At 43.8% G+C, this 516,116-nt stretch overlaps 2 protein-coding genes, 4 long non-coding RNA genes, 1 other non-coding gene and 7 pseudogenes across 20 annotated transcripts, besides 24 other annotated features; 6 read left to right on the top strand and 8 right to left on the bottom strand.

Annotated features, from left to right (window-relative positions):
- Window positions 1–18,028: 18,028 nt before the first annotated feature.
- On the bottom strand, window positions 18,029–18,625 carry CYCSP33 (CYCS pseudogene 33; annotated as a pseudogene).
- Window positions 26,838–27,560: an enhancer, noted in NCBI's record as "H3K4me1 hESC enhancer chr13:24965836-24966558 (GRCh37/hg19 assembly coordinates)". NCBI's record gives its function as "activates a minimal SCP1, AML or CMV promoter by ChIP-STARR-seq in naive and primed H9 embryonic stem cells {active_cell/tissue: H9 hESC(naive and primed)}" and the evidence as "EXISTENCE:reporter gene assay evidence [ECO:0000049][PMID:30033119]".
- Window positions 37,393–37,687: a silencer, noted in NCBI's record as "tiled region #8397; K562 Repressive non-DNase unmatched - State 21:Repr". NCBI's record gives its function as "represses a minimal TATA promoter and a strong SV40 promoter by Sharpr-MPRA in K562 cells {active_cell/tissue: K562}" and the evidence as "EXISTENCE:reporter gene assay evidence [ECO:0000049][PMID:27701403]".
- On the bottom strand, window positions 82,137–87,808 carry LINC00566 (long intergenic non-protein coding RNA 566). Its single transcript, NR_131903.1, has 2 exons — window positions 87,722–87,808; window positions 82,137–82,619 (listed from the first exon to the last, which is right to left on the bottom strand). It is a non-coding gene; the product is annotated as a long intergenic non-protein coding RNA 566 (long non-coding RNA).
- Window positions 87,150–91,550, bottom strand: NUS1P3 (NUS1 pseudogene 3; annotated as a pseudogene).
- On the top strand, window positions 95,394–96,300 carry CEND1P2 (cell cycle exit and neuronal differentiation 1 pseudogene 2; annotated as a pseudogene).
- LOC101060086 (cell cycle exit and neuronal differentiation protein 1-like) lies at window positions 95,746–96,491 on the bottom strand (annotated as a pseudogene).
- A 235-nt stretch (window positions 96,492–96,726) lies between these two features.
- On the bottom strand, window positions 96,727–112,092 carry C1QTNF9 (C1q and TNF related 9). 3 transcript variants are annotated; one of them, NM_001303137.2, is made up of 5 exons: window positions 109,642–109,678; window positions 104,281–104,364; window positions 103,089–103,276; window positions 100,378–100,440; window positions 96,727–98,262 (listed from the first exon to the last, which is right to left on the bottom strand). In NM_001303137.2, the coding sequence occupies exons 3-5, from the start codon at window positions 103,252–103,254 to the stop codon at window positions 97,490–97,492; spliced, it is 1,002 nt and encodes a 333-aa protein (NP_001290066.1). In that variant the 5' UTR covers window positions 103,255–103,276; window positions 104,281–104,364; window positions 109,642–109,678; the 3' UTR covers window positions 96,727–97,489. The 3 variants fall into 3 exon arrangements, with proteins under 3 accessions (NP_001290066.1, NP_001290067.1, NP_848635.2); NM_001303138.2 differs by lacking the exons at window positions 104,281–104,364; window positions 109,642–109,678 and adding an exon at window positions 112,030–112,092; NM_178540.5 differs by lacking the exon at window positions 104,281–104,364.
- On the top strand, window positions 97,586–98,305 carry PCOTHP1 (PCOTH pseudogene 1; annotated as a pseudogene).
- A 96-nt stretch (window positions 112,093–112,188) lies between the features above and the next one.
- SPATA13 (spermatogenesis associated 13) lies at window positions 112,189–439,456 on the bottom strand. 7 transcript variants are annotated; one of them, NM_001286792.2, is made up of 15 exons: window positions 439,334–439,456; window positions 435,325–435,531; window positions 401,557–401,591; window positions 194,676–196,439; window positions 169,416–169,781; window positions 167,396–167,540; window positions 134,987–135,123; window positions 132,865–133,044; window positions 132,308–132,493; window positions 130,080–130,259; window positions 128,374–128,606; window positions 124,390–124,519; window positions 121,523–121,895; window positions 118,783–118,857; window positions 112,189–116,660 (listed from the first exon to the last, which is right to left on the bottom strand). In NM_001286792.2, exons 2-15 carry the CDS (start codon window positions 435,362–435,364, stop codon window positions 116,485–116,487), a joined length of 4,020 nt encoding a protein of 1,339 aa, NP_001273721.1. In that variant the 5' UTR covers window positions 435,365–435,531; window positions 439,334–439,456; the 3' UTR covers window positions 112,189–116,484. The 7 variants fall into 7 exon arrangements, 6 of the variants coding, with proteins under 6 accessions (NP_001273721.1, NP_001159743.1, NP_694568.1 ...); NM_001166271.3 differs by lacking the exons at window positions 401,557–401,591; window positions 435,325–435,531; window positions 439,334–439,456 and adding an exon at window positions 258,326–258,538; NM_153023.4 differs by lacking the exons at window positions 194,676–196,439; window positions 401,557–401,591; window positions 435,325–435,531; window positions 439,334–439,456 and adding an exon at window positions 258,326–258,538.
- Window positions 137,366–137,865: an enhancer, noted in NCBI's record as "H3K4me1 hESC enhancer chr13:24855531-24856030 (GRCh37/hg19 assembly coordinates)". NCBI's record gives its function as "activates a minimal SCP1, AML or CMV promoter by ChIP-STARR-seq in primed H9 embryonic stem cells {active_cell/tissue: H9 hESC(primed)}" and the evidence as "EXISTENCE:reporter gene assay evidence [ECO:0000049][PMID:30033119]".
- Window positions 138,199–138,278: a silencer, noted in NCBI's record as "silent region_5177". NCBI's record gives its function as "represses an Ori minimal core promoter by ATAC-STARR-seq in GM12878 lymphoblastoid cells {active_cell/tissue: GM12878}" and the evidence as "EXISTENCE:reporter gene assay evidence [ECO:0000049][PMID:35858748]".
- Window positions 143,988–144,047: an enhancer, noted in NCBI's record as "active region_7477". NCBI's record gives its function as "activates an Ori minimal core promoter by ATAC-STARR-seq in GM12878 lymphoblastoid cells {active_cell/tissue: GM12878}" and the evidence as "EXISTENCE:reporter gene assay evidence [ECO:0000049][PMID:35858748]".
- Window positions 144,348–144,637: an enhancer, noted in NCBI's record as "active region_7476". NCBI's record gives its function as "activates an Ori minimal core promoter by ATAC-STARR-seq in GM12878 lymphoblastoid cells {active_cell/tissue: GM12878}" and the evidence as "EXISTENCE:reporter gene assay evidence [ECO:0000049][PMID:35858748]".
- Window positions 147,746–147,865: an enhancer, noted in NCBI's record as "active region_7475". NCBI's record gives its function as "activates an Ori minimal core promoter by ATAC-STARR-seq in GM12878 lymphoblastoid cells {active_cell/tissue: GM12878}" and the evidence as "EXISTENCE:reporter gene assay evidence [ECO:0000049][PMID:35858748]".
- Window positions 148,626–148,765: an enhancer, noted in NCBI's record as "active region_7474". NCBI's record gives its function as "activates an Ori minimal core promoter by ATAC-STARR-seq in GM12878 lymphoblastoid cells {active_cell/tissue: GM12878}" and the evidence as "EXISTENCE:reporter gene assay evidence [ECO:0000049][PMID:35858748]".
- Window positions 151,756–151,905: an enhancer, noted in NCBI's record as "active region_7473". NCBI's record gives its function as "activates an Ori minimal core promoter by ATAC-STARR-seq in GM12878 lymphoblastoid cells {active_cell/tissue: GM12878}" and the evidence as "EXISTENCE:reporter gene assay evidence [ECO:0000049][PMID:35858748]".
- On the top strand, window positions 164,819–166,509 carry SPATA13-AS1 (SPATA13 antisense RNA 1). The gene is made up of 3 exons (NR_046531.1): window positions 164,819–164,922; window positions 166,059–166,179; window positions 166,302–166,509. It is a non-coding gene; the product is annotated as an SPATA13 antisense RNA 1 (long non-coding RNA).
- Window positions 167,396–167,530: an enhancer, noted in NCBI's record as "conserved acetylation island sequence 9". NCBI's record gives its function as "activates a minimal heat-shock promoter by reporter assays in Jurkat T cells {active_cell/tissue: Jurkat}" and the evidence as "EXISTENCE:reporter gene assay evidence [ECO:0000049][PMID:17135569]".
- Window positions 170,862–171,361: an enhancer, noted in NCBI's record as "H3K27ac hESC enhancer chr13:24822035-24822534 (GRCh37/hg19 assembly coordinates)". NCBI's record gives its function as "activates a minimal SCP1, AML or CMV promoter by ChIP-STARR-seq in naive and primed H9 embryonic stem cells {active_cell/tissue: H9 hESC(naive and primed)}" and the evidence as "EXISTENCE:reporter gene assay evidence [ECO:0000049][PMID:30033119]".
- Window positions 193,428–194,284: an enhancer, noted in NCBI's record as "H3K4me1 hESC enhancer chr13:24799112-24799968 (GRCh37/hg19 assembly coordinates)". NCBI's record gives its function as "activates a minimal SCP1, AML or CMV promoter by ChIP-STARR-seq in naive H9 embryonic stem cells {active_cell/tissue: H9 hESC(naive)}" and the evidence as "EXISTENCE:reporter gene assay evidence [ECO:0000049][PMID:30033119]".
- Window positions 195,059–195,128: an enhancer, noted in NCBI's record as "active region_7472". NCBI's record gives its function as "activates an Ori minimal core promoter by ATAC-STARR-seq in GM12878 lymphoblastoid cells {active_cell/tissue: GM12878}" and the evidence as "EXISTENCE:reporter gene assay evidence [ECO:0000049][PMID:35858748]".
- Window positions 195,143–195,999: an enhancer, noted in NCBI's record as "H3K27ac-H3K4me1 hESC enhancer chr13:24797397-24798253 (GRCh37/hg19 assembly coordinates)". NCBI's record gives its function as "activates a minimal SCP1, AML or CMV promoter by ChIP-STARR-seq in primed H9 embryonic stem cells {active_cell/tissue: H9 hESC(primed)}" and the evidence as "EXISTENCE:reporter gene assay evidence [ECO:0000049][PMID:30033119]".
- Window positions 195,329–195,438: an enhancer, noted in NCBI's record as "active region_7471". NCBI's record gives its function as "activates an Ori minimal core promoter by ATAC-STARR-seq in GM12878 lymphoblastoid cells {active_cell/tissue: GM12878}" and the evidence as "EXISTENCE:reporter gene assay evidence [ECO:0000049][PMID:35858748]".
- Window positions 197,873–198,167: an enhancer, noted in NCBI's record as "tiled region #6807; HepG2 Activating non-DNase unmatched - State 6:EnhF, and K562 Activating non-DNase unmatched - State 24:Quies". NCBI's record gives its function as "activates a minimal TATA promoter and a strong SV40 promoter by Sharpr-MPRA in HepG2 cells, with weak activation in K562 cells {active_cell/tissue: HepG2 | K562}" and the evidence as "EXISTENCE:reporter gene assay evidence [ECO:0000049][PMID:27701403]".
- Window positions 201,433–201,712: an enhancer, noted in NCBI's record as "active region_7470". NCBI's record gives its function as "activates an Ori minimal core promoter by ATAC-STARR-seq in GM12878 lymphoblastoid cells {active_cell/tissue: GM12878}" and the evidence as "EXISTENCE:reporter gene assay evidence [ECO:0000049][PMID:35858748]".
- Window positions 256,754–256,842, bottom strand: MIR2276 (microRNA 2276). The gene has a single exon (NR_031753.1). It is a non-coding gene; the product is annotated as a microRNA 2276 (primary transcript).
- Window positions 258,588–258,647: a silencer, noted in NCBI's record as "silent region_5176". NCBI's record gives its function as "represses an Ori minimal core promoter by ATAC-STARR-seq in GM12878 lymphoblastoid cells {active_cell/tissue: GM12878}" and the evidence as "EXISTENCE:reporter gene assay evidence [ECO:0000049][PMID:35858748]".
- Window positions 269,135–269,811: an enhancer, noted in NCBI's record as "H3K27ac-H3K4me1 hESC enhancer chr13:24723586-24724262 (GRCh37/hg19 assembly coordinates)". NCBI's record gives its function as "activates a minimal SCP1, AML or CMV promoter by ChIP-STARR-seq in naive H9 embryonic stem cells {active_cell/tissue: H9 hESC(naive)}" and the evidence as "EXISTENCE:reporter gene assay evidence [ECO:0000049][PMID:30033119]".
- Window positions 276,094–276,388: a silencer, noted in NCBI's record as "tiled region #6352; HepG2 Repressive non-DNase unmatched - State 22:ReprW, and K562 Repressive non-DNase unmatched - State 21:Repr". NCBI's record gives its function as "represses a minimal TATA promoter and a strong SV40 promoter by Sharpr-MPRA in HepG2 and K562 cells {active_cell/tissue: HepG2 | K562}" and the evidence as "EXISTENCE:reporter gene assay evidence [ECO:0000049][PMID:27701403]".
- Window positions 277,275–278,143: an enhancer, noted in NCBI's record as "OCT4-NANOG hESC enhancer chr13:24715254-24716122 (GRCh37/hg19 assembly coordinates)". NCBI's record gives its function as "activates a minimal SCP1, AML or CMV promoter by ChIP-STARR-seq in naive H9 embryonic stem cells {active_cell/tissue: H9 hESC(naive)}" and the evidence as "EXISTENCE:reporter gene assay evidence [ECO:0000049][PMID:30033119]".
- Window positions 295,436–298,300, top strand: IPO7P2 (importin 7 pseudogene 2; annotated as a pseudogene).
- Window positions 365,703–367,072, top strand: LOC124903136 (uncharacterized). The gene is made up of 2 exons (XR_007063723.1): window positions 365,703–365,750; window positions 366,886–367,072. It is a non-coding gene; the product is annotated as an uncharacterized LOC124903136 (long non-coding RNA).
- Window positions 380,454–380,748: an enhancer, noted in NCBI's record as "tiled region #9740; HepG2 Activating non-DNase unmatched - State 23:Low, and K562 Activating non-DNase unmatched - State 24:Quies". NCBI's record gives its function as "activates a minimal TATA promoter and a strong SV40 promoter by Sharpr-MPRA in HepG2 and K562 cells {active_cell/tissue: HepG2 | K562}" and the evidence as "EXISTENCE:reporter gene assay evidence [ECO:0000049][PMID:27701403]".
- Window positions 401,993–402,894: an enhancer, noted in NCBI's record as "H3K27ac-H3K4me1 hESC enhancer chr13:24590503-24591404 (GRCh37/hg19 assembly coordinates)". NCBI's record gives its function as "activates a minimal SCP1, AML or CMV promoter by ChIP-STARR-seq in naive H9 embryonic stem cells {active_cell/tissue: H9 hESC(naive)}" and the evidence as "EXISTENCE:reporter gene assay evidence [ECO:0000049][PMID:30033119]".
- A 10,302-nt stretch (window positions 439,457–449,758) lies between the features above and the next one.
- Window positions 449,759–464,806, bottom strand: LOC105370115 (uncharacterized). 5 transcript variants are annotated; one of them, XR_941753.2, is made up of 5 exons: window positions 464,645–464,806; window positions 461,898–461,961; window positions 460,520–460,655; window positions 454,772–454,856; window positions 449,759–450,618 (listed from the first exon to the last, which is right to left on the bottom strand). It is a non-coding gene; the product is annotated as an uncharacterized LOC105370115 (long non-coding RNA). The 5 variants fall into 5 exon arrangements; XR_001749790.2 differs by having other exon boundaries at window positions 450,002–450,618; window positions 461,898–461,958; XR_001749789.2 differs by lacking the exon at window positions 449,759–450,618 and adding an exon at window positions 451,884–452,031.
- A 5,136-nt stretch (window positions 464,807–469,942) lies between these two features.
- ANKRD20A19P (ankyrin repeat domain 20 family member A19, pseudogene) lies at window positions 469,943–511,974 on the top strand (annotated as a pseudogene). The gene is made up of 5 exons (NR_073430.1): window positions 469,943–473,508; window positions 477,518–477,632; window positions 477,789–477,968; window positions 510,017–510,160; window positions 510,884–511,974. The product of NR_073430.1 is annotated as an ankyrin repeat domain 20 family member A19, pseudogene (transcript).
- Window positions 515,299–515,798: an enhancer, noted in NCBI's record as "H3K4me1 hESC enhancer chr13:24477599-24478098 (GRCh37/hg19 assembly coordinates)". NCBI's record gives its function as "activates a minimal SCP1, AML or CMV promoter by ChIP-STARR-seq in naive H9 embryonic stem cells {active_cell/tissue: H9 hESC(naive)}" and the evidence as "EXISTENCE:reporter gene assay evidence [ECO:0000049][PMID:30033119]".

Genomic DNA, 516,116 nt, shown 5'->3' with positions numbered 1-516,116 from the left:
TCCTGTGCACATTTATAGTTGAAGGGCTAGTGGACTGTGGTGACAGGAACATATTTGGTGCGTGCAGGGCCTTGTTCTAAGAACCCATGATGCTTGGGCACAGTGGAGCATCTCATCAGTCCAATTGTTGGGCGAAAAGCTGAGGCAACACTTGCTAGTCTGACATAATATAAAGAGTCTTGGAACATGTCCTGGGTCCAGAGTTTGAAACCTCTTGTGGCCTATGGAACACCAAGCTCTGTACTTAAGAGTGGAAGGCTGCCCTGCCGCACTACAACCTAAGCCCAGGGCATAAAACCCCTCGTGGCTTGGATGGAATCCAGGGCTCAGGGCATAAAACCCTTCGTGGCCTCTGGAATGTGTCCAGACTTGCTGGCTCCTTGCTTCTTGCTCTCCCAGGATCATAAATTGATTGTATCTTCAAAACAAATAACCCCATTAAAAATGGGCAAAAGATATAAACGTACACATCTCAAAAGAAGACATACCAGTGGCCAACAAACATATGAAAACATAGAACTACCATTTGACATTGCAATCCCATTACTGGGTATACATCCAAAGGAAAGTAAGTTCTACCAAAAGGACACATGCACTGTATGCTCTTCTCAGCACCATTGACAATAGGAAAGACATAGAATCAACCTAGGTGCCCATCAATGGTGGACTGGATAAAGAAAATGTGGTACATATACACCATGGAATACTACACACTCATAAAAAAATTAAAATCACGGCTGGGCGCAGTGGCTCACGCCTATAATCCCAGCACTTTGGGAGGCGGAGGCGGGTGGGTCACCTGAGGTCAGGAGTTCAAGAGCAGCCTGGCCAACATAGTGAAACTCCATCTCTACTAAAAATACAAAAATTACCCAGGCATGGTGGCAAGCACTTGTAATCCCAGCTACTTGGGAGGCTGAGGCAGGAGAATCGCTTGAACCTGGGAGGTGGAGTTTGCACTGAGCCAAGATCATGCCATTGCACTCCAGCCTGGGCAACAAGAGTGAAACTCCATCTCAAAAAAAAGAAAAAAGAAAAGAAATTATGTCCTTTGCAGTATCATGGATGCAGCTGGAAGTCATTATCCTGAGAAAATTAATGCAGAAACAAAAAACCAAATACCATATGCTCTCACTCATAAGTGAAAGCTAAACAATGGGTGCTCATGGATATCAAGGTGGCAATAATGGACCCTGGGGAGTTCTAGAGGGGGCACAGCAGAAAAGGGCACAGGTTGAAAAACTAACTATTGGGTCCTGTGCTCAGTACATGGGTGATGCGATCACTCACACCCCAAACCTCAGCATCACACAATATTACCAATAAACCTGCATATGTACTTCCAAATCTAAAAGTTAAATTATACCAAAAATCTAAGCTCAAAAAGAATAAAAGTCTTTTGCCCATTAAAAAACATAATAAAAGAATACGAATCATCCTATATCAGAAATCTATGTTAATGCAATTTATCATATTCATCAATTAAAGAAGACACACCTTACAATTATCTCAATTAGTGTAGGAAAAAGCATTCACTAAAATTCAGCCTGCACCTGTGACTTTAAAAATTAACAACAACTAGGAAACTTCCTTAACTCAACAAAGAGAATCTACCCAAATACCTACCAGGAACATCATATTAATGACATAATATTGACAGCATTTTCTTCAAAGCCTGGAATTAAACAAAAATGTCCTCTCTTCTTTGCTTCCATTTAACAATATACTACAGAGCCTAAACAGTGTAGAAAGTCAGTATAGTAAGTAAGTCTACAGAATAGCTCCTTAATCTAATGAGAGAGTTTAGGAAGATTTCTAGATGCAGGCTCAACATAAACAAAAAATAATAGCTAAGTCAAGGATGCGGTTGAAATCTTTACAGTAATTACTAAAAACAGAAAATGAGTATATGACTTTGAAGGTAATGATAGAGGGTGAGAAGGAAAGAATTACATTATTAAAATTCAATCAAACAAAAGTAGAACATCAGTAGGAATATAGAAGGGTTAAATAAAATAATTAACAAATAGATGTACATAGAACACTGTTCTCAACAATGCATAATACATGTTCTTTTCAAATGTACAGAAAACATTTGACAGTATTGACCATATTCTGGGCCGTAAAGCAAGTCTAAACAAATTTCAAAGAACTAAAAGAAAAAAATACATAGTATGTTCTGTGTCCACAACACAATATAATCAGAAATCAAAAATTTAAAAACAAAATTCTCATATGTTTGGAAATAAGGAAGTATACTTCTACATAACTCATGGGTCAAAAAAAAAAAAACAAGCACAGTCAAAATTGGAAAATAGTTTGAACTAAGTAAAATAAAAACAATACAAATAAAAATTTATGGAATGAAGCTAAAGCAATTCTTAGAGGAAAACTTGTAGCCTTAAATGGTAAATAGAAAAGAGAGTGGTTGACACTCTAAGAATTATCCATGTCAAGAAGTCAGGAAAAGAACAAATTAACCCAAGGACTACAGAAGAAAATACTAAATATCATAGTAATTGATGAAATAAAAAATAGAGACCACCAGTAAGGCCAAAAATTTGGTACTTTTAAAAGACTAGTAAAATTGATAAATCCCTGGTGAGACTAATCAAAAGAAAAAAGGGGAGAAGGCACCAAGAAAGCAATGTCAGGAATAAAAAAGGGAACACCTCTGTAGACATTAAAATGGTAAAATGATATTGTGAACAATTTGATGTCAAGACATTTGCAAAGTTAGATTAAATGGACAAATGCTGGGAAAACTATAATCTACCAAAATTGGCAAAAGAAATAAAATTATAAAAACATTCTATATATGGAATTGAGCCATAATTTAAAGACTTCTCTCCAGAGAAAACTCTAGGCCAATGTGCGTTCACTGGTGAATTTCACTTTACACTTAAGAAGGAAAAAAATCAGCATGCATAAATTTACCCAGAGAAGAAAAATAGAGAAAATGAAATGTAACTCATTTTATGAAGCCAAAATTTGAAAAAACTGTGAGAAAGGAAAATTATAACCACTCTCCCAGATGACATGAATTTGAAAATCCTAAACAAAATATTAACAAACAGAATCTGGCAATTTAATAATAAAATTATTTAATAATTATTTAACAAAATAATAAAGCACAACTAAATTACATTTATTCCAGGAATATGTTGGTTTACCACTTAATCAATGTAATTAACCACATCATCTCAAAGATTCAGAAAAATCTTTAAAAATTCAACATCCACTCATGATTTAAAAAAAAAAAAACTCTTAGCAAACTAATTTCTTTTTTCTTTTTGTTTGTTTTGTTTTTTGAGACAGAGTTTCACTCTGTCATCCACGCTGGAGAGCACTGTGCAATCTTGGCTCACTGCAACCTCTGCCTCCTGGGTTCAAGTGAATCTCATGCCTCAGCTGGAGTAGCTGGGATTACAGGCATGTGCCACCACACCTGGCAAATTTTTGTATTTTTTAGTAGAGACAGGGTTTCACCATGTTGCCCAGGCTGGTCTCGAACTCCTGGCCTCAAGTGATCTGCCCATCCTGGGCCTCTGAAAGTACTGGGATTACAGGTGTAAGCCATGGTGCCCAGCCAAGAAATTTCTTAATCTGATAAATGGTAGCTCACACACACACACACACACACACACACACACACACACTCGTAAAGCAATTGGGGAGATGTTGAAAGCCTTTCCCTGGAGAATGGAACTATATGTTGATGGCTGCTATTGCCACTTCTAATTCTACACTGTACTGAAGGTTCTAGCCAGTGCTAGGGGAGAGAAATGACTGAAATGGAAAAAATACAATTTACTATTTTTATATGATGTAATCATGTACCATAAAATCCAAAAGAATCTATAGATAAATTAGTAGAACTAATAAGTGAGTTTAGGCTGGGCATGGTGGCTCAGGCCTGCAGTCCTAGCACTTTGGGAGGCAGAGGCTGAGGCTGGCAGATCACTTGAGCCCAGGAGTTTGAGACCAACCTGGGCAACATAGCGAAACCCAATCTGTACAAAAAAATAAAAAAAATCACCTGGGCATGGTGGCACCTGCCTGCAGTCCTAGCTACTCAAGAGGCTGATATAGGAGGATCACCTGAGCCCAGGGAGGTTGAGGCTGTAGTGAGCTGTGATCATGCCACTGCACTCCAGCCTGGGTGACAGAAAGAGACCCTACCTCAAAAAAAAAAAAATGAGTTTAGGAAAGTTGCTAATTGCAAGATTAATAAATAAAATGAGCTGTATTTAAAACAACAAAAAACATTTAGAAAATATTTTTAAAGGGATATCATTTAAATAACCATAAAATATCAAATATCTAGGAATAAATCTCACCAAAAATATGCAAGCTTTCTATACAGAAAACGAGAAAGCATTGTAAAGAGAAACTGAAGAGGACCTAACTAAATGAGAGAATACCTCTGTTCATGGGTGGGATGAGTCAATGTTGTAAAGATTCAATTCTCCCCAGTCTATAAATTCAATGCAATTCCAAACAAATTTCTATCCGGTGTGTGTAATTTGACTAGTTGATTTCCAAATTTATATGGAAAAGTAGGTGACCTAAAACACCCAAACAATTGTGAAGAAAAAGAAAAAGATGATTATACTCACATGACTGGAAATGAGGACGTATTAGAAAGCAACAGTAAAATAGTTGTGCTATTGGCACAAAGATGAAAAATCAATGAACAGAATAGAAAGGTCAGAAACAGATTCATGTTCTTCAGGGTAGTAAAGAAATGAAAATCTTCTCAACCAGTGTGCTGGAATGACTGGATAGCCATACATGGAAAAAGATGAAACCTGATGCCTTCCTCACATCGCACACATAAATCAATTTTAAAAGGAATGAACCTTCTAGAAGAAAATATAGTAGTAAAATGTCCTTTAAACTCAAGGAGAATTGTCTTAATCAGGACACAAAAATACAAACTTTATAAAGGGAAAGCATGATACCTATGATGGTAAGACAACTAAGAACTTCTGTTAACCAGAAGATACTCCTGAGAGAGAGAAAAGGCAAATCACAGAGCAGAAAAGCTTTCTTGAAATACATTTATGACCAATAACAAAACTGAAATCAGAATACATAAAGAACTCCTACAATCAGGAGAAAAAAGATGAATAATCCAGGAGAAAAATGGTTAAGAAAATTAAAAAGTTACTTTACATAAAGGATATCCAAATACTTAATAATCTTAAGAAAACTTCCTCAATCTTATTCGTAATTATAGAAATGCAAATGATCACCACCATAAGATGCCATCACACAAACACCCAAAGGCTAAAAATAAAAATACTCAGAACTGCAAATATTGGGGAAGATATGGAATGCTTGAAGTGTACAATACCAGTGGAGTAAAAATTGGTACAACTGTTTTAGAAAACAGGTGACATTATCAAGTAAAGTTCAAGATTCATTACCCTAAGACAGAACAATTTTAGTCTGAGGTATACACTCAACAAAAATGTGGCCACAGGTGCAACAAGAAACGTGTATTTTTAAAAGCAGTATTATTGGGCTGCGCCGGGTGGCTCATGCCTGTAATCCCAGCACTATGGGAGGCAGAGGCAGGCGCATCACTTGAGGTCAGGAGTTCGAGACCAGCCTGGACTACATGGCAAAACCTCATCTCTACTAAAAATACAAAATTAGCTGGGTGTGGTGGTGGACGCCTGTAATCCCAGCTACTCAGGAGGCTCAGGCATGAGAATTGCTTGAACCCAGGAGGCAGAGGTTGCAATGAACTGAGATGGTGCCACTGCACTCCAGCCTGGGTGACAAAGGGACACTTTATCTCAAAAAAAAAAAAAAAGCAGCATTATTTCTCACAGTAAAAATTGGAAACAACTCAAATGTAATAGAAAAAAAGAGATTCCATTTTCAGTCACAATTTGTGTAGGAATGAATTTTTGAAAAGATGTGCAAAGACATGATAAAAAAGTATAAAATATTATTAAAGAATGAACAAGATGGTTCACATGTACAACTCAATATCGCAAAGTTGTCAGTTCTCTCAAGTTAATCTATAAATTCAATGTAGTTCCAATAAAAATCCTACAAGTGTTTTATTATGGCACTTCACAAAATGATTTTAAAATTGAATGTCATAATAAAGTTCCAAGAAGAGCAAGACAATTCTGCCTTTATCAAACTATATTATAAAGCTACAATAATTACAAAAGTGTGGTAGAGAGAACTTAGAAACAGTTTTGAATATTTATAGGAACTTGGTATATTACTGAGAGGGACTACAAATTAATGGAGAACAAATTAGCATGCAATTGATGGTGTTAGGACAATTGGCTATCCATATGAAAAAAAATACTTCCCCCCCAACTTCCAGTTAGATTAAAGACCCAAATACTAAAAATGGAACTTGAATATTTTTTAAGAAATGTGGAATATCTTTACTACATCAGTATAAGGGTGAATTTCATAAACATGACAGAAAAGCATGAAATACATACACACACATAGATGAACAAATTTTACTACATTCAAAATTACAAACTTCTCTCCAGACATGAAGGCTCATGCCTGTAATCCCAGCACTTTGGGAAGCCGAGGTTGGTGGATCACTTGAGTACTTGAGTCCAGGAGTTCGAGACCAGTCTGGGAAACACAGTGAGACCCTGTCTCTATAAAAAATACAAAAATTAGCCAGGCATGGTGACGCTCGCCTGTAGTCCCACTTACTCAGAGGGGCTGAGATGGGAGGATCGCTTGAGCCCTGGGAGGTTCAGGCTGCAATGAGCCGAGATCGTGCCACTGCACTCCAGCCTGAGTGACAGAGCGAGATCATGTCTCAAAACAAAACAAAAATTTACAAACTTTTGTACAACAAAATAAATCACAATCAAATTTAAAAGGCAACATGTGGGGAGAATATAATTGCAATACTAAGAAAAATTGACATTCAGATTCTTTAAAGAACTCCTATAAATCAATATAAAATATTTTTACCATCATGATAACCTGCAGGCAGCAACCAACCAGAAGACAGCAAGACTAATATGAATGAACACATAAAAAAGAGGCTGCTCTGGTACATACCAGCTGAATATTAGCCCTCTAAACAACCTTTAACAAAATCATCAAAATATTATGTGAACACAGAATAATGTAAACCCCCTCTCAGCAAAAAAGAAAAAAATCAAATTTGAAATGAATGTTTTCCTTCAAGCAAGGAATTAGCATTAGTTAATAGAAAACTGATGCTAACTTCTTGAATAATAACATTTTAGGTTGGGCAATGTGAAATGGCCATTTTTAAAGCAAAAGATGGTTAAAAACTGGCAATTTCAAAGGATTCAACCTCTATATTCTTAATTTAACTATGGTATTGTAAATTGCCAGTTTATACACAATATTCCAACCTGTAGAGCTAAACACAGAACCTGTATATTAACTAATATACAGCTAAACACAGAACCTGTGTATTAACTAATGGACTTGAAACTAGTCAATAAGACTAAAACTTGATTTTACTGAATTATGTAAGTCAGTTTACAGTGCTATGTTTTCCTGGAATTTGATATAAAAATTGATTTAGAGCCCACTAAAAATGTAATTATTTGTGTTTGTCAAAATTTGTGAAATATGCTTAGATGATTATTTAAAGCCTAAACCTGAATGAGAGAAAACCTAATTGAACTTAAATTGGTTGGATTTACAATGGCTTTTTCCCCCATTTTAACCCCACCAATGTCAACTTCTTTGTATCATTACACTACAAAAATTCCAGTATAATTTTTGAAATAGCATCTCTGTTGGCTCACTTAATCTAAAAGGTTCTCACAAAGTTTAAGAACAACCTTAAATATTACTGGAACAAAAACAGACATCTAGACCAATGGAACAGAATAGAAAGCCCAGAATAAGTCCATGCATTTATACTCAGCTGAGTACAAAGGTGCCAAGAATCCAAGATGGGGAAAGGACAGTCTCTTCAATAAACAGTACTGGGGAAACTGAATATCCACTTGCGGAAGAATGAAATTGCAACCTATCTCACCCAATATACAAAAGTCTACTCAAAGTAAACGCTTAACTGTGAAAGCTGAAATAGGAAAACTACTAGAAGAAAACATAGGTGAAAATCTTCTTGACATTGGTCTGGGCCAAGGTATTTTTGGATATGACTGAAAAGCATAGGCAACAAAAGAAAAAGCAGACAAATGATACTTTATCAAACTAAAACACTTTTGCACAGCAAAGGAAACATTTATAGAGTGAGGAGACAACCTACAGAATGGGAGAAAATATCTACAAAGCATACATTCAACAATAGGTTAATAGATTATTTTTAAAAAGGAAATCAAACAACACAATAGCAAGAGAACAAGTTACTTCTCTGGAAAATGGGCCAAGAACCTGAAAAGATATTTCCCAACAGAAGACATACAAATGGCCAAGAGGTATATGAGAAAATGCTAAACTTCGTTAATCATCAGGGAAAAGCAAATTAAAACCACAAAGAGATATCCTCACACCTGTTAGGATGGTCACTAACAAAAAGACAAGAGAAGAGTTGGTGAGGATGAAGAGAAAAGGGATCCCCCTTGTACACTGTTGGTGTGAATGTAAATTAGTAGTTATTGTGGAAAACAGCACTGAGATTCCTCAAAAAACCAAAAATAGAACTACCATATGATTTGGAGAGTCCACTTCTGGGTATATATCCAAAGGAAATGAAATCTGCACTCCCGTGTTCACTGCAGCATTATTCATAATACCCAAGCTATGGAGTCAATCTAAATGTCATCAGTGGATGAATGGATAAAGAATATGTGCTATCTATAAATAAAGGCATACAATTCAGCCTTAGAGGATATCCTGTCACGTGATAATATGGATGAACCTGGAGAATATTATGCTAAGTGAAATAAGCCAGGCATAGAAAGAAAAATACTGCATGACTCACTTATTTGTGGAATTTTAAAAAATCATATTCATAGAAGCAGAGAGTAGAATGGTGGTTACCGGGGGCTGGGGGGACTGTGGAGATGTTGGTTTTTACTTTATTATTTTTTTAGATGGAGTTTTGTTCTTGTTGCTCAGGCTGGAGTGCAATGGTGCGATCTCGGCTCACTGCAACCTCTGCCTCCCAGGTTCAAGCGATTCCTCTGCCTCAGCCTCCTGAGTAGCTGGGATAACAGGTGCATGCCACCACACCCGGCTAATTTTTTGTATTTTTAGTAGAGATAGGACCTCACCATGCTGGCCAGGCTGGTCTCAAACTACTGACCTCAGGTGATCCACCTGCCTCTGCCTCCCAAAGTGCTGGGATTACAGGTGTGAGCCACTGCGCTCAGGCTGAGATGTTGGTTAAAGGATGCAAAATTTCAGTTAGACAGGAAGAATAAGTTCAGGAAATTTATTGTACAACATAGTGACCATAGTTAATGTATACTTGAAAATTGCTGAGACAGTAGATTTTAAATGTTCTAACCACAAAAAAGTATGTGGAGTAATGCATACGTTAATTAGCTTGATATAGCCATTTCACAGTGTTTATGTATATCAAAACATCATATTGTACACCATAAATATATTTTTATGTGTTAATTTTAAAATAAAAAATCAGCCTTAAATAAAATAAAAGTACTCTGACATTCTAAAATTAAAGACTGTTTGTATTTTGAGAGATATAAACTGGCAAACCAAAAATAAAGAAAGCCAAATACTAGGAAAACAAGGGAAAATATGCTCAACCTTCCTTAGTTCTTTTTTCCTACTTTCTTCCCTTCCTTATCCTCTCCCTATCTCCCACCCTTCCTCCTCTCCTCTTTCCTTTCTCCTTCCCTTCTTTCCACCTTGGAGCTAATATTTTAAAATGATAACAGTTATTAATACGTATTAATAGCAATACGTATCTTGTTCTTGTACTTTATATTTACATGTATTTAGAAAGGGAGAAATGAAAAGGAAAATGTTATTACCTTTGCCTCCTTTACAGTGAATCGCTACGATGTTTTCAAGATCTTGAGCCATCCACTCATTTACTTCCTTGGTGAAAACCACCATCTCACTGATTTCAAGTTTAAGATTTTTAGTTAAAATATCTTCAAAAAATCAAGCCCAATATATTTAGCCCTCTTCTGATAGCCAGCTTAGCATAAAACTTACTGTAGAGTGGGGACATTATGATCATCAATCATGAGTCTACCAACGCTATTATGGAAGTGCTTAGGATCATAAGCTCTTTCACCTAAAATAAATAATATGTATGTCCTATCTCTACAGGGAATAACATGATAAATGATGAAGTTACGAATAAGTTAACATATCTTATTAGAATTCCTCATCTATCTTCAAAAAGAGCTTTCCAAGTTGCTCCTGCTCTCTAAAGTAAATGCAAGGTCTCAAAAACATAAAGATGGTAGTGGTTTATCCATCTCATGTAATCTAACCTCAACTTATTTTTGTTTAATAGGTATAATTTTTAACTTTCTAGCAGACTATTCATTATATTATTGCAGGGTAGTTAGAAACCACACAAGAGGCAAATGTAGCTGACCAAAATCATTGCCCCCTGAAAATGTCTACTGAGTATACAGGTAGAGGTAAAAATCAAGAGAGACAGAGTATTAAGCTGGGTAACAACCTATTTTCTACAGAGTTTTTTGCCTTTTTCCCATCTAGAGCCCTGCTCTCATCACATGCCACTGCTGATGGGTCAGAAGACTCATTTGTTAAATTGTCTATGTCCTCATAACACAATCTGGCAGGAAAAACAGAAAGATTTTCCTAAACCTAATATGGGTAGAACAGATCTTCCCTAAAATGGTTTGCTTCCACCCCAGCATCACTGGTACTGCCAAAGCCACATCCTTCATACGGTACTTTGTGCTGCTGGGCTAACTCTTTCTAGTAAACGGGGCCAGTCCAAGATAGGGATTTTTAAATTCATTCCTTGCCACCACCAAATACTTATGATTAAATGCAATCTAAAAAACAAAATCATCTTCTTACATGCAGTAATCTGTTTTCTATCTACAGTAGCAAAATATAGAGTAACGTACACACTGCATAGATTGTAGACTTGATAGTGGTTTGGATGCTTCTCGTCTAGAAAGTGCACAACTTCCTAAAAAAGAAAAACACATATCTTACCTATTTACATGACACCAACACAAGCTATTTCCTAGGGGGAACCTAAAATGGTTATTACTTTCATTAATTTGTCTCTCACTAGCATCTTCTAGGGGAGATTCGGGGAATAACAGGGTATGCAAATTTCAAGTTCTAATCCACTGTGATTTTTCAAATAGTCCACAATGTGTGTTTGGCTACACAGTTGAGTCTCTATTGTAAATACACACTGTTTAAAGCTATCACATAAGTAAATTAGCTGGTTAACTAACTTTAAGTAAATTTGTTCTAAATCATTAATTCACAGTTAATGTGGTTCTTGTTTAAATCTAATTCATATTGGTTCTTATTTAAATTTAATTTTGAATGGATACAACTTTAGAGAGTGATCTGCATATTACAGTCTACGTAAGCACTATGTAAACAAATAAATGCAAAAAGTATATAGTATGATTGTGTGTATGCGTGATAGAAAAAGATAAACATAACAAATTTTAAATAACTGGTAACAATATGGAGACTTTTTTGGCTCATCGGTTCTCTTATTTTTTTAAATGAAGATATACATGTACCTATAAGTGTGTGTGTATATATATATATATGTACGTATAACCCTTAAAATGAAAAACAAATAGTATTTATTATTTAAAATACAGTTAATACCACTATATGAATCCAACTTTCAGTAAATACATCTTTCTGAAACATACACACACATATGTATATATGTCTGTGCAACAACAAAAATGACACGAAATTTTAAAACTGATTAGTATGGTACCCTCAGAGCAATGTTTACCGGCTTAATATTGAGAAAAATAAAATGAACATATCAAAATCATCCATTTATTAAACTGGCTATCTCTGTTAGGAAGAAATAATAAGTCAAAAAGATGAACACTCTGAATCTGCATAGTGGGGGAGGCAAGGATAAACAGTTTTATATACTTCAGAATTCATGGAATTTCTTACATAAAATCCATACGGGCTTAGAAATCACATATAAAAACTATAAATATCTATGAGAAATTTAAGCAAATTTTAATCAATTCTTTGGCTGAGGAAGAACTAAAAGTGTTGAATCAATGGAAGATCAATAGGCTTAGGTCTGACTTCATAAAAATCTGAAATTTCTGCTTTAAAATGCTATAATGAATAACAGGGGAAACGATTTTTCAGAAAAATTGACTAAATGGGGACTATGCCGAGTATGATAAATTAATAATTCATTAACAACAACTTAAATATTACTCACTCACCTTATAGATAAATGGGCCAAGGACATAAACAATCCGTAAAAGAGAAAATCTAACTGATCAACAACCTACACAGATAAATATTCAGTGTCACCAATAACGAATTCAAAACAACAATAACGTGCCATTTGCACCCATGAAATTAGCCCTTTCTCTTTTAATGAGAAAATCCAATGTCGGCAAAATAAGGCATGAAATTTAAAACTTTGATTTATTGTTGATACAAGAATACAGTTGCTCTTGGATTTGGCAATATATATTAAGAACACTAAAAATATTCATACTCTTTAACTAGGTAATTTCACTTCTAGCAATCTATTACAGTTAAAAAGCCTTATGCTCAAAGATGTCTGTTGCTGTATTACTGATTATACTGACACTTACATGTCCAACATTAGAGGTTAATCATAGCACTAATTAAATATCATGCAACCATTAGAATACTGTTCTGTCCTTCATTTTATTTTACTTTATTTTATTTTATTTTATTTTATTTTATTTTATTTTGAGATGGAGTTTCACTCTTGTTGCCCAGGCTGGAGTGCAATGGTGCGATATCAGCTCACTGCAACCTCTGCCTCCCAGGTTCAAGCAATTCTCCTGCCTCAGCCTCCTGAGTAGCTGGGATTACAGGTGCCCACCACCACGCCTGGCTAATTTTTTGTATTTTTAGTAGAGATGGGGTTTCACCATGTTGGCCAGGCTGGTTTTGAACTCCTGACCTCAGGTGATCCACCCTCCTTGGCCTCCCAAAGTGCTGGGATTACAGGTGTGAGCCACCATGCCCACCCCTGTCCTTCATTCTCTCAACAAGTAAATATCTCTCAGTGGTAATTTATGTGCAGCCTTGCTTAGTATACATATATAAAAACAGTCAATATTCGCTTTTTTGTGGGAAAACAAATATACCTGGATGGTTAAGCTTTAGGGATTTTTTTGAATCCCCTCATAGTTCTCTCAATGTCTAAAAAAGGATATGTGTATATATATATATATATATATATATATATATATATATATATATATATACATATATATATATAATTTTTTACAATCATATATATATCAACTCAATATTTAGATGATTTTCTGCTGTGTTTTCTGATCTAAGTAGTTTACTGAAGACTCCAAATACCTCTTATCCAAATTAGGTGAAAAGGGACATAAAGAATCTAGAAAAAATTTCAACTCTGCCAAGAATCTAAATTTTTCTGGTCACAATCTCTCACCAAATGGACAGTGTCTGTTTTCAGCTAGAATAAAGTGCATTCAATTCTATCAAGAACAGAAATTAAAAGATGGCTAAGGAGATTCTAGGAATGTAGGTAATTGTATATCTGATTTTTCTCAATAGTTCAGCCTTTGCATGGGCTTACAAAGTTTATAATTTCTGAAACTCTTCCTTGTGATGCAAAAGTAGAAAATGCTGTCTGCTCTACAAGGCCAGGTCTGGTGGCTCGCACCTGTAATCCCAAGCCTTCTTGCAACAACCTCCACCTTCGGGTTTTCCTAAATCTACCATACTCTTCTCTCTGCCTATCTTAGCACATTCCTTGATTTGGAGGCAAAGGTATACCTTCCGTACTTGCATGAGGTGGTAGCAGTGGCCAAACTTGTTGATGCTTCCACCGTAGTGCTTGTTTCTCCACTAACTCTATGGGTCCTGCATCTCTACAGTTTTTGCTACTTCAAGGCAGCATCTGACACTTCTCCACTAGCAAATTTACCACTTATGAAATTGTAATGTCTGCTTTGCGTATTCGCTGCTGTTCAAAATGTAACCCTGCAACTTGATTCCCTTTTAAGAATAAAGGGGAATCACATGACTGTTTAGCATCCTCTCAGGACTTAAGTATGCCTGGATTTCAATCTTCTCCCTTTTAGTCAACCTTGATTTAATATACTTTGTAGATGGCTCTCAAATATGACAGAGACACTCCCAGTGCAGGACATGTTGTTATCACTGAACATGCAATCGCTGAAGGGCTCCATGGCCCGATTCCCAGCCTGCCCAGGTAGCTGAACTAGTAGCTTAGATTTGGGGCTGCACTCTGGCAAAGATGAAAGACTAAATATTAATATGGATGGTAGATTTGCTTTTTGGGTGGTTTATGATTTGTGGAATTTATTAAAACACATGATTACCTCCTTTTGGGATACTCTGATTAAAAATGGTAAAGGAATCAATGACTTATTAGTACTTTGTCAATGCCCCAAGGAGATAACAGTTGAGATAACAGTTTAATAACTGATAGAAACCAAGAGTCTAGAGATCACCCCAGAAAAAAATAGTAATGTCTTTGTTTTGATTTACATGCTAAAAGTTTTTGGCTTTTTAAAAACACCCCAGCTAATATTAAGTGTTGCCAAGTTTATATTAGTCACCACCAAATCTACTGAAAGAAAATTGGCTCAATCTAGATGTAGTATAATTAACTCACAGTTATTAGCTTAACCTGCTTTAAAAAACAATATTAGCAATCAAGAGGTGTTTTCCCCAAAAAGATGGAATTTGGAAATTTTGGGATGGCTGCCCTCAGTGCCATGACCCATACAGTGGACCCTGGTCACATTACTCCATGACTGTGCCCATTCGGAGTGACAGAAAGTACTTCCACCTCAAATAGTTTGAAATAATTTTCAAAATTGGCCAAGGGAGTGGTAGAGTCATGTCTTAGCCGTGAATAGCATAACCTGGGTGAGATGTGGTTCAGACCCTTCTCCTCAAGGTCTTTAGGTATTTACAAATGTATTTTTATACAATTGCTGAAGTCTTGAGTCTCTGACTATATAGTAGTTATTTCTTGTGAACTATCTGCATGGATGAAAATGCTTCACTGCCTGAGGATACGGTAGAATGATTCCATCAATGGTCTCAATTCTTCACCTATTCCTAAATCCAAGCCCTCACATTTCACCTCGTAGTGCCCTTTCACTCTAATTTTGTGTTCCATTATGTGAGTTGATTTGGTCACCGGGATGCCACAAAGGAGAGGCTTGCAAAAGCATTTGTAAGATTCCACTCTAGCTCTTTCCTTTTGCCATTACCTTGAAACATATCCATCATATTCATCCTGACAGAGGATGAAGATGAGTTGAGCAGATAGGAGTCACCCAAGCCACCTAAGCTAATTGTAGACCAGCTGATAAAGACATTTCAAGGAAAGAAAACTACATATCACTCATGAACACAGATGAAAAGTTCTAAATAAAATATTAGCAAATAGAATCTAGTGATACATCAAAAAGATAATACATTAAGACCAAAAGGAGTTTATTCCAAAAATAAAAAAGGTTGGTTTAACATTTGAAAATCTCATTAATGGAAAACAGAAAAACGTTTTGATTACCTTGATAGATGCAGAAAAAATATCTGATATATTCAACACCAATTCATGATTCAAAACTTTTAGCAAACTAGAAATAAAATGGACTCTCTTAATCTAGTGAAGAATGACTACAAAAGCCTATAGCAAACATCATTTCAAATAGTGAAGCATGAAATTCTTTCCACCTGAGTTTGGGAACATGGCAAGGCCGTCTCCTCTTACAATTTCTATTCAATATTACAGTGAAAGTCCTAGATAATTCAATAAAGAAAAAAAGTATAAAAAGTGGAAAGAAAGTAGTAACTTTATGTGATTGCATATATTTAAAAAATCCAAGGGAATCTACAAATTCATTATTAAAATGAATGTGTGAATTTATGAAGGATGCTAGATGTAAAGTCAACATACAAGGCCAGGTGTGGTGGCTCACACCTGTAATCCCAGCACTTTGGGAGGCTGAGGTGGGAGGATTGCTTGAATCCAGGAGTTCAAGACCAGCCTGGGTCAGTGAGACCAGAGAGACTCCTTCTCTACAAAAATTAATTTTAAAAATTAGCCAAGTGTGGTGATGCCTGCTTGTAGTCCCAGCTATGTGGGAGACTGAGGTGGGAGAAATGCTTGATCCCAGGTGCCACTGCACTCCAGCCTGTGGTGACAGAGCAAGGCCCTGTCTTAAGACAAACAAATGAACAAAAGTCAATATACAAAAATTAGTTATGTTCCTATATACCAACTGCAAATATTTAGAAAATGAAGATCTTCAAATGTCATTTAAAATGGCATAAAAATATATCAACTGCGTAGAAATAAAACTAACAAAGATGTGTAAAACCTGTACACTACAAACATTGCTAAAAGAAATCAAAGAAGACCTCAGTAGAGAGATATATTATGTTCATGAGTTGGAAATCTCAACAATTTTAGATATTGTATGTGTGTGTGGGTTTGGGGGGTGTGTGTGTATGTAAATTGCCAAGATGATTCTAAAATTTATATGGAAATTCAAAAAATCTAGGAGAGCCAAGATAGTTTTTAAACAAAGAAGTACAAAGTTGGAAGACTTATACACAAGTTCTCAAGAGTCACTATAAAGCCAGAATAATTAAAACTGTGGTCTGGACTTAAGTATAGACAGTCGTAATGAAAGAAAAAGCCCAGAAACAGACCTACACATATATATTCACTTTATTTGCAATAAATGCACCTCTGCGATTCATTGGTGGAAATTATGCTCTTTACAATAAATGGTACAGGAGGAATTGAGAGCTATGTGAAAAACATGAACCTTAACACTCTATATCTTTACAATTAATTGGAGGTCAGTCATAGACCAATATATTGATAGAGGTGTTGGTTACATGCATATATATACTTAGGTATAATATCATCAAGATATATACTTGATTAGTGCAACCTACCATATATGTTATACCTCAATAAAAATGTGGTTATAGATGCATGCATATATAATGTATACTTATATCAGGGCATATGTATATACAGATAATTTTATATATCTTTTTTACTTCAACTTTTAGGTTCAGGGGTACATGTGGAGGATGTGCAGGTGTGCTACACAGGTAAACGTGTGCCATGGTGGTTGGCTGCAGATCATCCCATCCCTAGGTATTAAGCCCAGCATCCATTAGCTATTCTTCCTGATGCTCTCCTTCCCCCATCCCCTCCCTCCCCACAGGCCCCAGTGTGTGTTGTTCCCCATTGTGTGCTCATGTGTTCTCATTGTCAGCTCCCGCATGTAAGTGAGAACATGCGATGTTTGGTTTTCTGTCCCTGTGTTAGTTTGCTGAGGATATCAGCTTCCAGCTCCATCCATGTCTCTGCAAAGGATGTAATCTCATTCCTTTTTATGGCTGCACAGTTTCTCATGGTGTTTGTGTACCACATTTTCTTTTTTGTTGTTGTTTTTTTAAGTGTTAAATAATCTTTATTTGATATTACACATAAACCACACTAAAATGCCTTTGAATAAGTAAAAGGAACCATCTTAAACACAGGGAATTCTAATGACACTGGCATAGTTAAGGCCAACAATACAAAGAAGACATTGCTACCTTATCTTCAACCCTTGCCTTTAAGAGGCAAATAAACACAAAACACAGGTGCATCTTGCTTGGTTCTGAGACAGTGAAGGAATTTCCCCAGTATTTAAATATATTCACATAACCAGTCATATAAATCTAAATATAAACCAATATAAATATAAATATAAAACCAATCTCCAATAAGTTTTAAGATGGTACTCACCATCTTAAACATTATTAACAAAGTCTAATCATATCTTTAGAAGGGGTAAACAGTGATAGCATTCACTGAATTGGAATTACTATTAATATTCAAAAACCAAACTTATTCATTTAACCACAAGCCAGTCTTAGTTTTAAATCAGGACTGCCCAACAAAATATTCTGACAGTCATTCATAATCTGAACTCTGGTGTATGAGATCTATTAAATTATGGTACACATAAAAAAGTCATGAGACATTTCTGTTTTGCAATATAAGGCAGTGGCCAATTATTACTCCCTAGCAGCTTTTTTGAGATAAGTTATCAAGTCTGCCCTTTCTGCCTTCTTCTTAATGCTGGAAAAGATCATTTTTGTTCCAGGAATGTACTTCCTGGGATTCTCAAAATACTTCATCAGTGTATCCTCTCCCCAGGTGATGCCTTTGTTCTTATCGGTGTCTATGTAAGATAATCCAATGGCCTGACCTATCTTCCACCTGAAGAGACCATGGAGATTAGGCCCAGTCTTGTGCTTGCCTCCATTTTCCATGGTGTGGCACTGGGCACACTTCTGAACAAAAATCTTCTTGCCTTTCTCAACATCTCTCTTTCTCAACATCTCAATATCTCTCAAATTCTCTCTTTCGTCACTGGCACTACAAATGTTCTCGCTCAGAAGCCACACGTCCTGCTCTATGTTCCACATTTTCTTTATCCAATCTATCATTGACTGGCATTTAGGTTGATTCCATGTCTTTGCTATTGTGAATACTGTTGCAATGAACATACGTGTGCATGCATGTATTTTTATAAGACAATGATTTATATTCCTTTGGGTATATACCCCATAATGGGATTGCTGGGTCTGATGGTATTTCTGCCTCTAAGTCTTTGAGGAATTGCCACACTGTCTTCCACATGGGTTGAACTAATTTACACACCCACCAACAGTGTAAAAGCATTCCTTTTTCTCCACAATGTTCCCAGCATCTGTTGTTTTTTGGCTTTTTAATAATAGTCATTCTGACTGGCATGAGATGGTATCTCATTGTGATTTTGTTTGCATTTCTTTAATGATCAGTGATGTTGAGCTTTTTTTTCATATTTTTGTTGACTGCATGCATGTCTCTTTTGGGAAGTGTTGTTCAGATCCTTTGCCCACTTTTTAATGGGGTTGTTTTTTTCTTGTAAATTTAAGTTCCTCATAGACTCTGAATGAGGTATTACCAGTGAAGGCTGAAAAACAGCAAAGATGGCAGCCAGCTCCTTCCTTTGGAAGCTCCATCCCAGGGGGATACTGACCTGTAGCCAGCCCACACATACCTGCAGGAGGTGGCTGGAGACCCCTGTTGGGCATTCTCACCCTGTCAGGAGGCATGGGATCAGGGACCCATCCAAAGAAGCAGTCTGGCTGCTTTGGGGTAGAGCAGGTGTGCTGCATTGTGGGGGATCCTTCCTCCTCCGGACCACCTGTATTCTCCAAAGCCAGCAGGTTGGAGTGGCTGAGTTGACCAAACTGCAGAGATGGCAGCTGCCCCTCCCGCCAGGAGCTCCATTTCAGGGAGAGATCAAAGCTCTGTCCATAGAACCGTTGCTGGAGTGGTTAAAGCCCCCACAGGGATTCCTGCCCAGTGAGGAGGAATGGATGGGGGTCCTGCTTAAAGAAGCAGTCTGGTCATGATCTGGCAAGCCAGCTGTGCTGTGTTGTGGGGAACTCTTCCTTGTCCAGACTGTCTGTATTCTCCATAGCTGGCAGGCTGGAGTGGCTGAGTCTATGAACCACAGTGGTGCCGGCTGCCTCTCCCCACCTCCCCGGGAACTCAGACCCATCTGAGGTGGATTCCAACCCGCTGCTGTTGGCAGGCTAGGATTCCAAGTCAGTGGGTCTTAACTTGTGAGGTGCTATGGAAATGGGGCCTGCAGAATGACGCTGCCTGGCTTCCTGGATTCGGCCCCCTTCCCAGAGATGCGTACGGACAGATTTCCTACTGTGCTGAAGATCCCGGAGGCTAGAGTGTGTAAAACTCCTGGGTTTCTGTGTGTGCCTGAGCTGATGTGCCCAGACTCCATACAGGTCTGTGTATCAGACCCACGGCCCTGGTGGCATGGGCTCACAAGGAATCTCCTGATCCATGGCTTGCAAAGATCCATGGGAGAAGCACGGTTTCCCGGGCAGGACTGCACACTCACTCACTGCTTCCCTTGGCTGGGAGTGGGGGTTCCTTTGGCTCCACGCCACCCCTGGCTGGGCCATCGCACCCTCTGCCTGCTTGTCTTCATTCTCCATTGGTCGACCTGTTCATCTAGTCAGTCCTAATGTGAGAACCTGGTTGTCTCAGTTGAAGGTGCTGAATTCCCTCGCCCCTTTTCATTCCTCTTTGTGAGCGCGGCAGACTGCAGCTGCTTCTAATTGGCCATCTTGCATCACTCTAAACATTTCTTTTCTAGCCTTAGTTCTTAATTCCTATAGTCCCTCGTTTATCACCAGTTTCTTGATAAAATAATCTGTCCACGTTCTCCAGTCATGGGATGATGACTCAGGCAGGGGATCCAGGACATTATCTGGGAAGTAGCTGAACTTGCAGCCCTGTCCTGTCCGGAACTGAGTTAACACACTGCAGAGAGGTACTCCTTCCACCTCTCGGCAACTGATGCCAGCCCTCAATAATTACATTTTTATTGAGGTATAATAAGTATTGTAAATTACATAAAATTAAACAATGATCCTTTCAGCTGGCACTTCACAGTAAACAGCATTATATGTTTGAAATTAATTTAGTCATCCACAGAGCCTAAAGCCATATGCCCTGACTATAATTTAGGATCTCAACCTAAGAATACACATTTTGGGTTATAGCATCCCCATCTTTCCTCCCTATGGTAGACTATCAAAAACCGCCACAATTCTTTATAGTTCCTTCCATCAAGAGTTGGAGTTTATTTTCTACTCCTTGAATCCAGACTGGTAGTGTAATTTGCATTGTCCAATAAAATGGGGTAGAAGTAATATATAATTTTGAGCCTGGGCCGGAAGAGGATTTGCATTGTTTTGTTGCCGCTCCTGGGACTCTTGCCTCTGCCGTCACGTGAACAGGCCTGAAGTAGCCTACTGGAGAATGAGAGACCACATGGGGCCATTCAGCCAAGTCAGGTAATTTTCTTTCCTTTCATTTAAAAAATCGGTTTCCTTCATTCTTTAAAAATATTTTTAACTGACACATAATACTTGTTCATATTTATGAGGTACACAGGGATATCTCAATACTTGCATACAATGTGTAATGATCAAATCAGGATAGTCAGCATATCTGTCACCTCAAATATTTATCATTCTTTGTGTTGGGAACACTCAACATCCTCTCTATGTAAAAATATACAATAAATTATTGTTAACTGTAGTCACCCTACAGCACTATAGAACACCAGAACTTATTCCTATCAGTAAGCTTAACTCTGTTATTTCTTTGTTGATTTTCTGTCTAGATGATCTGTCCAGTGGTAAGAGTGGGGTGTTAAAGGCCCCAACTGTTGCTGCATTGGAGTCTATCTTTCCCTTTAGACCTAATAATATTTGCTTTGTTTATCTGAGTGCTCTAGTGTTAGGTACATATATATTTACAATTATTATATCTTATTGCTAAGTTGATCCCTCTATCATTACAAAATGACCTTCTTTGTCTCTTCATACAGTTTGACTTAAAGTCTGTTTTATCTGATGTAAGTATGGCTACCTCTGTTCTCTTTTGATTTCTGTTTGCCAGGAATATTTTCTTCTATCCCTTCACTTTCAGTCTGTATGAACCTTTACAGTTGAAGTGAGTTTCTTGTAGGCAGTATACAGTGGGACTTTTTTTTTTTTTTAATCTTGGCAGCCAACTCTATATCTTTTAATTGGGAATTTGATCTGTTTACATTATATTCAAGGTTACTATTAATAGATGAGGCTTTATCCTGTCATTTTGTTCATTTTTTTTCTGGTTGTTTTATATATCCTTTGTTCTTTTCTTCTTCTATTTTTTTTTAATCTTTGTGGTTTGGTCATTTTCTGTAGTGATAAAGTTTGATTCCTTTCTCTTTCTCATGTGTATATCTGCGCTAGCAGTGAGTTTTATACTTTTGTATGTTTTCACAATAGTAATCATCCTCTTGCTTCCAGAAGTAGAACCACCTTAAGCAGTCCTTGTAAGGCCAGTCTAGTGGTAATGAATTCCTTCAGTTTTTGCTTGTCTGGGAAATACGTTATTTCTCCCTCATTTCTAGGGATAGCTCTGCTGGGTATAGTATTCTTGGTTGACAGTTTTTTTTTTTTTCCTTTCAGTACTTTGAATATATCATCCCATCTCATTGTCTACTGACCTGTAAAGTTTCCACTGGGAAATCCACCGTTAATCAAATGGAGTTTCCCTTATATGTGACTTGATGCTTTTTTCTTGCTGTTTTTAATATTTCCTTTTTTTTTTTTTTTGGATACAGTCTCAATCTGTCACCAGGCTGTAGTGCAGTGGTGTGATCTTGGCTCACTGCAACCTCCACCTCCTGGGTTTAAGCAATTCTCGTGATTCAGCCTCCCAAGTAGCTGGAACTACAGGTGCATGCCACCACACCCAACTAATTTTTTTGTATTGTTAGTAGAAATGTGGTTTCTTCATGTTGGCCATGCTCATCTTGAACTCCTGGCCTCAAGTGATCCACCCGCCTCAGCCTCCTGAAGTGCTGGGATTACAGATGTGAGCCACCTCACCTGACGAATATTCCCTCTTTTTGACTTTTGACAGTTTGACTATCATGCACCTCAGAGAAGACCTTTTTGGGTTGAATCTATTTGAGAACCTTTGAGCTTCCTAGATTTTGGTCATATCTCCCAAGTCTGTTTTTAAATCTCTTGATTGTATTTTTCTTTTTTTTTTTTTTTTTTTTTGAGACAGGGTCTCACTCTGCCACCCAAGCTGGAGTGCAGTGGCACAGTCTTGGCTCACTGCAACCTCCACCACCTGGGTTCAAGCAATTCTTGTGTCTCAGACTCCCAAGTAGCTTGGATTACAGGCATGCGCCACCAAACCCAACTAATTTTTGTATTTTTTAGAGACAGGACTTTGCCATTTTCATCAGGCTTTTCTTGAACTCCTGGCCTCAAGTGATCCACTGCCTTGGCCTCCCAAAGTGCTGGGATAACAGGTATGAGCCACTGCACCTGGACTCTTCATTGTGTTTTTTATTTTATTCCTTAAATTCTTCAGCTCCAAGATGTCTGTCTGGTTTTTAATGACATATATATCCTGTTGAATTTCCCATAAGATCATAAATTGTTTTTCTAATTTCATTGATTTGTCTATCTGTATTCTCTCGTATCTCATAGAGTTTCCTTAAGATCATTATTTTGAATTTCTTCTTAGCCATTTGATATACTCTTACAATTTAGAGTCTGTTAATGGGGAATTATTGTGTTTCTTTGGAGGTGTAATATTTCCTTTTTTCTTGTGGTCCTAAATTGATTTTTGCATATATGGGGTAACAGTCGCTTCTTCCAATGTTAGGGAGATTTCATAGAGAAATACTTTTTCTAATAACTATCTCTTACAGTGTTCATTGAGTAGGGTGCCAGTGAGGAAATGGCCAAACACTGAGAAGGTGTCCCCGGCCAGCTGACCCCCCATGGTGGCTGCCCTGTGTTGGGCAGTTGCTCCCAGCCTGAGCCTGGGCCTGGGGCAGGGGGCAGGAGGAAGGGGGTCTGCAATGGGGTGGTTGCCCTGCTGGAAGCTTCTAGCATAAGTGGTCACCTTAATGGCAGACAAGTGGGGAGACTGTCCGAGGTGCCTAGCGCCAAGATGCTGGGCGAGGTCTCCAGGGAGGTGCGCAGAAGGGGAGGGGCTGTGCACTGCTTCTTGGGTGGGACAGAGCAGGGACAGGGAATGAGGAGGCTGAACCTAGGGACCAGGATGGCCAGAGGAGGCTGGGTGGGGTAAGGGTGCAGGCAGGTAGGGAGCGTGTGTCTGAGAGGAGGGCAGTGTTGCTGGGGGAGCCAGCATGCTAGGAGGGTCAGGGAGGCTGGAGAGGAGGAGAGGGGTTGGAGCGGGGGTGGGAGGGGGGTTTCTGCTTAGGAACTAATTTCCTGCTTTGTGATGTCCTCAGGTTTTAAGTTGCCTGTGAGGAGGATCCTGATCCTGCAGGTGGAAAGGCTGACGGTGGCAGGTGGGGGTCCCCAAGCTGCCCCCCAGAACTGAAGGTCAGGCGAAGGCTGCAGGGTGGACATCAGCCCTGAGGCTCACCTCCCTCTTGGCCTCTTAGGGTGACACCTTTTCCTAGGAGCTCCCAGCGGGGCAGCCATCCCAAATCCAGGCCCATTGCCTCCTGTCTCCTTCCCCAGCCTCACTCAGGAGCCAGCTGGCCAAGGTCACCTTGCCTGTGATAGGCCAGTGTGGTCCCAGGTGGGGCCCTGATGCCTTGTCTGAGAGACAGGGAGGAGGAGGGGCCCCAGCCCCAGAGACTCTCTGCTATCCACACCCACAGACCCTCCCCAGCCCCCCAGCCTCCCAGCCCATGAGGGCAAGGGCCCAGGTGGTGGCTCTCTGTGGTCCCTGCAGTGAGTCTCCTTCCTGCTGTCAGTGTGCAGAGGGCCCCACATGCTCTGGGACCACGATTACATTTTCACAAAGAAATTGAGAAATTACAGCAAACATAGTTCAGCCACAGCACTGAAGGGGTTCCCTTTCTCTTTCTTCTTTTTGTCCTCTGTGAGTTCACAGTTACTTCTGCCCTGGCCATGTGCAGCCCCAAGTCTGGCATTGGAGATGGGTTTGCTGTTTTGAGGGTGGAGGACGTGGCCCAGAAATAGTAGTAGAAGGCAGCTCTCGGTGTGGCCAGCTCCCCAGCATGGCAGCAGACAAGAGAGAGAGAGCATGTGCAGGGGAACTCCCCTTTGTAAAACCATCAGATCTTGTGAGACTTATTCACTATCATGAGACCGGCACGGGATAGACCTGCCCTCATGATTCAATGACCTCCCACCAGTTCCCTCCCACAACATGTGGGAATTATGGGAGCTATAATTTGAGATTTGGGTGGGGACACAGTCAAACCATATCACTGTCTATGACTGCTTTCATGCAACAAAATCAGAGTTTAGTAGTTGCAACAGATTGCCTGATGCACCAAGGCTAAACTATTTACTAGCTGGCCTATTGCAGAAACAGTTTGCTGACCCCTGGTTTAAAGTGTTTATGTTATGATTCCTTTATACTACAAATTGTAGAACAAGCCCTTTATCAAAGATAAAGTACACATTAATTTTTAGCCAATTAGATCAGAATTATTCCAAATCTGTAGAACATGAATTCCCAGGAATGGGCATCATAACTTCAAGTTACAGTCTGAGCATGGTGGAAGTTGGAAAGAAAATGCTTGCACAAGGGCAGGTCACTCCTACCCTGCTCTCATCTCCTTCCTCCACGGCCCTGCCTCACCCACTCTGTGTTGTCCCAAGTACCAGGGTCTTTGTCTTGCTCACTTTTAGGAGGTCTCTCTCCTTCTCCCACTAGAACATGAGCTCCTCACTAGAGGAACATCTGTCTGCCTCACTCTTTGTCCCATGGGCAGCAAAGGCCCAGCTTGGGTCATGGACCAGATGAGGAATAAGCCCAGATATGGAAGGACCGGCTGTGAGTTCCAGGTCATGATCCAGCACACTGGCTTTCGGAGGCATAACTTTACCTTTCTTTTCAACAGTAGTGAATTTCCCCCTCCCCTCCTCACCCTCTCTGTTTTTCAGTTTTTTAGCTGATATCTATAATTTAGAAAGCCATAAATACGAACATAGATGAAATATTAGAGGGTGGCAGTCTGAGAAAAGTGTGGACAAAGAGGCTCTCACTGCCTTCAATAGGTCTTAAAACCACTTTCGTCTCCATGCAGCCTCAGCCCAGTGAAACTGATTCATTGACCAAATTGGCCATTTAAAATTTAAAAGCCTAAGCTCTCTCTGTTCAGCTCCCTCCTCTCCAGATTTGTGGGGCTGCAGAGAGGCACTCGGGGTGTCTCTAGTTTCTTTTTTAAGGATGATCTACAGTGAGGCAACAGGCCCCTTCTTCCTGGAGAGCACACACTTGCCCACAGCCACAGCTTAAAGCGGGCGGCCATGCCAGGCACTGGCTCTCGGGACCACAGAGGGCACCTTTGCAGGTGCTGTCCTAGGAGCCCATCTGTGGGGATAACCTCCCCTCTGAGCTCCTGTCCTGGTCATTTGGAGGAATAAGGACTGGCAGTGCTTCCCAGGAAGGAAAAAGGTGGAGAGCAGCCTGGGATCCCAGTCCATGGCAGCAGCTGCATGAGCCAGGGCTGCTCTGACTAGCCTCAGGGAGGCTGAGAGTGCCCGATCTCTTCTTCTGAAATCATCTTGCTGTCCTGAGCAGAGTTACAGCACTGGGCAGGCCTGGAGGCTGATCCCAAAGGTGACACAGGAGTAGGCATAAGCCTCCTGTGCAAAAGAGTTTTATGGCAACCAGAGGAGACAAGGAGGAAGGGCATCCACGAAGGGCTCCCTGCAGGAGGGGGAGCAGCAGCATGATCCGCCCGAGAGCCCATGAGCCGGGACATCCAGCCACGCATCCCAGGCTCTCTGTTCCAGGCCAGCTCCCGAGGAGGCTAACTTCATGGCACTTCTGCCCTGTGACAGAGACAGCAGGAGGTCCCAGGGCATTTGGCAAAGAGCTGTGGGCGTTGGCAGCCTGAGGTCGGCCCTGTGTGCTGAGATACAGGGGGGGCTCTACAAGTCCCAAGGCCTTGTCCTCCCGAGCCCCTCACCTCCAGGACGGCAGAAGGTCAGCCCATGCCGGGCCACACCCCCAACCCAGGCCCTGCCGCCAGGAGGCTGGCTGCTCCCTCTCCAGTGCCCACTCTGGATAGAATCAGGAGCCTCCCAGCCCCAGCCCCCTGCAAAGCCCCAAGTCTCCGTTTAATTACTCTATCTTATTTTGTAATTACACAATAAGTGACATACTAAAAAACATCATTAAAATTTAAGCCTTCGTAATAACACCATTTTATTACATTTTGATGACTTTCTAACTGTGATACTCTATTATTCATTCCATGTAATTTTATGAAGACACAGAGATTTTTAATATCTAATTACGGCACGGAGTGATCGTGAAACCCGTCTCATGCAGAAGCGTGCTAAACCTGGTTCCCAGGAGCACCTGGTGCCCAGGGAGGAGGAGCCCGCCTCATCTAGGGTCAGGAGGGACCCACGAGGCTGCGCGGGCAGCAGTTCTGCTGTGCGCTCTCAAAGGAGCGTGGAGACGGATGGGAATTCTGCAGCCAGACCCACCGCGGCAGTCAAGAGATGTTTCCGCAAGGTGAGCTGGACATGCCTAAGGTCCTGGGGCTCCCGGGTGGCGGCTCTGGGTGGCCCAGCCTGTCAGGCCACTGCCTCAGAGAGGCCCCAGCTCCATTGGACAGCTCCCTGCAGGGGTGAGTACCCTACAGCAGTGATTCCAAACCCCCAGGAAGGCTCCTGGGCTGGCCTGGACTTCAGGACATCCCACACGAGGCGCTAGGCAGAGTCTCTCCTCCCAGACTTTAACACCTGGGGGACTCCAGGGACTTCTAGTCTCCTAGAAGCAAAAACCTCAGACTAGGGAGGGGTCACCTGCCCTGCCTGAGGCCACCCTTCAAGCCATTTGTGGCCCCAGGAGAACTCAAGTCCCACACCTGGGCCCCCAGCAGACTGACCTGCTGTAGACCTACCTTATGGGTGAGAGGCAGGCAGGTCGGGGAGTCCTGCAGGGAGCCTCGGGAGGCAGGAGGGGAGCAAGAGAGGCGGACTAGAGGGTACACTCCACCGAGCTTCCCACCCTCCGCCTTCTCCAGATGCTGCTCGGACGATTCCCGCGGAGGGTCCCACACCGGGCCCTGCCTGCTCAGCATGCCTCCCTCCAGCCTGTCTTGTCTCAGGGACTGGCCTGAGAATTCCTCGGAGCAGAGGAAGGCCCTGGACCCCTAGGGAGGAGGAATTCTGAAACGCCGTTACTGGAAATGTCCTCTCCCTTGCGTGGCCTGGGAGGTCCTGCTCCTGTGAGCCTTGGCCGCTGGCTGGTAACCCCACTCCCTCTGCTGCAGCACCCCCATACGGGCCTCCTCTGCCTGTTCTTGGACCTCTGGCTGCAGATCTTAGAAGGCTGAAATGGGTAGATGCGAGGCCTGGGAGCACCGTGGCCCCTCCTGGCCCCTGGGCCTCCTGCCTGGCACTCCATGTTTCTCTGAGTCCCTGCTGGGCCTCGGGCCTGCTCTCGGTCCAGGTCACTGAGCGCACCCCACCCACTGCCACACCTGTCACACGCCAGAGCCCTAAATGTGGTGTCTGGACATAGTCTCTCTCAGGGCTGAGTTTCTGCCATCCTGAGAAGTGAGAAGTGGCATCTCACAGTGCCCCCTTGCCTCCCATAGCAGACCCAGGGGACCCCAGACCCAGGGGCCAGTGAGGTCGCACCGGCAGACTGGAGGCCCCAGCTGGCAGGGCCCAGGCAGCGTGGATGGGGTCCTGGGGCCACTCCACAGGTCCAGGCAGCATCTAGTTGAGAACCCAGAGCATCCCAAGGCAGGCAGGCAGGCAGGTCCTTGGCGACCCCCTCCCTCCCCCAGCGCCACGGACATGGAGCACTTGCTGCCTTGTGCGAGGACGGTAGTCCACACAGCAGCCCCTGGCCCTCTGAGAAGTGCTGCCCATGGCGGCAGAGAGGTTCCGCCCCAGCCAAGATGAAGGGATGGGGCCTTGGCTGTGGCCCTGTCAGCTCCAGGGCAGAGGCTCACCGGGTGAGCCGGGGTAGAGACAACCGTGAAGCTGAACGCTGGGCTGACAGTGGGGAATCTGGGGAGTCCGTGTCATCTGAAGGGGAATGGGGTGTGGCTGCATTTATTTCCGTAGCTGGGCCTGGGGCCTCTCTGGAGGGATCTTCTCTGCAGGAATGAAGTTCCAGCCACGTGGGGCTCCCACCTTCCAATCTCATGACTGAGTAGCTTTGCTCAAGCTCTGGCAAAACTTGATCATCCTAGAAACGAGAACGCTCGCTTGTCCCACTCGGAGGAAGCTCAATTAATGGCGTCAGGCGCGGTCAGCCCTTCATCAGTGCGGGAAGGTGGCAGCCCTGAGCCACGCAGCAGTGCCAGGCCTGCAGTCCTGACAAGGGGGTGTAGACCCCAGCCCCGAGGGACCACAGACAGCCCTCTGACAGATGATTCAGTGTGGGACCACCACAAAACCACGCAGGCTGGGCAGGCTGGGTACCTCCAACCTTTTCCCATTTGCCTAAAAGTAAGTGAACATAAAATTGAAAAATCTGAAAGAGGATGTCTGGGGTGATTCTGGCTCCATGCCATAGGGGTTTCTTTCTATCTGGAGGGGCCCAATGCTGCCTCCATGACATGGGGCTTTTTAACCAAGAGGTTCATAGGCAGGGGCCATGGCTGTCCTGGGGTTCATGCAGACAGGCAGGACCTGCCTTGTTCCAGGGTCCCCATGTCTGTCCTTACCTGCATCTTCCAGCACAACCTGCCTGCCCAGGAGCCCCTGACGGGAGCCCAGGGCCTCGGAGTCTCTCCCGTGTGACACCAGTGCTATGCTAGTGAGACCCCGTGCTTCTGGGCCAGGCATGCAGGGCCGTTGGTGTGGGGACTCAGCCCCTCTGCACTCCTGAGAGAGCAGCTGGGCTGCGTCTACCTCCTGCTGCCAGTGGCATCTCCTCTGCACCCTCCTCTCCCCTGCAGCACCACCTCCCTTCCCTTCTCAGGAGAAAGCTGAAGGAGCCATGGCAGCTGGATATGCAGCCACCCACTACTGTCCCCAGACCTGCTCCTGGTGAGGTGCTGCGTGTGAACAGGGGGTCAGGGCAGGCTCTGGCAGGGAAGGTTCCCTGGGGAAGGGCTGGAGAGGGGCCAGCCGGGGCCTATTGAGGAGACAGTTCCCATGAGAAGTCTTAGCCGGCTTTTCAAGGCATCGGGCACAGCAGTAAGACAACTTTTATTTAAAATGCCCGAGCCTCAGTTTCCTCTTCTGTAAGATGTTGATTCTGCCTCATACCTCCCAGACTTTTTGCCCGTGCAGAATTCAATGGTTTTTAGTATATCTACAAAGCTGCACAATCAAACCATTACCATCATCTGATGTTAGAACCTTTCCACCACCCCCAAAAGAAACCTCCATATCCATCGTGGCCACTTCCCATCTGCCCCAACCCCAGCCCCTGGCAACCACAAAGCTACTTTCTGTCTTTAACAGCTTTGCCTGTTCTAAGCACTTCGTATAGAAGGGGCCATTTGCTGTGTGGCCTTTGTGACTGGCTGCCTCGCCCAGCATGGTGTGCTCAGCCCCTGTTAGCATGTGGTTGGTGCCTCACTCCGCTGGTTGCCAAATCACATCGAAGGCCTCCCAGGTTCCTGCTGGGTTCCACCCAGTGGCTGCATTGTTCTATATTCCCACCAGCGGCAGGCAAGGCTCCAATTCCTCCATGTCCTCACCAACACTCGCTATTTTCTACAGAGAGCAGCTGGGGCTGTGACCATCTCCTGCCTCCAGGGTCCCCATGCCTGTTTCCACCTGCATTTCCAGCACAACCTGCCTGCCCAGCAGCCCCTAATGGGAGCCCAGGGCCTTGGAGTCCCTCCTGTGACCCTTCCTTTCCTCCCTCCCTCCTTTTAACCCTCCTTCCTTCCCTCCTACCTTCCTTCTCTTCCTTCCTCCCTCCTTCCTTCCCACCCTCCCTCCCTTCCTCTCTCCCTTCTTCCTTCTCTGTCCTGCTCTCCTTCCCTTCCCACCCTCCTTCCTTCCCTCCTTCTTTCCTTCCTAACCTCCCTCCCTCCTTCCTTCCCTTCTTCCTTCCCTCTTTCTTTCCTTTCTTCTCTCCCTCCCTCTCTCCTTCATTCCCTCCTTCCCCTCCTTCCCCTTCTACTCCTCCTCACCATCCTGAGGAGTGAGAAGTGGCATCTCGCTGTGGTTTTGGTGGATTCTCTAATGACTAATGGCGTTGAGTCTTTTCATGTGCTTGCTGGCCATTTGCAGGTCTTCTTTGGAGAAATGTCTTTTAAACTCCTGTGCCCAGTTCCTGGTTGGGTTGTTTGTCTTTTTGATGCTGATGCTCCTAGGAGTTTTGTGAGACTTGATGTGGGACCAAGGGGACCATCTTGAGCTAGCGGGAAGCCACGGAGCCAGGAGCCCTGTTCTCCTTCGGATCCCCCAACCCCAGTTCCTCTCTCCTCCCCTCCTCTGTCCCTAGCTCCCTCTCTCTCCAGGCTTTCTGAGGTTTGTCCACACTTTGCAGAAAAGGCAGGGTTGGACCCAACTCCAGGGTGGCCACTGACCAGGTGTGCGACTCTTATCACTGGGAGAGGGGTTGACATCTCTGACAGCGTCATTTGCCTGACAGTCTGAGAGTTGCTTCAGACCCCAGGCTCCCTGAAGGGGCAGAGAACACAAATCAACATAGAGATAGTTACCTGCAGAGCCACTGAGGGAGAAGTCAAAGGGCTGATGAATGCTGAATGGCTTCCAGACACGCCTGACATCAGGGAGGAACGCTGGGCCTCAGCTCGCCCCCAGCCACCCTTGGCGCTGCCCCCAGGAACACTGACTGTGTTCTGTGCCTGGGGGCCCAGGCGTGTTTGAGCAAACAGCTTTCCTATTCCCAGATCCCAGGAGAGGTGGGTGGGAGATAGCTGGGTGGAGAGGGCGTATCCCCGATCCCCAGGTGGGGGAGGCCTGGGGAAGGCCCCATGGAGGGTGGGGAATGCTCTTGGCATCCTCTCTGCCCCTGCTGCTCCCACAGCCTCTTCTGACGTCATCCACGGCTGGGAAGCCCCTTTCTGTGCCCTTACCAGGAAACCGTGGAGGGCTACTCTGGGGCCCTCTTGCAGCCAGGGCCAGGAAGACCTGCCCAGGGTCACATAGTCACCAGAGGCAGACTTCCAGCCCTGTGGATCCCACAGCCAGGGATGACCACACAGCCCTGACTGTTGCTTGGACGGACACCCACAGCCTTTCCCCTGCGCAGGCGCCACAGGCCTCCCACACCCGTCTTCACAACAACCCTATTAGGTAGTGATTCCCACCACCACTTTACACCTGAGAAAACCAGGGAACAGAGAGGTCACGTACCTGCCCAAGGTCACACAGCATGTGCCTCCAGGGCCGAGAGCTCGAGCCCTTGCTATGAGCCCTCTTTTAGCCCCTCCAGGCTGCTGTGACTGTGTGTCACACACTCGGGGGTTGTGAGCGACAGACATTTATTCCTCACTGTAACTGCGTGTTACACACTCAGGGGTTGTGAGTGACAGATATTTATTCCTCACTGTAACTGCGTGTCACACACTCGGGGGTTGTGAGCGACAGACATTTATTCCTCACAGACCTGGAGGCTGCAAGCCCAAGATAGTGGCATGGCGCATCTGGTGTCTGGGAGAGTCGCCTCCTGGCTTCTCCATGGCGTCTCCTCACTGTGTCCTCACGTGGGGAGCAGCAAGTGTCTCACTAGGCCCCTTCACAAGGGCACGAGTCTTGTTCCTGCAGCTTCCCCCTCATTACCTCATCACCTCCCAAAGCCCCCACCTCCTAAGACCATTACCGTGGGGGTGAAGATTTCAACACAGGAATTCTGGGGGACTCAAATATTTGGTTTATAATGAACCCTGTGCCCAGCCCGAACACTGACCTCCAACCCAGGGAGGAAGCCTTTGCCAGTGGGAGGAAGGGAGACCAAGAACCACAAGGAGGCCTCCTCCCCTCACCCAGACAAAGCGAGAGGCCCGTCTCCGAGCGCCCACACTTCCCTCTGCCACGGAGCCGCGAGATGAAGCTGTCCTGTTTCGGATTCCTTCACACGCCCCTCACCTCACTCCTTTCATGCAGGAGGAGGCTGATTCGGGCTCGGATCCAGTTCTCACTGCCCGGGGACCCCCAGGCCTAGGATGTCACCTTTGGTGTAGGATGTCATGTGTGCTGTGGTGGGCAGATTGAGATGCTATTGGAGCCGGCCACTCAAATGTGACAGACGAGGACAAACAGCCTGGATGACCTCTAGCTGCAAGGACTTCCATGGACAGTGGACATTCCCGGGATAATAGAGCTGTGAAAAGGGGCCGGGTGGGGGCAGGGGGTGCCAAGCCTGCAGGGCACCACAAGAGCAGTGAACAAGGTGCTGGTCAGAGACCCTGCCCATGGCAGGATCTCACCTGGGGCTCCGGCGTCACGTGCTGGGTAGAGGCTCTCGGCCCATCTGCGGACAAAGCCCGGGCTCCCCACTGCTGGGAGAGGGGCTTGGAGGGGAGGTGGGCTACAGGGCCTGCCTGGGAGGGGCAGGGGTCTGGAGGGCATCCCGAGAGCAGCATTGAATGTTGGGGGTGTCCTTCCAGCAACCCACCTGTCCCCTCAGCTGGGACACCCATTTGCAGGATTGAGGGGAGGGTTGGGTGAGCGGTGCCTAAATGCCCTTTCCTTCCTTGGGGCCGTCCTTGTCCCTTTTCCTCTTCCCTTCACCCTCACCTCTCCTCCTCCCAGGATTCTAAGGGGACCCCTGAGGCCCCCTCTGGCATGCCCTGTGCAGCCCTCTCCACTGGAGGGGACAGGGTACGGAGCAGTTGACTTCGAGTTACTCCGAAGGGAGATTATTCTGGGTGGGCCTCCTTGAGTGGGCAGAGCGCTTCCAGCAGGGACCCTGCTAGCCCTGGAGGAGGAGACCACCCTGATGGCTAAGCCTTGCAGAGCTGCCAGCATAGGGGACACTCAGGAGGAGCTGTGTGCTGAGCCGGTGTTAAGAAGGCCTCTGCTGTCCCCAGAGAGCCAAACCGTGCCTCTCTGCTTGTTTACAACATGGCCATAGATGGAGGGACAGGAGCAGGGAGCAGAGGCCTCTCTCCTGGGTGCCCAGCCCTTCCCTGCCTGCAAAGTCAGGTCCCCGAAGGGTCCCCTTCGCTGGGGCCCTCCAGCGGTCTCCTTCACAGGTCCAGGCCCAGGCTGTCCTTCCCCGCCAGGCCTGGGTCAGAGGGTGCCTGCTGCCTCAGCCCGAGGGCCCGGACACTCATGAGGGGGCCATCTCCGGGCAGGTCACTCCCACTGTGGTCTTCCTCTTCCTTCCATCAGTGGCTTTCCTCCCTCTGCCCTTCCCCTCCCGCATGGTCCCCTTGACTGGCGTCCCCACCGAGGCCACAGCCACTGTCTGCCGGCACGTGGTCTCCCTGCCAGGCGACTGCTCATGTTCCTGCCTTCATCACCATCACTGGGCCTCGTGGGGCCTGCGGGGACCAGACGCCGTGGTCTTCCCCTCTCTGTTCAATGGCCTCACCTTTTGGGAAACCCCGCCAGCCACCTTAGCACCATGGTCTCATATTCCATGGCTGAGCTGGCCCTCCTGATTCATGGAGGAACTGCATCTCTGGGGATCCCCTTGTTTTCAGTTTTAGGGTTATTCTTCCTGATTCTACAAACAACGCTGTGGGTAGAAACATCCTTGTTCTTACATCTTAGCAGACCAGTGCTTTCATTTCTACAGAAACAAGCACAAGGACTCTGCAAGGGGCCGAGCTGGGTCCCCTCCAGTTTCCTACAGTAAAGCCCCCACCCTGGTATGCAGAGTGTGCTTGAGTTTGGAGATGGGGTCTCTAAAGAGGTAATAAATTAAAATGAGCTCATTAGGGTGGGCCCTGATGACTAGTGTCCCTAAAAGAACAGGTGATTAGCACACAAGTGTGTGCACACACGCGCGCGCACACACACACACACAGATGAACAACCATGTGAGGACCCAGGGAAAAGACCACGTCACATGCCCAGGAGGGAGGCCTCAGGAGAAAGCAGCCCTGCGGACGCCTTGACCTCAGACCTTCAGCTGCCAGGAGCGTGAGAGAATCTCTTCCTGCCGTGTAAGGCGCCATCTGCGCTGCTGTGCTGTGGCTGCCCAAGCAGATACTACAAAATGGGATTTGGAGGTTAAGAAGCATAGACGGTGTTTCTTTGAACTGACATTCTTAGATAACCTTCCAAAAATGCTGCCGAATTCCGCTTCCCAGCAGCAGCGATGCACGCTCTCTCTTCTTCAAATTCTCTCCCCAAATCCGTCGCGCTGCCCTTTTCTTTTAATTTGCGAGTCAGGTGGGTTTTAAGTGACAGCCGCTTGTGACTTTAACTTGTATTTCACCAATTATTGGTAATTTTGAACATTTCTTATATGATGTTAACCGTTTGGATTTACTCTTGTGAATGTGTATTTTTTTGACACTTTCTCGATTGGATTTTTTTCTCCTATCAATTCATAAGCACTTTTCATATCTTACAGATAATAGCTTTTTGAATGTTGTTTTAATCATAAATCATTTCTTGTGTTTTTTTTGTTGTTGTTGTTGTTTGTTTGTTTGTTTTGTTCTGTTGCCCAGGCTGGAGTGCAATGGCGCAATCTTGGCTCACCGCAACCTCCACCTCCCGGGTTCAAGCAATGCTCCTACCTCAGCCTCCCAAGTAGCTGGAATTACAGGCATGCACTACCACGCTCAGCTAATTTTGTATTTTTAGTAGAGACTGGGTTTCACCATGCTGGCCAGGCTGGTTTCAAACTCCTGATCTCAGGTGATCCTCCCGCCTTGGCCTTCCAAAGTGCTGGGATTACAGGCGTGAGCCACCACATCTGGCCCACTTTTTGTTTTTCTAAACTTATACTTTGGCTGTTGACTTGGTTTTAGGTATCTATTCATAGATGAGCTTTAAATTGTTTTATAGTTCAGCGTGTTTATACTATCTTCTAAGAACTTCTGAGTTTTCAGTCTTGCTTAATGAGGAATCCTTACCCTAGATGGCATGGTCTTCCAGATTTTCTTGCAGTATTTTTATTTTATCTTACTTCTTTTACATTAAAGTCTTTAATCCACTTAGAATTTATTTCTGATTAAGATGAAGGAGTGGATCCACTTTTATTTTCTTCTAGCTTGCCGCTGGGTGTGCTAGTCCCATTAATTAAATGGTGCTTCCTTTTACCCTGAAACAAATGAAGCTTGGTCGTACCTTCTTGCTTATCCTGAGGCCATTTTGTGGTTTTCTGTCCCAACCCATGGGGTGTTGTCAATGTGTGAACAGTGGCAGGGTTGTCTCATCTTGCATGAGTATTTATCCTCCCTTAAAAATGTCAACATTAATTCTACCCACCAAGACCACACCAAAACCCCCAAAACTTTATTGGGAATCTAATGAAATGGCATTCGACTTAAAGATAAATTTCAGGAAAATTAACATTTTTAAATTGAAAGTTCTTATCCAGAAAAATGTGTCTGTTTTGTGTCTTTAAATAAGATTTTATCATTTTTTTCCATAGGGATTGTATTAGTCAGGCTCTGACCTGGAAACTGGAAATCTCTCTAGATCTTTCAAGCAGAGGGAATTTAATGCAAGGAACTGATTGTAGGGGTTAATCTGTATGGTGGTGAGGATACTTCTACCCCAGGGCTGGGCCTGGAGGGTCAGTGTGGAGCATGCTCTAATCATATTAAGACTTCAGCCCCATCTGGGACCATGGAGAAAGGGGCTTTCAGGTGGGAGCCCACAACCACCGAGGAGACCCAGCTGCAGCTGGAGGTCCCACTGGAACAGAGAGAGGGAGAGGAGGGCTTCGTGTGTCCTTTCATCCCACCCTTCAATCTTGGGTCAGCACCATCCATTGACCAAATCTACTGGAAGACAGAGGGGAAGGGAGACTAGAGTATGGAGCAGGGCGGGACAGAAAATGGCTCTGAGTGGCTGTGAGCAGATGCCAGGCACACAGTTCCTGGGTCCTGTTCCTCTGATCCCTAAGTAGCTCACGGTTTTGTCACTGTTGCGAACAGACTGATTCTTCCCCTTTCCGTTTCTAGTTGCCTATCACTTGAAAAGAGATAATGCATTGGTTTCTGCATAACTCTATGACATCGTCTCATCCTATCACATTTTATTTTTAATTCTTATTTTTAATACAATATCTGGGTTGTAATAACTAGTAGCTGTATCTTTTCCAATGCTTAAATTATATGTTTTATTTTCTTGGCCATTTGCATCTGCTTGAACCCTCAGTGCAATATCAAACAAGAATAGTGGGCCTTCCTGGCTAAGTTCTGGTTTTAATTGTATTAGTTTGGTGTTTCATGATTTGGATATCATCTGTGTCAGGCGGCCAAGTCATCCCGAAAGGGAGCATGGCTGCGGCTGTGAGGTCAGCAGGCCTCATTCCCATAGACCTGGCTGCCAAGAAGACAGTGCGCCCAAGAGGAATCAAGACAGTTTATGACTCACACAGACAGCAAAGCCACGAGCAGTGTGGTGTCAGGTCCCTGGGCCCCTACTCCAAAGGTCGACTGAAACAGAAAGCTCAGGTGATGGCCGGCTTGAGTGGTGGGTCACTCTGCGACTGAGGAGTCCTCTCTAAACTACAGCCAAGCATTTGTACAGACTACACGGAAGCCGGCAGCTCCACAGGACAGGGGAGTGGTGAGGAAGAGCTTTGTGCTCAATGGAAACTGGGGAGATGGATGAGCAAACCTTGGAGGAGGCATTCTCATGCGGATCGGGGGCTGCCCTCACTGACTCCTCCCCAGGCTAATCTCCCCTTGCTTCAGGAGAAATCATGCCCAGGACTCAGCTTAGACTGTGGTCAAGCCTCCTCTAGGAGGCCTGTAAGGAGAGGTGCAACATGGTAGAGGCACCATGGGAGAACAATTCCGCTGCAAATTGCTGCCGGGTTTTGAGATCTCTTTTGTAGTAGTTTCTTTTTAGTATTACTTTTCTCAAGACTTTTTTTGCAGAACCAATTGCTGAGTTTTCTCAAATGCTTTTTCTGTGTCTATTGATGGGATCATATGGTCAATGGATATACTAAATTTTGTAGCTAGTTTCTTGGTATTGAACTCTCTTGTATTCCTGAAAAAAGATACAGAATACTTGGTCATAGTGGATTTTTAGAAATATATTTCTGGATTCTATTTGCTAATATTTTATTCAGATTCTTTTTGCATGTATATTGTGAGTCAGTTTATAATTATCTTTTTCTGTTCTCTTTTAATTATACAATTAAAGTTTCACTTACACAATTAAAATTTCCCATCTTTTCCCATGTCCCAGAATGTTCAAAATAACATTGAAATTATTTTTACTATTATGTAAAGAAAGCCAGCTTTGACCTGTTTAAACCTGGTGATGTTTTTTTTAAAAAGAAACAGTATCATGGAGATATAATTTGCATACCATGTGAGTCACCTAAAGTGTACAAATTGATGTGTTTCAGTATATTCACAGGGTTGTGCAACCATCATCATAATCTAACTTTAGAACATTTTTGTTTCTCATAAAAGAAAACCTTTATCCATTAACAGTCACTCATATTCCTCTCTGCCCACTTCCCAGCTCTAAGCAAATTCTAATCCATTTTCTGTCTCTATGGATTGGCCTGTTTTAAACACTTCATTACAAATGCAATCCTATAATATGTGGCTCTTTGTTACCAACTTCTTGCACCTAGTGTGTTTTCAAGGTTCATCCCTGTCAACATTTTGTGGAATGTGTCAGTATTTTATTTCCTTTTCATTGCCAAATAATATTTCTTTGTAGTGATATAATGCATTTTATTTATTCATTTATTGGTTGATGAATATTTAAGTTATTTCAATTTTTGTCTATTATGAATAGTGCTGCTATGAAAATTTGCATGTAAAATTGTGGACATGTGTTTTCATTTATTTTGGGTATATACACTTAAGAGTGGAATTACCAAGTCATATTGTAAATCTATGTTTAACATTATAAGAAATCGCCAACCTGTTTCCAAAGCAGCTGCAGCATGTTGCAACCCCATCAGCAAAACAGGCTTCCAGTTCCTTCACATCCTCATCTGCAGCTGTCATTATCTGTCTTCTTGATCCTAGGCGTCCTCAGGATGTGGAGTAGAATCTGGTTGTGGTTTTGGTTTGTACCTCCCTGATGAGGAAAGATATTATGCAGCTTTTCATGCGCTTATTGGCCTTTTGTATATTTACTTTGAAGAAATGTCTATTTAAGTCCTTTGTCCCCTTTTAAATGGTATTTTTTGTCTTTTTGTTATTGAGCTATAAGGATTTTTAAATATATAGTGGATATAAGACTTCTACCAGATCTATGATTTGAAAATATTTTCTCCAATTCTATGGTGGTGTACTTTTGCTTTCTTGGTGGTATTATTTGCAGCATAAAAGTTTAAATTTTGATTGGCCCAGTTTATCTATTTTTGGTTGATATTTTTGTGCTCTTGGTGTCCTATTTAAGAAACCATTGCCTAACCCAAGGTCATGAAGGTTGACTTTCATGTTTTCTTCTAAGAGTTTTGTAGTTTAAACTCTTTTATCTCATAGACATTGAGGTCTATGATCCATTTTGAGTTTTAATTTTTGTGTATGGTATCAGTTAGAAGTTATTCATTCCTTTGCATATAGAAATACAGCTGTTCAAAGTCATTTATTGAGAAGACACTTCTTTCCCCCACTTAACCGTCTCAGCACCTTGTTGAAAACCAATTGACGATGAATGAAAAGGTTAATTTCTGGACTCTCAATTCTATTCTATTGATTTGTATGTCTGTCTTCATGACAGTATCACATTGTCTCGGTTACTGTCACTTTGTAGTAAGTTTTGAAATCAGGAAGTGTGAGTCTTTCAACTTTATCCTTTCTTTTCAATTTGTTTTCCTTGTTATTCTGAGTCCCTTGTGTTTCCATATGAATTTTATAGTCAGTTTGTCAATTTCTATAAAACAGTCAGTTGGGATTTTGATACGAATTGAGATGACTCTGCAGGTTGATTTGGGCAGTACTGTCATTTTAACAATATTAAATCTTCTGACCCATGAAGATGGTATGTCTCCATTAATTTTGATTGTTTTCAGTTTCTTTCACCAATGTTTACAGTTTTCAGTGTACAAGGTTTATGCTTATTTTGTTTAATTTATACTTAAGTATTTCATGTTTTGAATGCAATTATAAATGTATTTTTCTCCTAATTTTATTTTCAATGTTCATTTCTAGTGTACAGAAATACACTGATTTTTGTCTTAATATGTTAATCTTATATCCTTCAAATTTGTTTAAGCCATTTATTAGCTCTAATAATTTTTATTTTGTGGATTCTTTGAGGTGTTTTTTGCATTCAACATAATATTATTTGCAAACAGAGATAGTTTTACGTCTTCTTTTCTAATCCGAATGCTTTTATTTCATTTCCTTTCCTAATTGTCCTGGCTAGAAACTCCAATACAATGTCAAATAGAAATGGCAAGAGCAGACATCCTCATCTTATTCCTGATTATAGAGGGCAAGGTTTTCAATCTTCCACCATTAAGTACGAAGTTTGCTGTAAGTTTTTTGTACGTGCTTTTTTTTTTTTCTGAGATGGAGTCTCTCTCTGTCACCCAGGCTGGAGTGCAGTGGCATGATCTCGGCTCACTGCAACCTCCACCTACCAGCTTCAAGCAATTCTCCCACCTCAGCCTCTTGAGTAGCTGGGATTACAGGCGAGTGCCACCACACCTGGCTAATTTTTGTATTTTTAGTAGAGACGGGGTTTCACCATCTTGGTCAGGCTGGTCTCAAACTCCTGATCTTGTGATCTGCCCACCTCAGCCTCCCAAAGTGCTGGGATTACAGGCGTGAGCCACTGCATCTGGCCATGTACATGCTTTTTATCAGATTGCGGAAGTTCTCTTTTATTTCTAGTTTGTTGAATTTTTTTATCACAAAAAATGTTGCTTATTAAATACTTTTGCTGCATTGAGATGATAACATGATTTTTGTCCCTTAGTCTATTAATATGGTGTGTTACATTAATTGATTTTTTAATGATAAATTAACCTTGTGTTCCTGGGATAAATCCCACTTGGTCATGGTACATACTCCTTTTTATATGTTGCTGGATTTAGTTTGCTGGTATTTTTTTCAAGGATTTTCCCATCTCTATTCAGAAGAGAATTCACCAGAGTTTTTTTGTTTTTGTTTTTCTTATGATATCTTTGTCAGGTTTTCGTATCAGGCTAATACTGAACTTATAGATTGATACTAATTCTAAGAACATTTGATAGAATTTGGCAGTTAATCTAGGACCTGGGCTTTTCTTAATGGGAGGTTTTCTATGTTTCAATTTGGTTTTTAATTCTAATTCAATCTCTTTACTTGTTATAAGTCTATTAAGGTTTTCTATTTTTATCTTGAACCGGTTGTGGTAGTTTTCTCTTTCCAGGAATTTGTCTATTTCTTCTAAATTATATAATTTGGTGGCAGACAGTTGTTTGTAGCATTCCCTTATTCTCCTTTTTATTTCTGTAAGATCAGTAATCTTATAGATTTTAGCGGTTTGAGTCTTCTCTCTTTTTTTCATGGCCAGTATAGCTAAAGATTTGTCACTTTTGTTCATCTTTTCAAAGAACAAAACCTGTGTTCAAAAGAACAAAACCTTAGACTTTGTTGACTTTATTGTGTTATATTCTTTATTTCCTTTATTTCTATTCTAATCTTTATTACTTCCTTCCTTTTCTTTGCTTTGGTTTTAGTTTACTCTTGCTTTTCTACTTTCTGAAATTGGAAGGTTAGGTAATTAATTGGAGATCTTTCTTCTTTTAAAATATAGGTAGAGGTATAAATTTTCTCAGAGCATCTTTATTTGCTTATTTGCATCTCATAAGTTTTGGTATGCTGTGTTTTCATTTTTATTCATCTAAATGAATTTTCCAATATCCCTTGAAATTTCCTCTTTGACACATTGGTTATTTGGAAGTGTATTATTTCCCACTATTTGTGAATTTTAAATTTGCTTTTATTATTGATTTCTAATTTAATTTCATTGTGAGTGGAGAAAATATTTTGTATCATTTAAATAATTTTAAGTTTATTGGGGTGTGCTTAAATGTCTAACTCAAGACAATTGTGTTTATTGGTCTATTCCAAGAAATGTTCCATGTGTACAGGAGAAGAATGCATATTCTACAGTTGTTGGTGGCATATTCACTGGTGTTTATTAGGTCTAGTTGTTTACAGTGTTGTTCAATTCTTCTCTTTCCGTATTGGTCTTCTGCCTTAGTTGTTCTATTCATTATTGAAAGTGGGGTATTAAAGTCCTTAACTATTATTGTTGGAATGATCAATTATTTCCCATTTTAGTTCTGTCAGTTTTATCTCAAATGTTTTTGGGCTGTCTTGCTAGTTGCATATACATTTATAATTGTTATATCTTCTTTATAAGTTGACCCTTTTATCATTGTGAAATGTTTCTCTTTATCTCTAGTAACCTTTTTGCTCTTTTTTTTTTTTCAAGACAGAGTCTTGCTCTGTCGCCCATGATGGAGTGCAGTGGAACAATCTTGGCTCACTGCAACCTCCGCCTCCTGGGATCAAGCAATTCTCCTGCCACAGCCTCCCGAGTAGCCAGGATTACAGGTACCCACCACTGTGCCTGGCTAATTTTTGTATCTTTAGTAAAGACAGGGTTTCACCATCTTGGCCAGGCTGGTCTCAAACTCTTGATCTCATGATCCACCCGTCACAGCCTTCCAAAGTGCTGGGATTACAGGTGTAAGCCACCACACCTGGCCACTCATTTGTTTTAAAGCCTATTTTGTCTGATCATAGGAAAGCCACTCCAAGTCTTTTATAATTGTTGTTTATATGGTGTATTCTTTTCCACCCTTTCTTTCAACCCATTTGTATCTTTGCATATAAAATGTGTCTCTTGTAAACAACATGTAGTTTGATCTTTTTTTTTAATTTTTAAAATTTTTTTGGACAGAATCTCACTCTGTCGCCCAGGCTGGAGTGCAGTGACGTGATCTCGGCTCACTGCAACCTCCACCTCCCAGGTTCAAACAATTCTCATGCCTCAGCCTCTTGAGTAGCTGGGATTACAGGTGCATGCCACCACGCCTGTAGGGACCAGCCCCACAGGGTTGGTGGGTCTCTCCCCGTGTGCGGCGATGAGAGAGTGTAGAAATAAAGACACAAGACAAAGAGATAAAAGAAAAGGCAGCTGGGCCTGGGGGACCACTACCACCAATGCGCAGAGGCCGGTAGTGGCCCCGAATGTCTGGCTGCGCTGTTATTTATTGGATACAAAGCAAAAGGGGCAGGGTAAAGAGTGTGAGTCATCTCCAATGGTAGGTAAGGTCACGTGGGTCATGTGTCCACTGGACAGGGGGCCCTTCCCTGCCTGGCAGCTGAGGCAGAGAGGGAGAGGAGACAGAGAGAAAGACAGCTTATGCCATTATTTCTGCATATCAGAGACTTTTAGTACTTTCACTAATTGACTACTGCTATCTAGAAGGCAGATCCAGGTGTACAGGATGGAACATGAAGGCGGACTAGGAGCATGACCACTGAAGCACAGCATCACAGGGAGATGGTTAGGCCTCCGGATAACTGCAGGCAAGCCTGACTAATGTCAGGCCCTCCACAAGAGGTGGAGGAGCAGAGTGTTCTCTAAACTCCCCCAGGGAAAGGGAGCCTCCCTTTCCCGGTCTGCTAAGCAGCTGGTGTTGTTCCTTGACACTTTTTGCTACCGCTAGACCACGGTCTGCCTGGCAATGGGCATCTTCCCAGACGCTGGCGTCACTGCTAGACCAAGTAGCCCTTCTGGTGGCCCTGTCTGGGCATAACAGAAGGCTCGCACTCTTGTCTTCTGGTGACTTCTCACTGTCCCCTCAGCTCCTATCTCCGTATGGCCTGGTTTTTCCTTGGCTATGATTATAAAGCAAGGATTATTATAATATTGGAATAAAAAGTAATTGCTACAAACTAATGATTAATGATATTCATATATAATCATATCTAAGATCTATATCTGGTATAACTATTCTTGTTTTATATTTTATTATACTGGAACAGCTCGTGTCCTCTGTCTCTTGCCTCAGCACCTGGGTGGCTTGCCGCCCACACACGCCTGGCTAATTTTTTGTATTTTTAGTAGAGATGGGATTTCATCATGTTAGCCAGGATGGTCTCAATCTCCTGACCTCGTGATCTGCCTGTCTCAGCCTCCCAAAGTGCTGGGATTACAGGTGTGAGCCACCGTGCCTGGCCTCAATCTCTTAAAAATTCAACCTGACAATCTCTGCCTTTTGATTGGAGTGTTTAATTCTTTCATATTTAATGTTATGATCAATATAGTTAGATTGACATTTGACATTTTACCTTTTTCTATAGGTCTCTTATCATCTTTGTTACATGATTTCTCCTTTATTGTTTCATTTTGTATTAAGTAGATATTTTCTAATGTAACACTAGACATCACTAATTTCTTAAATAAATTTTATATTATATTTTGAGGGTTTTTTAAGTGGTTTCCCTAGGGCTTACAGTATATATCTTAATATATCAAGTTTATTCTGACATTTCCAGAGAAATATAGCTTTACCCTTATATTCCTCCATTCTCTCCCCATTTTTTGAGGCCATTTTGAGGCCCAACAATACACTTTTATATTACATATATTGTTTTATGTAATTACTTTTTAAGTAAGGCAAGAAAATAAAGCGAAGGTATGCAATTATGCAGTCTACTGACACTTTTGTTTATTTGTGTGGATTTGAATTACTGTCTTGTGTTGCTTGTTTTCAGTCTGAAGAACTTCCTTTAGTATTTCTTGTAAGGCAGATTTGCTAGCAATAAATTATCTCAGTTTTTATCTGGGAATGTCTTTATTTCACCTTTATATTTCAAGATGGTTTTGCTGGAAATAAGATATTTGGTTGACCGTGTTTTGTCTTTCAACACTATTTCATTCCACTGCCATCTGGCTTCTATTATTTCTAATGAAGTTAGTTGTTAATCTTATTGGTGTCCCTTCGCATGAATTGTTTTTTGTTTTTTTCTCTTGCTGTGAGGACTAAATAGGGACCTTTTTTTCTCTTGCCCAAATTCCTATCTAAAGGGGACTGGGGAGTCCTGCTCTACAAACCATAAAAATCTCACCAGACAGGTTTTTATTAAATGTGGCTTGCTTTCCACTTGACTTTGGTATACTATCACATGACAGATAGCAGACTCTAAAGGAAATACTAATAAAAATATTTTACCACAAAATATATTTCTTTAACATACTTTGAAATGGCTGCCATAGTGCCAACAGATTAAAATGGCCCTGCAAAACCATCTTTTATGGGGAAAATTTGCAGCTACAGAGAATCTCCATGAATATAACCAGGTATTTTCCCTTCCAGGCTTTCTCAGCTCTAGGAGAGATTAACTGTGAGCCTGACACCTTTAAAGTCTGAAAAGAGTCATTCACCAACTATTATATCTCTGAGAGCTGCCACCCATGAGGCTTCATCTACATAATAACCTCAGCCTCCAAAACTTCCTAATCTTAACTCAGGCATTCCTTTCCACTGATTTCAAGTCCTTAGACGATAGCTTAACTGTCTCAACCAACTGGCAACTGAAGAATCCCCTAAACCCACCTATGACTTGTAAGCCCCCGCTTTGAGATGTCCCGCCTGTTCTGGCCAAACCAGTGTGCACCCTTCTCATATCAATTTATTATTTTACCTGCAATTCCTGTCTCCCTGAAATCTGTAAAACTGCCAAGGCCAGCTCAGTCATGGAGAACCTAACCCAGTGGTACTAGAGGAATTAAAGACACACACACAGAAATATAAAGTGTGAAGTGGGAAATCGGGGGCTGACAGCCTTCTGAGCTGAGAGCCATGAACAGAGTTTTACCCACATATTTATTGACAGAAAGCCAGTGATAAGCATTGTTTCTAGAGATTATAGATTAACTAAAATGGGAAACAAAGGAATGGGCCGAAACAAAGGGATGGGCTCTGGCTAGTTATCTGCAGCAGGAACATGCCCTTAAGGCACAGATCGCTCATCCTATTGTTTGTGGTTTAGGAACGCCGCCCTGGGTGGGCCAGGTGTTCCTTGCCCTCGTTCCAGTAAACCCACAACCTTCAGTGTGGGCATCATGGCCATCACGAACATGTCACAGTGCTGCAGAGATTTTGTTTATGGCCAGATCTGGGGGCCTGTTCCCAACATAAAACCAAACTATAACCCAACCTCCTCAGGTACACTTTATCAGGACCTCTTGAGATTGTGTAACCTGGACCATAGTCACACAAATTAGCCCAGAATAAACCTCTTTAAATATATTTTGGCAAAATTTGGATTTTTCTGTCATCAACTGCTTTCAAACTTTTCTGTTTGTGTTTGTCTTTCACGTTTTGATTATGATGTGTTTGGGTGTGTTTCTCTTTGTTTTTATCCCACTTGCAGTATTGAGCTTCCTGGATGTGAGGCTAGTATTTTTCATCAGATTTGGAAAGTTTTTAGCCATTATTTCTTTGAGCACTTTTCCTGTCTTCTTCTATTTCTCCTCCCTTCTGGCACTCTCAATACATGTAGGTTGGGGTGCTTAGTGGTATTCCACATTTCACTGAAGCTGTGTTAGTTTTTTTCTATCTATTCTCCAAATTGAATACTCTGTATTTATCATTTAATTTGTTCATTATCTCTTCTGCCAATTCAAATCTACCATGAAACCTCTCTAGTAAATTTTCTACTTTAATTATTATACTTTTAATCTCCAGAATTTCCGTTGACACTCTAGTCACAATAAGCACACCCAGTGCCCACATCTTGGTTTCTAATGCTTTTCTCCAATAAAAGGAATCAGAAATCCTTAGATAGGGCTGGGGTAGGAATTATACAAAAGAAGCCTAGAGCATCGTGTAGTGCCAGGAAGTAAAGAAGTGTTTAAAAACCCCACAAGAATGAGATTATGCCGGAGGGACACAGGAACTACTGAAAGAACTCCCAATAGCCAGAGCTGGAATAATCTGAGCAACAAAATAAAGCACATGCAATGCAAAATAGGAGATCAAGACCATCCTGGCCAACATGGTGAAACCCAGTCTCTACTAAAATATAAAAACAAATTAGCTGGGCATGGTGGAGTGTGCCATCAGCTACTACTACTACACCAGCTGGGAGTAGTCCCAGCTACTCGGGAGGCTGAGGCAGGGAAAGCACTTGAACCCAGGAGGCAGAGGTTGCAGTGAGCTGAGATTGTGCCACTGCACTCCAGCCTAGAGACAGAGCGAGACTCTGACTCAAAAATAAATAAATAAAAATAAATGTTCATGAATCCTTACTGATATATATGTGCATATATGTATATATACATTATATATAAAGTAGTATTTATACATATGCATGTGTATTTCTAAATAGATTGCCTAGTGATACTTTTATCAATAGGCAATGTACATTATCTACATCCTCACTAGGCAATCTACATATTTATGAGTAAGCCTTGTAAGTCTTCCAAGTTGCTGCCACTCTCAACCGCTTTCTACTGCCACCTGTCTGGGGCAGGGAGGACTCAGCCCACCCAGTAACCAGCATTCATTTCAGAAGAGGTGGGTAGGTTGATTTGAGAAGGGAGTGATAAAGCCATGCTTCCAGCATCCCTCTTTCACGATTTAAAGTGGAAAGTCACATCAGACCTCTCTCCAAACGCCCCAAGTCTCTGCCCTTGACTTGAAAGAAAGAGACCAGATGTCTTTAGGAGGGCCAGGTGGCCAAAGCCACCTGCCTCGAGCTTTTCAAGGGAAGTTGTGCCTCTGATTCTGCCAAGGATGACGTGTCTCTAAACATCAGTCAGTTAATATTTTGCGAGTCACAAATTTTGCATCGAAGTGACATAGAAGGATAGCTTTTCTCTCCCACAGCAGTGACTGCTCAGGGACCACTGGAGCAGAGTAAGGAGAATGGCTAAAGGAGACACCGAGGGATGCTCAGAGCCGCCCCCTGGAGTATGGTCCAGACACCTCCGTGGTAAGTCCGGGGTCAAGAGCAGGTGAGGGGAGGCTCAGGGAATAACCACTGAATCACAACATTGTAAGTCATTTTAAAACCAACTTATCTGCCAGTTCTTCCTTCCTTTCTTCCCTCCTTCATCAGCTCACCCTCAGCCCCGTGGCAGGCGTGTGAGTGAGTGAGATATGCTCCTGTGGCCTCAGATGCCATCCTGAGCCTCACGACTCTCAAATCCTTTTTAAGCGCTGTTGACCCACGGCTGTGTCCAGCCGCTGCCCCTGTCAATAGTACCCCTAACTTCAATGTGTGAATTCAACTCACATCCTCTGCCCTGGAACATTCCTTTTTCTTTTGGGGTGGGAAGCATTGAGGAGAGGAAATAAACATAACACAAGAGATGCGAGAAGCCCAGTCACGGCCCTGCCCACCCCACTGCTAGGCTGCACTCATCATATGGGACACCCAAGCGATTGGAGGGCAGCAAGGAATGCAGGGGGTGCTGTGCTGGGCCGATGGTGCTGTGGGTGCATTGTCCTAGAGACAGAGTGGATGAGAGCCACTCAGGAGGCAGGCCCTGAATCCTGGCACTGGGGGAGGAGTGCACTTGGAGAACCCAGAGAGGCCCTCAGATCCCTGGACGCTTAGCCCAACAGTCACCAGATTGCCTATTTGGTGGAACAGATGTGTATACATCAACCTTTTTGCTCTGGAGAGAAATACATACACCTATTCCCTGGGTCAGTTACTCCTTTTGATGGAACTACCCCTCTGTGGGAGGCTCTTTGGTAATAGATACCTAGATAACGGCTCCACTCTCTTCCTAGAAATTTTTGTCCATTGAGCTATGTGTATATGTGGGGGTGGGGATCATCAACAAGAGCCAGTGGTCAGCAGAGCACATGGCCAGCCTGCCTGGTCACACCAGGGGTGAGGATGGGGAACCAGCTGCAGAATCAGTTATGATTCAGTTGTGATGATCCAGGCTTTGTCCTGGGAACATAAGCATAAAGTATCACTAGGAAACTCACTCTTATTTTCAGCCTTATCAATAAGTCTCAGGAGAGAAACTTACCATCATCTCAGAGGATGTAGCCTGGGTTTATTTTACCCTCCTTCCCAGCAGAGGCTCTTAGATAACAAGAGCTACAAGGATGACCTTAACCTGATAAAACGCAGCCACAGCCAGCCTGTATCAAAGCTCAAGCTTCCCATGAAACTCCAGATGCAGTCCCATTAAAGTGGAAAGCAGGGAGTTGACTCTCTCATAGCCATCACTCAGCATGGTCTGATGATCCAGCCAACGTTGCAAGACGAGATGGAAAAAGAGGAGTGAGGATTGGAAAGGAGGAGACATAAATTTTCACATTTTTTGGGTAGACAATATAACTTTCTACACACAAAAATTTTTAAGACTTTACAATGAGAGCTAATGAGGTTTAATATAAGAAGATATAAAAATCCACAGCACGGCTATGCAATAGTCAACACCAATTGGAGAATGTAATAGAAAAAACACACCTTTCGCAATAACAATAAAACTCTAAGGTATTTAGAAATAAGTATAATAAAGACGTGGGACATCTTAAATGAGAAACTAAAACAATTTTATTAAGGGCTATAGATGAAGATTTAACTAATTGGAAGGCTACATCATGAATGCAAAATCTCAGTTTCAAATGTTCAGCTCTCCTGTAAAATAATCAATAAATTAAATGCAATTTCATTAAAATCCTAGCAGTGTTTTCTCATAGCACCAGGTAAGATGGATTATCCCTTCATATGGAATAGTAAAGAACCAAGGATGGTGAAGACAGGGTTGAAGAAGAAGCAGAGGGTAGAGATGTTTTCTCTACCAAATGTGGGCAAAAGATTACCTACGTGCCAAGGCAAGAGACTGAAGGCACAAACTGTTTCAGTATAATAAAGAAAATAGAATACGAATAGTCATAATACAAATTAGATATAGAGATGTTCATAGACAATTATCAATCATTATTATAAACATTATTAATCATTAGCTTTTAATATTACTCTTTGTTGCATTACTAATATAACCTAGGAATAACTGGCGGGTATAGGGTCAGATGCTGAAGGGACATTGTGAGACGTGACCTAGAAGGCAAGAGGTGAGCCCTCTGTCACAACCACATAAGGGCCACTTGAGGGCTCCTTGGTCAAATGGTAATGCCAGTATCTGGGAAGACACCCACTATTTAGCAGACTGCGAAAGGGAGTCTCCTTTCCTTGGAGGAGTCAGGGAACACTCTGCTCCACCAGCTTCTTGTGGAAGGATGGATATTATCCAGGCCTGCGTGTAGTCATCTGGAGGCCTAAACCCCTCTCTGTGGTGCTGTGCTTCAGTGGTCACGCTCCTTGTCCTCTTTCATGTTCCTCCCGTACTCCTGGTTCCTCTTTGAAGTTCATAGTAGATAGCGGTAGAAGAAATAGAGAAAGTCTTAAAGTCTTTGATCTTTCCTATAAGTGCATAGAAGAAAACGCTGACGTATGCTGCCTTCTTTCTCTGCTTCAGCTACCTAAAAGGGAAGGGCCCCCTGTCCTATGATCATGTGACTTGCTTCACCTTATCAACCACTTAGAAGATTCACCCTCCTTACCCTGCCTCCCTTGTCTTGTATGCAATAAATATCAGCATGCCCAGCCGTTCGGGGCCACTACCGGTCTCCGCATTTTGATGGTAGTGGTGCCCCGGGCCCAGCTGTTTTCTCTTTATCTCTTTGTCCTGTGTCTTTATTTATTACAATCTCTCATCTCCGCACACGGGGAGAACACCTGCTAAGCCCCGTAGGGCTGGACCCTACACCAAATAGCAAGAGATTTCCTCTAGAGTTTTGATAAAGACTATTCAAGAATAAACAGATCAGCAGAACAGAACAGAAAAGCAAAAGCAGACCTGCACAGAGTGGAAACTCGGTACGCACCACAGGAATCCATACATCAACAGGAACAAGGGTTTGTTGGTCAAATGTCACTGACAGAAAGGTAAAATATTCATATTATTATCTAACACTGCACCAGGAATAAAGTTCAGATGGGTTAAAGTCCTACTTATGAAATGCAAAACTTTAAAACATTTGGAATAAACTATAGTGAAATAGCTTTATGATGTCAAAGTACAGAAAAGTTCCTTTTTCTTTCTTTCTTTTTTTTTTTTGTTTTTGTTTTTGTTTTTGAGATGGAGTCTCACTCTGTTGCCCAGACTGGAGTGCAGTGGCTCACTGCAACCTTCACTTACCAGGTTCAAGCGATTCTCCAGCCTCAACATCCTGAGTAGCTGGGATTACAGGCACACGCCACCACAGCGGGCTAATTTTTGTATTTTTAGTAGAGATGGGTTTCACCATGTTGGCCAGGCTGGTCTTGAACTCCTGACTTCAAGTGATCCACCTGCCTTGGCATCCCAAAGTGCTGGAATTACAGGCGTGAGCCACTGCACCTGGCCCATAAAAGTTTCTTCAGCAAGACAGACAAACATAAACCACATAAAATTGAAGTTTGATAAAGCTGACTGTTATGATTAATAGCTTCTATACAACAAAAGGTGCCACAAACAAAGCTGAAAGTCAAAAGACCAGCCACACTCAGGAGGAAACATTTGCTATAAACATAACAGAGAGATGATGGTTATCCATTTCATATAAAGAGCCCACAGAAGTCAATAAGACAAATAGAAGTGAAACATTTATGAATAGAGTTGAGACCTGGTATGTCATTTACCAATCCCACTATCTTCTCTCCTTGACAGCCTTATCAATCACGTTTGATATGTTTACCACAAAGTATCCTGTTGTTTTAGTAAAGATATATACGTTTACATATGCATGTTTACTGTATAACGAACTTAGTGAAAACCAGGCAAATGATACAAACTCGCAATTATCAGAAGAGGAAACAAGACACACAATGACCTGAAAAGATGCAGCCTCTCCCCAGTTGCCAGGAAAATGCAAATTAAAGTAACCTTTTGCTTTATAGTCATCAGATTAACAGAGATTAAGGATCTAAGAGTAACAAAGCTGGCAGTGGGCAAGGGAGCGCTAGGCCCATGCTAAAGGGAAGGTTTGTTGGCTCCACCCTTTGGAGAGCCATTTAGCTACTCCTAATGAAGCTGGAACCAGGCATGTTCCTCCACCTGGCAAGTCCCTCTCTCCTAGACTGGAGACCTTTTTGCATATTTGCACAAGAAGGTCTCCCCAGGAATGTGTCGGCTGCCCCCCTTATGACAGTGACCCATCAGAACAATGAGGGCTGGCGAGTGAACACAGGCTATACATCCATGGCATATGTGTACAAAGTACTATCCAGTAGTTGGTCTGCTTACACATAACAGACCAGTGTTCATCATCCAGCGTGTGTAAAGAACTCACAGAAATTAGTAAGACAGGGGCATCTGCAACAGTTGGTCCTGCACAGATGCAGACCAGCCTGAAAATGTAATGTTGAGTTAAAAAAAGAAACAAGGGGCACACATGATATGCACCGTGGGATACCATTTGTGTAAAGTATTACAACATATCTTTACTAAACAACAGGATAGATTGTGGTAAAGATATCAAACATGATTGAGAAGGCTGTCGAGGAGAGAGGAAAATGGGATTGGTGAATGATATACCAGGGGTCTATTCATAATGTTTCACTTCTAAAAATGATTACCTAAAGCGAATATGGCAGAATGCTAATATTTGTCCAGTCCAGGTGGTGGGTTCATATTACCCTATGTAATTTGTCCTGAATGTTGGAACTATCCCATAATAAAACACTAGGACAAAGAACACAGATCATGAAGGAAAACAAAACCTAAGAAGAAATACAAGAAAACAAAAGATGCTAGGGTCGCAGAATAGGGTGGGAAAGCGAGCCAGTGGAGTCAGGCAGGACAGGCGTGAAAGAGAGAAACCAGCTCAGAAGCAAGCAGGGGAGACTGCTGGAGGGGGTGTCAAGGACATTTATTCATTCAACAAATAATCACTGAGCACTGTGAGTGAGAGTCAGGGCCTGGGGACTCAGAGGCGCCTCCCCGCGGGGAGAGAGGCAAACAGCCAGGAAGAACAAGTCCAAAAGATTTCAGATTGTACTGCTGAGGGCTGTGGAGGGCTGTGCCTGGTGGTGCGGCGGAAACAGGACAGGTGGGCTTGCTCTGCAGGGGTGGACCCAGGACCCAGGGCAGCAGGGCCGGCGCTCAGAGCCTGGCCAGCTTGGTGCCGGCAGCGGGAGTGGCCAATGCAGGGCTGGCTGGAGGGGGCTTGGTGGGGGCTTGGTGGGCCTGGGAAGAGAAAGGCGCCTACTTGGTTGGGGGATGAGAGGAGGCTCCGGTCCTCTCCGGCCAAGGTGTGGACCTGGAGCTCTCGCTAGAGCTGGAACACTTCATCTCCATGGGTGTTTGAGCGGGGACATCAGGGCCACCCAGGACGTGCGGGGGAGCTGTGGGTAGGGAGCGAGCTTCCTGGGGAACTGGAAGCCCAGCCGGGAAAGGGAGCCTCAAGCTTCGGGAAACATCAGAGTGGCAACCTTATGCAGTGGCGTGGCCTAGGAACCACAGGGAGAGCAGAGGAGCATGGAGATAAAGGCGCTTAGGGAGAAGAGGTATCCTTCTGTTTCTACCTCCAAACAAAAGAAAAAGAAAAAAGAAAGAAGAACAACAAAAAAATGAAAAGAATTCAAGCATGGATGGGTTTGGGTGGGGCTGGGAAATGGAGCGCTCCAAGCAGTAGAGCAGAGGGTCCAGTGCAGAGAGGTGAGGTGGGAAGGGCTGGAAAGAAAGCCAGGATGGGCCCAGCCTGAATCACTGTGGCAGGGATCCTCAGGGGTTGCCCAGGAAACTGCCACCAATCTCGAACCCATCTGTAGTGGTGACAGGGGAATGGGTGGGAAAGCTAGAGAAGCCATGAGCTGGTGGAAAGGTCCTGGGTCCCCCTCACCTTTCAAATTTCACCTGGCTTCTCCCATTGCCAACCTCACTGGAGCCATCCAGGGGACGGGGCCTGGGGGTCCTTCCTGGATTCTCCCTCTCAACACAGGAAAGAACTTGAAACCGGGGAAATGAATGGATGCTGGACCAACCACCCAGCCCGAAAGATGCAGGAGAATGAAGACAGCCCCTGTCGCAGAGAAAGCCACCAGTCGGGGGGCCAGCCTAGCATGCTTTGCTCCAGGAACACTTTCTTGACCAACACCGCACCGTGAGAGATGGCAGAACAGGGTCCTGTAAGCCTCCTGAACGTGCTGATGGTGTGGTGCTGATTAAGAGAATGTTCTCATACACAGGAGAAGCAGGCCGAGGGATGCTGGGTGAAAGGCCATGGACCTGCTAAAATTCTCATAGACTGTGTTTATTTCCTGTAAAAATAAGACCAGATCCCACTGGTGACAAGTGCCATGACCAGGACTGAGTTCTTTGAGGTTGCAGGACAAAAGTCTGTGTTCTTGCTATTGTCGTCTCACGGCCATTCCCACTTCCAGACGCTGCTCCGTTCCTTGATGAGTGGCCTCGCGGCTCCACGTTCCAGCCAGCACTGGAGGGCTGAGTCTTCTTGCTCTCTAGGGGGCCCTCCCTTTGCTCTCAGCAGGTGTCTGTTTACCCCCCAGAGCAGTGTTTGATGCCAGGCCCTTGAAGTCTTCAGTGTTCTCGGCACCCTTGGGACCCTGCACAGATGGAGCAACCCCGTGGTGGAAAATCCTTGCTGTTCCATGTCACGTGTGTTCCTCAGGCTGCAGGCCGCCATGCACCCTCCCCACGGGCAGGGCCTCCTCATTCCTGTCTGCTGGAGGAGGCTTCTGGGGGCCTCTTCTGTGGCTCAGGGACTGTACGTGGCCGGACAAGAGGAGCTTGCTCTGTCAAAGGTGGACAGCGCTTTGAATTTCAAGTGCACGACTCAAGTGCTGTTTCTGGGAGCATCTCGGGGCTTGGCCCAGGTGCCTCATGACCTCTACAGGCTCGGTCACTGCTTTTCCAGAAATACTCTGAGATGCGTCTGTGCATATTAAAGAAAATCCATCAGCACCATTTTAATTTTCAGTTCCTATTAGCAGTATTGACCAGAGGGTTCCCCAGGGCAGGGGACAGATGGGGTGAGGGCAGCTCCCCTGGCTCAGCCTGTCCATTTTTTCTGCCCTACTGGGGTTTAGATTATAGTTCAATTCCATTTTAATCCACTTCCAATTCAATTCCATTCAGTTCAAATCCGAATTCCATTCCATTCCAATCCATTTTCATTGTCTAACTCAATTTCCTTTCAGTCCAAGTCCACATTTAGTTTCTATTTTGCTTAATACAGGTTCACAGACCTTCCACTGTGCTCCAGCCTCACACAGAAATGGCCACTAGAAGAAGCAGGAGTGTGTGGGGGCGACAGGACAGGAAGTCCATCCCTGTTCCTTAATTGAGCCACCCACGTTAGCGTGACCCATGCTCAGGCCAGCACTCTTGTCTGGACCTGTTATGGTGGTTTTCCCAAGCACATGCGTGGCCACTGTCCTGTGGGTCAAAGGCATGGGTGGGCCAGTGGGAAACATGGATTAAACACATTGACTATTTTACTACAGTCCTTCCCAGAGTGGCCTGGACACTCATGGCCATTGGCAGCTTCTAAGAAAGGACAGGTGTAGCTCTGGGGCTGCAGAGGGCAGAACCTGGCAAAAAGCCAGCTGGCCACTTCTGGGCAGGTGGGCAGGGCAGAGCTGCTGTCTCCCAGCATGGAAGGAGAGTCAGTGTGTCAGGATGGCCGGGCTCTGGGGCACTTCCTGGGCTAGAACCTCAGCTTTCAGGATCCCCAAATGACCCCTCATTTCAAGGCTGCCAGGGGCACGCTGTCTGCCTCTCAGGACAAAACTGAGAAGGAATTCACCAAGTCCTGCCTGTTCAACCACGTGTAAGTGATGAGGGCTTGTGCAGACACACATCTAGTCCCTGGACTGCCACGAAAGAGGCAGAGGAGCATCTGCATCTGCAGGAGCTCTGCCAGTGCTTCCCAGCACGCTTCGAGCTGGCCTGGAAACAGAATCAGGCTCCATGGCTGCTCTCCTGGGATGCGGTGGGCAGGTCTGCCGGGATCCCACAAATAGGCGAGCAGAGAAGCCAGTTCCCCCTGCGCTCTCTCCCCTTGGGAGATGATGGCCACACTGCCTGCAAAACCACCCAAAGTTGCATCTGGGACTCTTTGGAGCAGGAGTGGTTTGCATGAGAAATTTGAGGATGCAAACTCAACTCATCATTATTTCCGAACCAGCACGGAGGAGTTTATTATCTCATCACTCACTAATCATGCCTTATAAATGCAGGGACAGACAAAATCCCACAGAATCAATAAAATCGTAAGTTCCCGGTCTAAACCACAGCACCTAGGATTCTTGAGTAAACCTTTTGGTAATTTACAAAGGCCGTTGAATTTTATAATAAGTGTTTTTCAAACCAAGCTGGATTCTAAACAATAATGAATTTTTAACGTGGCTCTGTGATTACATGGTTGTGGTGAAATATGGGGGTCTTTGACTGCATCTGAAATGAGCCTGGTGTGAATTACTCACAGGCATAGACCAGCATGCCCCCAGGTAAAGCAATCTTCATAAGTTACCCTCCAATCCGGGTGGCCTGGCAGGCAAGGCCTGATGCCAATGTTTGCAACTCAATTTTCAGTGAACAATTTGTAAACAAGTTCTTCCTTTTCTTCGGGGCAGTGGCCATGGCCACCACCTCTGAGTGGAATGGCTGAGCTCCCCCCAGCCTGCCACACGCCAGCTGAGGCTTTGTGTGTGTCCAGGATGGTGGCCACTCACCCACGGAGGTGCTTAGAGGGAAGTGAATGAAAGGAACTGACACTGGGCGCCAGCCACATGTGCCCACGGCCCACGCGGCACCATTTGAGGAGCCAAGAAGAAAGTCCTGCTGGCCTGCTGTGGGCCAGGGCCTGTGCTCCACACAGTGAGAGCAGGTTTCCCTCAGAGACCTTCAGCCCACCCCAGGGGACTATGAGACAAGGCTGGGGAGCAGGGGGAGCCATGGACGCTCTTGAATCCAAAGCCACTGGGCAGACAGGTGAGCTTGGCTCAAATCCATGAGCCCGGGTGTGGGCAGTAGGGCCTGCAAGGCTGGGTGAAGGCTTGGGGGCTCTGGAGGCTGAGGCAACCAGACTGGGACCACAGCCATGGGTGCTGGCACTTGCCTGTCCTTGCCTTGCAACTGTCACTCCACAGGCTGGGGAGCCCGGGCCACTGGACCAGGGACAGAGTGAGGCTCCTCAGTCCCAGAGGCAGCTTCAGGTCAGGGACTGGGTGGGGCGGGGGGGGCAATTGAGGGCGTTCCCACCTGGACTTTCACACCAGGGCCCCTCGCCCTGTCCTTCCCTGCTGCCCCAGCCTGGGAGCTCCAGGACAGGTCCCGCCTCACCCCGTGCCTGGGTCTTGGGGAGAGTTTGCTGAGGGCATCCATGCCCAGGGCCCTTGGGGGCAGGACCAGGATTTGCACCCCCCACCCCAGGTGCCTCAGTCTGAAGGGGCCTCCTGGCAAATGAGCTCACCCATCCCTGGGGCAGAGGGCCCCACTTCCTGGGGTGTAAAGTCACCTCCTCGTTGCCCCGGATGCTTCCATGGTAACAGATTCTTCTGCAGTAGAGTGGTGGGGCACCCCTTCCCTGACCATCTGCCTCCCAGCAAGCTGGTGGAGGGGCTCACTCCCATCCACGTGCCTCCCGTGGGCTCCCGCCTTCCTCTGGGCACCCTGGGTGCACCAAGGTGTTTTAGAAGGAGCTGCACCGGCTTGGAGGCAAGAAGGGCAGGAAGCGGCTGTGGAGGTGCCCAGCAGGAAGGGCTTGTGTCTTAAGGTCCTGGGTATTTAGAAATGTTTTACACAGGCTCTCTTTTTGATTTTATGTAAAGGGAGTTTTCACAGCTACGCACATTTATTCCAATGTTCCACTGGGGAGAGCTTTCCCAGAACCCCGGGGCTCCCAGCCCCCATGGCTCTTGAGGTGGCTCCAGTATGCAGTGGATGCTTCCAGGGTGCCCCAGGGTCCCTTGGGGGCTCTGTGGAGCTTCTGTTTCTGAGGGTGGAGGCCTGTGTTCATGTGAGGGTGGAGGACTGTGTTCACCTGAGGGTGGAGACCTGTGCTGAGGGTGGAGACCTGTGCTCATCTGAGGGTGGAGGCCTGTGTTCGTCTGAAGGTGGAGACCTGTGTTTGTCTGAGGGTAGAGCCCTGTGTTCATCTGAGGGTGGAGACCTGTGTTTGTCTGAGGGTGGAGACCTGTGTTCATTCTCCTTAAAGGCCTGCCTTCTGGTGCTGCCCTGCTATTTGTGGCTGTTTCCAGAGGCAAGCTGGAAGTGCGGTGCAGCTGGGGCTGTGGAAAGCACTCCCTGCTGTGCCCTGGGGGTCTCTATGGGAACACAGAGACTGGAGCTGGAGGGGCTGGGGGTCCAGGGAAAGTTGAAATAAAGGCTGCCTGCACCAGGGCCTTCCCCAGCACCTGTCACTGAGGCTGCTGAATGAACCGGGCAGGGATGGCCTGCAGGCCTGTGGTCCTGATGACTTAGTTTTCGCCCTGATCCTGCTATCTGGGGGCTGAGGTTCTGCCTGGACGGCTGCCCCAGAGGAGACTGGGCAAACCCCTGGCTCCTGGGGTGGTCTCCTGCAGCCTGTCAGCAAGATCCCCTCTGCCCTCAGCAGGGATGCTGGGTGCCCTAGGGAGGCCTCAGCAGCCTGTTTCATAGCTGAGGACGCTGAGACCTGGAGCACAGGGATGCCCACCTGAGGCCCCACAGTTGGGGAGAAGCAGGCGTGAGGGTGGGGCCCTCTGGGTCAGATGCTGTCTGCCTGGCGGTATGGCTGTTGGAGTAGGGGGAGCTGGTTCGGGGAGGGGTCCGGGAGCCATTCCACTGGGGTAGTTGCAATGCCCAGAGCTAAGCTCTTGGTACTGGCTCTGTTCCATGCCCTGGGCAGGCATCGCCTCCTTCCATCCTCAAACCCTCTCCAAGGTACTCAGTATCTTATCCCTGTTCTGTTGATAGGGAAACTGAGTCAGGGTCGCCATCACTGGGCTGGCCAGATGAGCTTGGGTCCAGGCCCAGGCAGCCCTGCTTTGTGGGTATGAAAGGCCTGGTCCCCACTGCCAGGCCAGCACCCAGCTATGGGTGGTGACCAGGCCCGGGGCCTCAACGTGCACACACACGAGCTGGGTTCCTAGCGGCCGCTTGACTTCACAGGATTGCTGAGAAAATCAAACAGGTTAATGAATGACAGTTGGTTGGACCCAAGTAAGGAGTTGTTAGTAAGTTCCTTTCTGGTATTTAACCAAAGCATTTGTTTGCAGCCCTGGGACTGTTTTCAAGAGGAAAAAGTCCCCGCAAAGCAGCAAGCAGAGTCTCTTTAATGTCCCTTCTTAAATTAAAAAAAAAAACGGTAGAAGTCAGGAGTAAAATTGCCTCTCATGAAGACACCACGGAGAACCGATGTAATTTCCATAATGCAGGACAACAATGAGCGCACAGCCTCATGGGAGAATAAATCCAGCCACTTTAAGGGAAGAAGGGAGGCGCTAAGTATATCACATCAAAAACTAACTTATGAACTTCAAATCTATGCACCAATTCAAAATCTGATTTAACAAACTGCTCTTACTAAAGTCAATTGGTAAGCATTCCATTATAAAAACAAATGAAATCTTCCCCGTCTATGAGATAAATAATTTTCTCCCCACACCTAAGCGGGAGGCATTAGCTTAACGAGTAACCATCTAAATTATGTATTAAACTCAATTACTTTGTATTACTGCTTTCCAGTTAGGGTTCCCTGATTGACTCACGTGGCATGGAGACTCCTCCCGGGCAGTCCCCGATCCTCCTGGCCCCTGGATCTGGCTCTGCAGATGCCATTCACCCCCAGCTTGAGTGTGTCTCTCCCTCGCTCTAAGAGAGTGAGGTGTGGCTTCTGATGGAGAGTGAACACGGACGGCGGCATGATCACCAGCTAAATCACCATCTCAATCTGCCAGAGGCACTCCTGGCGGCCACTTCTGAGGCTGCAGTATCTCCCGGCCCTCTAGAGAGAGCTCCCGAAATCACCAGCATCGCCAGGGCAGCTCTGCTGAGCCTGTGGCCTCTGCAGGTGCAACCAGTGTGTTGCTGCTACCATGAGTGTCTTCCTGTCCTCAGAGGTGCCAATCCCCCAGCTCCTGCCCTGTGCTGGCCATGCCTCAGCCAACACTGCACCACGGTGAACTCCCCTATGTAATCAAGAGCTTTCCTTTTAAGTATCCAGACTCTCTGAGAAGGGCTGTGTTCCTGGGCATATTTCTCAAACAGCAGGGACACACTCCTTTTAAAATGAAAAAACGTGTAGATTCCCAAGTGCAAAAATGCTACTTGTGAGGGGTCACTGCGCAGTGATCGCAGAGGCCAGCTTGCCCTGCAGAGCCCGCCGTGGCCTTTATGGAAGCCGAGGAGCTGTGGGAACCCCATTCCCCGGAGTCGCCGTGCACCGTGAGCTGCTCTGAGCAACACGGCGGGAGCTGGAGGATGGGGCCAGAAGGGGCTCGATGGTGAAAGCACACCGGGAGGGAGAAATGACTGGGCAGCCTGCTGCAGGTGGCAGACACCTGGGAACACGTAGCACAGGTGGGTGGGGAAACTAGGAGCACCGGTCAGGGGTCTGGGTGAGAAAGTAGCTCTGAAACGGCGACGTGAGGGAGGCGAGGGGTCGGTCATTCTGAGATTAGAGGAAGGAGTCCCAGCAGGGCAAGCCACCAGGGCAAAGGCTCTAAGCCCCCATCTCAGGGTGGGGGTGGCAGCAGGTGGGGACAGACACCTTCAGGCTGGGCTTCAAGAGAGGCCTCAGAGCTGGCACCAGAGGCCCCCTCTGTCCCCTTCTCTGACTGCAGGAAGAATAAAAGCCTGGAAAGAGGGCCTGGCCGAGTTACACAGAGGAGCCCCCTCAGCCAAAAAGAGCCAGGGGAGCCAGAAGCTGGAGAGCTGCTCAGGAGTTGGGGACGCTACAGGCAAGGTCCCTGCTTATTCCTGAGTCTTGGCTTGGAAGCCTCGAACTTTCATGTCCACCCAGGCTTCTCTGAGCGACCCTAACAGGGACCAAAGGCCCAGCAGCCCACACATCACCCTTGATTGGCACGAGGTGGGGATGGGGCCCCCCAGGGCCCTGGGAAAGGGGGCTGGACTTGAGCTGCCAGGTAGGGGCCCCCTGTGGGGCTTGGGGTGGGTGGGGCAGGGGTGGAGCTGGCTGGGCCTCACAGGCCCGGGAGCCAAGGAGACAGCTTCAGTGCCTTCCCTGGGGATCCCCAGACCAGGCACTCCGAGAAGCCGGCTCTGCACCATGACAGCCACTGCTGCCACACCACCTAGGTCCCAGAATGAACCCTGCCAGCCCACCCCAGAGACCGAGAGACAGGTAGGTGAGCCGCAGAAGGGACCCAAGGGCACTGAGACAGAGGCTTAAAAGGCCAAATCTAGCTTTAAGTCATGGAATCAAGCAGCCGACCATCCCGGTACCCGGCCACAATGGCATCCAGAGAGCGGCCCCCCAGCAGTGTCATTCGGGCCCCGTCCGGTTCCTGTTCAGGGCCTGGAAGGCCTCCGTGATTTAGCTGCACAAGCCTGGGGCTGTGGCACTGTCGGAGGACCTGCCTGGCCTCTTCATGCCGACGAGGTTCTCATGTAACCGGCAGCATAACCCGCAGGGCCAGATTGACCTTCTCACCTAACCTGAGAGGGAGAAGAACCAAGGGGCTCTCAGGAATAAGGCATTCTTCTGGGCAATCGGGAGTGCAGGGGGCTGAGCTGGGATTCCAATTCTGCATCACAGTGGGCTCCAGGTTCCGCAGCAGTTTCAGGGGCGACATTACCGAGGTCCTCGTGGGCGGGAGAGGGAAGTGTGATGGGGCACGTCAAGGACGAGGTGCCAGCTGGCCACTGAAGGATGGTGGGGCTCCATTCAGCAGAGGTGGGGGCTGTGATGGGGGTGGATGGGTGTGTGAGGTGATTGGATTTGTGTGTGTGGTGTGTGTGATGAGTGTGTGCGGTGCATGGTGTCTGTGTGATGGCCCGATTTGTGTGTGTGGTGTGTGTGATGAGTGTGTGTGGTGCATGGTGTCTGTGTGATGGCCCAGTGTGTGTGGCCGTGTGTGCAGGTGTATGTGTGATGAGTTTGTGTGTGTGGTGTGTGTGTGCCTGTGATGGTTGAGTGTATATATGGTGTGGTGCGTGTGGTGTCTGGCAGGTGTGCATGTGTGTGTGTGATGAGTGTGTGTGGGTTGCTTGTGATGAGTGTGTATGATGAGCGTATGTGTGGTATGTGTGACGTGTGTGATGATCATGTGTGATGAATGTGTTTGCGATGAGTGTGTGATGAGTGTGCACGGTGTGAGTGTGATTAATGTGCATGATGAGCGTGTGTGGCATGTGTGATGAGCATGTGTGATAAGCATGTGTGTGGCATGTTTGATGAGCATTGTGTGGCATGTGTGTGATGAGTGTGTGATGAACGTGTGTGTTGTGTGTGTGATGAATGTGTGTGATGAGTGTGTGTGGTGTGCATGTGATGAGTGTATGAATATGTGTGTGGTGTGTGATGAATGTGTGTGATCAGCACGTGTGATGAGCATATGTGTGGTGTGTGATTAGTGTGTATGATGACTGTGTGTGTGGTGTGTGTGATGAGCATGTGTGTGATGAGTGTGTGATGAGCATGTGTGTGATGAGCATGTGTGTGATGAGCATATGTGATGTGTGTGTGATGAGTGTGTGTGGTGTGTGATGAGTGTGTGATGAGCATGTGTGTAATGAGCATGTGTGCTATGTGTGTGTGTGATGAGTGTGTGATGATCATGTGTGGTGTGTGTGTGGAGTGAGCGTGGTGTGTGATGAGCATGTGTGATGAGTTGTGTGTGTGATGAGTGCATGTGGTATGTGATGCATGTGTGTGATGAGCATGTGTGTGGTGTGTGTGATGCGTGTGTGTGATGAACATGTGTGTGGTGCATGTGTGTGATGAACGTATGTGTGATGAGCATGTGTGGTGTGTGTGTGAACATGTGTGTGATGAACATGTGTGTGATGAGCGTGTGTGGTGTGTGTGTGATGAGCATGCGTGTGATAAGTGTGTGTGGTGTGTGTGTGATGAGTGTGTGTGATGGTGTGCGTGGTGTGTATGATGTGTGTGTGAGCATGTGTGTGGTGCATGAGTGTGATGCATGTGAGATGCGTGTGTGTGATGAACATGTGTGATGAGTGTATGTGTGGTGTGTGATGAGCATGTGTGTGATGTGTGTGTGGTGTGTGTGTGATGAGCGTGTGTGTGATGAGTGTGTGGTGTGTGTGTGATGAGTGTGTGTGTGGTATGTGATGAGCATGTGTGTGATGAGTGTGTGTGGTGTGTGTGATGAGCATGTGTGTGATGAGTGTGTGTGGTGTGTGTGTGATGAGTGTGTGATGAGCATGTGTGTGATGAGTGTGTGTGGTGTGTGTGATGAGCATGTGTGTGATGAGTGTGTGTGGTGTGTGTGTGATGAGTGTGTGTGTGGTATGTGATGAGCATGTGTGTGATGAGTGTGTGGTGTGTGTGATGAGTGTGTGTGATGAGCGTGTGTGATGAGTGTGTGTGGTGTGTGTGATGAGCATGTGTGTGATGAGTGTGTGTGGTGTGTGTGATGAGCATGTGTGTGATGAGTGTGTGTGGTGTGTGTGTGATGAGTGTGTGATGAGCATGTGTGTGATGAGTGTGTGTGGTGTGTGTGATGAGCATGTGTGTGATGAGTGTGTGTGGTGTGTGTGTGATGAGTGTGTGTGTGATGAGTGTGTGTGTGGTGTGTGTGGGGAGCGGGGATGGGTGCAGGTGGAGGTGGGTGTGCTCACCAGCCGTGTTCTGAGGCTCGTCCTGGTCCCAGGCCCCAGTGCTGTACCTGGCACAAGAGGTGGGAAGGACCACTGCTCCCCCCAGTAGCCAGAGCAGTGTCCCGCTTTGTCTCTTCCTTCACCACTGAGTAGCCCCAGCCATGTGATGTCATCTCCCCAGGCCTCACCCGCCTCTCTGCTCCTCCCCGTGGACTATGGGGTCGGCACAGGGACTCTATCTGGCTACCCAGTGGCCCCTCTGACCATGCCTGCCTGCTGGAGAATCCTCCTCGCATCCTCCGAGCCAGGCCAGGCGTGGCCTCGCTGTGCGGCCGTCCTCTTCCTGTGTCCACCCACCGCGTTTCAGTGGCTCCATCCTTTGTGCCACTACCAACCCCTGGACATTCCTCAGTCCCTCCAGGGACAGTGTGACTCACAGGGCTGGTGTGCTGAACAAGGGCTGAGCTTGGCCGAGCACTGCAGGAGCTAGGACGGGGGTAGTGGCCCTTGAGCCCTCTAGAGTGCCTGGCCCTATGCTGGACTCTGAGGGGCCACAGGCAGAGAGAGAACCTGGCCTCAGCCTCTGAGACTGAGGAGCCCTAGTTCAAGTGTGTGGGCCAGGCAGGAGAGAGCCCTGAAGTTGGAGCAGTCAAGGAAAGCTGCCTGGAGGAGGAGGCCTTGGAGTCACAGCTCAATGGCACCTGAGAAGGACGGCCAGGGTCCCCACCCGGGGCCTGCATCCCTCTCCATCAGCACAGCTCGGGGGAATGGCCTCGAGCTTCCATGCCAATGACAGACGGCGCGAAAGCGCTGTCCCCACAGTGGGCACGGAAAACCACCGACCCTCACCCTGTCTTTCATAATCCCTGAAGTTTGCTTTTTGTTTGATTGATGAATTCCTTTGATGTTCAAGAAAGAAATTAATTTTTCTTATTCCTCAAGTGGTCATTAGAAAAACTTTTAATGAATACAGTAAAAACCAGCTAATTATTGCGATGGCATTTTACTCTAAGTAAAATTGACAGGAACCAAGAAGATGGTGCCTATAATTCTCCTCAGTTTATTAAAACCCATTTATCACATTTTATCCTAGAGGAAACTGATCATACCAGTCTGTGAATTTTCAACTAACATTTCCTCACTGCATCTAATATGTAAGAAGCGTTTACTGACATTAAAGTCTTAATGCATTATATGGAGATGAACTTGCATTCTAATTGCTGTTCTTGGGGAGCAATGGGGAAGAGAATGATTCTGTTCTGCACACTCCAGATGAAGCCAATGCATGCTTAATGTGAGGCCTCTAACTAGAAAAAAATTCCCTTCTCAGTTTCAGCAGAGTTGATCACCTACCAACACAGGCACTACACGGTCATTTTTCCTTGTGAAATGTGTGCTGGGGGCCTTGGTGTTGGAGCCCTCCCCCTACCGTAAGGGTGGTGCCCGTGCTTCAGAAACTCACCATGTCCATCCATTCCCTGAATGACCACTGTGAACCCACACGGCCCAGGTGCCTCCAGAAGCCTGGCAGACAATTTCTAACTGTGAAAGAAAGTGTTTGTTTCTGTTTTTTGTTAAAAGTCAGAAGTTACATTCTTCCAAAAACCATTGGAAAATTTAGCTTTTTATTATACAACCTGCTCTGAGAGCCTTTTATTGTGCCAGATCATGAAATATCACAGGCTCAGAGGATGTGACATCTGATTCACTTCCTAAATATGAGTTGCTTCTGTTGAGTTTTGCCACCAGCAGCTCCCACATGCTTGCACCCGTACCTACATGTTCATGCAGAGACCCACCCAGCTTCTGCTCACAGACATACATCTCACCTCCCACACCATCTTCCCTGCTTATGATGTTTAATTTTAGGTGTCAACTTGACTGCACTAAGGAAGGGTTGCCTAGATAGCTGATAAAATGTCATTTCTGGATGTGTCTGTGAGGGGGTCTCTGGAAGAGATTAACATTTGAGTCAGTGGACTGCGTACAGACCTGCCCTCCTCAAAGTGAGCAAGCATCACTTAATCCATGGAGGGCCTGAATAGAACAAAAAGGCTGAGGAAGGGTGAATTCACTTTCTTTTTTAGCTGGGACATCCATCCTCTTCTGCCATCGAACATTGGTGCTTCTGGTTCTCCAGTCTTTGGACTCAGATCGAAGAACACCATTGACTTTCCTGGGTCTCCAGCTGGCAGATGGCAGACTGTGGGACTTCTTGTCCTCCATAACTACATAGTTCCTATAATAAATCTATCTATCTATCTATCTATCTATCTATCTATCTATCTATCTATCTATTCTATTGATATATATATACTATTGATACATATATTCTATAGACATATATATCTATTGATATATATCTATATCTATCTATTTATCTATCTATCTATCTATCTATTCTATTGAGTCTGTTTCTTTGTAGAACTCTGACTAATATAGATTTTGGTACCAAGAGTGGATCTAGAGGACCAGAATTTTGAGGATGAGTTTTCTGAATTCTTTCTGGAGTTTCTGGAATTGGATCTTTAATCTGACTATATGTGAAGACACTAACGATTCTATTTCCAGTAGTAAAGAGAGCACTGATCATCCATGGCATAAACTATACAGATATGCAAAATATCTGCATTGGATCCTCCTAATAAACCACTTATAAGAAGCAAGAAGCTACATGACTCTGTATATCATACTTTTGAACATTTTAGGAAAACTGAGGAATATAATGACATTGGTTGCTTTTAATATCATTGCACAAAGTGGTAAAAGAAAAAGATGAGCTCAGGGATTGAAATTCCCAGCTCAAGAGCCACAAAAGTGACCTAAGAGCTTCTATGTGTTCCCAGAGAGCCTTATTTCATACAACCACAGGGCTGAAGTATCTGAAAATCAAACTCAGGACCTCATCCTGCAATTGGCCAAATTATTAATACAATGCAAGTTGAGCTCCCGGTCTCCTAGGGTGTCTACTCTTAAGTGGTGAAATTGGGAAAGAATGAGAAACTGTAAGATGGAATGGGGACATGTGGGAAGACCTGATGAAGCCGGGGGTATCAAGGCCTTAAATTCTGATGTATTCTTTGCCAGTGGAAGAGGTCCCACCACACTCAACCAAAGGGGCCTTCACATCCCCAGTGGCGGCAGCATCCCTGCCAACACTGGTATAGCCTTTCCACCTGATTTGAGGGAGTTCCCTGCATCCTGAGTCATATCTTCCTCGAGGTGGTGGCAAAGTGGGATAATGCTGATTCTTTTCAGGACCCAGATCACCACCCTTCTTTGCCTCTAGACCTATAACTAGACCCAAGCCCAGCAGACCCCCAAAGGTGAGGGACAAACTGTGAGTCACAAGCAGTTATGCTGCACTCCAAAAGAACAACATGGGTTTTCTGATTTATACAAGCAGAAATCCAGGGGACATGGGTGAGAATGAATATTAAGGATGTGAGATGGTAGTGGAAGGAACATAAAGTTGGATCAGGTCAAATTTATTGATATGGGCTCACTAAGCAGAGATTGTGGATTTAAAGTTGCAGCTCAGTGAGTTAGAAAGGGCGAAGTTTGGTTGGATGGCTGAACAGGGGTCAAAAGATAGTCTGCCCTGCCATGAGCAAACTGGAAAGATCCAATCTCCCCTGGTTTAATATACAGGAAGCTTAAAGGGCTAGGGAAGCTGATGTGTTAGAGTGGGTTTGTCATTTCAGACCTACTCACCCACACTGGGGGGTCTGGAAGACAGCCTTTCACCAATACCTTGAGAAAGAACTGTGTGAGGGAGCCCCAGCTTCCTTGAAGAGCTCTGCCATAACTCTTCTCTGTAGGTCAGACCTTATGGTGGGAACCACAGCCACTCAGCTGGAAACCTAAGTGCAAGGGAAGCAACTGGATCCAGCCATTGGGGAGGCCACAGTGAGTCGGGTGCAAGTATAGCAATAGGCAGGATTGGCACAGCAGCAATCAGAATAGCCTGGCTCATGAGACTCATGGCTCTGGCCCATTATTATGGGGCTCCTGGAAGGGGATTTGATCAGAAGCCGTGATCTGTATAAGCAGGAAAGTTTTAGGTCAAGTGAATAAAAGTCTAAGTCAAATCTGGGCATAGCAGCACATGCCTGTGGTCCCAGCAACTCAGGAGGTCGAGGCAGGGGGATCTGTTGAGCCTGGGAATTTGAGGCTGCAGTGAGCTATGATCACATTACTGCACTCTAGCCTAGGTGACATAATGAGACCCAGTCTCTAAAAACAAAAGTCAAATTCAAATAATAAAATCATTACTCTCAAAGCAGAGAGTTATGGCCCCTCAATCAATTCTCAGACCTGAGCCGATTTACAGACTCAGAACTCGTGAATGAAGGGAAAACAATGTCCCCTTGGAAAACAACCCTGGTACACTACCCAAAATGTACACTCTTAATCTTTTCCCCAGCCTCCTCCAAAGGGACCTACCTTACCTTTTACTAGGGTAACTGTGCACTGGGGAAAAGGGAATATTCAGACCTTTCAGAGACTACTGGACACTGGATCTGCACTGACATTGACTCCAGAAGATTGAAAAGGACACTGTGGCCATCCAGGCAGAGTAGGGGCTTATGGAGCTCAATGATCAATGGAGTTTTAGCTCAGGTTCATTTTACAGTGGGTCAAGTGGGTCCCCAAACCCATCCTGTAGTTATTTTCCCATTCCAGAATGCATAATTGGAAGAGGCATACTGAGGAGCTGGTAGCATCTACACACTGGGTCCCTGACCTGTGGAGTAAGGACTATTACAGTGAAGAAGACCAAGCAGAAGCCACTAGAACTGCTTTAACCTGGGAAAATAATGCAGTAGCCCCCCGTTGTCTGCAGGATATATGTTCTGAGACCCCAGTGGATGCCTGAAACTATGGATATATAAACCACCAAAGCCTAGCTATACTATGTTTTTTTTGATACATACATACCGATGATAAAGTTAAATTCATAAATTTGGCACAGTAGGAGACTATCAACAATAATAAAATCAAACAACTAGAAGAATATACTGCAATAAAAGCTATGCAAATGTGATTTCTCTCTCTCAAAATATCTTGTACTGTGCAACAGGTAACTTAAAATGTGGAAAGTGAAACCAGGGATAAGGGGTGACTACTGTAAGTCAAAAACAATCCCACATTCCTGGAAGGATGACCAGAAGCAATTTTCTTTCAGCTGGCAAGGCCAGCAATACACATTCACTGTCCCACCTCAGGGAGTGTCCCATCAACTCTCCAGCCCTACATTATAATTTAGTCTGCAGGAATCTTGGTTGCTTTTCCCTTCCATGAGATGTCACACTGATGCATTACATTGATGACATTATGCTGATTGGACTTAGTGAGCAAGAAGTAACAACTATTCTACATTTATTGGTGAGATGTCTATGTGTCAGAGGGTGGTGTCAGAGGGTGTTATCTGACCCAACAAGCCATACAGTTAGGTGTGCACAGCAACACTCTGTCATCAAATGGAAGTGGTATGTATGTGATTAGGCCCAACCAGCCCCTGAATGCTCAAGTAGTTTACATGAAGAAGTGGTCCAAGTGCCTATGGTCCCCACTCCTGCCCCACCGCCTTTCTCAGCTGAGACCCTCTCTCCTAGCCTGAGCCTGTAACCTCCTGGGGAGGTCCCTATGATATCTGACAGAGGAAGAGATGACTCAGGCCTGGTTTACAGACGGCTCTGCCCCATATGCAGACACCACCTGAAAATGGATGCTGCAGAACTACAGCCCCTCCCTGGGACATCTCTGAAGGATAGTGGGGAAGGGAAGTCCTCCTGGGCAGAGCTGCGGGCAGTGTACCTGGCTGTGTGCTTTGCTTGGAAGGAGCAGTGGCCATTTGTGCAGTGATGGACTATTTCACCAGCTGTGCTCAATGCTTATGCTGGGTGGTCAGGGACATGGAAAGAACAATTGGAAAAATTGGTGGCGAAGATATTTGGGGAAAAGATATGTGGATAGGCCTCTCAGAATGGGCAAAAATCATGAAGATATGTCTATCCTATGTGAATGGTCAGCAATGAATGAACACAGCAGAGAAGGGTTTTAGTAATCAAGTGGATAGGATGACCCATTCTGTGGACACTGGTTAGCCTCTTGCCCAAGCCACCCCTGTCATCACGCAATGATGAGCTCATAAACAAAGTGGCCATGGTGGCAGGGATGGAGGTAGTATATGGGCTCAGAAACATGGACTCCCACTCACGAAGGCCTACCTGGCTCGGCCACTGCTGACTGCCTAATCTGCCAGCAGCAGAGACCAACACACAGCCCTTGATATGGCACCATTCCCAGGCTATCAGGAAGCTACCTGGGGCAGGTTGATTACATTGGATGGCTTCCAGCATGGAAGGGGCAGAGGTTTGTCCTTACTGGAAAAACCACCACCCATGGACTTACAGAATGCCTCATCCACTGTTACAGTGTTCCACACTGCACTGCTTCTGATCGAGGAGCTCACTTCACAGCCAAAGAAGTGCAACAATGCCCCTGGGACTCACTGGTCCTGATATGTGCTCACCATCCTTGCAGCTGGTGTGATAGAATGGTGGATTGGCCTTTTGAGGCTCAATTACAGCACCAACTCGATGGCAATACCTTGCAGGGCTGGGACCAGGTGCTCCAGAAGGCCACAGATGCCCTGAATCAGTGACTAATACATGCTGCTTGTTCTCCCATGGCCAGGACTCACGGGTTCAGGAATCAAGGGGTGGATACGGGAGTGTCACCACTATTACCCCTAGTGACTCACTGGCAACATTTTTATTTCCTCTTCCTGCAATTTTGTATTCTGCTGGCCTAGGGGTCTTAGTTCCAGAGGCAGAAATGCTTCAACCAGGAGACACAACAGTGTTTCCATTGAATTGTAAGTTAATATGCCATTTTGGGGTCCTCAAGCCTCAGAATCAGCAGGCTGAGAGGGGAATAACAGCACTGGCCGGGGTGATTGATCAGACTGAGGGGAGACTGGATTGTGCTCCACCATGGAGGGAAGGAAGAGCGTGTCTGGGAGACAGGAGATCCTCAGGCATCTCTTGGCCCTGCCATGCTCTGTGATTAGTCACTGGAAACCACAATAATACAATTCAGGCAGGACCTCTAATGGCCCAGACCCTTCAAGAATGAAGGTTTGGGGTCACTCCACCAGTAAAGAACAATAGTCAGCTGCAGCACTTGCTAAGGGCAAAGGGATGTGGACTGGGTGGTGCAAGAAGGTGGTTATTAATGCCAGCGACAACTACATGGCCGGCGGCAGAAATAAGAACTGTCATTGTCAGAATTTCCTGTTTAGTGACTTTTTGTGTGAATATATACATATATTAACCAAGTATATTTTTCTTTTCTCTTATCTCCTTATCATGTAGCATAACATGTAACAACTTCACATCAGTATTTAAGCACTGTTACTTTTACATCTTGGTATTCATGTTATGGGACATCAGGAGAAAAGTGACTATCACTCAAGGACTTTTCCAGCTCTTTTGGGGAAGAAATTGGTGTGCTTTTGGTTGTATGTAGGATAGTTGTATCATATTAGGCAGAACTGTGGTCTTATCATCTTTTTTTTTTTAAGTTGTAACCCAGCTTCCTTTTTATTTAACGATTTCTTTAAAAACTTTTTCTACACAATCCTTTAAATATTCTATTTTTTTTAAATTTTACTATTATTATACTTTAAGTTTTAGGGTACATGTGCACAACGTGCAGGTTCGTCACATATGTATACATTTGCCATGTTGGTGTGCTGCACCCATTAACTCGTCATTTAGCATTAGGTATATCTCCTAATGCTATCCCTCCCCCCTCCACCCCCCCAACAACAGTCCCTGGTGTGTGATGTTCCCCTTCCTGTGTCCATGTGTTCTCATTGTTCAATTCCTACCTATGAGTGAGAACATGTGGTGTTTGTTTTTTGTCCTTGCAATAGTTTGCTGAGAATGATGGTTTCCAGTTTCATCTATGTCCCTACAAAGGACATGAACTCATCATTTTTTATGGCTGCATAGTATTCCATGGTGTATATGTGCCACATTTTCTTAATCCAGTCTAATGTTGTTGGACATTTAGGTTGGTTCCAAGTCCTTGCTATTGTGAATAGTGCCACTATAAACATACGTGTGCATGTGTCTTTATAGCAGCATGATGTATAATCCTTTGGGTATATACCCAGTAATGGGATGGCTGGGTCAAATGGTATTTCTAGTTCTAGATCCCTGAGGAATCGCCACACTGACTTCCACAATGGTTGAACTAGTTTACAGTCCCACCAACAGTGTAAAAGTGTTCCTATTTCTCCACATCCTCTCCAGCACCTGTTGTTTCCTGACTTTTTAATGATTGCCATTCTAACTGGTGTGAGATAGTATCTCATCGTGGTTTTGATGTGCATTTCTCTGATGGCCAGTGATGATGAGCATTTTTTCATGTGTTTTTTGGCTGCATAAATGTCTTCTTTTGAGAAGTGTCTGTTCACATCCTTCGCCCACTTTTTGATGGGGTTGTTTTCTTCTTATAAATTTGTTTGAGTTCATTGTAGATTCTGGATATTAGCCCTTGGTCAGATGAGTAGGTTGCAAAAATTTTCTCCCATTCTGTAGGTTGCCTGTTCACTCTGATGGTGGTTTCTTTTGCTGTGCAGAAGCTCTTTAGTTTAATTAGATCCCATTTGTCAATTTTGGCTTTTGTTGCCATTGCTTTTGGTGTTTTAGACATGAAGTCCTTGCCCCATGCCTATGTCCTGAAAGCTATTGCCTAGGTTTTCTTCTAGGGTTTTTATGGTTTTAGGTCTAACATTAAAGTCTTTAATCCATCTTCAATTAATTTTTGTATAAGGTGTAAGGAAGGGATCCAGTTTCAGCTTTCTACATATGGCTAACCAGTTTTCCCAGCACCATTTATGAAATAGAGAATCCTTTCCCCATTGTTTGTTTTTCTCAGGTTTGTCAAAGATCAGATAGTTGTAGATATGTGGCATTATTTCTGAGGGCTCTGTTCTGTTCCATTGGTCTATATCTTTGTTTTGGTATCAGTACCAGGCTGTTTTGGTTACTGTAGCCTTGTAGTATAGTTTGAAGTCAGGTAGTGTGATGCCTCCAGCTTTGTTCTTTTGGCTTAGGATTGACTTGGCAATGCAGGCTCTTTTTTGGTTCCATGTGAACTTTAAAGTAGTTTTTTTCCAATTCTGTGAAGAAAGTCATTGGTTGCTTGATGGGGATGGCATTGAATCTATAAATTACCTTGGGCAGTATGGCCATTTTCATGATATTGATTCTTCCTACCCATGAGCATGGAATGTTCTTCCATTTGTTTGTATCCTCTTTTATTTTCTTGAGCAGTGGTTTGTAGTTCTCCTTGAAGAGGTCCTTCACATCCCTTGTAAGTTGGATTGCTAGGTATTTTATTCTCTTTGAAGCAATTGTGAATGGGAGTTCACTCATGATTTGGCTCTCTGTTTGTTATTGGTGTATAAGAATGCTTGTGATTTTTGTACACTGATTTTGTATCCTGAGACTTTGCTGAAGTTGCTTATCAGCTTGAGGAGATTCTGGGCTGAAACGATGGGGTTTTCTAGATATACAATCATGTCATCTGCAAACAGGGACAATTTGATTTCCTTTTTTCCTAATTGAATACCCTTTATTTCCTTCTCCTGCCTGATTGCCCTGGCCAGAACTTCCAACACCATGTTGAATAGGAGTGGTGAGAGATGGCATCCCTGTCTTGTGCCAGTTTTCAAAGGGAATGCTTCCAGTTTTTGCCCATTCAGTATGATATTGGCTGTGGGTTTGTCATAGATAGCTCTTATTATTTTGAGATACGTCCCATCAATACCTAATTTATTGAGAGTTTTTAGCATGAAGGTTGTTGAATTTTGTCAAAGGCCTTTTCTACATCTATTGAGATAATCATGTAGTTTTTATCTTTGGTTCTGTTTATATGCTGGATTACGTTTATTGATTTGTGTATGTTGAACCAGCCTTGCATCCCAGGGATGAAGCCCACTTGATCATGGTGGATAAGCTTTTTGATGTGCTGCTGGATTCGGTTTGCCAGTATTTTATTGAGGATTTTTGCATCGATGTTCATCAAGGATATTGGTCTAAAATTCTCTTTTTTGGTTGTGTCTCTGCCCGGCTTTGGTATCAGGATAATGCTGGCCTGATAAAATGAGTTAGGGAGGCTTCCCTCTTTTTCTATGGATTGGAATAGTTTCAGAAGGAATGGTACCAGCTCCTCTTGGTACCTCTGGTAGAATTCGGCTGTGAATCCATCTAGTCCTGAACTTTTTTTGGTTGGTAAGCTATTGATTATTGCCTCAATTTCAGCACCTGCTATTGGTCTATTCAGAGATTCAACTTATTCCTGCTTTAGTCTTGGGAGGATGTATGTGTTGAGGAATTTATCCATTTCTTCTAGATTTTCTAGTTTATTTGCATAGAGGTGTTTACAGTATTCCCTGATGGTCGTTTGTATTTCTGTGGGATCGGTGATGATATCCCCTTTATCATTTTTTTTGAGTCTATTTGATTCTTCTCTCTTTTCTTCTTTATTAGTCTTGCTAGCAGTCTTATCCATTTTGTTGATCTTTTCAAAAAACCAGCTCCTGGATTCATTAATTTTTTGAAGGGTTTTTTATGTCTCTATTTCCTTCAGTTCTGCTCTGATCTTAGTTATTTCTTGCCTTCTGCTAGCTTTTGAATATGTTTGCTCTTGCTTTTCTAGTTCTTTTAATTGTGATGTTAGGGTGTCAACTTTAGATCTTTCCTGCTTTCTCTTGTGGGCATTTAGTGCTATAAATTTCCCTCTACACACTGCTTTGAATGTGTCCCAGAGATTCTGGTATGTTGTGTTTTTGTTCTCGTTGGTTTCAAAGAACATCTTTACTTCTGCCTTCATTTCATTATTTACCCAGTAGTCATTCAGGAGCAGGTTGTTCAGTTGCCATGTAGTTGAGCGGTTTTGAGTGAGTTTCTTAATCCTGAGTTCTAGTTTGATTGCACTGTGGTCTGAGAGACAGTTTGTTATAATTTCTGTTCTTTTACATTTGCTGAGGAGTGCTTTACTTCCAACTATGTGGTCAATTTTGGAGTAGGTGTGGTGTGGTGCTGAAAAGAATGTATATTCTGTTGATTTGGGGTGGAGAGTTCTGTAGATGTCTATTAGGTCCGCTTGGTGCAGAGCTGAGTTCAATTCCTGGGTGTCCTTGTTAACTTTCTGTCTTGTTGATCTGTCTAATGTTGACAGTGGGGTGTTAAAGTCTCCCATTATTATTGTGTGGGAGTCTAAGTCTCTTTGTAGGTCACTAAGGACTTGCTTTATGAATCTGGGTGCTCCTGTATTGGGTGCATATATATTTAGAATAGTTAGCTCTTCTTGTTGAATTGATCCCCTTACGATTATGTAATGGCCTTGTCTCTTTTGATCTTTGTTGGTTTAAAGTCTGTTTTATCAGAGACTAGGATTGCAACCCCTGCCTCTTTTTGTTTTCCAATTGCTTCGTAGATCTTCCTCCATCCCTTTGAGTCTATGTGTCCCTGCACGTGAGATGGGTTTCCTGAATACAGCACACTGATGGGTCTTGACTCTTTATCCAATTTGCCAGTCTGTCTTTTAATTGGAGCATTTAGCCCATTTACATTTAAAGTTAATATTGTTATGTGTGAATTTGATCCTGTCATTATGATGTTAGCTGGTTATTTTGCTCATTAGTTAATGCAGTTTCTTTCTAGCCTTGATGGCCTTTACAATTTGGCATGTTTTTGCCGTGCCTGGTACTGGTTATTCCTTTCCATGTTTAGTGCTTCCTTCTGGAGCTCTTTTAGGGCAGGGCTGGTGGTGACAAAATCTCTCAGCATTTGCTTGTCTGTAAATTATTTTATTTCTCCACTTCTGAAGCTTATTTTGGCTGGATATGAAATTCTGGGTTGAAAATTCTTTTCTTTAAGAATGTTGAATATTAGTCCTCACTCTCTTCTGGCTTGTAGAGTTTCTGCTGAGAGGTCCACTGTTAGTCTGATGGGCTTCCATTTGTGGGTAACCCAACCTTTCTCTCTGTCTGCCCTTAACATTTTTTCCTTCATTTCAACTTCGGTGAATCTGACAATTATGTGTCCTGGAGTTGCTCTTCTCGAGGAGTATCTTTGTGGCATTCTCTGTATTTCCCGAATTTGAATGTTGGCCTGCCTTGCTAGACTGGGGAAGTTCTCCTGGATAATATCCTGCAGAGTGTTTTCCAGCTTGGTTCCATTCTCCCCATCACTTTCAGGTACATCAATCAGACATAGATTTGGTCTTTTCACATAGTCCCATATTTCTTGAAGGCTTTGTTCGTTTTTTTTCTTTAAACTTCTCTTCTCGCTTCATTTCATTCATTTCGTCTTCCATCGCTGATACCCTTTCTTCCAGTTGATCGCATCGGCTACTGAGGTTTCTGCATTCATCACGTAGCTCTCATGCCTTGGTTTTCAGCTCCATCAGGTCCTTTGAAAACTTCTCTGCATTGGTTATTCTAGTTAGCCATTCATCTAATTTTTTTTCAAAGCTTTTAACTTCTTTGCCATTGGTTCAAATTTCCTCCTGTAGCTTGGAGTAATTTGATCGTCTGAAGCCTTCTTCTCTCAACTCGTCAAAGTCATTCTCTGTCCAGCTTTGTTCCATTGCTGGTGAGGAGCTGCATTCCTTTGGAGGAGGAGTGGCACTCTGATTTTTAGTTTCCAGTTTTTCTGCTCCTTTTTCCCCATCTTTGTGGTTTTATCTACCTTTGGTCTTTGATGATGGTGACGTACAGATGGGGTTTTGGTGTGGATGTCCTTTCTGTTAGTTTTCCTTCTAACAGACAGGACCCTCAGCTGCAGGTCTGTTGGAGTTTGCTAGAGGTCCACTCCAGACCCTGTTTGCCTGGGTGTCAGCAGCGGTGGCTGCAGAACAGCGGATTTTGGTGAACCGCAAATGCTGCTGCTCCCTGATCGTTCCTCTGGAAGTTTTGTCTCAGAGGAGTACCCGGCCATGTGAGGTGTCAGTCCTCCCCTACTGGGGGGTGCCTCCCAGTTAGGCTACTCAGGGGTCAGTGACCCACTTGAGGAGATAGTCTGCCCGTTCTCAGATCTCAAGCTGCGTGCTGGGAGAACCACTACCCACTTCAATGCTCAGTTGGAAATGCAGAAATCACCCGTCCTCTGTGTGGCTCATACTGGGTGCTGTAGACTGGAGCTGTTCCTATTCGGCCATCTTGGCTCCTCCCCGGTCTTACAGTCTTTATTCGGAGATTAAACATAGTTGAAGATGTGTATGGATGCCAAGCTGACAAAATGTGGACTGGTGGGGTTTTCATGCATCAACTTGACGGGGCTAAGGGGAAGCCTAGGTAGCTGGTAAACATTCTTTGTGGGTGTGAGGGCGTCTCCAGAGGAGATTAGCATTTGAACTGGTAGGCTGGGTGAAGATCTGCCCTCACCAATATCATCTAATCCACCATCACTGAATTAAACTAAGGCCCTGGTAGAAGAGAAAGGCGGAGGCAGGACACCTTCTCTGTCTCCTTTTGAGGTGGAGCAGCTGACTTCTGCCCCTGGACCTCAGTGTTGCTCCTTCTCTGGCTTCAGACTCAGACGGAGTCACATCACTGGCCTTCCAGCTCACAGACACCAGCTTATGGGTCTTCAGACCTCTTGGCCTCTATAATCTTGTGAGTCAATTTCTGTAATAAATTTCATATATATATATATATACACACACACACACACACTCACCTGTTGCTTAATGGGGATGAGTTTGGAGAAATGTGTGGTTAGGCGATTTTGTCCTCTTGCTTCAGACGTCACTTACAAACCTGGAGAGTACCACCTGCCACATGCCTGGGCCACAGGGTGCAGCCTATGTCTCCTAGGCTACTAACCTGTACAGGGTGGCTTGTACAAACACGGCAGGCAGCTGTGACACAATGGAAAGTAATGCCATATCTCAATATAGAGAAGGTACAGTAAAAACATGGCATAGCCAAGATTAAAAGTGGCACACTGGTGCAGGGCTCTTACCATGAATGGAGCTTGCAGGACAGGAAGTGGCTGTGGGTGAGTCGTGAGTGACTGTGAAGGCCTAGGAATTAGTGTACACTACTGTAGCCTTTATAAACACTAAATGTATTCAAACTTTTTTCTGTATTTTATACAGTTTAACATTTTGACTCCTGTAATAAAAAAGTACAGCTGCACAAAAATGTTTAAGATCTTTATTCTAAAATTGAGAAAAGCTTGTATTTTGCTTTTTAAACTTTGTTAACAAGTAAAGCAAGAACACACACATTAGCCTAGGCTCACGCAAGATCAGGACCATCGAGATGTCACTAACCCATAGAGGCTTTCCGCTGCGTTTTCTTCTTACGGGCTATAGATCGTATGTGAGAGGTCCGTGCTTGGAATCACTGAGATGCAGGCGGGACTCTGTGTGTGTGTGTGTGTGTGTGTGTGTGTGTGTGTGTGTGTGTGTTTGTGTGTTTGTGTGTGTGTGTGGTGTGTGTGTGTGTGTGTGTCTCCAGCTGGTTCTCTGTCTCTGAGGAACCCTAAACCACCCTAAGCCATTGCCCACATGGCTCCCTTATGGACCAAGGCTCCCGCACCCACGCACAGTAGGGGTAGGGTAGTTTGTGCCCCTGTAACAAAGCATCTGAGACTCTAACCGGCGTAAACCAAGTGCGGTCCATTTACCTCTCCCAGCGGGGCAGGCGGGGCTGAGGCGCGGGTCTCATGCCCAGGCCCGCGGGCCACCGGCTGTGGATGCCACCTGGGCAGCGTTGGCTCAGGGTGGCCTAAGCGGCAGGAGCCTGGCAGCCCGCTCACCACGCTCCACAGCTCACCCTTCTATGTAGGTGGCTCGGGAGCCTGGTGGGCCGTGGTAAACCCGCGCGGTGGCTGGCGAGTCCCCAGGCTCCACAGCGAGTAGGCATGCGCGGTGACCCCGCCAAGCAATGCCACGGAGCCCCCTCGCTGTTGTCCTCGCTGCTTAGCCTACAGGCCAAGGGCCCCGGACTCACTCCCCCTGGAAATGCGCCTCACCCGCCCCTCACACCCCACCCCCACCCCCCCAACCCCCCCACCACACCTGCCTTCGGGGCAGTCGGGCGCAGGGACCCAGGCCGCAGCTCCCACCCACGCTCACTCACTGCTCCGGTCCCAGGCGCTGCGGGACCCCAGGCCCAGCGAGAACGGCGCTGCCTGCTCCTGCACCGCCGCACCTTCTCCTCCTCCAACTTGGCCCATCCTCGGCTACTAAGCACCCCACCACGGCCTCGCTCACCCCACTCCTTAGAGAGTGACAGCCTTTTCTCCCCCAGCTCCTCCCGCTGCTACCGGGGGGCGCCTCTTTCCGGGGACAGGGCAGCGACACAGCCCAGCTCTCCCCATCCCACCCCCTTTCCAGCCAGGCCCTGCTCCTCCCCTTCCCTCAGCAGCTCCCGGGATGCTGGAGCTCCCCCGCAGCTCTGAGCCGCTTGCCCAACGCCACCCCAGCCTCTTATGGCGCCGCCGGCCCATCCTTCCCACTGCCTTCGCCCCGGGACCTTCCAGGAAGTCTGCGGCTTCCCTGGCCTTTTCCTTACCTTACACTCTTGGGTCTCCCCATCCCTCTCACCAATACTTCCTGGACCGCTCCTCAGCACCGCCATGGGCCTCACCCCTCTGCAATTCCTATGTGTCAGGATTTGGTCAGTTCTTGGTCTCGCTGACTTCAAGAAGGAAGCCCTGGACCCTTGCAGTGAGTGTTAGTTTTTTAAAATGGCGTGTCCGGAGTTCGTTCCTTCAGACGTTCAGATGTTTCCGAAGTGTCTTCCTTCTGGTGGGTTCGTGGCCTACACTAACCTCACGAGCGAAGCTACAGACTTTCGCTAGGAGTGTTATAGCTCTTAAACGCCGCATGTCTGGAGTTATTCGTTCCTCCTGGTGGCTTCCTGGTCTCCCCGGCTTCAGGAATGCAGCTGCAGACCTTCGTGGTGAGTGTTACAGCTCTTAGAAGGTAGCACGTCCAGAGCTGTCTGTTCCTCCCATTAGGTTCCTGGTCTTGAGGGCTTCAGCAGTGAAACTGCAAACCTTCCTGGTGAGTATTACAGCTCACAAACCTAGTGCAGACCCAAAGTGCTAGGAATAACAACATTTAGTTCAAAAAACCAAAAAAACCCCTCCTCCTCTCCCCCCCCCCCACCCCCCCCCAAGAAAGTGACCCAAGCAGGTTGCCGCTGTTGGTCTGCGTGGTCTGCTTTTATTCCCTTATCTGGCCCCACCCACATCCTGCTGATTGGTCCATTTTACAGAGAGCTGATTGGCCCATTTTACAGAGAGCTGATTGGTCCGTTTTGACAGAGTGCTGATTGGTGCGTTTACAATCCTTTAGCTAGACAGAAAAGTTCTCCAAGTCCTCACTGGACCCAGAAGCGCAACCGGCTTCACCTCTCGCAGTCCAGGCGGGACTTTGCGGCACCTGTCCCAGGCACTCCTGCTTCCCAGAGGGAGGTCTTCCCAGCCAATCAAGAGGAAGAGAGGAGAAGCTAGTAACAGAAGGAGACCCGCCATCGTGGCCAACGACACCGCGAAGAGGGAAGGGCGGTCCATGCACGAGACCCAGCGTCCAATCAAGCCCAGCAGGCGCCGGCCAGCCGCGGTGAGTGCGGGGCCCGCCGATCCCGTGCCCACCCGGAACCCGCGCAGCCTGCGAACGCCTCGCGCAGCCCCGGTTCCCGCCTTCGCCTCTCTTTTCAAACTTCCCCGCGAGCAGAGGGACCCGGCCCCGGCCTAGGGGCAGCCCCAGAGAGGGGCCCTCATAGTGCAGTGGGGGGCTGAAGGGCTCCTCCAGCGAGGCCAGAGTGGACGCCGAGGCCGAGGAGGCGCTGAGAGCGAGGGAGGGCTGCTAGCACATTTTCACCTCTCAGTAAGACATCACCTGGTCTAGCGCGGTCTCCCTTCTCACCGCACCGCACCTTCCTCTTGCGCTCCAGACCACGTCCAGCTGCCTATTCCAATTTCATTTTGCTGTTCAGGCGTTTGTTTAAATTATGGCAGGAGCACATGACCTCGGGCATGGGGGCGCCAAGCATGCCAGAGTATCTAGACACAAAGCAGGGCTGGCTGCATCTCCAACCCCGCCCCACCGTCTGGACTGCTTTCTTTACATGGATCTACACACTGTGTGTACATACGAAATAAAATATACAGTTTTTTCTAGCGATGCTGCATTTTCACAAATGGAATCATACATATTTCATGCGTTGTCTGCAACTTGCTTTTTACATATAACACCATGTCCCGGGAGCTTTCCACGTTGGCCCACTTAGCTCGATCTCATTTTCTTTGATGGCTGCAGAGGCCTCTGCCCTGTGGGGCGATGCTGCTGTGTAACAAGATCTCCTCCGCCGGCGAAGAATTAAGGTGCTTCTCTTTTCTTCCCCTTCTAATTCTTTTTTTTTTTTTTTCTATTACCAAAATGACTGCAGCTAGCATGGATGCACATGATTCCCCTGTGTTCAGGCAGGCATCCCTATCCACAGCAGAGGCCTCAAACAGGCTTTCTCTGCTGGCTTGTGCTGGACGTTTCCATATTGTTTTCTGAGAAGGTTGTAAAAATTATTCACCACCAGCCGCGCAGCCAAATACTTTTTACACCTTTACCATCGCTAGAAACGTTAATCCTTGTCTTTCACCTCCAGTTTTATGAGTGAAAAACAATAGCTCATGATTACCTTCATCAACATCTTTGATTTCCAGTGAAATCAAGGATTCTTTAGATTTGTGTTTGTAGATCTCTAGATATCTTTCTTTAATCCACAGAATTTACCCGTGTTTGTGACTTGGAACTCTGTGTTGATTTTGTCCCCTGGCAGCCTGTTTTCCAGACAGTCCATCTGCTCTTTCCGTGGAACATGCCCTTCCCAGTGTACCTCACCGCCCGGAGATACATCCGTTTCTTTCTGGGATCTCTAATTTGAACCTTGTCTGCAAGACCAATTTTCATTGTTTTTTGGGTTTTTGTTTTTTGTTTTTTGTTTTTTTTTCCCCCCAGGAAACCATGTTTACTAAGCATGTTCTTTTCCAGGTGAATTTCAGTCAGTGCGTCAAATTCCGTAAAAGATGCAATTGCAGTTTAACTGGGATTCCACGGTGCATTTCGATCACTTTGGGAGACCGTTGACATCTTTACAATGTTAATTTTCTCGTTCAAGATTTCTCTCCATTTACTCAGAAAGTTTCTTTTGTGTCTGCCAATAAAGTTTTAGTTTTCCTCTCACAGGTTTTGTGTGCATTTTTGTTACTTCCAACCTCTGCCCCCTGGTATTTTACAGTTTTTCTAGCTATTGTAAATGGGACAGCTTCTTTCAAATGGTTATTTCTTGTGTATAAAGATATGGATTTTTATATGTTGGCCTCATCTCTGACTATATTACTGAATTCCTTTATTAGTAATTTTTACTTTTTTTTTTCTTGGATTTGCTAGATATGATCATATTGTCAGTAAACCACAGCAGTTTTTGCCTCTTTGCAGTATTTATAGCTTTTATTTTATTTTTTTGGAGACAGGCTTTTGCTCTGTCACCCAGGCTGTAGTGCGGTGGCGCTAATGTGGCTCACTGCAGCCTCAAACTCGGGGCTCAAGTGAACCTCCCCCTTCAGCTTCTAGTGTAGCTGGAACCACAGGTGTGCACCGCCACGCCAGGCTAATTTTCTTATTTTTTTGTAGAGAAGGGGTCTTGGTCTTGCTTTGTTGGTTAGGCTGGTCTTGATCTCCTGGCCTCAAGTGAGCCTCCCACCTCAGCTTCCCAAAGTGCTGGGATTACAGGTGTCAGCTACCGCGCCTGGCTCTTATATCTCTTAAAAATCATCTTGCGTTGACTTGGCCTCCCATGTGGAATACAGCATGAGTGTTGATGTCCTCATCTTGTCCCAGATTGTAATGGGTGCCTCAGGTGCTTTACCAAGCATGAAGTTTTCTCTGTTCCCACCTCTGGAGGAATTCTCATCCTGCATGGAGGTAGGATTTTAACAAGTGTTATCTTGGATGCATGTTAAGTTGAGCCTGTGGTTTCTTTTTAATAAAAAAAAAGACTGTCTGGAATACACTTTAAGTTCTGGGATACATGTGCAAAATATACAGGTTTGTTACATGGGTATACACGTGCCATGGTGGTTTGCTGCACCCATCAACCCGTCATCTACATTACGTATTTCTCCTAATGCTATCCCTCCCCTAGCCCCCCCACCCACCAACAGGCCCCGGTATGTAATGTTCCCCTCCCAGTGTCCATGTGTTCTCGTTGTTCAACTCCCACTTATGAGAGAGAACATGTGGTGTTTGGTTTTCTTTTCTTGTGTTAGTTTGCTCAGAATGATGGTTTCCAGCTTCATCCATGTCCCTGCAAAGGACATGAACTCATCCTTTTTTATGGCTGCATAGTATTCCTTGGTGTGTATGTGCCACATTTTCTTTATCCAGTCTATCATTAATGGGCATTTGGGTTGGTTCCAAGGCTTTGCTATTGTGAACAGTGCCGCAATAAACATACGTGTGCATGTGTCTTTATAGTAGAATGATTTAGGGTCCTTGGGATATCCAGTAATGGGAGTGCTGGGTCAAATGGTATTTCTGGTTCTAGATCCTTGGGGAATCGCCACACTATCTTCCATAATGGTTGAACTAGTTTAGACTCCCACCAACAATATAAAAGCATTCCTATTTCTCCACATCTTCTCCATCATCTGCTGTTTCCTGACTTTTTAATGTATAATGAATCATAACAAATGACATTAATAGATTTCAAATGTCATAAGTCCTTGAATTCCTAGAATAATCTTCCTCCAGTTTCCAGCTCCTCAAGGCTGGCTCTTGCTTCCCTTAGCCGGTGTTCCCTCCTTGGAGATGGCCTGGCTCCTGTGGATGCATGGACAGATGGATGGATGGAGGACCCCAGCAGCTCCCCAGCCGGCTGTCAGCTCGCTATGGAGGAGGGCTGGTGTCTGTATTTCCCACCTACAAGTTTGTACTTTTCTATCACATGCTTGCATCCATATTTTTTGTGCCTTAAAGATGACATAAATGGCAAAATGGTGTAAAGATTCTTGCAACTTGCTTTTTTTCACTCAACATCAAGTTTTTGAAATTTATCCATATTGATGGATATCAATTCAGTGTGTTTCTGTTAAGTAGAGTAGAATATTCTGTCATGCCAATGAGGCACAGATTAGTGATCCTTCCCCACTCAGGAACTTGCAAATGAGTTCTGCTTTCCCACCATACCACGAGCAGCCTTGCTTGTGTCTGCTGGTGCCGTGTGCAGGGGATCTTGGGCCAGGCCACTGCAGAAAGAACCCTGGCTTCTGGGAATGTGTGTTGTCAGCTTTCCACACCAGCTTTTAACAATGCCTGGCACTTTATAAATGTTCAATAAGTATTAAACATTAGTGCTATCATTGCCATTATTATTAAGTATTGCTGCTTTGCTGTCCAAAGTGGTTATACCAATTTATACGCCTTCCAGCAGCAGAGTTTCCATTTCCACAGATTCATGGCAACACTCATTAGTATCAAACTTCTTAATTTTTTACACTCTAATGGGTGAAAAATGGCATCTAGTTGTTTTAATTTGTGTTTCTCAGTGTTAGCAGTGAAGTTCAGCCACTTTTCACGTATTTATTGCCCATTGTTTTCTCCTGATATTTATTGTTTCTTATCATTTGCTCATTTTTCCATGGGGTCGCTTGCCTTTTTCTTACTGATTTTCAGAACTATTTATGTATCTGGATAGTGATACTTTATTGGTTATGTGGATTGCAAATATATCCTCTCAGACTGAGGCATGTACATTTTTTTGCTTTATTGATGGTGCCTTGTTCTGAACAGAATTTTAAATTTTAATGTGTCTGATACCTCAGACTGTTCCTCCTGTTTTGATATTAGTATAAACTCATGTTATCTTTTACAGCTTTGCATTCTCACATGTAGGTGTTGACCTACCTGTGACTTATTTTTTCTTGATGAATTTGTTTTCTGTTGCTCCAGCACCACGTGCCAAGTAGTGCACCCCTTCCCCATTGAGGGGTAATGCCCCCATCATATACCAAGTTCACATGTATTCATGGTTCTTTTTCTAGCTGTAGCCTCAGTTTCATTGTTTTATTTACCCATCCCTGAACCATATCACACTCTCTTAAGACTTGTAGCTCTATAAAACAAGTTGTGATATCTGTTATCTCTCTCGCCTTTATATTTAGGTATGTCTTGGCTATTTTTGGCTCATTGCTCTTGTATGTTAATTTTGTAAATCAGCATGAAAAACACATTTTGGGAAAAGATTTTGGAAATACATTTTATCTTTAGATCAATGTAATGATAGTTTTCATCATTATTGAGTCTCTCCATTCATGAATATGGCATATTTCTCCATTCACTTAGGTCTTCTTTCATGCCTTCCAAGAAAGTTTACCCATTTCCTCCTATTAGAAACATCTTGCACATTATTATTACATGTATCTCTAGGAACCTTGTGGGATTTTTCACTGTTAATGGAATCTTATATACTTATCTAATTTTTGCTAGTAATTTTTATGCTGAATTTATATCCTGCAATTCATTGAACTCCCTAGTTAATTCTAATAGCTGTCTCTAGATTATCTTGAATTTCCTCTTCAAAAATATTCTGCACATAATAATAGCTTAGTTTTTTTTACTTCTTAGACCCTATAACAGATTTCTTTTCTTCCCACAATGTGCTCCTAGGGTCTCTAGCACAATGAGGCATAAAAATAGAGCTGATTTTAGAGTAGCACTGAATTTTACAATGAAAGATAATACTTTCTATATGATTTAATCTTCTTTATCAGGATAAGGAAATTCTCTCGTATTCTTAGGTTAAGAGGTTGTTGTTCTCCTTAAATCATAAGTTAGTGTTTATCTTCTATAAGGTTTTAGTTCAGTAGTATTTTTTTACCTGCATTATTAGTTATTATTATTATTATTTTACACACTCAGTGCTCCTTCAGATTTACCTGTATTATCTTGCATTTTCTTTGCTCACCCGAGCTTCATGTATCTTATTCCATCTTCCCAGGTTCAATTTACTTTTGGTCAAAGTGTACCTCTTAGTGGGCTGTTGTGTGTAGGTCTTCAGTGGGACACTCTCTCAGGATGCTTTGGTTCTGAAAGTCTTCATTTCATCCATTCTGTCAGTTCTCTTTTCACTATATTGATTGTTTCCTTTGGTATGCTGAAGCGTTTTACTTTTATGTAATCCCATTTGTTTATTTTTGCTTTTGTTGCCTGTGCTTTAAGGTCTTATTCATAAAATCTTTTCCAAGACCAATGTCGTAAAGCATTTTCTCTGTGTTTTCTTCTAGTAGTTCTTATAGTTTCAGGTTTTATATTTAAGTCTTTGATCCATTTTGAGTTAACTTTCGCATAGGGTGAGAGATACTTGCAAACTATTCATCCAACAAGGGATTCATATCTAGAATATACAAGGAATTCAAACATCTCAACAGCAAAAAAAAAAAAAAAAAAAAAAAAAAAATTAAAAATGGGCAAATGATTCAAACAGATAGTTCTCAGAAGGACATGCAAATGACTAACAAATATATGGAAAAAGTTCAGTATCACTAATCATCAGATAAATGCAAATCAAAACCACAGTGAGGTATCATCTCACTTCAGTTAGAATGGCTATTGTCAAAAATACAAAAAAATAATAAATGCTGGTGAGAAGGTGGAGAAAAGGGAATTCTTACACACTATTGGTGGGAATGTAAACTAGTACAGCCACTATAGAAAACAGTATAGAGTTTCCTCAAAAAAACAAAAATGGAACTAGCATATGATCTAGCAGTCCCACTACTGGGTAAAGAGCCAAAGGAAAGAAAATTAGTACATCCAAGAGTTGTGCACACTCCCTGTCCATTGCAGCACTATTCACAATAGCCAAGCTATGGAGTCAACCCAAGTGTCCATCAACAGATGAATGGCTAAAGAAAACGTGATTTTATACACACACACACACACACACACACACACACATATTATGGAATATTATTCAGCAATAAAAAAGAATGAAGTCTTGTCCTCCACGAAAACATGGATGAGTCTGGAGGACATGGTGTTAAGTGAAATGAGCCAGGAACAGGAAGTTAAACATGTTCTCACTCATATGTAAAAGCTAAAATAGTTGATCTCACAGAAGTAAAGAGTAGAACCCAGGTTATTAGAGGGTGGAAAGGGAAGGGGGATATAGGGAGAGATTTGTTAAAGGACACAACATTACAGTTAGGAGGAATAAGTTCTAATGTTTTATAGCACTGTAGGATGATTATAGTCAAGCATGTATATTTTCAAATAGCTAAAAGAGGATATTGAATTCTCCCAACACAAAAAATGATCAATATTTCAGATGACAGATATGCTAATATCCTTGATCTGATGACTATACATTGTATGTATAGGAACATCACTGTGTATCCCATAAATATGTATGGTATTTGTGGAATTTTTAAAAATAAATAATTTTTTATAGTCAATGAAAAGAGTATATTCTTTTATTGGTTTTTGTTCATACATGTTAAGTTTCAACTTTCAATAATAAAATTCAATAAATTTGATTCCTTAATCATAAAAACTTGCTTTACACATTATTTACATGTTGTTAAAGTCCATACAAAACATCACAAGGATTTGATTGACTCTGTGCATGGCACCATCACAAAGAAGGAGGAGGGAGCTAATCCAGTAACATACATTCAAAGATTAAATTGTAGATATGCACAGTGTATTTGGCACTGTTCATTAATATTATAACACCTTCCTCTCAAAGACAGGCATTCTTAAGCGTTAGTCACAATATACCAGAATTTGCTATTCACATTAAAACCACCTTTTAAACTTTATAACAGTAATCAATTATTATTGTTTTAAGAAACAAAACACAATGAGAACTGGGAATGGAATTCAAATCCTCCAACTTCTTGCTATGCTCCAAGCTGCCATCCATAAAACAGGTTTAATTTGGTAACTTTTCCACTGAGGGGAGTGTCAACAAGAAACAACTTAAAGACAATATTTTCCAATACAAATAAAGACATACACTTTTGTTTAAAATGAACAGTTCTTCTTGGGAGTGCAAAGGGAGCCTTGATGACGTACAGCTTGTGATGATTTTGGCAGCAATTATAGAACAACCAATGCCATTCAAGTTATGGAGATTGTACTAGCAGGTGAACTCATAAAGAGAAGATTCTGGAATGCCTATATCTGAAATCAGAATCCTGGTAGTTTGTAGTTTGCCTCTTCCTAGAAGTTCAAGAGACTCAAGTCATAGGCTACAGATGTACTTTCAAGTATATACTTATAAATGGAAGGAGAAAATAAAAGCAAAAAAATGCAAATATTAAACCTTTAGTGGCTTGGACTATATTCCAGTAGGTAATTTATTCCACTAACTTCACTTTAACAAAGATTAAATCCCTTCATTTTAATCAGGTCCATTAAATTTCATTCATTAAAGCTATACATACTCCAGAATGTTTATAAGACATTTACACCGATCATGTTTACAAAAAGCATAAATTCAGTCTTAAGCTGCACTACAAATGCCTCAATATAACATAATCACAGTATAAGGAAACAAATCAGAAATTCTCTGATTAGATATGCTGTAGCTTTACAGAAAAATCTCAGTAATAAAACAAAAAGACTTACAATGTATAATAGGCTATGCAGTGCAAAGTAATGTCACTGGACCAAAATTTAGTTCAATCATTTTTATTTCAAGTGTATTTAAAAAATCATAAATGGGGTTTCATAATCTAAAGTTGAAACATTTATTCTTCATAGCTTCAGAATTTGACAAGCAATTGTAGACCATGCTTTCCAAATCCAGTCTTCTTTGCTATTTTTCAAACTTCCGAGATCTAGTATTAAACTCCTCCATTCTAAATGTACAGTTTTAGATAACTATTGTACACTTGTTGATAAGAGTTTTCTGAAAACAGTCTATCAAATATAAATAATGGTTTCTATCTAAGAATCAGCAGTGAGGAAAGAAATATTAAACACCAGTCAAGAAATCAATTATTCATTTTAAAAATAACAGAACCAGTGCTGCTCTCTGTCATAAAAGAGAACATGTAAAATTTATTTTTATAGGCTTTGGCAATATTTTATTCCCCACAGAGGCCTTCAATCCTACTTAAAGATATTTTACACACGGTAACCATCAGGTTTACTGAGTAAAAATCTCAGGTATTAACCATGCCCCTAAAATGTGCAGTTCCAAAGAGGAACAGGTTACTTTTGAGGAAAAAAAGTTGCCGTGGTAACTTCCCTCAAATGTTTATTTTAAATAAAAATAGTTGATGGGAATATTTTTTAAACCAAGTTTGGGTATAATATGGCATACTGCCCATCAAACAAAAAAGGAAATCAAAACTTTTTTTCCACTTATCATGAGTTTTTGACCTTTACTTTTAAGATTACAACTTATTGACCTTTTATGCTTGTTTGGTTTGTTTTCTGACTGCCTAATCCAATATTTATTTATTTATTTATTTATTTATTTTGAGAGGGAGTCTCATTCTGTCGCCCAGGCTGGAGTGCAGTGGCGCCATCTTGGCTCACTGCAAGCTCCGCCTCCTGGGTTCACGCCATTCTCCTGCCTAAGCCTCCCAAGTAGCTGGGACTACAGGCGCCCGCCACCAAGCCAGGCTAATTTTTTGAATTTTAAGTAGAGACCAGGTTTCACCGTGTTAGCCAGGATGGTCTCGATCTCCTGACCTCGTGATCCGCCTGCCTCGGCCTCCCAAGTGCTGGGATTACAGGCGTGAGCCACCGCGCCAGGCCGCATATTTAAATTTTTTAAAGTCTGCATTTCAATGTAGTAAGAGTTGTTTTTCAAATAATCTTCATAAGCCAGAATACAGACACCAGAGCAACACTCTCAAGTCACACTGTTTGACTATAATGAAGAGATGAAAATGGGCGGATATCTGAAGATAGGTATTCCCTCTGCTCTGAAGGTGAGCAAGCTTTTAACATGTGAGCAACACAGAACTCCTTTCCTCTGGAGCTCCTTTCAACTCAGAATGCTTCAGTTCAGTAAGTCAATATATTATTCTTAAAAATTAAAGTTTGGTCACTAAGAAGGACTGAACAAAATTTATTCCCCTCCCGCCAAACACAACCAGAACAGTTCTAATCAGGCCCTCTTCTCCCCACGAAAACAGGGAAGTAGCTGGGCTGAAGACTTTATTAAGTGTGACATTTCAGTTCCTAAAACATCACTGCTATATGCTCAAAGTTGTAGGTCTATGTATTTCCTTCTCCAACACGTCCCCATTTATGTTTATTTCCACACATACAAACGTGCACATGTGTGCACGCACACACGCACACACTCACTCTCAAGTAAGACACTTTTTTGTTTGTTGATAAATTATGAAGATTATGAACTAGGTGTGTACAGGGTTTCATAGGTGCTTTCTAAACATCAGAGTCACTTGGGTCCTTTCCTCCATAAGCCTCAAATGGAATTATGCAACCAATGACCACGACTTTCCCAGACGCTGTTCACAGGCTGCATAATGACGAAGGGCAGAGAAAAAGTCCTCATAACTGATGTTTAGATGGGAAGGCAAAGAGACAATCTCAGTCAATCTGATGTGCCAGGTAAGAAAGCCTCGTGTGCTGTCCACAGGACCGAACTTCAGTACTAAATCAGGATCAGGACAACCATTTGAACTGAGTAAACTAACATATCTACATCCAAATCTTTGGGTCTCCTTTGCTTCTGGGCTACTCACTGGCAAAAGTCCTGAGCGGCTCTCACAATATCTGCTTTTCCATCTTCCGGGGATAGCACCTTCACTGCCAAATGGCAATTTAAAACTTGATCATCTTTGTCGTTACTATTTGCAAACTCTGGTGAGTATTTTGAACAATCTAGGCCCAGAAGTTCTTGCTGTTGTTTTAAAATTCCATCCATCAATCTGGAATTATTTCTTTTGAAAATACCTTGGTGGTCGTAGATGCTAATGTAGGAGATGCCCACGGCCATACACCACACCACGAGGCTCGCGATGTCCGAGAAGCTGGGTTCCTGCTCCACCTCGGTGATCACCAGGCCCATGCGCACAGGCAGCTTCTCCAGGGAAGGGCCGTCCGCGCGCCAGCGCATTCGGTGGTGGGCTGCGGGCAGGCACTACCCCCCGCGCGGGTGCGTGTGGTGAGGGCTGTTCCATGCTTGCGGAGCGTGAAGCCAAGCGGCTCTAGGACCGCGGCAGAGGCGGCGCGGCAGCAGCGCCGCCAAATCCAGTTCCAGGTGTGGAACCGAACGCGGAGCCAGGAGGTGAGCGTGCGGTGCAGACGGAGCAGCGCATGCAGCACCCGTCACAGCAGCTCGTACAGCCCCGTCATACTCTTGTGGCCCTTGGGCACCCCCTCTCCCCCCAGCCCACTCCCGAGGCGCGACGGCTTTTTTTTTTTTTTTTTTTTTTTGAGACGGAGTCTCGCTCTGTCACCCAGGCTGGAGTGCAGTGGTGCGATCTGGGCTCACTGCAATCTCCGCCTCCCAGGTTCACGACATTCTCCTGCCTCAGCCTCCCGAGTAGCTGAGACTACAGGCTCCCGCCACCACGCCCGGCTATTTTTTTTTTTTCTGTATTTTTAGTAGAGACGGGGTTTCAACCGTGTTAGCCAGGATAGTCTCGATCTCCTGACCTCTTGATCCGCCTGCCTCGGCGTCCCAAAGTGCTGGGATTACAGGCGTGAGCCATGGCGCTACGGCTTTTTATCCGCCCCTACGGCCTGCGCGGGCATCGCTCCGTGTCCCCCCGCCCCCTGAGCCCGAACTCCTTCCCGCTGCCAACACCTCACCTCGCCCCCGCAGCCATCTTCCTCCTCCCTTGGCAGCCCCGCCCTAAAAATAAATAATTTTAAAAAGCATTCATTTTATACTATCTCTTGAACACTGTTCAGCAGGGTAGATTCCATACTGATGATTATTTTCATCAGCACTTGGAATATACTGTTCCACTGTGTGTGGTCGTGATTGCTGCAGTTGTGAAGTTTGCTGTCAATCTAATCAGAGTCCCTTTACAGTTATGCCTTTTTTAAAGTGCTTTTAGTGTTTATCTTTTACTCTGATAATTTACAATTTAATTTTAATATTTCTTTTTTAAACAGTGTTATTGAGGGGTGATTGATATACAATAAACCGCACATACTGAAAGTGCAAAATTTGATGCATTTGATGTGTTTATGCTTGTGAAACCATCACTAAAGTTATGATAATAAACATATCAGCCAGGCACGGTGGCTCACGCCTGTAATCCCAGCACTTTGGGAGGTGAAGGCGGGTGGATCATGAGGTCAGGAGTTGGAGACCAGCCTGGCCAACATGGTGAAACCCCGTCTCTACCAAAAATACAAAAATTAGCCAGGCGTGGTGGAACATTCCTGTAATCCCAGCTACTCGGGAGGCTGAGGCAGGAGAATCGCTTGAATCCGGGAGGTGGGGGTTGCGGTGAGCCGAGATTGTACCACTGCACTCTAGCCTGGGTGACAGAGGGAAACTCCGTCTCAAAAAAAAAAAAAAAGATAATAAACGTGTCCATCACCCCAGTCTCTCCTTGTGCCCTTTGTAATCCTTCCCTCCACTTCTCCACCCTCAGCCTGTCCCCAGGCAACCACTGACATACTTTCAGTTATCATAGGTTAGTTTGCATTTTCTATAGTTTTATATACCTGGAAGCATAGTGTATGTCCTCATACTTTTGTGAAGTCTGGCTTCTTTCCTTCAGCAAAATTAGTTTAAGATTCATCCATGTTTTTGGCAGTATCAACAACCCCATTTCTTTCTATGGCTGAAGAGTCTTCAATTTTATGAGTAAAGGCAATTTGTTAATACATTCAGGAGTTGATGAACATTTGGATTGGTTCCAGCTTTTGGTTATTGCAAATAAAGCTGTTATAAACATTTGCATACAAACCTTTATATAGACATATGCTTTTCTCTCTCTAGGAGTGGAATGGCTGGATCATATGGTAGGTGTATTTAGCTATTTAATAAACTGCCAAACTGTTTTCCAAAGTGGTTGTGCCATTTTTACCTTCCCACCAGCAGTGTAGGAGGTTTCTAATTTCTCTACATCCTTGCCATCACTTGGTATATCAGTCTGTTTAATTTTACACCTTCTAGCAGATGTGTAGTGGTATCAGCTTGTGGTTTCAATTTGCATCTCTTTATTGAATAATGATATTAAGCCTCTTTTCATGATCTTGTTTGCCATCAATATTTCTGTTGGTGAAGTGTCTGTTCAAATCTTTTGTTCCTCTTTTTATTGGATGTTTGCATTTTATTATTGAGGTTCGAGGGTTTTATATGTTCTGCTTAGAAGTCCTTTACAGATATGTGATTTAAAAATACGTCCTCTTGATTTATGTCTTCATTCTCTTAACAGTATATTTTGAAGAGTGGAAGTTTTTAATTTTGATGAAATGCATACTATCAATTTGTTCTCTTGTGAATTATGCTTTTTATGTTGTATCCAAGGTCACGAAGATTTCTGCTCTATTGTTTTTTTAAATTTTATAGTTTAAAGTCTATGATTCCTTTGAATTAAAGTTTGTATATACGGTGAGGTATGAATCAAAGTTCACTTTTTGGGGGATTCAGCATCATTTGTTGAAAAGACTATACTTTCTCTATTGAATTGTCTTTGTACTTTGTCAGAAATCCATTGGCCATATATATGTGAGTCTATTTCTGGAATCTCTATTGTGTTTCATTGATCTATTTGTCTATATGTATGCCAATACCATACTGTTTTAATATAGCTTTATATTTAGCCTTGAAATCAGATAAGTAAGTCCTCCAACTTTGTTCTTCTTTTGCAAAATTATTTTCACTATTCTAGGTTCTTCATTTTTTCCATAAAAACTTAAAGTTCAGTTATCGATTTTTACTTTTAAAAGCCTTCTGGAATTTTGATTGAGATTCCACTGATCTATAACTCAACTTGGGAGAACTGATATCTTAACAACTTCAAGTCTTCCTGTCCATGAACATGTTACATGTTCCATTTAGTTAGGTCTTCTTTAATTTCTCTCAGCAATGTTTTGTAGTTTTCAATGTACAAGTCTTCCACATGTTTTATTTGATTTATGGCTAACGATTTTATATTTGTTAAAGGTATTGGAAATAACTTTTAAAATTTCAATTTATGATTGTTATATGTAAAAATACCATTGATTTGTGTATATTAATTTTGAACTCTGCCACCTTGCTAACTCACTTATTAGTTCTAATAGCTTTTATTTCATGGATTCCATGGACTGGTCTACACAAATGATAAGGAAAGTGTTACTCTTTCCAATCTAGATGACTGATTTCTTTTTCTTGCCTTATTTCATGAGATAGAACCTCCAGTACAATGTTTAATAAAAGTGGTGAGAGTGGATATCTTTACCTTGTTCTCAATTTTAGGAAGACATAGATTTTTGTGTAGATGGCCTGCATCCTATGAGGACTCTTCATTTTATCCCTGGTTTTCTGAGGGCTTTTAATCATGACTCAATGTTGGGTTTTACTAAGTGCTTTTTCTATTGAGATGATCATATGCATTTTTCTTTTTGTCCACTAATATGATAAAGTTCATTTATTGATTTTTGAACGTTAAATCAACTTTGTCTTCCTGCGATAAACTATACTTTGTCATGAATGATATAGATAAACTAGATTTGCTAAAATTTTGCTAAGAATATTTTCATCATTGTTCAGAGGGATATTGGTCTCTATTGTTGTTTGTTATGATGTCTGTTTGATTTAGTAAGAAAGTAATGCTGTCTTCATCTAATAAAAAAAGGACCTTTTCCTTTTCTATTGTCTGGAAGGATTTGTGTAGAATTGTTATTGTTTCCTTAAATATTGTTAGACTTCACCATGAAAACCACCTGGGCCTATAGTTTTCTTTGTCATCAGGATTTTAATTAAAAACTTGATTTTGTTACTAGATACTCATGTTATCTATTTCTTCTTGAGTGAACTTTGATAGTTTATGGCTTCCAAAGAATGTGTTCATTTCACCTAAGTTATCAAATTTATTAGAAAAAAATGGCTTACAGTAGTCCATTGTTTCCTTATAATTACTGTAGAAGATTTGGTGACACCCACCCTTTCATTCCTGATGTTGGTAATTCGTGCCTTTTTACTTTTTTCTTGATCAGCTGACTAGAAGTTTAACAATTTAATTGATTGTTTAAAATGATTAGCTTTTACTTTCTTGGATTTTTCTTATAATTTTCCCTTTTTTCTTTCACTGATTTCTGTTTTTTTATTATTATTATTTTCTTTATCTGCTTACATTGTGTTTAATTTGCTGTCTCTTTCCAGTTTCTGAAGGTGAAAACTCAGGTCACTGATTTGAGACATTTCTTTTTTGCTATAATGTAGGATCTTAGTGCTTAAATTTGCCTCCAAGCATACATTAGTTGCAACTCCCTGATTTTGGTATGTCATGTTTTCATTTTCAGCTCAACAAACTTTCCAATTCCTCTTTTGATTTCTTATTTGAATAATACGGTTTGGCTCTGTGTCCCCACCCAAACCTCACCTTGAATTGCAATCCCCATAATCTCCAGGTGTCAAGGCAGGGACCGGGTGGAGGTAATTTAATTATGGGGGTGGTTCCCCCATGTTGTTCTTGTGATGATGAGTGAGTCTCATGCAATCTGATGGTGTGGTTTTTTTTTTTCTTTTTACAACCATGCCCTTTGATGTCCCCGTGAGGGTTGGGCCCAGGCAGAACCCATCCCGGCACCCCCACCTGCACTCAGAGACCAGCCCTGGGGGCCCAGGATTACCCAGCCACCGCCAGATCCCACACAGGGTCCATTCCTTTCTCGCAGTTCCTCATCTGTGCCCTCTCCCGGCATCCGGCACTGTGGACCCTGGAGCATGGACTCCCTCGGCCCTGGAGGCTGGGGAAGTCCTGGATCAACAGGGGTGGGCCCTGGTGTCCTCGCCACTGTGTGCATGTGTTGGGGGCATATATAGACGTGTAATGAATGTCCGTGTGTACACATAGATAAGGGTGAATTCTGCATGCACTGGCTTCCTCAGGTCTCTACAGGAAGTGGCTCCGTGCCCACCACCTGGCCCCGGATATTATTTTTTCCAGGCCAGGAAGGCCACACCGAGGATCAAGGCTATGGCTGCCACGGCATAGGCCACTCCCAGCAGGGGCCTCAAGTTCTCGCAGGACCAGGGACCTCGGCCCCTAGGACACCTACCGGCAGCCTCGTCCTCCGCCGCCCCGTCCCCAGGACCCTTGGGCTCCCGGGTTGCAACGGGACTGCTGGGGACCATGGAGCCCGTGGGGACCAGCTTCAGGTGGCTGTGGTTGTTGAGAAGGGCGGGGTCTTCTTGGCAGGCACTGTGGTGGGGGCTGCCAGTGGCTGCTGCTTCTCGGCCGGGGCCTCCTTCTTCGAGGGCTTGGTCAAGCGGGCTTTCCCATCGTCTGCCAGAAGTACCTTGGCCTTGGTGGTGGCTTTGGGCGCCTTGGTGTCTGGTTTGGGGCTGCTGGCTCATTTCCCTCTGGACTCCATGGTGGGCGGGGTGTATGGGACAGGCAGGTGGCTGCACCAGAGGGGCTCAGGAAAGCTCGACGCGGAAAGTGTTAAGACTTTTGGAAATGTTGAGATGGGGCGAAAATGTATTTTGCACAGGTGAAGGAAATCAACTTTGGGAATCAGAGGGCAGATTGTTTTGTGTTGAACTGTGTCTCCCAAAAGAGATGCTGAAGTCCTAACCTGTACATGTGACCTTATTTGAAAATAAGGAGCTGCAGATATGATTAAGATGGGTCATAGTAGATTAGGGAAGCTGTCCTTGTAAGAAGAGGAAAATTTGGCTGATACAGAAGGAGGACAGCCACCTGAAGATGGAGGCGGGGACTGGAGTGATGCTGCCACCAGCTGCCAGAAGCTGGAAGCAGCAAGGCTGCATCCTCCTGTATCCCCTTTGGAGGGAGAATGGCCCTGCTGCTACGGTGATCTCAAACTTCCAGCCTACAGAACTGTGAGAAAGTCCATTTCTGTTGTTTAAAGACTCCCAGTTTGTGTACTTTATTAGAGCAGTCCTAGAAAACACATAGAGATTCAAGTCTGGCAAATAATGATCGAACAATGATTTGTTGGGTAAAATGGTGATTAAAACCTAGGTTAGAAAATGAGCAAAGTGGGAGGGAGAGCACCAGGACAAATAGCTAATGCATGCAGGGCTTAATACCTAGGTGATGGGTTGATAGATACAGCAAACCACCACAGCACATGTTTACCTATGTAACAAACATGCATGTTTTGCATATGTATCCCAGAACTTAAAATAAAATAAAATTTTTTTAAAAGACAAAATGAGCAGTGTCTACAGCTTTCTGGAGTATGACAGCATCACCAGCTTAAAGCTGTTGCTAGTACTAAATTGAATAAACATTTCCCTCTAATTTCCCCTTAATGTCCTCAGAAACACAGATGAGGGATACATCTTCATATGACTCCTCAGAGCACTAAAATGATATTAAAACACTCTTCCCACAAGAAACGCACAGACGAGGGATTCTTCAGATAATAGGAATAAGAAATGTGAAATAAATTAGAATAAACCATGCAGCTATTTTAAATATTTACTCCTGGAAAAATAGTAAGTTACACAGAATCAGTTTTGGGAATAACTTTTCCATTTTCACCTTTTTATGATTATTGTAATAATTGGAGGAATTAATAAAGTAAAACCATCTGAATAAGTTCATCCCAAGCTGATTCTGATGGATGGTGTGGCGGATTTTTAAACTCTCCTCTGTCACGGGCTGCTGAACAGAAGGAACCCTGTGAAAGTTGTGTCATCGTCCTCATCAGCAAACAAGCCATTGAACCTCTCTCCTCCTGTCACCTGCAGCCACACCTCATCCCCGAGCTTCAGCTGCAGGACAATGCCGCCAGAGGCCTGGTCCTCAGAGCTCATGTAAGCATCTTTGGTGTGCAGTATTTTTACTCCATTTTTGACCAAAGACACCTGAACATTTCTGGAGAAAACAGTGATGTGGTAGGTGAAGTAATAGACCCCAGCAATGTGGCACGTGAATTTCCCCGCTGCTGTATCATAATGGTTGAATTCGTTATACAGGATCTTATCAAATTTAATGGGCATATCTGAAGAAGGAAACTTGCTCAGCACCGTGAGCCCCACAGTGAAAGCACTTTTTGGCAAGACTAGAGTCTCACCGATTTTCCCTTTCTCTCCTCGATCTCCTTTCCAGCCTCTTATTCCCCGGACTCCTGGCTCACCCTGGGGCCCCGTGGGTCCAGCTTCTCCTTTGGGACCAGGCTTTCCAATAGGGCCCATGGGGCCCGGTAAACCAGTTGGGCCCAAAGGCCCAATGTTGCCCCTTGGCCCCTCAGGACCAGTGGGACCCACGTCACCCTTATTCCCCTTCTGCCCCTGAGGCCCAGTCTCTCCTCGGAGGCCCTTCTCTCCCATGGGCCCTGCAAGCCCCTTGGGGCCATGTTTTCCTGGGGATCCTCTTGAGCCTTGATCACCTTTGATGCCTTTTGCTTCAACTTTTCCATCTGCTCCTAAATAGAGAAAGAGCAAATAAAGAGATAGCTTGTGAAAGATTCCCTTGTGAACAACTTTGGTTTTTCTATAATTGAGCTCACAAATGAAACAAAGTAGTGCACAGGTTCAGTATATGCCCAGAGTTTAAAATTCAATTACTCCATCTGGGTGCAGTGGCTCACACCTGTAATCCTAGCACCTTGGGAGACCGCGGCAGGAGGACTGCCTGAGGCCAAGAGTTCAAGACCAACCTGGCCAACATAGCAATACCCTGACTCTAAAAAAAAAAAAGAAAAAGAAAAATAAGAAAATAAAATTCAATTACTCCAGCCCAGCTCAGTGGCTCATGCCTGTAATCCTAGCACTTTGGGAGGCCAAGGTGGGCAGACTACTTGAGTCCAGGAATTCAAGATCAGCCTAGGCAACATGGCCAAACCTTATCTCTGCAAAAAATACAAAAATTAGCCAGGCGCGGTGGTGCACAACTGTAGTTCCAGATACTCAGGAGGCTGAGGTGGGAGGATGGCTTGAGCCCAGGAGGCTGAGGCTGCAGTGATCCGTGATCAAACCACTGCACTGCAGCCTGGGCAACAGAGTGAGATTCTGTCTCAAAAAAAATAAAAATAAATGAAAATCAATTACTCCAATTACACACGTGTGTGCACATGGACACACACACATCCCAACACACCTTTTGACTACCGTCTACTAAATTAGTGTCAGGGCTCACGTTAGAAATTACAACCCTACCATCTAAGTCTACCATGCTGGCCATTAAATAATGTCAATCCATGACAGAAAGCACTCTTCAGAGCAGAGACAGGTAGATTAACTGACACTCAACCCTAGTCGTGACATCCTCTAAAAACCTCCTCCCTGGAGTGAACATAAAATAAAGCCTGCATCGAGGCATTGCCCTCTCCTGCCCAACCCCAGCCCCAACCCACCTATCCCACCGGCAATTCATCATCTACAGAAACCTTGCTGCTTCCTTGCACCCCCACCCATACCAAAGAGCCGTGGTTGCAAGTGTGGACTCTGAGGTTAAATGCCAGGTTTCCATTCTGTCCCCATATGCACACAGGACGTCAGATGAGCTAGTGAGCCTCGTGCCTCTGTTCCCTCACATATGGAACTAGGGTAATAAAACTACCTAGCGTCTGGGGATATTGCATTCAGTGAGTCAGTACATGAAAAGCACAAAGTGAAGATTACACAAGTTTGCCACTACGACTACATCCCGACCCATCAGGGACCAGTTCTAGTTCCACCTCCTCCATGCAGTGCTGCCAGATGCACCAAGTCAAAAACTCAGTCTCACTCCTCAGTGCTCATCCACTGCAAGGTTCAAGGTTCAACAAACTACAGCCACAGGCCAAATTCAGCCTCCCTCCCGCAAGCTAAACAAATATGGTTTACATGTTTTTTTGTTTTTCTGGGTTTTGTTTGTCTGCTTGTTTTTTTGTTGCTTTGAGACAGGGTCACCCACTCTGTTACCCAGGCTGGAGTGCAGTGACGAGATCATGGCTCATGGCAGCCCCAACCTCCCAGGCTCAAGCGATCCTCCCACCTCAGCCTCCTGGGTAGCTGGGACTACAGGCACGTGCCACAATGCCCAGCTAATTTTTTTTTTATTTGTATAGACAAAGTCTTACTATGTTGCCCAGGGTGGTCTGGAACTCCTAGGTTCAAGCGATTCTCTTACCTGGGCCTCCCAAAGTGTTGGGATTACAGGTGTGGGCCATGGTGCTCGGCCATGGTTTGCATGTTTAAATGGTCACAAATAATATTCCACAATACATGGAAACCATGGGAAATTCCCATTTCAGTCTTCACACATATGGTGTCACTGGAACAGAGCCATGCTTATTTATGGAGCATCTACAGCTTCTTTTCACTACAAGGGGAAGTTGAGTAGTGGTGACAGATCTGTATGGCCTGCGGAGTTGAGAATATTTACTACCCAGCCCTCTGCAAAGCCTGCCAATCCCTGCAGAATCCCCCCGTCTGGAGAGTAAGAACTGTGTTGCCTTTATTGTAAGATTATAATCAGCATGGAGGACTTGTCCATGGTAATATTGTTAAATAGTCGACAGCTCAGAATTAGAGCACCATAAATAGGAACTACTAACCTCGTTCTCCCTTCTCTCCACTCGTCCCATCCTTCCCCGGGCTGCCAGGACGTCCTGGTTCTCCTAGGTGGAAAAGCAGAAAACAGGCATGAGTTGAAATTCCATTTCTGATTTTTCTGGCCATTGGTCTCCATCAGCCATGTGTGTTGGAGAGTCTGGGGGTGACCCCCGCCCTGACGGGCACTCTGTCCTCCACACAAGCGCAGGTGGAGAGAGGCAGGCATGAGCGGGCATCTGGGGTGCTGAGCTGCGTGGGATAAGTGACCTAAGAAATGAACTGAGTGACTTCCCAAGCGCCCATCTCTAGGACGTGCCTAGAGCGCACAGCAAGACAGGACGAAGAGGGAGTGTGTGCAATGGGGACTGACTGTCACGATTGTGTTCCTCTCCTGCGACAAGGACTTGGGACGTGGTCTGAATGTTGGAGGTGCCAGGAGGTTTCCTCACTCTGTTTCTCTTCCATTACTCTTGAGGAGAGTGGAACGGAAGATTTACTAGGCTCCTATGAAAACACAGATGACTATGGTTACGTGACACTATCCCAAGATAGAAGAGAGAGTTCTGGAAGGATCCCTCTAGTGCCTTACACTGGGGGAAATGCCACCAATCAAGCTGGCAGAGAACATCAGGTGAGTGGGGCTCTGCTGACTACACTCAAGTCCTTGTGCTCAGAACAGGCCCCCCTGAGCTCCAGGTCGGCGTGCTATCCGTCAGCAGGTTGAAGGTGGCTCTGGCTATGGCAGTAGAGTGCTCATTGGGCCACAGCTCACCCCAGACTCTGGCTTCTCACAAAGCAGCAGAGACTCCCATACTTCAGACCCACTGACGTGGCTGTGGGGCGACAGGGGCAGGCTGGGCCGGCTTGCAGGTCCTGAGACAGGACTGACACAGGCAGACTTATTTCTGTCACGATGTCTGTTCTCCTGGGACACCAGCGCTCCTGAGTGGGGCCTTGGTCAGCGTGGGACCTCTGAATGGAGGGGGCTTATCCCTACATTTGCCCCTCCCTGCGCTCCCCTCCCCTCCCCTCCCCTCCACTGGCTGCTCCCCTGTGTCTTCCTCTCCTTCCCTCTTTTTGTTTCCCTGCTTGGCTCTCGTTTCTCCCATTCTCTAGAGCGGTGGCCTCTGAGCTTTCATGATCACGCAACCACAACTCACAAAGCATGAACACAGACCCCAATCAGTAGATATTTATATGTTTCTACATTATGCACAGGTAGTATATGGAAAATATGTTTGGTATAAAACATATACAAAAATACACTTTAAGATAAGATAAAAATGAAGTAAATTTTTAGTGTGAGCAATGTGAATGAATATCCTTCTAAGAAGTAATATATATTATATATAATACCTATGAACTACGTAGAAAAATAGATACATAATTTGCTTCTAAGAAGTATATAAAACTTGAAAGAATGGACACTGGTGAGAAAAGAGGAGAGAAATTCAACAGGGAAGAGGTAGAGAAATTTGGTATTGAATATAGGAGTGTTTGTCTTTGTCCTCTATTTTTTATCTATCACCTATTTATCTCCTTTTGTGTGTAAAATTTTATAACAAAAAATGAAAATCTTATATATTCAGAAATACAATACACACACACACACACACACACACACACACTACTGTGGTCCCAGTGTGAGGGCAGAAGACCTGATTTCATTAATGGTAAGGTTTTGCTATTCATTTGGACTGGGCTGTTTGCTACCTGGGGACTGGAACAGTGTCAATGAGCTGGAGATGTGAGCCAGGAGAAGACACCTCACAGAGCAGATGTGCAGGATGGTGGTTAGAAAGAATGTTGCTTCCTGGTGACCCTTGGCTTCATCCAGCCCACTCAAAACATCATCAGGCCACCAAATGCCATAAGCTGAGATGTGTTAGAAACACAAACTTATCTTTAAAAAGGTCCATAGAAGTTTTGATATATTTTTTTGTAATGCCACTGAACTGTGCCCTTAACCCAGATGGATCATTCTGCATATGCCTTAGATATGTGACCCTATGGTCAAGACCAGGCCTCAAGAATGGTACCCCATTCGGAAACCAAGTCTATTGGTTGTTGTTATGGAAACCACTCGGACTTCTCAGCTTTGGCAAATCTCCCTCCCAGAGGCTGAATCCTGTCCCCCAGATCCCCAGACCCTGGGACAGGGTCCCAACCTAGGTCATATAGATGCATAAGCAGCAGCTGTATGGTTTCAGATTCTCGTCTCCTTTTGTGTCATCTGTCACTCCGCATCTCCTGCTTCATGGCATGATGCGGTATTAGCTCTCACCTGCACTGCAGCTGGGTGCTTGCTGCCAAATAATTCGTGATCAGATCTCTCTATTAGCCTTTTGTTGCCAAAAATCCATCATACCTGTCACCTGAGATGGGAGGATCCATGACATCGTATACTACTGAAAATGTTCTGCGGTGTCAGAGATGAGAGAACCCAGGAGGGCAGGGGTCATGGCGATCTTGCCCTGTGCTCTCCACCAGCACCTGGCACAGAGTCTGGCATGGAGCAGACCCCGTGAGTGTTGCTGGGCAGATGGGTGGATGGATGAATGGGGTCAGGCTCCAGTGAGTGTTGCTGGGTTGATGTATGTATGGATGGATGGGGTGTGAGTGGGTAGGTGGAAAATCACACAGATGATGAGTGAATGAGATGAAAGGAATGAAGAGAGAAGTTGAAAGGCAGCCGAAGCCGTCAGGTGAGTACCTGCATCGCCTTTGTCACCCTTCGCTCCGTCTCGTCCATCTCTTCCAGGCAGACCATTGTGACCGGGGTTCCCAGGGATTCCAGGGTGCCCTTGCCTGCAGGTGTCCTGTGAGTTTATGTTCCCTGTGCAGATTTCAATGGCAAGCAGAAGCCACCAGATCCTCATGGTTCAGATGACAGACTCTGAACTGAAAGAGGGAAACAGAAACCCAAAGGAGAAATCTTTGTTGCTGGGGCCCTGGACACAGCCTCTGTTCCGTGCAGTGGGAAATGGATGAGCTGTCCCCTGCCCCAGACCCACACCTGCACAAACTTGGACAGAAGGCTCAGGGCAGGGGAGCAAGCTGATTATAACCAGAATGACACTGTCCTTGGAAGGTAACACTTGTGATTGGAACCACTCTTCAAGGTGAACGGGCAATTTAAAAAGCCAAGTTTAAGGTCAGGATACTCTTCCGTTCATCATTTCACTTTGAAGAAATCACTTTTCTGAACCAGAGATCAATGCTTACTTATCTCACAGGACTGTCGTACAGATCAAATTTTATCACGATATGCATAAAGGCACATTCCAAGTAGTGAAGCAAACATAGCATTACCATCTGATCCAGCAATTCCACTGCTGTGCATCTACACAAAATAATTGAAAGCAAGGACTGGAACAGATGTCCATGTTCGTAGTTGCATTATTTTCCATAGCAACCCAAGGGTCCCTCAGTGGATAAATAGATACATGCAATGTGGTAGGTCCATACAATGGAATATTCTTCAGCCTTAGAAAGAGAAGAAATTCTGACACATGTTACAACATGAATGGACCTCGAGAACATTATGCGAAGTGAAACCAGCTAGTCACAAAAAGACAGACCTGGATAATTTCACCTATAAGAGGTTCCTAGAGCCGTCAAACTCATATAAAGAAAAAGTAGGATGGAGGTTGCCAGAGGTGAAGAGAGAAGGAAATGGGAGTTGTTTGATGGGTACAGAGTTTCTGTTTGGGAAGATTTTAAAAGAGTTCTGGAGATGGGTGGTGGTGATGGTTGCACAACAAAGAGAACGTACATAATGCCACTGAATTGTGCCCTTAAGATGGTTAAGCTGGTTAGTTTTACGTTTTATGTTATATATTTTTTACCACATTAAACAATTAAATTAAATTTTTAAAAAAGTAAAGCATTCCAAGAAGTCTTACTGTAGTGAGAGGTGTTCTTTGAGTCAGGGTCTTGTTTTTCTAGGAGGCCACTGTGAAGAAGGGCCACACACACGGAAACATCACCTAGTTCGGGAGAAATGCATTTTCAAGTCCTTTCCTTATATATAATTTTTGGAGACAAGGTCTTGCTCCATCACGCAGGCTGAAGTACAGTCATGCAATCACAGCTCACTGTAGTCTCAACCTCCCAGCTCAAGCGATTCTCTTGCTTCAACCTCCCAAGTAGCTGGGACTACAGGCATGCACCACCACACCTGGGTTTGGTTTTGTTTTGTTTTGTTTTCGAGATGCAGTTTCGCCCTTGTGGCCCAAGCTGGAGTGCAATGGCCGATCTCTGCTCACTGCTGCCTCTGCCTCCCAGGTTCAAGCAATTCGGCTTCTCAAGTAGCTGGGACTACAGGCGCCACCACCACGCCTAGCTAATTTTTGTATTTTTAGTAGAGACGGGGTTTCACCATGCTGGCCAGGCTGGTCTCAAACTCTTGACCTCAGGTGATCTGCCTGTCTTGGCCTCCCAAAGTGCTGGGATTACAGGCATGAGCCATTGCCTATTTTTCTTTCTTTCTTTTTTTTTTTTTCTTTGGAGAGACTGGGTCTCACTCTGTTGCCCAGGCTGGTCTTGAAATCCTGAGCTCAAGTAATCCTCCCGCCAGTCTCCCAAAGTGCTAGTATTACAGGCTAAAGACCCTGTACCTGACTTTTAGGATTTAAAAAAATGAAGTAAAACAAAAACGTGGGCATAGTGCAACTGGTCAGAACCCAGATCCTCTCACAGTGCTGATAGCCATGTAAATCTGCACATCTTTCTGGAAAAGTTAAAGAGCAAAAGACATCTATGTCTTTCACCCTGTATTGCTATCCCTAAAATTCTTCCTAATGTTCCAAAACTGTGTGCCAATTGTGTGCCATTACCTGCAGCATTATCTATAACAGGTGAAAACGTGCATACTACATACTATGTAACAATAGGGGAAAGGTTTACTATGTGTAATAGTATGTAACTGCTGCAATAATTATGAAGGTCATGTAGAAATATGTAAATGATATACATTGTGCTGAATTTTGATAGTAGACTAAAATGCCATGCACATTATAAATGTACTTACGACTGTATGAATATTGACAAAAACTCAAAGTGAATATATGCAAATAAAGATGGTTGCTTTAGAATGGGGGGCAGTTATGGGAGCTTTTCATTTATAAAAAATGCTTTTTTATAGTGCCTACACAAATATTTCTAGAGATTTTGAAAACCAGCAAGACTCTCTGTCATCCAAAGACTGTATTGCCATCTGGTGGAAATGTCACAGGGAGCAGTCTAATGCAAATGGAGTATTTTTGGGAAAGGAAATGCAGATGCTTCCCTTCGAAGTCACAAATTCGCTCCATTCCAGGAAATTGAGTTGAGTTTTCTTGGAGCCAAATTCCATGAAGAATATACACGAGCCTCCTTTGCTAAACTCAGAAGTGGCCGGAAGCAGTCAAATCGAAATTCCATCAACCAAACTTTGTTGAGGGTTCTATAATTTTCATTTTAACTTTTCAAAATGTGGAGTACAACTATTCCAGGAATAAAATGATCAGAAGATCATAAAGGTGTCAGGTTAGGATAAACTCCAATTTGCTCTCCAGGGAAGAAGAAGCCAGCCTGGAAGCAAATGGTTACTCTTCTGTAATTATTTCACTAGTTTTGCATATTTGATGTAGGTAGAGTCTATCTAGCTTGTTTATACAGCATGTAGACAACCTTCAGCAAATGATTTTGATTAACTAATATGCGTTCTCCCAAATACGTAGCAAAGTAAGTTGTGCCACTATTTCTGTTTTATTTGTTTGTTTGTTTGTTTGTTTATAGAGATACAGTCTCATGAATGTTGCCCAGGCTGGACTCGAACTTCTAGGCTTAAGTGGTCCTCCTGCCTCAGCCTTCTGAATAGCTGGGATTAGAGACGTGGTCACCACCTAGGTTGGCACTATTTTTTTTTTCTTTTTTTTTTTTTTTGAGATAGAGTCTCGCTCTGTCGCCCAGGCTGGAGTGCAGTGGCGCGATCTTGGCTCACTGCAAGCTCTGCCTCCCGGGTTCGCACCATTCTCCTGCCTCAGCCTCCCGAGTAGCTGGGACTACAGGCACCCACTACCATGCCCGGGTAATTTTTTGTATTTTAGTAGAGACGGGGTTTCACCATGTTAGCCAGGATGGTCTCGATTTCCTGACCTTGTGATTCGCCCACCTCGGCCTCCCAAAGTGCTGGGATTACAGGTGTGAGTCACTGCACACGGCCGCTTGGCACTATTTTTTAATAAGAAATTTTAGCAAGTTTATACCTCCTATTTAGCCTCTTCTTTAATGTAGAAGGTTGAGGATTTGCACAAGGAATATAGAAGAAATTATATTAATGTTATTTTGAAAAATAAAAAATTACATTTGTGCCTCTCACAAAGCTATGGGTTGGACCCTCAGTTTCATTAGTTCAACTACAGTTACACTCTTGACTTTTAATTTCTGGGTCTGGTCTTTTCCCAGAAGGCACTAGAGCTAGGAGCCTCTTCTGTCTCCCATCTTTCCCTGCAATCATCCACTCTCTCTCTCATCTGAATTACTGTCCTCCCCAGTCCCCACTTACTCTGTACACCACACCTAGACTAATGATCACTTAGTAGGCACCAACCTGGGTTAGAGCTTTATGAAGATGGTGACTGCATTTTTCTACTTCCTTATTTTCAGTCAAGTATTTGTTGAATGAATCAATGCAGGCATGCAAGAAATACTATCCTGGTTCCAACTGTGTGTGGACCATCACTTGGGAAGGTGACTGGGTATCAACTCTGATCCTTGTCAGTGCTTTCGTGGAGTTGCTAGTAATCTCCAACACCCCTTCTCACCTTCATCCAGAGTAATAGAAATTTTAGCTGGGCTTCTAGGGGCCCATGATAGACTGCACTCCCTAGCCTCCCTTGCAGCCTGGGTATGACCATGAGCTAGATTACGGGCCATGGGGATGAGCAAAAGTGAGACGTGTAATTGTGTGCAATGACCGGCCTTAAAGGGTAAGGGGGTGCCCTTTCCCGCTTCCTGTGGGGGGGTGTGCATGGCATGGTGAACCATGTGGGACTCCTTGAAGGAGGGCAACAATTTGGGGATAGAAAAACCCCTGGCCTCAGATGACTCCACAGACCAGACCTGCCAGCACATCTTTGACATAAGCATATGAAACAGAAATAGACTTCTATCTTGCATAAGCCACTGTTATTTGGGGTCTTGACACACAGCTGAGCCCACATCCTAATTCAAGGCATGCGCTGCCCAAGGTGCGGCCGCTCTTCAGAAGTGAGGAGGCTTGCAGACATCTGTAGTCAGCCAGAGTGACAGCTGCTGGGGACTCACTGGGCATACAACCCTCCCAGTAATATATGTAAAAAGCGACAACAGTCACTGCCTTGGACAAATCAAGACAAGATCTCTATACATTGATATCATATGTATGTATAGAGAATAGAGGCCATCATTCTGCAGAATGCTGTGACCGCATGAGCCAGACATACTGGCATGGTCAGGGCAAAGGGACACAGACTGCAAATAACTTTGAAGTTAATGTTTTTTAGTCCCCCCAAAATAGTGTTCTTATTTAGTTCACTTATTTCTGACTCATTCTCCGATTCTTTACCTATATCTGTCCTTTGCTAAAGAATCTCTTGATAAATGGTCACCCAGTGCCCTCTTCCTGATTAATTTTCTCCAAGAACATCATATCCTTAATTCTACAGCCAAGGTTATCACTCCTCAAGATTCTTAACTCTCCAAAACTAAGATTTAATGTAAACCTGCTAGAAATCAGCTGAGTGATATCTCCTGGGTTTCCAAACCTCAGAGCCTCAGCTTCCTCCTGCATGCACTGGAAAGGACGAATGCCCTCCCGGATCTGACGATCTAAGAGTCAAAATAGCTCTAGGCTGCCTTCATCGAATATATTGTCTTCCATGCACTCTCTATATTACACACTTTATACATTTCTTCAACATATCTTTTTTTTTTTTTTTTTTTTTTGAGACAGAGCCTCGCTCTGTTGCCCAGGCTGGAGTGCAGTGGCGCGATCTCGGCTCACTGCAAGCTCTGCCTCCTGGGTTCACGCCATTCTCCTGCCTCAGCCTCCCGCGTAGCTGGGACTACAGGCGCCCACCACCACGCCTGGCTAATTTTTTGTTTTTTAGTAGAGACGGGGTTTCACCTTGTTAGCCAGGATGGTCTTGATCTCCTGACCTCATGATCCACCCGCCTCAGCCTCCCAAAGTGCTGGGATTACAGGTGTGAGCCACCGCGCCCAGCCTTCTTCAACATATCTTGACAGTTATTTTTTTCCTGCACTGTAAATTAGCATAGCCATAAAAATGAAAATGTGTACAATCTGAATATGATGAACCTGATCAGGAAAAAAAAGTACACATTAAAATTTGTGCAAAATAATCTATAAGCTTCTCTAGAAAGCTCTCTTAAAAAGATCCATCATAGGCCGGGCGTGGTGGCTCATGCCTGTAATCCCAGCACTTTGGGAGGCCGAGGCAGGCGGATCACGAGGTCAGGAGATCGAGACCACAGTGAAACCCCGTTTCTACTAAAAATACAAAAAAAAAAAAAAAAGTAGCCAGGCGCGGTGGCAGGCTCCTGTAGTCCCAGCTACTCAGGAGGCTGAGGCAGAAGAATGGTGTGAACCCGGGAGGCGGAGCTTGCAGTGAGCTGAGATCCTGCCACTGCACTCCAGTCTGGACAACAGAGTGAGACTCTGTCTCAAAAAAAATCCCAGCACTTTGGGAGGCCAAAGCGGTTGGATCATAAGGTCAGGAGTTCAAGAGCAGCCTGGCCAAGATGGTGGAACCCCATCTCTACTAACAATACAAAAATTAGCAGGGTGTGGTGGCCCATGTCTGTAATCCCAGCTACTCGGGAGACTGAGGCAGATAATTGCTTGAACCCGGGAGGCGAGGTTGCAGTGAGCTGAAATCATGACACTGCACTCCAGCCTGGGCGACAGAGCAAGACTACATCTGAAAAAAAGAAAAAAAGCCCACTATTCTTATGACTTATTCTATGGTTTTTCTCTCTCCTCCCAGCCAATTGCAGAGTTCCAGCAGAAGAATTTCAAAATCTGCTTTTATCTCCTCTTTAGCCTCTTCCTCAAGAATGAATTTTGAAAGCGGCTTACCCCTTTCCTACCCAAAACTGTATAGACATCTGACTATTTTGCAAATAACTAAGCAGGATTATCCCACAGATAATATAAGCGTTGTTTTAGGACCTAGATGGCTTAAATTGAATGTAAAGAAATCCTTTCCTGATGAACTTACCTGGACCCTAGGGCTGCAGGCTGGACCCAGATACTGTGCAAACCAAGAATCAAGGGCCAGCTAAATAAAATCAGCCTTCCTGCCATACAATTCCCCAGTGGATATGTCTGCAAAATAGCAGGAAGGGGAGGGAACAGAGGAAGGCCAAGATGTCTTGGAAGAGCTTCAAGAATTACAGCAACACGTAAATCAGGTAGCATATTCTACCAGCACCACTTAGTTTAGAAAAGTTAAATCCTTTTGAATGAAATGAGGGAATACTTTCAAGGGGAGTCTGAAGGAAGGAGTGCCCCAGGCAGGTTTCTTTCATATATATATATATATATATATATAATACTTTAAGTTCTAGTGTACATGTGCACAACGTGCAGGTTTGTTACATATGTATACATGAGCCATGTTGGTGTGCTGCACCCATTAACTCCTTTCTTTTTCAAAGTGATGTTCATGCCTTTGCTTCAGTGCTTCTCCCTGACCTTGGGGTAATTACGGGCAACAGGACAAAACTGAAGGCTGCTAACTGTTAAGTGGCTGGGTCTCATTTGGATCCCGGACCATTAGAATTCCTACCGCTTAATTAGATTTTCAGATGGGTGTGTCGTAATGCCTTACGAGTTTAGGCATTTGTGTAGGTAAGGATTCAGTGTCCATTCCCCTCTCACAATCACACACTCCACCTACCACGGAGAACGCGGTGCAACCATTTGTTCAATGCCAGTAATCATGGACTCACTTTCCTCGTGTCTAGTAGTAACATTTATCTAAAACTTACAGTAGCTTCCAGAGGACAGAGGAGCCCAGCCCGGTTTCCCGAGATGCCGCAGTGCACGCAGCAGGAGCAGAGGCCACGCACAGAGCAGGAGGCCACGCAAAGAGCAGGAGCAGAGGCCGGGTGTACGGGTGGGTGCGGGGCTCACCCCAGCTCGGCGGCGAGGCCACGCACAGAGCAGGAGCCCACGCACAGAGCAGGGGCAGAGGCCGAGTGTACGGGTGGGTGCGGGGCTCGCCCCAGCTCGGCGGCGCCGACTCCCTCTCCCGCCTTACTCGCCCCCGTGCCTCAATTTCCCCGTCAGTGCAGCGGACATGACAATGCCGTGGTCCCAGGTGGGCGGCGGGATCTAATTAGTCGGTGTAAAATGAGTGAGATCTGGCTTCTCCCCGGCACCCCGCAGCCTGCCCCCACTCTTGGTGGCTAAACGCAAGGAGCCCCTGAGTCCCAGCTCCGCTGGGGGCTCTCAGCAGTTCTGGCCGGGCTCCCTCTTGCTCGCGTGGCTGGTCTCTGACCCCTGCACCGCAGGCGGCCCCGACGGAACGCGCGACGGGTCCCCGACCTCCTGCTGGGGACACCCGTCTCGCTGCCCGGCCCTTCCCCGCTTCCCGCGCCTCTGCGCCCCGGAGAGCTCTGAGACAGGACCACCTGGGCAGCCTGCCGGCCTGGACCTCTGCCTCAGAGCCAGCGACGGAAGCACAGCCTCGGGCCTCCACCGGCCACGCGCTCCCCATTCCGGGCTCTCCCACGTCTGCACACTCCAGCCCAGCCACGCGGAGAGGCTTCCAGAACCTGCCCTGCGGCCCCGCTTTGCTGACACCCCACTCACTCCGTGGGTTCTTCCTCCCGCCAGGACCCTGCCGGGGCCTGGGGTCCGTGGGAAGCCGGCTCAGGAATCAGGATCCTGGCCTCCTGCTTACAGGGAAAAGGGCTCCATCCTCCTGGTGTTTCCCGACTGCAGCGCCTCCAGCCTCCGGGGCTGCTGCGGCCCAGGTTCAGCTGGGTTCACTCCAGCTTTGCTGGTCTCGCCAGTGCAGAGTAGGGGCGCGCTTATGACCTAACGGTCATCTCCCCACAACTCTCCTGGAAGAAAATGCCACCCCCATCTCTTTCACTGTGTCCTATACATGGAGCCACTATGCTCTGCCCTATGGGTTCTGGGGCTCGCCCCCTCCCCACCCTAGCGACCGCCCTTCCCCAGTGCAGCCCAAGGTTGGGAGGAGCAGATCACTTTGGGAAGCAGGTGGATATTAAGAGTAAACAAAAAGTGGGCAGTAGCCACTTGGCAGCCTTCATAGGAATCCTTTTCTGATTACAGCCACAGCAAACAATGGGCTGTTGACTTAGCTCTTCTGAGCTGTTGGAGAAGGAAATTCTAATCTACCCACCCGCAAAGGGCGAGTGAGCAGGGCCACTAGCACAGCTCCTGTGGCAGGGCCTAGCCTTCAGGGGCAGTCAGAGGGCACAGTCTGTTGTTCTGTCTCCTCTCCATGATCCCTAGCAAAAGCGGCCCCGCCCCACTGCTCCCTTCCGCATCCCTCTTACTCCAACCACTGACGTTTCTCAAGCCAGGGTGCCCTCCGAGGTTGCCCTCGGAGCCCCCCTTCTCCCACGCCTACCCAGTGGTTACATGGAGCTCCTGAATGGATGAGTTGTTGCCACTGAGAAGTCTAGGGACATCAGGGCAGCAGAGGAGCTACAAATCCCAGAAGCCCCCGCACCCAGCTCTCCACTTCCTCCTTTTAAAGGCTGCTACTCAAATGCATCATCAGAACGAGTTTGGCAAATGAATTTTAATATACAAAACAACAAATATAGATTCACAGCATTTAAAAAAATCATTCAAATAACATTGTAAATAATTTTTTTTTACAAAAAACTTCAACAAAAATACATATCAAGTTACATCAATCTTGTACACTATACTTTGGCTGTCAACAGCAAATTCCTCAGTTCAGAAGTCCCATTCTTTGACCTATACAGATGACACATCATCTTGAAGTTAATGAGCTAAAATGTTGCCCAAAGCCTTGCAAAGTAGGTTAGCGAGTCATACAGAATGGACACTAATATTTACAAAAAAAGATTAGAAAGATTAAAAGTATTTTCTAAATATAAAATGTCAGTGCCTGTGAGATAACTAAAGGCAACAATGTAAAGTATGTTGTAGCTAAGTAAACTTGTATCAAATATTTAAGCTTTTGCTTTTTTTTTCAAGATCAGTCATGTTCCACTTATTTTTCCAAAGCCTTTTGAAATCCACTTTCATTGCATCCTGAAAACAATGAGACTTTAATAGAACAATTTGCAGATTAGGTTATTATGGGAAAGCTGGGTCTGCTAGTAGTTTCACCTAGTTGACTTGGGTCCTCCATTTCTGGCCTGTGAGCTGGTGAAAGGACATTTATTCATACTTCTTGACACTCCTTTGAGGGACAATTCTAAGTTTCTTCTCTCCCTGACAAGTAATAGTGCAGAAATACTCCCCCTAACTCCAGGTAATTATGCTGTTCTATTCTGACTGGGACACCAAGTTGATCTGCATGAAGGAGTATCAGCAATTTGGCTTGCAGAGATTTCCACCTGATAAAATGCTGGTTCAGCTGGCTTTTACAAAATACTTATATTGTGAACCAAATTTTGAATTAAATGCACTTTGCTTTATGTCTAGATAACAGTCATGTAGGATGGGGGGATTTTCTGAATAAGAATGGCATCGGTTTTCATCTAGGCTAGGTATAAAAAGGCACAATATTCAGAAATAGTGTTTGATGGTGGTGAAATGTTTTCAACTACAAAATCAGATCTACAGTGGGAAACAAAAATCAGATCTAATGAAAAGAAACCATGTGGCTGGTATCCCAGGGAAGCTCCAGCATACTACTGCTGCCCTCTTTCTAGTCCGCAGGCCAAAGACAAAGAAATCTACTGCTCCAGGATTCTGCAAACATTCAATTTTATGATTTTATAATTGCTTTTAATCTACGGCAGGGTTTTTATATGTTTTAGGTATGATCACAATTGAAAAGGTTGCTTTTGACCCAAGGCTACTTCAATTATCTTCTAACAAAGTCGACCAATTCTGAAACGTGAAGAATGGAATAGGTGAAATTCATCAAAATGTTATGTCATCTTTTCTTTTCTTGGCCCATCTATAATATTATGTAAAGTAAGGTTAAAAAGAGAGAAAGGCATAGAGGCGGGAGAGAGCAAGATTCCCAATGAAATTCATACACTGTCCATGGAGGAGGCTCTCTGTTCCCTTTCTTTCCAAGTGGAACACGTGACTCAAATCAGGAAGGAAGTTTGGCAAATGGAAGATGAGAATACTTGAGCCTTCCATTCTTGAAGAACTCAGGCATGTGGTAATAAAACCCAAGCCAGACATGCAGATTTTCAAGAAGTCAAAGGATGTTCTAGCCTTTTAAAAATGTTAGCAGTTTTCAAAATCACCTGAACATCCAAGTAGGATCCACCCAGGAGAGATCTTTAATGGAGTGACCCTCACACTCTATAAAACTGACAGGGGCAACGAATTGAACCTGACTTAACAAAAACACATCCTGGTATTCATAAGTCTCTGTTAGGAAGTCCGTGGAGGTAGGTGGGAGCCGGAAGTTAGGGCTCAGCTGGAAAATAAATTAGGACTGGCCACAAAATGCAAACCATTTCTTCATTACCCATGAATAAATATTAGGAAATGGAAGTCCTAAGAATGACTCTTAAACTGAATCCTCACTGAAAATGTAACACAAGCAAATGATTCTCTTTACTTCCTTAAACTAATTCTCTTATATTACATTTAAAACAATTTGTTCAAAATTGCTGTACATACAAACAACTCTAGCAGAGACCCCTACAGTTATTGCTAAGGTGTGCAGGAAAAGCATATTAAGTAGTTTCCAACATATATCATTGTATTTTGTTAGTAAAAAGGTCAGTTCTATAAACACATCTAAAGTTGGAATGTCTGTTCAAGAAGGAAACATACACACACACACCCCCACACATGCCACAGGACCTCTCCAGAAGCTCCTTCCTGCAGCAACTTCTGTCTCAGGACGTGCCGAGCGGCATGATGGTCCACAGAAGCAACTCGGGCTGTCAGCCATGGGGCACCTGAACCCTTAGCAGTGCTGCCTGTAAGCATGTGTGCCAAGGTGGCTCAGAATGGACATCAGGCGGTCACAGAATGTTCCAAGGGTTCACCTGAGGACCAAGGTTATGTTTTCTTGATGCATGATGTCACTCTCAGGAACGGCTCTGGATGTGGGGGGCTGCAGGGGAGAAGGGAGGTGCCACACACCTGCAGACTGAAGAATACACCTTTGTCTCTGACATCACAGACTTGTTTATTCTCAAACATGGGCCTGTTAGAAAAAAAAAAACTGCAGGGATAGCATACAAAAATGAGCTTCTCATATAGATATCCATTAACAGTTTAACACAGCATCTCCTGTCCAGGGCACTGAGCGGGTTGAAAGGGCACCTCTCTTGCAGAGCCTGCCTTCTCTAGACATAGTTAAAAGTTATATCATGAAAATGTACAACATAGACAAAGAAAAGGAGATGATTATCTGCAGGTGTCAGCCTAGGTGGCCTTTGTTAATAAAGACTGCTATCTCTAAGCCAAGATATTTTGTGAAGGTCTTTTTTTATAAAGAACAAGTCCTCAGAAGCCTGATGACATGCTCACGTGACATGGTTATGCCCTGTTTGGCTTTATATGTGATAAAGGCAGCTTCTGATTTCCAAGAAGCAGGACTGCTTTGGCTGTCTTTGTGACTTCATTGCTAAGGACGATGTCAGGAGCAGTGCGGCTCTTTGAGAGTGCCTTCTGACCAGTGCATTTTCATATTCACTGTATCATAAATATTACAGTAAATGAGCTTTTTATATTGCAAACAGTTGTTTGAATGTTTTTTGTTTTTGTTTTTGTTTTTGGAGACAGTCTCGCTGTATCTCCCAGGCTGGAGTGCAGTGGTGCGATCTCAGCTCACTGCAACCTCCGCTTCCCAGATTCAAAAGATTCTCCTACCTCAGCCTTCCCAGTAGCTGGGATTACAGGCATGCGCCACCATGCCCAGCTAATTTTTGTATTATTAGTAGAGACTGGGCTTTGCCATATTGGCCACGCTTGTCTCGAACTCCTGACCTCAGGTGATCCACCTGCCTTGGCCTCCCAAAGTGCTGGGATTACAGGCATGAGCCACAGCACCCAGCCTTGCATAGCAGTTTCTTAGGTTACAGCATGTGGGCAAGATGTGATTTCTGCTCGGAGTTACTGAAGGCGTGCAGGCAGGAGGGAATCCGACTCCGGGACAAAGCCAGTGTGCAGCAGGATTTCTCCCTCCTTGCCTGAAAAGCAGTGGATTCTTGAGGATGCGTAAGTTGCTCTGCACTGAGGACCCTGATGAAGGTGACAGATGCATCTTCTTTCTCTCCACTTTGCTTGCAGGAAGAGGAACCTTGCAGGATGACATTTGCACTACCAGTTAGCATCTGTGTGGACACAGACGATGCCAGGGAACACCGTGGTCAGCCCCACGGCAGCTGTAGGTCCCCCAGTATTACAGAAGAGAGTAAGAGCTCAATTTCTAAGTGTGACCAGACACGTGCAGCATTGTGTCAACCCCGTCTTGACGGCATCCTTGAAAATCAAATGCAGAAGTGATCCTCTAACCTCATCACTCCTTAGGAACTGCAAAGCCCTGGATGCTGTGTTTGGACCTGCAGCAGGCACTTGCTCATCATCAGCAGGGGTGGCTTCAGCTGCTGCCTAATCACTCGCTTTAGAGCATGGTACCGGGTCCCACATCTGGGCCATCTCATAGTGGGTCACGGGTGTTTCTGTGTAGGATAAAGCTTTGTGTCATGACCGTCTCCTCCCTTCCACAAAGGCAGCTGGGTCTCCAAAGACTGAAGGTGATTCCAAGACCTTCTCTCCTTCATTGATCCCTAAAAGGAAGTTTTTATCACTGGGTCCAAGAAACTTTCCCTGGATTGAAGCACACAAGAAACAAAGACAGTTCTTCTCTTGACACCCAGCTCCATGGAAGCACAGCCTCCTGTTTTCATTTCCGGAAGGGGGTGAGCCTGTTGAAGGTGTGCCAGAAGAGCGAGGACTTCCTCTTGGGTTCCGCCAGGCCAAAGACCTGCTGCTGGGGGACGCTTGTGGGCATAGTGATGTGGCGCTGGTGGATGGGGTGCAGGCCCTGGTGCGGTGGGGCCACAGGGCACCTGTTGTAGCCTGACTCGGGAGGGGAGAGAGATGGAACAGGGACTGAGGGTCGCTTGTTAACCAGAAAGGAAAAAAATAAAAATGCTGAGACTCCAAGTCCAAGTTCTCAGCTAATTCTTTTTTTTTTTTTTTTTTTTTTTTTTTTTTGAGACAGGGTCTTACTGTCACCCAGGCTGGAGTGCAGTGGTGTGATCTTGGATCACTGCAATCTCTACCTCCCAGGCTCAAGCGATCCTCCCACCTCAGCCTCCTAAGTAGCTGGACCTACAGGTGTGTGCCACCACGCCCAGCTAATTTTTATATTTTTTTGTAGAGAGCTAATTCTTAATTCACGTTAACCAAAAAGAAGGTCCAGTAGCTACACTTGTTATGTTCAGGTACTCCGTGTGGAGCGTGACACAGTCTCTCTCACTGAACTCTCCCAAAAAGCCTCCAAGGAGGGTATTATGACAACAACTTGACAGGGAAAGAAACTGAATGCCAGGACGTGCAGCGGGAAGTGGCAGAATCTGAACCAGACTGACAGTCAAGGTGAGTAGCAATAAAATGCTCTAAATGGAAGTCTGGAGCTCATGCTGCCTTGGCCCAAATTCTTCTGTGCCATTTATCAGCTGGGATTACTGGGGAAATGATATGATTTCTCTACGCCTTGGTTCCCCAATCCCTAAAACGGGGATTACAGTACCTATGGGGTTGCTATGAGAATTAAATGAATTAATAGAAGTAAAGTGCTTAGAACTGTGCCCTCAATATCTAATCACTCTAATCAAAACTTCACCGGCATAGGTATTTTTAATCTGTGCAGAGGTAATTTAGAAGGTTTATTAAAATTAGCGATTAGATTAAAACGTAACTGTGTAAGTCAGCATGGCACGAAGAGGGTGGGCCCTGAAAGCAGGAAGGCCTTGGCTCAGAACCCGTCCCTGCCCCTGGCCTGCCAGAAGGCTCTCCCTACCTCCCGAGGTGGCAGGAAGGAAGAAATCAGATAACCCAGGCACAGCGTCCCACCCGGTAGCCACCTGTGAACGTCAGCAGTCCTTCCGTTCTTGAGAAGCCTGGCTGCTGGGCGAGTGACTCGCAGAAGATATGGACAGAAAACAATGTATTCTAACAAATTGATTTACTAGTCATCTGACATTAGAAGTGGAGATTTAAAAAAATTAATAACATGGGTTTTTCTGCCTTAAAGATATTTGTAACTTAGTGGGGAAAAGAAATTCTGCATTTGCATGGAGAAAGCAGGGGAGTGTTAAGTGTGGTTTGGGGAATCAGTTCTTCACTGACTAAAGGTCAGTGGTCTATTGCAGTCCTGGGATTCGTTGGTCCTTGTTTTTGCATTTGCAGTCAGGAAAATACCAAAAGAGATACATTTCATGGGGTAAATGCCTTTTAAAGTAGAAAGATGACGGGAATAAAGTTTCTAAGAATACAGTGCATATTTTTTGGGGAAAAATCCTTATTACTGAATTCCTGTTGGGCCAGATTATCTGCATCCTGTTGGGCCAGATTTGTGTGGACAAATCTTAGTGCATCAGAGCCCCTGGGTATGCGGCCTGGGCATCAGCATTTTTGAACAGCTTCCCCAGGGAATTCTAATGTGCATGGAGATTAGGGAATCACCGCCCTAAATCAGCTCACGTGTCTTTTTTTGTCTAACTCCTTGCCTGATGTACCGAACCTTTACATCTTTTTCTTACTTAAACTAGACTATATCCAGCCTACAGCTGACAAGCAGTTTGGGGTTTGAGATTTTGTCCTCTCATGCCTAAAAGATGCAAGAGTCCTTGGTTTGCCTCAGACTGGGGATGTGCGTGACCTTGTGGCTAACACCATCAGCACTTGGGGGAGGGGAGCAGAGGGGCCCCAGGCAGGCAAGGAGGTCCACCACCCTCCAGCAGCCCCTCTGAAGGTTTCCTATGCCCACATTCCAATGGAAGCAAACACTGACGCACATTCAAAACCAAACACAGGCCACCTTCACCTGGCCCCTGTTCTGGACCTGCCCTTGAGTTCTAACTTCTACTGTTCTCCTTGCTCCAAGCTGGTCACAGGCTGACAACTTGGGGTATGCTCCCATTTTCAGGAGAATACTGATAAGCATTAAGGGGACAAAGCCTTCTCCATAACTTACCTTTTGACTTTCCATGTCCTGCCTTTTGAGCATTTAACATGGCAAGTTTCTTCTGGTTTTCTGAAATTTCCATTCCTGCATTTAGAAATAAATGTGATATATATTCAGAACACGTGGACATGTTTCAGAGCAAAACTTGTATCACAGCCCATATCAGCATTGAGGTTATCACCACAACCTGAGACAGAGAACCTTAATCCTCAAAGAACGTGGACAGGTTGAAGATCAGAAAAGGGGAAGTCACAAGGATTATCGCCAAGGTGGCCATGTGATTGTCCTGCAAACCCGGACAGTTTGGAGAGTGAAATGGGGTGGTGCTCATGAGAATGCAGAATGTCTGTGTGAAGCCCGACGCTCCCGGGCAAATATTCCCACAGGGTCATCCCAATTATAACCTAAAGGATGAGGCCCCAGAAGGAGAGGACAGAGCAAAGGGTCCCAGGGCGTGTTCACCCATACGCTATGAGAGCTTTGCACGTTAGCAGTTCCACCCTGAACAAAGGTACCACGTGAGTAGCAGGTAGCGGATTCTGTACCCCAGCTGTGTGTAGTGTGTGCCCTGAGCATTCCCTCACTGTAAAGTCCAGTAGCACAGTGACAGTGTACGTGTGCAGTGTGTGAACTGGGTGAAACAAGAGTCACTGGAAAGACAAGATGAGGCAACCCTTGGCTTCGCAGGGTGTGGGGAAGGAGAAGGAAGGACAGAGCTGAATGGCCAGGGCTGGGTGCTGGGGCCCTGCCTTCTCCCGCGGGAAGCCTTCCTCCTGTAGGCAGGTACTCGCTCCAGCTTGGCAGAGCTGACCCAGGCCCTGTGTCTGCTAGCTTGCACTGCCTGGCTCGCTCCCGAGGCTCCCTCTCTACCTCTGCCCACTCTGCTCCCCTGGCCCTGATTCCTTCACATGCCCAACATCTGTCCCAGACTGTCCTGACGTCAGGCTCAGGCTCTGTACGCTGGCCACCGGGCTGTCCCTGCCTCCAAGGCCCTCCGTGTCCATTCTCTCTGATCTGCTACCTGAAGCTTCTACCCACACACATGCATCAAGTACGAGGGCTGCCAAAATATTCGAGGCAAGGAATGCATCCAGTTTTATCCCACACGTGCCAGTTCACAGACTTACTGGCTCAGGAGTGCCTCAGTCATGCACTTGCATCTCTGAGCACTGGCCACAGGGAGCATTACATGGCAAAGGGCACCACATCGGGCCCCTCCTTTCCTTCCTATTGAGAGACACTGTTGAAAGCACATAGGATGCCCCCACTAAATAGTGCCGTCTTTGGGAATCCAAACACTCTGACTTACAGATGACTTCAGGGCCTGCGCTAGACAACGTCATATGACGACTAAAACTAAGATTTTGTGGCTCTGTCATTTTGCATTTTAGTAACTGTCATCTTCAAATGAATTCTGGGCACGAGTGATTAGCCCTATTCCAATGGGGCCCCAGAGTCTGCACCAATAATCTATGGCTGTTGCTGGGAATCAGATTTCCTCTTAGTGTAAAGGACACCCTGACACTTGGTGTAAGGGGCTGCCTGTGATGTGGGGAGCTCTGTATCTTGGAGTGGCCCAAGTCCAGGCCAATGTCTACCCATTGAGTGTTTCCAAGTCGATCCCTGCTTCCGTTTTAGCCTGACCAACTTGTAAATCCCTCCAACTCTACTGCAGAATCTCACAAAACCTCCTGTGGGTGAGACCAAATTCTGTAGCCAAGCTTAGAGCCAGTGGCTGGGGAGGACAGAAAAAGCACCTCCTGGTTTTTAGTCCTGCTGTCCTCATGGCAGTGGGCAAGGATGGGGAGGGGCGTATGCTGGCTCCCCTCCGTCCTGGACCATGACTTTTGAGGGCTGGGCTCACTTGGGCTGCAGAGATGAATATCCTTCACTGTGGCTCCCTGACTTCCATTCAACAGATTGTGCTCAAAACCCTAAAGAGCTTGGGAGGCAATGAAATAGAGGCTCAGAGACTGTGGGTGCTGCCATCATTAATGCCAGGCATGGCAGCTTCAGTCTCAGGGGCCACACTGCACCTCCAGGTCAGCAGAAGCTGGGAAGACAAACCAAAGAAGTACAAATGTAACACTGGGTGTGAAGTACCATCGCCTTAACTGCAATGGACGATGCGGCATCCTGAGTTTCATAGGGAGAGATGGGAAGCATGAGGGCAGGCTGCTGGGTGTGGATCAACTGTGGCAGTGAAGAACACTGAAGGTATTGCACAGGCACAGCCAAAGGGGAGGCCTCCAGAATCACGTGATACTTCTGATAGCCTGGGTGATGGTCACCATAGTGGGGTTCCATCTCTGGGGTCACACTGAACTGGTTTTATTATTTATTCTTCATACCCTGCATGTGGCATCCAAAGTGCTGGATTTAAATGTTATGTGGCCACAGTGCAAGAGTGGGCCAGTTCCATAAGCCTCAATTTTCTCATCTGTAAATTGGGTATAATAACAGCAACCACTTCATAGGGATTCAATGAGACAATCTCTATAAATGGGCCACAGAATGTCTGGCACAAGGTAAATACTGAATAAATGTTGCCGGTAGTAACTACATCTGACATGGTCTGTCTTGTAAGTGCATTCAGAAGTATTTAGGGTTTGCAGATCCCTTGTCCTTTCCCCATGGTGGGATTCAGCTCTGAGGGAGAAGGCTGGGCAGAGCAGGCCCATGGGAGTGGAGAATGAAGCTATTACAGCAAGCAGAGGCACAGGTGCCTGCAGAGCCAAGGGCTGCTCACCCATCTCCTTGTCCTCTTGCACCCGCCTCCTTTCATCTGCACAGGCCTGCAGCCACCTCGCCTTGTCTTCTTGTTTTTTGGCACAAAACAAATAAACCTCGTCTGTGGTCCTACTGACGAGCTTGAAGGCATTTTTCACGCTGAGGTTGCAGTCCTTGTCGCGCCCATCCCCCAGGTCCACAAGCTCCATCTCATCCATGTCCAGCCGGCCCTTGTAGTACAGCATGTCCCTGCGCAGCAGGTCCTTCTTGCAGGACACCAGCTGGTGGTCAAACAGGAAGAACGTCCGCTGCTGGCTTTTGCCTTGCTTAGTGATTTTGGTCAGCTCCCCAGAATGAATCAATTCTGAGCTTCGGTCTAAGATATCCAGTCCCTGGAAGGATGAAAACACATCTTAAGACCTTCCAATTCTACCACAGCTGTAGTCCTAGCTACTTAAGAAGCCAAGGTGGGAGGATCGTTGAGGCCAAGAGTTTGAGACCAGCCTGGGCAACACAGCAAGACCCCATCTCCACATAAAATTTTAAAAATTAGCCAGGCATGGTGGCACACACCTGTAGTCCTAGCTACTTAGGAGGCTGAAGCGGGAGGATCCCCTGAGCCCAGGAGTTTGAGGCTGTAGTGAATGGTGATCACGCCAGTACACTCCAGCCTGAGGGGCAGAGCAAGACCCTTCTCTCTAAACAACAACAACAACAAACAAACAAACAACAACAACAACAAAAACAAACTCCCAATTTGGATTCCTTCAGGTGTTAGGATATGGAAGAGACTCCTAACACAGAATCTTTCTCAGACTTTCTAGGTACCTGAGGCTGCCTACCACCTGTCCCCATTCACAGGTGGGCAGGGCCTCAAAGGTTATTTGTAATAAACCTGGATTTATTGGTCTCCTGGTGCCTGAAATTTCTTCCTTTTCTTTTTTTTTTCCTGCTTACTAGAAAAATGTGACAGTGCCTCTGTGTTAGCTGAGGGGTCTTCCTAGCCTGAAGCCTCTGGTAAGAGGCATGCTGAATTAATGGAACCCAGTCAAGATCTGAAACAGCAGCTGACCCAAACGGAGCCTCCAAGAGTGAGAGCACGCAGGCTTACATGGGAGAAAGCATTCATGCAGGGGACACAGTATCGTGATTATGGACCTGACATTATTTGCGTTGAGTATATGGCAGCTCCCTGGAATTGCAACTTGTTCAGGGTCATAGAAACAAAAGGCCAGACGATAAATTGTCAGCAAGAAATTAACTTCTGACAAATTATCCCCTAAATGTCAGCGTCCAAAATCAAAAAGAAAAACACACTTTTATTATATTTAGGTTGAATCTAATCCAATGTTACTTTATGGTATTTGGTATGACAATGGCCTTTGTTAAATAAGATTTGATTCTCCCTTAATCCCAGTCACACACAATATTTTTTGGAGGCAAAAGAGCCTGACTCCAAAATAGTTCTTCTATTTACTTGCTCAGAGCAATTCCGTGCCCTAGATTCTTCACTGATGAAATAAAAGAGTTGGACTCAGTGTTCTCAGAGATCCTGCCCAAACTCCAGAAGTCTATAAGGCCCTTGAAATGTATGTGTTTCTCTCCAATTTTCACCACCTATAGCCTATTTCAGTTAAAAACCTAACTTCTTGCTCCAAACTTTCTCAGTCCTCTGGGAGAGTGAGTTCTGACCAATTAATAGATGTAAAATCAATGTAGCTTGGTCTAAAAACAATCTGAATGGCATCTGCTTGTTGTTCTTAATTTAATGGCGGTAGAGCACAGTGATCACCAGCACGGACTTTGAAGCCAGGGTGCCTGCTTGGGTTTGAATCCAGCTCTGCTACTTTTGAGCTGTGTGGTCTTGGGCAAGTTATTTAACCTTTCTGTGCTTCAGTTTTCCCATCTGTTAAATGGGTATAATAATAGTGCTTACTTCATAGGATGGTGTAGAGGATTAAATGAGTTCATATATGTACAAATGGCTCAGATCAGTGCCATTCAGACATGTGGTAAACACATACAGGTGCTATTGTCACTGTTTTTATGAATACAGAGAGAGAGAGAGAGAGAGAGAGAGAGAGTGAGAATTTGTTGGACCATTATTACAGGCATTGTATTTGTGGTCTTTCCTTTTTTTTTTGAGACGGAGTCTTGCTCTGTCACCCAGACTAGAGTGCAGGGGCACGATCACGGCTCACTGCAGCCTCAACCTCCTAGGCTCAAGTGATCCTTTCAACTCAGCCTCCCGAGTAGCCAGGAATACATGTGTATGCCACCATGCCTGGCTGATTTTTTTTACTTTTTGTAGAGATGGGGTCTTGCCATGTTGCCCAGGCTAGTCTCAAACTCCTGGGCTCAAGCGATTCTCACACTTTGGCCTCCCAAAGTGCTGGGATTACAGGTGTGAGCCACTGTGCCTGGCCTGTACTGTTTTATAAAATGCTCACGGTAGCCTATGAGGTAGGTAATATTTTCCTCCCCAATTTATAAGATAAAAAAATTAATCTTGGCCAGATCATACAGGATTCACATGTGGGCAGGGACTCCAGAGTCCCCCATACTTCTACTACTATGTTATGTGGCTGCAACTGAAATGCCCTCTACTGTTCCCACGGTACTCCCTCTACGAGGAGAGAGAGAGGCTCAGCAATAAATTAACTGCAGATACTCTTCAGATTTTATTTCTTATGGGAGTGGGGTATAAAGTAGTCGACTGTTAAATTCAACAGTATGCCTCGAAATACATTTACCATTAATGGTATATGTACCATTAAAGCCAAGAATATAAGATATTGACCACAGGATATTAAAGTGCATCTGCACCAGATCAAAGGTGCGGGAAGGGCGAGTGGCATGGGATCATGTGGGGTGCTTTCCACTTACCTCCCAGCCCACGATAGACACCTGCCAGCGAGCTATCTTGTCGATGCTCTCCAGCTTGCGCTTGCGCTCGTTGATCAGACAGGCCACATTCTTCATGGCCTCATATGCTGCCTTTATGTTGCTGTAATCACTGCAAGATGGGAGGTTAATTTTAATCACATAACATGCACCTTACAAATGAGGACTGGCAAAATAATCCACTGGGGCGCTTCTTCGTATACGAATGCTCTAGACAAAGTGACATTTACGTCATTAGCCACTGTTTCCCTTTTTCTTGTTCCCTTGTGAATAGACTACAGTCTGCCATAGATTAAGGGAGCTGACCCAGTGCAATTCAGAATTCTTTGGAATAAAAATGTTTTCACTCATTTCCCAGAAATTACAATGAATGACAGTAAATGCCACAAATAAGTAAGTTTTAGTCACGGTGACAATGGGTGACTTTCATTAATACAGAAAGAACAGTCTTTATTATGGCTCTGATTCTCATATAACCACTCTTGCTACATAAAGTACTTTAAAAATCACTAACCATTTTCAACAGTGACTATTTGCTCTGAGTCTTCATCTTTTATGCTGTTCGGGAAAGGACAGGAGAGGACAGGCACCTGAAGTGGTGAGTTACGGAAATGCCAGTATGGCATTCGCCTCACCAACAGATCTTCCTTTCTGGTGCTTTCCGTCCACCACAGTCACGTCAAGCTAAAATGTTCTCCCCAGGAGGGCCCCGCTCCCAAGCCCGCTAAAACTGTAGGCACCGGAAAAGCAGAAACTACAGTTTTAATCTACACACAGGCTAGCACAGAGCATGTCCAGTATCTGCAAGCTTCCCATTCAGGTTTTGCTCAGCGTTAATAATGCGGGGCCATGGAGACCAACCATCCAGCTAATGAGCTATATTTTCCGCTTTCCCGTGGCAACTTACAGCACAGACAGGGCCACTCCATCACAGCTGGAATGAATTAGAATCCTCCTGCGCAGCCATGGGAAAGCCTTGAAAGCAGATTCTATTGTCTATTTACCAAACACAATTCATCCCAGCTCCTGTGAAGTCCCCAGACACTGCCCACCAAGCAGACCCTGCTGTCTTCAGAGACGCCCATTCACACCCAGAAGTGGCGCAGAGAGCAGGAGCAAGAATGACACCAGGGACTGCCAAAATAATGGGCACAGAGCCCCCAAAGAGGCCTCCAGCAATGAAGAAAGGGTCGCAAAATAAGTTTTTCTGGACAAAACTAAATTGTAATGGTTTTTTTAAAAGAATTTTTGCTTTGTTTTACTTAAGACAAGGAAATGGACTTTCTGTCATGTCAACTAATTTTTATTTTGAAAAAACCAAAATCTGCAAATGCTCTTGGTGAAAAATGCCCTTAAAGGAAGAAAATCAACTACTGAAGAGTGAGGTGTGGACTTCTGGACCCAGCTTTCCCATCTCGGAATGTACTAAGCTGCCTGCCCACGTCTTTCAAGAAGTCTTTGCTTCTTAATTTTCTTATTAATTGTCTTTGGCTCTGACTCCTCATCATGCCATCAGGACATTTTCTTAAAAGTGTCTTTGAAAATCTGTAGAAGGTATTTACAACTATAATTTTTTTTCTTCAATTTTGTGGCTCTCTTGACTTCCCTGTTTTTTTTTTTCCACTGAACTTTTCTGATTTCTCCATCAGAAAAAGAAAAAAATATATAGCTCTCTCTTCTTTTATCTATTTCAATGAACTCCTTTTTCTAATTCCTTTAGTCCTAACTCTTTAGCTAACACCCATATCTAGTGTCTATTGTTCAGTGATCTGCTCTTATTCTTTACTTTCCAATCTAATTGTAAGAAGGCTCTCCCCACACCCTCGCCTTTTTTTTTTTTTTTTTTTTTTTTTTTGAGACAAAGTCTCACTCTGTCACCCAGGCTGGAGTGCAATGGTGCGATCTCGGCTCATTGCAACCTCCGCCTCCTGGGTTCAAGCGATTTTCGTGCCTCAGCCTCCCAATTAGCTAGGATTACAGGTGCCCGCCACCATGCCCAGCTAATTTTTGCATTTTAGTAGAGATGGGATTTCACCATTTGGCCAGGCTGGTCTCAAACTCCTGACCTCATGTGATCCACCCGTTTCGGCCTCCCAAAATGGTGGGATTACAGACGTGAGCCATGGCGCCCGGCCAGAAGTTTCCTTTTTTAAGTCTGTCTCTCCACAGGAGTTCAGAGGCAGAGAGGACAAAATAATGATTCACTCTCCACTCCCTGCAGGAAGATATTTAGCTGCTGAAACCCAGAACTGTTGTGGTTTGCCATAGAAATTTCCTCCTGGTACAATCCCTTCCCTCTTCCTCTTCTCATTAGGACCCTTTGAGATGACCCTCTCCAGAGCTGCAGGTGCAGTTAAAGACTTTGTGTCAGGGGCATGGACCCTGTTTCGATTCTCATCTAAAAGAGTCAGCTTTAGCCTAGACCCCTGCGCCCCTGGGTAGCCTGGCTTGGAGCCTGGCACATAGCAGTTGCCCTATGACTATCCTGTCCCTGCTGGCCAGGTGAGAACTCAGAATTAGCCAAGCACTGCTACCTTGAGGTACCCAACAGCTGGGCTGTGCTGTGATGACATTTTCCCATGGCATGGAAAATGGGCATGCACATTCCAATGCTGAATGGGTGACATGCCTAATGTATAACCACACAAAGGCTTCTGTGCATGCACGAAATGATGGTTGGCTATTAAGGAAACAAAGGGTAACTTTTGGCTCCCCCAGAAGAGATCATATAGCTAGGGAACAAGGGCGTGAGAAGAATCCAGAAACAACCAAGGCAGATAATAAAGACAGAGAGAGGCCGGGCGCGGTGGCTCACGCCTGTAATCCCAGCACTTTGGGAGGCCGAGGCGGGTGGATCATGAGGTCAGGAGATCGAGACCATCCTGGCTAACAAGGTGAAACCCCGTCTCTACTAAAAATACAAAAAATTAGCCGGGCGCGGTGGCGGGCGCCTGTAGTCCCAGCTACTCGGGAGGCTGAGGCAGGAGAATGGCGTGAACCCGGGAAGCGGAGCTTGCAGTGAGCCGAGATTGCGCCACTGCAGTCCGCAGTCCGGCCTGGGCGACAGAACGAGACTCCGTCTCAAAAAAAAAAATAAAAAAATAAAAAAATAAAGACAGAGAGAGAGTGTATTTTGTTGCTTGTTGTTCAGGAGAAGCCGAGATCCAAACAACAGAAGTGTGAGTAACAAGAAGAGCTTAGTCAGGCACCAAGGAAGCTCGAAGGGAGATGCAGCATTCAGGTAAGCATGGAAGGAAGCCCTGTGCTCCCAGCAGGAGGGAACAGGGAGAAGACCAGAGAGTCGGCACCCCGGTGGGTAGGGAACGGCTCAGGGCCCAGCAGGTGCCCAATGCCCTGGTCTTCTCAGCTGCCCCATATGGGTTTGCACCCCTGACAATCCACACCCTTTTACAGTTCAAGCTTGTGTGTGCCCTCACCCCTTCTAAATAGAGAAGGGGTTGCTAAATAGAGACTGCTTAACAACAAGTAACTTTAGGTAAGCCACTAGTAAGTAATGTTTCTGCCATAAAGAATCCTGCTCTGAGCCGAGCTGCTGTACGTCAACCTCAAGGGTACAGGAGAGAACCAGAGTTATGGCTTTCCATTCACACTGGTCTGTTTCCCTCAGAAACCGTCTTTACTAACTACTGAGTACTCAAAGACATGTTTATAAAATACAGGTAAGCAACATAACAATACAACAAAAGCCGCCATGCACTCGTGGCACAGCTCACGAATGGCCCTTGTGTCTTCATAGCTCTAGGACTGGATATCCTGGAGGCTCTTCAACCACTCTATTTCAATAGTTAATTGCACACATTCTAAACAACCTGAAAACTTCTCCCATGGAGCTCCCAAAGTGTTAAGGCTGACACTGAAGCCCACCTATCACTGCCTGGAGTTAAGAGCTGCCTACGGGTAATGGCAGCAGTGCTCTCACCTGTGCCCCTTACCCATGCCCCTCACCCGTGTTCCTGTGTGGTATACTTGAGCAGCTCGGCCAGCTGCAGCGGGTATTTGCAGATCTTCTGCACTGGTGTGAGCAGGAACCCGTCGATGGCGATGTCAATCATCTGCTGCAGCAGGCGGCAGGCTTCAAAGAAATGTCTGTACTTGCCCTGCTTCATGAGGTTGGCGAGCTCCAGGCAGGCGCCCGGGTGGTTGTTGCAGTACTCGGAATAGATGGCAAAGCCCTCTTGCTGGGAAGGAAAAGTACAGCTTCGTCAGCTTCTGGGGTGCCTCTGGGACATGACAAAGACAGGCATCATCCCAGCCCTCTCTAAGGGACACTCCTAGAAAGGAGGAAGATGGACTACTGCAAGAAGGACAGGGCATGAAATCCGCTGGCACCCAAGCTGCCCTGCCATGGTTTCCGCAAGCGTTATCTGGCCGGCGAGAAGGGGTGCTTCAGCAGGCTCCTGAGGGGGTTGGGGATGAGGCTGCCCTGGAACTCAGCACCCTGGTCTCTTTCTAGCCTGCCTCACGCTCATCCTGGAAGGTGGGGAGCAGGGCCTCTAACGTCCCCCTCCCACAAATTTTTTCAACTCGCTGAAAACCATGTATGCAGTTTTAATCGTTGCTTATTCTTTGTGGTTTACAACTAGTCTTGTCAGGTTTTCCTCAAAAATGCCCATTTCAACATACCTCTCTTCCCAATTCTCTGCCGTCACCCTGGCTGGGCCCGCCAAGACCCCTTCCCTGGTGGCAGCAGTACTCCCCTGTCCTCACTGTGAGACTTACCTTCCTCATGCCACCACCTGGCCTCCAGCCTGTCCTAAGCTGGCTCCTGCAGGAACCTTCTGCACAGGCCACACAAGGAGGCCTGTGACAATGTCCCAGATATGCCCACGTCACACATGGGGCCCAGCCTCCAGCTGACTAACTTAACACAAAAACATTATGCCCAGCCACTTAAAATCTATCTGCCCCAGAGGACTCTAGACAGCTACTGAGCCCAGCACCCAGGAAGTGAAGGTGTGGTGAGGCTGTCATTGTTATTATTATTACTCTTACTGTTCCCTAGCTATTTGGGCTGGGACTAAAATCTTCCTCTGAAATCCTTTAGCGGTTAAGTAGTAATAGTCAATCATAAGTTAAAAAATGATAAATGCATGTTATCACAGGAAGGTTCTGAGGCAGTTACAGTATCACAACCATGCGTCCTGGAGCCGCATGCCCGGGTCTGCCTTCACAGATGCCTCTTACTGGTATGTGGTCTTGGGTTACTTACTCTCTGGGCCTTAGTTTCCTCATCTAGAAAGTGAGAGATAATCATATCTACCTCATAGCAATACACAAGCTAATATAAGAAAACCCTGGAAACAGTGCCTGAAATGTAATAGACACTTCCTGGATATTATTAGGAAGGACTCCATAGTTCTTATGGCATAACCCTTAGAAATTTTTAAAAAGTAATTACTCCAAATGTAACCCCCTAATTCCAGACTACATAAAAGGATTTTGAAAAAATGAATTTGGGACATTTAGACAAGATTAACTATACAGATTTTGTTTATATGATAAGCATATAAGATAGAAGAAACATCTCCTTTCTATGGAAGATTCATCTAGCAAACAAACAATAAAACAAAAGAGACTCCTGTTTTCTGTGGAGATGCACTTCAAAATTATGTAAGCAGATGTTATTAATAATGAAGTAAAGGGTGACGCACATTTTGAAGAAAGCAAGATCCTATTTCACTTAAGTGAGGTTCCTCTTTGTTGTACTGTTTCTCAAGGTCTTTCAGAAACTTTCTTTGGAATTTGTAAATATCTTCAATGTTTCCAAAAATAGTGGCTAGCTGCGCAACGGTGAACATTCCTGTGTGCTTGCGGCACTGTCGGATATAGCCCTGCAAAATACAGAAGTAATACTTTTTATTTGGAAATCCAAATAAATTATTTGAATAGTACAGCTTTTGTAGGCCTAAAGCCATGAACTTGGAATGAATTTTAATTAAAAAGACTCTATGAGTCTCTGATGAGGTCATCGTACTTCCATGACTGCAATTTGCCATAGGTGTTTTAAAATAAAAAGAAAGCAAAAAGGCTCATGCGGTTGGATTTAGGATCCAATAAACCATATAATGTTTCCAGAAACAAGTTTCAAATACCAGAGCTCAAAAATTGGTGTCGTCACGTGTTTTTCCAAACTCTTCAGGTAATCATTCTCCCAACCCTAATTCCATTTCACAGCCCAGGAGACTTGTCAAATGCAGAATGTCACTGCTTGCTGAATAGCCCATGCAGCTCTGTGCACTGTTCATCAGGGCAAGGATTCCTCTTACCCAAGGATTCCACCAGCACCGCCTTTCTATGGACAGCATCAATCTGTGGGTCTTTAATCTGAGGCTTGCACTAATTATCTATGTGCAACACCATGGCTATACTATGGCTTAGGTAGGAGCTAGTGGGATAAGAAGAAAAGGCTGTACATACATGTAACAGCTAACTCAAAAAGAGTTATCATGACATTCAGTAGAATAAACTGACCATGGAGTAAAACACATACCAATGACTACTTGGTATGAATTTTAACAGGAAAACAATATAATGTAATAGTTCAGAAAAGGATAGGTTCTGGGGCAGACTGCCTGGGTTTAAATCCAATCCCACCACTTAACTTCTCTGTGCCTTTGTTTCCCCATCTGCAATGGGGGCTAACAGGACCTGCTCAGGGGGAATGCTGTGGTAGCTGAGTTAATCCAGGTGAGGGGTGACAAACAGTCAATGCTCAATAATCATGGGCACTTCCTCTTATTTCCCTAAATGGCACTGCAGACCTGCTTCTTTCGCCACACACTCATACAGAACGAGATGGCTGGCACAAAGAAGCTAAACACTGGCATGTCCACACAGCTGGCTAATCCGATTAGAGAACGGGCAGTTCTCTGACTTCAACCTGTCTTCAGCACTGAATGGTCAGCGTTGAACTGATAGTGCAGATATCAGCATTTACAGCTAGGAGAGCCGTAATGAGCAGACAGGGCGAACAGCAGTGTAGTGTGATGCTCGTACACAATCCATAGAAGCACAAAATACCACAGGAAGACAAAACCTTTCAGGTGCACCTCTACTAATGACAAGTTCTCTGAAATCAGGATAAAACTATAAAATAAAATTTGTTGCCAAGTAGAATAGCATGACAATAGAATATAGCCTTTCATATGACCAATATAAAACCAGCATTTTTTCCCATCTGTGTCTAAATGACTCAGGATCTCATCTGTCAGTTGGTGATTAGATGCAGCGGGGTTGCAGATAGTGACAAACCTTTGACTCTTTGTAAAATCAAGTGAGGGTGTTGCCTTCTATGAAAGCCATTCTTTTCAAATAATCTCAGGAATTAGGTCCTGATAGAGATAGTTGCAGAGTGCACTTAAGAGAGGGGCCGGGCACACTGGCTCACGCCTCTAATCCCAGCACTTTGAGAAATCAAGGCAGGAAAAGTGCTTCAGTCCATGAGTTCGTGACCAGCCTCGGCAACGCAGTGAGACCCTATCTCTATATAAAATTTAGAAAATTAGCTGGGTGTGGTGATGCATGCCTGTAGCCCTAGCTACTCGGGGGGCTGAGGAGGGAGGACTGCTTAAAGCCCAGGAGTTTGAGGCTGCAGTGAGCTATGACCACGCCACTGTACTCCAGTCTGCATGACAGAGCAAGACCCTATCTCTAAGAAAAGCCTTGTCTCTGAAAAGAGACCCTGACTCTAAAAAACCTCCACCAACAGCTAGGACAGCCGCAGCACTCAGACTTAGCAGTGCAGACAGCAGAGGCGGAGAAATGAGCATACATGTGGGAGCCTGATGGGGGGGCGGGGGGTGGAGGTGGGGAGAAAGCCCAGGCACCTCATGCAGCCTCATACTGTGACCCTCAGTGAGGTCCCAGCCTGGCGTCCCACCTCACAGATGTCCCTGAGGTGTTTGATGTACACCCGCTCGGTGTCCATGATCTCCCGGATGACGTTGGTCCGCATCTGCTGCTTGTTCTCACAGTGTCTGTGGCGGCTCTGGCTGGCCTCCTCGTCCTGCTCCTCACTGGGGGTGCTGCTGGAGTTTTCCGACAGCTCTTCCTGATTCACTCGCAACTGCAACCCACATACAGGGGACAGGTGACTTGGGGCAGGGGAGGGCAGCATGGAGCAGAGGCAGGAGACCTCCCAGGTTCCTACTTTCCTGTGACCTGTTAGGAAGGCAGCCTGGCCCTCGCCTGAGTCTCATGGCCTCAGCAGGGCTGCGGCTATGCCAGCAGGCACGAGGACCACAGAGAAACACCGAGCAACTCGCTTGCCTGCCTTTAACATTTTTGCTCCGACCCAGCCTAATTTCTTACAGGTGTGACTTGCATGTCAGATATCAATTACAAAAGAGCTGACCTGATAAAAGGCGAGTTCTGACCTGAAAGGATCCTGCAGCTCCCCCAGGTACTTTGGAAAAGCTGCAAGCACCCCACACTTACTCTGACGAAGCTCGCGGGGAACCAGGCTTCCTTATCTTCACTGCGGCCCCACCACCAGTCCTTGTTGGAGGCTTCCAGAACCTGGATGACATCCCCGGCTTTGAAGCCCAGTTCCTGGTCATCCATGGTCACATGGTCCCACAGGGCTTCTGCGCAGACCACGTTGCCATCACTGATCAGCTGAAAGGAGACAGTGGGGTGCGCTCAGCATAGAGCACGAGTGGGCGGGATGGTGAGGGAGCCACTAGGTGCACTCTCTCAGGGTGACACTGGTATCCTCTCACTTGGATATGCTGGTGGCATTTGGTCCACACTGACTATGTGACTGGTTACACAAAGAGAACCCAGGAGAACAGACTAAGAAAAAACAAAGTCAGGAGGACATCTCTACCTGCTTTTAAAGAAAGCGCTTAAACTGGGCGTGGTGACTCACACCTGTAATCCCAGCACTTTGGGAGGCCAAGGCGGGTGGATCACCTGAGGTCAAGAATTCAAGACCAGCCCAACCAAGATGGTGAAACCCCATCTCTACTAAAAATACAAAAATTAGCCAGGCGTGGTGGTGGGCTCCTGTAATCCCAGCTACTCGGGAGGCTGAGGCTGGAGAATCACTTGAACTCAGGTGGTGGAGGTTGCAGTGAGCGGAGATCGTGCCATTGCACTCCAGTCTGGGAACAAGAGCAAAACTCTGTCTCAAAAAAAAAAAAAAAAAAGCCAGATGTGGTGGCACATGTCTGTAATCCCAGCTACTTGGGAGGCTGAGGCAGGAGAATTGCTTGAACCTGGAAGGCGGAGGTGCAGTGAGCCGAGATTACATCACTGCACTCCAGCCTGGGCAACAAGAGCAAAATGCAAGAAAAAAGGGAGGGAGGGAGGGAGGAAGGCAGGCAGGCAGGCAGGCCCCTTTTTAAAAAAGTACTAGCTGCTCACTTAGCAGCAGGTCAGTTATCTAGCAAACTTGAATTCTGAAATATTTGCTCCAAAAATGGTTTCTGGCAGCCGTACTAGATGTCACAGAGCCAAGCCTACTAAAGTTATGCACATATGCTATTGGAAGTCCCTCACATCTCCCTCCAGTGTGGATCATTCATACTTTATTCACAATTCGAGTAAGTTTTGCATCTAACTTTACACTTTACAGCAATTGAAGAGAACATAGCATGATCTTGAGATCGTTAACAATTAAAAAGTCAGGAACAGATGTGGCTCCTCCATCCCCTGGCCACGGGAGCAGGTGATTTTGCCCATCTCCTTAGCGCCCAACGATACACATCACTGGCCATCTCAGTAAAGACGCTGACTCACTAAGGAGTTATGCTCCACACGTTCTGCTCAAGAATGCCAAAAGCTGGAGGTATCTTCCAGAATGATTTCCTAAAAAAAAAGCTAAAGCTGCAGGGTGGCCAAAGGAACACCAGATTTGGAGGGAGAAATACATGGGTGCCTCCAGCTCTGCCATTCGCCAGCCAGTAATTAGACATCTTTCCTTAGAGCGTTGATGAAAATGTGGATAATAACCATAATGTCCGCTTCTTAGATCAGTTGTGAGAATTACATGAGATAGTGGAGGGGAGGGTATTCTTTATCAAGTGGAAAGCACTGGCCGAACACTGATGGGGAGCTGCTGTTCCTTACCTAAAAAGACGAGCTGCCTCTACCCAGAAAGCTTAATCCCATATATTTTCCTGGACGAGGTCAGAGAATCACAGTGTTGTTCTTTCTTTATTTTTGAGATGGAGTCTCGCTCTGTCGCCCAGGCTGGAGTGCAGTGGTGTGCTCTCAGCTCACTGCAACCTCCGCCTCCCAGCTTCAAGCAATTCTCCCTGCCTCAGCCTCCCAAGTAGCTGGGTTTACAGGTGCGCACCATCATGCCTACCTAATTTTTTTGTATTTTTAGTAGAGACAGGGTTTCACTATGTTGGCCAGGCGGGTCTTAAACTCTTGACCACTAATGATCCACCTGCCTTGGCCTTCCAAAGTGAATCACAGTGTTGTTTTAATCAGAGTTCCAGGTTTTCGGACATGCTTAGTAAAGAAGAACTAGGGAACAAAGTCAGAAGTGGTTGTGGACCCTGAAAATCAGGTATCCCGTATCCACTACTGTCGTGTGGAATTCCAGTACCTCATTGATGGCCAGCTGCTCCCCGCCGGGCTGCAGGTACCGAGGGCTGGCCTGGCAGAGGTCTTCATAGCTGAAGTCCTCCTCACTACCGTTGTCATCCACTAAGGCAGAGGGCTCAGTACCTCCATCTGAAGAAACTAAAACATACAAAACAAAGGCATGATTTAAAAGACACAGCTAACAAGATTTTTTCATATGATGAAAAAATTTGGTAACATACTCCCAAGGGAAGGTAATCATCTGCATCTTACTCAGAATAAGAAACTATTAGAAAATGTCTACATTACTCCAAAGTTAAGAGCTGCAGTTAAGTGTGACATTAAGTGAGAGGTGGAATGTTAAAGAGTGTATTGCCAACACAATACCATTTGCAGAGTGAAGACCATCAGGATATTATGTGTAATTTAGTTGGAAGTCTGTGCTCCAAACTGGATATTAACAACATAAATATAGATAACAATGCTGCCAAGCAATGTGCTGGAAAGCTGAGGAGGTAAAAAAGATGAAAAAGATGATCCAATATTCTGCTTCCATCCTTTATCTGCAAGGCAACAGTATTACTAAAACCAGTACATCCCAACAGTGTCTTGAGTAGAAAAGTGCCATCATTCTTACTCTCTGTACATATTTGAAAGGCTTGGAACTCAAAATATGAGAATGAGGAATTATATAGTACTTTTACCAGAAAAGAGAGAGAAAGATCTTTTAAGGATGGTGCAGCTTTTTAGATTGGCCACCCTGCTAGTCAGATTTTCTTTCTTGGGAAAATGAGCCACCCTTGGCAAAGCCAACAATCTGTCACTGAGCAGTCTCTTCTTTCAGACTCATGGCCTCAGTCCTCCTGTGCAAGTTCAGGGATGTCTCCATCACTGTTTCTCTACTTGATCTTAGCCAAAAGTCCAAGAAGCAATCTATCAGTATTTTTTCCAACGGAATGACTGTCAGGTGCTGGGGACAGAAAGCTATACAACAGATGACCCTTGTCTTTAAGGGGATGCAATAAAACCCGAATTCTGATGACTGCAGCCAGGAAGTGGAAATATAATAGGGAGAGTCTGAAGCAAGTGGCAGGATTTTAAAGAGGAAGGGATCCTCCCCAGTCAGGGAAAGGCTTCCTGGAAGAGGAGCAGGCGACTCAGAACAGTGCGATGGCCCGATTGCAAATCACAGGTGGCTTGATTCGAAGCACATGCTCCACAGACTCCCTGCACATCTCATGAAAGACAAGACTGCAAAGATCGGGGGCACACAGAAGGGTCTCACAGGCTAGAGTTCATCCTGGGCTGCTGTTCCAGGGTTTGGAGAAAGGAAGCCACAGGACCTAAGTAGAGTCCCCTCATATGACAGAAAGAGAAGAGGTTTTAGGGTCACAGAGTCTCGTCTGAATTCTGGTCCTGCCCTTCTGTGGGCATGGGACCTAAATCAAGTGACTGCATTTCTCTGAGCTTCATGTCCTTCTTTTTGAAGAATCAGGCCACAGAATGCAGGTGAAACTTTTAGCATCCTTGACAAGTAGCTGGAACTCCACAGAGAGTGCTACTGTGGTGATGGTGTCCCGCACGATGAGGGCTGGGCTAATGACAGACTTTGCTACGACGTGGAGGAAGAGCTGTTGGGGCAGAGCCTGGGGCCAGGGAAGCCAGCTGGGGAGAACACAGGTTAGTGGGAGTGGGCAGCAACAAGAGCTGCCCGAGGAAATGGCATCAGGAACTGAGATCCATGTTGGGAGGCCAAGCTCATGCCTGCAGCAACAGAGATACAGTCAAGGATGTTTTGGAAAAATTCCAAGTTCCCTGGAGATTTAACAAAAAGCAGAAGCCTGAGGGAGAAGCTGGTGTGCCAGCAAGGACAGAGGGCTGGCTGAAGGTCGCCCTGGGATGGTGCTCCATGGGCTTGCTTTCCTCAAGGACTTGGCAAATCCACGTTTCTAGTTACTTGACTAGAAAAGGATGGGTCTGGTTTCTGACTGAAGAGTTCTTTCTTGGGGAGATGTTTTATATTCGGATCAATCTAACCTGCATTTTCTATGCACAGTTCATCTTACCTGCACTGGCCATGTGCCAGGTGCTCGGCAGACACACGTCCAGCCCCAGACTCCCACCCCCCACCATCATGCTTAGCCTCCTGCTCCCCTTATGCCTCTCCTCCCTTCCCTCCCCTCATCACTTCAGCCACACTGCTGTCACAAGCAACCAATTCTGTAAATAGAGCCCAGGAGTCTGGCACTAGAACAATGATAAACATGGAAAAAGATCCACAATAATGGGGGTAATCAACACTGCAGAAGTAGTATTTCATGCACCAGCATTTTAGGTCTTCCTTGCCAAGCACAGACAGGGCTGTCATGATGAGGAGGAGTTCAAGCTCATGCACTGGTGATGCACGGAGCTCTTGAAGCAGGACGGAGGGAAAGCAGGAAGGTGTGCACGTGCTGCCAGCGGCGCCTCTCCCAGCCCGGCCCCAGCCCCTCTCTCAGACTGTGCTCAGGCCACCTCCCACCTGGCAGCCCCAGTCCTGTAAGCCTGAGCTCTGGACACAGCACCTGTGAGTGGTGCCCACTGAGCTGGGTCTGCTCATGGGCTCTGGCTTTCCAGTTGCTTCCCCCTCTGCCTGGGGTGCCCCTCTCAGAGAAACCCCGACATCCCAGCCACCATCACCTCCTTTCCAGAACCCTTCTGTGATTCCAGGAGAACCAGCTGCTTACGTCCATGACAGCACACGCCACATTGAGGCATGGCCCATGGGTCCGCACCTGTGCCCCAGCCGTGAAACCACCCAGACAGGTGCGCCGGACACCGCGACAGCCAGGGAACCTTGGAGCAGCTGACAATGGAAGCCAGGGGAGAGCTCTCAGTGTGGACAAAGTCAGGGTTCCAGGCTCTGAGTGCATGGTGCCAGTCACCCTCTACCCACCTCCACTCCCCTGCCTGGGCCCATCCCCAGTTTTGGTCAGGAAAGGTCAGGGCCTGTGTCTGTGAGGAAAAAGTGAAAGTGAGCTGTCTAAGAGACCAAGAGACGGGGTTGGAGGGGGAGGAGTAAATTCCCGGGCCTAAGCACAAAGCCAAGAGGCAGAAGAAAGCGCTCCACAGCCTTGGTCTTGCCTTCTGGGCCCTAGCTTTCTTACCTGCTCATTAAAGGAGAGGGGACGGTTGCCAGGGGCATGGCAGGGCCTGGCGCCTCAGGAGAAGGGAGTGCACCCTGGGAGCACGGGTGGGTGGGCAGCAGGGAGCCAGCTATGCATGTGTGTACCCATGTCTGTCTGGCTGGGGGTGTGGCTGGAGGCCTTGAGAAAGCCAGACATGTGCTGTCTGAGAAACACGGGAGCCTGAACAACGCATGGTGACTGTTTCGTTTTAAATGTAACTTCTGCTTCCTATGCTAGGCCAGGGTGCGTACAGTCGGAGAGCAGGAGGTCACCTAGTCTAGTATGCTTTGCTGGTGTGTGAGTTTGGGGGTGGGTTGGGGGATGTCTTGAGGAAGCACATCATTTTTTTCATGCATGAGTGTGTTTTAGACTCCAAGGGAAACAACACTGAAGACAAAGGCCTTCTCTAACCCTGGAGCGGCTGCCCAGACCACGAGGCCCAAGAACTGTGCTGCTTACTGGCCGAGATATCCTGATGCTCCTGGGTGAGGAGCATATACACAAAGTCTGGGTGTCTAATGCCTAAAGCAGCAGGAATCTTCCAATTTTAGCAACCACTGATCTGGCACTGTCTGGTACCAATAGCATTTTTCCTTATCAATTTAAACCGTGGTTGAGCCAAAAAAAAAAAAAAAGTGCATCTCAGTAAAATAAAGGCATTGGGGCTTCCCACCCACAGCACAGCTCTGAAAAATGACGCTTTCTCCTCGAAGAACTGAACAGTGTTTTCCAAGGGAGAATTCTTTACCATGATCTAGCTATTGCTGTGAAAATCAGTAAAGAAAGAAAAAAAGCTGGTTGTAATCATGTATAAATTCACAATTAACAGGAGTCTATTGAAAAGTTAGACCTTTACAGGAGGTACCAGGAGAAAAACCTCTGGACAGAGACACGGACTGGAAATACTGACTGCTCTCTGAGTTCTTCATAAACACTTAGCAAAACAGCTCTACCCGGGGTCGTGGTACGCACCTGTAGTCCCAGCTACTTGGGAGGCTGAGGTGGGAGGATGGCTTGAGCCTAGGATTTCCAGTCTGCAATGAGCTCTGATTGTACCACCAGACTCCAGCCTGGGCAACAGAGCAAGACTTTGCCTCAAAAGAAAAAAGTAAAGAAAAAAGACAACTCTGGCTGAGGTTAATCACAAGAGAGGTTTCAACAGCAACTGTTTCAACATCATGGATTAGTAGTTAGCGACACTGCGGAAGCAAGATGGCTTGAAGCGCTCATGGGTGGGCTGACTCAGTCCTGGCCAGGAGATGGGGGGCAGAGGCCAGGGGCAAGAGACTTGAAACATGGACGAGGGAAAGTCATGGAGCCTGGAGTGAAAATTCCTGGGTGAATGTCCTTGCTTCACTAACTTCCTAACTAAATGACCTTGGTGCAAGTCACTTCAGCTCTTTGAGCTTCAGTTTTCCCATCTGTAAAGCAGGCATTAGCCTGTATGTTTTATCTATTCAGAGGTTATTCTTCCACCTCTCACATCCCACGACCCACTCACTGGCAGATCTGATTCAAGTTCCTGAAAGTGTCCAGGATCTGGCTACCTCTTACCCCTCTGCCACCACTCAAGCCTGGGTCCCCTCCCACCACTTAAGCCTGGGTTCCCATCCAGCTTCGGGCTCCCTCCAGCAGCCCCTCCTGGTCTCCCTGCTGCCACCCCTGCCCCCGGCAGGCCATAGCTGCCAGAGCGATGCTGCCAAACCATTCCTAGACTGGATTGTGTCACTCCTCTGCTCAGAATCATCCACAGGGGAGACAGCCAAAGTTCTTGAGACCTCTCCCCAGATACACTGTGCCTCCCACCCCTCTCCAACCAATGGGCTCTTGGCTGCAAAGACCGCAGGCACTCCTTGCCCAGGGCCGCTGCTCCGTGTGCCTGACAGCCCTCCCCAGGTACACACACACTGGCTCCCTCTCTCACCTTCACCATACCACTCAAAACCACAACCCTCACTCTCACTCCACTGTCTCCCCTGGTTTAGTTTTCTCCATAGCATTTGTCACCGTCTATAATGTATTCTGTTCACTATCCAGAATGTAAGCTCCAGAAAGGCAGTAATTCTTGTCTGCTTTATTCTTAACTGTGTTCCTGCCTGGCATACATGGGAGGCAGGGAAGGAAGGAAGGAAGGGAGGGAGGGAGGGAGGGAGGGAAGGAGGGAAGGAAGGAAGGAGGGAAGGAAGGAAGGAAGGAAAGAGGGAAGGAAGGAAGGAAGGAAGGAAGGAAGGAAGGAAGGAAGGAAGGAAGGAAAGAAAAACAGCATGTGGACTTCATGCAAGGCTTTGGGGTCAGATGAACTTGCCTTCAAATGATAGCGATGCACATTTTTTTTCTTTTCTATATTTTTCTTTTTTGAGTATGAGTCCTTGGTCAAGTTTCTTTCTTTGTTTTTTCACCTGTTGAATGTGGATGATAAAACCCATCTCTCAGGGTTGTTTATACATTCTGAACAAGTACTTGTTATTGGTGTGCTTTGAGCCTCAAGTGGAATGATGATACATGAAAGCACCCTGTAAATTGAAAAACAGTATAGAATTGCAAGATGTGGCTGGGCGTGGTAGCTCATGCTTGTAATCCCAGCACTTTGGAAGACTGAGGCAGGAGGATCCCTTGAGCCCAGGAGTTTGGGACCAAGCTGGGCAACATAATAAGACCCATCTCTATAAATTAAAAAAAAATTAAAAATAGAATTGCAAGATGTTATTTTATCAGGTGCCTATAATGTGCTAGGCACTGATTTAAGCTGTGGAGATGAACCGGCTCATATAATCCTCATGACAATGCTACATGGGAGGTACTGTCAGTTGTCCCCACTTGCAGATGAGGAAACTCAAGTCCCAATAACACACAGCTGTGTGCAGCAGGCTCAGGCCATCTAACTCTTACCCACTGGGCAGAACTGTCTCCTCCAGCAGTAGCTGTTACTTGTAATAAGACAAAATGATATTAAAAACAGTGTTAGTATCCAAATCTGTGTGTTTTGCTCCCATTCTGGAGAGCAGCCGTATGTCCTGCCCTCCGTTCCCTCACTAACCCTTCCTTCCAACTACCAATCCCTGCTCCCAGTGGGGCCTGTCAAGGACCTGATTCCATTTTCTGGTTGTATCCTTTTCCCTTCACCACCCTAACTACTTTCACGATTTTAAAGTCCCTTAAAGTTAATGACTCCTGTGTTCCTGTCCCATAATTCAAGTGTGTTTTATGGAGTGGGATTTCTCAGTGTCTGATGTCTAGACAGGAAGAATCTTTGTGCTATGCTTTGATGCTTCGTCCAGGCCTGGTGGTTTTCTATGATTCCCCACGCTTACTGTCTAGGTCGCTTACCATCTTAAAGGACAGGACAGACTTAAAGGAAAGGACAGACGTTTGATTTTTGTCTTCCCAGCCCCTAGCATAGTACCTGGCATACAGAAGGCACTCAGTATGTGATTTCCAATTGAACTGCAAATTGCTGATGTGGAAACTGAGGTTCCAAGAAGTTGAGTCATTTATCAGGGCTATACAGGGGCTGGGTCCGAACCAGGATAGGAACCCAGGTCTCTCTGACTCCCACCCCTGTGCTCATCTGAGATTCTAGCTAGAAAAATCCCTCAGCCAGTCTTCATGACTCTGTTTCCCTCCCCAAGCCATCCTATATATTACTTCCAAGGTGAACTTCTTCTTTTTTTTTTTTTTTTTTTGAGACGGAGTCTTGCTCTGTTGCCCAGGCTGGAGTGCAATGGCGCGATCTCGGGTCACTGCAAGCTCCGCCTCCTAGGTTCACGCCATTCTCCTGCCTCAGCCTCCCGAGTAGCTGGGACTACAGGCGCCCGCCACCACACCCAGCTAATTTTTTGTATTTTTAGTAGAGACGTGGTTTCACCATGTTAGCCAGGATGGTCTCGATCTCCTGACCTTGTGATCCGCCCGCCTCGGCCTCCCAAAGTGCTAGGATTACAGGCGTAAGCCACCGCGCCCGGCCCAAGGTGAACTTCTTAAAACAGTGGTTTTATGATGTCACAAGAAATGACATGCGAGTTGTCTATTGCTTCATAACAAAATTCTTTTACGGTATATCTTCTCTGTAATCTGACTCCACTCTACTTGAACACTTTTTAAAGTGTCACATACTCTCAGTAGACATTGTTCAATTGAATTACGAATTGCTGATGGGGAAATAGCAATTTGCAGTTCAGCTGAAAAATCTTAGATGTAGTAGTCCACAGCGTGTCAATGCCAGCTCTGCTGGGCAGAGTTCCTCACAATGGCCAGACCCACAGGCCGGTGCTGCTGCCTTCTTCACCTCTACATGTTCCATTCCTCACTAACTTCAATAGGCTTTGAACCTCAACTACAGATGAAAGTTAATAATGATGACTTCTTATCTAAGGGAATTTTGACGCTGTAAAGCTATTATAAATTCTCAAAATGTATGTCACCAAAATCAGGAGAAATGAATGTATTATAATAATTAAAAAGTAAATTTTATTGTTTCTTTCTTCCTTTCTTTTACCATCTTAACCCTTTTTAAGCACACAGTTCCAGTTCAGCAGTGTCAAGTATATTCACACTCTTGTACGACAGAACTTTTTCATCTTGCAGAACGGCCACACATATTAAACACCAACTTCCTCTTCTTCCTCTCCTGTTCCTTGGCAACCACCTTTCCACTTTCTGTTTCTATGATGTTGACTACTTTAGATACTTCATATGAATGGGATCATACAGTATATGTCCTTTTATGGCTGGTTCATTTCACTAAGCATAATGTCCTTGACATCCATTCATGTGTACCAAGTGTTAGAACTTCCTTCTTTTTAAACACTATATAATATTCCATTGTTTGGTTAGCACTTCCATTGATTTTTAAAAAAGGAAAAAACCAAAAATATTCCATTGTGAGTATACACACCACATTCTGTTTACCTGTTTGTGGGTGAACATTTGGGCTCCTTTTACTACTTGGCTATTGTGAGTAATGTGCTACTATCTTTTTGAGACCCTGCTTACAACTCTTTAGCATACTTGATCAAATGGTAGTTCTAGTTTTAATTTTTGGAGGACTCTCCATACTGTTTTCCACATGGCTGCATCATTTCACATTCCCACCAACAGTGCGCAACAGTTCCAATTTCTCCACATTCTCACCAACCGTAGTTTCTTTTGTTGAAAAAATTGGTGTGGAAAAAACATTTTTTGGGGGAGGGGTGAGGGACAAGGTCTTGCTCTGTCGCCCAGGCTGGAGTGCTGTGGCGCGATCTCAGCTCACTGCAGCCTTTGCCTCCAGGGTTCCAGAGATTCTCCTGCCTAAGACTACCGAGTAGCTGAGATTACAGGTGCGTGCCATCACATCCAGCTAATTTTTGTATTTTTAGTAGAGATGGGGTTTCGCCATGTTGGCCAGGCTGGTCTCAAACTCCTGACCTCAGGTGATCCACCTGCCTTGGCTTCCCAAAGTGCTGGGATTACAGGCGTGAGCCACTGCACCTTGCCCAAAAAGCCATTTTTGGAAACGATCTTGTAAACAAGAAGCAAAGACTGCTCCAAATTGAAATCAGTTTTAAAACCCCAAATGCCTACATACAATCAATATGAGAGCAGACAGAGCAGGCTCTTTCTACAACACTTCCCGCAGCTTCAGTCAGGTAGAAGGAGCACACCCTTGGTCATCAAAACTGCGTGCTGACCATCAGCGCCTCTCTGACTGGGGACAATTCCAAGAGAACACATCTGTTCCACAGAGTACTATCAATTCCAAAAATGTAATAAAGTGAATTTATAATGCTCTTGTTCAATAACCATGGTTAACCATCACTCCTAGAAACACTGCCCTCTGGGGGCCCCTGATTCCTGGGGCTGCATTGGTCCTTCCCCAGTCCATCCCTTACACAAATGTCTCATTTTCCTCCCCCTCTCTGCTTTCCTCCTGGCTGCAGCTGTCAGTGAGTAGAATGCCCCAGTCCCCATTTTCAGCCCTGGCCACTTTTAGCTTTAGGAACTACTACAGAGAACAATGTGGTAGCCATAGAGGAGGTGTCATTTTTTTAAATTGGAAGGATTGTTACAAATACAGTTAGAGAAGACATCAGGAAAAAAAAAGCCCCTGACTGATAAGTGGGGGAGGGTAGTCCTGGTGAGGGTGTGATAACAGGGTGGAGGTTGAGGTGTTCTGTTAAATGAAAGGGAGGTGAGATCTAACACAGCCCTTAAACATCAGGCACTTGACAACAAGGAGACATAGATTTAGCTATTTTCATGAGGCACTCTCCAACACTGCCTAGCTAATGAGCAGCTGGTTCCCGACCAGCATCTCCCACCCAGCATCACTCCTTGGTGGGGAATTTCCCCTCCCTTGACTTCAGGGAAATTCCCCCACCCTTAAAATAATCTGCTAAAATCATGTATTTGAGAAAACCTCTTGCTGATGGCTCAGACTTCCTCAGAGTTGAGATAAGCCATTCTGACTTCCCATCTTAAAAACAGAAATGGCAAGCCCAGGCGGGCAGCTCGTGTTCACAGCTGGGAGCAGCTGTCACGGGCTGCTGCTCTGTGGGCTGAAACTATGGGTGAACCCCAAGAGCTCAGGCCACGGAGATGCACACAGAGGGAAAGAGCTGGGTCACAGGAACTGACAACGTCAAAACATGATGCACAATTTCCAGGGTCCATCCCCCTTCAGTGGTTCCCAAACACCCAGGGCCTGTGGCATCTAATCACATGGAAAATGTTTAGAAAAATAAAGATCCTCCCCTGCCCTGGGCCACTGAGTCAGGTTGGGTGGTGGTAGTGGGGAAGGATGTTGGCTGAGAATTTATTTTGAAAAGCTCCTCAAATGATTCTGACACCTGGAAAAATTTGGGAACCACTGGACCTTCAGGTTAAGCTTACTTAAACCACACCACATGCTCAGGTTGTTCTAGGACATATGCCTTTTGTTGCCTGTCCATGCAGCAAGCCACAAGTTGCAGGCAATGGATTCTGATTGCATTGGCTGGAAACCTCTGCGTTAGCCAATGTGTACCACTGAATGTTCCTTATTCCAACGAATAGGACAAAATCCTTCCATCCGTCCACGCTGACCTCTCCGCCTGGAGCAACTTTCCCACCCAAAACAGCCCATCAAATTCTGGCTCATCCCTCAAAAGTTTAACCATTGGCCGGGCGCAGTGGCTCATGCCTGTAATCTCAGCACTTTAGGAGGCTGAGGCAGGAGGATTGCTTGAGGCCAGGAGTTCAAGACCAGCCTGGGCAACATAGCAAGATCCCATCTCTATTTAAAAATAAACTTAAGGAAACAAAAACCAACCAAACAACAAACAAAAGTTGTAACCATCATTGCTTGGTGACGGTTCCATGACTTATTTTTCAGTTCCCTGATCCTCTGCCATAACAATATCTGCCTTTGATGTTCTATAAACATGTTAGACTAACCTCTTTTAAAATATGTATCGCATTTACATTATAGTTATTATTAAGTTTATATCTGTCCCTTTATATCCTGTCCCTACTCTTATCCTAGCTATGACTTTCTCAAGGACAAGGAACATGCTTAATAGTCAGTGTTGGGTGACTGAATTAAAGTATGAAATATGTTTCATGTTCCAGAATGTAAACTGTTAGTGTTGGAAAAGTCACTAGTATATCTAATCTAGACTTTCAAGCCATTCTTCACAAATAGTATTTTTCAATCTTTTAAACATGTGGACAACAATAAGATCAAAAGGAATCCTAGAAACTGACATATTAACTCTCACTAATAATCTGTTATTAATGTCTAAGGAGCTTTGAAGAATCATTCTCTTAATGTATAGCTTCACATCAGTATTCAACTTAGGGCCCTGCACCCTGGGCAGCCAACACCCCATTGGCTCCAGACCCCACAACCAAGCCAGCAGCTCCACTCCCTCCTGCTCTCAAAACTCAGCCTCTGTCCCGTCTCCAGTTCAGAGCTGGGGCGTCGTTGGCTCTGGGCTTCTTTGTATCTTGCGGTGAGCTCTTAGGTTTTACCTTTGACTTGTCCCACAGTGCCTGTCTTCTGTTCCTAGCCAGGAGCTGCTCGTCCTGGGGCTGCTGGCTCTGAGCACGGCTCCTCCCGTCCATCCTGGCTGACACCTGCCGATCCATCCTGGGCCCTCTCCTCTGCTCTGCCGCTCCCTGACAGCTCTCTGGGCTGGTGTCTCGTCAGCCCTCCCAGTTTCTGACGGCTGCCCAACTGGCTGGACAGACCTGAGCAATCACCCATCCGGCTTCCTGGCATCTTAATGTGCGCCAGGCACTGCGCTCAGCGCTGGAATAAATCCTCTTGAGAGCCTCACAAGCATCTTGGAGTGTTGCTGTCTGGTTATGAAGGAGGAAACCGTGGCTCAAAGATGTTAAGTAACTTTCCCCAAGTTGCGGGGCTGGATTCAAAGCCAGGTGTGTCTGCCAGCAAAGCGATCCTGCTATGAGCCTGTCTCAGGCTCGGCTTCAACTCACACTGACAGGAGAACAGGACAGGACAGCATAAGATGGCAGACAACCCATAAACCCGCCCTCCCTGACATGGCGTCCTCCTGGGAGCCACTAGGCAGTCCCTCAGGGTCTTTCAGAGCCCCACAACCCCTCCCCTGCCCCCTGCCCTCTCAGAGCTCTCAAAGGAAAGAAAACCCACCATAGGCAAGCTTTATTATTTGTTTTAAATATGGTGCTTGTTGTCATTTTATTACATGTATTCACTCAGTATAGCGCATATAGGAGTGGCAACAGTTTCCGCAGTGCACTGACCCAGGCCCCTCTCAGAGAGGCAGGTGAGGGACTGCTGTAGAGGGTCAAGGCCGCAGAGGGCAGATTCTGGCATGCTGTTTCTCCAGCAGCACCGAGGGAGCACCGCTCAGAGCTGGAGGCTGGGTCGGGCTTCCCTCGGCCTCCCCTGTGTGGAAGGCGGTGGAGGAATGCTGGAGGAGAGCCAGGGGCCACCTGCCCCCCACCCCTGCCCGTTCGTGCTGGCTGCACTCCCGGTGGGAATGAACACGCCCCTGCTCAAGGCCATGGGTGCAGGAACCCTGGGAGGGAGCACCCGCACGTCCGCTTCCTCCACCCAGGTCTTGCCAGTGCCGTCTCGCTAGCATTACCGAGCCCTCTCACTCATGTGGTCTGTGTTCTCAATATAGAAATCGCCAGGCAACTTTTTTTTTCCTTTTTCTAAATTTTGGCTCGTAAAATGGAGTACACACCAGTCTTGTTTTGATAATCCACCAGACACAGAAGCCGTAACCACATCCCTGCTTTCTGTCTGTCAGCAGCACAGAAACCAATCAAAACAAGGAAGAAAGCACAGACTACAAACTGTACTGCTCTGACAGGGCCCCAGGCTGCCTCGAGCTGCCATCTACGGTTCCCATTCATTTCAGGCGAGGCGCTGGCATCTATTTAGGGCAAAAACAGAGACAAGATCTGTTTCTAAAGCATCCTATTGTATCCATGTAGTGCAGCCAGGGAAAAGCCTGTCTGTGAAGTCTTGTTTTTTCTTACTTCCTTTTCAGAATGTGAGGATTAGAGTTTATGGCTTCCTAGTGTGAGAGTACAAAGTTTCTTTCACATTTAAATAGTCCAAATAGTCCAATACTCACAGAATAGACAAATAGACAATACTCACAGAAATACTAAAAAGAAAGCGGGAGATAAGGCACAAAGCAGTAAGCAAATACTGGGTAATGTCACTTTAGAAACAGGAAACTATTTTTCAAAGATCAGCTCACAGCCTTAAACCTCACACATCCTCAATTAGCAAGAAACATTCTTATACACACCACCAATAATCTATTGAATAAAGGAATTTCATGTAATAGAAGCAAAAACCAGTAACAATATCAGCAGCAAAACTAGTAACAATATCAGCAGCAAAACCCAGACCCCTTCCTCAGGAAGGATGGTTCAGGCTTGATTCTTATGATTTTCTACTCCAAACAAGCAACTGTGCCATAAACAAAACCAATTTCTTCAACTGACTATGTCCACAACTAAAACTATCCTCAGCACCCTTTACTAGAAGAGTGAGCTTTTCCCCACAGGCTCACACCTGACAAGCAGCAGAGAAAGAGAGAGAGTGAGAGAGAGAGAGAGAGTGAGAGAGAGAGAGAGAGAGTGAGAGAGAGTGGAGAGAGAGAGAGAGAGGGGAAGAACTGCAACTTGGGAAGGAAAGAGCTGAATCGGCAACATGTCACAGTACAACAATCCATTCTTTGCACACATACCCAAGTGAAGGCTTTCCAGACTCCAGAATCTTGCTATCTCCCCTCTAGCTACCATCCTTCTGTTTGGAAAACGGCAACCTTCAGAGCAGGACTGGGGTGTGACCGAGGAGCCGGTCCCCAAGCATCACAGAGGACTGCACAGGCTGGCAGCTACGGGAACTGCAGAAATCGCTTATTCACTGCTTTGACGTTGTATGCGTTCCCGGCCAGAGCCTGCCCAGAAACTGACAGCTGGCTCCACACTCCGTGTGACCAAGGGTTAGTGGCTACAGTGACATTGCGGGGGACTTCAGGAGAGAATTCTAAACTAAGGCAAAACCTATATACACCAAAGACAAACACACTCACAAGCCATCAGGTGCTGCCGAGAGCCTTCAGTGAAGGTAGGAGAAATGGTGTGTGCTGCTTTTAACTACAAAACCAAAACCTGAGTTAAACTTTCAGAGAGCTTTTCAAAAGGTATTTATTTCACAAGAGAAAAGCACAGGGGTCACTTAGTTCAAAAATACAGTTAGGATTTCACACTGTGGTATGACAAAAATTTGAGTTATGAGATTACATTAAGTTAGCTATAAATTTATGAAATCACTTTAAAAGAGTGATTTTGTTCAAAAGGTATACATGTAAAGGCATACATGTAAAGGTATACATGTAAGTTCTCTCCAGGTAATATATTCTGGGTTGTTTTTATTTCCTCTATACTCTTCTATACTTTCCAAATTATCTACAATGAGCAAGTCTTTCATATTGTAAAATGACTGTTAACAAAGAGTGAGCTTCCTTCCATTTCCCCATAAGCAGAAGACACGGCCTTTTTAACTTTATGAACAATGAGGTAATATATACGCAAAGTAGTGACCTCACAGTCATCTCTTAGTAAATGTGGGTTTAAGCTGGGCCCGCTGGCTCATGCCTGTAATCCCAACTACTCAGGAGGATGACGCAGGAGGATTGCTTAAAACCAGGAATTCATGACCAGTCTGGGCAACATAGCAAGACCCTATCTCTAAAAAAAAAAAATTAGGTCTGGGCAAGGTAGCTCACACCTGTAATCCCAACACTTTGGGAGGCCAAGGTGGGAGGATCAATTGAGCCCAGGAGTTTGAGACAAGCCTGGGCAACATAGCAAGGTCCTGTCTCTACTAAAAAAAAAAAAAAAAAAAAAAAAAAATTTATATTAGCCATGCATAGTGGCATGTGCCTGTGGTCCCAGCTACTCAGGAGGCTGAGGTGGGAGGATTGCTTGAGCCCAGAAGGTGGAGGCTGCAGTAAGCTATGATCGTACCACTGTACTCCAGCCTCGGTGACAGAATAAGATCCTGTCTCTAAAAATAAAAATAAAAAATTAGCTGGGCAGAGTGGCACATGCCTGTCATCCTAGTTACTCAGGAGTCTGAGATGGGAGGATCACTTGAGCCCAGGAGTTCGAGGTTGCAGTAAACTATAATCACACCACTGCACTCCAGTGTTGTGAGTTACAGAGCTAGATCCTGTCTCTAAAATAGATACATACATACATACACACATACATACATACACACATACATACATACATGTTAAACAAGTGATAGTGCCAATTAGTAAAATGCATGCTTTATAGTGATGAGCTTTGGAGTCAGACTGCCTGTGTTCAAAAGCTGCTTTCCCATAACAAAATTAGGGAAAGTTTCCAAGTCTCTAGGCAGCTCTCTTTCCACATCTGCGGAGTGGGGATAACTGCAGCACCAATCAATAATCCTCACAGAATTACTCGAGAACATATTGCAGTGTTTAGAGAAGCACTGGCTCTTCATTGGGGGTTAATAAATGTTAGCCGTCACGCTGCTGCTGTCGCTCCAAAAAACCTGAGGTCCCTTAATAACATGCTAGTTCCCAGAGAAATCACAGCATGAACTCAGAATGGAAAGCTGTATGATTAGTAATAACACACATGTTGACTATATACTATATCGTAGGCTTCTCTTATCTTCAAATATCTGTGGCTATTTCTATTGATCTGGAGCATCCCACCCTCAAATCCAGGTAAGGACAGTTTTCTGGGAAACTCATAGCCTTAGTAACCCGCACTACAAGTGAAAAACACACACGATCACACAAACTCTTATGACCAGTTCAGCTGAAAATCTTTCTCTTACAGAAATTTTATTTCATTTTGAGATGGAGTCTTGCTCTGTCACTCAGGCTGGAGTGCAGTGGCACGATCTTGGCTCACTGCAACCTCCACCTCCTGGGTTCAAGTGATTCTCCTGCCTCAGCCTCCCGAGTAGCTGGGATTACAGGCGCACACCACCATGCCCGGCTAATTTTTGTATTTGTAGTAGAGATGAGGTTTCACCATGTTGGTCAGGCTGGTCTCAAACTCCTGACCTCAGGTGGTCTGCCCACCTCGGCCTCCCAAAGTGCTGGGACTACAGGCATGAGCCACTGCGCCCAGCCTCTTACAGGAATTTAAAAAGATGATTTAAAAGAGGCAAATACTTAAGATGTTTAATAGACAATTCATTCAATACAGGCATATTCTCAATAAAGGTGGTAGTTTATTAAATTATAGGCTCAAAAGACTCCTCGATACTGTTTTTCACAGCAGACTACTCTCTCTCTCGTGTAAAGTCTCCTAAGTATATCTCATGGAATACTAGTGGCATAATACGCTCCAAGAAAAGAGTTTGAAAACCACTGTATATTGTATCTACCTTTTGGATATCCTACAGGATTCATCAGTAATCACAGGCTCTAAAAAGTTCCCACTGACAGCTGTGCCATCTTCTTTAACATAGAATTTAACAATCGTATTTGGCTATGACGCTCTTTTTTTATGACAACACATATTACTACACCAAAAGAAAGTATCCTCTGGCCTTGCTACTCACAGTAGGGCCCATGGACCAGCAGTATCAGCATGACTGGGAGCTGGTGAGAAATTCAGATTCCTGGGCCCTGCCCCAGGTCTGCAGAATCAGAATCAACATTTTAACAACATCCCAGGTTATTCAAATGCACATTCAGGTTTCAGAAGTGTTGTTCTAGACAACTCAAGAAACTATACAACATACTTGGAGAAGCACTGCCATGAGGCAAAATCTTCAATATCAGTATCTTTTCTAACTAGTGAAGACCATGGAATGAATGGGTGGGCTTGAGTTTAGTCAGAATGAAAAGGTAAAATGCATAATACTCAGACACAAAGCAGCAGAAAGTAGGAATTAATTCTCAAGGTTATCCATTCCAACAAAGCCTAAATTCCAGAAGGAGGCAAATAAAATCCAGTGTTTTCATTTTCTACAAAAATTTTTTTTTTGGTTAAAATCATTAGTTTTCAAAAAGCAAAAGCTCTCTTGGCCTCATTTTCTTAGAACTTGGTAGGCTGTTTGCTCACTTTCACTTTTCATCGGCATCCGGTACAAGAGGATAGTTTCTGTTTCCCAAGCACTTTTTCTCAATCCAGAGACGGGGTCAGGGCACTAGACTAACATCCTTGGGATTACAGGATCTTAAGCCAGAGGCATTCACTAGAGATTATTGTGTAGGCAAAACAAAATAAAAAGAAGGAAAACAAGTAAATAAACAAAGACTGCCTTGAAATCAGGCATCTTCTCAAAGGATGTGACCCAACAACCCCTTTATGTCCCCACCAGCTTGGATATGGCCCCATTACCAAGCACTACAGGACAGGTGCTAGATGGAAGAGTCCCAGGGAAGAGAGTCACACTATTCTGTGGCAAAGGACTACCATCAACTTTAGGAAATGGGCTCAAGGATGGGCACATCTGCCAGCCACCCTTCTAAGATAGTTTTGGAAGAAGCCACTACTAATGTAGAAAGGGGCATGATAGAACAAGGAGATAGGACTTTCAGCTTAATTTTTTTTTTTAGTGATCAGAGCCTACATTTACCAGATCAGTAAGAATCCTACAACGAAAACCTAAACCATAGTTCAAAGAAGTCTTAAAATCCTGGCTGGGCATTGGTGGCTCACACCTATAATCCCAGCACTTTGGGAGGCTGAGGAGGAAGGATCACTTGAGACTGAGAGGTTGAGGCTGCGGAGAGCTGAGATTGTACCACTGCACACCAGCCTGGGTGACAGAGGGAAGCCCTGACTTGGAAAAAAAAAAAGAAAAAAGAAAAATCCAACCCCCAAATTAATCTCTTCTCTTTGGATAAGATACCACTACCTCACTGGAACTGGGAAATGACCATCATTGATTATTGGCAACACTGTAAAAGGATTAAGCACAGGGATCAGATCCGTAGGTAGGAGTGGAGATATCCAACTTACATATTAATATTAAATGTTGAGAAATCAGAGAGGACAAAATAAACACTGAAGATTGTGTGTGGTGGCTCATGCCTTGATCCCAGCACTTTGGGAGGCCAAGGTGGGAGGATCACTTGAGGCTAGGAGTTTGAGACCAGCCAGAGCAACATAGGCAGACCCCATCTCTACAAAAAATAAAAAAATTAGCCCAGCTTGGTGACACATGCCTTGAGTCCCAGTTGCTCAGGAGGCTAAGGTGAGAGAATCCCTTGAGCCCAGGAGATCGAGGCTGCAGTGAGCTATGATTGGGCCAGTGCCCTCCAGCCTGGGTGACAGAGCAAGACATTATCTCTATAAAAATTAAAATTAATTTTTAAAAATAGATGTTGAAAACACATAGGATGTTATGATCAATTTTATTCTATAGATACAGAAAGTTATTTTTGGTAAGCTGGTCCCAAAACCCATATATATTTACATACCTATGGGAAAGAAATGTCATAAAATTCTTGGAGAGGCAAGTTAATAGCAGTATCTCAAACTCACAACAGTAGTCAGCACTTGACCTCTCTAGGAGGATTTCTGGAGACTGAGTAGGTTCATTAAGGTTCTTGAGATTGAGTGGCCATTAAGGTTCCTTTGAGCTCCACATTTCTGATATCTTCTTATTTTAAGTATGACATGGTAGATATTTTCTTCTATGATCACCTCCGAATTAAGTGCAGAGAGATGACCAGCACCAAAGTTTCCCACCTGCTGCAGCTTCCCTGTTGTTTCTGCAAAGCAGCTGCCTCCCTTCATGGTACAGACATATCCAGAACCCAGGAACATCCTTGGAACTTTATGTCCCCACTAACTTTGATATGGCCCCATTACCAAGAACTACAGGACAGGTGCTAGGCAGAGAGGCAGGCCCCAGGGGAGAGTCATGCTGTCCCCTGGGAAAGCATGGCCATCAGCTTTAGGACATGGGCGGAAGGATGGGCACATCAGCCAAGAACCAAGGCTGCCACGGGCTGGAATGACCCATAATCCCAACTCCCATATGGACAATGACTACACAGAATCAGGAGTGACACAGCCAGGACCTGTGGACATCACTGGCCATCTCCCACAGCTGAGACGGGGCTGCACTTTCTAAAGTTGGGATGGGAGAGTCCTTCACAGGAAATAATTTGCTACATTTGCTATCAGTTATTCAGGCCAATGTCCATTCCCCTAAATCATCGAGTGCCGAGAGTGACCTCTTCATTCTAAATGGATTAAAGACAAACATGATTATTAATCTACAGGTCACAGTGATGCTACTTTCCAGAGGAACCTGAAAGGCATTGAACGTAACACAGGGCATGGCATGTCCTAGCACAAACTGATGAGCCGGGTAGATGCTGCCTCAGCAGGCCGACTCCTGTTGGGCAAAGGCAGGCTCAGTTCAGGTCTGACTGAAATGCCACTCAGCAGCCACAGACTCTTCACCACAGGAGGGGCGGGCCCCATCATACACAGCTCAGGAAATGGAGCCTGAAGTACAAGGGCAAACTCTGTGAGACTCGCCCCGGCCTGCTTCAAGACAGCTATGAAGAAAAAGTGCCTCTCTTCATGCCTTCAAAGCAACTGCTTTCACCTTGGAGCAATGTGGACCTGAACACACAAAACCAGCGAATATGTGCTCTCAGCGGCTTCAATGAACCCCTTCATCATTCACCCCTACTCAATATCCCACCCTCTCCAAACACAGCTCCAAACAAGATACTTTGGACCTGGGCACTGACTAGAACTTTGATTAATGCAGAAATAAATATAAAATTGTCCTTTAAAAGGTGCCAGCTTCAGCTGAAGGCCATTGTTTTCCTGTTCTCTGTAAGCACACGTGGATTTTTCATCCTTCAGGGCCTAGTACAGATTTCACTTCTTTTCTGTATTTACCTGGTTATTTTCAGATCCTTAGGACCAAGCACATTTCAAACATAACAAGAACACAACAGGGATTGGAGGAATATAACTTTTTTCTTTGTCTTAATAGAAGGCAATTATTGGGACATGGTCTTTAAAACTGCCAACAGGCATATCTTTGTGCAAATCAATTAGACAATATTGTGTTTTGTGATGGAGAAAACATACGGGAAACTGAATAGAATGGAAAGCAATCTGTGTTTTTCAGTTTGATCTCATTTGAATGCTAGCTCCACTATCTACTCATTACATCTTGCTTAGCCAAGCTAGGAAAAGTTACCGAATATTTCTAAGGCCTGACCTTGTCTGTAAGATCAGGCCAGGAATACGTACAGAGTGCTACTGGCTCTTGGTGGTGGTTCGCTAGACATTTAGCTGTCTTGCTCTCCTTCCTCTGACTTTTAATATTCTTTCTTCTTCTTTTAAAATCCAATTTCTGAAGCTTAGTAATAAGACAGACGATATTTTCAATAACTTTTACTTTTTAACTCTAGCTGTTGAGAACTGAGAATGTTTTAACTGCTAGAAGATGAAATTTCATGAGCTTGCTAAAAAAAAAGTTTAATACTTTATGTTTTTCTGAGACAAGAAATAGAACACTATATTCCTTCTAAAAAATCTCGATGATAGGCAACAATGAGGCATGAAACAACAGCTAAGATAACTGCTATGGAGCTAATACAATCTCCAAGACTTGCAGACAATATGGTTTTGGGCACTAAAGGCCATATTTGTAGTCCTTGTTCTGCACACAGAAGCCTTTCATAATTTCTAAATTCCTTCGGACTCTGTGGAATCCAGGCTGTCTCACAGCAGTCAGAAGACAGGGATTTTACCATAGGCAGTCTTAGCAGTCAGGAAAACACTTGCTGCGAGTACTGATAAGTGAATTGATTCATCTCGTTTTGTAAGTAAACACAGTTGGTCCTCCGTATCTGTGGGTTACACATCTGTGGACTCAACCAACTGCAGATTGAAAACATTTAAAAAACTGTGACTGTACTGAATATGTACAGACTTTTTTTCTTGTAACTATTCCCTAAACAATGCAGCATAACAACTATTTACATAGCATTTACATTGCATTAATATTAGGTCTTTAAGTAATCTAGAGGTGATTTAAAGTATATGGAGGATGGGCATGGGTTATATGCAATTATTAGGCCATTTTATATCAGGGACTTTTGCACAGCCTTGGAGTCTGATGCCTGAAGAGTCCTGGAACCAATCCCCCTCAGACAACCAGGGATGACTGTATAATCAACAGCCAATATTCCTTGGCATGAGTATAAAGTGAGATGTAGGGGGAGAAGGGAACGTGGCAAGGCTCACGGCATCCCCACCTAACAATCCAAGTGCTCCATCACCAATTCTCCAACCAGCTTTCCTGAGAGCTCCGCTGCTATCACGCAACAGGCACTAAGCAAGTAAATCCCAAGTTCCTATTTTCCCTCTGATTCTTTATTGAAAGAAAATATTTGAAAATCGATTTGAGTAAAATGCAGAAGCAGCAAGAGATAATTCAAAAAACAAGAGAACAAAAAGATGTTATGGGATGCTTAAAGTCATTTCAAAGGTATCACACACACCTCAACACCTGCTACGGCTTTTCTTTTTTTCCTTCCTTTTAACAAAAAATTCAGTGGAGTCTCTGGGTGATACAACGAAAAATCATTAGATAATACCTAAAATTTGCAGCCCAGAGAATCTATAAAAAAGACCCAGTCAAGTTTCTTTTTTTTTAAAATAACCTGAACGTATGTATTTTAAATTTGCTTAACTTATATTTGGATAATAAACAGTATATTATTCCATATAGACTCCAAGTGCTCTGGGACTTTACTAAGTAGACTAAATGACTTGTCTAAGCTAAGTCACTGATTAGTGCAGTTAAATCAGTAACTCAGAACTCTGGATGTAAACAGTTTCCTGCTCATCATTGCCTTTGTCCCCTGTATAGTTAATGCTTCCCTAATTAATTAGTAATAGTTACTGCACACTTACTGTGTGCCAGGTCATTCTTCCACATCTGTGGGACAGATCATATTAGTTTCTCCCATTACAGATAAAGACATGAAGACTTTGAGATTAAGTGACTTGCCCAAGGATTGGGATTACACTCTCACTTTTTGACCCAAAGGTCTGTTAATAAGAAAATTAACTTTCATAATAATTAGGACAGAATAAGGCCAGAATAACTGTATGAGTAACCTCCCTTTTGTGATGCACTTAGGCTATGAATCAAGAATTCTTACTGCCTTATTTTATTGACAGTCCTAAGAAAAAACAGAAACGTGGTGTGATCTGATCAAACTATCAGTGCATAAATTTGTTATTCCAACAAATTAGAAGTAGGATTTTAACAACCACAAAAGAGCTAAAAAAAAAAAAAGAAAAAAAACTTTGTTTTAAACAAACAAAAAAAATACAAAGAATTTGAATAAATTTCTTTACTACAAGACTTTTCAAAGAAATAAGTTTCAGTAATTTCTCATAATTCAATTAATTTTATTTAAAAAATCAAATTTGAAACAACATAAGCACTTCCTATGATTAAATTCCCCTACTTCCTAAATGTTGGGGATTAATATCAATTCTAAATCAAGAAACGGAATTTTCTGATGTGTAATCTTCCCATCTCTTTGAAAAACATTCAGTGAGAATAAACGCTGACACATTCATACTAACAAGCTTTCAGATACTGGTAATACATAGACAAAATAATTGTTAATATCATAGCCTAATAAATTGTTTTTCATTAGTCCTGAGCCTTTATGGGGTATTTTGAACTATAAAATGAGAAAACCATCAACACAGCTTAAGCAAAATAGATAAAATACCTCAATTTTAAGACAACTCCCCCAACATCCTCCCATGGCATTCTGCCCTAGCACTGAACTGCTGAACTGAAACCGGTTTTTTTTTTTAAGGGCACGAAGCTCCTCCCTGCCACTGGATCCAGTGGGTATTTTTCTCTCTACACTTTGGTGCATTTGACAGTGTGAACCACTCTCACACCTGGAAGCCCTGGCTTCCTTTGACATCTGGGACACCGCTTACCTGCCTGGCTACTTTTTTTCTATTTTCTTTGTGAATTTCTCTGCCTTCACTGGTCCCCAAATGTTGGTCCTCAGAGCATGGTTCAAGATCCTCTTCTCATTTTTACCCCCACTCATATCACACTCCTTCCTAGAGTTTTAAGAACCACTTTGCTGATGACTCCCAAATCTTCATCTCTAACTTTGGGTCCCCTTCCTCAAAATCAGAGCTTCACAATCAAGGATATGGTGATGTCATCTTCATCGAGCTGCCCATAGGTCGCTCTGACTTGACCTGCCTGGAATGGAGTAAGCTCCCCAATTGACCAACATGCTCTTCTCCTAGGCTCCTTGTCAGCCAGGCATCAGAGGCAGCACGGATGGCTGCTCCCTGGCCCCAAACATCCAGACAATTACCTCGACCTCTCGGTTCTTCATATCTCCAGTGCCACTATCATTTTCCGAGGCAACAGACTCCCGAGGTCTCCAGTCCTCCACGATCCAGCCAATGATCTCTCTGAATGCACATCTGATCATCTCATGGCCCTCAAAAGCCCTCAGTGGCTCCCAGTTGCCCAGGCTCTGTCCTCCCAGGCAGCCTGAACTTAGTGGAGGCCCACCTCTCAGCCTCCTCCTCTGCATCCTGCTATAGCCTTGACCTGGAGCTGAGGTCCTCTGACTTGTAGCAATCGGGCTGCCTAAAAGCCCTAAGCCAAAAAAAAGTGCCCCATGCACGCATGCCATGAACATAACTTAAGGCATACATAGGTGCAATCATTCACCTTTGTCATGATGTAGGACAAGGCTCCCTGTGTACGATCAACTGACTAGAATTCTGCATTGTCTCTTGTACAATCCACACCCATATGCATCCGCTATGATTTCCAGTTCTGGCTTCTTTAACGTTGAGCAATAAAACCAGAGACACTGGCGAAACAATCTGAATATAGACTCCTCGATTTTTCCATTTTTTCCAAGCTGTCAATTCTCACCTAATTTGATAGAATTTTCTTTAACAATTCACTTTTATTGAGTTTCATTGGGTTTCTCCAAAGTATTCTATTTCATTGTCAGAGATGCCAAGTCCCCTTTCAGTCTCATATTCACATTTTATTTGCTTACATAATATCTAAATCAGTTCCATATCATCATAATAAAGCAACTGCCATAAACAGGCTTGGTGGGGTCATGCTCTTGACTCCCGGTGAGGATACAACTCTACTTGTGGGACCAGTGAAGAGGAGCCAGGAAGGCAAGCGCAGGCCACACTGTGGGATCTGCCAGCTCCTTACAGAGGCCTGGAGGACACTGTGACCTGACCAGTGTAATTTTCTCTTAGGCTACCCTACTCTCAACTTCTCAGATGTGCTCTCCTTTCTCTGGCCTCCACTTTTTGCCTGGAACACACTACCCCTAACAACAAACTTAATCTAACTCCCTTCATCCCTAAAGCCTCATTTGAGGTCATTTCCTCCATGAGGGCTTGGGACAGCCCAGATCCGACTGACATGCTCCCCGTTTCTACTCAGCGTGAGTGCAGTTGTGGTGGTTTTTCCCATTCATCCACCACACTGGCAGCTCTGTAGGAACACTCTCTAGCTTCCTCAGAACTGCCCAGCCTCTGGTACTGTGCCTCATTTATAATAGGGACATATGTATTTGTTAAATGGATCGAAATCAAGGAAGTATCTTCAAAACCAAAAGCACATTTAAAATCCAACTCAGGCCGGGTGTGGTGGCTCACACCTCTAATCCCAGTACTTTGTAAAGCCAAGGTGGGAGGCCAGGAGTTTGAGACCAGTCTGGGCAACAGAGTGAGACTCTGTCTCTAAAGAAAATCTAAAATAATAATAATAATACAATAAAATAAAATCCAATTCAGAAAGGTTTCGGAGCACCCTGGACATTTCCTGAGACAATACTGGTTGATTAAGCCCTGCTGGCCCCTCCTATAGCATTTCCCAATAATTTTAAGCTCATCAAAGTATCATAATGTTGAGCTGATGAGGTTTTACAACCAATACTAATCCCTAAATAGAGAAAAGTAAATAAATACATAAATAAGTAAATCTTTTCCATTTCTAAGGGGATGTATACATTCAGTACAAAATCAAACAGAAAAAACCAGAGCAGTAGACAGGGAAAGAATGTCACCCCCTGAATGATAATCCCCAATTGTACTTTGAAACCACTGAGCCTTAAACTCACTGGAAAATGTCTTGGTACGTTTTTGTTTTTTCTTTATTCAGACCAGCCTCAATCCTGTGCAGAAAACATCTACCAGAGTAAGAAAGCAAGTGAGGCTCTGGGGGCTGTTTTGGGGATGGCAGGTGGGGATGGCTCCACTTGGCGGCCACGTGGGTGGAAGCCCCTTGCTCTGCCCCCTCCCTGCAGACAGCAGCAGAAAGATGCACTGATCTGTTCACAAGAAGAGCCCCCATAAGACTCCCTAAGACCTTTGGGAGCTGTGGTCTTCCCCGTTCTCTTGGGCTTAGCAAGGAGGTAGCAGCATTCCTGCAGGGTCACTTGCACGTGCCTGTTGGGCCCCAGGGGTTCTTGGGAGGCCCAGCACCCAGCTCAGAGTGCACAAGGCCAGGCATGAGACGAGATGCTCACGGGCAGCCTGCAGATTCTTATCAAAACTACAGCTTACCCATATGGATGGTCCACCCCAAGGATGCTAACCTTGCTCCCCAGTGGCTAGCTAGGATATGCTCTCCTTTTATGAATTTCCTGCCCTGACAAAGCTCCTGACGTGGACCTGAGTAGTGGAAGAGCAGTAACCTTGATCGTACGGGGAAGAGGACCTGTTTCTGTGGTAGAAAGTGTTCTGTTTAGAACTCAGCATTTCTTTTAAAATAGTCCTTTGTTTGTTCTTGTGGTAAAAGGGGAAATGTAGCATGCTGGATTTATCACTAAGACATTTATTTTCAAAATTTAAGTATCTTATTCCTCACTCATATCTCTAACTTTTCAGTCTCTCTTTTTTTTTAGCGGAGAGGAGGTCTCACTCTGTTGCCCAGGCTGGGTGCAGTGGTGCGATCTTGGCCCGCTGCAACCTCTGCCTCCCAGGCTCAAGCAATCCTCCCATCTCAGCCTCCTGAGTAGCTGGTACTACAGGAACGCACGACAACTCTTGGCTAATTTTTTTGTATTTTTAGTAGAGATGGGGTTTTGCCATGTTGGCCAGGCTGGTCTCAAACTTGTGGGCTCAAGTGATCTGCCGACCTCAGCCTCCCAAAGTGCTGGGATTACAGACATGAGCCACCGTGCCTGGCCTTTTTTTTTTTTTTTTTTTTGAGATGAACTCTTCATTCTCATGGTAAACTCCGGTATAAACAAGGACCAATTTCACACATCTGTGACACTTTTTACTTGCTTTCTTATTGACAGGCAGAATCCAGAGTTCTTTTTATTTTTTTTTTTTTGAGATAGAGTTTCACTCTTGTTGCCCAGGCTGGAGTGCCATGGCGCAATGTAGGCTCACTGCAACCTCTATCTTCCGTGTTCAAGCAATTCTCCTGCCTCAGCCTCCCAGGTAGCTGGGATTACAGGCATGCGCCACCACACCCAGCTAATTTTGTATTTTTAGTAGAGAAAGAGATGAGGTTTCACCATGTTGGTTAGGCTAGTTTTGAACTCCTAACCTCAGGTGATCCACCACACCTGCCCAGAATCCAGAATTCTTATCGTTTCAGAGCACGTTTTCAAAAGCACTCCTCTCTTCACCACTCACTGGCCAGCTCAGATGGGCTTCTCAGACAGGCTGGTTGGCATAAAATTTGGGTCATGCTGTCCCCTTCACAGATCAAGATGTTATTTATTTATAACCTGCCTTTAAAGGACTCAATTTTTGGTTGTTTCCTAATGAAAAATGTGGATAGGTGGTTATGATTTAGTTTTACAACCTGCCTGCTAGCAATTCGTATTACTGTATCACTCTGATAAAGAATGAGTGACTCAGCCTAGCTCACTAGAGTGCTAGACTGGGTCAATTTGCTTCTCTTTTCTAGCTTGCAAAAAAAGAACTATATTTGCCAAAAAAAAAAAAAGTAAAAATTTAAAAAATCAAATTGAGCAATTACTTCAGTAAGTTAGAAACATTTTTTAAAGCAAGTCAACTTGCCAAGTTTGTGTCCCCTCAAAAAGGGCATTTTCTCTAGTTTTTATATCTAGCTATTATTGTACCTCATCTTGACTTTCCTCTTTTATTATCTGGCAGTATTACTAAATGCTCTAATACGGTGTACTTACTGGTTAACTAAAGGGCTTTCAAGAAATGTAACAGACCAGGTATCTTTTTTTGAAAGGGGTCTACCCATATCGACTGACTTTGGTGCACGGGTGTGCATTCGTCCTTTGCTTGTCTCTGTGAAGTTCCCACTCAAGTCTAACAGCGAAGTAAACTGGACACTCTCCTCTCTGGAAGATAAGAAAAGCAAGCTAATCTGAACTCTGGACAAGATACGTAGAAAGAGAAGGGGAATGGATAATAGAGACAAAGGGAAATTCAAAGTAAGAATTCTGAAAAGCACTCGAATTTGACTTCTGATCAACATAAACAGACCGGTTAAAGGAAGAAGTATGGTTGGAACCCAATGTTAAGTACAAAAAAATTAGGAGCTTAGGTAGGCTGTGATGGAGTAAGTTGTCTCAAATGAAAGAGAAAAGCTTCACTGAAAGCAAAGCAAAGGCGGCAAAGATAATTCCCCAGGAAAATCTTCTAGCAGTGTGGGCATCCTTCCTGAAACCCAAGGAAGGTGAAGCCACAAACACCATCCCCAACAATGCAGTGGTGTTTACAGGTTGTCACTCTTCCCTCCGATAAGGCTCCAATAAGTGCCACTGAAATTCATTATCCCAACTCTATTATCCCAAATAACACACCCAGTAGCCTACAAACATGACTCAGGCCTGTCCCACATGACCTGCCTTCGCAGGCTGTGTGGCTGGCAAGAGGTAAGACAGGTGCTACAAACAGGGCCAGAGAAAAGTGGTGAGAGAAAGGAAGAGCACAGCACGGCGCTGCCAAGTTCTCGGAAGGGAGGGCTCCATTCACCTAGAAAGACTCTGCCTTCATTTCTTTAAAAAAAAAAAAATTAAATGCAATGTTCAATTTTCTATATTTTGAGAAAAATTTAGTTGTGGATACTACTTAATTTGGAGAGTTTTTTATATTATTATTTTAAACTCACATAATAATTGTACAATATTTATGGGGTACAGTGTGATATTTCAATATATGTATACAATGTGGAATGAGCAAATCAGGGTAATTAGCATATCATCACCCCAAGCACTTATCATTTATTTGTATTAAGAACATTTGAATCCTCTCTTCTAGCTATTTTGAACTATACAATACATTGTCATTAACTGTGGCACAGTAGGACTTATTCTTCCTGTCTAGCTCTATTTTTATATCCATTTACCAACCTTTGGTTATCAAGATTTTGAGAATACTTGACCAGGGAGGAGAAATATACTTTCATTATTATTTAAAAGTTGATACTACAGAAAATTTCAAATACACACAAAAGCAGATAATACCATGAACCCACGATTATCAGTCTTTTGCCAATATTGTTTCAACTATTTCCCACCAACTTTTTTGGAGTATTTTAAAACAAATCTCACATATCATATTTTATGCAGAAAGTATTTCACTATCTGTGTATAACAAACAAGGACTTAAAAATAACTGCACTATCTTATCCCAACTAACAAAATTAAAAATAATTCCTTCATGTTGCCAAATATTCAGTTCATCTGAAAATCTCCCCAACGTGTCTCAAAATGATGCTTTTACAGCTGGTTTGCTGAGCTCAATTTGTGGGCTTACTGAGCTGGATGCCATTCTAGCACTTCGTTGGTATATAAACCTAAAACCCTCAGTGCATAGAAAGGAAGGAGTTCCAGGACTGGGATGGAAATGCTAGAGATGGTCTATCATGTGAGTCTCACCACCCCTTGGGCTGCATCTCCCATGTGACAGCAGCTTTTATAATTAATGTACTGCTAATCTCTCTAGGCCAGAGATGCTGCTGAGAGATGGTTCCACTGCAATGCAAACCTGGTCCTCCATGGGGGTGGGACATCTGTCATGGGAAAAAGGTGGGCATAGTTACTATACCACACAGCAGGGCCAGCTTGGTCATCTGAATGGTTTGACCTGTGAAATCTCTGGTTGTGCTGTTAACTGATCTCGGGGTCCCCAGGAACAAAACAGATGAGTGATTCCACAAAGGTACCACAACATTGTGTAGGAGGAACTCTCCAGGGCTGGCAAGCAGAGCCCGACCTGAGCCACCATGACAGAGAAGACAAGGGAGGGCCCTCACTCAACTCCCAGACTCAGGCCTCTTGATGGAGCAGAGCCAGGGAGCCTCAGGGTAGGCATCCTACTACAAGTCTTCTTCCTAGCTTCTCAAAGAGAACTCCTACCATCAGCCTGGTGACTGTGTCCTCAGGACAGGGAAACTCCCGGCGGCAAATGTAAGCAATACTCTTCCCAAGCCTTTCTGAGTAGGAGAGATGGCTTTGGCAAGGCAAGGATTTAGCTCGTGCGCACTCCTGGTTAGGAGCTAATGGCCTGGCTGAATGGCCTGGAGGAATGTGGAAAGAACAAGATGGGCTGAGGATGGGTTTGGGGAAGGAGTATAACTGGCTACCTCAGAATACCCGCAGAGCATGAGATGATGTCCATCCTACATGAATCCTTATTGCAAGAGAGGCTAATCAATCATCATGTGGACATGCTGTCCCAATGTGCAGCTAGATGCCAGTCTTCCTTCCTAGTCATCTTGATACTTGCTCAGTGGGTTCATAAAAAGGAAAAAAAAAAAGAAGCAAGCAAGAAAAAGGCCATGGTGGCAAAAATGGATGCCAAGCCTGGGCTAAACCACAGGAAGTCTGGGCCTTCCCCTCAACAAAGCTGATGATACGGTTCCCCGCAGGAACCAGACAGCCCCTTGCGGAAAGCTGATTGCAGTGGGGCCTTTTCATAATAGAGGGGGTGGTGATTTGTCCCTACTGGAAGGGCCACTTATGCTGGGCTTGGATTTGTTTTCCTGCACTCTGTGGATCCTCTAGAAGGCCCCTATCCTGTCGCAGCATCTCACACGCCATCCAGGCCCAGAACGTCACAGAGAAGGAAGCACATGACCCCATCACACCCAATAACAACCAAATAAAAATGAAGTTACAGAGGCAGCTGGGAGACACACCCAGAAGTTGCCATACTGCCCTGGATGGGACGCAAGCTCTGAAGCAGTGACTAATTTGGAGAGGCTGGCCCACAGCAGAAGATGCAGGGCCGGAAACCAAGGGTAAACATAGAAGCGGCTTCTTAGGATTACTTAATAATATACTTGCAAAATGTTTTCTTCCCACCTAGGAACTCTGCTCTGTTGAAACTGAATTTAGTGCCCAAGGGAGAAGTACTTCCTCCAGAGTTCACAGTCCTGGCCACAGTGAATCAGAACCAAGGCTGGCCATTTTTGCCTCTTCGTACCACTGGGAAAATGAGCACCCACGGAAAATGGGGATGGCTTTTGTGGTCACTGCTACCATATTTCTCAAATGGACTAATGCAATCGCCTTCAAATCAATCTCCATTCCTCTTCCTTTCCCCCCACAAACTGCCCTCCCTCTCTAAGCATAAACCGGAACATAATATGCTCCTGCTGCCAATGGCTTCACACCACACTTAGAACAAGCTCAGCCTCCTCATGACCTGCAGAGCCCTTTCCAGCCTCAGCCCACCTCCCAGCCTGCAACATCCTCGTCTGCCTCTTGCTCCCTGAGCTCCTGTCACTGTGGCCTCCTTGCTGAACCTCAGACACATCATGTTTCCTGCCTGTCTTTGGGCTTCTGGTGCTCCTTCGGCTAGGACTTCTCCTCCCTCGGATCTCTGCCTCACTGCCTCCTACTCACCTGTCCCCAGCGTCACCTCCTTGGAGAGGAGGCTATCTCCCCCACCTGCTCCTACTCCTCACATTACCCAAAGTCATCTTCTGCAGGGCCGTCACTGGTGCCTTGGTGCATCCTACATATTGACTTATGGAATCTGTTCAAATGCTGAAATGTAAACTTTGCATGACGTTTTATTCTCCACAGCATCCCAAATTCTCTATTTCCTTCCTTTCCCTGCCTTGCCATTCTGGTAGGGATGTGTTGCTTAAATCTGCCTCTAGTTAATCAACGCTGAAGAGGCACTGCATGGAACTGGAGGACTAGTTATCCTAAGAGGTCCTAGACTTGGAGGTGTCTGCTGCCACTGATGAGGATCTGGGTGTCTCCTTCTAGGGAAGAGAGAGAGGGTTCATGGAACAGGTGCATCCTGTTCATTAGAGTGTCATTAGAATAACACTCTTTGGAAATGAATGCTCTCTATCCTGTTTTATTTTTCTTTATAGTACTGTCTGCTCTGTTAAATACTTACTTGGCCTGTCTTCACATATAGAAGGCAAGGGTCCCTGGAGACAGACACCCCACCCTTCTTCCTGTTCCAGTACCACCAGGTGGTGGACATATCACCTAAGCTCGGACAGCTGAATCTTCCATCCTGGGACCTGAACCCCTGGGTGAGTGACAGAAAGACAGTCACTAACTCCTAATAAGTTAACTCCTTATTATAACTCCTCCCCAAATAAGTATACACTTCTTCAAGATAGGGTCTTTAATTAAATGTTTTGTATTTTCAAAGCGCTCACTGGATACCCAGATAAAGTGCTCACTGGATACCTCACTAGCTCCTGGGACAGTGCCATGGCCAGTCTCCCATCACACACCTTCCGGTGGCTCCTCCACTCCCAGGAGTGAGCCTGGATGCCATCCCTTCCCTAGCCTGGTTCCCCAGCCATCCCATCAATTCTGGGCACACCTGGCCCCCTTCCAATAAATTCCCTTTTTGCTTAAGACAGCCAGAGTTAGGTTTTGTTGCTTTTCGACAAAAGAACGCTAAAATTAAAACATTTTTAACATAACAACAAAAACCAGTGTTACAGAAAGCAGGGAAAGGCTGTGTGTACACAGGTACGGGGTGGGAGGAGAAGTGCTCTACATTCCTACCACCCTAACAATGCTACTGTTATTTCTGCCTGTTCTTTCAAAATCTTCTGCCATATGGGTACACGTTGCATATTGTTACAAACATGGTATACGTTTTTGATTGAATTGTGTCCCCCCAAAAGATGGTGAAGTCCTAACCCCCAGTACCCATGAGTGTGACCTTATTTGGAAATAGTCTTAGGTAGATAATCACATTAAGATGAGGTCACTAAGTTGGGCCCACATGCAGTAAGCCTGGTGTCTTTATAAAAAGGGGAAATCTGAACACAGACAGACACAGGGGAGAATGCCATGTGAACATGAAGGCAGAGATGAGGCAATGCTCCTACAGGCCAAGGAACACTGAGGGCACCAGACGCAAGGAAAGCAGCCTGGAGCAGACCCTCCCTCACAGCCCTCAGAAGAAACTGACCCTGCTGACGTGTTGATCTCGGATTTCTAGCCTGGGTCTCGGTTCTTTAGGGATCTCCACATGCAGGAATGTATGTACACGGACACCACAGGAGGGGCAAACTTCTCAAACTTAGAGCCACCAGCCTGGCACACAGAGCATCTACCCCAGACAGCAAATGATGCACCATTCTCCTGAGATGAGCCGTCCTCACTCCCAGACAAACGCGCCCTGGCCCAAGGGAGGCGCGAAGGTGCAGAACCTGCTGCCTCAGGTTAGCTGGAAACGGTCAGATGGGCCCATAGCAGCTCTGAAAGGAAAGGGACTCTGAGACTCACCGTTGGATGCTCTCATCTGCCGCCGGCGTCCCACACGGTCCAACCCAATGGGGGTGCTCTGGGAGAATGTGAAGGGCCGGAACCGGGCCGACACAGCCTTGTAGGGTGGCACCTGGTGAGCAGGCATGGGCGGCCTGGAAGCCGGCTGCAAAAAGAAAGCAAAATCTGTGAGGAGGTACCAGGAAGTGGCAGCTCTTGCAAGCACCTCACACGCATAGCGCTCTCACCTCGAAGCCACTCACAGACGTGAAATGGTTTCTCCAATCCTGCCACGAGTTGCAGGCTGCACCGAAGCCCAGTGGCAACTCATGATGCTACAGTTTTTAACAATCCTGATCAGCTTACTGGCCCGCACCCTGCAGCCTCATGTTTCATCTCACTTGTCTGCAACATGCCAATAGGTCACACTAAGGAAAAAGAAGCTTCTGAGAAGATGAAGGCACATTTAGGAAGCAGTGGAGTTGTCACACAGATGCAGGGTCACAAGGGTAAGAAGATGCTTTCCCAGGGGTGGCCTCTGGAGGAAGCCAGGACAAGGCCACAAACCCGGCCAGGGTGGCCATCTGTGATCCTCACATCCTTCTTCAGCCTCATTTACTCCTCCCCACCGACACAGAGCCTGGCATAGATGAGCCCTCAGTAAGGATTTGTGGAGCTGAAGGCAAGCCTTGCTTACCCAAACTCACACGGCAGTGGAGCTTTAGTTGAAAGAAGTGGTTTTCCATGTAGTTGCCCAGGTCTCTCTTATAATGCCCTTCTGGTTTTCTATAATAGCGATCCCTAAAACTATTAATCAAAGGCCCAGTTGCTTTATACGTTCCTTAGATTTCTTTTTTTCTTCTTTTGTTTATTACATGCATATCCTGCTTATGTAATTCCTTAGGTTTTCTTACAATTTTCCCACTCAATTCCCTACATTAGGTTATAGTACAGAAAATTACTTCGCACATTCCTTTTGGCTGCTCTGAAGTGAAACCCTTTCTAAGGCTGTGGAGCATCCTGGACTATTGTTCTGAGTTAAAATGCGTGACAATTTGCTTCAGTACAGAATCATTTCCCAACAGCGGAGCACCTTCAGACAAAAGGTTCTTAACATTTTCATGATATTCTGCAACTTAATTTTTTAACCTTAAGAAATCAATTCAATTTATTTAAGCAAGAGTTTTTGAGTGCTTGTTATAGACAAGGCATTGTGTGGGGCTTTACAGGAAAAATGTAGACGTATACAATCCAGTACTAGTACTCCATAGGAGTTCCCTTTTAAGATAATTTTATGGGTTACTTACGACATCAGCTACCAGGTTTTAAAAATGAAAGTGGGCATATATATTACTCATATATTGTTCTGTGAATGTTTACCATGGCCAAGGTATTAGCCTCCACAAATAAGTATACACTTCTCCAAGATAGGGTCTTTAATTAAATGTTTTGTATTTTCAAAGTGCTCACTGGATACCCGGATAAATATTTGTTGAATTACTAAACTATACTAAGAAACCAGTACTAAGTGTTTAATCCATTGTCAAACTATTAATAGTTGCAAAGTTGCAACTCAAAAAAAAAATAAGAAAATGGTGGAAAACAAAATACTTTCTCATCTCCTAAAAAACTATTTCTTCTTTACATTTTATTTATTTCTTCTTTACATTTTATCTTTACATTTTAACAATGAACAATACTGTCTTTTTCAACAATTACTTCTTTCAGGAGTCTTACTAAATATGCCCTGCTACCTTTCCCTGGTTAGAATCTCAGGTTATTCAGAAACAAACAGCAAATGAGTCTCATGTATTATTTGAGATCCCAGGAAAGAAAGATTAGCAAAAGGCATCCAAACGTCAGGTGGTTAGTTTGAATTCATGCATGTTTTCACACAGTCAGGAAGAAAAGGTGGTTAAGTACATGGTGCCGCCCTTGAGAACGGGAGAGAAAAAGCAGATCCAGTTTAGTGTGCAGACAGAATAGAGGCAGGAAGCTGGAGGGCCTCTGCTGGCTTGGGGAAGTGCACACCAGATCTTACTTGGGTCAGAAGATTGTCCAGTTCCTCCGTCTGGTTGGTCCCATACAAGCTGACCCCACCTATCACGGAAATGGGGCGCCTTCTCCGGGCTCCTTTGGGGCAGCCCACTGGAGCATTCTGGTCTTCAGGGCTGGCAGAAGTCATGCTTGCCTGGGGGTCCTCGTCCACACGGTCTTCCTTCTGGGGGTCTGCAGCAACCGAGTCTTCAGGAATAGACAAACTGCGGCTGGCCAGCTGGCCGTAGTCAGAGAATGGCCGAGGCCTTGGCCGTCTCCCAGAGCCCCATCTCCTCTTGGGGGTTCTCTGTGCCTCTGTCCTTTCCTCATCCTGTGATGAGCTTCGCCTCCAGGGGCCATCAGGGACGACCTTTCAAATGCGAACAGGTCAGGTGAGCTCAATATCCAGGAAGGTATTAAAGAAAGAACAAGCCATACATTCCCTCTCACCACCACAGCCGTGCCTCGGGTTTTCTTGATTTACTTGTTTATTAAAACAGTTATTTGTGTACTAGAACATGAAGACACAACCAAACCTTAATCAAAATAACCAAATCTATTCTTATAGGCTGATTCAATAGGCTGATTCTAGGCTGATATTTCAATAACCATAATTGAAATAGTGGTTTGGTGACCAATGATGAGCTATGATAAAAGGCATTAAGAAAATCAGCACTGGCCGGATGCGGTGGCTCATGCCTGTAATCCTAGCACTCTGGGAGGCCGAGGCAGGCAGATCACTTGAGGTCAGGAGTTCAAGACCAGCCTGGGCAACATGCAGAAACCCCATCTCTACCAAAAATATAAAAATTAGCGGGGCGCGGTGGCGCGTGTCTGTAGTCCCACCTACTTGGGAGGCTGAGACAGGAGAATTGCTTGATCCTGGGAGGCAAAAGTTGCAGTTGCACCACCACACTCCAGCCTGGGTGAAAGAGCACGGCTCTTTCTCAAAAAAAAAAAAAAGAAAATCAGCACCATCGTGAATTAGTAAAATGAACTTTATAACTATCATAGGTGTCCCCCAAAGACCTGCCAGGAGAAGAAATGAATGGGTAATGCCATCCACTGCTGTTCTACCCACTTCTTTCAATAACGTGCACTACTTAAAAATAGAAGGTGCTTTAAGAGGACTAAGTCCAGGGCTGTCAGGACCCAACACTCGAGCAGCCTCTGGCTCCCACCAACAGCCTCCAGGCAGCAGTCTGATGGGGCGAGCACTGAACGAGGATTCAAAGAACTAGACTAGGCTACTCACTAGTGGTGTGAGCTGGGACAAGTCACAACTGACCTTTCTGGATCTCAGATTTTGGACTGGACAATCCCACAGCTCAAGAGTCTATGATCCTAAATGAGGCATCACCTTCTAATTTTTTCAGATAATTTTTCAGAGGCAACACAATGTACCAGAAAAGCACATGATGCTGGGAATCGAGCAGACATGTTCAGTCACTGTGTCTGGCCCAAGACCTAGTGCAATCTCAGGCAAGTCACCTAACTTCTGTGATCTGGCTCTGCAGCCATTCCCTGGGAAACAGCAGGTCCTTAGAAGGATGAGACGCAACAATGGTGAGACAGCTCTTATGGCAGGAGTTCTTTGCTGCTCTGAAAAAGCTGGGCCATGGAGTAACCATTCCCAGGGATCAGGCCTGATGAGAGAGCAGTTGTCTGAGCAGACCCCTCAAAGCCTGGCCAGAGAGGAGGGCTGCGTCAGAGACCTGCAGGAGTGGAGGCCTGTAAGCCCTGCCTGCATGCCCTCCGTCTTCCACCCCTGAACCTTACCTACAGATATAAACAAAAAGGGCTGTCAGTCAGGCCATGGGCCCAGGGAGGACAACCAGAACCACCAGAGAAGGCAGACTATGACTGCAGGAGTCCCTGGGAGCTCACAGAGCTTGTGCCGCAGCCCACCGGCTCCCTCCTTGAGAAACCAAAATGGTGGCTGGTAGAGGCAAAGGAGGCACACCTCCAGCCAGTGACAAGAGACCCCGGGCCCCAGGCTCGCCATTTCCAGCCTGAGGGTCTGAATGCTCACTGAGGCCACGTGCCATGAAGAAGTGGATGCAGAGCCCGGGCGGGTGGCTCACGTCCGTAATCCCAGCACTTTGGGAGGCCAAGATGGGCAGATCACTTGAGATCAGGAGTTTGAGACCAGCTGGCCAACATGGTGAAACCCTGTCTCTACTAAAATACAAAAAAATTAGCCAGGTGTGGTGACAGGTGCCTGTAATCCCAGCTACTTGGGGGGCTGAGGCGGCAGGAGAGTCACTTGAACACGGGAGGTGGAAGTTGCAGTGGGCTGAAATTGCACCACTGCACTCCAGCCCGGGTGACAGAAGGAGACTCTGTCTCAAAAAAAAAAAAAAAAAAAGTGAATGTGGAGCAAAGAGCACAGTGTGGGGTTTATAGATACTTTACTCCAACCACTCATTTTTCAAATCAGGAAAACTGGGACCTAAAGAAGTGACGTGACTTGCCCAGGGCCACACAGTTAATCAGTGGCAACAAAGACACAAAACAATGGGCTTCGTGAGTTCTTTTCCAAAAGTTTTCCTGCAATGCCACGTCACCTCTGCTCAAAAGACAATCCCGTGCAGGTTCCAGCAACTTCCCCTTTGCTGCTGTCCACAGATCCCTCCTGCTGGGCTGCCACCTTTAATTCTCTCTCCACTGACGGCACCCAGAATAGCATACAAATGATTTTGAGCTGAAGGCTTTAGAGAGTGACCTCTGTTATCTGCCTAAAAGCAGAGCCTCTCAAAAGAACTGAACTGTCACAAATCCCCTCCTGGGAGTTGCCTGCTACCAGGGTAAAGAGGGGAATCCACACCCAAACAGACACTGTCACAAAACTCACGTATTTTCCTGAAAGCCTATTTATCTTTCCTAAAAGTCACTTGTTTTCCCTTAAGTTCTCTTCTCCCGGCCTAGTAAGATGCCACATACTGCTTAAATTCTAACCACCTCCTTGAGTCACTTTTTTTTTTTGAGATGGAGTCGTACTCTGTCACCAGGCTGGAGTGCAGTGGTGTGATCTCGGCTCACCGCAACCTCCACCTCCCAGGTTCAAGTGATTATCCTGTCTCAGCCTCTTGAGTAGCTGGGATTACAGGCACCTACCACCACGCCCAGCTAATTTAGATATACATTTTTTAGCAGAGACACGGTTTCACCATGTTGGCCAGAATGGTCTCGAACTCCTGACCTCATGATCCACCCACTGCAGCTTCCCAAAGTGCTGGGATTACAGGCGTGAGCCACCACACCCGGCCTGAGTCACATTTTTCTATGAACTCTGTCTCTCACACACAGAGACACGCACAAACGCAGGCATGTGAATAAACATGTCTTTTCTTTTGCTAATCTGTCTTCTGTCAATTTAATTCACAGGCCTTAAAATTCACAGGACTTAAGAACAGAGTCAAAGAGTGTAGAGGAAACGTTTTTTTCCTCCCCAACACCACTACAGGAAAATATGAGAGAAATCATGAAAAGGTTAATATTATTTTCTCTATTACACATGAAAAACAAAGATAGTTTAAATTACCGAATCAAATGGCACAGACAACTTAAGTACATAGTGAGAATAAACCCAATTACATTATTGCCCTGTAATAAAAAGGTTCAGGAACAACACGCTAGAAAAACAGAAGTACAAGAAGACCACAGGCAGGGAACTGTCCACCTGCTCACAAATGGACGTGCAGCCCTTTGTTCTGTTCTATTTTTAGTTAGTTTTTTGGGGTCTGGTTTGTTTTGGTTTTACACTTACGTGACACGCACCCTGCCTTTTCTCAGTAATGCCAAAAGTAAGGAACTACTCCAGGCAGTGACAGATGCTGGGTACAGGCAGGTGAGCTCCAAGCAGGTCAGTAGACAGCAGCGGGCAGGACTCGGGATCATTCTTTTAATACATCATGCCTCAGAGTCAGCACAGTAGAGCACACAAAACCAACTGTTGGCCGGAGCACAGTGGTTCACACCGCTAATCCCAGCACTTTGGGAGGCTCAGGCAGGAGGATTGCTTGAGCCCAGGAATTCAAGACCAGCGTGGGCAACACAGTGAAACTTCATCTAAAAATAAATAAATAATAGCAGGGCACGGTTTTATGTGCCTGTCGTCCCAGCTACTTGGGAGGCCGAGGCAGGAGGATTGCTTGAGCCTAGGAGGTGGAGGCTGCAGTGAGCCATGATTGCACTACTGCAATCCAGCCTGGGCAACAAAGCAAGACCTGTTGTCTAAAAAAAAAAAAAAAAAAAAAAAAGAAACAACTGTAATTCTACGTTCAGTATTTATACAGTTCCAATGAAGATATAAAAGGAGAAAACATTCCCTCTAAAAGGTACCACATATTCTAAAAATAGCAAAACTTAGTTACAGTATAATATACAAAATTGAAATGTCCATTTTACTCCCAGCAAAAGTACAAAGAGAAGGATAGAGGAAAACTCTCAGATTTAAGCTCACATTCAAACATTGATTATTCGCCAAAAGACGGTTAAATTCCTTATGAAACAAATTTGAACTTTGATGGATATTCTAAAATGGAATCTTTTTTTTTTTTTAAGCAAAGTTTATGTACTTCTGAAATACCACCCAGGTTCATTCCAGGGAATGTAGTTTGGTTGCGATTCTACTTGGAACTGTAGACACACATGTCCCATCAAACAACCTTCTCAAACAAGTGAGAGCCTAACTCAGACTCCGGCGTGGGCTGCCGGGGCCCACGGATGCACCAAAGAAACATGCAGCTGGGCATAGCCATGTCCTCTAAAGAGTCTTTCTTGACTTTAAAACACCATCATAGAGACCTGCCCTCTCCCACGGCCATGCCAGAGCTCTGCCCTAGTCCAAACAATCCAGCCAGAGCTCTATCAGCTCCAAAATGGGCAATTCAGACCCAAGTCATAAACCTCTGTAAACAGACTTTTCAGTGGAATTGCTGCCCTTTTAACTCTTGCTTCTCTGCATATATTTTATTTTATTTATTTATTTTGCGACAGTCTCACTCTGTTGCCCAGGCAGTGGTACAATCACAGCTCACTGCAGCCTCCACCTCCTGGGCTCAGGTGATCCTCCCGTGTCAGCTTCCCAGGAAGCTGGGACTACAGGTGCATACCACCACACCAGCTAATTTATTTATTTTTTGTACAGCCAGGGATTCACCACATTGCCCAGGCTGGTCTCAAACTCCTGGGCTCAAGCAATTCACCTGCCTTGGCTGAGATTACAAAGGGCTCAGATTACAGGTGTGAACCACAGTGCCTGGCCACTCCGCATACATTTTAAAGTGCTTTGCTTAGTATTAAATGTTTTCTTCCTATAAGATTTCATATTTTACTCTGCAAAAGTAAAAAGCCAATATAGGCTATGTTACCTCCAGTGAGACATTTTAAAATGTTTTCTGAAACCACAGTGAAAGCAAACTATTAACCAGAGGAAAAATGAAAGATTCAGACAAAATAACTTGATTTCTCTTATATCCATTCAGAGGCCTAACCTAAAGGAAGTATAGTCAAATAGCAAGTGTCCCAGTACCTGTGAGATTTTATTTAGAGATTAGATCTTTGCAGATATAATAAAGTTAAAATGAGGTCAACCTGGGTTAGGTGGGCCGTAATCCAGTGGCTGGTGTCCTTATGATGCAGAGGGAAATTTGGACACAGACAAACACGAAAGGGAGGAAGTCATGGGAGGACAGAGGCAGAGACTGGAGTGATGCATCCACAGGCCAAGGGCACCAAGGAAGGCCAGTTGCCACTGCAAGCTGGAAGAGGCTAAGAAGCCCCCTTCGCACCTTGGAGTGATTGTGGACTTGGCAACACTTTGATCTCAAACTTCTGGCCTCCAGAATGGTGAGAGAACAGATGTCCACTGTTTTAAGCCACCTAGTTTGTGGTGATTTGTTACAGCAACCCTGGGAAACTCATACAGCAAGGTAATTCAGAAGAAAATTAAAGCATAGGGACTCTGGGCATACCAAAAGTTTTTTGAAGATGTATATAAATACAATAAGCTAACCCCCCAGTTTTCTCCTAGGGTACCAACATCCTGGCTACCAAAAGAATTCACATACAGGGGTCAAGGTGAGAAGGAATACACCTTGGCAGTTGATGCCACAGAGGACTGCAATGAAAACTGCAATTTTTGAATGCCTACGAGGTGCCAGACCTATGCCAGGCACATTTTACCTTGCTTAATCTTCACAGCCACCCTGTGAGACAGGTACTCTTCACAGAATTTTACTGATTAAGACACCAGGGCTAAAATAAATGAAATGATTTGCTCACGTTAATAGAGCCAGAAAAGGGAAGGGCCTATTTCACAACCCAGTCTGTCTGGCTTCAAAACCTCTGCCTCTCCTCTGGAAAGCCTGCATACTTAGCATGTACTTTTACAGAAGGAAAACAGAACTTTGCAGATGTTCCTTCCCTTAGATGTAGAACTGCTGGAGGGAGGGGACAGGGAATGACAGTTATCAGAGGCTCTGGTAACCTGTGCCCTGGGCAATCTGGTAAAACCTACAGACCCCAGAATCATATGTTCACATGCATAAAAGAAAATGAGAGAGGACTGTAAAGTAAGATGATTTAAAAGAGCCGTAACGTAGTAACATATGTCACATATCAATTAAGAGGATGAGTGTGAGGTATTGATTCTGAAGTATGGATGAGTGACGTGAATATATTTCAAGACATCAGAAAAACCCATTGTATAATGTGAAAAAGGTCTGTAATCAGACAATATCACAAATATCTAAAACTCCCGGGTTAGATAACAACACTTAACAGTATCCTAGGGTATCAGTCTTGTGCTTCAATTCTTAAAAAATGAAATTTTAGGCCTTACAACTTAAGAAGTCAAAAAAGTAGCATCTCACTATCCCAGAACTATATCTCATTACCCAATGTCCCTTAAATGAAAATTAATGTGTCATAACCAAAAATACCCTGCATAGGCCTGTTTTTATGTGTTACAACTATCTGTCCTAGGATTTTAAGTGGGTGAGGGGAACGCATAGGATCCCAGATGAATGACCATATTTTGAGGAGTTGAAAGCAGGAACAAGGAAATATTTACATATGCAGAAAGAGATAAGTTTGAGCCTTAATGACATTTTTTCTTGTGGGAGGGGGTGGTATTTTTAACGCCAAAGGAATAACATGTTACATTCACTTACAAATCTTAGATTTTCAAATTGCTTTCCCATCTAACTATAATTATATTTTCAAAGAAGCAAAGAAGACGTAATTACCCCCATTTTACGATGAGAAGACAATGGATTTACTGAAAGATAAGAGCAAGCGAGATAGTTAAGACACTTTAATTTCATCTTTGGAAGGCCAGCACTAGACATGACCCCTCCATTTATAGCAGTAGGTAAGAAAGATGCAAAATGGCTTTATAGGTTATAGCAAAAACCCTTGGCAGCAATTGATACTGCTCCCCAAAAAGCCTCCATGAGCTTATCACACACGCAGTCTGCACTGCTGGCTTCTGCTCTATGTATTTCTCTGGGCTATTTCTCCATTCATCCATGTGTGTGTAGACATAGTCATGCGCATGCATCCGGCTTGGACTCTTCTGTGTTGGTTCCTCCCACAGCCCTCACCTTCACCTCTCTCCAATGTTCTCTTCCTCTCTCTCTCCTTGCCTAGGCCCTCTTCCCCTAACTGGCCGTCTATGGAACCAAGTGTCGATTTTGTTTCATGGAGTAAATTCATATTTGGTTTCTTATCCTTAATTTTTACAACAATTAGGTGGAATAATCTTTCTTTTCTTTTTTCATTTTTTTTTTTGAGACAGTCTCACTCTGTCATTCAGATTGAAGTAAGTAGCGCGATCTGTGCTCACTGCAGCCTTGAACTCCCAGGCTCAAGTGACCCTCCCACCTTGGCTTCCTGAGTAGCTGAGACTACAGGCATGCACCATCAGGTCCAGCTAATTTTTAAATTTTCTGTAGAGATAGGGGTCTCACTATGTTGCTCAGGCTAGTCTCAAACTCCTGGGCTCAGGCAGTCCTCCCGCCTCGGCCTCTCAAAGTGCTGGGATTACAGGAGTGAGCTGCCATGCCTGGCCTGGTGGAATAATCTTTCTGTCTAAAGCTGCCTTTTGCTTTCATAGCCCTCAATGGGGTGTGTGTGTTGCAAGGGAGGTGAATTATCCCGGCACGCGGGGAGGTGCCCCATAAACGGGGCCAACCACCAGGTGGGCTTCCTGGTCCTCCACTCCCTGGCTCTTTCCACCTGTCCAGGCATCACTCCGTGCATCACTTAGGCAAGCTGAGGAACAACCACTGTGAGGGGAGGGGCTCCTATAAAAGCCCGTTACCCATGCAAAGTGGAGGACAGGAGGGATGGCCTCTGACCCAGTTCAAAACTAAGTAAATGGCAAAACACTCTGCGTTTCGCTGAGTAATGCCGTCTCACAAATGCGCCTGTTCAAGATGGCTCTGCTGCACCCCTCACAGTTTCTGCTACTTTAGGGACCATCTTGGGAAGGGGCAGACAGGGTCATTAAGTTGTCCCTTCTTTTCTCAGGCCTGGCTCTTAGGACAGGGCCTGGGCCAGAAACAGACCAGGCACAATACTGGAAGTAGAAACATCATTTACTGGGTTACTCTTTCTATGGCTTGTAGGTAAAAATAAATAATAACTCTGGGCTACACTCTTACAAATGTGCTGCATTTTTTACTAGGATCTTAGGTTTTAACCTGTAAGAATCTTCAGTGGTTGGTGGAATTCTGACAGCAAATGAAGCACAAGTGACTAAGCTAACCTTTTCTAATTACTACGGAATGGGGTGACATGCATGTCAGTAATCGTGACATCATTTTTAAAGAGTCTCCAAAAAACAAAAAAAGAAGCAACTATCATAACCCAGAAAACTGTGGCCTTGTCCCTTGGATTCAGGAAGCAGTTTGGTCATTTGTTAAACATTTTAAAACAATGAATGTTTATCTCCCTTGAAGTAGGAGAGGAGCATGGTGGTGATATTAGATACAATTGTCCTTGAATGTGTTACGTGGATGATAAAAGATGCGAAAAACACAGCTGGTGACCCTATGGCCTTGTATGTAACCTGTTTTATAGACTGATATGGTAGTTCATTTAAAAATGCAAATATACTGAAGTTCATGGAGAACACTTACTTTAATACTATTAGCCCAGTTCCATGAGCATAAAAACACTAGTACTTCAGAAAAATGTAATCACTAGTGAAGTCTTAGAATACAAGATGGAGAAATCAGTGTAGCTGAGCTCTTCTTCAGTTTAAAAAAAGGAATGAACTCCGCATGACGGTGACAAACTCCATCCCAGCCCGTGACCATGTCCTGTGCCCCTCACCTCACCTGCCTCCCTCACATCATAGACACGTGTCACCACCGTGACCCCAAAACCAACACTCCCAGGCTAATAGGTTTTTCCCCCTTAGCCTTCATGATAATTGTTCAAGGGGGTTCCGTTTTCTAGGCTCAAGAAAAACATCCAGACCATCCTGCCATCTCAAAATCAATAGTAACACGACACTGAGATTGACATCCAGGTAGAGAAAACAAAATTGGTAGGTTGTAATTTTTTTTTTTTTTAAAGACAGGTTCTCACTCTGTCATCAGGCTGCAGTGCAGTGGTGCAATCACGGCTCATTGCAGCCTCAACCTTCAGGGTTCAAGTGATCCTTCTGCTTGGCTAATTTTTGTATTTTTAGCAGGGACAGGGTTTTGCCATGTTGGCCAGGCTGGTCTTGAGCTCCTGAGCTCAAGGGATCCACCTGCTTCAGACTCCCAAAATGCTGAGATTACAGGCGTGAGCCACCACACCCGGTCGTAGGTTGCAATTTTATGCCTGGACTAATTAAGAGTAAAGAGACAGTTTAAAGTCATCATATTATGAAATAAATGCACATAATGACCACATCTTAAAACATGTTTCATCTCTGAAACACATGCTAAAGAATATAGAGGTCTACTTTCAAACTTATTATTTTCAATGAGTGAAAAAACATGATTTTATAAAAATGAACTTACTTTCCTCTTTGGAAATTAAACTTATTGATTGAGGAGAACTTAATATTTCAAAAGTGATAACCATATTTTAGCTCTGAATATGTTAGCAACCTGCTTTCTCTATTTTTTTTTTTTTTTTTTTTTTTTTTAGATATGGTCTCTATCCGACACCCAGGCTGGAGTGCAGTGACGAAATCTCGGCTCACTGCAGCCTCCACCTCCTAGGCTCAGGTGATTCTCCTACCTCAGCCTCCCAAGTAGCTGGGACTAGAGGTGCACACCACCACGCCTGGCTAATTTGTCTAGTTTTAGCAGAGACAGAGTTTCGCCATGTTGCCCAAGCTGGTCTTAAACTCCTGGGTTCAAGGGATCCACCCGCCTCAGCATCCCAAAGTGTTAGGATTACAGGTGTGAGCCACCATACCCAGACTGTTGTTTATCTTTCTTTACATTTTCATACTCTCCTGTCCCTGGCCTCCATCCCACAATGTAAATAAACTTACTTTCAACTTTTGAAATTAGTGATAGAGGACCACTAAGTATTTCAAAATCAGTGACCACGTTTCAGATAAGGAAGTCAGCCATCCCGTCCCTATTTCCTCCATCATCTCCTGAAATCCTACGCCATTCTACAAACAAAATAATTGCAATTTCCCTTCCCCCATGATCAACAATCCTATTCTGAAAGTGTTTTACTTAGTCTCAGATACATGAGGAACAAGGTAATGGGTCCTTGCCAACAATAAGCTTCTATACTTTTATTAATTACACATGATTGTATCACACCTGCTTTAAACTCCTAAAGGTCCAGGGCCTCCCTGAGCAGGTAAACATCCACCTCTGATGTGCTGTGCACCACAGACACTCGGGCCACATGGACTGCCCGCACAGGAGCCATCACAAAGGAAAGGCAAGATCGCAAGGAGCACCCGTAGTGCTTCTTTTTTATTTTCACTGAGGAATACAAGAATCTAATGTGTTCTGCTGCCAAATATTTCCAGTAGGTTTAACTCAAAACTTGGCAGTTAAAGAATTACAGATGAAAAATTTATATCACAAAGAGTAAAAGTACAAAGCCAAATGTACAAGGTATTCTCACTGTGAGTAAACGTGAAAAACATATACATTAAGGAGTGAGGCTGTAATCCTTTGCCTGGTCACAAACTGTATGCAAGACTTCAGCCGCCTGTCCCCTACCTGTGGCACTGACCTACTAAACATGGCACCGCTCTGGCCCTGGAGTCACCCTGGAGTCCAAGGTGGCTTTCTTTCCTGTGTCACCCAGTGAATTCCCAAAACAAATGGCCAGAAAAGGGACTGAAGCACCTTAGCAGAACTAGCCCATCCCAACCAGCCAAAACATTCCCACCTAAAACATCAAGGAGAGGCCGGGGGCAGTGGCTCACGCCTGTAATCCCAGCACTCTGGGAGGCCGAGATGGGTGAATCACTTGAGGTCAGGAGTTTGAGACCAGCCTGGCCAACATGGCAAAACCCTGTCCCTACTAAAAATATAAAAATTAGCCGGGCATGGTGGTGCACACTTGTAATCCCAGCTGCTTGAGAGGCTGAGGCACAAGAATCGCTTGAACCCGGGAGGCGAAGACTGCAGTGAGCCGAGATTATGCCACTGCACTCCAGTCTGGGAGACAGAGCAAGAGTCTGGGAGATAGAGCAAGAGTCTGTCTCAAAAAAAAAAAAAAAAAAAAAAGTCAAGAAGAACTGGTTTGGGCTGGAAAGTGGAATGCAAATTTATCAACCATGATACCAGCATTTGAAACATGCCCTTAACCTACAGCACATCACTTAATTTTGTGTGTGTGGTAAAATATATATATTTATATATATATATTATACATGTTTATATATTGCATATTTAAACATGTATGTTTATATATTGCATATTTAAACATGTATGTTTATATATTGCATATTTAAACATGTATGTTTATATATTATAAATGATATATATTATATAATATATGTGATATATTTTATATATACATATATAATGTCTACTACTTTGACTACTTTTTAAAATTTATAAGATGGGGTCTGGTTATGTTGCCCAGGCTGGTCTCAGACTCTTGGCCTCAAGTGATCTTCCCATCTTGGCTTCCTGAGTAGCTTGAGATTACAGGTATGTGCCACTGCACCCACCTCCATTTTAATTATTTTTAGGTGTATGAGTCAGTGGGATTAAGTACATTCACACTGTTATGTAATTATCACCACCATCCATCTTCAGAACTTTTTCATCTCTCCCAAATGTATCTCTGAACCCATTAAATACTCTCTTCCCCCACAGCCCCTGGCAATGACTACTCTACTTTCTGTCTCTATGAATTTGACTACTCTACGGATCTCATGTGAGTGGAATCATACAGTATTTATTCTTTTGTAACTGGCTGATTTCACTTAGCACAATGTCCTCAAGGTTCAGCCATGCTGCAGCATGTTTTTTTTGTTTTGTTTTGTTTTAAGATGGAATCTGACTCTGCCGCCAGCATTGGAGTGCAGTGGTGCAATCTCGGCTCACTGCAACCTCCACCCCCTGGGTTCAAGAGATTCTCCTGCCTCAGCCTCCACCTCCTGAGTAGCTGGGACTACAGGCACCCACCATTATGCCCAACTAATTTTTTGTATTTTTAGTAGAGATGGGGTTTCACCATGTTGGCCAGGCTGGTCTCGAACTCCTGACCTCATGATTCACCCACCTCGGCCTCAGAAAGTGCTGGGATTACAGACGTGAGCCCTGCGCCCAGCCTGCAGCATGTTTGTTAAGGCATAAATAATATTCCGCAGTATATGTACACACTATACTTTTTATCCATTTGTCCATCAACAGACACTTGGGTTGTTTCCTTCTTTTGCCTCTTATGAATAGTGCTGCTATGAACATGGGTGTCTAAATACCTGTTTGAGTCCTGTTTTCAATTCTTTTGGACATATACCCAGAAACGGAATTGCTGGATCATACAGTAATTCTATGTTTAACTTTGGAGGAATCAGCACACTGTTTTTCACAGCAGCCGTACCATCATTTTATTTTCCCACCAGCAATGCACAAGGGTTCCAATGTCTCCCTATCTTTGTGAACACTTGTTATTTTTTTTATAGTAGCCATTCTAATGGGTGTGAAGTAGTATCTCACCATGGTTTTAATTTGCATTTCCCTAATGATTAGTGACACTGAAGATGTTTTCATATACTTTATCATTTGCATATCTTTTTTTTTTTTTTTTTTTGAGATGGAGTCTCCCTCTGTCACCCAGGCTGGAGTGCAGTGGCGCAATATTGGCTCACTGCAACCTCCGCCGCCTGGGTTCAAGTGATTCTCCTGCCTCAGCCTCCCCGAGTAGCTGGGACTACAGGTGCGTGCCACCACGCCCAGCTAATTTTTTTTTATATTTTTAGTAGAGACAAGGTTTCACCATGTTGTCCAGGCTGGTCTCAAACTCTTGACCTCAGGTGATCCACCCGCTCACCTGCATATCTTCTTTAGAGAAATGTCTATTCAAGTCCTCTGCCCATTTTTTAAATGGGGCTGTGTTTTTTGTTGTTGTTGAAGATATCATTTATGTCATTTAATTTAAAAACTCTCTGAAGTAGATGCATTTAATTCTACTTTACAGATAAGAAAGATTAAGTGATTCCTCAAGAGATGAGGAGGCTAATAAATGGTGAGCATGTCTGCAAGCCACATCCCAAAGCAGATGCTGATTCTAGGCCTCCTTCCCCATTTGGAAACCCAGCTGCAGGCCCGACCCCACCCCTCACTACTTATGTGACAGTCCTTGAACTTTTCCAAGCCTCAGTTTACTCATCTGTTAAAGCAAATACAAAAATCACCTATGTCACAAGTGGCTGTGAAAACTGAATGCAACAGTGTTGCATGATGGAACTTCATCCACTGAAAAGGCATATCAATTTGAGCTGTTATTATTTATATTCTTATTTTCAAGAAACAGTTACTTTTTTAAAATCCCAAATGAGTTGGTAAAAATTCTAGTTCTCAGTAGTGGATGGAGCAATTGCTAGACTTACACTGCTCAACATATTTTAGACCAAATTCTTTATTTTATTTAAGACAGGGTTTCACTCTGTCAGCCAGGCTGAAGTGAAGTGGTGCAATCATAACTCACTGTGGCCTCGATCTCCTAGGCTCCAGCAATCCTCCCACCTTGGCTTCCTAAGTAGCTGGGGCCACAGGCTTGCACCACCACACCTGGCTTTTTATTTTTTTTTAAGAGACAAGGTCTCACTATGCTGTCCAGGCTGGTCTCGAGCTCCTGAGCTCAAGTGGTCCTCCAGCCTTGACCTCCCAAAGTGCTGGGATTATAGGCATGAGCCACCACGTCAGCCAGACCAATTCTTTATCACACCATTTCTTGCTTGAAAAGTTTTTACAAGCAATCTTTCTCTCTTTCCGGCATGCCTCCCTGGCTTCAATCACTCTATTCTGGAGAAGTACAGGACACTTTATACCTAGAGGAGCCTCAGCCTGGACAGCGAATCTCAAAGTTTGCATTGACAAAAGTCATTTTCCCGAGTTGATTGCTGATAGTCCAAATTTCTGGGTCTAAACCTCAGGGACTCTAATTCAGTAGCTTTGGGTGAGGTTCAGGAATCTGTAGCTTTGGTTTGTAACTCAGGGCGAGGTCTTTGCTCCGGCTATAACTTAGAAGTACATAATTTGCAAAGTTTAACTGGTCTGTACTGAAATGTTTGACCAAAGGAAATAATTTCAATCATAACAATGATTTCTGTTATAAAAGCTACTATTAACCCGATTTACCATGTTCCAAGGCACTGTGGTAAGTACCATACATGCATTATTTCATTTAATTCAGGCAGTACTATAATCCCAATTTTTTAAGAAGTTGAGGCTTAAGTAGGTCAAGTGTCTTTCTTAAGAACATACTGCTAGTTAGCAATAAAACTAGGACAGAACTCAGCAGAACAAGGCCCAACTACCTTACACCATCCAGCTTCCTGACCACTCAAATTGGGAATGGCTGGCTGGCAGCCATATGGATCCTGGTATCCTAGAAAGTTACTAGATCAGTGCAGGGCAGCAAGCAGCTGTGAGTGCTATATCCTCTCCAATCCACAGGGCCCCTCTCTCTATTCCTGCACCAGTTGACTCCCTGAAGTCTGCCCCAGAGCACTGCAAGTGGTGGTTTTGTCCCCAGACTGTCAGAAGTAGAAGAAACAGGTAATGTTATTTATATAGTGACTTCTGGCAATGTGTACTCTGGCCCCCACCAACAAAACGTACGGCATTCCTTCTAATCATCACCATCATGGCAGACACAGCCAAATCAATCGGTGTCACCAAGCCGGGTTGAAAGCAATTCCACCCTGGGTGGCCTTTGATCTTAATTGTTATAGAGAAGTTCAAGAAGAGAAATATAGAAGAGGAGAAAAACGTATACTGAAATCAGTTTCTTAGTCATCAAGCTAAAATTCCCCCTCTGAAGAATATGGAAGTGTACCTTTCTGTATTTAGTACTTCACTAAGGTCTAATTATGCCCTCCTATCCACAAATTAAAATGAGGTGCTAATTAAGATAAAATAAGAAAACACTGAAGAATATATTATGATATTGCTTCCTATCATTTCTTAAACTTCAGGAAGCTTAACATGCATAGCATTAATAAGATGCAGTACATCATGACAAGTTGATTACAAATGGTTACTGTGGTAATTTCTATAAGAGTTGGCATTTAGTCTCTTGTGCAGGTATAGGGGTATGATTCCATCTACCTCCCCCCTTATTTTTAATGAGAAAATCCTATTTAATGGTATCTCACTAGAGAAACTATTCTAGAAATGAGCCACTGGAAAGTTCAAAACTACAGGTATACGATAATTTTATTTAGATTCTGCATTTGTAGAAATAATCTTATCAGTGTGTGTGTGTGTGTGTGTGTGTGTGTGTGTGTGTGTGTGTTTAAGTGTATAAAGTTCTGTAGCCTGTCAGCAGTGCTGGAGGAGACTCGGGATTCCGCAGCTTTGGCTTGCATCCCAGGGGGTCCTCACTCTGGCTAGAACTTCACAAGTACATAATTTGCCGGTTTAACTAGTCTGTACTGAAATGCCTGACTCAAATGTTGAGCACCCTTTCAGAAATACTTTGAAACTTTCCGTTGAAAAAGAATTAGGTAATAATGAGCATAAACCTTTTCAGAGCAAATGGAAACTTTTTTTTTTAAACTGACTTAGAAAATGATTCCATTGTTAAAGTAAAAAGCTACTTTCACATTTAGACTCATGATGTGAATTTCTATGATTTAGTATTTCTGGAATAGATCCTTTTTCACATTTTTCTCCAGCAAAAGGAAAAGAAACAAAAACAAGCTAAAAACATTCTAGGAGAAACTGAACATAAACTAGCACAAAGATGACTCATAGAAGGCACATTAATTCTCTTCAGATCACATTAAAAAGCCCTCTGTAAGAGAAGATATCTGTTGCATGTCTACCCCAAGCATACTATTTAGGAAATATCATAAAACACTAACTGTCATATCAGGGCAAATGTCCCTGCAACAACATGTTCAATTCATTAGAAAAACATTTTTTGAAAGCACACATAATATTATATTTAAAAATTATCTTTCTAACTCTAATTTTTGTGATTCAAATTCTGTAATGTTTTTGTCAGAAAAAAAATGAATGAGAACCCAGAGGAATATGGAAACTTACATTCTCTGCAGTACAAAAACCATAGGCGGCTGAATAAATGGAGGCTGGATAAACAGATGTTCATATATTAAAAAATGAACCTTCATATTACACACAAAAACAACTAAACATGGGGCATATACCTAAATGTAAGAGCTAAAATGATAAAACTTCCAGAAAATAACACAGAAGAAAATCTTTGTAATCTTAGAGTTCTCAGATCTACAGAAAACTACAAAAATTTGGTAACTGTATTTTCATCAAAACTAAGAATTTTGACTCTTTAAAAAATATTATAAAACTGGGCTGAGAGTGGTGGCTCATGCCTGTAATCTCAGCACTCCGGGAGGCCGAGGCAGGCAGACCACTTGAGCTCAGGAGCTCGAGACCAGCCTGGGGAGCATGGCAAAACCCCACCTCTACAAAAAATACAAAAAGTAACCAGGTGTGGTGCTGTGTGTCTGTAGTCCCAGCTACTGGGTGGGGGTGGTGCTGAGGCAGGAGGATTGCTTGACCTTGGGAGGTTGAGGCTGCAGTAAGCTGTGATTGCACCATTGTACTCCAGCCTGGGCAAGAGAGTGAGACCCTGTCTCAAAAAAGAAAAATATTAAAAAATTTAAAAGACAAGCCAGACTGTGAGAAAATATTTGTAATTCCTATTAATTTGATGTGTCAACTTGATTGGGTGAAAGAATCCCCAGAAGGCTGATAAAGCATTATTTCTGGGTGCGTTTGTGAGGGTGTTTCCAGAAAAGACTGGCATTGGAATCAGTAATCAGTAAAGTAAAGAAGACTTGCCCTCAAGGATGTGGGCAGGCATCTGCAATCCCTTGAGGTGTCAAATAGGACAAAAGTCCAGGATTCCCCTCCTCTCCTGGCAGACATCCACCTTCTCCTGCCCAGGAACACTGAAGCTCCTGGTTCTTGGGCCTTCGGACTCCATGACTTACACCAGCACTCCACCCCATCACCTTGTCCTCAGGCTTCCAGGCTCACGCTGAACTACACATCTGGCTTCCTGGTTCTCCAGGCTGCAGATGGCAGATCTTGGTACTTGGCCTTAATCACACCAGCCGATTTTCATATGTATCCTATTGGTTCTCGTCCTCTGGAGAACCCTGAATAATCATATTATCTGATAAAGGACAGGTGGCCAGGAAATATAAAGAAACCTTAACTGCTCAATAAAAGGATGACAAAGAATGCAATGAAATGATGAGCAAAAGATCTGAATCGGCACTTCACTAAATCAGATCACTTGAATGGCTAATAACCACATGAAACGACGTTCAACATCATTAGTCATTAGGGAAATACTAATTAAAGCCAAAATGAAATACCACTCTACACCCGCTGGAATAGCTAGAGTCCAGAATACTGACAATACCAAGTCCTGGCAAGGATGAGGAGAAATTGGAACCCTTATACAATGCTGGTGAGAATCTAAAATGGTACAGCCATTTTGGAAAGCAGCTTGGCAGCTCCTCGAATAATTAAACATAGAAATGTCACAAGACCTAGCAATTCCACCCCTAGGTATCCACCCAAGAGAAAGGAAGCATATTTCCACCCAAGGACTTGTATGTAAGTATTCATAGCAGCATTACTCATAATAGCAAAAAGGCAGAAACAACCCATCTCCATCAACAGATGAACAGATAACAAAGTGCGGTATAGATAGCCATGCACTGAAATATTACGCAGCCTTAACAAGGAAGGAAGCACTGATCATGCTCTATGGACAAACCTTGAAAACAAGGTTTTGCTCAGTGAAAGAAGCCAGTCACAAAAGACCACGTATTACAGGATTCCATTTCTATGAAATGTCCAGAAAAGTAAAATAATAGACACAAAAAATAGCTCTGAGGCTGGGGCTAGGAACAGAAAGTGACTGCAAATGGCGCGAGGCTTCTTTCTGGGGTGGTGAAAACGTGCTAAAATTAGTCTGTGGTGATGGCTGCAGAGCTCCATAAACATATAAAAATCACTGAATTGTTCGCTTAATAAAAGGTGTAGACACAAAGCCCATCAGCTGTGGCCTAGTCTTGGGTGGGAACAGGGATTGGTAAAAGGCGTGGGGAAGCCTTCTGGGGGGAGCCAAGTGTTCTTTAGCTGGACGGTGGTAGTGGCTGCACACACTACATTTCCCAAAAATCATCAAACTGCATACCTACAACCGGTGAGTTGATGTTATGCAAATTAGACCTCTCTACAGAGCTGGTCTGATCAACCCCAGCCACGGAATGTCCCTCTGAGTCCCTGCCCTGACAATGTCACTGACTTTCCACCACTTACAGAGTAAAGTCCAAATTCACAGCTGTAAGCGAGGCCCTTCCTAATGATGTCCAGACCTAACTGCTTAACCTGATCTCCCTCCTCTCCACCCAGCCACCCTGTACAGAAGTTCTGCAAGCCGTCTGCAGCTCCCTGAGCACAATAGATGCATCACTTTGCTAGAAACTTATATACAAAGCCCCATGTTAAGTCCACACATCACCTCAGCTAATCTGCACAACGATCCTATGTGGTCGGGACACTTATCACCCACAGTTTACAGGCAAGGAAAATGAGGTTTAGCAAAGGTCGAGAACTGGTAAGCAGCAGAGCTGAGCTCAGATGTGGGCATCTGCCTCCTGTTCTACACTCTTCCCGCCAGCCTGGAAGTCCAGTGCCCTTCTGCAACCGCCGCCCGGGGCACTAAAGACCCCACTCCACTGTCCCTCCCCAATTCTGCCACTTTCCAGCCAGAGTTCTTCATTCTGCCGCCTTTGGGGCTCCTGCGGCACTTACTGCATTCTCATGAGGAGCCCTTACCACTACATCATAATGACCTGCACACATTCCTCTCACCAGCTAGGCTCTGAACCCATGAGAGTACAGACAGCTTCTTTTTGTTTCAACCCCTTCTGTTCACATAGCAGGTGTTGAGTGGTGAGGTACATGACAATTCCTTATGCACTGTTTGACTTCTGCTTAATGATTCCATCTTAACTTGGATTATTCCTCTATATCAAACCAAATTACATTACTTCCTGTTCTCTCCAATCACAGAATATCTCTGCACACATGCCCAACCTACTCTACACCTCACTGAAATGCCCCTGTCCTCTCCATAACCATCTGTAGAAATCCTCCTTCTTCAAATCAGATTCAGTCACCCTTATGAAGCCTTCCTTGATTTGGTACATGGGTGAGAACTGCAAGTCCTCTGAAACCCATAGCATTTTGCTTTTACCACTTTTATGGAATTGAATCCATCAAGTTCTCCTATGTTTTAAGTGTATCTGGGCACAGGTACAACTTCATTGGCATCACCACATTCCCTATAGAGTCATACCTAACTGGTCTCTTGTATCTGACATGTGTTCAACAAATTTGGTTGGGGACATGGTTTCATGAAAATATAAATGTTGGATTATGCAGGAACTTAACTCTTATGCTTTTTTTTTAAGTAGCATGATGTCAAACTAACTGTTTGAAGAACTTCTCCATCCCCTGTAAGACTGTAACAGTGTTATATTGAAAAAGAGTTCTGGAAAGAACCGACCTTAACGTCCCTGTCTTAAAAAGCCATGTCAATCTAGGATGGAAAAATCATCTAAACAGTGATAACCACACAGTGGGCAGTCAGTGTCAAAGGGCGGGCTAAGTGTTTGACATCCATAATTTCACTGGCTCTTACCATCCCCAGGGGCAGATGAAGTTACTCCATATCCTACCCTTGAGAAGACCCACGGCAGGAGAAGTTCAACAGTTTGCCCCGGTTGCCAGGGATCTTTTAATAATAGAGCCAGGGTCCCAACTCAACTAGAAACATGTGCCAAGAGACTGCAGCTTACCATAGCTCCCTGGAGAGGGGTCCAATTGGTTGTCATCATTTAAGAGTTTTTTCCATGGCATATTTAGCACTACCTGAACCACTGACTCTGCTGCCTGAGTTTCCACTCACTAAAGAGGGGGTTTCTCCTTGTGAGCTGGTAGGAGAAGCAGCATGAATGCTCCAGACTCCTAGGCAACACCTCCATAAGGCAACAGACAGCACTGTCAACAAGTAAATGCAACCTGTAACTTAAAACAGGTCACAAGCTTAAGTACTTGTTCAACAAACCACTGCTCTTAAAGCTTACCACTAGGTGGCAGGAGCATGGCATGCTTTGTAAATTAAAGCGGCAGGACATTTTCCCAGCTCTTTTTCACAGCAATACACAATCTTGTTAGACTGCTTAAAATTTTTCAACGATTATTTTGTTATTTTTAGGACAGTATGATATAAATAAGTGATTCTAAATAAAAATTATTCTCCCTATTGAAAGTACATTATAATATTTATTTTAAATAACACCATAATATATGTTGATTACAACTTTTCATATTCAACAATAAGTTTAAATTTGCTTTAATCCTGTAAGTAGAACCTTACTGTTAATGAGCTGAATAAAAAAACTGTATATTGAAAAATAGTAAAGACTGAAATTTAATTTTGTAATGCTACAAAATAGACAAAAATTGCTTTTAACTCATGAAGGCTGGAATCCTTGCGTGTCACCCTTTTCCTGTTTGTTTCCCTTAGTTTGTATTTTGTTTCCCAAAGCCAAAATAAAAAAGGTTTCAGGTTCTACTTCACAAGCACTTCTCTACAAGTAACACCGAACATTCCCAGTGTATAAGATGCAATGTATAAGTTATGGGTAAAGCCATAACTATATTTTCTCTTTTTGACATATATGTTAAGAGTACAGGCTCGGCGCGGTGGCTCACGCCTGTAATCCCAGCACTTTGGGAAGCTGAGGCAGGCAGATCACGAGGTCAGGAGATCGACACCATCCTGGCTAACATGGTAAAACTCCGTCTCTACTAAAAAAATAGAAAACATGAGCCGGGCATGGTGGCAGGTGCCTGTAGTCCCAGCTACTCAGGAGGCTGAGGCAGGAGAATGGCGTGAACCCGGGAGGTGGAGCTTGCAGTGAGCCGAGATTACGCCACTGCACTCCAGCCTAGGCGACACAGTTAGACTCCGTCTCAAAAAAAAAAAAAAAAAAAAAAAGAGTACAAGAGGGGAGAAACCCTATTTTTACAAAAAATTAGCTGGGCATGCTGGCAGGTGCCTGTAATCCTAGCTAATCGGGAGGCTGAGGCGGAAGAATCGCTTGAACCCGGGAGATAGAGGTTGCAGTGAGCTGGGATGCACCATTGCACTCCAGCCTGGTGACAGAGTGAGTGAAATTCCATCTCAAGAAAACAAAAGTACAAGAGGAAGCCTGATGTGCTATATAAGAATTCTGAGGCCGGGCGTGGTGGCTCACACCTATAATCCTAGCACTTTGGAAGGCTGAGGTAGGCGAATCACTTGAGGCCAGGAGTTTGAGACCACCTGACCAACACGGCAAAACCCTGTCTCTACTAAAAATACAAAAATTAAGCTGGCATGTTAGTACACGCTTGTAATCTCAGCTACTTGGGAGGCTGAGACATGAGAACTGCTTAAACTTGTGAGGCAAAGGTTGCAGTGAGCCAAGATCGCACCACTGCATTCCAGCCTGGGTAACTGAATGAGACTGTCTCAATAAAAAAAAAAGAATTTTGAAGAAATGACTGCAACTGAAAAATGTGATGAATATCTGGAGGCAAATTCGTAGAATTATCAACATGTGCACGCACCTTTAATAAACTGAATTTCAATATAATTGTTGTTCTGCTTTCTATCTTTGGTGATCTTTTGTGGGTAGAAATTAAATTTGATATAACTAACAATAGCAAATATACATATAAAACCATAAAATGGTCAAAATCACCCTGGCAAATAACTACACACTAGTTCATATATATTCACTTAACAGGTTCTCAGGAATAAAATATTTCAATGATTTTTAAAAAAATAATTCTGTTAAGCAGAAAATAAAATCCAATCTTTAACATAAAAAAACCCTCCAGACATATACAAATCCTTTTTTAGGGAGGGGAGGTTACAAACTACGAGTGGCGCAGGTAGGGTGTTTAGTGGAAGGAATGTTACCCTTCATCCTTCATCTCACCCAGGAATTAGTGAAGTTTGGTCAGTTGTACAAACAGGAGCCAACAGAACTGGAACTCCTTCCTAAGTCTGGTAACTACTCCTGTGTCCTTACAACTGCTCCACAGGCTCAAATATGCAAATGAGCAGACGGTTCTCAATAGTCAAGACCTCTCAAACTGGTGAGCTCTCCACGGGAACCTCAGGTAACAGACAATATGCAGTCTCACTTCTCTGGCTGCCCAGGGGACCTTGAGACTAATCTCAATCTGAAAGTACTCTGCGATAGTCCTACTTTCTAGGTCTTTCTACAAAGGTTCTACTAACCAGGTCTGTCTGTACAGCAAAGGTCAAGATGGACAGTGCAGAGGCTGTCCTGGCTTCTGAGTCTGCAAACTTGCTGTGCAATCATTCATCTGTAGGTGCTAAGACAAAACTGAGGTCCTCCCCAGGGATGGGTGGGAAGGAGCATTTGCTAGGGGATTATTCTCTATGGCAAGCACCATCTATACCTGCAAATCAATCTAGAAATGTATGTGAAGAATAATCTGCAATATATACACATGAATGCATTTCCCCATCTTCCAGCTATGTAAGGTAATATTACTCAGTGTTTATAAAGTGAAAATTATAAAGATGTTTGATAGAATATGAAAAAAACTGCTGTTGTAACCTTGACAGCTATTAGCTTAGTCAATTAATGAGGTGCTTATGATCTACTCTAAAATAAGTACAATAACCCATCATAAAAATCTCTTTAAACAAGCATCATTCAAAGGCCGACAGGTACCAAACTGCATGTTCCTAATTCATTCCTAGGAAATTAAACAGACTTAGTGATGGTGGTGGGAGGTGGACAGGTACCTAGGTGGGAAGGGGCGGGTCCGCAGTGAAACCCCACCTTCAAGCCAGGGACAGCCTGAAGCCTCAGGGCACAGATGCCAATTTCGTGTGAAGTCAGCGACCTGGAGTGAGAACTTCCTTGATGCCTTTCAACCAATCAAATGGTGCTTTTTCCAGGCCTGCCCATGGACCAATCAGCATGCACTTCCTCCATTCTGAGCCTATAAAAACCCCCAGACTCCGCCACTCATTGGGACTACCTGCCTGCAGAGAGGAGCAACACATTCCAGGTCTCCTATGGGCTGAGAGTTGTTCAGTCACCCAATAAAGCTCTTCTCAGCCTTGCTCACCCTCCGTTTGTCCACGTAACTTCATTTTTCCTGGATGTGGAACCTGCCCAATGGTGGGAGCGAAAGGAGCTGTAACACTTTCCCGGATGGCTCGCCCAGCTGCAGGTGGGAGTTAAAGGGGCTGCAACAAATTCCTGGCCAGCTCACCGAGCTACAGACAGTGACATGCCCCTGGACTGCAGGCGTGAAGAGTGGCAACCCTTCTGGGGGCCCAAACCTTGGGATTCCCTCAACTAAAGTTGTAACACTATAACCCTCCCAATTTCCACCAGCACCAGGCAGCTGCAACATGCAACAGGAAGCAGTGGTGGGGCTAGACCAGCCCAAGAGCTGCATGCTGGAGTGGGGCAGTGGGACTGAAGGAGATATAACACAAATGGGGTGAAACATACTCCCAGAAACAAGCCCCCCTGCTTGCTGTAATGCAGGTGATGAGAAGAAGAGAGCTGTGGCCCTTCTGGGAGCCCAGATGAGAACCAGGCTGTGACAGGCCGTAACACCCTCTTTGGGGCTCTGTGATTCCTGGTATCTCTGAGCTTTCACTCGTCACCACGTTCCCCTCGTCCACACGCTGGTGCCTGCAGCGGAAGCCAGCTACAGTGCATCTGGTCCAGCCACAGCCTTGCATGGAGCCAGCACCTGTGCCGGCACCTGGAGCTGCCTGCCCTGCTGCAACAGCTGACATGCCTGGCTGTGTGCAGAGGCTGGACTCCATGCTCACTCACTCACACACCCCTCGCTGCTCCATTCCTGGTTTGCCCTTGGCAGGCATGGGATCTGGGCTGGCAGTGCAAGCCGAATGCAGCCTGCTGGGCAGAATGGGTGGAACGAGGCTAGTGGGCACGAGCAAAACTCAAGCAGAGGCACTGCCAGCCCACAGAGGTTTCCAGCTGGTCAAGTGACACCCACAGGTGCTGTGACATTAGGACAGGTAATAGTCTCTTAACAGAAAGAATTTCACTTATATGTACTTTGTGGGAAAGGTTACAGAAACAGCTTAAAATACAAAGAAGAAAGATATGAGTCAGAGCTGCATGGAGCAGAAGACAGTTTGTTTACAACTTATTTTTTTCCCCCAGAATCTAGTACCTGGTACATGTTCAATAAACATCTTTTGAATGAAAGGTGTGGCAAATGTCATCTCAATGAATCTCGTACATTGTCAATTTATTTCAAAGGAGATAGAGATTACTTCTGAACTTGGTAAACAGCAACTTGACAACTCCCATTCCCACTAATACTGTAAGGGCAACAAGGTCAGCAGAGGGCCACTGACCTTGACAGGTTAGGGACCAAGGGCAACACCTGTGCAAGCTCCCTTCCCGCAGGAGGGTCGCCCACATGAGGGACCTCGCCGCTGCCCTTACCTCCTCCTTCTCCTTTTCTTCTGGGCCGGCTGCCACACCAATGTTCACCAGAAGGTCCTTGCTGCCCTCATCACCATGTGTGGCTTCCAGGGGATCCTGCAAGGACACAGGCCCTGGCTCTCTCTGAGCAGGCTCTTCTGCCCTTCCTTCACTTTCCTCTGAATTCGCGGACAGGGCACTGTGATTGCTGTGACAGCTGGCACTTCCTGCCCCGGGGCTCTGGGGGCTCTGAGGGCTCTGGGGCTTGGGTGTGGTGGGCCTTAGAGGGGTGGGAGGCTGCTCAGGGTCAAATGTCAACTGGCTGCCAGCGTTTGGGTCACAGGAGTCTTTGCTCAACACATCCTGGACAATCGGGCTTGGCAAAGAGCTGCAAGTGCAGGAACTGTCGCTTTCCACCGCCCAGGAACTTTTGGTTTCAAGAGGAAATACGGCAGTGTCAGCGTCTAGGTGGGGCCCCTTAGAGGTGGCTGAGCCGAAACCGGGGGCCACGGTGCAGGTTGCAGTGGTCCCATGCATGACCGCCCCGCCCCGCCTGCTGTCCTGCTCAGTGCTCCTGGAGACGCGGCGGGAGTAGTCGTCATGCAGCCGGCTGTGTGCCTGAAGTCTCAGGCTGGCCTCTCCAGGGGATGGGGCCCCACTCCTAGGACTCTCCCTCCTCCAGGCAGCCTCAGTCACATTGCTCACAAGTTTGAAGACTCTGTCAAAGTCCTTGGCCCTTATCGGGCTCCTCCAGCGTTTGGTCCTTCCTGACCCAAGCTTTTGGGAGTCAGTGGAGGAACTGCTCAGGGTCCTCTGTGGTACCCGTGCGTCATGGGCCGTCCTGAGGTCTGCAAGATTGGAGGTGGACTTCCGCTTAAAGGAGCTCTTCTTCAGAAAGGCAAGATTGTCCGTGCTCTTGCTCCTCCTGTAGCCCATGCTGTTGTTTTCAGGGTCCCTCACGAGAATCTCACACACGGCGGGCACCTGGCCAGTGGCTATCGTGGGTGTCGCATGGTTCTGGGGCGCATCCAGCAGGCAGATGCGGCCCAGGCCGTAGGCTCTGCGGAGGCTGCGGGAGCGGTGTGTGCTCCGCTGGAAGGCATCGTCCGTGTCCTCGAGGTCGGAGCCATCCAATGTGCCCCACTCTGCTGGCCTGAGGGCACCACATGCTGGTCCCGGTGCTAAGGGGGAGCCCCTGCTTGCCTGGGCTCCTGGGACAGCGCCATTTGGGATGGACTTTCCCAGGCCATGCTCCGAAGCCTCTCCCTTTGAACAGGCATTTGACCCCTCTCGGCTCTGAATTCCTTTCAGGACTGAGGACTTCAGTTTCTTAAAGGATCCCATTTTCCGGAAGGAGGCGAGGGTGTTCCATGTGGAGGAGTTCCCCACCAGGACCATGGAGTGGGGCCGCTCGGGGTGGGCACCCGTCCTCTTCCGACTGGTGGAAAAGAGGCGCACAAGCTTGGCTGGGCTGAGTTTGGCTTCCTGGGTGTCCGTGTCGCCACCAGGGCTGCAGCCACAGACTCCATTTCCACACGCAAGGGAGGTCACCATCTTGGCGTCTTTCAGGTCCGAGCCTGCACAGGGGGCTGCGGGGCCTGGCCCGAGGCCGTTTGGGGCAGTGGTCATGTTCTCCAGGCAGGGTGCCCAGGGCCGCACGGCAGCCTGGGTCATGGCCACGGGCACTGCCGAGTCCGCAGACCGCAGCTCCAGGCCTTCATCTCCAGGAATGCCGTCCTGGCACTCACACCTGCCTTGCACATCGGGCTCCTGGGTGGCCACGGGCTGCAGTGAAAGACAAAGCAGGCGGTTTAGCCATTTCCCACGCAGTAGCCCCTCTGCTCACAGAAGAAGAGGCACGCTCCAGCACAGGGCTGGTCAGATGAAAGCTACTTCAAACTCAATTAAAACTGTACATTTCCCCTCCATTCACTTCATAAGTTGAAGGAAAGATGCAAATATACATCCCTGGACAGAGAAGGGTAATTATGGGCTGTGCCACGGACATGAAGGTAAACTCCTGAGCTCACTGGAACCTGTGTAGGTGAGACTAGGAAAAAAACCGCTGGAATGAAAATATCTAGGTATCATTCAACACTATCTTTTCTTCTTATTTGAAATGGAAAAAAAAATAATTAGGAAATACCAAAAGAAAACCTCACAACGATTTCAAAAGCATGACATTAAAATGGCAGCCTGTGTTGAATCCAACATACCGAATACTCAAACCAAGTGCTGGCACACGCAGGAATAAGCATGAGGAGCAGAGATGGAGCCCCACATGCTGGCAGCTGCCTCCTGTCCAGGAGGGCTGAGACGCCCAAACACTAACTGAGAGCCTCACAGGGCCACCTAGACACAGGCGGGAAGGACTCAGCAAGGACATGCCAGGGCAGCCTCTGAGAAGGAAACACATTGGTGGGGGTCTTTTTCCAACTGGCCATACAGCAGAGAGAAGTGAGGATGCTGCTGAAGTATATTAGAAATTCAGGGTTGGGTGCAGTGGCTCACGCCTGTAATCCTAACACTTTGGGAGTCCGAGGCACGTGGATCACCTGAGGTCAGACGTTCGAGACCAGCCTGGCCAATATCATGAAACCTCATCTCTACTAAAAATTCAAAAATTAGCCAGGCGTGGTGATGTGCACCTATAATCCTAGCTACTCGGGAGGCTGAAGCAGGAGAATCGCTTGAACCTGGGAGACAGAAGTTGCAGTGAGCCAAGATTGCGCCACTGCACTCCAAACTGGGCGACAGAGTGAGTGAGACTCCGTCTCAAAAAAAAAAAAAAAAAAAATTCAGAGGTAAGAATTCAAATTAAACAAATTCGGCATCTTTTTCCTCTTCCCACGTGCCCTGACAACCACACACTACTGCACCCATGCCCATCCCACACATCCACTTCCACACCTTCCCCCAATACCTGTATCCATATCTTTACTGCACACACCTGTATACATACTTTCCCACACACCTGTGTCCATGCCTTCCCCACACACCTGTGTCCATCCCTTCCCCTCAGATCTTGTCCATGCTTTCCCCATCATGCACATCTGTGTCCAAACCCTTCAACCCCACACCTGGGTCCATGGCCCTCCCCTGAAAAATGAAAATCCTGCTCCCCCTTAACCTTTCCCATCAGGCCAAGACCTGCTTAGCCTTCAAGTGATAGCCTACATGTCTCAGCCCCCCGTTCTCAATAAATAGTTACTGGATGAATGAATGATAGATTATGATAATAACCATAAAAGACTACCAACTTTTAAGTACTTACTATATGTCAGGCCTCTGCCCTAAGGTCTTGGAAAACATAACGTCACTGAGTACACACAGAAACCTAAGAGGTCACAGAATGACTTGCATTTTTCAGACAACCAGATGGATACTCAGGCAGGTTAGGTCATTTGCCTGGGAGTCCTGCAGCTGTCCCCACAAAGCCCACACTCTTCTCCACTGCAGTAAACTAATGAACAGAGAAGCACAATGGGCATCTGTACCCCAGGCATCTGACTCCAATTCCTGGGCCTCACGACCCTGACTGTAAATAAATCCCAAAAATCTTTAGACATCAGTCAATGCCATTACCTCCAAGGCCACAGAGGCCAAAGGCAAGAGAGGAACAAGAGGAGGACATTTTTTAAAGATCTTGAGATCAGATCCCAATTTAGCGTATCCCTATCAAGTGCAGAATCTGACCCCATGCAAACAGAAACATCTCTCTTCTGCTCCTACGCCCCATGTTCTTGATGGGTTCTATTTTTATTTGCCCCTACATCATTTCCAGTGAGAAGGGATTCCCACAGACAGCCATAGGTAAAGGGTCAAAGAGTTGATTCCACCCGGGACAAGGGAGGCTACGATGACTTAGACCATCAGCCAATTCCATTCATCAGAAGACTGATGGGCTACCACACGCCCTCTGCAGTTTAATGTTCTAATGGAGGAATTAGGGGGCCAGAGGAGCTGGGGGTTACATTTGGATGAGCCACATAAGCAGAGGCTTGAATCATCTCTGCGATGAGACTGGATATGAAGCCTGTAACCAGTTGCAAAGTAAGTTCAACATTTGATATCACCTATCCAACCTCATGTGCTCTAGAAGGGATAGGGAATTTCATTGTTTCAGCATCTCAGAATCATGAAATGAATGAGATTGTTTAATCAAAAGGTCAAGTCCAGTTCACAGGCACTGACATTAGTAGTAATGGTCTTCTTATGACTCGCACTGAATACAGAAGAGAAGGCATGATTTCTGCCTTGTAATTCAGGGGATTAGACAGCTTCCTGACACCACCAGAGGGCACTATAAGACCTTTTATAACCAAGAAGGAAACAAGGGCCCAAGACATGGGAATCGGCCTAACCTTGGTGCTGTCATATGGCTCTTGAGTCAGTCATTTCAGTGATCTGTATTTCAGTGCTGTCTACAGAGGAAGAGGTACCAACATTTATGCATATACCCACTTCATGAGCATCTACTGGGTACAAGCGTCTGTGCGGGTCCCATGAGGAATTCAAGGCAATGATAAGGTAATCGCTCATTCTAGATAAGAAACTGGCAAGAGCAAAGCAACAGTCAACGACACACAGTACAACTGGGAGGCAGTACATTTGGGGGACCAGGTGTCTGACTGACCCAGGAATGAAGGGTATCTCAGGATATGGGACTTTCAGGGTTGAAACCAGCAAAGTTCCTTGCAAATGGGGTAACTGATCACTCTACAGTAAGTAGAACAGTATCATTGGAAGGAAAGCTCAGTGCGATAAATTAGTAAAATTAAGGTGAAAGTGGGTTTAGAAAAGCCTACACATCCTTAATCTAATACCTCATCATTCTTTGAGACGAACTGCAGGTGTCTCCTTCCCCAGGAATTCCTTCCTGAGCCCCCTGCAATGAATGAAATCCCTTACTCTGTGCTTCCACAGGCCTTCAGGCATCTCATCAAATTGTTTTTACCAAAATGGATTATAATGATAGCTTTATATGGCTGCCTTCAAACAAGACTGTGCACTCTCTGAGGGTAAGAATGCTGTGCTTTGCACACTTAGATTTAACTTCGATGTGAAGTCGTATCAGTTATCCTGCCTTGTCTAATCCGTACCAAGGTAAGAAGTTGTTACAACCCACTATGTTTTTATAGAGTGAAGAAGTTGAAATTTTCTAACACTCAGAACTTAATTTCTAGGATTCAGATTTCATAAAACACATGCAAAAAATTGGGGTTTCTAATTGGGACAATATGCTTTTTAAACGACCAGTGACTTAGTATTTTGTTCCTGAGCTGAACAACGTGATTGTTGTGTGCTGCTAAGAATGAAACTGAAAATTATGGAAAAAAAGCCTTTTCCTGGAATTTCTGAGTAACATACCAAGTTGCATTATTTAGAACTAATAATTTGACCTCAATTAACTAACCAAGGGTTGCAATTCAATTAGTGGTTTTGTAGCAAGTCTTATAAATTGTGGGAACTCTGCCAGAGATAGGAAGAGAACAGAACTAAGAAAGAATTTCAGATAGGAATATTGTGAAATCCACTGTCTACAAGCTGGATTCTAGGGTGTATGAACTTTAGAATGAAACTTTTTTTTTTTTTTTTTTGGTGATAATGAGAATTTGCACCAAAAACAAACAAACAAAAAAATGAAACAAACAAACAAAAAAGCTTCTGACCAGTAATTTTTAAATAAAAACTTAAATTTGAAATTCAGGAATATAGAACAGATTAAATGTACAAAAAAGCAGGAAGGTTTTTGTAATATACTCATCATGTACATCAGGAGTGTCTAACCTTCTGGCTTTCCTGGGTCACATTGAAAGAATTGTCTTGGGCCACACATAAAACACACTAACACAACTGCTGATGAGATTAAAAAAAAAATCGCAAAAAAAAAAACCCCTCATAATGTTTTACCAAAGTTTACGAATTTGTGTTGGGCCACATTCAAAGCTTCCCTGGGCCACATGCAGCCTGCGGCCCACTGGTTAGAGAAGCTTGATTTACATGATAACAAAGTGACACTGAAAGAAAACATATTGAAATCCAAAATGCTGAAGGAGTGAGTGCAGACCCTTAAATCACAGCTGCACAGAATGTTGCCCTAGGGAACATGTGACCCCTATTCATGCCAGTGAGGATGCTAGGGCCCAGTGAGGCTGAGTAGCTTACTACCATTGCTGTAGTGACAGCCCAGCAGGGTGGAAATCAGAGGGTCCACCCCAGCACTGCTACCTCCTGGCCAGAACCTGGGGGTCATGCTAGACCCTCTTCCTTCCCTACAGATTACACCAGGTCTAAGCGACTCTACTGCATGCCCACCAGCCCTTTGTCGGCATGGTGGCTGGTGCCTCATTCCCAGCCTGCATTACCTTCCACCTGGATGACCATGGTCTGGCTCACTGCCCACCCATCCTTCACTCTGCTGCCAGAGTCCATTCCACACTGCAGATGGGTGTGTCACTGAACCAGGGTCACTGGCTGCCTGTGGACTTTGAGGAGATGTTGAATGTCCTGTGCCTAATACAGGACGCCTTTCCCTCCAGCAGGGCTGAGCTATTTGTCATGATCCTCACACCACCATGCCTTTGCGAGTTTTGTCTGCTCTCAGGCTCTTTCTCCAGCCATTGTTATCTCTCTGTTTTGGGAACCACAATTCCCAGATTCCTGACAAATGGCTTCTGTCCAGGTTTGGCAGTGGGCAGTGGTGGTGGGAGGTGACTTGAGGGTTGGGGGAAGGGAGTTGCCACAGTATTTTGTGGGCACGTGCAGCAGCTGTGGTGTCTCTGTGGCTCCAGCCCTGCTGGGAAGCTCCTCCCTCCCAGGTCCGAGGTCCTGTGGGCAGCACCAACTCCCAGCTCAAGCAACACGCCCTCTTGTTTACCACTCCAGCCCAGGGGCTGGTAGCAACTTCCTGCTATTGCACTGTCTTCTGTTTCTCAGCTGTATAAAAATAACCCCTGTATTAGATTCTCTGTTTGAAATACCTAGAAACAGTTCTCTAATGTTTCCCACACTGCCCGGTCATTCTGCTTTCCTTGTCTGCCTTCTCCACTAACCTCTCTGAGGAGCATGGAAAGTTCTCTATAGGCAGAAGCCTTGTCTTATTTCACTGTGTTCTCAGCATGTGTCTGTTGAATGACTGGCTGAAGGGGCTGCTGGCTTTGCACATCTCAGGTCTGATACCCCAACATCTGGGCCAGATGGTTCTTTGTTGTGGGAGCAGACCTGTGCTTTGTAGGATGTCTAGCAGCAACTGTGGCCACTGATGCTATTAGGAAGAAGAATTGTAATAAAAAGAGAGAGAGTGCTGAAAACCATGAATGTGCTACCAATTAGTTTCAGAATAGTTTTTCTGAAATTACTGGAAAAAAGTTTTAAGAGACTCAATCTTGCTATGTTGCCCGGGGTGGCCTCAAATTCTTAGACTCAAGTGATCCTCTCACCTCATCCTCCAAGTAGCTGGGATAACAGGTACATACCATGGCCAGTTAAAACCACTGAAATTTATCATTTCCTTTTTTTTGTTTTTGTTTTTGTTTGTTTGTTTTGTTTTGAGACAGAGTCTTGCTCTGTCATCCAGGCTGGAGTACACAGTGGCACAATTTCAGCACACTGCAACCTCGCCTCCCACACTCAAGTGATCCTCCCACCTCAGCCTCCCAAGTATCTGAGATTGCAGGCACATGCCACTATGCCCCACTAATTTTTGTATTTTTAGTAGAGACAGGGTTTCACTATGTTGGCCAGGTTGGTCTCAAACTCCTGACCTCAAATCGTCCTCCCACCTTGGCCTCCCAAAGTATTGGGATTACAGGCATGAGCCACCATGCCCAGCCATAATTTACAACATTCATAAAGAGAAAGCATCCAAGGTCCTAATTTCAGAGATGAAGTTATTCCCCAGGCCTAATGCCAGACACCGTCCTTCCTCTTCCTAGCCCCAATATACATACCTTAGTAAAAGAAAGAAGCCCCCTTACCCTTTGATCTGGTACCTTCAGGGTCTCTCTGTGTAAGGAGTAGGTAAGATGCTTCAAAAGAGCATCTGTAGCTCTGGCGTCACTTAAGTATTCAATCACTGAAGTTCAATGTTTGTGAATTGAAAGTATATGGACAAATGCAACTAGAATAAGCGTATCTTTTGGAAAGGTGTCAATTTCATACAAGCGTGTGATTGTCTTGGCTTGCCTTATGGGGGTTACTGGGCTAAAACACATTCCTGTGGGTGAGAATGGTGTTTCCCCAATAGGGATTCATATTTGCTTTGTCAATCCTCTGGGGTGATGGGGTGCAGAAAACAAGGATTTGCAAAGGCAGGTCTTAGACCACAAAGGAAAATCTTCCTTCTGTGTCTAAAGTTGCAGGTCAGGCTGGTGTAGTGAGAGATGAAAGGGCAGGTAGGTCTGAGCTTGTGCGAAAGATGCTGGCATCCTCCATAATGCCCCTCCCTGCCTGCGTCCCCAACCTCTGCACAGTGACAGCCTCTGAGCTCCTCTTCCTCCAATCTCACAGCAACCTTGGAAGGCTCCAGGGGAGCTGTTGCCAGTCACAGCCCTCAGCCCTGAAGACTGCCCTGCGTCTTGACTTCCTACAGCCATGGCCTGTCCACCACCTTTCTGGTGGTAAACAAGATTGCAGCAGTAACAATGAAGTTCCCGGTTAGGACTACCTCATGCCTGCAACCCATGCCAAAACTGATGTCACCACAAGACTGCACCTCCCCCACATTTACCATTCAGGGCAATGAAAATTTTCCAGATGGATGGCCCTAATCCTGAAGGCACTGTGATGGTCACTGGAGCAAAAACAATGTCTCTGCTTGGCAGAGGCAGACTGGCCCAAATCTGGAGCTGTGTTCACTGAGTTCACAGGCTAAGTCACCCAACAGTGCAGTCAGCACAGAATACCCCTAAAGGGAATGATGTAGCTTTTACATCCACAGCTTAATTAGACATACTTAATAACTGTGTGTAAGAGCATATATGTGTGTTGCATTTTATTTTTGCTGCATTTATTTTAGTGTTCAATTTTTTTGTCTTTGCATAAAATGTGTTTCCAGGCAGAGCCCCAATTTATAGCTTTGCATTCTGAGGAAATGAGATTAATTTTCAACTCAGCTTCCACCCAGCAGCCTATCAGGTCTTAAGGTAGGGGATGTCCCCACAGACCATTTTGCCACTGTTGAGGACAGAGGCCCAGAAGAGGCCCTTTCCCTGTGCTGTGCAATCAAGTGTCTCATCCTCTCAAATTAGTTTTACACATTAAAGCAGTTGCTGAAATGCCTTCTGCTTCTAATTTAAACTGTCTTCTAATTGAACTGAGATTTGCATATTGTTTTCTTGCAAGCCCTCCCTGCCTCTTGGCACACATCTCCTCATTTAGGACATGCACGACAGTCATGTGACATGATGCCACCAATGAACCAAGCCAGAGGTGACCAGCTACTCCTCCTGAACAGGGGTCCCTGGAGCACACACCCCATCTCTCAGAGGCGATCTGTGAGACTTTGTTAGAGGTGGAGGTTCTCATTGCCAGCGCGTCCTCAGGGAGACGCTGTGCTCGAACATAACCAACACACAGAATTCAGGAATACTCTGGTATAATATCCCAGGGACATGGCTCCTTTGACACAGCTTAATAATGTTTTAAATATGTCAGATGCTCAGTGGGGACTGAAATGAAAGCAAGTACTATATTCTGACTTTTGCGAGAAGTTCAAAACCAGCTGAGTTTAGTTGCTAGGAAAACTAAAGAATCACTAATACTTAAATATGTTGAATCTCAAAAAGGAAAGCGGAGATGCAAGATGAGACAAGGTTATGTTACCCTTTACAAGGCAGAAGCAAATGGGAAGTGAGAGTCCCCATGCAACTAAGGAGGGAAACAGATGTGCTGCTGACAACACAGATGCAGGGAACCCAGTGATGACTGGACAACACCAGGGAGCATCCCTCTCAGCAAGACTGAGGGACAGGTGAAGGGGAGGAAGGGCAGCAGCTGAGGCTAAGAATTTGGGGTCAGGGTTCTTTGCTTTGAATTGCTTTGTTATGTGACCTGTGCTAGTCACACAACATCCCTGAACCCAGCTTTCTCCATGGGATCCTAAAATTTCTTTTAGAGCAGTTTCTTTTACTTTTAGAGAAGCACATGCATTGTAAAGAGAAAATTCTCATCAAAATATTAATTATTCTCATGGCGTGACACCTTTCTTGGTAACATGTAAAGTTGATAGTTATAGGTCATTGCTAATAGGGAATGGTATTCTGGGTCAAAATTTCCAGATCCAAAGACGTGAAGCAATCTGTTGAAAAGTCAATGGATTTAAGTTTATTGTACATGCATCTGGCCTTAGGTAAAAGTGTCTATGGAGGTGCAGAAGATGTACCACATGTGCAGGTGGCTGCTTTGGGGTTGATCTGCTTTGTGATTCACAGATGGAAGCACTGCCTACTCCCTGCAGTCATCCTGCTGCCTCAAAGGTCAAGGCCAGATAGAAGTGATGTGCCACCAGGCTCAGTCAGAGATTGGCAAAGATCACCTGAATGCGGATCTGGAGAAGGTGATCGCTTTTCCCAAAGGATGCCTCTGAAACCAAACATATATAAAATGCCATTATTTCATTTCAAAATTAGCTGTATCTTTTCTCCATGAGTATGGATCATACATGCCTTCAGATTCCTTCAACCCTGACTCAGATAATAAATACCAGAAGGTAAAATGTTCTGTAAACTGTTGAACAAGTAGTATTCTAAATATCAATTTTTAAGTCACTTGTTCAGACTTGAAGACACATTTTTTCCTATAAGATTCTCGTATCATCTTCCCCTTCCCACTTAATTTATAATGTAAACAAATTATGTTAAAAATATTAATAGGATCGCTATATTAAAGTTGTTCATTAGTAATATACTAAAATAAATGAAGTCATACTTCTATGAAAAGATGAACTGGATCTTTGACTTAGAAGCTTGAATGGTAGCAGAATGAGAAAAAGGACAGGGAGAAGGGTGTTGTCCTCTTTCTAGGATAAGAAAGACCCTGGCCGGGCATGGTGGCTCACATCTCTAATCCCAGCACTTTGGGAGGCCGAGGCAGATGGATCATGAGGTCGGGAGTTTGAGAGCAGCCTGGCCAATATGGCGAAACCCTGTCTCTACTAAAAATATAAAAATTAGCCGGGCATGGTGGCCCACACCTGTAGTCCCAGCTACTCGTGAGGCTGAGGCAAAAGAATTGCTTGAACCCAGGAGGTGGAGGTTACAGTGAGCCAAGATTATGCCACTGCACTCCAGCCTGGGTTTCAGAGCCAGACTCCATCTCAAAACAAAAACAAACAAAAAAAGACCCTTTGCAGTGTTCCGAAGTGGGTACTGTGTCTCTGGCATCCTGTGACTCTCCTCCCTATGATCATCATCTCTGAGCTGCTCTCATCACCCTCTCACCCCCACAATGTTCCTTAATACAAGCAGTCACTTCAGCCTCCTGACCATCTTCCTCCTCCAACTTCTCCGTGCAGGAGTCTGTCCTTGGTGCTGTGGAGACGGGCCGACCCAAGCAGGGCAGCACACAGGTGTCATCACTGTAACTTCCTCTGCTGCGATGTGCTATTGCACCTAAGGTCAGACCCGCTCCAAGGTCAGCTCCTCTAAACCACCGGCCACATGCCTATCCTCATGGTACATCTACCACATGGTGAGCTGGTTTTGTTTGACTGTTGTTTACTGTGGTTTCTCCCAACGGCAGCAACTTCAGGGGTCAATAACACAAGTGGCTCAGCAAGAGCCCTTACCTATGAAGTAAGCAAGATTCAGGAGGCTGAGCCTGCCTATCCACCAAACAAAGCCAGCCTTTCTTTTTTTCAATATCTGGCAAAGTGACTGCGCAGGCATGTGTTTCAGTGTGACCCACTTAACTGTGTTTAAACTTAATTTAAAAATCAATGCTGGCTTCACCCTTTCCCTCTCCTCTCCTCCCCACAAAACCTGTCAAAGTCTGCTGGTTCATTTCTTTTCCGATTAGAATGTCAGAACTTTAACGATATGGAATCAACTCTCTAAGTCCCAATAGTTCTTCTTAGGCCAAGTATCCTGATGCAACAGAGTCAGGTGGTTTGGCAATAACCAATGCCTCAGTTGCCCCTGGGGTGGTTACATAAGCACTTCAGGACCACATGAAGCAAGGAACGCAGGCAAAGCTACCTACGACTGTCATCATCTGAGTGAACATAGCTTAGAAAGGAACACTGATGTCCTCCATTTAAATGAGGTACCTGTGGTTTGTTTCCCTCGACCTTTTTTTTTTTTTTTTTCTTAAACAGGGTCTCACTCTGTCACCCAGGTTGGAGTGCAGCCTGGTGCGGGCTGGAGTGGCCCAATCACAGCTCCCCACAGCCCTGAACTCCTGGCCTCAAGCAATCCTCCCTCCTTGGCCTCCCAAAGTACTGGGACTACAGGCAAGAGCCACCGCACCTGGCCTCCTTCATCTCTGAACAAGAAAGAACTTCCTATGAGACTTGATTCATTCATTCATTCAGTAAATATTTCCTTGGTCCCTCGTGTCTGAGTGGAACTGGGGTAGACACACTAGTAGGGGAATGGCGAACAGCTGATGAGGTTCAGCCATCAGAGAGCTCCAGCCACGTGGGGAGCACTGGTGTTGTTATGAAGCCTGAAGTGGCCTCCTTCAGCCGACACACGGATGCTCTAATGCCAGAGAAAGGACGGATGTTGGGGTGCAGGGAGCTTAAGACAGAGACCCCAGCTGGAGGACGACAGGCAGGGACAGGGTGGGGGAGCCTAGGCCTTTGATTGGGGTTTACTCTAAAGGTCATGGGAGCCGGCAGCAGAAGTTCTGGCAGCAGAGGCCATCATCGTCAGTGCCACCGGATGAGATAATCCTGGCCGTGGGCTGGGGAGAGGTGATGGGGAGAGAGTCAACATGGCCTGCTGACCAGCTGGACAACATGGAGAGAGGGGAGAGACAGGTGATTCCCACCATCAGGCTGGGTCCAACGGAGATGCACCTTACTAAATAAATACACAATATTTACTAAATAAATAAAAATCCTCAACAAAATCAAGGCTAAAAATCATAGGACTATCTCAACAGATACAGAAAAAGCCTTTGACAAAATTCAACAGTCTTTCATGATAAAAACTCTCAACAAATATGGCATACAGGAATGTTCTTCAACATAGTAAGACCATATATGACAAGTCCACAGCTAATATCATACCCAATAGTGCAAACCTGAAAGCTTTTCCTCTAGCATCAGAAATAAGATAAGGATGTCCACTCTCACCACTTCCATTCAACATAATCCTGGAAGTCCTAGAAAGAGCAAATGGGCAAGAGAAAGAAAGAAAGGCAACCGAATCAGAAAGGAAGAAGTTAAATAGTCTGTTTGAAAATGATGTTATCTAATATACAGAAAACCCTAAAGACTACCATAAAACTGTTAGAACTAATAAACAAATTCAGTAAAATTGCAGGATAAATATCAACATGGAAAAATCAGTTGAATTTATTTTCTTCAGTTGCATTTCTAGACACTAACAATGTACTATCTGAAAAGAAATCAAGAAAACAATCAAATTTGCAAAAGCATCGAAAAGAATAAAATACTTAGGAATAACTTTAATCAAGGAGGTGAAAGATCTGTACACTGAAACCTATAAAACATTGATGAAAGAAACTGAAGAAGACACAAATAAATGGAAAGATATCCTATAAACATGAATTAGGAGAATATCATTAAAATGTCCATACTACTGAAAGTCATCTACAGATTCAATGCCATGGCTATTGAAATTCCAATGAAATACAAAAAAAAAAAAAACCCTAAAATTCATATAGAACCATAAAAGATTCCAGACGGACAAAGCAATCTTGAAAAAAAAGAATAAAGCTGGAGACATCACACTACCTGATTTCAAACTATATTACAAACTTATGGTAATCAAAACCACATATTACTGGTATAAAAACAGACACATAGACCAACAGAATAGAATATGAAGCCCAGAAATAAACCCATGCATACACGGTCAACTTAACTTCAACAAAGGCACCAAGAATGGGGAAAGGATAGTCTCTTAATAAATGGTACTGGGAAAACTGAATATCCACATGCAAAATAATAAAATTGGCCTCCTACTCCAAAAATCAACTCAGAATGAATTAAAGACTTAAACTTAAGACCTGGAACCATAAAAACCGTAGAACAAAACATATGAGAAAAGCTCCTTGACACTGGTCTTGGCAATAAGTTCTTGGATATAACACTAAAAGCGTAGGCAACAAAAGCAAAAATAGACACGAGACTGTATCAAGCTAAAAGGCTTTTCATAGCAAAAGAAACAACAAAATAAGGTAACCCATGGAATAGGAGAAAACATGTGCAAGTCATATAACAAGTAAAGGACTAATACCCATAATAGATGAGGATCTCAAACAACTCATTAGCAAAAACAAACAAAGCCCTCAATAAACAAATAACTCAATCACAAAATGTACAAAGGAACTGAACATTTTTTCAAAGAAGACACACAAATGGCCAAGAGATATATGAAAAAGGTGCTCAACATCAAAATTCTCAGGGAAATGCAAATCAAACTCACAGTGAGATACCACCTCACACCTGTTAGGATGGTTATTATCAAAAAGACCAGAGGTTACAAGCGGTGGTAAGGATGTGCAAGAAAGGAGACCCTCACACACTACTGGCAGGATTGTGAATTAGTACAGCCCCTGTGGAAAACAGCATGGAGGCGCCTCAGAAAACTAAATATAGAACTACCATATGATACAGCAATCCCAATACTGGGTATATATCCAAAAAAACGAAATCAACACCTCAAAAAGACGTCTACACCCCCTTGTTCATGGCAGCACTATTCACAGTAGCCAAGATACGCAATTGACCTAAGTGTCCCTGAATGGATGAATGGATAAAGAAAATGTGGTGTATACACACACAACGGAGTACTATTCAGTCATGAAAAGGATGTCCTGTCATTTGCAGCAACACTGATAAAGCTGGAGGATATTATGCTGAGTGAAATGAGCCAGGCACAGAGAGACAAATACCACATGATCTCACTTAACACGCAGAACTGAAAGCAGAGACCAGAACAGTGCTGTCCTCTCACCTCCTCTGGTGGCCTCCTTTTATTTCATCAAATAACCTTGGCAAGAGCTGTCTTTTCATCTCTTAATTCCCTTACCCCATACTTTTAAGTGCAGCAATCTAGTTTCAACAAAAACGCTGACCTTTTAAAATTAAAAATGAAATGAAATTAAAGTCTTACACCTCTATCTGAGACAACTAAAAGCCTAACTGAGGTTTAATAGAGAAACGGGGATAGCACCTTTAAAATATCTACTCTTGATACCACTGTGATCACATCTGTGTTCAAGTCGAATTCCTGAAATCGGCTTGTCCTGAGTACAGTTCTTGGGCACCTAAGCCAGAGGCTCATGATGTCTATCTCTGCACCTCCGTTAGAATGACCCCTGCATCAGTGCTGAGAGCTCATCAACAGTGGCAGGAACCAGGAAGCCACAGCTGACCCTGACATGCTCCCCTGGAGATTAGACTCTTGTCCAGAAGACAACAAAAACATAGCAATCTCTATTTTCTAGGAACTTTGTGTTTTCCACCCAGTTTTGGTAAAATTCAGATTATAAAGGAAAACACCAATATCCGATCTTCAGTATAAGAGTGAATACAGTATTCACCTCTTGAGACTCTCACTTGACTTCAAATTAAACCAAGTGCGGTAATTTCTGAAGAAGCTGAAACTTTTCTGAACTTTCTCCTTGTTTCTCTCCACACTTAGCAATATCCCTTTCCAGCCAGCTGATTAAAACTACTTAATAAATGGAACTGTCAGGGATTTCTTTTGGCCTATGGGCTCCCTAAAAGTCTTAATGAGAAACCAGGGTGCATGAACTGAGAATGTCTGGGAACCCTCTGGACAAGAAGGTGACACCTATCTGCAACTAAAGATCAGTCTGGAAAGTCCCCACCAGTCTTCTTGATCTGCATGACTAACCGATCCACTGGAGAAAAGCCAATGTGAGCTGTCATCCACATGGGAAGGGAAAATCACTCTTGGAGAACTCAGACTCCACCTATATTCACTCACTGGAGTGCTAGGAGCACTGGGGATTATGAATTACACTGTTTCACTTCAATATTCCTCAGGCACAATCTATATTCTGTATTTTATTCCACAGTGGTGCAACTTGGAATTGGAACCACTTTGCATCTAATTAACAGGAATATGGAACACAGGTTATTATCAGCCTTTTTGGCAACAAAGCCCTCAATTACAGGGAATTTCTGGAAGAAAGCTGATCACTCCCCAGTTCCGTCACTATTCTGGGAGGCCACCAGGTCCTTGATTCTGAACACATTCAATAACTCTGAGCCTCACCTGACACTAATTACCTTCCTCCAGCCTGCTGACAAAAGAATTTCAGCCTCAGATTTGTTGAGCCCATTTTGACAAGAACAAGGCTCGTCCCTTCCCTGCCGAAAGCTCTTTCAGCGGCTCCCATCAGGCAGTGCGGCTCCAACTTCCCTAAATTACTCCTAATTACACATGAGGTGGAGGAGGAGAGAGAATGTCTATACGCCAGATATTCTCAACACAACTACCCTCTATTATCACATCCATTTCACAGATGCAAGAATCTGAGGTTAGGTCCTAAGATCACACCATAGAAAGTGACAGGGCCACCACCTACACCAGGTAGTCTGGCCACAGCATCTGTGTTCCTAATCCACTGCGACTGCCTCCCTGATGGCTCAGGATAGCCAGTCTGCATCTTGGGTGATGCGCAGAGGTAGCAGGTTACTGAACGCTGAACATTTCTTTACAGTTGCATAGTTTATCTTTACAAGTCACACAAATACTGCATTCTTTTCCTAAGATTTGTCTTGATAAAAAACAACACTAGCCACTTCACATCTATTTAGAAGCCTGTTACCTTAAAAAAACAGAAAATAACAAGTGCTGGTAGGGATGTGGAGAAACGAACCCGGGTGTACTGTTGGTGGAAATGTGAAATAGTGCAGCCACTGTGGAAAACATTATGGTGGTTCCCCAAAAACTCAAACACAGAACTATTACATGCTCTAGCAATTCCACTTCTGGAGATATACCCAAAAGAACTGAAACTGGGGACTGGAACAGATTTTATTTTCTTTCCGATTTTTATTTTAAGTTCAGGGGTACATGTGCGGGATGTGCAGATTTGTTACCTAGGTAAACGTATGCCATGGTGGTTTGCTGCACGTATCATCCTATCACCTCGGTATTAAGCCCAGCATCCATTAGATATTCTTTCTAATGCTGTCCCTCCTTGCATCCCCAACCCTCAGACAGACCCCACCGTGTGTTGTTCCCCACCATGTGTCCATGTGTTCTCATCATTCAGCTCCCACTTACAAGTGAGAACATGCTGTATTTGGTTTTCTATTCCTGCTTTAGTTTGCTGAGGATAATGGCTTCCAACTCCATCCATATAACTGCAAAGGACATGATCTTGTTCCTTTTATGGCTGCATAGTATTCCATGGTGTATACATACCACTTTTCTTTATCCAGTCTATTACTGATGAGCATTTAGGTTGGTTCCATATCTTTGCTATTGTGAATAGTGCTGCAAAGAACATATGCATGCATGTATCTTTTTTTTTTTTTTTTGAGACAGAGTTTCACTCGTTGCCCAGGCTGGAGTGCAATAGCACAATCTCAGCTTACTGCAACCTTTGCCCCCTGGGTTCAAGTGATTCTCCTGCCTCAGCCTCCTGAGTAGCTGGGATTACAGGCACATCCCAACACGTCTGGCTAATTTTTGTATTTTTAGTAGAGACAGGGTTTTACCACGTTAGCCAGGCTGGTCTTGAACTCCTGACCTCAGGTGATCCACCCACCTCGGCCTCCCAAAGTGCTAGGATTACAGGCATGAGCCACCGTGCCTGGCCCGCATGTATCTTTATAATAGAATGATTTATATTCCTTTGGGTATATACCCAGTAATGGGATTGTTGGGTCAAGTGATATTTCTGGTTCTAGATCACTGAGGAATCACCACACTGTTTTCCACAAGGGCTGAACTAATTTATACTCCCACCAACAGTGTAAAAGCATTCCTTTTCCTTTACAACCTGGCCAGCATCTGTTGTTTTTTGACTTTTTGATAACAGTCATTCTGACTGGTGTGAGATGGTATCTCATTCTGGTTTTGATTTGCATTTCTCTAATGATCAGTGATATTGAGCTTTTTTTCATGTTTTGTGGCCACATGTGTCTTCTTTAGTGTCTGTTCATATCCTTTTCCCACTTTTTAATGGTGTTGTTTTTTTCTTGTAAATTTGTTTAAGTTCCTTGTAGATGTTGGATGTTAGACCTTTGTCAGATGGATAGATTGGAAAAATTTTCTCTCACTCTGTAGATTGTCTCTTCACACTGTTGGTTTCTTTTGCTGTGCAGAGCTCTTTAGTGTAATTAGATCCCATTTGTCAATTTTTGCTTTTGTTGTGATTGCTTTTGGCATCTTCACCATGAAATCTTTGCTCATTCCTATGCCCTGAATGGTATTGCCTAGATTTTCTTCTAGGGTTTTTAAGGTTTGGGGTTTTACATTTAAGCCTTTAATTTATCTTGAGTTGATTTTTGTATATGGTGTAAGGAAGGTTTCCAGTTTCAATTTTCTGCTAGCTTGTTCTCCGAGCACCATTTATTAAATAGGGTATCCTTTCTCCATTGCTTGTTTTTGGTCAGGTTTGTCAAAGGTCAGATAGTTGTAGGTGTGTGATCTTATTTCTGGGTTCTCTATTCTGTTCCATTTGTCTATTTGTCTGTTCTTGTACCAGTACCATGTGATTTTGGTTACTGTCACCCTGTAGTATAGTTTGAAGTTGGGTAAAGTGATGCCTCCAGCTTTCTTCTTTTTGCTTAGAATTGTCTTCACTATTCAGGCTCTTTTTTGGTCCACATGAATTTTAAAATAGTTTTTTTCTAATTCTGTGAAGAATGTTAATGGTAATTTAATCAGAATAGCATTGAATTGATAAATTGCTTTGAGCAGTATGGCCATTTTTATGATATTGATTCCTCCTATCCATAGCATGGAGTGTTTTTCCATTTGCATCTCTGATTTCTTTGAGCAGTGGTTTGTAATTCTCCTTGAAGAGGTCCTTCACTTCTCTTGTTAGCTGTATTCCTAGGTATTTTATTGTTTTGGTGGCAATTGTAAATGGAAATTCTTTCATGGCTTGGCTTTCTGCTTGCCCACTGTTGGTATACAGGAATGCTAGCAATTTTGCACATTGGTTTTGTATTCTGAGAATTTGCTGAAGTTGTTTATCAGCTGAAGGAGCTTTGGGGGCGAGACTTTGGGGTTTTCAGGATACAGAATCATGTCATCTGCAAACAGGGATAGTTTGACTTCCTCTCTTCCTATTTGGATGTCATTTATTTCTTTCTCTTGCCTGACTGCTTTGGCCAGAACTTCTAAAACTATGTTGAATAGGAATGGTGAGAGAGAGGCCATTCTTGTCTTGTGTCGGTTTTCAAGGGGAATCCTTCCGGCTTTTACCCATTAGGTATGATATTGGCTGTGGGTTTGTCATACATGGCTCTTATTATTTTGATGTATGCAGAACAGATATTTATACACTGATGTTCACAGCAGCATTACTCACAACAGCCAACAGGCAGAAACAACCCAAATGTTCACTGATTGATAAATGGATAAGGAAAATGTGGTATATACATATAATAGAATATTATTTAGCCTTAAAAAGAAAAGAAATTCTGACTCATGCTACAGCAGGGATGAACCTGGAGGACATTATGCTAACTGAAATATGACAGTCACAAAAGAGCAAATAGCATATGATTCCAATTATTTGAAGTACCTAGAGAAGTCAAATTTGTAGAGAAAGAAAGTAGAACAGTAATTTCTGGGGTCTGGGAGGAGGAGGAGAAATGGGAGCTGTTGCTTAATGAGTATGGACATTCAGTTTGGGAGATGGAACAGTTCTCGAGATGAATGGTAGTAATAGTTGCACAACCATATTAATATCATGAACTTAACACAACTGAATTTTATGCCTAAAAATGGTTAAAGTCGTCATCAATGTTACGTTATACCTATTTTACTAAAATTTAAAAAAAAAGCTCTGTCTGCCAACAAAAACAATGCTTTTAAAACAATTTACCAGTTAAATTAAGCATTTCCAAAATATATTTGATTCAGGAAGATTCACAATTTTCCTATCGTTTTCTGAACACAGTGTTTCTTCAGATTTTTCATCTGCAAAATGAAAAATGTGGATAACAGTAACAGAGACTCTGGAGGACGGCAGTGAGAATTAAATGGTATTATTCCTGTAACTGTATCTAACACATAACAGGCATTCGGGTTAGCCTCTGGCTGTGAGTACATGCAATAAGAACCTGCCTATGAGCTTCAGTGCAGGAACTGTCTCTCTCAGGAAGCCACACTCCCCCTGTGGCTTCCTGACACTTACAATTACTATATTAAACCAAGCAGCTGTGCAGAAATTCATCTAACACACACCACATTACATTAAGTTACATTTTTGCATGACTGAGGCACCCTCACTAGACCATAAACTCCTTAAAGACATGACCTTAATCATCCAGAGCCACAGCATATACACACAGTACAGTGTCTGGCACCTAATGGCAGCTCATTAAATATTTGTTGAAACATTCAGAGCTTCTTTGTAAACATTAGGTTTGGATGTCTGCAAAGTAAATTTATCCTTCTGTGGGAGAGACTACAAAAATTCTTCTCATCAATTGTCTGTATTTAATAATATAAAAAAGTGTCTTTCCAGCTCTTTCTCCCAAATACCTACCAACAAAAAAGAGAAACGAGTTTGAGAATTGAAGAACCCGTGAAATTTAAGCCCCAGAAATTACCCTATCCTGATTCTTGCCTGCAGGAATCCACCATTAAATGACTGCAAGGCACTGCATTGCTGTGTCCACCTAGACATAACAGAGAGAGCCTTACATGTCACATCCAATCCTCAACAGCAAAGTTTAAGGAAACAATGCAAACAGCCACAGAAGTGCTGTCCCCTTTCAGTCACAAAAACAGACTTTACAAAATGTAGCTAGCGCTTTTGAGGCTTTCTTAGGGGCTCAGACACAGGAAGATCAAGTTTAGGAAAAAGCTACTTAAAAAGTTGAGTGCTATATTATCAGTATTTCTTCCCCTTCTTCCCCTTCCCCTAAATTACCGTCAGGGTAATTGGTGATTACCCTGACACTAATTTACATCCTCTACAGAATGGTTCTTTATACTTTTACAAAGAGGGCACTGGGGAAGAGACAACTTCAACTTCAGAAAGCTTGACAGTAAAAATCCCATCATTTCACATGGAGGGGAACAACACACACTGGGGCCTGTGGGGAGGGAGGGGATGGGGGAAGGAGAGCATCAGGAAGAATAGCTAATGGATGCTGGGCTTAATACCTAGGGATGGGATGATCTGCAGCCAACCACCATGGCACACGTTTACCTATGTAACAAACCTGCACATCCTACACACGTACCCAGGAACTTAAAATAAAACTTGAGGGAAAAAAAAAATCTCACCATAATTCCAGGAATTACATACTGTTTCCTAAGTTAGGGTTTTCCTGTTTGCTTGTCGACTTCTCCACTCCTAAATTGGGCAAGTAAGTGGAATGCTTCCGTATGATGCCATTTTTATTTCCCAAACTAAGCCGTGTTCATAACGTAATTCCAGGCTCCTGGGAGTGTTTCACTACCTTTGCTTAATGAAAATTTCTTATCTCAAATAATAAATGCAAAAACAGATGAAGAACAAAAGAAAAAAACTATCTAATAAGACAGTTCTCACTCTCTTCCGTCTGTATTTTGCAAGATTCCCTCCTCCCGCTCCCTTCAGGCTTTTTAATTCCATTTTTATCCCAAATCTACAAATACAAAAAAAAAAAAAGTCACAGGAACATTCTAATATTGTACCTTAAAGTACAAGTGAAGCTAAAAAAAAAAAAAAAAAAAAAAAGGGAAAGAAAGAAAGCAAACAGGTCTCTGAGGCCAACACTGGCATCCAACCTGGAGAAAGCGCCCAAGCACACACTCGTTCCAGGAGAGGCTCAGGAACGGGCCGTTCCCTGCAGAATCAACTGTCCTTTACGACTGTGGGCACCACATTTACTGCTGCTGGGCCATCTACTCGGTGTGGCTGTTTAGCTCTGCAAACAAAAGAGGGTTCTGGGGCTCAGAGGCAGGAAGATCAAGCTCTTCCATAGCCCAGGATTCTTAACGTCCTTTTGCACTTAAATCCTAGGATAAAAAGTAAACTCACAACACACAACAAGGTAATATATCCTTACCTATTATCTTTTAAAAGGCAAGGATAAACTTAGATGTATCAACGAATATAGGAGTCAAATATGTCAGAGTCACTTTTTATTTATTTATTTATTTATTTATTTATTTATTTATTTATTTAGACAGAGTCTTGCTCTGTCCCCCAGGCTGGAGAAATGAGCTACTAAGCCAGAAAAAGACACAGAGGAAACTTAAATGCATACTGTGAATGTAAGAAGCCAAGCTGAGGAGGCTGCATACTACATGATTCCAACTACATGACATTCTGGAAAAGGCAAAACTATGGAGACTAAAAAGATCAGTGGTTGCCAAAGGCTGGGTGGGGAAAGAGAAGTGAACAGGTGAAGCACAGGGGATTTTAACATATGTACTATTTGTACAACATCATAATGGTAAATACATTGCATTATGTATTTGTACAAACCATAGAATGTACATCAAGAGTGAACTCTAGGCCAGGCATGGTGGCTCACACCTGTCATCTCAGCATTTTGGGAGGCCAAGGTGGGCGAACCATGAGCTCAAGAGATCAAGACCATTTTGGCCAACATGGTGAAACCCTGTCTCTACTAAAAACACAAAAATTAGCTGAGTGTGGTGGCACGCACCTGTAATCCCAGTTACTCAGGAGGCTGAGGCAGGAGAATCGCTTGAACCTGGGAGGCGGAGGTTGCAGTGAGTCAAGATTGCACCACTGCACTCCAGCCTGGTGACAGAGCAAGCCTCTGTCTCAAAAAAAAGAGTGAACTCTAATGTCAACCATGGACTTTAGTTAATAGTAAATCAATATTGACCCATCAATTGTAAGAAATATATCTCACTAATGCAAAATGATAATAATAAAAGAAACAGTGAACAGGGGAGAGGGGGTAGTTTTTCTATAAACCTAAAAGTGCTCTAAAAAATAGACTATTATCTTAAAAAAACAAACAGCTGATGATGAGTGGCACAGTCAGGCCAACAAGAGCTTTGTACACATGACAGGGGGTCACAGCTTGTCTAGGTAAATGCTTGGAAACCCGCCCCTTGTGCTAATAAGCATGATAACCTCACTAAGGCAAGGGAACAAATAACACCATTACAATGTCCAGATTCAAAAATACCTCCAATCAAAATCCAAACTCTGTGTGTGTGTGTGTGTGTGTGTGTGTGTGTGTGTGACTGACTAGCTGAATTTAAAATTCACATGAGCGTGCAAAGCCCTTAGAATAGCTGCAACATTCCTGTGAGGGGGAAAAAAAAGAACAAGGACGTAATCAGACACATTCTGTCAATATCAAGAGCCTCAATTTTAAAGCAAGATTATTTTGACTATTACGTGAAACTGTGTATTTTCATTGTGGGAGTGAGTGGGGTTTTTTGGTTTGTTTTATTTGTTTTAAACTTGATGTGATTGTGAGATTTTTATGACCCGGAGGTGACCAACAGTCATGAGGCTGCTTGATTTTTCATCTCGGGCACAAGAGAAACTAATCACACGTGTAATTTAAGGGGACCACCGAGAGCAAAAAACATAAAGTTGCTTTATATTCACATCTCGTATGTTATGCTATTCTACTAAACAGCTACATAAAGAAAAATATTGTTTAGGAATATTTTATGTGTTGAAAACCAATAAAGAAGAGTTAAGTGGTGATAATCCCCGAAGTCAGAATGATGTCACCTCTTGGGTGGGAGACTTGGGGCTGAGAACGAGGTGGGACATTCAAGGAAAATGGTAGCATTTCACGTTTCAGGTTGCGCAGTGCATACATGGTGTTTACTTGTCTTTGTCCTTACATGCTGTACTCTTTGTATGAATTAAGTATTTAATAAAACAGCTAAGATACACAATTGTTAGAAGGCTGGGTTAGAAAATACTGCTCTATGAAACATACAACAGGGCTAACCAGGTGTGCCAACCACTAAAGCATCAGATAGGCCCATGTTCAAATCCTTCTGCGCCACCCAGGAGTGCCACATCCCTGAACAAATTACCTAGCTACTCTGAGCTCGGTTCCCACATCTAAACAAAGGCAGAATAACAATAGTATTCATCAAACTGTAGTTGGGTTAAATTAAGAAAATGCCCGTTGAAGGGGTTTGTACAAGTCTGGCAAAGAGAATAATAGCTCTCATTTGTTGATCACTGACCAACCAAGAGCCATGGGAAGGGACCTTCCAGGCATCAACACATTTAACCATCTCAATGTCAGACTGTAATAAAGGAGATAGGATTGGAACCCAGATGGTCCGATTCCAGTGCTAAACTCTTAACTACCATGCTAGTCTATCTCTCTTATAAGACATATATTATTATTATAATAAGTATTCACAGCTAAGGTTTTAAAAAATTGGATTACAATTACTTACATATGGCTTAGTGGGAACACTTGACAAACAAAAGCAATTTATTTGAATAAGAACCCAAAGATGTGGTGACCTGGATGGCCAATGTGATCTGACACTGTTATGCGCCTATTGAAAATTCCAATACATTGCCGCAGGTCTAGGCAAACAACAGAAGTAGAGCTTAGATCACAAGACGCAAGTTTTTCCCATCCCTCTCCTAAACCTACACATTGGCCAATTAAAAGTAGTACGTTCAGTTCTAAGGAACACATCTTAAAAGAAACACAGACAAACCACAGATAAATTTACACAATAATCTGCCATCCATATTATTTCACAAATCAGCAGAAAGATTCTGAGACATTCAGCTTCAAAAACACAACTTTTAGGGAAGACATCATAGTGCTTTTCCTATGGAAGAAGGATCAGAAGTTTATTCAGATGCACACTTTCTGGTAGAATCAGTATGTAGAATGAGATTGTTTTTCATTCTGTGACAGATTCCCTAACAATCAAAGCTGTTTACAGAGAACAGGCCATCTAGCAAGATTCAGTCTTCCCAGCTTCCCACCTTCCGAAGAGCTCAGCGGCTGGCAAACATGGATTGCAGCTGGCGTGGGTGCTGGATTCCAAACCTCTGAGATTTCCTTCAACTTTAAGATTTTATGGTTCTGGCGGGCGCAGTGGCTCAGGCCTGTAATCCCAGAACTTTGGAAGGCCAAGACGGGCGGATCGCTTGAGCTCAGGAGTTCGAGACCAGCCTGAGCAACATGATAAAATCCTGTCTCTGTAAAAAATACAAAAATTAGCTGAGAGTGGTGGTGTGTGCCTGAAAAGAGAACAAAGAATGAACCACTGCACTCCAGACTGGGTGACAGAGTAAGACCCTGCCTTAAAAAAAAAAAAAAAGATTTTATAGTTCTAAGAATATGTAATATATATTCTAAAAATACAATCCTTTAATCAACAGCAGAAAAGGTCCTGCATCACCCCTGAGGAAGAGGTACCAGTCTGAAATGCCCTCTGCTTATTAGCTGACACCTGCTGCTGGTGGTACTCATCTAACTTTGCTGACCTGCAGAAACTTTACTAGTTTCCATGTCCTCGTGGCAGCACGTGGGATAGCCCTCACAGGACGACCCAGACTTGGCAGAAAGAACAAGGACAAAGAAAAAGAGACTACCAAACAAAACTCACCTCCTTGCTTGAACATACATAGAGTTTTAAATTCCAATCAACATTTATCTAGAAACTGATGTAAACTGCCACAAGAATGAAGATTAATAATCATACCTCTATAGTAATCCCAAGCCAAACTCAACAACGCCTCTGTGGGAGATTCCTATGGATTTTATTAACTGCGTCTGAAGGATTTAATGGCAAAGGGTTTTGGAGACCTCTAGACTCTTTTTCACCTTCCTAGAACATCCAGCAAAACACATGTGTACCTGAAATAGGCTTGCTGCTTTATTATAAAGAGACTTCCTATGATTCTGTTTGTACAGGAGTGGGCAGGAGGCTGGGAGGACCTGACATTTAGTCCAGTGAGTCTGGAAACAAAACAAGGTGGCTCGGTGCGGTGGCTCACGCCTGTAATCTCAGCACTTTGGGAGGCCAAGGGGGGCAGATCACAAGGTCAGGAGTTCAAGACCAGCCTGGCCAACACAGTGAAACCCCGTCTCTACTAAAAATATAGAAATTAGCTGGCATGGTGGCGGGCGCCTGTAATCCCAGCTACTCGGGAGGCTGAGGCAGGAGAATCGCTTGAATCCGGGAGGTGGAGGTTGCAGTAAGCAGAGATCATGCCACTGCACTCCAGCCTGGGCGACAGAACTAGACTCCATCTCAAACAAACAAACAAACAAACACGAGGTAACAGGGGAGGAAACATGGGAAAGTGAGGAGTTGGAAGAACAACAGTTCTGTTTTTGAGAAGCAAATGCATGTTTCTTGGGGGACTTCATCCTAGGAGAAAAATCAGCCTCCAGGAAACCCCATGCCCACTGAGAGAGCCAGGGAACACAATGGAAGTCTAAGGCATCCTAGTAATTTCTGGTGGTATTAATGGCCCCTCACTAATCCTTATACATATTTTTTAAAATTAGTCAGAACATGGAAATAAGGCCAAGGATGGCACATGTACTTTCAATATCACACCAAAGCCAGTCTAACTGATTTCATTCTCTAGGACGTACTTTATTTTGACCTGCTATTTACTACTAATTAGAGGTAAGTTATAGGTTAATCTTCAGATTTCTTTTTTTCTCATTAGAGATGCAAATTATTTCTATCTTTCAGAAAAGGTAACTATAAAGGTTACAGTTTTACTGCCCTATAGGACATTAACCAGTGTTGTCTAATTTAGCAAACATCTCAGCACGCCTTTCCTGACAGACTAAGTCAGTGGCAACATCCTGCTGGTTCCCTCATTGATGAGCTAAATAAATTTCTGACACATATTCATGATACATTTAAGAGATAGTTACGTTTTAACAATTTGAAAGTTGTACTTTGATACACTTATTCTGTAGTTAATCACTATTGCACTGTTTACTCTTTCCAGCTTTACAATTTCTTCCTACTGAGTCTCTGTTGTGTCAAAATTTTTATCTCAATATTATTTTATACTTGACTATTCCATCACATAAATATTATAGCTACTGTAGCAGTTATGGAGGACCTGGAGAGTAAATTAAAGATATATGTCTTCCTCTAAAGATGGGTCTTTTCTCAAGACTGAAACATAATAAAAACTGGAACAGTAAGATCATACCCATCTCAGGTGCCCTCTGGTTGTTATTTGGCCACCTGCTGTTGCTGGTAACTTTTATCACGAAGTTAAGATTTCTACAGAACTAAGTTCCTCTTTTCCAGTATATGTAATCACTACTCACCCCGTACTCAGCAGCTTGCTCATTTCACATTCATCTCTTTCTCCTCTTCAAACTGTTTTTTTTTCTAGCCAATCCAATATTCTAGAGTGTTAGAAATCATGCTTCTCCTTATCTCTTGAAATGTACTACTCTCCATTAATTGGCCATTTTCTTCAGGAAAGTAAATAATATTACTGAACACTAAGTGCCCGACATGTACTAGGCTGCTCATGTGTTTTGTTTTGTTTTGACATAGGGTCTCACTCTGTTGTCCAGGCTACAATGCAGTGGTGCAATAATCACAGCTCACTGCAGCCTCAACCTTTTGGGCTCCAGTGATCCTCCCACCTCATCCTCCCAAGTAGCTAGGACTACAGGCCCACGCCACCATGCCCAGGTAATTTTTTTGGTTTTTGTAGAGACAAGGGTCTCACTATATTTCCCAGGCTGGTCTCAAACTCCTGGGCTCAAGTGATCTTCCCACCAGGAATGAAAAGAAGAGTAAAAGTCAGTTCTACACAAATTGGAACATTTTCTAGTACACTGTGGAAAGGTACAGGTATTTTTATTGAATGTTATATAATTTAAGGCTTTATTACATACTAAAAATAGGTATTACCTATTATGTAACATTAAAAAACACTGTAAATTCATGTGAATCTTTTTAAAATTGAAGTGTGATACTTCCAGGTAATGTGTGAAGGGTTTATGCCAAGCCTCACTCTTAGGGAACACACCTTCCTTCCCACCATCATTATGAGGGCTTTACTTGAAAACTCCACAGGAGTACTGACTATGATACTCCTCATCAAATTTGGGTAACATATGAAGCTTCTAGAAAAATTTTTCCAGGCCCTTTAAGATATTTTGAAAACTCTGCAGTAAGTTAATTGCTGCCATGTTAGTTGAATTTCTTGGCACCAAAGAATTAAAATCAAATGCAAATTAAGGCACAAAAATCAAGTTACAGTTTTCCCCATACCATGGTCATCCAGATAATATGAAACATGCTTAAATTTTTAATTTTTTCATAAATAAAAACATAAATTATTATAGTACCTAAGAATACATCCCCAGTCCTACAGAGGTTGCTATTAATCCAAACATCACTTGAGCTAATTAAATCATCTTTCCCCCTTAAACCTTTCTAGTCAACTTGTTAACAGGTGTTAATATTTAGCTATATTAACCAATTTAAGTTCTCCCACATTCTCCTCACCTTCCTCTCTTCGGGAAAGCAAAATCAGATATTACAGTGAAATCAACAAATCAGTAACTTGGGGACAGAGAAAGGGAAACAAAATCCTAGAAAACCCCCTTGTAGATAATCAATGCCTAAATAATTAAGAGTCTTATATAATATTATACTGTCCTTTAGCAGTGTTGGCAAAGATGTGGAAAAATCAGAACACTCTTATATTGCTGGTGGGCTGTAAAATGGGGCAGCCACTTTGGAAATAATTTGGCAGTTCCTAAAAATATGAAACATAGAGTTATATGACCCATCAATTCCACTCCTGGGTATATACCCAAGAGAACTGAAAACAGGTGCCCACACAAAAACTTGTACATGAGTGTTCACAGCAGCATTATTCATAATGGTCAAAGGGGGAAACGAACCAAATACCCATCAACCGATGCACGGATAAACAAAATTTGATATCCACATAATTGAATATTATTCAGCTATAAAACAGAAGTACTGACACATGCTATGCTACAACATGAATGCACACTGAAAATATTATCTAAGTAAAAGAAGCCAGTCACAAAAGGCCACATATTGTATAATTCCATTGATAGGAAATGTCCAGAATAGGCAAATCCATAGAGACAGGAGGCAGGTCAGTGGTTGCCAGAGCCTGGAGCAGGAGGAAATGGGGAATGACTGCTAACAGGAATTGGGGTTTCTTTGCGGGGTGCTAAAAAGGTCCTGGAATCAGTGGCAACAGCTGTACAACTCTTCCTATATGTGCTAAAAGCCATTTAGTTGAATTAGAAATCATTGGTGAACTGGTATTTAAATTGTATCTTAATAAAGCTTAAAAAGTTGTATCGTCCACTTCCCATGAATTTAGTCATAATTCATCCTTACAAGATTCACTATTTTACTCCTGTCCCAATTAACAAACATTCTGCAACTATCCTTTGGATAAGAAAACCATTGTGAGCTGCTTAGACAGGTAGAGATTAAATCATTGATTAAATTCCGACAAGTGAGGTCAAGATTCCACATATCGTAAAGCACGTAGAATTTTTAATAGTGTACAAATGATTCAGCCATAGAATAAACAGTGTTAGAAGAAGAAATCCTAGTCCTTCCAGTGGAAAGCGGCAGACCAGTCGGTGAGTGGTGAATCAATGAGGACCTACCGGGCTCATTATGCAGCTATTAGCAGGATCACTGACTACCAAATCCTCAAACTGTTACGGATTCAGAAGTTGTAAAATAAGGATTGTTAAGTACTCAGAGCATGCATCCTACCTCTCCAGCTAGTTGGTTTCTCCTATTTCACAGAGCTGGATGGTTCGCTCTGTCAGTGATTCTCAACATTTCCAGTAATGTGCACCTCAGCCTGCAAAGAGCCTGGACATTTTCCTCTCCACTTCCTGTCCTACTCTTGCAAGTCCCAGGCAAAGGAGCAATCTCAGGATGATTGAACGGCGCTAACTTTTCTTTTCTTCTTTTGTAAGTCATATATTTGAAATGATGCAACAACATTCAGGACGATTTTAGCTGCACATTTAAATAACTATACGTATTGGCATCATCTTATATAATGTGTGATCTGGCCACTGCCTGTACCACTGCAGTCTTGCCTAGGTTCTACAAGGTGTCTCAATGTCTGCAGGGGAAGCTGCTAGAGTTCATAAAACCATAAAGCAGCAAAGATCAATGAGGTGCCCACCACAGACTCGGCTACTGAACCATGGATGCAAAGTTGGGAAGATGGGCTATGAACTTGAATGGTTGAGAAGGTAAGAAACCTCTACAAACTCTTTTCCAGTTTCTGCCTTTTTGTGTCTCTATAGTCCTCAAAGCTTCCACCCTTCTAAACTCATCACAATGTGTTAAAATCCCAATTACTGATCTTCTGGGCACCACCCAGCAACTCTCCACATCCATCTTCCTCATTGTGACCACTTCATCACCTGGCACAACGTCTGACATGTAGCAGGATTCAGCCAACAATTGCTCACTGAGGAATAGCTACGTTTCCACACTAACCCTACTTCTTCCTCCAGAAGAAGACCTGCTCCTCTGATATTTGCTAAAGCATAGCTAAGTGCCAAATCGAAGGGACTCTTTTCAGAGAATCCAGTGCCTCTGATGCCACTGATTCCTCTCCAGGCTTCCTCCCACCTGAGTGCCCCTTCTCCATCCTTCCTCCTGTTCCTGCCCCTTCCCAAGGTTCCAGACTCAACTGGTTTCTCCAGCAACTCCATGTGCCTGAGCGACCACCACATCACCCATTCTCGGCTCCAGGTGAAGCTATCCTGGCACCAACTGGGGAGCACCCCCCGCAGGCCTCACTCCTCACACTCAGATTCAACCACGCTGAGGCATCTGCTCACCAGGCCCCCAGTACAAACAACATGGCCACCGCCTGTGTCAACAATGCCTCCGTTCTCCCAGTTCCTCCAACACTGGCCTTTGTCATCTCTCTCCCCCACCCTCACCTACTTTCCCTTGTGCCCCCAGCTCACTGGAGTCATTCCCTCCTGTCCATTTCCCCTGCAACTCCCCTTCCTCAGAGCTCCGTCACTTCCCCCTCAGTGTACTCACTTGTCCACTTTTCTACTCTCCTATCCATCCAGCGCCCACATGCCAGACAAAGCTTCCTGAAGGTCCTCCCCAGTCAGTCACTGCCCTCCTCAACAATGCTCAGTGGCTCCTGTCCCTTCCTGGATTATGTGTCAAGCTCCTCAGCCTGGCCCCCCAGGGCTCTCAGCCCACACACCTTGACTTTCAACTTCTCTCAAAACCTTAAAGAGCACTTATAATGTGCCGGTTACAGTGCTTGGTGTTTTGAGAACAGCAGGGGGAGGAAAGAATCCTTTTCCTCCTGTCCATCTCTACCAGTGCTCCCAGGACCACCTGCTGGGCTCTGGAAGTGCCTCCTGTTGCCTAACCTAGTTTTAGGCAGTTCCACCCATGCAGAAGGCCTTTTTTTCCCATGTCACCCTCTCAAAATCCTTGAGATCTTCAAGATCTGTCTCCATGGCACCCCTTCCACAACAAATCTTCTCTCTGCTTCTCCAACAGCCTGACCCAATCACACCGTAGAAGCGGGTAAGCCTATCTGTGTGCTCTGGGGCCAGGGCAGGTGTGCAGACCTAGTGAGAGGAAGGTGCCTGAGTTTTCATTCAATACTCAAGTGCCTACCACATTAAATATGTACTAACAGACAGGACTTCAGGTCTTGACTCTCAAGATGTCTGGAGTGAGTGCAGATGAGGTGATAGGTGAGGCCATGGGAACTGCTGGAAACAGTATTCTGAGGAAGACGCTGTTTCAGCGGGTAGGAGGAGGAAGAGGAACTGGCACAGAGACTGAAGGGGCAGGAGGAGAACTAGAGTAGCAGGCATCACAGTCACCAAGCAGAGCTGCAAGGAGGAGGAGACGAACACCTCAAAACACAAGCAGAGAACTACAGGAAAAAGCCCCTGAATTGGAAATTAACAGGTCATTGTTTAACTTAGAATGTGCTTTTGAGATAGCCAAATGCTTAGGCAGATAAGGTGTGGGGGGAGGGGGGTCCCTGGTGAATCTCCTTGCCTGCCCAACAAGAGTTTACAACAGCTGCTTTTGTGCCCCCTATGAGGCAACCTGCCCAGGGCCTTGTCTGAGCATGGCCACAATGGACTGGGGGAACCAGGGTGGAGCCACAGATCGGGGTAGAAGCCTGACCTCTTCAGCTCCTGTGTGGTGGCCTGGGTGAGGTGGGGGCTTGTTAGCAGGACTCCATCTCACTTTGCCGTGTATTTTTCTTTTTTGTTCCCTTTTCGCCCTGTAATAATCCTGCACTGTTCACCCTTCAATGTGTACGCAGGCCTAAATTTTCCTGCTTGTGTGACAAGAACCCGGTTTTAGCTGAACTAAGGAGCAAAATTCTGCAACATTTTCATTACTCTGATGAGGTATGCAGGAGATGCAAGGGCTTTAGAAAGCAATGTAGCTGGTCGCAGTGGCTCACGCCTGTAATCCCAGCACTTTGGGAGACTGAGGCGGGCGGATCACAAGGTCAGGAGATCAAGACCATCCTGGCTAACACAGTGAAACCCTGTCTCTACTAAAAATACAAAAAAATTAGCAGGGTGTGGTGGCGGGCGCCTGTAGTCCCAGCTACTCGGGAGGCTGAGGCAGGAGAATGGCGTGAACCCAGGTGGCAGAGCTTGCAGTGAGCCAAGATCACGCCACTGCACTCCAGCCTGAGTGACAGAGCAAGACTCCATCTCAAAAAAAAAAAAAAAAAAAAAAAAAAGAAAGCAATGTATAGTGAGAAAGAGGAGATACAGCCATGCCTTGGGAGATATTGCAGGTTTGGTTCCAGACCACAGCAATAAAACAAATATCGAAATAAAGCAGGTCACACAAAGTTTTTGGTTTCCCAATGCATGTAAAAGTTATGTGTACATTATACTGTAGTCTACCATGTGTGTAATAGCATTATGTTTGAAAAAAATGTACATACATTAATTTTAAAATATGGCTGGGCAAGATGGCTCATGTCTATAATCCCAACATTTTGGGAGGCCGAGGCAGGAGGATTGTTTGAGGCCAGGTGATCGAGACCAGCCTAGGCAATATCGAGAGATGCTGTCTCTACAAACATAAAATAATAATTAATTAATTTAATTAATAAATTTAAAAAGACTTCATTGTTAAAAAATGTTAACAATCATCCAAGCATTCAGCAAGTCCTAATCTTTTTTCTGGTGGAGGGTCTTGCCTCAATGGTAGTGGCTGCTGACTGATCTGGGTGGTGGTTACTGAAGGCTGCAGTGGCAATTTCTTAAAATGAGAAGACAGTGAGGTTTGCTGCATTTGTTGACTCTTCCTTCATATAGGATTTCTCTACAGGATGCGATACTGTTTGATAGCATTTTACCCACAGCAGAACCTTCAAAACTGGAATCTTTCCTCTGAAATCCTGCTACTGCTTTATCAATTAAATTTATGTAATATTCTAAATCCTTTGTTGTCATTTCAACCGTGTTCACAGCATCTTCACCAGAGGTAGTTTCCGTCACAAGAAACCACTCTCTTTGCTCCTCCACAAGAAGCAACTCCTCATTCCATTTTTATCATGAGATTGCAGCACTTCCATCAAATCTTCAGCCTCCACTTCTAATTCCAGTTCTCTTGCTGTTTCCACCACATCTGCAGTTACATCCTCCACTGAAGTCTCGAACCCCTCAAAGTCATCCATGAGGGGTGGAATCCACTTCTTCCAAATTCCTGTTAAGGGTGGTATTTTTACCTCCTCCTGTTCTTTATGGCATCTAGAATGGTGAATCAGTTCCAGAAGGTTTTCACTTTACTTTGCCCAGATCCATCAGAGGAATCACCATCCATGGTAACTACAGCCTTATTATATATATAATATTATATATTATATATAATAATATATAATATTATATATTATATATAATAATATATAATATTATATATTATATATAATAATATATAATATTATATATTATATATAATAATATATATTATGTATATTATATATGATATGTTATATAATAATATATATTATATATGATATGTTATATAATAATATATATTATATATGATATGTTATATAATAATATATATTATATATATGTTATATAATAATATATATTGTATATTATTATGTTATATAATAATATATATTGTATATCATTATATGTTATATAATAATATATATAGTATATCATTATATGTTATATAATAATATATATTGTATATCATTATGTTATATAATAATATATTATTATATGTTATATAATTATTTATATAATATATATTTTATAATTATATAATATATTATGTAATATATTATATAATTATATAATATATATTATGTAATATAATTATATAATATATATTATGATATATAATTATATTATATATGATATATTAATATAATATATTAAATATCATTTTATATATATTTATAATATATTATATAAATATATATTTATTATATTATAAATATATTTATAATATATTATATATTATATATGCTTTTATATATAATATATTATATATTATATATGCTTTTATATATAATATATTATATATTATATATAAATATATATAATATATAAATATATAATATATAATATATATATAAATATATATATTTATATAATAAATTAAATATAATTTTATATTTATATTTGTATTACATACATAGTATGTATGTAATATTAAATATACTATATATTTAAATATAAATATGTATGCAATATTAAATATATTATATATATATATACACGTATATATATAGAGAGAGAGAGAGATGGAGTCTCGCTCTGTCACCCAGGCTGGAGTGCAGTGGCGTGATCTCAGCTCACTGCAAGCTCCGCCCCCTGGGTTCATGCCATTCTCCTGCCTCAGCCTCCAGAGTTGCTGGCACTATTATAGGCACCCGCCACCATGCCTGGCTAACTTTTAGTATTTCTAGTAGAGACGGGGTTTCACTGTGTTAGCCAGGATGGTCTCCATCTCCTGACGTCGTGATCCACCGGCCTCGGCCTCCCAAAGTGCTGGGATTACAGGCATGAGCCACCACGCCTGGCCTGAAATATATTTCTTAAATGATAAGACATCAGAGTCAAAATTACTCCTTGATCCATGGGCTGCAAAATGGATGCTGTATTAGCAGGCAGGAAAACAATATTCATCTCGTTGTACTTCTCCATTAGAGCTCTTGGGTGACTGGCACATTGTCAATGAGCAGTAATATTTCAAAAAGAATCCTTTTTCTAAACAGTAGGTCTCAACAGTGGGCTAAAAATATCCAGATGTACTGTCATCTAGGCTTTGTTCCATTTATGGAACACAGGCAGAGTAGATTTAGCATAATTCTACAGGCCTAGGATTTTCAGAATGGTAAATGAGCACATGCTTTAAGTCACCAGCTGCATTAGCCCCTAACCGGAGAATCATTGTGTCCTTTGAAGCTCTGAAACCAGACACTGACTTCTCCTCTCTAGCTAGAAAAATCCTAGAATGGCATCTTCTTCCTCTAGAAGGCTGTTTTGTCTACACTGAAAATCTGTTGTTTGGTGTCATCATCTTCATCAATTATCTTAGCTAGATCTTCTGAAGAACTTGCTTCAGCTTCTACATCAGCACTTGCTGCTTCACCCTGCACTTATGTTACAGAGATGGCTTCTTTCCTTAAACCTCAAGAACCCGCATCTACTAGCTTCAAACCTTTCTTCACCTCTCTCAGTCTTCACAGAATTAAAGAGAGTTAGAGACTTGCTTTGGATTAGACTTTGGATTAGCCTTTGGCTTAAGGAAATATTATGGCCAGTTTGATCTCTATCTGGACCACTAAAACTTTCTCAATATCAGCGATAAGGCTGTTTCACTTTCTTAATATTTGTGTGTTCACTGGAGTATCACTTTTTTTTTTTATTATTTTTTTTGGAGATGGAGTCTCGCTCTGTTGCCCAGGCTGGAGTGCAGTGACATGATCTCGACTCACTGCCTCCCAGGTTCAACTGATTCTCCTGCCTCAGCCTCCCGAGTAGCTGGGACTACAGGTGCATGTTGCCACGCCCAGCTAATTTTTTGTATTTCAGTAGAGATGGGGTTTCACCATGTTGCCCAGGCTGGTCTCGAACTCCTGAGCTCAGGCAATCTGCCCGCCTTGGCCTCCCAAAGAGCTAGGGTTACAGGCATGAGCCACCACGCCTGGCCTGGAGTATCACTTTTAATTTCCTTCAAGAACTTTTCCTTTGCATTCATGACTTAGCTAACCATGTGGCACAAGAGGCCAAGCTTTGAGCCTATCTTGGCTTTCAACATGCCTTCCTCACTAAGCTTAATCATTCCTAGCTTTGGATTTAAAATAGAGATGGGCGACTCTTCCTTTCACTTGAACACTTAGAGGTTATTGTAGAGTTATTAATTGGCCTACTTTCAATATTGTTCTGTCTCAGGAAATAAGAAGGCCTGAGAAGAGGCAGAGAGACTGGGAGTGGCCAGCAGTGAAGCAGTCAAAACATATACAACATTTATTGATCAAGTTTACCATCTTATATAGGTGTAGTTCATGAAGCCCAAAACAATTACAATAGTAACATCAAAGATCTCTGATCATAGATTACCATAACAGATATAATAATTTAAATGCTTGAAATGTTTTGAGAATTATCAAAAAGTAACAGACAAGATGTACGCACATGCTATTGTAACAATGAATGGCGCCAATAGACTTGCTCCACACAGGGTTGCCACAAACCCTCAGTTTGTAAAAGGTGCAATTTCCGCAAAATGCAATAAAGCTAGGCAGAATAAAACGTAAGCCGGTCGCTGTTTTCCACATCCCTGTCAAACTTCTATAAATAGAAGGGTGGAGAGAAAGAGGGCAATGATTGTGTGTTAACAAAGCCACTGAGAACTGAAGATAGCTAGGACTACTCAGAAAAGAGGCCAGACAACCAGAAGCGTAGTTTCTTCATCTACCTCCAGTCATGACTCATGTGTCACTCTGAGGCAGGGATGACTGCAACAGAAAAGCAGATCTTGCTGTGACTATTTCTTTCTCCTTTCTTTGGATAGCTAAAGAATTTTGGTAGCCAAAATTCATGGGTTCTGAAATTCCTAGAATTATACAAGCAGTGAGAGTAGAGCATCTGAAAACAGACGACATTGCTTTGAAAAAGGTAGTTTTGTGCTAGGCTGTCATAACATGCAACCTGGTGTTTGCTGGAACATCCTCCTCAAGGAAAAGGATTAAGAGAAGTCTCTTTGTTGGTTCTTCTCAGTTTGCATAAATCAACACCTACACATCTGACCCATAATGAGGCTCTTTTTAACTAAACAGCATGTTAAGTGTGACTTTACAGAAATGAAATCAACTTCTTAATAAATTCACCAATTGGAATTTCATGAGAATATGCAAAAGCCAAACACACTAGGATTTCCAATCCTATTTCCAGCTCTTCCTTCCCTTTTCTCTTCAACTTGATCAACCGCCTCAATAGCGTTGTTGCCCATTTCAAACAAGTTGCCCTGTGGAGCACTTCCCTCTCAAACCTGTATTTTCTGTGCAGAAAATTAATGTTCCCGTAACAATGTTATGCTTTGCTTTGGCCTCCTGACACTGAAGGTTAAGAAACTCTGAAAGGGAACTAACTTCTCTTTAGCTCTTGGGCCTAGCACAGTGGCATTACTTAGACCCTGGGGACAACCTAAAATAATTTCAGCTTTAATCTTGACTCGTAGAACATTGTTGATGTCCTATTTTTATTCGTTTCTGGGATTTAGGAAACTCTGTCATCAGTTTTTCTGGACTATGGCTGATGTTCCCTCTTGGTTTGAAGACTATTATCAGTCGCCAGCAAACATACAACACGTGAGTTTGTGTATCCCTGACATATCGTAAACCTCTGACCTTAGTCATACTATTAATCCCTAATTGCTGGTGTAGCATCCAATTTTCCTGTAGCTATTCCCAAACCTTCTAATTTTCTACTTTTGCTTTGCAATTAACCCTACATCATGTAAGCAGGTGAAGCAAAGAGGACTTCTTCTTTAGGTTCCCCTGTGAACCGTAACATTCCCGTTTCCTCACTGGTAGTTGTGATGGTTCATCTTATGTGTCAGCGTGGCTAGGACTGTGATGCCCAGTTATTTGGCCAAACACCAGTCTGGATGTTGCTGTGAAGATCTTTTCTAGATGTGATTGACAGTTAAATCAGTAGATTTTGAGTGAGGCAGATGATGTGGATGGGCCTCCTCTAATCAGTTGAAGGCCTTAAAAGACTGAAGTCTCCAGAAAAGAAAGAAATTTGGCCTTAAGATTGCCATAAGATTCAAGCCTAAAACATCAACGCCTGCCAGACACTCCAGCCTACTGACCTACCCTGCTTATTTTGAACTTGCCAGGCTTCACAATCACATGAGCCAATTCCTTAATCTCTCTCTCTCTCTCTGTCTCTTGATGTATGTGTGTGCGCACACACACACATTCTTTTAGTTCTTTCTCTGGAGAACCCTGACTAACACAGGGCTCATGAAAAAAAAAAACTGCATCTATTTGTATGTGTTCTAAGTTAAATCCAGGAATTGAGAAACCTTCAATTATGATGTTTCATATGATGTTTAAAACACGATGCCTATTACGTTAACACCAATTATTTCCTTAAGATTTCTGAAATGAGACCATATAAAGGACTTATCAATAGTCATTATGTCAAAATTACAGAAGGCTATTAATGGATTTAAAATTAAACGAGTAGTTATTTCCAGAGGTGATATAAAAGCCTTAATTTGGCCATTTAAAATCTTGGTTCTTTCAGCCCTCTTAAAAGGTTTATTTCTCATTAAGTGGATCTCCAGATAGCTTAAGAATAAATTACAGTCTTGAATCAGGAAAATCTAAATTATAGGGCCCTAAAAATCATCCTCATGGCAGTACTTCACTAAGAAATAAAATCCCTTGTGGAAAAAATTTCTTTATAAAGCAAGCAGTAAAACTTCACTGAGTGCCTATCATGTGTGATGGGCACTATTACACACAAAAGCATTTATTGTATGGTCTTTTGTAACAAACTAGCATCTACTCAGCAGCACAAAAATACGTCACAGGGGAACTTCAGGGCTTATGATTAGGAAAGGTGGCACACAAGGAGCTACAGAAAGCGGGGGAAATGCCCGAACTGGCAACAAATGCAGTGACAGAGCAGGTCCCCTGGAGAAGCAAAACACAATGCTCGATACACGTGCCTTTCAAAGACGGCCCCAGTGCCCACTTTCAAAGGCACCCGCACTTTCCTGAGGAATGACCCATACGGCTGCTAGGACTCTGGAAGAGTAAAGAAGTGGTCATTTTCCGTAGACTCCGTCGCTTGACTCAACTCAGAACAACAGGAAAACAATGGATTTTCCTTTTACACTGCCTTTCATCAAAATAACTAAAGAAGTATTTTATTAAAAAAAAAATCTGGACCCATCCTGCCTTTTCAAGTCTTCATAATGTCACCAGAGAGGTCATACCATGGTGGACACGATTTTATATTAGGTCCAGTCACTTGGACCTTCACAACTGAGATCATGAAATTAGCAGAGCGTTGAACTTTGTCCTGCACAGAAAACAAAACTCCTCACTGTGATTAGTGAGTTCATGCTGTTGCCCAGCATTAAGTTAATGGATAACAACAATTACACATCAGAGAGAAAAAAAATCAACAAGTTAAACAGACACTCTAGAAAAATCAAAACTGGCAACACTACCACCAAAAAAGTGATAATCTTTGTGATTTGGTTGGCTCCATTGTACGCTTTTCTCTTCACTTTCCATCCAAATGAGGGTATCTGCTGGTGACCAAATGGTTCTGGGCTGGTGGCTGCTTGGCCCAGCTGGGACCCGCACAGCAGGTGCAGGTTCTGTTGAGCTCAGCAGTTTTGGGTACAATAAGTAAGTAATTATTGGGTACAATAAGGAAAGTAATCTGGCTCCTTGGGTTCAGGGCAAAACCAAACATTTTTCCCAGAGAATTTTCTGTATGGAATTTCCACATCCAAATGATTTTAACACTGACCTTCCAAAATAAGTCATTCTCAGCAAGCGCCAGCACCAGGTACCCATTCACTCAAAACTTATTCAGACACAGTCGTCAACAGATGCCACAGGTAAGGAAGCCCTCATAGCTCTGTTACTGTCCCTTGGCGCTCTCCTCCACACTTCTCAAGACTGTCCTGTGAAGGCAGCTGGCTTTTCTGGGTGACCTTGAGCGCGCCACTTCCTGTGTGTTTCAGTTTTCTCCTGGGTAGAGGGGGGAGTAATGTCTGCTCAATGTGCTGTGTGTGGGAAGTGACCCAATACATGGAAAACACCATGTGACGCTGTGTCTGAGGAAGCGCCCGTGATTATTTTAAAAGTCACATGGAGCAAAACCAGGATGAGAGTGAGTGCCTCTAAGCCTCTACTCCCAGCACAGAGAAGAGTCCTGCTCACCCCGCCCCCTTCTCACCCCAGGAGTGCTGACAGGTACGGCCACCATTAGCCCATAGAGAACATTATAAAGCAGGGGTGTCCAATCTTTTGGCTTCCCTGGGCCACTCTGGAAGAAGAAGAATTGTCTTGGGCCACGCATAAAATACACTAACACTAATGATAGCTGCTGAGCTAAAAAAAAAAAAAAAATGTAAAGAAATCTCATAATGTTTTGAGAAAGTTTACGAATTTGTGTTGGGCCCCATTCAAAGCCATCTTGGGCTGCATGTGGCCCGTGAGCCGTGGGCTGGACAAGCTTGTATAAAGTAGTGAAAGCCTTGACTTGTACCTCTTGGAAAACTTACAACATAGAAAGCGTTTCAACCCTTAAACACAACGCTATTTTGTGTACTAAGCTTAAGGCATGATGATGCCGTTGTTAAATGTTTCTAGTTCTGTCATTCAGTCTTGGTTGGGTTTGATGGTGGTTTTACAGAGGGAAGTGATAAAGGATGATGTCTATCCTCAAGAAAATGTGTGTTTATTATATTTGACTTGTATTGAAAAATGTTTCATATATGTTTTTATATGTGAAAAATTCAGCCCTCTGCCAAATGCACCTCAACATGCAAACAAAAGAAAATTAGATGAAAAAGTTTAGACTCAGTGAGAGAGTGTGTTGGAAATTATAACCCCTCAAAAGTTATAGCTTTACTACCTTGAAGTCATCCAGGTATGCAGCAATCTCTCTATATCTTTTCTGGCAAGTTATGTGAATGAGGAATATATGTAAGCAGATATCCTCAGAAGCCCTGATTCCAAGTGTACTGATAAAAACAATGGTGCCCCTGAATGCACTAAGCCACCCTGGGCACCAAGGCCCTGCTGTGAGCCCTCGGTGAGCTGCCTTTGCCTTCTTTGGGTTTGGTGTAATGGACTAGCTTTGTTTACCTGGCCCGACTGATGTGGCGCAACATGCTGAGTTTTTCTAACACTGATAAAATCTGCACAGCCAAATATATTTAACCCCAGCAGAACAAAATTACTAGAAATGACAGTTTTAAAAAATTAAAGGAAATGTCTTCAAAAAAGACAGCCATTGATATGGTCTAGATGTTTGTCCTCTCCAAATCTCACATTGAAATGTGATCCCCAGTGTTGAAGCGGGGCCTGGGGGAGGTGTTTGGGTCATGGGGATGGCTCCTTCAGGACTGGCCTGGTGCCCTCACCAGGGTAATGGGTGTGTTCTCACTCTGTAAGTTCACTTCGAGCTGGCTGTTTAAAGGGCCCATCCTCTTTCCTGCGCTCTCTCTCTCTCTCTGTCTCTCTCTCACTTCCTCTCTCATCATGTGACACACCTACTTCCCCTTCACCTCCCACTGTGACTGGAAGCTTCCTGAGGCCTCACTGGAGGCAGATACTGGCACTATGTTTCCTGTACAGCCTGCAGAACCGTGAGCCAATTTAACCTCTTTTCTTTATAAATGACCCAGGCTCAGGTATTCCTTTATAGCAAAACAAAAAAGACAAACACAGTCATACATGCCTCAAAGTTTAGTGTTACAACACTGCTAATCCCATCCATAAACTGAGGCTGGTGGAAAGGACCTTTCCTGCTTCTAAGCCTCAGCCTAACTGGAAACAGATTTTTATCTCATCTGGCCAGGCCTCTTTCCCCATGCAAGGATCCTTCCTAAAGAGGAAAACAAAACCAAAACAAATACCCCAAACAAGAGTTTTCCACAAGTAGTTTAATAATTCCAACACAACTTTTTATTCAAACATTTATTACATGTCAGACACTATATGAGGTGCTGGGATTTTAGGAGAGTGCCACCACATCCGGCTAATTTTTGTATTTTTAGTAGAGATGGGGTTTCACCATGTTGACCAGGCTGGTCTCGAACTCCTGACCTCAGGTGATCCACCCGTCTTGGCCTCCCAAAGTGCTGGGATTATAGGTGTAAGCCACCACACCCGGCCTATACTATACTTTTTATAGTTCATGTAAAGTGTATGCTTTCTACTTACTTACTTTAACAAAAAAAAAAAAAGTCAACTGTAAAACAGCCTCAGGCAGGTCCTTCAGGACAGAGTCCAGAAGAAGGCGTTATTATTATAGCAGATGACAGCTCTATGCGTGTTACTTCCCCTGAAGACCTTCTAGTGGGACAAGATGTGGATGGAGGTGGTAGACAGTGATATGGATGATGCTGACCCTATGTAGACCTAGGCTAATGTGTACGTTTCTGTCTTCATTTTTAACAAAAAAGCTTAAAAAGTACAAAACAAAAAAGCTTAAGAAGTGCAAAACAAATTTTAATAAAAAAAAGATTATGGAATAGGGACAGTAGAGAAGAATAAGGCTATAAAGAAATTATATTTGTACAGCTGTATAATATATTTGTGTTTTAAGCTAGGTGTTATCACAAAACAGTAAAAGATTTTAAAAATTAAAATTTATAAAGTAACAAGCTTATAGTAACTAAGGTCAATTTATTATGAAAAAAGTTTCAATAAATTTAGAGTGCTTGCTTCAGCAGCACATATATTAAATACATTTAGAGTGGACTAAGTGGACAGTATTTCTAAAGTTTAGAGCAGCGAACAGCAATGTCCTAGGCCTTCGCATTCATTCCTCACTCACTGACTCACCCAGAGCAACTTCCAGTCCTGGAAACTCCATTCATAAGTGCCCTACATAGACAAGTCATTTAAAAAAAAAACTTTTATACCGTATTTTTCTGTACCTTTTCCATGTTTAGACACAGAAACACTTACCATTGTGTTACAGCTGCCTACAGTATTCAGTACAGTCACATGCTGTATAGGATTGTAGCCTAGAAGCAACAGGCTACACTAGAGAGCCTGGGTGTGTTGTAGGCTGTACCATCTAGCTTTGTGTAAGTACACTCTGACAATGTTCGCACAGAGATGAAATTGCCTAGCAATGCATTTATCAGAACGTATCCCTGTCATTAAGTGATGCATGGCTGCATAGAAAAAAAAATCCATCACATGTCTATAGACTTGCAATCAATAATCAAAAAAAAATTATGAAAACTATCCCATCTATAATAGCATCAGAAAGAACAAAATATTTAGGCCTAAATTTAACAGGAGAAGTATAAAACATATACTCTGTAAGCTAGAAAACATTTTTGAAAGATATTTAAGACCTCAGTAAATGGATTCATAAATTGGAGAGACTTGGTATTGTTAAAATGGCAATGCATCCCAAATTCAGCTACAGATTCAGTACAATCCTATCAAAATCCTGGCTGACGACTTTGCATGATTTGCAAGCTGATCCTATAATTAATAAGAAAATTCAAGGGAATCAGAATAGCCTAAACAATCTTGAAAAGAAAACAAATTTTGAGATTTTAGACTTCCTAATTTCAAAGCTTACTATAAAGCCACAGGAATCAAGACAGTGTGGTACTAGCACAAGGATAGACATATAGATCAATGAAAATAGAACTAAAGGTTCAGAAATAAAATTTTATAGTCATGCTCAATTCATTTTCAACAAGAATACTAAGACCATTCAATGGTGAAAGAATCATCCTTTCAACAAATGACACTGGGACAAATGCATTTCTACATGCAAAAGAATGAAATGAGATCTTCCCTTACACCATATGCAAAATAGAGCACAGGCCTAAATCTAAGAGCTGAAACTATAAAACTCTTAGACAAAAATAGGGAGAAAATCTTCACGGCCTTGGATTAGGCAATAGTTTCTCAAATACAACACTATGAGCACAGCCAACCAAAAAACAAATAGCTAAATGATTTCATCAAAATTTAAAACTTTAATGCAAAGAACACCACTAAGTAAGAAAGTAAAAAGAAAAGCTGTAGAATGGAAGATACTTGTAAATTACATATCTGATAGGAGTCTGCTATCCAGGATATATAAAAAACCCTTACAACTCAACAACAAAATGGCAAGCAACCCAATTAAAAAATGAGCAAAGACTTGAAGAGGCATTTCTTTGAAGATATCCAAATAGCCAATAAGCACATGAAAAGGTGTTCAACATCATCATGCATCAGAGAAATGCAACTCAAATCCAAATAAGATGCCACTTCAGACACATTAGTTAAGCTGGCTAGAATCAATAAAGCAGATGGGAAAAAGTGTTGGTGACACGGAAACAGAAAGTAAAATAGAGGTTGCCAGGGGCTGGGAGTGGGATAAATAGGGACTTGCATTTAATCTGTACAGAGTTTCAGTTTTGCAAGATAAAAAGATTCTGGAGATTGGTTGCATAACAATGAATGTACTTACTATGGCTGAACTGTACACTGAAACTGGTTAAAATGGTAAAGTTTATGTTTTATACATTTTACCACAATTTTTAAATTTTTAAATAGCACACATCAGTTTAAAAACTGGAGCCCCCATACATAGCTGATGGAAATGTAAAATGGTGCATGCCTGCTTGAGAAATAGTCTGGCAATTCTTCCAAAATTTCAACACTGAGTTACCATTTGACTCAGCAATGCCACGCATAGGTATATGCCCAAGAGAAATGAAAACAGATGTCCACATAAAAACTTGTACACAAATGTTCATAGCATATTATTCCTAACAGCTAAAAAGTACAAACAACCCAAATGTCCATCAACTGATGAATGAATACATACAATGAGGTACATACATACAATGAAGTATCATTCAGCAATGAAAAGAAAGGAAATACTGATTCATGCTACCACAGGGATCAACCTTGAAACATTAAGCTGTGAAAGAAGCCAGACCTAAAAGGCCACATGTTGTATGAATCATTTATTGAAATGTCTAGAATAGTCAAATGTAGAGGGACAGACTATAGATGAGTGGTTGTCTAGGGCTGGGGACTTGAGGGAAAATGAGGACTGCTAATGGGTCCAGGGTTTCCTTTCGGAGGGGATGAAAATGTCTTCAAATTGACTATGGTAATTGATGAGTGCATGACTCCGTGGATACACTAAAAACAACTGAATTATATACTTTAAATGGATGCGTTACATATCAATTAGATCTCAATAAAGCTGTTAAAAAAAAGAAACAAAGAGGCCAGTTGCTGTGCTGTGGTGTCAATTTTTAACCTAGACAGAAGGTGGTAACAGGCAGAAATGGCACAGTACAAAATGCTGGGTATAATCCCAGCTCAGCCATTAGATAGACTGGGTCTACTTGGTTCACTAAGTTTTTTGATCCTCTATTTGTTCTTATACAGATAATAATACCTTCCTAGCAATGCATGGCACAGAGTAAGCTCATTTATTAGGGTACTTATTACTACTACTGTAAATAACTATACTTGATCATAGCCAAAAGGCCAAGAAGCAATTAGTACTATTAATAACTGTATACAAGTGATGTCATAAGATAATGGTCAAAAAAGCTCTTACAGTTAAAAAAAAATGCATGTTCCTCAGAAGTATCAAAATGATGTCTACTCATTCCTTGCAGCCGTATCATAATGCAGTTCAATACATTTCTGCTAATTCCACAAGTATTTTTCAAGAGCATGCTCACAGGTGGCAGAGGTGGCAAGCAGTGGCTTCTGGAGTGAATGGTAGGAGCTGTTATTATTGGAACGTTTGCGCCTTCTGGAAATTTTTATGTTGATCTGGTGCAGATATTCCCAGTTTAAAAAACAATCAAGCCGGGTATGGTGGTTCACATCTGTAATCCCAGCACTTTGGGAGGCCAAGGTGGGAGGATCATTGGAATCTAGGAGTTCAAGACCAGCATGGGCAAGATGATAAGACCCCATCTCTACAAAAAACGAAATTTGCCAGGCATAGTGGCGCACACCCATAGTCCCAGCTACTTGGGAGGCTGAGGCAGGAGGATCTCTTGGGCCCAGGAATTTGATGCAGCAGTGAGCCATGATTGTACCACCATACTCCAGCCTGGGTGACAAAGTGAGGCCCAATTAAAAAAAAATTCATATGTTGAAATCCTATCCCCAAAGTGATTATATTGAAAGATAGGGCCTTTAGAAGGTGATTAGATCATGGTGGCAGAGCCCTCCTGAATGGGATTAGAGCCCTTATTAAAAAGGCCCAATGGCCAGGCTCATGCCTGTAACCCCAACACTTTGGGAGGCCAAGGTGGAAGGATCACTTAAGTTCAAGACCAGCCTGGGCAACACAGGAGACCCTGTCTCTACAGAAAATTTAAAAAATTAGCTAGGCATGGTGGCATGCAACTGTAGTCCCAGCTACTGGGGAGGCTGAGGCAGGAGAATCACTTGAGCCCAGGAGTTTGAGGCTCCAGTGAACTACGATTGCAGAGTAAGACTGTGTCTAAAAAAATAAAAATTAAATTAAAAAGGCCTAAGAGAGACACCCTTGCCCCCTTCACCATATGAAGACACAGTAAGAAGGCACCATTTATAAACCAGAAAGCAGGCATTCACGCCGACAGTGAATTTGCTGGCACCTCTGTCTTAGGCTTCCTAGCCTCCAGAGCTGTAAGAAATAAATTTATAATTTCTGGCCAGGCACAGCCAGACACACTGACATATGCCTAAATTATTATGAAAGTATCTGATCTCTTTTTTTCACATATCTATTAAAAATTTCTTAATTGTTAAAAGTAACTGAGTCAGAGAAGTAAAGCAACGTTTGTGTCCACTATTCTTTGATTAATTAAGGAATAATTAAGAAACAGAATTGACAAGGTAATTTTCAACTCCTTTTTGTACTAGAGAGAAAGGAGGCTCACTAACAAAAGTATATACTACAGGCTGGGTGCGGCAGCTCGTGCCTGTAATCCCAGCACTTTGGGAGGCCAAGGCTGGTGGATTACCTGAGGTCAGGAGTTTGAGACTTAGCCTGGCCAACATGACGAAACCCTGTCTCCACTAAAAATACAAAAATAAGCTGCGCGTGGTGGCACACGTCTGTGGTCCCAGCTACTCAGAAAGCTGAGGCACAAGAAGCCCTTGAACCCAGGAGGCGGAGGTTGCAGTGAGCCTGGGTGACACAGCAAGACACCATCTCAAAAGAAAAAAAAATTATATACTACAGCATGAACTTGTGATCTATTAATAATTAATAGCTAATCAATCATTTCATTATCATTTAGATATGTGAACTTCTTTAGAGAAATTACCAAGCTCCATTTTCACAGAAAACACAGTAAATTCAATGAAACAGGTCCAAGGTGAGAGAAAGAAGGCTGACTGAGGGTCATTTCTGGGATTCCTGCCAGGACCCAGCGTGCTTAATCTGTCCTTGGACTTGCCTGGTCCCATTAATCAAAGGATCTAGTTTGCTGGGAAAATAACATGTTTTTGTGATCTGAAAAGCAGAAATTAAAAGGAAACTGTGACATCATGGGGAAAAAGAGAGCAAATACTATGATTTATTTGGCTGTATTTTCCAACTTTTCTGTAAAGATTACATGAAAAGTAATAGACCAAGGTCTTTGCTGCCCTTCCAAAGTTGTAACTGGTAAATAAAATGGGTTAAACTAATGGGGTGTTTACAAAACATAAACAACTTTAGTACTGACACCAGATCTGTTTAAGTTCAACATGACTTATGTAGATAGTCCTTATAAAATTGTGTTATGGAAAAGACAGGCATAAGTAACTTTTTGCAGTGTATATGGAGGCTTCAATTTCTCAAGAAATAAAACAAAAAATGGATATAAAGCCTGAGAAATTTACACTTGGACTCTACCTTTGTAACAATCACACTTAAGAAAGAAGCATACACCAGGAGCTGAGCAAGCTCAGATCCCCCACGCCTGCTCCAGTACCCAGCAGACAGGAGACACGCAGAGGATGCTGTGTTTTGAGTTGAAGGTGACTCTGTTAGCATGTCATAAAACATGCAGTAGTTTTCCTGCAGAGTATTTTAACTATCGCTTTTCAAATTTAAGCTGCATTATTTGCAACTAAAATAATCTTCAAGGAGAAATTTATTTATGTTTTCTAGTAATCGCTCTGCATAGAAGCCACTGGGATTTCTAAAGTTTCTCTCCTGTGGGAGAAGAAAAATGACACCTAGATCCGTGTCTCTCTAGTTTATTTTTATATCCTCAGGGACTAGCACTATGTCTGGAACAGATGAGGTAGTCAACAAACTGTTTAGAAGAGATGAATAACCTAGCTTTTATAGTAATGATCCATTTCCCTGTTCTAAGTCTAATTAAACTGGTAATTAAATAAATACTTGGTAAACATTAAGGTAGTTACTCATAAACATTACTCAACAAGAAATCTAGATAGACAACTCTGAAACACATCCCTTTCTTCTAGCCCTAACTGGCAAGTTTAGCTGTCTGGACTCTGATTCTGAGATCAAGCTGGGTTTTCTTCAGAGTTTCTAATTCTAAAACAATGGTGCGATGAAATGGCCCCTCTTTGGTACCTAAATTATCAATAGAGAACACTAACTCCTCTCTCTCCTTGTCAAAGTTGCCCTAAATTGGCAATGTAGACTTTTAGCCTCCCTATGTTTGCTAGGCACTATGATTTCAAGTTATCTGCTATCCAAACTTCACTTTCCTTTTTTCTGCCAAAGAAACAAAACAAAACAACAACAACAACAAAAACAAATTAAAAAAAACAAAAAAACAAGCATCACTACTGAGTCTGTAGCAAAACAGTCCACTGCAGGATTAATGCCCTCGACCAAAAGGATTAGAGAGCTACAGAACTCCGCCCTAGGACATCAGAATACACATTCTTTTCCAGTGCCCAGGGAACATATATCAAGATGGACCAATACCCCGGGCCATACAAACCTCAACAAATTTAAAAGAATTGAAATCATATAGAGTGTGTTCTCTAACCGTAATGGAATTAAACTAGAAATCAGTAACAGAAAGTTAACAAAAAAATCTCCAAACATCTGGATATGAAACAACGCATTTCTAAATAATCCACAAGTCAAGGGGGAACTCTAAAGGGAAACTTTTAGGCTGGGTGCAGGGGCTCACGCCTGTAATCCCAGCACTTTGGGAGGCCAAGGCAGGTGGATCACCTGAGGTCAGGAATTCAAGACCAGCCTGGCCAACATGGTGAAACCCTGTCTCTACTAAAAAAATTCAAATATTAGCCAGGCGTGGTGACACACACCTGTAGTCCCAGCTACTTGGGAGACTGAGGCAGGAGAATAGCTTGAACCTGGGAGGCGGAGGTTGCAGTGAGCCAAGATTGCGCCACTATACTCCAGTCTGGGTGACAGAGCAAGACTTCGTCTCAAAAAAGTGATAATAAAAAATAAAATAAAGGGAAATTTTTAATCATATATTTAACTGAATGAAAATGAAAATGCAACACATAAAAATGTGTGGAATATAGCGAAAGCAGTGCTGTGAGGGAAACTGATAGCACGAAATGCTCATATAAGAAAAGAAGAACCATCTCAAATCAATCTAATCTCCCACTTCAAAAATCTAGAAAAAAAAAGCAAACTAAGCCTAAAGCAAGCAGAAGAAAGAAAGAATTAAGGTAAGAGCAGATATAAAAGAAATTAAAAACAAATATCAATAGAAAAAATCAATTAAACAAAGAGCTGTTCTTTGAAAAGACTGATAATACGAGCAACTCTACACACACCAACTTGACAACTTCAACAAAATGGACCGCTTTCTTTAAAAACACAAACTACCACAACTCACACAATGTGAAAAGATAACTTCAACAGCCCTTAACCATTAAGGAAAGTGAATCTGTAATTTCAAAACCCTCAAAAGAGAAATCTTTATGCCCAGGTGGTTTTGCTGGAGAATTCTACCAAATGCTTAAAAAGAATTAACACCAATTCTACACTACCTCTTCCGGGAAATGAAAGAGGAACATTTCCTGACTCATTTTATGAAGGTGATATTTCCCTGGTACCAAAACCTGATCAAAACAGTACAAAAAAAGAAAACTACAAACCAGTATCACTCATGAATACAACACAAAAATGCTTAACAAAACAGAATTCAGCAATACATATAAAATAATTATTCATACGACCAAATGGGCTTCATTCCATTTGGGTTTATTCCAGGGATCCAAGACTGATTCAGTATTTGAAAATTAATCAGTGTAATCCAGCATATTAACAGGCTGAAGAAGAAAAACCACACAATCACATCAACTGATACAGAAAAAGCATTTGATGAAATTCAACACCCATTCTTCACAGTTTAAAACCTTTTTAGAGAGACAGGAATAGAAGGGAATATCCTCAACTTGATAATGAACATCTATAGAAAACCCTAAAGCTAACATTATGCTTCATGGTGAAGGACAGGATGCCATAGCCAATGCAATAAGGCCAAAAAAAAAAAAAAGTTGGGGGACGGGGGGGAATAAAAGGCGTATGGATGGGAAAGAAAGAAATAAAGCCATTCCATTTGTACATGACATGATTGCCCACATAGAAAATCTCAAGAAATCTACCACACACACACACACACACACACACACACACACACACACAACTAAGAACTAATGAGTGAGTTCCACAAGGTTGCAGGATACAAGCCAAACATTTTAAAAATCAATTGTCTATCCCGGCTAACATGGCAAAACCCCATCTCTACTAAAAATACAAAAAATTAGCCACGCCTGGTGACACATGCCTATAGTCCCAGCTACTCAGGAGGCTGAGGCAGGAGAATCGCTTGAACCCGGGAGGCGGAGGGTGCAGTGAGCCAAGATCGCACCACTGCACTCCAGCCTGGATGACGGAGCAAGACTGTGTCTCAAAAAGTATATATTTACATAATACCACTTTGTAATGACTCAAAAAAAATGAACTACTTAGGTGTTAATCTAACAAAATGTGTATGAAACCTGTGTGCTGAAAGCCGTACAATGCTGATGAAACTAATCAAAAAAGATAAAATAAATGAAGAGACACACTGTGTTAACTGATCAGAAACTTAACATAGTAAAGATGTCAATTCTACCCAAAATCACTATCAGATCCCAGCAAGATTTTATGTTGATGGAGAGACGACTATTCTAACATTAATACAGAAAGGGAAGGGAGCTAGCTAAAACAATTTTAAAATCAGGTCTATCCAATTTCAAGATGTATGCAGCTGTGATAATCAAGACTGTGATACTGGCTGAGGTATAGACATATAGATCAAAAGAACAGAGTAAATAAGCCAGAAGCAGATCCACACAAATAAAACCAACTAATTTTTGATAAAGAAGCAAAACCAACTGAATGCAAGAAGGATGTTTTTTCAACAAACAGTGCTAGAGCAATTAGACATCTACAGGCCAAGAAAAAAACACTGACCTAAATCTCATGCCTGCTACAAAAATTAACTTGAATGGATCATGGACTTAACTGTAAAATGAAAAACCACGAACGTTTTAGAAAAAAACACAAAAGAAAACCTTCAGGATCTAGGACTACGACGGAGTTCTTAGACTTGGTACCAAAAGCATCATCCATTAAAGGAAAAACTGATAAACTGGACCTCATCAAAATGAAAAACTCTCATTCTACAAAAGACCTTGCTAAGTGGCTGAAAAGCCAAGCCACTGATTCAGAAAACATTTGCAAACCACATGTCTGAAAGAGTATTAGTATCATCGGAGAATAACACTGAGTGAAAAAAGCCAATCCCAAACATTCCGATTTCATAATATTTTTGAAAGGATAAAATTATATAGAGAATAAAGTAGTGGCTCTCAGGGAGAAAGGCAGGGTGGGACAGAGGAAACTAGGTGTGGCTTTAGTGAGTGTGCATGGACAAGCAGGAGGGATCCTGTGGTGATGGGAAAGTTCTGCATCTTGACCATATCCACGTCAAGATCCTTAGTTCCACCATTGTAGTACAGTCTTGCAAGATGTCATCATTCGGAGAATCTGAGTAACCCCTCCGAATGATCTAAAAATGAAAAGTTAAATTTAAAACACTGATAAATAAGAATTTTGAGGTATTTGCTGATACAATTATATACTGCCTTAACTTTCAAATCCCTATGCTTTTCTTAGGCCAACCAGTTCTGCCTCTTCTGTGTCAGATGTTGACTTTCCCAACGTTCCTCCAGCTGAGGAAACTCATCTATGCACCAAAACTTTGTTATTCACGTAACCAATCACCAGGTTTGGGTATGCCATTAATCTGCAAGTTCAAAATTATCTTACAGGCTTTTTCTTGAATAGCCAAACCTCACCACTGATACAAGGACAAATGCAGAAGTCTGTCTGAACATGTGGAAGTCAGCACAGCTGACCCAGTGGGGCACCAGCAAGCACACGTGGCCACCTCCTTGTTGGGCCATTTGTAATTATCAGCCCTGTATGCTGCTCCATTCACCCATCCTTGTGGCACTCCCACTGTCATCTGCAGGACACTGTAGGTGGGAGAGAAGTAGGACATGGCTACTGTCATTCAACAGGAAACCATACGTGAGACACGTGTGATGGCATCAGCATTCCCAGCACCAGTTCTCCTCACTCCACCCTCCCCATGGAAGCAGCAGGTGTTGTCAGATCTGACCCGCATGTTCTGAGACAAGGGTCACGACTTCACCATCTTCCTTCGTCTCTTGAAAAATGACAGCGCTGAACACATGAGGCAGTGATGGGCACTGCTTTCCAAGTGCCTCATGCTCAGATGGCACGACAGCCATTTCCTGGGGATCTAAAACCACCCAGCTCTAGTGAGCAGTCAGCGGCTGTTGAACGTCTCACTCGTTTGATGTTGTAGGGTCCTTCGAATGGGAAAATGTATTTCCAACTAAAATTCCATGCAAATTGTCTTCCTTCTGTAAACTCATCACTGCAGGATTCAGAAAGAAGGGGCATGGAGGAATGTGTTCCATGCTTGTTCTTTCTGAATCCCGCACTGATGAGTTTACAGAGGGAAGAGAATAACCATGCAAGTGTAACTGGCCACTGGACATTCCAGTTCTTTTAAAACAATCCCATCAAAGAACACTCTTCTGTTCCCAACAACGAATCATATAAACCTATACTTTTCGGAGTTGCTGTTGTTTGTAAATTGTCTCTCAATGACTAAAAGGGTGCTTCCAGGTCTTTCAGTGGATCTGAAAGTACACCCAGAGAGGGTGGCTGTCCCAGTTCTGGGGAACAAGGGCCCAGGAATCCTCTTGCTAAACCAGTCTCTTTGCATAATGATCTTTTTACGCCAGACTGATTGGCACAGATACCCATTATCTTCATCTCAGGAGACAGGTGTTCCAATTCACACAGAGTGTTCTTCAAAAGCCTCAATCTGAGGACAACAGAGATGTACTCTGCAGAGGGGATGGCGCTTCCACAGGAGACTTTCCACGAAAGCCTAGAAATAGAAAGTAGCACCTCTTGCTGACGACAGACAATTCCTTCTTCATTTAGAGATTCCTCATCCCAGAATGAGAGAGAAACTGAAGGAGATGAGTAGTGTCCACCCACAAAAATTTTAAAAGGCTACTAGACTCCTATGGTAGGACATCAACAAAAATGTAGTCATCCATTTGGACGATTCCAGCCCAGCAGTTGGGCATGCACTGAAACTGAATAAGCCACTATGCTTTAGAATAATTGTTGTGTGGGGTTTGATTTCATTAATCACAGCAGGCTTAAAAGTAGCCCTCAGGAAGTCAATGTGATCAAGTTACTTCAGAGATGCTAGTGTGGAAATTTAAGGAACTATGCTACCAAATCAGACATACTGAGGCAGTGGCTGGAGCATGATTTGACCTATCCCCCTGCAGATATTTGAGGCCTAATGTGGTAAACTGAAGATGGGACCTTGTACTGTCAAACCATTCTCACTTCTGTGTACTGCCTAAAGCTATCTGGTTTGGAACTCTCTAGGGATAAGAACTTTGTATGAAGACGTCACATTTAAAATAAGGATGAGAAAAAGCAGGGAGAGTTCTTGCTTTCTCCTCCAAGACAATCTCCGTATCAGAAGGCAGGTGTTCATGGCACAGAAGTGCTCATGCCCTGAGTATTTTTCCTAATGCCGAGTGGAGTCTGCAGGCAGAGCAGCCAGGCAGGAGAGGAGAGTGGGGACTCACTGAGCCACCTGAAACCTCTGGAAGCAGAAGACTCTAGACTGAGAAGAAAGGTCTGCAGGAGGTTACCTTCTTCCCTCACCTCCCATTCTGCAGAGAGCTTGAGTGAGAGGAGAGAGACTAGAAGAGGAGGAAAGAATTGAGTTCCCGCTGAGAAGCGACACTGGGCACCTGTGCCAGACCCCCATCTTGATGCTCCCGGAGCCACATGACCTCGGGAAGGGAAGTTATAGGACAGGCTGCAGGTCCCAACTCATTTCCAGGGCAGAGTCTGGAGAAGGTGTCTGCTTTCGAGCTGTTTATCTCAATGCCGGTCAGTGAGGACAGCAGTCAGAAATACAACAAATAGAACCCAGACTGATTTTGAAACCAGTCTACTCACGCCTTACGACTTGTCATGAAAAAATAAAATGGTCGGAAGAAGCTGCCACTTTTGCTTACCCAGAATCCCACTGTTTAATCTACAGTGAGGCCAGGAGTCTAAGACTCAACTCAAGGGGAGCTTTCCAGGGTTAGCACCTCACTCCACATCAGCCTGGTATAACAAGCACACCATTCGTGTTCCATCACATTCCAACCACAGGCCACAGCCAAGAGCTGGAATTCAGGCAACCACCGAGTAAAGAGCCCAAGCCTTTTCTAGGAAGGGCAGGAAACCAAAGTTCTGACAGCGTGGCCCAAGGACACGCAGAGATCCCAATGCCAGGCTAATCCTAACTTGGCAACACAAGCAGGCTCTTTAGTAAGCCGAGCCTAGCAGGCCACTCTGGGGATTTTAGATTTGTTTTAGAAAAGTAAAATGTATTGAATCTGATAGAAAATCTAAAAAAGAAGAAAAGAAAACAACAAAAAAGAAAAGTCAAAGGTAGAAAGCAGGTCTGGTAGATGGTAAAACATACCATTTAAAGAATACTGTGTGGGCTTTTTATTTTTTAGTATATTTTGAATTATTTAACTTCAAATTTTTAAAATTAAAATGGATTTTAACTTTCCTTATTTAAATATATAATACTTTTGAATATCACTGAAGTTGCAGATATTAATATATGCCCTTCCTTCTTTCTTGTTTTGAATGAGGGCTGGAGGGATGTTATTTCAGAAGCAGCCATGGAACATTTAAGCAACGGCAATTCCTTTGAAGGCCTGTATTTCTAAACCCTATTCAGTCCGTGGGTAACGCGAGTGACAATGGTAAGACCACACAATGGAGGTTGGTCTTTACCATCATACTGGGCTGCTTGTGTGCTGCGATACAAAAGTTTCCCCAGCGGTAGAGTTTTGCTTAGTGATTCAGCAGCAGAAAAAAATATAGTGAATCAATTCTTTCCATTTGCAACAAACACTGAAGTGTACTGGGGCCAATTTAACAGTAAGTGGTTACTTGGAAGCTGGCAGGGCAAAACAAAACCAAAAACATAATCTATCTTTTTCACAGAAAGAGAGCAAATCATAAACTCGAGACATGAATTCACATATTTTTCATGTATGTCATTAATTCAACCACCTTACCAGGACTGATTCTGCACTAAAAGAAATTAGAAACTGACAGAAATTAAACTGGATCCCAGGCTTCATTCCAAGGGCACCGGCTATGGGTCACTTACTCAAGTCTTACAGTCCTGGGTAAACTCAGTTTTAATAACTTGTCGGGATATTTTAGGATAATTGCTGCATGGAGTTTGATTTAATTAATCTCAGCAGGGTTCACAGAAGGCTCATGAAGTCGACATGAAAAATGTCCTTCAGATGTTGTATTATTAAAAGTTGAATAATTACGTCATCAAGAGGCAGAAATAGAGAAGGCTACCATTATAAATTAAGACCAAAAAAACCCTACTTTGTCCATGCTGACAGAGAGAGAAACATGTTTATGTCTCCACAGTAGGAAAAGGGATAAAACTGTGAGCTCAGTGTCAGGGCCGATGCAGTTGCTCAACATTTGCTGAATGAATAAAACAATGAATGAAGGAAGAATGAATATTCATGATGGGACAAGAAATACAAAAAGATTATACACTCTTTCCAATAATGTTTAGAAATACATGGTTTATAACAATGAAATTTAGACCCTAGAAGACAGATCACTTGCCACAGAAGGCCAAGTCTAGAGATGGAGTGAGTGAGTGAGTGTGTGTGTGTGTAAACTGGCACTTGGGTACAACTGATTGGTTGGAGAAGGTACAAAATCCTAGGGCACCCAATTCACATAACATTCCCATTCACACTATTCACACAGAAGTATTGGTACTTCACGATTTTAGAACCTGGCTGTTCAGAATTCAAGCTTGTACTGTTGAGAGGTGAGGAAAATGGTGCCAGGTTGCTGGGGAGGCTGGCCTGTGGGCCCCGTGTTCTCTGTTGGCAGCATCATCTTCTGTATCTTTGCCTGGGATTAGCTTACAGAATTAGCTGTGCAGATCCACCACACTGGAGCTGTTTTACTTCCCAACTCTCAGACCAAAGGAGAGGACCACGACCATGTCCAAACTGGCACATGTTCAACACTGAACGAGCATTCATTACACAACAGACGTGGTGCCACCACCACCTCCTCCTATCACAGAACCATCACAGCCTCCACCACCAGAGAGACACACACACAAAGCACTTCCTGCGTGATGGCCAGGACACTCTGGCATTTTACAAGGATCAATTCATGGAATCCTCACCTATGACAGTGGTTCCCAAACTTGACTACGCTTGGGAAGCTTTCAAAAATTTCAACACATAGGTCATACCCCAAACCAATCATAACATTTGAAGGTAAGAGTAGGCACCAATGTATTTAAAGGCACCCTGGTAATTCAAACATGCAGCAAAGGTTTTGAAACTCTGAGAGATGGGAACTGCTACGGTCTGAATGTATGTGTCCCTCCAAAATTTTGATGTTGAAATTTAAACCCCAAGGTGATGATGTGAAGAAGTGGGTCCTTTTGGAACTGATTAAATCATGAGGGCTCCCCTCTCGTGAAGGAGATTAATGCCCTCATAAAAGAGGATTACCATTCTCTGCAAATACTATGAGGCAGACATGGAGAGTAGCTGTTCAGAGCCTCCAGGAAGCATATGCTCTAAAACAGTGGCTTTCAAATATTTCTGTGGTTGAAAAACATGTAGAAGGCATGTTAAAAAACAGATTGCTGGGCCCCACTCACAGAACTAATTTATAGGTCTGGTGGGAGCCCTAGAATTTACTTTCCTAACAAACCCCCAAGTGTTGCTGATGCTAGAACCATGCCCTAGGCACACAGACTCAGTCATGACTGATGTGCTTGGGGCTATAGTGATACAGATGTTCAAGGGTCCCTCAAGTCACCAAGCTGGAGCCCATCTCCTCACCTCTGTTTACGCCGTCCCCCAGGGCTAGAAGGTTTTCCTTTGTCAGCTCCTTCCCTAATTGCTCACTCCTCTGTTAGGATTCAGCCCACACTGGACTCAGCTCCTCCTCCAGGAAGCCTTCCTGGATCTTTGAACTCTCATCTTCTCCCCTAACTGACTGCCACACTCACTACTTTTCACTGCTTTGCTTTTACATATGGGCCTCTCCCTCTAGACAAGAATATGAGTCTCTTCATGAAAATGGGACTGTCTCTGATCAATCTCTCCATCTTCAGCATCTAGTACACAAAAGATACACAGTAAGTATTACATATACATTTATGCTTACAAACCAGCATGAAGTATCATCGGTATTACACTTGTGATAGCAGAATCTGCAAATCCACATAAATCCCTAAATAGGCCATTCCTGATGAATGAGAAAGACTTTTATACGTTACAGAAGAGCACTCCACCCCCCAGGAAGGGTGGAAGTGGAGCACATTTCTGAACCAGAGGCTATTTTTCTTTTAGCTATAGAGTCACAACACACAACCCGGATGTGTTTAAAAGTACATGTGCAAGTTGTTTAGGACTCAGGGCACATTTACCAATCTCTACATCACCCATGGTGACTAAGAGCTAGGGCCTGACCTAAGAATCCTGTGTAATGAGACTGAATTGTCGCATTAACACTCAAGTACAATGGACTGTTCCTATCACACAGAGCAACATTTTCTGCAAAAGATGTGATCAACGTTCTGATCAGCAATACCACAACACATCTCATTGCCAGCCTCCTGCCCCCATTGGAATAAGACAATAAAAGCCTGCCCTCCCCGTGCATCTGTCCCAGACAGTGAGTAAAGATGTCCCCTTTCCTGCTGCTAAAGTTGGAGTTGGGGTGGGTGGGGGGTGCAACCGGGAAGGGCTGAGAGAGGAGAAGAGGGCAGGAGACTGGGTGGCCCAGGAACCCAGGAAGGCAGCTTGCCTCCCTCCATTGAAACTCTCCAGTCTGGCCATTTCGGACCTGTGCTCTACTTCTCTCTAAGGAGAGCTTGCCAGTGTTAAGAAACAAAGCCTGCTCTGGTATGAATGGGGGTGGAGGGGAAAGGCTGGCCCTTCCCCTCTCCTGGATTGGACAGGTAGAGTCCTCTTGGAGGGTGCAGATGGATGCTGGTGGGTCTTCAGGGCAGACCTGGCATGCTGGGGTGGGAGACAGTCTGAGGCAGGCACAGAATCCCTCAAGTGACAATGTCTGCGCTCTCGTGATTCCACAAAGACTAGGGCAGTCCCGCTTCAGGGAAATGGGTGGAAGTGATTGCTCACCAAGAAGTCAGGTCCTTTAAGGTCCTGGTTCACTGAAGCAACAGCCCCATTTCCGAGATGCTGGAACATGATGACCACAGGACAGCCATTACCTGTGTCCACCGAAGCTGACATCCTGACCACAGCACATGGCCACAACCACATACATATACAGGAAACACAGACGCCATTCTCCTTGCATTCTGCGGTGTTGCCACAGCTCCCCAGGGTTCTTGCAGGCACAGAGGGCATCGTCCACAACCCCGAAGTTAGCGCGACGGCTGGACTGGGAACTCCTCTGAGCCCTCAGGCTCTTGTCCCCTGGTCCCCTGGTCTCTCCTCTCCAGCTTCACCTTCAGCTCAGCACACAGGAGCTATCGATGTTGTGAAAGGTTCTGTGGTGCCGTTTCTGCCTCAGGGAGTTACAGGTTAGAGGGAAGACAGACACACCGAGGGATGCAGGTGGATCTCCTAAGCCAGGCAGCCCGGGGTCCAGTCTCAGTCTTGCCACTTACTATGGGGCTCTGGCCACGACAGCTTCCCTGAACCTCCATCTCATTTAGGGAGCAATGAAACTTGACTTGCTCCTCAGTTATAACCATCCTCACCTAAACCACAGAACACAGAGGATACCTCACGCAAATGCTTCCTCCCTTCTCCCCAGGATGGTACCTGATCACCCATCTCATCCTAGGAGGGAGTGATGAAGCCATCACATAGGATGCCTGCCTCAGGGCATCAGGGTTTCATTCTGTCAAGACAGGCTGGTATGGAGGAGGTGAGCATCACAATTCAACAATACCCTGCAGGTTCCCTGGGGAGCCAAAAGAGGCATTAAACATGGAGGGAGCAGAGGCAGGAGCAAGGGGGCTCAGTGGGAGTCCAGAGAAGGATGTGGGTACAGCAGAGGCCAACAGAAAAACAGCAACCTACTCTATGCTCCCCCTTTACTGCTCTTTCATTTGTGATGCAAAGATGAGGAAAATCAGGTAAGCACTTTGTACCAATGCATTTCTCTCCACAAATGTAAAATACAATTAAACATTCCAGGTACTGATTTTCAAATTGCCATGTATTATATAGTTTCCCTCAAGAAAACCATGTACATTTGGTGTTCATTCCTGGTGTTTTAGAAATAACAATGATAGTTCTTTCTAAAACATTTGAATTTATACCACTGTGATGTTATGATCCCATTTATGCTATTACATGTCTCATAGGCAAACATTTCTTAAATGTTTAGTTTTCAGACAAAAAAGAAAGGAAAGCACTGATGAGTTCCCCTTCTAAGTGAAACCTTCCAATGCCTCTTAGCTCAAGGGAAAGGAAGGGGAAAGAAACTTTGTTGCTTCCAGCAGCAAACAGAGAGGTCAACCTACCAAGCTATAGGGCCAGGCATTGAGCCCTGAACCAGAGAAGCCTTAGAGCCAACTTTGTCCTGCTGCTTTCCCTTGAATATGCCATTTTATTTCCCTGGACCACGGTTTCCTCATCTGTAGAATATAAAGTCCCTTTCAGCTATCAAGGTGCATGCTCTGCTTCAGTATCTGTAAAGTAGAAATACTACTTGCCTCCAACTCTTAGGAAGATAAAGACTAAAAAAGAAATGTTTGGACAAGGCTTTAAGATTACATAATGAAATGGATATAAATAAGACTCATACAGTCACACAGCTAACAGAGACCATAAAGATCTGTCCAGCTAAAGTGAAACGGAACTCTCAATGCACGGGAGGAGACAGCTGGCAGTAGTCTTCTTTTTTAATTTAACTTAATTTTTTTAGAGACAGAGTCTCTCGTTCTGTCACCCAGGCTGCAGTGTAGTGGCAAAATCATAGCTCACTGCAGTCTCAACCTCCCAGGCTCAAGAGATCCTCTCACCTCAGCCTCCTGAGCACCTTGGACTACAGGTGAGTGCGCCATCACAACCAGCTGATTTCTTATTTTTATTTTTTAGAGATGGGGTCTTGCTATGCTGCCTAAGCTGGTCTTGAACTCCTGGGCTCAAGCAATCCTCCTACCTCGGCCTCCCAAAGTGCTGGGATTACAGGCATGAGCCACTGTGCCCAGCCAGGTCATTTTTATGCCACTTTCTTCAGGGCTTCCTGTGGCTAAGAGGGAAAGTAGACTGATAGCATGGATGAGGTGACAGCCCAGGCACTGGCCCCAGGCTTTCTGAGGGACAGCCGGCATTAGGTTTTTCTCCATGCACTGTCCTACAGGTATAGAATTCATGTCCTCCACTGGTGTACATTGCAGACTAAATAAAACATGTCATATAACAACCTCCTTTCCAAAGCTAAACTCCAGGCATGCCTGAGTTCAAGAGGTCACCCAGCAGGGAAGCTCCACTGTCTGGTGAGAAGAGGGCCTCCACTGCTAGGCAGTGGCAAGAAGCCATGCCGGTTACCTCCTCTGAGCCTTCCTTTTCTCATCTGTCAAATGGGGACAGTAGTAGATCCTACATTATAGGGATGTGTGGAGGATTTTAAATGAGTACTGATGCACGTTAAGCCCTCAGAACAGTGCTTGGCACACACCCAGAGTTTGGTAGATGCTACCTAACATCAATATTGACATTAATTCTAGAACTATGTAGAGGATACGACTTCAATAAGAAAACAATCAGTCAGAAGCAGTGGCAGAAGGGAGGGTCCTGAAATCCAGAGTCCTCCTGCAGAGATGCAGCTGCCACTCCTCGCCTCTGACACTTGCAGACATTCGGAGAGAAAGCCGTCTGCAAGGTGACAGAGGGCGGACTGGAAGAACACAAGGAACCCAGGGATGCTGATGGAGCATGGAAAACCGCAGCAGAAGGCACTGAGGCAAGGTGTGCCCTCCAGGCGGGGCAGGCTGTGGCTGGGCAGAGCGCCTGCCAGGGAGAAGTAGGGCAAAGGGAAGAAAGCACCTGTGGGAGAAACATGGGGAAACAAGGAAGAAACCTGCATATGCACGGGAGCACAAATAAGGAAGGAGATGGGAGAACTGGGTGGAGGCAGATGGCAAACGTGGGGGCCAAGGGAGGTAGATGAGAATTAGGATATGGGATAATAAGACAAAGCCACATGAAACTCTAAAGTGCGGGAGGAGGGCAGAGAACAGGGAGGGTGCATGACAGGCACCCCGAGAATAATGCAGTGAGGAAGTTTGCAAGACGGGGGAGGGGGACATTAGGAAAAAAGGAGAATTTGTTGGGAAAGGTGGAAAAAGAAAAGGAGTGAGATTTCTCCGCCTGTTAGCAAGGGGAATAAAGGAGAGCAAATCGCTGGGTGACCAGGAAAGGTTCACAGAGAAGAAAACACGAGGCAGCAAAAACCGAAGGTGGGGACAGAGAAAATGCTGGCAGGGGGAGGTGCATAATATAAGGCTATGGGAAGCCATGGGAACAAGAGCTGAATAAATTCACAGTATTATTCTATTTATCCACATCCCTATGCAATGCTGGGAAGCAAATGACCCACAGGGTTTTGTTTGCTTGCTTTGGTTTGGTTTTCCTGCACTTGGAGGGAGGGGAAATTTGCTCAAGCTCTGTAACCTTGCAGTCAGATGGGTGGCCCAGCCCAAGTCACCCGAGCTCCCCCTGACGCTGGCAGCAGCGCGGGCTTCTACCTGCCTGGGGCTGGAGTACCAATTCCCCCACCTCCTGCACAGAATGGGACCAAACCAACTCCGCCAATGCATTCCCTGCAGTCCACAGACGATGGGCACCGGGTCCCAAAATCTTTCCCCTGGGACGAGACTCCGCTGGTACCAAGAGAAACTTGCTTTCTAAACTAAGCTCTCCAACCGCATCGCTCCGGGTCCCCGGAGGCACCAGCCACGCCACCCGATGGAGCAGAGCGTTACAGGGCTCCGCCGCGCCAGGCTCCCCAGACTCTGCCACCCCCACGGCCGCCCCTGTAGGCCAGGCCCCGCGAGCTGGGAGCGCGGGTGAAGTTACAAGGCGACCTCCCTGCAGGCTTCCGGCTGGAAACGGCCTTTTGCGAGAACACCACGTGCATGTCCTCCCAAAAGCGATGGTGCCGGGTGGCCCAGAGGGCGCAGAGCCACCGCCGGGCAGGGAGCGGGCGCACGGACCTAACAGGTGAGCACCCGGTAGCCTCCACCGGCGGGGGAAGCAGAGGCCAAGCAGCTGGGAGCTGGACATCCCGAAGCCCCGAGGCAGTCCACTGGGACTCAAATCCTCCCGATATTCTACCTAACAGCCCATGCCCGCGCCCGCCCGGCAGAGCCGCGCGCCCGAAGCCGTCTTACCTCCTGCGGCGCCTCTTGGCGGAGCCTACAAAGTCAGCGTGTCCAACACGTCCCTGCCCTCAGAGCCACCTCCGGTGCCGGCGGAGCCCCGAGGTCGCCGCACTCTCGGAGGAGCCTGGGATCCAGTGCGCGCCCTCGGAGCTAGCGACCGGCAGGGCGATCGCGGGAGAAAGCGCAACGCACACTCTCCTCCCGCGCCGCGGCAGCACACTCAGCCAAGCCACGCCCCAGCCCCGCTCCCCACCAGGCCACGCCCCCAGCCCGGCTCTTCCCCCCGCCCCATATCAGGCCACGCCCCCGGTTAGCTCACTCCCTCAGGCCACACCCTCGGCCACGCCCCCACACTACCAACCACAGCCGGGGACCCCACCCATCAAAAACAGTTCCCCGGCCAGGCGCAGTGGCTCTTGCCTGTAATCCTAGCACTTTTGGAGGCCGAGGTGGGCGGATCACCTGAGGTCAGGAATTTGAGAGCAGCTTGGCCAACATGGTGAAACCCCGTCTCTAATAAAAATAAAAATTAACCGGGCGTGGTGACAGGCGCCTGTGATCCCAGCTACTCAGGAGGCTAAGGCAGGAGAATCACTTGAACCCGAGAGGCGGAGGTTGCAGTGTGCCGAGATCGCGCCACTGCACTCCAACCTGGAGGACACAGCCAGACTCCGTTTTTTAAAAAAAGAAACAAACAAAAATAGTTCCCTCAGCCACCAGCCAGCCCCCACCCCCCAGGGCGGGAAGAGGAGTCTCATCTCCGGGGCAACCGTGCCCCACTGCCCACTGCCTGGGCCAGAAGTTCACTCCCTGTGAAAGGAAAACGCAGGGTAGGGATTTTTAAACCTACATGTTTCCCAGGGCCTGGGGCAAGTCTTGAGTAGACTGTTGCAGTAAACCGACTCAAAGGCCTATCACCTTTCTTGTGAGGCTCAAGGCCTAATCATTAATTGACATGAAAACCACAGAAGAGAAGCAAACCCTTCTGTGCTGGGATCTGTGCCCCAGTGCTCCATGTTCCCTGATAGGCAGCTAATGGAATTCATAAAATAAATGCATGCTTTCTACCAGTGTAGTTTTTTAGATGATTCATTTAGTGGCCAGCACTATTATTTATAAATGTCTATTGTCTTTTATAATCAAAGAACAATACCCACAATCTGTAAAATAAAAAACAAAAATTATATTACCCAATGAAAAGTGAAAATTAATTTTATGTATGTTTTTTAAAATATTGAAAAAACTCTGTATGACATTATAATGGTGGCTTCATGTCATTATGCATTTCTCAAAACTCACAGAATGAACAGCATGCGGCGTGAGCCTCCTGTAAGTAATGGACTTAGTTCATCTTAATGTAACAACATGGGCCCATCAATCATAACACATGTGCCACTCGAATGTAAGATGTCAGTACAAGCAGCTGTGTGTGGAGGGAGGGGCGTGAGGGAGTACATCAGAACTCCGTGTACTTTCCATTCCTGTTTTCTAAACCTAAAACTGCTCTAAAAATAGTCTATTAATTAAAGCACACTCCAAGATTAATGATAATTATCTGTGGGTGGTGGAAATATGGGCAAATTTTATTTAATTCTTTGAATTGTTATTGAAATTACCCCAAGTTTTAACAATGACCATGTATTTTTAAAGCTGAAAAAATATAAAAACCAAACCTTGGAAAATTTTAGAAACATAGTATGTGAGGCTAATATCATTGACTGTTCCATTTTATTTCTACTCTATAAAAAATCTGCACAAAGCACTCACAAATGCTAAAATGAAATCTATGTTAGTATTATTTAAAAAAAAATATCACGGTCTAAATTGAGGGTTTTTTTATTATCTCTTTAGAATTAGCACAAATCTGAGGAGCAGATTTTGATTTTTCTTTTAAAAAAATTGTGTTTCAAAAGGTTATTTCTGCCTACTTGGAAACCACTATTAACATTTACATGCAATACTTTTTATAGTGAAGAAAGCACTATATTTGAAACTATGTCCTTGGGAAACAGGCCTGGCCCTCAGATGAATGGATTTCTGTGGAGTGATACCAACTAGACCTGAAGACCCCCGCATCCTTGAGGCCCTGTACAAGCCCTGGGCGAGTGCTGGACCTTGCTGAATCTCAGCTTCCTCGTCAGTGAGCCGGTGACAGTGGGACCTCACTCTGCATTGGGTGGAGAATTAAAACTTTAGCCCATGTAAGACTCTTACTATCTATCAACTTAGCACATACAGGTGCTTGCTGATTGTTTGTTTGTGAGTTTTAAAAAATATTTTTTTCAGGGTTTCAGTGAAAACCTTTTGAGCGCCTGGGATAAAAGATATGTCTGGGTTCAGATTACAAATCTATTAGAGGAAGGCAGGATGGCTCAAGAGAAAATTCACTGATCTGACATGAAGAGGCGGCGCAGTCCAACCTGGCTCTAACCAGCTGTGTTCATCACGGGAGTACATCACCAGCCGACGCTTATTCTTGCTTTTCCATTCTGTTAAGTCAGAGATTAGGACGAGCAATAGCTAAATTTCCTTCCATTTCTACCATTCCTGCGGGAATCACAATGTGGCCTCTGTGTAAAAGCCTAGGTCTCCCGCAGTGGCTTTCTGTCAACATGGCTCTCTATCCACATGGCCGCCATCACTCACAGCCTCGCAGACAAGGCCGGCATCTGCATTCTGTTGTTTCCTGCAAGTGGGAACCTCCAAAGGTCGGTGACCTCTTTTCTTCTCTGCTGATCTTTTGGTACTCAAGACTCTAACTGGAGCCTGAATATTCAAAACTTTCACCCAAGTTCGTCCTAACAACACTGATGCTTTCTGCAGGAGAGTGTCTAAGGATAGAAACTACCACCTCTCACTAAGTCTAACGCGCTTTTTTTGTTGTTGTTCCACATAACATCTCCAAAACTAGAATGTGTCTTTCCCTTAATATTTGTTGGACACTTATGCCACGTTGTTTACATTCATCATTTTCTTAAATCCTCAAGACAATCCTTGAGGTACAGTTATCCTTCTCATTTTATATATGGGGCAAATGAAGTTAGAAGGGTTGAACGAATCATCTGAGGTCACACAGCTGGTGAGCAGTGGAGCCAGGATTTGATCTCATGCTCCTGTTTGAAAATGCTCTGAACAAAGCAGTGCTGTGAGCTCCCCCAGGGTTGGGGAGAAGCAATGCTGTATTCCATCTGCTGAAAGTTCCATTCAGCAGGGGTTTCTCAAGAGGTACAGGGCAGAAAGGAAACTCCTTTCTCCTCATTTCAGTTTTTTTTCTTTGAGGAGCTCCTATAAAGTAACCCGTATGGCTTCCGCCCCACCCTCTACTGCAGAAAAAGGAGTTACCAGCCGGGCACGTGGCTCACGCCTGTAATCCCAGCACTTTGGGAGGCCAAGACGGGCAGATCACGAGGTCAGGAGATCGAGACCATCCTGGCTAACACGGTGAAACCCCGTCTCTACTAAAAATACAAAAAAAATTAGCCGGGCGTGGTGGCGGGCGCCTGTAGTCCCAGCTACTCCGGAGGCTAAGGCAGAAGAATGGCGTGAACCCGGGAGGCGGAGCTTGCAGTGAGCCGCGATCGCGCCCCTGCACTCCAGCCTGGGTGACAGAGCGAGACTCCATCTCAAAAAAATATATTAAAAAGAAAAAAAAGAAAAAGGAGTTACCTGACTGGTTGGAGAAATCCATTGGTAGACTCCCTTGATAGAATAACCTGATTTATTAATTTATTAACAGCACAGAGTATTCACTCTTTTTTAACCTTTCCGCCCAGACTACGGCTGGGAGAAATCTGCGGTCAGTGTCTGGATGCCACAGACCAGACTTTCACCTGGAGGAAGTAACTTAAGGTCTAGACCGGGTTAGGGAAGCAGAGGCAAAGGAGCTGGGAGGTCACTCAGAGATCATTAGCAACAATTGTGCACTCATTCTCCAGATGATTTTGTCAGTAATATCACTGACATTTTTATCTTCATCTAGCAGCCTCCAGCATCTTGTTGGTTGTGAAGGTGGCAGGGGACAAAAGGGGGTTGGTTGAACCACAGATGCCTCTGGCACATAAGGCAAGACCCAAGAGAGCAGGAGAGAACCTGAGCCTCTTCTGCTCTCTGTCCATGTGGGTTCTAGGAAAACTTCATAACCTCACTTTGACCGGCTCCTTATCTGTGATATCTTATGGTGAAAATTAAGTGTAATAATGTATGTAAAGTCCCAGCTCACTGCCTGGCACGTGGTCAAATGCTCAATAACTGGTGGCTATCATTGATTAGAATGGATAAGGTGCGTTTGCTATATTTTATTCTACAGTTTACTAGAGCAGATCTCTCTCTAATTTGAAGCTTCCTAGGATGACAGAATAATGTTTGGCATTTATCACATTATCTTAGCACATAAGTATCTATTTGGCTATTGGGGTGCTGGGAAACCCAATTAATTGAGGCACAGAGAGGAAAGCATTTTGCCTCCAGGAATGGGTCATCAAGGCCAAAGGACTAGAGTACAGATGGGGTGGGCCAGGAGCCAGATCCAGTGTGCCATCTACGGTGCCTCCCTGTCTGCTCGGAGACAGGGCCCCCATCACACCTGGGTTTGGAGGGGGGAATACGAATGGGCAGGGCAGCTACAGGCAAAAGAGGAGAATAAACGGTCTCACGCTGTCCTCACAGTTGCTGTGGACAACAGGTATGGCAATTCCTCAAAAATCAAAAAACTAGAATTACCGTATCATCCAGCAATCCCTCTTCTGGGATATACCCAAAAGAACTGAAAGCAGGGACTCGAACAGATATTTGTACACCCACTTTCATAGCAGCAGTATTCACACAGCCACAAGGTGACAGCAACCCAAGTATTCATCAATGGATGGATGAATAAACAAGATGTAGTAAATACATACAATGGAATATCACTCAGCCTTAAAGAGGAACAAAATTCCGACACACGCTGCAACACAGGTGGACCCTGAGGACATTACATTAAATGCATAAGCCCATCACAAAAGGACAGATACTGTAGGATTTCACTTATATGAGGTATCTGGAGTAGGCAAATTCACAGACAGAAAGTAGAATGGTGATTGCCAGAGGCTGCAGTGGGAAAGTGGGGAGTTACTGCTTAATGGGGACAGAATGTCAGTTTTGCAAGATGAGAAATGTTCTGTGGATGGATGATGGTGACGGTTGCATAACAATATGAATGTACTTAATGTACTGAATTGCACACTTAAAATTGTTAAAATGGTAAGTCTTATGTGTATTTTACCACAGTTTTTAAAAATGTCCCATTTTCTAATCTGCAGGCCAGAATCTGCAGAAAGCCATTGGGATTTTGCAGTAAAGAGCTGTCTCTGCCACTCACTGACTCTGGCTTGGTTCTGAAAGCCCTGTAAGCTTCCACTCCATCCCACTGCCCATCAGTCCCACTTTAAATAATGAATCTAGGCACCGAGAGTGTGTGTGGACTAGCACTGATGCAGACCACTTTACCAGAGCCATCCTTCACAAGCAGTATTCTCTTTGATTTAATTGAGTAACTCCTGAAAAACCTGTCTTCTTTATTAAATTTTCATGATTGATAGCTTCATCTGTCAATTTTTGGTTTATCACTTGGACTCCATCATTACACAGTAGGCCCTAAAGTTCTTCCGTGACAGATCTCTGTCACTGGGGATGGAGCACCACAGAGGCACATAGACCTTTCATAGAATCCCCCTTTCATCTTTCACTAGCTGGGTGCTTTGGGCAAACTGCTTGGAACCTTAGTTTCTTCATCTGTAATATAGAAATAATAATAACCAACCGGGCAAGGTGGCTCACGCCTGTAATCCCAGCACTTTGGGAGGCTGAGGCAGGTGGATCAGGAGTTTGAGCCCAGCCTAGCCAACATGGTGAAACCCTGGCTCTAGTAAAAACACAAAAACCAGCTGGGCATGGTGGCACACACCTGTAATCCCAGCTACAAGGGAGGCTGAGGCATGAGAATCACTTGAACCTGGGAGTTGGAGTTTGCACTGAGCCAAGATCATGCTATTGCACTCCAGCCTGGGCAACAAGAGCAAAACTCCGTCTCAAAACAAACAAACAAAACTGGTCTATCAGTCACACAGCTCCAAAGAAGTGAATTCTGTCGACACTAAGAATGAGCTTGGGAGCAAATTCTCCCCCAGTCAAGCTTCTCTATGAGAACACAGCCCAGCCCAACTGTGGCAGCAGCCTCATGAGGCCCTGAGCTGAGGAGCCAGCTAAGCTGTGCCCAGACTCCTCACCCCTGGAAACTCGCTTAAAAGTGTGAAAATAAATGTGCATAGTTTTTAACACACTGTGGTGCTTTGTTCCACATCATAGAAAACTAATACAACATGAAAATACTGAAAATTTCTAGCGCCTCAAAAGACTCCCTTATGTGCCCCTCCCCCCCGTTAGCAATGCCCAGTACCCCAAAGGTAAACATTAATGTTTATTGCCATAAATTACTTCTGTTTTTGAACTTCATATAAATGGAGTCATGCAGGATGTATACTTTTGTGTCTGACTTCCTTAACAGTATGTCTGAGATTCATCCATGTTGCTCTGTGTAACACTTGTTCATTTTTTTCATTGCTGTGTAGTATTCTGCTGTTTGAATATACTATGTCCTATTCTATTGTTGATGGACAATTAGATTGTTTTACTTTTGGTTACTATGTGGCCAGGACATGAACATGCTTTTAGTGGAAAAAAAATCACACTCTTGTTGGGTATTTACCCAGGAGTGGTACTGCCAGACTATCAGGTGTGCATATGTTTACCTTCTGTAGCTACGGCCAAGCTTTTTTTTTCAAAATGCTTGTATCAGTTTACACTCCCACAAGTGGTAGAAGAGAGTTCTACATGGTCCCCCACCTTCACTAAAACTTGGTATTGTCTTAGCCTCAGTTTTCTAATCATAAAAATAGGGATAACAATAGTTCCCACCGCTCAGAGTTGATGTGAACATTAGGTGAGAACATACATAAATGTCCTCATAAGATAACACTTGTTTGATAAAGGGTGGATATTTATTTCCACTAAGCAGCTCAGTCACATTGTTAGAAGTGGCTGGGCTAGGATTCCAACCCCAAGGGATGAATTCCAAACTCCACTCTCTCACTATACCTCACCAGCCCACTTCCCAGTAATTTTTAGTGGTCATCAATCTCCATGGATATTTCAAAATGACCTCCTCTTTTAGACTCTGTTCTCCTGTGTAGATCCACATAAAGTATGTGCTCTTCATACATATGGCTTCAGAGATAAATGGAATTGCAATTGACATGGGTAGGGGATCTGTGATTATTTTACCCTAGACCTACAGTTTTCCTTGCAGCGTACCGTGGATCATTCTCTCTACCACGTGTCCTCTGTTGAAAGTGGCCTTGGCTGCCTTCACTGATTTTGTCATCTGAAGGGTGTACTTTACACATGCTGAGTCCTAAATTGTCAATGTCTTCACTTCTCTGTCATGTACTAGCAGAACCCTAGCTCTATTATTTATTCCTTGTCTACCTGACAAGAACAAGTTCCTTTTTAGGCAATGAAATGGAGTGTGAGAAGAGTGTGCTGGTGGCAGTGAGGAGGAAGTGCACAGAGTGAAGGCCAGCCACGTGGGCCACACAGCCCAAAGACAGGACTGCAGGTGGAAAATGGGGCACCCACATCAGAGGTGCCAGGACCACCAGGGCCTATTGGAAACCCTAAACATACATGAGACAGACCAGCATGACAGCTCCTTTGCCAGGCAGCTAATGTGTCTGTATGTGGACGTAATGTTTATGATGGGGAGATGCAGATGATAAAATCAGAGTAAAGAGACACCATCCACAGAGGATGCCCAAGTCCCAACTCAGAGGTCCTAAGTAGACATGAGCACAGACGTAACATAGACATTTTTCTCACACACACGCACAACACTGCTTTTGTTTTGCATGTTGACCTTTGTCACATTCAGCTACGCTGTGTATTGGGTGTACTTAAAGGTTACACGGAGGTGAAAGTCTCAATGTAAAATGTAAAAGTGAGAAAGAAAAGAAATAATCATCATTTGAGTTCTGAACATTTGAGGGAGGAGAGGAAGAGAAAGAGAGAGAGAGAGAAAGCTGCTTCAAGACCTGTCAATTCCTCCATGATAAGGACTTGGAGTGGCTCTGCATTTTGTCTCTGGCGCCTTGCTCAGAGTGACCATCCAACACAAGCCTGATGAATGAGCAGCTCATATTTGAAGAACGGGTGATGGTGAGTGACAGAGAGAGACATCTTCCACAGCAGGACTTTGAAAAGGCCATGGGCATCATTTTGCTGTGATTGAAAGCACTGGTCACACAGACGGGGATGTGGGAGCTGTGGGGCTGGAATGCTTTCATGATTTTATTCCCTCACTGGCATAGAACACCCGCTGTGCAAGACCTCACTGGGGAGGACCTCCCTGGTGGAGCTTATCAAAGAGGCGGAAGAGGAGGTCGTTACACACAATGTGACAGGATGGGTGTCAGACAGAGCTGTGAAGTAGGCACAGAGGAAAGTGGCCATGTCCTTGAGCAGGAACCACTGAGTCCCATGGCACCTGGCCTGTGCCTTGTTTGGGGCTGTGCCTTGTGCTAGAGTCAGAAAGCTTGTGTCCACCCTCATGAATGGGAGGAGTGCCCTTATAAAAGGGGCAGAGGGAGTCCCCGTGCCCCTCCCACAAAGTGAGGGCACATACAAGGCATTATCCATGCAAAAGGGTCTTCACCAGACACTGAATCTACAGGTGCCTTGATCTTGGACTTCCCAGCCTCTAAAACTGTGGGAAAATAAATATCTGCTGTCCATAAATTACTGAGTCTAAGGTATTTTGTTACAGCAGCCTGAACAGACTAAGACTGTTCAGTGTGTTCACGTATCACACTCTGCCTGTGTCTGCTGCTCCTGGAAGGCCCTGCCACCTTTAGAAAACCAGGCATTCCCTGAGAACTGAACCACATCTTCACAGCTTTATGCCTTTCTCTCCCTTTGCAGCCCTCATCCTGGGCAATATCAATTCACTAGTGTTAGCTAAATTAATCAAGCATCTATACTGCTTAGTACTGTTAAAGACTATGCAGCTGGTAAAAATGGTAAAGTCTATTAAATACCTAGTATGTGCCAGGTTCTGTTCTAAGCATTTTACATGTTTTACTCATTTAATCCTCACAATAACCCTAAATGGTAGGAACTGCTAATATTACCATTTTACAGATAAGGAAGCTGAGCCCTCTCTGGTAGGTTGGTGATGTACCCACAGCTGGTGTTTGAACTTGGACAGTTGAGTTCCAGACCCAACACTCTTAAAAAAAAGGAAAAAAAACTCCAGTAATGGACATCTATTCATAATTTGAAATGTTTATTACAAAACCCTGACAGAGACAGGACTTTCATGTATATAACTGGGTATTTTCATTCTCTGTCAAATAAGTTGGTTGTAAATGATGAAACATTCAATATTACAGCCATTATTATTGTCTAGTGCATGGTTACTAACAGCCAGGCACTGTGTTGCATATTTCACTTCATCATTAAAACCAGGGAGAGTTTATCATTATTTTCATTTTACAAATGGGGAAACTGAGCCAGGAGTTAAACAAATGGTTCCGGGTCCTCAGCCCCATGTGTTTGACAGAGCAAGGATTCAGACCAAGATCTGCCTGTCTTTCAAAGTCCTGATGTAACCTGAATGCTGAAGGACGCATGCCCACAATCACAGCACAGATAGCTCAGCACTGCGGGAGGAAGCATCTGGGTCTGAGGGCCATCTCCTGGATTCTGTCTCCAGAACTGTGTGATTTGGGGCAAGCCTCTTAATCTGTGTGAATCTCAATGTTATCATCTGTAAAATTATGAGGATTATGAATCTTCGCAGGATTCCTGTAGGAATGGATTAAAATATGCAAAGACCCCAGACAGGGACTTGTCAACTCTTTAGTGGGGGTTTTGTAATGCCTAACTTTATGCATCAATTTGGCTGGGCCATGGCGCCCAGTCAAACAGCATCTAGACAGCAAACACATCTAAACAGCAGTCTCCGTGTGGCTGTGAAGGTATTTTTAGGTGATACTAACAGCTAAGTCACTAGACTTGAGTAAAGGAGAGAGTCCTCTGCCATGTGGGTGGGCCTTGTCCAATCAGGGGACAGTCATAGGAGAGAAGATGTGGGTTCCCTGAGGAAGAAGGACTTCGGCCTCAAGACTGCAACACAAAAGCCTGCCTGAATCCCCAGCCTGCTGTGGCCTGCCTTGCCCTGTGGATTCTGGACCCAAGACTTCAACATCAACTTTTACCTGAGTCTCCAGCCTACTGGCCTACTTACAAATTTTGGACTTGCCAGCCCTCAAATTTGTGTGCAATTCCTTAAAAAAAAAAATCAATCAATATTTATCTCTCTATACTTCCTATAGGTTTTATTTCTCTGGAGAACACTGACTAATTCAGGATGGATGGGAAGTTAGAAACAGCCTTAAAAAGGAGGTCCTGCCTGAACCAGGTCTCCCCAGAGGGCACCCATGCCAGTCGGTGACATCTCATAGGATTGGAACTCCCAGTGCTGAGATGCACTGCCATGCCACTGAGGCTGCAGGCTGCTCTCTAGGGGACTGGCAGGAGCTGTGCAGCAGTGATGCCACTTGAGAGCACTGAGGACATGCGGTGGGTGCACTGGTGCTGGGCAGGGAGAAACCCAGGGTGTTTGGAGAAGTGGAGGCTGTGGGAGGAGAGCACGGGAGACGGGCACTGTAGAGCCAATGTGTCTCAGGACAGAGGGTCTGGCCCACCATGTTCTAATGTGACTGTCCCCCATCAGTCCACCTAAGAATCTCAGCATTGCCCAGCTCCGTCTCCTCCAGGCTGCACACCTGGCCACCAGTCAGGCAGATACCAGCTTTCTGTGGGACAGTCCCCCGACTCTCCCATGCCCCACACTCTCCCTTCCCTCCCCACAGCCACCCTGTGGCACAGCAGCTCTCTCCCTCCCCGACAGCCCCTGGATGCAGGCCTTCCCATCTCTGTGTTCCTCCCCAACCACCTCCTGCTGCCCAAGAGCTCTTTCTGAAACACCCCCAACTCCTGTCAGGCCTCAGCACCCACACAACCGAGTTCAAGTTTCTTTGCATGTCATGCAAGGCCTGTGACAACCTGACCCGCAGCTCTCCAGCTCTATCCGCCCCGCAGGGCCTTTGTACAAGCCGCTCTCCCTCTGGGTTCTTCCCCACATGGGTGGGAGCTTTCCCGCCCCCATCAGCCATTTCCAGTGATTCAAATCCAAGCTTTTAGCTCCAAATTCAGGACGCTGCACTACACCACAGTGACAGAAGATCTAGGAGTGTTAGGTGGCCTCAGGGCATCTCTGATTCCTGAAAAAGTGGCAGCAGAACTCCTCTAATGAACACTAGAGTCAACCAGGGATTGTCTCTTCAGAGTCCACCCTTGGCCAGATTTGGACACAAAATTCTCACCAACAGAAAGGGAAGGTCCAGGAACAGAAGACAGGCAAAATGCCAGGGTGTTTTTCAAACTTCCGACCACAGCCCACAGTGAGATGCGTATTTCACCCCCACGATCTCACATATGAGAACATAAAGAGAATGACAAACGATGCCAACCTTTACTTCATGGGGTGTGTTCGGTGTTCTCTCTTCTCTCTTGGGTTGTTGTATTTAATTCTGGTGGAAATTTGCTAAATTCATTTCAGGACTCACTAATGAGATAAAGCCCATCACTGGAACACACTGCAGTGATCAGCAATGTGGAAAACGACCCAGTGTGATGGCAACAGGCAGGGGGCAGACAGGACGCCTCTTTCATCTGCCCCATGGCTTCTTCCTGCCCCCCTTTTGCCCACTACCTCCTTAGTCACAAATAAGTTTACCGTGACATTCAAATCCTCATTCTCCTTTGTTTGTGGACGGAGCCTACATTCCTCCAAGCCCAGTCACCAACCCTGAGTCACAGAGCCCTGCTCTCATGTGGCATGCATAGGAGAGCATTTCCTGGTATAAACAAACACTCATGGAAACCATGAATAATAAACAAGCCGCTCTACCAGAATGAACAGCAGCTCCTGTGTCCTTACTTCCCTTGTTCTACCCCTCCCTGCCTTCCTCAAGCTTTCCAGATCTCTCTGGACACACACTCATTGCTAGGACAGAATGCTCCTGTTTAGGTGTTTTACTTGTCTGATGTGTTTGGTCCATTAAGCCTTGTGTACAATGCCAACAGTTGTAGGCATAAGAAAAAGACTGAGCCAGTTCCTTGCAGAGATTCTCAACTCTTCAACCAAGTTCTCCCTCTGACTAAAAGCCTCTGGTCAACCATATTAAACTCCTAACGTATCACACTGGTTATGTGTACACCAAGGGCTTGTGTTTGATGCTTCAGGTCAGAAACTCCTGCAGGTACCCTGGGAGGCAGTGTTAAGGAGCAGAAAACTGAGATGGTTTCATTTTTCTGAGGTAATTAGGTAATACAGCACAGGGTTATACCCCAGCCTATTTATTCCAACCCTATGGCCATTTCTGCTCTGATGGGATGTATGCATTTCAGGAAAAAAAAATAAAAAAACAAAAAAGCCTTGTGTTCTGTGAAATTGTGCACAAAAGACAACGGGGCTCATGAAAGTAGGACTGAGACCCCTTGAACCCTGAGGACTTCATCACCAGAGCCCTAACAATAGTAACGATCGTAATCAAAAGACATAGGCAGTTGAAAAGGCACATTAGATTCCTAGCAAGGAACTACAACTGCAAATGCTGTGCAGGAATGTCTTTTAAAAATATGGGAAATGATATGATTCAACAATTTTACCCCTGGGTGTATGCGGAAAAGAACTGAAAGCAGGATCTTTAACAGATATTTGTACGCAACATAGTCATGGCAGCATTATTCACAAAAGCCAAAAGACAGAAACAACCCAGGTGTCCAGTGGTGGATGAATGGATTAAAAAAATGTGGTGTATACATACAATAGAATATTAGCCTTAAAAGGAAGGAGATTCAGACACATGCTACAACATGGATGAACCTTGAGGACCTTACGCTAAATGAAATGAACCAATCACAAAAAGACCAATCCCGTACGATTCCACTGATATGAGGTATCTAGAGCGGTCAAGCTCAGAAAAGGAAAGTAGAATGGTGTCTGCCAGGGGCTAGGGGTGTGGAGGGAACGGGGAGTTAATGTTTAATGGGTACAGGGTTTCAGTTTCAGCTCTGGAGATGGATGGTGGTGTTGGTTGCACAGCAATATAAATGTACTTAATAGACTTAAACATGGTTAAGATGGTACGTTTTGTTCTGTATATTTACTACAAGTTTTTTTAAAAGGTGTGGGTGGCTTCCTGGAAGGGGCTTAACAGCTTGAGAGTTGACCCTGCTGAGATATGAAGACAAGGGCAAAATGCTCCCAGATTGAGAGCACCGAGCAATCACCACTTCCAACGGAGAAGGGAGCACACAGAAGAGAGTGGATAGACAAGCTTGGCCAGCATTAACGTGTAGGGCAGAAATTGCTATGAATCAGCACAACTTTCACATGATGGTGACACTCTGCCCCTATTTACCAGTCACCTACAAGCTAAATTACAGAAACTCACATTTAGCAAAGCAGACTACACTCACTGTCATGGCCCAGTTACTCAATACGGTCATCATTCTATCTCCTTTCCACCTTCTCTGCATCCTGTTCTGCCTAAAGTACGAGACATGCATCACACATACCACCAGGCCAATTAATCAGAGTAGTCTTCTTGAAACAATTTTAATTATAAGTGGAAAAAGCATTCCATTCTTGATGGTAAGAAAAAAATTATCTGAACAATCAGATATCATCTTCCATCCAATGCATGCTTGGAGTTATGGGCAGCGGAAAATAATAAACTCATCCAGAGGCCTATTGGGCAATGAATTTATTGACATATTTCAAGACTCGCCAAGATGTTTTCTTCTCTTTATTTCTAAGTGAAAGGCATAGTTTTTCTAGGAAAAAAAAATCATGCCTGAATGAGATTTTTTAAAAGACTGGAGCTTGTAAAATGTTCAAAATTGGTGGGGGAGGGGTGGGGCGGGGACGGATGCGGTGGTAAAGAAATCTCAGTCCATCTGGGAGATAGGATATTCCGTAGTGTGTAGAGGGCATTTGAGACTGCAGGAAGCATAGCCGACCACGATGGAAAATGCTTTAGACACAAAGGTATATACTAATTAAATGTATAACATAATCATGGCATTCACATATCTCTAACCTGTGACAAGTAAGAGAAGTATTGGCATTTTTTTTAAATTGCTGTGCATTTCCATTTCCTTAGTGCCCTGTAAAAGAACATTTTAGAGGTTATTTATAGCCTACTTTCCTCTGTGTTAATTATCATACAGGTTTATGTATTATTTCTTATCTATGTAGATAAGATTATAGAGTACTTAGTTATGTATCGCCCTAGCAATTTTAGTTACCAATTCCTATCTTTAAATGAAAGCCAACGAATTTCTTGCAGGCCTGCCTGCATGGAAGCAGCTAACGATCACAAGGGTACTCGGTGATCTGGCCTGGCCGCAGGGAGAGGAGTTGAAATTGGAGGACTAACTGTATCTGGCTTACAGAGTCTGACCTCCCTTTCACAATGGGAACAGCCTTGTCAGTGAAGCTGGAGTGCCCCGATTTAATTGGCTTCAGTCCCTGAAGCTGATCTATGAATTAGGCTGGCTTTGCCAATGGGATCAAGATACTCAAAGTCTGTTGACTGAGACTCCCTCTATCCTAAATAGAAAGTGGATAGGTGCTGCCTAAAATACCATTTCTCCTGTGTATCATCCTCCCCTCCTGCTTAATCAGCAAAGATTCCCAAATCCAAATTCTTCCTGGCTGCCAAAGCTCTCCAGAGAGGGACCTTGTGCTACCTGTTCAGTCCAAGTGTCTGCCACTCCTCACCACATTCAGCTGCAGACAGATTGGCCCCCGCAGTCTATGCCTGTTGACTTGGTCGGGAGTGCTCGTCCCCCTTCTTTCTCACATATGGAATAGGCTCCTTCCCTCCATCAGCATAGAGCTCTCTCTCCTCCAAGCCCCAGCTGTGCTCTGTCTCCGCCGTGAAGTCTTGGCCAATGCTGTCCACAAGGATGTTTTTCCTGTCTTAGTCTCCTTCACGCCCTCCTAGCAGCATCACCAATTTGAAAATTAGCCGTTCTCTATTTATTGATCATGCACAATTCTCTCCACCTGAGCTATGTTTCCACTGCCTCAGCCTCACCTCAGTTACTAATACCTTCATTCCCCAAACTGTAAGTTGAGAATTGCAGGAAGAGTTCCCCAGTCCCTGCTTTGTTCTAATCTAGCTACACAAATGCTGTTATTCAGGCACCAATGCCACCCCTCTGACTCTTCTTACTGAGGCCTGGAGTACTTTCATTACATCTGTTACCAGCTCACTCGGTTTATGTCCTCTGTGGACTCACATGAACTGAGAACAATCAGAGGAACGTGCTGGTAGGGATGCTACAGACAGCTTCCTTTCCCCTGCAGGGACATACTTTAAACCTTGTTCAAAGCCCCTGAAAAGTCCTGTTTGGCTGGAATCCTCTGACTCTTTCACAATGCCACCACTGTTAGTAACAGCCCTAATTAATACCTTCAATAGAAAAATGAAGTTAGACCTTTGCCTCTGTCTACTTAGTATTTTGTGGCTGTTGTAAAAAATCAGATTCTTTCAGGGCAGTAGGATTTACACATTTTAATCAAGTGCCTTTCACACTGTCTCTTTCTGACACCCCCAGCATCTAAATTACAAAGTGATGTCAGTATTGCCAGGAAGTTGAAAAGAAGGTGGCTACGACAGTCTCCTTTGACTTGCCCACTTCAGAAATAGTGTACCAGCTCATTCTAACTATATTCACAATGTCCCTTTCCTCTACCTGCCTCCCACCTTATCACTACCCAAGGGACCTCTGTGTCCTCACCCTCCATTTGATCATAGGTCTAATGAAATATTCATCCAAATTTGGAAGTAATGAAGGATTTATTGGAAAGTGGGCAGCATCTTAGGCCAAGGGGAAAGCTTTGAGCAGAAACTGGAAGACAAAGGCAAGGAGGTGGATGGCCAGGAGGGTGCAAGGATTTGCTCAGCATACCGTACTGCACGAGGCTGCCACCAGAACCTGGAACCCTAGTCTCTGCCTCTTCCGACCCTGGTCAAGAAAACACCAACTACGCCACGCTGGCCAAAGTCTGAAAGGTGGGATCCTCTCTCGGTGGCTGCTGCAGCGGGGCTGGTGTGCTGCAACCCGGACGGAGCTGAGTGAGGGGCACAATGGCAGCAACCTGCAGGCACCAAAGAGCCCCCAAGAGCTGCTCAGCGGTGCCTGATCAAAGTTTGTCTGGGCCAGTGCTTGTGCATTGTGTACGCTGTGCGACAACCAGGAAGGAGAGCTGGGTTTTGCCATCCTCCAACGCTTCTTAAATAGGAAACTTTTTGGGTAGCACCTGGCCTAGTTCCTGGAACACAGAAGGTGCTGAGTGATGTTAGTTTCATTCGCTCATCTTGTCTCTTGGGCATGGAAAAGAGTTTACAAGTGCTCTTTCATTATCCATCTTGATGTGGGAAGGTGGGGCAGGGGAAGATGAGTACCCGCTCTCGCCCTTTGGTGTGATGTTTGTGACGTACACGAGGCATGTGGGAGAGTGGATCACAGCATTGGACAGACTGGATCCAAGTCCTGACTCGCCCACCTACAGTTACATCCCAAGAGGCAGGGGCTTAGCATCTTTGGGAACTGAGTTTCTGCTCTGAGAAGTGGGATCACAATAATGACCTTGCAGATCCCACTGGGGCCACTGAGTTAGTGCACATTCAGCTCATGAACATTCACAGTCGGGGGTGTGGTGGGAGGCTCTCTGTTCTCCCCACTCTACGTGCTTTGAGTGTTTCTGGCCAACCCTGGGCGGCCTTTCTCACCTGTGACCTCTCATCATATGCCCTGTGGTTTCAGGGCAACCACATGAGATAGGTGTTCTTTTTCCCATTTTGCAGATGAGGACATTAGAAGAATAACTTGGCTAAGGTCATCTGGCCAGAGAGAAAGTGTCACATGTTCCTCCAAGTAAGTCCTTTCTCCTAGTCTTAGAGGTCACATCTCAGAACCTCTGGGACTATCTATAGCAAGACATGGCATCAAGTAGCCAGACAGTTTCTGAAAAGGGCTCAGCCCCCACTGTTAGATGTTCTGTGGTTCCCCTGGAGGACGTTTCGGGTTCCCTGTGGGTGGTATCAGGACGTCCCCCAGAGCTCAGGTCACTCATCTCTCTCCATAACTGGCAGCAGAGTCGGAAAGCCTGGGAAAAAAAGACTTCTACTTGGAAAGGAGCAACTTTTTAAGTTAGAAAACACATTTTTCTTTTCTGCTTTCGGTCACTCATCTTTGCAAAAATAGAAGTAACTATCAATTTATCCAAAATATAAAAGAACATAGGAATGAGAGCACTGCCAGCAGCTGCGGATTTTTATCAACACAAAACCTCTATTCTAATGCCTTCCCCTTGCAACCCTGCTCCAGGTACTACTTAGGATTTTTACTTTAATATTGGGGAAAAATGGGAGAAGTAAAATGAGAAAGGGGGAAGGGGCAACGTAGGTTCCCTCCCATATTTCTGGGCACTTGCAGTTGCCTTAAACACCAGGGGCTTCCGTCTAGACTTCCTGCTTCCTGCCCACTGACTCCTTGTCTGCAGGCTTTCTCTGGTTTGGACCAGGCCAAAATGCCAGAAAAGGAATGCCCTGGGGAGCACCCTCACCCAGTGGTGGATGGAGACTGAAGATGAGGCACCAGCCTTCCCTCCCTTCCTGCCTCTCGCCTGCTGCCCGGCAGGTGCTTCCTGGGATCACCTCCTAAAGAAACAACTTGGACTCAAGCCATTGTCTCAGGGTCAGCTTCTGTGTGAACCCAACCTCCGAAGCAGTTTGTAACCAGTGAGAGGCCAGGCATGGATGGAGAGCTGCTTCAGCCCTGCAAGAAAGGAGAAGGCCCTGACTGACATGAGGATGACCAGCCCAGTCTTTCCTCGGGCTCCCCAGGGGAAGGGAAACACTCTTCCAAGGGAATCCTGGCCCATGAATTATGATTCCAAATGCCTAAGCTTTTTGAGTGACCTACCAAATGCCTGAGAAAGAAAAAGAATATAAAACGCCAGGAGAAGGAGAAGGAGAAAAAGGAGGAGAAGAAGAAGGGAGGAAAAAGAAGGAAGAGGAAGAGGAAGAGGAAGAAGGATGAGGAAGAGGAAAGGGGGAGGAGGAAAAAAGTTGTTGAAGAGTAGTAATTACCTCTTAAAGAAAAGCTCCAATATACACACAAAAAAGTCAAGGAAAAACACTTCCCATGCACTGGGAAGGTGCAGCATCTGTTCTGTGATATTTCTGCCCCCAAATGCATAACCTCAATCTAACAGGAGAAAACATCAGACAATCCAAAACTGAGGGGGGAGAAATGGGCTGGTGCTGTTCAAAAGTGTCAAGGTCATGAAAGACAAAGAAAAACTAAAGAACTATAACATTTGGAGAAAACAGTTTAGTTTGACAACTGACTGGAATGTGGGATCCTGGACTGTAACCTGAACCAGCAAAAGGATGTAAGTGGGAAAATCAGCAGATTCTGAATAAGGCCTGTAGACTAGTAGATAGTCTTTGTATGCATGTTAATATCCTGGTTTTAATCAGTGCACTGTGGTTATGTCAGATGTTAATATTGGCGGGGGAGGGGGGCACTGGGAGAAGGATACATAAGACCCCTCTGTCCTATTTGTAGCATAAAAAAGCTAAAAAAAAAAAACCTTTCCCTACAAATGATTAATACTGTCCAAGATTGCTCTAATATCAGGACCGTAAACCACAATTATTGAAAGCTTGATGGATTGTTTCTGGAAAAAAGGAAAAAGTAGACTGTGCAGTCTACTTCAAGGTTCATCTGAGAGGCCCTACTGAGGTGAGTAAACAGCAACATGAAGACCTGACTCCATTTGCACGCCCAGTTAAATGGCAGCAGTGAAGAAAAGGAGAATACCAGACTGGCCTAAAGTAATGGTTAGCCTGCTCTGAGACAGCACATTATTACCCTTGAAGTGATGCATGAATTAGAAAAAATAACAACGTTCACTTAATGATAGCTCTCGATCTTTCTTAGCCACGGGAGGCTCCCTAGCTATAAAGCAGCAATGTTTATGGGTAGCCCCATTTGTTACTTAACTAACAACCATTCCATACCCCCTGCGTGGCAGGCGCTGGGCTGCAAGGATGAACATGACTCGTGCCCTTCCCTCATGAAGTACTCATGTTATCACAGGGACTGCCCTAGTGATTGTTATCTGGATAAGCTCTATAACAGAGGAATATGCAGAAGGTTTTGGGATCACAGGAGAGAGAAGGATTAGAGCTCAGCTGGAGGAGTCAAGGAAGGCTTTGAGGAGTAAGTAGGACCCTGTCAGGCACAGCAGGTGGGAGGGAAGCAGGAAAAGGCAGAAGATTCAAATGCATTAGCAAGGCCCAACGTCAACAAGTGACCTTCACTAGAATTCCTCAGAGCACTCAGTATGTTAATTAATTAATTATCTGTAGGGTTAATTAATTAATTATCTGGGTCTCACTATGTTGCCCAGGCTGGTCTGGAACTCCTGGTCCCAAGTGATCCTCCCACCTTGACCTCCTAAACTGTTGGAATTACAGGCTTGAACCACCATGTAGAACCTAATTTCTTTTTCTTTTTTTTTTTTGAGCCAGAGTCTCACTCTGCCACCGAAGCTGGAGTGCAGTGGTATGATCTTGCTCAGTGCAACTTCTGCCTCCCGGGTTCAAGCAATTCTCCTGCCTCAGCCTCCTGAGTAGCTGGGATTACAGGTGCTCGCTACCATGCCTGGCTAATTTTTGTATTTTTAGTAGAGACAGGGTTTCACCTTGTTGGCCAAGCTGGTCTCGAACTCCTGACCTCAGGTGATTTGCCCACCTGTAATCCCAAAGTGCTGGCGTTACAGGCGTGAGCCACAGTGGCCAGCCAGGCTTAATTTTTAAAATATTCTCCTTTACGATTATATGAAACAGGTAAGCTTTACTGGTTTTAATGTTAAAAACAAGGCAGACATTCATCAAAGAAGTGAATCCTGGTGTCCATCACTAATGAAGTTAGAAAACCCAGAATTCATGGGTTCACTTCATTATATAATACTAACATTCTTGGCTCTTTGACTTAAATACGCTGCAGTTTCACAAATAATCCCCACATTAGTTGCAGTCCCGTGTGCTTAATAAAGCTTGAGAGCTGTCTCAGAAGGACACGCACAAGAGCAGGGGCACACATGAGACTGAGCTTTGAAGAGGAACGTTTGACTCTGTAGGGAGAGGCTGAATTTGGATCCAAACAGCTCTGCTTCTGCACGTGACCCTTGTGTTTGGGGTTCCAGAATCGCTTAACCCAGGTTCCACTAAATTTCTTGTTTATAAAGGTTTTTGAAAATGAAAACTCTATAGATGAATTACTAGTTCCACTTCCAGCTTCAATGAACCTTTTATATTTTGAAAATATCCTCTCTGTCTGCTGGGGCAACAAACTATGAACTGATTTCCTGAGCATCTCAGCATGCATCAGAGCTCTTGACCTCCCCAGAACCCACCGTGGTGTTCACAGATTACAATGATTTGAATATAAATGAACTTTAACCTAAACGACTAGGCTTGCATTTATAAACACAACATGGAAGAACTGTGTACCCCTACAATGGATTTAACTTATTATGGCATTTGCAGTCCTAGGTTATTAGCATTGGCAGGAGCCTTAGAGATGGGTATACTTTGCATGTTACAGACTTTTTTTTTTTTTTTTTTGAGACGGAGTCTCACTCTGTCACCCAGGCTGGCGTGCAGTGGCACGACCTTGGCTCACTGCCAAGCTCCGCCTCCCGGGTTCACACCATTCTCCTGCCTCAGCCTCCCGAGTAGCTGGGACTACAGGTGCCCGCCACCACGTCCAGCTAATGTTTTGAATTTTTTAGTAGAGACAGGGTTTCACCATGTTAGGCAGGATGGTCTAGATCTCCTGACCTCGTTATCCGCCCTCCTTGGCCTCCCAAAGTGCTGGGATTACAGACGTGAGCCACCGCGCCCGGCCTGCATGTTACAGATTTTAAAACAAAAACAGGTACATCAATTAAGCAGATCGTTCTACATCATGTAGCTAAGCAGTGCCATGGCGAGAAATAAACCCAGAGCACCTTCCTAACTTACCAAGCTCAGAGAGGGTTTCTGTAGTTCCAGTTGGTGTTTAGTAACTAGTGTTCTGAAATCTTAACAACCAATGTACATGTTTTTAAAATCCAAGTAGTTAAAAATTTGGAGGACACGGCTTTCTGCAGCACCTTAATATAACAGATGGTAATAAACCTACAAAGATTCTCCTCTGCAATTGTACCAGTCACCTGCCAGTGATACAATCCCAGAGGAGAATTGGTGTGGGTTTTTGCTTCTTCTCTGTCAGAACGTCCTGTTTGTATTTTCTTTTTAAGTGTTGTTGTGGGCTGAACAGTGCCCCCACTACGAGGTAAGCTGGAGTCTCAATCTCTGTGAATGGGACCTTATTTGGAAATGGGTCCCTGCAGATGTAGTCCAGTTAAGAGGGGTCATACTGGAGTAGGGTGGACCCGAAACTGACTGGTGTCCTTATAAGAGGAGGGGAATTTGGACTCAGAGACACATGGGAAAAAGCTGTGTGAAGACAGAGGCAGAGACTGGAATGATGCGTGTGTAGACCCAGGAACAGCAAGGATTCCTAGCAACCAGTGGAAGCTGGAAGAGGCGAGGAAGGATGCACCCCCGGAGCTGTCAGAGCACAACTCTGCTGACACGTCCCAAAGTGTGAGAGAATTCATTTATGTTGCTTTAAGCATTCATTTATGTTGCTTTATAATAATTTGTTTTAGCAGCCCTAGGAAATAACATGTTTATTAAATAAGATGTTAAAATTGAATAATACTCCACTAGATGAAGGATATGAAAAGATATTTTAGGCTTGGCATGGTGTCTCATGCCTGTGTTCCCAGCACTTTGGGAGGCCAAGGCAGGAGGATTACTTGAACCCAGCAGTTTGAGGCCAGCCTGAGCAACATAGCGAGAGCCCATCTCTAAAAAAAAAAAAAAAAAAAAAAAATTAGCCAGGGGTGGTGGCACAAGCCTGTAGTCCCAGTTACTCAGGAGGCTGAGGTGGGAGAATCACTTGAGCCCAGGAGTTCAAGGCTGCAGTGAGCTGTGATAGCGCCACTGTACTCCAGCCTAGCTGACACAGTGAAAATCCATCTCTAAAATAAATTAAAAAACAAAAAAAGATCTTTTCCAACAAAAAATTATAACTATTAAATTAACATAAGAAAAGGATATTTGCTAATTATTAAAGAAATGTATTTTATAAAACCAACGCAGCAGTTCCTTTATTAAAGTAGCAAAAATTCAACATCACATCAATGTTCAATAGCAGTTCCAGTCCTAGGAAAACTGACGCACTAAACCCCTACTGGAGGAAATACAGAATTTGTACAAGCTTCACAAGAAACAATTTAATAATACTAATTCAGTAAAACTGTTTTTTTTTTTTTTTTCAGACGGAGTCTTGCTCTGTCCCCTGGGCTGGACTGGAATGGTGCATCCCAGCTTACTGCAACCTCTGCCTTCTGGGTTCAAGCAATTCTCTTGCCTCAGCCTCCCGAGTAGCTGGGATTACAGGCACACGTCACCACGCCCAGCTAATTTTTGTATTTTTTTTTTTTAGAAGAGATGGGGTTTCACCATGTTGGCCAGGCTGGTCTCGAATTCCTGACCTCAGGTGATCCACCTGCCTGGCCTCCCAAACTGCTGGGATTACATGCGCGAGCCACTACGCCTGGCCCAGTAAAACTTTTATAATCATCTCCAGGCAACTGACCAGATTCAAAAGATGCAGAGTAAAATTTCAAGAACACACAATAACAACCAGTCATCAAACATCACTGGGGGTCAGGCTTTATCAAGTAGAGCTGTTTAGTTACCCATCTCTCTGACTCTCCTTGGTCTTATGTCCTAACCTCTGATGACGCACATAAAATAGTCAAAGAGCACAGTACTTCTTGACCATACTTAATGTTACTTTTGGGTTTTTTTGGAGAGACAGTCTCACTCTGTTGAAGTCACTCCCAGGCTGGAGTGCATTAGCATGATCTTGGCTCACTGCAACCTCCGCCCCCCAGGCTCAAGCAGTTTTCCTGTCTCAGCCGCACAAGTAGCTGGGATTAGAGGCATGCGTACCACGCTTGCCTAATTTTTGTATTTTTTGTAGTGGTGGGGTTTCACCATGTTGGCCGGACTGGCCTCAAACTCCTGGCCTCAAGTGATCCTCCCGCCTCAGCCTCCCAAAGTGCTGGATCACATGGGTGTGAGCCACTGCCCATGGACTTAGTTACTTCTTGATATTATGTAAGCAGAATGTAAAGAAGGTTGTAAGTATTTTTAGTTTTCTGTATATTATGGTGTTTTGACATCTTAAAAATCCTTTCTGGCTGAAGAGAGACTGCCCCTTTCTGGACTAGTAAATTCTTAGAGACAGCAAAGGCCCAGCCAGGAGCAGGCCCCTGGCAAACCCAGGGCTGGAGCCCATGTCTTCTTCTTTCAGTTCAGTGGCCTTTCACCCCAACTGAAGCCCAAAGGGGTGAAATAATTTTGCCAAGTTCACACAGTGACTACCAGATGTCAACACCTGTCTCTAATGCATGTGACCTTATCTCTCATAAAAATAAAGAACAGGCCGGGCGCGGTGGCTCACGCCTGTAATCCCAGCACTTTGGGAGGCCGAGGCGGGCGGATCACGAGGTCAGGAGATTGAGACCATCCCGGCTAAAACGGTGAAACCCCGTCTCTACTAAAAATACAAAAAAATTAGCCGGGCGTAGTGGCGGGCGCCTGTAGTCCCAGCTACTCGGGAGGCTGAGGCAGGAGAATGGCGTGAACCTGGGAGGCGGAGCTTGCAGTGAGCCGAGATCCCGCCACTGCACTCCAGCCTGGGCGACAGAGCGAGACTCCGTCTCAAAAAAAAAATAAATAAATAAAATAAAGAACATATTTAATCAAATTTGCATCCACAATTCAGACTTGTTGCATCCAAATCCATTTATCCATTCACACTCCTTAAATATTTCCTGTGGGCCTACTATGTGCCAGTCTTGTGCTGGGGCCTATCTCTCAGAGCCCAATAGGCCCAGAGAATCCACAACGTTGGTGAACATCGTGGCCCCAAAGCTGAGCCCATCAAATTAGCTTTGGAAAGTCTATATACAGAATTCATCTGACAGTTTTTTCTGAGCATTTCCTAGTTCTCTTTCTTTCCTTTCTTTCCCTCCCTCCCTCTCTTTTTCTCTCTCCCTCTCTCTCACTTTCTTTCTTTCTTCTCTTTCTTTTTTTGACTAAGTTTCACTCTTGTTACCCAGGCTGGAGTGCAATGGCACGATCTCAGCTCACTACAACCTCTGCCTCCTGGGTTCAAGCAGTTCTCCTGCCCCAGCCTCCCGAGTAGCTGGGATTACAGGCATGCGCCACCACACCCGGCTAATTTTGTATTTTTAGTAGAGATGGAGTTTCTCCATGTTGCTCAGGCTGGTCTCAAACTCCCGACCTCAGGTGATCCACCCACCTCACCTCGGCCTCCCAAAGTGCTAGGATTACAGGCATAAGCCACATGATTGTTTATTTAAAAATAAGGAATTTTTGTGGCCTGGCAATGAAAGACCATTCAGAAACTCAGATGAATTATTTCCTGTTAATAATCTTCTTAGGAAAACTTCTCTCCCACACCAGCCCAACTGAGCTTCATGCTCTCTGAGCAAATTCTGAGGCTGCTGCTGGTTCAAGGCAACCAAGAGCTTAATTCTGCTCAGGAAAGTGAACACTTTGTTTCCAGGAGATCAAAAGATTCACTTAAAAATAAATATCCCAGCCCTCCTTTTCTTTCACATTATGCTGAATTTGCAAACTTTTGTGAGGCTAATATGCCTGCCTCAGGTCGGGCTGAGGAATCACTCCAGATGATCCTAAGCTTGCAAGCATTTACTTTCAGTAAATACACTGGCATTTCCTTACAGTTCCCCTCACCCAGCAGTAATTCTAAGGATTAGCAAAAAGCTTATAGTTGGAGAAAATAAACTCTATCTAAAAATACTCTTTTTTTTTTTTTTTTTTTTTGAGACGGATTCTTGCTCTGTCGCCCAGGCAGGAGTGCAGTGGTGGGATCTCAGCTCACTGCAAGCTCCGCCTCCCGGGTTCACGCCATTCTCCTGCCTCAGCCTCCCGAGTAGCTGGGACTACAGGCGCCTGCCACCATGCCCGGCTAATTTTTTGTATTTCTTAGTAGAGATGGGGTTTCACTGTGTTAGCCAGGATGGTCTTGATCTCCTGACCTCGTGATCTGCCCGCCTCAGTCTCCCAAAATGCTGGGATTACAGGCGTGAGCCACTGCACCTGGACCTAAAAATACTCTTAAAGAGTGAAAGTGAGGCACATTATATAATTTTCAATCTTGCTGTGAACAAATATGATTTTAGAGGATACCCAGCTTTCAAACTTCTATCAAAAATACATATGTTCAAAATTGTTGTACTGTCTCTTTCCTAATTATTGCACATCAGAGGAAAAGATGAGAGAAGAAAAAGTATTTTTTTTTTCGAATAATGAGTGTATTCATTTGTTAGGGTTGCCTTAACAAAGTATCACGAGCTAGGTGGCTTATACAATAGAAATTTATTTTCCTGCGGCTCTGGAGTTGAGAAGTTCGAGATCAAGGCATTGGCAGGGCTGTTTCTTTCTGAAGGCTATGAGGGAGAATCTATCCCTGTCTTTTCTTTCTGGCTTGTAGATGGCCATCTCGTCCCTGCATCTCATGACATCATCTTCCTTCTATGCATAACTTTGTGTCTAAGTCTCCACTTTTTTAAGGACACCAGTCATGTTGGATTGGAGCCCGCCTTAATGACTTCATCTTAACTAATTACCTCTGCAATGATCTTATTGTCAAATAAGGTCACATCCTGACGTTCTGGAAATTAGGACTTCAACATGCAAAATTTTGGGGGACACATTCTGTCCATAACAACGAGTGAAGCTCTCCTGAGGCCATAAAATCACTGAACAAAGCCTTCATGTTTTCTAGGCTCAGGGAGCAATGTTGGTACTGGTGAGGGCTGGAACAGTGGGTCACGACCAGCTGCTCTTACAAGTCAGTGGTTCTTAAATGAGTAAAAGCCATTCTGGTCTATCAAGATGGCATATCCAGGGTCTCTACTGATGTTCCCCTGCTACTCCCCGTGCTAAAAAAACAAACCAATTTTCCTCTCTCCTGGAAGCATTTCCCATTGGGATGCTTTGCTAATCCAGGCCTGGCTTAAGCTGCCAAAAAGAGATGTGCTGCTCTCGGCATCCATACGACCTCTATGTAGCAGGCGCACCCCCACCCATCTGCCTCTGTGATAAACAACAGCAAGAAGTCAGCCGGGGGCTTGTTCGATGCCCTGAGCAGCGCACCAGAATCTTCCAGAGGATAACTACTCACTGGGAAGGGGGCCAGGGCTTACACTTTTCATGGTGTGGTTTTAGGGTACTTGGAAAAGCCCCAGAAACCAACATATCAAATCTACTAGGCACTGTCTACCATTACTCCCTGCATAAAGGCAGCGAAGTCCTCATGCTGGGGAGAGAAATTCATTGGCCCAAACCCACAGCCAAGGACACAGCTTTTGCAGCTCTCTTGGCATTTCTCACCTGGCAGAGTTCTATCTGGGTACCATTCTACCTTGTCACTCCGTTTGGACCATTTGCTACATCTTCCTACCTGCTCCCCACCTCCCGCCAGCAACCACACTTAGCACAACCTCTGGAAGGCATGCAGAAAGAGCCTTCCCCCAGGGGCTCGACCCAGCCCCCTCCTCAGACAGGATACATGAAGCGTTGCTCACGAAACCCCCACTCTGGATGCGCTGTCTGATTCTACGCAGGCTGTCACTTCTTCTGGAGGCCACATCCTGGGGACTCGCTCTAGTGCCGATGATTGTTTGCCCTGTCCCCTTGCCCCTTTGGACCATAACTCTGTGTTCTCTTGCTATTTCCTTTTTGTGGCCCCGGCACTATTCTGCCTCTCCTCCCCTGTGCTCTGGTTCTGTAGGTATGGCCAGCTTCCCCCACAGCTGTCTGCTAATATCTCTGCTGGGCTCAGCTCAGCTGGGCCTCCCTGTGCTGCACTCCACCTCCTCACATGTTATGGTCCATCCCACACACACCTTTACGCCTACCTACCACCTGTTGCCTGTCTCTAGCTATTGTGTTTTACCTGCATGACTTGCTTTTTTTCCCTCATCTTCAGGCATCCCTAGCACCTGCCCGAGCTCAGCAGGGGTATCTAGTTCCAGGGCCGACCCTGTCTGTCCTTCCTGTGCCCACTGACATTAAGCTTTCTGTAGCTATGGGCAAAGGCACTGAAATTTACAACGTTTAAATACACAGAGAAATATAACTTTATTTTCTATAATAGATCTCAAATGTCCCAGGAGCCACTATTTCCAACTGGGCTTACACAATCTCTACCAGATGAACTTAATCTCACTGGGCTAAGTACTTAGTGTTTCACATTTCTCTTTCCCTTCAACCTGTGCAGAGAGGAAGTTCTGTGGTGGGGCAGTTTGATCTCTGTGCTATCATCTGGTCTGTATAGGCTGCACAGTCTAATCCCACTGGGCCTTTGGGTACCAGGATCTCTGGCTACATCTGCTGCTGGACCCACCTGCCCGCTGGAAATACGTGGGAATCCATTGCTAATGTTGGCTCCTTCCCTGGCCTCAACTGTCATATCATCTCCAGGTGTGCTATGTATGAAGTTTCCTTTCCTAGACTTGTTTTTGTTTGTTTGTTTGTTTTTGAGACAGAGTCTCACTCTGTTGCCCAGGCTGGAAGTACAGTGGTACAATCTTGGCCCATTGCAATCTCCACCCCCCAGGTTCAAGTGATTCTCGTGCCCTCATCATACTGAGTAGCTGGAACTACAGACGTGTGCCACCACGACTGGCTAATTTTTGTAGTTTTAGTAGAAATGGGGTTTCATCATGTTGGCCAGGCTGGTCTCGAACTCTTGACCTCAGGTGATCCACCTGCCTTGGCCTCCCAAAGTGCTGCAATTACAGATGTGAGCCACCATGCCCGGCCATCCTTTCCTAGACTTTGAATTCCAAACACCACATTTTCTTAATGTCTTCTCTTAAGCCTGGCCTTACTGAATTAACCCCTTTCTTTACCTTCCTAATAATGTTAATACTTTTCAAATACTTTTAAATAATTTTAGTTTCAACACAGTCTGTGAGATGTTGTTTTGGCAGTTAGTTTACCCCCAATTTGAGGCTTGGGGTCCTAGGTGGTTTGCCTAAGTCACACACTCATAAATAAGGACAGCCAGGACAGAGCCAGGACTGAAACTCTGGCCTCTTGGCCTTCTGTCCAGGGTCTGATATATTGGAGTACAGCATAAATTAGGACTTGGTCCAGATGGCCCTATGAAACTGAAGCCTGAGCATGATGGCTCAACTGAATAGAGGTTCACTGTTCTCCTATAACAGAAGATTTTTTGGGGGAAGTCATTCAAGGCTGCATGGCAGCTCTGCAGTGTGATCAGTTTCCAGGCTTGTTCTAGATTTCTCTTCTGTTACACTTAGCATGTGGCATTTATCCTGTAGCATTAAGATGGTTCCTACTTCTGCATTCCAGCTCTGTGCCCAGGGAGAAGGGAGAAGGGCAAAGGGAAACAATCCAAGTAACACATGTCAGCTACTTCTCCTTCAAAAAGCATTCTCAGAAGCCTCAGTCTGTCACTCAAGCGCATCTCATTGGCTGACCTTGGTCACACAGTCAACCCTAGCTGCAAGGGAGTCAGGGAAGCTGTGTGTTCTAAGCTGAGCACATTGGTACCCTGAGGGGATATGTGAGCTGTTATGAGGGAAATATGGTTGGCTGTGTCTGCCACAGCTGCCTACCTCTCTAATCTGCCTTCCCTTGTTTTATGTTGCTATTTAACACCCTGCCTTCTCATGTCCTCATCCTCTCTCTTCCCAGTTGCCACCCCAAAAGTGTTACAATTTCCCAAGACAGCCAGGGTCCACATTGGTTGTCCCTATCCTTCAGCAAAACTCCTATTTCCTCAGATAGATGTTAGAGCAATAATCTAGTCATTTGTACAGCTGTATGAAAGCTGTGGCTTTCCAGATTTTCTGTTATATTTTCCACTTCAAGTACATGGTTCTGTTGTTCTCATAAGCCACTGAAATGTCTTGTAAATCTTGACATTTCAGCATCCAAACTTTACCTCCTGGACACCTGGAAGTAGCACAAAATCCTTTTATCTGACTTGTCTTGATTTCTAGTGATTTCCATGCCCTTGGAGGATTCTGAGGTAAACAAGATAAGGCGCTTCAGTGCCCAGGTCAGGTAAGTAGAGATGCTTCGGGTAGATGGTTTTGTGAGTCAGCCCTGTGAGAAGTCAGCTGGTCCTTGGCCCTGGGGTAAGGAGGGGCAATGCTTTCTGCACAAGTCCAAGAAGCATCATAGGAAAGAGGACTAGCTGGTCAAGACAAGATATGCCCATACGTGATGGAAATTCCTTTATCTCTCTCCTATAAACAAATGCACAAGAACTTAAAAACCCCAATAAACATTTGTCTCTTCAAAGCAGCCACCTAATAAGTGGACTTAAATAATACAGCTACTGTTCAAAGCATTTTTATAATTCCTTTTCTGGATTACTTTCAAGCTTATATGAAAATCTCTTGAATTTCCTTACTGAACAATCCTTGTCCTTTAGGATGGGTTTTATTTCAGAAAAGGAGGAGACTCACACGAAGGCAAGTAAGTGAATCACGATGAAGCCAGAAAGCGTCCCCCGCTCCACCCCTGTGTAAGAACTCTGTCTCATTCCTCCGTAGCTCATCAGAGCTTTCTTTTCAGCAGTTTAACCTGCAGAGATTCCCGGCTCCTTACATTACATATGTTAAGCCTATAGAGAGAAAAATAAAGGTTTTAAAAAGCAGTCACCATCTGAATGGGCACTTATTTAGGTCCAGGAAAATAGCGTGTTTGCAGGTTCTGTTGATTTCTGTCTTCACAGTCATCTGGTAAGTGGTTACTTCTTCACATGTGGTCTGTGCTCTTTCTAAACCACCGTTAAACCGTCAGCATGTTATCAGCACAAAGAACTATTCACTTCACTTAGGGAACATGGACATGGAGTTATTAACCCCATAAAGCTGGCCACCTTTAAACTTCTGATCTTGTCTGATAAACGCCTTGTTCCCATGACGCTAAACAATGAGTTGAAAGGTAGTCAATAAATCAGAACACTGACCCCTCCCACGTACTTCTGCAGTTCTCATCAACCACGCTTTGCCTTTATCTCTGACCTCTTCCCATTTTCTCTCTTCTCTGATTCATGCCTTCTCTCTAATCGGCTGGGTCCTAGACTGTGCTTTGATTTGTATTTGCCAAACAGTCCCCTTTTGATCCAGTTACAGGGAGGTGCCTGTACATCAGCTCACACTGGGAACGAGAAGAACTGGGCTCTGCTCACTTAGTCCTAGTCCCACTGGCCGTGTGTGTGAAGCCATGGGCCAGCCCCTGGCTTCCAGGGTGGACTCCCGGGTGCAGGGGCTTGTGACTGCCCTGAATGATTCCCTTCACACGAAGTGCTGAGCACCCAGGCAGGGTGCAAACCTGCCTCAGCCAGGACAGACCCTGCAAAAGAGGGATGATATCAGCCTGTGTGTTCACCACCACTCTGGGCAGAAAGAAAACATCCTGAAGGAAAGGGCTGTGTGGAGTAGCCTCCTGGCTACCTCACCCACCTCTTTGCACTTCCCTAATCCACAGAGGACCTGGAGGGACTCCCAGGTGAATTTCTCCACCCGGGAGCAGTACAGGCAACCAAAGGCTGGGACCCCAGGGTCCTGCGAGGTCCTAAGGTTATTAATCCCCCACCCTTGTCCCAGAGCTGTGGCATGGGGCTTCAGCCCAGGGGACACGGACAACAGGCACAACAGCACTCACCATACAGGGACTGAGGCAGGCTTTGGCCACATGGTAAGCTGATGCCAGGCAAAAGTTTGTCTTATGTCCTGAATAATAACTATGTGTCCATCACACAGCCTTTGGGTGTACACAGCCTATTTAAAGCAGAAACAGACAGAAATCTGGCCAGGAACCAGAAGCCACTAGCTCTTCCTTTGATTCCATACATAGGGTGGCCCTGCCCGTCTCCTCTGACTTCAGGCAGGCACCAGCCAGGTGATTCAGCCAAATAACAAACCTGTCCCTACTAATTTCAGGGTTAGGCCTCCAGCAATCCTCCGGTCTGCAAATCACCCTCTCCCCTCCTCTAACTCCAGAAGGTTGAGGGCCATAAGAACTTTAAGTTTAAACTTTTTCTCACATCCTCAACGATTCTCTGGACAAGCCTTGTTCTGTGTGTTTTGGCAATTTTTTTCCATCCTGAAACATGGAAGTTAAAAATAATTGAGCATGGGAATTGAAGGATGAAAGTCAGATCTGGGATTCCCTTTCCCTCATGCTCACATGGGACAGACGCTGTACTCAGACTTTGATGGTTGGCTGCTCCTCTGACCCCCAGCATTCAGCGTGGACTGTGGAAACCCACCCGACACTAGCACCAGAGTCTGGACAGTTCCTTTTTTCAGCCCACACCACCTGGACTTTGGATTGAAAGCCCATGCTGCAGAAGCCACTTCTTTAAAGTATAGGATCATTAGAAGTCAGCCTATCAGAGGAATTCAACAAACAGATGGTGCGGTGCCACAGGGTGACAACAACAGAAAGGGTCACTTACCCCGGTGTAGAGTTTGTCACCCACTTTTGCAGCAGTCACACAGATGGGCTGTTCTACTAAGCCTTTAGTGGAACCAATCATTACTTGATCTTGGGTGAGAAAAAAAAGTATAAAAAGGTTTTAGCTCACTTGTTTTCTTGCCAGATCAATTGGTAATAAAATGACATTTTGCTTGCAAGAAATGTAAGCACAATGCGATTATTCTACAAATAAGTGCAAGTGGCTAACCTTAGGTACGTATTTTTTAAGGGAAGTAAGCAGTTTTTTTTTTTTTTTTAAATAAGGTAGGACTTTTTTTATGTTTAAATTCTCCTGAAATATACTTTTTGGTTCTCTTGCTCCCGGGAGTCCTGTTTCCACAACAAGGCCTGTCCACATCAGCGAGGAGTGTTAGAATGCAGATTTCTGGGGCCCGGCGTGGCTGTGGAGGCCTTAGTTTGGGATGCCGAAAGACAGGCTATTCTCAGAAAGCTACCTGAGGCCTGAGAAGCATGACCTGGACCCATGCACTTTCCTAATGGCTCTGCCCCACCATTTAATTACCTCTGAGCAACACCCTTCTCTTCACCTAGCTAGCCAGAAGCCAGAAAAATCTGACCGTACATTGGGGTTTGAATAAATTAAAGTGGATGCATTAGAACATCTTGAAACCTTTGCAGAGCAGGTTAGGCAAGTTCCAGAAGGACAGACCTGGCAGAGCATTTCTGGTGATGAAGCCACAATGTCCTTTCCTGTCCCACGTGTAGGTCACCCCTCCGGGCACAAGGACAATGTCCAACTGGCCATTGTGGAGTCCAATTCTCAGGGCAGTGGGCTCGATTCTGGGACAGTCCACTCTACTGCTGCCTGTAGAAGGTGCTTTCTTCCTCCGAATAAAGCCCCAGGACTCCAGGATTTACAGTTGATATGTCAGAGGCTCAGTCCATCCAGAGCCTTCCCTACAAGCAAAAAGCTTCCCCACCCACCTTGAAGAAATTCACAGACATCAAAAGATCATTGTGTGGCACATGGGTTAGCCCTTGAATTACAGAGCAATTTGCTGTCATTTACTGTAAATGCTGTTCGTTCATTACATCATCATTCTGCCAACGGAGGCATGAGGAGTACCTGGATGCAAACTCAATTCGGTAGGAAGAGTAAGAAATAAATGAAGCTGTACCAGACTTGATGCCTGTCTTGTTTTTATTCCTTGCTGTGCAATTTAAATTTATGATACCATTGTCTTTGAACTTCAAATGTTAAACTTGCTCACAAGTCAGTATTTTTTGCTTTTTTTCAGAACCTGATCACTGTTCAGCAACCATTGATGGGCGCATATTATCTGTATGGAGATTTACCAATGCTTTGTGAGAAAACAAAAATGCCTGTTCTCAAGAAACTTACCAGCTATGGGCTGGAAGGCTCTAAACTGAACTTGAATGACTCATCACAGTCATCTCATTTCTTGAGCTCTTGCTGTGCTGGAGATCTTCTGTCTCCTTGGTTCACTCTATGGTTCACCCTTCTCCAGCTGCTGTCCCCAGAGGCTGTTCTCAGTAGACTACCTACGGGGGCTCCCCTACCCTCTGGCCTCTGGTTGGATTTCAGCAATGGGGAGGGAGCCCAGGCAGGGAACTGGAGGGAGAGAGAAGGAAATGACGCTGGTTGTCAACTCCTCCCTGCTGGTGTCATTGTGGGATGGCTTTGTCTCTTGACTAAAGGTCACACAGTACCTGCAAGGCAGGTTCTGGCAATGCCCTACTCCCACCCCCTCAGAGCTGGAGAGGGTGGCCTCACTGCTACCAGCCTGGGTAAGCTCTGTCCCTGTTGCTTCCTACCCTGGCCACACCTTTGTAAATAACTCCCTTATTAAACAGTCCTCTAGTCATCCCCCTTCCTGCCAGGATTGACTGGCATTTCTACCTCAACACTGGTATTCTCCACTTAAATCCTCAATGCTTTAAGGAGGTAATATTACTAACTTCATTATACAAACCTCGGAACTGGTCTCAGAGAGATGAGATAAGACCACACATTAGATAACAAATGTGAAAGGATTTAAACCCATTTTTGTTTGATTTCACAATCTCCAGTCTTCCCATTATGATCTCTAGAGAGAGAAAACGTTTAGGGTAAAGATTCCTAGAGCTGCTAAGTTAATAATAAAAATAATGGACTGAGTGCAGTGGCTCATGCCTGTAACCAAATCCCCAAGCTGACAGGCCAAGGCAGGTGGATCTCTTGAGCCCAGGAGTTTGAGACCAGCCTGGGCAACATAGTGAGACTGCATCTCTACAAAAAAATATAAAATTAGCTGGGCATGGTGGCACACACCTGTAGTTGCAGCTACTCAGTAGGCTAAGGTGGGATGATCCCTTGAGCCCAGGAGCTCTAGGCTGCAGTGAGCCATATTCATACCACTGCACTCCAGCCTGAGTGACAGAACCTGTCTCTGTCCTGCGCCCTGGGAGTCTGTCTCTCTCTCTCACACACACACAAATATATATACGTAAATGCTTATTTTTCGCTCACTTTCTCTTGCCAGGGAAACTCCAGAATAGACACAATTGTCGTGGGTTTTAAGGGACATGAAGGAGAAAGTTACCCAAGTCCAACATCTACTGAGGAGCAATCTGTCAGCCCCACAGGTCAGAGCAGAGTGTGGCAGTCATAAGTCCAAGATCTGCTTGTGAGTCCCTCCATTTCCCATTAAGTTAATGCTGTGAAAAACTGTTTCATTGGCCTTAGGCTGTACCCCACCTCCAGCTACCCCTCCCCCAGACTCAATCATGGGTCACAGCCGCAAAGGCTCCCCATGGCTCCTGCCCCCATGACTTCATCCTGGAGAGGAAGTCCCTGTAGCAAGTGAGGGCAGAGAAGTGAGTGGAATTCCAGCAGGATCTTGCAACAGACTGGGAGTGGAGGAAGATGCTTTCTCATCACTTCTAGAATGCATCAGAAAGGAAGATGCAAGACTCTCGCCTGTTTGATACAGGGCTCCTGGCTCCCCTGCTCTATTCGTACCTCCCCAAGAACCACAGGGCCCAAGCCAGGAGCAGAGCCAAAGGCAGCTGCTCTCAGCTGCAGGGAAAAGCATAGGCAATAGGGAACATTTGAAATCCACATTCCAGAGTGGGCCCCCTTTTGCCTTCCATTCGTCTTTTCCTTACTCTTCCAGTTAATTGACCAGAAGTTTAATGAGCACCTATTGTCAACAACAGCACTAGGCTTCCTGTGTCCTTCTGCCTCCTGGTTCCTTTTTGCTCCTTCAAAGCGCAACTTTCCTTGGGCTGCCCTCCTCCTTATTCCTCACCTCCAAAATGAACTCTTGCCTCCTTCCTGCTCCTGAGCAACAAAAACGTCCATCCCTTGAATCTTGACAATCTCACCTAAGTCAAGGAAGAATTCCTTGGCTAGTAATTCTCACTAGGTGAACTGAGAACTCTGCTTAATTCTCCCTCGCTCCTTAAACCACTTGGTTGGTGAATTTTAGAAACTGTGCTGGGGGTGGTTTAGGTTGGTCCATACGACCCCTGAAGGGATCATGTGTATTCTGTATGCTGAAGGAGGTGTGGAAAAGGAGAAACCTGCAGTACATACCCTCCATGCCCCCTGGTTCCTGCCTTTGCTTTGCCTCTTGCCTACACTCTGAGGCTTGAAATGTCCTAAGTTTCTTTTCCCAAGACAATAAGGTGAGTCTCATTAGGAATGACAGGAAGTTTCCCTACTCTAAGTCAAGGGGCTCCTCCCTCTCCCGCCGTGTTAGGAGATGCAACTCCCAGGCTCCTCTGCTGAAGAAAGCAAGAGACGTGAGCCCTGAGCCACTAAGCACCGATTCCAGAGCCAGTGTAGCGGCCTCTCCACGCAAGCTGATGTTATGCGGGAGCAGAAACTAAGAGCCTCACAGAGGGTATGGGTCCAGGGGTTGGAGAGAAAGGAAACAAATGGCAGAGAGGAGAGACAATGGGGCCATTGGGAGAAATACCGGGGAGAGCCCCTGCCTTGCCTGACATTCTCTAATGTTTCCTGTCTGCCACCACCCGCTCTGACCCTATGAATGAGTTTCAGTTCCTTTCAAGCACTTGATCCTTGACCTGAATGAGACTTGGTTCTACAGATCTAGGCAGGCAGGCAGGCTGTGATAGAAAAAAAATAAGACAAAAAATCTGACAATATGCTAGTAACATCTGATCCCACTGCAAACATTCAGACTAGTCTATGTGGAATGTAAGAAACTAACAAAATGGACCAACAATTGATGATGTAAAAGTAGTGTACACATTAAAAAAAGAACAAACCTTGGAGTAATTATAACTCCTGTTCATTACAACAGACAAAAGCAGTATCTATACAATATAGAATTGCTAAACCAAACTTGGAAACTTCTGTCAAGTGGGCTGTTTAGCTTTTGAAGAGGTAGAATGCCATGTCCAATTAGACTTGTTTGATGGACTATGACTAAATTCACCTCCAGGACTGCCATTCTCACCAGAATCTAGATGAGAGCACTGCGTCCCACCAGGCCATCCACCTTCCTTCGAGAAAGTCTGATACTCTGCAGCTGCCCTGGAAAGGCACCTTGCCCTTCTATCCACCTTGTCCTTCTGTTATGTTAGACACTGACGGGGCTCTACACCTCGACTGTGTCCTGAAAGAGCTTTCAGCAACCTGCTCCCTGGGAGTCTGTAACTTAAGAGAAAGAAGTGTGGCTGTTACCTTCCTCATCTTATAGATGAGAAATGAATGAGAGAGATTCTAAGGTGGTGTCAATAGACTACTAAAGACAACAAAAACACATTTTAATACACCAAACAAATCTTTAAAAACCGAAAATCAGTTTATCATCAGCTCCTTTCTCTGTATGAACTCTAATAACTGCTTTCTTTGGTGAATTTGTATGTTGCTGGGTGCTTAGAAGACTCTGCTGCCCAGGCTTAGAGGAAGCTGGTGACGATTCTGACAAATCCCATTGCTTTCTGTGTGTCCAGGACCCCAGGCCCAATCTTTCCTAGCTGGAGCCAAGCTGGACGGCACCAGCATCTCACAGGGCCCCTGAGCCTTCCTTTCCCATGGCCAGAGTCTGCCCAGGTTATCTCAAAAGCCTGAAAGAGGAAATGAGTTAGGGAATTAACAATGATCTCTGGGTGGAGGAGTTTTATTTTCTGCTTTAAACATTCCTGTATATTCCCCAATGGGCCTTCACTGCCTTTGTAATTTTTATTAATCAAGGAGTTTCTCATGCTCTCACCTGGAAGAATCCAAAGCCCCATATACAAGGCATTATCCAAGATGTTATTTTTCCACTGATGTGCTATACAGATGCTGATGAGGAACTTTGGCAAGAAGACCCTTACGAATATATATGCATGAAGTTTGATGTGTTTGAAGATTTCATTTCTCCTACCACTGCTGCCCAGACACTTTTGTTTACAGCCTGTAGTAAGAGGAAAGAGGTACTGCAAAAGACTATAGGATTTTGTTACCAGATTCTTACAGAACCAAATGCTGACCCTCGAAAAAAAGATGGAGCCCTGCATATGATTGGCTCTTTCGCTGAAATACTTCTGAAGAAAAAGATCTATAACGATCAGATGGAATGCATGTTGCAGAATCATGTACTCCCCCTCTTCAGCAGTGAACTAGGCTACATGAGAGCAAGGGCTTGCTGGGTAATTCACTATTTCTGTGAAGTGAAGTTCGAAAGTGATCAGAACCTTCAAACAGCCTTAGAGCTGACAAGAAGATGTCTGATTGATGATAGAGAAATGCCTGTGAAAGTGGAAGCTGCCATTGCCCTTCAAGTATTGATCAGCAATCAAGAAAAAGCTAAAGAATATATCACACCATTCATCAGACCTGTAATGCAGGCTCTTCTTCATATTATCAGAGAAACAGAAAATGATGACCTTACCCATGCAATTCAGAAAATGATCTGTGAATATAGTGAAGAATTTACTCCTATTGCAGTAGAAATGACACAACATTTGGCAATGACATTTAACCAAGTAATCCAGATGGGGCCAGATGAAGAAGGTAGTGATGACAAAGCAGTTACTGCTATGGGAATTCTGAATACACCTGACACGCTTCTTAGTGTAGCTGAAGATCATTAAGAGATAACCCAACAGCTCGAGGGAATCTGCTTACAGGTCGTTCCTACTGTTTTACAACAGCATGTCTTAGAATTCTATGAGGAGATCTTCTCTTTAGTGCACAGTTTGACATGACAACGAGAGTCTCCACAGATGTGGCAGCTACTTCCCCTTGTATTTGAAGTCTTCCAGCAAGATGGCTTTGATTACTTTACAGATATGATGCTCCTCCTTCGTAATTATGTAACAGTTGATACAGACACACTTCTGTCTGTCACCAAGTATCTTGAAGTGATATACAGTATGTGCAAAAAGGTTCTTACAGGAGTTGCAGGAGAAGATGCAGAGTGTCATGCAACAAAATTGTTAGAGGTCATCGCTCTGCAGTGCAAAGGGCGTGGCACTGACCAGAGGAACCGGGGAGTGATGAAGATGATATTGATGAAGATGGGCAAGAATATTTGGAGATTCTGGCTAAGCAGGCTGGTGAAGATGGAGACGATGAAGACTGGTAAGAAGATGATGCGGAAGAGACTGCTCTGGAAGGCTATTCCACAATCATTGATGATGAAGATAACCCTGTTGATGTGTATCAGATATTTAAAGCTATCTTTCAAACTATTCAAATCGATAGTTTGAATAGTTTCAAACTATCTTTCAAACTATTCAAAATCGTAATCCTGTGTGGTATCAGGCTCTGACTCACCATCTTTCTGAAGAACAAAGAAAACAGTTACAGTATATAGCAATGCTGGCTGATCAAAGAAGAGCAGCCCATGAATCCAAAATGATTGAGAAGCATGGAGGATACAAATTCAGTGCTCCAGTTGTGCCAAGTTCTTTCAATTTTGGAGGCCCAGCACCAGGGATGAATTGAGTTATCTCTTTCTTTCCTGCTGTGTGATTGTAGTGAAGAGCTTGTGTTCGTCCTAGCAGTGGTTCCAGAAGTGGTTCATGTTATCTACTCTAAACTAATGATGAATAGATGGACAAAAGAAACAACAACCCCAGGAGATGGGACCCGATCATGCAACCTGGCACTGGAAAAGAAACCAGCGGGATTTTGGGGGATCGAGGGGGATGGGAGGTACCTTAGGGGGCATATTTCTTTATTTTTTGAAGAAAGGAAGATCCTGACTGTGAAGCTTCAAAGTGACACTGTGGAAATCTGAAACACGAGGGGATGTCATGAAGGCAGCTTTTCTTTTTCTGAGGAAAGAATAGGCAAGGGCTACAGGACTATTTAAAATGTCTCATTTGCAGTATAAAACTCAAAGGTAGATGTAATTTTTACACCTATGAGCATTTGTCCAATTTCTGTCTCTTCCTCACCATTGGGTATCTATTCTTTATATGTCAATAAGATAAGGTAATCTGATAGCTTTATTCAATCTTCATCATTTTCATTCATCATTGTTCCTATGTAGATTATTGGTCATTTATTGTAGCACTACATAACTGATTATAAAAATCAGGAAATGAATTGGCACTTTCATATTGAAACAAGCCTGCTAGCCTATGTATAAAATAGCAAAATGTTTGCTGTTTATAAAAAGATGTAATGGGGTGTGAGGCAAGGGTAATTTCAAGTTATTAATTGAAAAACGAACTAGCAATTTTGTACCTGCTGACTTTGTGGTGCGCTCACCTCTGATAGTGACTTGAATTCGGTATGTAAAAAGGGTTTAGTGGTATTTCATTGCTGCTAAAAATGACAGCTCCCTCTGTGTCCTCTTTTCTTAAAGCTGTCAGTGTACAAGTGGGTATTTGAATACCAGACCTTACTGTAAAAAATAAGAAAGGTGGTATCTAGAGCATTTAATTGGATATAAAGTTCTACTCTTAAGAGTTGATCTAAGGGTATGGCTGAACATCTATATATGCAATCTATTAAAAGAACTTAATTCAGAAAAAAAAAGAAAAGAAAAGCAAGCAAGCACTCCTACTTCCTCGTTATCGTTTGTTATCTTGCAGTTTTATTCCTCAGACCTAGACCCCAGGAAGCTTCCCACAGTCAGTACCATCCACTCTTTCGTGACAGCGCAGTACCTGAGTTCACCTTTGTGAATAGAACTCAGTGTACTTTTCCCTCCAACCATGTTTAGCCCCATTTCTTCTTTTAAACTGTAAGTACCTGGTAGGCAATGAAAACACCTGGCAGCCTCACCAGCTTCTAAACATGTGCAAGGACTTTTTAAAGAGGATACCTTAATTTTGATTTTAAGCTTTTGTAATAACAACAACCCTTTATGGAGCATTACTTTGTGCCAATTCATAAGCATTAATATTTCACCTTCATGGAACCCAGGAACTGGATAATACTACTGTCCCCCCTTTTCACATGAGAAAACAGAGGCAGAGGGTGGTATAGTGGCTCACCCAAGGCCAGGCAGCTAGTGAGTGGTGTAGCCAGAGTTTGAATCCAGGTAATCTGACCCTGAAGACCATGCTCCTGATGTGCAAAAGGTGGAGAAATTTAACTCCTTTTACTTAACTCCTACTGCTGCTGCGCCTGATAGGGACACAGGCAAGTAAAGACAGCTTAGCCATACATCTTCCCCAAAGAAAAGCAACACAGCCAAAGTGTCAAAGTTAGTGACCCAGGCGACTTGCCCAGAGCGTCTGCTTGGCAAAGACGTGGGTCTTTCACAGTCTGCAGTGTTTCCCTGTAGTTACACTCCAATTTCTCAATAACCATTTACTAGGAAATTAAACAGTAGTAGTAGAATCCTGATTTTTTTTTCAGAGGCGGAAACAGAATCCCAAGAGTTTCCGGGGAGGGAGGAAGGAACAGAGGGAGACAGGGCTGAGGACTGCCTAAGTGCCTGATACAAACCACAGCAGGCCTGCACCTGATCCATCTGCCCCAAAGACAGAGAAATAAACAGATCAATGGAACAACGGCCATTTGGTGATTGTTTCTTGTCACTCTGTGGGGGTGGGGCTGGGGATGGCTGAGAAACTGCAAGCTATCTGAAGAAAACTTCTGCATTTGCTCCCTCATGGAAAAGCTAATGGGAATTCTGTTTAAACAGCATGGTGTTTACTATCAGGACATTGTCCCAAAGCATTCTCCTAGCATGCATAGACTGACGGAGAATTAGCTCTGCCTGCCATGCACGGTGGGGGCTGGCCGGGTCTTGGGCCTTGGGAAGCTCTCCCAGGCTTCCTTCCTTGGCAGCTACTGCAGGAATCCTGAATTGTTTACAGTGAAGCCAGGAGATAAGACCCTCACCGCAAGGAGTTCAGATTCTTTTGCTAAGTTAGAAGACACAGATGAGACAAAGCTTGCAAAGGGGCTCTGCTGTTCTAAGCAAGTCATGGGCTGCCTTTGAGGACCCTTTAGAGAGCTGTGGACACCATGCAGAGGTTCTCACAGATGTTTACCTCAGTTGGAGCAAAAGCATTCTCCAGAAGAAGCTCTGAGAGATGCCCATGAAGGTGGTATCCTACATGTCTGGACCCACTGAAAAACATCTAGCAGCTGCTGAGTAAAAATATGGCTTGCAAAGTCAAGTTTGGTCAATGATTTTTTCTCCCTCAATATCAATTTGAAAACTTTTCTGTTGAATTTGTATACAATTTTTTTCTTTTAAAATATTCCTGGGAACATGGCTCAAGTACCCTTTTTTTTCCTGGGCCCACCACAAACTGGCCATGTTATTCTGAGCCAGGTGCTTAACCTCTCTAAGGCTCCATTTTTCCCTCTATAAAATGGGAACATAAGTTAGTGTCAGCCGGGCGCGGTGGCTCACGCCTGTAATCCCAGCTCTTTGGGAGGCCGAGGCGGGCAGATCACAAGGTCAGGAGATCGAGACCATCCTGGCTAACATGGTAAAACCTTGTCTCTACTAAAAATACAAAAAAAATTAGCAGGGAGCGGTGGCAGGCGCCTGCAGGCCCAACTACTCAGGAGGCTGAGGAAGGAGAATCACTTGAACCCAGGAGGTGGAGGTTGCAGTAAGCCGAGATCACACCACTGCACTCCAGCCCGGGCAACAGAACAAGACTCCATCTCAAAAAAAAAAAAGAAAAGAAAAGAAAAATGTAGCGTCTACCTGACAGAGTTGGAATCTTTGTAAAGTTCTTACTGAACACGGGAACCAGCGTGTGGTTAGCCAAATAACAGTTAGTTCTTCTTCCTGTTGCTGTTATTTGCTATTGAGAGGTGATTATGTGCTAGGCACCACACCAGGGCTGCAGATGGGTAAGACTATCATGTGGTCCCTCTCCCTAAGAAACACAGTGATGCAGTCCTGCTTGGGGTGTGCTTCCTGAAGCTACTGCACCAGCATCACCAGGAACTTGGTGAAAATGCAGATTCTCAGACCCTACCCCAGACCCACTGGGTCAGAAATTCAGGGGGTGGGGCTTAAGTCATCTGTGTTTTAATAAACCACCTAGGAGACTGATGCAGGCTACAAGCTTGGAATGAATGAGCCACATCTGACATGTGCTTTGTAATGATTCTACATTTCAGTGAATTGAGCTTCTGGTGCTTAGGAATTCCTTGTTTCCTGAATATATCAGGTATAAATAATCCACACGTGCCAGGAGTAACTAGTAAGAGTAGTTTTGTAATTTTCAGCAATGCATAAGCAATTTTGTACATGTGGCATTTTTCTGTTGTAAATTAGAAATAACTTATCTATAAATTAGGGATTAGACCCCTGTTGGTAAAAAGAGACCATGATGGGGAGTGAGTGCTCTGAGGCACAGAGCAATGTCAGGTGGTGGAACACAGAGTGCTTTTTCCCAGCACCTGGCTTCTGCAGTGGTGGTCTACGCTCAGGTTTGGAGTTACGTGCTGTTCCAGATTTCCTCATAATATTGGGGCTTGTGGTTTTCTGTTTTAGAGTTTTGATCAACCAATTTATAATCTGTAGTTGGTTGTAACAAATGGAGCTGACAGCCAGAAAAACATAGTACACACTTCTTTAAGATAACTAACATCATTCAAGTTTTTCTAATGCCATTTTTTTTGAAAAGTGAAATAATCGTTACAATGTGAGTTTGATGATGTGTGGTTTTTATAAACAACCCAATTATATTCTCGAAGCTGAATAAGATATACATTACTGGTACTATTAAAGAATATAAACAAAAAATATTTCTTTACATAATGACATTCCAGCTCTAGGCAGAATTTACATAGCCCAAACATAAGTGAATGAAATTAACAGCAAAACTCAGGCCACTGCAGTGTCCTGGGAGGACTGTCACATCAGAGTAAAGGAATGAGTTTGGGGTTTTTTTTCTCTTAATTTCTCTTTCTCTTTTTAAAGGCACTTAAAGACTATTTTAGGAAGGCTCCTTTTGGGACAAGAAAGCTCAGAGAAAAATGTCATAAGCAGTTCCAGAGAACTGGATGGTGAATACACCTCCTAAGGTCTACAATTTGCCCAGATCTATGCAGGAATGAATCAAAAACTGACATCACTAAAGTCATACAGAAATATATTTGATGAAGTATTGTCTAAATGGTGAGAAACAGTAAACCCAAACTGCATCATCTGTAGTGGCATAATAGTCCTGATACAATAGTTGGTTATGGGTTAGCAAAGACAAGGATAACTAGGTTACAGAGCCAGGACAAGGGAGAAGAATACCTGGACAAGGCCCAATCAGTGACGGCTAATTCCTAAAATTAACATCAGACCACAGACACTATGTCTTTATTAGATACACTATGTTCTATATCTACATAGAGATTACTAAATCTGTATGTAGATTTGTTATTCCATCTACAATGTAGGTACAGTTGTTATAGAGCAGCAAATCTCTTGTTTTGTTTTTATAAATGTAAAAATTACATTTATAGAAAGTGCAGCATACTGATTATCTTAGTAAGCTTGGGTTGGCTCTAACAAAATTCCATAGACTGCGTGGCTTAAATAATAGACATTAACTTTTCAGAGTTCTGGAGGCTGGGAAGTCCAAGATCAAGATGCCCTCTGATTAAGTTCCTGGTCAGTACTCTCTTCCCAGCTTGCAGACAGCTGCCTTCTCACTGTGTCCTCACATTGCAGAGAGAGAGGACACAAGGTCTCTGGTATCTCTTCACCTGATGGCATTAATGCCATTATGAGAGTCCCACCCTCATGATCTCATCTAAACCTAATTACCTCCCAAAGGCCCTTTCTCCAAACATCAGCACATTGGGGGGGGGGGGCTGGTAGGGCTTCAACATACAAATTTTGGGGGACACAGTTAAGTCTATGGCAATGGTGAACCCCTAATGCTGCAGAGATGATTGGACCTAGGTTGAAATCCTACCTCAGTGACTTTGCATTTGTGAGACACTGGGCAAGCACATTACCCTCTGAGACGTTTCATCTGTAAAATGAGGGTAAAATGAACTCCTAGATACAGTCGTTGTGGGGACTGCCTGAGATAATGAAGATCAAGTGCAGGAGATGAGTGCAAGGCAGAAAGCATGGGCTCAGGAAATGCTACTGCGGCAGCCACCCTCCAAGATGCCCCCACGATCCCCACCTGCTGCTGTCCAGGCCTTTCAGATCTCAATGTATATGTCCCCCAATTCTGTGTCTCCCGTCTTGGAGGATGGCAGCTGCAGTTAGCAGCTGTCTTCTGATGGAGGTGGGCCTTTGCGGAGTGATGAGTCATGAAAGCAGAGTCCTCATGGCTGGGACTAGTGCCTGAGAGCTCATTTGCTCTGTCCATCACGTGAGGACACAGTGAGAAGATGCAATCCATGAAAAGCAGGAGCTTAGCAGACGCTGAACCTGCTGCCACCTTGATCTTGGATTTCCCAGCCTACAGAACTGTGGGAAATTTCTGTTGTTCATGAGCCACTCAGTTCATGGTGTTCTGTCATAGCAGCCTGAATGGTCTAGGACATCTATATACTCACCTCCCACAGTGATACAGCTGACCTGGAACCCCAAAATGACATTGCAGAAATGATGGCGTGTGACTTCTGAGACTAGATCATAAGGTTCTGTGGCTCTCACCTTGTCCTCTCCTGAGTCACCTGCTCTGGAGAAGCCAGCTACCAGGTTGTAAGGACAGGAAAACTGTGCTCAGGAGAGATCCATGAGGTGAGGAGCTGAGGCTGCCTGCCAGCCACCAGCACTGACCTGCTGGCATCTGAGTGAGCCACCCATGAAGTGGCTCTTCTATTCCTGGTCAAGCTTGCAGATGAATACGGCCTCCGCTGATACCTTGATCACAACCCACTGAGAAATCTGGAACCGGAAGCACACAGGCAGGGCACCCGTGTTCCCGACCCTCTGACACTGTGTGGGATGATGAATGTTCATTGCGGTTGTAAACCAGCAGTCTCCAACCTTTTTGGCACCACGGACTGGTTTTGTAGAAGACAATTTTTCCATGGACATGAAGGGAGAGAGATGGTTTGGGGATGAAACTGTTCCACCTCAAATCATCAGGCATTAGTTAGATTCTCATAAGGAGCACGCAACGTACATCCTTCGCATGCGCGGTTTGCAATAGGGTTCACGCTCCTATGAGAATCTAATGCCCCTGATGATCTGACAGGTGGCAGAGCTCAGGCAGTAATGCTCACTCACCTTCTGCTGCGCAGTCAGGTTCCTAACAAGCCATGGACCAGTGCCAGTCTGTGGGCTGGGGACCCTGTTGTAAGCTGCTGAGTCTCGGGGCTATTTGTTATGCAGCAGTTGGTCATGGACATGGCTAGAGTCACTGCTGCCATGACTGCTGCTGTGAGAGGCACCTGGAAGACCCAACTAATACTTGCAGTCCAAATTGGGTTGTTCCAGGGTACTTTCTTGCTCAAAGGTCTTCTGATTGCATTCATTAATTTTGCCATATCAAAACACAGGGCCAGATGGCCTCCACGGTCACTTCCTCTTCTCTGCAGGAGCATATACGGCAAACAAGAAACCTTGTCTCCTCCCCTAAAACAATGTTTCTGGAAATTCCTCCTGTCAGAGTCACCAGGACTCAACCTGGGCTGGGCTCAAAACAAAGCCAAGGGGCTGGGTGTAGTGGCTCATGCCTGTAATCCCGGCACTTTGGGAGGCCGAGGTGGGCGGATCACCAGAGGTCAGGAGTTCGAGACCAGCCTGACCAACATGGAGAAACCCCAACTCTACTAAAAATACAAAATTAGCCAGGCGTGGTGGTGCATGCTTGTATTTTCAGCTACTCGGGAGGCTGAGACAAGAGAATCACTTGAACCCGGGAGGTGGAAGTTGTGGTGAGCCAAGATCGTGCCATTGCACTCCAGCCTAGGCAACAGGAGCAAAACTCCATCTCAAAACAACAAAAACAACAACAAAAAACAACAACAAAAAAAAAACTAAGGAGAGTTTGACCTTGAGCTCCTTCGAAAATAAAAAATCAAAAATGGAAGAAATCATCTAAAAACAAAAAAAAATGACAGCCTTGAATCAATGTGGCAGCCAGTTGACAGCCTGAGATGCCAAGAGAAACAGTGGAGGCAGCACCAGGCCAAGTGTGTGCTGGCCAGCTCTCTTTCCTGCTCACCAAGTAGTCTGCTGTGGTAAGGCACTAGGACAGGCTCTACATGTGTGCACACATGCACACACACGCGCATGTGCACACATGCAGGCACACACGTGCACACTGAATTAGCTTCTATATGCTCGCATATTGGTTTTCAATCAATTCTAACTCTCAGAAAGCAATGAGAAAGATTCACAATCTGATTGGACAGACCCCCACAAAGAGGAATATCAATTGTTCTTTTGTAGGCTTTCAAAAAACTGGCGGGCAGTCTCTCCAAAAGCTGTTTCTGGAAAGCTTCTGTTGCACCTTGTAGCACATCTGAATTATACAATCTAACCAAAGTCTACACTTGTCCTTCTACACTGCATATGAATGTCTTGCACCTCTTAGATAAGCACTAATAAGAAACTGAATTACTCTTCCACATTCAGACTTGTAGAAAACATTTTCATCCCTCAAGTAATCTGTATGAAAGATCAAACCCATAACCACGGAGAACACTTTGCAAATCTGCAAACTTGTAACACATCCTTGATACTTCTGTTGGTGTTTATATAACTATATTTTCTTTCTTTCTTTTTTTTTTTTTTTTTTTTTTGAGATCGAGTCTCACTCTGTCGCCAGACTGGAGTGTAGTGGTGCAATCTCGGCTCACTGTACCCTCCAACTCCCTGGTTCAAGCGATTCTCCTGCCTCAGCCTCCCGAGTAGGTGGGATTATAGGCATGCACCACCATGTCCAGCTAATGTTTGTATTTTTAGTAGAGATGGGGTTTCACCATGTTGGCCAGGATGGTCTGGATCTCCTGACCTCGTGATCTGCCTGCCTCATCCTCCCAAAGTGCTGGGATTACAGGCTTAAGCCACCTCGCCCAGCCTTATTTTCTTGCTTCATTTAAAAAGATAATATGCTTGTTTTACAGAAGTAGCTTTCTTTACTTATCTTAGCGATTCTCATGCCTCAGCCTCCCGAGCAGCTGGGACTACAGGCACATGCCACCACGCTTGGCTAATTTTTTGTATTGTCAGTAGAGATGGGGTTTCTCCATGTTGGCCAGGCTGGTCTTGAACTCCTGACCTCAAGTGATCCACCCGCCTTGGCCTCCCAAAGTGCTGGGATTACAAGCGTGAGCCACTGCACCTGGTCCCAGAAGTAGCTTTATGAAACATCCAATTCAAGAGAATTGGTGTCACTACTAAGGATGATTTGAACCAAAGTAACTTTTGCCTAGGATATTAAATAACTGATGTAAAAATATGTTTTCCTTTGGCACGTGCAGATATAGTGGTTTGCACATAGTGGTTTACAAAACTAAAACTTAAAGTGGACATTGTCCGGTTAGCCTTTCAAGTAGCATTTCAGGAAACTTTAGGAAAGAGAGCCGAGAAGTCCCTCAGTGACAGCATTTGTTCTAGTTTCTGGGGGAGGCTATGCCTGGGAACCTAGGCTTCCAGGAAGCCAGACTTTCTTGGCTGTGACTCATTACAGTAAGTAGCCCCTCCTGTTGAGTCTGCTAGAATGAATTATAAATCAGTAGAATTCTAGAAAACGCTCAAGGAAATCTGAACCATAGAAAGGAGGCCTTAGCAACAGAGCAATGGAAATAGAATAAGAGAGTGAATGCGTGGGTAAGAATCTGAAGCAATGACAGCAAAGACCAAATCATACTACTACGAGACATGGAAGGTCTTACAGAAGAAGGATGAGTGCCCAGCCCATGAAGGCAGAGAACAGAGAACTGTGGATCAAGACTGAGAAAGTAGATGAAGACTGAGACATCAGCACCTCCTGTTACACAGTGATAATATAACAAACAAACAGCTGTAATGAGCTGTTTGTGTTTAGCTGATAAGAACATTTTGTTCATTTATCCAACAAACATTTACTGGGTTTGTGTGTGTGTGTGTGTGTGTATGCCTGGCACAAGAAATGGGATGCAAAAATGGATTGCATCCTTGCTACTTCCGTGGCTGAGCATGAGAATTCAACTCTTCAGCATGGGAAGTACAAGGATGAACAAAGCACAGTGTATACTGAGCTCAAGTTCTGGTTGGAGATAAAACACGTGTAGGATTGATTGTCATACAATGTGGGGAGCACTACAGAGTGGCACAGAAGGTGCTGTAGGGGCAACAAGAGCAGAGTAGCAAACTGACCCAGTGAGTTAAGGGTAGATTTTTATTGTAAATGGAAAATGTTTAGGTCAAACCAAACAGCTTTGCTACAATGCCAGAGGAGAGAACAATCTGTTTTAATTGGTGTCTGGCCAATAACTCAGCTTTGCAAGAAGGAATGGGGGGCAGAAGTGCAGAAAGGAAAGGACATTTCCACTGTAAGTGAGACTGAAGGACAGCCTAGAGAGTGTCCTGTGGGCCAACTAGAGAAGATGCATCAACTGTATAAAAATGCTGCTTTTAGAAGATGAGGCCAAAGAACTACCATTTGCCAACTGTCAAGAACAAGAGTCTTTATCCAATTCAAAACGATCTAGAGAATATAAGAATGAGAAAGTGCTTCCGCTGATTGGACAGAGGCAGTATAACCTCAATACCAACATCAAACAAGGAAACATAAATGGGGAGATTATGAGTTAGTCTGCATTATAAGCCCGGAGGCAAAATAGTGAAACAAGACATTAGCAAAGAAATTCTAACAATCTATTTTAAAATAGCTATCATGACCAAGTAGGAAATGCAAGGATGGTTTCACATTAGAAAACAGGAAAAAATGATCAATTTGATTACATTAAAATATGGACGCAGGCCGGGCATGGCGGCTCATGTCTATAATTCCAGCACTTTGGGAGGCCAAGGCAGGCGGGTCGCTTGAGCCCTGGAGTTTGAGACCAGCCTGTGCAACACGGTGAAAACCCATCTCTACAAAAAATACAAGTTAGCCAGGTGTGGTGGTGTGTACCTGTGGTCCCAACTACTCAGGAGGCTGAGGTGGGAGGATTACTTGAGCTGGGAAGGTTGAGGCTGCAGTGAGCCGTGATTGCACCACTGCACTTCAGCCTCGGTGACAGAGCAAGACTCTGTTTCTGGGGTGGGGGTGGCGGGGCAGGACAGAGAGGATGCAATCAAAGTCCCCCTGGAAGGATAGATTCCAGGAGGCAAGATTCATGTTAGAGAGATAAAATAATGAGTATCTGAATTAAGGTACTAGCAACGGAGATGGAGAGGATGGAAGATATTATAGTTTGTTAGAATTTTTTTTTCACTAGCCTCTTTTATTATTTTTATTAATAAAGAGGGAGTTGGCTGTGTGTGGTGGCTCATGCATGTATCTGGCCTCTTTGGGAGGTCAAGGTGGGAGGATCACTTGAAACCAGGGGTTCAAGACCAGCCTGGGCAACATAGCAAGACCCCATTTCTAGAAGAATACAAAAAAAATCAGCCATACATGGTGTCAAGTATCTGTAGTCCCAGCTACTTGGGAGACTGAGGTAGGAGGATCACTGGAGTTCAGGAGTTCGAGGCTAGGACTGCATCACTGAAGTCCAGCCTGGTCAAGAGCAAGACTCCACCTCAAAAAATAAAAAATAAAAAGAGATAATCAAGAATATGCTATGCGCAGAGATGGTGCAAACATATTTCAGTCTTTAGCAGGGGTCCAAAAACCTTGGTGTTTATTCTTAACTTCCTTATCTCAAGTTGGTTATTGGGTGGAAAGATCTGCCCTTTCCCATGTGTAATCTGCTTTACAGTTTCTACAATTATTGCTCAGTTATCCTAGGTTACATATGTATTCCCCAAATAGCTTCTAAGAACCTCATCAGCGGGGGCATGTTTGTTTCCTTTCTGTGTCCGCAGGATCTAGCCCAGTGTCTGGCCCATGGCAAGTGTTTGCTCAAGGTTTGATGAATGAATAACAAATGGTTATTTACCCACAAACCCTGCTTCTCCACCGCCTTAGGAGGCAGTAAAGATTAGGCTTAGACTGGGGGCTGATGCAGATTCAAGTGAAGCAATTCATCTCTACAGCAGCCGGCAGAGTCAAGGGGTTTGGAGTTGACCCATGGACATATTACAATATTAAGTGAGTCTGGATCTGTTTCCATCAATCCTAGTCCTAAAATGCAGTCCCCTCCCAAGGTTTGTCCTCATTTTCCCCTTATTCCCTGTAGAATTCATTGCACAAGGGAGAATGAGGTCTGAGGTAGAGCCATCCTCCCCTCCCTTCCTCACTCCTTGACCAATGCTCTTGAGGCTGGCAGAGCTGAGCTGGTTCTGGGAGAGCCGGCTCAGCGAGCAGAACACAGCTGCATTGATTCTGTGTGCTCCAGTTTTTACTGCTCCCACTTCCTCTGGAAAGCCAGAGAAGGTAAAGAAACAAAGTGCCATTATTTACCCTATAGCTGGAGTGATGTAGTTAACAATAAAGTCAGCCAAAAATGGAAACAAAATGACATGTCCCGCTGCCAAATTTGCAATTCTAAAAGCATAAGAGCATCCGAGATAGAAAGAAAATTAGTTCTCACATGGAATGGGAGTGAAAACTTGATACAAACTTTCTGTAAGGCAATTTGGCAATGTGTATGGAAAGCCTTAAAAAGGTGCCACCTTTGATTCAACAATTTCACTTCTAGAAATATATCCCAAGGAAACAGGTGGTGATGGGCACAGGTGATATTATTCATGCAACTATATTCATTGCAGATGTATTTACCAGAGTAAAATGTACAAACAACCTCCTAGTGGTGCTGGTTAAGGGAATTACAGTCTATCCATGTAATCTGGGGGGCAAAAAAGGCTCCAAAAGGATAGGGTTAGTATCAGGTCATTTTTAAAGAGTTTCCGTAGGTTCTAGTTCTGATTCAATATGGCTGCCTCAGGACAAGGAGAAAACCCCTGAGTGTCTCTATCTACCTCTACCTCTGCCTCTATCTCTATCTTGTCACCCTTTTAAGACCTCCAAATGACAGTAAGGGAAAACAGAAGAGAATGAATGGCCAACATTAAAGAGAGCTGGAGTGTGGAAGCAATCTCATTACTGGGTATATACCCAAAGAATTATAAATCATGCACTATAAAGACACATTGACACGTATGTTTATTGCAGCACTATTCACCATAGTAAAGACTTGGAACCAACCCAAATGCCCATCAATGATAGACCGGATTAAGAAAATGTGGCACATATCCACCATGGAATACTATGTAGCCATAAAAAAGGATGAGTTCATGTCCTTTGCAGGGACATGGATGCAGCTGGAAACCATCATTCTCAGGAAACTATCACAAGAACAGAAAACCAAACACCGCATGTTTTCACTCATAGGTGGGAACTGAACAATGAGAACACTTGGACAGAGGGCGGGAACATCACACATCAGGGCCTGTTGTGGGGTGCGGGAAAAGGAGAGGGATAGCATTAGGAGAAATACCTAATGTAAATGAGTTAATGGCTGCAGCAAACCAACGTGGCACATGTATACATATGTAACAAACCTGCACATTGAGCACATGTACCCTAGAACTTAAAGTATAATTTAAAAAAATAAAATAAAATAAAAGAGAGAGCTGGAGTGTGGGCTACAAGCAGGGAAGAGAGATTTTTAAACATTTCTGGAAGACAAAGCAAATACAAATGTGTTACTAGGTGAAACCCAGGAGAGTAAACTGCAGCCCAGAGTAGTCACAGAAGAGGTTGGGGGCGGGAACGTGGGCGCCAATCTTTCCGAAAAATCCCAAGGAACTGTGGGCTCGGGGCCTCCAGGCTTGAAAGGTGAGATGAGGAAAGGTGCGGAGCTGCAGGAGCTCACTGGATGCAGCCTAGGGGTCCCAGCATCAGGCTTCCCCCCCCCTACCATGAAAAGCAGCCGGCATTTACTCCCAGGCTCCAAACTGGAAGGTTCTTCCAAAAAGAAATTAAATAAACTGCCTCAGGAGAATCCTGGCTGCAAGGGTGAGTGTCCTGGCACAAGCCCTCCCTAAAGCAGTTTCCTTCAGTAGGCAGGTCCCGTTTCACAAGAGTCCCAGGCAGGCTCCCATCCTAGGGCTGCACTCCTCAAAGCCCACGCACCCACAGTGAGTCACAGAGGCCTTTATTGTAAAATATAAACAGGCACACGTCCCACTAGGGGTTAAGTTCAACACTGAGAGAACAAGAAACGGAGGTTTAAGCCTCGGTGCAAAGGTGCGAAGGGAATCAGAGGAAGCACTGCTGTGGTCTGAATGTGTCTCCCGAATTCACGTGTTGAAATGTAATCAACAATATGTTGGCATTAAGAGGTGGAGCCTTTAGGCGGTGATTAAATCACGAGGGTGGAGCTCTCATGGATTAGTAACCCTATAAAAGGGCTTGAGGGGCGTGTCCCCCCTTCCCCCTGCAGCCGGGCGATGGCACAGCATTCACCCCTCCAGAGGGCACAGCAGCAAGGCCCCTCTTGGAAGCCAGGATCAGGCCCTATCCAGACACCGAGCCTACCAGTGCCCTGATCTTGGTCTCCCAGACTCCAGAACTGAGAAATCAATTTCGTTCTTTATAAATAACCCAGTTTGTGATATCGTACTATAGCAGCACAAATGGACTAAGATAAGAACTAAGCATAATAATTAAAATTGTGAGAAGCACCAGAATAGTGCGAGTGAGCATCTTCCATAACAGGACTTAAAAATTACCACCTAGATTTAACGTGCCGATAGAGCAGTACACATCTTATTAGAGTTCTGTGAGAGTTCCCACCAAAGTCTAAAACAGAAAGAGGAGAAGAGGCTGCTCTGGGATCTGGGAACTCCCATTTCTTTCTTACCAAGTCTATAGTTTCAATAAAAACTGAAAATGCAGGGAAGAAAAGCTGACGTAGGCGCTGTCATTGGGCTGTTCTATTTCCTATGTGGAATTCACAGACATATAAATATAAGAGTGCTAAGAGTTGGCATGGAGGTACCTTTGGTGAGGAGGTGATTTTTCTCTATGAATGTCCATAAACTCAGAATTGACACTATTTGCTTTTCATATCTTCTGAGAGAAACAGCTGAAGTCGAAAGCAAGTACATTTGCTTTTATTCCTTCCTAGGGCCTTGGGTATTTCTTTTTAACATTTGGCAACCATTTTTCGGGCTCCTTGGGACAACATAGTAGAGACTGTGATGAGGAGTGCTCGTTTCTCTGGGGACAGTTTCCACTGTGCCTGCATACATACAGCATTTTCACTGCCATGGCCACATAACTGACTGAGTGGAGAACCAGGCTTGAGCTTTTTTTTTTTTTTTTTTTTTTTTTTTGCCTCTTGTTCAAAAGGGCACTTGAGTACCCAGCCACTGTGTGATCATCTTGCATTTCACTTTCCTCCTAGACTTAATATCTGCTTTAATTTCTAGTATTTCCTTCACCTGATAGAGCTGTAAAAGCTCTATTTATTCCCTCCACTATTCTGGCAAGCATAAATTTCTTCCTTTTTTTTTTCCCCGTCCTTATCATCTTTTCATGTTGTACTTAATCTGAAGGTTCCCAGAAATATAGTTTTCAGAGAGCAAATGCACTAGAATCCTATCAGTCAATTCCCCAAGTGTTCGGAATAGTGCACAGACTTCACTACATGGCTACCTTTTGAATCCCTGACCCCATATTTGCTGAAACTCACTCGATCTGCTTTATCTAGAATCTTCAGTGAACTTAGGAACAAGATTTTTCTTTTGTTGTCTCTTTCTCTACAGGACTACCTATTATTCACGTGTCTTTTGGCAGGTTCTTGGTTTTATAGCTCTCATGTGGGACCTCTGTAAAGTGCACATGGCCCTCACCTTGAACTTGTTTGTTAAGTTTGCCCTGGAACGAGAGCCAGCTCTGTCGGCCCCAGAACCAGGGGATTCCACATTGGAAACAAACAATCACCGAATTGTCAGTACTTAGACCCAGTGAGACACAAAGCGAGTGCTGTTCTGTACATGTGGCTGGTGACCCACTGCTGAGCAATGCACCTACAGGCTTGGCCACTGCTGCACAACTGCTCAACTGAAGTGAGGGGACAGGAAACCAAAACACCTGCCAGGATTCCCACCCATGTCAATGGTGGAATGGTTTCCATTTTCATATACAAGGAAAAGTTGAGTGTGGAGAAAAATAACTTTTGGTTTCTAACAGATGAGAAATAAAAGATGGGGAAGATTTCTTTTAATTAGAAATCTTAGGCCAGGTAAGGTAGCTCACAACTGTAATCTCAATGTTTTGGGAGGCCAAGGCAGAAAGATCACTGAGGCCAGGAGTATGAGGCCAGCCTAAGCAACACAGAGAAGCCCTGTCTGTACAAAACAGTAAAAAGTCAGCCAGGCATAGTGGTGTACACCTGGTGTCCAAGCTACTTGGGAGGCTGGGGCAGGAGGGTTGCAAGAGTCCAGGAGCTCAAGGCTGCAGTGAGCCATGATTGTGCCACTGCACTCCAGCCTGAGTGACAGAGAAAAGAAAATAAAAGAAATCTTCTTTGGGCTGCTGTAATAAAGTACCACAGATTGGGTAGCTTAAACGACAGAAACGTATTTCTCACAGTTCTAGAAGCTGGAAGTTCAAGATTAAGGTGTCAGCAGGCTTGGTTTCTTCTGAGGCCTCCCTCCTTGGCTTACAGGTGGCCGTCTTCACCCTGTGTCTTCACAAGGTCTACCCTCTGTGTGTGTCTGTGTCCTAATTTCTTAAGAGACACCAGCTGATTGGATTAAGGCCCACCATAAGGGCCTCATTTTTCCTTAATCAGCTCTGTAAAGGCCCTGTCTCCAAATACAGTCACATGTGGAGGTACTGGGGATTAGGGCTTTGACCTATGAATGTTAGGGGGGACACAATTCGGCCCTTAACAGAGAGCTTTTATGTGCTTTCCATTTCTATCCTTTCCTCCATTTCTATTCTAAAGCACATCCTCCGTAGGCCTATTTTAGCTGCTTCAAATCTCACCCTTTTCTTTTTCCACTCATTCAACATCTATTTATCAAGTTTATTTATCAGGCTCTCTCATTGTGCTTGGTGCTGGCAATCCCAGAATGACTCCTGCCACTGAGAAGAAATTGATATGTCAAAAAAAAAAAAAGTAAGAAGTCAGGCGCAGTGGCTCACACCTGTAATCCCAGCACTTTGGGAGGCTGAGGCAGGCGGATCACTTGAGCCCAGGAGTTTGAGACCAGCCTGGACAACACGGCAGATCCCCGTCTCTACCCCCCAAAATACAAAAAATAAAAATAAAAATTAGCCTGGCATGATGGTGTGCACCTGTAGTCCCAGCTACTCTGGAGGCTGAGGTGGGAAAATCCATCGAGCCTGAGAGATGGAGGTTGCAGTGAGCCATGATCATGCCACTGCACTCCAGCCTGGGCAACAGAGTGAAACTCTGTCTCACAGAAACAAAACAAAACAAAACAAAACGATTGTAAGAAGCCAAGAGGTACCATAGTGGAGGTAAGAATAAAATGTGTGGAGTTCAGAAGACCAAGTGACTTCTTCTCCCTGGAAGCAGGCAGGTCTGAGAAGAGAAGATGACAAGTAGCTCCTAAAAGGATGGACATGAGACTGTCAGGCAGAGAAAATGGAGATGACACCATTCTAGAAAAGAGGAACAAAAAATCACAAAGCACAGGTGTGTGAAAGGGTTTGGCATGGCCTCTGGCGAGGAGCTGGGGGAGTGAGCATGAATAAAACTGGAGAGGAGGCTGCAGCCAGGCTAAGAAAATTAGGACTTTATCCAGAGTTTAAAACATTAACTAACAAGTTATTATATCAAAATCTATGGCACTTACTATGTGCAAAGCACTGTTTTTAGATTATTTAGATAGATCCTCAGTTAATTGTGCCTTATTAATTAGACTCTTAGCTCATCAAAGATGGGAACTTCCCCTAATACTTTATTTGCATTCCACATGCCCCTCTCATTGTCACTATGAGTGAAGGAGTAAATGAAAAGGAATCGGCTTCTTTCCGAGGAGCTCTTGTCTCTAAGGGATGCCTTGTATCTATCCACGAAGATGAAGATACCTGCATATGTGGGTATATACAAAATACTTTCCCTTAACTGCATATTTGAATAAATGGTTAAGGGAAAGTGTTTTAAGGATTAGCGGATTTATGCCTGCCTTGAGAATTGTAAAACCAAACCTCTCTAAAAATTGAGTGGGCTAAATTGCTTTTTCATTTTATAGACTGATGGAACCAGGATCCCTTTAAATTAAGATGAAGTAAAATCCTTTTTGTCAAAACACCAAACATTCTTTCCAAAAAAACCCAAAAAACAAAAAAAAAAAACCCATTCTAGCTTTACATTGTTCAACAAATCCAAACGGTTCACCCCACCGTGACCTTTCCTTACTGGGATTTTCTCAGCACGTACACATGTGGTGAGCAGACTGACACGGACATTCTCAAACGTGTCATCTACAGCTCTCTAACAGTTTTATATAAGTAATTTCATTTATAAAATCATTAAAATCACAACGTTCCTATGTCCCCATCAATGAGAAAGGCTGCAGGAAAAGAGTAAGTAAGCATTGAAAGTGCTGGAATCGGCCCTACTTAGAGTCACTCCTAATCAGCTAATCACAGAGAAAGTGACATGTCTGAGCAGCGCTGGTGTGAGGACACTCCCTTTAAGATTTTCCCCCTCAGGAATAGTGGCACGGCAGCTCTGGACACCACCCTGTAACTCTGAAAGGGATGAAAATTCTCTGGAAAGGGATGTAGATGCTTGAGTGTGGGCTTCTCTACAGGGAAACCTTATCTCACTACCCTCTTATCCTTCCTCCCTTCTTTCCCTGCCACTGGAAAATAGCACCTTCTGCCAATTTTGTAGTTACAATATATAGAAATACATATAGATACATCTAGTGCACCTATATGTGTGTAATTATATATAGACAGTTATACAAGCTATATGTTTAAGTAACATTTTGGTGCTCTGGCAGGCATTTTTTACCATATGTATTTTCTTCTCTCTCTCTCTCTTCTCTCTCTCTCTCTCTCCTCCCCTGCTCTTTTCTTTCTTGTTTTTTTTTTTTTTTTTTGAGACAGGGTCTTGCTCTGTTGCCCAGGCTGGAGTACAGTGGTGTAATCACAGCTCAGTGTAACCTCAAACTCTTGGTTCCAAGCCATCCTCCCACCTCAGTCTCTTCAAGTGCTGAGATTAAGGTGCAAGCCACCGCACCCAGCCTATACTGTACATGATAGGACAAACAGCAACACTATTTGCATTTTCAAATTATAAGTGTGTAAAGACTAGACATAGGTAAAGAAAATAAACTGGTAATAACCTGGTTTAGCATCTGTGGAATATGTAGGGAGGTCAATAACTACTCTGTATTTGTTCATTTCCCATTTTGACGTATTCAGAACTATTTTTAAAGTGAAGTTCATGAGATTCTTCTGCCCTCATTATGCCTGACAATGAAACCCAAGAATGACTTAACATATCTGATTTATTATTTTTCATTTTACCTCGTAAAAAATTGTTTAACTCATCTCTTCAACAAAAGGTGCTGGGAAAACGGGATAGCCACATGCAAAGGAATAAAGTTGAGTCCTGATTTTACACCATATAATCAGCTCAAAATGGGTTAAAGACCTGAAACTAAAATTCCTAGAAGGAAAACATAGGGAAAAGTCTCCACGATGTTGGTTTTGGCAAAGATTTCTTGGGTATAACACCAAAACCATCGGCAACAAAAGCAAAAATAAACTAATGGAATTATGTGGAACTTAAAAAATTTCTGTGAAGTGGCTGGGCGTGGTGGCTCATGCCTGTAATCCCAGTAGTTTGGGAGGCTGAGGTGGGTGGATCACCTGAGGTCAGGAGTTTGAGACCAGCCTGGCCCACGTGGTGAAACCCCATCTCTACTAAAAATACAAAAATAGCCAGGCTTAGTGGTGGGCACCTATAATCCCAGCTACTCAGGAGGCTGAGGAAGGAGAATCACCTAATCCCGGGAGAAGGAGGTTGCAGTGTGCCAAGATTGCGCCACTGCACTCCAGCTTGGATGATAGAGTGAGACTCCATCTCAAAAAAAAAAAAAAAAAGAAATTCTGTGAAGCAAATGAAAAAACCAACAATCTAAAGAGGACATTTATAGAGTAGGAGAAAATATTTGCAAACCATGTATTTGATGAAGAGTTAATATCCAGAATATATAAAGAACTCCCACAACTCAACAACAACAAAAACAAATAACCCAATTTAAAAATGGATAAAGGACTTGGATAGGCATTTCTCTAAAGAAGATACGCAAGTAGACAATAGGCACATGGAAAGATGTTCAACGTCATTATAAATTAGCAAAACGCAAATCAAAACCACAATGAAATACACTCACACCTGTTAGAGTGGCTACGATCAAGAAAAACAGAAAATAACAACTGCTGCTAAGGATGTGAAGAAATTGGAACCCTACGCGCTGTTAGTGGGAATGTAAAATGGTGCAGCTGCTATGGAAAAAATATAGAAATTTCTCAAAACATTAAAAATAAAATCACCATATGATCCAACAATCCTACTTCTGGGTATATATCCAAAAGAACTAAAAGCAAGGTCTTGAGCAGATATTCGCCCACCCATGTGTGTTGCAGCATTATAAACAATAGCCAAAAGACGGAAGCAACCCAAGTGTCCATCAATGGACCAATGGGCAAAGAACATGTGGTAAACACACACAACAGAATATGATTCTGCCCTAAGAAAGAAGACAATTTTGTCATATACCACAGCACAGATGACATTTGAGGACATTAAGCTACATGAAATATGTCAGTGGCAAGAGATAAATACTGAACAATTCCACTTATATAGGTGCGTGATTCCACTTCTACGGATTAGTAGAGACAGAAACTGTAATGTTACCAGGAGCTGAGAAAAGGGGGAAATGAGTTGTTCAGTGAATATAGAGTTACAAGTTTTCCAACATAAAACACTCTGGGGATCTTCTGCATGAGAATGTGCATAGGGTTAACACTACTATACTGTACACTTAAAAATGGTTAAGGTGGTAAGTTTTATGTGTTGTTTTTTTTCACCACAATTTAAAAAATAGTTAAATTGAATACACAGCAGTATTAAATGGGTTACAAGAAAAAAGTATCCAAGCTGGATGACAAATAAGCAAACCATGGGCTAGCATTAAACCATGAAAAAAAATCAAGTACAACAGTGGTCATAATGCTGTTGAACTGAGGATAAACTGTTTATCCAACATAGCGAATGTTCATGGTGCATCTGTATGATGAAATGGTATACGGACTTTAAGAAAAGTTTTGAAAATTATATGTGTTTGAGTGTGTGGCGAGAAAGAGAAGAGAGGATAAGAAGTAAATAGATGAGAACAGTAGAGGAGCAACAGGGGCCAGGGCCATCAGGAGGAGTGGAGGCACCAAAAGTCACTTAACCTACAGCACAGCTTCCCCTGCACACTCAAGTGTATGCGAATTTCCCCTTGAGAGTGTCCACCAGGTTGCTGTTGCCTATTTATCATGCACTCTCAGGATGGTCATAATTCCCAGGAATAATGCTGTGCTACTGTCAGTCACATGAAATAGAAGTTTTTCTTTCCCTTTTCAATGCCCTAAAACCCAGTGAAGATTTATATCAAGAGAACGCATGAATGCATTATTGCAATTATTTTCAAAATACTTACTCAAGGCAAGAGTTCACCAGAAGGAGGGTGGGAAGCTTGGATGAAGATGTGCAGTGAAATGCATCTTGCAACAGTGGGGAAAGTTACAGGCAGCACGGGAGTGAGGAGCTCAGGTAAGAGCAAAATCTGCTAGTGTCTCCATACAGGCTTTTGAAGAGAAACAGAACTGGTGAGTAGAAGATCAAAATTCTAGCCCCAACTTTGCTCAAATTAGTTTTGTGACCTTTGGAAAATAGCTTCCTCCTTCTATGGGCTTCAGCTCTCATAAGGGAATATTAAAGGGGAGAGACTCAAATCAAATCAATCATCTTCATGTGTCAGAACATTCCATCACTACAAGATGAAGGAAAAAGGCCACATGTGCTACTGGAAATAGCTGAGAGAGGGAGACAGGGAGTGAGAGCGAGAGTGAGAGACAGGGAGAGAGGGAGAAGGACAAGTCTCAATAAACACATTTATTACAGCTGTTAAGAAGTAAACTCATCTGCAAACTAAATGCATAAGCTGACAGCAGGAGAAAGTGGAAAGTATTTCCTCCTCCTCTAGAGAGCCAGGCAGTACCTCTGAGCCAGCAGAGTATGAGCGTCTTCAATGCAGTGCGGCAATATAGGTGCCACTTGGTAAAAAGGTTCAGTAAACACATTGAAAGACCATAAATCATAGAAATTAACTTGTCAGGGGCTTGCCCCAGTGATGTACTCCTTGGTTTGATTCTTTTTTTTTTTTAAACTATTTAAAAATTATAAAATAAATCATTGATAGAGAAAGCCACGGAAAAGAATAATATAGCTTAATGAGTTATTATAAGGTGAATACTGTTGTCACCAGCACTCTGGTCAGCAAAGAGAACTGTGCCGGCCACACCAGAAGCCCCTCCGTGGACCCTGGGCCAGTCACGGTTCTTCCTCCACTAAAAATCATTGCCCTGCTTTTAGAGAAATGGCGTCTTTGCATTTCTTCGTAGCTTTTCATCCAAGTGTTCATTCACAGACATGACAGTTTAGTCTTGACAGTTTAAAATTTCTAAGCCCCTGTGAAGCTGCATCCTCCTTATCCCTTTCTTTTTCTTATGGTTTATCTGTTTAAAAAAACCCAGACCATGTGATCTGCACATTCCCTGAATCTGGAGTTTTTGAACTGCATATTCATGACACTGATCACATGGCGCTCATCCTCTGTGCTTCCTGTAAGGTGACAGCTACATCCAGGGGCCTGGTCCGCCTCTTGGTAGGTCTCTGGAAACACCACCCGGGGGGCTGTGGGCCCTCCCCGGGACACCTGTCTGTTTCCCACGCTGTGAGGCCAGTGCTTGTGGATGCATGGGGTCTGAAGCACACCCTCTGACAGAACTTTCCATGGTCAAGAAAATGCCCCATGTCTGCACTGCCCCACAGGGCGGCCACTAGTGTGCGTGGCCACTGACGACTTGGAATGTGGCCACTGAGACTGAGGAACTAACATTTTTATTTGATTTTACTTAAACTTTAGGTGGCCAGTGACTAACTTGTTGGACAGGACAGGATACTTTAATTTCATTGGGATTTGCAAAATGGTGATCTTTTAATTCCATCTTTTTTGTCCATTTATTAGATAGAATGATATTATAAAGAGATGCTCATCCTCATTTGTTGTACCAGTTGGTATCACCTGTAGAGATAAAGCAGGATAAATGCATGCTTTTCTCCACTATTCACAGATTTTCAAGAGAATGGATTGGTTCCCCCATCACCCTCTGAGGATGACCATTTAGTTTTTAAAGATTCTTTTTATTTTTAAATTTCTTAGAGACAGGATCTCACTCTGTCACCTAGGCAGGAGTGAAGCGGTATGATCATAGCTCACTGCAGCCTCAAACTCCTCAGCTCAACCCTCCTGAGAAGCTGGGATTATAGGCACATGACATTACGCTTGGCTAATTCTTTTTTCTTTTTTTTTTTTTTTTTGAGATGGAGTCTCGCTCTGTTGCCAGGCTGGAGTGCAGTGGTGCGATCGCAGCTCACTGCAACCTCCACCTCCTGGGCTCAAGCAATTCTCCTGCCTCAGCCTCCCAAGTAGCTAGGACTACATGCACGCACCAAAATGCCCAGCTAATTTTTGTGTTTTTAGTAAAGACGGGGTTTCACCATGTTGACCAGGATGGTCTCGATCTCTTGACCTCGTGATCCACCTGCCTCAGCCTTCCAAAGTGCTGGGATTACAGTCATAAACCACCACATCCGGCCCTTTCTTTTTTCTTTCTTTCTTTCTTTTCTTCTTCTTCTTTTTTTTTTTTTTAAGACAGTCTCACTCTATCTCCTAGGCAGGACTGCAGTGGTGTGATCACAGCTCAGTGCGGCCTCAAACGTCCAGGCTCAGGTGATCCTCCCACTTTAGCCTCCCAAGTAGCTGGGACTACAGGCTTGCACCACCACACCTGGCTAACTTTCTTCTGTATTTTTTGTGGAGACAGGGTTTTGCCACGTTTAAGTCTTAATTATTTTTTTAATAGAAGGGGTCTTGCCCGGGCTGACTTTGAATTCCTGGGTTCAAGAGATTCTCCTGCCTCAGCCTCCCAAAGTGTTGGGATTACAGGTATCAGCCACTGTGCCTGGTCTGTTCTTCATTTCTGAAATTACTTTTTATTTTATTTCTGTTTATTTTCTGTGTTTTGCTACTTCACTTCTGTATTTTTCCATTTTGAGTTTTATTCTTTCATGTCTTTTATCAGTCTCTTAATTTTTTAAAGATTGCTTTGAGATAAAAACTCCCTTTTTAGTGAATGTAACTTTCATTTGTTTTTCTCTGGGGCCTGGTCTTTAATAGCCTTCTAGGGCCATTTTCATGTGAAATAATTAGCTTTCCTGCACTGTGAGGAGGATGCAGAGTCAAGGCAGTCTGAACCTCATGGAGGTCCTTCTGTTTTCATGTAGTATTCAAAACCACAGTGGCTTATTCTGAAACTTCCTGACTCTGTCATCTCCCATGGTTGTCTGTCCCTTTCATGTTTAATTTGATTCTGTTCTCCGCGGTTTCTCCTGAGTGTGGGGCCCTCGCCTGCGTTTGGATTGTACAGTTTCATCTCCAGCTGCTGTTCTCAAATTGTACCATGCTTTCCGGTGCATACCTTTGGCTATGTTGGGGGGTCCCTCTCCTTACATGATCCAGGTACCCGGTTGGTTCCCTCTCTTTTCTCTTGCACAGACACTGAAACTATGCCTGGCTTGTTTTTGTTGGTAGTTTGGCTCCTCTTGTTTGAAATCATTGGCTATCTTGCACCTAGTTTTGCTGTAAGTGTCGTCCATGAGTTGTTCTAGTTGCTTTATCAGTTTTCATGTTAGGATTCAAAGGACTTAGAAACTAGGCTGTGTGGTTGCTGCAGTCTCCCCAGAATCTAGTATTTTTGCCTTTGAGCTAGGAAAAAGTGGTCATCACCCACACACTCAAAACTGAGGTTTAGCTCTTTTCTGCCAATTTTGTTTTCTGGTCTTCCCCTGAACTTTGGGTCCTGGAGTGAGTAGACCAGGCTGCGAATTTCCTGAGTCACCTACTAGTTGCATGACCTTGGGGAAATTATTTAGCTTCTCATTTGTAAGCACCCAGCCCACAGGCTGACTGAGAGGACTAAATGGATGATGCAACATGTTTAGCACAAAGCCTGGCATATAGTGAACTGTCAGTGCATGAGAACTATTAAATACCTCACACACCCACCCAGCCACCCATGCCGGGTGCACTGACAGCTCCCTCTCTGCATTTAATCCCTCCAGGAAGCCCTATTAATTCTATCTCCATTTCACTTCAACTCCACTGGCACCGTTTCAGCCGGGGCCAACGCTGTTTCTCCTCGAATTTCTGCATTCACCTCTAACTAGGCTCCTTGTCTCCTCTTTTGTCCCCTTTTAATCCATTCTACATAAGGGGCCTGAGTGATCTTTTAAAAGGAAAATCTAGCTATGTCATGCTCTTGCTTCAAATCCTCAGCAGCATCTCCTTACACCTGGGCAAGAGGTCACAGTCCTCTGTGTGGCCTCCACAGCCTGAAATGATCTGGCCTGCATGATTCTTCCGGCTCTGCACCTCCACTTCCTACCCAGGCTGGGCCCACTGAGCTCTCTTCTGCAGGGCTCTGCCCTGGGGCAGCCTCTGCTTGGGATGCTCTTTTCCAGTCCCCCCTCTGTTCTTAGGTGACTCCCCCTCATGTCTAATTTCTCAGTTGAATTTCTCACTTCATCCTAGTGGCTTTCTATGGCTTCTCCATACCTGTCCAAATTAGGTCCCCCTTGTTATTATTATTTTTTTTAGACAGAGTCTCACTCTGCTGCCCAGGCTGTGGTGCGATCTTGGCTCACTGCAACCTCTGCCTTCTGGGTTCAAGTGATTCTCCTGCCTCAGCCTCCCGAGTAGCTTGGATTACAGGTGCCTGCCACCACGCCCAGCTATTTTTTTTTGTATTTTTAATAGAGACAGGGTTTTGCCATGTTGGCCAGGCTGGTCTCGAACCCCTGACCTCAGGTGATCCACCTGCATCTGCCTCTCAAAGTGCTAGGATTACAGGCGTGAGCCACGGCACCCAGGCCTCCTTGTTATTTTCTATTATAACACTCTTTTTTCTTTACAGCACTAACCATAACTTTATATATTTATTTAATGTTGATATCCTCCCGAGACTATAAGCTCCACGTGAACATGGGCTATGTCTGTTTTGTTCTTTGGTTTAGCTCCAGAACAAGTCAGGCACCAGGCAGGTGGTAGGATCCCAATGAAAAGTCACTGAAAAAAGCATCACAACAAGGCATGGCCTGATGCACGGAGGCAGCAGATAGTGAGGGCTCTGGGAGATAAAGGACGCCACCAGGCTTAGCTGGGAAGTGACCCAGGCAGCCTCTCAGAGGCAGGTGTAGGTACCTTGCTGTATTTCTTCTGGAATAAAGGGCTCTGGATTTAGCCCCAACATCTAGGTTCTCGTCTGAAGGAACCTGGGTGTGATAAAGGAAGTCTGAGAGATGCACTGTTATTGGTATGGCACCAGAAACAAGACCCATTTCATAGATAGAAATGACGGTTTTTACAGCTGAACCAATCCAAAGCACTTCGCTGGGATTGCAACACTTGTTTGGGACAGGATGGTTGGGAAAGTTAACCCAGGGAACCAAATTTGTAGGGAAACGAGGGTAGATTGCAAGTCCACTGTTTTGAGTTTTGCATCCACATAGAAGAGAAGTCTGTAGATTCATTCAATACCCAGTCTCATTTTACTGTTATCTAAGGTGGTTTTTCTTTTTAAAAATATTTATTTTTAACTGTGGCAAAATATACATATTTACCATCATAACCATTTCTAAACGTATAGCTCCGTGGCATCAGGTGCATTCCCACTTTCATGTAACCAGCACTTCTATCCACTTCTAGTACCTTTTCACCTTCCCTAACTAAAACTCTGTACCCGTTAAATTTAACTCCCCTATTCTGCACCCCCTACCCCAGCCCTGGGTAACCACCCTTCTATTTCCTATCTCTATGATTTTGACTACTCTAAGTACTTCATATAAGTGGAATCATACCGTACTTGTCCTTTTGTGACTGGCTTATTTCACTTAGTGTAATGTCCTTGACATTCATCTGTGTTATAGCATGTAACAGGCTTTTCTTCTTTTTGTGAAATTATGCAATAAATAATATTTCATTGCCTATGTGTACCACATTTTGTTTATCCATTTATCCACTGATGGACACTTGGGTTGTTTCCGCCTCTTGGCTGTTGGGAATAACACTGCTGTGAACATGGGTGTGCACATGCCTCTTTGAGACTCTGCTTTTCATTCTTTTACATAGATACCCAGAAGTGGGATTGCTGGATCACATGGCGATTCTATTTTTAACTTTCTGAGAAATCTCCATGTTTTACATAGTGGCTACATCATTTTACAAATTCCCACCAATAGCACACAAGGGTTCCAATTTCCCACATCCTCACCAACACTTAGTATTTTCTTTTCTTTTAGTAGCCATCCTAATGGGTATAAGGTGGTAAGGAGGTTTTTACTTAATGAGCTTGAAAAGGCTGTCACCAATGTAGATTTTATTTATTTATTCTGAAATATTTTACATATTAATTTTTAGACACAGGGTCTTGCTATATTGCCCAGGCTGGAGTGCAGTGGCTATTTGCAGGGTATGATCATAGTTTACTGTAACCTCAAACTCCTGGGCTCAGGCAATCTTCCTGCCTCAGCCTCCCCAACAGCTGAAACTACAGGTGTGCACCACCACACACAGCTAACTTCAATTAGGCTTTTAAATTTTAAAACATTTTTAAAAACATTTTAAGCATAAAGAAAGAATAAGGTCTATAGAGCAAATATCTGTGCACCCACCTCCTAGCTTTGTCCCGTCACAGTATTTGGCAGATGCCATTCTGCCTTCCTTGCCCTGCTGTGTGCTGGCATTCTGAGATATCTTGCGATGGGACAGTTTTCGAGTTATCTAATCCTCCCCTACAATGTTGATCCGTTTTTCACAACCCTGAGCAAGCAGAAATCCTTATTCAGAATCACTAAATGTACCCGTGGAAAGCTGCAGTCAAAACCTGGTTTTTCTATGTTAACCCTGAGTTCCCATTTGTGAGGCCACGATGTTCTCGCCAAAGTCCTCAGGATCACACTCCCTACGGGTGCACAGGCATTTTTGTGCTGCCAAGCTGCATCAAATAGTACTTTGGGACATGTTGAAATAATGGCTTTACACCCAAAATGTGCCCCCCACAAACCTGTTCATGCTCTTCTCCCAAATCTTATAGCCCAGGTCTGCTCCAGAGCTGTTCAGGACATTCCGGTATAGAAGGCAGGCACCAGAGACTCATTCATGCTGACATCTACTGTTTACATCCATTCTTCCAGGCATGGCCTACAGCATCATTACTGCACAATGACATCTAACCTCCGGGACGGGGAGAGGCCTGAGGTATATAGTCTGATTACAGTTGAGGCTGCATCAGGTCCCCCCACCCAGAAGGCACATTTTCAACAAGCATCCAAGATGATTCTTACAGTTCCATGACCCAGGCTTTGACACACAGTCCTCTAAGTATTATGACCACAGCCTAGATCTTTTCCCCTGTACCCTTCCTGCCTTTTGGTTCTTAAAGCAACCAAGCTTTTCATAAAATTGTAACATTAAAATAAATAGAAAATATTTAAAATAAACCTATCTAGCAGTTTCCTCACAGCCACCAAGCCAAGCTTCTATTTCCTTTATGTGACTTTGCCTCTCCCCACAATTGGTCCATTTAGCACAGAAGAAACAAACCAATCAGATTTCAATGGAGCATTTTGGGCCTGATCTTTCCAGCTGTTTTTGGGGTGTATCAGAAACGTGCCTGAACTTTGCATCTGTATTGGGACCATTTAATAGGCCATTTCTACCTAAGGCCCATCTCAATTTTCAGGAAGTCATTTTACCTTCGGAAAACCTAGATCACTAACCATACGTCCTCTTTTAAAAATGGCAAATGGTGATAGAGTGTTTGCAAGCTTAATGGCACAGAACAGTGGGATACTGGTGCCTGGAAAAGGAATTTCAGCATTTCCTGACTTGTATTCTATTCAGGAAGGATGAACAGCTTGAGTGAACTCAAAGACATTTGTTTTCACCCTTTATAAAACGTGCTTGAAACCAGGCACAAAGAGACACAGCAGATTCCCACTGATGTCTCTCAGGCAGCCTGACCTTTTAACCTTATGAAATATAGGGCCTGTTTATTAGGGTCAGGTGGAAAATGGATGGATTGTTTATTGGCTTTGGAAAACAATTCAAGTAAAATGTGACCTTACTAACAAAATGTGATCGTGCCCATTGTTTTACCAGGATGCTCTGGAAAATAAGATTAATCATCACGGCCTTTGGTGATCCTCTCAGATTCTCTGTGTAAGAAAATAGTCATCTGCAACGTTAATGAGAAGATGCCAAACACCAAAACATTCAACTTAATGTCAGTGTTTCAGGCTTACTCGGGCAATCTTCTAGTTGTTACCAGCCTTTTCAGTAAGTCCACACAGTGGAGTCTATGGAGTATAAAAGCTCCACATACAGATGCCCAAATATGACTGCTAAGAAATCTACTTTTTTTATAAGCTACAACTTTAAAACATGTAGAAATAGCAAGCTGCCAAATGTGGCAGTTTGAAAGGGAATAAACAGTACATCAATAGTACAATATGTTTTTAGAGGCAAAGGGCAGCAGAAAATATTCTCTTGTATAGAGTTTCTACATAGTCCATCTCTAAGAGACCCTAAAATGGGCTTTCTGATTGCCTTTGAGTACTCTTAGGTTTCAACTGTTTTTCTTATAAACTCTTACTCTTAATTGGTTTCCATGTGACTTCATTATCACCATTATCTTAAAACTCCTGGCTCCTATTAACTCTTCTGCTTCTAAAATATAAACCATTATCTCTTTTTATTCCAGTTATACCAATTGCAGTCATTCACTAACTATGCAAGAGCAAGGCAGTAATAAAGGCCTACTATGGGGTATGAGAAATAAGTAAAATAAATATCTAGTGTTTTATCTGATCACACCCTTCCTAAAATTGTCTTCCTTAGAGAGCTGCCGGAATGTCCAGAAAACATCACATGATCATTGTTTCCTAACTTGGGTTAAAACACAATCTCAAAAGCACTTTTAAAAGATCAACATTGGAGAAGTTATTGCCAGAATAGAAGAATAAGTACCTCCCTAAACCTGTTCTTCCATAAAAGCAATGAGAAAACTGGCAAAAATGGCCAAAACAAGTTTTTCAAAATACTGCAAATTCACCAAAGGCTTGTAACAATCCAAGGAGTAAAGTGTTTAGTCAAAGACTATGACTAACCGTCAGGAAGAACGGTGATTTTGTGGCATTTCAACCTGCCCTGCTCCCATCTCCCCTCTCTCCAGCTCCATGGTAGCCTTAGACCTGTGAAAGCCTGAGAACAGCAGCCTAGCAGCCATGAGAGGGGCAGAATAAGCCTAGAGCTCCCCTAAAGCCATCCCCAGAAAACTGCCCTTATTTAACTTGCCTGGCTGTTCCCCAAAATACTCAATTCTTTTTTTGAGATGGAGTCTCCCTCTGTCACCCAAGGGCATGATCTCCACTCACTGCAGCCTCCGCCTCCCAGGTTCAAGCGATTCTCCTGCCTCAGCCTCCTTAGTACCTGGGATTACAGGTGCACACCACCACGCTTAGCTACTTTGTGTATTTTTAGTAGAAACGAGGTTTCACCATGTTGGCCAAACTGGTCTCAGACTCCTGACCATTAAGTGATCCACCTGCCTTGGCCTCCCAAAGGGTTAGGATTACAGGCATGAGCCATTGCATCCAGCCTGAAAAGCTCAATTCTTAGAGCTTGTCTTCATTTGACCTTACTCAGAGAATATTCTGTTCTAACAGCCGTATCTCAAAGGCATTTGTCAAACACTATTAATGGCAATTGTTTAACACAGCAGCGTTTTGAAGTGGTGATACCAGATGGGGCTAACAAGAGGCTGACCAAAAAGCTTAAAAGGAAATACTAGGGAATGAGATGTCCATAAGGGGTTTGTAAAGCTATGACATATTATTGAGAACCAGGAAGGCCACACCCATGTGCACGGCTGTGTGTATGCCCAAGCAAGATCTTAGAAGGATTTAGTCTCTCGCCTCTTGCTGACCTTAAGGCCCATTCCTAGCAGAGAGGTCAGGGTAAGGCAGAGATGTGAACTGTGTGCTAGAGTACTGAAGGTCTGCCCCAACACACACACAGAGCCCCTCAGCAAAGGCTGAAAAACTGACCAGTTCAATGCATGTAAGGAAGTCTCTCTCCCATCATTAGGCAACCACTAGGCTAACTAAGCAGAGACTTCGGGAGCTACAAATGACAAAAAAGGCAGACTTTATAGAATCAGACCAGAAGTCACTAAACAGGCAAACAGCATCATCAGCAACAAAAATCCGAGAGAGGAGGGAATCTGGATATTTAATATTTGAAACATCCAGTTTTCAACAGAAGATGTGAGACATGAAAAGAAACAGGAAAGTTTAGTTCCATGCACACAGGAAATAAAGCAGTCAATAGAAACTGTCCAAGGGGCCCAGATGTTGGATTTAAGTTTTTAAGTCAGCTATTATAAATATGTTCAAATCACTGGAGGAGGTCATGTCTAAAGAATTAGAAGAAAGTGAAAGGATGATGTCTTATCAAATAGGGAACATCAGTAAGTTGGGGCAGTCCAGTCAAGAAGCTGTGGTAACTCTAAGTGGGGTAGGGACAGTGGGATGGGAGAAACAGAATGGAAAGAACCATGCTCAGTAGTCTGTAGGACGTGGTGGATTGGATGGGGGAGCATGGGAAAAAAGAGGGCGAGGTCAAAGCTCAGGTGAGGACACCGTTCGGTGAGGGGACGGTCAGGAGGAGCTCATGTTTGTGGGGAAGATAGTTAACCTTAGATGGTTGTGTTTGAGGTGTTTGCGGGGCATCTAGAAGGAGATGCCAAGTAAGTGGTTAAATGTACAGGTTGGATGGACAGGGATGGGCTGGAGCTATGAAAGGGGAAGCTCCATTAACACCAAACCCTGTTCACAGCAAGCAGCATGAGTAAGACCCTGGCCACAGCAGAGCAGAGAAGTCAACACATGTGAGTTTATCATGCAAAGCAGAGGAAAGTCCATAAGGGGGATGTCCAAGTGCAGAGAACTGGGGGGAAATCTGACCAATGTCAGAAGAATTACACTTGCCAGATTTAGAAGAAAAAAAAATAAAGGAAGTCCAGTGCTATAGTCTGAAGCTTTCCCAAAATTCTTGTGTTGAAACTTAATCACCAACTTGATATGGTATTCAGGGGTGGGGCCTTTAGGAGGTGATTAGGTCCTGAAGGCAGAGCCCTCATAAACAGGATGAGAGACCTTATAAAAGGGTTTGAGGGGACAAGTCCATGCCATGTGAAAACACAGCGTTTGGCCCCTCCAGAGGACAGAGCGGCAGGACATCATCTTGGAAGTGGAGACTGGGCCCTCACCAAACACCAAACCTGCTGGTGCTCTGATCTTGGACTTCCAATCTCGAGAACCACAAGAAACACATTTCTGTTGTTTATAAGTTACCCCCTCAGTCTGTGGATTTTGTTATGGCAGCAGAAATGGGTAAAGCACCCAGTGAAATTTGAATTTCAGATAAATGACAAATACTTCCTGTAGGACAACTATATTCAAATATCGCATGGACTGCACTGATATTAAAAATTATTTGGCGTTTTGGTGATTTGTGGTTATTTCATTAAAAGGTACATTTATACTATGCAAATTCTACCACAACACTAACTGATTGCCCTAGCCCAGAGGGGTTTTGTAATATTGCATATTGTATAGAGACTCCATCAGATACAGAACCGGGAGAACTGTCTTTCAGTCTAGACTCTTCTGCCTACTAAAAGACAATAATAGACCAATCTTGTGCCCCTCTGGTCCTTAGCGTCCACAGCAGTGAAAACGGAAATATCTTTATCTCCTTTTTGTTTTTGCCACAACCGAGCTGTTGTGAGAATGTGGTCCGAGTGGTGTGTGGGGGGGTCCCATGCAAATATGGTCATAGCACTGCTCATGGGTTATGACCATACGAACAGCAAACCATGAAGCAGAGGCTGGCCGGCATGGGCATTCAAAAATCATGTGAGACACAGGGGAAATGCAAGACACCAGGAAGGCACTAGAAACTCTTCCTACGTGTGCTTCCGTTATTCCCTGTGGAACTGTTTTTAGTTAAAAGGTTGTGTCCCCTGACACACTGGTGTCCTCATCTATGAAAACTGCCAATTGAGTTGTCTTGAGATACTTTTCAAAGCCACCTGTGAACGTGTCCCATCCTCATCAGCATTTGTGCAGGTTTCTTTTGTCATAAACCCAGAGCTGTCGATGACCGCATCCCTGTCTCCAGACCCAGATCATTCCCTTCCACCTCTTTTGCCTGCTGCACAGGAACCAGTGGACCCAGGAGCCCTTGCTTGCGCTTTCCTGGAGCCAGCCTTGGGGACACTCCTCAGCCAGCACTGACGGAAGCTGGGGTCACACATTTCTGGCCTTTGGTGTTAATTGATTAAATGATGGCAGATTGGCTCTCAGAACTGGCTCAGCACCTGGCCCTGGAAACGCAGCTCTCAGTGAGAAGCAGGGCCCGAGTGCCACTGAGTTTCTACTATACACCTTCTGGAAGGCAGTGATTCTGAGCTTTGATTTTTTTATTCCATTTTGGGAAAGAGAAAATTGAGGTTAAAGAGATGTGTTTATTATGTCATTTTAAAAATGAGTGCAGTTGCCACCTGCTGGGACAGTATTGAGATTCTGCCAGTCTTTGGGCTGTGGACCCAACGATCAACACATGGTGCCCAGTGTTTCCCTAAGAGAAGTGTCAATGTCCAGGGTGATGGGCTTGGGTTCTCATGTGTCTTCATCTCAAGAGGAAGAAAGGAAACTGCGGCTCCACACTGGAGCATGGAGTGCAGGGTTCAGAACTTGAAGTCAGCTGGGTTTATGTTCTAATCCCAATTCAGATGCTTTAATAGTCATGTGACTGCGGGCCAATTCCTTACCGCTCTGAGCCTCGGTGTGCTCATCTGTAGAATGCAAACAATCCCTACCTCAAACACTGTGGGCATCCAGTGCTGCCTAGGGAGCATTAACACGCCAGTTCCCTGTCTGCCAGGACACACCTCAGCCCAAGTTTTCATATGACAGTCCACCATCGTTTAATGAGTGAGGACCACAAGTCCAGAAGTGTGTGACCCCAGGACTTTCATCTCAGCTAGGCATTTGGCTGATTCACAAATTAGAGGGTAAAAAGCAGCTGTTGAGACATTATAAAATTGTTACTAAATACAGCTGGACAAAGGCAGCTGGAGGAGATGCTGGAGGAAGGCCCAAAGCTGGAAGAGCTGGGCTGGCTGACCTCAGGGGCTGCAGCCAGTGAGCAATGGGCAAGACTACCGGTGGGACCAGGAGTGTCTGGTCACCAGCCCTCTTGGGTCCTTATCAGGCAGCTCCACCTAGGCTGTGTCCAGCAGCTCTGGGGAGGAGCAGGAGCCCCGTGGCCACCCAGAACACGGGCTTCCTGGAACACTTGCCAAGTTGTAGATCAAAGAGCTTCCCAGGGTGCCAGAGGCCTCCCCATAGCTTCTGTGACCTAGAGAAGCGTGTGTGTAGAGAGGGGATGAAAGATGCCATGGCAGGGGTATTTCAGCAATTCCATCTTCATTCCTGTAATGCCTGAGTTCGCCCCACTGTTCACTGACTTTAAACTGGAATCATTCATCGATATGCAGCTGGAAATCCAAAGATTTTCACCTGCATAGGTGCCTGAAACCTTTAGGTTCTATTAACGTTGCAGTAAAATTCAGCTATTTTTAAGTCTCTGGATGCTGTCCATAGCTAAGGGTCACAATCTACTTTCTCCCGGTGTCTTCGACTAAAAGGAAACATAAGTGTTTGATTCTTCTCTTGTGTCTAATCCTGCCCCTGGGGGAGGGAGGGCAAGGGGCTGATCAACAGTTTGCTGTGACAGAAATGCTTTGCAGAGTGTGCAGGGGGTGGGTAGCAGGCTTTGCTCAGGAACTCAGGCAAGACTGGGGAGGTCCCAGGCCCCTTGTCTTGGGGCCTCACCCCTGCCCCTCTCTTCACTCCAGACCCTGGGCTGGCAGGCTCTGGGAGTGGTGACATTGCCAGGTTTCCCTGTGATCTTTTGGGATGGGAGTATGAGGCTGGAGAGAAAGCCTTGCTGGGCACAAGTGAGGTCCAAGCCCACTGTGACTGGGGGAGGGACCCCATGAGAGCAACTGCCACTGTTTCTCCACAATTGCTGTTCTGCTTTATTAAAAAAAGAAAACGTTCCTAATACTTTGGGCCACAGGGAAACCAGATTCACTTCTTAGCCCAGATTAGAGACCGGGTCTGTTTGCCAAGCAGCAGCCTTCTCCTGGTTCCCTCCTGGGCTGCTCCTCTGACCTCGCTGCTCCACTCTGACCCTGGAGGGAGGCATCTGCTTCATTGCTGGCTTCAGCTGCTGCCACTACCCAGGGCCATGTCAACAGCTCCCACCCCTCTCCCTCCTGGAATTCCGCTCTGCACCCGCTTCTGCTGGCTGGCCCTTCCCACTCAGTGTCTACTATGAAAAGGTTTTCAAGAGAACTCGGGAGTCTGCCTTCTTTCCTTGTGCAGCCACTCTTCCTCTGAACTGTGTCTTCTGTGGCATTCCCAGCTATGGGTCCTGCCCTTGAACTCATCCTTGCTGCCTCTGCCTCCTCTATTCCACCTTCTCGCCAGTCCCCAAGGCTACAGACCCAGCCATCGAACTTGTCTTTTGAATTCATCCTTTCTTTCATATTTTTCCCATAATTCAGGTCCTTGTGGTCATGCCAGGATGACTGCCCACGTTTCCCTATGAGCAGCCCTCTCCCTGGTGTCTTCTTCGACCGCAGCTGTCACCCAAGCAGATGGGTCCTCCTAAGAGGACCCTGCGATCACAAAACTTCAGTGACTTCCCCTTGCCTGGGCTGCCAGATAAAGCACAGGACACCCAGTGAAAGCTAAATTTCAGATCCCTTTTTTTAGCAAGACTATGTACCATGCAATATGAATGATACACTTACACTAAAAGATATTTGTTGTTTATCTGAAATTCAAACGTAGCCGGGCCTGTTATATTTTTATTTGCCAAATCTGATGGTGCTATGTCTTGCCTTCATAAGGAAAGTCAAACTCACCGGGTGGCATTTATGGCTATCTGCCATTTGACCGTTTCTCCAGCTTTCTCCTGCTACTCCCACAGTGAAACTTCTCTGCTACTCACCTTGGCAACAGATGTCCTCTAACCCAGAGTTTCCTTCATCCTCTCTCCACTTGCTTCAGTCTGATTCTCCATTTAACTCCCTCTCTCCCTGGAAACCCTCTCTGGCTTCTCTGCCTTCTAAAGAACCTGTAGTGTTTGTTTACTCTGTGGCTGCGCCCTGGTTCCGGTGCTTTGCACTATTAATAGCACCCTGGGGCTAGGTAACACCAAAGAGCCAGGAAATACACTGGACCCTAAATGAAACTCTGGGTCTCGCCTGGCAGAAGCAAGAGGCTGGCATTCCCACAGAGGCTGGCTGAGTGGGCCATGCCAGCACCCAGCAAGCAGTTCCCTCTTCACTGCCCAGCACGGGAGGTAAACCCTCCCTGGAAAGGGAGTCGGGCCACATGGAAGTGAGTAAAGTCAGGTAAAGGCAAAGTCAACATGCAGAGAAGGCACGTGGTGGCAGAAGGAGCACCTTCCTCTGGATCTAGGGTCCCTCGGACGTCCTCCTTTGAGCTGATTTCTGCACCCCAGTTCCTGCAGCTGTCCCCACAGGGCAGGGCTTCCAGACGGCACTGCCCCTCTGGACGTTTCTAAGTTGGCCAATGTTGCTTATTAAAAAGCAGGCAGAAGCTGGACGCGGTGGCTCACACCTGTAATCCCAGCACTTTTGGAGGCTGAGGTGGGCGGATCACCTGAAGTAAGGAATCAGAGACTAGCCAGGCTAACATGGCGAAACCCTGTCTCTACTAAAAATACAAAAATTTGTCAGGTGTGGTGGCAGGCACCTGCCTGTAGTCCCAGCTACTTGGGAGGCTGAGGCAGGAGAATCACTTGATCCCGGGAGGCAGAGGTTGCAGTGAGCCCAGATTGCACCGCTGCACTCCAGCCTAGGTGACAGAGCAAGAATCTGTCTCAACAAAACAAGGGAAAAAGCACAGAACAGGGCCCTACATGCCACACTACACACTCCAGATCAACATCGCCACGAAGGCACCGCCTCCCCAACCCAGAATCCCAGGCGACTGCGAACACACAGGCGGCTGACTTAGGGGGGTTTATTGCCCCTAGCATCTTATGATTAGTTGGTAATTCAACATCAGTCCTCAGATATGTTTCTTATAAATTGCTGTCAAGGCAGGTTTCCTCTAATCTATACTCAAATTTATAAATATATATACATAGTTATATATATTTTTGTAGAGACCGGGTCTTGCTATGTTGCCCAGGCTGGTCTCGAACTTCTGGGCTCAAGCGATCCTGCTGCCTCTTGGCTTCTCACAGTGTTGGGATTACAGATGTGAGCCACTGCACTGCGCCACTTCATTGATTTAAAGTCAGCATTCCAAACCACTGAAGACAGGCCCTGCTAACTACTCAAATGGCCATGGTGTGCCCCCTGAACACCTGGTAAGTGAGCTCTGTGGTCCTCCACCAGAGACCCTCAGGACAGAACTGAGCAGTCAGCACAAATTCATCTCCAGCTGAAGAACTGTGTAGTGTTGCTTTTTTTTAAGAAAAACCAGAAAGCCAGGTTTCCCTGACATTTTGAAAGGAAACCCAGGTGGTGCTAAGAGGGCTGAAGTGAGTCAGGGTGCAAAAAGTGTCCTGTGTACCTCGCACGTCCAGAACACACCATGAAGAACCCAGATTTCTTCCCCGGGCATCCTGCCCATCTTAAGGGAGCATCATAAGTAGCATCTCCATCATGCGCGGGCTCAGCTCCTCCTTCCTTTCTCAAAAGAAGCAGAACTGCAAGCACAGAGACCCTTTTCCCCACCAGCGAATGCCTCCTTCGACTGCACCTGGGGCCCTTTTCCCCTCTTTCCACCCACATCTCCCCAACGCATTTAAATTGTTCAGCTGCTTTCTTCTCTCGTCTCGCTTGTTGCTAAGTTACGGAAGATAATTAGGATCAGGCTTGGGAGCTCATTACAATTCTAGTCACGGCTCTCTCTTTCTCCCCCTTTCTCTTTCTGAGAAGAAGGAGTAAAAACGCTTGTTAAACTATAATCCAGAAAACCTTCCACTTTCAGAATAGGCAACAGAAATGCTGGGCATGGTGTGGTGACTCTTGCAAACGGCACACCTAAAATCCATGCATATTGCAGAAATTCATGAGATGCTTCATTGGATTCCTGCCCTGCTGTAAGGAAAATGTCAGAAGAGCACCTGCATCTCCAGACGGGGGTTTTTTCCCCCAGTGACAAGGGAAGGAGCAGCCGGGAAATGAGCAGTTAGAGCTTTATCATTCTAAAGTAGCAAAGGGAATTGCTCTTATCTCCATGTGGCTGAGCGCAGTGTGTTTCAAACCAGCAAGTGCAGTCTTTCTGTCTGAAAAGTGACTCCCCTTGATTTGCCAAGCAATCCTCTCAGGGCAAATCAGAAGAAAGTAACCTTTTAATCCACTCTGATTAATGTTACAAAACCAGCTCTCCCAACACCTGTAATATTATTCTCTGAGCAAATGATGGAGGAGAACAGGCTTGGAAACTTAGGGAAACCCAACAAACCTCCAACCACCTTCAACTCCACAGAGAGCTAGCCATTCTCCCCGCAAGCTCCGCCTGGACTTCAACTCAAGTTCCTGGTTAATGTGGTCTGATCTGCAGCACCTGTGGCCAAGGTCAGGCCTGCCCTCCTTGACTCTGCTGACTTGTTTGTGACTTGCAGAGCCCAGTTTCCTTACCTGCCCATGGGGTAGAGTTGAAATGGACTCCTGTGGGCGGGGCAGGGTTTGGTGTCTGTGCCCTTTGTCAGGTGGCAAGAGCTGGTGTCACTCACGGCCTGCAAGAGGACTGCATTTGCAAAAAGGTGCCTTTCTATTCTATTGCCCTAGGGGGTCTCCACTGGCTGATAGAGAACTTACTCGGCTCCCAAGTTACTGGTTGATGCTGTTCTGATCAGCTGGTGAGCACCTCAAGGCTGGAATGAATGCCTGTCCACCTTTGCATCCAGAAAAGTTTTTATTAAGCAAATGAATTTTCACCCTCAACTGTAGGCTATCATTTCTAGTCCAGCATAGAAGGCTTGGGCTATTCCAACCATTAAACATTTAGATTTATAGTCAGAAGCACTTGGCAAAATTACACAAAAAATACTACTCTTATAAAATTACAAAGTAAAGAAGACAGCCCTTCCATACTGAGACGATTTAGAAGTTTTTCTTATTGTATGTAAGTGGGAATAATGCAAAGATCTTATTTTTTTTTTTTTTTTTTTTTTTTTTTTGAGACGGAGTCTCGCTCTGTCGCCCAGGCCGGACTGCGGACTGCAGTGGCGCAATCTCGGCTCACTGCAAGCTCCGCTTCCCGGGTTCACGCCATTCTCCTGCCTCAGCCTCCCGAGTAGCTGGGACTACAGGCGCCCGCCACCGCGCCCGGCTAATTTTTTGTATTTTTAGTAGAGACGGGGTTTCACCTTGTTAGCCAGGATGGTCTCGATCTCCTGACCTCATGATCCACCCGCCTCGGCCTCCCAAAGTGCTGGGATTACAGGCGTGAGCCACCGCGCCCGGCCAAAGATCTTATTTTTATTTTGGCTGTAGTTGAGTATAGAAAAGGCCACAGCTTCCTGTGTATCCCACTGTGGTGGACAAAACTCTCCAAAGAGCAACTCAATCATCTCAAGGTGAATTCTCCATCAGTGTTACCCTCCCCGCCACAGACATCACAGCTAGTTATGCTGTTTTAATAAAGCTAACCTGGTGCATTTGTTAATATATGCCTTTCAAATCACTCCGAGCTCAGCACCAGTGACTGACATCAGGTCAAGCCTGCCCCTGCCACAGAACACTTACGTGCTTATGAGAGAGTAGCTCACTCTTTCTGAACCTCAGCGTCCTCCCCTGTTGAAGAGATATTGCTATCCTTGCAAAGATGTATTTTGGATCCTGCATGTCAAGCAACTAGCAACTAGCATAGAGGTTGGCACACAGTAGATTGCAGTAAGTGGCAGCGGACATCATCCTTGCTATGATTCCAGGTTCCATCCTGATAAAATGAAGTATAAGTCTGCTGGCATGAGTGCAAATGGTGCAGCCATTCGAGACCAATACAGCAGCACTCAGTGAAATAAATAGATATGCATATGACCTATGGCTCATCAATCCCACTCCTGGGAATAGACTCCCAGAGAGCACCAGCACCAGGGAACAGGGCCCAGGTAACTTATTCCAGCATTGTCTGTGGGCGTGGAAAGTGAAAGGCAACCTGGGGTTTAACCCAGGGGGACAGAAGAGAAAAATGGTGAAAAATGGCTGTGAAGCCGACAGGGGAATGAGCTCCAGGACTGCCAGCAACATCCAGTGGTCTTTAAAACATAGTGTGCAATTTTTAATTTTTTTTAAATTTATGCTTACTTTTTATTTATTTATTTTTTAAGAGACAGAGAGTCTTGTGCTGTCACCCAGGCTGCAGTGCAGTTGTGCAATCATAGCTCACTACAGCCTTGAACTCCTGCGCTCAAGCAATCCTTCTGCCTTGACCTCCCAAAGTGCTGCGATTACATGCATGAGTCATCACACTGGGCCAGCTTTTTTTTTTAGTAAGAAATAGAATGAGACCTACAGCCTCATACTATTGATGTGAGTTTATGATACTTACAGACATGCTACAACACTATATTTCACAGATGCATACATATCCAAGGACATAAGTGCTTAGGCTGGGAGGAGAAGAGTGAATGACAGTGGGGAGTATAAAGAAGTGGGAAAAAAAGATAATAAAATAAAATAAAATAAGAGAAGGGCCTCATATAGATTACCGGTGAACTTTGTATGATTAACTCAACTCTTCACTTTTTGTCCCCTCCAAAAACCAAAAAAGTGGTGGTCTCTCATGCATGACTTGGACAGATCTACCTGAAAGGAGTCAAATTATTGCATCAATTAGGCCAACAGCAAGGACAAAATGGAGGTCTTTGACAGTAACACTATGTGTTCACTCATCTTTACATCCACAGCACCAAGCATATAATAGACAGGAAATAAATGCTTAGATGAATGAATAGAACAAAACTTGTTGATATTCATGCAGGTATTTTCCTCCTTTCCTTACCAGAGGATGACAGAACCCTCGGAATGACAAAAGGGAGCATTGGGAACTTATTAGGAGGTACGTGTGTTTCCAGGAGGTGAGGGGACAGAAGACAGGTGCACTGGAAGTGGTTTCCCAAATGTCAAGAGAGTTGCCTAACTCTTTGGAGGAAGATAAGACTCCAAGAAACAAAATGATTAAAGAACAGCCCACGAGGCATACAGTAATGCACAACATTAACATGTGCGATGGACGTTCCACATGCCATAGGGCACAGAAGATGAGTCTGTGCCCTACACTGTTACCTACAGGCTGAGGTGTACAATATGTCATACAGTGTCACTGATACTCTGTGACATCAAGGCCACCGATGAAATCTCAGATCTACCTGTAAATTTAAGGGGAAGTTACCTTCTTAGGTGGTGTGCGGCCTGTCCACACTAATGGGTCCCAGAGTCCAGCCTGACTGGCTTGACTTCCCACCTGCTGTGTGTGCGCAGTGATCCCCATCCTCCCTTCCCACCAATTCTGTATTTATGTGGCAAGATTGTAGCTTTTGAGTGTTTTATTCATTTTGAGTGATGATGCATGTGATGGTGTCAAGGTGACTTGGGCCCAAGCCGCCAAAGCTTTTGTTCTCATTTCTAGTAAGTCGTTGGTTCCTGCTTATTCTCTTCACAGCCCATTCATTCCATAGCAGGGAATGTTCCCACTTGCTGTGATGTCCTGAGCCATTTGTTTACAGCAGTAAACCTTACTGGGGTGTGTTTCAGGAATTTGATTCTAGGCGCTGCTGTTTTGACATACGGTCATGTGAAGGAGAAGAATCCTTTTATGGCAAAGAAGAACACTGGGGTTAAAAGGCTTTGAGATTTAGATTTGCCTGTTTTAGATAAAAGACCCAAGAAGTAATTTCTTCATAATTCACAGTTCACTTTCTCACTTCTCCAGCTGGGTGATGTTGAATATTTTAATATAAAATTCCTTCTAATTTTGGTTTCATTTCCATTTTGAGGCACTGGAGTTTAAAACTACAAATCAATTCCTAAGCAAGAAATGCTGTTAGACCTTAACTTGAAAGTCAGCATCTTCAGATATGCTGGTTGGGACACGGGTTGACTTTGTGACTTACTGTAGACAGTGTATGAGTATCCCCATCCTCACGGGAGAGTCAAGTAAGGCCCAAAAGGTGAGAGGCGAAATGGGGAGATGTAATCAGAAAGTACAAAATTGCAATTCTATAAGATGAGTCCAGAGACCTAATGTAGGCAGGAGGCTGTAACTAATGATATATAATTGCACACTAGCACTGTGCCAAGGGAGATTTTAGATAAAAAAGAAGAAAGAAAGAAAATAAAGTAGAGCCCAGGAAAGAACTGGACCCCATACTTGGCAGGAAAAGTCTCTCCCTCAAGCCGTCAGGACCCCCCTGTATTACTAGCATTTGCCCATCCTGCCTAGTCTCAGGTCGGGATCATCAGCTGAAACTTCTAGACAAGACTCTGAAAGCAATCTGCAACCAGGTAGCAGGGAAAGTTCAGCCAGAGTCTTTCAAATGGAAAAGCCCAGACCGGGAGTCCTCTGCTCTGCTCCATCTCTGACTTCTCTGCAATCCATTCTGCAGCAAGAAACCAGGGTGATCTTTTCAGAGTAGCGTGGATCATGTCACCCCCTCAGCTCTGTTTCACCTCATTCAACAGTTTCCCAGTGTTCTTGGTTTACCAATAAAACTGCACCGTAGCGGACAAGGCCCTGGATGGCTGGATCCTGTTTACATCTCCAGTTCTACTTCACACCCAAAGTCTCTCCTGCAGCCATGTGGGCCATCTACATCCCGTGTTCCCACATGCCTCAGGGCCTAGGCACCCGCTGCCCTCCCCCGAACTGCTCCCCCTCTTCCCTTCTGCCACTGCCTCCTACTCATCCTCCGTTATCAGATCAGTACCACCTCCTCCAAGAAGCCCTCTCCAATTTTCTGGTTAGGCCAAATCCGGTGAACTGTGCCCTACATCTTCCTTTAGAACAATTCCCAGTTGGAATTTCATATATTGGGTGATGATACAGTTGTCTGTTTTTCCACTGAATGGTAATTACCAAGAAGCTGTGCCCATCTCCCAAACTGTTGGGTCCACAGTACCCAGCATGGTAAATGAGGATACAGGATGTCTATTTAGTCATTGACTGAATGGGGGGATGAATGAATAAATGAATGAGCAAGCCAGGGCTGAACCCCATCACACAACTGGGATAACAGCCTTGGCATGGAATGGGAAGGTGAATGTACACTGATGGGCTATTGACAGCAGAGTTATGCACTTAAGAGTATGACTTTATGGACTAGGGCGACAACTGCTTCCTAAACACACCTACTGGGAAATGGAGATCTAGACTGAGAGTAACAACAAATAACAACTGCCCAGGCCTGCTGCTGTCAGCACCATGCTGGGACCCTCACTCACATTATTTCTAGAGGTTAAGTGAGCATACTTAAAGTCACATTATGTCAGAAACTTGGCTCCACTAGTCACTAAAAGTATGTCTTAATTAGTGAAGTGCCCCAGGCCTGTTTTCTCATTTGTAAATGAGACAGTAACAGCATATACTTCAGACTGTTACTGTGAGTCTTCAATGAGCTACCATCTGTAAAGCCCTTACCATGGTATTTGGCAAACACCAAAAATATCAAAACTACTATCATGCCCATTTCAAACACAGGAAAACTAGTAAATGGTTGGGTCAGAACTCAAACAGAGGCGTGTCTGGCTCCAAAGTTTTGCCTCTCTTGATCCTGCTTGGTATGAGGGTGGGCAGCACCAAGTCTCTTGGCTGAAGGTCTTTGGTATTTGCAGGTGAGCTAGGCTGGCACTGCTGTGGGGGCGAGCAGGTGGCAGGCAGGCAGCTGTGCAGAGCTCTGACACACGTGCAGGAGGAGAGCAGGCATCAAGTGGTGGGACTGGGAAACTCCATGAAAACTCATGGACGCTGGGACCGGTTTGCAAAGTTAGTGTGGGGTGAGCAAGAAGCTGACAATCGCAGGCCAAGCCTTGAAGGTCCTCAGATCAAGGCTGAGATCAAGCCTGGGGTGGGACAGGGCCTGCAAGAGAGAAGGATGTGGGACCAACCAAGGGAACAAAGAGTTGTGGGCCCCAGAGCAGACCAGTTCTCACAACAGCAGTGGGACCACCTCCCGAGGTTTCAAGCCATGGGGTTGGACAGCAAGAGGAGGAATGTAACCTGCACCTAATATTGGAGATGGGCATGCATTTTCCTGTAGAAGTATGGATTATACACGGTCCTGGGGCCTACAGCATAGTGTGTGCCGCTCTATAATACACTGTGACCTGAATCTTCCAATATGAATCCAAATTCCATATTCTGTTTTGTCTTTTTTTTTTAAATTTTATTTTAGATCCAGCAGATCCCTGTGCATGTTTGTTACGGGGTATCTTGTGTACTGGTGGGGACTGGGCTTCCAGTGTCCATTCTCCAAATGGTGATTGTACCTGATAGGAAATTTTTCTTCCCTCACCCACTCCCTTCTTCCCCCATTTTGGATTCCTGAGCATCTATTATTTCCATCTTTATGTCCGTGTGTACTATATCTGTTCTTTCGTTCCAGTATGATCACATGTACTTGTCAACTCATGGATCCCAATTTTGGGTTCAGAGAACATGGCTCCTGTAACTATAGTTAACCTCTACTGTGAATTAAACCAGCTCTTGTGGACTGGGCTCTTTTTTTTTTTTTTTTTTTTTTTTGACATGGAGTCTCGCTCTGTCGCCAGGACTGGGGCTATTTCTCGTAGGAAAATTTGTTCCATGTTCCAGATAACTTATGGAATGGAACCCTAAGGCATGGCCTGCATGGTAGAAACAGCTATTTGCTATTAAGTTCAACTGTGATGTGTGGTGCCCTTCCCAGACATTCTTTTATTTTCTTCTAAGCCACCAGAGATCGTATTTTAACAAAAATAATAATAATGAAAACTGGCTCGTTAAGAAACCCAGGGTCCCCTCAACAACATATGAATCAAAGGGAAGGACTTTGCCGTATCCCCCTGGAAAGCCTGTCTTAGGAATAAGGCGAGGTTGAAGAGCCGATCTGCTGCAATGACTGTGTCAGCCCATCTGGCCGTGAATCCAAGAGGACTAGGGGACTCCTGTCCACCCTGCATGTAAGAGGACCTTGCTGGAACACGCCCCCTGGGACTGCCTTCTGCTTGACTTCCACCTGCTTTTCTGGGGGTAACTTCCTTTTACATAAGAGTGACTCTCTTTTGTCTCTAGGTGTTTTCTCTTCTTGTGAGCGGATCCTTCCTTCCTTCCCTGTCCTTGCACCTCCCTGTGTCCCCATTGTCTTCGTTTCTGCATTTTGCATCCCCCACAGCACCACCCCAGACCCCGGGTCACCAGAGCCACAAGACCCTCAGTGGCCTGGTTTCCTGTCCCGGGGTCTGCTGCTTCGTTCATATTCACTCTTCTCAGTTAACGAGGAGCTTTGTTTCACTTTTGGCACAAATAATATCAAAACAACAATTGAGAAGCAAAACATCAAAAACAAATCCAGGCACTTGGCCATCCTTTGGGACAGCTGTTTTCATTGTCTGTTCCCCTCGTCCTTGCCCAGTTGCAGATGTGCTTTCCCATTGATTTATTTCATCATCCCTTAGTCTGTCACTCAGGGACGGAGAGTCTGCCAGGCACGGGGCTATAACCTGGCACACAAAGATAAACCACTCATTTCCCAGGAGTTCAGGCTGCATAGTTAATAATCAACTTTTAAGAACTGCACCTGTGGCAGTTCTTAAATGATAAAAGCATGTACACTGCTGTTTCTGTTGTTTTCCTCAAGAATTTCTAAGAACTTCTCAGTCAAGAATGCACATCAGTGGTGCTTATTACCTTAATGAATTTCAAAGTCCTCTTTTCTCTGTTTTACAAGTGGGGAAACGTGTTTCCGTGTGAGAGGAAAACAAAATGGTCAGCTTAGTTTGGGCAGCACATTCTTAAGATATCAATGGAAACAGAAGGTGTTTCCACCGCATGATTTGCTAGATTTAGTTTTTTCCCCCATTCTAGACTATTTTTGGTCCTAATTCTTCTGCAGAAATTATTTCTTCTATAGAAATCTCTCTTCTCCCAGGAGAGAGACATCAATAAAGGGAGACAGCGTGGCGGCAAATGCTTTCAGGCCCAGCTCTCCTTTCCACCCACAGGCTGCTGCAAGACCAGCGGCAGAAAGAACAGTGCTTCCCGTCCACTTTTTTTGCACTCCAGAATTGGAGGTCAAGGTGAAAAACTGTCACTCATTTTACCTCCAGCTGAAATTACAGACAACAGTCATGTTTCTTTGAACTAAATACTTAACTTTTAAAAAGCGGGATAAGCAACGTTGTCATAACTTTTCCAGTTCTGTGAAGTAGAAACAGTGCCAGCATTATGACTAATCTCATCAGCAAACCCAGCTAGCTGGTATCAAAATGTCATGGGGTCATTTGAAAAAAATAGGACATTTTAGCAATTCTAATTAAGTCTTGAGTTTATTTAAACCCTTGGCTTAATGAAAAGATTTTTCCCCTTTATTAACATTTGTTTTATTTTTACTTTTATTATTACAAGACTTTCTGTTGCCCAGGCTTATTCATTATTTCAGCCAACAAATATTTACTGAGTGACTACTATTTGCCAAACCGAGATCCAGGCTCTGGAGATATAATTATGTAAAATAAGCATGAGGTCTGTGCTTTCATAGAACTGATATTTTAGTGGGAGATTAACTATGAAGAAAAACTAAATTAATACTAAAATGTTAGAGAGTAATAGTAGCTACATACAGATTTAAAATAGTGCTGTGATGAAGAGTAACTGGGTGGTCAAGAAAGGCCTCTAGCAGAGCAGGACTGGGGCACAGGACCTGGGTCTACCATGTTCAGTTAAGTATGGCCTAAAGGTGCCTCCTCACATATTCTAACCTTGGCCTAAGGGTTTTTCCATACAGAGGAAAACATAACCAAACTGCAGGTGTAAACAGACTGTAACTTACTTTGCATCAATCACAGAGTTTCGCCAATCACAGGCAGCCAACTGTTCAAATAAGGCAAATGCCAAACTGCACCCAGCCTAGCTGTGTCTGTGCCTTACTTCCCTTTCCTGTATGTCTCCTTCCTTTTTCTGTCTAGAAATCCTCTCTGACCACGTGGCAGCATGGAGTTGCTCCAAACCTATTCTGGCTGGCTAACAGGAGGTTGTGCTGCCCAATTCAAGAATCTTCCTCTGCTCAATTAAACTCTGCTAAATCCAATTGTCTGAAGTTTTTCTTTCAATGGCCACCAGGATTCAGTTATTTGAGCAAGTTCCCTAATTCCTACAAGGGTTTTTTTTTTAATCACTTTACTCCTCATTGGTAAAATTTAGATAATAATAACTCCTAACTCACAGGATTGGTGCAAGATTTAAGGAGTTAATGTGTGTTAGAGCAGTGCCTGATACATAGTAAGTGCTGCATAAGGGACAGTCATCATGAGTACAATTAAATGTGCTAAGCATATACACCCAGGTTCATAGCCATACTATTCACAATAGCCAAAAGGTGGAAGCAACCCAAGTGTCCATCAATGGATGAATGGTAAAAAAAAAATGTGGTCTATTCATACAACAGAATATTATTCAGCCTTAAAAAAGGAAGGAAATCCTAGCACATGCTACCACGTGGATGAATCTTGAGTTAAATAAACCTGTTACAAAAGGACAAATACTGTGTGATTCCACTTATATGAGGTACCTAGAGTAGGCAAATTCATAGAGACAGGAAGTAGAAGGATGGTTGCCAGGGGCTGGGGAGAAACGGGCATAGACAATAGTGGTTTAATGAAGACAGTTTCAGATCTTCAAGATGTCCTGAAGATTGGATGTACAAATGTGAATGCACTTAACATTACTAAACTGTATGCTTAAAAATAATTAAGATCGAAAATGTATGTGCATCTTACCACAAATTTTTAAGAAGTGCTAAGTGTAAATTACAATGTGAAATAAGAATCAGGGTAGAGACAGGGAGTAGCAGCTGTACAGCAGCAAAGTTTATTGTGGTGTGCAAGGCTGCACATCTCCAAGAATTTCCATTTATGTCTTGGTCTACGTAACTGGCACACCAGAGGTGCTCAGTTCACAGCCTTCCTGAATATTCATGGTGTTTCAGACTATTTCTCCCTCCCACATCTCCCTGAGGTGTTAGTCAAGGTTCTTGTTGCAAGCAACAGAAACTAGCAGGAGAGAAGTTTATTTAAAAGATATTAGATGGCTTGAGAACTAGGCTCAAGGCCAAACTTCCAGGAAAGACCCAAAATCATGCTGCAGTAAAGGCCTGATGAGAAAACCATGCCATTGACCTCACTAAGTCCTAAAAGCTTTAAGGACTGGCCTAAAGTCCACTTACTCAAATGTGGCAGTAGCTGCTATGGCCACCGGCACCAATGTCACCTGTGTGTGAGGACAGACTGCCACTCCCAAGAACTGCATGCCTCAGCTGCCACTGTCACAGGCAAAAATGAATTCCATGTGGAACTTCCTCCTTCAAATTTCTAACATATGACAGATAGGTATAGACAGATATTTATATTGTATCAAATAGAAAACAAGTAACAAAATTACATGCAGGTGAGTCTGACTGATGGCGCATAAGCCACTTGCCTGGGCCCTAGTTGATGAAGAGGCTGGCATGGTGAGTTTTCTCAGTTCTATCTTGGGGTAGTGGGATTCACAAACCTAGAAATTTTTTTTAAATTGCAAGGTGAACAGTACAGAGCAGCTGAAACCTTGACAAATGTCCACTACAGTCCCCCACTTGGCCTTCCAACACCAACATACAATCTTCTACACTTCAACCTAATGATCATGACGTTATCCAGAAAATGGTCAAATAACTCACCATTGCCTTGGATTAAAAAAACTGGACATTATCAAAATATCGGTGATCCCTATGAAAATCTATAAATTCATAGAGACAAGATCTACGGGATCAATGTTGGACAGGTTCAGCTTAAAATGCTAAAGGAACCCCACATATAGAGTTTGCGAGTTTACCTGGTTTTCACATATGGGCTGGAGTCATCTGTGCATTAGGTTTAGTTTTGGATGAGATGACCAAGGATTCAACTTAGACTACACTTAAGGGGATGTAAAAAAAAAAAAAAAAAAGGAGCCAACAGTAGACACTGAGGAGGAGCCATTGCAACTCAGAGGAACCAGGAAAAAGCGATGCCGAGGGAGGAGAGGCTCCAAGGGCATCGTAGGTGCACAGAAGTGATGAGATTGAAGAGGAAAATCATCTCTGGTTTGGCAAGCAGGTCACTGGTGATGGCCCAGAAGGCAGATTCAATGAAATCCAGAAGGCAGATTCAATGAAATCATGGGAATGGAAGCCAGGATTCTGGGGACTGAGCTGTGTGTGAGCAGGAGGGGCTGGAGAGGCAGTGAGTCTAAACAACCGTGTCAGGAGGCTCATCTCTAAAGTGAAGTAGGTGCATCAGAAGCCCTGATAGAACAGGATGGCCCATGTCCAGCCCTGCCACGAGCACATACTGTGAAGATCCACCTGCCTCAGGCTCAATGCGAACATTAATCATCTATATTCCCAGTTCATACAAATGCTTGATTTCCCATTTATCTTTCTGCAAAGTCCATTGAGTTTATCCAGGTAGAAAGATTTTAAAGACAGTTTCTCTTCTGCTGTACGGTACTTAAAGAGAGACAACAGTTTTGGCAATGACTTGAGGGCTTTTAAAAATTAATTTTCAGCATTGATTCTACATTGTTTGTTCTGTATGTCTAGGGTTAGTTACAAGCCATTTTACATTCTAAGAACACATTTAGCCTTTGAGAGAGAACAGCTTTTCTCTCATGTACTTGTGTGTTCAATTTTGTACTTTCTCCAATTCACTCTTCCTTAATATTCTTGATTGGACATGTGCACTTCTTTTATCTTCTACAAAAATGAGAAGACGGCATATGGATTGAATTATTAATACAGCAAGCACATGTTACATCTTTATGCCAACACCACCACCAATACCTTGCCATAACCAGCCACAAATTCTTAAGAGCTCTAGCTGTTAGAGCACTCGAGTCAGCTGTTTTAAAGTGCACACGGGGAGAATCATCTTGCTCAAAAATTCCTTAAAGTCTTACAAAGTTAAAACTTTGCTTAACATAAAAACAGAGCTTCCAGGCATCCAGAAAAACAGCAAAGTGAGTGACAATGCCAAGAGCCTCCTCCTCACTAAATGCCCTTACTTAGAATACAATGAAAAATGTTTATCAACAACAATGCCAGCAAGGAACATTAAATCTGATGTGATTCAATGCAGGGTGTGCCTGTTTGTATGTACGGTCAGACACCAAAGGAACAAGCTCCATACTACAGAGGGCTGAGTCAGACCAGAGGTCACATCTCTGCGTGCTGGTTTTCCCTAGTTCCACCAGACAGAAGCGATTGAGGATACAGGGTGAGGTACTTTATTTCTAAGCCTTGGCCTTCTCATCTGTAAATTACAATCAGACCCACTTCACAGAGTTGTTATGAGAGTTAAAGACAACAATGCAGATAAAGGTTCACTCTAATGCCTTGCACCAATAATGGTGGTGGTGGTGATGTTATTATTCCACTTAAACACAGTTTCCTGAAGTTCAGCATAGCAGGCTAAGCTCCAACTAGCTTCTGGATCACTTCAGACAATGTCTGGCTTCCCACCCTTTGGTCTTGCTGCCCTCCATTCCAATGTGTCTACTATGAGTCCTAGGGCTCAGGTGACTCCACTGAGATGCAGCTGTCTCCTCTACAAAGGAATCATATCTCATCATTCAAGCAGTTTATGACTGGGCTTAAGCACTAGTTTTCTACGCATCCCTAGTTCCTCTGGTCATACTAAAGTCCTCCCTGAACCATGAGTGCATTCATCATGGTTCTCCAGGGAAACAAAACCAACAGAATATATACACAGATATAGACATTAACACAGACGTAGACATATACATAAAGGGAAGGACCTGACGCCTACAATTGTGGAGGTCAGCACGTCCTAAGATCTGCAGCACGAGTTGGCAGCCTGGAAACCTGGGAGAGCTGAGGACATAGTTCCAGTCTGAAGGCCGGCAGTTCTGAGATCCAGGAAGAGCTGCTATTTTGGTTTGAGTCGGAAGGCAGAAAAAAACCAGACGTGCCAGTTTGAAGACAGTCAGGGAGGGGGAATTCTTCATTACTTGGGGGAGGGTCAGCCTTCCGTTCTATTGAGGCCTTTAACTGATTGGAAGAGACCCACCCAAATTAGGGAGGAAAGTTGACTTCACTCAGTCTACTGATTTAAATGTTAATCTCATCCAAAATCATTCTGACAGAAACACACAGAATAATGTTCAACCAAATATCAGCACCCTGTGGCCCAGTCAAGTTGACACATAAATTTAATCATCACAATAAACACATAGTCCCAAAGTAAGGCCGAAGCTAATCAATCAGTAAAGTTCTATTGGCTCAGAGTAGACACAACCCAAACCACGACCAAAACACACCAGAGACGCCAAGTACATGGACTTCTGGAAAGAGATATCTCCTCTCTCTCTTCCTTTCAATTGGGGGGCCATCCCTACCCTGAGGGAAGTGAGCATATGGTAGGGGGGCGGCAGAGGAGGCAAGGAGAATCCCAGAGAAATGCTGCAGCCCTGGTCAGCCACGCATCAGGGCTAATTTCCTCGGACATTTCTGTTGCCCAAGCAGACCCATCATGTTTACCGTGCAAACCAATTTGGATGGGTTTTCTGTCACCTGCAAGATGAAGTCTAACTGCTCTACTCTGACACTGGAACCGTTTTAGTCCACAATCTGCCCCTGCTCCTGAACTCTGTACTCCAAGCAAGCAGTCAGTATGTGAAACACCGTCCAAGCTAAACTATGTTCTTGGAGCTGAGAAGATGTTCCTCAAATGTCCATGCTGCCTAGCCTTACCTCTATCCAATGAGTTACTTGCCAGAGACCCCTCTACCGCACTCCCACATCTCAGATAGGAATGCCCTCCCAGAGTGAACTCACATTGGGGACCTTCCTTTGGCCTCTGAGATTTGCAGTGTTGGTCACCTTTTGGGGTCAAGCCCTCAATCCTGCCATTTCCCAACTTTCTCACTGTCACAACGGTCAGTGCCATTTGGTCTTAGATTATGTACAAATGATAGAATTATTGAACTGGTAATATTACATGAATAACAGAATAAATGATCAAACAAAGAACAGTTGTTGGCAGGATAAATGCTGTACGTGTTCAAACAAAAATAATGCATGTTAGGCATGCACCCCTGGAATGTAAAATTAAGAAAAATAAAAACAAAGTTAAGTCCTGGCCAGGGCAATCGGGCAAGATAAATAAATAAAGGGCATCCACATAGGGAGAGAGGATGGCAAATTATCGCTGTTTGTAGACACATGATCCTATATCTAGGAAACCCAATCTCAGACCAAAAGCTTCTTAACCTGATAAACAACTTCAACAATGTCTCAGGATGCAAAATCAATGTGCAGAAATCACTAGCATTTTTACATACCAAAACAGTGAAGCCAAGAGCCAAATTACGAATGAATTCCCATTCACAATTGGCAAAAAGAGAACAAAATACCTAGAAATACAGCTAACCAGGGAGGTGAAAGATCTTTACAAGGAGAACTACAAACCACTACTCAAATAAATCAGAGATGACACAAACAAATGAAAAACATTCCATGCTCATGGATGGGAAGAATCAACATTGTAAAAATGGCCATACTGCTCAAAGCAATTTATAGATTTAATGCTATTCCTATTGAACTACCATTGAGATTTTTCATGGAACTAGAAAAAAATATTTTAAAATTCATATGAAATCAAAAAAGAGCCCAAACAGCCAAGGCAATCCTAAGCAAAAAGAAGAAAAGTGGAGGTATACGCTACCTGACTATACTACGCAAGAATATACTACAGGGCTACAGTAACCAAAACAGCTTCTGCACAGAAAAATAAACTATCAACAGAGTGAACAAACAACCTACGGAATGGGAGAAAATATTCACAAATATGCATCCAACAAAGGTCTAATATCCAGCATCTATAAGGAACTTAAACACATTTACAAGAAAAAACTTCATTAAAAAGTGGGAAAAGGACATGAACAGACACTGTTCAAAAGAAGACATACATGCGGCCAACAAACATATGAAAAAGAGCTCAATACCACTGATCATTAGAGAAATGCAAGTCAAAACCACCATGAGATACCATCTCATGCCAGTCAGAATGGCTATTACTAAGGCTCTCACTGCATAAGAATGCAAGTCAAAATAGTCCAAAAATAACAGATGCTGGTGGAAATAACAGGTTGTGGAGAAAAAGGGATGCTTATACACTGTCAGTGAAAGCGTAAATTAGTTCAACCACTGTGTAAGACAGTGTGGTGATTCTTCAAAGACCTAATGACAGAAATATCATTTGACAAAGCAATTTCATTACTGGGCACATACCCAAAGGAATATAAATTGTTCTATTATAAAGACACAAGCACGTGTATGTTCAGCACAGCACTAATTAACAATAGCAAAGACATGGAATCAACCTAGACAGATTGGATAAAAAAAGTATGGTACATATATACCATGGAATACTATGCAACCACAAAAAAGAACAAGATCATGTCTTCTGTAGGGAGGTCATTATCCTTAGCAAACTAGCAGGAACAGAAAACCAAATACCACATGTTCTCACTTATAAGGGGGAGCTAAATCAGGAGAACTCATGGACACATAGAGGAGAACAAAACACCCTGGGGCCTATTGGAGAGTGGAGGGTGAGAGGCAAAGAGGATCAGGCAAAGTAACTAATGGCCACTTGGCTTAATGCTTGGGTGATGAAATAATCTGTACAACAAACCCCCATGATACAAGTTTACCTATCTAATGAACATACACATGTACCCCTGAACTTAAAATAAAAGATAAAAAACAATTTTAATTAAAAACAAAACAACTATAATCCTAGCACTTTGGGAGGCCAAGGCATGCAGATCACCTGAGGTCAGGAGTTCGAGACCAACCTTGCCAACATGGTGAAACCCCATGTCTACTAAAAATACAAAAATAGCCAGATGTGATGGCAGGCACCTGTAGTCCCAGCTATTTGGGAGGCTGAGGCAGGAGAATCACTTGATCCTGGGAGGCAGAGGTTGCAGTGACCCGAGATCATGTCACTGCACTCCAGCCTAGGCGACAGAGTGAGACTCCATCTCAAAAACAAAACAAAACAAAAAGAAATCATGCATATTAGGTCAAATCAGCAGCTTTTTCTACCCCAAGATTCTGTTCCTGAGGTGACACAGCATAGAGCCTTCCACGCTGTTAACTTCAAAAGAAATATTAGTTTCAATTTTCCATCTCAATGGATTTTAAATTTGATATTTATTACAGCTCTATCACTGTGAATTTACTTATATAACTTTCTTGAATCTACTTGTATTTTTGATGTATACAAAAACGTGGGCTTGGTATTTGATGGAAAAGTAGTTCTTTATGTCTTGCTTTTTATGAAGACACCCAGTTTTGATGCTCTTAAGTTTAATGACTAAATCCCTATTTGACCTAATTATGATCCTTGACTTACAAAGGGTACATACATATAGCTCAGGAAGCATAGAACAAGAGGCAGGGACATGGGATTAGTAGGATTTCCAGCTATTTGCTATCTGGATTCTGGTGTTTATTCATGGAAGTCATAACTGAGTGGAGTTCCAATCAGGGATGGGGAAAGTGTGAAGACTGAGACTGAAGTGTAAAGATTGGGCAGGCAGCAGTGCCTGGGCTGAGAAGTCTATGCAGCTTGGTGGGGTGTGGGGCAGCATGGAGCTAGAGGGTGCTGGATCCTAGCCAAGAGGGAACAGAAAGAAATGCAACCAACTTCATCTGCTTCCAGTTTAGCTCTGAACTGGGTATACTGAGGATGGCACAAGAGAAAGGCACTGGGCTCTAAAACTGTGAGGTTAACAGAAGCTGCTTTAGCTATTATCTTGCAAATGGCAACCCCAGGCCTCTGCTTGGTTTGGTTTGCCCCTCCCTAGGTTGCAGTTCTATGGCTGTCTACCAGTCTGCCAGATCTGGCCGGAGTCTCTGAATCTGGCTGCCACAGAGGGCGGATGCCTGCTGGAGTTTGAAGGTTGACTGTGCAGTTGGCATTGTCAACCTGAGCCTGCTCCCTGTTTTTAAGCCATGGTGTGTGCCAAGCAGCAGAGTCTTGTTTGAAAGAGTGAGGAGGGGAATGAAGGTGGGGGGCCTGAGGGGTGAAAACAGACCCCTCCTGGCCCATGAAGGCAGGGGCTGGCATGAAAGGAGCCATTGTGAGCACAGTGAGCACCTGCTGTCCCCTCCATGGGTGAGGCACTCCCGCCTTTGAGAAATGCCTCTGCTTTGATGCACAGCTCAAAGACAGGTTTGTCCCAGGGTGGTAAAATGGTGGCCTGTTTGGCAGCTGGTCTACCATGGCAAGAGTCCTAGGCTTGAAGCTGGGAAAAGAAGGTGCAAGCTCTGGGAGTCTCACCTCCGGGCCGTATGACTTTGGGCAAATCCTTTAAACTCTGAGTCTCAGTTTCCCCATCTGCAAACTGGGAGAAAAAATGCTTGTTTCAAAGAATTGTGATGAGGGTCAGGTGAAATGAGGTATGTGTGAAATTCAGGTGGGGCATATCTGGAAAGGAATGAACCCTGCTTAAGCCACCATCCTCTGGTGGGGCTTGGCATTTTGGGGTGAGCAGATGGATTTCCTCACCTGGTCTTACCCATTCTGGTCACAGACTGATTAATTCAACTATTACCTTGGTCCACGTGTAACCTAAAGGTACAATATAGGTATGTACCTTTAACAATTCATAATCAATTATAATGGTAATAGATTATATTTGTTTCACACATACTATGTACTTGGCATTATTAGGCAAATGCTTCAGGCGTGCTATCTCATTTAACCTTTACAACAGCCCTAGAAAGGCCAGACCAATCTCAGGTTTCCCTGTGACAACATGTAGCTCAGATTACTTAAGGGGTCCAAGACAAGTCAAATTGTTAAGTGGCAGAGCTGAGATTCAAACCCAAGTATTTGGACTTCAGAGCCCATGCTTTAGAACTTAGAAATATTTTTAAAAACTTAGTTGAGAATGACAGAACTCACAGCATTGTCGAAAGAACTATTTATGGTTGACCAAACTTAGCTTTATCATAAATATCTATGAAACTATCATAAATATCTATGAAACAAATACAATACCATGTGATTCTAGTATTAATTCCATCTATTCATCAATAATAAATTGTTGATATATTTAGTCAGGTGTGGCTTAGGGGACGTCTCTCTCTGTCTTGTGAGGAGCTTATATTTTTGTTATCCAATTCCATGTTACTTGCTAATATTCATATATGCCACGCTGTCTTGAATGGTCAGTGAGTTCTCAGCGTTGGCTGGGGTAAGACTTGCTCAAAAGTAAGACTGAGATTCAGAGCTACAGGTGGCTGTATTTCCAGAGCATCTATGACTGCTTCCTGGAATCTGTTACTACACAGAATTGTGCAGTGGAGGAACATAAGCAGGCTCACAGCCCTCCCACACATGCTCTGCCTCCCATCTGCTACCCCTCATACAACCTTCTCCACCACACACATCAAAACCCCCACTCTGAAGCTCAGCACATGGGGGAAGTTTAAGAATCACCTTAAACTAAGTAGACAGCTCTTGGTGGCCCAATGACCACCTGAAAAGTTTCTTTCCTATACAGTTGTCGCTGATATATTTTATGTTCCATGTGCATTATTAGACATCCCCCTGACAGGTAAACATCTTAGAGTTTTGCTACCGTAAGTTATAAAGATTTAAAGTTTCTGACATTGAGACTATAAATGTTGTAAAGTTACATAATGTTAATATAAACGCAAGGTCCCATCCAGGATGTCACGTTGCATTTCATTATCCTGGCTCCTGTGGCCTGTGACAGTTTCTCAGGCTTTCCATGTTTTTCATGGAAGCTTTGAGGAGTATTGATCAGGTATTTTACAGAATTTTCTTCAATTTGGGTTTGTCTGATGTTTTTCTTATAATTAGACTGGACATGAGGCTTTTTGAAAAAAATACCTACCCCACAGGTGAAGTCACATCCTTCTGGGGGTACATGACATGCTCATGACATCAGTGGTGGTATTGACCTTCATCGCTGATTAAGAAGGCACCCAGCAGCATTTTAGTTTGGCTGCTGTAACAAAGTACCATAGACTGGGTAGCTTAGAGCCAACAGAAATTTGTCTTTCACAATTCTGCAAGCTGGCAAATCCAAGGTCAAAGTACCAGAAGATTCAGTGTCTGGTGAGGGCCTACTTCCTGGTTTGTAGATGTCTGTCTTCTTGCTATGTTCTCACATGGCAATAAGGGCGTGGGAGTTCTCTGGGGGCTCTTTTATAAAAACACAAATCCCATTCATGAGGGCCCTACCCTCATGACCCAATGACCTCCCAAGCGCCTCACCTCCTAACAGCCTCTTACTAGGGGTTAGGATTTCAACATATAAACTTCAGGGAGACAAAAACATTTAGTCCATTGCAGCCAGGTTTCTCCACTGTGAGGTTACTGCTCTCCCATTGATTTAATTGTACTTCATTTAAATGTAATCTGAATGTGGTCTAGTCACTAACTCATAAAATGTGGGCTTGACGAAACGGAGACTGTAGCCATTCTAGTAGCTTTGTTGTCTGTTGTTACACTGACGTACTGTGAGCTTTAGAACGCATTAAGTGATCTGTGACAGGCTGGTCCATTCACAGGGAAAATAATCTGGAGTGGCCTGATGAGGCAGGAGAACAGGTGCAGTGAACACTGACAAGAGAAAGTGCTGGAAGGGTAGGCAGGCATGGTCAAAGAGAGAAATGGCTGACTTGAAGAAGATGGCAGAGATGGAGCAGATCCAGGGCACGTTTGCTCCAGAGGCACCCACTGGAGGCGGTGAGGCCACACAGTGAAGAAGCAGCCCCTCAGAAAGGAGGCAGGCAGGGAACGAAGACCTCAGGTCATTAAGGAAGTCATCTCTGGGGTCTCCTGGAATAATGCTGGGATGGTGAGTGGAGTGCCCTCATCCCTGTGAGTGAGGCAGGAAACGACACAAATTCAGGACAGCGACTAAGAGAAGAAAGCTGGATGACATGTGCCGTAGAGAGCAGGTTTCTGTTTTGTTTTCTTTGATTTTGTTTTATAAAGGGTGAAACATCAGCAACGAGAAGGCTGCCCCCTCCTCCTGACCCTGAGCTGAAGAGGATGTGGGAGAAGGAGCCGCCCCCACTTGAGTGGGCTCAGGGAAGCTGTGTAATTGGATGGCAGCCAGGGTTCAGTTCAGCAAGGACATGGAGGAACATTTAGTGATGATGTGGGGGAGTTTGGTTTCCTGCAGGGAGGGTTCTGGAGAATCTGGCAGGCATGTTTGGGAGGAAAGGCCACCGAGGGATGTGGGCCAGGGGAGAGGATGGCAGTCAGAGTCCAGAGGCGCTTACACAGATCAAGCACTGTGATAACTCAATAAGTACAGGAAGGAATATGTATGTTAAGTAGCTCGATTTAGCCATCCCACAATGTGTACAAATTTCAAAACCTGCTGTACATGATAAACACATACAATTTTTATTTGTCAATTAAAAAATCAGATATCCTTCACTCCTCCTATGAATCCCTAGTGAGTGCTCTCTTTGTGCCCATGGTGGTTTGGCAAGGAGGAGGCAGACGCGAATAAAACCAGGTTCTGGCTGTGGAGCTCACCCTCACGTGGGGCAGACCTGGGGCCAGTGCATGGTGAGCACTGGGAGAAGGAGCCTGGTCCAGGCTGGCTGAGGACAGAGGGCAGGGCTGGGTCTCAGGCAGGTGACCCCGAGGCCAATCCCAGGGAGTACATCTGAGCAGGGAACCTCTGAGGAGGTGCTGGGAAGTGTGTCCCTTGTCCTGAGTCTCCCCCACAAACCCCCAGGGGCACTTTGGCTGTGCGAACTTGGAGGCCCTGGCACTGTCAGATGGCAGGATCATGACCACAGAATGCCATCCACAAGCATGCAGTTTGCAACAGTTTCCAAAGTAATTTCCTGGCAAAACCCACTCCAAATTGAAGTTTGGAAATCCCGATACTTCTCTCAATCTTCAAGAAGGGCTATGAAGGATGGAAGATAACAAATGCATGTGGACACATGCAGACACGGTGCACATACACACACACAAACACACATACACACACACAACCCCTTATTCAGTACAGCTCAGGTGCAGTCATGAGGATACTTCACTGGGTCTTCCTTACACAGTTCCAGACACACCGAAGCCCGACTTCTATAAGAAAACGGAAAATTAGAACTGGATGGAGGCTCCTTCGTCACCGGATCCCCACCCTCTGTTTTGCAAATAAGAAGTGTGGCTCCATGGAGGTGAGGTGACCCAGGTTCACAGAGCCCTGGAGCGGCAGGGCTGGTGGGAAGGCAGAGCCCCTTGGCTCCCAGCACCGTGCACCCTGGCGCCATTGGAGAAGAATTTCATCCTGACTGTGTGCCCTCAGCTCTCTTCGTCCTGATCAGCCCCCAGTCAGTCCCTGGCCTCCTGCCCCCAGCCCTTTAGTCCTTCCTCCAAAGATGACAGCCTCACCCATATCCACAGGATTTTGCATTGTGCTCCGCCAACAGCACTTTGAACCATGAGAAGTTAACATGGGGCTAAGAAGCCCTAGAGCTCTTCCCGGAATAGCATCACTAGTAAACAGCCACACTGTACCAGAGGTCACAGTAGAGCATCTGAGATGCAAACAGACCTGTTAGAATTCACACAGGCAACTGAGTGTGTTCCTCAAGATACCCCCATGGGTGGGTCATGTCTCCATCCAGTGACGCTTCCATCGCACATAACACCTCTGGACCTCTGTCTCAAGGCAGCAACAGCAGTGAAAAGTAGGCTTTGAGTCAAAGATACTTAAGTTAAAGCTTAGTTCTAAAACATACCAGCTAGCTGTGTGGCTTTGGGTGAGGTACTTAACTTCTCTGAGCCTCAGTTTTTTTCTTTTTTTTTTTTAATTTTTAATTTTTTTTAAAAACTTTTATGTTAGGTTTGGGGTACATTTGAAGTCTGTTATATAAATAAACTCAGGAGTTTGTTGTAAAGATTATTTCATCACCCAGGTATGAAGCCTGGTAGTATCCATGATTTTTTTCTGTGATTCTCCCTCCTCCCACACTCCACTCTCAATTAGACCCCAGTGTTGTTGTTCCCCTCCTGGTCTTCACGAGTTCTCATCACTAAGCTCCTATTTATAAGTAAGAACATATAGTATTTGGTTTTCTGTTCCTGCATTAGTTTGCTAAGGATAATGGCTTCCAGCTCCATCCATGTCCCTATAAAAGACACAATCTCATTCTTTGTTATGGCTGCATAGTATTCCATGGTGCATATGTTCCACATTTTTTTTAATCCAGTCTACCATGGATGGGCATTTAGATTGATTCCATGTCTCTGCTATTGTTGAACAGCACTACAATGAGCATTCGTATGCATGTGGCTTTATGGTAGAATGATTTATATTCCTCTGGGGATATAACCAGTAATGGGATTATTGGGTCAAATGGCAGTTGTTTTTAGCTCTTTGAAGAATTGCTACATTACTTTCTACAATGGCTAAACCAATGTATGATCTCACCAATAGTATATAAGCATTTTTTCTCTACAACCTTGCAAGAAGCTGTTATTTTTGACAGTTCGGTAACAGTCATTCTGACTGGTGTGAGATAGTATCTCACTGTGGTTTTAATTTGCATTTCTCTAATATTAGTGATATTGAGCTTTCTTTCATGTGCCTGTTAGCCACATGTATGTCCTCTTTTGAAAAGTGTCTGTTCATGTCATTTGCCCACTTTTTGGGGGGTGCGGGGCAGAGTCTTGCTTTGTTGCCCCAGCTGGAGTGCAGTGGTGTGCTCTCAGCTCACTGCAACCTCCGCCTCCAAGGTTCAAGTGATTCTCCGGTCTTAGCCTCTGGAGTAGCTGAGATTACAGGCATGCACTAGCATGCCCAGCTAATTTTTGTATTTTTAGTAGAGGCGGGGTTTTGCCATGTTGGCCACGCTGATTTCAAACTCCTGACCTCCCAAAGTACTGGGATTACAGGCATGAGCCAGCGTGCCCAGCCGCATTTGTCCATTTTTAATGGAGTTGTTTGCTTTTCTCTTCTAAATTTGCTTAAGTTCCTTACAGATGCTGGATTTGGATATTAGACCTTTGTCAGAGGCATAGTTTGCACATATTTTCTCCCATTCTGTAGGTTTTCTGTTCATTCTGTTGATAGTTTCTTTTGCTGTGCAGAAGCTCTTAAGTTTAATTAGATCCTATTTGTCAATTTTTGCTTTTGTTGCAATTGCTTTTGGCATCTTTGTCATGAAATCTTTCCCTATGCCTATGTCCAGTATGGTATTGCCTAGGTTGTCTTTCAGGGTTTAGATAGCTTTGGGTTTTACATTTAAGTTTTTAATCCCTCTTGAGTTACATTTTTACATGGTGTAAGGAAGGGATCCAACTTCAGTCTCCTTCATACGGTTAGCTAGTTATCCCAGTACCATTTATTGAATAGAGAATTCTTTCCCATTGCTTGTTTCTGTCAGCTTTGTCAAAGATCAGATAGTAAGTGTGCAGGTTGTAAGTATTTCTGGGCTCTCTATTCTGTTCCACTGGCCTGTGTGCCTGTTTTTGTACCAGTACCATGCTGTTTTGGTTACTCTAGCCAAAAAATGTAGTATAGTTTTAAGTCAGGTAATATGATGCCTCCAGCTTTGTCCTTTTTGCTTAGGATTGCCTTGGCTATTTGGGCTCATTTTGATTCCACATGAATTTTGAAATAGTTTTTTCTAGTTCAGTGAAGAATGTCATTGGAACTTCTCAATAAACCAGGTATTGAAGGAACATACCTCAAAATAAAAGAGCCATATACAACAAAACCACAGCCAACATAATACTGAAAAGACAAAAGCTGGAAGCATTCCCCTTGAAAACTGGCACAAGACAAGGATGCCCCTCTTACCACTCCTATTCAACATAGTATTAGAAGTCCTGGTCAGAGCAGTCAGGCAAGAGAAGAAAATGAAGGCATCCAAATAGGAAAAGAGGAAGTTAAACTATCTCTGTATGCAGACGACATGATCTTATCCAGGAAACGCCATAGTCTCAGGCCCAAAGCTCTTCACCTGGTAAACAACTTCAGCAAAGTTCCAGCATACAAAATCAGTGTGCAAGAATCACTAGGTTTTTCAATTATAAAATGGACACACTTATACTTACTTGAAAGCACTAATGACAGGATTAAATGAGATAATGGAAATGAAAGTATCTGTCCTCAGCATATAATAGCCTCTCCAAAATGTTTTGTTTTTGTCTTCCTCCTTTGGGGATTCCACCTCAGAAACAAAAGCGTTAGTGTAAGTGACTTGGCAGTGCCAAATCTCTGTCTTTTCAATACAGCCAAAGCCTATTTGGATTCAAGTGTAGCCAGTGAGACTGGAAATCAAGTGGAAAACACAAGGCACTCCCTCTACATTAGTACTGAGAACAATCTTCTGAGAGATCAAAGACAAGCCTTTTTTTTTTGTGACATTCACCAAGTCCCAAGAGTTGTGCTGGGTGGTGAGGTTACAACAGTACACAGGCCAGGCCGGATGCAGTGGGCCACACCTGTAATCCCAGCACTTTAGGAGGCCGAGGGGGGTGGATTACGAGGTCAGGAGATCGAGACCATCCTGGCTAACACGGTGAAACCCCGTCTCTACTAAAAATACAAAAAATTAGCAGGACATGGTGGTGGGCGACTGTAGTCCCAGCTACTCGGAAGGCTGAGGCAGGAGAATGGCGTAAACCCAGGAGGCAGAGCTTGTAGTGAGTGGAGATTCCGCCACTGCACTCCAGCCTGGGTGACAGAGCAAGACTCCGTCTCAAAACAAAACAAAACAAAACAAAAAACAATACACAGACCATGGCTCTTGTCCTGGAGCTTACAGGTCTACATGAGACAGAGTTGGCATCATTACTGGGGTAAACAAATGCACAGCTGTCCAAGAAAGGTGATGTTCAAAGACAACTTCCGTGGGGTTGAAGACACTCTGGAAAGTTTGTGTAAACATAAATCTTGCTACCTGACAGGTTAACCAGTGAATCTATAGCTCCCAACATAAATCATAAGAAAGAACAATTAGATAATGCCTCCAATAGTTAGCGATTATTCACTGATCTGTCAAGTTTTATCAAACTTAAAAATAAGCAACTAATAAATTATCTGAATTTCATAATTATGTAGACCGTTTTGAAGCCATGAGTTTCACACCAAGAAAGTTATGAAGTTAGTAATTTCCTCTGCTAGAATCTCCAATCAGGTAATCAATTATTCTAAGTAATGTGTAGCCCTATGACATACAGATGAGTCTCACATGTGTGAGCTGTTCCTTTGTCCCGTATACAGTAATCACCCAAGGCAAAAACTCTAAAGCTTTTCCATTTTGCCTCAATTTTCTCAGTCATAAAATGGAGATATCAGAATTCCCTGCTGAAGGGATTACGGTGAGCATTAAATGAGTTGATATAATTAAGGGGGTTTAAACAGTGACTGAATCAGGTGAGTGAGTTTTCTATTACCATTGTTAATCTAATCTGATACCCAGATAACAATATCACGTAGAGAGTTTTCAACACTAGAATCCTTCCTTCCACTTACGATCAAAAGACGTCATCCTATGTAAGCTTTCTGGGTTTGGTTTCATGGCCAGCAATAACTAAATTTATGTAGCCTCATAATTATGTAAAGGTAAATAAATACAAAGACATAACACTCCAATGTGGGATCAGGTGTGGGGCCACAGCATGGCCAGATGGGAGCTCATCTTGCGTTGGGTGTATTAAGCAGGAATGACACTGCCAGGCTTGAATTTGGCCATGAACATCTCCTTTCTGCATCCCATGGTCCACTGCCACAGCATCCTTGGAGTGAAGATATAATAACGTGGAGTTAGGGCAGCGTGGGGAGGAGTTTCCACACCAGCTGCTGAAATCAAAAGAGAGGAGGGGAATCTGGAGTCTCTCTTAGCCTGACCTCCTCTCACTAGTCCTCCCTGGACCTCCAAGGGGAAGGCTGGGCTCTGTACCTCCCCTCCCACCTGACTGCAGTGTTGGTTTAGGGTCAAGGTGCTCAGAGACCAGAGAAAAGATCACACATATATACGGTGTGGCAATTCCAAAAGGCCAGGCTTGCCCGTCTTCAGGAAGTAACATTTCTTATGACGGTTGGAGGTTGGGGATAGGGGTAGGGTGGAGAGAAAACAAAGAAGTAGAGTTTATGCCCCAACAAGGTAAATCAAATTCCCAGCCCTGCACCAGTCCTTTCAGTGCCTTTGGTCATAAGACATTCATGCAGAACATCCCACATCACCCAGTCCCATATGGATGCAGTCACAGGACTCAGAAAATGCCCTGTCAACACTGGCTTCCCTGAGGGGCTCCATTTAATAGCATCAGAAAACCACCTCACTAGAAGTGAACTGAAGAGACCCCTCTGCAGATAGAGGGGGAAAATTCAGGACTTTGTCAAGAGGACCGACAGCTGCAGTGGGAGTGCAAAGCGCCACAGGCCGAGAAGTGGCCGAGATTAAGAAGTTCCATTTCCCAACATCACACTCCGGGGACTGTTGTGGGGTTGGGGGGAGGGGGGAGGGATAGCTTTAGGAGATATACTTAATGTTAAATGGCGAGTTAGTGGGTGCAGCGCACCAGCATGGCACATGTATACATATGTAACAAACCTGCACATTGTGCACATGTACCCTAAAACTTAAAGTGTAATAATAATAAAATTTTTTAAAAAAAGAAAAAAAAAAAAGAAAGAGCCAGACGCTATGAAAGAAAGAGAGAGAGAGAGAGAGAGAGAGAGAAAGAAAACAGCCACAGATGTGTCTGTGGCTCGAGTTTTTCCCAGAAACGCCCTAAAGCTGGCCTAATAAATCTCCATTCATTGAAAAAAAAAAAAAAAGAAGTTCCATTTCCCCTTGCCCTGTCAAGGATAAGGAAGGCCACTCCCTTTTTATGTGCAGGACGATGTGAGGGGCAGAATTGGACCTGTGGCCCGATCAGCTTGGAAATCTTATCAGACACGCACAGCAACGTACTTGTCTTTTCTTCATTCCTCTCCCAAAAAACAAAGCCACCAAAAGAGACAGCCTTCTATGTATCATGTATTCACAGCTAAGAAGGCAGGGCCATCCGAAGAAGCCATCCCTTCCATTCACTCAACATATATCCATGCATATATATTCCCTCCTATGTGCTAGACACTGTGCTGGGCTCTGTGGGTGCAGCAGTAGGCAATTCACACAACATGGAATTTACATTGCAGAAGAGAAGAAACAGTCAAACATATAATTAACAGTGACACTTAGGACAGAAGGACAGAGGTCCATGGGAGCATGTAAGGTGAGCATCTAATCCATCATATGTCTTGTATGGAAATGGAATAACAAGCCTAAAGGTAAGTTTATCCTTTTGCTACTTGAAAAGCCGAAATGCAGATCTACGTGGTTAACCAGATGTGTAACCTTTGCCTGTCCACCCCTTTCCAAAACTTCCAAAGCATCTCTAAATGGGTCCTAATGCACTTGAAGGTGGACATATAGTAGATATTCACTGAGGCTGTTCTGGACACTTTGTTCTATTCCTTCATCACTTCTAGTTTTAACTTTTCCTATTTATTCATTTGATACAAACTGACTCACTTCCTCTATTCAACTGTTTCAACATCTGTGAAATTCTGAGGGGTGCCCTTCATCCCATCTTTCTATCATAACCATGAGCTCTACCATTTTAGAGGACTTTTCATGGAGAAATGTGTTGGCTCCTTCCATCCATAAAGCCTGTTGTTAACATACTCTCCAAGTCACTTGAACCACTGATGCTAATATGGAATATCCTCATGTCTCCTTGCATCACAAACATCCAAAACCACTTTCCATAAAAAGGCACGGCATTGCCAACGCCATTTGTCTAATGTAGCGTGGTCACTTTATTCTGGACCCGTGCGGTGGTGGATTGGACTCCTCGGCCAATGAGAGCAGATTTCCACAGAGCCCACTTGGCTTAGAATTAGGACATCCAAGAATATTCAGAGTTGGAAAGTAATTTTGAGATTGTCTATTCCATCTTTATTATTGGTCAAGGAGAACACTGAGGACCTAGGAAAGTGGGTGGCTTAGCCAAAGGCACCTGGCGAGTAAAGTCCCACAGCACCTGAGAGCTGGTATTGGAACCCTTGTTCTCGAATACTTCTGTTTCCTGCCACCATCCCAGAATCCCTGCAGCCTAGCACTGTGCCTGGTAGAGCAACACACAAAACATGGTTTCTCAGTGAATGCATGGTTACTAAAGGTGCTTCGGGCACTGTTCTAAGACCTCTGCATGTTTTAACTCATTTACTCTCCCTACCAGTTCAGTAAGGTAGGTCCTGTTACCATCCTCCATCTCCCTAGGCAGACAGAAATTAAGATATTTGCCTAAGAAAACACAGATAGAAAAGGACAAGGTCGAGATTTGAACCCAGGCATGCTGATTGCATCTGGGATCTTACACGATGCACTGTACCCGCAATGAAAGGATGAATACATAACATCTATAACACTGAAGGAGAAGGAGAGGACTGGGGAAGCAATTTAAGAACAACAACAAGATAGAAACTGATGTCATTTAAGTGTATAAGATTTTCACAAAGACACATGCTTTGTAACAAATATGCACATGAATTGCAGGCTGATCGCTCTGTGCCATATATGTAAAGCGTACAACCTTCAGGCTGCTGGAGGCTGTAGGCTTGCTCAGAATGTAAAATATGACAGGGCACAACATTGGCATATAAAGTTTGAATTACAGCAGCTGGCATTATATTGTTTATAAAAATTGAATTATGAGTGTAAAATAATAGTCATAATAACCAGCTTCTGAAAGGTAGCTAGCTAAATTGACTTAATGTTTAAATGCTGGGACATATGATCACAAGAAGTGAGCGCTGTTATTGTATGATCTGTCACACAATTTTTTTTTAGAAGAGGTTACACTTCATAAGTGACTGAATTCATTTTTCCAGTTTAAAAAATGAATATTCTCCATTTTATATACAAGTGAAAAATGCATATCCTCCTTAACCTTTTCTCCTGTGAGGTAGTATTAAACCTGTACACACTGGTTAAGAACCATCATAAATTAACGGTGCGCTACTATTATTATATTTCACATATTTTCTCTTCTGTACTCTTTAGAGTTCTATTAAATGCATTTTAAAAGTTCTTAGAGTTTGTGTTTTGGGGGTAACTATGAATTGCTGCTACATGTCAAAGTTAATTTAAACTAAAAATGCGTATCTGGTTTGCACATTAGACAGCTAAGCTTACAATATGGTCCTTGCAGTGTCATACAATTTCCCCTAACACTAAATTGGAAAGTTATCTCTGGGCATGCTGCTATTTCTAATGCCACCACTGCCACTGCCAGTAGTAGCCTTAGTGATGGCTTCTTGGAAATCTCCCACTTGGATACTTGGACAGAGCTAATTTCGTTAAACTTCACATTCATCTATCTAAGATGGCTGCAGATGGATTTGCAGTTCTCTTTAAATCCACCCTGAAAGATTTCTTCCCTTTTCCTGGCTAAATGAACCAGTGGTCTCACACTGCATAGTTGCTGTGGGGTGTGATGGGAACTCCGGGCTTCTGGCCTTGGAAGTGGCAGACGAGGGATCTCTCATGGTGTCCTTGACCTGACTCCTCTTTGTGGGCTTCTTCACCTCCTCCTCCATGCTGCCCTCTCCATGGTTCACGGTGGCCCTGAGCACAGGGTGCCTGTTCTTCAGAGTGTCCCCGCAGGGCAGAGCTGTCCAGGAGCCTCCGTCACCCCAACGACACAGAGGCAGCTGTGGCTCTCTCATTTTTACAGACTCTCTATGCCTCAAGCACATAGACACCCCATAATAACACTTCCTTTGTGAGTTCACTAATGTTTGGAAAATCCCTTGTGAATTCCTACTTCATGGCATTAACAAGAATCCATTCCTGAAAATGTGAATGGTTCTGTTGGTTTCAAACAGCCATCAAGAAAACTAAGGGGTTGTTTTGGTGTCTTAAAATTCTTGTCTGAGTCTCAGTGGCTGAGACAGCAGCCCCAAAATCATACAGAAGTGAAACCCAAACATTGCCTTCCTCACGTCAGCAGATTCCAAGGACGACAGGATGGAGCCCCAGGTGTCTTAGACAGCTCAGCCCCAAAGTGGGTGCTCCTGGGACATCTAGTGGCCATAGAGAAAAATACTCCCACCGTGGGCCCAGGTGGCAAGGGAAGTCTATAAGGGTGCTTAGATACCAAGTGCATTCAACCTCCCCACTTCTAGCCAGGTAAGAAAGCTGAGATCCCAGGTAAGAACGGCTTGCTCAATTTCACATCTCCAATAGGAGGTGTTGGTACTTACTTCTCGTAGATCATTTCTACCCGAATTTTGTTATGCAGGAACTCCACGTGAATCAGCCATGGAATGAGTGGTTGAGAAGTTTTAGCGGCCTAGAGTTCACTAGATATTTGCATCAAATGCAGTGATTTTCCGAATTCTATTACACATTCCTTTGTGGATCACAGCACTGAGGCCGAATCCTAGCTCTGAAACTCTATGCTAACTTACCTCCTGCAAGACCTTTCCTGAATTCCACGATTATAAAATGCAAGTACACAAAAATGTTCTTGCTGCTCAGATACTTGATGCTTTATATCTAAAACAAGAATGTCACGGAGAAAAACAAGTTTGTGTTCTAGGTACGGATAGGTCTCAGAAAATTGAAACAAAACAATAAAAGAGAATTCCTATTTTTCAGCCCAAAGAGCAGCAGGAGAGAAGAGAAAATCCAAGAGAATTGGGAATTAGAGCTGTTATGCAAGGTAGAGAAAGGAAAAATCAAAAGCCAAGGTTCCCAGTCCCAAAATATCCCTGCAGGAAGCTAAGTGAAACAATTTTCCACAGAAAGCATGAGACATGTAGTATAAATAATGTGGTGGGCAGGGCACAGTGGCGGGGAGGATCCCCTGGCGGCAGGGGGAAGTGCTGCACGGGCCCCTGAGCTGCTGGCTGCCTCCCGCCACAGGAACGCAGTCGTGGGTCCAAGGCCAGGATGCTGAATATTTATATTCTGTTTATAAAATATGCCTTTTATTGAGAAATTTAGACACACTCTACTGTGTCCAAAGAGTCCTTAAACTCACATCCTTTCCATTTTCCATGTTCTCTTGTCACCAGGCCAGTATCCACAGCCTGGCTTTCATCTGGAAACGGGAGGGTGAGGAGAGGTGCTGTGGTGGAGATTCCTCACAACTGCCCAGAACATTAATGTCTCACATCATGGGTTTAAAAGAAAAAAAAAAACATATATTTCTTTTTATCAATAGTTAGAACCCTGAATGAAAGTGTTGGTCATTCTGAATTTTCTAAAATTTATTTTTATTTTTTAAATAATAGTTTGTTGTTGTTGTTCTTGTTTGTAGCGATGGGATCTCGTTAACGCTGCTCAGCCTGACCTCAAACTCCTGGCCTCAAGCAATCCTCTGGCCTCAGCCTCTCAAATTGCTGGGATTATAATCCTGAGCCACTGCACCAGGCCTATTCAGAATTCTAATATGCAACTGATTCTTAGTGATAACCAAGAAATAAAGACTTGGAGCTCAAATTGTGCCCGAGGCCTGCGATTCTTGAGAACCGTGCTTCCTCCTCCCTTTCTTCCATTTGGAATTGCGTTAAGCACAGAGACCCGAGGAGCCTGGACACAGCACAGGATGCTGGTGTAAGAAGCCAAACCCTGCGTCCAAACACAGGGACTCCTCACCAGCTGGTAGGGCTTCAGTGCACGCAGAGGAAGCCAAAGGACTGGCAAGGTGCACAGATGAGGTGGGAGGACCAGAGCCAGGACGTCTGAACCTGGTGAGGAGCTGCAGGGGTGGGCCGGGGCTGAGGAGGAGGAACAGGTGCCGGGGAACTCCTAGGACCCCAGGCTGGCGGCCACTGCCTCCTCTGTCCCTTGGGCATCTCCCTCTGCCCTGCCCTGGAGAACATAACTCTTAGCAGGCTCTTGCAGCCTAGACTTTTGATAGCACTGCTGCCTCTGACTCCAATCGCTACCACTTCCCCCCTAAAGCTCCCACCTCTGAAGATTCGCCTCATATCATCTCCTCTGTGTAATCTCTTCTCAGCTTCCCCTTGCCCCTAAGTCCCCACCCCTCCATCCCCAAACAGGGAGCATTGTCTCCGCTGGCTCCACTCTACTAGACCAGCAGGGAGACGGAGGAAGCATTTACTCCCTGGCTTCCTTCTATGGACCACCCACTGGGCATAATCTCCTCCCCTAAGGGTTGGGTGTGCATGAGTATGTCCCAAGTGCCATCGCCCAGGCAGGTGCAAGGATGTGTGAAACTGGAGGCGAGAGCCTGGCAGGCTGTACCTGGTGTGGCTGAAAGGAGATAGGGAGGGATGCCAGGCAGTCCTTAAGAGGACCTGGGGAAGATTCATCTTCAACCCCAGACAAGGGTCATTCACCTGAAATGCCAGGACCAGGAAGTCCTGCCGGCTGCAGGCACAGCATGTCCAACGTGATTGGAAATCACTTCCTGCTGTTCATGTCCTCTTGGAAGGTCAGGTGGCCACTGCAACAAGGTATGTGCTGCGTGGAGACTGGGGAGCAGAACTAGGGTCTCCAAAAACTTCAGGAGGCTAGCCCCAGCAGTGCTCACTTGGAGTTCATTTGCTCAGTGACATTCATAAAAGGTGGGGGAAATCCGGAGAAGGAAAGAGGTGCTCCCACAGCTACCCAGCTGGTGGATGGCAGATATGGGTCTATAGCCTGCTTAGCTCACAGTACACTCACCTGCAAAAACAGCTGGAAAACCCTCAGGTAACACAACTCAGATATTTTAGTACTGAAGTCAGCAAATAGCACATTCTTTTGAGAAGTGGGTAAGGCCTCCCAGGACAGTAAAGCTGCACCAGTTTAGGATGCTTGCCCCTTTATTTGGGTGTCTGAGTGTTACACAAATGACTGCCACTACCACACGTGGTGGGTGGCATGAGGCACCTTGGCCATAAAGTCCTGCCAGCGCGGGAGTCACAGACCATGCTCGTCAGCATTATGCATGGTGCCTGCACTTGGAGCAAGACAAAGGCAAGTTTTAGAAAATGCCTCCACATCCCTGCATTGGAACTTCTGGCTGAGGCACAGCACAGAAAATGCCTTCGCCTCTTGTGGATTCTTGTCCAGGGCTGAGACCTGGCCAGCTGCCATGCTGTGTCCTGGGTGCTGCTCCAGCCACATGCCAGCTGGGTCCCTCCTCCTTTCCTGTCTGTGTGCCTGACCAGGGACAGTGGCCCCTAAGCTATGGCTCCTGGGTCTCGAATCCTATACAGCATGAGGCAGCCCATCCGTGCTGTTTTTGTTTTGTGTTGATGCTCTCCTCTTATAACAAGGATATCTGATTTCTTGTGAGGATGAGTCAAGCGGGGAAATTTGGCTCCGGAAACTGACTCGTCAGCATTATCAGATTTCAAGGAACTAGAGTGCATTAAAGATTTTAGTCTTTTGTTACCAACTAAAAATCAACTTTCTATTTTTTAATATCTATTATACTTAACAGTTTCTCATAAATTCATGGCCATTATCAATACTGTGACTTCCCCAGATGGTTCAGAAAGAATCTGAAAGGCCTGGCATGGTGGCTCACACTTGTAATCCCAGCACTTTGGGAGGCCAAGGTGGGTGGATCACAAGGTCAGGAGTTCGAGACCAGCCTGGCCACACAGTGAAACCCTATCTCTACTAAAAATACAAAAATTAGCTGGGCGTGGTGGTGGGCACCTGTAATCCCAGCTACTTGAGAGGCTGAGGCAGGAGAATTGCTTGAACCGGGGAGGCAGAGGGTGCAGTGAGCTGAGATTGTGCTACTGCACTCCAGCCTGGGCGACAGAGCAAGACTCTGTCTCAAAAAAGAAAGAAAGAACGAGTCTGAAAATGTCTGCAAATGGAAAGAATCCGATTTCCCTCTTCCTGGTTTGTAAAGGGCCCTGCAGATACTGTCTGTTGGCTGCATGACAGACACTTGAGGTACTTTCTTCAGGATATTTACACATGTGGTGCACATGCCTTGCTGACAAACAGATCATCCACTCCCTTCACAGCCCATCAGTTTCGTGTTTTTAGTAGCCTGAGGTTGGTATCATTGCATGTATATTACAGACTCCCTATACAGGCCTCCTAGATATTGCATGTACTGCTTAAGTTGCATTACAGCATGTTACATTTTAAACGTTACTGTGACCACCAACACCTTCTTAGGTCTAGTCATGCATTTCTTACTAATGGGGCTACATTCTGAGAAATGTAGGCGATGTTGTTGCTGTGTGAACAACACGGAGCGTACTCACACAAACCTAGATAATGTAGCCCACCAAACAGCGAGGCTGCACGTTGTAGCCTATTGCTCCCAGGCAACAAACCTGCACACGTTACTGTACTGAGTACTGTAGGCAGCTGTAACACAATGGTAAGTATTCGTGCATCTAAACACACCCAAATGTAGAAAAGGCATAGAAATGTGGTATTATAATGTCATGGGGCTGCTGTCCTGTAGGCGAGGCATCAGTGACTAAAATGTTGTCATGCTGGGCACAACGGTATTGCTGTTGTTACTGCTGCTGTTGTTCATATTTTACAGCAAAGGAGATAAAACAACTGGAGAATCAATACACTTGTTCTAGGCTCCTCATCATGTCCAGGGTTAGAAGACTTTAGACATTTCTTATCTTTTTAACCTTAATCCTGAATTTAAGTAACCATTTGGTAGCCCCTGTGTCTACTTCATTAATATCAGTTCCTATCCCAATTAATTTCCTTTTCATAGGTCCTTTTGTTTTGTTTTGTCATTTTTTTCTTTGAGTTTCCTAACATGAATTCTAACTTGTAGTTTTAATTTTCTTCTATAATAAAGAAGTTATCTGAAGCTATTTCCTCTAAATACAACTTTTCCTGGATGCGATAAATTTGCTACAAGGTCTTCTAGTTTGAATTACTATTTCTTTAACTTGGAATTTCAGCCTTGACTTCTCCTTTGCTTTAGGGACACTTTATGAGAGTGCACTCTGATATTAAACGGTTCAGCTTGGGTCTTTATACAATTTATTTATCTTTTTTTTAATTTTGATCAGAGACTGATGACTCTAAAATCTCTACTTTCCTGAACTATCTGAAATGTTTTCATCATCAAGAACCTAACTGAATTTTAGAAATTTTATAAAGTACAAAGGAGAAAAAAATAAGAGAAAGTTATATATTCCATATTTGTAGGATGTAAATTTTATATGTATTATTACACGAAATTATGAATGTAAGATCCTCTTCATCCTTGATTAGTTTACTAGATCTACTAAATTATTAAATGAAAATATTTAAAATCATTCATTATATTTGTGCTTTACCAAGTTCTGTTTATATATTTTTATTAGCTTTTGCTTTATATGTTTAGTTACATGTTGCTTTGTATATTATATTGTATCTTATTTTCTAAACAATATAACGTAATGCTAAAAATGCAACAGTCATCTGGGAAATGCAAATTAAAAGCATAGTGAGACAACACTACACCATAATGTGTGATAGTGAATTTTATGTGTCCACTTGACTGGGCTGAGTGATACCCAGGTGGCAGGTAAAATATTATTTCTGGGGTGTGTTGAGGGTATTTCTGGGAGAGATTAGCATTTGAATCACCTGGCTGAGTAAAGACTCACTCTCCCTAATGTGGGAGGCGTTGGCCAATCCTTTGAGGGTAGGAATAGAACAGAAAGGCATCAGGGAGAGTGACCTTGGCAAAAAGGACATCTGTCTCCTACCCTGGGATGTCAGACATTGACGCACCTGGTTCTTGGGCCTTTGGGCTTGGACCAGGACCTATACCACTGGCTTCCCTGTTTCTCAGGCCTTTGGGTTTAGACAGGAACTACACCAGCTCTCCCACATCTCCAGGTTACAGACAGCAGATCCTGTGCTTCTCAGCCTCCATGATCACGTGGGTGAGTCCCTCATCATAAGTCTCTTTCCATATATCTATACAGATTCTATTGGTTCCGTTTCTCTGGAGAGCCCTTGCTGATACAAGTGAAAAAGCCAACATGAAAAAGAGATAAAATACTAAGGATTGATAATGATAAAGAAGAACTCCCACACTATATTGGGAGTATAAATTGGCACAGCCACTTTGGAAAACTAATAGGATTTACTAAAGCTGATGAAACTGCCTTTGCAAAATTTGTAACAGTAAGAGAAATTTAACCTAACTAATTCCATCTTGCTTCTATTCTCACAAGCTAATTGCCTTTGTTAACTTTAAAACAAAGACGGTAACAGTCCCTTCCTGAAACTAACTCCCTCCTTGCTCAGGGACCGAAACTGCCTTTGTAAAATGAATGCAGGGCCACAAGATTAGGATTTTGGGAGAGGTCTGAATTCTACTAACATGTAGGCTTAAATGATAACCAGCCACTGTTCTCTGGCTTGCTTTTCTATAATTCCTTGCCTCTTAGGAGATGTGGCCAGAGGTCACAGGATTGGTGACTTTTCCAATTGTTCCTATAGATAACACTACTTTTATATTGCCTAAGATTGTTATTCTGAGATGTTTTTCAGACTTCTGCATTCTGGCAAATGAATGACTGCACCTGACCCGTGACTCATGACTCAACTAGTCCTGTGGACCCCGCCTTGAGGTGGACTCAGTGCACCAGGACCATTTTCCACACCCCTACAATTTCATCCCCAACCAATCAGCAGCACTCATTCCCTAGCCTGCTGTTCACCAAATTAGCCATGAAACCCCTACCTAGACTAGCCTCTGAGTTCTGAGAGAGGCTGATTTGAGTAATAAAGTAATAAACTCCTGTTCTGCTTGGCTAGCCCTGTTTATTAAACTTGTTCTCTACTGCAATACCGCTGTCTCAGTGAACTGATTTTATCTCTGCAGTGGTCAAGAAGGATCTGGTGATTACACTGATCAATATGCATACCTTCAAAGCAATTACATCTCTAGGTATATATCCAATAGAAATGGGTGTATGTTTACCAAAGATGTACAAGAATGTTCATATAAGCTTTATTCATAAAGTCCTCAAACAGGAAACCCAAATTTCTATCAATAGTACAATTAATAAATTTCGGTATTATACATTGGACATCTATACAGCTACAGGAACTAATAACAAACTCTTGCTACCCACACATCATGGATGAATCTTGCAAACATATTGAGTGAAAGAGGCCAGACACAAAAGAGTACACACCATATGACTCCATTTATGTAAAGCACAAAAACAGGCAAGACACTAGCCTGGGCAACATAGCAAGACTCCATCCCTACAATAAATTTAAACATTAGCTGGTTGTGGCAGTGTGTCCTAGCTACTGTGGAGGCTGAGATAGGAGGATCATTTGAACCCCAGGAGTCAGAGGTGTCAGTGAGCTATAATCACACCACTGCACTCCAGCCTGGTGACAGAGCGACACTCTGACTCTTAAAAAAAAAAAGGCAAAAGAAATCTATGGTGTTAGAAGTCAGGATAGTGGGTAACTTCCTAGGATGGGAAATTGACTAGGAGGTGACAGGAGGAGGATTTCTGAGGCTGTTTCTTAACCTAAATGCTAGTACATGAGTGTTCACTGTAAAAATCCAGGCGGCTACACACTTGACTTAGACGCTTTTCTGCATATGTGATACACTCCAGCAAGACTTAAAAAAAAATCTAACGCATGGTTCTGCACAGCATTTATTATGAAACAGAACATGCAATGCTTTGTATTTTTTACAAGGTAGTAGAATTCAAATATGAAGGAAAATTGTGCCAGGCACTGTGCTAATCCCTTCTCACAAATCACTTTAATTGTTCACATTGCCCATTGAGGTGGGTACTATGATCCCATTCTCCAGATTAGGGAAATGAGGCTCAGAATGGAATCAGTTCATCTGAGACCACACACCTGCTACCTGACCATGAGGAGGTGAGGAAGGCAGCCTGGTAGGCCGAGAGCCTGCAGTTGGAACAAATCCCAGCAACCCTGTGGCTCAGCCTGTGTCTCTCTGCAGGGCAAACATGATCTTTTCCCATGTATTTTATAGGACTTGCTTGGCGATTCTTCACAACAAAAATGAAGCCTTAGCATTCTTCCGTTGAACTTCTCGACTTCCCTTGAGGACTGATTTTATTTCATGACCCTTTGTCATGAGCCTGGTATTGTTTACAGTGTCATTTTACATACTAAATTTCTTCCATAACAACATTTACTCTACAATGTTTGTAACAATTTAAAAAACGTGTATTATGTGACCTACCTAATTGAATTTAATAATCTTAGCTTGTTTAGGGCATTTGATGTTTTCATGTCGCAGCAATTTAAACTGAGAGAAAAAAATGTTTATGCAAAATGCCTGTTTCCAAAAACTTTGGCTCATACTAAAAGGTGTGTATAAAATAAGGCTAAAATGCAGACCTTTTTAAAACCTCATAGAAAGGGAAGAAACATAATACAAAGGTCATGGTCGAATATTAAATTTAGCTCTAAGCTTTCTGGAAGACAAGAAGAACATAAATCTTATCTGATAAAAGGAAATAGATCAGTTATTCAAAGAAGACAATCTTTCAGGTACAAATTTCCAAGAATGCCACAGAAACATACAACTTTGTCAGAAGGATTGGCAATGAGTGATATAAATTATACATAGGGTGATTTTCAAAAATGTCATTGTAAGAGGAAAATCTTACAAACTCCGCCGCCCTGGATTTTATTTTTAGAGAGGGAGTTCAAGGGAAACACGAAAGAATAAAGGAAGAAAGGGAGGGTTTGAATTTTAAAAGGCTCACAACTTATTTCTCCTATCTAACTGTAACTTTGTACCCACTGACCAACCTCTCTTCACTCTGCCTACCCCCACCCCCACCCCCTCCTCTGGAAACCACCGTTCTATTTACTGTCTCCAGGAGATGGATATTTTCAGATTCCACATATGAGTGGGATCACGCAGTATTTGTCCTTCTGTGCCTGTCTTATTTCACTTAACATAATGTCCTCTAGGTTCATCCACATTGCAAATGACTATAGTTAACAATAATGTACTGTATATTTCAAAATAACTAGAAGAATGAATTTTGAATGTTCTTATCACAAAGAAATGGCAAGTATGAGATGATGGATATGCTAATTACCCCGATTCGATCATTAAACAATGTAAACATGTATTGAAACATCACACTGTACCCTGTACGTTATCATGTGTCAACTGAAAATTAAATCAAAAACAGGACAGGAGCAGTGGCTAATGCCTGTAATCCCAACACTTTGGGAGGCCGAGGTGGGCGGATCATGAGGTCAAAAGATCGAGATCATCTTGGCCAACACGGTGAAACCCCGTCTCTACTAAAAATACAAAAATTAGCTGGGCGCAGTGGCAGGTGCCTGTAGTCCCAGCTACTTGGGAGGCTGAGGCAGGAGAATCGCTTGAACCCAGGAGGTGGAGATTGCAGTGAGCCATGATAGCGCTGCTGCACTCCAGCCTGGAAAGAGAGCAAGACTACGTCTCAAAAAAAAAAAAAAAAAAGAAAGAAAGAAAAACAAATTAAATCAAACAAACAAAGGCAGCAGAGGCCCACCAGGCCATCACTGTGGTGTGGCTTGCAGCACAGCAGCCCCGGGCCAGGCTCAGGCAGCCACTCCCCAGCCAGGGCAGGAGCCCTCCACCTTCCGGGCTTTAGCTTCTCAACATGGAAGAAACAGAATTAGTACTTTCCCTGACCGCCTCCTGCTCAGAGCACCCTGTGAAAAGCAAAATGCTCCACCAGTGTAAATCCATCATCTTACCTCCAAGCAGCACCATCAAAATGGAAAAAAACTAACCCCACTTCCCAAGGTTGGGGAGCAGTTAAAGTTGCCACCTACCCCTCCCCTGGCAGTCCTTATTTTGAGGGTGACTTCATTTGTTCCACTTACAGTCATTTCCAATAGAGTCAGGAAGGGTATTTAATAGAAAATCTCAGTGTGTGATGAATCAGCACAGAATCGGGAAAACATGCTGCAGAATGTGACCTTTCACGACCAGCAGGCCATGCCCAATATTTCATCCTTTCCCTTTGGCATAAGGCTGTCAACAACAAAAAAAAATTCCCTCAAAGTTACGAGAGACATACAATTTGGGGACAGATTCACTGAGGCCTTTACTCTCCAGAAAAGCATGTTGTTTTCTCCAAGCTGACAATGGTGAATTCTAAGCTGGAGATTACCAGTGAGCTCAAGACTCTGGGTGTGCAAGATGCATGTGCACAGAGGTGTGTGTTCATGGGTGTGTGTGTGTGTGTAATATCAATCAAGGTCCAGAACCTGGGAGGTGCAATGTTCTCAGTGTTCTTTTCCTGAGTATCCCCATGGTTGCTACAAATGATTTCCCAATCCATCAAGCTGCAGGGACCAGTGCTGCTGAGATGGGAGAAGTGGACGTGGTGTTTGACCACAAAAAAGGGTAGCATCCACCACATAAGTACCTGGACTCCTAGGCTCCAACCCACTACTCTTGGCCACGCAATCCCTTGCATGTTTGTCATAGCCAAGACGCATGTCCAAGGCGAGGCAGCTAAGGGAGAGGAGTGATAAACCACCAAGCCAGAGAGGCGGTGCGGAGAACACCGAGGCCACCCGCTGCTGATGTTCCTCTATGTGACCTAAGCTGAAGGAGAGATGTGACCTCGCCAACACCTGAAACGAACACTTGAAATTTAATGAGTTTGTGTGTGTTCCACTCAACTGAGCCAATACTGGCATTATTCACTAAGACACACATTGCGAAAGGGTTCATTCTCAACCCAGGCCACTTGAGGATATATTTACGGAGGTATTTTTATACATTTGCATCATTCTATCAACTGTAAATCTAAACAGACAGTAGGCGTCTGAGGAACTATTTTTAAACGCACGTTTCCCCTGGTGTTTCTCAACATGCGATTCTCAGACCACATGTGTTAGAATGAACTGGGAGAGCTTGGTAAGATGCAGATTCTTGGGCTCCACCGCTGACCAAGTGAGGCAGCCTCTCTGGGATTCACACTTAGGGATTTCTGTCTTTATCAAGCTCTCCCAATTATATGCATGCACAATGCATTTTGAGAAGCTCTCCCCTTTGAGTTAGTTCAGTAAGGTTTACCCCCTGGTAATGAATACACCAGCTGACCGCCCATGAGCCAGTGCTCTGAGAAGTGAGTTCGCGCACGGGCATAGATGTGCGCTTGTGTCTCTGAGATGTGAGTTAGTCCACGGTGGTGGACGTGCACTTGTGTCTCTGATCTCAGTGACTCGTGAGGATCGGCACCAATGGCTTCACACAGCAGCCTGGTTTGCTTTGGAAACAGAAGCACTGTGAACACGCAACATCTCAGAAAGCGGCCTATGGATCTTTCCACAAAGGCTAGAACTGCATCATTGGCTTTCCAACTTGAACTTTTACATTTTATGTTAATTTTTCCTGTGTCTCCCATTCAGCTAGGGTTGAACATTTCCATTGAAACCAATGGAGCTTATCTATCAGCCTCAGGGCAAATAGTATCTCCCTAAGATTTAGGAGTAAGAAAAGAGACACAGAACGACCTTCTGGACCCTGCTTTCTCTCTCACAACCCACACTAGGTGGTCATAGCCAACGCTCCCGTGACACAGAGGACACCGCGCTTTCTCAGCAAATGTGCCTGAAGGGAGCTTGCGCTGCCCCTAGAGTTGGTCCACCTGCCTTGAAATGTGACACACGTGGCTGCCTCTGTGCCCCACACAAACCAAGAGCAAGGAATTCCCTGGTACACTTTCTAAACAGGCTTTAGGCAACATTTTTCGAACAGCATGAGGAAAAGGCGAGGACTGTGTGTCAGATACATTCCAATTGACCGTTACGCCTCACTCTGATTCCACCTGCTCTTTGCAAAGCTTCCATTGGTGGCCAAGTCTTCTCTGCCCTTTGCTCGGCTGAGGCCAGCCTTCCCTTACCTGTCTCACGCTTTCCCACCTTCCTTCTAGACATGGCTTGTGTGTGACCTTCTCCTGGGTTGAGTGAGAATAAATGGGATGCCCTGATCCACTACTCATCCTGACAACTGCCTTTCCCCAGCCCAGCCCTCACCTCCCTTCTTTTCTACTTTCTGATAGATATTTTCCCACTAAGAAGAAAAAGAATGAAAAGAAAACATTTCCTTAACATCACCATGGTTCCTGACACAACTGCATGTTTATCTGTGCTTCCAACATCGTTTAACCTTTGACCTACAAGGTATTTGATAAAACTGATACTGACATTTTGTTTAGCTTTATCTGTTATATGACGATATCTTTCACACCCTGTGAGATTTCTATTTACATGTGAGATTCTGATTCTGAGTCATTTAATTTGGACATAGGCATCATGGATTATGCTACTCTGACCTGGGTCAAAATTTGTCAATAGGGAAAATGAGCTTGAAAGAGAGAGAAACAAAAACCCTTTATCTGTAAAATTCAGGTTGAAACGTCCTTTGTTAAAAATCCAAATAACTTATATAACAATTAAATTGCCAGGAGATTCTTCAAAACATGTCACCACCTTTTATTTAACAAACAAGCTTCTCCCATTTTCCAGTGTGGTTCTGAGCTACTGTGGGTTGAATCAAGCTAAGTGGATAGGGCTGCACCATTTCAGCCACATCCTACCCCCATCCCACAATGTTCCTATAGATAAGAGCACAGGCAGGCATTGTGATTTTGCTGTATTTGTTGTTTCACAGTAAAACTGCCTTAATTGTGCTTGTCCACATGCAGCTGTAACCATGTGACCCACCAGCACCTGGCCTCATTGTTCGTTCCCCCTGAGTCTCCGAGTCTCCCCCAGGGGCTTCCCAGTGGGCAGCAACTGCAGTATTTGAGTTCGTGGTGCTCTAACCTGAGCAAAAGCTGCTTGTGTTGGGCCAACCACAATCTGTATCCTCAAAAACTGGGAAGAGTTTTATAAAGGAACGACAGCAAACAATCAGCAAAAGCTGAAGAGAAGAGCCTCAGACTACTAAAAAATCTAAAGTTGGGGTGCCTTGAAGCGACCCTTTTCCCCCTTTCAATTGGTACAATTTGGATCCACAGGAGAGGAGGCCTAGTTGGATTCTCCTCAAGTCATTTCTCCTCATTAAAACTGAACTTTACAAAATTGGTGCTTGGCAGGCTTTGTGTCCTGGACCCCTGTGTCTCCCCGGGACCCCAAGACTCTATTTACCCTTGCCTTCCAATGTCCACAGTGTCCTGGTGGTAGCCTCCTCTCCAACCCCATCTGTGTGTCTGTAGAACACAAAAGTGTAGTTACACCTGGTTTCCTGTCAAGGGCGGTGCTGTGAATTTCTACACTCCATACTCTAATGACTACTTGTCATGCTCTTAAAAACATATAGACAGATGCTGTTGGTTGAGCCATGTACCACCTGGGAGGCCTCAGGACTTTAAACTTCTCAAGCCACTGATTTCCTGATTTGAAAAACCAGGTTTGTGAGACACACGGGGCCTTTGTCCAGAGCTGGATGCATAGAGAGCACTCAGTGGAGGTCATCTCCCTCCTCCCCAGGCCAGAACCCTGACTTAACGCTCTCTCTGGTTTTGCTGGCATAGGGCACTCGCCATTTGGTTTGGCCACCCAGCATCTCAAGCCTGTCTGTGTTTGGGGGATTTCTGCTGAATGGCCTTTAGTGGAAGTTTTAGAGGAACTGCTACTTAAAATGATCATCTGAATATGCTCACCTCACCAAACGGTGCTTGTGATTGGCCAAACATTGCCCGGCTTCAGTCTTCCTTGCTTCTAGAGCAGCTGCATGCAGCTTGGGCTCCACCACTCAGAAAGGCCCTCACCATACACAGGAGTGAGTGGCCCAAGAAGGGAAGATCAGAGCTCAGCCTGTCTTTGGTGGGGACGGTGCTAGAGGTAACTGAAAGTGTGCTTTCCTGGAGCAAATGTGGTATCATTATGACAGCATTGATAGCTGTTCTTAAACCAAGTTCTGGTACACAAAACAATGCACAAAGCCAACTACAGAATTCCCCCAACCCCAGTCACATGCAGGATTGGGAGAACAAATGGCAACTTACAAAAGGCAGAAAAAGAAACTCACAACCTATGGACCCCTCCAGTCCACAGAACAGCAAGAGACAAAAGGAAGAACAACCAGAGCAAGAACTAAGAAACGACCCCTCGAGGCCCAAGAATTCCTATTGAGAGTGAGAAAGAAAAATGCCCTTTTATGAACTTGATAATAAAAGAAACCTAAATAAGTCAAAGCGCTTGCCAACTTTTAAATTCTGATTTGCCAGATGCAGAATTCTGATTCTGCACATTCTAAAGATTAAACTTGTGAGAAGCTGCGAATCTGCTTCCACTATATTTGTGCTCTCTTAGGAAGGAGGCCACTGAGGCTCTCCCTACCATGTCCATTCCCACCAGGCTTTCTTCCTGCCACGAAAGTCTGCAAGGTAGAGCTGTCAACACCAGGTTGGTAAATTGAGTAGTAGCTGGTAGAGGGATGACCAGCAGCTGCAGCCACAGCCAGGCGCAAAGGCAGAATTAAAAGTGGAACAATCAAGACAGTGTTTCTAGCACTGTGGTGACATCATACACCATGAACGTTTTATTCATTGTGTGCACAGAGCAGAGAAGAAAGGTTCACTAATTATAGAGAGGCAGATCAGGGAGCAATCCAGATTTTCTAACAAGCCTGCACTCTGGTTTGTGGTGGTGTAAACAATAACTTTTTTAATCGTCTCTGATAGAAGGTATGTGAGCACTGGAGCAATGACCACAAAACTGCCCCTATTTCCCTGCCTGTGTCACAGGGCTGCCTGTCTGGCCCATTGCCTGGGATGAGCAGGTTTCTCTGGATTTGTGTGCTCCCTTTTAGCCAAGACTAGAATTACCTATGATTGGTGGAATGCAAAGTCCTAAGAGTCCCCAGGATTCCACCCAATTTTTTGATGTTGTGCTTCCTTATTACAACTATAACTCCTGCGTCCTAGTGAGCTGTGAATTAGATCAGAGGTTCAAGAACTCCAGCCCATGGGCCAAATGCAGCCCCTGCTTGTTTCTGTAAATAGAGTTGTTTGGATGCGAGGGGCCAACTCACTTTCCTGTTTGTGGCTGCATTCGCGCAGCAATGGCAGAGCTGAGTCATCACCACAGAGAACATAAGACCTGCAGAGCCTAAAATCCTTACTCTCGGCACTTTACCGAAGACGTCTGCTGACCCTGAGTTGGATGCTATCTTGCTTCTGAGCACAAAGAGAGGTTCCCTCCTGAAGTGCTGCAGTGATTTGTCCTGCTTCCCTGGTACTAACCGCTGCGTGCATGGGAGGAAACAGAATAAGAACTCCCTTCCCAACACAGACTATGTTGGAATATCAAAAATAACCAGATGGTTGGGACTCCAATGTAAACATAGAACAGAGGGAACTAAAGCCCCCTGGCACAATCGAGGAAGGATTTGCTTTTATAGATGTGGCCTTTTCTGATCCCATTATAGCAGATATTGGGTTTAAAAACTGTAAAAAAGACCACAGTATATATTTGTTAAAAATCTAGCCTAGTTGGCCGGGCGCGGTGGCTCATGCCTGTAATCCCAGCACTTTCGGAGGTCGAGGCAGGCGGATCACGAGGTCAGGAGATCGAGACCATCCTGGCTAACACGGTGAAACCCCGTCTCTACTAAAAAAATACAAAAAATTAGCTGGGCATGGTGGCAGGCGCCTATAATCCCAGCTACTCGGGAGGCTGAGGCAGGAGAATGGCGTGAACCCGGGAGGTAGAGCTTGCAGTGAGCCAAGATTGTGCCACTGCAATGCAGCCTGGGTGACAGAGCGAGACTCCATTTCAAAAAAAAAAATCTAGTCTAGTTGTTACTAACCTTTTACTGGGGGGAAAGGAGGAGTAAAATTTCTGAAGAATGATATATATACACAGACATCCACAATTTCACTTACAAGTTCTGGGGGTTTCATGGGCCCCCAATAAGCTAATCCACGAACCCCAGATTAAGAAACTCCGATCAATTTTTCTGCTTGCTGTAGGAAAAACAAACTTTAAAAGTGTTAGCCGGCTGGGCACGGTGGCTCATGCCTGTAATCTCAGCTCTTTGGAAGGCCGAGGCAGGTGGATCACGAGGTCAGGAGATTGAGACCACCGTGGCCAACATGGTGAAACTCCATCTCTACTAAAAATACAAAAATTAGCCAGGTGTGGTGGTGTGCACACCTGTAGTCCCAGCTACTCAGGAGGCTGAGGCAGGAGAATCGCTTGAACCCAGAAGACAGAGGTTGCAGTGAGCTGAGATCATGCCATTGCACTCCAGCCTGGGCAACAGAGCGAGACTCTATCTCAAATAGATAAATAAATAAATAAAGTATTAGTCGAGAACCTGTTTTCTTTTCTTTTTTTTTTAATTTTTTTAAAATTATACTTTAAGTTCTAGGGTACATGTGCACAACGTGCAGGTTTGTTACATATGTATACATGTGCCATGTTGGTGTGCTGCACCCATTAACTCGTCATTTACATTAGGTATATCTCCTAATGCCATCCCTCCCCCCTCCCCCCACCCTATGACAGGCCCCGATGTGTGATGTTCCCCTTCCTGTGTCCAAGTGTTCTCATTGAAGAACCTGTTTTCAATTAGCTTAATTAAAAATTAGCAAGTGGTTATCTGCCAATTAATTTAAAATTGACAGCATCAGCCAGGCACGATGGCTCATGCCTGTAATCCCAGCACTTTGGGAGACTGAAGTGGGCAGATCAGGAGGTCAAAAGATTGAGACCATCCTGGCCAACATGGTCAAACCCCGTCTCTACTAAAAATACAAAAATTAGCTGGGCATGGTGGTGCACGCCTGTAGTCTCAGCTACTCGGGAGGCTGAGGTCGGAGAATCGCTTGAACCCAGGAGGTGGAGGTTGCAGTGAGCCGAGATTGTGCCATCTCAATCAATCAATCAATAAAAATTGACAGCATTTACTAAGGGCCAAATGAGTGGTACCGACAATAACGTTATTTGAATTGAGAAAAGTAAGAGATAATTGTTGTTTAGTAAGGTGAGAGCAGCCTTCACAGAAGAGATGCAATTTGTCTATGATCTCACAGAATTGCGAAGTTTTAGACAAGCAGGAAGGAGCAGGGAGGGCTGGGCTGCAAATGTCTTCAAGGCTCAGAGAGATCTCGTCCCTGGGTGTCTCCCTGTGGGCCCCAGGTGGCAGGGGAGCTAAAACATCCCTAAAAGTCACCTAAAGAACGTTCAGGTGTCTGTTCCAGATTCTACAGTGCACCTAACCAGTAAGAAACCACACTTGTCAAGAAACTCAAGCTAACCTGCTATTATCTAAAAAGTCTGCTTACATACTCCTCCTTTTTACACTTCCATACTTCTGTGAGGCCAGACATTCTTCCTCTACTTCAGCCATGGCAACACATTGTAACAAATTCAGCCTAAATGTAAGAACAGATAAGGACAGCCCAGCTGTCTTCCATTAACCCTGACGCCAGGGAGATTTGCAAAACACCAAAACACTGTCGTTCCTACTCATTGTCTTTGGGGCTTTGGAAAATATAGATACTTTCATAACAATATGGAATTTATGTAATGGAATTTTTATTGTGCTTTTAAAGTGAATATGTATTTTTGAAACTTCTCAATTTTAATTTCTAGTATTGTAAATATTAGTAGAACTAGTCCATCAGAAACAAAAGCTGCATAGGATCCTCAGGTTTTTTCTTTCTTTCTTTTTTTTTTTTTTTTTTTTGAGACAGGGTCTTACTCTGTCACCCAGGATGGAGTGCAGTGGCGTAATCTTGGCTCAGTGTGGCCTCAACCTCCGGGCTCAAGCGATTCTCCAGCCTTAGCTTCCTGAGTAGCTGGGACTACAGGCGTGAGCCATGATCACCCTGCTAATTTTCGTATTTATAGTAGAGATGGTTTTTTGCCATGTTAGCCAGGCTGGTCTCAAACTCCAGACCTCAAGTGATCCACCCGCCTTGGCCTCCTAAAGTGCTGGGAGAACAGGTGTGCGCCACCTCGCTCAGCCAGATCCTCAGTTTTTGAGAACATAAAGGAGTCCTGAGACTAAGAGTTTGAAGAGAACCATTGCTTTATATAAACTAAGTACAACTCAGTGACACGCCTCCTGTGAATCAGGTTTTTCTGGCTTGTTTTTCTCATGTTTGTTTCTTATTTTCTTCTGAGTTAGGCTGTGTGCCCAGGAACCCAGAAAACCAACCTGTCCTTGTGGCCTGTAAAGCTCCTAACATTCTGTTCCAAGTCTCCATGGCCAAAGCTCAACCAAGGGGTTTAAGAATACCATATAGGCCAGGCACAGTGGTTCACACCTGTAATCCCAGTACTTCGGGTGGCCGAGACAGCAGATCACTTAACCCCAGAAGTTCAAGACCAGCCTGGCCCACATGGCAAAACCTGTCTCTATTAAAAATATAAAAATTAGCTGGGTGTGTTGGTGCACACCTGTAATCCCAGCTACTCGGGAGGCTGAGGCACGAGAATTGCCTGAATGTGGGAGGTGGAGGTAGCAATGAGCTGAGATTGCACCTCTGCATTCCAGCCTGGGCGACAAGAGTGAGACTGTCTCAAAAAACAAAACAAAAACATATAGAAAGTAAACAATGCCCAATAAGTATAGGATGTTAATTTCTTAGACTTTTACTATGAATGTGATATTATTTGCCAGTTAACTCATGTCTTTTGAGATAAATGTTAAATAAATGAAAGTTGATGTGTCATGTAGAGCTTTATTTCTTGGCAAGAAAGCTGATGGGGTAAAGATGGCCACAGTTGCTTTGAACTCTCTCCATTGAGAGGTGGAGTTTATCTTCCGACAGCCTGAATTTAGCCTGGCCCTGTGAATGCTTAAGCCATAGATGATGGCAGAGTGGTGCTGTGCCCATTGTCAGCTCAGCCTCTTAGAAGACTGATGAGAGCTTTTGCTTCTGCTCTCTGGGGACAATCACTCCTAGGACTCTGCCTCTCAGCCCCTGCTGCTGTGCTGTGAAAATCCCAGGCCATACAAGCAGCCACGTGTAGGTGCCGTACCCACTGGCAGCTATGGGATTGAGCTGTCATGGAGGCTTCCACCTGGTGAACCTCCCAATGACTGTGGTCCAAGTGACATCACAAGACTAGGGCCCAAGTGACCTTGGTCCACGCATAGAACTCTGGGGAATAATAAAACGGTTGCCTTAAACTATTAAGCGTTGTCTGGTTTGTTATGCAGCAATATCTGTTATATATATATAGAATTTGGGAAGACACTGCTTGAATTGATCACTTTCTCTATTAAGACCTGTTAGGTACATTGATCAACAAGTGCTACAGACCCTGAAGTAAGCATTTTGCATTAAGTGATTGGACCCAACCAGTTTGATGGAAAATTTGGTCTCCTACCTCATTTTTGATCCAGAGCACAAGGGATTATTAACTTTCTTTTCCATTACACTCCTTCACTCAGCAAGCACTGTGTTGAGCGAAGGAGATTATCAGGTTATACAAAGAAGGTTCCCTGAGGTTTGAAATTTAGATTGCTGACTTTCCTACTTGAGTTCCCTTCTTGCCCAAGACCATAATTCCAGGAATTCCCCATCATCATCCCAGGAGTCTAAACAGTCTTTTAAACAGCTGCTAAATGTCGACGGTCTCATGATTCCTTAGAGGAATTTTTCTGTGGGTGGAGGAAGCCACCCTTATGGCTCTTAATCAAATGTTGAAAGTGTGCCCACAACAATGACTGGAACAAAGTGGAATCTTCAGAATTGCGATGCAGATAAAGGGTCTCCTCTTCCATAAATAGTGACTTGCTACAGAAAAACACCATTGCCTTCTTCTTTTCTGTTTAGTAAAAAGATGATTGTTGATACATGATAAAAGCCAAATAAGCTCTAATAGCCAAAAAGTTGCTCCAGTCTCCTGATTTCCCTTTCCCACGTTTCCCCTGGCACTGACTTCCTGAGGAAGTCACAGGCTGGATGGCAGGGCTCACCTGTCACATGACGGAGGGACACGCAGCCAGGTGGAGGCAACTGCTCCATCAGCACACTACGCAATCTCCCCCTACTTCGCTGTGCTTAGCATGAGATGGGGGACACTGAGCACTCACAGCCACTCAATGCCACACCAGGTCCCCACTGCAGGCTGGGCAAGGATCCACAACCTTCGTGAGCCCCCTTGAAGCTGAGGACTGGAATGGCTGCTGTGTGCCCGGGTTCTCCTCAGGGTCTTCTTCCAGGTCAGTCCGAGCTGAAACCAAGAGGATAGCAGAATATTCTGGGTGGGGGAAGGTACCAGAGAGACCTCTCTGCACAGCCAGCATTCCCATAGTCATTAATAGAAAAGGAGAGTTCATCTCTGATGCCACGAGGGTCTGGCCATCAAGAACAGAGGGAAATGCAATGAGCCCCTCTGGCCCTATCAGAAACAAATAGAAAGGAGCCTCTCCATGCCTGCCTCTTGACTTGATTGCTTTTTTTCTTCTATACTTGACTGCTTTCGTTTCATTTTTATTAGATTTTTGAAATTCTATGTTTTGAGCAGTTCTGTCCAATTTGGTGGCTTCACACAGAGTGGGAGTTTAGCTAAGTGGTCTTGCTTTCAAATGATACTCAAACCTTGCAGGTCTGGGGACTTTCACCTGCTACCTAACATCAAAGGACTTAGTGCAGGCCTCTGAGAGACAGATCTTTTTAAAAAATTAAATTAATGCTTTATGTATCTAGAAAAAAATCTGAATTTTTATTGTCTCCATGAAAAGTATTGTATTACACAAACCTTTCCAATCTACCCAAAATGAGTGAGACAAATGAGTCATTCTCCCTGGCCAGGACTTTATCAAACGCCCCAGTATTCCCAGTGTTGGTGACCAATTAATAGAAAACAAATATTAAGTCTCAGACCTACTTACTCAACTAAACTGAACTGTAAGAATAAAAACTGGACCTTGGACTCTGGCAAGCCACTAGGGTAAGGCCACCCCAATGTAGTGAGCACATTTAGGTTTACTCATATTTAAAAGTTCAGTCACATTTTAGGGCAAACTTAACTCTCAAATATAAAGTTATTTTGAAGTTATTCTGCTCGTGCCCTGGATTTTCCCATGTTTCTGAAACTCTAATGCCTTATTTTCAACCAAAATCTTCTATACTCTCCATTACTGCAGAAACGACAGGGAAGGAACCTTTCCTTGCAGTCAGTTACCCTGTGAACAAGTATAAAGGAAACCCAACATATTTGTAACGACTCCTTATGAAATCTCTGGCAGAGACAGAGCTGAACTGATTCCAACAACATTCCATTTATTCCTAATGCCATATGAGTGGTTGTTAAGAATAATACCATGTGGACTGTTTAAGAAGAAATATTCCCATGACACTTGTTACATCACAGTGAGAAAGAATGTATTCAGGACCATTGCAATGGGTATAGGGACCACTGCTATGTGGTATTGCCATAGGGGAGAGAGAGCAGGCTCAGTGTTGAATACAGCATGGGCAAGTGGGAATTTATAGCCAAGGAGCAGGGTGGGAGTCAGTGGACAGAAAATCACTAAGAGGGAACGTCAGGGTGAGGTGGGGTTGTAGCTGAACCAGCCTACCAGAATTCTTGCTGAAGAGAAGCCGGGTGATCAGACGTCACCTGGGGGATGGTGGAGGATAATCAGACACCAAGCATGGGTGTTCTTACTAAACTGACTTACCAGGGTTCTTGCAAAAACTGAATTTTTGCAAGATGGGCATAGCAGAAGATTCAGAAGCTTGACTAAAGTTTGGCCAAGCAAAAGAATCATTGTCAGAACTTAGAACACAGAGGACAACTGTGGGTGAAGAATTATCCAAAAATGAAGGAAAACCTTGACCCAAAGAAGGAACTCACCTAATGTGATAGCTTGTAAATATGGTACACAGAATATCTTGGAAATCCAGAGGGTGTCCAGAGTAGATATCCACTGCTCTGAAATTAACTGCAGAATGCTGGATGTAGATATAAGAAAGATAATTTTCTAGTGTTGACTGAGGATTGTTTAAGGGAGAGAGAAGGTCCAAGATTATAAATTCCCCAAGGGCAGGTCATATGAGGTCTTAGCTATTTTTGCATCTACAGTGCCTGACATAAGCTCAATGTATGTTCATTGTTTGACCTATTCTGTGGTAGAAATCTCAGTTATTAAAAATGTTCATTTCACCAGATTTTTCATGGCTCAAAGGCCATTTAATTTCTTTAAGTTACTTAAATCTTGGCAGTAATTCCTGCCAAGCATATGTCTAGTCATAGATGTGTTTTCCCCATTGTCTTGGTATCTGGAAAGATCTGGGAAAGTGGACACAAGTTACCGAAAAGGACTCTCTCTCATTGTGAACTAATACATTGGAAGTCTGGCTTAGGAGATGTGCTAGCATGAATTGGTGTGCTAGAGTCAGATCAAATCCAAAGAAACCAATGGAAGGGAGTCTCCCAACCAGTTATGCTATGGACCAGACCTTGGTCTGTGCTAAATGCCCTAAGAAACTGCCACAGACTGAGGTCCTGCCTAACCTACAGGCCAGTCCCAATGCTGGCATCCATGCCATCCATGAAAGGGCCTCCCCTCCGCAGCAGTTCTAAGCATGGTATCAATCAATCAATGAATAAATCAGCCACAACTAAATAAATTAAAATAAGCTTTAAAACCATTTGCTACTTTGAATGGGAGAAGATATTGAGAAATGGAAGAAAATGCGGTAAACTGGGTGAAAACATAGGCTTTGGAGACTAGAAGAGCTAGAATTGAACGGTTATTCAATTATTATTCTAAGATTGGTTGTTACTTTGTGGACTTAAGCAAATTATTTAACCTTTTAAAATCTCAGGGTTCTCTGTAAAATTAGAAAAATAGTATCCATTTCATTGGGCTGTGAGGATTAAATGAGATTACCTACATAAAGGTCTTTTCCACTGCTGGCAATATGGTAGACTGGAGATTCTAAAAATCCTCCCACTACAGAACACCTAAGAATATTAGAGTCAATATATTTTTTTAAAGGAACAAAACCCTTAAACATGTATGGTTGTAGTAGCAAGATAAAAGAATTCCCCTGAAATCAGGAATGAAGTCATAAGATAAATCCAGGGAAATAAGAGATTGTTGAATACTCAGACAGCCTGGGGCATCTTCCAGTTCTAGGGCGCTGGGGACATCTAAAGCTCTAGGCTCTGGGGCTGGGGCTTTAATATTAATGGAAACATGGGTGGGCAGGAGATTAGGGAAAAGAAGAACCAGAGAGCACCACAGGAAGACAAGACACATCAAGGCTGTGCCCTCAGAGAAATGTCAAATAAGGAGAGCATAAGCACCCTACTGAAACCATTGACAGGAAAGTGACCTATCTTGGTCTTGGCTCTTAAGGAAAGTCTCCTATGGGTAGGGTTTTCAGTTTTACCAAATAAAATATGAAGTACAGGAGTTTATAGAGCAGTGAAACTCTTCCATCTGATACTATAATGGTGAACACATGCCATTACACCTATGTCTAACACCAGTGAATGTACAACACCAAGTGTGAACCCTAATGTCAACTAGGGACTCTGGGTGACAATGATGTGTCAGTGTTGGTTCATCAGCTCTAACAAATGCACCACGCTGTGGGGGATGTGGATGATAGGGGAGGGTATATGTATGTATGTATGTATGTGTGTGTGTGTGTGTGTGTGTGCGTGTGTGTGTGTGTGTGTTAGGAGAAGGTAGGGCATATATGAGAACTCTACTTTCCACTCAATTTTGCTATGAATTCCCATGGAATACTATGCAGCCGTAAAAAAGAATTAGATCATGTCCTTTGCATGAACATGGATGGAGCTGGAGGCCATTATCCTTAGCAAACTAACTTAGGAAGAGATAACCAAATACCGCATGTTCTCACTTATAAGTGAGAGCTAAATGATGAGAACATATAGACACCTAGAGGGGAACAACACACACTGGGGCCTATCGGAGGGTGGAGGGTGGGAGGAGGGAGAGGACTCAAAAAATTAACTAATGGGTACCAGGCTTTAATACCTGGGTGATGAAATAATCTGTACAACAAACCCCCATGACACAAGTGTGTGTATTTAACAAAGCTGCACTTGTACCCCTGAAATTAAAATATCAAAATCTAAATTTAAAAAATTTGCTGTGATTCCAAAAATGCTCTACAGAACAGTCTATATGTTAATATATATTTAAAAATACAGGGTCCCCAGTTTATTTGAATTTTATGTAAATAACATACAAAATTTTTTTATTGTTTAATTGAAATTCAAATTTAACTGAACATTCTGTATTTTTTATGGCAACCCTACTCCTGAGAATCTGTGGCTATCAGCCAGCCCTAACATGGATTTGGGTCTTGATTTCACACTATTTGTCTAAAAAAATGTAAGCTAAAATGTTTATATTAAATAGATCCAAATTTGTACTGTCCTGACGCATCTGGTAAAAGCAAACAAAAATTATTTCTGTAAAAGATGCATCTTTGCCCCAGACTTTAAAGTATTCCCACGAAAAGATTTTCAGAGGCCGGCTGTGTTGGCACATGCCTGTAAGTTCCAGCTACTTGGGAGGCTAGGTGACAGGATCACTTGAGCCCAGGAGTTTAAGTTCAGCTTGGACAACACAGTGAGACCCCGTTACTAACAAAAACTATTAAAAATAAATTCGATAATTAAAAATAAAGGTTTTGAATAAATATAAGCTTATAACAACAAAAAAACCACATACGAGGAAACAAAAGAGAGCAGAAAGAAAAAAATACTGGCCCAGGCTCACCAGGACTTTAGGAAGTAAAATTATTAGATGTAGATTATAAAACATTTTCATGTTTAAAAAAACAGGGGAAATTGAAGCCATGAGCAAGGATATTTTTAGAAATGACCAGAAACATAAAAAACACAAATCTTTAAAATAGAGAAATATAATTATTGAAATGAAAAACTCAAAGCAACAGTTAAATAGCAGATTACACACAGTTGAGTAAAGAAAGTGACAGAAAGATGTGAGTAAAAGCTTGAAGCGTAAGAACGGACAAACATTCAATTGGAATTCTATACAAAGATAGTAAGGTGAATAAAAGAGAGGCAATTAGAATTTTCCAAAACTGATAGTAGTTATCAATGTTCAGAATTAGGAAGCATAAAGAATATAATGCCAGATCTCTCCTAGACACATCACTAAAAAACTGAAGAATGCCAAAGTCAAAAAAAGATTTCAAAGCAACCAAAGAGAAAAGATAGGACCTTGTATTTAATTAGACACCAGCTGACATCACAACTGCAACCAAGGGAGTCAGGAGAATATTATCTGTAAAGTACTAGGAGAAACTAACAACCAACCCAGAATTATGTACCCAGCAAAACTGTTTCAAGAATGATGGCAAAATATAGACACCTGCACATGAACTGATACATTCAGATAAGTTGGGAGCAGTATACCAACAAGATATCCTCTCTAAAAGACTTTTGGAAGAGTGTACTATGGAAGAAAATAAATTAGCTCAAATGCAAAAAGGAATGATGAGCAAAGAAAATGGTAAGTATGTGTGTGTATCTGAACAAGCCTAAGTAGAAGATAATAATAATAGGGTAACTTGTGGATTTAAAAAAGATTAAGTGTATTAGCCCATAAATTTTAACAGTCCTGACTCCATGTTAGAGAAGAGTTTGCTTATGGCTATATGTTTGGAAATTAAAAATTATAAAAACATCTAAATTTATGAATCAAAGAAAAATATAATAGAAATTAAAAACTACTAAAACAGAATTATAACAAAAACAATTTCATCACAGTTTTTCTGGTGTTACATGGCTAATGATGTTTAAGCAGATGCTGGAGCAGAGCTGAGGAAGAGTAAAGAGCATAAAGGGGTGGAAGAGGAACAAGCAGGCAGGAAGGGCACTCCTGAAGGGTTTAATCTACACCACGTGTTCTTCTAAGATCCGTGCATATACTAATTTCCTCGGTTTTCACAACTATGCTATGATACTGGTGTTACCCAATTTCGAGTATATGAAACTAAGGCACAGAGAAGTTAAGTTACCTGACCAAGGTCACACAGCCAGAAAAGAGGCTTATTTGCTTATACTAGAAAAGAAGAACTGAACATTAATGAACTAAGAACTAATACATAAAGATAAAAAACAGCAACTCAAAAAACCCAAGAATGTAGAAGAAAGGAAATAATAAAGAGCTAAAATCAGTGAAATTAGAGATCAAGTATACAACACAGAAATTAGGAAGTAAAAAGTTTATTCTTTGGAAATATTAATAAAATCACTAAACCTCTGGCAAGTTTGAAAAAAAAAGAAAAGGCAGCCAGGCATGGTGGCTCACGCCTGTAATCCCAGCACTTTGGGAGGCCGAGGCGGGTGGATCATGAGGTCAGGAGTTCAAGACTAGCCTGATCAACATGGTGAAACGCCGTCTCTACTAAAAATACAAAAATTAGCTGGGTGTGGTGGCGCACGCCTGTAATCCCAGCTACCTGGGAGGCTGAGGCAGGAGAATTGCATGAACCTGGGAGGTGGAGGTTGCAGTGAGCTGAGATTGTGCCACTGCACTCCAGCCTGGACGACCGAGCTAGACTCCGTCTCAAAAAAAAAAAAAAAAAACGGCTAAACAAAAAATATCAGGAACAAAAAGGTAATATGACAGGGATATAAGAGAGAAAAGACTGAACTATACTATAATCAACTTTCTTACATATATACTATATATTTAAAAATACAAAATGTACACATTTCTAGAATAATAGAAAATTGACTTATAAAGAAACAGAGTACCCTCAAAAACTAAAGATAGTGAGTCAGTCATTTTAAATCTTCCTATAAAATAAACAGCAGTTGGCCAGGTGTGGTGGCTCACGCCTGTAATCCCAACACTTTGGGAGGCGGAGGCAAAGGTCACAAGGTCAGGATCACAAGGGCGGATCACGAGGTCAGGAGATCCAGACCATCCTGGCTAACACGGTGAAAACCCGTCTCCACTAAAAATACAAAAAATTAGCTGGACGTGGTGGCGGGCACCTGTAGTCCCAGCTACTTGGGAGGTTGAGGCAGAAGAATGGCGTGAACCCGGGAGGCGGAGCTTGCAGTGAGCTGAGATCACACCACTGCACTCCGGCCTGGGTGACAGAGCGAGACTCTGTCTCAAAAAATAAAAATAAAAAATAAACAAATAAATAAACAGCAGTTTGTATCCAATTCCTACATACAATTTTGTAAACAGTATCTACCAAACATAAAGGGCCAAATAATTCCATCTTACCCAAACTGAACCACGAACACTCCCCATCACTAAGGCTAGTAAATAATTAATACTGAAACCAGATCTGGAACACAAGAGAGGATCTCTACTTTGCTTCACACCTCCCTCCCCAGTGCACCCCCAAAATAAATAATAATTCATCTGCTCTTCATGTGAAGAACACAAAACTCCAAAATCAGCAGAAAACAGAGGAGGGTAGCTATGTGACTTTTAAATAGGAAAGGATTTCTTAACTCACAAGAAGCATTAATCATAAAAGGAAAAAGACGGAATACATTAAGAACTTCTGTTCATCATGATACCATAAAACGACATGAAAAATCATACTTTGAGGGGAATATATTTGCAACCAATGTAACCAACAAAGTAGTAGCCAAGATATATGAACTAGCAACCCAGTAAAAAGAAAAGGTATTTAGAAGGCCGAGGCAGGTGGATCACGAGGTCCAGAGTTCGAGACCAGCCAGACCAACATGGTGAAACCCCATCTCTATTAAAAATACAAAAATTAGCCAGGCGTGGTGCTATATGCCTGTAATCCCAGCTACTCAGGAGGCTGATGCAGGAGAATCCTTTGAACCTGGGAGGCGGAGGTTGTAGTGAGATCGCGCCATTGCACTCCAGCCCAGGCGATAGAGTGAGACTCCGTCTCAAAAAAAAAAAAAAGAAAGAAAGAAAGAAAGAAAAGGTAAAAGATGTGATTAGATATTTCATAGAAAAAAATGTGAATGGCTAACAGCTCTATGAAAAGATGCTCAAATTCTTTGAAAGTCACAAAAAGGAAAATTTAAACCGTAATAAAATCCATTTTATATTCACCAAATTGGCAGAAATTTGAAAACCAGGAATACCAGATTTTAGTAAGGATTTAGAGCAAAGGGAAGTTGTATATGCCACTGTTTTACATATAAATTGGAACAACTACTTTGGAGAAGCGTTTGGATTATTTTTTAAAGCTGAACATATAATTACACTATGACCCAGCAAATCCTAAATATATGTCCTAAGGAAATTTGCACATGGTTACTGGGAGACACATAGAATGTTCATTGGAAAGTATTTTTGTAATAGTTACAACTGGAAATTAATGTCCATCCATAGAAGAATGTACATACACATGTATTATTATTATATATATTTTTTGGTATATAAGTACACAGAAATACTTCAGAGCAGTGAAAATGAATAAAATCTAATTTAAGTATCAGCATGGTTAACTTAAAAAAGCATTTAGAAGGAGAATGCATACAAATTTGATTCATTTTAATAAAAATTTTAGGAAATAAACAAAAATAGGAAAATATTCCTTAAGGACATAAACATGGTAAAATAATAAAGAAGGAAAGAGAATTAAACATAATATTTGCAACAGTGGCTACCTCTAGAAAGAAGACAGGACTGTGCAACCATGGATTTAATAAGCAGGGAACTTTAGATTTTTATAATAGTCTGTTTCTTAAGATGTATGGGGGGTCTGGATATTCACTTTATTATTATGCTTCATCTGTGTTTATATATATATTTATATATATATTTATATATATATGAATTTGAATGTTTTTAAAATTAAAAAACAATTTTTAGAGAAATGGGGGTTCTCGCTATGTTACCCAGGGCTGGAATCTAACTTCTGAGCTCAAGCGATCCTCCCATCTGAGCCTGCCAAGTAACTGGGGCCACAGGCATGTGCCACTGCACCCGGCAGGCAAATATAGCTGAATTTCAATTTTTATTTATTTTTCTAGAGAGGGAGTTTTACTATATATATAACATATATATAATATATAACATTTTTATGTCATCAAATATTAACAAAATGTTTAAGAAAAACTTCCTGTGTGACATCTAGTAAGCACTGGATGCATCATAGCGGGATCAGCAGCAGCGTGCCAGCTGCTCTGTAGAACCGTGCTGTGTGGCCACCAGCAGGGCCCTGGTGGCATGGGACTCAGAGGGAGAGGGTTTCTAACACTCCAGATAGCACTCTCCTTTCTTCTTGCATGTGGTTGGTCTTGTCACTAGACAACCCAAGAGAATGAGGGGTGTTTCTTCTTCTTTAGTCAGCAGCCTGGTTCATCATTCCTTCATTCCATCTATCCATCCATCCATCCATCCATCCATCCGTCCATCCATTCATCCATCCATCCAATAAATAGTTAAGCACCCACCATGGTCTGGGAATCTCTATACTTCATCTTTCATTCAAAGTCCTATAGTCTGAAGAATCTTAGAGCGCATACAACCATGGATCAGGAAACTGTGGATGTGGATGGGGCCAGTTCACAGTGTGACTGGTCACCTCCCTTAGCCATCCTTCTACCAATGTCTGTGTAGAAATGGATTGCTCTGAATGAAACCCAACTCTGACACACTGACCTCCGCAGCACATGACTCAGAGCCTCTTCAGCACAGTGGCAATTCTGATCCCCTCAAATCTGTATTGAAGCTGACAACTTATTCACCACCGTCATGGACTATTGCAGTACAGGTGACCAGGATTTTGCTGTGAACTGACTATGATATTAGCGTCCACATGCATTTGTTTCCTGCTGCTGCTGAACAAATCCCCACCCATGCTGTGGCCTGAAACATTGCAGATCACCGTCTCACACTGCTGCAGGGTGGAAGTTCAACAGGGGTCTCGCAGGTTAAAACCAAGGTGCTGGCAGAACTGATTCTCTTCTGGAGGCTTCTCAGGGAGTATCAATTTCCCAGCTTTGAGAGGCGCCCACATTCCTTGGCTCATGGCCTCCACCTTCAAAGCCAGCAATGTCAGATCGGGTTCTCACACTGCATCTCTCTGGCCTCCTGTCCAGCCTCCCTCTTCCACTTTTAAGGACCCTTGTTATTACACTGGGCTTTCTAGATAATCTAGGATCATCTCCTTATTTTAGGATCAGCTGATTAGCAACCTTAAGTCCATCTGCAACCTAATTCTTCTTTACCATTGAAAGTAACACATTCACAAATGCCAGGGAATAGGACATGGACATCTTCCAGGGACTATTATTCTGCTTGCCACACTATGAAACAACCTGCATTATTCCCTACTTTTCTATTGAAATTAGAAGATAAAAAGCAAAGTATCCAAATCAGTTATATCTTCACTCCAGAGAAATGAATTTACTGAGCTATGCCTTAATGTCTACAGCTTTCACAGAAGATTCATGTGTATTTGCATACACACCATGGAATACTATACAGCCATAAAAAAGGATGAGTTCATGTCCTTTGCAGGGACATGGATGAAGTTGGAAATCATGATTCTGAGCAACCTATCACAAAGACAGAAAACCAAACACCGAATGTTCTCACTGATAGGTGGGAATTGAACAATGAGACACAGGCTGGGGAACATAACACACAGGGGCCTGTCATGGGGTGGGAGGTGAGGGGAGGGATAGCATTGGGAGAAATACCTAATGTAAATGACGGGTTGAAGGATGCAGCGGGCCAGCATGGTACATGTATACCTATGTAACGAGCTTGCACGCTGTGCACATGTACCCTAGAACTTAAAGTATAATAATAATAAAAAAAAAGAAGATTCAAGTGTATTTGAACAACCTCTATATAGTTTTTTTAGAAAATGGTAACTAAAGTTTTTGTCCAGCTCATGATTCAATGTTTCTTTTTCTACAAGAGCCTGCCTTGTACATTTTGCTTGAGTCTAATTCCAGGAAAACTTATGTTCCTGCAGAAGTAGTCATCAGTGAAAACAACATGGCCCACAATGGTGACCCCAAATCCTCCCACATGCTGCCAGAAAACATAAGAGCTAAATTCATTCCACTTCCTGTAGATGGTTTCTTCTTGTTTTAGCCCCAAAAAATTCTTATTTTAGTTTTCAAAAATTGTGGTGGAAAACATATAACTTAAAATTCACCATCTTAACCATTTTCAAGTGTGCAGCTCAGTAAAGTACATTTTCACACTATTTTGTAAGAGATCAGAAGGTTTTTGTCTTGCAAAACTGAAACTCTGTACTCATTAAACATTACTTTAAAATTTTAAAGTTACCTCTAGTATGCTAAGAAGTACTCATTTCTATCTTAAAAAGAAAATGGCTTTAAATTATTTTGAAAGTTTTACAAGTGCTTTATCAGTTTCAGAATACTGCAATTAAGAAACATTAAGATTTTTCGCCAGGCGCAGTGGCTCACGCCTATAATCCCAGCACTTTGGGAGGCTAAGGCTGGGTGGATCACCTGAGGTCAGGAGTTCGAGACCAGCCTGGCCAACATGGTGAAACCCCATCTCTACACAAAAATTAGCCAGGCATGGTGGCAGGTGCCTGTAGTCCCAGCTACTCGGGAGGCTGAGACAGGAGAATTGCTTGAATCTGGGAGGTGGAAGCTGCAGTGAGATGAGATTGCACTCCAGCCTTCAAGAGATAGAGCAAGACTCCATTTGAAAAAAAAAAAAAAAGAAAGAAAAGAGAAAAGAAACATTAAGATTTTCCAACAACTGGCCGGGCGCAGTGGCTCACGCCTGTAATCCCAGCACTTTGGGAGGCCGAGGCAGGCAGATTACGAGGTCAGGAGATCGAGACCATCCTGCCTAATACGGTGAAACCCCATCTCTACTAAAAATATAAAAAATTAGTCAGGCGTGGTGGCGGGCGCCTGTAGTCCCAGCTACTCGGGAGGCTGAGGCAGGAGAATGGTGTGAACCCGGGAGGTGGAGCTTGCAGTGAGCCAAGATCATGCCGCTGCACTCCAGCCTGGGCGACAGAGTGAGACTCCATCTCAAAAAAAAAAAAAGATTTTCCAACAACCTTCACAGAGTATGACTTCAATTAACATCTGGTGAATAATGCCCAATGCACGGCGTATACAGTCACAGATTAAGAGATCATTTGGTCAAATTTTGACGTTCAAAACAATTAGAGACAAGTCAGTCCTTGGGCATTTATGTTTGAGTACAATGCAGCCCAACCTAGCTTTTCAGCCTGATACTGGTTTTTAATTTTTATATTTTTTGTTAAGAGACAAGGTCTCGTTCTGTCACCCAGACTGGAGTAGAGTGGTACAATCATAGCTCACTGTAGCCTCAAACTCCTGGGCTCAAGTGATCCTCCTGACTCAGCTTCCAAAGTAGCTGGGACTACAGGTGCAACTCACTGTCTGCCCTATGCCTGATATTCTCTTAATCATCTTTATGCAAGCTATGCTTTGAGCAAACAGGCATCTTCAGGATTCTCCAAACTTTCTTTCCTTATGCTGTGCTCCGCACTTGGAATACTCCCCATTCTCTGTCAACTCCCAGAAATGCTCCAGCCCTTCTTAGAGGCCAGCTCCTCTCTCCTGCCTCTCCTAATACCTTCCTTTCTGTGGAAACTCAATATACCTTCCTTATATATTGTGTTCTACTTTATAATGCAGGTGTGCACACACAGACATGCACATGTTTATGAGCCACTCCAATTATTTATTTATTGAGATGGAGTCTCAATCTGTCACACAGGCTGGAGTGCAGTGTCTCGATCTAGGCCCTGTGCAACCACCGCCTCCTGGGTTCAAGCAATTATCTGCCTCAGCCTCCTGAGTAGCTGGGATTATAGGCACCCACCACCATGCCCAGCTAATTTTTGTATTTTTAGTAGAGACCGGTTTTCACCATCTCGGCCAGGCTGGTCTTGAACTCGTGACCTTGTGATCCACCCACCTCAGCCTTCCAAAGTGCTGGAATTATAGGCATGAGTCATCTCGCCCGGCCCAAATTATTTATTTTTATGCCCACTTTTAGCATAAAGTGCCTTGTAAATAACATGTACTAAAAAGTATTCATTGAATTTAACTGAAATGTCTCTTAATTAACTGCATAACTTCTGCTTTAATAGAAATGAAAATCATACTACTGCTTATTACAATGTAAGTTAAATTTTATAGATGGATTATCTGAATAGTTTAGCCTGATGGACTGTTAAAGGTTAAATACAATTCGTTTAAGGTTCAACAGCTCCCTCTCACGGCCTCTGAGGGAAACTGGGTTTGTGGGCCAAGAATGGTTTCCAACTCAAATGGATTGTGAATCTGCTTTTAAAATACTAATATATTCTACTTAAGCATTAATGAAAAATTTGATTAAGGTTAAAAAACAAAAAAGTTTTCATAAAGTCACATGTACACAGCACTATATTTTTGCCTTTTTCATAACTTAGAACAATGTCAACTGCATATTGGTTAGAAGTTCAAGCACTCTAACTATAAAATGAAATGCTTAAGTTTGAAATGGAACAGTTTAAAACAAGGAACTAAGTAAAATACCAAAACATTAAAACACACAGATCTCAAAAAAATCCAAATTCCTCAAGTCATCATCCCAAATGTTGGTGTGTTTCATGCCAACAGGGAGAAGCTGTATGCAGCTGGTTAAGTCTGGCTGTCGGTGAGGCTTGGTGCTCTGAGGTGGACTTCCTAAGATAGAAGCTGGAGTCCGCACCTCACACAATGAGTGCAATAAAGATAGAGCTTAAAGGTAAGCTTCAATAAACGTAGATGTCTGAATTCTGACATGGGGGCAAAGAGGTGTGGCTGGCCTGAAAACCACAGAAAGACTCCAGGGCGAGAGAGATGAGACTCCTAACCCTACCAGTCTTCACTGGCATGTTGAAATCTATGCCTGTGAACGCTAATGTGACCTCACTGATAATAGAAGCTTTTCCTAAACACCAAATGATTCTCTACCCTTGGACTCCCATTGCTCTACAGAGCCCTAAGCTGCCTAGGATTCCAACGAGTATTTCAAAATGTCATTTTTTTTTTAGCAGTCCTATTTTATTTTTTAAATAAAATCTGACCTCAGAGAAGCATTATCATTAATGATATTTATTCTAATTATAAAGTACACACAAGAGGAAGAAAGAGAATGCACTAGTAATATTCTGCTCAAGAAAAGTTTCCTAGCTATTTAGCATGTGATATTAAAAATGCTTTAAAATACACATAAATATTTGGCTAGGTAATGGATCTGTAAGTTCACAAACAAAACATAATTACAAAAGTATGCAGAAATTTTAACTAGCTCCACTGCTATCAAACCATACAGTATAAAACTATATACTGTTTTTCTTTTATAAATAAGAATCATGGCCGGGTGTGGTGGCTCACGCCTGTAATCCCAGCACTTTGGGAGGCCGAGGCGGGCGGATCACGAGGTCAGGAGATCGAGACCATCCCGGCTAAAACGGTGAAACCCCGTCTCTACTAAAAATACAAAAAATTAGCTGGGCGTAGTGGCGGGCGCCTGTAGTCCCAGCTACTTGGGAGGCTGAGGCAGGAGAATGGCGTGAACCCGGGAGGCGGAGCTTACAGTGAGCCGAGATCCCGCCACTGCACTCCAGCCTGGGCGACAGAGCGAGACTCCGTCTCAAAAAAAAAAAAATAATAATAATAATAATAAGAATCATATAACTTAGGAGCCCCTTCTTTAGACACGTTCACTTTCCCTGAATATCAACCAAATTCTAATATGTCTGTTGAGATCCACTCAATCAGATATGCCTCAGTATTCTTCTGCATCTTAAATATTTGAAATGTCCTAAAACAGACAAATTAAGTTTTTCATACTTTGTCATAATTATTTCTCGAGTGTACACCAAATGCTTTTGAAGTAACACACAAAGATATGTGACTGATAATCCACTCGTATGATACACAAAACGTTGGAACCTAAATGCTGTAATGTAATTCTTCTCACAAACAAATGTGAATAGTTAAAAATTTCAAAAAAAATGCATCAGTTAAGTAAAACACAGGACAAATAGCAAATGAAAAGTCAATGTTAGGTGAGGCCTATGGTGCAGATCAATAAGTAACCCTCTGCTAAAACATCAAACAAGCAGCGCTCACCTCGCCAATTAGCTGTGCCTCTGTGTCATCATTGGCTATTAATGCGTAGACCTCTCAGGTTTTCTGAGACCTAAACATAATCTCAAATTAAATTATCTAAATTTTGTATTGTCTAGCTCGTTAAAGATTTTCAGAAGCTGCGTTCCACTTTAATTGGAGAAAAAGGAATTTAAAAAGATATTTCATTTATTACCTAAAAGACCTTCCTCAGATTCTTTACTTGTTAGTCTTTAGTTGGGTCCAACAGGTAAATCACAGTTACAAATAATGCTAAGATGGAAAAAACGATCTTTTGCAACATTTCTATTTGTCCATCAAAAAAGACATTTTGACCTTACAACTATGAAGTGGTTTGTAATACAGTTTAATCTACAACAGGACTTAAGTATGTCATATTTATGAACACGTGCACATTTCTATTAAAATGTGTTCAACTCTAAGGTTATATTCATCCAGTAACAAACATACAAAACCCAAAACACTCCCAGGTTTTTATCACAGTAAAGTATCTTAAAATGTAAGACTCGTGATTGGTTTTCCACGGGTGTAAGGTGATTCATTTGTATTTGCTTTCAAAACAAAATCATTCCCAAGTTTGCCTATAAATGGATTGGCCACACTAGCAGAACATTTAGTAGCAATAGTGCATATTAATGAAATCCATGTAGGGTCTAAAATTTTGCTAAGAGGAGGCCTCACTTCACAAAGGAAGAAGTCATCTCAAATACCTTGACAGATGATATGTTTTGAAAGTCAAGAAAAGTGTGAAACTATCAAATTTGTGGTGATTTTAACAGTATGTTACAGAGGTAACATATGGATTACGGAGTTAACATACAGATTATACAATCTGCAAATGGAGGTAGGATTTAAAGGAGAAAGAAGGAGGAAGGAGAGGGAAGAACGGACTCGAGGCCCTTCTTACCGAGTTTCTGCACCAGCTACTCTTGAAGACAAGCTCTGGAAAGGAAAAAAATGAGTTGTTTTAGTGCACAGATGTGTGAAAACAGGTTAGCTGAGGTTAAATCGGAATGCCAGACAGGGTCTATCTGATCTAAAAAATATATGTAAACAAAAATGTATATATACATATGTGTGTATATCTTACATATACATATATACACATACAAACACAGACACACATACATCTCTCACATGGCCTTAAGAGCAGAATTTTAGAGCATGGAGAAAAGCTCTGCCCAAGAGATTTAGATTTAGATCACACTGTGCGTTTTCAAGCTCTAAGCCCTGGGTTTCCAATCCTCTGAATTCAGGTCAAGCACGTGGGCTTACGTAGGTTCTGGTTCGGGTCCACCACTCACTTGCTGCACGCCCAGGCAAATTATTCTATTTCTCGGATGAGGATAAGAGAATTGTGAGCATTAACTGAGTTATCGTCTCAGAGCAGTGCCTGGCACGTGTGAGCATGTGTAAATGCATGCTGTTATTTTGGCGATTTGTTCTCTATTCGTAACTCAGGAGTGCTCACTCATCTACTGATGTTACCTCAACTCTCTGCCCTGGCCCAGGGCTGGGCCCCATGGGAAGGATGTCTGCCCCCTGACCCTGTCACCTCCTCCCACACTTCGGGCGCTCCTCACTACCTCCTGCCTTCCTGAGGCTGCCGAGTCTGTGTCAGGCCCCACTTGGTGTTCATCACACCCTCCATGGGCTCCACCATCCACTGTCATTCAGTAACTAAAACTGTATTCATTGAAGGCTGGGCATGAGCCTGGGCGGGGGCAGCGCCATCCTGCACCAGCCCTGGATTCTCTGCACCCTGGGATTTGTCAGGCTCATGTTATCGTGCAGCAGCCAGGCCTTGGGGTGCAGAGCCACCACCCTAGTGCTGAACTGGGGCACAATGCACGTCCCAGAGTGCCTTCCAGGGGCTTTTCTCTGCACAAGGACAATGAAACTTCTGGAAGAGAACACTGGGGACACGCAGCTCAGGAAACTGAGAGCCAGGAAGGAGAGGGAGCGGGGAGGTACCCCCACAGCCCTGCAGGCCATGCCCGGGCCCTGGACACTGAGCCTGCTTAGGAAGAGTCAGTGGAGGTCAAGGTGAACCCAGCGGCCCTGCTTGGCTGTGGGCAAAGAAGGGCACCTTTGAGCCTAGCATTGTGGTTGTGGCCTGCATCATAGCTGCCCAGGCACCAAAGGACGCTCCCAATTCTTCCAGCAAGAATTTGAGAAACGTGAGAAGTCAATTAAAGAAAACTGATGTGACATCCAGGGTGATGTCAGAAATGGGAAGATGTCACATCTGGATCCAAATGGAAATGGTAGCTACTGGGAAACAGCTCTCCCAGCCTCAGGAAGAGCCGCAGCTGCTTCCTGGAGGGCCCAGGGCCACGTCCTGGAGGATGGAGCACTCCAGGGGTGGGCAGGGATGGACCCCACTGGCCTCCACCCCTCACAGGAGGAGCCAGGAGTGGGGTTGAAGGACAAGCCACAAACACAATTCCGGGCAGGTCTCAGGGGTGTCTGAGAAAGACATACGCAGAGTCCCGAGTCCTGCCAGGGACTTGGAACGGGGCTCTGCCATTTTCCTTGTGGAGCTCAGAACCATGCCACGTGTCACTGTGGCTCACACTATTGCAGCCAACACATACACACCGCGTACCCTCCAAGTCACTGTGGAGCCAAGGAGCCGCGACATCCGAGGGCAGAAGGACGAAGGACAGAAGCGTGTCTTTGATGCTCAAATCCCACTGCCTGAGGAAATGCCTCTGTGTTTTAAATTATTTCTAAGAACCAACAACTTCATTTTGCTGATTTAGGTGGGGTCATGAGGGGACTATGACGTGTCACCAGCCGAGGCTCACCTTGGCATGGTTTGGCTGGAAAGACCCCAGAAACGGTGGACCTAGGAATTGGGGGGGGGCCTGCCAGGGGTCGCCCCAAAGGGGAAGGATCAGGAAGGCCGGGGGTGTCCTGGCTGGTCTGACCTTCTAGGGGATGGCAGGGAAAAACCTTCTGGGATGAACCATGAGCAGAAAAGAAGCCCCATGAGTGGGCAATGGTGAGAGTGAAGCAGAGGGGCCAGGTGGCCCCTGGCTCAGGGTCAGGCCTGACTCAGCTCACAACAGGGTCATATTCAGGTTTTTTATTAAATTACTGCTAACAGAGAGGGGATGCCACAGGAGAAACAAGCTTGGAAGCAGGGCTGTCCCCGAAATTAGTTTTTCCTCACATGTACTTTGAAGAAAGGATTTTCTTAAAATGTACAGTCCAGCTAGTTCCTCTCAGCAAAAGGTAAATTGCTAAGGCTTTTACTTAGGTTCTCTATTTGGGAAAAAAATTAAATAATGTCATGTGTCTATTTTGCAGTAAACTCTGGCTTTCAGCGATGTTTTTGCTTATAAGACTTTTTGTATCTATTCATCTCTCGTTAAGAGTCACAGAGGTCATTGTTTACTATAAAAATCCAGTGGCCAGGCACGGTGGCTCACATCTGTAATCCCAGCACTTTGGGAGGCCAAGGCAGGCAGATCATGAGGTCAGGAAATCAAGACCATCCTGCCTAACACGGTGAAACCCTGTTATCTACTAAAAACACAAAAAAATTAGCCAGGCGTGGTGGCGGGTACCTGTAGTCCCAGCTACTTGGGAGGCTGAGGCAGGAGAATGGCATCAACCCAGGAAGTGGAGCTTGCAGTGAGCCCAGATAGCGCCACTGCACTCCAGCCTGGGCGACACAGCGAGACTCTGTCTCAAAAAAAAAAAAAAAAAAAAAAAAAAAAATCCAGAAAGTGCCAAAAAGGGAACCTGGATCTCAGAACTACAGCAATCCTGTGGAAATCTTAACCAAAAGGGAGAAGACAGGAACTGAAATAACTTGTGTGAATAACACCCTTAATTCACAATTGAAATCAGGATTTGTTTCCTCTCATCAGTTTCACTAAACCACTTACCTTCCTTTTAAAGGAAGTTGTTAAATAACAATAGTAAATTTTAGGAGAAGACATACACTATTTTGTTACAAACTAACAGACCACAGGATGAAGGCCTTTACCTGGATGATCCACTTGCACTTAATGAATAAATATATTTTCTCTTTCTTATGATTTTCAAATATTATTTTCTCTAGCTTACTTTATTGTAAGACTACAGTATACAGTACATATAACATGCAAAATATGTGTTCATCCACTGACACATTATCGGTAAGGCTTCTGGTCAATAGCAGGCTATTAGTAGTTAAGTTTTGGGGGAGTCAAAGGTTACATGCAGGTTTTGAAAGGCCCCAGAAACAGTGGGGCCATTTCTGCATGGGGGAAGGGGGGTGTGTTGGTGCCCCCGAGTTGTCAACTTTAGTTATGATGAGGTCATTAGGGTGAGAGCCTAATCCAATATGACTTGTGTCCTAATGGAAAGGGAGACTCTGGACACAGACATGCACACAGGGAGAATGCAATGTGGAGACTGGAGTTAAGCTACCAAGAACTGGGAGAAGGGCTGGGCCCCGACCTTCCCTGGCACCTGCAAAAGGAGCATGGCCCTGCTGACCCTGTGGCCTCCAGCCTCCAGGACAGCGAGGCAAACCATTTCTGTTGTCAAAGCCACTCAACTGTGGCACAGCAGCCCTAGCAAGCGTATACAGCCCCTTTGCGTGACGGGTTTGGAGGCTCTGACTCTAGCACACTCCAGACTTGCACATCGAGTCAGTACAGCACAACAGCTTAAAACAGGCTCTGCAGTCAGAAAGGCCTACAGTCCATTACCTGCTCCCAATAACCTCATGAACAACATGACCAGGCTGAGCTCTGATTTTCTCATGGGTCAAACGGCTATTGACTGTATGCAGCACCCAAGCCTTCGAGGTTTTTAGAGGACAAAATAAATGAACACATGTGGCACTCCTAACACTGCAGACTGTTGACAGCCTGGTCTTCTGGGGCAAAAAAAAAAAAAAAAGTGGAAAAAAAAAAGACTGTAAGGGACAAGGAGCAAGTGGGTGGTAAGGAATGAAAGCGATGGGTGTAGGTTACTCTTTCAAAACATTTTCTCACAAAAGGCAAATTAGAGATCAATAAGATCTTGGAAGAATTCACAAGGTCAGGAAAAAAGTACCTTTTTAGGATAAGGGCGACTTAAGCTTGTGTGTAGATTTCTTGTCCCCATTCTCAGAGTAGGTAGAATCCTGGGCACTGTCCCCAAGCAGTGTCCCAGGTATGGGGGGCAAGGCACAAGGGTGAGGGGGCTGCCCATGGGCCCCAGAGCTGGGACAAACCAGGAGGGAAACTGAGCAGCAAGTGGGAGAGGATCGTCAGCCCAGTGGGTGAGGGAGGGGAGGAACGGGCTGGCAGTGGGCATGCAATGCTGTGGAAGCCAGGGTGCTCAGATGAAATCAGAGTTCCACTTACAGAGCGGGAGCTGAGCTGAGGAGAAGTTCCTTGGGAGAAAGAGCATGAAACAGTGCAGCACGCGTGGGGAGACAGGAAGAGCTCTAAGCCCGTTTCAGTGGGAGAAGAGGAGGCTGAGGTTTTTCCATGTCTGCACAGGTTGCCATGTACCCCCCACCCTGGCTCTGGGCTCAGCCACATGGGCTGCAGCCAGTGGGGTATTAGCAAAGGGGTGACAATGGGCCCTTGGAAAGCTCACACAGTGTGGCTTTGCTTGCTCCCCACTCTGCCGTCACGGTGAGAAGGTGTCGGGCTGGCCTGCTGGATGAGGGAGAGTTGTGGCCTAGGTGTGCCCTGTCCCCAGCCACAGCTGGGGAGTGCCAGCCACAGGAGGGAGCCCAGCCCAAGCCCGTGAAAGCCCCGACCTGCAGACGCATAAACCAAACAGATGCCACTGTCTGCAGCCACGGGGCTCAGGGTGGTGTTCTGGGCATTGCTGTGGCAACACTGACTGTTGCAGTGGGCATGACTGCTCCTATGCCCGTGCCATTCCCAGCAAGGCAGGTGCTGTAATCACAGGCTTGCAGCCTGCACCCCGCCCACCACACACTTGGGGGTTGGCTGCGGAAGACGGGGAGGGAACAGACTCCAGGAGCTTGTCAGGGCAGAAAAAGATCAACCAGGGGAGCCCCTGAGAGGGGAAGACCATGAACTTGATCAACATGGCCAACTCGAAGGGCCAAGTGAGAAGCCTATCAAAATTGCCATATGCTTGTCCTCTCCCACTCCTTGGAGACAGTAGGCACAGCCTTTGTCTCTGTCCTGTTGTACTAGAGGACACCCTAATGGTGTACCTGGGTGGTGTGTACTTCTCAAGATACTGACCAACCACGAGCATCTGCTGGTGATGTCCCCCTGCCTGGGGGCAACCTTGACCAAGATAGAAGAGAGTTTCATCTGTGAGCTGCCCTATGCCTCAGAGGCTAAAAGTATTTTGGTCCTTAAGTAGAAAGTAGTTATCTCTTCTGGAGGAGTCCCTAGACCCTTCTACCAGTGATGGAGGGTCTGGCTGTGACGCAGGTGAAAAGATTCCCCAGGAAAGAGACTGATACCTCTGCAGGCTTTCATCATAGGCTGGTTACACACCTGGCTTCTTGACAGTGTGTTTGCCAGTGACACAGGTCCCTCACATCCTTGCTGGGGCCCATGGTCAGACACAATGGCTGCAAGAAACCACTGCCTTCATCTTCTCAGTAAGTCATCAGCAAGTTTTGTTTAGGGTGGTGGGCAAGCCCCGGTCCCTGTGCCTGTGAGTTTTACAATCCGTAGGGGGAGGCGGAGGTGCACATTGAAGCCTCCGCTGCAAGTTTAAAGAAGAAGGCTGAGCATTCTGGGTCTGTGGGATCATCCCTCATGGTCCCCCAAGTTTGCCTGTGCAGGTGGGCTCTGCCCCTAAGTTCCAGGCCATCTACCCAGGCTAGCACCAGCAGGCTGGACAGATGGCTGCTTGGCCAGAGCTGAAGACTATGTTCTCTGCATGCCCCCTGCCAGGAAGGATGTTGGAGACTCCCAGGCTCCTGCTTAACTAGTAGAGTTAGAGCCTGGTGTTTTCAGCCACACCAAGAGAAGAAAGCAAGACAGGGCCAGTGCCTTGTTGGTGGATCTGAGGGTCCTGGTGCATGGGACATGCTAGTCTGTATCCATATCAGGCCCATCAGGAGCATGGCCAGCCCACAGCTGGAGGGCATCAGCCAGCCAGGACAGGGAGCGTGGCAACAGAATTCCAGGTTCTGTCCTCACCAGCAGGGACACTCTCAACCACCTGCTGCTGGGTCGCCACATTCTCCAGGGGAGGGCAGCAAGCCAGACCTGCCCAGAACGGTCTCAGGGATCCCTGAGTCCTCAGCACTTGGGCCCAGACCAGCTGCGGAACGTGAGACAGCATGAGATGGCCAAGCCGGCCGGCACTGCCTCAGAAATGAAAGGAAGGGAAATTCCTAGAACCAGGTGCTCAGGGTGGATGCCCACTCCCCTGGGAGGCAGGTGGGAGCTCCGAGTGCTGATCCAGGCTGGGAGGTGGCACCCAGGCAAGATGGGTCTCGCTGGGCTGAAGCAGCCTTGTTTTCCTGCAGTGTGGCTCTACAGGGAGGGGCCCACGGCCAGGTGGTCAGGACCTGGGGAGAAACCAAAGCCAAGGTTGCAGAGGAGTCAGCAAACTGCAGAGTGCAGGCATATCCCAGCAGTATGGGTGCAGAGGGAAAGACAGAAGAAAGCAGTAAGGCAGAGAGGGAACATTCCTCTAGGACAATCCGAGGGGTCTCCATCCCCTGGGACCTCAGTCACCAGTGGGGCAAAGCATTTAGCAACCATTTGACATGCTGGAATGGCAAACCATTCCTAGAACCAGGTGCTCAGGGTGGATTCTAGGAATGGTTTGCCAACCAGCACGTCCCATGCACCAGGGCCCTCAGATCCACCAACAAGGCACTGGCCCTGCCTTGCTTGCCAAGACACCATCCAGGCCTTGGGTGAATTGCCCCATGGAGGAGCAGGAGGGAGGGAGGAGTGGGGAGGAAGATTCATGGGAGGAAGAAAGGATGGAGGAAGGAAGTAGACTGCTGGGAGGAGAAGCAGATCCAACTCAGGCCACAGGTGGAGGAGCTTCCAGGCACGAGGGATCAAGGGACTGTGAAAGGAAAATAAATCTTGGGACCCCGAAATCACTAAGCCCAAGGGAAAAGTCAAGCTGGGGTTAGGCAAACCTGCCTCCCATTCTATTCCTAAATAACGTAGCTACAAAGATGAAAAAAAAAAAAAAAAGCTACATACCTCCCTCACAATATGCCCACAAGGAAACTCCTCAAGATCTTTACCCTAAAACAATTCTGCTGAATTTCACTTTGGTGATGTAAAGTGATGGCTTATCTTCACAGATGCGGAACAAAGAAGAGAACTCAAAGTCATCTGTCTGCTCATCTAAGGCAAATGCATATCTGATTGCTTCCTCTGCCCCACTGTTTATATAAAAATGCAGATTCGCTGAGCCAGACTAAGAAGCGACTACTATCCCCTCTCACATATAAATTGTTTAATTCAGTGAAAGGCTGATCATAGATCCAAAAAGAATGCAACCATTTATCTCTTATCTACCTATGACCTGGAAGCCCCCTCCCCACTTCGAGTGGTCCCACCTTTCAGGACAAAACCAGTGTACATCTTACATGTATTTGATTGATGTCTCATATCTCCCTAAAATGTGTAAAACCAAGCTTTACCCTAACTGCCTTGTGCACATGTTGTCAGGACTGCCTGTAAACCAAAAATAAAATTGTAAGCCCCCCAACCATCTGAATGGATGTCTCCTCTTGGCCAAGGGCATTCCAAAGTTAACCTGAAAAAGTTATTTAGGCCAGGATGGAAGGGAGGTAAGACATGCCTCATTATACCCTCCTCCTTTTTGGAATTCAAAAAAAGCCGACCAGAGTTAACATCAACAGACCTTAAGTCTGATAAGAAACATTTACAATCTGTTTTCTCTGAAGCCTGCTACCTGGAGGCTTCATCTATATGATAAAACTTTGGTCTCCACCACCCCTTATCATCCTAACCCAAACATTCCTTTCTATTGATTCTAGGTCTTTAGATAGTAACCTAACTCTTTCAATCAATTGCCATTCAGAAAATTTTAAAATCTACCTATGACCTGGAACAATCCCACACCCTGCTTCAAGTTGTCCCATCTTTCCAGACCAAACCAATGTACATCTTTACATGTCTTTGACTGAAGTCTCATGTCTCCCTAAAATGTATAAAACTAGGCTGTAGCCCAACCACCTAGGGCACATGTTCTCAGGATCTCCTAATGGCTGTGTCATAGCTCATGGGTCACTCATATTTGGCTCAGAATGAATCCCTTCAAATATTTTACAGAGTGTGATTCTTTTCATTGACAGTAACCTTGGCAAAATAAACTTTCTAAATTAATGGAGACGTATCTCAGATACTTTTGGTTCACAGGACCATGGGAGAAGGGTGGCCCTCCTTGCTGGACCAGCTGAGCCTCTCACTTCCACATGGTGATGTCTGGGATGCACTGAACTAAATGTGTCAGCTCCAGGAAGAACCAGAGCAGAGTTTAGGTGGGGATAGCAGGCTGGCTGAGGTTTTCAGGGCACCCTCAGCAGGGCCTGGCAGAGTTCTTGGGTACCCACAGCAAAGAGACCTACCCCACGTGATGGATGGCATGCCCCTGGCAGCAGAGAGCCCGCTGGCTGAGGCCACTGCTCAGCACCTCTTGTGCTGCTCCTTGTTCCTGATTCTGTTTGGCAAGAGCAGCCCCCACCTCCCGCACTTGGTCCCAGAGCTATGCTTTCCCCCCTCTTCCCTCCTCCTTGGCTGAATGGCTGTCTGGGGCCTGTGGGTCATTCCATCAGTGAGTCATTTTCATGGACAGGAGCTGCAGAAGATAGGCCTGAGAGCCATCAGGGGATGGGGGCAGTGAGGTAGGAGTACATGGGGGTGGACAGGGAGCTGGGGGCCAAAGGTTTCCAGGTCTCTGCCAGGTGACTCACAGCAGATTCACCTCTGCCTTCCTCAGCTGGCCCAGGCCTGCTGCCTCCTCCAGTGTTCCCCTTCTCTTCATATTAAACACAGCTTCAGTCCACACTCTAGATTGCTCTTTTCTTTCTTGATCTCTCTCTCTCTCTCTCTCCCCTCCCCTTCTCCTGCTCTCCTGCTCCCTACCTCTTATCTGAAGTCACCACCAACAAGACCGTCCACCTGGAGAGCTGTGGAGGGGCTGGGGGCACCGCCCTCTTTCATGGTGGCCCATGACGAAGGCACTAAGAGCTGCCGGCTATGGAGCATCAGCGTCAAGATCAGCCAGCCCCAGGGACAGGGCCTGGCCATTCCAGCTGGACAAGGAGTCAAGGCTTTGCAGGTGTTCTCTTTCTCTGAGATGAAGGAAAACTGAAAGAAGAGCCCCTCAGCCCACAACCTTCAGGAGTGAATTCAGGTGCATTTTCTCCTGAAATTTACAGATAACCTGGTCTGATCATCAAGAGCTTTAGGTGACTGAAATCTCTTTATGTGTTGTGCAATAAATGACCCGAGGGCACACAGTGTGTGGCTGTGGTCACAAGCTCTCCCTCAGCACACCAGCTTGAACCTCCTTCCTTAACCTTCACAGGGACACACACCTGGGTGGTTCGGCTCCCATGAGTGGGGCTGCTGCAGACAGGAATCATTCACACACTTTGCAGCCTGGTCTGCAGAGCAGCCTTTGGGCCGCGCCTGCCTCCATTTCCCCCCAGGACTTCTGGGTTATGCTTGAGGTAGAGCTAATTTCTGTCCTTTCTTGGGGTGGCATGTGCACCCAGATCATGATGACAATAAATACTGTTTATTAAGTCTCACCATGCATTGAGTATATGTAATATTTCATTTAATCTTCACAGTGAATGCATGAGCTGAGTAGTACTGTTACTCTTAAATTTAAAATGAAAAAACCCTGGCTGGGCTTGGTGGCTCACACCTGTGATCCCAGCACTTTGGGAGGCCAAGATGGATGGATCACTTGAGACCAGAAGTTCAAGACCAGCCTGGCCACCATAGCCATTTTTAGTAGAAAAGCTGTCTCTACTAAAAATACAAAAAATTATCCAGGTGTGGTGGTGCCACCTATAATCCCAGCTATTCAGGAGGCTGAGGCATGAGAACTACTTGAACCTGGGAAGCAGAGGTCGCAGTGGGCCAAGTTCGCACCACTACACTTCAGCCTGGGCTGACAGAGGGAGACTGCACCTCTAAAGAAAAAAGAAAAAGCCCCAAGCCTTGCAACTTAAACATCACCCAGCTTGTCCCTGGTGCAGCAGGATTTTGAACCCAGCAGTCAGTCGCCCCAGGGGCCAGCTACTGACCACAGACATGACACCCACTCACTGAGCCCAGTCCCCTCCACAGGCAAGCCTCACCCCTCAAAGATGCAAGCAGTGGCCTAGCCTGGCCTTTCCTCTGACCAGAGGCTGGCCCTAAACATGTCACTCAGCAGAAGGGTATTAAACTCTGCAGAGGGCTCAGAGCCTCAGGGCCACCAGGCAACCGGCACAGGCCCTTGCAATGCTTGGCAATCAGGAGAGGCACTGACAGAGGTGACTACAGTGCCAGAGGGCAGCTAAGGGCCAGCAGGAAGGTCACACTCAGCTGAGGGGACACTGGACGGGAGGCCTTGTGCACAAGCTGGCCTTCAGACTGCATCCTAGAGGAAAGGGGGCTCCACACGGAAGGAAGGAGGGGTGCACAGGATGGGGGAGGCTGGCCCAGAATGACAAAACTGTGACAAAGCCCAGGCAATGCCACAGCATCCTCCTTCCAGAGAGGGGCTTCGTGTTAATTGCCGAGCGGGGGCATCCTCTCCCCCTACACCATCGACGTGGCTTCCCTGCGCTCTTAGAGTAAAATCCCAGAACAGCAGCCCTTGTCAGAAGCTGGCACATGAATGCAAGGGCACCAGGAGCTTGGGCTGCGTGTCCCGGTGCTCTCCCAGCTCCACCATGTGTAGGCTGGCCTCATTGCAACTCAGCTCCCCAGCTCTTAAAATGGGACCATAGCCGTGCAGGCCCCTAAGACAACTGTGGTGACCAAATCAGCCGGCACCTCCCAGAGTTAGGGTCCAGTCAACCACACCTGCAACTGTGATGAATTAGTACTTGGGCCGGCCTGGCCTGGCCTCTATTCGCTCCTCTGCCGCACCTCGTGCCCTGAGCCTCCCAGTTTGCTGTGTTCCTTTTTCAGTTCTTTCGCACATCACATTAGATGAAATGGGGACATGCTGGAAACATGTTTGTCTTGTCGTTGTCTGACACCGTTGCTCATTTATACTGTGTACAGATTTTATTCTATCACATTTGCAATCTCAAGGAACCTCATGTTATGAAATGCTTGAGGTGCCACGAAGGCCCTGTGTGTTTACCTGCTGATGAGTTAGTTGATCTCATGAACACTCAAGAGTGACATCTTATGAATACTGGGAATAAGAAAACTTGTAATACAAAAAACCACTAATGAACACTGACATTTAGACTTACCCTCTATACCCTCCCGGATATGCTTTAACATGTCAATTATTAACCTCTCACCTAATAATAGAATTATGGTGGTTACTCACAAAGTGGCTGTCTCTCCTCTGCAGCTCACACTGGAAACTGCAGGAACACAGCAGGCACCTCCGGCTGCTTGCAGCCCAGCCAGTCTGACCCTGGCCTTCTCAGGGGATGTCTCCTATCCCGAAGCATGGGTCCAAACAGAGCAATTGTGTAGCAGAACAGGTGATGATTATGCAAGAAACAGTACGGTCTTTTAGAAGATCAGCTCTAAAGGTCAAGGGGGTGGATGTCTTTATTAAGAAGGGAAAAAAATGTCAGCTATGCTGCTGTGTGCAGAAAAAGGAATCCACTCCTCCATTGACAAAAATGCCCATGCTGCATCTTGCTGAGCCTCAGATCTAGCTTTCAGGGTTGTGGCAAATCTAAAAGCACATGCATTCCTCAGAAAATGCCCCTCTACAGCTCGTGTGTTCTCTGACCCTTTACATGACACATACCAGCTGTTCTTCACATTATTTGAAAGACACTTTTATGAACTCAGATCTCCCCCATCCCTCTCCCACCCCCTGTCCCCACACCTAAAATTCAGGAGTTCATCCCTTTACCAGGGAAGAAAGCTGTATAATGGCCCTTTTTCACCAAGGATTCCATATTCCCCAAAGCATCCTTAAAACTGTAGTTTCCATTTTCTCCCTGCATACACTCCATTTCTCGTACTTAAATATGAGCTCCTGTCCTGGGCTTACCCTGCTAGGCACCAGGTGAGCACTATATTCCTGAGCTGCTTCTGTGGTCTAAGAAGCAAGGCAACCCTCCAATTCATTGAAGATCTCCAATTCTCGCCTCTAAACATACAAGTATCTTTTAGGAATGTGACTTCATAATCTATCCAGATTTAGCAAACACGGTAAAAATTTAAGAATCAAAACAGTTTTCAAATGTGAGCACAATAGCCAGGCTACCAGAAAACAGAACTGATTTGCAATTAAATGCTGATGTCATCTTTCAGCATCTGTTAACTTCTCCCCTAGCGACTCAGAGAAAGCAGAGTTCTTCCAAATTAAGGACTCTCAGAAAAGTACTTACTTTGAGAAACTCTTAGCTCTTTTAAAATGGAAAGCAATGTGGCAAAGATAACCTATATGTCATGAAAAAGTAGCCATGTAAAAGGGAATGTAGATTCATTTTCAGATGTGCACAATGAATTCATTTGATTTATTCTCACAGACAGTAAATAGATTGTGATGATAATAGGACAGCTAAAGCCAAGATGTGCAATTTAAGCTTTCACTGCAAATTTGATAATGGGAAGGGTTTGTGGTTTAATGTGGGGGTCTCAGGTGGCTGGCATTTTGCTGAGTATCCTTTTGCATCTTACTATTATTAGCCTACTGTCACTGTAGACTCTCCCACAGCTTTCACGGATACTGTGACTGAACATAATTTGGGAAGATAAATCGTATGGAATGTAAATTTTCAGCCCTGTGTGTATGGAGCAGTCTCGGAATTGATTTAATTGATGCACTGTGCTGACCACACCTGCGTCTTCCTGGGGCAGGGTCTGTTGCCCACAGCCAGCTCCAGGACACCCAGGAGAACTCCCAAGGAAGGAGCACCTTCATAAGGGGGCAGCCCTACCCTCCCTGAGTCCCGTCTGCGCCCCTGTGAGGAGCCCCTCACCCCTGGATGGCCACAGAGCTAAGAAAACCCCTTGGTTTTCCTAGAGAACTAGAGAGCCGGGAAATAAACAAATATACTGTGGTCCATCCAACCTGGATGAGAGAAATCTAACAATAAGTAAGCACAGTTGCCACACTAACTGTCAACACTGCCGTAAATGGTATCTGTTCAAAGTGCGCAGATAGGTGTTGGTACAAGAACCGGGATTTCACTCCTGACTCTTTATTGACTGATGACTGCAGAGCAAAATTGTGTATCTGCTTTTCAATTTCATCTTCTAATAATTCATCTTTCTTTATGAAATTTACAAACTCGGGGTTCATGATGCTTTGGAGATTTTTTAAAGCCGTGTTTCACCAAAGACAGAGACATGCTACCCTAGGAAGGAACCCAAGTCCCTGAACGACCTTGAGGACAGACCAAAGCCCAGGAGTGCCCACCAGGAACTATGCAAGGAGACAAGAGTCAACTTCTATATTTAAAAGACAATAGTAATAAGTGCTGTTTCTGTGTGTATGTATATGAAGCAAGTGTACAAAACAATGCTGCAGGAGGAGGGGGAGTGTGGCTGAAAAGGGACTTCTGCTGTATTGGTTCTTGTTTAATGGGTTCTGTATTTGCTGATGTATATTGTGTTTTTTCCCACGTCTCTAATATTGTATTAAATATGTGAGTCAAATCAAGTATAGAACAAAAAGGAAGTATTTTAAAATCATTACTATAATGGATAATGGCTGATGTATAACGTAAAGACAAATACTTTTGCAAATATTTTGCATTAGTTAAAAAATGGACTTTCTACAGTCATAATACTCTGCTTCAATCTAAAATTGCTTGAAATGCATTATATGCAATTAAATCTGTATTCATTACTACTAATATAATACGAAAAGAACTGAATACACGATGAAGGTTCTAATCTTAGTTCTGTTTCTTTTAAAATCCTAGGTTTTCTTAAGAGAAACTTGTTATCTTAAAGCCTTTACATGCTTCCAAAGAAAAAATTACGCATTACTTGCTTTGTGGCACAGCAGCCTTAATTCAGGTTCCTCATGAAGACATGCACAGTACCCTTTCCTGTGTGCACTCCATTCATTATTTGAATTCTCAATCTTTTTACCACCTTCTCTTGTAAACCTGCTGTTATCTCATGGCTCAGTAATGAAATTGTTACTGGTGTCAGAGAAGCTGTGCTTAGTTTAGGATTTCTGTAATGGAAACATCAAAATGGCTTAATCCAACACCTTCTCTGAGTGATCTGGCCTAGGCACTCCCCTTTCTATCTATAGGTACATCTAAGCATCCATACACACACACACACACCCCTGCATTTATAGACCAGCGTGGGGAAAATGCTACAGACAGAACCATTGAAAACCAGACAGATGGGATTTTGAATAAAAGGGCAAATGCTGTAGTTCGGAAGACTGAGTCAATGGCCACAGGGAACTGTCTGCCCATACACTCCTGGCCTGAGATCATAGGGAGAATTAACAGAAGAAGAACAAATGATGGCAATTTTCTCTGTTCACCCCCCACATTCAGAAAAAGAAAAATATTTCATTGAGCCACTTCTAAGGACATCAGAAGCGAAGGTTCCAATAGGGCCCAATCACCCAGGGATGACCAATGAGTTTGATTTTACAACACTGTGTATGGGGAAAGACAGAGCTGGATGGGTTCTACGTCCGTGCCTGCCAAGTAAGGACTGCAGAGCAGCAGCGGGTAGGAAACCTGTTTCCATCAGAGGGTACAGCCAGTGCTTGTGCTCGGGGGGTCACAGGTGCACTGGATGCTCTTCCTTCCTCAAGGAGCCGGACGAGGCTTGCGGCAGTCCTATTCCAAGGAGACTCCAGGAACTGGTGAATTCGTGAAGCTCCTGCAGTCTAGTCAGTCCAACCAGGAGGGATGGGGAGACTCAAAGACCAACACACTCACCCCCCTGACCAGGCCTCAGGCCACTGAGGCCGATCTGGTGTTTCCCTAAGCCAACCGTGCTTTCAGACACAACCACCACCAGCTCCTCTACTCCTTCCCCCAGAGTGTGTCACTCTGTCCCCTCTCTATGGAATGCAGAGCGACTGTGACATTTCCCTCCTACTCGAATTCGTTTGTCAATGCTTCTGACTCTGAACACTCCAAGACGACAGAACGTTTTCATCTACCTCCTGCCTGCAAGCCCAACATGGAGACTGGTAGATACCTGTCATTCAACATGTTCACCAACACGGTTTTTCAATCACAGGCATAGTGTTACAGTGAGCTATTGAATAGGTGGATGGACACATACATGACCATCATCTTAGACCTCTGCTTGTAAATGACCTCATGTGACAGAGGTCAAAAGCTATGACACTGCTTTTTTGAAGCCCATGCCTCAAACATGTACCTGACCCCACCTCTGCCACTGCACAGTGACCTCTCGTCACTCCCTCTCGGCCATGTAAGATGTTGACATGTGGCTCACAGTGCACCATCCACCTCTGCTCCCACCCGCCCCCTGGGTGACTTCAATGTCTACATGAGTGACATTGTGGCCATGCAGTCTCCTCCTCACCTCCCATGTCCCCTTTATCTCACCATCCTTCCCACAGCCACACTCCAGCCTCATCTTCTGAAATCACTGTTTGAATCTCTGGGGTCAGTGCCGGAGCCTCTCCCCACAGATCACCTGCTCAGTCCTCACCCCTGCTCCCTCACCTCCCGGCCCCCACCCAGTGCTGACTCTTTTTACTTCTTCAACCCATCAGGTTCTCTTTCTTCATTTCCCTCCATATCCACGGCCATCATTGAACATCCCTGCCAGTATCCAAAACTCCTCACCCCTCCTGCTTCCCACCCAAGTCACTGGGATGAGTGTGGTGCCCTGGTGGGTCTCTGCTAGGGTCTCCTGGGAAGCATCACCATCAGGACACAGGGGCATTCATGGGATTGACCCTAACAGACACGGCAGCCAGCCCGGCCACCCTCCTGCCTTTCCCCGCCAGCTCATTCTCCCCTCTCCACCGCCACTCCTTAACGCAATCTCCACTCTCCTCAAACTTCCAGCCCCACCGAACCCCACCCTCTCTCACACCTCACCTCTCTCACACCCTCCTTCTCAGAAGAAGCAGGTGTCCCCAGACACTCCCCCAACCTCCACTCCTGCAGCCTTCCCACGAGACACATTATCCCCGGCATCCTGACCTTAGCGCAGAGGCGTCACCTCCTCTCATGCCACTCACCTGCTCACCCTCCACCTCAGCGATGTAACACTGTTACTTTCCCCCGTGTTCTTGTATATGTGACTACTTCTGCTCTACTGTAACCTTAAAATGTAATGTGGCTGTGAGCCTGGATGACATTACCTGGAGAGAGTAGGGGGTGAGAGTAGAAGAGGCCACTCGGCCAGCCTGGAAGAACTGTGTCAGATCATAATAATAGTAGCCAAGGAGGACAGGGGGTGAGGGGAGTGAACAAGGGGGAAACACAGAGCACAGCAGCCAAGAACTCGGAGTGGGGAGAAGCTGAAAAACAGTGGTGCTATGTTACAGCAGCCTAGGAAGTAAACACTGTCCAGTCCCAAATTCACACCTCTGACCCAGGGAATCTCCCGAATTCACACCTCACCCAAGGCTCTGCCGAATTTACACTTCTCATCCAGGGCTCTCCCAAATTCACACCTCTCACCCAGGGTTCTCCCGAATTCAAACCTCTGACCCACAGCTCTCCAGAATTCAAATGTCTAGCCCAGGGCTCTCCCAAATTCATGCCTCTGACCCAGAGCTCTCCCAAATTCACACCTCTAACCCAAGGCTTTCCTGAATTCCCTTTCTTGAACACAAGCCTCTTTCCCCACAGGGCTTCTGCATGTCCTGTTGCCCTTTCCTGAGAATCCTTCTTGGGCCGTCTTCTCCACCACTTCATAGACTGGATCACATTAGCAAACATCTTATGTTGTTGCCGTGTGCTTGGTTTGTGGCCTGTCTTCCCCCTAGAAGGCAGGTTTGGGGATGGCAAGGGCTCTATCTGCCCTGAAAGTCATTCCTTGTGTGGTGTCTGGAAGGTTCCTCCCCACCAAGAGCTGTCTGGCTTAGACACCTCACCGCCCAGCACTGTCTTTCACTGGGCTCCCCACGCCTTCCATATTCTCCATCACTGGACTTTGTCGCCTGCTGCTCCCTTTGAAACCTTTTCTATCTTTGTATCAGCCTGGTTAAACTCTTACTCATGCCTCAGCTGCCCCAAGACCTACACTTCCTCAGTGAAGGCTTCCCAGCCCCTAGGCCAGGTCAAGCCCTCTGTTGTTCTCTTTCAGGGCACAATGTCCTTCTCCTTTCTAGACCACCACAGCTGACATTCTGTATTTGATTTTGTGCTCATTTGATCAACATCTAACCCTCCCACTAGGTTTCTTACCTCACCATCCTCGGTGTGAAATGCCATCTTTGTGTGGTTTTAATATGCATATTGGTGATAACTAATGAGGGCAAGCACTATTTTTCATGTTTATAGGCCAGATCGTTTTTGACTATATTCTACTACACTGCTTGTCTTTCAGGCCTGGCAAGTTAACCATCAGCTTTGCTGCAATTCAGGTATTTGGCCAGTAATATTAACAATAACAGAGCTACTTTGCATTTGCTTTGCATAAGTATCTAAATAGGGGAAGTCTGCTATAAAGAGTGAAAAAGAGGATTTCTGATTCTTAAAAAAATGAAGTAATAGGAACCATATTTACCCTCTCACTGAAAATAAAAGCAACCTAAATATAAGAAACACCAGTTTTCAAACATTAGATGCCAGGCCAGACTTGAGAGTAATCTCTGAGAGGCAGAAACAAATACCCTGAGCCTTTGGCTTCCCCAGTTATTGCCTGGAGGTTTCCAGGCTGCAGCTCAGGCAGAAGAATCCACCCTGAGCCTGGAGATCTCCCTGACTCCAGATGGAGTTGGGAGTCCCACAAGGTCAAGGTCTGTACACTTAAAACTATCACCTGCTGTTCAGGCAAAATAAAATGAGAGATAGACTGTATGATGGGTTGGAAGATTCAATATTGTTAATATGCCAAATCTTCTCAAATTGGTCTAAATATTCTACACAATGCTAATCAATATCCGAACAGGCTTTTTTTTTTTTTTTTTTTTTGGTAGAAAATGAGGATCTGTTTCTAAAACACATGGAAATGCAAAGTGCCTAGAATGACCAAAACAGACTTGGAAAAAAATGGAGGACCTATAGCACTTGATTTTGAGACTTATAAAACCAGTTATCAAGAAAATCAACATTAGGCTGGGTGCAGTGGCTCATGCCTGTAATCCCAGCACTTTGGGAGGCCGAGGCAGGTGGATCACTTGAAGTCAGGAGTTCGAGACCAGCCTGGCCAACATGGCAAAACCCCATCTCTACTAACAATACAAAAAGTTAGCCTGAAATGGTGGCATGTGCCTGTAATCCCAGCTACTTGGGAGGCTGAGGCGTAAGAATTGCTTGAACATGGGAGGCAGAGGTTGCAGTAAACAGAGACTGTGCCACTTCACTCCAGCCTGGGTGACACAGCAAGACTCCATCTCAAAAAAAAAAAAAAACCAAAGTTAGTGAAAAGATGGAAAATTGATCACTGAACACAAATATAAAGCCAATTGATTTTTAATGAAAATGCAAAGATAATTCAATGGACAAGAATCATTTTTTCACCAAATGATGCTGGAACAGATGGATGTTCATGTGCAAGAAAAATGAACCTGAATCCATATCTCAGGCCACATATAAAAATTAACTGAAAATGAATCATAGACCTAAATGTAAAACCTAGCTATACAAAACTTCTGTAAGAACACATAGAAGAAAAACATTGTAACCATGTGTTAGGAAAAGATTTCACAAATACAGCAAAAAATCACGATCCCTAAAAGAAAACAACTGACAAACTGGATTTCATCAAAATTTAAAACTTCTGTTTTTCAAAAGACACTGTTAAGAAAATTAAATGATAAGCCACAGTCAGGGAGAAAACATTTGTAAACCACATATCTGATAAAGATCTTTTATCCAGAGCATGTTTATAAAACACTCTCAACTGCAATAACATGAAAACAACCTGATAAAAATGGACAAAAGATTTGGATAGACATTTCATGAAAGAAGATAAAGATGGAAAATAAGAACAAGAAAAAAGCTCAATGTCATTAGTCATTAAGAAAATGCAAATTAAAACTACTCCAAGATACCACTACATACCTTTAGAATGGCTAAAATATTTTAAACTGATGATTCCAAGTGCTGTTGAGAATGTAAAGTAACTGGAACATCCTAGGGTGGGAACATTCACTGCTGTTGAGAAAGTGAAATGGTGCAAAGACTTCAGAAAACAGTTTGGTAGTTTCTAAAAAAGTTAAACGTACATATCACATGACCTAGTCATTTGTACCTAGATACTACCCTGGAAGAAAAGAGTACATTTGTCCACACAAAGACCTGAAACTGAATTCCTGTAGCAGCTTTACTCATCATAGCCCAAGACCAGAAACAATCCAATGTTCATTCCCAACTGGCTGCATGAACAATGGAATACTATCAATATAGTTTGTCCCCTCCAAGACTGATATTCAAATATGATCCCTAGTGTTGGAGATGGGGCCTAGTGGGAAGTGTTTGGCTCATGAGGGTGGATCCCTCATGAGTGGCTTGGTACCCTCTCATGGTAATGAGTGAGCTCTCCTCTATTAGTTCAGAAGAGAGCTGGTTGTTTATAGAGGCTGGCACCTCCCCCTCACTCCCTTGTTCCCTCTCTTGCCATGTGACACGCCTGCTCCCCCTTCACCTTCCACTGTAATTAGAAGCTTCCTGAGGCCTCAACAGAAGCAGATGCGGGTCTGATGCTTCCTGTATAACCTGCAGAAGCATGAGCCAAATAAACCTCCTCTTTATAAATTACCCAGTCTCAGGTATTTCTCTATAGCAATGCAAAATGGACTAATATAACTACTAAGCAATGAAAAGCCATGAACTAGTGATACATGGAAAGACATGGATAAATCTCAAATTATGCTGAATGAAGTAAAAAGATTTCATAGTATATGATTTCTTTTGTATAAAATTCTAGAAAATGTAACTAACTTATAGTGATAGGAAGCATCGGAGTTTGCCTGGGAATGTGGGTATGGGGACGGTCGGATCACAGGGGACATGCGTGTTCTACTTTTGGTGGTGATGAATATGGACATGGTTTTGATTGTGGTGAGTATACACATATGTACCACAGTGTACACTTTCAATATGTGCATTCTATGCCCATTATACCTTAACAAATGAAGAAAAGATAAAAATGGAAACCATTTCTGCTCACAGTATTTTCAGTTGAAACTGATGGTTGTTTAAGCAGAAAAGTCATCATATTCAAGAGCCCAGATATTTCTATCAATCGTGACTGACCCTTACAAGAGTGATTAGAAGCCCAGGATGAAAACTTGTTATTCCATTATTAGCTGTTCTTAAGAGAAATGGGGCACTGGGAAGAGCAATGGGCTCTCTCAGCCACATTCTCCTGCTTATAAGTTGGGAAAAGCAGCCCCTGCCTCCAAGATGATCTGAGAGGGCCACTGTGAGCACAAGGATCCTTATAAGGGAAAGAGAGTGGCTGGGGAGCCTGAGAAGGAGACTGACAATAAAAGCAGAGGTCAGAGGGAGGCGACTGCTGGCTCTGGAGATGGAGGAGGGGCCACAAGCCAAGGAACGCTGGCAGCCTCTTGTTAAATTATGTGTGGCCTAAAGCTGCCTCCTCACATATTTTAAGTTTGGCCTCAAGGCTTCTTGTGCATAGTGAACTGTAACCTCATTGATGTGTAAACATCCTCCTGTAAGCTACTCTTTTAATCAGTAGCCAAATCTCAGCCAATCAGCCAAGCACAGGTGGCCAACCATTAAAACTTGTTCAGATAAGGCAAGAGCCCAGCTGTGACCAACCCAGCTGTTTCTGCACATCACTTCATTTTCTTAGGTGACTTTCTTTCCTCTGTCCATAAATATTATCTGACCATGTGACAGCCCCAGTTCAGTCACTCTGAACCTCTTCTGGTTCTGGAGACTGATTTGCAGATCGTTTTTTGCCCAATTGAACTCTGCTGAATTTAATTTGCTGAAAGCCTTTCTTCTCTGGCTTATCTGAATTTTATGCCCTTCTCACCATTCTCTACACTTTTCGAAGAGTTAGATCTTTTCTTCTCATTTGCAAACTCTAGTGTTAAAACTCTAGAAGGTGGAAAGGCAAGGCGGCGGACTCTCCCTCATGGCCTCAGAAGGAAAGCAATCCTTGAGTCAGCCCAGTGAAGCCCACTTTGGACTCCTGACCCCTGAAATATGAGATAATAATCCCATTAGGTTCCTGGGAACTTGTTACAGCAGCAAGAGAAAACTAATTCGTAACCTACCAAAAACCCTTCATTTCCTCAGAGACTCCAACACACTGTTAGGGTCTGTTCTCTTCTGGAATGAGCAACCTGAGTTCTCTGTGTCTCACAGGTCCCATATCTATCTGCTCGGTTGTCTCTCTAGCTCTTCAAGTCTTTCCTTAAACAGGAAGCTCAGGCAGAGACAAAACACATGCTATCAGGGTCCAATTAGTACTCAGAATAAAAGATGACCACTTCCTCCACGCAGTTCAAGGCAGCCTCACCCTTCCCCAGTTCTCAGGAAACATGGCTTATCTGAATTTTTATGCCCTTCTCACCATTCTCTACACGTTTCAAAGAGTTAGATCTTTTGCTCTCATTTGCAAATCAATACATTAATTAACACAACCCCCTCTATTTCTCTGCCTAATTTTTTCAGGAGATTTTGGTAAGAAGAATCAAAACTTTCCAGATTACAAAATTAGATTTGATTATAGATATGAAAATGCATATCAGATACAGATGAAATTCCATGACCTCACATTTTTATCTCAAAGGGAAAACCTCAGTCGATATGGAGATTTCATCTGTTTTGAGCTAAAAACGGCTGCCAATTAGGGCCCCTGCCAGACCTGACCTCTGTTATTTCCTTCCCATCTGGGCTGCATTCATTTTAAGTTATCAGCATAATCAGTTATTTAAAAATAAGTCAGAAATAATAACAAGTTCAAAAACCAAGGCCCAGTGATATTGATGTTAATGTCAAATCCCGTTCAATGGGATTCATCACTTGGATTTGATTAAGCCAAACAGGAAAAACAAAATTGTCTTTGATTTACCTGTGTTCAAAGATCACACCTTTGTCTTTCTAGGGATAAAATCAGAAGATCAGCTAAGTATGATAAATAATTTTAACATGCAATTTTTTTTGTAGTGTTACATAAGCAAATGAGATTGGCATGTATCTTCAGGCTCTTAAGGATGTCAGGGTTCCCGAACCTTGGCACTACTGACATTTTTGGACATTGTGTTTGGGGGCTGTCCTGTGTATGGTGAGATGTTTAGCTGCATCCCTGGCCTCTACCCACTAGACGTCAGGAACAGCATCACACACACAGTCACGACACTCAAAACCATCTCCAGACACTGCCAGATGTCCCCTGGGAGGTAAAATCACCCCTAGTTCAGAATGCTGAGCTACACCAATTCACCTGTTTACAGCAAATGCTTCATAACAGTGTGCTGATATGCTTTTAACTTTTAATCTGCCTTTTGGCCTAAAATGTAGGGCTTGGTTACAAGCCATTTTCTTGATGACTCTAAGGGAGGAAGAATCTACTGCCTACTGACTATTAGAATTCTACTCTTCTGTTTCCAAAACTGAGTGCTCTTTATTCCTCTACACAGACCCCAATATTGCAGAGGTTAAAAAAACAGCACTCTATACTCATTTTAGTCTTTTCTCACCTTCATTACTCAATGATGAACAGAAAACTTCAACATGTCCCACGTGTGGTCATTAAAGACAGGCTCCTAGTTGTGGATAATTAGCGGGACCTACCCAACACTTAGAGGATCTCAGCATCCAGGGCCTGAAAGGCACCTGCAGTCATGCCGGCCAGTCCCACACACGAACCTCCTCCCCAACACCTCTGCTTCTATTCTAACAGAAAGTTCTGCCCTTGTTAAGGATGATACCTCATCCTCCAGCTTCCACCCTCATTGTGCTCTCTGAAGCCATGGCAAGATTGTCTCATTCCACCCTCTATACAATAGCTGAAGCTCCATCTGAGAACTGAAGCTCCATTCATACTACATGAGATATGTTTCAAATTCTTACCAATGAACATGACCCTACACAATATCTTTTTAATTATAGTTTTGCCATAGGTTTGGTCAAAGGTACTTTTATGGAGCAGTCTAAGTCCCTAATCCTTTCACAGTAGTGTTTCCTTTAGAACATTTTTCTGAGTTGGAATTTAGAAGGCCAGGAGTACATTTCCTTTACCCCAAAACTGTAAGAATGACAAGAATATCCGTCACTGGCAAGAACAGGCTGTGACGCCAATGCGTGGCAATCACTTCATAATTGAGAAGGACATTTCATTGTAACTCCTTGTTACTTGTCAAAAAAAAAAAAGAAAAAAAAAAAAAAACACCACCACCATCACCCACCACTTCCCAGACTTCAGGGAATCATCGCTCACCCCAGCTGGCTGCACCCTCACACATACCTTGAACATAAGCAAATTTAATTTCCCAGACAAATCTGTTGTTGGAATATGCAATGACCTCACCCTCAGCCTGCATAAATACTGCCTGCTGTGAGCAGGGGTGGTTTACAGCTGGATGGGGAGTTTTATGGGAAAGTACCTAGAGATCCCCTTAAAAAGCAAGCCTGGATGCTTCCTCTCCCTCTAGCCAAAGGATGGGCTTTCCTAGGTAAATTCTCACTTATCCTAGCCTGTGGGTTTGAATCCATGGTCCAACAATGTCACGCAGGGGTCTGTGGGAAGGGCTGGGGCATGGACAGGCCACATGCACATGGTATCAGGTGCTGGGCCGAGAACGTCCTTGGCAGAAACTGGCATCAAGCATTTGACATCTGTGAAACAACATCACTCTTCTGAGAGGTGCATGCTTTCTCTTATTTGCAGAGAAGCCTTATTGCCGTAAATGTGCAGACAAGGGAAATATGTTTGATGATGTGGGTAGTACACTGCTAGGAAGAACAGCACTTTAACACCACTTACTTCAGTCACACACTAGTTAGTGGCAGATCAACTAAAACCATTAATTAAAATGTCATGGTCTATGGAAAAGAAACAGTTGAAAGCCACTGCCTTGGACTACAGATGTAACTGGGCTGATCAGCGATGCTCTGAGGCAGCAGCTGTGATTCTGCAGTTGCAAAGTGCCAGGCTTAGGAACCCCAGCTGCCACAGTGGGCCAAGCCTTGGGACACTCTGTCCACGACCTTCGCCACAGCAGGTTCATTGCTCCTTATGTAGCGACTTAGACTGTGGACTTTTAAACCCATCTCTGCTGATGCTTCCAGGCTTTTCTGAAAGCACAGCAGCCTGGACCGAGCCCAGGCACATAATATGATGCCCAGAGCATGTTGGTGAAAATATGACAGGCAGCTCTCAGGGCACAGCTGGCTTGATGGAAATTCCCATGCTGCATTGTAAACAGAAGAATAGTAGCTGACACTTCTTAGCTCTTGCCGTGCCAGGCACTGTTAGAAGCACTTTACACACATGGCAGCAGCTGCCAGCAGTCATCTATTTCGGACAGTCTAGACAGTGTTTCCCAGCATTGTGGAGCCAAACGTGGCCATGTCCCCAAGTTCCATCCAACTATGGATGTGAGTTTGCCAGGAAGCTAATGAATCCTAGGCTTGCAGGATCCCTCTCCTGCAGGGCCCCTTTCAAGCTCAGGGAGGGGCTGTAGCACATGGACCACTTTGTGTTCATTTCTTAAAGAGAGTCCCGGAAATTGACCCTTCAGACCTCATCATACATGGGACTACCCCTGCCAACATTCTTCTCTGGTCTGTGGGTGTAATGGTCCTGGAAATCACACATCAAAGATACAAAGCCTTCATTAGCCTAGATCCCTGAAGACTTCGTGGAGCAGAGCCATCCACCACCACCAGCACCTGCCACCGATCAGACACACCTGCAATGGTCTGTATCCAGGCGGTAAATTTTTATTGTGGCAAGCCACCAAAATGTTGGGCTTTACTACAGGACTTAGTATCACCCTAACTAATACATGCCTTATTTTATATAATTTTCACAACAACCTTATATACCTCATGCTGCTCTGAAGCACAGAGACCTAAGTACACAAGGTCACACAGCTATTAGGAACAAAGCTAGACTCAGACCTCCTGGACACTGATGGAGGCAGCAGGTCCCTGGGTTGACAGCACATGGTTGGACTGCAGTTCTCCACTTTCTACCAAGAACCCAGACTTGAGGAGTGTCAGGGAGGGTGGTTCTGGATCTCAGAAATCTCACTGCAAATGGGCCTCACTATTCTAACTCACTTCCTAGGTTTTGTGAGGGTTACATAAAATAATCCATGTGAAATATTTAGCAGAGGGCTTGGCTTGTAGTAACCACTCAACAATGGCAGTGCCAATCATTACAATAACCCCATGATCTTCATCACCGTGTCCTCTTCCCATTTGGGGTGGCTTTCCACATTGCACTATACCAAAGCCTGAGTGAACAGTCTCATTCACCACTGCTTGGCATGGAAGATTTTTCTTCTCAGAAACAATACAGAAAGCAACCCACTCACCCACCTCCCAACCCCAGCCCACCTGCCCCCAACTCAGAGTCTCCCTAATCTGATTGTCTACAAATGAAGGTCACTGTGGGATGATTACTCTGTTGTCCTCTTGGTGTTAGGGGCTGAGAAGTATATTTACTTCTTGAACAATTTTTCACAAATGTGCACAATATGCACGGTGCTGGACTTGCTATGAACATGAGTCTTATCAATGCATTGGAGAAAAGAAGGCAGTAATAGCAAAGACAGCTGGACACTGCGGGCCGGGGCTCGCTAACTTTGCAGCATGAAGCCCAGTGAGGGAGAAGTTCCTTATGACCACAACATTCCCTGTAAATTTTCAAGGAGAAAAGAGGAGCAAGAAAAGAAGTCATCTGAGAGTGTCTTCAGCTGAAAGTTTGCTTACTTCAGACAGAGTGCAGTAAAATATGACCTTTGCTATTTTTACTGGACTGCATACTGATTAGACCCTAAGTCCCAAATCAGTGACTACATTCTGCAAACACAGGATTTATTGCCCTGAATCAGCCCCAAACCACACTTACATCTCAGAGAGGGACACGAATGTATTACAAAGAAAAGACAGCACAGGTTCTTAGACGGGCTGCCCTTGAAGGCAATTTGAGTGATGCTGCATTCCGAATCCATCCCTTCCTCACCAGCCCTGACCAGGATCTCTGCCTTAAGTTTGTGTGCCCCTTCTCCACTCAGGGAGCTGCCGCCCTGCCTGGGACTCTGCCAGGACAGTTAAGCAGGTGTCTGTTTCTCCTCTGCCTGATCTTAACCTTGAGCGGGCTTCATCTTCTTTCACTGTCTTTCTCACAAGGCCAGGGGTACACCAGGCAAATAAAACTTCAGCCAACTCAGCTTTCTCTTCTTGCCACACAGGTTTCAGGATTTGTGGGGAAGACACTCAGGGTCTCATCCCAAGACTCTGAATGTGTGATACTATCACAAGCCACTGGCACCCAGTCACATCCCATTTCCAGAAGGCATTCTCCTTTAGTTCTCCAGCCATCTGTCAACAGTCATCCATCAACAGATGTTTATGAGCAATCAATATGTTAGGTTCTGGGTGATCACGGGAAACAAGGTAGATGTGATCCTGCTCCCTGGGCATTTACAGCTTCGTGGGGTGCACCCTTTTATACAAGGAAGTAGACAATTATAGCATAGGGCAATTTGCAAGCTAAGGGACATGCTGGATCTGAGAAGAATCCACTAAACCAGGCTGGGGAGTGTTGGGCAAGACTTGCTAGAGGAAGAAGGAATAGAGCTGCTCAGGTTGGTGAAGACTGGGAAGTGGAACAAGGGAGAACATTCCAGAAAAAGGAGCAGATTCAAAGGTGCTGAAACAAGGGAGCACCCTGAGTTTAAGGAATTGAGAAATCACTATTGGGAACAGTGGAGTGTAGGAAGGAGGGGGCAATGAGCAAGGAAACAGAGGGAGTGAGCCAGGGCATGCCAGTCCAGAGGCCATGCTAATAAGTTTGAGCTTTATTCTGGGGGAGTGGTGGCCATCAAAGGGTTTTGGCCAGGGATATGGTTTTACAAAACCAGAGAGTTGCATTTCATAAACTCCTCTTGGTGACAGATCATAAAACTGCTGAATGTGGAAAAGTCTGAAGGCAACAACACAGCTGGAGGTGGCTGAGGGAATCCAGCAGGGATTGGGTGGCATCTCAACAAGATGGTGGTGACCAGGTGCAGGGTGGTGGACACACTGGACACTGGAGAGACTGTTTAGGTGGAACTGGTTGGCAGTTGTCTTACTCTGTTTGGGCTGCTGTAACAAAATACCATAACCTGGGTGGCTTATAAACAACAGATATTTATCTCTGACAGTTCTGGAGGCTGGGAAGTCAAAGATCAAAGTATCCACAGATTCAATGTCTGGTGGGTGCCCACTTTCTGGCTCACAGATGGTACCATCTCACTGCATCCTCACATAGTGGAAGTGGCAAGACAGCTCTCTGGGGCCTCTTTTCTGAGGGCACCAACCCTGTTCATCAGGCTTCTGTCCTCATGATCTAATCACTTCCCAAGGCCTCACTTCTGATACCATCACATTGGGGGTTAGATTTCAGCATAGAATTTTAGGGGGACACAAACTTTCCGCCCATGGCAATAATGTAGAGAATAATACAGAAAAGAGTAGATAGGTATGTGGAGAAGCAAGACAGCAAACTCAGGAACTGGGACGTTACTCTGTGGGTCAGAGGGATGAGTTCAGAGTGGGGCATGTTGAGTTTGAGTTTTCCAGTATGCAGTTAGCTGCATGAGCTTAGCAAATGATATTTAATAATACGCTATTTTGGGTTGTTTTTTTCAGTTCATACCAAGCTACTTACGTTTATGTATTCAACTTTTAAAAGATAACTTGAGTAAATCTTTTTTTTTTTTGAGATGAAATCTCACTCTGTCACCCAGGCTGGAGTGCAGTGGCGTGATCTCGGCTCATTGCAACCTCTACCTCCCAGGTTGAAGCAATTCTCCTTCCTCAGCCTCCTGAGTAGCTGGGACTACAGGCGCATGCTACTACTCCTGGCTACTTTTTGTATTTTTAGTAGAGACGGGGTTTCACCATGTTGGTCAGGCTAGTCTCGAAATCCTGACCTCATGATCCACCTGCCTCGGCCTCCCAAAGTGCTGGGATTACAGGCATGAGCCACCGCGCCCAGCCAAGTAAATCTTAACATTAAAACACATTGTGAGACTAGAAATTTTTATAACTTTCTCACAAAGATATTCTTTCTTCAGCATATGAACCATTTCAGTAAATGGACTACTGCACTGGACTCTCCCCTTAATAAAACCTACTGTCACCGAGCCAGTATTTGATCAATGGTGTTGAAAAGCAGGTTTTACTAATTCTCAGACAAAGCTCCTGTTTCATAGGAGAGCCCCCAAAGACTCCCACAGGCTGCACACTAGGGATGCCAAACAAAAGGACATTTTTCAACAACAGCCAATATAAAGAAGAGGGGGGAGAAAAACCCAACAGCCCGACTGACAAATGAACAAAGGAAATGAACAGATAGTTGCAGTAAAAGAAATACAATGTCCCTGAAACATTCAGAGTTCATTCAAAATAGGAGAAATGTAAACTAAAACCACACTGAGACACCATTTTCCATCATGAGATGAGCAAAGATGAAGGAATTTTTTGCTTCGTTGGTGAGGGCTTGGGAGACAGATTCTTTATAAAGGACACATGAATTGGTACAATCTCCACAGAAGGAAATTCATCAGCATCCAAAATTTAATGTGCCCAAAACGTTCTTCTCAGCAAATCAATATCAATAATTCTGATTGACCAACATGCTTGCACATGTGTGAAATGGTTTAAGTTCACAGTTATTCATAGAAGCATGGAAAAAACTGAAAGCCTATCCACAGAGAACTGGTTTATGTAATATGTTATCACCATAGCACAGAATACCATGAGGCCAGAATACCACTGAAAAGATTTAAAACAGTGAAGACCACCCAAATTTCCATCAGCAGGTGAATGAATAAACAAAATGTGGTATATACACATTATGGAATATTACTCAGCCTTAAAAAGGAACAAAATTGGCTGGGCGCAGTGGCTCACGCCTGTAATCCCAGCACTTCAGGAGGCCAAGGCAGGCAGATCACCTGAGGGGTCAGGAGTTCAAGACCAGCCTGGCCAACACAGTGAAACCCCGTCTCTACTAAAAAACACAAAAATTAACCAGACGTGGTGGTAGGTGCCTGTAATCCCAGCTACTCAGGAGGCTGAGGCAGGAGAATTGCCTGAACTCAGCAGACACAGGTTGCAGTAAACTGTGACAGTGCCACTGCACTCCAGCCTGGGTGACAGAGTGAGGCTCTGTCTCAAAAAAAAAAAAAAAGAGAAACAAAATTCTGACATATGCCACAACATACCTGGGCCTTAAGAACGTTGCGTTATGTGAAATAAGCCAGATACTAAAGGGCAAATACTATAGAATCCGCTTGTAAGAGGTACCTAGAGTAGCCAAATTCATAGAGACAGAAAGTAGAATGGTGGTTGCCAGGGGTTGGAGAGGGGAGTGGGAATTCCAATTGTGTAAAATAAAAAGAGTTCTGCAGATGGATGGAGGTGAAGGTTGCACAATAATGTGAATGTGCTGAATGCCGCTGAACTGCACACTTAAAAATGGTAAATAAAACACCAAACTTTTCAAATCCGGGGCTTTTACCTTCTAATTAGTCAACACATAATTGCATAACCAAATTCTTATTGGCAAAATCAGGTCTTTTGGAGAAAAAAATGCTTAATTCAGTGGCTGACTGCCTATGTTGGCTAAATATAAACAAGGCTGCAAAAATAATTTTGGCAGATTCCCAGAGCTAAGAGTAATGAACATAATATTTAACCTTAGAAGTACTTAAACTTTTCTCCAAAGAATATAACTCCACCATCATGGGAACTATTGATTTTTACATTATTCAAGCTATCTTTTATCCACTGAAAATGTAAGTATTTTACAAGCAGTGTGGCTCCTCATTTCCCGGTCATAGACATATTCTAATAGCTAGCCATGAAAATATTTTCTGAAATACCACATTAGCTATCTAAATAGAGACACAACCACTGAAAGAAAACCTGCTAAATAAGACCCCAAGATTATCCATCCCATAAACTAAGAGATCTGCTTTCATTATAAATGAATGTCTCATTTTACTAACAGGTTCAGTGTAGGTTTCAATCCTCTAGTTCATTTAAAATATCAATCCACTGCCTATGGGGTAGGCCTGCCCCATGTGGAGTAGTAACACACACACACACACACACACACACACACACACACACAGATATATCCATTCACCTCTAAAATAACAAGATTTGAAACTTGTCAAATTTCCCATAATGTAAAATGGTAGGTGATTGTGCTTCACTCTCAATATGCTGAACTCCTTGCACAACGAGATCCCATGATGTTTCCAATCTGAGGAAACTGCAGACATCTGGGTCTGAGATGGAATACAACAGCAAAAACAGCCTGACGTGACTGAAATTCCTGTGGCCAAATGACTGCTGTATGGCCCCGATGCTCTTTCTCAAGGCTAAGATCTTACAGCTAAGACATCATAGCCAAGAGCAGCTGAAGACAATGCTATCTCACAAAGGAGCAAACCAAAAAGATAAATTAAAGGTGAGAAATCCACACCTCTAAACATTTTCCCAGGCAGACTTTCCCAACCTTGTGTGTAAAAATGGAGATACCATCATCCTTGCAGCTTCCTAGAGACACTAGGGGACTCCTGGATAAAAGGCCAAGGGGTTGATCCTTGAGAGGCATTTGGGATTCTTAGAGAAGACATGTTCCATTTTAGGCTGGTTTTTAGAAGGAGCAGAAGGGACCTTAAAAACTAATCAAAACCCTCTTCCTGCAGATAACACATGTAAATCTCTGGGAATTTGGCTCGATAAGCATTTATGCAAGACTTGCACCCAGGTCTCCTGACGCTCCTCTGGCCCATTCTGATCTCTGTCTTGTTATCTAAATAAAATTCTTAGATGCCCCAATTTTCAAGATACAAAGGCTTTGCACAAGAAAAATAACATTTTGCTTGTTTGGAATTTGGCATATAGTTTCCTTAGAAAGAGGTTATACAATGACTAGGTCCCTGGGCGAGCCGAAATACCTAATGTGTACATGCGAGACCATGGTATGCTAAAAACACTTGCAAACCTAACACACCAGAACTGCATTTATTATTCCAACTTGAAATGCCAGGAAGGGTGGAATGAGCGACAGCTGCACTCCCTTCTCCCTGGGGACTCCTCCAGCTCCAGATCACTGCTGATATCATGAAGGGAAGAGCTGAGGTCCGCGGGTGAGGAGAAGCGCACTTGCAGCTAATCCAGGGGATACTTAGTACCCAGGCTGGCTTCCTCGTCCCTGTGTGTCTCTTCTCCCATCCGTCTCAGCGTATGGACCGCTGGCTGTTGTCCTCTCTTCAGTCACCATCTAGGGTTGTGACCAGCACTTTTCTCCTTTGCCCTGCTGTTGCCCTCAACACAGTCTTATATTCTTATGTTGCCTGTGTATCCTTCTGTCCTGGAAATGAACACTCAGGCAGTCTTTTAGGACTTTCCAATGATTTACGACTACTATCAATAATGAAGAAAGACAGCCTTCTCTTCCTCTTCTTCAGCCCAGTCCCTCTTATATTTCCTTCAGACCCTGATGAAATTCCTCCAGGAAGATAAGGCTTGAAACCCCACAGCCAGACTCACACTGGGGCAGACACAACCAGAGCTAGGATTTCCTGAACCACTCTCACCGGACTGGAGGAAGACCCTGAGCTGAAAAATGGGACAGAGCCTGGATTGGGGATGGGGTGATGTGAACATGCAGGAGACCCAGGTAAGAGGAAAGAAGCCACAGCAGGGGAGGATCTGGGCCTCTGGCCACTGAGCCCCCACATCAGCCGTTCCTGGGGTGGCCACGCCATGACACAACCTTTCCCATGATTCCCTGTGTGTGCTCACCCTCAGCAGGATCATAAACTACTCAGGAAGAAAGGTCGTGACACATTTCATGCCCCTGTCAGCACTGAGTATACAGGGAGTGACTGGTCAATACTTGTTGAGTGGTTTGAATTTCCAAGCCACTCAACGTCATTGCCATCTTCGGTAGCAGACGGGAAGAAAGGGCATTTCACTATGCCCACGCCTGAGGAAGTCATCAACAGCCAGAACAACTGTTTTCCCTCACTCTTTACACATCTGTGTTTGGTTATTCTGTTCCTTAATTTGAGGAGGGTGCGTCTGAGGTGAGCATTTTGATTAAAAGCTGCTATAAAAGCAGCAACTGAAGAGACCAGCTCACCTCCTGAATCTGTGCCATGTGATGTGCACGCCGGCCGGTTACACAGATTTCTGGCTCAAATAAGGAGAAACAGACCATTCTACCTTGCAGGGACTTGCATTCATGTTCAAAGCTGACTTTTCAAACTCCAAGTGCTGGCACCAATCCCTGTTCTAATTAAGTATGCACAGCTCTCAGAAATAGGCAGTCTTTTTTGGCTGGGATACCCGTAGCTGTTCTACACAAGAACCTGTTTCTGAAAGCACCGATCAAGGAAAGCTGCTGGATCTTGTCCAAGCAGTGCATTCCGAACACTTTCCGTGTTCCTTGGAAAAGCTCCACCAGGTGCATTGGAGCCCTGCTCTTCAGCAGGGATACTGCAGAATTTCATCCGGGGCCTCACACTTAAAAGTAAAGGGGTATGACTGGGGTTGGAAATGCGAGGATGACACAGACCACAGCTCCACCACTCACGGTGGGAAGGACAGGTGCTGCGCGGGGCCATGATAGAAACAGATTCCTAGAACAATGCACACGGTTTCTATTCAACTTACAGAGAAGAGCCAAGAAGCAACCTCATATAATTCTTTCAGCAAATGATGGATAAAATAGAAGACTACTCTCCCTCCCTTTGAAGGCAGAATATAAAGTAATGAAGGAAGTTAAGGAGACAAACACAAGTACTTTGAGACTCTGATGACTGGTGAATACCGAAACTTCTGTGGCAGAAGACTCTGGAACCTTCTTCTTTAGCTGACTTGAAACACAGTATTGATTTCTACCTTTACAAAACAGACACTATGTAGTCCAGCCAAGGGCAAGATACTGACCACAAGACCTGCAGGCTTCGCCCTAGACCCTATCATTTTATGACCACATATTTTAACAATTGGAGTTCTTGCCACACGTTCCAATTACACCCTTGTTAGTTGCTCAATGCCTCAGTGAAAACCTTCAAATTCTACTGGCTGCCCTTCACAAACAGCCTGAAATACTCTGCCATAGGTATCTTGTTAGAAATAAGCATGGATAATGCCATGCAGGCAGAAAGTTGCTCAACTTACCTTCACGGCCAGGATGTTTGTGAGGCCTACGCTTTGCCATCTGCACGGTGTTGCCATTTCATTTTCATCAGGCCTGTGGTGCTGCACAGGCAGCGAATATGACTCCCATCACTCTGCAGCTCAAAAAATGCAGATAGACAGGTCACCCCTAGCTGGAACTAGGCTTCATCTTCCCTTGTCAGAGCTTGACAAGGTTTGAAGCTGGCCCTGCAGAGATGAGAGTGAAAATAAATTATGAAGCAAGCTAGATATAGAATTCAGTTCTGGATGTTTTTTAAAAAAAAAAAACAACCAACAGAATATACTAGTGTAAAAATAAATGGCCACTATTTGCTCAACCATTTATTTGTGCTAAGAGAAAATACTAATGAGAATAACAAAGCAATTGAAACAGGTCAACAGGTTTTGTCTTCAAAGTCACAGATCAGTGTCCACTTTTTAAAAATTCTCTGCTCTGGGCTCAAAATTCACAGGATGAAGTCCTGACTCCAGTACCTCAGAATGGGACTGTGTTTGGAGATAGGGCCTTCATAGCGGTAATTGAGGTATAATGAGGTCATATGGGTGGGCTCTAATCCAGTATGACTGGTGTCCTTATAAGCAGAGATTAGGACACAGACAATATAGAAGGATGACCACGTGAAGACGCAGTAAGAAGGCAGTTGTTTGTGAGCCAAGGAGCGCGGCGTCAGAAAAAACCATCCCTGCAGACTCCTTGATCTCGGACTACCAGCCCCCAGCACTGGGACAATCAAGGTCTGTCACTTAAGCCCCCAGGCTGTGGTGTTTTGTGATGGCAGCCCGAACAAAGACACTCTCTCCCAACCCCTCACTCCCATTTTTGAACAGTGGCTGGTTTTCGATCAACTTCACTTGACTCTTCCTTCTCAATCTCACTTCATTTTGCTCCAGGGAGCCCCTCTCCAGCTCCTCCTTTCACTGGCCCTGCCCCTTTGTCTTTTGAAAGAGTTTCTCTCACCTTCTTCCCAGACGGCAGAGCAGCCTTGAGGAGGTGAGGGAGAGAAGGGATCTTGCACCTAGCACTCCAGGGCTGGTGGGAGACCCAGCCTCCCGAAGCTCACACGTGTACCTGGTTTGCAATGGCAGAATAAAAATCATGTGACACGGTCAGAAGATGCACCTCTTCCTTTCTGGGTGACCCTGTCTGACTCGTTCAACTTCTCTGAGCTTCTGTTTTCTCACATATTTAAAAAATGGTGATGTGAATTCCTGAGTGGTTGTTGTAAGGCTCAATGAAGATAATGCATTGAAAAATATTTCATATGCTAATCACTACAACTCAGTTTTTCTACCTATGAAATAGGTACTCCCTAGCATTTCACAGTAGAGTTTAATGAAAAAAAAATCAGCAAATAAGCAAAACTTCTGTGACTCAGGATAGTATCTATAAAAGTATTAGTTCTACTCTAGTTTTCATCAGTCCGGTAAAGTTTATTTTTGCTTTTTCTGCCAGTTAATATTTATGAAGAGTGTTGTATTTAGTATTATGAAGAGAATTCTAAAGACACAGAAGACCTGGTCCTTGCCTTCAGGGATTCTGCAATCTATTTGAAAAAATAAAATTTTAACAGTAAAATAGCTTATAAAATTAGTTCAAAGAGGTTTCCCAGGCTGCAGTGGAAAATGCATAGCAAAGTCTTCATGCAGGACCAGCCAGGTCCATACCTGAACTTTCTAGGTAGAAATTTTTCCTATGACCTCTCTAATGTGGCTGCAAGTGGAAAGTAAGAAATCTGACAAAAAATTTAAAAAGTTAATAAAAACTTAAATGATAACTAGTGTATTTTGCTTTAAACAAATCTAATGCTATAGCGATTTATTAAACACAGTACTTTAAAACACACACATCTTTACATGTTTTAAAATCATGAATAACCAAATTTAAATTTTCTCATTTACTTCCCAGGAACCCCTGGAAAAAGTATTATTGACAATGACAACATTCCAGTTGGAAGAACACATCTTCAGAATGCAATTGGTATCTGATTTTAGAAATACGTGACTTCAGATCTCAACCAAAAAGAAAATTGCATCACAGTTATTGTTTTTAAGAAATTCACTTACCATTATGAATGATCAAAAAATATAGTCATTCAGGTAGTGAGGATTTAATGATCAAAGGGCGAATGTTCCAAAATATATGTCATAGCAGTGGCTTTTGGATCTTGAGCCTGACTGGCCGTGAGACATGAGGCTTATCACCGCACTTCTCTGAGTGCTGGACTCCTTCTATTTTAAATGGGTCCAAAAATGCCTGCCTTGAAAGAGCAAAACCCACAACGCAAATGAAGTTCCAAGCTCAGCTGTGGTCTGTGTACCTGAGGCCCTGGCCAGTAGCAGGGGCTGTCCTGGTGGCATCTCACAATGAGAATGTACCACAGTGGTTTACAACTGCTTCCTAGCATTTCCGGCTCCCGAAACTGTGAATTTTTCTAATTCAGTTTTGTATGTTCTTCTCACCACTTATCTCTCTGCTCTCAAGTCTAGCACTGTACACAGCACATAGTAGAGCCTCAGTAAATGTTTGATGAATGAGTATCTGAGTAAACAAATAACATAATTTGTAAAATAGAAGTACTATTGTAGCTACAAAAAAACTGCTCTAAAAAAGATCATTCGAACCCCTTGACATTTTTTTTTTCCTATGGTATATGGCTAAAACAAGTAATCTTTGACATAGTAAGACAAAATCACCTAGCACATCTCCATGTATGAAAATACCCATAGAAATAAAATGAGGCTGATGCTCTCTAGTCCTTTGTGAAAGTCGCCATCTTTCCAACAGTAGAACTGTCTGCATTTTTAGTGCTGGGCCTAATATTTAGTACTGCTACCGGCTTTATATATTTTTCTTTTGCAAATGTTTTTGGTTAGTATGTTTGAAAAGCTGAGGAACAATTCGTTTCGTGGATCCAAATCTGGTTCTGTACTTTACTTTTTAAATGATAATTAAGGAACTCCCATCAGTAGATGCTACCTTAAAAACGAGGAAATACAACGTATTTTTTAAAAAACTTTGTTGGCCAGGCGCAGTGGCTCAAGCTTCTAATCCCAGCACTTAGGGAGGCCGAGGCGGGCGGATCACCTGAGGTCAGGAGTTTGAGACCAGCCTGGCCATTATGGTGAAACCCTTTCTCTATTAAAAATACAAAAATTAGCCTTGTGTAGCGACGGCCGCCTGTAATCCCAGCTACTCGGGAGGGTGAGGCAGGAGAATCGCTTGAACCCGGGAGGCAGAGGTTTCAGTGAGCTAAGATCCGCCACTGCCCTCCAACCTGGGCGACAAAGTAAGACTGTCTCAAAACGAACAAAACAAAACAAAACTTCGTTAAGTAGGAGTACTATTCTTGTTCATGTCTTCCATAACACCACAATCCAAATATTTTCAAAAGCAGAGCATTAAGGTATTAAGTAGGTGATAGTTTATTCCCTAACCAAGTGACAGAGGCTGCCAGCGGACTGTGGATTGACACCGACAGACACACACACCAACGAAGCATCAGAGTGGGGGCTCACGCAGTGACGCTGAGCACCGGGAGATTTCGGCCTCCCCCGCGGCTCCTCCGTCGCCCGGCAACACAGCCACGCTGCGGCTCGGCCCCTCCCCCGCTGCCATGGCAACGCGACCGCCAGGCTGGCTTTGTGCAACTACTGCCCCGGCGCCCCTATGCGCTCACCCCTTGAGCCTGCTGGGGCCGCGGCAACTTTTCTTTTCTTCTTTTTTTTTTGAGACGGAGTCTCGCTCTGTCGCCGAGGATGGAGTGGCGCGATCTCGGCTCACTGCAAGCTCGGCCATGACAACTTCTCTAACCTCACCGCACCTATAGCTCTATCCCTTCTCCTACCCGGAGCCGCTGATCATCAACTTTCACCCCCCACTTCAGGAAAAAAATGTTCCACGGGCACAGGATTTCGGCCAAATGCTGCTTGGCTCTACCTTCTCCAAAAGTGCGGGCGAGGTGACAATATGTAGAGAAATCCCACTTGCCTGTCTCAGCATCCCTCCTACGTCCTCAGAGGGTCCTTGGAGGGATCCCAGCATCCCGCTCCGAGCTGGAAGGGGGAGGAAGGTCACGGAGAAGCCGACTGGAAACTGTCCCGGGTGCGCGCCGCCCCCATGCCCTGCGCCCTCTTCATTTCCTCGGCCAGGGCGGGACCTCCCAGCCGCTGGGCCCAGGACCGCAGCGAATCAGTCTCTGGCTCCCCGCCCAGCAGAACTCAGACAGGCTCTGGACGGCTGTCCGAATGCCGCGTTTCCCTGGCGATGAGCAGTTCCGCATCACCCTCTGCGGCTAGCTCGGCTTCCAGGGCCGGGGCTGTGCTATTGTTTGCTGTTCTTCGTGGGTAGGACGGTGGGGGGCCCGGGCTGAGCCCGGAGCAGGAGGACCTGGGGTGAATTTCTTGCAGGCCTTTTCTCTCCCTTCTCCCAACCCCTTACTGTTGCATATTCATAAGAAGGCGGGGTCGTTTCCCATCTCCTTTAAAATTTCCCAGGCTTGAGGATCAGCGGAAAAGAATTGGGGTATAATTCTTTTCCCCTGACACAGACAAGCAAATACAGGATTCCTGTTCACAATTTCTTCCTCCACCCTCAGGCAGCAAGGACACACACACACACACACACACACTCACACACACACTTCTTAATTTCAAAGAGATCCTGACTGAAGTGGGAATCAAGTTTCCAACACGTGAACTTTAGCAGATACATTCAAACCATAGCAGGTGGTAAAATTATCATGACTGGAAGATGATATAATTATATCCCAAGATAATCAATTGTTAAACTATTAGATACAAAGGAAATTAGAAAGTAACAATATATAAAAGATCACTATGTGGGCTCAGTAGCAGAATGTAGGTGACAGAATTCATTGGTGAACTTGAAGATAGACCAATAGAAAGTATTCAATTGAAAAACAGAGGGCTGGCATGGTGCCTCATGCCTATAATCCCAGCATTTTGGGAGGCCAAGGTGAGGCCAGGAGTTCAAGAGCAGCTGGGAGACATAGCAAGACCGCCATCTCTACCAAAAAAAAAAATTTTTTTAATTAGTTGGGTGTGGTGCTGCATGCTTGTACTCCAGCTGCTCCAGTGGTTGAGGAGGGAAGATCGCTTGAGCCCAGGAGGTTGAGGTTGCAGCGAGCTGTGACTGTACCACTGCACTCCACAAAATGAGACCCTGTCTCAAAAACAAACAAAAAAAGACAAATAGAGAATGTTAGGAGACCTGTGAACAGCACTCCAGCCTGGGCAACAGAGAAACTCCATCCCTGAAAAAAAAGTAAATATAAATAGATGAAACAGTCGAACCAAAAGACAGAGATTAGCAGGTGGAATATATTAATAAAAACAAGAACGTATGTGCTGTCTACAAAAGATGCTATTTAAATGCAAAAGTACAAATGAGTCGAAAGTAAAAGAATGAAAAAACGCATACCATGGAAACATAAGAAAGCATCAGAAAGCTGAAGTAGCTGCATTACCACAAAGAGATTTTAAGAAAAAAGTGGTGCTAGAGATAAACAAGATCATCTCATAATGATATAAACCCAAAGTAAGTAGAAGGAAAGAAATAATAAAGGTAACAGTGGAAATCAATGAAACAGAAAACGGACACACTCAAAAGTCAATGGAATCAAAAGCTTGCTCTCTGAAAATTGATAAACTTTTAGCCAACCTGGTCAATTAAAAATCAATGGCCACAGGCCAGGTGCCCAGTAGCTCACGCTTGTAATCCCAGCACTTTGGGAGGCCGAGACAGGTGGATCACTTGAAGTTAGGAGTTTGAGACCAGCCTGACCAACATGGTAAACCCCATCTCTACTAAAAATACAAAAATTAGCCGGGTGTGGTGATGCGTGCCTGTAATCCCAGCTACTCCAGAGTCGGAGGCAGGAGGATTGCTTGAACCCAGGAGGTGAAGGGATGCAGTCAGCAGATACTGCACCACTGCACTCCAGCCTGGGTGACAGAGCTAGAACCTGTCTCAAAAAAATAAATAAATAAATAAAAAAGAAAAGAAAAAGAAAAAATTATCAATATCAGAAATGGGAGAGAATTATTGGTACAGTTCTTACAGTTATCAAAAGAAAAATAAGAAAAAAAATTGTGAGCAACACTATGCCAAAAAGTTCAATAATTTAGATAAAAAAGATTCTCTGAAAGACAGAAATTACAAAAACAGACTCACAAAAACCCAGAAGACCCAGATTGCCCTACAACAAATTACTATTACGATTCCTATGAAACAGTGTCTCACTTTTTTGCCCAGGCTGGACTTCAGTGGCCTGACCATGGCTCACAGCAGCCTGGACCTCTTGGGCTCAAGTGATCCTCCCACCTCAGCCTCCTCAGTAACTAGGACTACAGGCACACACCACCAAGCCTAGTTAATTAAAAAAAAAATTTTTTTTGTAGATACAAGGTCTCCTTACAGTGCTCAGACTGGTCTTGAATTCCAGGGCTTAAGCAATCCTCCCACCTTAACCTCCCAAAGTGCTGAGCTTACAGGTATGAGCCACTGTGCCCAGACTATTAGTAAAAATTATTTTTTAAATAAAAACTTTTCGACAGAGAAAACTCCAGACTCTGATGACTTCATGGTGAATTTTATGAAATATTTAAGTTTTTTGAAACATTTAAGTTTTAACATGTTAAGTGAAAAAATTATGTTTTAACACATAACCATCTCTCCCAAACTATGTCAGGTAAAAGAAGAGGGAATACTGCTCTACTCATTTTATAAGGCCTGCAATACCTTGGTTTAATACTTGACAGAGACATACTAAGAAAACTATAGACTAATATCCTTCATGAAAATAAATGCAAAAATTTTAAACAAAATATTAAGAAATTGAATCTAGCAATTTTTTTTAAAAAAGTACCATGATCAACTGGTGTTTCTCCAACAAATGCAATGTTGCTTTGATATGAAAAGCAAATAATATAATTCACCATTTTAATAGAATATAGGAGAAAAATCATGTGATCATTTCAACAGATGCAGGAAAAAACTATTTGACAAAGTTCAACACCAATTCATGATAAAACTCTTGGCAAACTCAGAATAGGATGAAATTTCCTCAACCTAAAAAAGGGCATCTGTAAAAAACTTAGAGCTAACATCATATTTAATTGTGAAAAACTAAGTGCTTTCTACCTTAGAACAGAAACAAGACAGAAATATCCACTCTTACAAAGATAGTTCAAAAAGACAAGAAAAAAAAAACACAGTTTGTAAAGGAAGAAGTAAAACTGTCTTATTTACATAGTCAACATAATTATGTATATAAACAATCCTAAAGGAATATACAAAATCTCCTAGACCAAGTGATTACAGCAAGATCACAGGATAAGAGATCAATATGCAATAATCACATTTTATTTCTGTATATCAGTAGCAAGCAATTGAAAATGACATTTAAAAAAGAAATACGGTATGTTCTCACTCATAAGTGGGAGATAAGCTATGAGGATACAAAGCCATAAGAATGATACGGTGGACTTTGGGGGCTTGTGGGGAAAGGGTGGGAGGGGGATAAAGGTTAAAAGACTACAAATTGGGTACGGTGTATACTGCTCAGATTGATGGATGCACCAGAATCTCAGATACCACCACTGAAGAACTTATTCATGTAACCAAACACAACCTGTTCCCCAAAAACTTATGGAAATAAAATAGAAAAAAAACAAATACGTTCAAAATAACAAACATATTCAGGAATAAATTTAACCAAAGATGTGGAAGATCTATACACTGATAAAGAAATTTTAAAAGACCTAAGTACATGGAGACATAGGTCATATTTATGAACTGGAAGACTCAATAATGTTAAGATATTAATTTTTCCTGAATCTATGATAGAGTTGATGCAATTTTAATAAATATCATAGCAAGCACATTGTTTTAGAAATTGACAAGTAACTGGGGCCGGGAGTGGTGGCTTATGCCTGTAATCCCAGCACTTTGGGAGGCCGAGGCTGGCAGATCACCTGAGGTCAGGAGTTTGAGACCATCCTGGCCAACATGATGAATCCCCATCTCTACTAAAAATACACAAATTAGCCAGGTGTGGTGGCAGGTGCCTGTAATCTGTTACTTGGGAGGCTGAGACAGGAGAATCACTTGAACCCGGAAGGTAGAGGTTGCGGTGAGCCGAGATTGCGTCACTGCACTCCAGCCTGGGCAACAAAGAGCAAAACTCCATCTGAAAAAAAAGAAAGAAAGAAATTGACAAGTAATTCTAAACTTGATATGAAAATAAAAAGGACTCACAACAGCTCAACAATTTTAGAAAGAGAAGGTTGGAGGACTTAAACTACCTGATACGAAGACTGACTATAATACTTCAGTTATCAAGAGTGTGTGGTATGGGGATAAGGAAAGGCACAACAATCAGTGGGACAGAGTCCAGTCCAGAAGTAGACCCACATACGCATAGTCAACTCATGTTTATTAAAGCACCAAATTTTCATTCAGTGAATGAAAGGCTAGTGTTTTCAACAAACAGCACTAGAATAGTTTCTATATGGGAGGAAAAAGGGTCTGGACCCTTATCTTTTATTGTATAACAAAATTAACTCAGAATGGGTCATAGACCTAAATTTAAGAACTAAAATCTTAAAACTTAAGTCAGAAAAAAATAGAAGGATATATTTGTGATATTAGGTTAGGAGAAAGTTTCTTATTAAGACATAAAGGCATGAAACAAAAAAATTAATAAATTAAATTTCATTAAAATGAAAACCTTTTGCTCTTCAAAAAACCCTCTTCAGAAAATAAAACGGGAAAAAAGTTTGCAAAACATGTTTCCAACAAAGGCCTGTGTCTTGCATATATAAAGAACTATTACAGGCCGGGCGCGGTGGCTCATGCCTGTAATCCCAGCACTTTGGGAGGCCGAGACAGGCAGATCATGAGGTCAGGAGATCCAGACCATCCTGGCTAACACGGTGAAACCCCATCTCTACTAAAAATACAAAAAATCAGCCGGCCTGGTGGCGGGCGCCCGTAGTCCCAGCTACTCGGAAGGCTGAGGCAGGAGAATGGCGTGAACCAGGAGACGGAGCTTGCAGTGAGCTGAGACTGTACCACTGCACTCCAGCCTGGGAAAAAGAGCGAGACTCCGTCTCAAAAAAAAAACAAACTATTACAATTTACCAATAAGAAGACAACTCCATCAAAAATGGACAAAAGATTTAAACAGGCCCTTCATAAGAGAATATACATAAATAGCCAGTAACTTTTTTTCTTTTTAATTTTTTAAAGAATAGAGATGAGGTCTCTCTATGTTCCCCAGGCTGGGCAACTCTTGAGCTCAAGCAGTCCACCCTCCTGGGCCTCCCAAAGTGCTGGAAGGTAGAACAACTGGAATACTCATCTATTGCCAGTGGTTAGTTACACTGTACCTAACATTCATTTGGAAAAACAGGTTGGAAATTTATCAGGTTAAAAACACATTTACCTTTTCTTTTCTTTTTGTAGAGACGGGATCTCTGTTGCCCAGGCTGGAGTGAAGTGGCACCATCTTGGCTCACTGCAACCTCCGCCTCCCGGGCTCAAGCAATTCTCCTGCCTCAGCCTCCCAAGTAGCTGGGATTACAGGCACACACAACCACGCCTGGCTATTTTTGTATTTTTGGTAGAGACGGAGTTTCACCATGTTGCTCAGGCTGGTCTTGAACTTCTGACCTCAGATTATTCACCTGTCTTGGACTCCCAAAATGCTGGGATTACAGACATGAGCCACAACGCCCGGCCTATATTTTGCATTTTTTGTGGTACAATTTGCATTCAATAAAATTCACAGGCCAGGTGCGGTGACCCAAGTCTGTAATCCCAGCACTCTGGGAGGCCCAGGCTGGCGGATCGCTTGAGCTCAGGAGTTTGAGACCAGCCTGACCAACATGGCGAAACCTCGTTTCTACAAGAAAAACAAAAATCAGCTGGGCGTGGTGGTGCAAGTCTGTGGTCCCAGCTACTCCAGGGGCTGAGATGGCCTCAAGGACTGTTTAAGCCCAGGGAGGTTGAGGCTGCAACGAGCCATGATTGCCCCACTGTACTCCAGACTGGGCTACAGAGTGAGACCTTGTCTCAAAAAAAAAAAAAAAAGTAAAAATCAGTGTCTTTCAAATATAAAAAATAACTGTCAATAGAAGATTCAGTGGGAGAAAGGACACAGCGTTGGGTGTCCTCTGTTTGTCTCCAGATTAACTCTCACTGGACTCCCTCCTGCTCTCGCCCCAGCAAGCCTCGACAGTATTGATCCTAGCAATAGACTCTCCTGCCCTCTTGCCTCTGGTTGGGCTTGGCCACTGGGAAGCCCCAACAGGAGATCTAAGGAATGGAGGAGAGTGGGGTAGCATACTTATTTTCTCTTTTATCCCTATTTTCTGGAGGGATCACAGTGGGCAAGGGCAATGTATAGCTCTTATCAGTTGGCCTCTCCAATAAGAGTGCTGTCTCTGGAGTACAGCAACTACTCCTTCCAACCATTCATGCCTAGGTGTGAAAATGAGGGACCAGGACTACTGTTACTAGCTCAAAGGTAATACTCTTTTTCCTTGGTTTTTCTTTATTTTGTTTACATTTTTGTAAATATCACTTTTTATCTCTCTAGTTAACCAATATAAATAGAGTCATTTGTTCCCTACTGGAACTCCTACTGATACAGAGTTCACTTGTCACAATAGCAACAACGAACAATCCATTGGAATTAATAAGTGAGAAATCACATGAGCTATATAAAGAATACATCAAAATCAAAACAAAAATACTTAAACAAATGGAAAAACATTTGTGTACTTGGCAGTGCTCAATGGTGCCCAGGCTGGAGTGCAGTGGCGTGATCTCGGCTCGCTACAACCTCCACCTCCCAGCCGCCTGCCTTGGCCTCCCAAAATGCCGAGATTGCAGCCTCTGCCCGGCCGCCACCCCGTCTGGGAAGTGAGGAGAGTCTCTGCCTGGCCGCCCATCGTCTGGGATGGGAGGAGCCCCTCTGCCTGGCTGCCCAGTCTGGAAAGTGAGGAGCGTCTCTGCCCGGCCGCCATCCCATCTAGGAAGTGAGGAGCGTCTCTGCCCGGCCGCCCATCGTCTGAGATGTGGGGAGCGCCTCTGCCCCACCGCCCCGTCTGGGAGGTGAGGAGCGACTCTGCCCGGCCACCCCGTCTGAGAAGTGAGGAGACCTTCTGCCTGGCAACCGCCCCGTCTGAGAAGTGAGGAGCCCATCCGCCCGGCAGCCGCCCCGTCTGAGAAGTGAGGAGCCTCTCCGCCCGGCAGTCACCCCATCCGGGAGGGAGGTGGGGGGGTCAGTCCCCCGCCAGGCCAGCCGCCCCGTCCGGGAGGGAGGTGGGGGGTCAGCCCCCCGCCCGGCCAGCCGGCCCGTCCGGGAGGTGAGGGGCGCCTCTGCCCGGCCGCCCCTACTGGGAAGTGAGGAGCCCCTTTGCCAGGCCACTACCCCGTCTGGGAGGTGTACCCAACAGCTCATTGAGAACGGGCCATGATGACAATGGCGGTTTTGTGGAATAGAAAGGGGGGGAAAGGTGGGGAAAAGATTGAGAAATCGGATGGTTGCCATGTCTGTGTGGAAAGTAGTAGACATGGGAGACTTTTCATTTTGTTCTGTACTAAGAAAAATTCTTCTGCCTTGGGATCCTGTTGATCTGTGACCTTACCCCCAACCCTGTGCTCTCTGAAACATGTGCTGTGTCCACTCAGGGTTAAATGGATTAAGGGCGGTGCAAGATGTGCTTTGTTAAACAGATGCTTGAAGGCAGCATGCTCGTTAAGAGTCATCACCACTCCCTAATCTCAAGTACCCCGGGACACAAACACTGCGGAAGGCCGCAGGGTCCTCTGCCTAGGAAAACCAGAGACCTTTGTTCACTTGTTTATCTGCTGACCTTCCCTCCACTATTGTCCTATGACCCTGCCAAATCCCCCTCTGCGAGAAACACCCAAGAATGATCAATTAAAAAAAAAAAAAAATTTGTGTACTTGAACAAGAAACCTCAACATAATAAAGATGGCAATTCTTCCTTAGTTCATTCGTAAATTAAATGCCAATAGGTATTATTGTTTTGTTGTTATTGTTTCATTTATTAAACTACTTTTAATATTCATGTTGAAAAGCAAACAAGAATATTAGGAAAACTTTGAAAAAGAAGTGCAAATATTAAAACATAAAGTTGCTATAATTATAAACAGGAGAAACATGTTATCAAAAAGTCCAGAGAAATACACCCAAATACATACAAGAATTTACAGTAAAAATTTCATCTAAAATCAGTGAAAAAAAGATAATTTATAATAGACAGAAATGTATTTGGCTCATGCTTCTGAAGGCTTGGAAGTCCAAGATCAGGGGGCTGCATCTGGCTAGGACCTTCTTCCTGTGTCATCCCATGGTAGAAGGACAGAAAGGCACAAAAGCACACATGAGAGAGTATGAGAGGAAGGAGGTGAACTCATCTATTTATCAGGAACTCATCCCAAAACGACACTATTAATCCACTCATGAGGGCAGACTCATCATAGCCTGATCACCTCTTAAAAGTCCCACTTCTCGACACTTGCATCGGGGATTAAGTTTCCAACACATGAACTTTGAGAGATACATTCAAACCATAGCAAATGGGAAAAGCCTTTCTGATTACAGTTGTTCCTCTGTGTACGTGGCACATTTGTTCCAGGATCTCCCTCAGATACTAAAGTCCATGATGCTCAAATATATATATATATATGTCAGAGTCTCGCTGTCGCCCAGGCTGGAGTGCAGCGGCGCAATCTCAGCACACTGCAAGCTCTGCCTCCCGGGTTCACGCCATTCTCCTGCCTCAGCCTCCCAAGTAGCTGGGCTTACAGGTGCCCGCCACCACGCCCGGCTAATTTTTTGTAATTTTTTTTTTTTTTTGGAAGAGACAGGGTTTCACTGTGTTAGCCAGGATGTTCTCAATCTCCTGACCTCGTGATCCACCCACCTCAGCCTCCCAAGGTGCTGTGATTACAGGCGTGAGCCACCGTGCCCAGCCTCAAATCTCTTATATAAAATGGTGCAATATTTGCATATAACCTATGAACATTAAATCATCTCTGTACTTATAAGGATTACTTCTAATACCTAATATGGTGTAAGTACTATGTAAATAGTTGTTATAATGTATTGTTTTAAAATTTGCGTTATTTTTATTGTTTGATTTTTTGGAATATTTTCAATCCATAGTTTGGATGCAGAACCCACAGATACAGAGGGCCAACTGCATGATATACAATCCAGAGGTCATTATAAAAATTGTTGGCTGGGCACAGTGGTTCACATCTATAATCCCAGCACTTTGGGTGGCTGAGGTGGGTGAAACACTTGTGCCCAGGATTGTGAGACTAGCCTGGGAAACACGGTGAAGCTCCGTATCTACAAACAAAAAATATAACAATTAGCTGGGCGTGGTGGCCCACACCTGTATTCCCAGCTGCTTGAGAGGCTGAGGCAGGAGGATTACTTGAGCCTGGGAGATAGGAGGTTGCAATGACCCATGATTGTGCCATTGCATTCCATCTAGGGCAACAGAGTAAGACCCTGATTCAAAAAAAAAAGTAAGCCTATATGATGAAAACACTATAAATAATGTCAAAAGACGAACTATGAGTAAAACAGTGTTCCTCTAGAAATCCATAAGGAAAAAACCAACAATCCAATAGAAAAAATGACCAGAACAACAGTTAACAGAAAAGGAAATACAACAGCATTTTAATCATCAGAAAAGATGCTCGACTTTGCTCATAATAAAAAAAATTCAAATTAAAACAATACTAAGAAATCACTGCTCACTTATCAAGTAGGAAAACTGAAAAATATAAAAAAGTACTTCTGGTGAGGGTGAGGGAAAACAGCTCCCATCATACACAGCTCTTAGAAGTGTAATTAGTACCAGCACTGAGGAGGGCTGTTGACAATAGTTATTAGAATTTCAAATGTGTTTACTTTTTGAACTACTTCTTCTATTCCTAGATATTTACTCTGCGGAAATATTTGCACAGTTGCAAAATTTTATCTATACAAGCTGTGAGAATTGCACATACCAGGATGGAATCACTCTTTTCAGACGCTGACAAAACAGGGCTGGGAATGCACAAAAGAGGAGGCTCGTGCTTGCATGTCTGAGATAAGAACTGCTTCCAAAGGCTTCCTAAACACCTCCCAAGAAATCCCTTCACATCTGTCACACATCTCCTGTCTTGGAAGTCTGGCATGTTTCACACGTATACAAGTATTTTTAGGTTGGTGCAAAAGTAACAGCAGTTTGGACTGTGAATTTTAAATCATTATAACTAGGCTCAAACATCTTTATTAATCAAAATAGGAACCATTACAACCAACACATTTTTGTCAATGAGAAATAAGTTTTTTTTTTTCTTTTCTTTTTCCTTTTTTTTTTTTTTTCCTCTCTGAGATGGACTTTCACTCTTGCTGCCCAGGCTGGAATGCAGTGGTGCAATCTCAGCTCACAACCTCCGCCTCCTGGGTTCAAGTGATTCTCCTTCCTCAGCCTCCCAAGTAGCTGGGATTACAGGCATGCACCACCACGCCTGGCTAATTTTGTATTTTTAGTAGAGACGGGGTTTCTCCATGTTGGTCATGCTGGTCTCGCACTCCTCACCTCAGGTGATCTGGCTGCCTTGGCCTCCCAAAGTGCTGAGATTACAGGCGTGAGCCACTGCGCCCAGTCTGTTTATTTCTATAGTGTAAAAATCCATTCTTCAGGATTCAATAAACTCTTGAAAGCATTTTCTGCATCCTGCTGGTCCTGAAAGCATTTTCCCTGCAAAGAGTTGTCAAGATGCTCGAATAAGTAGTAGTCAGTTGGCGAGAGATCAGGTGAATACGGCAGATGAGGTGAAACTTCGTAGCCCAATTTGTTCAACTTTTAAAGCGTGAGTTGTGTGACATGTGGTCAGGTGCTGTCATGAAGAAGAATTGGGCTTTTCTGTTGATCAATGCTGCCTGCAGGCGCTGGAGTTTTCAGTGCATGTCATCAATTTGCTGAGTACACTCCTCAGAGGCAATGGTTTCACTGGCATTCAGAAAGCTGCAGTGGATCAGACGAGCCGACGACCACCAAATAGTGACCATAACCTTTTTTGGTGCAAGTTTGGCTTTGGGAAGTGCCTTGGAGCGTCTTCTTGGTCCAACCACTGAGCTGGTCATTGCCGGTTGTCGTATAAAATCCACTTTTCGTCACATCACAATCCAATCAAGAAATGGTTCATTGTTGCTGCATAGAATGAGAGAAAACGACACCTCAAAATGGTGATTTTCTTTTTTTAAATTTTCAGTCAGTTCACGAGGCACCAACTTATCGAGCTTTTTCACCTTTCCAATTTGCTTCAAATGACAAATGACTGTAGAAACTGTATCACTAGGCTGGGCGTGGTGGCCCACGCCTGTAATCTCAGTACTCTGGGAGGCCAAGGTGGGCAGATTATTTGAGGTCAGGAGTTCAAGACCAGCCTGGCCAACATGTTGAAACCCCGTCTCTACTAAAAATACAGAAATTAGCTGAGGGTGGTGGTGCACACCTGTAATCCCAGCTACTCCAGAGGCTGAGGCAGGAGAATCGCTTGAACCCAGAAGGCAGAGGTTGCAGTGAGCAGAGACTACACCACTGCACTCCAGCCTGGGCAACAGAGCAAGACTCAGTCTGAAAAAAAAAATGCATCATGTATGTTTATTGCAGCACTGTTCGCAATAGCAAAGACTTGGAACCAACCCAAATGCCCATCAATGATAGACTGGATAAAGAAAATGGGGGCACATATACACCATAGAATACTATGCAGCCATAAGAAAGGATGAGTTCATGTCCTTTGCGGGTACATGGATGAAGCTGGACACCATCATTCTCAACAAACACACATGGAACAGAAAATCAAACACATGTTCTCACTCATAAGTGGGAGTTGAACAATGAGGACATGTGGACACAGGGAGGGGAACATCACACACTGGGGCCTGTCGCAGGGTGGGGGTCTAGGGGAAGGATAGCATTAGGAGAAATACCTAATGTAGATGACAGGTTGATGAGTGCAGCAAACCACCATGGTACCTGCACATTCTGCACATGTATCCAATAACTTAAAGTATAATAATAATTTTAAAAAGGCCGGGCATGGTGGTTCACTCCTGTAATCCCAGCACTTTGGGAGGCCGAGGCCGGTGGATCACAAAGTCAGGAGTTCGAGACCATCCTGGCTAACACAGTGAAACCCCGTCTCTATTAAAAATACAAAAAAGTTAGCCAGGCTTGATGGCACACGCCAATAGTCCCAGCTACTTGGGAGGCTGAGGCAGGAGAACTGCTTGAACCCAGGAGGTGGAGGTTGCAGTGAGCCGAGATTGTGTCATTGCACTCCAGCCTGGGTGACAGAGCAAGACTCCATCTCAAAAAAAAAAAAAAGAAAAATAGAAAGTAGGTAAAATTAATTGTAATAATATATCTCATTTAACTAAAAAAAAAGTGCATTACTAGACACTCTTTAGGGCTGTAATAATTCCAATAAAATACTCTAAGGAATACTTGCCCCAGTAACAGCATCTCCGCCGATAAACTGATGACAACTCTGACTTCATGCCTTTGGAACCAATAAACTCTGTTCCTAAGTAGGTTACATGAACCTCTCTCTTCCTGCTAAAAAAAAGCGTCCCTTTACCTTTCAGCAGATGGCACTTGTGGGTTGCCACTCTGTGAATCTCTGATAAACCACTTTTTCCACTCCTGAATAAATTCAACATATCTGGAAGTAAGATTCTTAAGTGTCTTTTTTTTTAGGTTGACATACTCTGTGGTCAGAAGTGGGATGAAACAAGGGTACCTTTAAAACAGATCGGCAACCTTTGGGACAAGACGAGGTACACACAATTGAGCTGTACTTCCGCGGATTGCCTTTTTTCTACCCAGGTACATCTCTCAGGTCAGGCTTCCTTCCTTTGATAGCAGCTGTCTGTTGAGCTTATTTAGGACCTGAGTGGGTTAAGTCACTGTAGTAAAGGCTCTCGTATCCCTTCTGGGACTATAAAAGACTTTTTATGTATTCTGGCAAGTCACGCAAACTGTCTTTTTACTAGAAATGACTTGCCAGAATAGATAAAAAGTCTTTGTTTGTGTTTCTGATCCTGGTAAATGAACTTTTGGTTTCAGTTTTGTTCTGAGTTGTTAGCATATTCTTATACATTTGTTTACTGCTTGCTTTTTCCCCCATTTGTTTCTGAACATCTTTCAAGAACAAAATTTGCTTTCTAAAATGGTAGGCAAGGGTTGACCCTTTAAAAGCCATTAGGGTAGTTGCCACCATTCTGTGAGGGATGTCAGTCTCCAGAGAAAAAGTCTGTTGTTAGAATCAACTGGTACAAAGACAGAGAAAAGTATCACTTGGGGGCCTGCCAGTTAAAAAAAATCATGTATCCAGGGAAAACTTGGTCATGGGGTGCGGGATGGGCAGTCAGTGCGCAGGCTGGGGCCAAGTCAGACAAAAATCCTGTGCCAGGCACACTAAAACAAGCACCGGTCCAAACCCCTAACATACAGAAATCGGCAAAGTTTGCAGGTTAAATCACTGCCCAGGTAGCGTCGGTCAGCATGGAGTACTCTGATAGATATGCCACCAATCAACAAGATACATAAAAGAAGAAAGATTTCAATACCTCTCCTGCTCAACTCAAGATAAAGATACAGGGAGGGAGATGGGACAGATGTCTTAATAACATCAAACCAAAAAACCCATGGGGTCTTTTGTTTTTGTTCTTGTTTTGTCATGTAAAGAATGTATCCATGCATTAAGGAATGTTTTTGCTGTGATTAAAAATAAAGAGTTGTATTTTTGAAAAGAATGTCTTATCTCTTTGAGGTATACACTTGAAGTGGTTGCAAATTAAAGTATATGATGTGCAAGTTTGTTTTAGAATAACCTGTCAAAGTGGGAGGGGGTGAGTACATATGAAACAAAATTGATGAAGTTGGTAATGGCTGAAGGTGGAAAATGAGTTTAACTCTTTTATTTTTTGCATGCTTAAAATCTTCCACGATAAAAATGTTTTAATGTAGCTATGGAACTATACAGGAAGGAATACATCTTCAAAAACAAGCTTTCTACTAATAGAAGAGCCACTAACAGTACTAATGGTACTCTAGTAATAGACTATCAATTTTTTACTGTATTTATCCCCTTGTTTCAGACTCATCTGTTTCTGTGTTCATCATTCCTTCTAGGCGGTGTTTCTCCATCTCAGCACTATGGACATTTGGAGTCAGATCGTTCTTTGCTAGGGGGTTGTTCTGTGCACAGCAGAATGTTTGGCAGCATTCCTGGACTCCACCTACCAGATGCCAGGAGCACATTTGTTCCTTAACCCCTATTTATAACAATCAAAAACACCTACAGACATTGCCAAAGGCCCAAGGAGAGGAGAGGGCACTCGAAATCACTTAGACATGAGCCATCTAATGCCATCCAATTAGATCAAATGCCTCAAGGAGCGTTGTCAATTTTGCGCTCCTGGTGATGAAAACAAGGATTGGTACATACTAAGTGTTGACTAAAAATCTAGTGAATAATTAGGTTGGATGCCTTACCAGAAGCCATAGGTAAATAGAAGTATAAAGGAAAATAAACATAAAGTAAAGCTGGGTGGCAGTTCAGTTTGCTGACAATGGCATCAAGTTTATTCTTGAAGAATTGTATGTTAAAAAAAATCTAACTAATGTGGTTTGTTATCAGTAGAATTTATTAACTGTAATTTTAAAATTATATGTCAAACATTTATATATATTTGTTAAACACATATTTATATTTAGTTAATAATAAAATTATACACACACACACACACACACACACACACACACACACATATATATATATAATCTTTTTTGAGACAAAGTCTTGCTCTGTCTCCCAGGCTGAAGTGCAGAGATGGGACCATAGCCCACTGCAGCTTCCAACTCCTGGGCTCAAGTGATCATCTTGCATCAGCCTCCCAAATAGCTGGGACTACAGGCACCACCATGCCTGGATAATTTCTTTCTCTATTTTTGCAGAGATGGAGGTGTTGTTATGTTGCCCAGACTGTTACTGAATTCCTGGCCTCAAGCTATCCTCCTGCCTTGGCCTCCCAAAGCCCTAATATTTTATATAAAATGTGCATATTACTGTATTAGGCTTGAATGTTATTACTCTCAATTATCCAAACTTGAATTAAGTCCACTGCCTGACAGATGACATTAACATATCATAGTATTTACTTATCCAGCAATCTCAACTCTCTCAATTCATTCACGCTGTTCTTACAAAATACCATAAACTGGTGGCTTGTAAACAACAGAAATTTATTTCTCACAGTTGGGAAGTCCAAGATCAAGGTGTCAGAAAACTTACTGGCTGAAAAGAGTCTGCTTTCTGGTTGATAGAGGCTGCCTTTTCACCATGTCTCAACATAGAAGGGGCCAGGGAACTCTATTAACTGTAATTTTAAAATTAAATGTTAAATTTATATATATATAAAATGGGATTGAAGCCTTTCTACAAGAGCACTAATCCCATTCCTGAAGGCTCCACCCTCATGACCTAGTCACCACTCAAAGGACCTAACTCCCATCATCATATTAGGGGTTAGGATTCAACCCATGCACTTCTAGGGGACAAAAACATTGAGTCTCCACATTCTAATACAGAATAGAAAGCATATCGTAAGCAAACAAAAACTTTACACAGCCACAATTAGTCATACAAAGAGCACACTTTTTTTTTCTTCCGGGAACATCCAATATGCCCTCACTCAGAAACAAGCTGCTCTTACTTTATATAAATAGATATAAATTGAAATGTATATAGACACACACACAAACAAATCTAACAAGGTTAGCTCTTTCTTTTTAGAAAATCAAATTGAGAGAGAGAGGAAACAGAAACAAATGCACTAAAAGCAGCAAGAAGTAATACTTGGTACTCAAACAGCAAGAAAGAGAAAAAAAGCAATATAAGTACTCAACAAAAACAGCATCTGCAGCAACAATAAAAACCCAGAGTGCTGTATAGTGCTGATAGTTATTGAACACATATTCATATCTTTGGAATAACAGAACACATTCTATTCAATAGCTATTATTTTGTCAGTCAGAACAGGGAACAGATGGCCCCTTGTGAGCGTCTGTGGAACAAATGTCAGTGACAATGGCAACTCTGAGTCCACAAGAAGAAGTGAGATTGTCCACTTCATTACCTTTAAACAGGCATGGGAGCAGGAGAACTATTTAGACATACCGCTCCCCAAAAAGTTTTAAAGAGTTTTCTTCTTAAGGTGATGGTAAACTTTATGTGAAAATCCCCTTTTCTAGGAATGCTGTCAAAATGAAAGATTATTGGGGTTTATTCTAGAAATGTGAAGTTAATGTTTAAAAATCAATCATCGTGGCCAGGCGTGGTGGCTCATGCCTGTAATCCAAGCACTTTGGGAGGCCGAGGCAGGTGGATCACCTGAGGTCAGGAGTTCAAGGCCAGCCTGGCCACTATGGTGAAATCCCATTCTACTAAAACTACAAACATTAGCCGGGCGTGGTGGTAGGTGTTCCTGTAGTCCCAGCTACTCAGAAGGCTGAGGCAAGAGAATTGCTTGAACCCAGGAGGTGGAGGCTGCAGTTAGCTGAGATCATACCATTGCAATCCACACTGGGCAACAGAGCAAGACTCTGTCTCAAATAATAAAATAAAATGAAAATAAAATCAATCAATGTAATTCATCATATTAATAAAAGAGAAGAACCATATGATCTTCTAGGTAATACTGAAAAAGTAATTTATATAATTTGAGATCTGGTCATAAATAAGCAAAAACTCAGTACACTGGGAATAAATGAAGCATATTTACAAAAAAAACTAGAAAATCATCATGTTGTTTAATGGTGAAATATTGAATGATTTCCCTGTCAATTAGGAATAAGAAAAGGAAATCCACGATCACCTTTTTCTCTTCTTTTTTTTAAACAGGGTCTTGCTCTGATGCCCTGGCTAGAATGCAGTGGTGTGATCACAACTCACTGCAACCTCCACCTCCCGGAGGTAACAGCTTGCAAACATTCACGAAATAACAAAAGACTAGATATAAAAATTCTCCTTTGGGATGTTTAAAAATCCCCAAATTGATCCCATGAGTATATTTACTCTCATTACAAATATATTTATCTATAACTGATCCTTAAAATTACAAATAAGCACCAAACAGATTTGTTGCTTTTCTGCCTTTTAAAGTGTGTAGAGCAGCAAGCTTTCCTGAGAGCACGAGGCAGCCTTTAATTGAAGGTGCTAGGTTCAAGGCACCATCTACTATCATTTGGGATCACAGGAACATGGGTATACAAATGGCACCAAGGTCCAGAAAACGTGCCTGGGTCCAAAAAAAGGGGAGGCTCTTTGCAAGTCAAAGATAAAAGAAAAAGTAGCATCATCTCCGACAGCTGACCCCGAGTATCCAGCTACAGCATCACAACAACTTGTGAGATTAGTTCCTAAAAGAGACGTAGACTTGTCCCAATACAGTCTGTTAAAGTTCTTACTAACTAGAGAAGCCACAAGTAACAGTAAACTGATATTTTATTAAAGTGACTGCTATATGGAAGTAAATATCTAAATGTTTTAACATGTTTTACCTGTCATGTAAATTAATTTTCACAAGCCCGATTCAATTAGCTCATCATAATTCCTAGGTTTATTTACCCCAGTTCAGCTCATCTTGACTTAGATTCTTGGACCATTCTTCCGAACTATTTATTTCATTATAAAGTTCCTTTTAAACAATTGTAAACTATTCATAATAATAAAGAATTATCTTGCACCAGGAGGTTGAGGCTGCAGTGAGCTACTATGATTGTGCCACTGCACTCCAGCCTGGGTGACAGAGAGTAACACTATCTCAAACCTTTTTTTAAAAAAAGTGATTAACTCACAACTGAGAAAATAAAAGGAAAATGTCATTATTGTGTTAGAATAGAGAGTAAGAATATAGACACCTATTCTTCCATATAGACCAGACAGCTCAATACCATTTCACTCAAAGAAGAAAAAAAGGGGGGGAAATGGTAGGTGTGGAGGCACAGAGGGCAGAGTATTAAAGCCTTTTACTGAAATGACTCCAAAGTTCAGTGTGGAAGTAAAGTTTCTACATTTAAAAACTTTACATAAATTATATGAATTACAATTTTCATAAAAGTCAAAATGAAAGGTTCTGCATAGGATGAAAGATATGCCTAAGCAACATTTCATATTTGTACAAGGCCATTGAATGCCACAGATACTAGTAACACATACAAAGCTTAAGTCTATGGGACACTGAACAAAGATTTCAGTCTGGTATTCTGTAAGTCCAAGATTGTAAACTACTCTTATTCTACAAAAGCTGTAATGATGTAATAGAATTTTTATTTTTTAAGAATTGAGACGAGGCTGGGTGCAGTGGCTCATGTCTGTAATCCCAGCACTTTAGGAGGCAGACGTGGGTGGATCATCTGAGGTTAGGAGTTCGAGACCAGCCTGACCAACATGGGGAAACCCCATCTCTACTAAAAATACAAAAATTAGCCAGGCGTGGTGGTGTGTGCCTGTAATTCCAGCTACAAGGAAGGCTGAAGCAGGAGAATTGCTTGAACCCAGGAGGTGGAGGCTGCAGTGAGCTGAGACCACGCCTCCGCAACAGAGCAAGACTCTGTCTCAAGAAAATAAAAAAAAAAGCAAAAACCTTTTATAACCCTTTTGAATTTAGTCAACGTTCACACACAGATTTTCTTTTGCAAGATTAATTTTTTAGAAATCTTCCATAACTTGTTTAAACCATTTTATCTAGTTCAAAGCAATCTAACTCCAGGAAAAAAGAATTTACATTTTGATGACATTTGCATTTTACCAATAATCTTTGTTTTTATTTCTCAAAGATTAAAGTCACATGAACCAAAAGGTACCATAGCTTTTTTTCCCCTTTAAAAATATTTGATGCTAGTGATTACCCTTCTTAGGGTCAACTAATTGGAGCTTTTCATAGACATCACACACACAACACATGTATAACTACACAGAAGATCCAGTAGCTATAGGATTTTTCATTTGCCAATCTCCCAATTGGATTACTGGCCCCTAGGTGGAGCCCTTTAAGAGCAAGACTAGGAAAGCATGCAGTTTCTAGGGACCTAATAAACAGGTATAGCTGGAAGACAAAAACAGATTTTTGAGAGGGATTTATCCTCCTCTAATTCCTGGGCCTCCATGAGGAAAACAGAGGTCTCTCCCACAGTGGAATCAATGGCAACTTTTCTGTTTTTTTCCAAGGAGTCCCAGGCCATGAGAAATTATCTTAGGGCCTCTCATACGTGCATTAAAAGTGGCAAGGCAAAATGGAGAAAAATAATTCAGTTGATTGAGGAAAAACCTTTCTCCAGCAAAACAAGATCCAGGAAGAGAAAAACATAAAGGCCTTTTAAACATACCTGTAACTTGGATATTCCCTTTTAATTAAGCTGAGCACTCTTTAAGAAAAGCCTTTTAAATTCCTTATTACCTGACTTTAGTCACGCCACGTGGCCAATATTTCTGACTTTCAAGCTTTACCAAAAGTAACCTCCTAGATGTTCAGAGCAAGGAAAATTCAAGGTGATTTGTGGAGGGGAAGAGAATCAACAAATGGCAAAGGTCAAGCAGATATCAAACCAGAAAGGACTCATTCCCTAAGTCAGGACTGCACCCAGGCCACCACTGTAAAATGGCAGAGGCTAAAACAGAACATTGCCACCTGGTTACAGGTCACACTCCCAAGGAGGTTGGTTAAACAAGGTGGAGGGCTGCAGCAAAGGTTTGCCATTGCCCAGTTTGCCAGGCTGGCTTCAATAGCAGGCCTATGGAGTCCTGGGCCTACATCACATCCTAAGATGCCCCTCTTCCCTGATAGAACCATACATACAAAAGTCTTTCAAAGCACACCAGATTGGCTATGGCTTGACCAACTTCACAAATCCTTTTTCATAATTAAAACTTTACTGAGAATATAAACAGTGATAGTTGTCACCCTGGCCTGGTTAAACATCTTTTCTCCACACCGTCAGCAGTTAACACAGCCCTGCATTTTAAGCTGTTTGGAAACTATCAAGAGGAGACTCAGCTACCAAGCCAGGAGATAAGGCTCTGTTGTGCAGAGCTTCTTGTGAAAATGTAACAACCACTAGCAAGTTTTCCTAACTACCGAGATAGGCAGGCCTATCCCTTAAAGGAGTAAAACATATTTTACTTCTAAAGAGCTCTTGGCCTGAGCAAATCTAAGGAACACCTACTACATGCCTCATGTTTCCCATGACTTCTAGAGTTTACAAGGACAGCTTCAAGACCAAACCACCTGATGACATTAGTGTTTATGCTTTTTAAAAAACCTGAATTTAAAGGAAAACAGACCAAAAAGAATGCAATGGGCTACCTAGGCCAAGTCTATTTTCTCATTAACAGGATGATTCATCTTCAGAGCTCTTACATTTCACCAAACCCTAGTCTAAGAAAACCCTGAGTGAAACTAGCCAACATTTAGTTAAGACAGTCTGATTATCCTTATTTGCATGACAGCAGCTCATATGAAGAGACAAATGTTCCTGAGATTATTACAAATAATCGCCCTTCAAATACATGCTATAAAAAATGGTATTAACATTTGCTGAGTGACTGTGCCCCATGCATCATTCTGGTACTTTCATACATAATCCTCAGTTTAACGGAATTTTATAAAAATGATTTAAAAGTCACTTTACCTCTCAAATCAACAAATTTGCATTCATTAAACAGATAAGTAAAACGTAATTCATATGTATGTATTCTATTTTTTTCTTAACATTGTTTTGAGCTTTCTCTCTCCAAAACTACCATAAGGGCATCAAAACTCAACATCAAGAGTTCTATCCTTCTGATTTTCCCACTGAAGGATGACAGAAAAAGCTCCATAGCTGTCATCTAAAATCTATTAGTAAGTACTTTGGCTGAACCTTGAAACTAAGATGTCACGTATCAATTACACAGGAATGAGCTGACATTTGCTTCCTGCCAGGAGCAATGCACAGATTCAGAGAATGGTTTCTCTGAATATATAGAAAATAAAACATTTACCTTTGCAGGGATCCGGGACTTCTGAAGCTAGTATTAAAAGCTGTATGTTAAAAATGAGGACTTAGATTTCAGGGAGTCTGTGGAAGTTCTAGGCTTCTTCAGTGTGGGGTCTCATTAGCCAGTCTGTGTGAATGTGCTGAAACAAAGAAAGGATGCTTTCCCTTACTTCTAGCAGAGTTTGACAGAAGTAATGAAGGAGGTGGTGATAAATCATTAATTCTCTCCTAATACCTTCAGAAAAAGACTGAAATGCTAATACTAAAAGGGCCCTTATTTGCCATGTCTCTCCAGCCCTTATTTTAAAAACAAGGAAGCTGAGGAAAGGCAGACTGTGACGTTAGTGAGAGCTTCCAGACCCTTTGTCATCCTTTCCCTTCCTGTATGCCATTTCAGATATGCTGTCCACCTGGAGAAGATTTGCTTGGTGGGACTGGGGCTTGGGTTCTCTGCAGCTGAGTCAAAGCAAATGTAAATACGACGCGTCTTACATATTTGACCCACACCAGCACACAACAGAGAATTACTGAGAGTAAGAGTGTTTCCCACTCTCAGAGAGCAGCTGATCCTTTCCACCATGGCCTCCAAGGAATTCTAGGTAATCCAGATGAACTGGCATTCATCCCAAGTGCAATTTCCATCACTCAGGACAATCTGCTAACAAAAATGCCCTGTGCTTCAGAATTAGCTTCGGCCTTTGCCAGCTAAGAACAGCCAGCCACAGACTGGCTTACTTTGAAAAATATAACTTAGCTATGATACAGACACTCTAATATAACAGTGGTCTACAGTCTTAACATAAAATAAAATTAAGTTGAAAGAACTTTCCTACTATGTGAGATCTGTGATCCATATTTAAATATGAGAGGTTTATAGCATACATACACATATATACACACACGTATATATCTTATTCTTAAATTAGAAAAAATATACTAAACTATAGGTACATTTCCACATATAGTATAATAAGAACATTTATTTAATAAGCTTTTCATTTGTTTTTGTATAGTAATTAGGTTGATTCATCCATCTTTCTATATTAACAAGAAGAGCATATGCAATCCCCCTGAACAACATTTCTCCAGGAATAAAATTAATTATTAAACTGTCATGAAAACAACGAAGTTATGGAAGGCAGGGTTCCGGAGACTGATGTGTGAGCAGGAGGGGCTGAAGGAGAGGCAGTGAGTCTAAATAACAATGTCAGGAGGCTTATCTCTAAAGTGAAGGGGACGAATCAGAAGCCCCGACAGAACAGGATGGCCCATGTCCAGCCCTGCGGTGAGCACACATTGTGGAGATCCATCCACATCAGGCTCAATGCGAACATTAATCATCTATGCGCCTAGATCATACAAATGTTTGATTTCTCATTTACCTTTCTGTAAAGGCTCCTTTGAGTTTATCCAGGCAGACAGATTTTAAAGACAGTTTCTCTTCTGCTGTACAAATGGGTAAAGAGAGACAACAGCTTTGGCACGACTCAAGGGCTTTTAAAAATAAATTTTCAGCTGGGCATGGTGGCTCACGCCTGTAATTGCAGCACTTTGGGAGGCGAAGGCGGGCAGGTCACGAGGTCAAGAGATTTAGACCATCTTGGCCAACATGGTGAAACCCCGTTTCTACTAAAAATCCAAAATTTAGCTGGGCGTGACGGCATGCACCATAGTCCTAGCTACTCGGGAGGCTGAGGTAGGAGTACCGCTTGAACCTGGGAGGTGGAGGTTGCAGTGAGCCAAGATCACGTCACTGCACTCCAGCCTGGTGACAGAGCAAGATTCCATCGTCAAAAAATAAAATAAAATAAATTAGTAAATCTAACTTTCATCAGTGATTCTACATTGTTTGTTCTGTTTCTCTAGCATTAGCTACAAGCCATTTTCCATTCTAAGAACACATTTAGCCTATGAGAGAGAACAGCTTTTTTCTTACATACTTGTATGTTCAATTTTGTACTTTCTCCAATTCACTCTTCCTTAATATTCTTGATTGGACATGTGCACTTCTTCAGCCTTCTATAAAAATGAGAAGTGGGCATATGGATGAATTACTAATACAGCAAGCACATGTTGCATTTTTATGCCAACACCACCACCAATAGCTTGCCACAACCAGCTGGAAATCCTCATTTAAGTCCTCTAGGTGTTAGAGCACTTGGGTCACTGTTTTAAAGTGCACACGGGGATAATCTCCTAACTCAAAAATTCTTTAAATTCTTAAAAAGTTAAAACTTTTAACATAAAAAGAGCTTCTAGGTATCTAGAAAAACAGCTAAGTGAGTGACAATGCCAAGAGCCTCCTCCTCACTAAATGCCCTTCCTTAAAGAGCAATGAAAAACGTTTAACAGCAAAAATGCCAGCAAGGAACATTAAATCTGATGTGATACAATGCAGGGTGTGCCTTTTGGCATGTACGGTCAGACACCACAGCAACAAACTCCAAACCACGCAAGGCTGAGTCAGATCACAGGTCACACCTCTGCATGCTGATTTTCCCTAGTTCCACCTGAGAGAAGCAGTTGAGAATACAGGGCAAAGTACTTTATTTCTAAGCCTTAGCCTCCCTGTCTGTAAATTATAATCAGACCAACTTCACAGGGTTTTTATGAGCGTCAAATACAATGATGCAGATAGTTTCACTCCAATGGCTTGCACAAATAATGGTGATGGTATTATTATGCTTTTCCCCATGCGTCTACCCAAAAACTTTCCCCACCGTTTTTTCCCCATCATCATTTCCCCCGCTCCCTGGCCAGCCCCTCCTGCTCTCATCACCTTCTTTTGCTCCTCCATCTACCCAAAAACACTTTCCCCTGTCTTTTCCCAAAGCCTTCTCTCCACTCCTGCTGCTCACCACACTCTTTTCCCCTCCAGCTACCCAAAACCTCTTTTCCCCATTGTCTTTTCCCCCCTCCTCCTTGCCACCCTCTTTCCCTTCTCCATCTATCCAAAAACATTTTCCCGTTTTTTTGCAAAGCTTTCTCCCCACTCCTGCTCACCACTCTCTTTCCCTATCTATCTACCCCCCGAATTTTTCCCCACCCTCTTTTCACAAAGCCTTCCCCATTTCCTGCTCACCCTCTTCTTTCCTGTAGCCTGCTTGCCACTCTCTTTCCTCCCTCCATCTACCCAAAAACTTTTTCCTCACTGTCTTTTCTTTCTCCATGGTCTTTCTTTTCCGCCCACTGTCTTTTCACAAAACCTTCTCTCCCTCCAGCTCGCCACCCACTTTTTCCCTCTCCTGCTTGCCACCTTCTTATCCCCCTCCATCTACCCAAAAACTTTTCTCTCCAGTCTTTTCTCCACACCATCCTTTTGCAAAACCTTCTCTCCCTCCTGCTCACCATCCTCTCTTCCCCCTCCCTCAGCACCGTCCTTTCTCAGCACCCTCTTTTCTCCTCCCACTTGCCATCCTCTTCCCCCCTGCATCTACCCACAATCTTTCTCCCCACCTGTCTTTTTCTTCCTACTCTGTTTTCCCTTACCATCTTTTTGCAAACCTTCTCTCCCTCCTGTTCCACCTCATTTCCACCCCCTCACCATCCTCCCTTTCCTCCTCTCACTTGCCACCCACTTTTCCCCCTCCATCTACCCAAAAACCTTTTTTTTTTTTTTTTTGAGATGCAGTTTTTGCTCGTTACCCAGGCTGGAGTGCAATGGCGCAATCTCGGCTCACAACATCCGCCTCCCGGGTTCAAGCAATTCTCCTGCCTCAGCCTCCTGAGTAGCTGGGATTACAGGCATGCACCACCATGCCTGGCTAATTTTGTATTTTTAGTGGAGACAAGGTTTCTCCATGTTGGCCAAGCTGGTCTGAAACTCCTGACCTTAGGTGATCTGCCGGCCTTGGCCTCCCAAAGTGCTGGAATTACAGGCCTGAGACACCGCATCTGGCTGAAAAACTTTTTACCCACCATCTTTTCCCCACCATCTTTTTGCAAAAGCTCTCCCTCCTGTTCACCACCCTGTTTTTCTGCCTCCATCTACCCACTTTTTTCCCACCATATTTTCCCCACCGTCTTTTTGCAATGCCTTCTCCTGCTCGCCCTGCCATCTTCTTTTCCCTTTGGCACTCAGCACCCCCTTACTCCTCCATCTACCCCAAAACTATTTCCCTGCTCCTACCACTCCAGCCACGCTGCAGTTTCCATCACCACCACCAACCACAGCGACACAAGCCGCAGTCGTGCGGACCCCAGCATCCAGCGTGTGGCAGGTGGCGTCCCCTCTCCTGATCCTCTATGCCGGGAATGGAGCAGCTACTCGGGAAGACAAGGCAAAGCAGAGAATGGGCTGCCTTCAGCATTACATATATATACTGAGGTTATGCAAATGACGTTTCTGGACTACATGTTCTGATTGGATCAGAGAAAACTTCTAGGCCTACTCTGATTGGGCTTTATTATCATGTTCTGATTGGATAAGAGCAGGTCTTAGAACAACCAATCAGAGCATGAAAATAAAGTCCAATCAGAGTAGGCCTAGAAATTTTTCTCTCATCCAATCTGAACATAGAGTCCAGGAACCTCATTCCCATAATCTCAGTATACAAGGTATGCTGAGGGGGCCTCCCAGCGTTCCAGCCTCTTCGGCGTCTGCTGGACTGAGTGCTGCGTGCTCGGCTTAGAAAACGCGTGTAGAGGGAGCATGCTGGAGGCTGGAGCCTGCACCACTGTAGCTTGCTTCACTGTGGTTTGTGGCGACGGAGGCTGCGGTTGGTAGTGACGGAGACTTCAGCTCAGCCAGAGTGGTAGGCTGCGGGGTAGGCGCGTTATCTGGGCAGCCACGGAGTGCGGGTTTGGGTGCTGTTAGGGCTGCACCGCCCATGTGTGCACTGCCTGTGGCATGGGGGGGCTGGTTTGGGACCCTATCCAGGGTTGCATTGCTGGCAGTGGGGCGGGTTAGCAGCGTATGAGGGGCTACACTGCCGGTGGAGTGCGGGGGAACAGGGAAGCAGGTTGTGTCCGCTATTGAGCATTGCCAGTGGTGGGGAGATGGGTTGGGTGAGCTATCCGGGGCTACGATACTGGCAGTGAGTGGTGGCCGGCGGGGGGAGCAGTTTGGGGGGGCTGTCTGGGCTGCAGTAGGGAGCAAGTTGGGGGTGCTATGGGGCTGCACTGTCTGCCTGGGAGGGGGCAGTTTGAGGCACTAACAGGCACTGGAATGCCCATGGCAGGGACGGGTCGGGGAGCTATTCGGGGCTGCACTGCTGGTGGTGTGGTGGTGGGCAGCAGAGGTGGCAGCAAACAGCAGTGGCCTCCAAAGAAGGGGCCATTCTCCTCTTCCTGGACTCCCTACTCTAGAGGGCGACTTCTTTCTGCTCGTGGTCCAGCGCAGCAGGCAAACAGTGTTTACTCGGGAATGCTGAGCACAGCAGGGCCCCCACACCCGCCATGGTTCCCGGGCCGAGCTTTCTCACTCTATGTTGCAGAGACCACCTGGGACCCCCAGGCATGAAGTAGCGGACAATGCGGGGAGGGGAGGTGGCTGGGGTGTGGGACAGGGCCCTGCAGATGGAGTTGTTGGGAATGGGCACTTGGGTGGAGAGGGCTGGCTGGGTCTGACTTGGTTGTGGTGGTGAGAGGTGACAAAGTGCTAGCAGCCCTCTCTCGCTCTTGGTGCCTCCTTGGCCTCGCCGTCCATTCTGGCCATGCTCAAGGAGCCCTTCAGCCTGCCACTGCGCTGTGGGGACCCCTCTCTGGGGCTGGCCAAGGCTGGAGCCAGCTCCCTCTGCTTGCAGAGAGGTGTGGAGGGAGAGACACTGGCGGGAGCTGGGGCTGTGCCTACAGGCACTCGCAGCTGGCACAGGTTCCGGGTGGGCACAGGCTGGGCAGGCCCCGCACTCCACACAGCCGGCAAGCACCTGCTGGGCTTGATCGGGGGATGAGCTCCCTCTGGGCTGCCAGAGTGCCCAGGCTAGGTGCCGCAAAGTCCCGCTACGAGTGCCAGTGAGAGGTGAAGCCGAGTGGGCTTCTGGGATGGGTGCAGACTTGGAGAACTTTTCTGTCTAGCTAAAGGATTGTAAATGCAGCAATCAGCGCTCTGTGTCTAGCTAAAGGATTGTAAACGCACCAATCAGCACTTTGTGTCTAGCTAAAGGTTTGTAAACACACCAATCAGGGCCGGGCTCTATGTCTAGCTAATCTTAGGGTGGGAACTTGGAGAACTTTTGTGTCTAGCCAAAGGATCGTAAATGCACCAATCAATACTCTGTGTCTAGCTAAAGGTTGGTAAATGCACCAATCAGCACTCTGTCAAAACAGACCAATGAGCTCTCTGTAAAACGGACCAATCAGATCTCTGCAAAATGGACCAATCAGTAGGATGTGAGTGGGGCCAGATAAGGGAATAAAAAAAGCAGGCCACCAGAGCCACCAGCGGCAAACCCCTCTGGTCCCCTTCCACGCTGTGGAAGCTTTGTCCTGTTGCTTTTTGCAATAGATCTTGCTGCTGCTCACCCTTTGGGTCTGTGCCACCTTTATGAGCTGTAACACTCACGTGAAGGTCTGCAGTTTCACTCCTGAGGCCAGCAAGACCACGAACCCACAGGGAGGGACAAACAACTCTGGTTTGCACCAGGCAGGGGGCATAGCCATGGCAAAGGCTAGGTGGACAGAAGTGGCAGGAGGCAGCAGGGCCCTTCGGAGGAGCGGATGGAAGGCCTTCTCAGGTAAAGGGCAGAGCACCACACGCCTTTCTGACCACCACCCCCAGGGCCCAGCCGCTTCCAGGGACCAAGACAAGAGGCCCCTGTGGTCTTCTAGGTGAGCTGTAGTCAGCCTCTGTCGCTTCTGAATAATCACAGGGGAGCCTGTGTGCACTGACTAAGCCTCTGCCTGAGGGTGGAGGGGCATGGACTTGGTGTCCAGCCAGGATCCACTGGCCTCAGCCTCTGGAAAACGGGGTATCATGAGCTTTAGCACAGGTCATAAATAGGGTGGGGGTCCCTGGAAGAGGATCTGAGGACCATCCCTGGGGATTTCGTCCAGCCACCATCCAGCTGCCATGACTCCCAGCAGCCACTAATTCTCATGGTACTGGGCTTGACCTCTGCAGTGTCCCAGAAGGGTGTCACCTCATTTTATCCTCCTGGGATGAGTGGGGCTGAGGCCAGGGGACTCCTGCCAGAACTAAGGGTGACTGGGAGGGGTTGCCCAAGGCAGACAGGCCACCTCTATTGCCATCAGGCCCCCAGGAGGGCCCAGATGATGTGAGTGTTTGGGTGTGGGGGTGTCCTGGCCTGATGCAGCTCCCCCTGCAGGGCTGTGCTCCCTATGTGCACTGGGCTCTGACTCCCGCACTGGACCCTGCACTCCCACGGCACTCAGTGATTCCAGGACCGTGGGACCCCAGAGGCTCCTCAGGGAGCTGAAGAACATGATGGCAGGAAGGGGTGAGGTGCCAGGAGCTAAAAGAACACAGCCAGTGGGCTGAGGCATAAACCACGAGAATGCAGGGAAGGAGGCTGTGGGAGGGGCAGCAGTAGAGATGGGAGAGAGTTTGAGGGCCATGTCTCAGAGGATCTGCCCTGGGAAGCCACTGCTATGGAGCAGGTGGGCACAGTGTCAAGCCCAGGTACCTCTGGAGAGGGTGGAAAGGCTCATGGGGTGGAATTCTGGGGAGGGACCCTGGGACCAGTCTTCTGCTTCACCTGAGGGCCTGGCCTTGGCTGCGGGCTGGGCAAGAGGGGAGGGGACCAGGAGTCCACAGCATCCAGCCTGGGGTGGCCAAGCAGAAGGCCTTGGCTGCAACTGAGGCATGAGAAAGAGAGGAGGGACCGACCGAGGTGGGCTGGGTCCTGGGCCCCGCCCCCACGCCGGGCAGGGACTCTTTCATCAGGCTGCCTTGTCCTTGCAGCCCAGAGCCCTGGGACCTGGGCCTGGCCTGGAAGGGGCTCAGTGTTACTGGAAGGGGCTCAGTCCTCCTGGGGGCTGGCCCTGGGACTGAGTGTTTCAGAGAAGCATAAATCTAGTCCTAGTATAAAGCTAGGGTCCCTATCCTAGCTTGTACCCACCACAGGGTCCCAGGAGAGAGGACTTGGCTTCCCAATAAGCCATCTTAAATCTTTCTCTTGGGCCCTCAGTTTCCCCAGGGGCCATTGGATTGACCACTGTGGCTGTGTATTGGTTGTGGGGTGCCTAATGGGGTGCCCCAGGGCTCTTCCCACTCTTTCCAAGGTGCCTGAGGGCCCATAGCCAGGTGCCCTGAAATTCATGCCGTTGCTCAGATAAGTGTGCTCAGCTCTCATCACTCCTCTTGTCCACAGCCTGGGTAAAGCCCTGAATCCTGGCCTGCAGCACACCCAGACCCAGGCCTAGATGAGGAGGGGGAGGAGGTGGCCAGAAAGCAGCACTTCTTGCTGCTCTGGGCCTTAGGACACAGGGGAGCTGTTCTGCAGCCCATCCCGGGCCAGGGCCCAGGCCCAGGCTGCCGCCTGGGGTAAGGATGGTATCCGGAGCAGAGCCCCATTTAGGGGATCAGCACTAGGAGGGAGGCTGGGAGGATCCAAAGTGACTCAAGGTCACAGCATCCACAGAAACGGCTCTAAAACCCTCAGAGCAAGTCCTTCTGCCAAGTGTTTTCAGAGCGCACATCCCTCTAGTGAGGTTCACTGGGAGGACATGCTCCAGTGTTGTCCTGGAGGGACCTGCAGCCTAGGGGTCAAGGGAAAGGCTGGGACCAGTCGCCTGGTTGAGTCACCTGTCGTCCTGGCACCCCCTGGCTGCCCAGCACCCCCAGTGCTATGAGTCCCCCTTCCAGCATAGCCTGACTGCAGGTCCCCTTCAGCCTGTCTCCATCCATGGTGAGTGGCCAGCTTGTTTCTCATAAAAGCTGTGACATCCAGGGGAAGACAGACCCTTGCCTCTGGGCCAACTCGGAGCAGCTGAAGGAGTCAGGTCTGCCCCAGAAGGGAACAGAGGCAGCTCCCCAGCCTTGTTGGCATAGGATCTGGGCCAGCGGCTTGCCTGAGCCCAGAAGGTGAGGGATGAGGCCTGAGCACTCATCCTTCAGAGAACAAGTTCCCAGCTGGCCCCCATGTCCAAAGAGCGCAGCCTTAGCAGAGATCCTGAGAGATCCAGCCTTTCCCAGTGCCACGAGGTTGGCCTTGCACCCCACTGGCATGGGCAGTGAGGGGGCTCCACAGCCCACCAACATCCACATGCACTTTCTCTGCCCACGTGGGCACTCAGAGAACAATGCCCCTCATCCAGACAAGGTCCTGAGGCCGGGCTCCCATTGCCCCCATTTCTGAAGGCATTTCTGGCTCTGCAAGAGAAAGGACGATGCCAGGGCAGTGAATCGGCACATCCGAGGCATTTCTTCTTCCTGGGCTTGTTTCCAACCCTACCTGCTGGGAGGCAGCAGGATTACCTGGGTAAGCAAGATTAGTTGTGTTCAACTCACCCAGGAATCATATTAAGCAAATTGTTTGGAAAACAAGCCTTGGAGAGGAAGAGCAGTTGGGCAGGTGGCCTTAGAAGCAGAGACAGACGTCCCTGTTGATACCACTGTTGATGGAGAAGCACTCGGCTCTCCTCCATCAGGGGAAACCAAACCTGCCACCCCACCTGGGATGTGGCCTCCCCAGGGAAAGAGTAGAGAGGCTGGAGCTCTGGCAGAACAGGCCTGGCAAGGGGGCTGGAGGCCAAGGCTGGTGTTGGGGCTCAGATCAAAGCCATCATGCTGCATGGAGCCCAATCAGCTGCCAACACTCTTGGTGACACAGAGCCCTCACGCCTCTGGTGGAAGAAGCCAGGGCTGGATGAAGCTGTGGCGTGCAGCTTCTGCACAGTCTCCGTGGAATCTCTCCTACTCTCCCGTGAGCCTTTGGAGGCCTTGCAGGAGCTCAGCCTTTCAGCAGAAGGACTGGGTTCAACCGCCCCTGCAGGAGCAGCTCCTTGGCCTCCCAGGCACCAGTGGTTGGGGGCTGCATCCTCTGTGAGCCTCAGGTCAAGCCCATACAGTGCCCTAGACTCCTCCCTGCTCTGACCCTGGGCCCAGGAGAAAGGCCGAGCACCTGGCCCTCTGGAGACAAGGACATGGCCATTCCTCAGAGGTCCTTCCCCTGACAAGCTGGGCCCCCTGTTGTGGGGCGCACCACTGGACATGGTAGGGGAGTGGTGGCGGCCTTGCCCGAAGGCAGGCTGCGGGAGGGGCGGGGCTGGCTCACCACAGTTGGTTGATTCAAGTGAGGCCTGGGGTCCTGCTCTCCTTCCAGCTTCCATCTCAGGATGGCTCTCAGCCCCCCACATTGAAGACCAAGAAGGTGAGGGGCAAACCAAGGGCCCTGCCTATGGAAGCTTCCTGTGATGGGCTGCAGGTAGCAGGGGCTGGAGAGGGCTGTGGTTGGGGCCACACCAGGCTCCCCCAACCTGAGCATCCTGGAAGGTGACAGCTCACCCTTGGCAGTGGCAACCCCCAGGCCAGCAGCCCCATCTGAGGACAGTTGTCTTCAGTGCCATTGGCTGTGGCAGCACAGATGGGGGGTGTGAAGACCTGAGGCCCTGCGACTGTAGCACCTACAGCCACTGGAGCCAGCTCTGCACAACTCAGACCTGGGTGGCGAGGACATAGCTTTGCAGGTGGGCAGCCACATCCCAGGGGGAGCCTGCAGGCCAGTGGCAGGGTGGGGGCAGGCAGAGCAGGGTCTCCCCACTGTTGCCGCTGGGCTCCTGCGGCTTGTGGAGAAAGATGGGTGGGCCCACACATATTGCTGCTCCCTGGATCTGAGCCTCGGTTTCCCTACCTGTGAAACGGGTACCCATGGCAGCTCAGAAGTGTCTGGCAGTGGGGCTGCTGGGGCACAGTCATGGGGGACCCGAGTCCTGCTCTCCATGTGCTCGCTTCCCTCAGTGGTCCCTGATGCCAGCAGAACTTTCTCCCAAAAAGAGAAGGGCGTTCCTGTGAGTTCTTGTGTGGGGGGTGGGTCACAGAGCCTCTCCAAGTGCAGGGCAGGGTGAAGGGAGGCTGAGGGGTGGTTGAATGGCCCTGGGAAGAGCTCTCTTGGGCTCCTCGTGTCTGGGTGGCCTGGGGAGCATGCTTTTGGGCAGGCGGCTGGCAGGGCTGGTGGCTGAGCCACTGTGGCTCAGGATCCCCAGCCCAGGCCTGAATAGGGTAGGCAGGGAGAGGGGAGGGTGAGTGCATGGTGCAGGACAGTGTGTCTCCTGGACAGAAACAGCCCTGGTCACTCACGGCCATGGCATAGCCATGGCTACAGGAAAGTGCTGCTGTGTGTTGCAGCCCCTGGGGCCGGCTCCCAATGGACACCCAGCAGCATCTCCCCCACTGTGCTGAGGGGAGTTGTGCCAGTGGGGTGCTGGCAGCAGTCCTGGGAACTGGGGGAAGAGCCTTGGCAAGCCCATCCCTCCTCGGGCATCAGGGATGGGCTCACGTGACCAATTTCTCCCATGGAAGATGTTTGGGGTGTGCCCAGAAAATGGGGAGGGCCCTGTGGGGCAGGATTGTATTATTAAATCCAGAAAGTCTGGGGTTCCATTTTTAGCACAAGGCAGGCAGCCCACGTGCCCCAGCCCAGTGGCCAGCCTGTGTGGGAGAGGGGAGTGGGGGCCAGAGGGAGTGAGGCTTCTGTTACTGCAGCCAGCCAGGGTGGCCAGTGTGGACTGGACAGCGGGCACTGCACCAGGGGCACTGGTACTGACCTTGGGCCATGCACCTGATGCCTGTGAGAGTGATCTCTAGGAACCACTGCACAAGGGGGCAGATGAGGGAACCCTGACATGGGACAGCTGAGGGTTACGCCAACACGGGGGGGAAAGCTGTGTCCAGGCTCCACCGGACTCCGCCGAGGACAGAGCACTGCCCTGACTCTAGGGTGCGGGGTCACTGAGGGTTAGGACAGTCTGGAGTTGGGAGAGGGCCATGCTGCAGCTGGGGCACATCCCACCTGCACCTCTCTAGATCTTGGAGATGGGACCCCCACCCACATGCTCCCCAGGTGGGTCCCATCCTGGGGGGTGCAGGAGGGAGCTCCATGTGCCCCTGCTGATCTGCCCATCTGAGCCTCAGGGGTCCTGGGCACTGAGAGCTGGGCTGGGCTCAGCGGGGGTATGCATTGACATTGGGGACAGAGAGGGGATGCTGAAGCGGGTGCTGTCTGGGTGGGGCCTGCCTGATCGACCCAGCAGGTGCACCCAGCAGCCGGAGGTGCTTCTAGCAGAGTGAACGCCCTGTCCTTAGGGGCATGTGAGCTGAGGCTGGGGGCCTGGAGCTGCAGGGGGAGGAATTGGGGAGAGCAGAGGTCCCAAAGATGTCCCAAGGCCCCAAGACCCTGGTGAAGGAATGGAGGAGCCAGCATTGGTCGGCGAGAGGGGAGTGGGAGTTGGATGGCCTGGCTCTGGGCTGGACACACGGTTTGCAGCCACAGCTGAGCTGTGCTGTGGAGCCCAGTTCCCACCTGGGCATGTCCTGTCCTCTGAGGCTTCCGGGAGCCGGACGGCCACCGCGGTGCAGGCGCGCACTCAAGGGCTTTCGAGGCTCACTCTGTCGGAGAGGTCAGAGACTGAGTGTCGCTGCTGAAGGCTGTGGTGGACCGGGCTGGATCGCGGATTCTAGGTTAGATCGCAGATTTGGGATCGCGGATTGGGGATTGGATTGGGGATTTGGGGTTGGATCAGGGATGTGGGGGCTGGATAGGGGATTTGAGGATTGGATCGGGGATTTGGGGTTGGATCCTGGATTTGGGGCCGGGTCGGCGGTGGGGGGCAGTGAAAAGGTGACAGAGAGCAGCCCCTGCTCAGGAGCCGGTGGTTGGGGGTCTGAGAAGTCACCACCACCAAGAAGTTCTTCGGCTTCGGGAGCCGCGGGGGCGAGATGGCCCGGGCTCCATAGACCACGTCTGCACGGTTCCGGGTACCGAATCCGGGACGCGGAACAGCGGAAAATCCAAGGGCGGCTGTCAAGGACCGGAGGTGGAGCGCGGCCTGGAGCGCAGGAGCCGGAGACCTGGAGGCCCGGGACAAGCAGCACAGGTAGCTGGGGTCAGCCCAGGGTGAGAGGGGGGTCCCCAGGCCCGGCTTCCCCGCAACCCATGGGACGGGGCCTTGGATGGGGCCGGGCACCCTTGGAGCCGCGGAGCCAAATCAAGCCTCAGCTGCTTACCATCCCTCATGATTTCCTGGCTGAAGCAGTTGATGGAGAATTTGAGTGATTTAACTCATAAAGTTAAGCATATACGATGTTGTTATTTTTAATGTACACGTTTAAAATATAGTGTTATATACGTTATAGGAGGTGCCTAATGAGATAACTCATTCCCCTATCAAAAATACCGTGAGTTATTTTCAGTAGGCAAAAAGTTCTCATTAAACTGTCCGTTTTACATCTGTATCCACCTCTGTAGATAGGTTCTTTACTAAAGGTTCTTAGAAGCTTGGAAGTGGGAGGTGGGTTCTGTGTTCTTGAATGGGAACACACATTTTTCTCAAAATGTGAGCTCTTTCTGTGTTTATCAATTTTACATAAACCGAATGAAAATATCAAGCTTTTAACATTTTTGCATGACACCTGTCTTTTACTATTGTGATGACATTTAAAAAAATTTCATAATGGAGTGAAAAAACACTTGCTCCTCTAGATATCAAAATGTGCTATTTCTACAATTGTTTACTAACAGCTGAAAAGACAGATAAAGGCATGGAACAGAATAGGAAACCCAGAAACACTGAAGTTATTTAAGATATAAGACCTGATGAGCAGGATAAATTATTAATGAAAAAATGTCTGCTGTTTGAAGAAAACTAATGAAATTTCATGTCACAAACATACAGATTGGAATACAGATTGAAATTTTTATATACGCAAATGAGAAAAGTACCAGAACAAAATACAAACACTTATTTTCCAGGTACATTTTATGTTGACAAAGGCCTTTCTAAGAATGACCTCACAAGCAGACATTTGAAGGTTTATTTAGCAAACTAAAAATTAAAACTGCCTGTATTTCAGAAAAAACTTAACAAAATAAAAGAATATACTTGAAAAATATTTACTATATCATATATATATTCAGATGAAAAGTATGCTTTCATTTTACAGGGAATTCATCATATATTGAGTCAGAGTCTCGCTTCTTTGCCCAGGCAGGAGTGCAATGGCACAATCTTGGCTCACTGCAACCTTCTCCTCCCAGGTTCAAGCAATTTTCCTGCCTCAGCCTCCCAAGTAGCTGGGATTACAGGCACATGCCAGCACACCGAGCTAATTTTTGTATTTTTAGTAGAGACGGCGTTTCACCATGTTGGCCAGGCTGGTCTGGAACCCCTGACCTAAAGTTGTCTGCCTACCTCGGCCTCCCAAAGTGCTGTGATTACAGGTGTGAGCCACCGTGCCTGGTCTATATTCTTTATTATATATCATATATATATATTACTGATAAATATAACATGTTACAGATATAATGTGTTGTATGTGTCATTTATACACATTAGATGAAAAGTTATATGTATATATACACATTAGATGAAAAATACATCTTCATTTTACAGGGAATTCTTTCAAATCAAATCATCAAAAACTCTAAAAGTGGGCAAAGTACTTTTTTCCAGATCTACAAGTTACTTATGTACATAGGAAAAAATCCTTCGCATTTCTGGTATAAGAACTTAAAAGAGGAATGAAACTGTTTTCTATCCACAACATTTGTGAGGATGTTTTATACTGCTGCTTAAAGTTTAAGTTGCTGATTACTTTTCAAATAGATAAAGCGCTACGTTTAAAAATGTATGTCCTTTACCCATGAGTTCCGTTATACTAAAATACCCCTAGGAAGTAGATACATGCACTTTATTTTTCGCAGCACTTATTTTAGAAAGAACCCACAGAATGGATCCTATAAATAAATTTCAGTTGCATCCATAAAATGGAATAATGTGTGACCGTTGAAGGTGACAATAGATACAGAAGTACGTTGATGTGCAAAGATGTATTTTGTTATAGCCAGCAAGGAAAAAAAATTGGTTCGATTATGCATACACATAAACATACTGTGGTCTTATTTTAGCAAAAAATATGTAAAAATATGATAAAAATTTGTAATTTCTGAGCATTTGTATTTTAGGTAAAGTTTTTTTTTCCTTTTTCTTATCTGATTGCTGCAGTGAGCATGTACAAAACTTCTAGTATAGGTTTATTATTAATGGAATAATCTTTCGGAAGAGAAGAATATAAATCTTGCACAGAAAAAAATAATTTCTCGCTTTCTATTTTTTATCATTATTGTGTGTGTTATTATCTTCTTTGAACTTTTAGCCTCTTCGTAAGTGAAAATGGAAAGTTTTTATCTGTTTCCTGATGTTATTATGTATATATTTATTACGTACGTGTTTTTCTTATGTGTAGATTCATTCCATTTATGCAAACAATGATAGATTAATCATTTCATTTTAATTGTATTCTTTAAAAATAAAAATAACACAAATAATTACTATTGCAAAAACATTGCTTTATAGGAGTTTATTTAAAAATACTGAACTCCGCAACTGTATTTATCTATTCTTTTATTCCATTTATTCATCAAACATAACCTGAGTACCTGTTATATAGCAGACGTATTCTATCTCTCAGAACCCTTCCATCCTTAAAAACTGCATGTTTACCTCCCTGCCTGCACAAGCTGAGAGATTTAAAATGAGAATATCGGGACTTAATCTCATTGAAACTTTATCTCCCACCTTTCAAACAAAAGCATTTCTGAAGTTAGAAAATAGTAGAAGATAATCTTTAACTGCCCTTTCAAAAGTTTATCAGTCTTAAATACTAATATTCATCATTGGAAAGTCTTATTTGCATATATTCTGTAAATATAAGTATTGAATATAATGAGCCATGCGTATTCATTTGAATCATGAGTTTCCTTTGGCTTCAAGTTGTTTGAAAATCAAAGAATTAATTTGTTTAAAATATGTGTTACTGTTATTTCAGTGCTCTTTCCCCATAGTTCCCCTTTAAGAACTAAAATGTATTGAAGTGCCAGTTATCTGCCTAGAACTGCCTTAGACCTGCTGAGTATACCATATTCTACTTAATGTAAGGTCTCATGGATTGTGTGATGCCCCATAATTTTATATATCAATAAGATAATTTTTAAAATGCTACCAATTATAGTTGTAATAAATCATGAATCATAAATGGCATTCAAATATCAGAGGTGTTAAAATGTGAACTACTCGTTAAGTCATCCTACAAAGTAGGTAAATTGTATCATTTTACTTAATTAAAATGTTTTTGTTAAGTAGTAGTAATAGTAGTAATTATAATATCTGGCTGGGTGCAGTGGCTCACACCTATAATCCCAGAACTTCGGGAGACTGAGGGGAGAGGATTGCTTGATGCCAGGAGTTTGAGACCAGCCTGGACAACAAAGTGAAATTCTTACTCTACAAAAATTTTTAAATAAATAGCTGGGCATGCTGGTGCACATCTGTAGTCCCAGCTACTCAGGAGGCTGGGGATGGAGGATCACTTGAGCCCAGGAGTTCCAGGCGACAGTGAGGTAGAATTACACCATTGCATTTCAGCCTGGGCAAAAGAGTGAGATCTTGTCTCAAAAAACAAAAATCTTACAATGATTACAATTATTGAGTTGTTGTAGGAACTATTCTAAATACTTTACATAGTTCCTCATTTAAGCATCACGATGGTGTCCTTTGAGAAAGCTACTATTGTCATCTTTATTAATGAGGAAGTTGAGGCACAGAAAGGCTAAGCAATAGTTGGTAAGTGACAGGGTTTAAAGTAGGACTCAAGCCCTAGTTGAACTGAATCCAAAGACCGAGCTCGTTCTATTCAGATAGGCTGCTGTTTTCATTAAGGTAGTGAGCAATAAGAGCTAATAAGTATTGTACTTTCCTTTAAAAAAATTAATTATTTGTTTTGAAGGCAGAGGAAAAACATGCTATTCAATGTTTACAATTACATGAATGATCGTATGTTTTGAGATATTGCACTACGGTTTCCTAAAAAGTCCTCTTATTCTTGTAGAACTGCTCTACATTTGGCCTGTGCCAGCGGCCATGTGGAAGTGGTCACTCTCCTGGTGAACAGACAATGCCAAATTGACATCTGTGACAAAGAAAAGAGTGTGCCTTTGATACAGGTATATAGTAGCCAACTCTTTCAGCATGACATGGATTTGATTTACACATATAGAATTAAAATAAATTGATCTCATTTAAATATAACGAATTGGTGAAACCTGTAGAATGTGTATTTTGAATTCTTAGAGTTTACAATCTACTTCTTCATCTAACAGGCACAGGCTGTGCATTGCCAAGAAGAGGCTTGTGCCATTATTCTGCTGGAACGTGGCGCCAATCCAAACCTTAAGGATGTCTACAGCAACACTGCTCTCCAGTATGCTGTGTATAGTGAGAGCACATCACTGGCAAAAAAACTGCTTTCCCATGATGCAAATACTGAAGCACTGGACAAGGTATAGATCAATCAACTTTCTTTTCAACATATTTGTTTTAACATTGACATAGGTAAGGGTCAATTGTTAGTATTTGGAAGCTCAAGCATTCCCTGAATGCAAGTGCAAATTAAGTTATTTTGAAATAACTTAATTGTCTAAGATTTTATTTTCAAAATTCATACTTTTAAAGAACCATTAAAGGGCACAGCTTTTTTAAATGTACTTTGGAAAATATTTGCGAATTTGTTAAAAGTAAAACCTTTTCCATTTTTTTTCTACACAGGTTTATTCCTTTTTTTCCTAATTAGTGTAAAACAACACAAGAAAGAAAATATGCCCTGGAAATAGGCTTTATCTTAAAACTCAAACAAGACTAAAGCAACTTAAAATAAATGGACATCTTGCTGCTGCTGACAATTTTCTAACAAACTGACGTATCATCTCTCAGTGGCAAGGCTTAAGAGGGAGAAATGGGAAGGGAAAAGGAGAGCAATAAGAAATATGCAGGTCAATTGGAAATTAGGTCATGAGGGAAAATGCCAAGAAGAGTTTTTTTTCTTAGTTTGTTGTTCTTCTAGTTTATGTGTTGAGACAAGGTGCTCTTTAGCTTTGGGTCTAATAATTTTTGGTTTGAAAATGAGAGTGAGTTGAAACTTGCCTATGGATTAATTTTAGGAGGACTCTGAGGAAACCAGATTGGCAGTGAATATGTGGTGACAAAGTGAGAAACACTTTAGCAGAAGGCGGAACAAATTAACTTGTGGGAAGTCGGGGTCCCCAAACGGAGGGACCGGCTGAAGCTGTGGCAGAAGAATATAAATTGTGAAGATTTCATGGACATTTATTAGTTCCCAAAATTAACACTTTTATAATTTAATACGCCTGTCTTTACTGCAGTCTCTGAACATAAATTGTGAGGATTTCATGGCCATTTATCACTTCCCCAATCAATACTCTTATAATTTCCTATGCCTATCTTTAATCTCTTAATCCCATCATCTTCGTCAGCTGAGGATATATGTCACCTCAGGACCCTGTGATGATTGTGTTAACTGTACAAATTGTAAAACATGCGTGTTTGAACAATATGAAATCAGGACACCCTGAAAAAGAACAGAGTAACAGTGATTTTCAGGGAACAAGGAAAGATAACCATAAGGTCTGACTGCCTGTGGGGATGGGCAAAATAGAGTCATATTTTTCTTCTCACAGAGAGCTTATAGATGGACGTGTGAGTAGGAGAAATATTGCTGAATTCTTTTCCCAGCAAGGAATATTAATAATTGATAATCCTGGGGAAGGAATGCATTCCCAGGGGTAGGCCTGTAGACGACCACTCTGGGATTGTCTGTCTTATGCAGTTGAGATAAGGGATGAAATACACCCTGTTCTCCTGCAGTGTCCTCAGGCTTACTAGGATTGGGAAATTCCAGCCTGGTGAACTCTAGTCAGACCGGTTGTCTGCTCTCCAACCCAGTTTCCTTTTAAGATGTTTATCAAGACAATACATGCCCAGAGGGACATGGACCCTCATCAGTAATTCTAATTTCACCCTTGCCTTGTGATCCTGCTCTGCCCTTTTGCCTTGTGATCTTTTATTGCCCTTTGAAGCATGTGATCTCTGTGACCCACTCCCTATTCGTACACCCCTCCGCTTTTGAAATCCCTAATAAAAACTTGCTGGTTTTGCAGCTCGGGGTCGCCATCACAGTCCTACCAATATGTGATGACACCCCCGGAGGACCAGCTGTAAAATTTCTCTCTTTGTACTCTTTCTGCTTATTTCTCAGACCGGCCAATACTTAGGGAAAATAGAAAAGAACCTACATTGAAATATTGGGGACTGGTTCACCTGATGTTAACTGACTTATTACCCATCCTGGCAGAAACGGCCACTTAAATAAGAGTCTAATGACTCCTCTCAAATCTAGAATGACTTGGTGGGAAAGTGGGAGATAAGGAGCTTATGAATAGCAAAATCAAGTGGGATTTTGAGTTTACTTGTCCCTGTTCTACCCAAGAGGTTGGTGAGCGGGAGGGAGACAAGGTTTTGCAAAAAGACGGTGGACAGAAAGACCATGGAGAAAGAAAAGATGGTGAGGAAAAAGTTTTTGGGTAGATGGACGGGGGAAAAGAGGGTGACAAGCAGGTTAGGGGAAAGAAGACGGCGAGTGGGAAGTTGGTGGGGAGGCTTTGTAAAAAGACGGTGGGGAAACATTTGGGGGGTAGATGGAGGAAAAGAGGATGGTGAGCAGGAGTTGGGAGAAGGCTTTGCAAAAAGACAGTGGGGAAATGTTTTTGAATAGATGGAGAAGGGAAAGCGGGTGGCAAGGTGGGGAAGACATGGGGAAAACAGTTTTTGGGAAGATGGAGGGGGAAAAGAGGGTGGTGAGCAGCAGGAGTCGGGAGAAGGCTTTGGGAAAAGATGGGGGAAATGTTTTTGGGTAGATGGAGGAGCAAAAGAGGGTGATGAGAGCTGGAGAGGGAAAAAGAAGGTGGCCAGGGAGAGGGGAAAACGACGGTGGGGAAAAACTTTTGGGTAGATGGATGGGGAAAAGGGTGGTGAGCGGGAGAGTAAAGAAGGCTTTGCAAAAAGATGGTGGGGAAAAAGTTTTGGGGTAGATGAAGAAAAAGGGTGATGACGAGAGAGCTGAAGGCTGTCAGGAAAAGAAGGTGGGGAAATAATGGTGGGGGACAAAGGTTTTGGGTAGATCTTTTTCTAATTTTTAAATCAGGTTATATGTATTTTTGCTTTTGAGTAGTTTGTGTTCTTTATCTATTTTGTGTATTAACCCCTTGCCTGATGCATAGCTTGTAAATACTTTCTTCCGTTCTCTAGATTGTTTCTTCATTCTACTGATTGCTTCCTCTGCTTTGCAGAAGCTTTTAAGTTTAATGCAATTCCATTTGTCTATTTTTGCTTTTGTTGCTTGTGCTTTTGTTGTCTATTTAAAAATTCCTTGTCCTAATCAATTTCATGAAGCATTTATCTTATTTTTTATTTTCTGGTAGTCTCATAGTTTCAGGACCTACATTGAAGTTATCTTTATTTTGAGTTAATTTTTGTATATGGTAAGATAACGGTCTAGATTGATTCTTCTACATGTGGGTGTTGGGTTTTCCTAGCACAGTTTATTGAAGAGATTGTCCTTCCCAAATGTGTGTTCCTGGTGCCTTTGTTAAAAATGAGTCGACTGTAAATGTGTAAATTTACTTTTGAGTTCTCTATTCTGTTTTATTTGTCTGTCATTTGTCTATGTCTTGTCTGTTGCTCCCTCATTCTTTTTTTTTTTGCCAGCACCATGCTGTTTTGGTTACTATACATTTATAGTATATTTTGAAATCAGGTAGTGTGATGCCTCTAGCTTTTTTCTTTTTATTCAAGATTTTTTTGTCTATCTGAGGTACGTTGCATTTCCGTGTGAATTTTAGGTTTTTTTTTTTCTATTTCTGTGAAGAATGTCTTTTGTAATTTAACATGGGTTGCATTGATCCTGTAGATCACACTGGGTGATATAGATATTTTAACAATATTCTTCTAGTGCATGAACATGAGATATCTTTCCATTTACTTGTGTCTGCTTTACTATCTTTCATCTATGTTTTATGGTTTTCATTGTGGGATCTTTCACCTTTTTGGTTGTTTGTCCTTACGTATCATTTTTTATAATGAAATAGCTTTCTTGATTTCTTTCATAGGTGTTTCACTATTGGTGCATGGGTGTGCTACTCATTTTTGTATGTTGATATTGTATCTTGCAACTTTACTAAATTTATCTAGTAGGTTTTTTTGGTGGAATTTTTAGGGTTCTTTACATATGATCATATCAGCTGCAAACAGAGACAATTTGACTTCCTTTTTTTTTCCAATTTGGATGCCTTTTATTGTATTTTCCTGTCTAATTGCTGTAGCTAGGACTTCCAGCACTATGATGAATGAAAGTGGTAAAAGTAACCACACTTGTTCCAGATCTTAGGAAGAGCTTTTTTAACTTTTCTGCATTGATCATGATGTTAGCTGTGGGTTTATCATATATGGCCTTTATTATGCTGAGATATGTTCCTTCTTGCACATTTTGTTGAGTTTTTATCATAAAGGTACGTTGAATTTTATTGTTTTCATCGTCTACTGAAATGATTATATGTTTTTTTTTTAAATGGAGTCTTACTTTGTTGCCCAGGCTGGAGTGCAGTGGTGCTCTCTCAGCTCCTCAGCTCATTGCAACCTCCACCTCCAACCCCAACCCCCTCAGGTTCAAGCAGTTCTCCTGCCTCAGCCTCCCAAGTAGCTGGGATTACACTGCCATCACGGTGGCCCTGCTTCTTTTTGTGTTTTTAGTGGAGGCAGGGTTTCACCATGTTGACTGGGCCGGTTTCAAGCTACTGACGTCTGGTGGTCCATTTTCCTTCACCTCCCAAAGTGCTGGGATTACAGGCATGAGCCGCCATACCTGGCTCTTTTTTTTTTTTTTTTTTTTGACAGCATCTTGCTCTGTAACACTGGAAGGAAATGGTAAAATCATAGCTCACTGAAGCGACAAGTTCCTTGGGTCAAGTGATCCTCGCATCTCAGCCTTCTGAGTAGATAGAAAAGGTATGAGATATTTAGGAATCTAAAAAATATATGCACAACCTCTATGAGAAATTTCTTAAACTTTGAGAGTTAATAAGATAGACTGTTAAAATGTTAATAGTTTGGGGAAACAATATTACGCCTTCTCTTTCTAAATTATACATTCAGTGCAATTCCAGTCAAAACCCTTGCTTTGTAAACTCAGCGTTTTGACTATAAAATGTATGTGAAGTTCTTTCCTCCTTTATCTTCCTGAATATTTCAGCTCACAAGTATGGGGACAAAACAGGGAATTGTGTTGACCCAGAGTTAGGGATTGTGGCATGAATTAAATGCGAAGGGCCTAAGTGTCAGAGTGTCACCCTGCACAGTGCTGGAAGACAGTTGAGAGCATTTCTGCAAGGTAGACAAAAGAAATTGAGGTATCAAAGACTGAACAATATCAGGAGCCACCCACAGATGGATGAAAAATGGGTCTTCAGCATCTTAGGGGGGTAAGGATAAGTCATCTACCTAAGAGGGCAGCCTGGGACAGGGTGTTTGAGGAAGGATGGGGTGAAGATGGCATCCATTTGGAAGGAAAATTGGTGGAGGCAACCAATGAAAGGTGCAAGAGTCCCAAGTGGGAGTGAAGAGTATACCTACGTAGGAGCAAGGACACAGGAGATTGGTTACACACAGGAGATGAAATGAATAAATAACAGCAAGTCCTGGAATAATGTCATTTTGTTATAACATTGATGACAAAAATATATATACTGGCCAAAGCCACTGTGTGTATGGAGTTTACACGTTTTCCCCATGTCTGCCTGGGTTTTCTCCAGATACTCTGGTTTCCTCCCACATCCCAAAACTGGGCACAGGTTAACTGACATGTCTAAATGGTCCCAGTGTGAGTGACTGCGGGTGTGTGTGAGTGCACTGTACAATAGCATGTCCAGAGTTGGTTCCCACCTGGGGCCCTGAGCCACTAGATAGGTTCCAGTCCTCTGCTACCCTGAACTGGAATAAGCATGTTGGACAAGGAACAAATAAATGAGTGCAAATTACTATAAAATAAAAATTTGTGAAGTCCATGATAATCACAGATGTTGCAATACACAACGATTTGGTACAAAAGTGCTTCATGAACCTGCCATATTTGTGATTGGTTCTGACTGCATGGAGGTAGGAGGTGATTCTTACAAAATGCACCTTGCCAGCATTCATTTCTTGATTTAACCCACTGCCACTACAATCGCCATCACTCACTGATTCACCAAAAATTGGATGAATGGTATCTATTACTCTTCCTTAAATGTATGCAGAGCTAGCATTCATTTTAATGTTTAATATTACAAGTGTTTTTGTCTGTATTGACATGTTTGGTGATGTTTTTTGGCCAGAAATGTGTCATAGGAACAGATCTTTTGTTTATATCAGTTAGCCTACAGTTAAAACTGGTTTCGTTTCACATCTTCCACTTATTTTCCAAGAAGACCTATTAAATCATGTTAAGTGAGGACTTACTATATACTAAGGATGAAGGGAGCCAGGTTGTGTCAGAAAAGGGAATTACAAATATAGTTGACCCTTGAACAACATGGTTTGAACTGCATGAGTCTACTTACAAGCAGCTTTTTATTTCAATAAATAGACTGAAATTTTTTTTGGAGATTTGTGACAATTTGAAACAGCTTATAGATGAGCTGCATAGCCTAGAGATAAACAAGTTAAGAAAAAGTTATGTCATGAATGCATAATATATATGTAGATACTCATGTATTTCATCATTACTACCATAAAATATATATAATCTATTATAAAAAATACGATTTATTAAAATTTACACATGGTATGTGGCACCATTCACAGCCAAGAGAAAGGTAAACAAACAAAGATGCAGCATTAAACCATAACTGCGTAAAATTAACTATAGTGTACACTGTACTACTGGAATGATTTCATAGCCACCTGTGGTACTGCAGTGAGCAGAACTGTTGCAAGTATTTCCTTAAAATGCTTTGTGATGCTAATCATCTCCACATGAGCAGTTCATCCATCCAAGAAATTGTGTCTCATGGGAAAAAGTGATGATTTATGGTTCTTACATATTTTTCATTGTTTTTAATGCAATACTGTGGAGTCAAATAACACCACGGGACCCATACAGAGTGCCACCATTGATGCTGGAAGGCTCCCAAGAAGTAAAGAAGTCATGACATTGTATTAAAAAGTCTGAAATTGTCAAAATATAACATTTCTTAAAAGAAAAGTTTTTTAAAAATTAACAAATTATACACTATTGGAGAAAATAACCCATGAATCCTTATTGATACAAGTAAATGAATAAATTGAAGGTTTTATGAGGAAGAGATACTTACGTAGTTTCAAATTACCTCCCCACAAGATATTAATTAACAGGACAAATCAAAATTGTAGGACACATGGTAAGATGCAGTGAGACGATTACAGGATCACTTCTGTGATACACTTTACCAAAAATGTAAAATCTCTTTGTACCCCAGACCTCAGCATGATGCAATATACTCATGTAACAAAGCTGCACATGTACTCCCTGGAACTAAAAGTTGAATTTTTTAAAAAGTATAATTTAAATCTAATCACAATGAAACATCAGATAAACCCAATTGTCGAACATTCTACATTACTGGACTTTACTCTTTGAAAGATTCAAGGTCATAAGGTCAAGGGAAAACTGAGGAACTGCTCCAGACGAAGTCTAAGAGACAGAAGAACTAAATGCAATCCACGGGTCTGAATGCATTAAGTAATTTTTCTTAAAATTGTTGCATATTTTCGGCCAGGCGCGGTGGCTCACGCCTGTAATCCCAGCAGTTTGGGAGACCGAGGCGGGAGGATCACCTGAGGTCAGGAGTTTGAGACCAGCCTGACCAACATGGTGAAACTCTGTCTCTACTAAAAATACAAAATGAGCTGGGCATGGTGGCGCACACCTATAATCCCAGCTACTTCGGAGGTTGAGGCAGGAGAATCACTTGAGCCCGGGAGGCAGAGGTTGCAGTGAGCTGAGATCCAGCCATTGCACTCCAGCCTGGTCAAAACGAGTGAAACTCCATCTCAAAAAAAAAAAAAATTGTTGCATATTCTCATGATGCTTTTCAAACTTGATTTAGATGTAACTCATCAGCAGATCCTGAGTAGATCCTGCAGAAGAGGATAGATTCCATATAGAGGACTCAGATTCAAATTCAGCAGCACCTGGAAGGAAAATGAAAGAATGATGTTCTTTACCTAAAATATTTCACAGTTAGCTAAGTGTCAGTCAGTAAAAAAAAAGTTGAGAAATTTATCTGTGTCAATAGGAAGGAAAAATATGTATGACCACAATACAAAATTAACTATTTAATATTGAATATAATCTGCCCGTAGGTGTGCTTTGAATTGACTATCACTGTGGTTAAGTACCAGAGCTTCTAGTTTTCTCACCCTTCATTCCTGTATTCAGCAACCATGTGACAATAAGCACTGGAATGACAAGATGAAGATGATCAGTTCACTCCTCAAAAATCATATGCTACAACTTGAAAAAACAAACAGGCAATTTCCTTACAGAATCATAGATAACATGACAGGTATACAACACGACACTATTGGAACACACAGAAGGGACACCTATCCCAGTTTTGTGTCAATATTGCAATATTGCAGGCTTTTTGGTGGAGGCACTATATAGGTTCATATCTGAAAAACAAGGAAAAAGTATGACAGAGGGCAGAAGCAAATGCAAAGAGATGAGCAAGAGCACTGTGGAAATCTATGTAGTCTAGTTTGGCTGGATGCTAGAGCACAAGGGTAGAGTAGGGTATGTGGCAAAAGACAAGGCTGAATAACTTGACAAGAACCAAGTTGATGGAGATGTTTTCACTGCATGCCAAGCAACTTAGAGCATTTCCTGAGCACAAAAGTAAACCAATGACAAAGTAAATAATTGGAGATTTAGAATGTCATCTGTCAAATAACTGTTTTTGAACTGTAATTGCTTGGCTAAGTATTATCAGATGACTCTGGTCTTTTGGCCTTAAATTACTACTATGACTTTAAGAAGATGACGACTTTGTTTCCTGAATTCAGTTTCAGCGTGCTGCCTGACAGTTCCATAGGGATGGCAGAAGTGAAGACTATGTAGAGCCAAAACAAAAGAGATACTTAGACTTTTTGAGACCTTTTTAAAGCTATGGAACATGATAAATTAATGAGGCAAAAGTATACTCTTCATTATGAGTATGTGTTTCTATCTTTCATTAAATGTGCATAAGAAAAAATACTTACTGTAGCATTTATGAACCAGACAATGGAGAGGAAAGCCATTTGCTATTTACAGTTTATTTCAGTAATCAAGCTAAATTTAGTTAATAAATTTTGGCAATATACCTTCTTCTATTTCTCTAGTTTTATTTTCTATCAATCCTTGCTGAATCTGAAATAAGCCAAATATTTATAATGTTTAAGTTACACAAGAGAAATTACCATGGAAATGATATATCACTTACAAAATGTCATCTCTCCTACTTGTAGAGACGAGACCTAACTTGAGGATTGCCTAAATAGAAAAATTAACTACATAAATAAAATAAAATTCCTACTTATTTTAAGTTTAGATAAAAGAGAATATATATGTGTAATGCTGTTGACATTAGTCTGATAAAAGTTACAATTAACCTTGGTCTACTGAATGTACATCTTTCAGAAGAGTGAGGTTTTCTTTTACTAGTTACAAAGGTTAAGCAAATCGACTCATAGTTTGCAACAAATGCATTATTTTCTAATTCTTAGCAAAACTCTGCCTGCCCTTTATAAGAATTCAATCTGTGTTTTCTTTTCATTTTGGTAGATTTCTCCTTAAAATAAACTTTCCGTTCTCCTCCTTTAGAAAATTAAAATTTTAGATACATTCCATGTTATTAACTTTTCAGGACAGAATCTTAAATATGTACCTGAAGAAAGTGGTACTGTCATAATATGTGAAAATTCTACTGGTAAAATATTAAGTAATCATATTATTCTATCTGTATTACAACTAACATTTTTATTCATATGGAAAAAAAGATTTTGGAAATTTCACTTGAAAAAAATATATATTAGAACCAGTTTACAAACTTGGTTTATTTCATGACCTGTTAGAATTAGAAACAAAGAAACAATATATAGCTCTATATTTGTATATAGCTCTTTTAAGCTTTTCAGAAATTAGAACCAATTTTTGAAACATCTAGCTAACTATAGTTATCTACTTAGTTATGAAATTGTGGGGATACTTCAAATTATATTGCAAGTGTCTCCCATCTAGTGTTTTATTTAAATCTTTGGTGCAAAAGGTATTCCCTCACTGAATGCCCAGAAAAGAATCTGAAATTGTTTACTAAACATAAGACTTTTTGGTGATAATGACAATATGATATACAATGCCTTTACAAATTTTTGACTAATAGCTTTCCCAATATTTTGAGAGACAGTTTTCCATAATCTTTCTGTGATTATAACATTATAGACAGCCCTTATAAAATTAATGACATGACAATGGCATTACAAGAAAGGTTTTATAAAAGTAATAACTCGACCAGGCGTGGTGGCTCATGCCTGTAATCCCAGCACTTTGGGAGGCCAAGGCAGGCAGATCACGAGATCAGGAGATCGAGACCATCCTGGCTAACACGGTGAAATCCCCTCTCTACCAAAAATACAAAAAATTAGGGCATGGTGGCGGGCGCCTGTAGTCCGAGCTACTTGGGAGGCTGAGGCAGGAGAATGGCGTGAACCCGGGAGGCGGAGCTTGCAGTGAGCGGAGATGGCGCCACTGCACTCCAGCCTGGGCGACAGAGCGAGACTCCGTCTCAAAAAAAAAAAAAAGTGATAACTCAATACCAGGTAAAGGGAGAAGCCTTTATTGAAAGAATGTTATATTATCATTAATGAACACTATGTAAAATGTACATTTTTACATGACTTGTATGTAATATACATATATGTATATGTATTTTATATGTATACATATGAAACGTATATATATGCACATAAAATATGAAATATGTATATATGCACATAAAATATGAAATATGTATATATACACACATATAAAATATATACACATATAAAATGTGTGTATATATATAATTCCTTCATGTAGCTTTTTACAAATAAAAGTTTTATTCTAAAAAAATTTTCAGTTATGAAAGTCATTTAGTCAAACTTTTTAATTTTACGTACAAGGTAACACAGTCTCAGAGAGATTATAGCTTGCCTATGGTCATTAAGCCCATTAGCTCCAACCCAAGAAAGGGCTTTAAGTTTTCTTACTGAACTTGAAGTTTATGCCAGCTACTTCCTGCGTATTCAGGAAAAATGTATAGATTTTTAAATATAACTCAGGGAAAATGCATATGTAAAACTGTCATGTAACTCAATCACGTTTGGGTAAGAGACATAAAAGGTAGTTCTCTAGCTAAGTTATGATTTCTGAAGTCATGAATAAAAATTAACAAACAACTGTTAATACATCTTTGTTAGTTGCAGTCACTACTCAATTTATTTTGTAAAGAACAAAAATATTTTACAGAAAAGGGAACTTGAAGGAGGAAAACTTCAGTTGAACCAGGCAAGCTGAATTAGAGAAATTCAGCTGTTTCTTTAACAGAACTATATATTTATCCAAATAAGAGTTGGTTTACTAAAATCAATCAACAAAAGAATTATCCACATTGTGGGTTATTCACAGCAAAATTGAAAACGTAAGACACATTTCTCTTTACCATCTAGTATACTTCTATCCAACCTGTTACCGATAGTTGGTACATACAACCTGTTATCGATAGTTGGTACATAGAAATTAAGACATTGGCTTAATTTCTATCATAATTTAAATCCACACAGAAATGATATGAGAATCTTCATTTCCCTGGCCTTAAGTTTCCAAATGAGAACTTACACTCTGTCTATCTTTCTTTGGAGGGGAGGGAAGATTTACCTAATGGGTGAATTTGTGTGAAGTACATTGCATGTGCTTGCTTGGCTCTGTGTTACTTTGAAAATATGTGTCTGCCGGCCAGGCACGGTGGCTCACGCCTGTAATCCCAGCACTTTGGGAGGCCAAGGTGGGCGGATCACGAGGTCAGGAGATCGAGACCATCCTGGCTAACACGGTGAAACACTGCCTCTACTAAAAATACAAAAAAAAAAAAAAAAATTAGCCGGGCGTGGTGGCGGGAGCCTGTAGTCCCAGCTACTCGGGAGGCTGAGGCAGGAGAATGGTGTGAACCCGGGAGGCTGAGCTTGCAGTGAGCCAAGATCGCACCACTGCACTCCAACCAGCCTGGGCAACAGAGCGAGACTCCGTCTCAGAAAAAAAAAAAAATATGTGTCTGCCCACAGTGATACGAATTCAGGTCTGCTGCTCTGCAGTAAGCTGCCTGCTCCTGAGATAGGTGTTAAGCATCTGTTTTCTCCACTTACCACTGTGTGGGTAAGTGCCTAATCTGGGAATTAAACTAATCTGAAGTATTCAGAAGCCCACTCTGGCTGCTCATCTGAGCCATATCCTCCTATTAGTCATTACATGTGAGTAATAAAGCAGCTATGTCTGACTCCATATGTCTGACTCCTATGTTCTGATCTCAAAAGGGAAAGAGGAGCATTATTTATTGCCTCCCCTCCAAATAACCCCAACAAGAAAGGTGACTACACAACACTTATTGAAATGTTTTCTTCTTCTTTGACTTTGTATTCTTACTGTACATTCTTCAACACAACCCTCACTTTAAACAGGTGAAGAGTTGGAAGTTTTTAGACAAAAGTTATATAGTGAAATCAATAAAAATAGCAAAGCCAAACAAATACAAAGTTCACTCATTCAACAAGAACTTAATGATAGGCTGATGTTAAATTAGTCTTGTGATTAGAGGTTGGAAAATACTGCTGCATTCACTTTTTCAGACCATATCGATAAATACACAGCACACACACATAGTTCCATAGTTAATATGCCTTCGGTAGGTATTGATGTTTCAAAATTAAAATTTGATATCATTCTCTATTTTAAGGAGCACTCAGATGTTACAAAAAATAAGTATGTTCTCAAATGCAGTAAAATCAAATGTGTGCCCATTTAAACCACTGCAATTCAATGACAAATTGTAAATAGGTTCATGTATGAAGGAAAGTACACTTGTTGGTTTCTAAGGATGAAACACATGTATTTTGTCACAAAGAAAATAACTGGGGAATCATCTGTTGATGGAGGAGCTGAAGGACTAAGTATAGAGTCACACATATATTTAAAGACCTAGTTAAAAAAAAAAAAAAACTAAGAGAAAAGTAATTAGAAGAATTCGAGAGGGTACCTGAAACCTTCCAAGTATAAAATGACTACTGGGCATTTGGCTAAGTGGATAAAGGGAAAACAGGAAGAATTATATAGAGCCTAAAAATGAAATAATAAAGAAGTTTATCAAACTGTCTTTGCTCTCTGAGTAATTAGCATAAGTATTATGATTGATTGAGTTAAAATTCAGAGTAGACAAGCATTGCCTTAGTGATGCAAAAAGGACTATTTTATTTGGGAAAAACATGCAACTCAACATTCTGAGGAGACACAATGTTCTATCATGTAAAAACAAAATCTTAGAAACATTGTTTTAACTTTGATGTGTCTGTAAAATCCCATTTAGAAAAAGAATTGCTAAACTAAATGAACATTTGAGAAGTAGAAAAATTCCTTAAATTAATAATTAGAAATCTTTTGAAAGTGTCAGTAATCACCAAAAGTTTAAAACCAATCCATGTAAAAATGAGTCTTCCTGTATCAAGCATTTTTAAAAAGGATTTACCCAGTGACTACTGTGTGCCATGCGCTGTGTTAGGCACACAAATACTAAACAGCTTCTGAACGTTAAAAAAGTTGAACCATCCACAGGCACCAAGTGGTCAAAAGAACTAAAATTAAAATAAACTTTAGATAAATTTTTTATTTTATAAAATTGGAATAATTTTTTAAGATTTAAGTTATTAGAAAATATTCTGATATGCAGAAGAATCCAAGTGATGGATCTGTTCAGGCTAATGTTGATTTTTGTATTTTATAATAATACTGAGTAAAGAACCAATAAAACTCTGACATTACTTCTGATATATACAACAAACCATCTCAGAATTAAACTAGAATAAAAATTGAAAGCAAAAATTAGCAAAACACATGTAATAAGCTATTATTAATATAATAATGTTAAGTGCAAGGCTAAACTTCATGTAATGGGGAGAGATACAAGAAATGCTAACTTACAAACATATAAAAACTTGCTTCAACAACCAGTACAACTGAAATCACATACTAGAAAAATATTATAATCATTTTCCTTAAAGTTAAAAAATGCTGCATAAGGTAGAGTTTCACAGTAGGAATGGTCCAAAATTTTAAAACCTTGCAAATAAATGAGATGGATAAACAAATTCAGTATTAATGCTATTTTTAACATTTTTTGTAGAATTTGATTTTTAAATTTTAACAGTTTGCTTTCTAGAATCATAGCAAAAAGGTCTAAACATCGTCTTGTTTTGTAATGACTCTCTAAAAACCCACCCTTTTCTATTATGTTAGATAGTATGTTATCACCTCTCACAGTCTTATTTGATGTTTTCCTAGTGAAAATAATTAAATTCCTAGCAACCCCAAAAGTCACCTACCTTCTGTAACTCTAAGAATTTTGTTAGCAACAACTATATAAGAAATCTTTGAAGGCATTCTGCAGGGATTATAGAGACATATCTTTGTATCTTGATAGAATTGTGCATTTTAATGTCTTTTATTAAGTCTAACATGATTTGGAAAACTAATGCCCCACAAGGAAACCATTGTGGTTTACATTACCACAATGGTACTTGGAACTAATACATTAAGTTTTAAATAAACTTTTTGGACTTACCTATAAACGCTAAAAACACCTCTTTCTCTCAAAAAACTTAAAATATTTCCTCAAAAACCTTCCTTTGCATGGCCCCTGCATTTGCATATTTTTTTCTTCTTTTTGAGATGGAGTCTCGCTTTGTCACCCAGGCTGGAGTCCAGTGGCATGATCTCGGCTCACTGCAACCTCCGCCTCCCGGGTTCAAGTAATTTTCCTGCCTCAGCCTCCTGAATAGCTGGGATTACAGGCACGTGCCACCACATCCAGCTAATTTTTGTATTTTAGTAGAGACGGGGTTCCAGCATGTTGGCCAGGCTGGTCTCAAACTCCTGACCTCAGGTGACCCACCTGCTTTGGCCTCCCCAAGTGCTGGGAAGGCATGAGCTACCACACCTGGCTTTGCATTTACACATTTTTCATCATCATCTTGTAAAATGATACATTTCTGATTTTTCTGGTAAGAACTAGTGAGAACATTTTATATTTGCAACATGCTTAACAATTTACAGAAGTGTTTAACATTTATTTTCTTTTTGTATCCAGTAGTACAATTTTAGGACTCTGAAGCACTTAGACCCAAATGAGATCATCTCATTTTTTTCAGAAAAATAAAACTAAGCTAACAAAATAAAATATCAGCTAGCTAGGATCTTATAATTTTGGTATTAAAGCAATCATTTAATGTGTACTCTTTTAAGCTATTTAGTTAGGGACGTTCTTTAGGAAACCTTAGATTTTCTCTTCTATGATTTGTTAGCACATGAAGCCAGACAAGGAAACCAGGTTGAGGTCTCACTTAACACAGGCATGCACTACTATTCTCTGCATTAAGGAGATTATGAAATCGCCATCAAAACTGTAAGCCAATGTGCATTGATTGAAATGGACATTTTAATAACAGTGATACATGAAGAAAACTACTTGCTATTTATTTTTGTTCAAATAAATCTTTTATGGCTTTTGTAGATTTTTTTAGACAGGGTCTCTCTGTATTGCTCAGGCCGGAGTGCAGTAGCTATTCACAGGTGAGGTTATGTCACACTACAGCCTTGAACTCTTGCGCTCAAGTGATCTTGCCTCCCCAGCCTCCCAAGTAGCTGGGCTACAGATGCACACCACTGCACCCAGTTTTTAGAACTGTCCTGCCAGGTGTAGTGGCCCACACCTGTAATCTGAGCTCTTTGGGAGACTGAGGCACTGGATAACTTGAGCCCAGGAGTTCAGGACCAGCCTGGGCAACATAATGAAACCCAAAATACAAAAATACAAAAAATGAACTAGGCATGGTGGCACACACCTGTAGTCCCAGCTACTTGGCAGGCTGAGGTGGGAGGATCACCTGAGCCCAGGAAGTCCAGGCTGTAGTGAGCTGTGATTATGCCACTGCACTCCAGGCTGGGTGACAGAGTAAGACCCTGTATCCAGAAATAAATAAATAAATTTCCCTCTAGTCAAAAAATGACCAAACATTAGACAAATATCTTAAACTGGGTCAAGCATAGTTGAACTATATTTCTTTTACTTACCAACTCTACAATTAGTGTAGTTTGTTGTTGTTAGATTCATCTTGAGATCCCCAGAAATTGATTCTTAATATGAGTGAAATCACATGACTGGACTGGAAGGTTCCTGGCACATCTCCGGGGGAGATGGGGACACTGTGTGGCTTTATGGAATTCTGGGTAGAAATAATGTAATTGATTGTTTGGTTGTAATTGCTATTTAAAGACTCTTGATAACTTTGCCGTCTTAGTCATCAATCATTCAAGTGATGGCAACATATAAAGACATAAGGGAACTTATTTTTAAAATTCAAATCATTGTTTGATTTAACTATTTAAAAACTTGAGTAATTGGCTAGCAATAGATATATTTTACAAAAATTGAAACTAAAATGCTGTAGGTGACAATCACAATTAAGGATGTACTGTTAGGTAAGGAAATGACAAAATTTTAACTTAAAAAATCTATTTAGTGCTATATGTTTACTTAATTCATAAAAGTATTTATTTTGGATTCCTTTAAATAATAGACATCCGTATGTGGTTAAATGTTTGGATGTCAATCATTCACTTACGATTAGGGGTGGAAAACTGAGGCTGGCACTGGAAAACAAAAATATTATGAACCAAAGTAAAATCAATTAGAAAGCCAAAGCATCTCAAAGTCTGTCTTTAGTTATCAAACAATAATATTCCATTTCTAAAATTTAGCTTTAATGCAGCTTTTAAAGAAATTGAAAATGTGTCAGTTACAATAAATGTTACATTTACTGAATAAAAGTTAACAAATGTTTATCTCTTGAAAATGAGAGCTCCAGGGACTGAAAAAAACTATAAAACTTTTATTTGCTTTCTTTATCAATACAAATTATTATAACTTTTACTTACCACGCCTAAGTCAATGAAACAACTCAGTATTTCACCAAATTAAAAACAAGAATTATATCGTAAAGATGAAATGCAAAGGAAAAAGGTAATATAACTAACCTTGAATCAGTAGTTCTTCACGCCATTTTTTGAAGTCAGTAGGCTTGAGGTAGGGATGACTAAGTCTTCCCTTGGAGTAATTTTTCCCTTAAGACCTAACCTATTATTAAGATTTCTAGGTCTGGCGTGGTGGCTCACACCTGTAATCCCAGCACTTTTGGGAAGCTGAGGTGGGTGGATTGCTTGAGCTCAGGAGTTCAAGACCAGTCTGGGCATCATGGTGAAACCCTGTCCCTACCAAACATACAAAAACTAGCTGAGCATGGTGGCACACACCTGTGGTTCCCACAACTCAGGAGGCTGAAGTAGGAGAATCTCTGGAGCCCGGGAAGTCAAGGCTGCAGTGAGCCAAGATTGAGCCACTGCACTCCAGCCTGGGTGACACAGCGAGACCGTTTCTAAAACAAAAACAGAAACAAAAATCCTTGAGTGTCCAACACAAGATGACTGTAGGACTAACCCAGTAGGATGAGTCTGAAAAAAGCTCTGGTCCACTCTTTCTCTACCTTCTCTACCAGATGTCTGGTACTGGCCTCTGCTTGCCTCTCATGAGTTCTGTGAAGATTGCAAAAGATAAGTGTAAGTAAAATTTTTTATTAAATAGTGTTTTAACACCAAAAATATGTCAGAGCTTGTCTACTGTATGCGATTGTAGTTTTAAAATTGTTCTAAAGAAATGCACAACGTGCAGGTTTGTTGCATATGTATACATGTGCCATGTTGGTGTGCTGCCCCCATTAACTCATCATTTACAATAGGTATTTCTATTAATGCCATCCTTCCCCCCTCCCTGCACCCCAGTGCGTGATGTTCCCCACCCTGTGTCCAAGTGTTCTCGTTGTTCAGTTCCCACCTATGAGTGAGAACATGCGGTGTTTGGTTTTCTGTCCTTGCGATAGTTTGCTCAGAATGATGGTTTCCAGCTTCATCCATGTCCCTACAAAGGACATGAACTCATCCTTTTTTATGGCTGCATACTATTCCATGGTGTTAAAGTATTATAATAATAATAAAAAAAAGAAGTACATGTATTTCTAGGAGGATTTCTAAGAAACAAGTACTTCCAACAAATTAGGGAAAAAGAAAAATTGCTGTTTTTGATTACTTGCTGACATCACAATATTTTGGCTATACTGTGTTACAAAATTGGTGTTACCTATTTATTTTTAATTTTTATAACGTGGCTCCTAGAACATTTAAAGTCATATATGTGGCTTCTGCTGTTCAAATTACTTTTTTACTGGTCTAGACCTTTTTTTTATTTTAACCACATATCCACCTAGGTGTTCCACTTGCATCTCTATCTCAGAAAATCTCAAGCCAGTTTCTCTCTTTCTCCAAATACACTTTTTCCATATCTTATTTTCTCAAGACAGAAGCCAAAACCATTGCTCCCACCCCCAAATGCCTAGTGAATACTATTGATTTTGTCTCCACAATCTCTTGATTCCAGTAGTTTCCCTCCAGATCTACTGACCTGTCCTAGCTGAGGCGTACACTCTTTCTTCCTGGATTATTGCACCATCCTCCTATATGAAATCCTTGAATTCAGTCTCACTCTCTCAAACCAGAGTAGCTGTTTTCTAAAGGAAATCTTATTTCCTCATCTTCCTGCTTGAAATGTCTCAGTTCCTTCCCATCTAGCTTAGTGTGACACAATTGTGCCCCAGTCTGGCTCTGGTCTACTTGCCCAGTTTTATTTACTATCTCTCCATAACAGGTGCCCTAAATTCTAGCCACACCAACGGCTTTCAGTGCTCTGAATGCGTCCCTCCATGCCTGGGTACTTTAGCCATGCTTTTCCCCAGTCAGACATTGTAGGCTGGGCACCTTCCAAGGCAAATCTTAGGCCCCACTTCAAACACTTCAATGGCCATGACTCAGGGGCTCTTCCAGGAGCCATGCAGATTACTCTCAGATTCCCCATACTCCATGCATGTCATACATCTCTATTCAATGCAACACCATGCTGAATTAGAATTGCCGATTTTAAGATGGTCACTGTTTCAGATGCATTTTGACACTCTTAAAAGTGACTGATACTGAGCAGGTCTTGACTGGATAAATCCCTCAATCTTTTCTCCCGGCCCTATCACCTTGCCTACATTTTTCTCTTGCCTGAGTCTTAACAGGTAACACTTGCTGCCTTCTGGAATGGCTCTGCTGATAAGATTCTTGGGGATGCCATTTAGAAATACTTGCATTTAAAGAGTATGTGGGATGATGAATATGTTAATTTACTTGACTACAATAACCATTTCACTATGTATAAATATGTCAATATATCATGTTTTACTTCTTAAATATATGTAATTAATAAACCAAGACTTTTTTAAAAGCCAGAAATGATTGTGTTTAGGAAACCAATTTAGATATTTTAAAAATTAGCCCTCAAAGACGTTTTCAAGTATTTTTTTTCAGCACCCTTGTACAAGTCACTCATTACCTGGGAAAAATTAAGCATTTGACATTGAGGAATAATTCAGAGCAACAATTTTAGAGAAGAATGAGAGAGCTGAGCTGGTAATCAAAAAGAACTAAAGCCATCTTCAAAGGCAGTTAGCTCCTAGCATTGTAACCACAGCACCAGAGGTGGGGCCTGCCCTCTGTCTTGCACACATCCCCCTCAGGCTGAGCAAGGTGTTATTTTTAACTACTTTGTGAATTACAATTCCCCTCATGCCTATGTTAATCATTCCCCATTTCACAAGGATGCCCTTCTGTAATGAAAAAACTGTACAGGATAGTTTGTCTCAAGGCGCCCTCTAGTGGTAATACCAGAGATCACAATCAAAGAAAGTTAATTTACCGAGTGCCAGAATGTGCCAAGAGTAATAATAGTACTTGACTTTTTAAAAAATAAAACTGTCTTTATTCACAAATTACTTTATTGAATAACTAGGAAATCCAATCGACAACAAGAACAATACAAACTTCTGGAACAAATAAGTGAGTTTAGCAAGGTCTCAAAATACAAGATTAATATACAAAAGCCCATTTCTTTCCTATATGTCAATAAAGAGCAATTCGAATTTGAAATTTTAAAAAATACAGTTTACAATAGCATCAAAAAATAATGAGGTATTTACAATTATACATGTAACAAAATACATACAGGATATATATGTGAAAAACTACAAAACACTGATGAATCAGAATATTTAAATACATGGAGAGAGAGTTCATGTTCGTATATTGGAAGACAATTTTTTAAAATAATTTCAACTTGTGTTTTAGATTCAGGGAGCCCACGTGCAGGTTTGTTACGTGGCTGTATTGCATGATGCTGAGGTTTGCATTGTGATTGATTCCATCACCCAGGTACTAAGCATAGCACCCAAGAGTTAGTTTTTCACACATTGCCCACTTCTTGCCCTCTGCCATTTAGTAGTCCCCAGTGTTTATTATTGCCACCTTTATGTCTATGAGTACCCAATGTTTAGCTGCCACTTACAAGTAAGAGCATGCAGTATTTAGTTTTCTGTTAATTTTATGTTAATTTGCTTAGGATAATGGCATCCAGCTGCATCCATGTTGCTGCAAGAAAACATGATTTCATTCTTTTTTATGGCCATAGTGTATATGTACCACATTTTCTTTATCCAGTTCACCATTGATGGGCACCTAGGTTTATTCCATGTCTTTGCTATTGTGAAACGTGCTGCCATGAACATAGGAGTGCATATGTCTTTTTGGAAGAATGGTTTATTTTCTTTTGTATATATACTCAGTAATGGAATTGCTGGGTTGAATGCTAGTTCTAAGTTTTTTGAGAAATCTTCAAACAGCTTTCTATAGTGGCTGAACTAAATTACACTCCCACCAGCAGTGTATAAGCATTCCCTTTTCTCTACCGCCTTGCCAGCATCTGTCATTTTTTGACTTTTTAATAATAGCCATCCTGATGATATCTCACCATGGTTTCGATTTGCATTTCTCTGATGATTAATGAGGTTGAGTATTTTTTTTTCATATGTTTGTTGGCCACCCTGTGTCTTTTTTGAGAACTGTCTCTTTACATCTTTTGCCCACTTTTTAATGGGGTCATTTGCTTTTTGCTTGTTGAATTGTTTAGGCTCCTTATAGATTCTGGATATTAGACCTTTTTCAGATGCATAGTTTGCAAATATTTTATCCCATTTTGTAGGTTGTGCGTTTACAGTGTTGATAGTTTATTTTGCTGTGCAGAAGCTCTTTAGTTTAATTAGGTTCCACTTGTCAATTTTTGTTTCTGTTTCAAATGTTTTGAGGACTCCAAATTCTTTCTTAAGGCCAATGTATAGAATGGTATTTTCTAGGTTTTCTCCTAGGACTCTTATAGTTTGAAATCTTACATTTAAATCTTTAATCCATCTTGAGTTAATGTTTGTATATGGTATAAGCTAAGGGGGTCCAGTTTCATTCTTCTGCACATGGCTAGCCAGTTATGCCAGCACCTTTTATTGAATAGGAAGTCTTTTCCCCATTATTTATTTTTGTCTAATCTGTTGTAGATCAGATGATTAGAGGTGTGCATCTTTATTTCTTGGGTCTCTATACTGTTCCAGTGGTCTATGTGTCTATTTTTGTGCCGGTATCATGTTGTTCTGGTTAATGTAGCCTGATAGGATATAGTACAAAGTCGGGTCATGTAATGCCTTAAACTTTGTTCTTTTTGCTTAGGACTTCTTCGGCTATATGGGCTCTTTCTCGGTTCCATATGAGGATTAGAACAGTTTTTTCCTAATTCTGTGAAAAATGGCATTGGTAGTTTGATAGAAATAGCATTGAACTTATAGATTGTTTTGGGCAATAGTGATTCTTCCAATCCATGAGCATGAATGTTTTCCCATTTATTTGTGTCATCTCTGATTTCTTTCAGCAATGTTTTGTAGTTCTCTTAGTAGAGATATTAACTTCCTCAGTTAGATGTATTCCTAAGTATTTTTTAATGGACATCGTAAATGGGATTGCATTCTTGATTTGGCTCTGAGCTTGAATGTTACTGGTATATATAAATGCTACTAATTTTTGTACATTGATTTTGTATCCTGAAACTTTGCTGAAATTAAAATCATTGAACAGTTCCAGGAGCCTTTTAGCAGAGTCTTCAGGGTTCTCTAGGTATAGAATCATATCATCAGTGAAGAGAGTTTGACTTCCTCTTTTCCTATATGGATGCCTTTAATTTCTTTCTCTTGCCTGATTGCTCTGGCTAGGACTTACAGTACTATGTTGAATAGGAGTGGTGAGAGATGATATCCTTGTCTTACTCTCAAGGGGAATGCTTCCAGCTTTTGCCCATTCAGCATGATGATGGCTATAAGTCTGTCATAGATAGCTCTTAATATTTTGAGGTTTGTTCCTTTGATGTCTAGATTGTTGAGGGGTTTTATCATGAAAGCATGTTGGATTGTATCAAAAGCTTTGTCCACATCTATGGAGATAAACTGTGGTTTCTTGTTTTAATCCTGTTTATGTGGTGAATCACATTTATTGATTAACATTTGTTGAACTAACCTTGCACCTCAGGAATACAGCCTACTTGATCATGGAGAATTAACTTCTTGATTTGCTGCTGCATTCATTAGTATTTGTTTGAGGATTTTTGCATCTATGTTCATCAGGGATATTGACCTGTAGTTTTCTTGTATAGCTATGTCTTTGCAAGATTTTGGTAACAGGATGACACTGTCTTTGTAGATTGATTTAGGGAGGAGTCCCACCTCCTTGATTTTTTTGGGATTAGGTTCAGCAGAATTGGCACCAGCTCTTCTTTGTACATCTGGTAGAATTCAGCTGTGAATCCGTCAAGTTTGTGGCTTTTTTTGGTTGGAGTTTTTAAGTTTTTTAAATTACTGATTCAATTATGGAACTCAATATTGGTTTGTTCAGGGTTTCAATTTCTTCCTGATTCAGTCTTAGGAGGTTGTGGGTTCCCAGGAATGTACCCATTTCCTGTAGATTTTTTAGTTTGTTTGCATAGAGGTATTCATAATCGTTGCTGAGAATCTTTTGCATTTCTGTGGGATTGGTTGTAATGTCATCTTTGTCATTTCTGATTGTGCTGGTTTGGATCTTCTTTTTCTGTTTGTTCAGCTAGCTGGTTGTCTGTTGATTTTCTATCCTTTCAAAGACCCAACTTGTGGTTTCATTAATTATTTGTATGGATTTTTGGGTTTCCATTTGCATTCAGTTTTGCTCTTCTTTCTTTTCTTCTGGTAGCTTTGGGGCTAGTTTGTTCTTATTTTCCTAGTTCCTCTAGGTGTGATGTTCAATTGTTAATTTGAGATCTTTCTAACTTTTTGATGTAGGTATTTAGGGCTACAAACTTTCCTCTTAATACTGCTTTTGCTGTATCCCACTGATTTTGGTATATTGTGTCTTTGTTATAATTTATTGCATGGATTTTTTTTTTATTTCTGCCTTAATTTTGTTGTTTACCCAAAAGTCATTCAGGAGCAGGTTTTTTCATTTTCATATAATCATGTAGTTTTGAGAGATTATCTTGGTACTAATTTCTATTTTTATTCCATTGTGATCAGAAAGTATCATTGGCATGATTTGTATTTTTCTAATTTATTGAGACTTCCTTTATGACCAAAAATGTGGTTGATCTTGGAGAATGTTCTGTGTGCAGAAAAGAAACATGTATATTCTGGGGTTGATGAACTGAGTACTCTGTAGATGTCTATTAGGTTCGGTTGATCAGGTGTACAATTTTGGTCTAGAATTTGTTAGTTTCCTGCCTTGATGATCTAATGCTGTCAGTGGGGTGTTGAAGTCCTCCACTATTGATTATGTGGCTGTACAAGTCTTTTTGTAGGTCTAGAACTTCTCATTTTATGAATGTGGGTGCTCCAGTGTTGGGTGCATATACATTTAGAACAGTTAAGTCTCCTTGTTGAATTAAACCTTTTATCATTATGTAATGCCTTTTTTTGTCCTTTCTTACTGCTGTTGTTTTAAAGTCTGTTTTATCTAAGAATCATCACCCCTGCTCTTTTTGGTGTTCTGTTTGCATAATAGCTCTTTCACCAACCCTTTACTTCAAGCCTATGGGTGTCATTATGTGTGAGACGGATCTCTTGAAGACAACAAAGAGATGGGTCTCGATTTTTTTTTATCCAATTTGCTACACTGTGCCTTTTAAATGGAGGCATTTGGACTGTTGATATTAAAGGTTAATATTGATATGTGAAGTTTTGGTCCTATAGTAAAGTTGATAGCTGGTTGCTATGTAGTTTTTATTGCATGGTTACTTTATAGGGTCTGTGAGCTACGTAAATTAACTATGCTTTTGTGGTAGCAGGTATCATTCTTTCATTTCCATGTTTAGAAGTCCTTTAGGGATCTCTTGTAAGTCTTGTCTAATGGTAACAAATTCCCTTAACACTTGCTTGTCTGGAAAAGATTTTATTTCTCTTTCAGTTATGAAGCTTAGTTTGGTAGGATATTTAATTCTTGGTTGGAATTTCTTTTATTTATGAATGCTGAAAATAGGCCCCCATCCCTCGTGGCTTGCAACGTTTCAGCTGAGAAGTCCACTATTAGCCTGACAGGTTTACCTTCTCAGCCTTTAAAATGTTTTTCTTTAGCATTGACCATGGACAGTCCAATGACTATATGCCTTGATGATATTTGTTTTGCATAGTATCTCACAGGTGTTCTCTGGATTTCTTTATTTGGATGACCACCTCTATCAAAATTAGGAATGTTTTCTTGAATTATTTCCTCAAATATGTGTCCCAAGTTGTTTACTTTTCTCCTTCTCCCTCAGGAACACTAATAATTCATAGGTGTGGTTATGTTACATAATCCCAAATTTCTCAAGAACCCTATTTACTTTTAATATTCTTTTTTCTCTATTTTTTTATCTGACTAGGTTAGTTCAAAAGACTGGTCTTCAAGCTCTGAAATTCTTTCTTCTGCTTGGTCCAGTCTATTGATAAAGATTTCAGTTATATTTTGAAATTCTTTACATGAGTTTTTCAATTCCAGAAGCTCTGACTGATTTCTTTTTAAGTTGATTGTCTCCTTTCATTTCCTGGATTGCTTTAGAAGTTTCTTTGGGTTGATTTTAATCCTTGTCTTGGATCTCCTTGCAATCCATGCTTTGAATTCTTTATCTGTCATTTCTGAGTTTCCATTTTGGTTAGAGAACACTGGAAAGCTGGTGTGATCCTTTGGTAGTGTCACACTACATTCAGATTTTTCATGCCAGAATTCTTTTTTTTTTTTTTTTGAGGCGGAGTTTTGCTCTTGTTGCCCACGCTGGAGTGCAATGGTACGATCTCAGCTCACCACAACCTCTGCCTCCCAGATTCAAGCAATTCTACTGCCTCAGCCTCCCAAGGAGCTGGGATTACAGGCATGCACCACCATGCCCAGCTAATTTTTGTATTTTTAGTAGAGACAGGGTTTCTCCATTTTGGTCAGGCTGTTCTCGAACTTCTGACCTCAAGTGATCCGCTTGAGGCCACGGCCTCCCAAAGTGCTGGGATTACAGGCATGAGCCACTGCACCAAGCCTCATGCCAGAATTCTTATGCTAGTCCCATCTCATCTGGAAATGCTGATACTTCTAACTTTTTAAATTATTTTTGTGAGGGTAGGATTTTTTTTTTCTTTCTTTCCCTATAAAATTATTGCTTTTTTTTCTTTCCCCTCTCCCACCCTAGGGAGTGTGACTGTAGAGAATGTTAGGTAGAGTCTTTCGGCTTTGCTTCTTAGCCTTGTTTACCCTGTCAGCAGGTTTTATATTGAACTGTACAGTTCCACTATAAGCCAATAGATGACACTTACGAGTAAGAGCCAGCTGCAGCCAATGCAGTCAGGTGTATACTTGATCCTTATTTACTGGCAGAAGCCACTGTTGCCTCAGGCAATGAGTTGATCTGTGGAGTGCGCAGTGATCTGAGCTCCCTGCTTAGCCCTGGAGGGTTGTCTCTCCTTCCCAATCTAGATTCTTCACCTCTAAACTGTATCTATAAAATTTCTTAAGGTAGTCTCTGGCTTAGCAATTCATGAAATGAGAACTTTCTGCAGAAAATAGAGGCTATTGATTGAGTTTGTTGAAAGCTGTCTCTTATTAGATTTTTAATTCATAGGGTAGATTTTAAAGTCGCTAATAATTCTATGCAATATTCCTAATTTATTTCTATGAAAATGTACAGAAAAACCTTCATTATTTTTGCATAGGCTTAATAGGTCGTGAGTGTTCTTACAAAAGTTCTAGTTTCCCTGATAGGTTTAATCGGAATGATAAAATTGCATAAATCTTCCTATTGTGACTTAAGGAAACTCGTTAGTAGGAGCATCTACCTCATTGCTCCAATTTAGTATTCATGACACAATTTTCTGACCTTCATTCCTACAAAGGAAAGCATGAATGTCAGGAGAATTCTGTTTTGCTTTGTTATCATTTATATAGTTTTCACTCTACATCAATAAATTGATATCCTAGAGTATGTATCCATCTTTTCTGCGATTGGACTGTTAAGGCTTTGAAAGGCTGATGAACACAGGTGAATGGAAAAAGATTACTTTCTGAACATTATGTTAGGAGGACTATGTTACTCCCTAAGGCCCTCCTGGAGCACCCATTTCTACTTTTTCACTGGCATCTCTTTTCTTTTTTTTTTAACTTGCAGTAAGAAAAACACATGCTGTAGGGGAAAAAATACTTGTATAATGAAGTAGTATCCATTAGCAGCATTATTTCTAATGGCCAAAAGATGGAAATAACCCAACTTTCCCTCGATGCATGAATAAATTTTTTTAAAATGTATATATAGGCCAGGCGTGGTGGCTCACGCCTGTAATCCCAGCACTTTGGGAGGCCGAGGCAGGTGGATCACGAGGTCAGGAGATCGAGACCGTCCTGGCTAACATGGTGAAACCCCGTCTCTACTAAAAATACAAAAAATTAGCTGGGCACGGTGGCGTGCACCTGTAGTCCCACCTACTCGGGAGGCTGAGGCAGGAGAATGGCGTGAACCCGGGAGGAGGAGCTCGCAGTGAGCCGAGATGGCGCCACTGCCCTCCAGCCTGGGCGACAGAGCGAGACTCTGTCTCAAAAAAAAAAAAAAAAAAAGTAGGTATAAAATATTGATTTTAGACTATCATAATCTCTTTTATTAAAATGTGACTTTTATCAAAATCATTAACTTTATGAATTCAGTCAACTTATTCTATGAAGTCAAGAAGATTGCACTACTAGTGGCAAGTAGTATCAATATGAATAAAATATTTTTTTATCAATGAGACTTTTCACATTGTCTGAAATATTCTTATATACTGATAGACCCCCAACTTACAATGGTTCAACTTGTAATTTTTTGACTTCACCATGGTGTGAAACTATTGCAATTTCAACACAGTCTGAATTTTGAATTTTGAATCCTGATCTTTTCCCAGGTTGGCAATACGCAGTACATGGGATATATAATACTTTATTATAAGACTTTGTGTTAGACGATTTTGCCCACCAGTAGGCTAATGTAAGTGATCGGATAATGTTTAAGGTAGGCCAGGCTGTGATGTTTGGTAGGTTGGGTATATTAAATACATTTTCATCTTACAATGCTTTCAATTTACAATGGCTTTATTGGGATGTAACCCCATCATAAGTTGAGGAGCTTCTGTACTATGGGTTGAAAATCTCTACTCTAAAAACCTGAAGCTCCAAAATCTGACACTGTTTGAATGCAGACATAATGCCCCAAGTGGAAAATTCCACATTTGACCTCATGTGACAGAACAACAGCAAAACACAGTCAAAACTTTGTTTCATGCACAAAATTATTTTATAAAATCCTGTATAAAATTCGGGCTATGTGTATAAGGTATATATGAAATGTAAGTGAATTTTGTGTTTAGACTTGGGTCTCATTCCTAAGATCTTTCATTAAGTATACACAAATATTCTAAAATCAAAAGAATACAAAATTTGAAACATTTCTGGTCTCAAGCATTTTGGATAAGGGATATTCAATCTGTCTTACTAGAAAAATAAAATTTCTATTCAGTATGACAGAAATTTAAAAATTGACTTACCAAACTTGGACTTAACCGGTTTTTCTCAAACTGTTCATTTTTTTCCACTTGATTTTTGACTGGAATTTTTACTTGGAAATTTTTTATATTAAGCCTAAAAGGTAGATTTTAAAATAATTATCCTCAAAGATACATTTCTAAAATATCACATAATTTCTAAGCATCTATGATTATGTAAATTCTTAAAGAGTTGAAAAATAGATGATTGGGAGACTGTATCATTTTTCTACCTATATTTTGTGGGTAATGTGCAAAATTTAGGAATAACGTACAAAAATTATGCATTTCAAAATAGCTTAAAGGTGAACTTTATCCTTGGCTTCACACAGATGCGCTTATTATCCTCACTCATACAATTATCATACTACATTGTTTATTTGCTTTATAAATACTCAAGTTACTTTAACTTATGCTTTTGCATGTAGTCTTGAGTCTTTTCAGCACCTCCTGTAACATCTGTGATTTGATCCTTTGCTTCTTGCAACTAAAACAAATAATCATAATAATAAACTCTACTTATAATCTAGTACAAACCTGCCCATCACCTGCTTTTGTAACTAAATTTTATCGAAACACAGCCACACCTCTTCAATCTGCATATTGTTTATGGTTACTTTTGTACTGTAACTAGAGAGTTGAGTTGTTGCAACAGAGATCCTATTGCTCACAAAGCCTCACATAATACTATCTGATCCTTTACAGAAAAGTTTACCAATCCTGCTCTAGGACCAGAACACAACATTATTCTATTTTTCTGTGTTTAAATTATATTTGATTAGATAAATACTCAACTTACAAAATTTGTAAAATGGGAAAAGATAGGAAATTAACATAAGATAAACCTTTATATTTTTGAATTACAAGCACCGTTACATCAACTTATTTAATTTTCTTTGTGTGTACACATCTAGTTTGATTGTAATAACTTGTATACTTTTAACATTTAAAACTAGCATCTTTCCAGTAAAACAAAAAGAAAATTTAAAAATAAACAAAAACAAAACTACAATAGACAATGTCAATTCCAAATGAGATCCTGATTCTCCTGTTTAGCAACAGAGTTCAAGCCATCATTAGGAGACAATGTATTTTAAAAGTGTCATCTTAAACTGCAAGGATATTCATTAAACATCACAAACAAGGCATAGGAGAAGCCATGTTATAAAATTGCCCGTTTAGCCCACCAAAACATCTCAAACCCACCCTGGGCTGACCTTCTATAACTCCATTTTTTAGAGGTTTTTTTTTCTGTTTTTAAACAAGAGAAATTAGATAGACACATGTTGGAGAATGCTCACTGTTCTTATTCACATACAGACAGGATATACTGTCAGCCTAATATACAGAGAGAGGTGGGGAGAAAAATGTATTGTTATGCACTATTTCTTGGGAGCCTAGGCACCCTCTAGCTTTTAGCAGAGTGAAGAGTGAAAAAAAAAAGGTTATTTCATTTTGTTTTGTTTTCCCCCACACAGCTTCATGCTGTTGATTCCATACAGTGTTTGTTGAGGTACAAGGAGGAACAAAAGTAAATGTGAAACAGAAAGGAGTGGAGGTTATTTTTCCATAGTATTCTGCTCAAGCTATTTCCTCCCAAAATAAGTTGAGAACCATGGTGCAGATATGAAAGACCTCAACAAAAAAAAGGCCAACTGAGCACAAGAGGGGGAAAAAAAAAGACTACAACTTTCTCCTAGAGACTGGGCATAATTTTTTAAGTTGGAATCCATCAGTGTTCTGTGAGTCATCTTGTCCTTCTTCTTCCTCTCCTTCCTCACCATCATGATCATCTTCACCTTCATCTTCACTTTCTTTTGATCAGTATCTTTCAAATGTTCTTTCTTTCTTTCTTTCATTTCTTTCTTTCTTCCTCCTCCTCCTCCTCTTCTTCTTCTTCTTTTCTTCTTCTTTCTCCTCCTCCTTTTTCTCCTTCCTGTTGGCCTTCTTCTTTCACATTGTTATTATTTATATCAGGAGCCAAGTAGCACCATGCTCCAGCTCACTGATTGCTCCCCCCACAAACTGTTTTCTCCTCCACCTTCACCTCACATCAAGAGGCCTCAACTACAGTTTTAAATATTTACAGATGTAAATGACCCCGGCTATGCCAGTAATTATAGAAATTAATATGATGCTTTAGGTGGCAACCAGATGTTTCATGGAATAGTTTGAGAGGAAGTATCTTCACAAAAGCCAGAATGCCTCGGTCTGAATCTCAGCTCCAGCAGTTAATAGCTGTATGACCGTGAGCAAATTAACTTTCTGTGTCTTTTAGAAAATATATATGTAAATATAGAATTACATATAAAAATTTATATAAAAATCTATAAAATGAAGAAAATAGTATCTACTACACAGGGATGCTGGAAAGATTTAATGGTGGGATATATGTAAAGTACCAGAAGAATATGTGTCATGTACTGAGCTATCTATACATATGTGTGTGTATAATATTTGCTATTGGCATCATTATTTTTATTATATTTTATGTTCTGGTGACATGGCCAATGAAAGTGGTCTATACCTGCACTGAATCATTCTTCATGCCACTAAAAATTACAGCAAATGGGATGAGGCCCAGTACATCTTCAGTACTTCATAGAACCTTCACCAGTTCCAGTAGACAACAGTGCCTTTTTCTACTTACAATAATTTACAGATTACTTTTCTCTCTGTACTACTTAGTGGGCAATGACCATGTGCTACAATGCAAATAGCACCTCCTGGATTGAGTGGTATATAACTTACATGACAATCAGAGGCAGGCTAAAGCCACTGACCTGAAAATATCAGACTCTATTGCTAAGTCAAAGTTTTGCAAATCAATTCATTTGCAGCAACTGTCTATGTTGGGCTGCTTTAACAAGCACGCTGATGAGCAGATGAAAGTTATGTTATGTGGCATCTCAGAAAAGCTGCAGCCAGAGGTTTTCAGATGGTAAAGTGGTGTCAACCCATAAATCTCAGTTCTGGTTGCACAATGAAAGAAGGCAAATTTAGGTTTGTTTTCATAGTGAAAAAACATGAGCATTTGATTGAACAATTTTTCTCTGTAAGACTTCAGTGGTCTTAATTTTGTGTTTAGTTGCTTCAAATACACAAAATAAAAGCTTTACTACATCAATGTCTCAAAAAAAGAAAATATCGGTGTGGTATAAATATTTAATTGTATTCTAACAACTGTTAAGCTAAACTATTTTTGATTTATACAAACGTAAGTGACATGTATTTCACATATTATTCTCCTCTTAAGCAAATTTACAGTAAGATAAAATTATCTCCCATGAAAAAAAACTAAAAGCAATGTAGAATTAAGGGTGCAATTGTTTTGCACAGACTAGAAAATAAGTGTTGAAGCATAAGGTCAGACTCAGAACAGTCAGAGCAAGAAATATTGTGTGGCAGGTCTGAATGAATGAGGCTAAATGAACAGAAACTGAAAAAGCAGGAAAGACAGCATGAATAGGGAAGAGAGATGGTGAAATCAGCTCAATTAACCCTGAGGACAAAGTCCAGTGGTAGGGAGATACAAACATATGTCCATACAATAACTTGTAAATGAATGTTCATAGCAGCATTGAAAATAATAGCCAAAAAGTGAAAACAACCTAAACATCCATCAAGTGATGAATGAATAACTGGTATAGCCATACAGTAGAATATTATTCAAGAATAAAAAAAATGAAGTACTGATACGTGCCACAGTACAATTGAACTCTGAAAACATTATGCTAAGAGAAAGAAGCCAGTCGTCAAGGAATGACTCTATTTATATGAAATGTCCAGAACAGGCAAATCTGTGGAGACAAAAAGTAAGGATGCAGGGTTTCTTTTCAGGGTGGTGAAGACGCACTAGAATTGATTGTGGTGAAGTTTACACAACTCTGTGTGTATACTAAGATACACTTAGTTGTATACTTTAAATGGGTGAGCAGTATATGTGATTTATATCTCACTAAAGTTGTTTTTAAAAATCTAATGGCAAGATTAAGAGAATTTTCTTTCTTTCTTTCTTTTTCTTTCTTTCTTTTTTTTTTTTTTTTTGAGACAGGATCTCACTCTGTCACTCAGGCTGGAATAAAGTGGCACAACTGTGGCTCACTGCAGCCTCAACCCCCTGAGCTCAGGTCATCCTGCTACCTCAGCCTCTTCAGTTGCTGAGACTATAGGCTCCCACCTCCACTCCTAGCCTCAGGTAAGTTTCTTAATTCTCTGTTTTGAATGTATACACAATACATAATCTAAATATTAATATGCTTTTACAATTTTAAATTTTTTAAAATAAAGGAAATGTCCAACTTTTCAAACAGTTTGTAAATTAACATAAAACATTTGCATTTTGAAGAACAGTATCATGGCCTTTCTGTAATGGTTAACCTGAAATCCGTGAAATAAACAGGCACAGATTCTATATCTATTCACAAAAGTGAAGATAAAAATAAGATAATTTCTGGAACATTCCATGAAACATTCTCCTCTGATTTAATCTGGCTTGCCTTATGCTGGCAATAAAGAAGTCACTTAAACATACTGTTTAACAGGAAAAAAAGTCACTCAACTTTTGTGAGGAATGATACATAATTCTTAACTTTTCTAGGGGTATTATAAGAAAAAAATGTATGTAATTATAAGAAAAAAGGCATAATGAAAGTCACTATAAAGATACTAAAATTTTAATAAAATCAGTTATAATGAAGATACAAAAGAAAGCTGTCTTCTGAAATTAGTATCTTAAAACACTTTATATTGTTTAACCAGCTACAGATTAACTGTTGACATGTTAAATTTCACACATATCTGACTTCTGATTTGAAATAACTCCTGTGTCCCTTTTTCTAAATTAATGTGGTCACATAATGTAACCTCTAGGGAAGTCTCTGACATAGATGGTTTTTTTTTTTAATTTTATTTTTTTTAGATGGAGTCTCACTCTGTCGCCAGGCTGGAGTGCAGCGGCATGATCTCGGCTCGCTGCAAACCTCTGTCTCCCGAGTTCACGTGATTCTCCTACCTCAGCCTCCCGAGTAGCTGGGACTACAGGCGTACGCCACAACGCCAGGCTAATTTTTTTTTATTTTTGGTAGAGACGGGGGTTTCACCATGTTGGCCAGGATGGTCTCAATCTCTTGACCTCGTAATCTGCCTACCTTGGCCTCCCAAAGTGCTGTGATTACAGGCGTGAGCCACCGTGCCCAGCCCGACATAGATGGTTTTTTTAGGGTTACAGCGACTTCTTGTTGAAGTTGTCTCACACACCTGATAAAGTATTTTTGTTACTGATTTTGTAAATCACCTTATTATTAAATTTTCAATAATATCTAACTCTAACATACACTTGGAAAAATATCACCTCATACACAATTCACCTTCTTTTCCTCATGTGTACATATTCCTATTTATTACTGAATCCAGTTAAGGACACAGCAGGTGTTATCTTCCTGCCAAATAGATATTCTGTTACTAGACGACAGTTTTAGCCCACCATTCAGTCATCTGCTGATAATTCGGCGATGCTTAACAACCTGCTGAAGTCTCAAGAAAGCAGTGGATATGTGAGTGAGGCTGGCAGTGGTCAATTCTACACTGAGGAACGTTTCCCTCTTTTTCCTCTTTTTTTATTAGGAGCTCAAATCAACCTCAGGGGTCCTCAGTTATTCACTTGCCTGTCCAAATCTTTCCAATAGATTCCTGTCTCAGAATAAAAGAAAAATTCCAATGGCTTTTAAGGCCCTGTAGGTAACCTCCTGACCTCAGCTGCTATGAGTCTCTCTCCTACTTATGGCATTTCTACTATATGTGAATCCCACCTCCCCTCATTTGTCTGAAAATGAGGATCCAATGCCAGACTAAAAGGTCACAGATAACTACACTTATCATTGCTGGACAAAGCTCTATCCAAATGATGGTCAGTGAGCCTTCAAATAAAAATTATAAGCAAATTATATGTAATAATAGTAAATTATGTATACCAGTGGGAAAAATAAATCAAATATGGTTTTGGTAAAATTCACTCTATTTGTCCCAGATTGTTACTTAATAAAAAGTAGATGCCTTTTAAAAGTTGAGTGGTCATAACAACATGTAATTTGAAATCGAAATATTTTCAGATTTAAGTTAAATTGACATTAATAAAAATAAAATTATATTAACTAAAACGTATGAAAAGCTACTGAAGAAAAAGTATTACAAGATATAGCAATACACATTTATGCCATTGCCATATGTTATAGTAAGATATAGTCTCTGATACAGTTTGGATGTTTGTCTCCTCCACATCTCATGTTGAAATATGATCCCTGGTATTGGAGGTGGAGCCTAATGGGAGTTGTTTTGGTCATGGGGGCTGAACCCTTATGAATGGCCTGGTGCCCTCCCTGGAGTAGTCAGTAGTTCATGCCAACTGGTTTTTTGAAAGAACCTGGCAGCTCTCTCTTGCTCTCTTCTCTCTTACTCTCTTGCCATGTGAGGCACCTGCTCCCCCTGCACCTTCTGCCATGAATAAAGCTTCCTGAGGCCTCACCAGAAGCTGGGCAGATGCTGGTGCCTTGCTTGTACAGGCTTCAGAGTAGTGAGCCAAATAAGTCTCTTTTTGAATTACTAAGCCTCAGGGTTTTTTTTTATGGTAATGAAAAGCAGACTAATATTGACACCTTGAACACTGGAGATCATGAAAAGTCAAAGTAACAGAATATGGGCATTATCTCCCAAATTTGAAGTATACAAAAATATGTGAAGCAAATAATTTAAATTGAATATTTAGCCAAGAAAATAATTGATAAAAATGATTAAATATTTTCTTATTTTGCAATTAAAAATAGAAATTTGACACAATATGAATTGAAACTGGACCATCCATTTAAGACAATTTTAATTTTAAATTAGAAATTATGATGCTTATTTTATCTAACAATTTTATTGAAAGTTTAATCAGATGAGGAAAAATTATAATTACCTAATATTGCCATAGTATCTTACATACAACTACCTGTTATTCAACAAAAGCCAAAAAGGTAGCCAGTCTTGCAAGTTGAGATGGATCAAACAACTGAAACCAGTACTGTGTTATATCATTATATTGTTTGCATTTAAAATAAAATATAAAGACAACCACAAAAATTAAGTAGGGACTATAACTGCTGTGCAGAAGAGATTTCATAAAGCGGGCATGAGACTGTCATCCTTAGAAAGGCCTGCTTGCATGGCTGGCCTCTGCCTGGCATTTGGGACCTTGGAATTGGGAGAGTCCCCACTATTTCCTAACTGAGAAGAGTGGTTCACTCTGTCCTAAACTGTATAAACAATGCGGTTTACTCTGAATAGCTGCTTTCCTTCTGGGAGTCTGGAAGTTGAGTACCTTTGAGAGAGAGAAGCCTATGTGACTAGCCTCCATAAAAACTTGAGTGCTGAGTCTCTAATGAGATTCTGGTACTGGTAGACAACATTGCACATGTGTTGTCAAATTTTGAGGCTGAGGGAATTAAGTACATCCTGGTACCTCCACAGGAAAAGACTCCTGGAAGTTTGTGCCTGATTTCCTCCAGATTTTACCAAATACACTTTTTCCCTTTGCTAATTTTGCTTTGTATCCTTTGTCATAAATCCAAGCCCTGAGTATGACTATTTGGTAGGCCCTGTGAGTCCTTCTAGTGACTCACCAAACCTGGGGGTCTTCTTGGAAACCGTGACACAATTGCATTATGTAAATTTTTAAAAATTTAACTTGATGTGTTGTGACTATAATCAAAGGTTATTTCACAGAATACCTTTATCTAATCTGTTGTTCTTGATAGTTGCCTTAGAGATGTATTTCTATATTGGTTTTAATAAGGCCATAAAAGGGATAGAGAAAACAATTAGTGTCAGAAAATAATGTGATGAAGCTACAATCCTATTTTATACAAAATAAAAAATAGAGAATCTTGATGATTGACAGTCTGTTCTATAGTATGAAAATTTCTTGAACTAAACTGAAAATATCACAGTCAATTTTCTCCAACTCAGCAGTGTTTAATTCCTTTTTATAATTGTGCATCAGGCGGAGAGTGATGGCATGTACCTGTAGTCCCAGCTACTCGAGAGCCTGAGGCAGGAGAATCACTTGAGGTCAGGAGTTAAAGGCCTCCATTCTCTATGATTGCACCTGTGAATATCTAAGCTGCACTACAACTTGGGCAACATAGCGAGACATCTCTTAAAATGATAATAATAATAAATAAAATAACTCTACATTCAGGTTACTGGGATAATTGTAGAAAAGCATATAACCATTGGATATGGTATAATACTCTATTACTGATCATAGAGTTCCTTTTATTTTTTCCAGTCTTTTTCTTAATTTCTTATACAACTAAAAACATAGTTCACCTATTAAAAGCAGTTTTTCAAAAAGTCAAAAGAATTGCATCCAAAATGTATGATGAGTTATCTGCTGTTCCCCCTAAACAGTAGATTTTACCATTAAGATTCAATAAAACTTTTATTTGGGGATGAAAAAGCAGTTATCTTATATAGAGGTGGTTAAAAGTGTGGTAATCCATTCAAGAGCTCCATCTAACTGGGTAGGCGTGGGAGAAGGAAGCCTCTGAGAGCAACCTAGGAGGGCCGCTTGGCTTGAGAAATGTCAGTGGACTCAGTGTTGGAGTCAGAGGGATGTGGAAGGGAGCAGTGGGACGGGTCTGGCTTTTGCTAGGGTTGATGGAGAGGAGGCAAAGAGAACAGACTGTGCCCTCTGATTGCCCCAAAGGCTAGGCCCTGCCACAAAAGCTGTGCTAGTGGCCCTGTTCACTTGCCCTTTGGGGGTGAGTAGATAGAATTTCCTTCTCTAATTAGCAGCTCAGAAACGCTAAGTCAACAGCCCGTGGTTTGCTGTGGCTGTAATCAGAAAAGGATTCCTATGAAGGCTGCCAAGTGGTTACTCCCCACTTTTTGTTTCTTCTTAACATCCACCTGCTTCCCAAAGTGATCTGCTCCCCCCCGACCTTGGGCTGCACTGGGGAGGGGCGGTCGCTAGGGTGGGGAGGGGGCGAGCCCCAGAACCCACAGGGCAGAGCATGGTGGCTCCATGTATAGGAGGGAGTGAAAGAGATGGGGGTGGCATTTTCTTCCAGGAGAGTTGTGGGGAGATGACCTAACAAGCGCGCCCCTACCCCGCACGGGCGAGAGGGGCAAAGCTGGAGTGAACCCAGCTGAGCCTGGGCCGCCCAGCCCTGGAGGCTGGAGGCGCTGTGGTCAGGAAGCGCTCGGAGGATGGAGCCCTTTTCCCTGTAAGCAGGGGGCCAGGGTCTCACTTCTGAGCCGGCTTCCCACGGACCCCAGGCCCCGGCAGGGTCCTGCAGTGAGGATGATCATGCCCACGGGGTGGGTGGGGTGTTGGCAAAGCGGGGCCGCAGGGCAGGTTCTGGAAGCCACTCCGCGTGGCTGGGCTGGAGTGTGCAGACGTGGGAGAGCCCGGAATGGGGAGCGCGTGTCCGGTTGGAGGCCCGAGACTGGCCTTCCCTCGCTGGGTCTGCGCCGGCAGGCTGCCTAGGTGGGCCTGTCCCGGAGCTCCCCTGGGGCGGAGGCGCGGGAGGCGGGGAAGGGCCGGGCGGCGGGACAGGTGTCCCCAGCGGGAGGTCGGGAACCCGTCGGGGCCGCCCGCGGTGCAGCGGTTCGAGGCCAGGCGACGCGGGCGGGAGGGAGCTCGGCCAGAACTGCTGAGAGCCCCCAGCCGCGCTGGGACTCAGGGGCTCCCTGCCTTTAGCCACTAAGAGGCGGGGCAGGCTGCGGGGTGCCCGGGAGAAGCCAGATGCCTCTCATTTTACACGGACTAATTGGATCCTGCCGCCCGCCTGGGACCTCGGCATTGTCTTGTCCGCTGCACTGACGGGGAAACTGAGGCACGGTGTGAGTAAGGCGGGGGAGGGAGTCGCCGCCTCCGAGCAGGGGCGCGGCCGGTACCCACCCGCACACCCGGCTCCCGCGTGGCCTCTGCTCCTGCTCGGTGCACCGCGGCATCTGGGGAAACCGGGCTGGGCTCCTCTGTCCTCTAGAAGCTATTCATAAGTTTTAGATAAATGTTACTACTAAACACGAGGAAAGTGAATCCATGATTGGCATAGAACAAATGGTTGCACCGCGTTCTCCGCGTTAGATGGAGTGTGTGATTGTGAGTG

This window comes from Homo sapiens, chromosome 13 (genome assembly GCF_000001405.40).
Source record: "Homo sapiens chromosome 13, GRCh38.p14 Primary Assembly".
Classification (NCBI taxonomy): domain Eukaryota; kingdom Metazoa; phylum Chordata; class Mammalia; order Primates; family Hominidae; genus Homo; species Homo sapiens.
The sequence above is the reverse complement of the archived record's forward strand: the minus strand, read 5'-3'. Positions and strand labels throughout refer to the sequence as shown.

Bases quoted from the DNA above. Each gene is read 5' to 3' on its own strand.
- C1QTNF9 (NM_001303138.2), bottom strand. From the start codon at position 103,254: ATGAGGATCTGGTGGCTTCTGCTTGCCATTGAAATCTGCACAGGGAAC. The intron at 100,441-103,088 runs GTACTCACCTGA...TTTTCCACCTAG, and splicing joins GGGTGACAAAGGCGATGCAG to GAGAACCAGGACGTCCTGGC. The intron at 98,263-100,377 runs GTTAGTAGTTCC...TTCTCTATTTAG, and splicing joins TGGAGAGAAGGGAGAACGAG to GAGCAGATGGAAAAGTTGAA.
- SPATA13 (NM_001286792.2), bottom strand. From the start codon at position 435,364: ATGGCAAAGCGTAGGCCTCACAAACATCCTGGCCGTGAAG. The intron at 135,124-167,395 runs GTGAGTCTCAGA...TGTATGTTTTAG, and splicing joins GCAGATGAGAGCATCCAACG to TTTCTTCAGATGGAGGTACT. The intron at 121,896-124,389 runs GTAAGTGGAAAG...TCATCCTTCCAG, and splicing joins TGTCTATCGTGGGCTGGGAG to GGACTGGATATCTTAGACCG.